Below are 576716 nucleotides of genomic sequence, written 5' to 3' on the forward strand. Positions count from 1 at the left end.
GGATTCTGCCCCCATGAACACGTGCACAGCCTGGGAGTGGCTGAACAAAAGTGACACACAACAAACCAAATGGCTCCCCCCCCAACACACAGGGAATGCAGCCTTACATGCCATGGGACACTGTGTGGCCAATGCTATAGTGTGGTAGGTGTGCACAGGTGTCCCTGACAAGTAATTGTGTGTTGAATCCATCAAATAGTCACACCAATGAGGTCCGACGCGGGTGACTATCATGCATGCGCGTCGGGTAGGCATGGTCCGAGACAGGCGTACGCCTTGGCCATTGAATCGTATGGAGACAGGTGCATGTGTATTTTAAAAAATATGCGTTGCACAGACATTTGACCAAGCCAGGCGCACCCATTTGCTCTGGACTGTCATGGAGACGGATGCGGATTCAAAACTTGTACGAGTTGTGCGCTGGAAAATCAGTTGAATGCCTACAACAAAGTTGCAATTCCTAGTGTTTCATGAAGGTGAAGATTTGAACGATGCGGAAGACGTGTACGAGTCTTACATTTCCATGGATTGGCCAGATTCATAGATTGCAACCGTGTTGGACCTATCACTGGGGACACATGGCACAAAGTCTGCCTCTGCAGCACAGATATAAGGCTGGCTAGGCCCCAGGGAGCTCACTTGCCTGCACTACATGCTACTGGACTATTAGAAATGGGATTTCTGGCTGGCTAAGGCGTGCGCCAAAGCCAGGCAGAAACCACCACTCTAGTCAGGGCAAGGAAGTTACACGCCAAAGATTACCCCTGCTCACCCCCTTGGTAGCTTCGCACGAGCAGTCAGGCTTATCCCGGAGGCAATGTGTAAAGCATTTGCGCACGCACCCAGCGACAACATCCCAGGCCATCCACAAAAGAAACTCCACACAAGGTTATATAAAAATAGCCTTTGTATTATCATAACACATTAGAATAGTACGCACATATTATACACAGTGCCAACTGGCACTGGGCAATATTTACACGGGATTATGTACACATGACAGGGCCACATGGACCACTGTCAGAACCATCACAAAGTGAACTTAGTAAAGGTAGAATTTAGCATAAACATAGAACACAACCAGTACTACTGATAATCACTGCACTTAGCATCCGCCTGTAACATCAACTACATTAGGCTCAGTCTTACATCAGGCGCCAAACGCAGTGTACGCCAACCTCATCAGCATAACCACATTATACAATTCTCTCACAAGTCTAAACACATTAGAACCTAAACTCCTAAGCATAACTCATCTTAGGGAATAACTCTCACTAGCATAAACCATTATATGCGAACCAACCTCATAATCATAACGCACATTTAGAGGTATCAACACCGGTGCGTAAATCATTCTACATACATTACATTTCCTAGCACCCAAGAATCACAGTAGGGCCTGGCACCCTATAACTCTAACAATCCCCCCTGGCCAACTGGCCATCTCAAACAGGGCTCAAATGCCCTAGGTCCCAAGAGTCATGGTTGCTGCCTAGGCAGCGAAAGTCAAGGGTGTGCCACTGCGCCAACCTAAATGTGGCAGCTGCCCACTACTTTCTGGGCAGCTGGGAAAGTGTGGGGCAAAGGAGCGCATCTGACTCCTGACTTCACAAGACCCCAAAAGAACGGAGCGCCTAAACGATGCAGCTGCCCACTACTTGCTGGGCAGCTGGGAATATTAAAATGAGGCACGGGCTCTCATTGGCCCTTCAAACAAGTGTGCCCACCGGTGGAGGCATCTGGCTCTGAAGATAAACATACCCCCAAGCACGGTGGGGTGCACTGGCACTTTTAAAAATGAAATATGCCCCCCAAATTCAATATGTCCCCAAACGTTGGAGCTCTTTAGATAATTAATGCCCCAATAGCGTTGGCCCTCAGGCCCCCGATGGAGCCACGCACAGACTCTGCAAATCGTCATGCCCAATATGGGGCAACACGGGCCCATGGGACCTCGGGACCCCCAGGGGCCCTTTAAAGCAAATCGCCCCTCGTTGGAGTGGCCCGCTCCCTGGCGGGACCACTCAGCACTACGGACCATACACTGCCACGGTCGGCAGTAACAAAGCACCAACGGAGCCCCCCAGCCCTTCTTAACTTACGGGGCTGCTCAAGGGGGACTCCGGCCTCCTCTTCACTTGCGGTGAGGGCCGGCACCGGCAGTGTGCCTCACGCCCCCTTCGCCTTCCATTCCTACCTTCCTTCTCCTGGGCAGCTTCTCCGGCAGCGGCGTGCGCGGGACTTCCTTCTCAAAACCCGAGTCCCGCCCGCCGTCAGGCATATCGTTGCCTGACTTCCGCCCGGTCTGCGACTCGGGCCGCAGCGGTGATTCTAACAGCGGCAAATGAGGGGTAGGCTCCCTCGAGAGTGAAACCAAAGGCAGAAGCGGGGTGGGCACCCGCGTTGGAAATAAAGTATACAGCGGGGTGGGCACCCGCGAGCATCAAAAGAATGCGGGGTGGGCACCCGCCACCCAAATAGCGATACAAGCGGGGTGCGCACCCGCAAAACTCATAAGGAGGGGGGAATCCCTACGAGGGGGGATTCCCTCAGCCAGGGCTGCAGCGCAGCGCTGCTTAGCCCCCAGGCTCTCCTCTTCCTAGGGAAAAGTTCAACACAAAGCGCTGCCAGGCGCTGGAAGGTTAAAGCAAACCTTGGCCAAAGCAAAAACACAGAGCAACAGGTCCCAGCAGTCCTGGGCATCAAAGATGGAGCAAAACAGCTCCCAGCAATGGTCCAGGAGAGATTCAGGCATCCAGGGGCAGGGCAGGGCCCAGGGAGGCAAGCTTTCCCCTGAGCCCCAGCAGCAGCACGCCCCTGGTAGATTCAAGTCCAGAACAAGAACATTTTCAGGGGGTCACAGCCCCCTCTTTTATACTACATTTTCCTTTGTCTCAACAACTGTAGGGCAAGGGGAGAACCAGATACAACTGGTTCAGGAGCACTTTGTTTTGCCCAGCTCCCCTCTCTATTCACAGGACAGGCCAGGGACATCAGACGCACCACAGGAGGTGGAGCCAGCATTGTGAAGGGAAGGCCCAGCCCCATTCAGGTCCCAGATGCAGATCTCTCCATTCACCACCGGGCAGACTCACCCTGGCTCCTGGAATTCCCCAGCCCTCCCAGCTCCTGTCAATCACAAGCCAGACAGGCAATTCACATCACACAGCACACAGACATGCCAACTTCTAGAAGTGGCACTTCTCCACCAGTCACAATAAATCTGCGTACACCATTGCGCAGCATTTATTCTCACGAGTTTGCACATACCAAAATCGCCCCTGCACTCCTCTCACATCAGGAACTACCATGGACACACATATCTCCCATGCATTCCTATGGGAGGGCAGGCCAGTCTCACTACATGTAACACAGAGCACACACACTTTACACTGGGACACAGTGCTAAAGTGCCTAGAGGCCTAAAACTACTAACACTACATAGGGAAAAAGGCCAGGATGATTTCAAAAAGTTTAGGGGTGAACCTGCCAAAAGGGCCAGGTCCAACATGGACCACATCCCTGCTACCACTGCTGCTGTCTCTGCATCCTCTGGCTCCTGCCATGGCACGTACTCTGGAGAGGGCCCCAGCCTTCACTGAAGAGGAGAACCATTCCCTGCTGGACGGGCTCCTTCCACAGTACAACAAGCTGTATGGGAAACCAGGGGAGCAGGTGAGTGTGCAGTCCACAGCCTTCCTAATTGTGCATGTTGTCTGACTAGCAGTACTAGCAGTGTGTACACCAGTGGCAAGCATTCTCACTGACTACTTTCATCCCCAAAGTGTGTAGGTACATGTAATGAACAGGTGTTCTACTGCTAAAGTGCATTAGTGCAAGCTTAAACTTCCCAGGCATTGTTAACATGTCAGACATGCAGGTTATTTGTCCTTTCCCATGGTTGCACTACCTGTGTAACTCATTTTCCTTTGTGATGATGACATGTATATCCAAATATGTGCAGCACAAATATTGGGCATGTGTGTTAATGGACTTTTAACTTTGTCATCCTCACAGGTTGATGCCCACCAGAAGCAGGAGATATGGCTGACCATCGCCCGGGCAGTTCGTTCAGTGGGGGTCTACAAGCACCGGATCCGCAACTGCCAGAAGAGGTGGCAGGACCTTCGGGGCTGGACCCGGAGGATCACAAGAGTCCAGCTGAAGCTGTCACCTCCACGCAGGAGGGGCGGACACCAGACCCTGACCCCCCACATGCTCCGGATCCTGGCGGTGATCTTCCCGGACCTGGATAGGCAGCTGAAGGCCAGACAGCAGCAAGGAGGGGGTGAGTCCATGCCTAATCTGTGTACTATGTCTAACATGCTAATTGCAGTCTTTTGGCCTGGTCACACTTCCACATTAAGTAGGTCTTGTAGTCCAATACTCAGGTCCCTCAATTGTGTGATGCACCCTCCTCATCTGTTCCACAGGTGTGGCCCCTACAGTCTGTTGCTTGTGTCACTAGGGCACTGTGTCCCTGCAGTCAGCTATGCTTCAGCTTCCAGACAGCATCTGTTCCCGTGACTCTGTTGTGTGTTTCATGGGTGGTTCAATTGTTTACCCAATGCCTGGGATCTGACATGTGATCTGTGTGTGCCCTTGATATGTGTTCCAATTGCTGGTCTGACTCGCCACATGTGGCTGGGGTATTTCAAACAAACCCATGCAGCAGGGGACTCCAATTTGTGGGCCTCAGGATTATGTATATAAAGTATGTCACACTTGCTTAGCCACCTGACTACTGTTCAGGGCCAAACACTGTTTCACATAGACCTGGGCAGTCATGCCTCCTCAAGGGCATTTAGAAACGCTCTGTAATCCCACTCCTATGTATCAACTTACAGGTTGTGGTTAGTGACATGTGCCTTCAGGTGTCTGCCTCTGTGTCATTATGGCGTGGCTTCCTGTTACGTACAACTGGGGTGTCCATGATTTTGAGGGTCAGCAGGACATCTGAGATGTGACTGTGAGAGACAAGACCTGTGTGACATATAGGTGTGTGATCATCTGACAGTGCACAATAGTGTATGTAACTGTGTACCTCAGGCAGCTGGGTTACATGCACAGCAGACTGTGATGTGCTAATGTACAGGGAGTTGTGTTTACAGAGACTCATATGTCTGATTTGCATGATGTGGGGTCTTCTAGGTTCTGGATATGTTGTTTGTGGGGGATGGGCAAGTGCACTTGTCATCTGCAGAGTTAGCTTTACCCCTGAGCTATGATTGTGACACAGTGCATACTGTTGTTGTCTGGATGCCCTGCCTCTGTGACAGGAGACAGTGTTGACTGACTTTCCAGTCATGCCAGTGCCATGGCATTTAACTTGCTAGGAGTGATCCTGCATTGTGTTAAAGTGTGCACCATGCACCCCTTTGTGGCATTGACTATCAGGACATGAGAACATCATAGTGTGTGTTGCTGGCATGCATCACAAGCATGTGAAATGAGTCTCTGTCCATCCCTTCATCCAGACACCTGTACTGAGTCAGTGGCAAGAGATGTGCTGTGTGTATAGTGACATACTCCTACATGTTCACTTGCTTGTCCAACTAATGTGTAGGTGGTGCATGTCGGGACATTGGAGTATTAGCATCCAACATGCAACAGATATATGGGTGCAAGTCAAGGCGGGATATGTGTGCCATGGTTGATGTTGAGAATGACAATTGGCTTATTCTAAACAGTGTTGGCACTTTGAGCAGTGTTCAGCTGATGATACCAGGGCGTGCCCTGTGATGTGATGTACTCACTGTGGTGTGTGCAGTCAGTGCAGGTGACTGATGTTGTTCTCTTTCTCCCTATTCCTATCCAGATACATCCACGGCCACAGGAGGGGACAACTCCATGGACCAGGAGGAGCCACAGAGCCTGACAGGGACAGAAGGAGAGGAGTCGGGGGACCCAGTGGCACGGAGGGCGAGTGGAGCCACACCGAGGAGTTGTCAGCACCATCCACCCCAGCTGAGGGCCACAGCAGCTCTGAGGATGACTCCCTTGTGGAGGCGGGTGTCAGCAGCCACCAAACCCCAGCTAGTGAGACTGTCCCTGTCACCGCCCCCACCACCACCATCACCACCCTCCTATCGGCTCCCATCACAGAGGTCCGTGGAGGCTCTTGTGTTTGGGAGCATGTCTCCTTTGTGCCAGGCACCACACCCCCTGCCTGTGTGTCCTCTGCTGCCCTGAGTCAGGAGTCTGTGGACTTACTTAGACAGATCCATGTAGGGCAGACATCGATGCTGGGTGTCCTCCATGCACACACCACTTTGTTGATGCAACTGGTGTCATTCATGGAGGGCATTTCATCTGGCATGTCTGCCCTACAGAGGACCAATCAGTCCGTGGCCTCCTCCCTGACGGCAGCAGTGTCCCTCCTCCAACAGTTCCACACCTCTCCTACCCTTGCACCACCCACGATTCCTAGCTGCCTACCTGTCCCAAGCACACACACACACCTGCACATTCTCACAAATCCACGGACAGCACACAAACACCCAAACCAAGGGCTAGACGTGCACACAAGCAAGCGCAGGGGACTGATACCACACTCACAGGGGATGGGTTGCAGACACACACACAGTCATCCACAACCACTCCGCAGTCCTCTGAAACCTCTCCCTCCCAGCCTCCTTCCCTTGCCTCACCTGCAACCCCATCTCCACAGAAGCTATTCCTCTGTGACCTTGGCCTCTTCCCCACCAACCCAGCAGATCCAGATTACAGGGGGAAGAGGAAGTCCCCACACACAGAGGGGAGTGCCCCTCACACCCAGACACCCGCCCCCAGGCACAGTCAGACTGAGGCCCCCACCCGCAAGTCCCCCCGGAGCCGGAAGAGCAAGACCCCACCGCCGCCAGGCAGCTCCAAGGCAAAGTCTCCGTCCTCCATCCCCCAGGCACCACTCCAGAGGTTCCCCCACCACACCCTGCCCCGGGTTACCCTACCCACAGATACACCATCCCCAAAATGCTGAGGCTCTCCCCCCTACCGCTTGCTCCTCCACACCCGATCAAACAGTTAGTGCCACTAATGTGGGGACTGTATCCCCCCCTCTGTCCTGCCGACCTCACCTGCACCCCATTCCGCTCACATGGATTTAGGCACTGCAGTGGAGTCCACGACCACCCCGTCTGACTTGGGCACTGCAGTGGGGACCCAATCCACTCCATCTGACCTGCCCACTGAAGTTGTGCCGGCACCCACCCCATCTGACTTGTGCCCCACAGTTGTGACTGCACCCACCACTTCAGTCAGCTCCACTGCAGTTGCAAGTGACTCTCCTGCATCCACCACCCCTTCACTGCCTCCTTCTGCTGTGCCCTGATCCTGTCCCTGCGGTGCCTGGCCTGCCCCCATGTATGCCCCTCCGAGGGGATGTCCCCTGTCCTTACCAGTACAGGCAAGTAACGTGTGACAGTTGTTACTCAAGTTCACTCCTTGTCATTTGATAATGGACTGGCCATTGGCCTTTTGTTTGAACAGACGTTTACATTTTCATATGCTGAATAAAGCTTTTTTCTTTATCCTTTTGAACTTGATTTAGCTGTACATTAGGTTAATGATGTTTAGCATGCCCTTGCACCTGTAATGCTTGGTTTCCAATGTTGAATACTGAGGTGTGGATGTGAGGTACTCCATGTGGTCCATGAGATATGTATCCTATTCTGGTCAGTATCCATGTCATCCTTTGCAGCTAACTGGGTGTGTTATGATCAACAATTTGTGGACATCTCTGTGAACATTTAATTTGCATGGTCACATCTGTGGCTTGCACCCATGCACATATGATGTGCTTCCCATTGTCCAATTTGTCTATTTCCCTGACTTTGGGCGCATCACCACTGGACCTACAGGTGTGGGCATCATTGGTATAGGAGCAACTGGGTCCTCTGTGCAACTTGCTCTACATATGTGTTGAGTATGTGCAGATGACTTAGGGGAGACTCATGTACCCAGGCTGTTGTGACCAGAGCCTTCATTGTGTGGTAACTGATGGCTGACTGACCAAGTGTTCTGCTGACATGAGTGAGACGTGCTGTGACTATGTTTGGCACAGCTGGGCTTCCACAGGAGTTGGGTCCCCTCAAGTAAGTGTGCTGTTCTGTGATATAGCCTGGGCCCATGGTGTGTGTTGTGTGAGCATGTATGTGTGTGTCCACATCCCTTTTCATACACAGGCAGTGTTCCCTTCATATGTTCCTGTTGTTTATGCTTGCTGAGTGGTACTGTGTTCATCCCACAACTTTGCCATGGGCAACCAGATGTGTGGGTGCATGACACACTACTGTTAATTGGTGTTTCATCATTTGGATTTTTCAGTCAGGGGTCCCCAAGGCACTTGTTAGCTCGCAATATCATGTAGTTGTCCCTTGGTGATACCTATCAGTGATTGAGACATGTGTATGTGTGTGTGACTGCTCCCACTTGTCCGGTTCAGGGCTACAATGTTTGCAGGTGTCAGCATGTGTGCCTTGTGGTTCTCCTTGGCTTCTGCATTGTCCTGGGACTGTGGGAGGTATCCTGAAGGTTATGTGAGCTTTGACATCATGGCCAGGTACCTCATACTGTGCAGTATGTCTATCATTCAGCAGGGTTGTAAACTGTCCTTGTGTGATGAGTCTGTGAACCTTAGTTCCTCCCAACATTCCTGTGTTTATCATGGGTGCATGTGCAATGTCACCTGTCCATGTGGGCTTCACAGATGCACATTGTTGCAGTTCAGGGTGTGTGGTGTTGAGTGTGAACCGATGTAAATGTTTGCATGGATGGGCCCCTAGCTTCCGTTTGTCCATGGATGACGGGCCATGCTGAGTGATTTGTGTTTGTGTAGATGTGATATACGTTTGTGGCACAGGACACATGTCTGGTTTTCACAGTTTGTAAGACACCTTACCTTTGTCATCACAGTGGAGGTGTCATACATGCTTGTGTCATCCCAATGTCTGGTCCCTGGGGGTAGTGCTGTTGTGTGTCAGTCTCTTGCTGTGTTAGTTTGTGTTCATTCCAGCTTGTGTCACATGTGTCTGTTGTGCTCTCTCTCATCTCACAATGCCTGATTGCCCACTAAGGGGGTCCGAATGATGGTTTACTTTTGTATGGCACTGTGTCCACATCTGTGTCACTGTCGTTCAGCCCCCCTCATGTGTTGTGTAGTATAAGGGTGGACGGACAACTCAGTTCCGCCCACGGAATGTGCGGAAATTTGCCCTTCTGCCTTCCGCGATAATAGGCGGAGAAAAAAGGCAAATCTTCGCACACTCGGGCATAACGGAAGTTGGCCGCCCGCCTCCCGCCCGCAGTATTAAATACATTAAAAAAGCAGGAATGCACATTCGCGGGCTCCCGCTCATGAGCAGTTCCCAGAAGAATATGCGCTGGAGAAGGATGGAAGCCCGGGGACGCCGCCGATAAGGTAAGGTTATTTAATACTGAGGGCGGGAGGTGGGCGGGAGGTGAGATGTGCGTAATGGAACTATGCGGAGAGTGCGGAGATTGGTTCCATCTCCGTGCCTCTCCGCGTAGGTCCCTTACGCACATTACACCCACCCTTAGTGTAGTTGCCTGGGGATACTGAGACACACACACACACACATGTTGTGTCAGATGTGCAGTGTGAGGTTGCCTGTTTGTGTTTGTGCATCTGCATCAGTGTACTAGTATTGCTGTTGTGGGCCATTGTCTGGATGCTGTTTCTGTGAATTTCCCTGCTGTCCCTGTGAGTCATATCACATCATTGTGCACATTCATCCTGGTTGTTAGGTGCCATTGCTGGCATGGAATGGGAGTTTGTGACCTGACACCTACAGTCTGCACAGGTTGTTTTGATTAGTGTGGCTATTTTCGAGATGTGTGTATGCTTTGTGATGGTCACTTCTGCTCTTGTGTCATTGTACACTGTATGCATTGTCAGCCCCCATGTGTGGTGCTTGTCTGCATATGGCTGAGAGTATGTTTTGTTTTCACAGCACTGTTAGCCTCACCACATCTCTGTGGGTATGGGACACAACCACTAGTTTGCCCCAAAAGTGTTTAATGTGTTGGGACCGGGAATCATACATGCTGTTTGGCATTTGCAGCTTTGAACATGATGACACTTAACTTTTGGTCACTGTGATGAGGGGGAGTTTAGACCCCATCACCACAATGCTGGACATTTGCTGCAGTTTGGAACCCCACACTTAACTTTTGTTCTACACAGTGAGGGGGTGTTATTTTTACATTGACACAGTACTATAGTGATGCTTGCCTTGTGTAGGCCACACTCATTTTTTGGTCACACATGTGCTGGTAGTTACATTGTATGCTCGAAGTCATAATCACTGTTGTGGGCATTTGTCACAGACTACACACTGTTGTCATTATGTTAGGGGGGATGTATTTTGCTGACATACCTAATGTTGGAGTATGATGGATGTGTGGCTCATCACCCATCCTATGGGTGGGGGTGGCAGGGGTGATGGGCAACATAAGCCCTATGAGTGGGGGTGGCAGGGGTGATGGGCAACATAAGCCCTATGAGTGGGGGTGGCAGGGGTGATGGGCAACGGGTCCCCTATGAGTGGGGGTGGCAGGGGTGATGGGCAACATAAGCATTATGAGTGGGGGTGGCAGGGGTGATGGGCAACAGGTCCCCTATGAGTGGGGGTGGCATTAGTGATGGTCAACAGGTCCACTATGGGTGGGCGTGGCAGGGGTGATGGGCAACAGGTCCCCTATGAGTGGGGGTGGCAGGGGTGATGGGTAGCATAAGCCCTATGAGTGGGGGTGGCAGGGGTGATGTGCAACATAAGCCCTATGAGTGGGGGTGGCAGGGGTGATGGGCAACATAAGCCCTATGAGTGGGGGTGGCATTAGTGATGGTCAACAGGTCCCCTATGGGTGGGGGTGGCAGGGGTGAAGGGCAACAGGTCCCCTATGAGTGGGAGTGGCAGGGCTGATGGGCAACAGGTCCCGTATGAGTGGGGGTGGCAGGGGTGATGGGCAACAGGTCCCCTATGAGTGTGGGTGGCATTAGTGATGGTCAACATGAGCCCTATGGGTGGGGGTGGTAGTGGTGCTGGCCATACAACCCCTATGGTGGCCTGTTGTTAGTGGCCAGGATATGGATCCCCTGTGTGTGTGTGCCATTTTGCAGGTACGTGTCGTTTGTTTGTGTGGTAGGTGTCCGACTTACCATCTGCATCGTCCGTGTCTGTTCCTGATCCGGTCATAGATGTAGAGTACTGGTATGACCTGCGCGATGGGATTCATCATGTGTTCATCTCGTACACGCTGCTTGTTGCTCCGTCTCGTACCCGTTGCAAGCTGGTCCGCCTCGTAGCCGTGGATTGAGTTGTGGCGCGAATCGTAGCTGATATGCTTCTTTTCCGGATGCTGTGACGTGCCGTACGTGGCGGCCTGTACGGCGCGTAGAAAGTACGCATCGTACTTGTCAGGGCGGAAACTGCTATGGATACTGCTTCCGGGCGACTCGGTTCGGCGTTAGGAGTTACGGCTCGGACGGAGAATGGAGCTTTAATCACAGCCTATGTGTCGGTCGGGTTTTTGGCAGTTATGCGCATCGTACTTCATCAACAGGATGGACCGGCTACGGGTACGTGTCGGTCGCAAGGTAAGGCTACGGACAGCTCTCGGAGAGCTGTCCGACCCGGATCGGAATCAACCTCTCTGTGTTCTTCTGCTCTGTGTTATATATTGCAAATATATATTTTTTCCGAACAGCAAGAATGCTGCTGCTTACATTGCAGGTAAATTACGTTTAAAAATCTTCTGTGATTGTTATGACACTGGTGCTCGGCGCTACTAATCTTACTTGTTTGCAACTTTGTGCTCGCTTGGCCTGATTATGTAAGAGTTTACTTTAGAGAACTTAAGTTAGGTAATGCTAAAGAGACTCTAGTCCTTCCTTTTTCCTCCTGCCACTAAGAAGAAATAGTGGTGGATTGATACGTTTAGGTACTTATTAGTATTATTTGGCAAATTCTTTAGTGGTCTGCGTGACGCATCCTCTGTCACGTCACGTGCTGGAGTGTGCTACTTACCCCAGTCCTTAGAATCTTTTGTAGTTTGTTTAGTGAGTGGTAATAGGCTTATCACTAGCAGTAAATCAGCAGCAACCAACCAACAATTTGGTGTATGCAAAAATGTATGCATGTGTCCTCCATCTATGCATTTTTGAGGGCTAAAATAAATGGAAATGCAGATTTAGTGAACCATTGGCCCGTCTGGAATAGGTGGGCTAGGTCAGGTGGTACTTAGGCTTAGTTAGTATTCTGGAATTAGAATGGAACACTGGATTGGTGTTCATAAATAATAAGTAGACGGTCCGTGAATCCCACAATACTACTAGTCGATCAGATTAGATAGGTCAATTTTATTGCTATTGTTGTTTCCTAAAATGTTATTTGAGCATTTTTTTAAATATTTTATTTGTTTCACACCAATCATTAATGTTTGTCTCTTTCTTTATTATATCTTACATGATCAGCACCCAGGGGCAAGAAGACGGGGTCAGAGTCAAAGTTGAACCCACACAATCCCCCGACCGACTAGCTATAGTGTCTCATTAGCTCCCCGAACCCGCCGAAGATACCCAATGATTAGACAACCCAGAACATAACACTCTCGACCTCTCAGTCACGGAAGCAATGCACACCCTTTTGCTCACTCACTTGTGTAAGTCCACACCAAATACCACAGAGTCGATGTAAGTTCAAAAGTTTTATTTTCAACTAACAAGCTCTGTACTTTGTTCTATACTGCAGTATAATAATACGAGCTAGCACTAACAGCAAAATGCATAAGATTAAAACAATAAACATTGTTACAACTACAAGTCCATAGAAGACAAATGATGTCTGAGCGAATTCTGGGGGACCCCTCACCTTAGAACCTAGAAGTACTGGTTACATCATAAGCTCTGCAAAGCTCTGGTTCGTAGAAGGAAATCTTCCGCCTGTTATGAGAAAAATGGTGCGCGTTAGACAGTATAATGCAAGCATTTCTCAGTCATGCCAAAAAGTGTAGCATGTTATGGCTAAGCAATACGGACTGACCAGAACTCCATAACAAAGTGGCTTGTTTTTCCACCTCTTATACGCAGCTCTCAGACAGTAGGAGTATGAGCTCATGTGTGCTCAAAGGCGTCTTACACAACAAGCTGCAAGGTAATGTGCGCAAAAGACACAAAGCTATAATGGTTGCATGGCTCAGGCTAACTTAGCAAAGAGTAGACTAGAATGACCCTAGGGACCATATAACACTACCAGTGTCTACGCTACTCTAGTACCCGATTTGTACTAGTGATGTATGTTGTACATGTATGTATTAACTTTTTTTTCAATCTTGCTAGTGAAAAAGAATAAATAACGGTCGGTGTATATGGCATCTAAAAAATGTGTATTGTTTTTTCTAGGCGTACTACCGACCACCAGTGCCGGGGCCAGCGGCGATGGCGACGCGGGCATTTCGGAGGGAGCAGGAGATGTGGCTCCTGCAGGAGCTACAGGGGGTGAGCCAGCAGCAGTGGCAGACGGTGGTAAGTTATATTCCTTACTTATTGACATTACACTCGCTGCAAGGGTTTACATTCACAGTACTGTTGAGACTTAGTAAGTATGAAGTTGCAGTGAACAACGGTTGAAGAAGACATCCTTTACTTAGCATTAGCAATAGCATTAGCACTAGCATTAGCGGTGGAAGTTGAGTAACCAATGGCCTCTTCTATCTGACTTCAACTTAGTTGTGAAAGTTTTATGGAGAAGACTAAAAGTCAGATCAGATTACCTTGATGGATGTGTTGAACAAAAAGGGAAAGAAGGGTGGAAGGTGAAGGACGGGCGAGATGTAATATGACTGGCAGAGAAGGATACATGGAAAGCATGCATAGGTGGCTGATAGGAGTCAGATGCATGGGTGGTTGAAGGATGGGTGGAAGGTGAAAGAAAAGATGCCTGCCTGGGTGGGTGAAACTGTATAGGTGGACAGCATGAATCGTCAGTGGTGTTTGGGTCAAACTCAAAGCCAAGGCAAGCAAGGAAGGATGCATGGGTGGTGGTTTAAAAAAAAAAAGAATAAATGTTTGTGGTTGGTGAAACAAACTAAGGTTTGTTGAGAGGTTAAGAAGAATGATAGATGTTTACTTTGAATGGATGGATACCTGGATGTATTCATCATAGATAGCATAGGTGGAGACTGTCACTGGATGAAGAGTCTTAGGGGGCTATTAGGATGGCGGGTGGATGGCCGCCGCCGGTCCAGCAGTGCAACCACCATCGAAACCCGGAAAACCGCCGGTCCGATTAGCATCGCGGTCGTGACCACCGTGGTGTGATTATCCGCACGCCACTTTTCTGCCGGTTGCAGTCCGCCTGTTTGCCTGGTGGGCGGAGCTGGACTGCAACAATTGTTGCGGATCAGGGCCAAGCACCATTGGCACAATTATGATGCCGACGGTAGCCAGCCTTTTCGCGGCAGTGGAACCGCCATGGAAAGGCATGCTGAGAATGTCTCTGGGGGCCCATTGAGGGCCCCCAATGTGTTGGGGGGTGTGTGTGGGTGCACTGGGTACCCCCTACATGTCCCTGTACCAAGTGGCAGGCACTGTGCAGTGCCTGCCACGCAGTGCAGTGACATGCATGACATGCTCCTTTTCACACGGCGGCGGTCCTGCTGGCAGCAGCAACCGCCGCAATGTTAATCGCCAGAATTCGACCACCGTGGTCAGATTTCGACTGCGGAGCATCCTAATTGGACCGGCGGTTATGCCGCAGTCCTTGCGGGTGGTCTTGTCCCGCTACCATGGCGGTCGGGGTGATTTTCCTACCGCCATCCTAATAGACCCCTCAGTTTGAAGAGAATGTAAAAGAAACCACGCCAGAGTAGCAAAGCCGACGAGAATATAAGTTGTATTTTCAGAATACTTCCTTGACTCACAGTAGTTTGCAAGCACAGCATATATATATTGTGTATGTATGTAGTGTAGTTATCATTATCAAGCGACTTCCTCCAACTCAGAGGACCACTCCCTACCTATGTTCATTTATTATCGACTGTGTCAGCCAGCCTGCCATGGGTGGCCTATCAGCTGGTTACACAATCAATAGTATGCCGGCGGATAAGGCCCCGGGTGCTGATGGTTTAACAGCAGCGTTCTATAAAGAGTATGCTGATATTCTGGCCCCTAAGCTTCTACTGGTACAGGTAGTCTCCCCCCGTCCATGCGTGAAGCCACGATAATAACATTATTGAAGGAAGGCAAAGACCCGACGTATCCGGACTCATATCGTCCGTTGTCCCTGATCAATCTAGACGCTAAAATTTACGCCAAGTTGATTGCAAATAGGCGCCAACTGATGCTCCCGATGATTGCTCTCCCGGACCAGTCTGGTTTCATACCGGGCAAGTCGACGGCACATTACCTTTGAATGATTTTTGGTGTCCTGCATTACCTGGCCCCCCATGTGCAGGCAGTGGTCGCCTTATTGGATGCCACGAAGGCATTTGATTCGTTAGAATGGACATTTCTATTTACTGTATTGGGGCGTATGGGACTGAGTCTTAACTTCATAAGACAAATCCAATTACTCTACACAAAACCGACAGCTAGAGTGCGAGTGAATGGCCAACTCTCTGAACCTTTTGGGATTACGAGAGGAATGCAACAAGGTTTTCGCCCTTATTATTTGCGATCGCCACTGAGCCACTGGCGGCCAGGTTGCGCCAACACCACGCACAAAGAAGCATCGGGTTCACCTCTAGGGGGTTATTAATATCTATGTACGCGGACGATATGGCAATCTACTTAGTGAATCCCAAAGACAATTTTGCCATAGTGATGAGGGAAATAATCCGCTATGGGGGTCTGACGGGAATCCAGATCAACTGGGCCAAGTCTACACTGTTATCATTGACAGATGACACAGAGAAATTCGAAACGGACTTCCCAATACAATGGGCTGTGGTTGCAACACGGTATTTGGGGATTTGGATTAGCAGAGACATGCAAGAATTGTGGTTAGATAACTATGGAAGAGTAGTAGATTGGTTAGAGAGTAAAATACGTAGATGGAAAACATTGCCACTGTCCCTGATTGGACGTATTGCACTCACAAAAATGGTTGTCCTACATATTGGACCTGGTGTGGGCTGGAGGGCAACCTAGGGTATCATGGAACTTACTGACATTACCCTATCGGCAAGGGGGTTTGCTCCAGATTTTGAATTATATTCCTATTCCACGCAGGCGCAATTCTTGCACTTCTGGCAGCACCGAACCCCTTATCAGCCTCACGTCGCCATAGAAATGGATAGGGTCGCTCCCCTTCCATTGAATACGGCAGTTTTTCAGCCCTATAAAAGACCACGGTCAGAGATCGATACTGCCGAGATAATCCGTTGGGCCTGGAAGGGGATTGCTAAGTGGGTGGGCCGGCAGGTCTTATTTGCACCTTCCATGCGAATAGTTGGAAACCCTCACGTTGCCCCATTGCTAGACAAGGCGACCTCGTTGCGAGCAAAAGCTCGTGATTTGGAGAAAGGCTGTGATTTATTTCCTGATGGCCAATTCTTAACGCTTTCACAGATGTGTAGATTGGAACCGCCTTCGGCTTCCGACACGCTATTATACTATCAAATCAGGGCGGCGTGCAAGGCCAGGTTCGCTGAGTTCCCCAAGATTCCTCCCACGCTGCCAGCTTTAGAAAACATCCTATCCAACTCGTTGCCTCTGAAACTCATAACACGCATATATAGCATCACTCAGCAAGAATCCCCAATTATGGTAGTCAAATCTAAAGCTGCCTGGGAACTGGATGCAGGAGGAATTACCATAGCCGACAAACAATGGCAATTCTGCTGCGCCCAACTTGAAAGCCTCTCACCAAATTATAGATTAAGGCTCATTCACTTTAACTACTTACATAGAGTGTATCAGACACCCCCCCAGCTTCACCGTATGGGATTGCATTCAGACGCGAGCTGTTGGAGGTGTGGTGCTCAGAACACCACCTTTATTCACTTGGCCTGGTATTGTCCACCGATAGCACAGTTTTGGACAGATGTTTTTCGACACCTGGGTAGTATCACCAATAATCTAGTCTCATGCCTCCCACTGATAGCTCTACTGGGCTACGTTCAAGATGTGCCGAAGGCGCAGCGCAAACTCACAGCAATGCTGTTGCTCCTGGCTAAGTGACAAGTGGCTATACACTGGAAGAAGCGCAACCCCCTGGCAATAGCCGCTTGGATAGGAGCAGCCACCTACAGTAAGGATCAGCTGTCCCATTATTGGGAGCTGATGCCCACAAAATCCAGACCAAAAGATATATGGGATCCCTTTGCAAACTGGTTGAGGTCTAAGGGTGCAGATATGAGGAATGACCATAGTGAGTGAGGTGGGAAAGTATATTAAGTGTCAGGCAGGGTATATTTTTTACATGGCATTGATTATGCAGACAGTCTGTCTCATTGTAGGACTCAACTGGTATGACATAGTTTCTTCGGTTATGCCACCATTTTGGGATTAAAGGATGTAATTTGGGGATGTAACGTGTAAATGTGTAACTTGGATTCAGCAAGGAGTGTACTTACCTTTGGCGGGGTGGGTTTGGTTTCTTGTTGGTTTGTTTTAGCTAATGCAAGACCATTGTTATGTAGGCAGCTGCCAGAGATATCAAAATATCTGTGTAATGTTGGAAAACTAATAAAAAGAATAAAAAAAAAAAAAATGTCCTGCTGCTCAAGATATTATTCTTCTCCAGATTACAAATTTTGCGTGTTCGGCATCGTGAGATTCACCAAACTGCTGCCGGCGCGCCCGAATGACGTGCTCGCGATCGCACACTCTCGGGGTGTCCGTTGGCACAGCGAATTACGTGTTCGCGATCACACACTCTCGTGGGATCGCACAGCCGTGTACCAAAACCTCATGGCGCACGCGAACCGATAGGAAACTCGTCGGCAAACGCAGGGATCCCGGTAAGTCAATCTTGCAAGCGCAAACATGCATTTTTAAAGCACGAGCAAGGAAATTATTGCGCTATGCCGCGGATTGCGGTATTTTAGGTAATTCCGCGTTCTCCGCGGAACGCAAAATTGCTGAAATCCGCAAATTCCACGAGCGGACCAGATTTTACCGCCCAGGGTTACACATTACACATAGCTGGCACAGTGAGTTTGGTCAAACCACAGTCACCTCAGTGCAACAACTCAGGGAGACAGCAAGGCAACCCATGTATAGGCACAGGGAGGAAAGGAAGGCCCTGAAGTCAAACTAAACAGCCACACATATGTATACAACTACTTGACAGGAGTATGTCAGCAGCACTACACACAGGGCCAATTGACACACTTCATGACTGTCAAACACAAGTAGGAATCTTCACACATACCCCATCACACCTGCAGCATACAACACCAGTGTCAGACACACAGAAGGGTGTCAATAATGTCCAGTCAATACACAGACAAACAATCACACTCCCTGGGGGTATCCACAAACATCACACACACACACAGGGATGCCAGAGCCAATGTCTGCACAAAAACAACTGCCAAACACATAACTCAACAAAAACACACACAGAACCACAACAAGACCAGACATGACTTGTGCAGCCAAACTGTGGAAAGGCAATGGGAGCACAGACAGAACAGGAGTGCACAACCTCATCAGTCAGGTACAATGCACAGACAATATACAACAACACAGACAAGAAGTGCACCATCACAAAACAAACATGGACACAAACTGGAAGCAATGGGCCTACAATGACACATAGACGTACCACACCACCCATCAAGTCAACATGATGTCACAGTGTACCACATGCCTGCGCATGCACAAGAATGACAAGAGACAGCTCAAACATGAAAGGAGAAAACACCAAGGACGCATCTAACACAAGCACAGGAAGTAGAATAGACCTAAGTTCATGTAACAGACACACAAGTAAGGCACAACACACTGGCAACACACATCTGAATGAAACACACCACACTAACAAAACAAACACACAGACATGCAAATAGAACACCACACACAGAGCATCTGTCAGCTGCAAAATTCAACACAGCCCAAACACTGCACACAGCCACATCAAACACACAACAGATGCACATGCCAACAAATCACAAAGCAAACACAGCACAACATCAGGGGATGCACACCAGGCAAGGAGAAGGCTACATACACTCACAGCACTGCATGCACGACAAGCAGTGTGTGCACACAAAACATACTAGTCCCACACAGATATGAGTGACACACCATGAACACCCACAACAACAATCAAACAGCACACTGACAACATCACACTCTGGAAGTCACGTAGTACCTCAGCAAACACACATACACCTAACCCAACACCCACAGATGCACAAGTCTAGGACACCAAAGTGGAAACAACCTGACCAGAGGGCTGTGCAGCACAAACAGTTGAACTGCATATGAGCAACCATGACTGCTGAACAGTACAATAAAATCACATATAACCAATTGGGAAAATGTCCTGAGTGGCACATTCCTCCTGTACAAGGATCTGCATCACAGAGCACAGTGTAATAAATGAAGTGATGGGGAGGCGCACACACAGGCAACACAAGGGAATAGCTGACATGAAAGTGAAGTGTTGTGTACCTCAGTAGTGGACATGGCAGGAGTGTAACATACACAAATAGAGGGAGTGCAGACTCACAATGGGTAGGCATCCGAAGCACAGATAGGGGATGGTATGATACCACACACCACATGCCATACTGGAGGCAATGAAGCCCCATGTGACAGCAATGCATGAGAAAATCATACCCACAATGTCAGTGTGGTTGAGCAAGTATGCACAGTGACCACAAACAGCATCAAGACACATGGATGATCAACAAAACACAACACTGACTTGCCAGTCACATACTCTGCATACTCACAATTGCCAAAAACAACAAGTAGGAGTCAGTCAGAACTGCAAGGACACACCAACACACCACACAGTGCATAACATACAACACACACATGTGCACACAATCACAAGCACAGGGCTGAACAATCACACAAACAGGCACTCCACTCCTGGGTGACACATGTGTGTAGTTGACATTGCAGGGGCACACACACATCAACACTCCCGACAAATTCACTCCCTTCACACTGCACATTTCTTGACCACCCAAGTGCACACATTGAAAGCAAGCCATGTGACTAGGATGACTGACCATCACAACATGACTATACACCTACACTGCTGGGCACACAAAGTAAGATCACACATACATGATGACCCTGGCCAGCCTGCCTGCAATCCTGTGGATAGAATCCCACTATGTGCTGGCAGTGCCCCCAAACCTGACATGCATACAATATAGCTAACAGGAACAAAGAATGATGACAATTTCATATAAGACCACCATCATTGCACCCACAAGTATCAGAGTCAGGAAGAACTGAAGTCCCTGTCCCCCCTGTAAAAACAAGAAAAAGTGAGACAAGCCATTGGCAATGTTGAAGTGGCATACAGAGCATGTGGCACAGTAAACCATATACACACAGCAAAAACCTTATTCAGGAAGGACACTGTCAAAACAGACAACAGGAGCAACAGATAGGCACCAATATTAGACAAGAGCAAGGCCAGTGACCAGGCCAAGGTGCAGAGTAAGTACATGAGAAGCTGCACAGGGAAGGGGAAACAGCAATGCCAGTGGCCAGTTCGAAGTGCAGAGTATGTCCATGAGAGGCTGCACAGGGAACAGTTTAACACAGCAAGGAGCAACAAAGCCAGTGGCCAATACAAAGTACAGAGTATGTCCATGAGAAGCTGCACAGGGAATAGTTTAACACAGCAAGGACTTGCAACAAGGCCAGTGGCCAATACAAAGTGCAGAGTATGTCCATGAGAAGCTGCACTGGGAATAGTTTAACACAGCAAGGACTTGCAACAAGGCCAGTGGCCAATACACAGTGCAGAGTATGTCCATGAGAAGCTGCACAGGGAATGTGTGTGACTGTAGCCTGCCATGGTCAGCAACACAGTCAGGGGGGTAACAATGGGCAGTATAGGCACTGCTGTGGGAGACAGGTGTGTGAGGGTGACTACCACTCAGAATTGGCTAGCAGTCGGACTGGGAGCTGGCTGTGTGTCGGGAACAGATGGAGCACTTGACCGGGGAGAGAGAGGCCCAGCTGAGGAAGAGGCATCAGTGGCTTGGGAAGCCGGAGGGTTGCTTGGACCAGGTGGTATAGTGGCACGTGGCGGTGGAGTCATGCTAAGACACAGTGTGGGAGGAGATTGTGGAGGGGTGCCTTTTCACTTCTTGGGGACTCTAAATGGCTTCCCTGTCTTGGGATTAATGGGAAGTGGAGTGGACACAACAGGCACACTCACCACCAAAGCTGCATCAGGTGCAGACGGTGGCCCTCCCTCTGGGGACGTGCTGGATCCAGTGGTAGGCTTGGCCTGCATTTGCCTTTGCCCTTCCATCCCCTGTTTACCCGGTGTACCCCCTACAGTGCTCTCCTTTCCCTGCTTCACTGGGCTTTGGATGGGAGTTGAGGTTGTGGCTGAATCTGCCTTGGAGCTCTTCTTATGTGCACTCTTAGCAGCCACAACCTTCTCAGTGGGCACGGAAACTGCCTGCTTGTCTTTGCGAGACACTTTTGGGACAGGAGAGTCCTTGGCTGGGGATGCCTCTGAGGCTTGTGACCCTGAGGTCTCCTTCTTGTCTTTGTGGCCCTTGGTGTTGCCTGATGGGTTGTTGTCTTTGCGCTCTGGGTGGCTTTAGTTTTCTGTGGGGATGGTGTCTGCACCCTGGACCGCTTGGGCTGCTGCTGCTGTGTGCTTCGTGTGCTGTATCTTGACCTTGATGTCTGAGGTGCGTGGTCACTATCGTCAAATGTGGCCAATGGCAGGGGGGTGGACAAAGGGACTGGAGCTGGACTCTGAGATTGTGGCAGTTGAAGGGCTGCCGTCACTGCAGAGGACAAAGACTGGACAGTCCGGTATAGCCCACCCACGTCTGAATGTATGCCCTCCATGAAAGCAACCTCCTGTGCCAACTTTTTGTCATGGTCTATGAAGGCATTGAGGAGAGCTGTCTGTCCCACACACAGCTGGCATAAAAGGTCCACAGACTCAGCACTGATGGCAGCAGGGGGGACAGGGACAGGGGCAGCGGTGCCTGGGGTGAGGGAAAATCTTCCCTTCTTACTGGTGTGAACACGGGCAGAAACAGTGGAAGTAGGTGGGAGGGTGGGCACTGTATGCTGTGTGGTGGAAGAGGAGACAGAGTCCCCGTTCCCTGTGCCTGCAAACATGGATGCATCACCGCCGACATCAGATGACGTTGAGCTTTGTGTCTCTGCCTGTGATTCCTAAATCAGGCTCCTGTCCCCCTCCGAGGCACTGGTCACATCTGTGTCATTGTGCTCCTGTGCAGCTGTTGTGCTTGATGCCTCACCATTGGTGTCTGTTCCCTGTCCCTCCGTGACCACGGGAGATGCTGCATGAGAGAGAGAGATGTAGGGTCAGTTCAGTGGCAGCAACAGAACAAACAAATGCAAGCAAAGCACCACTGAAGATGAAGAAATCGACACGTTGCACACCACCCTGTGCAATAACATTGTGCAACCTCAATTTTTAACTCGAACAGTCCATGTAAACAAGAAAACCACGCATAAGTGAGCCATGTGATGACCACACAACACATATATGCTGCCCGTGGCTCCGTTCAACCAGACACACAGATAGCTCAGAGCAGACCTGGGGCCCTGATGGAGGCAAGGATGAACCCTACAACATGTTGCCACTCTCAGATCTGGATGGAGCAGAAAGGGTCATAACAGATACAGACTCCAACATGACATTCCACAATGGCCATGAGCCCATGCCATCAACCATGTTGCACTTTGGGGCACAACTACTGTTGCACATTGGCGTAAGATGTCTAAGCCTCACAAATCTGAGGTCAGGCAATGCATGCATTGAGGAAAGCACACTCAGACTGGGCACACAGCTGTTCCCTTCCAAGTGATTTCCCACACTACCCCAATGCAGACAATACCTGAAGACCACGACTCACAATGCTATGTAAATGCCCAGTACTCATATTACATTAGGAAGTACAGGTAGGGCTAATGCATGATAGCTGCACCCAGCACAGAGGCCACTTACAAGCCACTGCATAACACTACCAGCATCACATAGCCCTGCGCTGGTCCATGCTGTGTACACATGCAGCCACTCACAGCCAAAGTCACCCTTCCCAGAATACTCACCCCTAGCCTGCTGCTGATGCTCCTTCAATCGTGCATCCAGCTCAAGCTGTGTCACGGCCAAGATGCGGGTCATTAGTGGTGTCATGCTGCACCGTGCCAACCTGCCAGTCCGAGGGAGCAGCCCCAGTGTCATCTCTGCCACGTTCTTGCTCAGCCGGCAGATGTCATCCCACCCCTTGTGGCAGTGGGTGCGCCGATGGTTTGAGACACCCAGAGCCCGCACCTTGCTTGCAATGGCCCTCCACATGGCCTTATGCTGATGTACTTTGAGCTACAGGCATGGGAGACAAGAGGGGGAATACATCAGTGGCACAGTGTTATGTTCCAAAACTTCTCAGGACAGTAGCATGATACTGACTCATCCAAAATCCACAGATATGTCTAACAGAGACAAGAATGTATCTCACATGGTACATCATCATGGGAGAACCACACGTAAATGCATGCAGGTGTGAGGGTGGACACAATACCTGCCCATCTCATACACATGCAGGCACAGAAAGCCATGTGTAGTCTGCCCACATCTACTGTCCATTTTCGAGGTAGAGCAAGACATACATTACATATCAACATATGTTTGGGGGTAGACTTACTGTGTCCAACATTGCACAGCCCTCAATGTCCTTGCCCTGTGAATGGCTCACTGTGTCATGGATATCACATTGAGGGACATGATCTCACAAACACACCCCCTTCTCACGAGGCCTGTCGTATGCAATCTACAGGGCTGAGATGGCTCATTGATGGAGAGCAATGAAAAAAGATCCAGTTAACACTGTACATTCAGTGATGTGTCCTTGTCATTTTGGGTGGTGACTGTGCAGGCCAGGTGGGCTCACACTGAGATGGACAACAGGGACCCACACAGCCATTCACATAAGCAATCACTGTCCTGAGTCCTGCATTTCCAACTAGCTGCGTCACTGTATGGCTGACAAGACAATACATGTCCCTCCAATCTTGATGTGCTGGCAAGGAAACGTGTGAAATAGGCTACACACCCCTTACCCATGGAGATAGCATGTTTGGCAGTGCATGACATGACCCCACACGCTCAGGCACATACTGCATCAGACCAACTACATGTGTGCCCCCTGCACTCTCACTCACACCGTTGAAGACTTACCATGACATTTGGGGCACCATATAGCCTTGGATACTGTGTGAGCACCTCGTCCACCATGACCTCCAGCTCCTCACTGGTGAAGGGACTGGCCCGAATCTTCTCAGTCCTCGCCATCACTGTGGCCATGTGACAGTGGCAGTGGGTGGCGAGGGGTCTCAGGCAGCAGTCCCTGGAGGCAGCAGCAGGTGAGGGGTCTCAGGCAGCAGTCCCTGGAGGCAGCAGCAGGTGAGGGGTATCAGGCAGCAGACTGTGGGAGCAGTGGAAACAGGAGGAACTCTCCCACACATATGTAGCCCCCTGGGGTCGTTTCAGTGGTTCTAAACTGCTGCAATTGGTGTTCCAGGTCTGCCTTTTTCAAATGCATTCAATGACCGGCTCCACGGTGGCAGAGCACGCCTACCGCGATTTTCAAAATTGCATTAGGCTACCGCGAGTGTGCTTCCCATTGGCTGCAAAGGCATGGTCCATGCCGGTGACACACCGCAGGGGCCAGGTGGTAGCTACCGCAGTGGTGCATCTTTCAAATGCATCCAATGACCGGCCCCGCGGTGGCAGAGCACGCCTACCGCGATTTTCAAAATGGCATTAGGCTCCCGTGATTGCGCTTCCCATTGGCTGTAAGAGCATGGTCCATGGTGGTGACACACCGCAGGGGCCAGGCGGTAGCTACCGCGGTGGTGCATCTTCCAAATACATCCAATGACCGGCCCGCGGTGGCGGAGCACGCCTACCGTGATTTTTAAAATTGCATTAGGCTACTACGATTGCACTTCCCATTGGCTGTAAGGGCATGGTCCATGGCAGTGACACGCCGCAGGGGCCAGGCGGTAGCCACCGCGATTTGGGTGCCATACATCGACATAAGTGACTGAGATCTGGGTGGCGGAGCATGCCAACCGCCATTTGCCAATGCATACATATCTATCACTACCGCGATTGTGTCTTAGGCATTAGCGGTGGCACACCATAGGGGCCAGGAGGTAGCTACCACGATTTGGGTGCCATACATTGACATGAGTGACCGGGATTTGGGTGGCGGAGCACTTTGACAGCACCTATGGACACATCATGCTGTGTCAATGGCCAATGGGCAGTCATCAACAGTGCACAGTGGCCACATGATAAATGGCACATCATTGTGCATACAATGCCAATGTGACATTTAACACACTGCTGACTACACATGCCATGTTTGTGTATGTGATTTGGTACATTGGCATGTACTCCCTCACATGTCACTTGTGATATTGATGGGCATGTACACAGAGCAGTGTTGTTATGTACTCTCCAATGTGGACACATGTCAATGTGTGAAAGTGCAGTGAAAATCACAGCGATGTATGGCTAAATGAAGAATGTGATGATTTCACCGTCTTCCTATCTTGGATCATGCACACACTTGTTGTTTACGCTCAGTCTGTGGTAATTGTGTTGTTGATGTGTGCCATGTTCAGCTTATGCCTTGAGGTGATGCTGGTACAGCAGCTAGGTATGAGACAGTAGTGTTGCATTTTAACACATATGCAGGTTGATATACTCGCAGGTGTGCCCATGCTAATTGTGGCCATATCCCTATGTGCATTCTCATAGACCGAGGTTGTTTTGGAGGTACTTGCTGTGTGAAAGTGGATAAGTGTACGATTAGTGTAGCTGAAGGTGTCCCTACATGTAAGCTGCTCTGTAATTCAATTGTGATGACAGTCATTGTTGGCGTTGTGTCTGTCAAAACGTAAGATGTTGTGCCCATCTCATGGTGTATTGCATTGACATGTGTCCACTTTCATCTCAACTAGGAGGAGACCAAATCTGCATCATCCCTTCACAGTGCTGGCGGACATGGAGAATGATGAGATCATCTGGAAATTCCATCTGGATGGAGCCTTTGTGCTATATTGGAGCCCCACCTGCAGCCTTGCCGAACATATCCAACAGCTTTCACCCCAACGTCTAAGGTGATGGCGGCCCTGCATTTTTTTGCCACTGGATCATTCCAGCACACGGTGGCAAGCACAGGTGGAATGTCGCAACCTATGTTCAGCATGGTGCTGAGTGATGTCCTGTCCGCTATGATCATCTACAAGTACAGATATGTCCATTTCCCCAGGGGACATGAATTGGCTGCTGTGAAGGGAGATTTTTATGCCCTTGGAAACATCCCCCATGTTGTTGGTGCCATTGACTGCACACATGTTGGGCTGGTTCCACCACAGGCCAGTGAGCCCATGTACAGGAATCGTAAACATTTCCACTCCATAAATGTGCAAGTGGTGTGCCAGGCGGCTATGATCATCTCGCACATGTGTGCCAAATTTCCCAGCTCAGCCCATGACTCATACATCATGTGTAACAGCATCGTACCACAGATGATGGCTAATCTGCTTCCTGAGCATGCATGGATTGTGGGTGAGTATGCATAGTCAAATAGCATGCTTTGTGTGTGACATGCTGTCCTCTGCCACAGTGACATTACAAGGTTTCTCTGTGTTCCTCACACCTAAGGTGACTCTGCATATCCCAACCGTCCTTGGTTGCTGAGCCCACTGCGGAATCCCAGGACACCAGCTGATGTCCGCAACAATGATGCCCATGGGAGGACACGTCGTGTGGTTTAGCGTACTTTTGGTCTCCTGAAGTCATGCTTTCGCTGCCTGGACAAGACCAGAGGTGCCCTGATGTACTCGCCCAAAAAGGTGTGTCAGATCATTGTCGCATGCTCCATGCTTCACAACCTGGCCTTGCGCAAGGAGATCCCACTGATCCTGGATCCTGGATGAGCAGCAGAGGCCCCCGCCTGCAAACCAACCCATGTCCAGTGACGAGGATAGTGGAGAGGAGGATGGTGTTGACCTGCGACAACAGCTCATCAACCGCTACTTCACTTGAAGGTGAGTGACAATGTACAACGGGGCCATTGTATGCTGATGTTGTTGTTGTTGTTGAAAAGGTCGATGTTAGCTTTGTGACTGCAGCCTGTTGTTGACTCTATGCCTGATGCCTTTGTTTAGGGAATAGGGTAGTTATGCACAGCTACAGGATGTCTATGTCGGTACTGTTGCTCATTGTGATGTGTGCAGATTGTAGTACCTCAATGACAAGTGTTGTGTGTTGGCTGTGATGCCACCGCCTGACTAGTGATTATTGTTCTGTTGTGTTTTCCTAGGTCCCTTCAGCCTTCTCTTGCCTACAGACAATCCGCGCTCCTGTGACATTGTAATCATGGTGCATATATATATATATACGTGACATGGTGGGTTTATTCAAATCGAGCCTTCGGGCCCGGGATCGCGCTAATGCCAGCGGTCCGCACTCTGAATATAGTTCGTCAGTCGAGAAGTCCGGGTAATTCCCCCCTGTTTTATCGTCAAGATATATCATGTAAAGTTCATCTACTTTTTGTTAGCTTCTGTGAGCGCCACATATGGTTAAGCTTCCCTTGTATATTATGTTTCATTTGATTATCTAATTACCGATATGCTATCTAGTTCTCGGGCATTATTCTACCTTTTCATGTCCCCCATTAAGGCTGATTGATTTTTTATATCGGAATTGTTAGAACCGGCGGTCTCTAGTTGGCAGAGGTATACACTTCTGACAAATAGGGACCAACCAACTCTAGTCAGGGAAAGGGGATTACACACTCAGATAACCCCTGCTACCCCCTTGGTAGCTTGGCAGAGCAGACAGGCTTATCTCAGAGGTAGTGTGTTAAGCATTTATGACCACATACAGTAATAAAGTGAATACACTACAGATGGACACGACACAGAAGTTATTATAAAAATAGTATTTTTATATAAGGCTTAGCACAAGACCAAATAACGACAAAAATATACCACAGTCTTAATAAATACTCTTTGGAAGGAAAAATAATAGTTCAAGTAAGGTTTCTTCTTGGCAAATAGTTCTTTAGCAAAGTATTCTTCTGAGCACAGTTCTTTGGCAACAATGTAACCCCCACAGGAGTCACACGACGTCGAGTCTACAAGATTCCCAAGGTTCGGCGTCGACCGCGAGGAGCGCTACGTCGAGCCTGGAGTTGCAACAGACCCCACAAGTACAGTACCTTGAGAAACGAAGAAAATGATGATCCACGGCGTCGAGATGTCGGCGTCGAGGTCGGCGTCGATCGTGCCTCGGAGTCGGGTCAATCCGCAGCGGTGTCGAGGGATGTCGGGCCGGAGCAGCGCTCACGGCGTCGAGAAGGGCGTCGAGTCGATGCGATCAGTAGCGGCGTCGGGACGGGGTCGCTTGGAGGTGGAGCCGATACTCACTCCTCACTGGCGTTGATACCGGCGTCGAGACGGGGTCACTTGGAGCCGGGGCCGATACCCACTGCTCACTGGCGTTGCTGCTGGCGTCGAGACTGCAGATTTTCCCTTGTGTACTGGAAACAACACTTTCCAGCAATTCAGCAATTCAGTAGATGGTGAAGTCCTTTGGCCCTGTGACTTCAACAGGAGACTGGCACTCTTCCAGTCCTTGGAGATTTCCTAGCAAGTGTTCAGAGAGTACACACCAAGTTCCTCTCTCCTTGTTCCTTGGCAAAAATAAAGAAGCAGCTTTCAGGTTCCTCCACAGCAAAACAGCACTCTGGCAGAAAGGGGAGGCAAGTCCTTAGATCAGCAGGCTTCTTGTCCTTGGTACAGGTTTCCTTGTCAGAAGTGATCTGAGTTCTTGGTTCAGGGGTCCTTCTCTTATACCCCTTTTTCCCTTTGTTCCCTTTGTCCAAGCCGGGCGATTCCCACCATCTCAGGTTTGTTGTGGGTGTTGCCAGGCAGAGGCACCTGGCCTATTCACTGAGCAGGGCAGAGTCCTCAGCCGCCCAGCAGGAGGCGGAGCCAGTATTGTCACTGGCAGGAGCAGGGCTATCAGTCGCCCAGCAGGAGGCGGAGCCAGTATTGTGTCAGGCAGGGCAGGCTACTCTTCCCTCACTCTATGTGTAAACGCCCCATTCACCCCACACTGACTCACTCAGACCTCTGGAGCCACCCAGCCCCTGACACACACACCAAACCAGCAGAGACCGGTAGATAGTTGGACAAGAAAATAGCCACTTTCTAAAAGTGCTATTTTCAAACATAGAATTTAAAAACCATCCATCCTAAAGGGTGTGTTATTAAATTCTGAGTTCAGGGATACTAAACTCGACTTGCTACCATGCTCCCTGAGTCAGATAGATTATAATGGAGTTAATAATCAGTCTGCCCAGTCTGGCCTATTGGAGGCAGGTAGCCCTTCAATAGTGAAAAACGAAAATGGCTGTAATTCACTATTAGGTCATGCCACACACATCAGGGCATGACCTACCTTTTACCAACAATGCACCCTGCCCTAGGGCCTACCATAGAGGTGTCTGAAATGTGGCAAAGTGAAGGTTTAGAGACTGGTAAGTAGGTTTCCTTACCAAGTCGACATGGCAGTCAGGGACTGCACGCAGGCGCCGCGGTGGCAGGCCTGAGACACATTTTACACGCTGCTTCTGTGGGTGGCACAACCAGTGCTGCAAGCCCACCAGCAGCAGTTAACTTACACGCCCTTGGCACACGCAGTGCACTAGACTAGGGTCTGACCAGTAAGTCAACCAAGCCAATCATGGTAACACCAATCAATGTAACAATTTAACATAGGGAGCACTTGCACTGTGGCACTGATCAGCAGTGGCACAGTGCCCAAAGAAATAAACCAGCAAAAACATCGTAAACAGAGGAGGCAAACAGAAAAAAATGGAGGAGAGACTCATGCCAATGATGCCAGGTCTAACACGTGTCCCCTCCAGCTGAAATGTGGGGAGAACTACCCTTCACCCAGGGAGTCCTCATCACTAAGGCGGAAAAATCTGGACAGACCATCAGCATTGGCGTGATCTGTACCAGGGCGGTGTTCCACCGTAAAGTCCATCCCCTGTAGGGAAATGGACCACCTCAACAGCTTTGGGTTCTCACCCCTCATCTGCATTAACCATCTGAGGGGCCTGTGGTCTGTCTGAACCCGGAAGTGAGTCCCAAACAGGTAGGGTCTTAGCTTCTTCAGCGCCCAGACCACAGCAAATGCCTCACGCTCTATCGCACTCCACCTTTGTTCCCTGGGAAGTAACCTCCGGCTGATGAAGGCTACAGGTAAGTCTCGGCCCTCCTCATTCATCTGTGCTAGAACAGCCCCCACACCATGCCCTGAAGCGTCTGTCTGGACAATGAATTCTTTTGAAAAGTCGGGTGCCTGGAGGACCGGTGCTGTACACATTGCAGTTTTCAGGGTGTCAAAGGCGTTCTGACAGGCGTCAGTCCAGATCACAAGTCTCGGCTGCTTCCTGGAAGTCAGCGAGGTCAAGGGGTGCACAATGTTGCCATACCCCTTGACAAACCTCCTGTAGTAACCCGTGAGACCCAAGAAGGCTCTCACCTGAGTCTGGGTTTTGGGCGGTTCCCAAGCCAGGATGGTATCTATCTTGGGTTGCAGGGGGGCCACCTTGCCGCTCCCTACTTGGTGCCCCAAGTACACCACTGAACCCTGCCCAATCTGGCACTTACTAGCCTTGATTGTGAGGCCTGCTCTGCGCAGGGCCAACAACACTTCCTGGAGGTGGCGCAAGTGTTCCTCCCAGCTGGCGCTGAACACTGCTATATCGTCCAGGTAGGCGGCGCTGAAATCTTCCAGCCCGGCCAATACCTGGTTAACCAACCTCTGGAATGTGGCAGGGGCATTCTTCATCCCAAAGGGCATCACACGGAACTGGTAGTGCCCATCTGGTGTGGAGAATGCAGACCTCTCTTTTGCCCCATCAGTCAAGGCGATCTGCCAGTACCCAGACGTTAGATCAAACGTACTAAGGTACCGGGCAGCCCCCAACCGATCGATGAGCTCATCAGCTCTGGGGATGGGGTGCGCATCAGTCTTGGTGACCGAAATGAGTCCTCGGTAATCCACACAGAACCGAAGTTCTGGTGAAGCACCAGGCGCCGCAGCCTTTGGGACCAAGACCACTGGGCTGGCCCAAGGACTGCTAGAGGACTCAACCACCCCTAAGGCAAACATCTTGGAGACCTCCTCCTTGATATATGCTCTGACCTTGTCAGTCACCCTGTAGGCCTTGTGCCTCACAGGAGTGCTGTCCCCAGTGTCCACATCATGGACACACCACTGAGTGACACCAGGGATTAAGGAGAACAGATCAGGGAATTGTACCAACAGATGGCGACAATCTTGCTGCTGCTCAGGGGTCAGTGTGTCAGAGAGGACAACACCATCCACTGACCCATCTTTTTCTTTTGCACACAGGAGGTCAGGAAGAGGCTCACTCTCCTCCTCCATCCCAGCATCTGTGGCAAGGAGCATGCCCACTTCGGACCTTTCTAAGTGGGGCTTTAACCGGTTGACATGCAGGACCCTTAAGGGGTTCCTGGGAGACTTCAAGTCCACCAAGTAGGTGACATCGCTCTTTTTCTCCACAACCTCAAATGGTCCGGTCCACCTGTCCTTGAGCGCACAAGGTTCCACAGGGGCCATGACCCAAACTTTCTGACCAGGTTGAAGCTCAACCAGAGTGGCATTCTGATCGCACCACCGCTTCATCTCTTCCTGGCTGGCCTCCAGATTTGCCTGAGCAAGATCTCTGAAGCGCCGAGTCTGGTTCCTAAAGGCCAGCATGTAACTATATACATCCTGGGAAGGTTTCCTGGGAGATTGCTCCCAGCCTTCTTTGACCAGACTCAAAGGTCCTCTTAACGGGTGACCATACAAAAGCTCAAAGGGGCTGAACCCTAGAGACTTCTGTGGCACCTCACGGTAAGCAAACAGCGGGCATGGCAAGAGGACGTCCCATTTACGCCTCATTGGTTCTTCAAGACCCATGATCATGCCTTTTAGGGTCCGGTTGAATCTCTCAACCAGCCCATTACCTTGAGGGTGGTAAGGAGTGGTAAACTTGTAGGTTACCCCACACTCCTTCCACAGAGACTTCATATAATTCGAAATGAAGTTGGTTCCCCGGTCTGACACCACCTCTCTGGGGAACCCCATGCGGGAGAAAACACCCATCAGTGCCCGTCCCACCACGGGGGCCGTCACTGTGCGGAGAGGGATGGCTTCCGGGTACCGGGTGGCATGGTCCACCAAGACCAGGATAAACCTGTTGCCCATGGCTGTCTTGGGGTCCAGTGGCCCCACAATGTCAATTCCCACTCGCTCAAAGGGGGTACTGACGACGGGAAAAGGTTGGAGGGGAGCCTTCTGCTTCCGCCCACTTTTCCCACTTGCCTGGCAAGTTTGACAGGTCCTACAATGGATATCTGAATCCCTTCTCTTCTGGGGCCAATAAAAATGGGTGACAAGCCTGTCATAGGTCTTGTCCTGCCCCAGATGTCCAGCTAACGGAACGTCATGAGCCAACCCCAGTAGGAAGGCTCTGAAGCGCTGGGGTACCACCAGCACACGGGCTGACCCAGGCTCAGCAGCCTTAGGCTCGCTATACAGGAGGTCGTTCTCCCAGTAGACCCAATGTGATCCTGACTGATCACCTGTCGTTTGGGCTGAGGCCTGCTGCCTCATACCCACAAGAGAAGTGCACACTTTCTGTTCAGCACAAAATTCCTCCCTGGAGGGACCACCATCCTGCTGCCAATGGGTCAGCTCGGGCAGGTCTCCCAGTTCGGCCACTTGTTCTCCTGTCGGTTTCAGGGCATCCCCCTCAGGGTCTGCTCCCTCCTGGACCGCGGGAACGATGGGGGACGGTTTCCCGCGCCCCCTGCCTCTTCTCTTCACGGTTGGGACCTGGGCCATACTTTCAGGCTCCAGGGCCCCATCAACACCCTTACTGACTGACATGGACCGGGTGGTCGCACACACCCACTCAGGCAGACCCAACATTTCCAGATGCGATTTTCTCTCCACCTTAGCCCAAGGGGAGTCCTCCAAATCATTGCCCAGGAGACAATCAATAGGCATGGCGGGCCTCACAGCAACCTGAAGAGTACCTGAGACCCCCCCCACTCAAAGGGAACTTGAGCTACCTCACACTGACTCTGTGAGTTGTCAGCAGCTACAACGGGGTAGAATGCATGAGGGACCACCTGCTCTCTGGACACCAAGTGACACTTGACAGCTGTCACACTCGCTCCGGTGTCTCTGAGAGCTTCCACCCTATGGCCATTAATGGTCACCCACTGCCTATATTTCTTAGTGTTACTAGGCAGAGGGGTTGGAGGGACCATTTCCACGTCTCCTAAAGAGACCAGGGACATTTCTGCGGGACCCCACTCACCGGGGGCACCCATCTCATCCCCTCCCAGGGCTACACTCACTACCTGACGAGGGGGTGCACGCGGCGGTGCATTCGAATCCTTCATGGGACACTGGGGATCATAATAACGGTGTCCCACCTGCTTACAGGCATAGCAGGTCATGGGGCCCCTGTGAACAGGTTTACCCGTCGGGGCCTCTGGCTTCTTTACAGGGGGAGGCTGGGAACCCTTCCCTTGGTTCCCTTGGGGACTACTTTGGGGCCCTTTCTGAAACTCCCTCTGTTTACCCCTGTCCCCCCCACTCTTCTGCTGGGGACCCTGCCCACCTTTGGCTGAGTCTCCCACTGGACCCTTGTGGACCCTGGTACTGACCCAGCGGTCCGCCTCCTCAGCAAGTTGTCTAGGGTTAGATATCTTGCTATCAACAAGGTGCTGGCGTAGCTCTGGAAAACAGTTATTAGACAAGTGCTCCCAAGCAAATAAATCATAAAGAGCATCATAACTATCAACCTTGCTACCCTTTATCCAACCATCCATGGTTCTGCAGAAAAAAGACACATATTCAACCCACGTAGTACCAGGCAACTTCTTACATTCTCTAAAGGTTTGTCTGTACTTTTCTGGAGTTAAGCCATATCTCAGCATTAAAGCATCTTTCATATGAGTATAAGACATCCTATCCTCAGCAGGAAGGCTCAACAAGGTATCTCTCCCCTCGTTTGTAAAGCGGCTCCACAACCCCGTTCCCCAATCCTTCTCAGGGACCCGGTGGGCCAACAATGCTAACTCATACACTTTAAACCATTGGCTAATATCTTCATTCTTACTGTAATCCTTGATCACATCTTTAGGAAAATAAAACCTACTTTCTGCAGGCACGGATGGAGTGCTGCCACCAGAGGGATTCAACTCTAAACTCTTAGTTTTAAGCTCCATCTCCCTCACCATCTTCTCACGTTCAAACGCTAATTTCTCTCTCTCAAAATCTAATCTTTTGCTCTCCATTTCAGCTTCTCTCTTGCTTCTTGCATTCTCTAATTCCAACTGCCCTCCTAATTTAAGTTTTGCCATTTCTAACTTGTACCCCCTCTCCTTCTCCCTGTCTTCTAATTCTTCGGGGGAAAGGCTCCTAGAGGACGCACTACTGCCTGGAGATGACACTGGCCCACCTGTGGGCTCTTCCTCTTCCTCTTCTTCTTCCTCTTCCGGTACCCCCACCGGATCAGAGGGATTTCTGGCCTCTAACCAGGCCTTCAGCGCTTTGAGGAAGCCCTCTTTCTTTGAGACACCTGTGGTAGGAACTTTAAACTGCTTGCAAAATCCTTTTAGATCTTTTAGCGTGTAGGAATCTATCTTCTCCTTATCAAATTCCCCCACAACAATCTCCACAGGTGTAGTAGCTCCGGCCTTCTCCATGGTCAAAACTGGCAGTGTTTAAAGAAATAAGCTCCAGGAAAGCGGAGAACAAAAATAGAATATCCTACCAAACAGACTGTGGCTGCGTTATGATCTGCTTTCACTATGTAGCGTACACTAATCACTGCACATGAGTCATAAATGCAAAGTTCAAATTCTCACCGCTGACCACCAATGTTAGAACCGGCGGTCTCTAGTTGGCAGAGGTATACACTTCTGACAAATAGGGACCAACCAACTCTAGTCAGGGAAAGGGGATTACACACTCAGATAACCCCTGCTACCCCCTTGGTAGCTTGGCAGAGCAGACAGGCTTATCTCAGAGGTAGTGTGTTAAGCATTTATGACCACATACAGTAATAAAGTGAATACACTACAGATGGACACGACACAGAAGTTATTATAAAAATAGTATTTTTATATAAGGCTTAGCACAAGACCAAATAACGACAAAAATATACCACAGTCTTAATAAATACTCTTTGGAAGGAAAAATAATAGTTCAAGTAAGGTTTCTTCTTGGCAAATAGTTCTTTAGCAAAGTATTCTTCTGAGCACAGTTCTTTGGCAACAATGTAACCCCCACAGGAGTCACACGACGTCGAGTCTACAAGATTCCCAAGGTTCGGCGTCGACCGCGAGGAGCGCTACGTCGAGCCTGGAGTTGCAACAGACCCCACAAGTACAGTACCTTGAGAAACGAAGAAAATGATGATCCACGGCGTCGAGATGTCGGCGTCGAGGTCGGCGTCGATCGTGCCTCGGAGTCGGGTCAATCCGCAGCGGTGTCGAGGGATGTCGGGCCGGAGCAGCGCTCACGGCGTCGAGAAGGGCGTCGAGTCGATGCGATCAGCAGCGGCGTCGGGACGGGGTCGCTTGGAGGTGGAGCCGATACTCACTCCTCACTGGCGTTGATACCGGCGTCGAGACGGGGTCACTTGGAGCCGGGGCCGATACCCACTGCTCACTGGCGTTGCTGCTGGCGTCGAGACTGCAGATTTTCCCTTGTGTACTGGAAACAACACTTTCCAGCAATTCAGCAATTCAGTAGATGGTGAAGTCCTTTGGCCCTGTGACTTCAACAGGAGACTGGCACTCTTCCAGTCCTTGGAGATTTCCTAGCAAGTGTTCAGAGAGTACACACCAAGTTCCTCTCTCCTTGTTCCTTGGCAAAAATAAAGAAGCAGCTTTCAGGTTCCTCCACAGCAAAACAGCACTCTGGCAGAAAGGGGAGGCAAGTCCTTAGATCAGCAGGCTTCTTGTCCTTGGTACAGGTTTCCTTGTCAGAAGTGATCTGAGTTCTTGGTTCAGGGGTCCTTCTCTTATACCCCTTTTTCCCTTTGTTCCCTTTGTCCAAGCCGGGCGATTCCCACCATCTCAGGTTTGTTGTGGGTGTTGCCAGGCAGAGGCACCTGGCCTATTCACTGAGCAGGGCAGAGTCCTCAGCCGCCCAGCAGGAGGCGGAGCCAGTGTTGTCACTGGCAGGAGCAGGGCTATCAGTCGCCCAGCAGGAGGCGGAGCCAGTATTGTGTCAGGCAGGGCAGGCTACTCTTCCCTCACTCTATGTGTAAACGCCCCACTCACCCCACACTGACTCACTCAGACCTCTGGAGCCACCCAGCCCCTGACACACACACCAAACCAGCAGAGACCGGTAGATAGTTGGACAAGAAAATAGCCACTTTCTAAAAGTGCTATTTTCAAACATAGAATATAAAAACCATCCATCCTAAAGGGTGTGTTATTAAATTCTGAGTTCAGGGATACTAAACTCGACTTGCTACCATGCTCCCTGAGTCAGATAGATTATAATGGAGTTAATAATCAGTCTGCCCAGTCTGTCCTATTGGAGGCAGGTAGCCCTTCAATAGTGAAAAACAAAAATGGCTGTAATTCACTATTAGGTCATGCCACACACATCAGGGCATGACCTACCTTTTACCAACAATGCACCCTGCCCTAGGGCCTACCATAGAGGTGTCTGAAATGTGGCAAAGTGAAGGTTTAGAGACTGGTAAGTAGGTTTCCTTACCAAGTCGACATGGCAGTCAGGGACTGCACGCAGGCGCCGCGGTGGCAGGCCTGAGACACATTTTACACGCTGCAATGTGGGTGGCACAACCAGTGCTGCAAGCCCACCAGCAGCAGTTAACTTACACGCCCTTGGCACACGCAGTGCACTAGACTAGGGTCTGACCAGTAAGTCAACCAAGCCAATCATGGTAACACCAATCAATGTAACAATTTAACATAGGGAGCACTTGCACTGTGGCACTGATCAGCAGTGGCACAGTGCCCAAAGAAATAAACCAGCAAAAACATCGTAAACAGAGGAGGCAAACAGAAAAAAATGGAGGAGAGACTCATGCCAATGATGCCAGGTCTAACAGGAATCTTGGACATACATCTATGATATGTAGCCTTTAGACGATAATTTATATCATTCTAATACCGCTTCCATGTTGCTGTTTTCTTTTGAATCTCGTGTTGAAATACGATCACACTACTCTTGTCTGATACTTTAACATACGACCACTGTACATGTCTCAAATCTCTTCTTTTCTTCAGTGCTTGACATCCTGTGTGTTTTGGAAACAACCTTCTTCCACACGATAATAATCGTTTAAAGCCTGGTTTGACTGCGCACACGTTATCAATACAGTGGACATTGGGGTTTATTCTTCGAACCGTATTTTTTCCATTTGTTGGAATCCTGTCTCAGGTATCTTTTTTCTTATTTTTTGCTACACCGTAAACCCCTATTGGGTTGCGCTGATATAACATGTGTGTTTTTTTACTATCTCCTTAGTTCATTCTCGTTTTCATTTATTTTTTTCTTCTGTCTAGTATTTTCCTAAGTTCTTATTGGCTCAAAGTGTCCCTTTTCTGGATCCAGTGGCATTCTCCTACTGATTGCTTTACTTCATCATTAATGTGAGCAACTATAGCCCATATTTTGCAGGCTAGGTTTTTCTTTCTGATTGTAATAAATTCATTTTTTCATGTGTTATTTTTACACAAACAGTAAAGTTTTTTCGATTCTTGTTTTGTGTTCCTCTCTTTACATACAGGTCGTTTATACATCCACAATTGGTCTTTATAGGCTATACATATATCGACGATTATCTACAAAGTAAGAGATTTTTTACATCACAGCTTATCTCTGGTCATGAACTGGGCTTTGTATCCGGTTTCCTTCTCCTTTTTTCTGTTTCATTCTTTCTTATCATTTATTTTTTCTGTTTAGCTGTTTGGTGTTTTCACCACTTACAGTTATATTCTATGTGATTAAGCACAAGTCTTTATTCTGCACATATTCTTTCTCCTTGTACTCACTCTTTTTCGTTCTTTCTCTTTCACATTGGATGATCATTTCATTCTTGGGTCTTTTATGACAGCACAAAATTATCATTGGATGAATATGTATTAGGGTACTCAGTGTTTTTAAAGAGTTGTTTATTTATGTTGATTATTTCTATATATAGGGAAAAGAATTTGTGGCTCTCCTGATGAAGACGCTTTCTAGCATCGAAACGCGCGTTGAGAAGATCTTGATTACAGCCACAGTTTTTGTCTTTGTTCATGTGTAATTATGTCTGTCATATTGTAGATTGATCTGTCATGTATGTATTTTTTGTGTAATGTATTGTATTCTTGTCTTATAATTTGAGATTATACATACATCATTTTTTCCAATGAAGATATATATATAATAAAAAATGTTTTTTGTAATCTATATACAATAAAAATCAAACATGTTTTTATAAATATTGTGCACACTGAGTTCCCTTTTGAATAGGTTACGGTTGTTATTATTACATATTTGTAACATCTAGACTGCCTAGGATGTTTAGATTCATAATTGTAATCATGGTTAACATTGCACAAACTGTGATAAACATGGAGCAGACACAACGACATTGGTGTGTTAGGAGTGTTTATTTACAAGGGATATATGTGACAGGGGTGTGAATATTTACAGAAATGTGAAGGATGAAGCAATGAGTTTTCAGTGATGGTAGATGAGACAATTGATTCCTCACCACACTGTTGTGGAGACCCCGTCCAAGAGACGGGTGCCAATAACATGGCAGTGTGGGGAAGGATAGTTGACAAAGTCAATGGCAGGATGAAGAGGTGTGCCATCATGGCTGGCCCCTTGGATGGCGTTTTGCAGGTGCTTTGCCATGGCTTGTTCCCAAGGATTTCCTCGGATGCCCCCTTGGTTTTTTGGCAGGGGGGGCCACAGCTGCAGGGCCAGTGGGGTCTGAGGATTCACCCCTCTCCGTGTCCGCAGGGGAGGATGGTGAACTGGCATCCTTCAGGACACCGGAGGGAGGTGGAGATGTAGTTTGTGCCGCAGGCCTGATCCTCAGTTCCGCAACCAGCTGGCCCAAGAGGTCCACAATCTGGCCCATGCGGTGGTCCATGGACTTCAGCACCTGTTGAAGCACATGTGCATCTTGGTGGGCCTGGTCCGTTTGTCCCTGGACCTGTTCATAGGCCCCAATGACTCTGCTGATGTTTGCCAGGGCTTCGGTCCCATGCTCCTGTTGTCTTCGTGTCTCCCTTGGCCTCGCCCCTGCCCTGCTGTCACGGCCCTGTTGGCTCACCACTGTCTGCACACGCCTACTCTCCCTGCCCTCCGCAGTTGTTGGGGTGGGGTGGACATCCTCTGTGGCAGGGCGGGTGTTGCAGCCAGCACTGTTGGTGGTGGCCGCATGGGTCGTACCGGCAGGGCTCAGTGTTGTTGTAGTTTTTTTTCCCCCTGGTTTTGCTCCCTGTTTTCTTCTTGGTCTATTTACTCTTGTTCCATACTTATGATATAGACTACTGTTAGAGCTGCAAGTATACATACAGGGTGGCATGTTAAACTAATGTTTACCCTTACTGTAATTTGTAATCATGAATGGACGTTAAGATTTGTTAGTCATGATCTATTTTGTAAATATATATATTTTATTTGTTTATTTCTAATTTAAATTAATATATATCTCTTGTATATTTGTTTTTATCATTTTTTTATCTTATGTTTTTTCTTGTTTCTGTCTTCTTTCTAGATATATGTATGTTTTCTCTCACAGGGCCTATAACGTAGCTTTCTAGCTACTTGTGGGCTGATGGCCTTTATTCTTTTAGAGACGAGATTAGCAATTTCCTAGCTAGCTCCCCAAATTGTTCTGGGGATTAGCATCGAACCTAATATCATCTATACTTTTATTTCTACAGCACTTCGACTACTGACTTTACTCATTCTTGTTTATATGAGATATCTTAAATGTTAACTCTAACCTTTTATTTGGTCGTACTTTTTTCTTCTTATTTATGTCAACAATTAATTAGATAGGTGATTTCCAATTGGACGCTCTGATGTAATGATACCTACCTGTTAATTTACATTCCTACATAATGGTTTGGTCGCTCGTTTCTATATTTACATCTCGTAATTAGTAAATATATATTTCACACTTTATGTTTTTATTACTAGAGTAGCTCGCTTAGACTGTTGATTATTTAACCTGCTACGTTTTTCCTACATAGAAATATATATATATTTTCCTCATACGTATCATATTATTAATATTATCACTTGCCATGTACACAGGTTTAATATGGCGCTCGGGTCTTTGCTATAATATGGTTTACATCATGAAGTCCGTCCTTGATATTAGCACTTGTATCATATAGTCCGTCATTGACTTTTACATTTTCGGCTATTTAACTCCGTTCCAAGAAGGCGCGTGTTGTACAAGCCGACTTTCATACTTATTTAATGTATGAATGTTGTCGAGACCAACTGCAGTCTGGTCTTCTTGCAATAGCAGATAGAAAATCTGCCTCTACCTTACACAGGTCCTTTATCTCTATGCGGGTACCCTGCACTGTCTCCCTTGGTCATGCTTGAAGACGGGTTTCCCGGAGGCTAGCCCGGAATTAAATAAGTTTGGTTTTTGTTTTTTCACTTTTCTAGCAGAGTGACAAGACAATGGTCCTGATGAATGCCATGAACTTTTGGTCACCTGGCAGAAACATGTTGACCTAGTAAGATAGGAAACATCCTTACTCCTATCGTCACACTAGTTTTAACTCCATCCATTGGGGATAGTTATTAAAGTTCTTTTTCCCTTTATGAGATGGTTTTAATACACTTTTGATATTATTTTTGCACTCTGCCCCTCATTCACCTTAAGCATTGGAGTGAAAAACACCTCACGCTCCTCTCCAGAGGGAGAGTTGTAGCCCACACAGTGCACCTTGTGGGCACTGTGTGCAAAAGGGAACCCAATGATGAAGCATGTCACCCAAGTGGTGAGTGAGGGTTGTGCACATTGTGATTCACATTATTAGCACATTTTCCATTAGGTTACCTGTTGTGAGTATTCTACTCTTATTATCTCATCTACCATGACTGTCAACTCACTCTCTGTTAATTTGGGCATTTTCTGTGGTGCTATGGTGTGTGATGGGCAAAGGGGTATGGGTGCAGGGAGTTGGTGGTGGTGATGTGTGTGGTGTGTGTGTTGTGATAGTGTGATGATTTGCCTCTCCTTTCATCTGTGGTGTTTGTCCCTTCACTTCTGGAGTATTGCAAAGAATGTGGTCAGGGAAGGGGCTGGTTTTATACTCAGCTATGTGGGTGTGTCCAAATGGGGTATTGCTGCCAGGTGTGTTGTGTGGGATGTCCTGTTATTTGAATTTTTGTAGTTGCCATGTGGTTGTGTCATTAGGGTGTGTTCTGTGTTTTTGGGTGCATGGCTAGTTTGATGTGTGTACTTTGTGGCCTTGTTTGAGTTTTTTCTGTCGACCGCCATATTTGTCAGGGAGCGTCCGCAGCGGTGGCTATGCTACAGCTTTTCCGCTGGCTCTCCCATTCATCACTGTTTGCAACCGCGGCGGTCGGAAACAGCGGAATGTACCCTGGTCACATCGGGGATGTCCTAATTTTCCGTGCGGTGTCTCTGCTGTCCTGGCGGCGGTTCGATTATTTTCCGCCGCGAATTTTGGGTGGATGATCCTGATTGTACCGCCGGTTTTGCCGCAGTACCGGTGGGCGGATGTTTGCCGCTACCATGGCGGTCGGGGTGGTTTTACGACCACCATGCTAATGGGCCCCTATGTTCTTTTTGGAGGGCTTGGAGTAGTTAGGTAGGGTCGGTATACCTCTTCGTCTTGTTGCTTGGAAGGCATTATGCCATCCTTCAACAGCATTGTTGGTTTTGGTTTGTTTGTTTAGTGTGCTCAAGTACACATTCCACCATCGAATGTGGAATTTGGGTAGTCTTCTCTGCCCTGATCTGTGAAGTCCTCCCATCCAGGTATCTTCATAGTAATCTAAAAGTGGGCTTAGTTTTTCTTCATTTCTTTTATAGTAGGGACTTTCTATTGGGATGTTACAGTGCTCTGCTACCTGTTACTGGGACTTAGGCCAGTGCAATCAGTTTGTTAACTTGGTATGCAAAAGTACTGTCGGTTGCATACTCAACACTTAGGGGCCTATTATCATGGCGAGCGGATCGCCACCGCCCGACCGGCGGTGGCGATCCACCCGCCAAAACCCCCACCACATTAGCATGGCGGGAGGTACCGCAGCAGACCAAAAGACCGTCCGCCGCTTTTCCGCTGGCAGGCAATCATCACGATTGCCTACCGGGTGGAAAAGGCCCATAATATGGCAACGCACGCCATCCATATTGGAAAGGCATGTGGAGTTTACTTTGGGGGCCCGTTGTGGGCCCCAGGGGGGGTTGGGGGCTGCACTTGGGGGGTAACCATGGTACCCCCCTACATTGGCATGCACAAGGTGGCAGGCACTGCATGGTGCCTGTCACGTTGTGCATGCCAATGCACACCATACATCTTTTACATTGCGGCGGGTGCTGCTTACAGCACTGCCCGCCGCAATGTAAAACATGCGGGATGCGACCGCCCGGGTGGTGGTCGCATCCTAATGGTCCTGGCGGGACCACCGCACCTCTGGCGGTCGGTCCCGTTTACCGTTACTGTGGCCCTTAGGGTTGACTTTTGCAGATGTCTCCGTAGACATTGATTAAAATGGTAATAGCAACCCTGGATTGCTGTATGTGGGTAGCATTTTAGTATAGTATTAATCATGGCATGCTCAAAATCAATAATTATTTTTTTAGGAAAATAATTATTGTTTTTCTCTTTTATTTGGTTTAAAATTTCAAGGTAGGTAGCTTGTTGTTTATTGGGGAGTAGGGTATAGATACATTGAATATTAGTGTTTTGGGAAAACCATGTATTGTGTTTAACTGATAAAATGTTTGGGACACATTTTGAAGGTCCCATCCATCATCCAAGTGTTACATTGTTGTAATTTAAGTAAATTATTTGCAAACATAATAATTCGCTTGTCTTTGCATTTATTATCAAATAGTATTAATGGTTCATTACTGTGTGTTAAACTTAGCTCAGGGGAATCTCTACCTCTTGAAAGGTTTTAGGGGCAGGTGTAGTAGTTGTAGTGGCTTTCTTTTGTCTAGCTATTGTCCTTTTTAAAGAATCAATAGAGGGTAATTGAATAGATGCATGTTGGGGTACTGTTAGTAACTGCTCTTTCAGTATTTCTGTGGTAGGTCTATCTGTACTAGTGCTAGCTTCTTTTATTGTTTCAAGAGCACCTCTTACTTCAATCTCTGTTACATTTGGGGGGTGGTTATGTTCTTTAACAGATAAAACAGTGGTTTCCTGTGTAATAGCTCTTCCATCGCATTTATTTGAATAATATTTGCTGCATTTCCAAAACACTTTTAAACCACTTTATTTTTCTCGTGTGTAATACAATAACATTTTTCCTTTTTGTGACGTAATAAATTGTGCTCCTTCAGTCATGGTGGTCTTTTTAGTTCTAAGGAAAATATTTATAAATATGAATTGAAATACAGTACACTTTTTAGGTAAATACATATACATTTTGTTGCATATACTTACAATGTTGCTGTTGATGTCAGTGAAGATGGTGTTGATTATTTTGCAAACTTCTATTTTTGTTTTCTTGAATATGTTTTGGTTGGTAAGAAGAGATATGATATTAATATTTTTGTTCTATTAAGGGGTCTATTCCATTCTGGGTCGGACAGCCCTCCGAGAGCTGTCCGTAGCGTTTTCTTCCGACCTACTCGTTCCGGGAGCCAGTCCATCCGGATGAGGAAGTACGATGCTCAAATGTGCCCAAATCCCGAACGACACCTACGCTCCACAACAAGCAACATTTTCTGTACGAGCCGGAACCAGAAACGCAGCAATGGAGTTAACTGGAAGCATTTATACAGAAGTTTCCAGCCGGGCAAGTATGATGCGTACTTCCTAAGCGCCGAACTGGTCGCCACTTACAGCACATCTCAGCATCTGGAACAGCAGTATCTCCGCGTCGAATCGTTCAACAACACGATCCACTGCTCTGAGACGAACAAACCATGTATCCGATTGCGCATGTCATCCCTGTACTGTACGTCTCTGACCGAAACAACAACAGGAATTGAGGAGTACCCCGCAGACGGTAAGTTCGACACCCATAGGGTGTGGATAGCTATAATTGCCAGCAGTCTCAACCTACAGGGTGGTGGATGTCTATCACTACCAGCAGTCCCATACTATAAGGGGGTGGATGCCTATCACTACCAGCATCAGTTAACCCATAGGGGGGTCTACGCCTAGCACTACCAGCAGTTTCAACCCATAGGGGGGTGGACGCCTATCACTACCAGCAGTCTCATACCATAGGGGGGTGGATGCCTATCACTACCAGCATCACTCAACCCATGGGGGGGCGATGCCTATCACTACCAGCATCACTCAACCCAATAGAGGGGTGTATGCCTATCACTACCAGCAGTCTCAAACTATAGGGGGTGTATGCCTATCACTACCAGCAGTCCCATACTATAGGGGGGTGGATGCCTATCACTACCAGCAGTCTCAAACTATAGGGGGGTGTATGCCTATCACTACAAGCATCATTCAACCCATAAGGGGGTGTATGCCTATCACTACCAGCATCACTCAACCCATAGGGAGGTAGATGCCTCTCACTACCAGCAGTCTTATACCATAGGGGGGTGGATGCCTATCACTACCAGCATCACTCAACCCATATGGGGGTCGATGCCTATCACTACCAGCAGTCTCATACCATAGGGGGGGTGGATGCCTATCACTACCAGCAATCCCATACCATAGGGAGGTGGATGCCTATCACTACCAGCATCACTCAACCCATAGGGGGGTGGATGCCTATCACTACCAGCAGTCTCATACCATAGGGAGGTGGATGCCTATCACTACCAGCATCACTTAATCCATAGGGTGGTCTATGCCTATCACTACTAGCAGTCTCAACCCAGAGGGGGGTGGATGCCTATCACTACCAGCAGTCTCATACCATAGGGGGTGGATACCTATCACTACCAGCATCACTGAACCCATAGGGGGTTGGATGCCTATCACTACCAACAGTCTCAAACTATAGGGGGGCTGTATGCCTATCACTATCAGCAGTCCCATACTATAGGGGGTGGATGCCTATCACTACCAGCAGTCCCATACCATGGGGGGTGGATGCCTATCACTACCAGCATCACTCAACCTATAGGGGGGTGTATGCCTATCACTACCAGAATCACTCAACCCATAGGGGGGTGGATGCCTATCACTACCAGCAGTCTCATACCATAGGGGGGTGGATGCCTATCACTACCAGCATCACTCAACCCATGGGGGGTGTATGTCTATCACTACCAGCAGTCTCATACTATAGGGCGGTGGATGCCTATCACTACCAGTAGTCCCTACGCATAGGGTGGGGGATGGCTAACACTACCAGTCGTCCCCACCCATAGGGGATGTATGTCCACCACTCCCAGTATTGTCCAGCCCATAGGGGGCTTGATGGCTAGCACTGCCAGCTGTCCCACTCATAGGGAGGTTACCAACACCACCAGCAGTCCCTACTTTTAGGGGGTGATGGCTAACACCACTAGCATTCCCACCCATAGGGGTTGTAGGCCAAACACCCCCCCTACCATCATGGAAAGATTGTGCATTGTGGGTGAACTGCTTGCAACAGTGACACTGAAAGGGAACACAAACTGGAACTCCCATCACAGTTATGACCAGAAGGTGAATGTGGGACCCAAACACCAAGCATGTTGAGTAAAAGTGTGTCAGTGTGGTTTAACCCCCACGCACTCGTGACCAAAATGTGAGTCTGTGGCCAAAAACACCTGCCTAACATGGACATTGTGGTAATGGTGTTTAATCCCCCCACTCCAGTGACAAAAAGCTCAATGTGTGGTCCAAAACTCCAGCATATCAGGATCCTTGTCACAATGGGCTTTAACCCCATTTCACTACAGTGAGCAATAGGTGATTGCGGGCCCAAATTCCCCCAAAACTGAAAACCACCATGTATGACTCCTGGTCGGAACACTACAAGCAATGTAGTGGCATAGTAGTGGTTGGGTTGCAAACCAACATCGATCGGTTGAGTGTAAGATTTGTGTTGACTAAACATCCTCTGCCATGTGCAGAGAAGCCTTGCACATGGGGGTTGACAATGGCTCCAATGGCCAATTAAACAATTTAAGTAGCGACCATCATAATGCATTCGCACATATGCACACCAACAGACACACATACTAAGGAATCTTATGTAGACTTCAGCTTTTTGGTGATCAAGACCCATAGCATGGCAGCAATGGGACACACAAACCATGATGAATGTGCAGACTGATGAGGTAGGTGTCCCAGGAACAGCATGAAAAAACATACAGCCAATTTCCTGCCAATGGCCACAAATGCTATACCAATGCATGTGTGCAGATGCACAACCACAACCAGTCAGCCTCACACTGCATATTTTATTTATTTATTTATTTTTTAGCATTTCTTAAAGCGCGAACAAATGCCCGCAGGCGTCTCGGTGCTGTACTATTGTGAACTCTCCTATGCTTGGCTTCTGGCTCTTAGAGATTAAACAACCATGTTTTCAGCTTCTTTCTGAATGACAGGAGATTTGGGCTGGATCTGATGGATTGAGGGAGTGTGTTCCATAGTTTTGGGGCGGCAACCAGGAAACGTCTGTCTCCCCAGTTGACTAGTCTAGTCCAGGGTACCACCAGATCGTTCAGCTTGGCTGAACGGAGTGGTCGAGGAGGAATATAAGGAATAAGGTGGTCTCTCAGGAATTGAGGGGCTTGTGGGTGTAGCGATTTATAAACAATACACAATGTTTTGAATTTGATTCTATTCCTGATAAGGAGCCAATGAAAGCTTCTCAAGGTATCAGTTATAGGTTTAAATTTGGGGATATCCGAGAGAAGTCTGGCCGCTGCGTTCTGTACTGTCTGCATTTTCTTGATGACCCTGATTTGGGCATTGGCAAACAGGCCATTGCAGTAATCTAATGCAGACAGGACTAGGGCACTAACTAATGTCTTGCCTACACTTTTGGGGAGAAATGGGAGGATCTTTTTTACCAGGCGTAATTTGGAAAACGCTGTGGAGGCCGTCTGGTTGGCATGAGCCATAAAGTTCAAGTTGTCGTCAAAAATGACGCCTAAGTTTCTCACCTTCGTGGTTGGTTTGGGCAAGGCTTCAAAGGATGACGGCCACCATACGGAGGACCAGTTAGGACTAAGATGACCAAAGGTTACCACCTCGGTTTTATCGGAGTTCAGTTTTAAACAGTTTGCTGACATCCACTGTCCGATGGCCAGCATGCCTGCTTTAAAACTCTCCGCTACTGTTTCCCCATCATCTCTGATGGCCAGAATCAACTGGGTGTCATCCGCATATGAGGTAAGGTTCATCCCATGCGCTTTGATTGTTTTAGCGAGGTCCAACACATAGATGTTAAATAGTGTCGGGCTAAGGGATGAACCTTGAGGTACCCCACATGGCAAGGACAACTCTGCTGACTCGAATTGTCCTAGGGTGACTGCCTGGGATCTATCCGTCAGGAAAGATGCCAGTAGTTTCTTAGCTAGGCCTTGCACGCCTATCATATCGAACACAACTTGTGTGTGTGTCTCTCCGTTTACCCAGGCTAGTACGATACACATGATGTGGGGCAGATTTCCAATGAGACATATGTGTACACAGTGCAATCCAGTAGTTTGACAGGAATTGGGTACCTCTGTGGGCAATCAGGCATTGTCAGATGAGTGGGTTCACAACAGATCCATGTGACATAAGCTGCCTGCAACAGTGTGGCTGCAGGGCAACAGACAAGTTACCATACTGCATGCTCCAGATTTTATTGTCAAACACAAGGCCACATGCCTGTCTGGCCAATCAGTCAGTACTGACTCCTGTCCCAGGGGCAGTGCATGCGTACTCCACAGTCAGCACCGTGCCACACTCATGTTTGCAATGTGATTGGAACTTCGGTAGTGGTCATGTGTACATGATCACCACATGCTACACCCATGTAAGAGAATCTGATAATGCCACGTAATAAAAATGACATATTTCTGTTTGTGAGTCAACAACTCTCTCTACCTGTACACATAAGGGCCTCACAGGAACATAGTAAGGCTGCTTACACATATCTGTTCAATCCACCATTATGCTCGGTCGAGTGTCTACACACATGTTTTGCCATGTGTGCAGATCCACTAGCCACATGTCGGATGTCTGTCCATGAGAAACATATAGCAGACTTCAGAAATACAAAAAAATATGCCAGTCTACCATGACACAGAGTCAGACACATGATAAATACGTTCACAATGGACAATGTGTTGGCTCACACCCAAGATTAGGAGGCCAGTGTGTCTCAGATGACCGGAGTAGGCATACCTATCCATGGGCCATGTGATAAAAGGGATTGCCAGGAGCACTATGCAGGTGACTATGCATTTGTTACACTCATACACATCGTTTGTCCGAGGCCTCAACATTGATCATGGCTGCTGCATTGGTGTGTAGTCAATACCTCACACTCCTATGATGACGCACAACAGCAATTTGTGCATATATGTGGACCACACACAGAGCACAGGTCATTTATCAGTAAATGTGCAGACACATGTCTCACAATAGCATTACATTCAGGGTCCAAGGCGTGTGCACACCTTGGTCCCTAAGTGTCCAACGCGTCTTTTGAAGACCCACCCGCGTATGTCACCATTCCACTCAATGGTCAAAGGATGCCAACTAAAAGAATTTTGGCAGGGACTCAGGTGCTCTACAACACACTGACAGCCTGTCACACAGTACATTGAAGCACATTTCATGCTTCATTACATGTGTGGGTACATGTCTACACATTTCATATTGGATGTTGCACATTGTGGCACACACTACCAGGGTGTGACATGTTACATGGTGACAAAAAGGCATTCTGTCTGATGCACCTCACTACTGTCAGTTAGAACTCTGCTGATCAACACATGTGTCCTGGGCACAGTGACAGGGGCACATAGTCACATGACATGTTACATACACCCTACATTGCACATGATATGTACTGTAGGTTAAAGGGTGTTCCTGAGATGGCACTGTGGGGGTATATCATGAGCATTTGCGTATAGTGCTATGCACATGGACCTATTTCGATTTGGGAGACTTGAATCTTCTCCAACATCCATCTGATTTGGGCATGTGAGTTGCTGTTGTGTCTGTGTGTCACAGACATCCATGTCTGCCCTGAAAACAAGCCTGTTAGCACATCATGGGTGTTTAATGGTTGTGTTGGTACATGTACATCAGACGTTACATAATGACTGTGTCCATGTGACAATACATGATCCCTGTGTGTGTGATTTACAAACACCTGCCATTTTGACAACACATCTATCCTCACTAGTCACTGAGGTGTGTGTTTGGTATGTGACATTTGTTCAGATGTACTGTGACAGAGCCCATAGATGGACGACAGCATAGCATAGCACTTGTTGTATCACCATATGGAGCTGAAATGTTATGTGAGGGGCACATGGCTGGCATATGTGTCCATGATGAATAGCACACACCTTACTCAGTTGTGTCTTGATATGATGTAACATGTGCCATTTTGCATGGTCATTACCACATATGTAGGGGAAATGACAATCTTTCATTGATTCCCTATATACTGCAGGAGGGCAAATGTCCACAGACCCTTGCCAGACCTTGCAACCATGCAGGAACGTGACTGCATCTGACGTTACCGCTTCACAGGACCACTGATTCAGGATTTGGCGGATCTGTTGGCCCCACATTTACAACCTGGACGGGCGTATCCTACTGGGCTGACCCCCAAGGTGAAGGTGATGGCAGATCTACATTTCTTTGCCACAGGAACCTTCCAATACACTGTAGCTGGTGCTGGTGGGATGTCACAGAACATGTTCAGCCGTGTGCTACGTGATGTTTTAAAGGCAATGCTGTGTCATCTGAACAGATACATCAAGTTTCCAAATCCACAGCAAATGCCTGCCATAAAGGGTGACTTCTAAGCACTGGGAAGGATGCCAAATGTCATAGGCTCAATTGATGTTACACATGTGGCTTTGGTAGCACCACACGCACATGAGCAGACATACAGAAACAGAAAGCATTACCACTCCATTAATGCCCTGGTGGTATGTCTTCTGGACATGACAATATCACATGTCTGCTCATTTTCCTGGTTCTGCCTACGACACCTGCATCATGAGGAATAGCAGGATCCCACAGATGATGTCACAGCTGCAGAACCAGCGTGACTGGCTTGTCGGTGTGTAATCTCTGGTTACCTTGTGATTTTTTTGTATTTTGTAATTTGACGCTCTTTCCTGAACCATGACCTGTTTGTTTGTTTGTATGTAGGTGACTCTGGATACCCCAGCATGCCGTGGTTGCTGACACCTCTTAGAAACCCAGTCACACCAGCGCAGCTACGTTACAATGAAACACATGGGCGGACCAGGCAAGTTATAGAGTGGACATTTGGGCTCCTAAAAAGCAGATTCCAATGCCTGGACCGGACAGGAGGGGCCTCCAATATGCACCTGAAAAGGTGAGCAAGATATTTATTGTTTGTTGCATGCTACATATCATGACAGTGAGGGAGGAGTTGTCTCTCATCGAAGATGATGACGTCCATCAACTGCCAGCAGGGGAGGCTCCAGGCCTGGGTCATTTTGCGAGTGATGATGAGGCTCATCAACAACTTTTTCTCATGATTGTGCGTATGCAGTGATGAGTTGTGTACGTTTTCCCCTTCGCTGATATGTGTTTTTGTGGTGCAATGTGGGTGCATACATGTGGCTGGATGCTAATTGCCATTATCAGGGCATTAATGTGTCCTTCGAGTTAGTATGTTCTCCCAAACTGTGTAGACATGATTCATAGGTTGTTTTCATAACTCTAGGGAATTGTGTATGTAATGTGTATTGTAGATGTATGCAGTTATTTTGTTATTTCAATACTGTTGTATGTCTGTCCTTCACAGAGTCCTCCACACATTCCGGTTACAGAGTGCAACCTTTCCTGGAACCCAGATGCATCGTCCCACACACCCCTGTACTGGCATGTCTGGCCCTCTGTGTTACTTTGTGCTCAATGTCATGTGAGGATACCTTGCATCTGTTAGTCAGTTCACTTGTTGTGTATGTGTAATAAGGGTGTGCGCAACTTTGTGATGTGCTTCCTCTGTATCCACACATCAGACAATCTTTGGCATACTATACCTGTGGCCTGATTTCCACAGACTCTGTATTTCGGTGTATTTTCAGATCACAATGTTGTAGGCGATGAGTATGATGGACATAGTGAATTGGTGTTGTGTTGACCTAGTAGTGTCTATCTCTCATATGTCTCACATCAACATGACTCACATGACTGTGTTCACATTGCTGGAGTAGTTGCCATGCACAGTCTTTCTTTAGCATTGTGTCATATCTATGTGACAAACCCAGTTTAATTTACAACAGAGGCAAGTATTGTGTGATAAAGAATTTATTTACATACATGTGTATGAATGGTATACGTAGTAGAAAGTGCTGTACAGTGCAATGTAAATCCAAAGTTCACAGAGGAGTTTGATGTATCATAACAATAAACTAAAGGACTATACCTACCATTAGTTCCAACACCATTACCAAATAATCAGTCAGCTGGCAGTCAGCTGGCAGTGAAGAAGGTTCAATCGTTTATTAGAAAAAATGCTTTATAGAGGAGCCTCTCCGAACCTCACCCATCAGGTGCGCCGAGGAGACTGTTGGCTCGTATTCAAACATGGGGTTATATACTTTTCAGTTCAACATATCCAATCACTGTAAAAGGAAAAATACCAGTTGGCCTTGGAGCTCCAGGGAAGGACCATATATGGCACACATCAAATCAGTATAAAGGCTTGACTATCTATTACAGATGAAGTCAGGAGGGGTGACTCCCTTTCGTCTTGGTGCCTGGGAGTGTAGACACAGCACCTCCAGGAATGCGCTTATCGCCCCCAAAGCCAGATGCGACCTTGAGTCTTAGAACAGTAAAAGTAAAACAGCCTACCTTCAGCTGCTACCAGTAATTCAAATGCACTGGGGCCTGACAATTGCACGTGATCAACACGTGATCATGGCCCGTTCTCAAGCTTATCATCAGAAGATGGCATCTGTATGGTTCTCGGTCTACTCTTTTAGCAATAGATATACAAGGAGGAAAAACGAGTTTCCTCCAGACAAAAGTGTATATGTCAAACAGGGAGTATACGCATAGATGCATCATGCTAACATAATATGGGTCCGATACTCCATATACACAGGAAATATACTTTTTATCCCTCAGAACGGCCCTTTTAGCATGATGTAGCTAACTAAAACAGTTCAATCTTCAAAGATTCCCTCGTCAATCTGCATTAGGTCTTTGAGTTCCTGCTGAACTAACTGAGCTTTAACCACTGCTGGAGATGGACCAGACACAGAGGCAGTGAGTTTTGTCGCGCAATAAGAGCAACAGGCAGGTCCACATTGTACACAAACACAACACGTGAATATCATACCAGCTATACATGCCAGCACCATCAAAATTTTCCATCCCCAAGTAGATAGCAAACCCCAGAACCAACCAGAAAGAGACCACGTACTACTTTCTACATGTATCTCAGAAGCTAAACGATGGAGCTTCTGTATAGCCAAATGAACGGAGGGGGCGGAGTCAGGAAAATAAACACAGCAAGAGCTGCCGATCACATGGCATGCTCCTCCTCGAAGCGAAACGAGTCTGGTCGCCTGTAGTTCTACTGTTATATTGGTCAGTATTCCTGCAGTAGTATTAATTACCCCTTCGACTACTCTAGACAAACGTCGTACTTCTTGGCTAGTGATCACAGGCCCCCAGAAGGGTAGCACTCCCTTCATAATGTCGGTGAAATACTGTAATGGAGTATCGGTCTGATCCACATCAGTGGTATCTATCACTCTTTTATTTCTCCTAATAAGTACGCTACGTTTATCTAGTCGGTGATCCTTATGATAATCAGAAGGGGAAATATAGACTGGAGGGTACAGGAAGGACAGGTGGCAACGTCCATTCCAACCTCGTGGAAGCCAAGTATAGGCGCTTTCTCCACAGACAAAATATACATTAGGAGGGGTTAACAAAGGAGGGCTGCTGAAAGTACGCAACCGATAGGTGTAATTACACCGGCTTTTCCCTACTGATATGTACCCCGCTCCTTGAACACAAAACGTAGAGGTGCTGTTTAATACAGGCACTGGGATAGCCCTATCTTCAGTAACATTACGGTCCTGAAAGTGTCGAAAATATTGAGTGAAATTGAATTCAACAAAGTCAAAAATTTCATTTTTCAACCAAGTGGTATTTTCGTGCATTATATACATATTCCTACAGGCATTCGGATCTAAAGTTCCCTCTCCATTATTCCCATCGGGGTTGAATCCTTGATGAACCTCAATATATGCTAAAATCATTTCATAATCTCTCTCTGAAAACCTTTGAGCGTCCACAGTGTAATGCATATACATCATACAAAGCAATTTGAACCAAGCCTCACAACTTCCCAGATAAGACAAAGGCAGGGATATAAATACATCGTGCTTGTGCATAACAGATGGTAAAACTCCACAAACCCAACAATTCGTATTATTGGTGGTACTGTGTACTTGATGAAGCATTTCAATGAAAGCATTTTTCACATAGGTCTGCCGATGCCTCTCCTTATGAGGGGCCAAAGTATGAAACACATGTTCCGGAGGTGGGGTAGTGGTCCCTAAAACAGTATGCATAGGGTGACGAAATTCTAAATATATGAATACTCCCATAATATTGCTATAGTAGCTGCAAATGCAACCTTAACACGATTGGTCCAACTAGAAAAAACAGGCATATATGTAGGGAAATGGCGTGGTACAAAAGGACGTTCCTCTTCGGGATCAAAAAGAGCAAAGGGATACATGCTAACTAAGAGTCCAACAATAAACTAGGGCAATGCAGTCCAACCTGCCAGAGGGTGCATCTTTCCTGTGTCCGTTTAGAGCCTCACAGGCAGGCTCCTATCGTTCATCACAAAAATACCAAAATAAACTTCTCACGTTGGAGTTAGCTTCTCACATAAACCTTGAAGAAAACACAACCTGGGCCCCTTTGAACATGAAATTCAGTCTTTCTTTCCGAACGGAGCAAACAAATGTTCAAGGCTCCCAATGCGTTCAGTCCAGTGTCTCGCTCAGTACACCAGAAGTGTATCTAACAGACATCCATAGCACAGGTCTGTACCCTATCACTCAAGTCTCTCCCTATCTCCTGCCATGTTTACCTGGTGTACCGTGTTGGTTTCTGGGCCGCAGGTTGTATTGAGTATGGCCAGGCACTTCCTGATCAGGGAACAAAACAGAAGACGACGAATCCGGTGAAACAGGGGTACTGTGAGCCTCTGGGTTAGCTGTAGGAACAACAGAATCCGGGGCGATCAATTGCACTGATGACAGCGCCCCTTTCGAGCCTGATGCACCTTCTCCTTGCCCTTCTCCAATTAGCTGGGCGTCAGAAAAAGGGATGAATCGAGGAACTCGCTCACCTTCCTGAGTCAGAACCCCGTCCTGGATTCGTTGATCATATGGAAGCGGGAGGGGTAGTTTTTTCAGATGTGACACATGAATCCAGTGTCGCTTGCCATTCACTTTCACCGCAGTCCACGTGGCCAACAAGACTTGGAATGGTTCAGACCAACGAGGATCCAAACTGGATTTTCGCTGATAGTTACGGACCATAACCCACTGTCCTGGTTCCAAGCGATGTCCCAGACCCTCCGGCAGGGGCTGCAAAACTGCTGAGACCTGTTGATGAATGGAACGAAGATCTTTAGTCAAAGCATACAAATAGTCTGTCAGCATAGGATACTCTATATCACGAAACGTTCTGGGTCTCGGGACGTCCCAAACATTAGCAGGGCGCCCAAAAATGACTTCATACGGAGACAAACAAGAATGAGTATTGACATTAATGCCAGCGGCAGAGCATCTGGCCACTTCAATCCAGTACTTTCTTGAACTTTAGCTAATTTAAGCTTTAATATCCCATTATACTTCTCGACCAACCCAGCGGACTGGGGGTGTCGAGCCGCATGAAATTTTTGTTTAATCTGTAATCCATTACATATATGTGTGATGAGTTCTGCACTACAATGTCTTCCGTTGTCACTCCAGATCACACAAGGCAATCCGTAGCAAGGGAAATACTCCTTTACCAACGCCTTTGCTGTAGTCAAGGCAGTGTTTTCTTTTGTCGGGTAGGCTTCCACCCATTTACTGAAAGCGCATACCACGACCAGGACATACTTCAAATTCTTAACGCGCTCCAGCTGGATATAATCCATTTGAGGTACCTCAAAAGGCAACAATGGTGGTGCAAATTTTCCACTCAGAACAGGCTCCCTGCCCCCTGGATTATGTCGTAAGCACACCATGCAATATTGTACCAAATGAGCAGCGGTCCTAGAAATATTGGGATTGTACCATACAGGATCTGATAATGCACAAATACCTTTCACCTCAATATGAGCTGAACCATGTGCCATTGTCACCACCGCATTCACTAATGCATTAGGCAATAGCCACCACTGCTTTTCTGTCAGATCAATCCAACAACCATCTGCATTTAATCTCCCAATTCGCTCTTTCCAGTGAGCCAGTTCAATAGTGGTAGCTTCTTTCTGTATTTCTCGAACACTCTCCATGGTATTATCAAACATCTCTGTTTTAGCCACCCACCTAGCAGAGCTAGTCACAAACATTGAGGTCAATTTGGATTTCGCAGTTTCCTTAGCTACTTGATCGGCAAAGGGATTACCCTCCCCCACTGCATCAACCACTGCCTTGTGTGCACTACATTTTACTACAGCCACTAGTTCTGGTAACGTCAATGCTCTCAGTAATCGCAAAATCAAGGGACCATGCTGTATTCGCTGACCATGAGAAGTAAGAAAACCTCTTTCTACCAACAGTTGGCCGAAACTATGAGCCACGCCAAAGGCGTACTGGCTGTCGGTGTAAATATTTACTCTCAGTCCTTCACTTAACTCACAGGCCCAAAACAATGCCACTAATTCAGCTGCCTGTGCTGACTGATAGAGTACTCGAGAAGCCTCAACTATAGTGTAAAGAGTAGTTATCGCATATGCAGCAGTTGTCGTGCCATCTGGTAACTTAAAACAAGAGCCATTGACATACAACTCCCCTTGGGGGTCAGATAGAGGAGTGTCAGTCAGGTTTACTCGTCCCTTCGTTTCTTCCTCAGTCCAAAATATACAATCACGAGCATCATTGTTCTTTTCATTCGAAGGGTGGGGTAGTAACATAGTAGGGTTCAGAGTGGCACATCGTTTAATCATAATGTGTGGGGCAAACAAGGTCAATTCGTATCCGGTAAGACGCGCACTCGTGAGGTGCTGGGTCTTTGTTTTGTTCAATAATGTATCCACAGCGTGCAGTACCATCACTGTGAGGTCAGTGTTCAAAACAAGCCCTTCCGACTGTCGAATAGCCACCGCAACCGCAGCAGTAGCTCTTAAACAGCTAGGAAGTGCTCTGGCGACATTATCCAACACCGCCGAGAAATAAGCACAAGGTGTCTGCTTACCACCAAATCCTTGTGTTAACACAGAAAGCGAGCATCCGTCCACCTCGTGTACTTAAAGCACAAAAGGTTTCCGGTAGTCAGGAGTACCAAGAACAGGTGCAGAACAAAGCGCAGATTTCAAAGAGTCAAAAGCATCTTGACAAGCATCAGTCCAGGGTAAAGGTTCATGCACATCTTTAGTGGTTAAGTACAGAAGAGGTTTAGTAAGAAGGGAAAAATTAGGGATCCATTGGCGACAGTAAGAAGTTGTGCCGAGAAATGCACGAACATCACGCTGAGTACGAGGTACAGACATATTAAAAATGGTAGTCACACGCTCAGGGGCTAGTCTCCGTCCCTCCTTCGACAGTAGATGACCGAGATAGGTCACCTCCTGTCGACAATATTGAAATTTAGAAAGGGATACTTTATTGCCATTAGCAGCCAAATGAGACAATAATTGTACCGTGGCCTTCTTACAACCTTCCTCGGTATCAGAGGCCACTAACAAATCATCTACGTATTGCAATAGTACATTACCAGGGGGCAAGACCAAATCATCCAACAAAGATTTCAAAGCTTGACTATAAATACTAGGACTCTCTGTGTACCCCTGGGGAGCGCGGCAGAACCGGAAGCTGCGACCAAATATTGAGAAGCCAAAAATATGGTGGCTATCAGGATGAATCGGAATGCTAAAGAAAGCATTCTTTAAATCAATCACTGAAAAGTATTTAGCAGTAGGAGGAATCATAGTGAGAACAGTAGTGATGTCGGAAACCACGGGGTATTGGGGCACCACTATTTTATTAATTTCACGCAAATCAATCACAAAACGATAGGATCAGCATAATCAAGATTGCTGCCGACAGGGGCTCTCTTTAAGATAGGCAAAATGGGGCTGTTGCACACATTAGCAGCTGTCTCTTCCACCACACCTCTTTTTACCAAATCTTGTATGATGGAAAGCAAAGCCTTCTCACCAGCCGGAGAAATTTTGTACTGAGAGATACGAGGAAGCCGAGCATTTTGCTTCAAAGTAATAGAAACGGACGGAATCTTTAATAATCCTACGTCTGTATCACCAGTGGCCCACAATGTTGCTGGAATAGCAGCAAACTCAGGAGGGAGGGGTTCATTTTTAGTGAAATACTGCAAAGTATGCTTCCCAAGGGAATTAATAGTCAAGTAAACACCATCAGGCGAGCAATGAATCTTAGCATGTAATTTCTTCAACAAATCCAAGCCCAGCAAATTTTTGCCACAATGGGAAGTCAAAAGAAATGGAGAGTCAATTGTAGGTTCGGAGATGGGTCTCACCACCGGAATTCCTGAGAATCCGACCGAAACATTATTGTGCCCGGACAGAGAGAGATAGAACTATTCATTGCACCCATATCAAACAAAAACTTTTCAGATGTCCCCATCAGATGCGCCTCTAGATAAGGTCCTTGCTGATCAACGGGTACTGACACCTGGCCCTCACTCTGTCCATGGCTATCCTATGTATAACCCCTTTTATGCCCATGACGAGCTGGACTCGTCATGGCACACAGCTCTCGTGTGCCCATGACGAGTCCAGCTCGTCATGAGGCATTCCCTTGGAAATCTCTCTGTTGCGGGCACCAGAGGGATTCCCTTTCACTAAAAATAGCCTTGGGAGCTGGGGAAGAGCTCCCGAGGCCCCCCCTGCTTTCAGTGTAATGACGATCGGCGCGCACGTCGCGCTGACGTCATTTCACTGAAAGTGAAACTGAAATTTCAGTTTCACTTTCTACGTGCTCGGGAGGGCTATCTCAGCCCCCTGAGCACGTAGAAAGATGGGAGAGGTATCGTTGGAAAGGGGAGAATCTCCCCTTTCCAATTGTACCCCTCCCCAGTGGATCACTGCTTAGGGATCACCACAGGAGAGCGATCACCAAGCAGGGATCCACCCACTAGACACCAGGGAGGGGGGAGCGGCCCCTTGGGCAAGGGCCTTGGCTCCCCTATATAAAATTGGCACCATTGAGCCCTGGGGGGCAAAAAGCCCACTAGACACCAGGGAATTAAAAAAAAAAAATAGGGGTGGGGGCTGCCCAAAACGGGCAGGCCCATGCCCCCACCCAACCCCCAATTACTACAGTCTTTCTTCCCCCCCGGGGGCAGATGGGGCATTGGCCCCTAATCTGCCCCTTCGGGGGGGCAGAAAGCCCACTAAATACCAGGGATTAGTTTTTAGGTTTTTTTTAGGGTGGGGGCTGCCCGAAACGGGCACGCCAATGCCCCCACCCACCTGCCACCATTACAGCCTTTCTGCCCCCCCTGGGGGGCAGTTGGGGCATTGGTCCCCAATCTGCCCCCCCCGGGGGGGGCAAAAAGCCCACTAGACACCAGGGAATTAAGATAACTATAGGGGCGGGGGCTGCCCAAAACGGGCAGGCCAATGCCCCCACCCACCTGCCACCATTACAGACTTTCTGCATGGGGCATTGGCCCCTAATCTGCCCCCCCGGGGGGCAAAAAGCCCACTAGACACCAGGTAATTTAAAAAAAAAAAATAGGGGTGGGGGCTGCCCAAAACGGGCAGGCCCACCCCCCACCTCAGCCCCCCAATTATTACAGTCTTTCTGCCCCCCGTGGGGCAGATGGGGCATTGGCCCCTAATCTGCCCCTTCGGTGGGGCGGAAAGCCCACTTGACGCCAGGGATTTTTTTCGCGCAATATTTTTTTAGGGTAATGGATTTTATTTAGGGTGGAGGCTGCCCGAAACGGGCACACCAATGCCCCCACCCCGCCACCATTACAACCTTTCGGGTAGTAGCCACCAATCTGCCCCCCCCAGAGGGGCAGAAAGCCCACTATACACCAGGGATTTTTTTTGCGCAATTGTTTTTAGGGTGAGGGCTGCCCGAAACGGGCATGCTAATGCCCCCACCCTCCCCCCACAAAAATGACAGTCTTTCTGCCCCCCAGGAGGCAGATGGGAGCTGTAGCCCCCAATCTGGCCCCCCTGGGGGGCGCAAGAAAACCCACTAGAAACCATGGATTTTTTAGTTTTATTAGTGTAGGCGTAGGGGCTCCCCAAAATGGGCATGACAATACCCCCACCCCACCCCCAGAGAAACTCCCATCGGGAGGGCAGTTGGCGGCAACGGCCCCTGATCTGCCCCCTGGGGGGGCAGAAAGACCACTAGGCGCCAGCGAGTACGCAGGCTTTTTTTATGCGTGGGGGTGGGGGCTGCCCAAAATGGTCATACCAATGCCCCCACCCCCACAAAAAATAGCCACAGTCTTTCTGCCCCTTTAGGGGCATATCGGGATGAAACCCCCTTCCCCGATTCCCCCACAGGGCGGCAGAAAGCCCACTGGGCTCCAACTTTTTTTAGCAATGTGCATACCTGTGGATTTTAGGCCCTAGCGCAGTTGGCACGTAGGCAAACCTAGCAAACCTGTACATTTTTTAAAACTAGACACCGAGGGGAATCCAGGATGGGGTGACTTGACTGGCTCTCACCAGGTTCTGTTACCCAGAATCTATTGCAAACCTAAAAATGTGTCCAAAATCACACATTTTCCTCACATTTCTGTGGTGGAAAGTTCTGGAATCTGCGTCGGTCCACAAAATTCCACCCACCCCGCGTTTCCCAAAGTCTTCCGAGAAAAATGGTACCTCACTTGAGTGGGTAGGCCTAGTGCCCGCGTCAGACAAGGGCCCAAAACAATTGAGGAGACATCAAAATTACCTATCACAAAACAACCTGGTTTTGCAAAGGGGGTCCCATGAGTTTTTGGCCCCGGGCTTGGCGGCTATCTAGGGAAACCTACCAAACCCACACATTTCTGAAAACTAGACACCCAGGGATTCCAGGGAGGTATGGCTTGCGTGGATCCCCCAACGTTTCTGTTATAACCTCCCATACCTTCCTTTCTCTACCTTCCCTCCCTTTCCTTTTCCTCTCTCTTCTTTCGTTCCCCTGGTATAGCTCCCCCTCCCCTCTCCTTTTCTCACCTTGGTTTCGCCCGCCCTAGAGGGCACCTTAGAACGTTGGCATTGTTTGTCTGTGGAGAGCAGGGACCTAACTTGCAATAAACTGCACTGACTCGCACTGCGCGAGTGGAGTAATTCTTTACAGTTTCCTTACCCAGAATGCCCTGCAAACCTCAAATTTAGCTGAAAAAATCACCTTTTTCACACATTTTTGTGTGGGAAAGTTGTGGCATCACCGGGCTGACCCAAATTTCCTACCACCCAGCATTCCCCCGGGTCTCCTGATAAAAACGGTGCCTCACTCGTGTGGGAGGCCCAAGTACCCGCGACAGGCAATGGCCCACAACGTAGTGAGGCGACATGAAAATTGCCTATCTCAAAACGACCTGGTTTGCAAGGGGGGTCACTTGAGTTTTTCGCCCGGTGCTCGGCAGCCACCTAGGGAAACCTACCAAACCCACACATTTCTGAAAACTAGACACGTGGGGGATTCCAGGGAGGTATGGCTTGCGTGGATCCCCCAACGTTTCCTTACCCAGAATGCCCTGCAAATCTCAAATTTAGCTGAAAAAGGCACCTTTTTCACACATTTGTGTGTGGGAAAGTTGTGGCATCACCGGGCTGACACAAATTTCCTACAACCCAGCGTTCCCCCGGGTCTCCCGATAAAAACGGTGCCTCACTCGTGTGGGAGGCCCAAGTACCCGCGACAGGCAAGGGCCCACAACGTAGTGAGGCGACATGAAAATTGCCTATCACAAAACAACCTGGTTTTGCAAGGGGGTCACCTGGGTTTTTGGCCCGGTGCTCGGCGGCCACCTAGGGAAACCTACCAAACCCAAACATTTCTGAAAACTAGACACCCGGGGGATTCCAGGGAGGTATGGCTTGTGTGGATCCCCCAACGTTTCCTTACCCAGAATGCCCTGCAAACCTCAAATTTAGCTGAAAAAACCCCTTTTTCACACATTTTTGTGTGGGAAAGTTGTGGCATCACCGGGCTGACACAAATTTCCTACCACCCAGCGTTCCCCCGGGTCTCCTGATACAAACGGTGCCTCACTCGTGTGGGAGGCCTAAGTACCAGCGACAGGCAAGGGCCCACAACGTAGTGAGGCGACATGAAAATTGCCTATCTCAAAACGACCTGGTTTTGCAAGGGGGGTCACTTGGGTTTTTGGCCCGGTGCTTGGCGGCCACCTAGGGAAACCTACCAAACCCACACAATTCTGAAAACTAGACACCTGGGGGATTCCAGGGAGGTATGGCTTGCGTGCATCCCCCAACGCTGCCATAGCCAGAATGCCCTGCAAACCTCTAATTTAGCTGAAAAAATCACCTTTTTCACACATTTTTGTGTGGGAAAGTTGTGGCATCACCGGGCTGACACAAATTTCCTACCACCCAGCGTTCCCCCGGGTCTCCCAATAAAAATGGTGCCTCACTCGTGTGGGAGGCCCAAGTACCCGCGACAGGCAAGGGCCCACAACGTAGTGAGGCGACATGAAAATTGCTTATCACAAAACGACCTGGTTTTGCAAGGGGGTCACCTGGGTTTTTGGCCCGGTGCTCGGCGGCCACCTAGGGAAACCTACCAAACCCACACCTTTCTGAAAACTAGACACCTGGGGGACTCCAGGGAGGTATGGCTTGCGTAGATCCCCCAACGTTTCCTTACCCAGAATCCCTGCAAACCTCAAATTTAGCTGATAAAATCACCTTTTTCACACATTTTTGTGTGGGAAAGTTGTGGCATCACCGGGCTGACACAAATTTCCTACCACCCAGCGTTCCCCCGGGTCTTCCGATAAAAACGGTGCCTCACTCGTGTGGGAGGCCCAAGTACCCGCGACAGGCAAGGGCCCACAACATAGTGAGGTGACATAAAAATTGCCCATCTCAAAAAGACCTGGTTTTGCAAGGGGACTCACTTGGGTTTTTGGCCCGGTGCTCGGCGGCCACCTAGGGAAACCTACCAAACCCACACATTTCTGAAAACTAGACACCCGGGGAATTCCAGGGAGGTATGGCTTGCGTGGATCCCCCAACGTTTCCTTACCCAGAATTCCCTGCAAACCTCAAATTTAGCTGAAAAAATCAGCTTTTTCACACATTTTTGTGTGGGAAAGTTGTGGCATCACCGGCCAGACACAAATTTCCTACCACCCAGCGTTCCCTCGGGTCACCCGATAAAAACGGTGCCTCACTTGTGTGGGAGGCCCAAGTACCCGCGTCAGGCAAGAGCCCACAAAGTAGTGAGGCGACATGAAAATTGCCTATCACAAAACGACCTGGTTTTGCAAGGGGGTCACTTGGGTTTCTGGCCCGGTGCTCGGTGGCCACCTAGGGAAACCTACCAAACCCATACATTTCTGAAAACTAGACACCCGGTGGATTCCAGGAAGGTATGGCTTGCGTGGATCCCCCAACGTTTCCTTACCCAGAATGTCCTGCAAACCTAAAATTTAGCTGAAAAAATCACATTTTTCACACATTTTTGTGTGGGAAAGTTGTGGCATCACCGTGCTGACACAAATTTCCTACCACCCAGCATTCCCCCGGGTCTCCCAATAAAAACAGTGCCTCACTCGTGTGGGAGGCCCAAGTACCCGCGACAGGCAAGGGTCCAAAACGACGCACGATTCATTTGTCTCTCAACTAGTATCCATTCACTGGGTTCCGAACCACATTTTCCTACATCACCCGATTGAGTACACGGACCTCGCCACACCCGTGATGCCGTGTCTGTTTGGTTATTAGTCATCCACAGTGCTATACCTTACACTGCCTTAAAATTGTATGTAACCAGTCCTGATGATGGCCTAGATTTCTACAGGCCGAAACGCCGTCGACTCCAACAGCGTTACTTTTGGCGCCCTCTTGCTATGGACATCCAATTCATTGTTCTTCATATTCTTTCACCATTGATTGTTTGGATGTCCTAATTTTTGCAAAATTTATTGTATAATTTTATTCTTTGTTGCGCCCAATATCACTGCTGTATATACCACTTCACGTGTCACTTGCGCCGTCACAACTTTCACGAGCACTTGTGCACAGTATTCCATCGGTTACATTTCCAGTAATGTAACGCAGTGCTTTCTGTCCATGTGTTTTGCACATATGATGTCTAATATGTCCAACATGCTTTAAGTAATTCGAATACAAAAATGTTCTACTTATTTTTGTCTCCCTGTGTCTCTCCCCACGTTGATTTACTCCTTAACAGACACTATTTGTGCTTACTATATTTGTTCCTTAAAATGAAACCCACATTGAGACATTGTCGTTTGATTTAAGATACCAAAACCAAGCAGTCCAAAGACCACCAAGAGACCGTCAGACAGGTATAACCACAGACCGACCTACAGACCATCCCGTAGCCTTCCTGGTTCACTCTTGGGACTATTCTGACTAAGCCTGCTTCATTGGCACTGCTTCAGATGTGTTCCCAAGGCTACCCAGGTACAGCCACAGGCTTTTCCAAGAGCAGTCCGGCCGGGTGTGCACCACACGTGCCACACCGGACGTCCGATCGGCGTCTCTATTATTCACAAAAAGGTCCGTGGAGCATCTACACGTGCAGCCACCACAATGCTGCCCCGCTACACCCCCGAAATTCTCTGTGGTACACTGACCACCAAATACTTACACAGTTAACTGCTTCAAAAGCACTGCTCGACAGTGCATGCCAAAAAACATCAAAAAATTCCACTCACCTGGTGCACACAGGTACAATAGCGTGTTCTCCACTGCCAACTCCTGAAGACCAACACGCTCAACTCCTGGGTTACGCCCGTAGGACTCCGGTGAAGGGTCACGAGCAGCTGGGGAAACTCTGATCGTGAGAGTGGAGTAAGCTCATACCAAAAATAGCTAAATTGCAAAGGATCCTTTTTCCGTCCACCTGCTCAACCAGAATTACCCCTTGTCCTTACAACCCATTTACAGGGAAGACGACCCAATCACGGGGTCCTGGCGGAGTCGCCAACTGATGTACCATCAAAATAAACTAAAGGACTATACCTATCAATAGTCCCAACATCATTACCAAATAATCAGTCAGCTGGCAGTGAAGAAGGTTCAATCGTTTATTAGACAAAATACTCTATAGAGGAGCCTCTCCGAACCTCACCCATCAGGTGCGCCGAGGAGACTGTTGGCTGGTATTCAAACATGGGGTTATATACTTTTCAGTTCAACACATACAATTAATGTAAAAGGAAAAATACCAGTTGGCCCTGGAGCTCCAGGGAAGGACCATATCTGGCACACATCAAATCAGTACAAAGGCTTGACTTTCTATTACAGATGAGGTCAGGAGGGGTGACTCCCTTTCGTCTTGGTGCCTGAGAGTGTAGACACGGAGCCTCCAGGAATGTGCTTATCGCCCCCAAAGCCAGATGCGACCTTGAGTCTTAGAACAGTAAAAGTAAAACAGCCTACCTTCAGCTGCTACCAGTAACTCAAATGAACTGGGGCCTGACAATTGCACGTGATAAACACGTGATCATGGCCTGTGCTCAAGCTTATGATCAGAAGATGGCGTCTGTATGGTTCTCGGCCTACTCTTTTAACAATAGATATACAAGGAGGAAAAACGGGTTTCCTCCAGACAAAAGTATATATGTCAAACAGGGAGTATACGCATAGATGCATCATGCTGACATAATATAGGTCCGATACTCCTTATACACAGGAAATATACTTTTTATCCCTCAAGTTGGCGGTGTTGGTAGATGATTTATCCTGAGTGAAGTCCATAGCCATTTGATTCATTGATCCAACTTAACCCCTCCATCACATGTGGGAGAGTTGGGTGACAGTCAACAAGGTGAACGGTTTGCACACAATGGGTGATATCAGGAGCTAGTGTTCACTTCCTGGGGGGGTGTGCATGGCCAGCTAGCTCTCACTTGTCCTTCTTTGGACGACCCCTCTTCTTCTTTTTAGGGGGATCCTCAGGTACAGGCTGCGGCAGTTCTATGGACTCTCCGCCAGAGTCCTCATCCCTCCCTGTGACAGTTGCAGATGTTGTGGCAACAGATGTAGTAGGCACACAGGGAGGTGTGGACATGTTGGTTGCAATCTGGCGGAGGCATGTCAGTATATCCCTATGCACCACCGTGACGTCATCCAATTCGTTCATTTTGGACTCCATGCGGGACATGTGTGTCTCCACCCGGGATATGCGGGAGTCCAATCTGGCATGATGTTCAGCCTGCTGTTGTTTGATGTCCCTGAGGATCCCCACTACTTGGCCAAAGTCTCCTGTGCTTTCCTGATAGTCTTGTATGATGCTTCCCAACTGTGGATCATCTTGCGGTGCAGCACCATGTTCAGACCGTGGCCTCAACCTGCCCCCACTCCCACCAGCCCTATCCACACAAACATGACCTGCTGTTGCAGGCACAGATGACACTGGGCCTCCTTCTGTGTTGGCCCGGGTGGTATTGCCCACCACCTCCAGGGTGCCCTGTGTTGCTGTGCCCTCAGTGTTATGTTGAGTTGGTGTGTCCGTGTTGGTAGGGGTCATCTGGGTGTTCGCAGATGTAGCAGGAGTGGTGGCAGGGGGTGCTGATGTTACATCTGCTGGTGCTACACGCTGATCCACACCGGAGGGACCAGGTCGTTCGTCATCATCCATAGAGGACCGAGAGGCATCCACACTGGAAAGTTCAGGGTCAGCCAGAGTCTGGAACTGGGATTCTTCTTCTTCTGTACGTTCAGTTTCCACATCTGCCCCTGTGGGTGGAAGAAACACACAATGTATGTTGTGGTTCAGCACACATCAACGTATCACACACATTAAAGTTGCTTCTGTGCTTCATGATGGGTGTATGTGCATTGCATTGTCCTCAATTGTCACAGACAGATGCCAATGTTAGTTTAGAACATTGCAATTAACACCTGATGGGTTTTTGTATGCACGTAGAGCTGTGTGCATGAACAGCTCATGCATTGTTTACTTGAGTTGCATGGAGATTGCGACACAAGTGCACTCCCATGCCTGACACAGGTGTGTTGTTTGTTGTTGTTGGGAGGGGTGTGTGTGTGACAGGGCCTGCTGGTAGATGTAGTCTGAGGTAACACTCCTCCTCCCCCCTGGAGCAGATAGGCCATTATGGCCCATGCTTCCATGACAGTGAGTCAAAGTTAATGTTCAAGTTGTCTGACAGTGGTATCCTGTTGTTTGTTGGAGCCTAAGTCCCAACAGGGTTCTTGTACTCCCGACAGCAGAGCCCAGTGTCAACCATCTTGGCAGTACTTTTCCACTCCCTGTGAGGTGAGCATGGTGCATGGGGGTATTCCTGGGCCATGTGGGATGTGGACTTTGGGCTGTGACTCCGACTCCCATTATGTTTTTGGCTACACCGACCTTCCCAGCACACCATACCTTCCTTCCTGGGATTCTGCTTCCCTGGGAGTGAGTGATACAGTGCTGGCAAGATGGCTAACAGTGGTGTCCTGTTGTTTGTTGGAGCCCAAGTCCCAGCATGGCTTTGTGCTCCCCACAGCAGAGCCCAGTGTCAGCCATCTTGGCAGTACTTTTTCACTCCCTGTGAGGTGAGCATGGTGCATGGGGGTATTCCTGGGCCATGTGGGATATGGACTTTGGGCTGTGACTACGACTCCCATCATCCTTTTGGCTACACCCACCTTCCCAGCAAACCATACCTTCCTTCCTGGGACTCTGCTTCCCTGGGAGTGAGTGATGTAGTGCTGGCAAGATGGCTGACAGTGGTGTCCTGTTGTTTTTTGGAGCCCAAGTCCCAGCAGGGCCTTGTGCTCCCCACAGCAGAGCCCAGTGTCAGCAATCTTGGCAGTACATTTTCACTCCCTGTGACGTGAGCATGGTGCATGGGGGTATTCCTGGGCCATGTGGGATGTGGACTTTGGGCTGTGACTATGACTCCCATCATCCTTTTGCCTACACCCACCTTCCCAGCAAACCATTCCTTCATTCCTGGGACTCTGCTTCCCTGGGAGTGAGTGTAAGCGTGCTAGGAAGATGGCTGACAGTGTTTGTTGTTGGTTGGAGCCAAATCCTTGATGTGTTTGTCACTACGTTTGTACATGTATTGGCATAGTTACATGTTCAAGGGACATTGCAGGTATTGTGCTGATCTAAGTGGCAGACACATCACAGGATATTTTGCTTGGGATTGATGTGGCTTGATGACAGTGAATAGTTTTACTAACCCCCTGACCTTAATGTCTGTGGGTGTGGATTGCTATTGCCTCACAATTTAGATTAGTTGTTTGTGTACTCACCAGGCTCTGGTATTCCAGATAATCCATGGATGCCCTTCGGTGGGAGGTTGGCCCACACCTTCTCCCCCAGGAAGTGAAATGTACAGGTTTGGCAGGAGGGCCATCACCAGTGCGCTGGCTCAGGGCATGGTCTTTGCCAATGAGCTTCTTGACCCTCCTGCGTATGTTGCACCACTTGCTCCTGATGTCGTCCATTGTGCGCAGGCAAGCTGCTTGTGCGTTCACCTTGTCCACAATCCTCTCCCACATCTTTGTTTTCTGGGACAGGGGGGTCTGTTGGACCAATGCACCAAATAACTATGGCTCTACTCTGAGGATTTCATGTACCATGTCTTCCAACTCACTATCGGTGAACTTTAGATTCTTCTTTGGGGCATGGTGATGGGTGGTGGTGGAGATGGATGTGGGTGTGGGTGTGAAAATGAGGTTGAGTGAGTAAAAGTAATGCTGGGTGTTTGTGAGTGTGCTTTTTGAGAGGTGCTAGTGTTGTGCAGGTTGTATAGTGGGTGGGTTGTGGGTGTATGTCTCAGTGCAGTGTAGTGGTGTTCTCTGCAGGCAGGTCTACTGATTTTGCAATGGATCATGGTATGGATTTTGGCCCTTTATATAGGTGGAGTTGTGGTTGTGTGTTATTTTTATTTTTTTGTTTTGTTTTTGTCAATGCATGTTTGTCCTTTTTCTGTCTAGTTTAGTTGATTTATTTGGAGCACGACGGAAACGTTCAGTTGACTGGAACAGACGCTTGTAGCGTCAATTGCTGGGTGATCCGAGTCGGTCACACTCACATTGTGCTATGTTGCAGTGTTCGCGTACGCGTCGGGCGCAATGGGCTCTTATTATTGCTATTCCCTATGTTCCGTATGTTTCGGTTTTGCGGCTTGGGCTCCAAGCGAGTCGGTTTAATTTCACACGCATTGCATTGTACTTCGTAGGTCGTACGGCGCGTTTTCGTGTCGGTCGGAACTAATCACGGTCCGTGTCTGTCGGAAGGGTTCCGGGTATGTTTACGAGCGAGACAATGTTTTACGGACGTTTCGGTCAGACTGAATGTACTCCGTGCGAGTCATTTGTATTTTGTACTAAACGCATCGTGCTCCGCAGGTCGTTTGGCGCGTGTACGCGTCGATCATCAGAATTCTGTCCTGGTCTGTGTTGGTCGGTACGGTTTCTGACCCAGATCGGGTTCGGCCCCTTATTTGTAGGTGAAGGGGACTTAGTGGATAAGTGGGTTTTTGGGTGGGGATTTTAGGGAATTGTTCAATATAAAAAAGTAAAATATACTTACTTTTTTAGTAACTTTATTGTTGATGCAGCAGAAGTAGTTTTTGGTCCTTTTTAGAAGGTATCTGTAGAGGAGATATAAGTTTAATAGAGATATATTAGTGAATTATATTTTGATATATATTTTGGTGAAAACTATAAGTAGTGTTCTAATCTAACTGGAGTTTTACTTACTTAGTGCTGTTGCAAAGCTTATTTCTGAAATGTAAATCTGCGTTCTGGAAGTAATCAGGCAGAGTCTCCTCTTCTTTTTTCTGTAGAGTTGTAGTTTATATTAAATGTAACATTTTATTGTTTATTTACTGTTTGTTTAATTGATAGGTTTATTTCATTGGTGTATTTTATTAGTGTGAGGTTTTCATTCGTTGTTGTTAATATCTTTCTTAGTTTCTGGCAGTTTGTTTCTATATATGGGAAATGCTAATTAAGAAGTTGTTCGTGCTAATTAATTTTTTTTTACATATTTATTTGCTTATGTATGTTTCACTTTGCTTATAATGTTAAATTTTGTATGTGTTATGTGTAATAATATTTTATTTAATATATATTAGTGTGATTTGTAATAATTTGATATCTTTATATAGTTATCTCTTATAGTAAGATTATATAAAGTGTATAATGTGCGTAGTTAGTGTTTAATTGTGAAAATACATTTTGGGGTCAAGATTTCTTCATATTTGATAAATTTGCTGTCTATATTTTTGTATTTGATATTTAGGACATTATGTATGTTTTTTAAAGAAATGTCGTTAATATATTTAACGATATTTGTGTTTTCGACTATGTTGTTTATGGTATTTTTTATTGCCGATAATATTGTTTTGATATTTGTGTAATTTTTTAAATAAGTATTGGCAGTCGATAATAGTGTTATCGATAATTTTGTGCCGATATTTTTGAATGGCAATATTATGGTCGTCGATATTATGTCAGTGATTCATTGGCCCCTTCAGGAAGAGATAAAAATGACTCTTTCACTCATCTTTTCCTTTGTTTGAATGTCACTTAGTTTGTGTTTGTGAAGGTGTTTTTTCAGTGTTTATAAGTTTACAGTTGTGATGGTTATTTTCCTTTCGGTATGGTTTGATCAGTTATTATAGGTTTAAACCTAAAACCAGATAGCCACTGTATATCCAAACACACCTTAGTACAAAATGAGTCCACAAGTAATTGCAAGATTTGCTCCTGTGATCGACCAAATGATTGAACAGGGAATTCTGAAAGAAATTCTAAGCAGTCCTTGTAATTCGCCTAATATAGTAATTAAACAGCCCAGTGGAAAATACAGAATATTACAGGATTTACGAAAGATCAATACAATTGTAGTACCCTGTTGTCGAGTAGTGCCAAATCCAGCAGTAATCCTTTATCAAATTCCCTGTGATGCTGAATGGTACACAGTGATTGATTTGTGCCAAGCATTTTTCTCGATTCCTTTACACCCGGAAAGCCAGTATTTGGCTGCATTCCGGTTTGGAGACGCGTATTGGCATGGTGCCGAGTTCCTCAAGGGTACACAGAGAGCCCCTCAATCTTTAATCAGATCTTGAAAAAATGTCTGGAGACTTTGGTCATGCCTGGAAATTCAGTTTAGGTTCAAAATATTGATGACCTCCTTGTGGCATCAAAGACACGAGAGGCATGTGTGACAGACATATTTTCCCTATTGAACCATTTGGCAGAAGGACACAAAGTGTCCCCAGCAAAATTGCAATTTTGTAAACAAGAAGTCCAATACCTAGGACAAAAAATAGAAAAAGTAGTTAGGAAAGTGACACCAGAAAGAATTAATGTAATCAAACAAATGAACCCGCCCAAAACTCAGAAAGAAGTACGAATGTTTTTGGGAATGGTTGGATACTGTTGGCAGTGGTTTCTCACTGATTGCGAAACCAATACAGAGGTTGACATGAAAAGATGTGAAATATCCAATTGTTGACGAAAGTATGGAAGCTTTTATTAAAATGAGAAGCAGTCTTTGTCTAGCACCCGCATTGGGAATGCCAGATAATGCAAAAGAGTTTGTGTTATGCTGCTGTGAGAGAGATGGATGTGCACTTTCAGTCCTAACTCAGAAACATGGTATGGCACGACGTCCAGTAGCATATTTTTCTGCTACTTTTGATTCAGTGGCTGCAGTGTTACCAGGCTGTTTGAAAGCAGTAGCAGCCACATGTGTGAATCTGGAACAAAGTGAAGCGATTTTGATGGGATATCTAGTCAAGGTGTATGTGCCACATTCTGTTGAGATTCTTTTAACTCGCACCAGGACGCAGTACCTAACTTCTAGTCGGCTGACTATGTACGAGAGAGTGATTCTGGTTACTGAAAATGTGACTGTGGTTAGGTGCACAACTGTAAATCCAGCAACTCTACTGCCGAATTCCCGTTGCGAGGACGTGAGAGAGGAAGCAGAGAATGATTGTTTGGATGCGACAGAACTGTGCACCAAACCCTGGCCCGACATAGAGAATGTGCCATTGGAAGATTCAGACTGTAAGATATTTGTGGATGGGTCATGTCTAAGAAATGAGAAGGGTGAATTATGCCTATGCTGTTTGCACCAAAGCAGGAGTTATTGAAGCGTACTGTCTAAAAGGGGTAAACTCCGCTCAAATTGCTGAATTGATAGCTCTGATTAGAGCATGTAAAGTTACCAAAAGCCTAAGGGTGACCATATTTACAGACAGCTAATACAGATTCGTGGTAGTCCATGATTTTGGCCAGCTATGGATGCAAAGGGGATTTCTGACTTCTTTCAGGTTCCCCTATCAGAAACAGTAAAACCTTAAAAGATTTATTGGATGCTTTGCAATTGCCAAAAAGAATTGCAGTGGTCAAATGTGCTGCACATAATAATCCACATTTGTAAAGCGCGAACAATCACCCGTAAGGGTCTCTAGGCGCTGGGGGCCATCGGGAAGATTAAGCAAGCTATTGCCCAGAGTCACATGGTGCTGGGCTAATATGCCGCCGGTGCTGGGGATCGAACTGTGATCCAGAGATTCCGGAGTCAGTCGCCCTGGCCGGAGTCAGTTGCCCTGGCCGCGGCGCCACACCTCTTCCCAATATAAATCAGGAGATGATTATGTGACGAAGGGCAACAGATACGCTGACCAAATAGCACGTTTCTCTGCACGAAATTTAATGGCTTTAAACAGATCAATTGAGAGGGGAAATACCGAATGCCATCTTATGTTTACAACCACATTTGAAACTTAGGATGAAGTTAGGCAGATGCAAGAAGTGGCAATTGATGAGGAAAATTAAATTTGTAGTAATTCAGGCTGACGAAAAAGAGCAGTGGACGAATTGTGGGTCTATTTTGACAAAAGACCAGTTTTGCCAGATTCTTTACTTTCTCACATGGCCAGAGTTTACTATGGAATTGCACACATTGGAAGAGATGCAATGATCGGACTCTTCAAGCAGTCATGGTTTAACCCAAAGTCCAAGGTCATTGGAGGAAGCCTTTACCAGAGGTGCATCACCTATCAGCAGCAAAATCCAGGTAGAAAGACATTTGTTAGTTGGGGACGAATTGGAAGAGCAGGAGGTCCATTTACCTAACTCCAATTGGATTTTATCGAACTTCCTCCATGTAATGGTCTGAAGCATGTGTTAGTTATCGCCTGCTTGTTCTCTCGCTGGGTGGAAACCTATCCCACGAGAAGAAGTGATAGCTTCACTGTAACTAAACTGCTTCTGAGAGAGCTGATTCGTAGGTTTGGAATTCCAGACACTTTAGAAACAGATAGAGGAACCCACTTTAACAATGTGATAATTTGGCTGATTTGTGCAGCATTTAAAATTGAGCAGAAGCTGCATTGTGCCTATCGACTTTAAGCACTTGGAGTGGTTGAGCAAATCAATGGCACTATAAAATCCAGGTTAGGGAAAGTGTGTGCATCCACATTACTGAAATGGCCTGACGCTTTACCCCTTGTACTGATGAGTCTTAGAAGTATTCCTGACAAAAGACGGGATTGAGTCCTCATAAAATCCTAATGGGAAGAGCAATTAGACAAGCATACATATCAGTGAACAAACTGATGAGTATATCTGATGATCTAGTGGTAGACTAATCCAGAGGATTGGCTGATCTGGTGCATTCTGTGTATCACCAGGTTGGAGAAGATGCCACTACAACACAGCAAAATCAAGCTCATGATCTGAGTCCTGGTGAATGGGTTCTCATCAAAAATCACGTAAGGAAATTGCGTTTAGAACCCAGGTGGAACGGTGAGTTCACTATTGATCCAGAAGAGAGGGAATTCACAGCTGAACCAGAGACAAGTGAAATTGTTGATGAACCAGAAGGAAGTAAATTCACAGTTGAAAGAGAAATTACTGTTGAATCAGCAGAAACAAAAGAGTCCGGAAATCAGGAAAAACAGATAGAAGAAAGGCCAAATAAAAGAACCTGTGAACCAGGTGCAGAAGGTGAAAAAGTAGTCAAAGGTAAGAAACCAAGAAAAGGTGATAATTGGCCAAGTAGAGTAAAAAGGTTGAAGTACACTCTTGTGAGGAGAAAATCAAAGAAAAGACCAGAGCAAAGTAATGAGGTCTCAAGTCAAACAGAACAAGAAGAGTCAGGAGAAGAATTAGTACGAAAGACAGGAAGAGTGAGAATTCCAAGCAAGAAATACACAGCACCTGAATGGACTTACATCATTTTGGAAGAAATTGAAAGCTCAGATCCAAGTGAAGAAAACGACAGTTCTGACACTGAGCAAGTTGATGAAAGCAAATTGAGACCACCTTAAGAGGACTGTGACAAATTGAGGTGAAACCTTGTCAACCGAAAAGAAGATGAATAAAAGATTTAGAAAACCCAAAGAAATAAATAAAAGAAGGGGGTAAAGACAAAAGCCTTGAAGTGTAGGATTGCACTACTATTTTTTTTAGAATTTTTGATTGTTAGAATTTATAGGTTTAGATAGATTTTTATTTTTCTATAATACAAAATGGCTAAAGCAGAAGTGAATGGGCATCCAAAATCTAGTCTAAAACGTAGATGTATTAAAGCTTGCTTATGTAGTGTTTTTCTATTAACATTTACGTGGATATTATTAACTGCCCTTGTACCTATTTTTATGGTAACTAGTAATGGAAACAATACTAATGACGTAACAAGTAAAGGAATGAGTGATGTCCCTAATGAAACTCCTAATACTAATATAGAACAAATGAATGGAAGCATTCTCCATCATCATAAATCAATTAGTGATTCCTCGCTAAACGTCTTTACCAAATTGTTATATGTGTACATTAACACAATAAATGCGAGTGATTGTTAGGTGTGCATGCAATTACCTTCGCCTGTCTCAGAGGGGGTGACCTATCACCATCTTCCTTTAACATATGGTGTGTCTTGCAGTATACTAACTAGCCTGTTTTATGTGACGGGGAAGCTCGAATACCACTATTCCAATATAGAATTAGTGTTTTCAGAAATACCTGTTATTAAGGAACTGAATAGATTTGTAAAAATGCACGCTATATGGGAGAGTTCTTCCATATTACTAAAACTTTAGATATAGAATATGCTTATAGAAATAACCCGACTTGTAGATTGTGGGTTGAAGAAAAGATTTTTATAGAAATAGTAGACGATAGAAGAGAGAGTTTCCAAAGAAAAGCTGCTGAACAGAAGTCACAGGTACCTCCATGGGCTTTTACAGAATTAAATTATGAGAAAGGGAGACATACACTGCAATGCCCCTGGATTGGTCTGGTCTCAAAAGGGAAATATCTGTTTGCTTAGAATGAAAACTGACTATAACAACTATTTCATTGGTTCTAGTGCATGTGAGCATACTTTCCATATTACCGGAGGTTGGGGATTAAAGGGTGGAACCGATCCTGTCTTTCTAGGAGTCTATAATGTGTGTGGTAAGAAAGCCTACTATAGGTTGCCTGTATATTGGTATGGGAGTTGTTATTTTGCTATTGTCTTTCCAAAGGTCTATCACATGGACCGTAACAACAACAGACTAAATGAAGTAAAACAAGGACTAACATGTAACAAGAGAGCAAGTTTCTCAGAAACAGTAGGTGATATATTTGGTGCACTGATACCCTCAGTTGGAGTTGTTTTGAATTCACACAAAAGTCGAAAATTGTCCACAGTGGTTGATCGTTTATCAGCAGATACTCCTGGTGGGTTCTTGATGATTGACACGGAAATGGTTGCAATCAGATCAATGGTTTTTCAAAATTGACTTGCCCTTGATATCTTATTGGCAAAAGAGGGTGGAGTCTGTGGCATGTTGAAAATTCAACACTGCTGTACATATATCCCTAATAAAAGTAAAGGAATTGAGGGATATATAAAGAATATTACAAAATTACATGAAGACTTGACTCAACTGGAGGTTGACGGTGTTGGGAAGAGACTTGGTAAGAGTTTCTCCTCTGTAGGTAAATGTTTTTCTAACTTTGGAAGTAGCTTATTAGGGAAAGAAACGAAAAATAATGCATGACTAGGCCGCATGTGCATTTCGTAGTTTGCATGTTGCATTTCGCTTTGAAATAATAAACAATGCCGCTTTTTGCTTAAAGCTTATGCTAGGTAACGTGAGCAAGGAAAAGTGCTAAGGTGGGTGGTAAACAGTGAAAAGTGCACTATCTTATAATTAATGAATGTTCATATTCCATTTGAGCTGGATGAAATGCCATCTTCCTCAAATTAGCCGAATAGAGGAGGGGTGAACATAGGAGTGAATCTGATCTGTCAAAGGCAACACAGAAGCAGAAGAGGCACAGGGGTTGAAGGTCAATGTGATGATTGTCTGCCAAGGGATGTGACCGACCGTGTACAAGAAGATTTTGTCCATGGATATTGCTTAAGTTATGTGAAATTGAAACATCTATTAAATCGTGTGACCAGAACAATTATTAAATCATGGGAATGGGTATAGAACAATGCATAAGCCCAAATATGAGTGAAGTCACAATGGTGTGACAGTGCCACCTCCCAATTCCACCAATCACCTGTCAAGTTACCTGAAATGTTCCAACTAATGTGGGATGGACATGTAGGTTTTAGGGTATAACTGGGGTGTCTTTGGGGGTGTGGGTAAGTTAGGCAGGCTACAGAGCGAGAGAGGGGAGATGCGTCACTGTCCGTCGGTTTGCAGAGAGGCCTAGCTGTTCCTGTCCTGTCCCGTTCCTGTCCCCGTAATCTTTGTTCCCTGATTCTATCTCAGGGAACCCCCACTATCACTTTGGCCGGAGGGGTGGTTTTCTACATGATTTCGTTAGGTTTGTATTAGCATTCTGACTTGTACTTTGCATAATTAGTTGCAAATGTATTTTGTCTCTGAAACTTCTGTCTCTACACCTATCCACTCCGTTATCATTACATTGACACATTTTATTTAGGTGAATCTATTGTCTCTACATCTATCTCCTCCGTCAAACGTATGATTGTTTCACATTTCACTTTTTTCTGAAACTGATGTCTCTTAATCTACCCTCTCCTTCATGTGTTACCGTGTATTAAATGACAACGTTTTACTCTGGTTGTATTTATATATGTTTTCTCTCCCTTTGGTGAATTTAATTGTTTGCATTTGTGACTGTATGCATCCACCAACTGCTCACCGAAGCATATACGTTTCTTACACTTCACGCAGTGTTGCTCGAGAAAGGCAAATTCTGGCCTAATGTCCATTGCAGGTGTTCCTGAGGACGCTCCAGATGTACTTGCCACAGCAGGTGAGGGGTTCAAAGCAGCTCGCCTCATTTCCTCCCGAGCAAGATTGAGAGGATGTGTGGTCCGGAGATGCTTGTACGTAGAAGCAGTGCCACAAGAGTATTTTCTTTCACTGCCTCTTGACAGGACTCGGTCACAAATTTTGCACGTCACTTTTCTCGCATTTACTTTCTTCTCTCCAGGTGGAAAAGTGAAGAATTTCCACACAACAGATTCCGGCCTCTGTGGACGTGGTGCCTCCTGCAAGAATTCTTCTTCAGAAGATACTTCCTCCTGCTGCTGTCCAGATGCCATTTTGTTTGATATTTTTTTTAAAACACCAAAAAAACAAGCAAAACGGATTCTTGTAGGTAAAGAGATGTCTCTCTAAAGATGCTTCAACAGGAATGATTAAAATGGGTGTCCTTCAATAGTTACAGTGGGAAATGTTATGAACCAATGAAATCTTTTTTTTTTTTTGAGGTCACATGGGATCCGCGTACTCTGCGCTCACGAAGCACGCACCAGAAGTGACTTCGCAAAAATATATTTAAAAATAATATAAGTTTATTATAAGTACAAATATATTATTTTTATGAATATCTTAGTCTCTTGCCCTAATATGTATATTAAACACACATAAATATCATTTTAGAACATAAATACATTTTGCGGGAGTCACGCACCCAGTACGCCCCAGCACGTATATGACGTCACGCGGGACCCGCCACCGCGCAAGCGTTGCGTACCGTAATGCATATGTGTCGCGAATGCGTTGGAGCAGGAGTCACGGACTGGTCGCATACCAATCGCGCACATCACGTAATATTAAATGTATATGATGTAATTGAAAAACACGCAGCCGTCACACACCGTATACGGATCCTTCACAACGTTTCTAAAATGGCGGCTAGAATCTGTGCACCCACCATGATAAGTACGCTTTGGGTGCGAGACTCCAAAAAAAATTTGGAAAAAAAACATTAAAAAAGAAAATAATATAAATATATTAAAATAAAAAAAAATAAAAAAACAATATTTCAGTTAAAAAATGTTTTTGTTGTTGCCATTTTCAGAAAAATATATAATCTTATTTAATGAATAAAATATTTATAAATAAACAGTTAAAGAACTGTAGAAAATCAGTACAAAAAAATAGGTATAACTTCTATTACACTTAAAAATTAGCATTTAAAAAACCTTTGAAATTCACTGAAAAAACCATATGTTTCAGAGATGTTATAGTTAGAAATTAGCATTTAAAAAACCTTCGAAATTCACAGAAAAAAACATAGGTTTCGGAGGTGTTATAGTTAGCTGGACATTTCACTCGTACAAAACCATAGAAATTCCTCCGTTATAGTTAGTTCTGCTAACTATAACTTGCGCGCCCGCAATGCACTGCTGATAATGTCACATATTACATCATTCATGACTTGGTCAGTGACATCACTGATGACATCACATCACTGATGATTACTAAGGTTTTTTAAATGCTAATTTGTAACTATAACGTCTCTGAAATCCTATGTTTTTTTCAGTGTATATGTATATATATATATATATATTACCTACTGGCGATTGCCATTAGGTAGTTATAGTTAGGACCTATTATCCATAGGAAATCCGCAACATTCTATTTGAAATAACTTTGGCGCCGGTTGACGAATCTTCGTGAAATTTTCAAAACTGGTGGGACGCTCTGGTCCGCTCCTATCCTGAAAGTCTCGGGGTAATTCGTCAAGCGGGGGCTGAGAAAAAAGGGGGGTCCCAAAACATGTTTTCCCCATGCAATTTTCCATAGGATCCTTTAATCGCAGCTACAGCACGAACTGCTGAACGGAATTACACCAAATTTGGCAAATAGGTAGCTCTTGGTTCACACTCGTGCTTTTTGGTTAAATGGTGTAAATGCATTCAGTAGTTGCTGAGAAAATCAAAAGTAAAAACACATATATATCTGGGCGGAGCTTAACCACACATCTCATTGTGAGATCTGATTGGCTGTCAGCACTTTATCCAAGAAGTGTTGGCAGCCATCTTGGGACCAATATACATGATAGCACCTCATTAAAAAGCATTGCAGTTAATGGAAGGTTTTAAGACTTTAGTTACACTATAAATAATTTGTTGATGGTACCATACTCATTTTAGGAATTGTGGTGTGTTCTAAGGTGATTTTACCATGTGAAAAAGCCTTCTGCTGGGATATCATGAATCATGTTTGAGAGAAAACTATTTTCTCATGCTTTTCCCACAGAGGTTTGGAAGGTGATCTATAAGCTAAACTGAGAGCATATTTTCTGTAAATTCACATTATCTTTCTCAGGCATGTGAGAATGAAGTCTGACATGCTCATTAAAACATGTACATCCAACAATGGCAGAGACTGTCAGTTGATTCCTTTGTGTTCTACTGCAGCTTCCCAGAGTGTTCTAAAGAACAACTAGAGCGCTAACAGTCCTACTTATGACAAACGTATTGCACACCTGAAGCCATCTTGATTGGAATAAAGTGGTAACTCTTAAAACATTTAATTTAAAAAGGAACACAATGAGGGGTTTAATTTTGCCATAGAAAGTATGATTAGTGCTGCAGAAAGAAAACTTAGGGTACATTATGAGTGACGTCTCATATCCTCTTCTATTTCATTAAAAAATTCTGACATGCAGACTGAAACATGTACTTTAAATACCAGCAGCAGACGTCCCTGGTGAGCAGTAGCTTTACTACAGTGATCTAATGAGCAACTAGAGTGCTAACATTCTGAATTTATGGAAAATGGGTGACACATCTGAATGCCTTCTTGATGGAATCAAAGTAAAAAACTGAAAGTATTTCCTACTGGGCGGACTGTAGTAAATGAGGAAATTATGAAACTTCATAACAAATAAGTCTCCCCAGATGGCCACCAAAGACATAAGAGCCCAAATGTAGCACAAATATCACCCAAATGTAGCCCAAGTATAGCCCAATGACAGAATGTCCCAGAGTGTTCTAAAGAACAACTAGAGCGCTTACAGTCTTACTTATGACAAAAGTATGGCACTCCTGAAGCCATCTTGATTGGAATAAAATGGTAACACTTAGAACATTTAATTTGCAAAGGAACAAAATGAGGGGGTTCATTTTGCCATATAAATTATGATTAGTGCTGCAGAAAGAAAAATTAGGGCACATTTTTAGTGACTTCTCAAATCCTCTTCTATTTCATTAAAAAATTCTGACATGCAAACTGAAACATGCACTTTTAATACCAGCAGCAGTCTTCCGTGGTGAGCAGTAGCTTTACTACAGTGATCTAATGAGCAACTAGAGTGCTAACATTCAGAATGTATGGCAAATGTGTGACATATCTGAATACCGGCTTGATGGAATCAAAGTAAAAAACTGAAAGCATTTTATACTGAGGAGACTGCAGTAAATGAGGAAATTAGGAAACTTCATAACAAATAAATCTACCTAGATTGCCACCAGAGACAAAAGTGTTCTAAAGAACAACTAGAGCGCTTACAGTCTTACTTATGACAAAAGTATGGCACACCTGAAGCCATCTTGATTGGAATAAAGTGGTAACACTTAAAACATTTAATTTGCAAAGGAACAAAATGAGGGGGTTCATTTTGCCATAGATATCATGATTAGTGCTGCAGAAAGAAAAATTAGGGCACATTTTGACTTCTCAAATCCTCTTCTATTTCATAAAAAAATTCTGACATGCAGACTGAAACATGCACTTTGAACACCAGCAGCAGACTTCCCTGGTGAGTAGTAGCTTTATTACAGTGATCTAATGAGCAACTAGAGTGCTAACATTTGGAATTTATGGCAAATACCGGCATTAATGGATGAGATTGGTATTATTAGTAATGATAGGAATGAACCTATTATTAGTAGTAAGGATAGTGAGTTTTACTCGCTTTCAGAGCATTCAGAAGATTTATTTAGAACAGTACCCTTAGAGGTAACTCAATCCAGCTTAATTCTGGCAGATAGAATCTGCAGTAGGTTTCTTTGGGGTTACAAGAAGCCTAGAAGGGCAGCTAAATGGATGCTCCAGCCTTGCTCACGTGGTGGCTGGGGGGTTCCCAGCTTATTACTCTATTTTTGGTCGTCAATGATCGAATATTTTGGGCTACCATTGTTCAGAGATGCCGCCGCCCCCTCTTTGGCCTGCAGGCCTTCAATCTTTGAAATTGGGCTGGGAGAAGATGCTAAGCGAGTTTTAGTCCGGGTTCTAGAACCAAGCCATTATAAAAGAACTAGGTTTAAGGTCATTTGATCTATGTTTTCGGTATGGCGCAAGGTTCGCCGCAAATTCTTAGTTCCTAACATCAACTTTTATACACCCTTCTCCGCAGCCTGGCTTTTACCAGCAGTTTTCCAGGATCAAGTTACCTTTAACTGGTCAGCTTTAGGAATAACAGTACTTGGCAACCTTGGACATGAAGGGAGGCTGGCCTCTTTTACATGTCTTAAGGAGAGGCATCTGCTTAATACATTTGATTTCTTTAAATATCTACAGCTACGTAGTTTTATAGAGAAAAGTAAATTGAAGCCTGAAGCATTATTTGGGAAGATAATACTGTTCGAACTTATCGTAAAACGTTCTAAATTTGGGGTAATCTATAGGCACTTACTTTCAAGGCTTCCAGATGACATTACTGCGTCTACAATAAAACTAGAAGCCAAATTTGATGTAACAGGGATTGACATAGTTACTTCCTTGGAACTAGCAGGTAGGGTCCTTATTTCTGGCAGTCTACGATCTCAGTGCTATATGGCTATGTTTGACCTATATTATACGCCGGTCAAGATATTCAAGTGGGCGGGCTTGCACAGCTGCCCAAGATGTGGGTTAATGGCGGCGGATGATGTCCACATGTTCTTCGGATGTCAAAAGCTGAAGTCTTTTTTGAAGGAAGTAGAGCAGTTCCTCAATGTCAACCTTCGGATTCCTGGTGTTCTTTCCCCCGTGTTAGTTATTTGTGTGTATCAAAGTAATAGTGAGCATATCAGGCCCCACTATTCCTCTGCTTTCTTGCTAATAGCCATGGCTGTGGTCCGCCTTTGTATCACCTCAGAGTGGATAAGCCCGGTGTCACCTACCTTTTTTGATTGGAGAGGGAGGATTCTAGCACTGTACAATCTGGAGTCTGCAGTCTGGGCTAGGTGGGGTAGAGCCAGGCGTAACGTTGGTAAAAAGATTTGGGCCCCACTTGAAGCATGGATAGGTCAATAGCTAATGTTCTACCTAATTTAAGCACTAGGCTTTTCAGCAATGTGGTATAATGGTATATAATGTTTTTTTTCCTATAGATGGAAGCATTTTTATTTATTTATCGTCATTAATTTATACTTTGCTGTAATTCATTTAGTAAGCTTTGTGATGGAATGCAAATGTATATAATTGATTTGACTGTGCTGAACTGAGGCCTTTTGTTGTTTTGATTATCTTTCTATGGTTTTGTCTCTTCTCCTATTTTTTTCTCTTCTCTTTTTTGTTGTAACCACAAGGAAAAAAAAACAAAAAAAGGAAAAAAAAAAAGAGCATTCGGAAGAGTCGGAAGAGTCTGATGTAGAAGGAAATTTCCAATTACACGTGGAGGGGCTTGGTGATACTACCCCTATGGAAGGCAACTACACTAAAAATCCCTCTTTGGGGGGTATATCTATAGAAGTACAAACTGTACGGAAGAAAACTAAGGATGGAACGACCGGATTAGCGATGATAGAAACCTCCGAATGGGAGCTCTCCAGTGGGGGGCTGCTGCTCGAAGGTCTGGACTTATCTGACCAAGCCAGTGGGGGCCCGGTAGAGGAGATACAAGGTAATGGATCACTGGAAGCGATTTATAGATTAATCTCAGCGCAGAGGTTGGAAACGCGGGCAGAAAATTTAAAAACACATACTGCATGTAGAAAGCTGCAAAATACAGTTAGATGTTTGGCAAAAACTTGCAACGACTTTACTGCCCGGATGGGGGAAGCAGAGACTCGCATTTCGTTGCTAGAAGATCAGATGGTGGCTCAAAAGGATGCTGTTGCAGACATAAAAGCCAATAAAGATGATATGCATGTCAAGCTGGTTGATTTAGAAAACCGCTTGCGTCATAATAATCTGCGCATTTTGGGGGTGCCAGAAGGATTTGAGGAGCAAGACGCCCGAAAATTTGTAGTCGAGCTGTTTGAGGAAGCACTCCCTGAGCTGAAAGAATGGAACTGGTCGCAGGAAATACAGCAGGCACATAGATTTCCATTCCGACAACGGCCTGCAAGGAGTGCGCAAGTATTGCAACTGCCAAGGGCTATTCTGATTTCCCTCAATAATTTTCAGGCTAGGCAGGCACTGTACGATTTGGCTAGACCAAATAAGAAGAGAGCTGGCAAAGGGACGCAGTTCTTTGTGAGACCTGACTACTGTCATTCTACAGTGGAGAAGAGATGGCAGTTGCGGCAGCTGATCACTCATAACCAAGCAAAAAAGTGCACACGCTTTTCTATTACAACCAGCTACTTTAAAGATTGTAAACAAGGGCAGACCCGTTTTTTTACTTCTGATGTTGTAGCCAAAGAATATCTTCTATCTTTGGGTTGAGGATAATTATATAGGTAATGTATTTTATATTGAATGACATGATTTTTTTTTATTAGTTTTTGCTATCTTTTATTTGTCTGCTTTTTGTTTTTTCTTTCTTAGTCGTATATACATATATATATAATGATGTGGGAGAGGCGAGTACTAGTGGGCTATTCACCAAGCCTCACAAGGGCAATTGGCCCTAAAGCCCTATTGTTGGGGGGAGAGTCACGGTCAGGGTGGGTGGGGGGTCCCTGTGGGATGGTGTCCGGGGGGTATAGAGGGTCACTTGGGGAGTAGAGGGTTGGGTGGGAAGGTGCTAAAGGGTAAAAACTCAGTTCATAGCATGTGTTGTAGGAATTATAGAGTTTATTTTCTGGTATATTGATGGCCATGTGGTATTTATATAGTAATGGCAGATAGGAGGCTGCACATATGTTCATTTAATGTTTGTGGGTTAAACAATGTCCTTAAGAGGAAGCGTGTTACTGCTGAGTTGCGGTTAATTAACCCTGATATTCTCTGTCTGCAGGAGACGCATGTCCCCTAGGATAACCGTAGGACATTATCTGAGCTGGGATTTAAATTGCTATCAACTTCCATGTAATCTACTTTGAATAGGGGGGTGGCGATTATGGTGCGTCATGGCATAATCAGTATGGGCAAAGAGAGGGTGGATAATTTTGGGAGGTGGGCTATTACTGAGTGTATTTTAGGGGGGATTAAGACTGCGCTATGCATAGTTTATGGCTCGAATTTGGAAGAGGCTTAGACTTTGGAATTTTTAAATGTTGAGTTGGCTCTTTGGGGGACCCCATTGATATTAGTTGGGGACTTTAATATACACGGGGAAGCACAGACATGGGAACCATATTTTGCTAATTACAAAGGGCGTAAGCCTAAAGTGTTTAGGGCTTTGCAACAGTTGTTACAGATCCATGGATTAGTTGATGGATGCACAGCAGGGAATCATGGAGATGGTTATCTTGGGTATAAATTTTATTCATCCCCACATAATAAGTTTGTTTGGTTGGATTATATTTATTTACCTGTTTTTTTGACTGTGGGCTCAATGATACAGGTGTGGCCCCGCATTTCATCAGATCATGGACCTGTGGTTATGGATATTGTTAGCTTTACCCTTTCAAGGGAGCAGCGATCTTTCACATTTAATAAAAAACTTTTAAGTGATGAGGAATATATTCATCATATTCAAACTTGGGCTACATTGTTTTTAGAGAGTAATAAAGGATCGGCTGCTCAACCAATGATTTGGGATTCCTTGAAAGCGGGGCTAAGGGGTGAAACATTTAGTTATGGTTGGGCTAAGCAGAAAAACAGAAAGAACAAATGCTGGGTTTATGTGAGGCATTAAAGAAGGCTGAATGTGAACTTATACAAGCGGTTAGAGCAAATGTGGATAGTAAAGAGATGCAAGCCAAGACGGCCTGTTGCAAGGCTAGAATTAATGAGATATGGAGCCAAGAAATTGCTGCTCAGTTTAAAATATATAAGACAGAAAGATATGAATATGGGGAGACAACTGGCAGATGTTTAGCTCAAAAACTGCGGGGCAGACAAACCTCCCAGCGAATAGACATTTTGGAAGATGGTAAAGGGGGCGTAGTTGAGACTATGGAAGGCATAATGGAGGTACTTCATTTGTATTATAAAGAACTATATACTCAAGATCCTGTGGTGCAGGGCATTATAGAGCGATATCTCCGCAACTTAGATTTAACTGAGATAGGGCTAGCTGAACGGGAGGAGCTAGAGGCTCCTATAACCATGCTAGAACTTCAGACAACATTAGCGGGATTAGCGCTAGGGGAAGCGGCAGGGGCAGACAAGCTCCCCTTGGAGGTCAATCGGATAATTTTTTCAATCATCAAGGATGATATGCTGGCCACGTTTTTAGAAGCTCAATGTGGGAACCCCCCACCATCTTGGGATGATGTCAATATAGTGATTTTTAAGAAGAAGGATAAGCCTCCTAGGCTCCCGGGGTCGTACAGACCGATATCATTAATAAATGCTGGTAGTAAGGTGTACTCAAAAATCCTTGCAACTCGGTTAGCACAAGTTATATCACCGTTGGTATCTCGGCACCAGCATGGCTTTTTGCCTGGTAGGTGCACGGTAAATCATATACATAGGGTAATCACGCTGATAGACTATGCTACTACATGTCAAAAGCGTATAGGTGTAATTGTTTTTAGATGCCGAAAAAGCATTCGTGGTCGTTTTTGTGGGCTACAATGCGAAAGATGAGGTTTGGTTCCCAATTTTTGTTAGCATTGCAGACTATGTATAAACGACTGCGGGCAAGAATTTGTACAATGGGGAAAGAGTCATCTTTTGTATATTTAACTAGGGGCACCCGGCAGGGTTGCCCCTGTTCGCCTTTACTTTTTGCTATTTACATTAACTCATTGTTGCAAATATTGGAGACCACCAATGGTATACAGTCGATGGTAGTGGGGCATATCAAATGCGTGTCCTTGCTTACGCTGATGATATAGTGGTAGTAACATCTGACCCAGAGCAAGCACTAAGGGAGATCGAGACTCAGACTCAGCAGTACGGGGAAGTTGCTGGATATAAGATAAATGTTTCTAAAACCCAGGTTGTTTGTACCGAGGGACTTTGTCCTGGTGATGTCCGTGTCACACCTGAAGCAAGATATTTGGGCATAAATATCAGGATGTCACTCCAAGAGATAGTTGAAGTGAACCGGGCAGATATACTTGCTGCTGCAAAAAGTAAATTGGAAAAGGTAGAGTGTCTCCATTTATCAATGGTAGGACGTTGCAATGTTTTAAAAATGTGTACACTCCCCGGGCAATGTACTATTTTAGGACGGTATTGCTAGAGCTGACACGAGTACAATTAATGCAGCTTCAGTCTATTGCAGATAGGTTTGTATGGGGGTGGAAGAAAAATCGGCATGCTTCAAAATATATGATGCTTCCACTGACACATGGTGGATGGGGGGTGCCGAATTTTGCTTTTTATTATCTAGTTTGCTGTTTGAAGAATATGCAGTATCTGGTGATTGGGGCTGAAGCAAGGCCATTCGAAGCTCCTAACATATATCAGATGCTGTTGGGGACTCAGGCAAGTGAGGCCCTGCTTAAGTTCTACGAACCAAGCTATTTCAAAAGAACTCGATTTAAAACCGTATCTGCTGCATATAAAGCTTGGAAGATGATATGCAAAATTGTATCTATAAATCGGATAGGTTACTATACACCTTTTAACTCCATGGAAATCTTTCCTTCGGTGTTTTGGGACACAAAGATGGCTACTTGGAAGGGCAAGGGGATAAAACATCTAGGGGATATTTACAGGGATGGGATAATTATTCCTTTTTCTGATTTAGTGAAACAACATAAAATATCTAAGTATGATTTCTTCAAATATTTGCAAATTTGCGACTTTATTAACAAACATTGCAGATACACGTCTATAACAACCAATGATTTATTAGAGGCATTCTCTAAAAAAGCCAAGATTGGGGCACTATATGGCATACTATTGGCGACTCAGCGGGATGATATTGAGATGCATGATGTGAAGTGGAGGGATAGATTTGGTAATACTGGCTCATATGTGCAATCATCAATTGATATGGCAAGTAAAGTTATATTGACGGCAAATCTACGCACCCAACACTATAAAACTTTGTTTAATTTATACTATACACCTGTTAAGATGATGAAGTGGGGTGGGATGTACGATGGGAAATGTTTTAGGTGCCAGGCGGAGAAAGCTGATATTGTACATATATTCTTTGATTGTATAGTTTTAAAACAGTTCTTAGCTGACATCTCAGAATTTCTATTGCAAACTACCGGGGTCGATGTTCATATCTCTAGAGAGATTATGTTATTAGGTGTGGGCGAGGATACTGTACCCACGCATATTTGCTATCCTTTTCGATATTTTATATTTATAGCTATGGCTATTGCCCGATTATGTGTCGCTTCTCTGTGGTTGCAATCAGAGGCGCCATCATATGAAATGTGGCGTGCTATGTTTTATAACGTGTTTAATCCTGAATTCAGCCTCTATCGTATAAGATCTTTGAGGAAGAAACAACTAGGGATTAAAATTTGGCAGCCAATGCTACAATATATGGAGATGTTGACTTAAAATGCAGCTGCTTTTCAATCATTATTGTTATTTCTCTTATCTTTGTTTTAATGTGATTTATGTTTGGTGCTACTACATGCAATTGTGTAATATTTCTATATCTATGATTTAATTGATTGATTAATACACGTTATTTGCTATGAACTGAATAATAAAGAAATACAAAAAAAAAAGAATTTATGGCAAATGTGTGACACATCTGAATGCCTTCTTGATGGAACCAAAGTAAAAAACTGAAAGTATTTCCTACTGAGGAGACTGCAGTAAATGAGGAAATTAGGAAACTTCATAACAAATAAGTCTCCCAAGATGGCCACCAGAGACAAAAGAGCCTAAATGTAGCACATATATCACCCAGATGTAGCCAAATATAGCCCAATGACAGAATGTCCCAGAGTGTTCTTAAGAACAACTAGAGCGCTTACTGTCTTACTTATGACAAAAGTATAGCACACCTGAAGCCATCTTGATTGGAATAAACTGGTAACACTTAAAACATTTTATTTAAAAAGGAACACAATGAGGGGGCTCATTTTGCCATAGAAATTATGATCAGTGCTGAAGAAAGAAAAATTAGGGCACATTTTGAGTGACTTCTCAAATCCTCTTCTATTTCATTAAAAAATTCTGACATGCAGACTGAAACATGCACTTTTAATACCAGCAGCAGACTTCCGTGGTGAGCAGTAGCTTTACTACAGTGATATAATGAGCAACTAGAGTGCTAACATTCAGAATTTATGGCAAATGTGTGACATATCTGAATACCGTCTTGATGGAATCAAAGTAAAAAACTGAAAGCATTTTCTACTGAGGAGACTGCAGTAAATGAGGAAATTAGGAAACTTCATAACAAATAAATCTCCCAAGATGGCCACCAGAGACAAAAGAGCCCAAATACAGCACAAATATCACCCAGATGTAGCCCACATGTAGCCCAATGACAGAAGTGAAGTGTGCAAAACACTTTTTATTTTTTGTGTTTTTGCAGTTTTATATAGTGCAGACTTGTGAGGTATTGGAGTGCTTTACATGAGCATTGGTTGCATCGCACAAGAACAAATTCATTTTGGTTGTAGACATGGGGAGATTAAGTGATTTGACCAGAATCACAGAATGTCGAGCTGAAGCTGAAGCAGAAACTCAAACCTGGTTCCCCAGTGGCAAAGTCTGCAGCTCTGGAAGTAACACCATATCCTCTTCCCTAAGTGCGACATTTAATCAAGAGGTCAACTGGATAAAAAAACATAAAGATAACAAATAATTTAAAAGTGCTTTGTCGCTATTTGAAAACTCAGAAAATATGTCCTAAATTTAGTTTTTTAGAGCACTAACCATAATTTTGATGCAAATAAGACCCTCTCATATGTGTCATTTCTAAAGGAAATGCTCTAGGTATTACAGTTTTGATTACATCAAGATGACGTCAGGCGTTCCACACTTTTGTAATAAATATAGAATGCTAGCAATCTAGTTGTTCATTAGGATACTGTTGAGAGGCAGAGGCCAGGGGCACGGACTCTGAAAATTGAAGGCAGGTGCAGAGGCAGCAATTTGACCACATTGGGCAGGCAGGAAGGGCAGTGGCAGCACAACAGACTATGGATGGCAGTGGAAAGGGGGGCAGGGGCAACAAACCAACAATACAGGACTGGCAAGAGAGGCTGTGGCAATATATTAGACCATTGTGGGCAGAAGGAAGAGGCAGTGGTAGTACAACCAAACATGCCAACAGACCCAATTCAGCCAGGAAACGTCCAATGTTTTTAAACTCAAATGGGCTTTATTTGATCTGTCTCCTGTCTACAATCTCCTCTTTTTCAATGTAACTCAAAGGGGAAAACCAATACCCCAGTTTTTTTAAAAATCTGCCTCTAACCAAGTTCAATATGTTCGCAAGTATTGTACATTGGATCATGGAAGGCAGGAGGAATTGGGGTAGGGATATGGACTCGGATAACAGAGGACAGGAGGGACATGGAGAGGTGCACCAAACTGACACTACAAGGCAGGCATCAGGGTTTGCAGCAGCACAATACACCACACAGGGCATGCGGGACGGGAGTGCAGCGCAACAATCCATAGAAAGCAATAGGGAGGGGACAGGACCATGCACATGGACAATAGAGAACAGAGGGGAAAGAGGCAATGGTAGCTAGCTGACCATAATGGACAGACAGGAGAGAAAGCTGCAGCATAACAGACCATAAATGGCAGGAGGGACGGATCAGGGGCATTACAATGGAACAGACAAGCCAGGAGGGAGGGAATAGGGGTCTGCACATGGAAAAAGAGGGCTGGGGCCAAGGGGGCATGGCAGGAGCAGCAAGATGACCATGGAGGTCAGGCAGGATAGGCACTAGAAGCAAGACACACCATGGAGAGCAACAGTGAGACTATGATGGCATACACACAGACCATGGAGGGAAGGTGGGAGAGGGTCAGGGGCAGCTAGCTGACAACACAGGGAAGGTGGGAGGGGCCGTGGCAGCACAGAAGACCATGCATGGCAAGTGAGAGGGTTAGTGGCAGCACAAGGGCTTCTATGGGCAAGAAGGCGGGTGCAGGGTATGCACAAAGGACCATGGAGGATAGAAGGGAGGGTCAGGACCTGGGCACAGACAAGAGAGTACAGGGGAAGGGGCCTCACAACAGACCACGCGGGGCAGGCAGGAGGAGCAGTTGCAGCACAACAGACCAGGGAGTGCACAAGGGTGTGGCAGTAAAATGGACCATGGAAGACAGGAGGAAGGGGATAAGGGCATGGAATGTGGACAGGCAGGGTGGAGGTGGCAGGGACAGGTTACAATCATCTGACAATGCTAGGCAGGTGGGAGGGGAGTGGCAGCTCAACAGAACATACAAAGTAGATAGGCGTGGCAGGTCCATGGAACATGGTGGGCAAAAAGGATGGAGCAGGGGCATGCACAAGACATCGGAGGGCAGGGGGAAGGAGAATAGGGGCAGCAAGCTAAGCACAGAGGCTAAGCAGGAGGTCAATGATGGGGCATAGAATTGGGCAATGGAGGGCAGCAGGAGTGGACTGGTACATCATGCTAAATGGAGGGCAGTGGCAGCACATCAGACCATGCATGGCAGGAGGGAGGAGGCTAGTCCATGGATTCAGACAACAGAGGATAGGGAGGAGGTGGATGGGGCAGCAAGCTAACTGTTCAGAGAAGGCGGGTATTAGGAACTTTGTTTTTAAAATGTGTGTCTGTGCGAACTACTTAAAATATGAACAAGTATGCAGCATAATCTCACTTTTATTTAGGAAGAAGAGGATGTTTGTGACTGTGACTCCAGGCTCACTTGGCAGAAACCCCCCCTGACCCTCCACCCCCATTGCAAAATGTAATAACCGTGAAAAGGGTAGGTGAACGCAGTGTTATATAGAATATAGTCCTGAGAGCATGATAGAAAATGAAAACTAGATATAGTGTATGGTATAAACTATGCATCAAAAAGTGTAATGTAAGATGAACCGGGGCGTGAAATATAATATGCAATACATTGTGCACAAATACAGATTCATTGGAGAGCGCGAGATAGCAAAACCAAAGGAAATGATGGACGGAGTGTTGAACATTGCAAGCACTCTCCTCCAGTCAACTGATCTGGGTTTAATCCATCACCGTTCTTTAGCCCACTCTGCCACCCCAGTTCAGACATGGCTATATGCAAATCAGTCTGACCCTGTGCCTCATGGGAACAGTCCAGCCCGAACTGCCAAGCCATGTCTTCCCTGGACCAGAAACAAGCTTCCTAGGACCGGTTTCTGGCATTTCAGCCGTCTTCAGCCAGGCTTGCTTGAATCCAGTGGCAAAGTGAGCAAGGGACTCACGTCTGAGCATACCCTGCCAACTTATGGCGAACAAAGCAAAACCAAAGGAAATGATGGACGGAGTGTTGAACATTGCAAGCACTCTCCCCCAGTCAACTGATCAGGGTTTAATCCATCACAGTTCTTTAGCCCACTCTGCCACCCCAGTTCAGACATGGCTATATGCAAATCAGTCTGACCCTGTGCCTCATGGGAACAGTCCAGCCCGAACTGCCAAGCCATGTCTTCCCTGGACCAGAAACAAGCTTCCTAGGACCGGTTTCTGGCATTTCAGCCGTCTTCAGCCAGGCTTGCTTGAATCCAGTGGCAAAGTGAGCAAGGGACTCACGTCTGAGCATACCCTGCCAACTTATGGCGAACAAAGCAAAACCAAAGGAAATGATGGACGGAGTGTTGAACATTGCAAGCACTCTCCCCCAGTCAACTGATCTGGGTTTAATCCATCACCGTTCTTTAACCCACTCTGCCACCCCAGTTCAGACATGGCTATATGCAAATCAGTCTGACCCTGTGCCTCATGGGAACAGTCCAGCCCGAACTGCCAAGCCATGTCTTCCCTGGACCGGAAACAAGCTTCCTAGGACCGGTTTCTGGCATTTCAGCCGTCTTCAGCCAGGCTTGCTTGAATCCAGTGGCAAAGTGAGCAAGGGACTCACGTCTGAGCATACCCTGCCAACTTATGGCGAACAAAGCAAAACCAAAGGAAAGAGCGCGAGATAGCACAGGCACTAGCGCGTGCTATGCGATATGCACCTTGGAGTGTAATATACACAGGGCAGTGTTGTGTAACCTAACTAGTCTCTAAAGTTGTAATATAAAATGTGTGCTGGGGAGTTAACATTGCATATGCACTGTGACAAAGATATGGATCCCAGATTGTAATATGTATGGCATAGCGCTGTGCGTTATAACATAGGCATCGAGGAAGGCACGTTAGATGGGGCAATATAACCCGTACGAAGGCAAGTGTGGCATGACATATTCAAGGGATGGTGTTACAGTGCACATGGTCTAGAGAGTGTCATAGCATACGCACTAGCTGGTGGAATACAACACAGAGGTGTGTGGCACTTGGCGGGCACTGGTGGGTGTAACACAGCATTGGGCTCAGCCAAGAGAGCGCTGTGACTCTCAAGTGAGGTTCGTTTCCTTTCCAGAGAGTAAAATAAAAAGTATTACACATCCGGCGGTGGATGTGTGTTTTATTAACTGTGAGGGGGGTTTCTTGCATAGTTTTGGTCGATTTTTTGTTGAATCCTCTTTGAATGGCTTGGTGTGCGTGTGTATTAAATGTGCCCATCAATAGCTACCCATGGTTGTATAAATAAACAACAAGGGTCTCTACTTGGAGAGTACCCACCGGCGGGGGCGCCAGGATTAGGCACGGTAGGGCATCAGACACGTCAGGGCTTCACTAACGTGGATTCATTGTATGCATAGTCGCCTTTTAATGAATATCACGCAAATCGTCATGATGATAGGTACTTACGGTTTGTCCAGCATGTCATAGGTGTTTCTATAAATATATTTAAAAAAATAATAATAAAAAACAAAGGCCGGCCCCAGGGGATGGGGTCCCCGGGGCCATAAGTGGCCTGAGGAGGGGGGCAACGCAGCCCCCCTATAGAATTTTTTTTTAAAAAGGCCAAGCAACGGGGTTGGGGTCCCCGGGGCCGATAAGGCCTCGGGAGGGGGGCCACGCGGCCCCATTCCAATTTTTTTTTCTAAAAAATAATAATTAGGGGCAGGCCCTGGGGGATGGGGTCCCCAGGGCCAATAAATTAGAAAAAGAAGGGGGGCACACATCCCCCCTTCTTAAAAAATAAAAATAAATAAAAGACCGGCATCGCGCCGGAGGCCACGCCCCCTCCTTGCAGCACTCTGCAAAGGCACCCCCTGGCGAGTTGTAAGTTGGGGATTTAATTCCCCTTCAATACTGAGGGTCCCTGAGGGCCAACTAGCCCAACAGGTATCTCCAGTATGCGCCAGGGAGCTGCGTTGCAGACAGGTGTTTTGAGGCCACGCCCCTTTTACACCTCTCTGTAACGCAGCACTGTGGCGCTTACTGGAGGTACCTAGTGGGCTAGTTTGACCCTAGGGACCCTTAGGATTCAAGGGGACCTAATCTCTCAACTTAGAACGGCCACAGGGCGCGTTTACACAGTGGTGAAGGGAGGGGACGGGGCCTGAGGTGACGTGTGCAAACATGCCCTGCGGCGTGTTTTAAATTGGGGAAATAATTCCCTTTCAATCCTGAGGGACCCTTGGGGCCAACTAGCCCACCGGATGCTTCCAGTAAGTGCCACTGTGCTGCGTTGCAGAGAGGTGGTGTAGGCTGTGCCCCTTTTTACACCTCTCTGCAATGGCGCTTACTGGACGTACCTAGTGGGCTATTTTTCCCCTAGGAACCGTCAGGATTCAGGGGTACTTAGGCCTGAGGTGACGTGTGCAAACACGCCCTATGGCGCATTTTAAGTTGGGGAAATAATTCCCCTTCAATCCAACTAGCCCACCAGGTGCTTCCAGTAAGCGCCACTGCGCTGCGTTGCAGAGAGGTGGTCTAGGCCGTGCCCCTTTTTACATCTCTCTGCAACGCAGCTCTGTGGCACTTACTGGAGGTACCTAGTGGGCTAGTTGGACCCTCAGGATTCAAGGGGACTTAATCTCCCAACTTAAAATGGCCACAGGGCGTGTTTACACAGTGGGGAAGGGAGGGGACGGGGCCTGAGGTGATGTGTGCAAACACGCCCTGTGGCACGTTTTAAGAGGTAGTTTTAATCCCCCTGCCCTATTATATACTAGGGGCTTACAGAGGAGGTCATGCTAATCACAGGGGGACGCCAACGCATAGTGTTCCCTGGTGTATGTAGGTGTTTTCATTGTATTCTAAGTGTCTTTTAACATAGCACTGGCTCTAGGACTGGTTAGTCAGACTCAGTTACCACCAGTATCCGTCTGAAAAAGTTGAGGGTACAGGATGATTTTGCAACAAGGCTTCTTTCTGCTCTTCTGTTTGTTCTTTCTGCACGTTATCCTTCTTCCTGCACTTTTCTTCATCTTTGAGGACTTCTGTTGCTTCTTTCTGTATTTCTTTTTTTTCTTTCTGTGCGTTTTTCCTTCTTTCTTCACATGTCCTGTCTCTGTAGGCATAGTTAGAAATTAGCATTTAAAAAACCTTTGAAATTCACTGAAATAACCATAGGTTTCAGGGGCGTTATAGTTAGCTGGACTTTTCACTCGTACAAAACCATTGAAATTCCCCCGTTATAGTTAGTTCAGTTAACTATAACACGCGCGCCCGCAATGCACTGCTGATGACGTCCCATATTACATCACTCATGACATGGTCAGTGACATCACTCATGACATCACTCATGACATCACTGATGACATCACTGATGACATCATCCTTGTGATAGAGTGGCAGACCTCCTCTCACCCTAATATAACCTTTGATACACACATTCAAAAATAGAAACTAACATTTTCAAAACAATGGACATGCCAATACCAGTTACAACAACCTATTCAGTAATTCTAAGATCCACATACACATCCACTCATTCACCAACAGTCCTATACAGTCACTCATACATGTACACACTCATCATATGTACTCATACATCTATACATCCTGTTACACAATGCCACTCATCCATAGAGTTACTCACACACATAGTCACTCATGCTAATAAAGAATCAAACATCAATTTACTTGCATATACAGTTATACACACACCACCACACTTACTTCTACAGAAATTTATACATACTTAGTCTTTTAAACAATCACTTACAGAAACACATACTTATTCATACAGGAACTCTTCCAATCTCTCACTCTCACATATACTCACTTATATACACCAATAGTCACATATGCTTGTTTAAAACATATGTAGTTACTCATAATGACACTATTGAGACAGTCATTCACTCACTAACACACCCATACAAACACTCATCCACCCATACAGTCCTGCACACATGCTGTCTTCAACACATACAAACAGTGAGCCACTCATTCATGCATCTATGCACTACGTAATACCCCCCACCGAACCATACAGACACTCATACTGATACTCAAAAAAACAACTAATGACCTATATAGACACTCATGTAGCTACTCACCAACCCATGCAGCCACTTATACACAAAGTGAGAGACTGATACCGATATTTACATATTTAAACATTACTCACTAAGCAATGTATTCACTAAGATACACTTAATCAGTCAGTTATACAATCAATTTTTCACAAAAAAATAATCCATTTAGACACTTATATACCCATTTATTCTTCCATCGACCTTGAGATATACATACATAAAACATATTTAATTTTCAGAAAAACACACATTCACTTGATGATGTCATCAGTGATGTCATTTGAGATGTCATTAGTGATGTCATGAGTGATGTCACTGACCATGTCATGAGTGATGTAATATGTGACGTCATCCGCAGTGCATTATAGTTAGCTGAACTAACTATAATGAAGGACTTTCAATGGTTTTGTACGAGTGAAACGTCTAGCTAACTATAACGCCCCTGAAACCTATGGTTTTTTTAGTGAATAAACCAGCAACCGCCAGTAGGTAGTTATAGTTAGGACCGTGTTTCCATAGGAAATCTCAAAATTCTATTTTGAATAACTTTGGCGCCGGTTGACGAATCCTCGCGAAATTTTCAAAACTAATGGGGCGCTCCTCCGCTCCGCTCCTACCCTGAAAGTTTCGGGGTGATTCGTCAAGCGGGGGCCGAGAAAAAAGGGGGGTCCCAAAACGCGTTTTCCCCATGCTTTTTTCCATAGGGACTTTAGTCGCAGCTACAGCCCGAACGGCTGAACAGAATTATGTGAAATTTGGCAGAGAGGTAGCCATAAGGTCCATGAAGTGCCTTTTGCAGGTTTGGTGTAAATCTGTTCAGTATTTCCTGAGAAATTAGCATTTAAATCAATATATATATCTGTACGCGCGTACCGTGCGCGCACTGAGCAAGTCCTGTGCGCGCTCCTTGCCGATCGCGAGCGCACTTCTGACTGGTTGTTAGATGTCAGTAAACATTCGAATCGGTGGAAATCAGGAAGCGGCGGCCGCCATTTTGTCTCTCGCATAAAGAGGGGGTGATAAACAAAGGGGGAGAACTTGAAAAGGGGGCAGAGTGGGGAGATATTGACCCACTAGGCATTGTAAGGGGGTCACAGTAGGACCTTGTAGGGAAAAAAAAAAGATTTATATTTTTTTTAAAAATATCGCCGAGTGCGCGCACCCAGCGCGCACCCGAAAAAAAACTTTTTAAAAAAAATAATAAAAAATCGCATTTAAGTGTTTAGATATAAGGTGGCTATAAAAAGAGCCCTTGTGTTTATTGTGTGTTTTTTGGTACCTACAAGTAAGTACCGATGCAGAGTCTAAAGTTCAAGAGGAAGACTCTGTTGCCTTCATCAGTGAAGTGTACACCATCTCCTCTATAAATGTCTTGCATGTTGTAACGCAAGTTGTTGTGGTATATAGAACCCATACCATAGTCTCTGAGGAAAGCAGAAATAGATTTGTTGACGTGCTTCCTTGCTTTGTCAATCTGCGGACAAAATTGGTTGGACCAGTTCCACTTTTGCCTTTGGCATATGTTAGAATATACGAAGGCAGTTTGTGGAAAAAGTGACATCAATTGCACAAAGGTGTCCTTAATAAGCATTTCCAGACCTACCCCAGTTAAAGTGCCTAGGTCATTTCCACCACAGTGCACAATAATAAGGTTAGGCTGTGGGAGATGTAGAAAGGTTTTCACCAAAGGCATTAATTAGTGCCACTTTAACCCTCTCTGACCAATCCATTTAATGTCTACATTTGGCAAAGCAAGGTCTCTCACCATACCTCTTTTTTCTGCAAATTTTTCACTCCAGAAGACATAGCTGTGACCTACAATCCACACTGTGAACATCTTCAAAGGAGATCTGGATGCACTCAGGAGGTGTCTTTCAGTGGAAAGGCAAAAAGAAATGAAAGACAGTTGAAAAATGGGGGCACATACTTTTTTTTATAAAAAGAACTCATTGGCTGTTTCAAACCATTCTACACTAAAAACTAGGCTGTATGTTTAAATTTTAAAAAGCATGTATTGTATTGGTTCAGAAAAATGTGTGAACAAAGAACATTAGTTTGGATTTGCTGTTAGGTTTGAAAAGTCAAGCACTCTTGCTCTTTGGAAATGAAACATTGTCTGCTGAACTTCTGACCTCTCTGCTCACACCTGTGTTCCATGACCTGTTGCTATGGTAGCAGGCAGAAGTCAAGTTGGGGGAAGGGTACATTTGGAAAGGGGTTGAAGTTTTCAACCAATAGAAATGTGTGATTTCATTTGAAAAAATGTGGGAAGCACTGAGATTTGAAATTAACATGTATATGTGTGAAAAAAAAGAGGGAAACTGTGCCATTAACTGGTTCTGCTGAGAGGAGAGAGGTGTTCAGCTCAGAGATTCTGGTCTGATAAACTGCTGTGTGACTGCCACATTTCTTTCACAACTAACTAATTTTAAAGGTGAGTTATGAGTTTGAGAGGGGGTGTTTGTGGTTAATTTAGATATAAAAAAAAGAATTGTGATTATTTGTTTAAAGTTGTGATTTACATTTTCTGTTTTGGGAGATATTTAACTGTTTTGAATATGTAAAATATTATGGAGTATGTTTTCACCATAAGTTAATGTGTACTGGTAACAATGAGGAATACTGTTTTGTGCCTACCATCAAACCATGAGTCTGTGTGCAGAGAAGAATTGTTGACAGAGATTTAATTTGTGTTGCTGTTGAAAAGTAAGACTTGCAGTTGAAAGAAAAGGACAGCTTCTTTTTAATTTTGATGGTTAGCATTTAGCAGAAATCACTTTGAAAGAAAAGAGAGGAAAATGGCAGCACATTTGAAAAAAGCATTAGTTCTGTTAGAATTGATAACCCAGGAAAGGGGCAGCCTGTGTTTTGTGCCTACCAACACAGTATGAGTCTGTGTGTATATAGGAATTGTTGTCTGAGATTTAATTTGTGAAGTTGTTGTTCAGTAAGAAATGCAGTCCCAGGAAAGGGGCAGCCTGTGTTATGTGCTTAAAATGATGGCATGAGTCTGTGTGCGCACAGGAATTGTGGGCAGAGATTTAATTTGTGAAGATGTTGTTCAGTAAGAAATGCAGTCCCAGGAAAGGGGCAGCCTGTGTTATGTGCCTAAAATGATGGCATGACTCTGTGTGCACACAGGAAATGTGGGCAGAGATTTAATATATGAAGTTGTTGTTCAGTCAGAAATGCAGTCCCAGGAAAGGGGCAGCCTGTGTTATGTGTGTAAAATGATGGCATGAGTCTGTGTGCGCACAGGAATTGTGGGCAGAGATTTAATTTGTGAAGATGTTGTTCAGTAAGAAATGCAGTCCCAGGAAAGGGGCAGCCTGTTGTGTTTACACAAAGTATCCCTTAGCACACATGCACTGTAACATACATCCCTGCAGTCTTCATGCAGTTCTGGAAGTCTCTTTGCTCATCTGTCTTGCACCAGACAATACACAGTCTTCAGAAACACACTCTTGGCACACACACAGCAGCTTCTCCAACACTCTCATGTGTAGTACTCAGCTCTGTGTGCTGTTTCAGATAGCAATGTGTAATGCAAACACATTCAACGTCACCAAGGCCTCATTTAAATTGATCTAGTCTAATCACTCACCCTGTAACACATGGTCATGGTCTTAAGGAGCTGTTAGGATATGTGCTGTTTTCTGCTTCTGTAAATGATAAGGGAAATGTGTCAGGCAGTAACAGTAATTTGGTACTATTCAGGGACACTGTTTTGTTCCAAAAAACATAGCATGAGCCTGTGTGCGCACAGGAATTGTGTGCAGAGATTTAGTTTGTGAAGTTGTTGTTCAGTAAGAAATGCAGTCCCAGGAACGGGGCAGCCTGTTGTGTTTACACAAATTATCCCTTAGCACACATGCACTGTTACGTACATCCCTGCAGTCTTCATGCAGTTGTGGAAATCTCCTTGCTCATGTCTCTTGCAGCTGACAATACATAGTCTGCAGAAACACACTCTTGGGACACACGCAGCAGCTTCTCCAACACTCCCATGCGTACTACTCAGGACTGTGTGTAATGCAAACACATTCAACGTCATCAAGGCCTCATTTTCTTTTCTCTACTCTAAACACTCACCCAGGTTGCAGATACTTATGGTATGAAGTAGCTGTTAGGAAATGTGCTCTTTTCTGCCTCTGTGATTTTCCAGGTAAAATGTGTAAGGCTGTAACAGCAATTATCACTTGATCTATCAGAGTAGTAAATGTGCTTTGTATTTGCAAATCAAACTCTGTTTTCTGCTTAGAAGCACACCATGAGGCTGTGTGCGCACAGGAATTGTGGCCACAGATATAATTTGTAATGCAGTTGTTCTGTTAAAAAATGCACTTGCAGGAAAGGGGCAGCTTGTTTTTTTTCAACTGTGGTGGTTAGCACTGTGCACAAATTAGTAAATCACAAATGAGAGACAAATGGAAAAACATTTGAAATAAATGAAAAGTAAAAAAAAATATTTTAATGTATTATAATTACAAAAAGGAATTTTTTTTAGTTCCTTGCAGGTATTGCTGAGCAACAGTGAAAAAAAAATGCCTTTAAGGACAAGCAAGAGGAAAGAAAAGCAACAACAAGTATATCTGGACAAAACTGGGAAAAAAAAAATAGCAGGAGAAGCTGGTGATGGTAAAAAGAAAAAGTCTACTGGTAAGCAGAGCAGAGATTTCTTAAAAAAGATTTTCAAAAAACAAAAAAATGACAAAAATAACTGTAAAACAAACAGAGTTTTATGTACAAAGCAACAACACAGTCAACAGCAAAAAAAAGCTAATGTACAATCAGAAGTATGTCAAACTGATTTAACACGAAAATTTGATTTTAAAAACATTCGTCGAAAAATGTTTCATAGAAGAGTGATGTTAAATTTGCTAAAGGATGTGAAAAAATATAAGAAAAAAACAAAATGTATTAAGAAAATAAAATGTATAGAAAATATTGTAAGTAAGGCTTTGGAAATAAAAAGAAAACTTTTTATTCTAATTTTGAATAGGATGCGTAGATTAGATAAATTAGTGAATGCAATGAAGTCACAAAGCAAAAGGAAAAGAGAAGTGAAAAAAAGTAACTTTTGTAAAGTGTTCTTGGGAGAATGGAAACACAGTTCAAGTACTGAACCATTTTTTAATGAAGAGAGTTATCTTCAAAGTAATAGTTTGTTGCATGCAGTTGACACCAAAGGTAGAGCATATGAAGTTAAGGATGGTTGTGTGATGCAAAAGGAGAAAATGGTCCCAAGAAATGAGGAAGAATTAATGACTGCTGAGGCTATGGGGAGACGTCCAAAAGCCCCAGTGTACACTTGGAACTGTAGTAGTATTTGTACTGTGCGTCAGGAATCTATTGATAAATTACGTGACTTTCTAAGAGAATATAGTAAAAAGAGTGTAAAATAGAAGATGAAGGTGCTTCAAACACTAGATCCATGCAGAGTGAGAGAAAATACTGGTTTGCAGGGACATTCTCTGGCTTGTCTATCTAGAAAAGTGTGTAAAAGTGTTTTTCATCATTTTAGGATGCTGGCTGTTCATCATACTGAAATGAGAAAGTTTGTGAGAACATTGTATTTTGCTAAAAGTCCAGCAGTAAAGTTGAATGAGTTGAATAATGCTCTGTTCCGTGGATCTGTATCAGATGTAGTGAAGGTTACTGATGAGATTCAGTTTTGTTACTTTGGTCCAGAACAAGAAAGTGCAGAAAAGGACACAGTAAATGAGGAAAATGAGGAACAGAATGTAGAACTCATTATTACTAAAAATTTTGAGGATGAAATGACAAAATTTACTATCACCTCTAATGAAAGACCAAATAATACTTGTATTTGTTGCCGCAGAAGTCATTATAAAATTCAAACAAGGAATGTTGATCTGTATAAAAAAAGTGAAAATGAAGATAATTATAAGTGGAAGGATTTTGCAACATATATATTTCTTGAAAATTGTTTTGAATTGGGTGAAGATCAGCGTATTTGTAAATACTGTTATAATAAGTTAGAAGAAAATAGAATGCCGACCAGAGCTGTACATAATAATTTAGAATTGGATGCTATTCCTGCCGAACTTTCTGAATTAAATACATATGAGTCTATACTCATTCAATGTGTTCATTCGTTCCAGACCATAGTACGTATGGAGCCCAAAACTAGTAAATTACCTCCTTCTGATTTACTGAGAGGTTTAAAAGGAAGAGTGGTGTATTTGCCCTTGGATTTGAAAAAAAATACGGAAACTATTGATGCAGATTCTTTGGAAACTGAACCATTAGTAATTCTGGTTAATGGTGTACCTACAAAGAATAAGAAGATTTGGCAGGAGCTGGTGGATGTACGAAAAGTACAAAGAGCAAATTTGTATTTGAAAAAAAATAATAAATGGTATGAATCAATTTATATAGAAGAAGAAGAAGAAGATTTACAAGAAGACACAGAAACACCAACTGGTCAAATTGAAAAAGTGGACAAGTCAAAGGAAGAAGAAATTTATGAACATTTTAGCATACATCCTCTTCATTCAAAAGAAGTTATGGGAGACACTATTGATCTGTTTCAGATGAAGAAAGCAAAAGGAACTCCCGTGAGTGTATGGGAGGAGAGCTTGGAAGCTCGATGTTTTCCCAAGCTGTTTCCTACAGGAAAAGGAGGACGATACGATGAACGTCCAGAACAGATTCCAGCTTCTGAGTATCGGACTACAAGACTATATGCAGAAGATCCAAGATTTCGTCAAAGTATTCCTTATTTGTTCCATCTTTTATTTGAAAGCGACTTGTCTGCATTATCCTATGCAGTAAATCACATTTTAAAAAGTGGAGTACATTTACAAAATGTGTCTGCTAAGGATTTTATGGAGAAAGTGCAGCACCGAGATGATCATTTGGAAACACAACTGATCAATCTGATGGCTTGTCAGCGTCGGACAAATGAATATTGGTACCGACGCCATGGTGAATTAAAATGCATGTTTCGGAATTTAGGAACTCCTACATGGTTTCTAACCCTAAGCTGTGCCGAGTACGCTTGGGATGATTTACTGGATTTTCTACGAGAGGCAAATTCAAACATTAAAAACATTGAATACAAGACAGCTGGAGAACTGTGCTCATTGGATCCAGTTAATGTTTGCAGATATTTCAATCATAGATTTGAGGCTATGATGTCCTTCATCTGCAATAAAAAAAATCCACCTCTTGGAGAAGTAGTGGATTTCTTTTGGAGAAAAGAGTACCAGGCAAGAGGTGCTCCTCATATTCATATGCTGTTGTGGATCAAGGATGCCCCAAAGTTTGGAACAGATACTGATGAAGCAGTGTTATCTTTCATTGATGAATATGCAACATGTGCTATACCTAAAAGCACAGAAGAGAAAAAGTTAAAAGAACAAGTTTTACGTTTCCAAAGTCATCGGTGTGGAAAATACTGTCGACGGAAGTACAAGACAAAAGATAAATTCTACACAAAGTGTCGATTTGGATTTCCTAGACCTGTTCTTTCAAAAGGAAGAGTCAACAGTTTTATGTCAGCTTTGCGACATACTATAACCAGAAAATCTCCCAAAAATACCTACAACCTAAAAAGAAATGAAGAGTCAAAATTTATAAATGACTACAACCCAGTCATTTTATCCATGTGGAATGCTAACATGGATATTCAGTATGTGGCAGATAATTCTATTGCTGCTGCTCGGTATGTGACATCTTACATCACTAAATCTGAGAAAACAGAATTGAAGGAAATGTGGGAAGAGATTTCTCACGAGAAGACTGTCAGTAAGAAGCTGTACAGTTTCAGTTTAAAGATGTTATCGCATCGAGAAATTGGATCCTACGAATGCTCAGATAGGTTATCATCTGCAAGTCTTTACTCGAAATCCAGAAGAATAATTTGGGTAAGCTTAGGCCTTGCAGGAGTGAGAAATCGGGTACTGAAATCTGTTGGAGAAATTGAATATTTGGCCGAGAATGACCCAGAAAGTACAGATATTTTGAAATCAAACATGTTGGACACATATTACCCAAAGAGAAGTCATCATCTTGAGAACATGTGTCTCTATGAAGTGCTGCAGAACTACATTTTTTCACGGAAAGCTACAGAAGACATCAACAATGGAAAATATAAAGTCATTGGTGAGGAAGGATGTTTGGTGAAGCAAACAAAAGGAAGTTTGATAAATCACAGGAAACTGAGTTGCGACACTCCTGACAAAAAGGAATTTTACTATTTGGCTCTTTTACAGCTGTTTAAACCATGGCGTTCAGAGGACGAACTACTGGGAGAATTTCAAAGCTATGAAGATTCTTTTAATGCTAGCAAAGACAGTATAGAATGCAGTACTTTCACAACTTATGTCCAAATGTTAAATGAAGAAAATGAACAGGAAGCAAAAATTGCAGCTGAAGTAGCTAGAGACAGTTCTCAAGACAGCCAAAGTTCAGGAACACTTAGTCAAGATCCCCTAGGACAACCAATCATAGAAAATGAAGCTGCAGTAGCCACGACTGAAGTAGAAACGGCTATGAATCAAGCACAGGAAGATTCAATCGACTTACTAAATCTGGAACAACAACTGAATGAAGAACAAAAAGAAATTTATGAAGAAGTCATCAAAAAAATTGATCATGGATTACTACATGAAAAGAAAGAGTGCTCATGCACATCATTTGAACCAATCAGGATGTATGTGAGTGGACAAGCTGGAACTGGTAAAAGTTTCCTAATAAAAGTCATCAGAAGCTACCTACAGCAAAAAACAGCTTCAAATTTGTCTTGTGTGGTAACTGCTCCAACTGGGTTAGCAGCCTATAACATAAAAGGAATTACCTTACATCGCTTGCTTATGTTACCAGTGGAGCATGAGAACAAAATAGAATACCACAAGCTAACTGGCGAAGCATGCCTCGAAGTTTCAAGAGTGTTGAAGAAGATGCAAGTTCTCATTATTGATGAGGTGAGCATGGTTTCAAATTTAATGCTTGCCTTTGTGCATTTAAGAATGCAACAAATTCTTAAGAGAGACTATGACGTGTTATTTGGAGGTAAACACGTCATAGTTTTTGGAGATCTTTTACAGCTCACTCCAGTTAAAGGACAACCAGTGTTTAATACTGTGACACATGAAGACACGAAGAAGTCATTAGGAAGCATTGGTAATGCGAATATTTGGTCATTCTTTGAGTACAAAGAACTCACTACCAATATGAGACAAGCAAACGACGAAGATTATGCAAATATTCTGAAAGATATTAGAATTGGACTACTCACAGAAGTTGGCAAAAAAGCATTACAGAGTCGGTTGCTACATAATTTATTTCCAAATGAAGAAATAGTTGCAGAGAAAATATACCAGAACATTGCAGAAAAAAATACTGTAATCTGCTTAATGCCAACACTACGTGAGTGCTCAATATTCAATGAGGAACTTTTGAAATTGGAAAAGGAAGAGATTAAGAAAATGGAAGCAGAGGACAAAATTCAGCATGAAAGAATTACTTTTACATTAACAGGCAAACTGAAAAATAAATTGGATTCACTAGAGAAGAAAATTTCCAAAACAGCTGGATTAGAAAAAAATCTATATGTTTGCATGAATTGTCGAGTGATTTTAAGGAGAAATTTGGATGTAGAAAAAGGTTTAGTGAATGGAGCTATGGGAAGAGTTGTGGGTTTCATTAATTATCAGAAAAAAGAAGGAATTGAATGTTTAAAAATAAAATTTGATCAGATAGAAGAAGTTAAAGACATTTGTTGTTGTTCAGTTCGTTTCATGCTTGTGAAAGACTTATATGTACATAGGAAGCAGTTTCCGTTTTCTCTAGCATATGCTGTAACTATTCACAAGTCTTAAGGATTGACTGTAGATAGTGCTTTTGTAAACATTGGTTCTACTGTGTTCAAAGAAGGTATGGCATATGTTGCTTTGTCACGAGTGAAAACATTATCTGGTTTATTTATGATAGACTTTGATGACTCAAAAGTTAGTGCTGATACAAACTGTGTAAAGGAGTATAATAGATTAAGAAGAACCTATGCTCCTCATTTAGGTCAGTATCCTGTGATTGAAAAACATGTTGTTTGTCGGAAAAGGAGATTTGAGAATATCTGTAATGTGGATGAACAGAACAAAAAAAAAAAGGACAGTGATGTGATAGCAAGGAAAAAGAAAAATGACAGTGTTGAAGAGGTTGTTGGTTGCCATTTTGAAAATAGCTCTGGTGTCAACTGCTATGCAAATGTAGTGCTGAATGTTGTATTTTATCTTGAAAAGTTGCTAGAACAGATAATAGTAAATCATGGAAAAAGATTGTGTTCTCTGCTGAGTCTCCTTTATGAGAAGCTGAGTAATGATAAAACTGAAATAGAAAGTGCTACTGATGTTAGAAATCTTTTAGATGTATGTTCTGGTTCTACACAGTTTAAAGAAAATGTCCAGCAAGATGCTCAGGAATTCTTAATATATATTTTGAGTGTACTAGAAGATGAAGGAGTAGAAGTAGAAAACTTATTTGGTGTCTCTTACAAATGGGAACATTGCTGTGAAAACTGTATGAACACATGTAGTAGTAATGTTGATTCAGAAAGGTTCATATTTTTACCATTACCAGAAAGTAAATCAGTGACTTTTAGTAAATTAGTTAAAGATGCCAATCACAACATGGAATGTTCTGGATGTAAATCAGACATGTTTTCCACATTATTTTTACAGAAATATGGTCAGTATGTAATTTTAATGATGCAACGATGTAGAGCTGATGGTTCAAAATTGGACACTTTAATAAAGAAGTTTACAGGACAGCAATTATCAATTTCTGGAAAAACTTTTGTTACAGTTGCAATAATTTTTCATGAAGGACCTACTGTAACTTCTGGGCATTACACAGTTTATCTTAAATGTGAAAAAGGCTGGACACTGTGTAATGATTCCCAATTGATTTTCAAGCAACGTTTGCCTTATGATTTACCCAATTCTTACTTAATTTTTCTGAAACCTAAATTTTGAAAACTAAAAACTGCATCTGAAGAAAGCATTTTTTGTAATTTTAAAGGATTATAATTGAAGATATCACTTATAAAGGATTTTGAAATTACTATTTGGCCTAAAGGAAAAGTAATAAAAACAATTGTGGACTCCTTTGACAGAAATTATTTTGGCATGTGTGCTTTTGCGACAAGGTTTAAAGACGGTTTGTCTAGAAAATTTGTATTCATCTAGAGAAGTACTTGTAATATATATGTAATATTTCTAACAAGGTATATTTTAGTGAGGAAAGTTTTAGGGCTTTTTTTAAACAATCTTTCAGATTGTTTTTTTTTTGCCCGCTGTTAAATGATGAATACAATTGTTTTCACTATTTTAAGTGAAAAATAAAAAATTCTGAAAACAGCAAAAAAAGGGCAAAAAATTGCTTTGTAAAATATGTAAAAACATGTAATGCTTTTTGTAATGTATGATTGAATATTAATACTTTTTTTCTTTTTTTGCAGAACTGGAAAGAAAAAATAAAAATAAAATTCTGTTCCCTTGCAAAATACTTTAAAAAAATGTTTTTTCGAAAAAATTTATTTTTTAAAAAAAATAAGTGAAAAATATTAGTATTATTCAATCCTCCCTTTTCATGCTTCCATTTCTTCACCTCTTTTTGTACATTAAATTTAAAAAAATAAAAAAAAAACCTTGGGTGCGCACAGGGTGCGCGCACCTCCAAAAAAAAATGTAAAAAAAATTCCCCTAAAAAAATTTTTGGGGTTTAGTTTATAAGTGGCTCTTAAAAGAGCCCTTGAGTTAATGGAGGGAAACAGGAAGAGAAAAACGAAAAAAAAGAAAAAACATCTATGGCCTACTGCACTCATGGGCATCAAATTTTCTCTGAATGAGATCAAGACTGGTCTCACACACAGAAATAAGTTTACCGCAATCAGTGCAGCGTGTGGACAACCTAGCAAAACAAGGTGGTCCAAAACGAGGTGTGGAAGAAGGCAAAGGCACCAATGCAGAAGAAGTGCTCGGCTGAGCTGCCGAAGATGTGCTCGGCTGAGCTGCTGCAGATGTCGTCGGTAGAGCAGGTGGAGGGTTTGCTCCAGAAGCTCGACGAAAAGTCACTGGATGCATTTTGTCAACATGCCTCAACATAGTGTGAATGCTAAAAGAATAATTCTTGTTAGGATTCCCACGTGACAAGACTTTTTGACAAAGTACACATGTAACTTTAGGTGCATTTACCTTTTTTTGTCCCTCTGGAAAAGTGAAAAACTGCCATATAAAGCTGTCTTTCTGCTTCCTGCTCCTCTGCCTCTCAAGAGTGTCCTGGTCACTGTCTGAAGATGGTTGCTGTTCAGCCATTGTCTCTCAACAACAGAATAGCTCCTTCTCCAAAGGAATCAGAACTAATAATGAGGGGAGTAGGTGTGGTTTGGGAAGAATCTGGAACAGAAAGTACTTCAAACCAATCAAAAGTGATGATTCTTGATCACATGACTTGCCATGAGGGGATTGGGTGTGGTGTTGAAACAATTAGAAACTGAAAGTAATGATAACCAATAAGAAGTGCTGTTTTATTATGCATAAACCCGAGGTGCGCGCACTGCGCAAGCTCCGAGCGCGCACCTCGTGATTACGTATGCGCGAACGCGTAGGAGCGTATGTGCATACGTCATATGCGCGTACGTAGCGCGCATACGTTGAACACGCGTATACGCGACCGTTATTGCGCGTAATTTTAGCGTATGCGGAAGTAAACCGCGTGGAGCGCGTAGGACGCACGCACGCATGCGTACGTACATACGCATACGTACTGGGTGCGCGCTCCCAGCGCCCACTATGACGTATATTTGCATACGTAAATAACGTACGACGGTATTCATAAAAAACTTACGAAATTGTACTAGGAGCGCGCTCAGAGCGCGCACTCCAAGAATTTATATAAAAAAAAAAAAAAGTGGAGAAAAATTAATTGCAAAAATTAAAAAAACTGTTCAACTTTATCCTAATTGAAATTTAAAAAAAAAAGCAAAAACAAATAAAAAGATACAGATAATATATAAAAGAATACATAGGAATTTTATTTTTAATAAAAACATTTTTTAATAATTAAATAATACAAAAATTAGCATTTAAAAAAACGTACAAATTCACTGAAAAAACCAAAGGTTTCACACACGTTATAGTTAGGAATTAGCATTTAAAAAACCTTGCAAATTCACTGAAAAAACCATAGGTTTCACACATGTTATAGTTAGCTGGACATTTCACTCGTGAAAAACCAATGAAATTCCCCCGTTATAGTTAGTTCAGCTAACTATAACTCGCGCCCCCGCAATGCACTGCTGATGATGTCACATATTACATCACTCATGACATGGTCAGTGACATCACTCATGACATCACTGATGACATCTCAAATGACATCACTGATGACATCATCCTTGTGACAGAGTGGCAGACCTCCTCTCACCCTAATATAACCTTTGATACACACATTCAAAAATAGAGACTAAAATTTTCCAAAAAATGGGCATACCAATACCAGTTACAACAACCTCTTGAGTAATTCTAAGAACCACATACACATCCACTCATTCACCAACAGTCCTGTACAGTCACTCATACATGTACTCACCCATCATATGTACTCATACACCTATACATCCTGTTACACAATGCCACTCATCCACAGAGTTACTGACACACATAGTCACTCATGAAAATAAAGAAAGAAACATACATTTACTTGCATATACATTTATACACAGACCACCACACTTACTTCTACGTGAACTTACACATACTTAGTCTTTTAAACAATCACTTATAGAAACACATATTTATTCATACAGGAACTCTTTCAATCTCTCACTCTCACATATACTCACTTATATACACCAATAGTCACATATACTAGTTTAAAACATATGTAGTTACTCATAGAGACACTATTGAGACAGTCATTCACTCACTAACACACCCATACACACACTCATCCACCCATACAGTCCTGCACACATGCTGTCTTCAACACATACAAACAGTGAGTCACTCATTCATGCACCTATGCACTACGTAATACCCCCCACGGAACCATACACACACTCACACTGATACTAAAAAAAACAACTAATAACCTATATAAACACCCATGTAGCTACTCACCAACCCATGTAGCCACTTATACACAAAGTGAGAGACTGATAAAGATATTTACATTTTTAAACATTAATCACTAAGCCATGTATTCACTAAGATACACTTAGTCAGTTACACAATCAATTTTTCAAAAACAAATCATCCATTTAGACACTTATATACCCATTTATTCTTCCATCGTTCTTGAGATATACATATATAAAACATATTTAATTTTCAGAAAAATACACATTCACTGGATGATGTCATCAGTGATGTCATTTGAGATGTCATCAGTGATGTCATGAGTGATGTCACTGACCATGTCATGAGTGATGTAATATGTGACGTCATCAGCAGTGCATTGCGGGGGCGCGAGTTATAGTTAGCTGAACTAACTATAACGGGGGAATTTCATTTGTTTTTCACGAGTGAAATGTCCAGCTAACTATAACATGTGTGAAACCTATGGTTTTTTCAGTGAATATATATATATATATATATATATATATATATATATATATATATATATATATATATATATACTTGGGAGAATATTGACTACCAGTCCCAGAATCCATGGCGTGACTTACCTGGAGTGTATCATGTCACGTGTCTTGCCAATAAATAAGGGGTTGTTACTGGTTGTTTTCGTTTGCCCTCTTTTGTTTTAACTGCCCAAGAAGAAGGGCGTGAGCCCGAAACGCGTTGGCAGAGATGGCAGTGATCAAAAAGCGTGTCAGGCATCCAGCGCTTGTCCTTATCCAGCGGAATTGCCCCGCGAGTGCATCTCAAGAAAAGGCAAACTTTGGATATTTTGTAATGTGGCCCTGCCTGTGGCCACGAGTATGCACCGTCACATTACCCTGGTGGGTCCCTTGCTGCTTATTGGGGCGGCGTTTGCAGGAGCAGGGTGATGCTGGGCGATTTTCAAGTGCGGATGTGCTGTACATTTGATGTGCCTTAAAGAACTTTAATTTTATTTGCAACTGAGGGCGGCGACCCACTTGGGTGAATATTGACTACCAGTCCCAGAATCCATAGTGTGACTCACCTGGAGTGTATCATGTCACGTGTCTTGCCAATAAATAAGGGGATGTTACTGGTTGTTTTCGTTTGCCCTCTTTTGTTTGAACTGCCCAAGATGAAGGGCGTGAGCCCGAAACGCGTCGGCAGAGATGGCAGTGATCAAAAAGTGTGTCAGGCATCCAGCGCTTGTCCTTATCCAGCGGAATTGCCCCGCGAGTGCATCTCAAGAAAAGGCAAACCTTGGATATATTATATATATATATATATATATATATATATATATATATATATATATATATATATATATATATATATATATATATATATATATATATATATATATATATATATATAGATATATTATCTACTGGCGGTCGCCAGTAGATAGTTATAGTTAGGACCTATTTTTCATAGGAAATCCGCAACATTCTATTCCCAATAAGTCTCGCGCCGGTTGACGAATCCTCCCGAAATTTTCCCAACTTTATTGCCAGCTCCGCTCCTACCCTGAGAGTTTCGTGGTGATTCGTCAAGCGGGGGCAGAGAAAAAAGGGGGCTCCCAAAACGCGTTTTCCCCATGCAATTTCACATAGGATCTGTTGTCGCAGCTACAGCCCGAACCGCTGAACGGAATGACACCAAATTTGGCAAAGAGGTAGTCCTCAGTTCAGACTCGTGCCTTTTGCATAAATGATGTGAATCCGTTCAGTAGTTCCTGAGAAAATTAGAGTTAAAAGTACATAAATATCTATGGCCGAAATGCACGCATGGTGCGCACATCCTATCGCGTTGGGTGCGCGGATCCACGGAATTTCTTTTTAAAAAGACAAGAAATCATTGGTTGTATGACTACTTTGTACACTGAAAGGTAGGGTGTATATTTCTGTTTGTTAAAGGTATGATTCTTATTGGTTAACAAAAACAGATTGTAAGGAACATTATATATGATTAGCTGATATGTTGAAAAGTGAAGCACACTTCTTCTCTTGTGTAGCAACATTGTGTGCTGAACTTCTGACCTGTGTGCTCAGTGCAGTGTTCCATGACCTGTTTCTATGGTAACAGGCAGAAGGCAGATTGGGGGAAGGTTTGAAATGTATTTCAGTTGGAATGGGTTGAAATGTTTAACCAATAGAAATGTGTGTTTGCTTTTGAGTTTACGTGTGAAGGATTGTGATTTGATGTTTACATGTATATGCGTGGAAAAGGAAAGGGAAACTTTTCCATTCTTTGTTTTTGCTGAGAGGTGCACAGTGCAGAGATTCTGTAAAAGAAAATATGGTGAGTGACTGATATACTTCTTAATCTACAAAAGAACTTGAAAGATGAGTTATTTAATTGTGAGGGGGTGTATGTAGACTATTTTGATTTTAACCAGACTGATGTATTTCTCCTGCTAAAGTGTAGGGAGTCCTTTTTTTCTCTACAATCTTATTGACAGTGTGTGCCATTCTGTGATAAACATTTGTGTTTTTCATGTGTTTGCAGACAGATAACTGTGCTGATTTTATATTTTGGTAGAATTAGAAACCAGTCATTGTTTATGAATTTGTGAAATGAGTTATGTTATGTTTCTATACTAAAATGTAGTACTTCTTCTAGATGAAGAAATGTGTTTTGGTATAATGCAAGGGATAGTGTTGTTTGTCTAGAATCACACAGTGAGTATGTGTGCATTTGGGAACCACTGTGAGAGAAGCATTTGGTAACATCGTGTATTTGCTGACAGATAACTGTTTTAACCTGTCATGTTGTGAAGTTTTAGTAGCATTAGAAGACAGTTATGGCTTATACTTTGATTAAATGAGTCATGCTTTGACAGAAAAGTGCAGTCCTGAAATATGTAGATTGTGTGCAGTTCCCTTACCACTTGCACTGTAATGAATGAGTTTTGGTAAACTCCTAGGGATAGTGGTGCTTGTCTAGAATCACACTGTGAGTTAGTGTGTTTTTGGGATCACTGTGAGAGAAGCATTTGGTAACATCATGTAGTTGCTGACAGATAACTGTTTTAAAACCTGTCATGTTGTGAAGTTTTAGTTGCATTAGAATCCAGTCTTTGCTTATGCGTTGATTAAATGAGTCATGCTCTGACACTGATGTGCTGTACTTAAATATGTAGATTGTGTGCAGTACCATTAACTCTTCTAGACTAGTGAATGAGTTTTGGTAAACTCCTAGGATAGTGTTGCTTGTCTAAAATCACACTGTGAGTCTGTGTGCATTTGGGTAAGGATTGTGAGAGAAGTATTTGGTAACATCGTGTATTTGCTGGCAGATAACTGTTTTAACACCGGTCATGTTGTCAAGTTTTAGTAGCATTAGAAGCCAGTCTTTGCTTATGCTTTGATTAAATGAGTCATGCTTTGACACTGATGTGCTGTACTTAAATATGTAGATTGTGTGCAGTACCATTAACTCTTCTAGACTAGTGAATGAGTTTTGGTAAACTCCTAGGATAGTGTTGCTTGTCTAAAATCACACTGTGAGTCTGTGTGCATTTGGGTAAGGATTGTGAAAGAAGCATTTGGTAACATCGTGTATTTGCTGACAGATAACTGTTTTAACACCGTCATGTTGTTAAGTTTTAGTAGCATTAGAAGCCAGTCTTTGCTTATGCTTTGATTAAATGAGTCAGGCTTTGACACAAAAGTGCAGTCCTGAAATATGAAGATTGTGTGCAGCTCCCTTACCACTTCCACAGTAGTGAATGATTTTTGGTAAACTCCTAGGTATAGTGGTTGTTGTCTAGAATCACACTGTGAGTCTGTGTGCATTTGGGAACCACTGTGAGAGAAGCATTTGGTAACATTGTGTATTTTTTAGCAGATAACTCTTTTAAAACCTGTCATGTTGTCAAGTTTTAGTAGCATTAGAAGCTAGTCTTTGCTTATGCATTGATAAAATGAGTCAGGGTTTGACACTAAGGTGCAGTACCATGTACTATTCTCTTCACTGTGGCAGAACTGAAAATTTTAAAGCTTTACCCAAGCACTGTCCTAGAAGTAGTCTGATGATTTAGTCAGTTTCTAAGTACCAAATAGACTGCTTCAAATGTCTATGCAGTAAGCATGTAGTGTTCTAACATACTATACACTTGTCTTTTACACCTTCACTTCCCTAGTCAGTATCCATACACTTCCAAGAAACACCCTGTCACTCCCTTTGCAGTCCTCTAGTGACCCATTCAACACCATGTACTAATCCATTCACTGTGCAAAAACCCAAACACTTACAAATTCACCAAGACACTCTCTTTCCAGTACTCTAATGATTCAGTCACTGCCTAAGTATTCATGCACTGAGCCAGGCCTTAGCACATGGACTTCTTCAAACCCCTATCCACTATGCATGCAGTCCTCTAACCACCTACACACTTGTCTTTCACACCTTCAATTCCCCAGTCAGTATCCATACACTTCCAGCAAACACCCTGTCACTCCCCTTGCACTCCTCTAGTGACCTTATTAAGCATCATGTACTAATCCATTCACTGCGCCAAAACCCAAACCCTAATAAATTCACCCAGGCACCCTCCTTGCAGTACTCTAATCATTCAGTCAGTACCAAAGTACTCATCCAGTGACCCAGGCCTCAGCATATGGACTGCTTCAAACCCCTATCCACTATGCATGCAGTCCTCTAACCACCTACACAATTGTCTTTCACACCTTCAATTCCCTATTCAGTGTCCATACACTTCCAGGAAACACCCTGTCACTCCCTTTGCAGTCCTCTAGTGACCCATTCAGCATCATGTACTAATCCATTCACTGTGCGAAAACTCAAACACTTATAAATTCACCAAGATACTATCTTTGCAGTACTCTAATCATTCAGTCAGTGCCTAAGTATTCATGCACTGAGCCAGGCCTTAGCACATGGACTGCTTCAAACCCCTATCCACTATGTATGCAGTCTTCTAACCACTTAGACACTTGTCTTTCACACTTTCAATTTCCTAGTCAGTATCCATACAGTCCAGCAAACATCTTGTCACTGCCTTTGCACTCCTCTAGTGACCCATTCAGTACCAAGTACTAATCCATTCCCTGTGCGAAAAGCCTAGCACTTATAAATTCACCTAGGCACTCTCCTTGCTGTACTCTAATCATTCAGTCAGTACCCAAGTAGTCATGCAGTGAGCCAGGCCTTAGCACATGGACTGCTTTAAATGCCTATGCAGTATGGATGCAGTCCTCTAATCACCTACACAGTTGTGTTTCACACCTTCAATTCCCTAGTTAGTATTCATACACTTCTAGCAAACACCCTGTCACTCACCCAGTGTGTCTCCTTATAGTACTGTAATCATTTAGACAGTGAGCATGTAGTGTTTTAGTGAGGTAGGCTTTAGGGCATGAACTGCTTCAAAGTAGTATGCACTATGCATGTAGTGTTTTAACCATCGTCACACTTGTGGTTCAGGGCTATAGTTTCTTAGTCAGTATTTATATAAAATGTGTTTGTACAGTAATGGAATAGTATAATTTTGAAAGTTATTAATATACATTTATTTGTGATTCTTTTTTACAGATACAGAACAGGAGTGTTTCTCATCTGTATGCACTCTTCTCGTGCAAGATTGTTTGGATGAAGGGTCCTTAGGTGTTTCATCATACTTGCTGGGCCGCATGAGTATTTTTTGTTAGGATCCCCTCGTGACAGAACTCTTTTGAAAATCTTGTGCATGAGAAAGGTGGCATTGGTCTTTGTTTGACCCTCGAGAAAAGTAGAACATTTCCACATCACTGAAGGAAAACGTTGTGGGCGTGGTGCATCCTCCAAAAATTCAATTTTTAGATTTGGTGAATATTTTAAAGTGACATCATTTACAGTTTTTGTAAGTTAAAGTAAAAAAATGTTGTTAGCTGTGTGCATTTCATATATCTGTGATTTGTATTTTGAGAACGGATTGTTGTTTTTTTTTTTTAACAATCTTTGAGATTGTGTTTTTTTTGCCCGCTGTTAAGTGATGAGTACGATTGAAATCACTATTTTTAGTGAAATTTAATATATTCTGAGAATAGCAAAAAAGGCAAAAAAATTACTTTGTGGAAATTATGCTTTGTTGTAAAAAATGTATTATTACATGTTACAATTTTTTTTCCTTTTCTTTCACAGATCCAAATTTTAAAATAAGCAATTTATATGAATTTATATTTGAATGAAAAACAGAAAAAAATGTATACCATTTTTTTTTCCTATTACTGTCAAGGTAAGTTTAACTAAGTCTCAATATGCAGAATGAAGAGGTCTGCAAGAAGCTACAAAGTTGAAACACGTTTCTAAAAACACTCTGTTTATGTAGTTTTGAAATCTGACCGTAATCAGATATCATGTGACCTGCAAAAAAAGAGATTTGAGGGGTTCATAATATTTCCCATGTTAGCTATTGAAGGACCGCAATCATTTCAATCATTCTTCTTTGAACATCTTTGCAGACAAAACTCTGTGCTTACCTTCTATCATTCGCAAGGAAATTTAAAAACGGAAATATGTCACTTTTTGTAACATAGTTATTGTGCAAGATACTCTTTCATATTTACAAAGAGAGGAAAAGGCACTCTGTGCACTTTTTATACTCCATGTAAATATAACCTCATCATGCACACCACTTTGTGTTGAAAGGGTGTTCTATAAGTGTTGTTGTGCATGATTGCCCTTAATACTCATAGAACAAGACACATGTCTAGATTTATCAGAAATCATAAATCTTGATATGTGTGTGAATGCTGCACCATTCTAAAATTGGTGTAGGAAAGCACAACAAGGAGAATTGTTTTAATTTCTCCACATTTTTATATCTTCAATGCATGCTGAAATGTTCAGCATACATTGAAGGATAAAAATGCATTTTCTCATTGTTTTTGTGCAGGAAGGTGTGTCTTCCTGTAGAAAAACAAACAGCACATGACACAGATATCCTTGCACTATGGTGCAGCAAGGGTGCCTGTGTCACCACATGGCTGCAGTTTAAGCAGCCGTGCAGAGAGAAGCATAGATTTGCAACATATTTATGTACATATGTTGCATCCCTGTGCTTCGGAAGTACTACAGCACACTGCAGTTAAAGAGATTACTGTGTGATGCTGCAGCACTTCCTCATACTTCTGCACTTATACATTCACCATACGTTACTAATGCATTCATTCAGTCAATTACGTACTACACATACATTCATCTAAAATAACACTAACAAAGAAATTTAGCTCTTTTTTTAAACCAGGAAAGTTAGTTCTTACAAGAACTTTTTTTTTTCTTCTTTCTTCTTTTATAATTTTTTGGGGGTTTTCTGAACAATTTTTAATTTTTTTCTGCAAAAAAACCCCCAAAAAAACAAAACAGGAGAAACCAAACAATGAACTTCAGGGAAAAAAGATCCTTAGCCAAACACAGCCTCGAGTGTGCTAGACTCATGGAAGAACTCGAGGCTAAGGTAGCTTTTGTCACGGAAACCTGGACTGATCGGGCCGCGGGGCCAGATATTGTGATAGCTACCCCTCCGGACTTTCTCTGTTATACACAGGATAGGCCACTAAGGAAAGGCGGAGGCCTGGCGGTGATTTATCATCACTCTATTAAGGCATCCTTTCAACCTATTCCTATGGATACCTGTGAAGCCCTATTTTTCAATCTGATGCTAACACATCATCAATCCTTTAAGGGTTGCTTAGTTTACAGGCTTCCTGGAACTAGAAATGCTTTCCTGGTATCCGTGGGTACGCTAATGGAAGAGGGGCTACTTTCGGATCCATTTACGGTTTTAGGTGATTTTAATTTTCACTTGGAACGCACGGAGGATGCTGACACCCGGGCCTTGGAGGAACTGATGCTGTCGTTAGATCTTAGGCAGTGGGCCCTACGCACAGGGGAGGACACACTTTAGATGGGATCTTTTCCAACCAATGTAATATATACTTTAAGAACCTTTTTCCCCTGGCTTGGTCAGATCATTCCGCTGTCCAATTTGAAATTCTAATAAACAACCCTGGCAAGACAACCACAGGATATAAAGACAGGATAAGAACAAGAGCGTGGAACAAGGTGGAGGGAGACTCCCTGATCAAACTGTTGTCTTCCTCTGCTGTCAGAATGGCAGGAGATTTGGATATAGCATGTCATAACTATACAAGTTGGTTGCAGCAAGCTTGCGACACCGTAGCCCCCACAAAAATTTTGCGGCCTAAGAGAGCACTTCCTTCTGCTCCCTGGTACTCTCAGGAGATTAGATCCCAAAAGCTTATTTGTAAGCAGCATGAACGTAGATGGATGAGTAATTATAATGAATCCGACAGAAAAGCTTACAAAGTTAGCCTCCAGACATATAAACAAGTCATTTTTATGGCCAAACAATCATACTTCGCATCTCAGATTTCAGACTCTAGTAACTCAGTCAAGGAGTTATTTAAGACAGTGGCCAAGCTGGTAGCACCTAAGCCATGTCCAGTTCAACCCAGCCAACAGCTGTGCGATGATTTGGCTGAATTTTTCTCATCTAAGGTGGAGACTATTTTTGCCGTCTTAAACAAGAGGAGTATCAGTAGCCCAGACATTAGCTGGGAGGGCTCGAGGCTAAGTCATGCCTCCTATCCGACCTTGGTCAAATTTTGGCCAGTGTCCTCCTTGGACACGCAAAAGATTTTGATGGAAGCTAATTCGGGATCACCTTTTGACCCTTGCCCCATCAAGATGGCCAAACTAGCCGCTGGACCGATTGCTGACCAGCTTTCCAGTCTATTTAATCTAATGTTTGAAACGGGGTTTTTTCCCAGTCAATGGAAATTAGCTTCTATTCTTCCATTACTAAAAAAACCTCATCTCCCGATTAATGACCCCAACAGTTTTCGCCCAATAGCCAGACTTCTGCTTCCAGCTAAACTTGTTGAAAAGTTCATGAACAGACAACTTAGTCTCTTCCTGGAAGACTCCCAAGTACTTGATTCCACTCAATATGGTTTCAGGCCAGGTCACAGCACAGAATCCGCCCTAATTAAAGCTACAGAAGAGATTAGTGAGGCAGTGGATCAGGGTGGCAAGGCAGCCCTGATATTGCTTGATTTGTCTGCGGCCTTTGATACGGTCCACCACTCAATACTCCTGAATCGTTTAAAAACGTGTGGGATTGATGGTAAAGCATGGGACCTTATCAAATCCTTTCTAGCCGATAGAAAACAAGTGGTGACCCTGGGGGACTTTCACTCGAAACCTTTTTTAACTTCTTGTGGGGTCCCTCAGGGTTCCTCACTCAGCCCCACCCTGTTTAATATTTACGTTAGCGCACTGGCACCCGTCATAGGGTCCTATGGGTTTGGTATCACCTCCTACGCAGATGATACGCAAATTGTGGTACCACTGACACCAGGGGGGGAGGTGGATGTGGAATTGCGGCTGCAGGAGTGCATGGTGGCCGTGAGCAGCTGGATGTCCGAAAATTGTCTGAAGTTAAACTCGGACAAAACGGAGGTCATTCTGTTCGGTAATTCCTCCAATTTCTGGACCCCTGCCTGTTGGCCCAACTCCATGGGCCCCCTCCCTATTCCAGTCAGAAAGGTGAAAAACCTCGGCATGATACTGGACGATAAACTCACCATGAAGCAACAAATAAAAGTATTAACATCTAAAACCTGGTATACCATCAGAATGATGAGAAAAGTGCTACCTTTGCTCCCTCAAGATAGTAGACATACTGTGGTAAGGGCCCTAGTAACAACGAGACTGGATTACTGTAACGGGCTGTATCTGAATGCGCAGCAAAGCATACTGAACAGGTTACAGATCTTGCAAAATGCGGCAGTCTGTTTACTCACAGGCTCTTCCAGATTCTCCTCAGTTGCTTTGGAAAGAAGAACTCTACATTGGCTCCCCATAAAAAGCTGTATATGCTTTAAGGCGCTGTCCATGGCTTTTAAGGCCTTGCACGGACTTGGCCCAGAATTTTTAAAGCAGCGTATACAATGGTATGTTCCGGGTAGAAGCCTTCGTTCAAAAAGCACAAAACAGGCGCAAGTCCCTCGTATCAGGAAGGCCCGATGGGGAGGTAGAAGTTTTGTTCACGGAGCCGTTAAGGCCTGGAATGCTCTACCACTATATCTTAGAACCGTGCCGGATCTGCTGTCCTTTAGAAAGGAACTTAAGACCTGGCCTTTTCTGTACGATTAACTTCCTTTCATTTGCCGCTCGTAACTCACAGGCTTGACCTTCAGGATTTTTAGACAGCGCCAGGACACCTCCGGGTATTTGTCGCGCTTTAAAAGTATCAATAACATAACATAACATCCGTCGGCACTCTTCTTGTGCAAAATTGTTCGGATGAAGGGTCCTCATGTGCTTCATCATACTTGCCGTCCCGCAAGAGTATTTCTTGGTAGGATCCCCTTGCGACAGGACTCTTTTGCAAATCTTGCACGTGACCAAGGTGGCATTGGTTTTATTCTGCCCCTCGGGAAAAGTAAAACATTTCCACACCACTGAAGAAAAACGTTTTTTGGGTGGTGCCTCTGGCAAAAATTCATCCTCAGAAGTATGAGGTGATGCAGGTGATACCTGCTGCCCTGAAGCCATTTTTGGTTGAAAAAAGTTAGAGCTAAGTGTAAACTTAGTCTAAAAAATCTTCTTCTCTCCAAAGAGATGGTGCTCTAAAGAAGGTCAAAGAAGAATGATTGAAATGGGTGGGGTCTTTCAATAGTTAGAAGAGGAAGTTTAATGACCCAATCAAATCTCTTTTTTTGCAGGTCACATGGGATCCGCACACCCTGCGCTTGCTCAGCAAGCGCCCAGCGCGCATCCGCGAAATTGAATTAAAAAAAATTATAGGATTAGATGTAAAAATATTTTAGTTTTAAGACTAGTTTAGAGTTTGTCTTCAATTAATATTCACATGAAATACATACATATGTTTTTTTAAATGTTAAATACTTCGCGGGATCCGCGCACCTACCGCGTCATAGATGCAGATGACGCATCGCGGAAGCGCGTAAACGTCGCGTTACGTACATCGAGCGTGTCGCGTATAGGCTGGGAGTCGCGTACCGGTCGCATTGCGATCGCGCACTAAACACATACCCAACGCATACCATGCGCGGATGCTATCGCGTAGGGATCAGGAGTGGTGCGCTTAGGGTGCGCGGAACCAAAAACATTGAAAAATATATATAAAATACAGTTTTGAACATATAGTTAAAAAAATATTTTGAAAAATATAAAAAAATATGTTTGAAAAACCCATTAAGTTCTTAATTTTTAAAAGAATTAATTGAAAAAATAAATTTAAAAAATGGTGATAAAAAAGTATTTTAAAAAAAAGATAATTAATGAAATTGACACACTGAATTTGAAAAATATAGAAATCCAATCAAAATCATTAAACATGATATCTTCAGACATAAGTTATAGATAAGAATTAGTATTTAAAAAACCTTTGAAATTCACTGAAAAAACCAAAGGTTTCATGCACGTTATAGTTAGGAATTGGCATTTAAAAAACCTTTGAAATTCACTGAAAAAAACATAGGTTTCAGGGGCGTTATAGTTAGGAATTAGCATTTAAAAAACCTTAGAAATTCACTAAAAAAACCATATGTTTCAGGGGCGTTATAGTTAGCTGGACATTACCATCGTACAAAACCCTAGAAATTCCCCTTTTATAGTTAGTCCAGCTAACTATAACTCGCACCCCTGCAATGCACTGCTGATGACGTCACATATTACATCACTCATGACATGGTCAGTGACATCACTGATGACATCACTGATGACGCCATCCATGTGATAAATTAGTGCATCTTCTCAAACCCTAATATAACCTTTGATACACCGACTCAAAATATCAGACGGCCATTTTGAAAACCATAGATACTCCAAAACCAATAACTACATACCCACTCATTGACTCTTAGGTCTACATACACCTCCACTCACTCACCTGTACAGTCACTCATACTTACAGTCACTCCGTACAAGACTATCATATGCATTTATACACCTATATAGACACTCACACACAGCCAATCATCCATTGAGGTACTGACACACCTAGTCAGTTGTGCAAATAATTAAACACAGTCCAATTTACTCACCTATACAGTTAAACACACTCAAGTTCACTTACTCATAAAAATACTAACAAATTCTGACACTCTTATACACTTACTAATACAAGCACACACTCATCCATACAGGCACTCCCTTAATCACACACTCTCACATATAGATAGTTATATACTCTTACACACATATACACTGCGTTTCACATATGTAGTTACTGACACATGTACAACTGAAATATACATTCAATCACTAACACACTCATACATACACTCACCCAACCATACAGTCCATCACAGTTGCACTCTTAAAACCATGCACCATAGAATCACCCACTCACACATTTATGCACAGAGTCACACACACCCTACCCACACAAACACTCAGGCACCCATACAGATACTCAGACAACCCATCAATAACCCTTATAGACACTCATATAGCTATTCACAAAACCATGCAGCCACTTATACACCAACACACAGACACATACAGACATTCACACAGTTTAGTCACTAGTCTGCAGTAAGATACAATTAATGACTCACTTATAGAGTCAGTTACGCACCTAGAAAATCACCCATTCACACACTTATACACCCACTCAATTTTCCATAGGCCTTTCACTATAAATATATAAAACATATTTAAACTTTTAAGAAAAACACACATTCACTGGATGATGTCATCAGTGATGTCATCAGTGATGTCATTTGAGATGTCATCAGTGATGTCATCAGTGATGTCACTGACCATGTCATGAGTGATGTAATATGTGACGTCATCAGCAGTGCATTGCGGGGGCGCGAGTTATAGTTAGCTGAACTAACTATAACAGGGGAATTTCTAGGGTTTTGTACAATGGAAATGTCCAGCTAACTATAACGCCCCTGAAACCTATGATTTTTTTAGTATTTCTAAGGTTTTTTAAATGCCAATTCCTAACTATAACGTCCCTGAAACCTTTGGTTTTTTCAGTGAATATATATATATATATATTTGGAAGCATTGGTACAATATGTCTGACAGAGACAGCTTAACTCTCTGTAGCATGACCTAAAAAAAGAAATAATACAAAGAACTATCAAAATTAAAAGAAGAAATTAGGTTGTTTGATGAAAGACAGAAAAACAAATTAGAATTGGTTTATATTTTTTCTCCTTTTCTCCTTTTTGAAGTCGGTGTGCTGGACTATATAAAGTGCCAATAATAATTTCTTTAAAAAAAAATAATTACATGTATCACTCAAACTTCAAAATATGTGTTTGTTGTATGGTGAGCACTATAGAGTGCCCTCCACAGAGCGATGAATCAGCAGCTGTTTTGCAGTAACTGGGTGCAATACACTCCTCAGAAAATGATGGAATTTTGTGTGTTATTTAAAGAGGAGAACATTTTTCAAGTGAGGCCGTTTTAAAAATCTCTGGATTTGGACACAGATGATGGTGTGGGAGCTAAATGATACCCCAAAATGTAGACACCCCAAAAACGTACCTGAATCATATCTGCCACATTTACTGAATTGGAGACTGTGTTAAAACTCAATTTCATGAGGCAATGTGTCCCAGCATTAAAGCACCTCCCAAAACATCAAATCAGCAGAGAAAAACAAGTAATTAAGTAATGAGTTGAACTAATTGAATGAACTCTACTCATTAACTGAGTTCTAGATCAATGAAAAGTTAAGCTTTATATTAGAAAAAATCAAATAAGAGTCAATGCTATGAAGGATCTCAGATGCAAATTTATTCCAGAGTGTGTAAAAGTCTGAAAATATTCTAAGTCGCAATGGGCAGCAAAATCAGAAAGAAAATGGGCAGAATCTCTAGTAGAACAGGAAAGTTTTCTGGCTCATTCCCCAAATCACGGGTTTTCTATACAGAGTTGTTGCATATTAAATCAATGTGTTTGAAACAACATATGAAACATTAACAATAGGACTTTCTTCAAGTGAATAGGTCCAGTGTAGAAAAGGAAGATGTGGCTACATGTAACAGTTTACATCCAGACCATGTAAAGTTCATCATAAGCAAACAATAGAATGTAAATAAAATAATTCAATCTCAGCTTGTCTGTGTGCTGCGGAGCCCGTGGGGAGATGATGTGCATGGGGGGCAGGGATGAGTGAGTGACAGAGATATGATACATCTTGTCCAAGCTGGTGTTTTGCACAAAATGTTGCATAAATAAAACACATTACTAAACACACTTCTACACACCATGAGAATTTAGTTTGAAATGCAATTACACTATATCAGTCAGTAGATGTAAAATCATGTGTAAAAATGTATCATAAAATACTTTATCAATGGTGCAGTCGGGGCGACTACCATATGGACAACTTGATGCAACCCTTAGCCTCTGTACGTCTTCATTATTTGCACAGGATTCCATCATCCACAAGTTACACTAAGCGCCAGAAAATGTAAAACAGTTTTGAAAAATAGGCAATGATAACATGTTATATAATAGTTCTGTTTTTCTTTTAAAAAACGTCACCAATATTAGAAAATACCATTGCTCAGTTTGCTTGCACTCAATTTACCACCATCGGAAGGATGAACAGCTGCATCTACCTTGCTGAAATTCATCAGTGATCTTCAGATGCAAGCGACATCATAAGCTATAATGTCAGGCGTAGAGTTTACAATTTATGGCTGTTCTCACGAAAATCCTGAAAACAATAGATGTAGGTGCAAGTAGCAGCACCAGAACTGCATTTGAAGGTTTTCTTGTATTGACCTTGAAAGGATGAGCGACAGATTTGACTTGCTAGAATACAAATTTGTGATCTTAAGATGCCATCAGATGTTAACAGCAAGTGTTTAACCTGTTCAGCTGAATAACTAACACGTACACACACTCAAACCCAGCGAATCCCCACCTAGGCACCCAGCCCCTGGTCCCCTACCTCCTTCCTTACAGCGCGAGGCACATCCATGACATGCTGCACCTCATTTACAATCTTTTGGCGTAGGGCAGCATGACAAACCTTCTTGCTGCACTGCCCTTTGTCCAAAAAAAAAGGGCAGGAATGCATCGTATCTTTCAGATATGGCACATTCCTGTCCTTTCCCCCTGTGCTGGTGCACAAATGACTGCCATGCACAAATGCAGGTACCCTTGGGCTATGGTGTAAGGGTGTCTGTGTTTTAGGGGTGATTGTTTTTGAGCAGGAAGGGACACCTTCCTGCACACAAAAAAAAATCAATGGTGGTGATTTCAGACTGCAGCACATATAGAAAGAGGAAAACTTAGGAGAAATAATGGTCCCTGGGGAGACTTAGACTTTTGACATATTCCCAGGTTAACGATATCTCGTATATCTGGGAATGTGTCAAATGTCATGGGTGTTACGTGTGAACACCCACCACAACGCCCATGGCGTGCCTCCCTATCGCAGGGTGAAGTAACGCAGCAACTTGCTCTGCATTGCCTCAGTCCATATCTACAAGGCCATGAAAAGTCATGTAAGGTGTCTTTACTTGGCCTTGTAGATTTGGCCCTGCAGTGATGTTTGGGCGGCGCAGGAGGCCCACTCTTTGCACACATTTCTTTTTTGTTCGTTTGTTTGAAACTGATGCAAATGATTCTTTAAAATGGAAGTTTTAAAAAATGTGCCCAAAGTGCACCATTGTAGAAACATTAACGATTATCTGAAAAGGGTAATTTCTAGTGGAAGTGCCCAGAATTTGCCATGAAATTGATGAAAGCATTATTTAAAATGGAACTAATATATAACAAGAAAGAGTCAATGTGTGAAAAATTACATAATATTGTGCACATATCAATAGTCTTTCTCTCATTTACATGACATCCCTGTAACTTGCCCTTATGCCCCCCCTTTTGCTTCTGGTACTTTTCCTATAGGCCAAGGGGTCTCACAAGGCTCGTCCCTGAGCCCTCTGCTCTTCAATCTTTATGTTCAACCTCTGGCGGGTGTAGCCAGGAGCAGAGGGCTGACCATGATCTCTTATGCCGACGATATTCAGTTGGTGGTGGCTCTCTCGAGTGAACCCGAGCAGGACGCCAGGAAAATTCAGGGCAACCTCTCGGCGGTTGCCGAGTGGATGACCGCCAACTGTCTCCAACTGAATACCAACAAGTCAGAAGTGTTGTTGGTGGGAGGGAACCATGATTGTTGGAGCGAGCTGTGGTGGCCCAAGAGTTTAGGTACGGCTCACGTCCCTAAGCCTGTAGTGAAGAACCTGGGGGTCTGGACGGACACCTCACTCAATATTCAGATTCAGATAAAAAAGGTGGCGGGAACATGCTTCAGTTTGTTGCGCGGGCTCAAACCCATCCTGGCCTTCTTCGATGCTACGACTAGGCAGATCATTATTCAGGCCTTGATATTGTGTAGGCTCGATTATGCTTGCTCGTTGTATCTGGGAGCTAATAAATCTGAAATACAGAGGCTACAGAGAGTCCAGAATGTGGCCGCAAGATCTCTTTTGGGCCTGCGCAGAACTTGCGCAGTGACCAGTGCCATCCGTCGCCTTCACTGGCTGCCTGTGACCAGGCGAATTGAGTTTAAGGCACTGTGTATAGCCTATAAAATTTGCCACTGCTGTTCATTGCCAAAGTGCAAGTCTCCCTGTAAATTGTTGTTAGGAATGAGTGATTCCATGATTGGCATATTTGATTTACTAGTCATTCCCATTGTATAGTGCACTGTGTGTGCCCAGGGGCTGTAAATCAAATGATTCTATTGGCCCTGCAGCACTGATTGTGAAACCCACATATAAACAGCCTGAAATGTAACTCAGACCTGCCACTGCGGTGTCTGTTCGCAGTTTGGTACTGCCATGTCGACTTGGCACGTGCACCCACTTGCCAGGCCCTAACCTTCCAATTTCTTACATGTAAATCACCCCTAAGGTTGGCCCAAGGTACCCCTGTGGGCACGGTGCAGTGTATGTGAAAGGTAGGTCATGCCCTGATGTGTGTAGCATGCCCTGATAGTGAAATACTGCCAATTTCGTTTTGCACTATTGTAAGGCCATCTGTCCCATAGCACAGAATGGGGAGTTTGATCATAACATCTTATGAGCATTACTGCTCATGGGAATAAGATGGAGAAATAAAGTTTGATATGCCTGAACTCAGCATGTTAAGATGCATCTTTTAGTGAGGGTGATTTGTACATTCTGGGTTTGAAAATACCACTTTTAGAAAGTAGATATTTTCTTGCCTAACCATCCAATGTGCCTCTGCTAGGTTGTGTATTGACTGTCTGGTTTTGGAGTGACAGGATCTGGGGATGTGCATTCTGTTCAGACAGCCACTTGGGGGGTTGAGGTGTGTCCGGCCTTTCCAGGGTGAATCAGGGCTGGGCTGAATAGACCTGGGCTGCATCCAAAGTAGGAGGAGGAGATTTCTTTCACACCTGAATGGGCCTGGTCTGCCAAGGACAATGCTGTCTCCACCTCCTGTGAGGAAGCTGCCCCAGAGAGGACAGAACTGGTCTTGGATGGGCAAAGAGCTTCTCTGCCACATAGAACAAAGGATTTTGTTTTATAAAAAAAAGAGGGGCCCAGAATTTTAGATCATTTCTGGAATTCAAAAGGAACCTTTGCCAAGGAGAAGAATTGGAGAAACTGAGGACATGTACTGCCCCTTTGCTGTGTGCTGTCTGGGGTTGGCCAGCCCATGGCTCAAGAAATCGCCGCACTCTGCACCGAGTCGAGATCACCGCACTGATACCGACGCAGGCCCTGCTGTGTGGCTGCAAGAACCAACGCATCTTTTTACCATGGCTGAAGAAAGTAATGCAAGTGCTGTTGAATCCACCGAATCGAGAGCCGATGCATTCCAGATACTCACAAAATCACACCCGGGCGCCGAGTCTACAAGGACACTGGGGCCGCAGTAAGAAACTGGCACATCACCTCCCTTTCAATAAGAAACCGATGTATCACCTCCCCTTCAGTAAGTAACCGACTCATCACCTCCCCTTCAGTAAGGAACCGACTCATCACCTCCCCTGGAGGAAGGAATCGACGCATCACCTTCCCTGCGCCTAAGCAACCAACATGAGGCATAGGGTCAAGACTGATTTGCATATGGCCAGATCTCAACTGGGGTGGCATGGGCAGAAAAAGAATGATGGATTTAACCCAGATCTATTGACTGGGGTGAATGTTTTGATTTGTTCTGCATTCCGTCCATCAATTGTGTGTCTTTAACTTTCTCGCCCTAAGTGCTCCAGGTATGCCCAGACGTGGGTCCTGGGCTCACTGTGCCACTGGAATCAATCTATCCTGGCTGAAGAGGGGTGAATCCCCGAAAACTGGTCCTAGGATGCTTGCTTCCGGTCCAGGGAGGACCTGGCTTGGCAGTTCGGGCTGGACTGTTCTCATGACGCCCAGGGTCAAGACTGATTTGCATATGGCTAGGTCTCATCTGGGGTGGCATGGTGAGCAAAAGAATGATGGATTTAACCCAGATCTATTGACTGGGGGTGAATGTTTTGATTTGTTCTGCATTCCGTCCATCAATTGTGTGTCTTTAACTTTCTCGCCCTAAGTGCGCCAGGTATGCCCAGACGTGGGTCCTGGGCTCACTGTGCCAATGGAATCAAGCTATCCTGGCTGAAGAGGAGTGAAACCCTGAAACTGGTCCTAGAATGCTTGTTTCCGGTCCAGGGAGGACCTAGCTTGGCAGTTCGGGCTGGATTGTTCCCATGAGGCACAGGGTCAAGACTGATTTACATATGGCCAGGTCTCAACTGGGGTGGCATGGTGAGTAAAAGAATGATGGATTTAACCCATATCTATTGACTGGGGTGAATGTTTTGATTTGTTCTGCATTCCTTCCATCAATTGTGTGTCTTTTTCTAAGCTACCAACATATCACCTTCCCTGCAGCTGTTCTTGCTTTTGATTTTGACGCATCCAATGTACTTTAGGTTGAAAGTGTAGCATCTGCAATTTGCTTTGAACAGAACTGTTTCTACCTTTTGTAAGGCATATTTTTATTACTGTATTGTGGATTGTTGTCATTTTGGTCTTGTTTGGTTTAGATAAAGATTACTTATTTTTCTAAACTGGTGTGGTGCCCATTTCTAGTGTTTTCACTGCATTACTCTATGTGTGCACAAATGCTTTACATACTGCCTCTGAGCAGAGCAGAGCAAACTTGAGGAACACAACTGTCAAAATATAGACAGGGCGAAACTAAGAGCAAATATAGTGCTTACAAGCGAGTGGGGGTATTGCAGGGTGGACTGGCCGTAGGTAGCACCGGGCATTTTCCCGGTGGGATGGAAGGGTGGGGGCTGGTTTTGGACCCGCGGGAGCCGTGTTTTGTTACTAGGGTTCGTTTTTGCAGTAGTGCTGCCATATCGGCCCCCTGTAACAAAAGCAGCAGCAGTTTTTCCCACCAGTTGCTCTCTCCCACCCACCCTGCTGGTCCGCGTTCTCAGTCTCGCCCTGGGGTATTGTGTGTGTATGGGGGAATAGGAGGTAAAGTAAGTACATGTAGGAGAATCTAAAAAGGGTGCCAAAGAGGAAAGGGTTGAGGTGCGAGATATGCAGATGGGAAATGTAAGAAAGCTAAGGGGAGCGAAAAAGGGCATACATGTCTAACAGAGACTGCAGAGGAAAGTGGTGTGGAGTGAAGAACAAGAGTGACTGAAATACTCAAATACTACTACTTCTAGGCTACAGAGAGGCATCAAATACTGGTCAGTGTTACCTTATGTGAAGTGTGGCATTCTCTATAAATTTTTTGAGCCACATCCTTAATTATATAGGTCATACCTCTTAGAAAGGATTTCTCGTTAAGCTTCGTAGGTCATGTCCCTTTAAGAGAACCCTCCCCCAACTTGTCTTTCATCCATCTTAAAGCCTTGCCTCAGCTTCTGTATTTTGGAAACAAAAGGGTCTGACAGAAGGGTCGAGATGAACGTGATCATGCACTACATTTTCAAACGGGACATATTTTTCTTTCACAGCATGATGTGCATTAATGCAGGGGGAAGAAATGTGAACAGTGTCATTGATGGAAAAGCAATTCTTGTGAACACTGCAAGCAGTAAATATGGTACAGCCACATTATAATTACCATAATTAATTTATAGTAAATGTTTTAATTTAACTCTCTAGAGCCTTAAAATAATAGGAAATGACACTGAGGGCAGAGAGGGAGAAGTGAAAAAAGGAAAGGGGTAGACATGGGCTTCCATCCAGCATTTGGAGTCAAATCAAAGCAGATCATTCTCCAACCTCGCCGCCAAGACATGGAACACCCTCCCCATTCGCCTGCGGCTGACCGAAGACCTTCTGCCCTTCAGAAGACTCCTCAAGACCTGGCTCTTCGAACAGTAGATGCTTCCCCCCCCTAGCGCCTTGAGACCCTCGCGGGTATGTAGTGCGCTTTACAAATGCCATGATTGATTGATTGAAATACCAAAAAAGAAACAGCAACAAAAACAAAACAAAAGGGGAAAATAGTCATATAGTCATAAGAAACAATGTGTTAGAACTGGGATTCTCTAGTTGGCTGAGGTAGGTACCTTAGGCCAAATAGACATCCTTGCTTCTGAGGCAAGGAAAGAAAGGACACCTTCTCAGATAGCCCCTCGGTAGCTTGGCACGAGCAGCCAGGCTTATCTTCAAGGCAAGTGTGTAAAGTATTAGCAACCACGCTCTCAGCAATCCAATGATGACACTACAAATGGACTCCACATACGTTTGTTTCATAAAAAACACAATAATATGTTTATATAAAAAGATATACGATGAGACCTCACGATAACAATCCAACATACGCGTATTTGTAATATTCCTCCTGGCCGCTTATTAGGCCAGCCAGCCGTTGTAGGTTCTGGCGGTATTAATGACCAATCATCCAATGCAGTCCTAATGCAATGCTATGCAGTTCGTAATGCACGAATCAGGCACTTTGCAATGTAAAAATATTCGTTATGCAACAGTCAAGCAGTTCGTAATGCCAAAATGATGCAATGCGTAATGCAACAATCAGGCAGTTCGTTATGCAAACTAATGCAACAATCAGGTAGTTCATAATGCTAAAATAATGCAATGCGTAATGCAACAATCAGGCAGTTCGTAATGCAAAAATAAATGCAATGCGTAAAGCAACAATCTGGCAGTTCGTTATGCAAAAATAATGCAATGCGTAGTGCACTCCAGCACCGATCACGGTGCTTTAGACGGTGTCTATGCTACTCGTACTGACTCGCGGTCAGCTTCCGCCAACATATGCCCCCAAAACCGGTATAGTGTAAACCAAAGTGCAGCTCCACACTCCGGCCCCGGTACTGCCACTCCTCGGCAAGTACGGGCCACGATATGAGCTTGAGCAGAGGCTCGCACTGCAAGAATGGGAAAGGCCGAGAGCATCTCTCTCCAAGCCCGCACCCCGCCCCAGGCGGCGACACACGTTACCTGGGGGGTGCGACCTCGCTTTCCTCTCCTCTTCTGGTGACTTGAGCCTTCGATGCAACTTTGTTGATTCTGGGCAGTGGAACTCGGGCCCTCCCCAGACGGGTTTGGTTCGAGGTCCCACTCTGGCAACGGAGGCTCGGGCCGGCGGCACAGCTCCTCTGAGGATGCAGGTCCGGGCCGATGGTGATAGCGAAGATCTCAGGCTGCAACAGGGCACACACACACAGCGTCATTGAGACTCACTTGAGCTTCGGGGGTGCATGACCACAGAGCACTCCTCACAAAGGTCTCAGGCTGCACGAAGCACACGCACACAGCGTCTCTGAGACTCACTTGAACTCCGGGTGCACACAATCACAGGACAATCCTCATGATGGGCTCAGGCTGCACGAAGCACACACACACAGCGTCGCTGAGACTCACTTGAACTCCGGGTGCATGATAACAGGACAATCCTCACGAAGGTCTCAGGCTGCACAAAGCACATGCACACAGCGTCACTGAGACTCGCTTGGACTCCAGGTGTCCACGATCACAAGGCAATTCTTACGAGGGTCTCAGGCTGCAAAAAGCACACACACACAGCGTTGCTGAGACTCTCCTGTAAACTTTTGTGTTCCTGAGTTTCCGCAACAGGGAGCCAGCTCACCTCGGGCCCTTGGGGATAAGTTACTTTCGGACACAGCACACAGCAAAGTCCTTTCAAGCAGGGGGACACAACACACCGCAAAGTCCCTTTAGCCTCTCCTTGGTTAAAGCAGCAAACTGCAGGCCAGCCCCAGAACACACAGCAAGGCTCAGTCCTTTCCTTCAGTCTCTTCAGCTGTTTCTTCCTTGGCAGAGGTTCCTCTTGACTACGAAGTGGTTTCAATCCTTTTCAGTCTTGATCAATCCATTTCCCCAAAGTTCAGGGGCATCAGCTCTCATAGTTATACCCCTAAATGTCTTTGAAGTCTTTGTGTTCAGGGGGGCACTGACCCCTGTTCAAACCAGTTCTGGGTGCCTCCCTGCCAGTGACACCTTCTTCCTTTGATTAGTGGGGATCTGGATTCTCAATCACTCAGCAGGAGATGGGACCATTGTTTTATGGCAGCAACCCAGGCCTCTTCACCTATAGGGGCTACTCCACCCCCCTACACTCCAGATACAGGTCAGCCTGTTGCTGTCTCACCTCCTCCCCTGGGTCAAGACATTCCCCAGATCCTATCACTTTCAAATCCAGACAGTCAATCCACAACCAGGCAGAGACACACAGAAATGTTAGAGCACAAAAACCCAGCCACTTCTTCTAAAAGAGTGGTTTCTAAACACACAATGCAAAAACCACCCTCATAAAAAGATGTGTTATCACATTGTGAGTTCAGGCACAATAAACTTCACCTCTCCATCTTAAGCCTTTGGGAAGATAGGCTGGAAACATATTACACAGCCTCCCCATTCTATCCTATGGGCAAGATGGCCGTTCAACAGTGAAAAACGAAATGGAGATTATTTCAATGTCAGGACATGGTACACACCTTAGTACATGCCCTACCTTTCACATGCACTGCACCCTGCCCAGGGGGTACCTTGGGCCTACCATAGGGGTGTCTGATGAGCATAAAATGGGATGGGTAAGGCCTGGCAAGAGGGTGCAATTGTGAGGACAACATGGCAGTTTAACAAACTGCGCACAAGCACTGCAGGGGCAGGCCTGAGTTCTCTCTTTAAGGCTACCTGTGTGGGTGGCACAATTATTGCTACAGGCCCACTAGTAGCATTTGCATTATCAGCTCTGGCACACATAGTGCACTTTACTAGGGTCTTTACTAGTAAGGCAAACATACCAATCATGGACAACCAATTACCATTACACAGGGAGCACTTGCACTTAGACACTGATCAGCAGTGGCAAAGTGCCTAAAGCATCTAAGTTGGCAACACCATGCCAGAAAAAAGGTCTAGGGGAAAAGCAAAAAGTTTAGAGAACGTTAGCAAAAAAGGGCCAAGTATAACACTATGCAAAGCAGAAATTCTCCATGGGAGGAACAACATATTAATATGGGGAGGGGAACTCAGGTAGACAAGTAAGCCATCTAGTTGTGAGCAAGCAGATGGCCCAGAACCCTTTCCATGTACTGTATTATAGAAAATAGGTCTTTGAGAACAAGTATCTAAAGCTGTCTATGGGCAAGATTTCGAAATTTGATGAATGGAATAATCTCACCCACTCTGAACCAGATGCATATGGTGGCACGTGGGAGTTAAAAAATGAAGGTCTGCAATGTGGGCAAACAGTAATTACCAGTATTACCTTTTGCATTGCATGGCTATTTGTCTTTCTGTCAATTCCTCAAGTTTTACATTTTTACAGTGTCTGTGAGATCCACGCACACCTGACAAAAGCTCCGATTATTAAAAATAAAATGCATATTTTAGTGAACTTATGGTTTTGTTTTATCTCTATTAATTATTCTTTTAGGAGCTGGTCGAGTTCAACAGGTTATCATTCATAGTTCAAGTTGCAACTGCATTTATTTCCGTGAGCTCAGAGCAATGGTACCCTGCAAGGCTGATTTTAGGTAATTCATCTGTACACAGAACACCGCGTTGTCTGGATCCTGACCGCCACTCTATTTGCCTCTCACTTTTCTTCATGGACTCAGTTAACAGCTTCCTATACATTGGTATTGTGTTTTTCCAACATATGAAAATGCATAAAAATGTCAGTCTCTGTTCTAGAGGTCATGGGATTGGAGAATCCGAGACGGGCTGTGTGCAGGTGTCCCAGAGTATCAAGTGATCTCTGAGTGGAAAAAAGGAGGCGATTGAACCCACAGTCACGCGAGCCGTGTGTGCTGGAGCAGCCAAGAGCCAACTTCTCTCACTCTGCCCGTTCTACTATGGCGCTAGCGGCAACCCAATCTGTCTTTAATCTATGCTCGCCGCAGGACAAATGGTTTAACTAAAAGTCTGCATGACTGAGTCACTGCACTGCTGGCTGCGCATGACCTGCCCGGCGAGGTACTGATAGTTTACTTTTCCCAAGTTACAAAAATAACGTAAAAGAAATGTTTTTGTTTCGCTGGAACAAGATGACAGAGGACTTGAACATGGTACTTGGAAGGGTGCACTTAGCGTAGCGTGACTACATCAGAGAGAAACACGCATTCTGAGGGCTGGGCGGGTCTACGGCTTGGCACAACGTTATAGAGCACAGCACGCGCACCACCGCTTCAGCAGTTTACACCGAAGCAGTGAAAGCTTCTACAAGTTCATGTTAGATTTGGAATCACACCTCTAATCGTTAAAGGTCATCCATCTATCTCACTGATTTTGGAGGCAGCTAAAGCTCTTGGGGGCATATTATCAAGCACGGCGTTAAAATTATCACCACTTCAGCGGCAGAAAACTTCCGCCAAAGCGGCGATAATGGGCTTGATAATATGCCCTTGAGAATTCCAATAGAAGCCCATGTTCCGGTGTCAACATGAGCTTCTATGGGAATTCTCTGCGGCATATTATCAAGCCCATTATGGCCGCTTTAGCTGCAGTTTTCTGCCGCTAAAGCGGCGATAATTTTAACGCCGTGCTTGGTAATATGCCCCTCAATTTTTTTCCAAGCAAAGAGGAGGAGTAATTTTAGAGCTAAAGAAACAGAATGAAGAGAAAGTAAGAAATCTTTGCCAAATATCCATAACTGTATTTTTACCTTATTTTTTTAAACTCTACTAAGGGCTAGATGCTCTTGTACCCACCTCAGCACTCATCTAATGCTTTGCCATTCTCTCATGTGTTCTTCACACTGGTAACATTAGTGAGGTTAGTTCCAGCACAGGGAATTTGCTTTCTTTCTTCAAAAAGCTCTTAGTTAATGTAACTGCGACACATGAGCTTCATACATTGTTGTGACGGGAATGTTCCCTGCATTGCAAATGGGCATGTACCCCTGTCCGTAGAGCCCGACTAAATGTGAAACTGCTATACTTTCATCTTTTGTTTGGCACTGGTGTCATGTTAATCTAGCATGTATTGAAGTCTTGTCTGTCCCTAGCAGAGAATCTGCTCTGTGGCTTGGTGGAAGGGGGCGGTGGGGAGGAGGGGGAGGGGTGGTGCACCAAGTGTGCCCTCATAGTAGGCATAGGAATACTGTCCAGGCACTAGGTAACAGTCACATAAAGTATTGGCAGCATACCAGCTTTTGTGAATCATTAGAGTGACCAGAACATTTTCTCAGTGTCAGGAGAGGGTGGTCTACTGACCCTTCTTGTGTAAAGTTCTGTTGTTATATGAACCCCAAATCTTTGTGCTGACTTTCCTTAAGCGTTTCAAGGACATGAATGTACACTGCGTGTGTGACTGCATGGTGAGACTCTGAGTACTGGATCCGGTGAGATCAATTTTGGATGTCCCTCAGTTTAGCATGGCACTTGGCAGACAGAGCATACAGCTAGCCCAGAGAGTGAAATGTATTGACTACATTCTTGTGGCTGGTGGGTGGAGATCTAGACACTGAAGACACAAAGGATGAACACAGGTTCCATTTAGAAATTCAACAAGGACCTTGTTACCAAGGGCTTCTGATCAGTTTTTCAAGAGCATTGCCCATTGGTAAGGATGGTGGGTGGAACTGAAGTTTCTGTTGGTCAAGGTGGAGACGTTTCTAGACAGAGTATGCCCTTTTGCTGTACCTGATTACTGCTTCAGGAAGGCTTTTGCTATCCAGATGCAGAGATCTCATACTTCACACCAACTTTTATACTCCTGCTTAAAGCCAGCATCAATGCGACCTGCTGTGAGAGCCATCACCTTCCTTGACCATTCCGGTTGACATACCTTCCATGGTCAGCTTGCTGCCCTATGCACTTCTCACCTGCCCACTGTTCTTGTGTGCTGCCCCTACTCCCTCTTGATGGCAAAATGACATGATTGCTTGCCCATCCCTCTTGCCTCACCCTTTCCCCCCAACAATAGGTGGTTGGAGCATTGATCTTTAGACCACCAGGATATGCTGGCTCTTTTCTTAGGTCCTTAGGGAGTGCCCTGGCCCCTAAATATTCACATTTTTCAGCCCTTGGTGATTTTAATCTCAACATGGAAACATTAACTGACCATGAAGTAGTCTCACTTCTAGAAACTATGTCCTCCTTCGGGCTCTCCCAAAGTGTTTATCTCATCACATCTAGCAGGTCGTATACTAGATTAAATTCTTCCCACTATTCAGCTACATATAGCTGAACATCTTTCATTCGTTTGTTCAGATCATTATCTGATCAATTCAGTTGGCAAAAGTTAACTAACATTTTACCCACATTAGCTAAAGCAGAGACTCATCTAGAGCATGTCATACAATATACAACCGCTGGATTTTGGTCATGCTCAGGAAGTGAATATTCCTACACTCTCTGGAGCAATAGAATTAGATGTTAATTGTTTGGATGACTGGGTCCGCAGTACATCTAATAAATTGGCACTGGTATCTGAACGTATTTGTTATAGAACTAAGCCATCTGCCCCTTGGTATAAGAGAACCTTCGAAAAGGAAAGAAGCATTGTAAACTGTTAGAAAGACAATTGCGGAAAAACTACAACATTGAGGACAAAAGGACTTATAAGACAGCATTAAAAATATTATTTAGTAATATGTCTAGCCAGAAAAGCCTAATTTGAGGTAAGAATAGAGCAGTCTGGCAATAAGTCCAAGGAAATCTTTAAAATAGTAAAAGCATTCATGAGCTCAGAGGCTGCCACTAAAGACCATCAGCCCTCGGTTGTTTGATGCAATCAACTGGCTTCATATCTTAAGAGTAAATCCTCAACCATTATGCTAGGCTCTTATTAAGTCATTTGGCTATGGACAGGCCACTGGAGGTTGCATGTAGTATGATGGCAACTTTGCCTATTTTCCTTGGAAGAATCCTTAGTAGCCAATTAACAGCCTCAAATCAGGTTACCCTTCTTAGACCGTGGCCACCCAGTTTATTTGCAAAAGGAGCACTTACCATTAATCCATTAGCAAACAAAGGGGCATATTAACAACAACTTGCAATAAATCTCGCAAAGCGCCCTCAGCGCTATTTCTTTTATCGCCGGCTATCGCTGGATTTCAACGCCGATCTAGCGCATTATTATCAACGCTTATCTCCGAGGTGATATGAAATTCAGCTATAGCGGCGAAAAGCACCAATATCGCTTGAAAACCAGAGATAAATTGTGGGAGATAATGAAATCATTGCTGATACGCCTCTGTGACCTTAACCCTGCAATCCACCTCCCAATATGTAGATGGCTTAGTCAACTTTGAAGCAGGTGTTAAAATCCTGCGATAAGGGGGCTTAGCGCGATTATTCTTGTCTTTAAGCGGGTCTGCAGCAGGCTTGTAAATACCGCAAAGCCTTGTTAACGACTACTTCCATATTGTTTTGCTCCGGGAACGCCTACTTTGCATGTCATTTGCGATGGCATGCAGGGTGATAAAAAAACGGGAGCAATCTCATGGAAACTAGCGCTAACAAGGCTTAGCGCGAGCTTGTTAATAGTGCGATGTAAATATCACCGCTTTTCAAGCCAGAAAAGTGGCGATATGGCCCTTGAGAATATGCCCGAAAGTGCTTAACGCCTCTTTGATCACAGGAGTGGTTACTGTACAATGGAAGCAAGCAAAAATGTTACCCCGCTCAAGAAACCATCAGCGGAATAAAGTGTTCACAAAAATTACAGGCCAATATCCTTACTTCCTGCTCTTTCAATGGTCCTATAGAAATGGGTAAATCAACAACTTTCACAATGTCTTGAAATTAATGACATACTGCACCCGAGCCAGTGTAGTTTCAGACCCAGTTTTAGCACCGAGACAGCACTGATGGAAGTCTTGGAACAAATTAAAGGCATTTTAGATAAAGGGGTGGAGGCTGTCTTGGTCATGTTAGACCTTTCAGCGGCATTCAGTACCGTCCCCCACTCAATATTGCTAGCCCGACTCCAATCAATTGGGGTCAGGGGTGTAGCCTTAAAGTGGCTTTCCTCCTTTTGGGAGGGAGAAGTCAGGACGTTTGGATAGCCCCGTTCTCTTCAGAAGTACATGAGGTGTCATTTGGAGTTCCTCAGGGTTCGACTCTCGTCCCCACCCTTTTCATTGTCTATCTTAAGCCCTTAGCCTTATTAGCTAAGGCGATAGGGGCTAAAGGGATTTCCTATGCTGATGACAACCAGCTGTTGTTTACAGCCGCGGCCCGTGGAGGGAGTTCCGTGGGGCGGTAAGTCGGGGCGGGGGAGGGGCAGGGTGGGGGGTTCTAAAAACCGGAAAATGAATAATTGCAGGTAAGTAAACAATTAAATCAATAAAACGAATTTCGTAGCATGCGCTGCATCACAAAATGCGATGCAGCGTGCGCTACGAAATTCATTTTATTGATTTAATTGTTTACTTACCTGCAATTATCCATATTCCGGTTTTTAGAACCCCCCCACCCCGCCCCTCCCCCGCCCTGCCTTACCGCCCCACGGAACTCCCTCCACGGGCCGCGGCTGGTTGTTTACCTGTTGAAAGGAAGAAGAGATTGCTGGGGAGGCTGTTAAAGACTATTTTCTCATCCGTGTTTCATTGGATAACAACAAATCAATTGAAATGCAATGCTAAAAAGACAGAGATACTATTCTTTGGCTCTATCTCATCAGTGTTAGCCTGCTAGCCAAATGACCCCCCAATCACTGGTGCCCAACAGCATACAGTTAAGAACTTACGCATCACATTTGATGGGGCCCTGTCTTTCAAACCACAGATTCAATGGGTGGTAGCATCCTGTTTTGGGATGCTACACATTCTGAAAAAGTTACTTCCTGTACTCTCCTTTCCTTTTAAAAAAACGGTCATTCGGGCCATGATAGTATCCAGATTGGACTATGGAAATGCCCTCTACTTTGGTCTTCCAGACTATCATCTCAATAAACTGCAGGTTGTCAAGAACTTGGCAGCTCGAATTCTCTTGAATCTCCCCCACGGTCTCATATTTCCTCTAACTTGAAGGCTGTTCATTGGCTTCCAATTAAATAAAGGATTCTTTTTATAACACTTATTCTTGCTCACAAAGCACTGCAAGCCACCGAGGCAAGCTATCTCAGGGAAAGGATTAAAGAGTATGCTCCTTTTAGAAATCTCCGATCTTCCATCAGTTTCTTGGGTTAGATTCCAAAGATTCACCGAGCGTGAATTGGAGGCAGGTATTTCTCCTATCTTGAGTCGGTTGCCTGGAACAAACTTCCTCTGGAGTTACGTACAACAAACGAGGCACAAATCTTTAAAAAAAAATTTGAAACTTGGATGTTTGAACAGGAATAGTGCTACTGGTGCTTAAGCAGATGGGTGTGAAGTCAGCACCAGGACACTCAGTTGAGTAGCAGTGCACTTTACAAATCATATCAATGTGGTCAGCTTGTTGCCTTTGCCCATTCAGGCCTGCCCTCTGAGGTCAGATTGCTGCTCCCACTGCTCCATCCAGCTTGCACTCCATTTTTCGTGTGCTGCCCCTGCCCCCCTTCTGCCTGCCCTCACTCGTCAGCTTGTTTCACCTGCTCATTATGGCCTGGCCTTTAGGTCAGCTTGCTACTTCTAGACCCATCTTGCCTGCCCACTATGGTCAGCTTGATAACCCTATCCCCATCTACTCTCCATTCTCTATGTGCTACCCATGCCCCACTGGCCAGACATTCGTGGTCAGCATGCTGCCCCTGCCCCCTACCACCTTCCCTCCATTCTCTGTGTGTTGCCCCAGAGCTTCTCCCACTAGCCTACTGTTGTCTGGCCTGCCCTTTTGGTCAGCTTGTTGCTCCTGCTCCCCTCCCACCTGACATCTGTTGTTCATATGCTCTCTCTGTCCCCTCTGTCCTGCCCTCCTTCTGCAGCTTGCTGACCCTGCTTATTCTGGCCTGCCATCTGTAGTCAGCTTGCTGCCGCTGCTTCACTCCCGCCTGGCCTCTGTTGTCCATGTGTTGTCCCTTCCCTGCTCCTACTTGCCCTCAATGGCTAGTATGCTGCCCTATCAATTCTGCCCTCTATGGTCAGCCTGCTGTCCCTACTCACCCTTCAGTAAAATTGATTTTTTGACTGGTAGCCAGTGCAAGTCTCTATGACGCAGTGACAGCGCGTCCCACTTGGAAATGTCCAGGATGAGTCACTAGCTGAGTTATGTACTGCTTTAAGTCTGCTAATTAGTTTCTCTAGAAAGCCCAGATTTAAGATGCTAATATAATCTAATTTAGAGGTGACAAGTGGATGAACCACAGTCTTGCTTGTTGAAAAAGAGAGAGTCAAGGAACCTCTTTAGGAAGTGGAGAAGGGCAAAGAAAGCGTCCACTGTAGGCAGGACTTGAGGGTGAAAACAGTGTTTGTCATCAATCCTGACTTTCAAATTCTTGGCTGCTGTCATAGGTGCTGGAGGAGGAGACGTTCATCAGGCCAGCATTATTGCACCAATAATCCGTTAAGTGGCAGAAGAGAAGAATCTCAATTTTCTCTGAGTTACATCGTAAGTTGATATCCCACATCAAATGCAGTATTTTGGCTATACCAGATTTAAATGCAGTTAAGGCAGCTGTAGATTTAGATGTAAACTCAAAGGTGAGCAATGGCTGAGTCTCGTCAGCATAAGAGGCTGTTTTGCAGCCATGTGATGCTATCATTGAAGCTAAGGGAGCCATGTAGATTTTAAATTAGGTAGAACTTAAGGAGGAGCCCTCTGGCTCCCCAGAAGCTAGATGGTTGCTAACAGAGGTGTTAGGAGCAAGCTAGATTACCTGTTCTCCTCCTTCAAAGAATGATTTCACCCAGCTTCAAGCAGTCCCACCAACACCCATCCCATTTAAACGCTTTAGGGGAATAGGATGGGAAGCAGTATTGTTCACAGATGAACGATCCAACAGGTTCAGGGTAGCAATCTTATTGTCATCCTTTGCAATCTTGATTGCCTCAGAGACTTCCACGGACTTTTCACTTCCATAGCATGTACTATGATGGAAATGAAATCCAGACTAGGTGGGTTGCAGTAGTCCATTGTCTTCCAGATATGCAGATAACTGGATATTGGCCAATCTCTCCAGCATTTTAAAGACGAACGGTAATAAAGAGATGGGACTAAAGGTGGACAGGACAGAGGGATTGGATGTGGGTTTCTTCATTAGAGAAACTACTTAGGTTTTCTTCCAAAGATTTGCGACCAAAGTAGTATCCTACAAATAGGTGCAGTTGCCTCTACAGAGTTAGTTAGAAAGGCAGGTGGACATGGATTACTTGGTGAGGTCGACTTACGAAGTTCTACTGCCTGTCCAGTGTGTTCCAATAGTGTGGGTGTGAACTTAATTAGGAAACATAATGGCTTTGAAATGGAAGGGACGTACACTACCTGTGCTTTAGGTACTTGACTAACCATCAGACACATAGAGCCAGCTTGAATGTTCAATATCTCCTCTTCAAAAAATGAGGTTAGCTTACTACAAAGCTCCATCGAGGCTGGGACATCCGGCTTAGGAACTTTAGGACAGAGAAAAGATTTTGCAATTTAGAATATTTCCTGTGTAACATTTTTAACAGGGTCAATTCTATCTGCATAGTGAGCATATTGTCCGTGTTTAATAACTTTGTGATAATTTTTAAACTCCACTTTGTAAGCAACCTTATCTTACGGCATGTATTGCCTCACCATTACTTTTCACTTATTTGCCGCCCCTTTTTAAATAAAGAGGCTCTACAGAGACCATTGGGGCTGAAGGTCCTCTTTGCTTGGAATTGACAGACTTTGTTTCAACAAGAACACCTGTGGCACTGTTTAGCCAATAATTGACTAACTCATGATTCATGTCACCAGAGAGCTCCAGTAGAGACTGTCAAGAAGCCTTGTGAACTCTACCCAGTTTTGTTCCAAGCATGAATTGTATTGTGACTCTTACCAATAGACTCTTCGGATAATTTTCCATCGTCCAATCAGAATGGAATCAAATCATGATTCGACCAGGTGATGGGAGCATCGGTGGAAAGAGTAAAGTTTTAAAATATCATGTCAAGAGCATGGCCTGCTTGATTCTTGGTGGCTGACACAAATAGTTGCACATTGAGCTCAGTACGAGTTTCTAACAGAACCAAACCTGTTTTGTTTGTTTTTTATCAATATGCAAATTAAAATCACCTAAAATAGTGAAATTTGAATAGTGCGAAGAGAAAGGAGAGATAGCCTCATTCAAAGAAGTTAAAAATTCTGCTTCATGGCCTACGGGCGGCATATGAGGACACTCGAAAAATATACACTAGGGGAAAGAGATAAGCAAAATCCAAGGTACTTGACCCCTCTTAACCCTTCGAGCTAAAAATTGGAGCATGATAAATTGCTTCATAAATTGATAGCACTTTAAGTTCACATTCACCACAACACTTGTAGTGGGATTTCAAGTAGCTTTATTTGAAAGAACATTACAGCAGACCACCAACCTGTGTGGGCAGCTCCAAGACATTGTTCAACTGACAACAGTGAAAACCCTTCCATTAGATGGTGCACAGAGCTTTGTGTTGTCACCAATGACCTAGGTAAAGTTCTATCAACCTAGGTAATCATTGACATAAGCAATATTCCAGCATTAGAATGAACAAGCAACCTGAAGCAACCTGAACTATAACCCAAGATGTACCCATTCTGTCTTGTCTATATATAACATAATCAGGAGGCACTGCTTGGGCAATTTTCTGTGTTAGCTAAATTAGTCAACCAGGTTTCAGTTAAAAATCTAACGTCCATCTTAGAGTCCAATAACATATTAGAGATATGCAACTCATGCTTAGGCTGTGTGTGGACATTAATTAAACAAACCTTGAGTATTGTGTCTGGACAAGACGAGTTTTGTAGGTCCTGGTTCATATTACCTGGTTACTTGTTTTTTTGACCCTCTGCTCCGGGGTTTCTAACGAGAGTTTGAGTGAATTTAATAGGTAGGGTGATTTTACATGTGTGGCTGCCAGGAGAACTGTCCATGACAATCCTCAACAAAATGTTTAACACAGCTATGGTTATCATAAATAAGCTTTTATAAGTCACCCGCAGAATAGCAGGTTCTGCCTGTAGACTCTAGGGAACTCATTTATTGAAAACTGGTTTAGGGCAGTACCACAAGTCCGCACCCTCCCTCTTAAAATTACTGGCCGCCACTACAAATGTTTTAGGGATACCTCTGCAATATAATTGTAGCACAGACAGAGTAGTGAACACAATTCAGTTAGAGTCTGAAATTAACGTGCCAAAATATATTTAACTTAAAATTGAAAATAACCAAATCCATCATGGTTCTTGTATATGTCCAGATATATATGTTTTAACCCTTTAAAGCCCACCATAGCCCCTCATTAAACACACATTTTTCGAAAACAGCTGAATGGTAGTCGCAAAAAGGATGCTTGCAATTCTGTCCGGCCTTTTTTTCTGTTGCTGCAACACAGGTCTCCTATTCAAATTAACTTAGGAAATCAATGTTTTAGGACTCCCCCAAGTCCCCGTTTTACTTTCCCATCTCTTGACAGACCGGCGCAAAACGTTCCAGGAAGGAGCTGAGGTGGATGAATATTCATTTTGGAAAGTTTTGTTGAAGATTCGTCAAATGGCACTAAAGTTATTAGTGAAAAGCTCTTTGTATGGGAACTCTGACAACTGTAACTAGGCAATATCTTTATCTATCTATATCGACATACAAATATATATTTGTATAAATGCTACCCAATAGTGGTCACCACTGGGTAGTTATAGTTACATCATTTTCCATATAGCTCTCTTTGGTTTGGTGATAACTTTGGCGGCGTTGGATGAATTGTAACAAAACCTTCCATAAAAGTTCCCCTACTTCAGCTTTTTCCTGGAAAGTTTCAAGCATATCTGTCAAGTGGGGGCTGAGAGGAAAGAGGGGTCCCAAAACACAAAATTCCCATGGATTTTCCATTCACTTTAATGGGCAGCGCTACCGCAAAAACTGCTGAATGAAATTGCACCACAGTTTGCAGAAATATAGATCTTGTGATTTGGTGTACATCTGTTCAGTAGTTTTGGAGATATTAACCTCCAAAAATATCTTTAGATCGGGTCAGTTGGGTTCGAGGGACTGTCAAGAGTGTCCCTCGAAGCCAATAAAAAAAAAATTAAAGCCTTCTGATTGGCCCAGGGTTTTTTACCCTTGGGCCATCTTGCTTCTGTGGAAGCAAGGCTTTGATTGGCTGCCAGCAACATGAAGAAAAATGTTGCTCGCAGCCATTACAGGACCCGGGGACTTGGTCCCCTGTCCTACAACTCAAAAAAAAAAATATATATATAAGGGGGCAGGGTAGGGATACCATGGCCCCTCCAGGATCTGTGCAGGAATCCCAAAGGGACCCCCTAAGGCCAAAATATATATTTATTTCTTTAAATCGTGATCCCACAGGAGTCCAGAGAGACTCATAATAGCGATTTCTATTCTTTTTTTTAAGTAAAAGAATGCCCATCGATGCCATAGATGAGTCCTGGGCAGGCACCATCCCCCAAAAAAATAAAGAAGGAAAGGGGGCTCCTGGCCCAGCCCCCAAAGCCTTAAGTGACCCCAAGGACCCCATCTCCTGCAGCTGAAAATGTATTATCAGGGGAGGGGCGTGTCGTGCCGCTCTGCCCGTAGCAGCGCTTCCGATCCCACCCGCAGCCTCTTGCGCAAATCCCACCTGCCGACTACAGTCAGCTGGCGAAGGTGGCGCTTGAGGACAACATAAGTGAGGGGTCGGCAAGGGAAACGCGCTTCGCGGTCCATCACGGACTCCCGCCAGACCTACCTTGCATTCCCAGCTTGTGCCATTCTTACCTGCTTTCTTGATTTCGCGTTGAAGAGTGAAGACGTCCTTGGCATTCTTCTCCCGGCAGCCCTCTGTGTGCTGTTGTATCCGTGTTGCCGCTTCTTCTTCCGGGGCATAGTCCAGCCTCAGAGCTCCCTTGTCGGCCGGCCTCATTTTTTTTCTTTAGCAGCATTTCCTAATGCTGCGAAATTCCCAGCACCTGCATTGTTAGGAACAGAGTAGGTATTTAAAGAATCTTAGTTCTTGGCTACAGGTAGGATACAAGTTACTTTAGTATCCGGTGGCAACCCTTATACTTGTCTGATTCTGTGCTCCTTCGCTTGGTGTGGAATGTATTCTCAGCCCTGAACTTGCCTTGCTTTATGATTGCTTCATATCTCTGGGTACAATATAAATAAGATATTGATTTTAACCACTTATCCCTGAACTTATTTGCTCACTCAGATCCTGCAACTTTTTGTGCCACATATTTTCCCTTCTTGGTTCTCCTAACTAGGAAAATACGTTTTTTGTTTTTTTCCTAGGTTTCAGGCGATTGTATTGTTTTTTTATGGGTCTGGTGAATTCCAATGGTGGTTTACGTTAAGGTTGGTATCTTTCACCCTACCATTGTTTAAAGCTTAAATTCTGCAGTCCTTATGAATAATAAGTGTATGTTTGCTTTTTAGATACACTGTATGAGCCTCAAGCTCTATTTGTTCGATACCTCCTAGATACAACTGGCAGAGCATTCAACAGGTAGAATACTAGAGTAACCAGACATCTATACAACAGCCTCCTAGTTCAAAAAAATCATACTTACACTTGTGTCTTTTCCCATTAGGAACCCTTGCAACACCACATCAGACGGACCAGCAAACTCTACCCTTTTCCGTTTCTTTTTTTTGTTTTACCCTCTTCCCCACCTCTCCTCTTTTGCTTTGACTTTGTTGGGCGAAGGAGGTGGGTGAGGGAAGTTGGGACATAGCATCTGTTCCTTCCATTTCGCATCTGCGGAAAACCCAGGTGAGCCCCCCAGGGAGGGGGTGAGCTGCCTCCCTTGCTGAGCTTGTCGCTGTCCCGGGGACCCTATTGCCCGGGACCAGGCATATTAGTTTAAGGGGAGGAGAGCACACAGTCTTTCCCCGATGCTAAATGGACCACAGGGACCCCATTCGAAATACATAATTATAGGAGAGGGGAGCAAGTAGACCCCTCCCAGAACCTTGCAAGGCTCCGGGGACATTATGCTCTGGGGCTGGCTTTTTACCTGTGTCTTGGAGAGCCCACCCCTGAGGCACAGTACTTTTCCCAGCCTGCAGGACTGTGGGCTGGAATAGAAGTGTGCTTCTACCCAGCGGGAGCTTTTAAAAAGTTCCTGCTGGGTGGGAGTGTTGCAGGGTGAAAATTCAAATCCTCCCTTCGTCACAGACCAAATATCACACTAACACATTCTCTCAATGCATTTATTGGTGGGGCCCATAACACCAACACTCGAACTTCATTCTTTCTTGATCTGTTCTTACGGGAGAGATGAGTGTTCCAAACGCTGACATGAAAGGAATACCTTATGACCTAAAGGAAATTTATTTACATAACCATACACTAAATATCCTTAGTCCAGCACATCTTAAACCTGAACCTCAAGATATTCCTTCCACTTGGCCAATGGATCAAATTAGTTGAGTTGGAGAAGTGATTTTAATTCTCTTTAATTTACATTCAAATCTTAATCTATTCCCTTTCAATAAATAACCCAACACATTTGCTTGTTAATCAATAATATTGTTTATCTAATCAATGCAAATTTTAATGAATCGTTATTCAAACCACAGAACACCATATTTACCTAGTCTGACTATTAGTCTTCATGCAGCACGCTACAGTTCCAAAGATTGGGTCGAGACCATAAGCGCGTACGCATCAATCAATGCCCATCAATTCAAAGAGTCTTCAGTTCATTAGGAAATTGGACGGCAAGTCCGTCTGTCAAAGATTCAGGGAAACAGCTGTTCTGTAGTGTCACCATCCTCTCCGTCAGCATAATATCAGGAAAAAGAAAAAGATTCGCGCAACTCACTATTCTACCATCATTTTATAATGAAATTAATGTTAAAATGTAACGAAAGTCAGTTTTGGGCACTTCTGATTGGTCGGTTGGGGTCGTCCAGTGAAGTTTCTCAGAGTTCGTAAGGTTAGCTCATCGCACTTGCTAGTTCCGGATTTCATAACTGTCCTTTGTTTAAAGTTCTGGCAGTCATCCATCGCGACCTTGTATGGGTACAGAGAGTGTAGGTCATCTTGAGGCCACTGGTACAGGAGCCTGGGACATGCGCACTTGGTCTGAAACCTCGTGGAATGGTAGCCGTCCTGTCGTGTGTGTCGGTCGGCCATTTTGTCTTAGGCCCAATCGGTCAACTTAAGTGAAACAAACACAAAACGTAATTAAAACATAGAAATAACGAATAAAATGTTAAACCCTCACTAATTCCCCTATGTGTATGTAATTATCTAGCATAATAGCGAGATTTAAAGCGTTTATATTCACCCAATGATGTCATCTGGTGCAACATACAATAACGTCACAAAAGCAACATATATCATGCAACATTTTATTTTCTAGTATTAGTATGCATATGTATATTAATTTACAAATTATTTTAGCCATGCAAAATGCAAATCCCACGTGTAATTCATACATTAGTAAGGTTGATTAAGTATCACTCAAACACATTAATATTATTACAATTAATAGATTATTCTAATTAGTATGAACATGCAGAAATGGGGGGGGGTATACAAAATTTTGTACTACCCGCTCCATCAATCCCCCCTTTGGTGATTATATCACCACACCATCAAAATTTTGTATTTCTTTTATGGAGTTTCTAAGTGATTTCTTGCTTTATTCATATGTCAGTCTCCCCAGTCTCTTCTCTCTTTGCTGTTTTATACACATTCTCCTTGAATTCTTCTAATTCTATTTCTTCAAATTCACTCTCTTGTTTCTTATCTTTTCTCCTTAAATTTACTCTTTTGAACTTTTTCTGACTTTTATTCTTTTTACGACAGATACACCCTAATCTTAAATATTAATACTATGAAAATCACACATGTTAATGGAAATAAGATTCTACCTAAAAAGGTACTACCTAAGTTTACTAAGAAATTTTTAATAGCAGATATATCTTTTCCCAAACACCTTCAACCTCCAGTGGTGCAATTTCGTCATGCAGTTCAGTTATATTTTTAATATAAATTTTCAAATCTTTACTTTTGTCTGGAATGTAAGTACAACAATGTTGAACTTTCAGCATTCCACAGACTCCACCCTCCTTTGCCAATAATATATCAAGGGCAAGTCGATTTTGCATTACCATGGCACGCATGGCAACCATTTCAGTGTTCACCAATAAAAATCCTCCAGCGGTGCTTGTTGACAAGCGATCCACTACTGTTGAAAGCCTTCTAATTTTGTTTGCATTCAGAGATATTCCCACTGCTGGTATCAATGGTCCAAAGATGTCACCCACAATTTCTGACCAAGATTCTTACTACGTGCTAAGTAACTACCTAAACTATGTACACCATCTTCTCCTCTATCCATATGAAAAATCTTCGGGAAAACCAGGCCTACATAACATGTGCCATACCAATGGTCTGGCAAACAATAATATGTCCTGTTCCCGCAAATGAAATATAACCCAGGAAAAACTGGATCTTTTCCACCTTTAAATCCCCATCCACCCATGATTCGGTATGTATCATGGCACTCACTATTACCTACAAAATAATTATCATATGCAGTTTGATTCCTTCTAATACACAATTTTCCTTTCTGAGGCCAATCTAAAGGCATAATTGGACTAGCTTCACCTTTCAAGTGTTTCTCCATTTCTACATCCCAGACTGTCTTCTCCACCTTTCCTTTAGATGCCTTTCTTTGCATATTCAGTCTCCTTTCTTCAACCATATCTAAAAATGTATTTTCCTCTTTCTTTAAACTGCAAGTCAAATTGTTTTTAAATATATATACTAATGTTAGTTCTTCAGTCTCTAAGAAAAATTCACCTAATACCTTTGCAGGTTGTACCTTGTTTAGCTTGTTAATTGATGGTACTTGTGAAAATATGTTATCTACATCTGAAAAATAATACTCTAATTTCCCCGTTTGGTAAAATAAACTAGCTATTACACAACATGTTATTCCATAAGTTACTGGAAGGTGGTGATAAGTCACTCCCTCCGATACAGAGGCAGGTAACTGCATACAAACGTAGCAGTCCCTTACGTCCATTGTCTTTACATATTCATACAACAATTTCGAAAACACATTATTAGAAAAATCGGTTATAGACCTGTCTTTATGTAAATAGTTTTTATCTATTCTAGTCGGAACTACCTTTTGAATCTTTTCTATATTAGTTTTGTTTTCACTATGTCTTTCTATTGTATCTATAGTAACCTTAAATGAGATCAGGAGAGCAAGTATGCTCCACAGAAGCATTAGTAATCCTGTACAACAACAACACATTTTACACCATCTTCTCAAAAATATACATCTACCTTTTCTACTATCTGTGTTTGCCATTTTTGTTAAAATGGACAGTGTCTTTTGACTTAGCCTCTTCTACTTCACAACTAGTTTGTCTAACCCAAGGCTCTAAGCACCTACTTGGTTCTACCAGTTTGTGTCTTTTTCCCTATTTTATTATCTTTCGATTAGCAGCTTTCTGGTCTCATTCAGTTTGGCATCTCATCATCTTTCACTTTTCCCTCGTGATCTGAATAAAGTCCTGAACATCTGCTTCTTCTCCAATATCGGATAAGATAACTCTCAGGATTTCTGATTCTTCGTCCTCCTCAACCACTTCTGGTACAATCACCTCTGGATTTCCTTGGCTATCTGCCTCTTCTTTTACTTCAGGCAGGGCCACATACGTCCATTCTGGTGACTTATACATCTGGTTAGGTTTTCTTGTTCTTTTGCTTTCTTTAATTATAATGGTTTCTTCGTCTTTTGATTTCTCCTGACTCGTCACTTCATTCACCTGTTCAGCCCTTGGTGAATTTACTTGTGTCGGTCGATATCTCAATCTTTTTATTTTATTCGGCCAAACGTCGTCTTTTGCTGCTCTTTTCAATTTACTTCCTTTATCATTCTTTTCAGTTCTCCAAGCTCTCTTTCTTAGAACTCGACCTTCAGGTACTTCATCTTCGCTTTCCCCTGACTCTGTTTCAACTTGCTTTTTACTTTCAACAGCTTCTTTTTCCACCACTTCTTTTGTTTTCCCTACTTCTGTCCCTCCTCGTATCTCCGGCATGCAATCTTCCTGCTGACTACTTGTCCCTACTTCTAACTGGATGTTGGAGTTCCCTACACCTCCTCGGGGGTCTTCTGCAGTAATCTTTCCCCCTCTCTCTGTATCTGGCACCTGTCCATCTAAAGGTATTATTTCAGGTGGCATTTCTCTCAATCTTTCATCTGGAACTTCTCTTACAGTAATTTCTTTTATTGTCTCTTCACTGTCTTTTTCTTTGTCTTTTCCTTGTCTTTTTCTAGAACATTGAGTTCCTTGTTCAGTCTCTGAGTCTGAGCTGGTATCAGAAATCTGTAACCTTCTTCTCAAGGAAATACTTCTGGGGACGAATGTTAGACTTGGTTCTGATTCCCCCCTTTCAGGGTTTTCTTTTGTCATCAGTTACAGTCATCAGCTTGTTGACTGGTATGAAAACATGTTGCATCGCCCTTCCCATGATAATTTCATGGGGGCTCAACCCTGTAGTTCTGTCTGGAATTGCTCTAATAGTCATGAGTACCAGAGGCAAGACATCAGGCCATTTCATACCTGTGGCTAAACACATTTTCCCTATCCTGTTTTTGATAGTACCATTCATCTGTTCCACCACACCAGAAGCCTCTCGGTGGTAGGCACAATGTAGTTTTTGCCGTACATTCAATGCTTCACAAATCAATTTTATGATCTCGTTATGGAAATGTCCTCTTCGGTCAGATTCAATTGTTACTGGGAATCCGAATCTAGGGATAAATTCCCTCAAAAGTATTTTTGCCACTGTCATTCCATCATTTCTTCTTGTTGGGAATGCTTCTACCCATCAGACAGACCATAACTAGAACATACCTCAACCTGTTACAGGGAGGCATCTCAATGAAATCCACTTGCATTCTGGTAAAAGGCCCTCCTTCTCGACCTATTGTTCCTAGGCTCACTACTGTCTTTCTTCCAGGATTGTATTGCTGACATATCAGGCATCTCTGACAAAGAATTTCTGCTACAAGTCTGAATTTTGCATTGTACCAGGTCTGCTTAAATGACCTGATCATAGTATCTCTCCCTATGTGTCCCTGACCATGATACATCCATGCCATGGCAGACATCATGCTATCAGGCATAACTGGTCTTCCATCCCGATAGACCCACACATGATCCTTCTCTCTTGGTGCACATCCTGCTTTTACCCACTGCTTCATTTCCTCATCTCCTGCTTCTACCTTCAATTGTCTCACTTCTTCCCAGGTACCCACAATGTTAGTAAACATCATAGAACAAGAAATCACTTCTTTCTCCTTGGCCCTGTTTATGGAATTCTGATTACGTGCGCAGTATTGAGCCATATCTTTGGCATACTTATTGCCAGTGGCGATGTAATCACCACTTTGACTGTGGGCAGCGCACTTCACAACAGCTAATTGCCTAGGCAGCTGTATCACCTCAAGCAATTTTCCAACCACTTCAGCATTCTCAATGGGAGTTCCACTTGATGTTAAAAACCCTCTCTGCAGCCATATTTGACCGACTCCGAAACCATACTGGCTGTCAGTTATCACAGTCACTCTCACACTTTTCCCAATCTTGCATGCTCTAGTCAAAGCAACAAGGTCAGCTACTTGGGCCGATTTTACTCCTTTCAGGTAGGATGCTTCATCACTGCTGCAACTGTGCATACCGCATATGCTGCACTCAACACTCCATCATCTGTTCTCAAACAAGACCCATCTACAAACATGACAAAATCACTTTCTGGTAAAGGTACATCTTTTATGTCAGGTCGTAGTTTTGTACAGAAATCGACTACATCCAGACAGTCATGATCTGCTTCATCTCTGACTTCTACATTCTCAGCATCTTGCAGCAATGTTGAAGGATTCACATTCAAATATCTCACAAGACTTACATTTGTTGCACCTAATATGACTTTCTCACACTTAGTCAGCCGACTATGTGTCATATACTGAGTGCGACTCCTTGTTAAAAGGAGTGCCACATCATGAGGTACAAACACTTTCACAGGATATCCCATTACAATTCCTTCACTCTGTTCCAAACTTCGGCAGGTAGCAGCCACTGTTTTCAAACACCCAGGTAGGGCTGCAGCTACTGGGTCCAGCATTGATGAGAAATATGCACTTGGTCTCCTCAGTTTTCCATGCTTCTGTGTTAGAACAGAGAGTGCACATCCATTCCTCTCACTGCAGTACAACTCAAACTCTTTTTCATAATCACGCATACCTAATGCAGGAGCTTCGCACAACCCATCTCTCAATTGTTTAAAAACTGCCAATTCTTCTTTGTTCAAATCAATGGGATCTCTCACATCACTTCTTGTCAATCGTACCAAAGGCTTTGCAATCAAAGAGAAATTGCTGATCCACTGTGAGGAACTTCGATTTCCGATCGTGATCGTATCGACCCGCCATTTTGTGCTCCGCCGCCATTTTGTGTTGCCCTCACTCAGGCAGCACGACGATCGAAGTCTTTTTCTGCTTTTTCTGCAGCTTCGTGTCAAAATAAGCCTTCTGCCTCTATTTGCAAAGCTGGTGTTAGGATTGGCCGAGTACACTAATCCCTGTCTGGTTTTTCTAATCCCCGTCTCAACTATCTGTTGGTTCACACTATTCTCCTCTGACTTTATCTTATCGTCTGGCCTTCGCTGTCCTCAGCTAAGCATTCTCTTGTTTCACAACTGTCCTCCTAAACACACAAACGTATCTCGCCACCTGCAAGTTAGTTGCAGATCAGTTAATGAATTAGCTTGTGGGGAAGATGACAAACACAGTTGGAGGAAAGGCTTCTACGAGTCATCTGATACTTTGTTTTCAAACCTTTTCTATTGGTTCTGTCCTGTTTTCCAACTTTCCTTATTGGCTCTTTCTTATATGTTCTGGGTGTGTATTTGGTTAATGTATATTTTACATATGTGCTATAAAAGATTGTGCGCCACGGAGTGAAGTGGCAGTCTCCTGAGAACCTACCTCATGTACTTCTGGGACAACTGTACTAGCTGCAGCTAATAATCTAATCTTTTACGCCAACAGAGTGTCCCCGTGTCTCTGTGTAGCTAAGCAGGAGAACCCAGGAGATTAATGCGTACCCTGCGCCACCAGATCCAAAAGGTTCTGGTTCTTCAACTGGCACCCAACGTGGGGCGGCTTCAGTGGTACCGGTTCTGCCCGAAGGTCGTGAGGAACCCCGCAAGAAAATTCTGGAGGAATCGCGAGCCACGTCAAGCGACCTCTGTATGTCGCAAGTGGTCCGAAGGTCTTTTGCAGTGCGGTTACTCCTTCCTGACGGCTACTAACGACTGCTGCCCTGACTGCCACCCTGCCTTGGCCCTTCCTTTGATGATGTATGGTAAGGCGAGACGATAGACGGGCCTCTGTTGGTGTAAGAAGACGTCCTTAGTTAAGAATTTCGTGGGTCGCGCCCACAATTTTTGTCCTTTGTTCCTTAGTTCCTTTGGTTCTTAGATTCGACTATTGCAATAGCCGAAGCTAAGGGTAAGTGCATTTGTGCTGCGTAAACTGAGTTTTACCCCCTTGAAGTTTGTGAACAGTCAGGTGAAATCACGAGATGCCTGGTCTGACTAAGTTTGGAAAACTTTGTTGCTTTAGTTGTAATAGGGATTCCCGGCTTGAGGACTCTTGTCCGATTCCTTCGGTTGGAACTCCCACATATGGGCTCTATTCTAAACATGGTGTTGGCCCCATTGCCTTTAACGAGGCATGGACCCGATACACGAAGAAAGATGGTGTTTTAAAATGGCCAAAAAATGGTAGTTTCGATTCTGATGTGCTAGATAATTTGGAAGCAGTTTTATTCGAAAGAAAAGCCTGGCCGGCAATGTTTGACTCTTTCCGCCCTTGGCGTAAGGAAGCCAAACAGAAAGAAATTAAGCAAGCAAAACGAGATAGGAAAGCACAGGGTATGACAATTATACAGGCTGCCCAACAATTCAAAGATGTTGAAATTAATAATACAATGGAAATTTCAGAAAGACAGCATCGTATGGCGATAGATAAATGTTATCCGGTGTTGCCTGTTTCCCCTTCTGATAACAAGAAAGATTTAGAAGAAGATCCCCTAATGTCCCATTTATTGAGGTTGCCTCCGCCCTATGCACAAGGTACTAATGCACCCCAGTTGTTACAGCCTGTTCAGCTGCCAGCAGTACTCCGCCTCTACCAGTTCTGCCTTTAACTTCAACTTCTTTGCCCTCATCTCCTGATATTCGATCTCCTTTGCCTTCTGCTCCTTCTGCAATTTCCAGTTCTCCTTCCACTAGTTCGCCTAATACCTTGTCCCCTATTCTTATGTCCAATTCTCCGTCTGTGCGTAAGCGTCTCACAGACACCGTCACTGGTATTCTATCTCCTTTCTTTGAAGCTTTAAATGTGTCTCCGGCTTTTGCTCGAAGACAATCTCGTAGTCAGTTCCCAGACTCTGAAGAACGAGAAAGGTTGGACTCTCTCGCATGTAAATGGATCAAGAGGAGTCCCCAGTATAGTGTGCCTGATATTTTGTCTACTTTCTCACAATGGAATGCGCCTACGCAAAGATATGTTTTTAATGTAATGTGCGATACTCTCATTAAAGAATGTGAATTCGAGTCCAATTCCACAAGATCTGTTAGATGTTCAGACTAATTTTGATAAAGGACTTGTTGTGGGTTTTAAGGTTAAGAAAGCTGTAAGGACACTTATTTCCTTTAGATCCTTGTTGTCCTCTCAGACTTTCTCTGATTACGATCCGTCGGTTAGACTAACACTGAAAGATTATCCTATGAGAGAGGTTCCTCCAGTTTGGAAGGGTACATGTTCCATGGAAACGATCTGAAGTTTTAGCTCTTAAGCTCTTTAGCTCTTAAGCAGACTCTACCGGATCCTCGTAAGAATCCTGCAGGTTATTATAAAGAATTGTCACAGACTGTTGAGGCCTGCATCATGAATTTAGCAGATATTGATATGTTGATGGGGAATGTAGTCCCACAAGCACTATGGGCTAGGATTCGTAAGGAGAATCATGCACAAGAATTAGGTGCTGATTGGGATGCTATAATTGCCGCAGATAGAAACCAAGTGGGTGGTGCGAAGCCTGATGCTCTGATTTCAGAACTCCCTGGTAGGATTATTACATTAATGAAAACGATGATGCCTGCCTTGAGAGTTAACTGGGATAAACTAGCCGCATGTAAACAGAAGAAAGATGAGAGTGTCTCTGATTTCTTTACTCGTTTCGAGGAGACATTTATTGATCACAGTGGTCAAGATATGGCTACAGAGGGTGGTCAGCGATTATTTGTGGGCACATTTGTATTTAATTTGCTTCCTGAGTTGTCACACAAATTGAAAGATTCTGAAAGTTCATGGGCTGTTTCTTCTTCTGCCCAGATATTAGCTACTGCACAATATTATGAAAATAGAGATAAAGAAGAAAGAGAAAAGCAAGAGAAAAAGACGAAAGAACTGAAAACAAAGGTTCTCTTGCAACGAGCTTATCTTCCTCGCTATGTTCAGCCTCAGTTTCAACAGCCTCCGCAGTTTCAGAGGTTATATCAAAAACCTGAACCATATATTCCGCGACCTTTGTTAGGACCTAATCAATGTGCCTATTGTAGAGAAGAAGGTCATTTTAAAAGTAGTTGTCCGGTTTTATTGCAGCGCAATGGAGCATTATCTGCTCCACGAGGTCGTGGTGGCCTCCAGTCAGCAAACAGAGGTCGAGGTCGAGGTATGTCGACTCAAGAACAACGTTCCCTTCCTCCTCCCAATTCCGTGAATTATTTTGATCAACAGAATGTTAGGTCTACACAGTATTATAATGAGGATTGTTATGTTGAAGGCGAAAATGAAAGTCTTCATACTAACTAGGACAGCCATGGACAAAGTAAGGGAGTTGTGTCGATTCCAGTAGATCAGAATGGACCCTATGTTAATGTCATTACAATGGGTGTTTCAGAGCCATTTCTCCTAGATACTGGTGCGATGAGAAGTTCTATCATTCATTCCAAACTCCCTGGGGCACCTTTGTCTGGCTTAACGAATGTTTCTGTAGGATTTTCTGGTGCCCCTGTTCGTAATCCGGTTTCCTGCCCTTTGCCTATTTCAATTGGCCCTTACGATTTGGAAGCTTCACTTCTTTTGACGAATGGTTGCGGTGAAAATCTGTTGGGTTTGGACTTATTGAAAAGAATGCATGCTACGATATATTGTTCTCCTTCTGGTGTACATCTTACTTTAGGACAGAAACTGATTATTCCAATGTATTTGTCCAAAGATCAGTTTCCACCGGAATTGTTTTCTCTTCCGTCGACACTTTGGGCCACGGGTCCGAACGATGTGGGTTGTCTTGAGATTCCACCTTATGTTGTCACTGTTAAGCCTAATGTTGAATTGCCACGTATTCCGCAGTATAGAATTTCTACTGAAGGTGAAAAAGCGCTTTTGGAAATCATTCATGATTTGATTCAGAAGGATGTGGTTGAGGAAACGAGAGGTAACATATGCAACAGTCCTATTCTTCCTGTTCTTAAACGCACTGATCCTTCTCAGCCTCCTGTATACAGTTTCGTAATTGATCTCCGGGAGGTAAACAAAATTGTTGTACCACAATTTCCCGTAGTCCCAGATATCACTGCTTTGTTGACAATGATACCTCCCACAGCGACTTGGTTTTCTGTTATCGATTTAAAGAATGCTTTCTTTAGTATTCCCATTGCTGAAGAGAGTAGAGATATTTTTGGCTTCTCTCTTGGAGGTCGAAGCTTCTGGTTTAAGCGCGCACCTCAGGGCTATTGTGAAAGTCCCTCTATTTACAGTCAAGCTTTAAAATGTAATCTTGATGCTTTTCATTTGCCGTCTGGTGCTGCTCTTATCCAATACATGGATGACTTGTTGATTGCTGCTGATTCTGAAGATATTTGCAAAGATGTGACTGTTGCATTGTTACGCCATCTGTTTAATTGGAATCATAAGGTTTCACCTTCAAAACTACAAAATGTTCGTCGAGAGGTCACCTACTTGGGTCATCTCCTATCAAAGGAGGGACGACGATTAACCCCAGAACGAATTCAGGCGATTGCGCAAATGTCTGTGCCATCCACACAAAGGGCCTTATGTAGGTAAATTACATTTACCGATTCTTAAATACCGAATTTTACCGAATCGGTATTTATGAATCGGTAAATGTAATGTAGGTAAAAAAATACCGATTCGGTAAGTGTCGGTATTTTCGAATCGGTATTTACCGATTCGGTAATGGTAACCTGTACCTGTATCTCATTGATTCCTATGGGCCAGGAGGCCCATAGGAATCAATGGGAAGCAAGTTACCATTACCGAATCGGTAAATACCGAATCGGTAATGGGGGGAGCTCAATCAAGGGTGGCAGGGTGTCACATTGACACCCTGTTGCACCCCTGATTCCGGCATGTGTGCACATGTGGCACACATACATGCCCTGAGGGCATGTGTGTCTGCCACATTGCACACATATAAGGGCCTAATAATGCATTAATAGAGACATTCGTCATTTACCACCAACTTTCAGTTGGTGGTAAATAACGAATCCCCACACCCACCACACACTCCCCCTACATCTCATTTCTGTATTCGGTATTTACCGAATCGGTAAAATTACCGAATCGGTCATTTTACCGATTCGGTAAATTACCGAACACAGAAATGATCCCCCTACATCTCAAAAGCCTAAATACCGGTCGGTAACGGTATATTTACTGAAAATCGGCCGTTACCGACCGGTATTGGGCTACCTACATATGGCCCAAAGAGAGGTACGTGCCTTTCTAGGTATTACTTCTTATTGTAGGCAGTGGATCCCTAACTTCCCTAACTTCTCTCTATTGGCCAAGCCTTTATTGGCACTCACTTTGAAAGATACGCCACAGCCCCTTCCATGGACTGACGAATGTCAGAAGAGTTTCATTAATTTGCGTACTGCACTATGTTCTGCTCCTGTATTGGGTACTCTCGATTACAGTAAGCCTTTCACGCTCTACGTTTATGAAAGAGAAGGGTGTGCGTTGTCAGTTTTAACGCAGCAATTTGGAGACAAACAGCGGCCATGTGCATATTTTTCGGCTACGTTAGACCCGGTAGCTAAAGCATTACCCAATTTCTATTCGACAGTCTGCTGGAAAAGTGTTAGATAACACACTTATTGTTATGGTGCCGCATGCAGTGGATACCTTATTAAACCGAACAAAAACACAACATCTTACGAGTGCTCGTTTGTCTGGATACGAGTTGACGCTTTTGGCTAGTCACGTGCACATCAAACGATGTAATACTTTAAATCCAGCTACTTTGTTGCCTCTTCCAGTAGACAAAGATGACCAAGAACAACATGATTGTTTCCTCCGTACCGAGGAAGAGACAAAAGGGAGAATTGATCTGAAAGATACACCACTAGAAAATCCGGATGGAATTCTATGGGTGGATGGTTCTTGTTTCAAGCTTCCTAATCGAAATACAGTTTCAGCTTATGCTGTTACTACTTTACATACAGTTGTGGAAACCGCACGTATCAGGCACAATTCAGCTCAAGCAGCAGATCTAATAGCTTTAACGAGAGCATGTGTGTTGTCAAAAGGAAAGAGAGTGAACGTGTACACTGACTGCCAATACGCCTTTGGTGTAGCGTTTAATTTTGGACGTCTTTGGAAAGAGAGGGGTTTCCTCACTTCACATGGCACTAAAATACAACATGGTCAATTAGTGACTGATCTTCTTGAGTCACTTTCTTTGCCTGCCCAGATAGCAATTGTGAAGTGTAGTGCGCACAAGAAGATTACTGACGATATTGGTCGAGGAAATGCATTTGCGGATGAAGTAGCGAAAAAGACAGCGAGAGATGCTACGAGTCGAATGTATGTAGCAGGTCCTGTGAATTGGGTTAGAGAGAGAGGAATGTATGAGGATATAGTGGAAAGTGTAAGATCGATTCAGAAAGAGGCTACAGAGAAAGAATTGAGCAAGTGGAAAGAAAGTACAGGAATGTTGGATGAGATGGGATGTTGGGTGGAATTGTCTGAGCACCAACGTTGGCTGTTACCAGACGCTTATGTGCTACCAGTAGTCACTATGGCGCATGGTCCAGCCCACTTAAGTGCGAAAGGTATATGCAAGCTTTTGGCTCCAGTGTGGCAAAATGAAGGAATCCCAAAATGCGCAGACAATGTAGTGAAACATTGTTTTGTTTGTTTAATGTACAATCCGGGAAAGGGAACCCCAACTCCAGCAGGTCACTTTGCTCCCACGACATATCCATTTGAGGTGTTGCAAATCGATTATATTCATATGGAGCGATGCAACAACCTCAAATACGTTCTGGTGGTAGTATGCGCCTTTTCAAGATGGATAGAAGCATACCCTCTAAAAGACAACACAGCCTTATCCACAGCTAAAGTTCTACTAAAAGAATTTTTCCCTAGGTTTGGTTTGCCGCGCATTGTCTGGAGTGACAATGGGAGCGAATTTGTGGGCCAAATCATGCAAAAAGTTTGTGCGGGTCTTGGTATCAAGCAAAAGTTCCAAGCGGCAAATCATCCACAGTCAGCGGGTTTAGTAGAATGCTACAACGGAACTTTAAAGTTAAAACTAGCGAAAGTTCAGGCTAGTACAGGACTTAATTGGCCCGATGCTTTACCATTGGCTCTTCTGTCCACCAGAACTGCAGTACACTCTCGTTTGGGACTTAGCCCTTACGAAGTGGTTTTTGGACGCCCGGCTAATGTATGGGGAGTCCCTCGCCCTAAGAAATACTCAGACTTGCCATATCCAATGTTGATTAACTACTTGCATGACCTTACGACTAAATTGCGTGTTCTCCATCCACAGGTTCAGAGTGCTTTGCCGGAGGTTTCCACAGACCCAGGTCATTCCATTCGGCCAGGTGATTGGGTCTGCACAAAGAACTTCCAAAGGACGAAAAATTTGGAACCTAGATGGAGAGAGCCCCGAATGGTTTTGCTCACCACAAGAACAGCAGTAAAAGTCGAAGGAAAGAAAAATTGGATTCACGGCGTGCACTGCAAGAAAGTGCTTTTGCCTCTTCCGTTCGATCAGTGGGTTCGTAGGGGTATTGGTGACTCTGAAAGTGAAAAAGTTCCACGATTCGTACCTTTCAGTGATGCACGCCTGAATTGAACATTGTCTGAGGAAGAGGACGACGACATTCTTCAGGAAGCAATACCATTACATCGTCGCTTGAATACGACCAATCCGCGAACATTGTTCCAAGACCAAACTACACCTGATAAAGAACACTAAAACCTAAGACCTAGACTAAAGAACACATAAGATTTTCTTCTCTCCTATGTAGTATTCTGTCCTGGTTGCAGGGTCACGGTAGGAGTCTTAGTTGCGACCTGAGTAGTGGCAATAGGCCTGCAGGACTTGCAGTGTCATAGGACGGCAGACAATCGTGACTAAGTGATTGAGGAAGATTGCCGTGAGCATCCACTTAGAAAGATGGAGACTACATTAGGCAAAAGAGAAAGTAAAGATAAAAAGAATCATTGTAAAGCAATATATAGTCGTTGTGGTATTGCTACATGTATTATTATATTATTGTGTATTCTTTTGGCGTGTATAAATTGGATTGTCATTGCTCTGCAACAAAAAGTTGTCTCTCCTTCTACCTCTTTGTCTTCTTCTACTGTCTCTCCACATCTATTTCATACACTTCCTCAACATGAAATCACTAAGAGAACTGAATATTATAATAACTCATTTGTCCAGTTGTTACATCAACATCAATTAGTGATCAATACAACTGACTGTTGGGTGTGTGGACTTATGCCACATACCGTAGAAAAAGGAATGCCATATTTAGTCCTTCCGTTCTCCTTTGAAGGTTCTGCTTGGGCTTATTTTGTTATCTTCTCCAATGCCTATCAAAGCAAATTCAGACGATCCGTTAGTTCACGTATTGATGGTCCGGATTTTAGTCATAGTTCGTTGATAAAGGGAATGGTAGCTATGGCTAAAATCATGGAAAATAGTAAGATCTCCGCTGACAAAAGAAAAGCGTACACTAACTGGAACGTCACCCATTATGTCACTAGCCTTGGTGATAAAGTAAAACAAGGAAAATCTCCACCGATTTGGACTATACCACATGAGGGCAATTTCTGTTTACAGATAAATGGTCAGTCTGCTGACACCGTACAGAGGAATAGCTGTTCCCATACAAACGTCTACTTCTCTCAGAATTCACCGCCTCTAGTACCATCTCAGGGTACATATTTCATCTGTTATAATAGGGCTTACACATGTTTGCCAACTGGTTTTTCCGGTACCTGCAATATAGCTTTTCTTCTTCCCCCTACATACACCGCTTCTGCAAATCATCATCGAAACAGATATGGCAGAGGGATTATTAATTCCAAGGACACAGCAGGACAAGAGGGAGGAGATTTCCTCAAAGGATTTCTTCCTTTTTGGGGTCCAATGGCCAACAGCAGAAATATAAGGCAACTGGTTCGTGTCGTAGAAACCACCATAGACATCACTGTAGGAGCCTTAAGTAATATCACGGCAGAACTACAGGCAGATCGTCTTATGACTTTACAAAATCGAGTTGCCTTAGATTTTGTTCTTGCAGACCGTGGTGGAGTATGCAAATTGATCGGGTCAAGTTGCTGTATTTTCATACCTAATGACGCTCCGACAGTATACCAAGCTACCTCTAAGTTACACATAATCTCTGAGTCGATTCATCAGGACGAAGGAGATTGGTCATTATTGGAGTGGTTTTGGGGACTACTGTCCAAATGGGGTTGGAAAATATTGACATTCCTTGGAGTAGTTTTAGCCATAGTATTCTCTTGTTGCCTTTGTATGCACTGTGGCCCTGCCATTTGCGACCTCTGTGCTACTATGTGCATCCCTAAACCCAAGTCACAGAGAACAGAAAATATCAGAATGATGCTACAGCAACAGCTCAATGACCTTATGGCCATCGACATTGACTCAGATTAATGTGAGTATAAGTATCTTGCCTGAGTTCCGGCAAAAGGAGGGTCTGAGGAACTTCGATTTCCGATCGTGATCGTATCGACCCGCCATTTTGTGCTCCGCCGCCATTTTGTGTTGCCCTCACTCAGGCAGCACGACGATCAAAGTCTTTTTCTGCTTTTTCTGCAGCTTCGTGTCAAAATAAGCCTTCTGCCTCGATTTGCAAAGCTGGTGTTAGGATTGGCCGAGTACACTAATCCCCGTCTCAACTATCTGTTGGTTCACACTATTCTCCTCTGACTTTATCTTATCGTCTGGCCTTCGCTGTCCTCTGGTAAGCATTCTCTTGTTTCACAACTGTCCTCCAACAGACACAAACGTATCTCACCACCTGAAAGTTAGTTGCAGATCAGTTAATGAATTAGCTCGTGGGGAAGATGACAAACACAGTTGGAGGAAAGGCTTCTACGAGTCATCTGATACTTTGTTTTCAAACCTTTTCTATTGGTTCTGTCCTGTTTTCCAACTTTGCTTATTGGCTCTTTCTTATATGTTCTGGGTGTGTATTTGGTTAATGTATATTTTACATATGTGCTATAAAAGATTGTGCGCCACGGAGTGAAGTGGCAGTCTCCTGAGAACCTACCTCGTGTACTTCTGGGACAACTGTACTAGCTGCAGCTAATACATCTAATCTTTTACGCCGACAGAGTGTCCCCGTGTCTCTGTGTAGCTAAGCAGGAAAACCCAGGAGATTAAGGCGTACCCTGCGCTGCCAGATCCAAAAGGTTCTGGTTCTTCAACTGACGACAGTATCCAACCATTCCAAGAAACATTCTCACCTCTCTTTGGGTCATGGGTGCTCTCATTCCTTTTATGATCCTGTTTCTGTCTATTGTTATCTTTCTCAGTCCTTTTTCAATATTGTGGCCTAAATATTGTACTTCTTTCTTGTAAAATTGTAATTTTGATGGTGACACTTTAAGTCCTCCATCTGCCAGATGATTCAGCAAGGCTATCGTGTCTATCTCACAAGCTTCACGGGTTTTCAACGCCACAAGAAGGTCGTCGATGTATTGAACTAACACTGAATTTTCAGGCATTTCTAGATTTTTCAAAGATTTCTTCAATATCTGATTAAATATTGAGGGGCTTTCTGTATACCCCTGTGGAATTCGGCACCAAGCCAAAATACGTTTGCCAAAACGAAACGCAAACATTTGCTGACTGTCATGATGCAACGGGATGGAAAAGAAAGCATGGCATAGATCAATCACTGTATACCATTCTGCATCATGGGGAATCTGACACAAAATCACAGATGGATTTGGTACAATAGGACAGCAAGACACAACAATTTTGTTTATCTTTCTCAGATCTTGTACTATCCTAAACTTTTCATTAGGCTTTTTCAGTCCCATAATCGGTGAATTACATGGACTACTCATTATTTCTCTCAGAATGCCTTGTTTTATCATTTGTTCAATGACAGGAGTAACTCCTTCAATTATTTCAGGTGTCAACTTATATTGAGGGACATTTGGATAGCTTACTCCTTCCTTCACTGTTATTTTTACTGGCTCTACATTTCTCATTAATCCCACATCTTCTCCTGTGAAATCCCAAACTTCTGCTTTTACAGACTGTTTCAATTCTTTAGGTAATTCATCAGGGTTAAATACAGCATAGGTTTCAGTAATCTCATTTTCCCTGTTTGCCATTGTCATTTTATACAACACATCTTCACAAGGGGTCTCAACGGCTATACCATCAGGGGTACAACATATAGTGCAATTCATCTTACACAGCATATCCCTACCTAATAAATTCACAGGACTGGTATCGCAAACGACAAAGCGATGCATTTCGGAAAATTTCCCTATGCTAACTTTCACTGGCTCTGCAAAATAAGTTTTAATCTGTCTGTTGGATACACCAACTACTTGGATCGTTTCATCCGAGAGAGGAAGGTTCTTAACATCAGCTGACCTGACAGTTGATCGAGTAGCACCAGCATCAACTAGGAAAGTAATACTTTCATTATTTATCTTCCCATCTACAAATGGGCCTGTCTGGTCTACTTCTAGAGTTGCGCCAATTACGCACTCTTCTTTCTCCCTTCGGCACCATCAATAACCCTCTTCTGAATCACTCTCATCGCGTTGTAGTCAATAATGCGAAACAGCTCTAGCGCGTGGCAGCTTATTTACCTGTTCTTCATTGTAGAATCCTGTTTCGTTACTAAATTTCTGTGAGTTTTTGCTCTGTGGGAAAGGCAGTTTTAGCACCTGATTCTGTTGGGTAACAACCTGCTGCTGTCGCTGCGGTTGACCACTCACCTCATTCTGGACCTGTGGATTCAATGATGCATTTTCATTGTTAGTACTTGGGGGAAATTCACACTCGGATTTCCAGTACCCTATTCTACCGCAATTATGACATGGGAATTTCTTTTTAGCTTCTTCTATATTAAAATTTTCCTTACCTTTCCCAGGAATTAACTTTTGTCTCGGGCCTGTATTATTCGCTTGTTCTGCTAATTGAGCTTCTTGCCTCTCTGCTACCTTTACTTGTGCCCACATAGCCTTCTCTTTTAATTTTCGCTGTTTTGCTCATCACTGAAATAGTTTGCATGTCTCAATACTTCATCTATTTTCTTATTTTGCCAATCTACAGTATGTTGTTTTATCATTTCAATAATCTCTGGGCGTAGACCATATACAAATCTGTATACCAAATGACTTAAATCCTTTTCACTCAAATTTTCATCACCTCTGAACTGTTTAAAGGCTAAAATCATCCTTTCGTAATATGCATGTACTGACTCTTTGCTTTCCTGATGTGTTCTGTCAATTTTCACCCAATCTGTCTCTTTAGGAGGTACTTTATTTTTCAGAAAGGCAATAACCTGTTCATATTTCTTCATTACCTCGGGATCAGGAGCTCCGGTTTTTGGATCTCTAGGGTATTCCTGAGTTGGCCAATTGATTATTAGCTTGCACTCTGTCCATAAATCTGCTGGTACTATTATGTCAAATAGGCTATTCAGATCAATCCATAATACTTTAGACAACTTCACAAATCTGTCCACTGGCCTATACCACTCGACAGGCTTTTTGCGTAGTCGAGGGAAAACATTTGTAAAAGACAAAATATCCTGTCTTGTCCATGGAACATGTACATATCCTCCTCCTGGAATTTCTCTCATGGGGCATTCTGTTACTACCTTTTCTTTTTCTCTTACAGGGAATGCTGCAAACGTTTTATCTGGGGCATCATCTCGTTTTCGGTACCACCTGCTTCTCCATTTATCCACATCTCCCCATTTTCTCAACAGGATCATTATTTCCTTAATCTGACTTATCCGTCCTGTGGTGTTCAAATTTTCAATATCTTTTTCAGTGAAATCTATTCGATATGGTTTTTGTAAAGCCTTTACCTTTTCAATATCTATACCCATTTCATTTGCTACTTCTTCTAGTCTTTCGTGCAGATTTTTCGCTCTCCATGTTACACTTTTGCACAAAAATAGTAATTCCTCATCCTGATCAGTTTTTAATTTCTCTGTGGGGATAGTTCCTACTATTAACTCTTTCAGTACCATTTGTAATTTGACCACATCTATTGATTGGGATTCTTTGTCCTTTCTCTGCAAGCTTCTCAACCATTCACTTAATTCTTCCGTAGATGGACCTACTGGTTTTTCTACATTACTTCGTTCTGAATCCTTTTGTGTCTCTAATATTGACTCCACTGTCATTGTATGTCTTTCTGCTAAATTTGGGCCTATAAAAGGGTTACTCGAAACATTTGGTTCAATCATACTCATTGTCTGTCTCCATGGATTTTCATTTTGGCTCTGCTTTGGCTTCTCAGCCTGTGTATTGCTATTATAAGGAACTGTTAAACAATGTTCGCTATCTTTCTGTTTATCAACAATAGGCATCCCATGGCCTATCATCACTGGAACAGTCACAGCTTCTAGAATTTTAGTCAATTCTCTTATCTTCTCAGTTAATTCTAAGGTTGTTTTCGCTAATTCTGCCGAATTTTCACCATTTACCTTACCATCTGACTTTCTCTCTACCTCTCTAATGAAATAATTTTTCTCTAAATCTTGGGACACTGGTTCTGACTTAATGATTCGTAAAGTTTCTCTCATTGGGGCACTTGGTGTCAACATTTCTGATTCTGGTTGACACGGAGGTGGATTTTTATAAAACATGTCATCAATAACATCATCCTCCGATTCATTCACTCCATACCCTCTTGATTCAACATTCAGTCTTTTTTCTGTGCATTTTCTACCTCCAATTTCTTCTGCAGTTCTTACGGGAAACAGACCTTCAGTCATACTTGCATTCAGTCACCTTCTCATTCTATCAACATGAGTGTCATGCCCATATCTACCAAACATATACTTATATCTTCTGCCACACCTCTGTCTCTCTCTGTCATGCATTTCATCTTGCCATTCGGTCAATGCTTCGAACTGTGTCGTTCTTGGTCTCGGTTCTAGATTCATCATTCTTTCTCTCAAATTTCTCAAAACTGCTAAACTGAACGAACCATGCTCTGGAAATGCCTAGACTCCATCGTTCTTGGTATATTTTATTCAATTGTCTAACCAGATACAAGTATGATATCTGTATTTCGCAACCATAAAGGATGCAGGGGTTTTCGGTGGAGGAAGTAATTGTCCTTCCCTAGTCACAATCGGTTTGTCCTTTTTAAACCACTTCTTAATTTTCCCAAAGCAGGACTTTTTCTCCTTTTCTGGTGGATCGTAATACATCTTTTCTGTCTTACCGTGTATCGCTAGTCTCTCCTTATGACTTTACTGTTGTTCTTGAACAATCATAGCGCGACTCACACTAACGCACCAATCCGGAGCGTCTACGACACTTCTGCAATCCTCCAATCTCAGCGCGGTACACACTAACGCACCAATCAGGAGCGTCTACGTCTCTAGCTGACTGGCCAATCCCAGCGCGGTCTTTCTGACATCAGCAACCACTGCCGCAGCTCTTGTTCCTGTTGACCCCACCTTTATAAAATACTCTCGGTTAGCTTTTTACGTTCTTTCAATTCACAATTCTCTTAGTAACAACATAAAAACGCCACCATTGTCTGCTTCGCTAACCAAGAATAGTCAATGACCTTTCTCACAAGAAGTCCGTCTTTCCCGAGAGCAGCGCTTACCTCTGCCCTACTACGGAATCGTTACTTCCGTTGATAAAGTAGCACATCCCTCTACCTTACCCTTCTAGCAAGCATTAGCTAACTGTTTCTCCAGAATTAAGACACCTAGTTGGAGACCCAATGCTCCTGAGAAATAAAACCAGAGTTTCACAGTTAACCTGAATGCTATTACATTCACGCACTTTCACACGGAAAAATGTAGTACATTCACACAGAATTCTGTCTTCCCCGAGAACAGCGAACTGTCTGTCCTGCTACAGAATTATAACATACGCCAATAAAGTAGCACTTCCCTCTACTTTATCCTTCTAGCAAGCTTAGGGAACACCTATTACCTTTCCAGTGATAAGCGTTATCAGAGCTCCTTCTGGACTCCGGGTACCTAAGACCAAAATTTCATAGGTGACCTTCGCTACCATACACTTCTCTCATACAGAAATATCTCTACTGGCAACACACGACAATGTTACCGAATCGAACCCAGACAATGCGTCGTGCAACTTCACTCGTTACACATTTCCCCTGTGTACCTACAGGGCAACAACAATTCCGTCTTTCCCGAGAGCAGCGCTTACCTCTGCTCTACTACGGAACTGTTACAAACTTCCGACTTCCTACATCCCAGAAGCCGTGCAGAAAACATAAAACTTGGACATGACTCAACATAGAGTGTTAATAGATAAACCAATACCAATCAATAATCAATATCAATAAGCAATGTACAAGCAATAATCACCTAAACCAAAACAATAATAACCATAACTCTGCTACCAGAAAAACTGTTGCAGCGTGGATATTCAAATCCTCCCTTCGTCACAGACCAAATATCACACTAACACATTCTCTCAATGCATTCATTGGTGGGGCCCATAACACCAACACTCGCACTTCATTCTTTCTTGATCTGTTCTTACGGGAGAGATGAGTGTTCCAAACGCTGACATGAAAGGAATACCTTATGACCTAAAGGAAATTTATTTACATAACCATACACTAAATATCCTTAGTCCAGCACATCTTAAACCTGACCTCAAGATATTCCTTCCACTTGGCCAATGGATCAAATTAGTTGAGTTGGAGAAGTGATTTTAATCCTCTTTAATTTACATTCAAATCTTAATCTATTCCCTTTCAATAAATAACCCAACACATTTGCTTGTTAATCAATAATATTGTTTATCTAATCAATGCAAATTTTAATGAATCGTATTCAAACCACAGAACACCATATTTACCTAGTCTGGCTATTAGTCATCCTCTAAGTCAATCAAGTCTTCATGCAGCACGCTACAGTCCCAAAGATTGGGTTGAGACCATAAGCGCGTACGCATCAATCAATGCCCATCAATTCAAAGAGTCTTCAGTTCATCAGGAAATTGAGCGGCAAGTCCGTCTGTCAAAGATTCAGGGAAACAGCTGTTCTGTAGTGTCACCATCCTCTCCGTCAGCATAACGTCAGGAAAAAGAAAAAGGTTCGCGCAACTCACTATTCTACCATCATTTTATAATGAAATTAATGTTAAAATGTAACGAAAATCAGTTTTCTGCACTTCTGATTGGTTGGTTGGGGTCGTCCGGTGAAGTTTCTCAGAGTTCGTAAGGTTAGCTCATCGCACTTGCTAGTTCAGGATTTCATAACTGTCCTTGGTTTAAAGTTCTGGCAGTCATCCATCGCGACCTTGTATGGGTACAGAGAGTGTAGGTCATCTTGAGGCCTCTGGTACAGGAGCCTGGGACATGCGCACTTGGTCTGAAACCTCGTGGAATGGTAGCCGTCTTGTCGTGTGTGTCGGTTGGCCATCTTGTCTTAGGCCCAATCGGTCCACTTAAGCGAAACAAACACAAAACGTAATTAACGCATAGAAATAACGAATAAAATGTTAAACCCTCACTAATTCCCCTATGTGTATGTAATTATCTAGCATAATAGCGACATTTAAAGCGTTTATATTCACCCAATGATGTCATCTGGTGCAAAATACAATAACGTCACAAAAGCAACATATATCATGCAATATTTTATTTTCTAGTATTAGTATGCGTATGTATATTAGTTTACAAATTATTTTAGCCATGTGAAATGCAAATCCCACGTGTAATTCATACATTAGTAAGGTTGATTAAGTATCACTCAAACACATTAATATTATTACAATTAATAGATTATTCTAATTAGTATGAACATGCAGAAATGGGGGGTATACAAAATTTTGTACTACCCGCTCCATCAGGAGCACACTACTGTTTCCCAGCCCGTGCTCTTGTAGGCAGAGAAACTGTGATTGTTCCTGCCCGTTGGGAGCAAGCAAAAATAGCTGCTCACTCCAAGCTGGTGCAATAGCAGCTCCTGTATGGGAGCCGGTTAGGGGCAAAAGGTCCGTGGGGATACCTCCAAGCCCCACAATATTAATTTTATGGGTGCCCCAGGTAGGCACTTGGGGCACCCACCTACATTAAAAAAAGGCCCCAGGGGTTGGGGTTCATAAAGTCTCTTAAGGAAGGTGAGCTACGTTTGGATGGGGATGGGGTTCCAAGGGCCCATGTGAGCTAGGGTAAGGGGGCTAAGCAACCCTCCCCAAATATAAATGTTTTTGGCCGTAGAGGATGGGGTCCTCGGGGCCTATGGGGGCTTAGAGAGGGCCGGCCTGACCCTCCTTTTGTCGAAAAAAGGCTCCGGATGAGGTCCTTAGGGCCACTCATGCCCTAACGTAAATATGACTGGGGCATGTCCAAGGTTTAGGAAGAGGGGCCTCATGCCCCCTCCTTTTTAAAAAAGAAATCGGCCTGGGGATGGGGTCCACAGGGCCTTCAGAAGGCTCATTGAAGGGGTTCGCACGGCCCCTCCCCACTATCAAAATAAATTAAGAAATGCACTGAATGCGAAATGAGTGGGGCAGCAGCTCATTTCACTTTCGGCTGTACCAGATGGGGAACACTACATAATGCCTTGCAAAGGCATTTTTTAATATATTGTTTATTTTAGTGGTGTCCCTAGAACGGGCAGGGGCACCAACAAGGAGTTTTGAAATGTTGTGAGGGAGGGGGCTACAGGAAGCACAGCAGCACCTTTCACAACATAAATAAAGACAGTAAGTCTCTTGAGTCACTGAATCAATGACCCCAGGACAGCATAACATTTATTTTCAAAGCACTCCAAGATGGAGCTGTATGCTCTTCAGCTGGGGTGTAGGGAGGATCCCTTGTGGTTGGTTCTCTGGCTGCGTTTTGTGGGATAAACACTTTTAAAAAGTCTCTAAGACGTTAAAAAAAAATTAAATGCTTTATTGAAAATAATTTGTGCCAATCACTATTATTAAAAATTGCAGTGTGTGAATTTATAAAATATACATTTGATTTAGTTTGTTGTGACTTTTTGACATGGCCAATAGGGCTCCTTAATATATGTTCATATGCTGACCCCGATAAAGGCAATAGGCCTACTTTTTTATTTTGCTGTTCTGCCCCTTTAACAAAGCCTGTAGGTATGACTTATTTAAAATGAAGCCCTTTATAATGTTGCATGACATAGCCCCATGTGCGGTGGGGTGTTGGGTGCCTGCTGGGTTTGCGCAAAGGGCCTGGCCACATATGCCCTGAGTGCAACCCTGTACCGCACATTGAGCTAGACATTTTACTTTAAGTTAAAAAAATAAAGAAACATACCTGTTAAAGTCATGTTGTAGCTCGGAATTGTAATAATACCTTTATTTACATTAAAGAAACTTAGAAGTTCACTGCAAAAGACCCCAAAAGATTATAGTTAGGTGAAAATGTCAGTTAAAACATACTGTTTTAAACAAACTATTGAAATTGCCCAGTTACATTGTGTTCTGCATATGCAATGTTTATTTGCACATACTGGGGAGAATTCATTGGTAGATGTTTGCATCAAGGCTGGACCTGCAAGGGTGAGCTTGACAGGTATGCTGATTAATGTAAACAGCAGCATTGTCATTGTGAAAGTGTTTTTTACTAGCACTGAAAAGAAAGAAAAATGCTGTGTCTGTATATTTTCCTGTATTGAGGTAATAGCTGACAGTGAATAACAAAATCAATAAGACATATTTTTGTCTCCTTTCAGTTTGGGATATTGAAAAATATGTTCCACATCAGGTTTGAGAATTCTCCGTGGGGGAAGATGCGCTCTGCAGAGCTCATTAATGGGCTGTAGAGTTTGAGCATGCCGGCTCCACGATCCATCCACGCCTGTGTTAGCCGCTGCTGTCTTTAGTAGTGTTACCGCTTGGGAGTGGGACTATCACGCTATTTCTGGCACCCTGGTGGCATCATTGTTCAAACGCCATTGAGACTTGTGGTAGCAGTCGCAGACAATGATGGTTTGTATTTGTTACCCAAACCACCATGACTGCTGTACTTTGTTGTTGCACGTTTTCTGCCCAGTTCAAGATGGTGAATTTCATCCAGATCAAGGCTCACTATCTAGACCCAGAAGTCTAACTCCTTGATGAGTTGCAATGTTCTCAGGGTTAGGTTTGGTCTTCTGTCCAACTTCTTCTTTTGTAGTATCTTGTTTGGACACTATTGTCATCTGCATACTTTGGAGGGGTTTTCCCTGCAGATGGCTTTTTGCTCCTGTCCTTTTTTCAAAGGGCACTTCCTATGCTTGGTGTTTCCTGTTCTTCTGCAGGAGGCCACCCTCGCTTCAAGTCCTGAACATTTTTTACCATTGAAGCAATCTGCACGGCCAGCACTTGATAGATTGTGATGCCAGCGTCACTTGCATCAGATGGATCCAACTCAAGCCTTACAAGCTACCATTCAACAGCGGGGATGGGGTTAGAGGCATTACGTAAGGAAAACACAGTTCTACGTCAAGAGCTTGCCACAAGAGTGCCCTATGAACTACCAAAAGTTCCTAATGGCGCAATGCAATTTGTTGGAGATCCAAACAAGTTAAGCAAATTCCTGTATTCTTAAACAGTCCATTTTGCCTTTTGTCCCACTCAATTTTCTCTGGATAACACTAAGGTGGGATATCTCATTAGCGGTCTCTCTGGATCTGTCCTGTGTTGAGCTACCCCATTGGGTACTTCTGCTGATTCAGGTTCAGTCAATTATTCAATGTTCTTGTTTTTTTTTTTGACACATGTAAGAGAGACTGGATACGGAAAGTTCAGCAGAAGAAGCCCTTTGTGCAAGTGTCTAGGGATATACCAACTCTTGTGACAAAATTCAAGAGTTTAGCAGCTGAACAGACATTGTTGGCATTTTTCCATGGGGGAATACAAGGATAAATCAAGGATGAAGTGATACACATGTCTTGCCTCTCATCCTTTAAAAAAGCAATTGAGGCAGTCTTAAATATTGAACTTGGTCTCAATGTGAGAAGGAATACAAGGGAGCACAATTTTTATAGCTTCTTATAGGATAAAGTCAGCCTCTTCCCATAGGATTGAGACTCCTGGTCCCAGTCTTTCATCTAAAGAACCAATGCAATTTGGAGAAACTCAAGGACCTTTGATGGAAGAGGAAAAGTAATGACGAAGAGTTTAGTGTCTTTGCACTGTGTTGAGGATGGCCATATGATTCAACAATGTCCAATTCACAATTAAAGCCCTAGGAAACAAATAAACCTATGATTTGGGAAGGAGAAAGAATTGGGCAAACTATTATTTCCTCATATTAAATCTGCAAGGCCTTCCAATAGCACCGAGAATTTCCAGCTGTTCCTGCTTTCAGTGACCAACTGCTATAGTGGCAATTCAACCTCAGTGTTGGGACTATTACACTCCGGATTCACAGGTATGTTTGTCAATATAAATTGAGTTTCAAAGCACCAGTTTCCAAGTCTAGTTTAAGACCAAGTGGATCTTATTCATACTTTAGTTTCTGGACTAGTAACACGCTGTACGGTTCCGTTGCAAGTATCAATGTTCAATCACAGTGAGAAATTGTCTATTGATTTAATTGAAACTCCTAACCATCCAGTGATATTAATTGTTCATTGGTTGATTTGTCACAAAACGTTCATTAATTGTCTCATAAGGATTCTGTCACTCAGTCCCAACTATTGTGTACAAAACTGCCTTAAAGGGAAACAAGGCACAGTTCAAGTAAAGGCCAGTCCCTCAGAACAATCTGAAAGAGTGGGGATAACCCTTTCGTCTGTTCTGCAGCAATAGCTGGATTATAAATATGTTTTTAAAAAAAAGTTTATTTACTCCACATTGATGATATGTTTGTGCTATTGATCTAACTCCTGATGCTGAGGTTCCTCATGGAGAAATCTATTCCTCTCAGAGCCAGAGAAAGTGTTTTAGGAATATCTTGATGAAAATCTAGAGAAGTGGTTAATTGTACCATCACAACCCCAGCCAGAGCTGCTCTTTTTTAGCTCAGAAAAAATCTAAATAACTGATACCTGGCATTGACTTTAGAGGATTGAAGTTACGATCAAGGATCTTTATGCTTTACCTCTTATTAAAGAAATATTTGAGTCAGTAAGAGATGCTGTAGTCTAAACCATAACTGACCTATCATTACTAAGGATTAAGGCTGGAGATGAATGGAAGGCAGCTTTTCAGACCACATTCAGCCGTTTTGAATTCCAAGTTATGATCTTTGGACTAAGCAATGTCCCTGCGTGTTCCAACGATTAAGGATTACAACATTTCTGGCCTTCTGAATTTTCATGTGATTATATATCATGTGATTGTATTATGGATGATGTTTTGTTTTTCTCCAAATCTATGGATGAATACTGCAAGCATGTTAAAGGAGTACTTCAGTGGTGGAGGGATAATTTTTTAACCTGTAAGCCTGAACAATGTGTTTTCAAAGAATCTGAGGTTGAATATTTAAGGTTTATCTAGTCTGCTTAAGATTTGTCAATGGATCCAAAAAAGATAGAGGCAATCTTAAATAGGCTATCGCCTTACTCTGCAAGAAACACAACTTTTTTAGGATTTGCCATTTTTTATCAGCAGTTCATCCAAAATTTCTCAGAGTAATACTTCAAAACTTTTAAAGGAGAATCTAAGAACTGGATTCATCTGAGAAGAGGTAGCTCAGTGTTCTTTCATAGCTTTACAGAAAGCCTTTACCTCTGCACCAGCACTCTGACAGCCAGACCTAACTAAGAAATTAATTGTAATGATTGATGCCTCAGAAAAAGTTATTGGGCTGTCCTTTTTCAACTTCAAGATGATGGCAATCTACAACATCCGTCTTCTATTCCTCTAAAACTTTGTCTCCATCAGGCCAATATTCAGTCATCAAACAAGAATTCTGGCTATAAAAGAGGCCTGTGTGGAGTGGAGACATGTCTTACAAGGATCAAGGGATCATTTTAAAATCAGGACCGATAATTTGAATCTACACGTTTTGCAGACTTTTTAGTGCAGGAGTAGTCCTCAAAACAAATGGGCTTATTTTTTCTCACAGTACAACTTTTTCATCACTTATATTACAGGATCTGACAAATTTTAGTGAATGTCCTGTATCGCCATAATTTGTGTTTGACAAGAGACACTCCTCAACAAATGGCACGGCCAGAATGCATCCTCTGTCAATTTTGTGCCTTTTGTAATACCATGAGTCAGAAGGAATTACATGTAATTTGCCAAATGTTTACAATCAAAAAACATGATCAAGTATAGTTTAAAAAAAAATGATTATTTATCCCTTCAGTGGGATTAGAAAAGATGGCACTAAATCTTTGCAATGATGCTCACTGTACTGCTCTTAGAATTGAAAAGAATACTCTGGACCTCATTTTGCGGTTATTTTGGTGGCCAACTGTGTCTAAGGATGTGTATGGTTATGTCTTATTCTGTATTATCTGTGCACAATCTAAAACCTAATGCTCAAGAACCTCTGGCTTGCTGCACCCATTACCAGTAACACCCAAGCCATAGTATACCATTTCAACTGATTTCATTGTAGAAGCAGCAGTGCCTTTATGGCTATGGTGGATACTTTTTCAAAAAAGGTTACATTTTTCTGCCTTAAAAAAATACCATGTGCTCAAGTCATGGCCTGATGTTTCATCAAAGATATTTTTCTCTTGTATGGGTTACAATCAAATATCAGTTCCAAAAGAGGCCTGCAGTACATTTCAAAGTTTTGGAAAACAGTCTGCTCAGCTTTATGCATTTCTTGGTCCTTATTATCAGGATTTCATCATCAGTCTAATGACTTAACTGAACACACCAATCAAACTTTAAAGCAATTTTAACAATTCTTCTGCAATCCTGCGAATATCAATTGGGCATCTTTATTGTCTTACAGTGCAACTGGAATCTCACCTATTTTTGTTCCCAAGATTTTCATCCCGGGATGAGTCTTGAGAATGTTTCAATTGATTCAGAAGTACCAGCAGATTTTTTACAACATTGTGGATGTGCAGAGAAGGGTTTAAGATGCTTTGGTGGGGACTACCTTTGTTGTTGGGAATGAGGTCTGACTGTCCTCCCTTTTTTTTTTACTTCTTAAGGGGAGACACCCTGAACTTGGGCAACGTTTTCTTGACCCACTTGAAATTGCTAAAATTATTCATTCAGCTTCTGTTCGCTTGCCTACTACCTTGCATGTGCATCCAGTTTTCCATGTTTCACAATTAAACCCTTTATTCCAGATTTTTTTCCAGACCCTTTCACCTGACATTTCATATTCTCGTATTTTTGTAATATGAGGGTTCAGATATTTGTGATTCCAATCAATCAATCAATCAAATAATCTTTATTCGGATAAAAATATCCATAAAAGCACAATTCATCACTACCAATGGCAAATACAATACACGTTTTAAAACATATAAATATACAATATCAGCCAATACAAATACAAAATTACAATAATAAAATTACAATAAAAAGGTTGGACGAACCTGCAAAATCTAGCAGCATTAATAACAAAGTATGAGGTTTAGACCAATGTGCAAAATCAGCAGTATATTACAAATAAAGTGCGATAACGTGCAATAAGTCAAACAATGATAGGCATCAAGGTACAGATATAATTTAACTAAAGCCCCATTTTCAATTCTACCAATACTAGCAGCATTATCAAAATATTTGATTACGGGCAATATTAATGACCATTATAAGAGCAAAGATAAAGATGAATTTCACTAGGCGGTGTTACAAAATTTGTGGCACAAAAGAGTTCATTCATAGAAGCACGTGAGCGTACCGCAGCTTGTAAGAACGTGCTTACTCAGAAGATCAAATTATCACTTCCTAGCCGTAAAATGTCAAAATATGCTAATTTAAAATTAAAAATAGCCCATGCCTTAAAATAGGGAGTTAAGTACTGTTTTGTATATCTAGCGTAAAATTTACAAAAAAGTAAAAAATGTAACAATGCTTGTTTACTTCCAATACCGCACGGGCAACACAACTGCTCAAGGTTGCTATTAAATCCTATCGGGAAGCAGAGTGAATATTTTATGCTACCATCCCTAAGGTGGAAAAGTAAGCTCCTTTTCCATCTCTCTATATTCTTCCTGAGATATTTCTGTGGCATATGATGTTGAGTGCTCGGTACCTCCAGAAGGGGCATATATCTAACAATCGATGATTTATGATGCTCGATGTTCTGTCTTTCTTTATGATACAGGTCATACAGCGCCCCCCTAAGTGATTTTGTACTTATGCCTTCCAGTGCTAGTGGACATAAAAAAATGTGCTCCAACTTCACACTGGCTAAACTATTTTTAACTGCAGCAAGCCAGGGTATACTACCACCCTTATCACATTTAAGGCAATCTATAATTATCTCTCTTGTTAAAATCGCAGCGGGGTTCTGCCATATTTTTAACCAGAATATAGCCGGACGAGACCTAATAAAATCCTCCACATAATATAGGTTCAATTCCTTGTGGCATATATAAGTTGGGGATGAAATTTGAGCCCCGAGAATTTTTCTACAAAATCTATTCTCTTCAATTTGGATCCCACTACAATTTACATACCCCCAGACTTCAGCACCATAGGTGGCCGTTGATACACATTGCGATTTATATATCTGGATTAAAGGTAACACCACCTCTGCTTGTTTTGGCTGCCGAGGCTAATTATAGAATTAACCGCTTTGGAAAGTTTTCTTCTGCTGTGGGCTACATGGACTTGGCAAGAGCCTGATTCTGAAAAAACGAAGCCCAGATAAGGAAAAGTGCTTGTGCGTGTTAGGGATTCGCTGCCCGATGTTATAGAATTAATGCAGTGTTTTTTCGGCCCACACATCATTATATAAGATTTTTTTAAATTAGTGCAAAGGTCCAGTTCGGCCATAAAAGACACGAACCCCGTAACTAAAGTGCGGAGTGCGTTGGGGGTGCGGCCCATAAGGACCGCATCGTCTACATATAAAAGCACGGGGAATAATTTGCTGTTAATTTTCGGTACATCATTGGTCAATTTAGACAGGGAATTATGTAATTCATCTATATAAAGAATAAATAGTAGATGGGCTAGAACACAGCCTTGTCTAACCCCTCTACCAATGACAATATCCCCAGTAACCTCTGCATCATTGCTTATCCTCACCCGTGCCTTTAAATCCCTGTGCAAATACGCCAAAAAATGAACCAAAGCCTCATCCAACCCATAATTTAAAAGAATCTCCTATAAACGTGATCTGCTGACAAAATCAAAGGCTGAGGTTAAATCCATAAAACCCAAATAAAGTGGAACTTTTTGAGCGATCGTATATTTTCCCAAAATAAGATTTAAGTTTAAACACTGTTTGACAGTTCCAACATTGCTTCTAAAGCCCAGCTGACAACAATTTAAAATTTGGTTATCTTTAGCCCATTTCCTGATCTTATTAAAGACAACCCTGCCCAAGATCTTCAAAGTATTGTCTATCAGGGAAATTGGGCGGTAACAGCTGGGATTGGATCTGTCACCTTTTTTAAAAATGGGCACAATGATACTGGTCGACCAAGTGCTCGGGATAGCCGTATTGGTCAAGTTATTAAAAACATTGCATAAAAGGGGAGCCCAAAAATCTGGTTCATGTTTTATAAGGTCGATTGGTAGCCCATCCGAACCTGGGGCTTTGTTCCCTATGCTTTGTTTTATGGCACCCTCAACTTCAATTACAGTTATAGCAACCTTTAAAACTGGGGGGCAGGTATGACTATTAGAGATCTTTGTGGAAGCTGTATAGATTCTGACAAAGTGCTCCTCCCATAATTCGCTAGATATGTTACAGCTTATGGGAGTAATATTTGAGCCCATAGACCTCATGGCTTTAACTTCTTTCCAGAATCCAGTTACATCCTTAAGTGAGGCAGCACTAGCAAGGTTATCCCAGCGTTCTCTCAATATCTCATCTGAGCGTAATTTAGTTGCTTTCTTATAGCAGGCTCTTAATGATCTGACTCGGGTTATATCCCTGGGTAGGGCCGCTAATGCTTCACGGAGTTTTCGGTTAGCCCGCGAGCATATGCCATCGAACCATCTGGGATTCTTACTTAAGTAGGTAACAGGTCTTGAAATTATATGTTTGATACCAGCACATAAACCACTAAAGGCCTCAATGATCTCTGCACCCAAGGTGCTGCTTGATAAGCACATCTCTACCAGTAGGGGATACGATTTTATCATGCGTGCAAAGAGTGCTTTATTATCTATGCCCTTCCAAATCACTCTAAGTTTGTCAGTTGATGCCTCCAAATGTTTAGCCCCTATTTCCCTTTGGTTAATAGTTTTAAGAAAAAATCTAATAGTTGTTAGAATTGGGTTATGGTCACCTTCACTAGTACATAAAACCTCAGCCTTTACTAAAAAATTTACCAATGAAGATGATATAAAAACATAATCTATAATAGATGAACAGCAACGTCCTCTATATTGCGATTCCAATAATTTCCATGGTAAGCTTCAATTCTTGATCCGTCTGAAGGGTTATCCCATTAGTGAACAGTCCTGGGACCCAGCTTCTGCCGTACATGCCCCAAGGTTGATTCAATTTTATTTCACTCCTTCCTAACAATCCTGTAGCCTCGGGGGTATGTAAACTGTGAGGATTCTCCATGGGTGCAGACGTGCTCTGTGAAGCTCCTTACTGGGCTTCTGAGTTCAAGCGTGCAGAAGCAGCAATCCATCCATGGCGGGTGTTGCTCACTTGAGTGTTTCCCTCCTGGGCAGAGGGGTCAGACGCTGTTGAGACTTGTGGGAATAGTTGTGCTGCCACGTTGGCTTGGACTTATGTTTACCATACTATCTGGGCTGCTGTGCTTCATTGTTGGTCATTTTCTGCCCAATTCAAAATGCCGGTTTTCACCTTTCTAGACCACAGATTCGCTTCAGGTCAATGATCATTATTTAAACCCAGCAGTCTTCCTCCGGATGTGTCATAACACTTTCAGGGTTAGATTATGTTATGTAAACTAGGTCTATGGCCTAGCTGTGCAATGTTTGGCTTTACCACACAAGGGCACCTAAACTCAGTTCAGTGTACCAACACTTGAGCAAAAGAAAAGTCATCTGGGGTTGCTGGAAATGCTGCCAAATTCCTCTCAGGTCCCAGTACCACTCACAGGCACAAAGGTGCGTCTCCAAAGCTTGTCAGCTCGTTGGCTCAAGGGAGCCTTTTAAACAGAAAGGGGGTTGGGATCACACTGCCTCACATCCCAGCACAGTTCGCCCCTTTGCATCCTGGTAAATGCAGTACAAAATTAGTGCTTCCTTGAAATGTAGCTGTAGTTTTTCTCCAAAGTTGGTGCAGACATTGCTGTATATCTCTAGACACGTGTTTCTGGGTTCAGCCCTCCATCAGTAGAGAGCAGTGGTTGTAGAAAGCAAAAGAAAAGTAATCTGGATTTGCTGGAAATGCTGCCAAATTCCTCTCAGGTCACAGTACCACTCACAGGCACACAGGTGTATCTCCAAAGCTCATCAGCAGGCTGGCTCAAGGGAGCCTTTTGAACAGACCGGGGGTTGGGAGCACACTGCTTCACATCTCAGCACAGTTCGCCCCTTTGCATCCTGGTAAATGCAGTACAAAATTAGTGATTACTTGAAATTTAGCTGTAGATTTTCTCCAAAGTTGGTGCAGAGATTGCTGTATATCTCTAGAAACGTATTTCAGGGTTCAGCTCTTTATCAGTAGAGAGTAGCAGTTGTAAAAAGCAAAAGAAAAGTCATCTGGGGTTCCTGGAAATGCTGCCAAATTCCACTCGGGTAAAAGTACCACTCAAAGGCAGACAGGTGCATCTCCAAAGCTCGTCAGCTTGCTGGCTCAAGGCAGCCTTTTGAACAGAAAGGGGGTTGGGAGCACATTTCCTCACATCCCAGCACAGTTCGCCCCTTTGCATCCTGCTAAATGCAGTATAAAAGTAGTGCTTACATGAAATTTAGCTGCAGTTTTTCACCAACTTTGGTGCAGATATTGCGGTATATCCCTAGACACGTGTTTCTTTGTTAAGCCCTTCATCAGTAGAGAGCAGCAGTTGTAGAAAGCAAAACAAAAGTCATCTGGAGTTGCTAGAAATGCTGCCAAATTCCTCTCAGGTCACAGTACCACTTACAGGCACACAGGTGCATCTCCAAAGCTTGTCAGCTTGCTGGCTCAAGGGAGCCTTTAGAACAGAAAGGGGGCTGGGAGCACACTGCCTCACATCCCAGCACAGTTCGCCCCTTTGCATCCTGGTAAATGCAGTACAAAATTAATGCTTACTTAAAATTTAGCTGTAGTGTTTCACCAAAGTTGGTGCAGACATTGCTGTATATCTCTAGACACGTGTTTCTGGGTTCAGCCCTTCATCCGTAGAGAGCAGCAGTTGTAGAAAGCAAAAGAAAAGTCATATGGGGTTGCTGGAAATGCTGCCAAATTTCTCTCAGGTCACAGTACACTCACAGGCACAGTGGTGTATCTGCAAAAGCTCATCTGCTTGCTGGCTCAACGGAGCCTTTTGAAAAGAAAGGGGGTTGGGAGCACACTGCCTCACTTCCCAGCAAAGTTTGCCCCTTCACATCCTGGTAAATGCAGTACAAAATTAGTGCTTACTTGAAATTTAGCTGTAGTTTTTCACCAAAGTTGGTACAGAGATTGCTGTATATCTCTATACACGTGTTTCTGGGTTCAGCCCTTCATCAGTAGAGCGGTACAAAAGGGGGTGGTGATGGACGGAGCATCAGAACCAATCAAACACTCACACCCAGTCAACAGATCTGGGTTTGATCCATCACCGTTCTTTAGCCCACTCTGCCACCCCAGAACGGTGATGGATCAAACCCAGATCTGTTGACTGGGTGTGAGTGTTTGATTGGTTCTGATGCTCCGTCCATCACCACCCCCTTTTGTACCGCTTTGTTCACCATAAGTTGGCAGGGTATGCTCAGACGTGAGTCCCTTGCTCACTTTGCCACTGGATTCAAGCAAGCCTGGCTGAAGACGGCTGAAATGCCAGAAACCGGTCCTAGGAAGCTTGTTTCCGGTCCAGGGAAGGCATGGCTTGGCAGTTCGGGCTGGACTGTTCCCATGAGGCACAGGGTCAGACTGATTTGCATATGGCCATGTCTGAACTGGGGTGGCAGAGTGGGCTAAAGACCGGTGATGGATCAAACCCAGATCTGTTGACTGGGTGTGAGTGTTTGATTGGTTCTGATGCTCCGTCCATCACCACCCCCTTTTGTACCGCTTTGTTCGCCATAAGTTGGCAGGGTATGCTCAGACATGAGTCCCTTGCTCACTTTGCCACTGGATTCAAGCAAGCCTGGCTGAAGACGGCTGAAATGCCAGAAACCGGTCCTAGGAAGCTTGTTTCCGGTCCAGGGAAGGCATGGCTTGGCAGTTCGGGCTGGACTGTTCCCATGAGGCACAGGGTCAGACTGATTTGCATATGGCCATGTCTGAACTGGGGTGGCAGAGTGGGCTAAAGAACGGTGATGGATCAAACCCAGATCTGTTGAATGGGTGTGAGTGTTTGATTGGTTCTGATGCTCCGTCCATCACCACCCCCTTTTGTACCGCTTTGTTCGCCATAAGTTGGCAGGGTATGCTCAGACGTGAGTCCCTTGCTCACTTTGCCACTGGATTCAAGCAAGCCTGGCTGAAGACGGCTGAAATGCCAGAAACTGGTCCTAGGAAGCTTGTTTCCGGTCCAGGGAAGGCATGGCTTGGCAGTTCGGGCTGGACTGTTCCCATGAGGCACAGGGTCAGACTGATTTGCATATGGCCATGTCTGAACTGGGGTGGCAGAGTGGGCTAAAGAACGGTGATGGATCAAACCCAGATCTGTTGACTGGGTGTGAGTGTTTGATTGGTTCTGATGCTCCGTCCATCACCACCCCCTTTTGTACCGCTTTGTTCGCCATAAGTTGGCAGGGTATGCTCAGACGTGAGTCCCTTGCTCACTTTGCCACTGGATTCAAGCAAGCCTGGCTGAAGACGGCTGAAATGCCAGAAACTGGTCCTAGGAAGCTTGTTTCCGGTCCAGGGAAGGCATGGCTTGGCAGTTCGGGCTGGACTGTTCCCATGAGGCACAGGGTCAGACTGATTTGCATATGGCCATGTCTGAACTGGGGTGGCAGAGTGGGCTAAAGAACGGTGATGGATCAAACCCAGATCTGTTGACTGGGTGTGAGTGTTTGATTGGTTCTGATGCTCCGTCCATCACCACCCCCTTTTGTACCGCTTCATCAGTAGAGAGCAGTAGTTGTAGAAAGCAAAAGAAAAGTCATCTGTGGTTGCTGGAAATGCTGCCAAATTCCTCTCAGTTTACAGTACCACTCACAGGCACACAGGTGCATCTCCAAAGCCCGTCTGCCTGCAGGCTCAAGGGAGCCTTTTGAACGGAAATGGGGTTGGGAGCACACTGCCTCACATCCCAGCAAAGTTCGCCCCTTTGCATCCTGGTAAATGCAATGAATATTTACTTTAGAATAGCTATTTTAAAGCCCACAAAATATTGTTTTGTAACATCACAGAAAATAAGAATGGAAAGCAGCTAAGGTTTTTCAAAAATAGTGAAACAACATGGGAAATTGTAACATCACAATTTGTAGCCCTTGCATACCTGGGAACAACACGGTCTGTTGTCTGTTTGGAATAGCTTGTCAGCTGTTTTGAGCAAATCATGGCACCAGTCAGTGAAGGACAAATGTTTCACAGAGTCTCAGAGTGTCTTGCTGAAAACTGCTTCAGTTAAGGTAGAATATGGAGCTGTGCCCATCTGGATCTGCATTTTTGACCTTGAGGATGGTTCTCTTTCTCTCTCTCAGTGGCCATTTCAGGGAATTTTATAGTGTTGTCCACTGACCTTATCTTACATAAGAGGTAGAGGTGTGACTCAGCAGTCAGTGTGGCTGACTCCAGATCGCAGAGCTCATGTTTCGATCCCCGGCGGCAGCTCAGCTCAGCATCATGTGACTCTGGCTCACTTAATCTCCCAGACGGTCCCCAGCTTCTTGAGACGCTTGTGGGTGACTAGTTTGCGCTGCACAAATACCGGATTTGTTAATAAGGAATTCTAAGCATAATTTGTATATCAGTATGTTAGTCCTAAAACACATTAGTATAAACAAATATGCTAAAAATACGTCAATTCACACTACATTGTTTATGTTATTGTTGTTATCTGACCTTAAAATATAGATGAAGCACACAGAAAACACCTGAGGAAGTTTAACAACCAGCAGGGGGCAACTCCCCTCCTATTAAATATGGCAACACAAACAGGCCACCCTTGGTCGAAATAGTGACAGCGGAGTGCAGGGGAGTACCTTTTATAGGACAAATTCCCTAACCCACCTGTAGGTGGCATGCTTCATCAGGAACCTCCTCGCACTGCGAACCTAGTCACAGTGCGGGCTACAGCCCCCTCACTTTGAGGTAGGAGCTCATGGATGTTTTGTGTTTGATTGTAGGGAGGTATACTAAAACCTTCAGATGAGTTGGGCGTGGAGGGAGTGTGTGACGAGAGTGACGGTGAAAATAAAACTGGCTACCTGGTATGTTAAAGGTTAATTTTAATGAAGCACCCAGGTGGCAGGATTAAAATATGTGTATGGGCCATGGCAGGAATATTTAACCGAGATTGGTCTCAAAGTGGTCAATTGGTCGACATGTTTCAGCCTCAAGGCCCTCCGTAGAGGTGATGTGGCTTTCTTCAAGACCAGGTGAAAGTGTGAGACAGTGTGGGTATGTGAATCTTACCACCATACCAAATCTGGACGGTGAGAAAAAAGAAAACAGCCAACTAATAGGTTGATGCATCAGTTGAAAAATTTTGCTGGTCAGCGTCGTCCCTATAAAGAGACAAATATTACAAACAGAGATTTGATACATGCTTCCACATACACTCCTTAATAATCATGCCACAAATATACGTTGTATTATGAGTCTTGAATGTGGCTACTGAAATAGTGAGGAGAATTATCCTTCAAGTGCTTACCCGTCTTGTCAGGGACGCTAATGGGAACTCACCCTCGGTGCACACACTCGATGTGGCTTCCAAAACCTATATAAAAAGGGAGCAAAGACAAAGGGGGTGGGAGTTGACTGTAATGTACAGTCATACAAACACATATTACACAGTTGACTTAAAATGTTAGAGGTAAAAAGCTGATGTCCGTTGTGTGTATAACTACAAAGTCAGATCTATGCAGTTAGGCATGGAAGGCAGCAGTGTCAAAAGACATTGATAACTGTCCAAACGGACCGTGCGTAGATACCTGGGTAGGAGATGGAAATATCCGACATTAAAATTAAATGAAGTGACCTCAAACTCAGGCTGTCCTGAATGGTAAATAAAAAGGGAATTTGAAATTAGCAGGGATAACACACAAGTCATGAGAGATGGAAGATGGCAAGAAACTTGGCATGTGTGGGGTTGTCCCCAGAGGAAAATAAAACACCCATGTTGTGGGGATGAAAAAACAATGGAACATCTCCGCCCGAAAATGGGAAAGAAGTGTCTAAAATGGTGGTTGTATAGAGCTGGATGATAAGGACAGAGAGCTACTAAGCAGTCCATCCAAAAAGGAAGAAGCTGTTTCTAAAATCCTGATAGGTATAAAGCATGTGCCCGGGTGTAGGGCCGGGAGCAGGGTCAAGCAGTCAGACCATCTCAACCGGGCTAAGGTCGAAGTTGTCAGTTGGACAGGGAATCTATGGAGGGTGCTACACCCTCACAAGTAGACCCGGGGAGTACACAGCCTACAGTTAAAACTCACAAGCTGTAACAGTACAAGAAAATAATGTTAACATCCTGATCTGTCTGGAGGTAATGAAATTTCGCAGTCCGCCATGGAAACCTAGTGGAAAGCGACTACGGGTAGAAAAGGAGTGGAGCTAACCCCTTACTGCTGGACGCAGGGAGTACACAGCCATGCAAGAAAACTCCCATGCTGATGCGATTGCGTGGAAATAGTGTCATCTGCTTAAAGGAAATTAATCAAGAGGTCTGATGAAAAAAAGGGGGGACCTCAAGGGGAGACACTCGACTGGTACAGAGGATGCCACCTACCTTACAATGGGATCCTCATCAACTGTTTGTGCAACCGGGCGGGGAGTGAAACACTAGTGAGGATGCAAAGTATATAGCATTTGGGAGAGTTGGAGCTCCGCCTACCCGGAAGTAGAGGTAGAGAGAGTCTAAGGGGCACTAAGCGGATATAGAAACAAACGAAGGGTTCCAAACACGTCCTACTGGGAAACAAAGCTTGGCAGCCATCTTGTCAAAGTGTAAAGGACCAGAGCAAAGGCCCACGAGAAAGACTGGGGGCCAAGGGAAGCACCTAAAAGGAAATGGTATCTACGGGCTGAAGAAATACTAGTAGAAGTACAGCCATGAGGAGAAATGAGAGCGCATACAATGCGGATGCGCATTGGTTGCTTGGCTCAACATAGATGGCAACAAACGTCAAATATGTGAAACAAGTCAAAAAAGGACAGCATGCCACCTACGGGCGGGTGAGGGAATTCATCCTATAATGTCACTCTTTCCCACAGGGCGGCCTGTTTTTGTTGCCATATTTAATACGAGGGGAGTTGCCCCCTGCTGGTCGTTAAACCTCCTCAGGCCTTTTCGGTGTGCATCATTTTACTACAGCTATGGCTGTAGGACCTCCCTCTTGTTTTGTTCTGACATTTTGGTGACGTGGGCCAACACACATTCATATGCAGTTGACTTTCAGTGTTCCCCTTTTTTAGGTGGTTTCTACATTCCTAACTATCACGGCAGACTTCACTGGCCTGGCCTTTGATGATTCAATGGTTCAGGACTTTCTTAATGATCCTAGTCTCCTAGACCCATTTCACAAACCATCACACAATCAGATGATTGGATTGAATTGTTGACTTTGAAACGTACACACACACAGACTGTGACACATGGAGCCATCATGAAGGGGTATCTCAGAGGTAATTGTGCTCCTAATGGCCTAATAGTAACTAATGCCCCAAGATTGTTCCTAGAGGACAAACCCTTCAGGAAAGACTGGTCCCTGATAGCATGGCGATGCACCAGGGACTGGCTCATTTTGATCATAAGTACCGCTGAGACGATTGTAGATGCTATTCTCATCAAGATCCAAGTCCTCGAGGGCCAGATTAAAGCAACTATATCACTGAGCCTTTACAAGAATAATCTTGAAGATACCAACAAAACCATCCAAGAACTCAAAGACAATCTATTGGCATCCAAGATAAGAACATTCCAGAAGGATTTGGCTCGCTTTTCTATCCTTATTCATCAGATGACTTTAAACCATTGGACTTTAACCAACAATGCCGGGGTTCTGCCTCTGGGTATTCCTCAGCGGGATCAGGATACTCAACAACAGACCAAGAGTCTGGGTCCAGCGATTCTGAATCCGGGAGACGTAACCCACACAGGCGAAGAGGAAGAGACAGGAGACATACCAATAACCCAAATTTTAACCAACAACACCAATGGTGGCCTCCAGGTCCATGGGCTTATCCGATGCCACAGTTCCATCAGCCTGCTGCTCAGTTTACTCCACCACCTCAACCTTTCTATCATCAACCTTTTTTAGAACATGGCCCTGGATGTCCAAGTGGCAGATGAAGATCACAGGCTCAAGTTCACTGGGAAGGACCTCAGTCACCTCGCACAACACAGAATATGAACAGGACTGCAGCCCAACCAGGGACTAGCAGAGAGACGACATGATGGCATTGGTGTGTAGGGTGCCCACCGTGACAGACGATGTAGAGCATGAACCAAATGATGACCCCGATAAGCAGGGGGATGATCTGATTGTGAATTTGAGTCAGCGCCTTTTAAACCCAATCGAGACACAGCTCCTCAACTAAGGACTTGACTATGTCCCCACATGTGAGGGGGACCCTCTCATGCTTGACCAAGAAATTGGCATCCAAGATAAGAACATTCCAGAAGGATTTGGCTCGCTTTTCTATCCTTATTCATCAGATGACTTTAAACCATTGGACTTTAACCAACAATGCCGGGGTTCTGCCTCTGGGTATTCCTCAGCGGGATCAGGATACTCGACAACAGACCAAGAGTCTGGGTCCAGCGATTCTGAATCCGGGAGACGTAACCCACACAGGCGAAGAGGAAGAGACAGGAGACATACCAATAACCCAAATTTTAACCAACAACACCAATGGTGGCCTCCAGGTCCATGGGCTTATCCTATGCCACAGTTCCATCAGCCTGCTGCTCAGTTTACTCCACCACCTCAACCTTTCTATCATCAACCTTTTTTAGAACATGGCCCTGGATGTCCAAGTGGCAGATGAGTCAGCGCCTTTTAAACCCAATCGAGACACAGCTCCTCAACTAAGGACTTGACTATGTCCCCACATATGAGGGGGACCCTCTCATGCTTGACCAAGAAATTGGTTAATTTTTCAGGAAAGTCAGGCTGAAATTCTTCTTCTCTGCTGACACTAACTCCACCACTGTGGAATTAATCGCCCAATTCCAATCTGAGCAATAAGTCAACCTTCATGCCACCGCCTCACATGACACCCGTAAGTCATAACATTTGAGAAGGCAGTCCAAAAAGACCTCAACGAGGGCCTGGCCGACCAACACTCTTTCTTCAGGAACCTCTTCAAATTGGAACAAGAAGCAATGGACAAACTGACCAAAGATTATTCTAACCATCAAGCCCACCGATAAGGGAGGCGGTATCGTTTTGATGGATATCTCCTCTTATCATGAGGAATTTTAAAACAACCGACAGTTTCCAGTGCATACAAGCCCCTCAAGATGGATCCTATGAAGAGACTCCTTAACATCATGGTCAATCTTGTAGATGAGGCTAAGGAAGAAGGCTGGATCACTGCCAAAGAGGCTGACTTCTTGGTAAACACGAATCCCATGATTCCGTATTTTTACACACTTCCTAAAATCCATACGCAACAAAGACTGCCCCCTGCATGACTCATCATCTCAGCGATCGGTTCCCCATTGGAGCAACTCTCCCAGTTTGTCGACTTCTTACTCAGACCACTTGTAAAGAAAATGCAGACATACTTACAGGACACCAAAGATGTCCTCTGTGCATTGGAAGGTCTAGAGTTTAATGAAGGTACTCACTTCCTCGTCTCGTTTGACATTTGACGTAGAATCACTGTCTACCTTTATACCACAGGATCAAACATTATGCATAGTGGAGACGTTACTCAATGACAGATTTGGACACCATTACTTCTGTGTCTTTCATTATGACCTGTGCCAGCCTGGCTTTGAAGGAAAAGCTTTTCCAGTTTGAGGATACATTGTTCCTTCAGATCTCAGGCACTTCGATGGGCAGTACATTTGCCCCCAGTCTAGTAAATTTGTACGTCCATTTAATAGAAGCTGATACCATCTTGACGTCGAATAACCCTTTCCAGTTTAACATCCGCCTATGGAAACAATATATCGACAAAATCATTGTGATATGGTGAGGCACTGTTGAAGATATCGAGGGCTTCCATAACTGGCAATAAATTCCTTAAGTTTACCTGTGAATTCAGTACACATAAACTCCCATTCCTGGACCTCCTGATTTATAACACGGAAGATAGTCTAAGTACAGAATTGTATACCAAACCTATGGCCAAGAACTCGCTCCTTTCATATTCAAGCTATCATCCTAAATTCCTACAGGATAACTTACCCTTTGGCCAATTCTTGAGGGTTTGGCTCTACAATAAATACAAAAAGTATGCATCCTCTCTGGCAGGACAACTTCTAGACCGACAATACCCTCATTCATTGATCCATAAATCTATGAAAAGAGTGCGTAACAATCACAGTGAAGCTTTCCTTGAGCCGCATTCTGCAAAAGAAACCACAGAGAGATTGATCTGTGCCAGCAATTTTAGCAGTAAGTCAAGTCTCTTGAAAAAAGTATAAATAAGAACTGGAACATTCTGAATAAAGGCAGCTGCAGTCTAACTTTAAACCTAGTGCCAACCTCAGGGACCAGTTTGTCCACACGAGACCACAGATGAAACAGTTGCCCCAACAGAATACACTTTGGAATTTCCCACCGTGTGTGCACAGACCTCACATACAACCTCCATAGACATAGGTACGGGTCACCCTTGGGAGTTGAGATAACATACCAACTGCAACTCTGTGGGTTTAATTTATCTCATCCCCTGCCCCTGTTGTCTTAAGGATGTGGGCATGATCACAAGAAAGGTCAAAACACGCATGCTTGAAGATAAGAGCACGATATGCTGTAGGAAACAGATTAACAGGCTTACCACACACTTCCTGGAAGCGAGACATGATGCCAATGATTTTCTGTGGGTTGTTTTAGACAAACCTAACATCACCCAGCCCAACGCTAACATGACCCAGTTTCTATTAAAAAAAGAACAACGTTGGGTCTTCAGGTTGCACACCGATACCAATGGTTTGAATGATGAAAAAACCTTGGTTTAGCCTTATACACATGTAATTGGTTCTATGTGCCCTGCTTTGCACCCGTTATCCCTGATTGATATATTTTTGTACACCTCACCACGGGTAACATTTCTCTTTTGTTTCATTTTACACTTACTCACAATTCTATGAGCACTACCTCACACACATCATACGGTGAGAATTCTAGAAATGATCTCCACAAAAGTTACCCTTTGGGGTACCTGTAGGGCATTGCAGTGCGGGCCTGATGATGAGCAACTGCCCCAAGCTTAAGCATGACATCCCTTGGGATGTGTGAGGGCAACAAGTAAGAGTCTCACTGACTCTTCTATCTACACCCTAGACCGACTCTTTTCCTTTAGAAACAGTGACCCCTCATTTTGGTTTATACTTTACCTGGGAGCACAGGCACTGTACTTTTTCTCAGCTCCCAGTCCCCCCTCTTCTTTTGTTAGAGGTATATTGAGAAATAAACTGGCATGTGTAATCTTGTCCTCCTTTGAGATATATACACTGTTGAAGTGAACTTGACAATGGAGTTAGACCTGTCCGCTCTCCATCTTACCACTGATAACAGCAGTGGCAGCTGCCACAACATGAAGGTGGAGTGGCGGGGGACAGATGGATGGGTGGGCTGTGGTGTGGGGGACGGGAAAGGAAAAATAATAACTGAAAAAATAATTACATTTTGCCACAGCCTCGGACGCCGTTGGCCACCTCAGAGCTCTCCCAGCAGTCTCTGGGAAGACGTACACTGCTCAGCCTATCCTGGCGCTTCGCTCAAGCTGGGTGAGCAGTGCCAGGATTGGTCTGAGTGGCCTGCTCTGCTGCTCAGACACTGCTGTGTAGCCTGCTGGTTTTCTCCAACCCGGCTGTGAACACACATGGGTTGGAGAAATAGAAGTGCTCATGTATGCTTGGCCGACCTAGGATGACTGAACAAACATACATGCACATTTCTAAGTGCCCACCACCTGCCTGTCATGGCCAGCCACACCCTGCCCTGCATGAAGGTCAGTGCCAGTCACAGAAAAATAAAATGATATTGTTTCATTATCATTTTATTTTTCTGTGACTAACTCTGACGAGTGGCTCGACGCTCCTCCGCCATTACGGAGGAGCCGCACCTGAGTTCCAGTGAAGAGCTCTATCTGTTACTATGCTGTGTGCCTATTATAAGAGACCCAGGTGACTGGCTAAGTATCTCTGAGGATGCATTCACTTTTGCTGAGCACTCCTGTAAACTTGATGACCTGTTTGTATTTACATGGTAGCATGTTGTATTCGTGAGGAGTATAAGAGACTTGTGTGCCCACATCTTAGCCATCTGGCAACTAAAACGACTGTGCCAGCTTCTCATGGGTAGAGAAGAACCACTAAACAAGGGAGGGGGAATTATCGTTGAAAGATACAGACATCCTTCAACCTTAGACTGAAGTGCAAGCATCATTTATATTTACAATTCTTCAATAATCACCACAGAGATCAGTCTGGTCTGTCTGTTTTCTAAGGTAGAATTCCTACTAACTGTGTAGCACTCTAGGTGTGCTCAATCCCTCCAATAAATGGTTCTCTTGTGTTGAAACAAGCTAGTCTGCACTTTTGATAAAAACTATGTTGTTTGATACTGTCTTTTGCTTATTCTATTCTTTAAATTGCTTATAAAATGGTTAGCGAATTTGTATCCTAAGGATACCCTTTTTTGTATTGTTATGTGTTTACTTTTTCTTAAAGGCATCACTTTTCATTTGTTGCCATCTTCCATTCATTGTATTTCTTTAACAGGTTGTTATTAGTATATCAATGCCACCTCTTTCTTCTTAACTTGTCTTTCCTCATTCTCCCTGACTCTCTTGCCAAACCTATTCCCATGCTTTGGAATTATAAACCCTCCTGTGCCTCTTCCACCAGCTTAATCTTTAGGGCACCATCCTGCGTTGCAAATACTTCAGTCACTCTCTCTTATCCGGCAGTAATCTAACTTAATTATATCTGCTATGAGCAACCCCTCCTCTTCACTTTATCTTACCACCCATCATGTGTTCATCTCTCCACCCACTGGGTTTTGCAACTCCACTTCATGAAAGTCCACTCTCACTCATGTGTTTATTAACGTCACTACAGCCAATCACAATGATTTCTATTCTTATACTTCCTGATTTATCAGTAGCATTCAATATGGTGGACTAATCATCAATGCTCTGTACTCTTGCTTCTCTATTCATACTGAGACAAAGATTACACCCTTCTCCTCTTATTTTCTAATTGCAACTTCTTTTTTGGTGCTCAGCACATTCCCCTCTTGTACCCTTACCAGTGGACATAGCACAAGACTGAGTTGCAGCCCATCTTGTTCTCTCTCTCTCTACACCACCTTGGCAATGTTATCTCTTCTTTCAGTGTCTGTTATTACCTAATTGCTGATGGCACTCAAATACCTGTCTCCTTCCTTTCCTTTTTAAACAAGCCTCTTATTTAGAACCGTCATCTATCTCACAGCTATCTGTCGCTGTATGTCTTGATCCTTCATGTTACACTCGTAAGATTAAAACAATGTTTTCCCAGGCTTCAACTATTCCCTTTCCTTAACACACTCTGGCATCCTGCTGAGATCTTGACTCCGTAAATAGCCAAGCTTCTTTTGTCACCTAAACCACCATTGTTGCCAGGTTCCAGTTACTGAACATCTACAAAGTTCACACCAGTTTCCTTTTGACTCAATCAAACCTCTACTCAACAAAGTTTCTATTTGGCCTGCAAAAGTAATATGTCTTCTCTCTTAAAAAAACTCTCAACTTTACAAAGCACACACTTATAAGATGCACTTTGTCCCATCCGACTGCCAACTAAACCAACTGTTAATCAAGTACAGACCTTGCCTTTAAGTCCATCCATGGGATCCCTGAACCTCTCTCACCATTTCCCAACACCACCTTTCAATATCATATAATCTCAAGCCCCAGACATCATTAGGTCCTCCTTTGAACCAACTCTCTCCCCAGGGATCTTCGGAATAGACCCTCAACTCTCACTTCGAGTCCGCACTCAAGTCCCACTTCTTAAGTCCAGAGGAACTGAGTGTTTCACCATCAAAAATGAATGCACCCTTTCCTCTCCCTGACCCTGAGTCTCTGAATGCCACAAAGTTTATTTTTGAATGTTTTTTAAGTGTGAACATATTTTACATAATGCGCTGTTATATTATTGTACCACTTCTCACCAATCATCACCACCATTTAACTATATTACCACTCGGTCACCTTTGTTCTATTACACTCTGATAAATCATGGACTATAATAAATGCAATAAGTATTTTTATCAGTATGAATGTATTTTTCCCTTTGGCCACAGGAAAACCTCAAATATATTTAAGCATGTGGGCTCTCCAATTTCTATGTCCAAGACTAAGGTAGGTGGTACAAAGGGCTCCATTAATTTAAGAGTCCACCTTTAGGAAAGCACTATATAACTGCAATAGCAAACAGAATGTTTCAAACCATGAGGCTCCTAGCTGGAAACCCAATTTTACTTTATTTCATGGGGAAATGGTGAAGCTTCAAGCTCAATGCAATCATTCTAAATTTCAGTGTGGCACCAGGAAACAGAGAGCTCTACAAGTAGCCATTCATGCATTCACACACATATGATATCTGTAGCTCATGAGCTGGGGTGTTTATGTTAAGTGGGTATGATGGATTCCGGAGCTCTGTAGTTAGTAATGATCCAGTTAAGAACTGATGTAAAATATTTGCTTTTGTTGCCCTATTTATTGATATTAGGCTACGATGCTTTCCCACTGCACAACAATATGGACGACCAACTAAGTAATGTGGAATTAAGGCTTGAGTCTAACTCAGTTTCCTTCTTGGTGGCTCAGACTTTACCCATAATTTTACTGAGAAGCTTAGTATGCACAAAACCTACCCAGGAACTGGGGACAGCATGCCACCTTTGTCACAAAAGATTTGACTGGTCTTTCTCCTGCGCTTGGACAAAGGGCCACACTGATTGAGCACTATGCACTTAATTATTGAATGGGGGTGCGCAACTCAAAATGTCCAATAGGCAGATATTAGTGTCTTTTTTGGATTTCCAATAATTCAAAGAGTTCAGTGTATTGCACTTGAACCCCTGTATCCTAGATCATGCATGATCCGAAAAAGACACAAAGTGGACATAGAGATTACACTTGCCACTTTGGTTCTCGTTACGGGGTTTGATTGTACTAGACGGAATCTTCTTAACTTGGATCTCTTAACATTAGAAATACTTTGTCTTTTTGGAGAAGTCCCGCTAACTCATTAGCGTATATTACAGAAATTGGGTGGCACTTTGGACACTGCCACTTCGTATATGTTTCTTGCCCTGATGAAGTTCCCGATATGGGAATGAAACGTGTTGGCTGGACTGTTTTATAATGGATGATCATATTAAATTTGGAATAAAGAAGCTACTTTTCTACTAATATCTGCTTATTGGACTTTTTGAACTTCGCACCCCCATTCAATAAAATATTCTTTGATCTGGAACACAGTGACGCCAATCAACGGCTGGTGTTGGGGTTGGTTGCACGGCGAACTTACTTATTGGAACTGGTGTGAGGTGCGGGATTGGAGGTCCACCGTTGTCACATTTGGACACTATGCACTTATGTTCACACTTGTGCCTAGAGGCACAAAGAGTGGAAATCCACTCCACTAGTATGTTTATTTTGTATTTGTTTTCCTGCCACAACATTAGCCCTGAGTTAAATCTAGATTTTTCTTTAAGGGTAGGATGCTAAAATCTCATGAGGGTTTAGGGTTTTATGCATATAACCCATTTGGGGTGCTGTAAATGTATGAACTCTACGAGAGATATACCATCACATTCAATGAATTTCCCGTATGTTATGCTATCTTATGTGTATTTCGAAAGCACACTCTCACCTGAGAGGGTATACTGGTGCTGTGCAGGTGTGTTTGCCTAGCCTTGCCTATGGGAGTTTGGTTAACTGAAAAGCCAGGTCTTCAGCTTCTTGCAGCATTAACAAAAAAAGTAGAAGCTCTGTAATGGAGTGGGACGTCATTCCACCCTTTAGAAGAGATGTCCTCCTTATCAAATTCTGTGTATACATGGGATATGTGCAATTAGGAGTCCTGGTGAGCAGAGGTGTTTGTGTGGTTGGTGGAAGGAGATGTGACTGTTCAAGTATGTGTGGGCTGAGTTCTGTAGTGCCTTGAATGTAGGTTAGGACTTTGAATATAGCCAGTGTATATTGGGAGCAAGTGTAGTTTCCTGAGGTGTGGTGTGATGTGAGATCTATGTGGAAGGTTGAGAATAAGTCTGGCTGCCGAGTTCTGTATGATATGTAGTATTTTAGTGAGTTGGGTGGTGATTCTTGTATACAGGGTGTTCTCAAAAGCCAATTTGCTGGTGACTAAGGCGTGAGTGACAGTTTTTCTACTATTGCCCGTGACTCATTTGAAGATCTTCCTCAGTATCTTCAGGGTGTGTAAGCAGGATCCAGGGATGGCGTTCACTTGTGCAGTCATGTCCAGTTTTCTCTCAATGATTATTTCAAGGTTCCTGGTGTCGGTTCTCGGTGTGAGTCCGGCTTTGCCCGGTCACGAGTTGAATTCCCATGGTGAGATGTTCTTGATGAAGATCACTACTTCTGTTTTGTCGGTGTTGAGCTTGAGATAGGTGGCTCTCATCCAGCAAGTCACTTCGGTCATGCAGGGGGTATACTTGTTTAATGTGTTGGGGTCTTGTCTGCGAGGGAGAGTTATCCATGCCATTTGTGTAGGAGAGGATGTTAATGTTGTGTGCATGGAGGACATTGGCCAGAGGGGACATGAATGCTTTGAAGAGGATGCCGTGAGGGATAAACCTTGAGAAACTCCACAGATCAGTTTGCGGGCTTCCAATGAGTAAGATGCCAGGCTGATGGCTTGCGTTCTATCCATTAAGAAGGAGCTGCAAAATAACAGGATTCCAACAACCTTGCATCTGCACCTGGGCTCTGCTTTCTGTAAGTCTACCCTGTCAAGTGGTGCCATCCCAGTCCTAGACCCTTGTAAGTGGGCCTAAGGTGCTTACCAGTGGAACCAACACATTTTATTTGCTGAGCAGCGCAACCTCTAGCCGAACAGATGCATCTCCTTGGCTGAGCAGCACATCCACTCGCAGAACTGATGTATTGCTGCTGCTGTGTGGATTGGGCCCAGTACAGAAGGTCCGCAACTTTGGATCCGATGCATCACCAAATGTGCAGCGCATCTCCGATCCAGGTCCTCACTTCTTTCATTTACACTAGCTCAATGCCGACAACAGCCTCTGCTTTGCAGCCTCGTATTTCCTGGGAACCAACGCATTGTCTCAGCTGTGTGCCGCATCAACTGTTTACGGAGTCCTCTTTGATGACATACAGGGCCTCTCGCTGCCTCTTTGAACTGATGCATGCATCATTTCGACTGTGCAACACTTCTTTACTCAGACACACACAATGCTCCGCAACCAGGATTTAAGGTACTTTGTTTAGTGAGCCTAACCTGGTCCCTGTAGCCTGCCCACGCTCCCTTGCGGTGAGTCTGAACTTGTGACTTTATCCCGGTCTGGCACGATATACCTTGTTGGGGCTTTGTGCTTTTTGGCACTATTTTACCTTTTAAATTCCATCCCTCCAGTTTCCCTAATTGGAGTTTTGTCATTTTTGTCTTGTTTAATTTATAAAAATGTACTCTACGGTACATTCAGACCTTTGCCTCGCTGAATAAAGCAAAATCATAACTTGACTGTTTTGGATATGTCACCCAAATTTTGATGGGCCTCTCCCAGTACTGGTGGATATCGGGATCATTTCACCAGCCTGGGGACCTTTTACAGTGCTATGTGGTCACATTAACGCACGTTAAATTTGATATCTTTTCCTGCACATTGATACTTGACACGCATTTGCTTGCGCGCCCGTATGGGATATTATTCTCGGAAATAACTTTGCTTACATTTCCATTTCATCGTAGGCATATTATCAGAGCCTTGAACATTCTGTACACAGGCTTAGTTCACTGTGCACAATGTTGATGTTTGTTACTGTCCACTCTGTGACAGCTTTGCAAGGATAGAATCAACAATAGCGGCCTGACTGGGGAGTCGTCATGGCCACATGGGTGCATTTTATTAGATGAACGTCATTATTACTTTGTTTAATCAGAGGATCACTTTGCTTACAATGTTGAGGCCACCACATGCCAGAAATCTAGCCCAGCTGAATGCTATTTACCTCCTGAGAAGGATTGTGCCCAGCTCCACATCAAGATGGGCTCCCAGATTAAACATACCCACAAGTAACTGAGGAATTAGATCACCCTAAAGGATTCTGGCAGATTCACCCACCCTAGGCACACCAGAATAGGGAGTGATAGGTAGGAAAGTAATTAGAACTGTACCTATATGCAAGTATATAATCTATGTAAAAGCATAATTATTGAACTGTCCATTTTCTTTACCATTCTGGTGTTGCAGATTACTCTGTTTTGTTTCCTTCTATTGATAATTGCAGCACATGTCTTTTACAGAAGAATCTTATTGCTTCTATGAATATTTGAAATGCCAATTTGTGTATTTCCTGTGTCTCCCTTTGGGCATGCATGAGTTACCAAATGAAAGGATTCTAGATTTGTTTCCACGATTTCCTTGGGGTGTCCGGTTTGTCAAATCTGAGGTTGCACATACCACCTGTTACCTTGCTAGTTTAGTGGTACGGATGGTGCACTGTGAGCTAGCCAGAACCAATACCAACATACCCTGATGGTGTGCGTGGACTCAGACCCATACAGTTTTTACATTTATGTTGTCCCAAAAATGCACAGTTTTACAGAGAAAGTATGACTATATGACATGGCACTGTCAATGTTCTAGCTTTGGTACTTATTCATTGGGCCTCCCAAGTAGTTTTTCTTTTGTGTGCCCAAAGTCTCTACTCACCAATTAACCAGAGACATCTGTGGTGTGAGGGAAACCATCCTCCTCAGCTATGTAGGGAACCCCTATTTCTGGCTGTAGGTTGTTCAACCTCAAATCTTTAAAAAAGGACCACCCCGTAGAGGTACCCTCTCTGAACTAAATGTGGGCTGAGAACTCCAGTCCTCTGGCGGAGCTTGAGGATTTTTTCTTACTTCACGTTCTGTCGAGAACACGCAGTTTATGCAAAACTCCGACTGCGCAGTGGAGTGGAGTTCAGCCCCGTGCCCCACAGTAAGCTCGCCGCCTCCCCCCCCCACCCAATAAATATTTTAAAAAAATAAATAAAGAAGATAAAAAAACACACTTACCTCTATTGCGGCGTCCCTGGGCTGCCCTGCAGAAACCCCTACGTTGGAGGTACGTCGTGGTAGGACTGCGCATGATGGATGGGTTTTGGTTTGCAGAAGAGACCACGGCGAGGAGTTGGCGGGCAGCCCTGAGACAATAGAGGTAAGTGTGTTTTTTTATCTTTTTAAAAAAATATTTATTTATTGGGGGTTGGAGGCATGGATCAGAGTTTTTGCCATCTCTGTGGAGCTCCGTCCAGTGCAACTACGCCAGCTCTGCCCAGGCTTACTCAGACCTCCACACATTTTCAATTCTTTAATGCAAATTGCAGACATGCACTAACACAAATGTTACTACAACATGCACTCCCAGAAACAGGAGGGGATGTTACCTTTGTGATAGAGGCCCACGAAGCATAACAAACAGAGGTATTCTATTCATGGGTCACATTCCCATTAGCAAAGGCTAACATGGGGAATTTTTCTATATACACTGAGGTACCAGTACCACACAAATATAGAGCTTTTGTGGATTTAGAAATCCCACTCAATTATCAGGAACACATGAACAGGTTCCTAGGCACCCTACCACATACATTTGCAATTGTCAGACCGGGTCCCCTCTGTGATGAGGGAGCAACATGGTTAGTCTTAGCTGGTTATACACCATATCCAGATATTGCAAACATTACAGACCTAGAGCTTGGAGTACTATACACAGATGTAGTTACACTCCATAGACATCTAGTGCAATTGGATATGCAAACCATTAGCGAAACCCCCCAGAGGGCTGCTCAGGTTGCACATCCACAATTGGCTATGCCTGAAATTAGTCTTGCAACATTAATGAAAAAATGAAAAACGTTCCCAGCAAACTGGATGAGATTCTGTTCTGGATTGCACAAGAAACAATAAGCCCGAAGCAGTGTTTCCCCATAACGGACCCTTGGAAAACATAAAATTCTCACAATATGCCTGCTAAGGGGGATGGCTCCCCCGGTTAAAGAATGCACCACTTGGGGCACAGTCTTTGCTGCAGTCTATACCAGAACACATGGTACACCATCATTAGCTGTTTTTCCTGAGGTGCTTAAACAGATCAAAAATGGATGCGGGCAGCTTCTCCTTTCGATTTGGAGATTAAATCATTGGGCAATTTTGCAGCAGTATCCTCAGTCATACTAAGTAATATAAAAGGGGAGGCAGTCCCAACAATACGAAAGCGACTCACAATGGTTGCTCCTGTGGACTAGGAGTGCAAACTATCTAAAAGTATTGAAGAAATCTATACATCCATAGGTAGAGATAATTTGGGAGCCAGAACTAATACATCACAAATTAAGGGAAATTCTGAAAAGGATAACTTGAAACCTTTTAAAAAATGGTGGGAATGATAAGAAAATAATGAACAGATTAAAATAAGGGGTGGATTTCCACAATAGGAGTCAACTAAAAAGCGATATAACTTGCATAAACATGGTACAATTAAACAGCCTGATAGGATGTGATGCATTTTGGCAAACTGAGTGCTGGGATGTGAGGCGGTTTGCACCCTCCCTCCTCCTGTTTGAAAAGGCTTCCTTGAGCTAATGAGCTGACGAGCTCTGGTTGATGCACCTGCACCCATAGAGTGGTACATAGACCAGAGAAGACTTTGGGCAGCATTTCCAGCACCCAAAAAGAATGTATTGCACTCTACAGAAGGAGGACAACTATTCTGAAACACATGTCTAGGGATATACAGCACTGGCTGCACCAACAAGGGTGAAAAACGAAAGCTTTACACCGAAGTAAGTGTTATCATGCACTGCACTTACACTGATGCATCAGGGCAAACTGAGTGATGGGATGTGAGGCAGTGTGCACCCACTGACCTCCTGTTTGATCGGCCCCCTTGAGCTAATGGTGCTGACAAGCTCTGGTTGATGCACCTGCTCCCAAAAGACTTTGGGCAGCGATTCCAGCACCCCCAAAAATAATGTATTGCTCTCTACAGAAGAAGGACAACTATCCTGAAACACATGTCTAGAGATACAGAGCACTGGCTGCACCAACAAGGGTGAATAACTAAAGCCTGACACTGAAGTGAGTGTTATCATGCACTGCATTTACTATGATGCATCGGGGCAAACTGAGTGCCTGGATGTGAGGCAGTGTTCACCCACCTTCCCCCTGTTTGAAAAGGCTCCCTTGAGCTAACGAGCTGATGAACTCTGGTTGATATACCTGCACCCAGCGAGTCGTACAGAGACCTGAGAAGACTTTGGACAGCATTTCCAGCACCCCCAAAAAGAATGTGTTACTCGTTAGTGAAGAAGGATAACTATCCTGAAACACGTGTCCAGAGATACACAGCACTGGCTGCACCAACACGTGTGAAAAATTAAAGCCGGACACCGAAGTAAGTGTTATCATGCACTGCATTTACTATGATGCATTAGGGGCAAATTGAGTGTTTGGAATGTGAGGCAGTGTGTGCCCACCCTCCTCCTGTTTGAAAAGGCTCCCTTAAGCTAATGAGCCAACAAGCTCTGATTGATGCACCTGCGCCCAGCGAGTGGTACAGAGACCTGAGAAGACTTTGGGCAGCATTTCCAGCACCCCCAAAAATAATCTGTTCCTCTCTAGTGAAGAAGGACAACTCTCCTGAAACACATGTATAGAGATACACAGCACCGTCTGCACCATCAAGGGGTGAAAAATGAAAGCTTTACACCGAAGTAAGTGTTATCATGCACTGCATTTGCTCTGATGCATCTGGGCAAACTGATTGATGGGATGTGTGGCAGTGTGCACCCACTGTCCTCGTGTTTGATTGGCTCCCTTGAGCTAACGGTGCTGACAAGCTCTGGTTGATGCATCTGCTCCCAAAAGACTTTGGGCAACATTTCCAGCACCCCCAAAAAGAATGTATTGCTCTCTACAGAAGAAGGACAACTATCCTGAAACATGTGTCTAGAGATACACAGCACTGGCTGCACCAACAAGGGTGAAAAACCTAAAGCCTGACACTGAAGTGAGTGTTATCATCCACTGCATTTACTATGATGCATCGGGGCAAACTGAGTGCTGAGATGTGAGGCAGTGTTCACCCACCTTCCTCCTGTTTGAAAAGGCTCCCGTGAGCTAATGAGCTGATTGAGTTTGAGTTTGAGTTTAAAACATTTGTAGAGCGCACGTACACCTGGTGGTTTCATGGCGCTTTGAGGTACTGGACCTCGGAGGATAAGGAGATCCGGGAGGAGGAGGAGAATATGATAGTTATAATGAGAAGGCTTTTGAAAAAAGGAAGGTTTTGAGCGCCTTTCGGAAATGCGAGTATTGAGTGGAAGATCTAAGGTGGATGGGAAGAGAGTTCCAGAAGGCAGGGGCGGGGCAAGTGTGGAGAATTTCATGCCCCCCCACTTTTTGCGCCTAAAGCGGGGAACTGTCAATAGATGTTGGGAGGATGAACGTAGTTCCCTGACGGGGGCGTAGGCTTTGATTTCAGAGGAGATGAAGGCAGGGGCTGCGCCGACCCGAGCCTGAAAGGTGATACATCCCATCTTGAACTGGGCTCGTTCTCGAATAGGGAGCCAGTGCAAGGACTTGAGAAGCGGTGTGACGTGGTGGAATTTGGCCATGTTGGAGACCAGGCGGGCGGCCTGGTTTTGGACCAGCTGTAGTCGTCACATACTGTAGGCGGGCATGCCACAATATAGAGCGTTGCCGTAGTCTATGCGGGAGATTACCATCGCCAGGACAATGCGTTTTAGGGCAGAAAAAGAAAAGAAACGGGAAACTTTACGGATGGTGCGAAGTGAAAGAAAGGAGGCGGACACCACAGAACTAACCTGGGAGTGCAGGGTGAGTTGGTCATTCAGCTTGATCCCCAGAGTTCTCACAGAGGAGGAAGAAGAAGGGGGGAACCTAGGGAGGGGGGCCAGAAGAGAGAGGTCCAGGGACTGGAGCAACCACCTGTCAGAACCAGCTCGGTTTTGTCTGGATTTAACTTCAGGTGGTTGTAATTCATCCAGTCCTGGATAAAGATCATAACAGACTGGAACTTCACCATAGACTCTGGGGATGGGGACAAGGTAAAAATAAGCTGCAGGTCATCCGCGTAGTTGTAGACGGAGACCTCCATTTGCTGGAGGGCAAAAATGAGAGGGGCAATGTACAAATTAAAAAAAAGGGGGGAGAGGGAGGAGCCATGGGGGACCCCGCATTGTACTTTCCGGAAGTTCGCCGAGAAGTCGCCCAGGCGTACTGCCTGGGTGCGGTCCCTCAGGAAGGAGGACAGCCAGACCAAGGCCGAGCCTCCAATCCCCGCCGCTCTGGCATCTGGTTGATGCAGCTGCACCCAGCGAGTCATACAGAGACCTGAGAAGACCTTGGGCAGCATCTCCAGCACTCCCAAAACAAATCTGTTGCTCTCTACTGAAGGAAGAAGGACAACTATCCTGAAACACGTGTCCAGAGATACACAGCACTGGCTGCACCAACAAGAGTGAAAAACTAAAGCCGGACACCGAAGCAAGTGTTATCTTGCACTGCATTTACTATGATGCATTAGGGGCAAATTGGGTGCTGGAATGTGAGGCTCTGTACGCCCATCCTCCTCCTGTTTGAAAAGGCTCCCTTAAGCTAATGAGCTGACAAGCTCTGGTTGATGCACCTGCGCCCAGCGAGTGGTACAGAGACCCGAGAAGACTTTGGGCAGCATTTCCAGCACCCCGAAAAAGAATGCAGTGGCCACCCTCATCCTACAGATATACGTCCTTCTCGTTCCTTTCAGGAATAATCCAAAAAATGCTCGGAGAGATGAGGATGATCCGAGCGCAGGTCAGAGAAGACTTCATAATAAAAAAGGAATAGAAACCTACACAGTCAAAGCTTAAAGCCAAGCATGCCACAGATATTGAGGACTCTTCTTCTGAATGGGGAGAGGGCTCTAACCATGCAGGAGAGGATGGCAAAAGACATAATAGTTCGCCAAAATCTTATGAAGTGTCTGGCAGCAGTGACAACAAGTCACTACGTCCAACAAACAAACAAACAAGTTAGAGAGAAAATCACACAACTTGAAAACAAGGGTGTAATAGAAAGTTGCACCTCACCAATTAATAATCTCTTGTTTCCAGCAATAAAACTGGAACATTAATATTGTTTAGTCTTAGATTACAGACACTTGAACAATGATACATGCACGTTTGCTGTACAAAATGTGCATAGCATGGCACTAATGAACAATATAGTGTGCACAAAATATAAAACTAGGTGCAAGATTTCAGATGTATTTTCCGTCAAAACATAGCATCTGGGAGCAGGTACTTCACTGCATTTAGAGCTCTAAGTTCTCAAAAGCAATTATGTTGATTACGCCAAGGGTATAGGAATAGCCCTTGGACCGTTTAACAGAACTGTTACAAGAAATTGATGATGTAGCATTGTCCTATGTCGATGACATATACTTAACGGATGCTGACTTAACGACACACCAGAGTAGATCACATACTTTAAGGATTTGCTGGCATGGAGTAACAATTCCATTCAAAAAAATCAAAGATTGCCTATCTCAGTGTCCTGTTCTTGGTATACGAGCTGTCAAGTGAAGGCAGAAGTCTTGCAACGCATTTCTTAGAGAAGTGTGTGCTTTTAAAACCACCAAACACTTTGAAAAATTTTCAATCAATATTGGGGTTTCTAAATTTTAGCAGAATATACATACCAGATTATGCACAACTGGTAAAACCATCTTATGACTTGATACGTCATAAGACTATTCAAGTACATCTTGGACATCTGAACACGCAAAACTTATATTTTCAGGGCAAGGTGGCATGTAAGCTTCAAAACATTTTTGCACATGTGTAAACACTACAAAATTGGCGATCCGTATAACTGCAGGCACATCAGGATGCACATATATAACATTCAATGAAGGAGACACTGTACCAATTGCAGATAAATCACATTTATACACTAATGCCGAAATTGCTTTTGCATAGACAGAAAAGATTTTGACAGCCGAATAGACAGTAGTGAAAAAAAGATCATTGACTCAGGGAAAACAAATAATTATTAAGACTTCCATTCCAGCCCTAGAGGCAGTTACAAAGGCCAGCATTCCCAGCGCGAAAGCTTTACATCCAATATGGATAGAATGGGCCAACACACTCACAGCAACAGATGTAGACTAGATATTTAACTGTACACTACAAACACAAGCATATCTTCAATATGAACACAATTATCCTCTGCCCAATTAATCAATGCTTCTAGATCAGTGTGATTTTATAACCTACACTAATGATTCTGCCCAGCCTGCAGTTGGGACAAAACACTAACACTCTTATGCTTGTGCAGAAGTAAAGAGTGAAATTAGGGGTGAAAAATTCAAACCTCATCATACATACACACAGTCACTTGGTGATTGCACTGCAAAGCAAGCTGAATTAAAAGCTCTAATTCTGGCACTTGAGAATACAGATCATGAGTTCCGCACAATTATAGTGTGCAGTTCATAATAGTGTGTGCAGTCTTACAATGAGTATTTACACTACTGGAGCCAGAATGACTTCAGAGACTCCAAAGGGTACACGATGATGCATAAGATGCTTTGGGGACAAGTGGCTAAGCTTAAAGCAAGTTTGCAACAGGATCATGTCATACACACACTGATCCACCAATGTGTAGGAGTACATGTTGCAGAGAAGTCAATGACTGATGAAGCTTCATAAATCAACAGTGCAAACTGCTGCAATTACTGCAATAACTTGTTCCAGTATGAAAATAGATGGAAACATCATGAAGGCTGTCAATTGTTACCTGCACTGGCACCCTCTTACTGAAAGGTTTTCCATTAAAATACTCCTACCAGTTAAGTGTGCAAAACATTCCATTTACTCATATTCCTGGAGTGGGGGGATAGATTGATACCTAATTCAGATTGCAGGTTAGGACTGATACTAGTGGCACATGAGAGTCTAGCATTTGCTCACACTGGGGTGGGGGCTACAATTTCACTATTGCAGCAACACTATTGGTTAGCCAGGTCTTTACAAACAGGATGAAGACTATGGGCCTGATTTAGATCCCGGCGGACGGGTTACTCCATCACAACAGTGATGGATATCCTGTATGCCAAAATATAAATCCCATAGGATTTGATAGGATTTATATTTCGGGGGACGGGATATCCATCACTCTTGTGATGGAGTAACCCATCCACTGAGATCTAAATCAGGCCCAGTGTCCTTAAATGTGACATTTGCCAGCAGGTATAAGTTTCAACCATAGCTTGCCCACCACAGACATCTTTTTTGATCTCAAACAAGCCTCTGGCTTGTGTTTATCTTGACCATTGCGGACCCTTACACCCGGAGGGGTATTACAAATACATCATGTAAGCAGTGGGTTTCTGCTCTCTCGATTCCTATGGGTATGGCCACAGCAATCAGCTGGCACTCGAAATGTTATAAAGGACTTGCAAGTCATTATCGGCATATATGCAGTAGCCCCATTCCATTTAGACTACGGTCCAGCGTTTGCCTCTAGGGCTCACAGAGACACAATGAAAATACTGGGAATGACTGTGCATTATTCCTCACCATACCATCTTGAGGGAAACGCAGTAGTGGCAGGAAAAAACGTGACTTAAAGCAGTCTTTAACAGCTAGATTATTTGGTACAGGTCACAGTTGGGTCCACCACCTGTATGAGGTACAGAGAGTCTTAAACAATCTGCCTAGAAGATCCTTGGGTGGTCGGATACCCGATAAAGTCCTGTTGGGGGTTAAAATGTTGGTTCCAGGCATTGACAACACCAGCACAGTGGCGGTGGAGATGCCTTTTGATATCAGTGTATGTTTTACAGGAACTGAACCACTTCAGAGACATTCAGAGCAACTGTTCCTGGTTGGATTCCAAAGATTGGGGATCTAGTCTGGGAGAGGATTGTGGACAAGGAGTTCAGGTCATTTTAGAAAGCGCCTATGCCTGTCCTAGCTGTTGAAGGTACCTGAACTGTACTTTTACCTCCTCTTGTCGGCAGCAAACACAAGAGATTTGTTTTGATTGATCTCAGCAAACCACATCATGCGACCAGTTCTATATAGTAGGCTGCAAGGGCTCCTGAGTAGTTACCTGCCTCCTCTCAGTGCCTTACAGGAAGTCCTGTTACAAGCTTTAACCAATGATGAAGTTACTTCTCCTCGGCAGGTAACAGCTAATACTGAAGTTGCATTAATTCTAGCTACGTTTGCAAACACCATACAAGCATCAGGTGTGACCACACAGATGTCAGCGCAACAAGCAAAGAATGAAAATTCTTTATAACATCACACCAGAGGAGTTATCTGCCAATTCTACACAGCTCCACAAGCCTCCAAAGTTTAAACAAACTGCCTTAGGCTACTTTGTTGACTTTGATGACTTTTCTTTGGATTCATCAGATCCACTTCCACAGAGAGGACCACATGATTTTTACATTTGGCTCAAAATGTACCTAGTTGTTGATGGAGGTAAGGTGGGCTGCCCAGTAATAGTCTTCGATGTCCAGGAGTGCTAGACCTCCATTGTATGGATTGCATTGTAGTGTCTTTAGAGCAATTCATGGGTGTCTCTTCAACCACAACAGTGCTCGAAGTTCGGAATCTATTTCCCCAAATATCATTCTCGGGAGAGGGTGATAAGTATTCTGTAATACATTACAAAATAGGGGCAAGGAAATCATCTTAAACATGGCTGCCCATCCCAGTATAGTGGGTGGTAGTTCTCTCCATATCCAGTTTAAAATTTTACAATACCTGCAGGTTAAATTGTGTGTGGCAGACTTCTGCGTGGGGTGTTAGGAAGAACCCTAGGTATTGGAATCCTTCCACGGCAGCATGAAGGTCTCTGGATAGTGACGGCCATTCTATTATTTGATTTGGGCTGTATAGTATTGATTTGTACCAGTTAATCTTATATCCCGATACCTGGCCATATTCCTCTAGTATTTGGAGTGTTTTGGGGATCATTGTGTCTGGGTTTGTAACAAACAAAAGAATATCATCTGCGTATAGTGATATTTTTCCTTCCATTTGCTTGTCAGGGTTGCCCTGAAGCCCCTTGCCCCTGGATGTTGTCTAATTACACATGCTAGGGGTTCAATTATGAGTTGAAATAGTAGTGGAGACAGGGGACATCACTGTCTGGTCCCATGGAATATTGGGAATGTATAAGAGATCCTGCTGTTGACTGCTGCTCTAGGTGCTGTATACAGTAACGACACCCACTTCCTACATTTCGGGCAGAAACTGAACTTAATATGAGTGGCATCTAAGAAGGGCCAGTGTACCATGTCAAAGGCTTTCTCTGCATCTAATGCCAGGAAAACATGCAGATCATTATGGCTTTTTACAGCCATCATCAAAATGTGTGATCTGTGAAGGTTCCATCTGGTTGCCCGGCCGGGCATAAACCCAGATTGGTCGCAATGAATATGGGTCATTATGACTCACAAAAGTCATGTGGCCAGGATTGTCGCAATTATTTTGACCTCTGAATTCAGCAGTGAGATGGGTTTCACCTGTCTCTGGGTTTGCCTGTCTTGTAAATAGTCATGATGGTAGCTGTCTGGAGGTCAGCTGGGAGAGTACCCTCCTCATATGTCTTGATATAGTCCCAGAGGTACTGAGGCACACAAAAGACACCAACACTACACAAATTGAAATGGGGCATGGATCTATACATGGCAGCGGGAAGGATGGCGAACAAAAGAAGAGGGTGCCCCAAGAAATTCACTAAAATCTGGAGTAGTTGGATAAACTACTATGGTCTGACGCAGTGTAACGATGACACTCAAATTATCACTATGGGGACACAAGACTAAAAGAGCCCAGACAAACTCAAGATATTAGGGGGAAAATGAGAAGGGAATACCAGGATAATCCTAACACACAAAGAGGCCATACATGAGGTTGCACGCCCGACATATGCCTGGAACACGGGTGGCCACGCGTGAGAAGAAAACAGTATGAACTTGCCTGATTAAGATGCGATCTGTTGCTACTGTTATGTGATAATATTGTGATCTTAAATAAATTGAAACAATAAAAATATATTTAAAAAAAGGCATACTTGATGCCACCATGGAAATACAGTTGAAATACAATTTTGTTGATTTTCCTTTCCCTTTGGATTGGTTGACTGTCTTTTTCTTGCTTCTGAATGGACAGTATCTCTCAGAACGCTCTGATGTTGAACTGGCAAAAGAGGTGTTGAAACCCCATTATTTATCACATGAAGTGCAAAGAGACCTGTCTCTTGTGAAACTTTCAGCAGTTCGAGTTCCTGATGGAATTGTTGGGATAAGATACTCTATATATTTGGACCGATAGAGACTTTCCAAGTCCCCTATGTTTCCCATATTTCCTTAAATGATGTCATTACTCCTGGTACTATCTCTGAAGATTGAGACATTCACACAGTGCATAACATGCTAGATGATGTAGAGCATTATACTGTATTTACTAGTGAAGAAATATGTGATGATACATCTAATTATAATGAAATGTTCTGTTTACAACGTTATGGTCACCATTATTTACATAAAGCAAGTACACCACCACAGGGTAGCTCATAAACATTTGTGCAGACGTTTGCATATTTTTCTGGTCACAATCCTGCAGACCCAGAGTACTATTATTATAAACTGACACCTTTCCTGGCAAATAATAATAGGCTAACCGGCACTAAATTGATCTAGTCTGCATCTTTAATTTCCCAGTTGTCAACACAAGGGTATGGCCTTTGGAGAGACAATATTGATTTAAAATCTATTTGGGTACCTAGGATTGGCAAGTTTAGGAAAACAAGGCTTTATTTAGAGCATGCCTTGTCACGGAACAAAAATAAAACTGTATAGCAGACGTCCTGTGTCGGCCTGGCCAAGATAAAGGATCTCAATACACCAAAAATTCCCAACTTTTGCATGCTTTGAGAATTGCCAGCAATTCACAAATTACATAGAGGGCACATTTGACAGTATGCTTAGAAGTGGGACAGACAATTCTTTACATTCCAGACAAGAGGGATGGTTAATGTGGCCATTAGAAACTAATGGATGTCAGGCACATTTTCTTCACAACACGAAAGTGTTGAGGATAAAAAGTCCAGACTAACGTTACATGTAAACACAACAATTAGAAGTGGTAATAACATACAGCGTTAGAAAGTTGTGCCTAGAGTGCCTAAAACATTTAATACTGGCTGAGGTGGAACAACACTTGTCCATTCTTTTTGATGATTAGGTTTTACAGGATTTCTTGTTAGGTCCTAGGAAGCCGCATCAATTTTTATGCAGTATACAATAAAGTGCGGAAAGTTTCACAGAAGGAAGCTGCTGAGAAAATATGTGAAATTGACAGAGCAAATTTAAAGAAGGCTCTAGTAAGTAAGTAAAAAAGTAAGGGTTTTATATAGCGCTCAAATGTTGAGGCCTCTTGGTGCTGGAGAAAACCCAGAAGAGAGGAAGAGTCCATAAGATAAGATCCGCTGGAAAATAGTACATTGGAATAGTGGTCCCAGTGAACAATTGCGTATACGTAAAGAGAGACAACATTTATAACAAAGGATGAATGAGACGTATAATGAACAGTGTTATTTAATCACACTGGACTTAAGATGATTCATAACATTTGTTAACACAGTGTAAAAACAGTGCCCCAGGAGGGGAGAGGGAAGGTGGGGTTTTTTGTTGATTGAGGTGATGATGAGGGATTGAATGAACGAAAGTGCGATTCACACAATATATTAATTACACAACAAGAGGGCTCTTATTTAAGCCATGTTATTTACACAATATCCACAATTATAGTAGCCATGATCAAATAACAGAAACACAGTGATTCATCGCTGTTGTTACAACTGGCTGATGTATCAGATGTCGACGTTTCGACCCCTAGAGAATAGTAGGGTATTTTGTCCCTTACGCCGGGGTCTTCCTCAGGACAATGGTGTTGGGAGGGGGAAGGGTTGATACCTGGGAAAAAGTGAGAAACCATTGTGACCTAGGTATTCCCGAAGGGGAAATAGAATGAATCAAGGGCCTAAGCCTGTTACTTTACCCTTGAAAAGACCCTTATTGGGCCTGGGCGTGAAGAGGTGAGTGCGTGGGCTCCAATGAGGTGAACGAGAGCAGAAACCTGCAGGAGAAATGAGCAGGTTCAGTATTGGATCAGGAACTGACCATTGCCGGTTTAAAAAGGGGTTGGGCCCAAAAAGAATACTCACACACAAGGGTATTAATCACTAATTGTCTGCAAGATGGCCGCGCATAAAAAATCAGCTGGGCCTTGAAATAATTCCTGATCAATAGTTAGTTATTCACAATGAGCATTGAAGCTCCATAGGTACTACTCTCTAAAAAAGGAAGAGTAGATTTAATGAATGGCTGGTTGACCTAAACCCCTACAAACATGGGCTTAGAAACAATGAAATCCACCTAGCCTAAGTCTGGACGGCCGTCCTAGTCCTGTCGTAGAATATAAAAAAGAAAAAAAAAGAAGAAGAAGACTGCGTGGCATGGTCTAACGTTTAAAAGTGAAAACGCACATACGTTCAGTTAACAATGACAGAGGGCTATCTAGTCTCGATCAGGGAGGCCAAGTCAGAGCCACTTGCCGTGGGTTAAAAGGCATGGGCTATAGAGTCACTGTGTGCCCACTCTGGATCGCTATTGGTTGAGTCTCAAAAATGAATGAAGGGAAAAGAACTGTCGCTGGTTGAATATCTCGGTCCAAAAGGGGAGGGCCGAGGGCCGTTTACAATTACGCTTGCATAAAAGTCATGTTTTTAATAAACCTCGGAATTTAGACCGAACCAAACCGACTGAGATCTAATATCCAAGGGCAGCCTGTTTCAGAGTTTGGAGCCAGAGAGGAGAGGCATCTACAACCCCATCTTGCCTTACTCAATTTTGGGATTTTGACCAAAGCCTGATTGGCAGACCTTAATGGACGCCCTGGACAGTATTATTGAAATAAATTGCGGTACGCCATGGGACCGCCTCCATACAAGGTTTTCTGCACCAGACATAAAGCCTTGAATTCAATACGCTGCTTAACGCGGAGCCAGTGGAGACTCCTAATGGCCCCAGAAATGTGATTGAATTTAGGAATATTGAGTAATGTCCGGGCAGCAGTGTTCTGAAGAGATTGCAGCTTCTTTAGCTGCCGTGTGTCAATCCCTAGATAAAGGGCATTGCAATAATCGATCCGGGATAACACAAGCGCTATCACCACTGTCTTCCTTAGTTCCATTGGGAGAAATGGAAAGATCTTCCATAGGATCTTTAGTGTAAAATAACTGGCTGAGGTAACCTGATTGATCTGAGCAGAGAAATAATGTGTTTCCCAAACCACACCCAGATTTCTCATTTTATCCACGGGTGACGGACAGTATCCTGCCCCCGTTGGCCACCAGGCTACATTCCAAATTGAAGGATCATTACCAAACTCCATGATTTCAGTCTTCTGTGTGTTTAGTTTCAAATAGTTGGTATGCAACCATTGTATGATGCAATCAAGACATCTATTAAACCTTACCGACGGCACCTTGTTCCCTGAAGATATAGAGACTATGATTTGAGTGTCATCGACATAAGACACAAGTGAGAAGCCAAAGTCGCTAACTAGTTTGGCCGATTGGGACACATAGATATTAAAAAGTGTGGGTGAGAGCACCGACCCTTGTGGGACTCCACAGGGGAGATGAAATATGTCCGACTTGAGGTTATCCTAACAAACCTTATGTTCTCAGTTTGTCAGAAGTGATGAAAGAAGAGCCAGCGCCTTATCCTGGATCCCACTTGCCTTCAGCCGTTGCGTAAGAATTAGATGATTCACCGTATCAAACGCGGCTGATAGGTCAAGTAGGATCAGGACCGCCCTCCCACCACTATCAATTTGCATGCGTAGTTGTTCCATGGCCATGACTAGTGCTGACTCTGTAGAGTGGTCTGCACGAAAACCATGTTGTGAGATGTCCAAAATGTTATTGGAGATTAAAATAGGTCTAATGCATGCTTTCTTCCATGCTGTGGGAAAATCTCCAGACCCCACAATAGTATTTAAAAGGGGGGTCAGTAGCGAGCTGGTTAGTCTCGCGTCCTCATGAATTATGTTCATTGGGCAAGGATCCTCTGGTGAGCCAGACTTAATGGTCAATACAAGATCATTTACCAAGTCCAGTGTCATAGGGGAGAAGCTAGATAGCTGGATTATGCGGCCCACGGTCTAATCCCTCCAGTTCGCTGTAAATTGTTTGCCCTTTTGACTAGAGGAACCCGGCCATTTGGTCACATGGATTTTGATCAGGATAAAACGAATCTCCTTGCTGAAGCCTTGATAGGGAGGATACGGTCTTAAAGAGTTCTCTCGTAGAGTTCTTTGCCTCCTCTATCTTGCCAGTATAGAAGTCTGTTTTGGCTCTAAAAATAGCTTCCTTGTACTCTGTAAGAGATTTGTTATAGCTAAGCTTGCCTTCTGTAGTATAATGCACCCTCCATTCACGTTCTGTACGCCTGCACTGTGATTTTATTTCTTTTAGCTCCGCATTATACCAAGGGGCAGTAGGTTTGTGCCTGTGTTGGGATACTGACCTTAAGGGAGCTAATGTGCTTACAATGGTATGATTACACTATCCAACAGAATATATTCTCTTGGTAACATTGTGTTGTCTGTTTTGGACATCATACAGAATGGCATGTCCCTTTTGCAACATGGGCAATCACAGCTTAGGTCTATCATGAAACTAAGTTATACTCTACGGACTCTACACACTGGTCGTGTTCCATGAAAGTGCATACAGGCCACTAGTTTGTTTTTACCATAAAATTTAACAAAAGAACAGACAACCATGGCCAGAAAAGACGCGACATACACTATGTTACACATAGAAATGTTAGAAAAATTGTCATATACTGTTGCAGAGACACCATTAGCAGACAGGATAATACATGGGTTTATTTCTCTGGCAATTTCAAATTTTCAGTTTTAGTGCTGCTTACAGCACCATCATATAGGCAGATATAAAGCACTGGGGGAGAGGTTTGTATGTGAGGCATGGGTCCTCCCTTTCACTTATTGTTGCAGGAAAGCTGCAACTGAGTTTTTTCTTAGTGGTACTGACTGTGAGAATACTTGAGGACATTCTCTAGTTTGCAGGGAGATTACACTCCATGGAGCTTGCAATGCATCTACAGCAAACTTGTAATGTTGTTAGAAAAATTCCCCAGCTGCTGTGATTCATCCAACATTCAGATTGCTTTCTAATGCAAGCTATTTGATGTTGAATTATCACGTTTGCTGCGGGATGATGATTGGAATACCATATCTGGAAACTGTTTCTGAGGCTGTGACCTGTTGTACACAAGTACTTTTTCCACCTACCCTTACAGTTTCACTTTCGATTAAAATTTAAAATGTGAACTTTGATGCTTTAAGCAGACTGAAAGCCTTATGGTTTCAGAAGGAAGTGGCCTTAACATCTGCACAAGAGGTGTTTGATCTTCAAGTTCCAAAGTCTTCTTCTGAGATACAGTTATTACTTCTCACCAATCTCCTACACCAATTTGATGAGCCAGTGCATCACATTTTTTACATTTCAAATACAGCTGGAGTAGCACACTTTTTTAGGACAATTAGCTGCAGGTTGTTTAGTGCCTTTCAGACGGTCTTCAGGATTATTCCATCTTTCAAACACTTTGAGCTTGAAAGCATTTTTGGAGGCTTACTGCTTGTCCAGTTCATGATTGTCAGGCACTGTTTTTATTTTATTTGCTCCTCAATGGATGTTCTGTCACACGGCCAAATGGGGATGGCACTACCTCATGTGCTACTGTGTTGTGGAAGAATGATGCAGTCTTTTGGTGCACCTTTGCTTCAAGAACTGAATGACAACTGGTTTTATTTTGGCCTGTTTGGCTACACTGCATGAAGCCCGTATTCCTCTGTCAGCTCTGCACTTTTGAGTGCGCCCTAGATATATGCTTGGGAATGCAAGCGGTCCAATCTATGGACATAGAACTTCTGGAGGGTCATCTATAAACATACTTGCAAAGATGACCTGCGCAATTGATGTTACTGCTAAATGCATATTATGAGCCTTGCTGGGATGCTTCAGCTCATGGGGGCATATTATCAAGCAGGGCGTTAACATTATCGCCGCTTTTTCGGCAGAAAACTGCAGCTAAAGCAGCGATAATGGGCTTGATAACATGCCGCAGAGAATTCCCATAGAAGCCCATGTTGACACCAGAACATGGGCTTCTATGGGAATTCTCAAATGTATATTATCAAGCCCATTATCGCCGCTTTAGCGGCAGTTTTCTGCCGCTAAAGCGGCGATATTGTTAACGCCGTTTCTTAATAATATGCACCATGGTGTCTTGGATCCTGGCTCGTCCTCTGTGGATGCACTATTGGCCGTCACACCTGTATTCATGTATGTAATCTTTTTTATGTCAAACAATTTCCCTGCTGTTCCTTAGACTGGATTGGAAAAAGTAAATCTATTCCCTCCTCCAGAGACCAACACTTTCCCAACTGTTGTTTTGACTGTCGTAGGAATAGTAAATCTAAACCCTCTGAAGTACAACTCTTTCCCTACTGTTGTGCTGACTGGAGCAGATATAGTAATCTAACCCCTCAGAAGTCCAACACTTTCCCTAGTTTTGACCTGATTGGAGTAGAAATAGCAAATCCAACCACTACAAAGTCCAACACTTTTGCTACTGTTGCTTGGACTGGAGTGGGAATAGTACATTTAACCCCTCAGAAGTCCAACTTCACAGCAGCAACTAAACCTAACTTTTAGCCCATTTGTTTCCTTGTACTCGTATGCTCATGTATTTCTTTAAGGAGGTGCCTGGCTTGTTCGTGTTATGGGAGCCATATTGGAATAAAACAGGTAAGGACTCAGGCTGTACATTTTTAGAATTAAACTTCTGGTCTGTTTCTTCTACTTTCAGTGGCAAAAGTGAAATGTTGGTCATGTCACTGGCAGTTTCCCAGCACATCATTTTGTGGACCAAAACAGTTAGCAAATGGCGCTGCACTTGAGTAAATTCTAGATCTCTTGTCAAACATAAACACAAAGTCGCCAACTTGATTCTCATGCGCTAGATATCATGTTCCTCACAGTAACTTAGATCAATCAGTTCTCTGGCCCAGATACCTTTTCGGTCACATATAGGACATATAGAGTGGATAGACCAGTCAGAAGAGTAGGCAGTTTAGCGGTTTAGCCATTATCTATCTTTGCCACTTGAAGGCTGTTTTTCAGCCAGTCCAAATTGCGCACTGCAAAGCGCTCTTGTTCTGTTTTGAGCGGACCGAAGCTCATTCTTTTAATGAGTTATTTTTGTATCACCCACCAGGCCCTAGACAAGTTTTCCTCCAAGATTTGAGTACCATCCTGGAATCTGCCACTACTGTATCAGATTTCACATTATTAGGAGACTTCAATATCCATCTGGAAGACCCCACTGATACAAATACAAAAAGATTTCTAAACATGACAATCTGTCTTAGACTTTTTGAGGTTGTAGCAGGTTTCACCCACTCTGCTGGGCATTGTCTCGATTATATTTTCACCAACGACTCTTCTATTCGGATATCAGTACTTGATCCGAGCACTTAGAAGTGAGGTTCTATTTAGCCAGAGCACAACCACCTCAACAAGGGAGAACCCTTTCCAAGATAATCTATACCCATCCTTGGCACAAGATACATCCCGATCGACTCAATCAAGAACTGTCATTATCTTCACTCTCGATAACAGATGACATTGACGTTTTGGTAGATAATAACGCATCTTGGCTGACTTCAGCCATTAACTCTTTGGCCCCAGTGAATGCCTCCCATAGCAAGAGACAACATCCCTCGGCCAACCAGGCACCCAAAAAAATAACATCTAATCTCACAGCTATCTTTCAGCACATGTTTGCCATTGGCTTCTTTTCTACACATTGAAAGGTAGTGTCAGTATTGCACCTTTTAAAGAAACCTTCTCTCAGTACCACAGGCACAAATAGTTATCGGCCAATTTCACACCTGCCCTTACCAGCTAAGGTTGTGGAAAACATAATGAATCTTCAGCTGGCCACATTTACACAAGTTAACAATCTTCTGGACCCCACACAATATGGGTACAGAACCGGGAACAGCACAGAGACGGCCTGAATTTAGGCAACAGAAGAGATCAGAGAGACCCATGACCAAGTAGATAAAGCAGCCCTCATTCTACTCACCCTGCCAGCAGCTTTTGATTCAGTTGACCCTGAGCGGCTGATAGGCAGATTACTTGACAACGGAAATATTTTCTGGTCAGGTGAAAAAAATATGTTTCCTTAAACAAGTTTACATTGGATCCCCTTTTTTTGCCTTGCGGAGTACCACAAGGCTCGTCATTGAGACCAAATCTGTTTAATGTTTCAAATGTGTCAAACTTGGCAGATCTGATTATACAGTTTGGATCTTGCTCACGTCATATGCTGATGACACACAAATTGTTGTCTCCCTAATGGAGAGGGATGCTGACAGAGATTCTAGATTTCATGACTGTATGCGCGTAGTCGATGTTTGGCTGACCAACAACTGCCTAAAGCTAAATGTAGGAAAAACTGAGGTCATCCTATTTGGGAATTCATCTTATTGGTCCCACACCTGATTCCACAAGAGTTAAGACCACCCCCAAACCAGGCCAGGAAAGCCTATAATCTTGTAGTGATCATTGACGATAGACTTACCTACAGTGATCAGGTGATCTCAGTTTCTTCTTCTTTTATTACACCATCAGAATGCTAAAAAAGATGTTCCCTCTCCCCCGACCACTCTGCAAAAAACAGTAGTCACCTCTATGGTGCTTTCAAAACCTGACCACTGTAATCGTTTATATTCCAATATGCAATAATAACATCTTAATAAATTACATATTCTGCAGAATGTAGCAGCAAGAATCCTTCTAGGCATTCTTGAATTCAAATTGGCCTCCAGGGCAATAAAGGAGTTATAATGGTTGCCAATAAGACAGACAATAGTATTTAAGGCCCTCTACGCTGACTTTAGAGCCTTGCATGACATCGGACCGGATTATCTAAAGAAGAAATGTAATTGGTACAGGCCATTGAGAACCTTGAGGTCCTACGCAGCCAATAAGGTAATAGTCCCCAAATTCAGACTTGCCTCATGAGGGTAAGAAGTTTTGTAACAAGTGCATCACGATCTTGAAATGCCCTCCCGCTCCATTTAAAAACCGTTAATAATGTGCTTGTCTTTAGGAAATCCTTAAAAACCTGGTTATCCAGTTCTCTATGAGCATTGATTTAAGCTTTGCGCTCCTCCGACTAATCGTTTTTCTGATTTTCTGTAGGTTTTCTGCTTGAGCCAGCGTCAAGACACCTTAGAGTAACCGTGCGCTCTATAAGTAAATTTAACATAACATAACAACTCTTTACCTAGTGTTGCACTGATTGGAGTAGGAAAAGTAAATCTAACTACCAATGCTTTCCTTATTGTTGATTAGACTGGAGTGAGAATAGTAAAGTTAACCCCTCCAAAGTCTGACATTTTCCCTACTGTTGCATAAACTAGAGTGAAAAGAGTATTTTTTATAAATCTCAGACTCCAATGTTTTTACTAATATTGTGTAGTACATTTTCTGTTGCTTGTTTTTATTTTTTGATTTATTTAAAATGTTTATAGTACATTTAGTAAATGTGTTTTTTTGGTGTTTAATATAATACATAATATTTATTGGCTAAATAAATACATATATATATAAATATATATAGAAATCATACATATATGTGTTTATATATATATTCACTGAAAAAACCATAGGTTTCACACGTTATCGTTAGCTGGACATTTTACTCATAAAAAACCAATGAAATTCCCCCGTTATAGTTAGTGCAGGCAACTATAACTCACGCGACCGCAATCCTCTGCCCGCAAACTCCACCTCCGGGCCGGAAGCCCCGCCTCTGGGCCGGAAGCTCCGCCTCCGGGCCGGAAATTCCAGCCCGAGTGCGGACGTAAAGTTAGTAGTCGTAAATCCATTCTGTGAATACCTAAAGTAGTAAGTGCAGTCTGTGAATACCAAAAGTAGTAAGTGCATTCTGTGAATACCACAAAGTAGTAAGTTTAGGATTTAGTCTTAAGTTAATTCTGTGAATCGGGCCCATCGTGTGGTAGGTACAGCCATGTTCATGATCGCCTCAATCCGATCTGGTGACACCTTTCTCTTGTCTTTCTCAATTCGATGACACAAATACTGTACTTCACTCAAACAGTACTGCAACTTGTTTGGGGACACCTTGTGTCCATTCTCTGCCAAATGATTCAGTAGGGCAATCGTGTCAATCCTGCAAGCGTCCTCAGTTTCTGATTCAATAAGGAGGTTGTCAATGTATTGCAGAAGAACAGAGTTCTGGGGCAACACAAAACTCTCAAGATTATTTTTCAGGATCTGATTAAAGATCGATGGACTGTCTGTATACCCTTGAGGGATACAACACCACGTTAACACACTGTCTTCCAGCCGGAAAGCAAACAAAAATTGGCTTTCATCATGGAGAGGTATCGAAAAGAATGCTTGACACATGGAATTTGGAACAGTATCACTGATGGATTCGGCACCACTGTACAACATGGAACAACAATCGTGTTGACCTTTTGCAGATCTTGCACGATTCTGAATTTCCCACTTGGTTTCTGTAATCCCATGAGTGAGTTGCATGGACTGCCCATTATCTCCTTCAGTATTCCCCGCTTAATCATGGAATCAATCACAGGTTTGATCCCTGCGATTGTCTCCGGTGACAGATTATACTGGGGCGTTCGCGGGAACTCAGCATTCTGCTTAATCTGGATCTTAGCTGGCTCGACACCTTTCATTAACCCAATCTCTTCTCCCGTGAAATCCCACACATCCAATAAGACAGAGTCTCTCAAGTCAAGTGGAAGCTCTTCCACTGTTAGCACAGGATACATCTCTATGCATAAATGCTGGTTGGCGACCTTAAAGGTGGCATCATCATCTTTCGTCTGAACTTTGACTCCCTTGGGTGTGCAGTAATTGGTGCAATTCAACTTGCACAAAAGATCTCGTCCTAGCAAGCCGACTGGACTCGAGTCACACACCACAAACTGGTGTCGATCTCGGAAGGTCCCTATTCTTACAGGGATTGGCTCAGTCAATGGGTTAGTCATTCTTTTAATTGCCACACCTACAACTTGGATGATTGTCCCGAGAGGGGTAGGTTAGGAACTACTGCAGATCTTACAGTAGAACGGGTAGCACCAGTGTCAACTAAAAAAGTGGTAGGATGATTGTTAACATCCGCTTCTACAAATGGTCCTCTCTGGTCTACCTCTAAGACTGCCCCAAGAGTGCAGTCTTCCTCCCCCTCAGGCACTGTCATTTCAATGGGTCTGAGCTGTACTCATCAAAATTCTCGCAAAGGGGCATCTGTTGGTACGTTCAATTTCCCTGTGGAATTCTCGGAGGTTGCGGGACTTGTACCTGGGGGACCATCCTCCCCCATTGCATGGATCTAGGTCTCGTTACTGTATTGACAGCTTCAGGTACCTGCACTATCTCTGCCTCTTGTTGCACCTGATTTACTGGATTTAACCTACACTCGCGCTTGCAATGCCTGATCTTGTGACAAAGGTCACATGCAGTGGTCTTCTTCAGTGTTGCCACATCCATCCCTGTCTTCGGGTCTATAGGTTTCCCTTTCCCTTGACCCTGCACATTCTGATTCCCTCCTTGATTGTTTACCTGTTTTCTCCCTAGCATCCCTCCATTTGCGTCTGGAGTTCCCTGTCAGCGGTCTGCATCTGAACTAGCATCAGCTTATCCTTAAGTTTCTTGTGTTTCAAATCCACCTCATCACTGCAGTATCTGGCATACCGCAGTATTTCGACCACTGACTTGTTCTGCCAGCAGATCAGATGTTGCTGAATCATTAAGCTAATTTCTGGTCTGAGACCCAAAATGAAATTGGAAACAAACTGTCCCTTCTCTTTGGGGTCTAACGTGTCTAGCCCACTATACTGCTTAAAGGCTTGGAGGAGCCTTTCGTAGTATTCATGGACGGATTCTTTCGGTTCCTGGACCGTTCGATCTATCTTAACCCAATCAATATCTTGTGGCAAGATTTTAGAATTCATCCATGTAATTACCTGCTCAAACCTTTTCATAACAGTTGATGAAGGACCATTTGTAACAGAATCCCTGTCTGGTTCAAAAGTTGGCCAATCAGCCGCAACTTTACAAGCTGCCCACAAATCACTCGGTACTACAATGTCAAACAATGTATTCAGATTGACCCAAAACACCTTCAAGATTTTAACAAAACGATCGACCTGCTTGTACCATTCGACGGGCTTCACCCTCAGCCGAAGGAAGTCATCCGTGAATGCCGCCAAATCACCTCTACTCCAAGGCACATGCACATACCCTCCGTTCTGTACTTCTTGTAAAAGGTAATTCTCCACCCGTATTATATCCCCTCCTGGCGGCGGCATCTCTCCTATGCTTTTTTAGTGCTTTTCTTTTTGGACCATCTTTCCTCCCACTTATCAAGCATGCTCCATGGGCGTATCCCTATAATCAATTCTCGAATGTGAGCTTTCAACCCTATCACTTTCTTCTCTTCCAATTCCTGATCACTGTACTGCAACCTGTGACTTCCCTGTAACATCTTCGTTTTGGACAGATCAACCTCATATCTTTTTGCCAGTTCAGTCAATTTCTCATGTGCTAACCTTGCCTTGTGAGTTACATCCTTCGCTACAAACAGTAATTCATCTGGCTCATAAAGTTCCACCCTTTCCAATGGCAGGTTCCCACTAACTATCTCATCTACTTCAGCTTTCAATCTCACCACGTCCAACATCTTTGCTCTTATAGCAACCTTCAAGGTCCCTCGAATAGATGCCCCACTCGACTCTTTGTTCTCACTGCTCTGATCTCCGCATCGGTTCTTTTCTACTATGTTCCTAAGGACTGGTCGACCTCCTGAGTCCTCACGATCCCAATCTCCTGCCATTCTGTCACACTGAATTCTTACTGGTGGCTCCCACATTCTTAGATCTGATCTTGACTCGGCCAGGGATTTTGGTCTCGCCGTTCTCACATCCAACTGTTCTCTAGAGGATCCGGCAGTAGCTGGTAATGGCGTACTCAATTCTATGGGTCTCGGAAGATGAGCTATTCTGCCTACTGTGCCATTCCCTCTAGAGCTAATCCCTTCTCCTACTGCTGACTGCACCAAACTCCCATTCCTCGCCTGATCAGGATCATATACCGACACTATGAGTCCAATGATAACTGGCACTGTAAGCCTGGGTTATATGTCTCTCTCACAATAACCTCTCTAACAAGCTGTCATCTGTGTCGCTATTGTCTTCTTCTGCAGTCTTCTTCTGAGTATCACCCACCTTTACCATCAACGGGAATATACTACCTGCCTCGATAGTCTCCACCCTCCATCTTTTCTCCAATGCATTCCATTGTGCATCTTGAAACGCCCTGATCGACTTTTTCACTCTTTCCTGACTTCGATCTTGTTTCCTGTCATGTGCTGCTCTAATCCATGCATGTAGCACCTCGAAATGTGTTGGTCTGGGTAGAGGTCGCAACGAAGACATGACTGATTTCAACTGATACAACGCTTCCAAACTGAAAGTACCATATCTCGGAAAAGCCAATTCTCCCTCTTTTTCAGTCATTTTATGCCAATTCTCAAGACAAATTATAGTATGCAATCCCACATTCGTTGCCATGTAAGGAGCAGGGTTATCTTCGGGTGGAGCCTCATTTCCTTCCCGAGTACCCACCCTTCTATCTCCTCTACACATATCTCATAACACTTTAAAACATTTCATGATGAAATCAACTTAAATCCACTTCTTTTTACACACGGTGTTTCATTCTACTTCCTGATGTCAATCCACCAATACCAGCGCAGCTTCACATCAACCGACCTATTGCAGAGCGACACCCTCTGACATCACTCTTCCTCCGCATGCAGCAGTTCCCCTCCTTTACGATTCGTCTCTCACACACTCACGCACCTCTTTCATACAATGAAATAACTGTTTGTCCACCAACGACCAAACAGTGACTTCTCTGACTGCCTGTCCACCAACGACCGGACAGTCTCATACAATTGTCGGCCTCAACTCCAGCAATCATCTGTCCGCGAAACGACCGGACAACTGCCTCAGACTATCTGCCCATGAACGGCTGGACAGTCATGTACTTAATCGATAGGATCCAAACGCTCAATGTTCCACATATAGCAACCCACTACCTGCGTTGGTTACTCACACACTCACACACACGTTTCCCTATCACCGATGGGTCAGTCAACGACGTCTCATGACTCCCAGAATCATGGGTCAGATAATTTCAACTCTGGGTGACTTCTACACCACAATCTCTTATCCCGGGATATCAAAATCAAATCTCATGGACCGCGCACCCTCACAGTCCGAAACCACAATTACTCGACTGTCACACCAACTCCGCAAGACATCACACAATCAACACAACACCGCAATCTAACAAGCATACATCCCTGTTCATACTCACTCTTCCACGAACTGCTGCTTCTGCCGCACCGTTTCTCTCCGCCGGCTTCTATCAACGCCGTCGTCCTCTGCTCACGATCCACTGGATCGGTGAACAACCTTTACAACGCAACTGTTACAGCGCACTACACTTACAACAACATTTTTACAACGCAACATCCACTACAACGCATTCCATTACATAGCATGACACTACAACGCATGTTTAAAAACTACCTTTACAACGCATTCCATTACATCGCATACTACCTTTACAACGCATACCATTACAACGCAATCCAACACTTACCCTACTGTTGCACCCCCTGGAGTTAGAATAGTAATTTTTACCCCTATACTATGCATTGTAATGGTATGCGTTGTAAAGGTAGTATGCGATGTAATGGAATGTGTTGTAAAGGTAGTTTTTAAACATGCGTTGTAGTGTCATGCTATGTAATGGAATGCGTTGTAGTGGATGTTGCGTTGTAAAAAATGCATTGTAAGTGCATGCGTTGTAAAAGTGTGTGTTGTAACGACATACATCCACTGGATCACCATCACTTGGGCTCTATGGGATCAATATCTACCTATCTCTACTTTTCCCCTTACTACAGAGATAACCATCCTACTCAGCTTCCAACTGATAATGCCGGATTCTTATCTTATCTTATCTTACCACTCCTAAGAATCCTCGGTCGACTGGACCTTTTTACCTGCTGTGAAGTGTAAAGGGGAGAAAACCAAGTCATTCAGATGAAACCAATGAGCCAATCAATTCCGACATCAAAGAATCACTAACTCTGAATTAAGTTTAGGGGATTTATTACAAAGCCAAAAATTACTGAACATACAAGCACCTCATGACGAAGTTAAAAAACGAACATGGGAACTAATACAAAGTTCAGCCTACTCAACAACTTAATTCGATGAAGCATAAAAAGGATAAGTAACTCTAAAAATATCAAACAAAAGATAGGTGCTCCAATATCTAAATCAGTCTTCATGGATACCTACAAAGAAATTGGTTAGTCTGTCCCTACTCTACCACTAAGTAAGCGTGGGCTTAGTGCTCTGCTCCGCCCGCGGAGTATGCGTAGTGCTGCCTACTTCATGGTCCGTGAAGTAGGCGTAGCAGGCAGGCTACACACACGCCATAGCGGAGCAGAGTTGCCTGCCACCCGCCTCCCTCCCGCCCTCTTTTAAAATCCCTTACAATGTTTACTAACATGTTAATATGTGGAGAGGTGTGGCTCACTGGTTAGAGGCGGCAGACCCGTAAGCAGAGGACGGCCCGGGACCAGGGTTCGATTCCCGACGCGGCAGGGTCGTGGACCAGGGTCAGCGGGCTCGATAATTCTCGCCTCGGTGCCTACTCCAGTCAGGGACCACACTCGGCAACTCTGGGCATTAGCTTGCCTCACCTTCACAACGGCCCCCCCAGACCGCCGGGGATGCTTGGTTGCACCTTAGAGATACCCATTAGGGACCATCTCTCAGGGTGAGCCAGGACGGGTTCCCCAGCGGTCGAAGCGCGGAGATACTCCTCCGGGAGTCGATTCTAGCGCTATATAAACCCACAATTAAATTAAATTAAATTAAAAGTAATTAAAATTACTTACCTGAGCTGCGGCGTCCCGGGGTTCCCTCTTCCTGCTCTATCACCGACTTCTTCCTCACAAATGCACATGCCTGGGTGCCCGCACATGCGCATTTCTTGCGAGAAAGCAGGAAGAGGGAGCCACGGGACGCCGAAGCTCAGGTAAGTAATTTTAATTACTTTTAACATGTTTTTAAACATTGTAAGGGATTTTAAAAGAGGGTGTGAGGGAGGCGGGCAGCGCATAGTGGGGCTGCGTGAAGTGTGCGGAGTGTACGTAGATTTGACCCCACTCCGTGATGCTCTGCGCAGCCCCACTACACCCACTACGCCCAGGGTTACCACTAAGGTGACATCCCTACTTAGCATCTCTCAAATTAAATCAAGAAAAGGTGTCAGCGCATGAAGACTTCCTAAGAAGTACACTCACGTTGAAAGGGTTAGAAGCCAAAACTACTGTTTCATCTCTAAGTCTCCTTCCTCAGTATCGATTTCTTCCTTCTACCCTCTGACGACTCTCTGCTCCATCTACCCTCATCTGACACACCTCCCTCGGGGCACCGTCCCTAATACAAAATGCACAACGTGGAGGATACGTCTCTGCAAGACCTCCTCTGGCTAGGCACCTCTCGTAGGGACATTTCCACTAAACTTGTACTCCGTCCATCAACGGTTGATACGTCCTTGAGTCCCAAGCTCCCTCAGCGCAGAAAGTAGCATCCTACAATTATCAGCATTCCTGGAGACTCTTTTAACAATTCCCCTCCATACCTAACTCCTAAAACAAAAGGATTAGTCTTAGCTAACAAGGGCGGAGTCCTTCCACCTGCAACAGAAGCATGTGAACAGAAAATTCTTCCCTGCACATGAAATTCGCTAACTACCTCCAAATGAGAGCCTTCCCAAGGAAAGTATACTTCGACCTGCACAATTCAGCTAACATAAGAAATGCTAGTAGGCCTTTCATAGCAAAACATAGGCATTTAGGCCTTTACACATTGAGCATTACACACTAATAAGCGTTGCATTTGTAAGCACTATATTTCATTACATTCAATATATAAGTAATCATTCCTACACGTGCATACTTTAATATGGTGAACGTTTAAATCGAATGCGTTACATTACACATGAGCAATTCATTAAGCATTTGCAATGAACAACAAAGTTATATAATCACATTTAAATGCCACTTTACTTTCTCGGGTTGCATGGATTCATTTTCTACCATGACAATCATATTTTTCATTATTACTTATACAGTTCTAATGATCAGTTTAGTACCACACTTGATTATATACGGGTGCGGGCTACCCATGATTATGATGCACCCCTACAATTTTCAAAACATCATGACGCTCTATCATGTGTGCAATGGAAGAGGTGGTATGGGTGCACTCTAATTTTGAGTTAGGTTTCAATGCAGTTCACTCAAGAGACTGTTCATAACTATTTCCATGTTGTGCACAAAGATAAAACAAGGCATCAGGCTTTTTCATATATGCACCCAGGAAGGGAAACAAAGTCCCTGACTTCCTCACTACCCTACCAGTGGTGCTCCAGTGTAGAAAAAGAATAAAGAGGCACCTCTTTAAAGAACGCTACATCACACTGCATCAATAATCCTCAAATGAGCTATCTTTCCTATGATTCGTTGAATTTTTATCCTGATTCTGTACAGTGTTCCGCTGCCGTTTGGCTAGGTTCACACTATAGTAATACCACATACCGATGATTACGCCAAATTGCACCCCTTATTTTCCTCTCCAAATTTGGTGCAGATGTTTTTTTATTTACCATCTAAAAGTGGTTGAGGGGAGCAAAGCAATTCAGGAATACACTTTCAATACAGACATGCCTTAAAGGGCCACAGACCCCGAACTTTAGTTTTGTCATTTTATTATAAGGCCAAAAGCAATTGGATGTAGACACAGCGAAGAATCAAAGTATATAGATACAAAAAGATCAATACAGAGCCGAGTCTACGAATATAGGTTATTCGGCTCAAAAGGCATAAAATGGTAAACTTCTAAATCAGAATGCAACAAAGAATAGATGCAGAGTCTATGTCCCTTTTCATTAGGAAGAAATAAAATATCTTTCTCTACACTGCTCTAAATGGAGGTCCTACCTAATTCCCTTCCATCATTTCCCAAAGGTGTCAGCACGTGTTGACTTCCTATGAAGTACTCACGTCAAATGGGTTGATAAGCTTAAGGCCTTGGAGCTGGCTCTAAGATGCTCCTTGTCTTCAGAAAGCTAGCAGAAGTCTGATTTCACTGTCCCTGCACATCATACAAAAACATGGGATTCAATTGGCAATACGTCATCATAAACTTTCCATTGCAACTTTGTCTGTGTGGTAAATTTCCAGGAGCCTTTTAATTAAATCTTCTTTGTTCGAATGGCCTTGGTTCCCAGATAGGCCAGACATGAAAGGCGTCATCCCGTCTCGCTTTCCAGCCATCTTCAAAGACATTCCGAGTATCTTCTTCAATCTGAAAATAACGAGTTTGCATTCCTGCACCTGCAGTAGGATGAGAACACTCTATTTTTCGAACACAACATGCATTTAATTATTTATTTCTTGAGGGACCAAGGAGATGCGAAACTAAAAACAATCTGCAATTTTGGGCCTAGACTCGGACAACTTAAACTAATCGCAGTTACACTATATGAATATCTTATACATTCAGGAATTTCAATACATATACAGCCCTACTTGAATGTATTCACTATGATCAATGTTTAAATGGTTCAACTAAATACATCTTAATGATCATAAAACACTGTAAATGATAAACTACATGTGAGCACGTCTTAACCATGAATATAGTGCACCCATACATCATAGATTGCTGAAAGCGCTCTATCAGTTCCCCCCTAACACCAAATTATATTCTCTGACAGCTTTCTCCTTGTAGAAAAGACCGACCTAAACAGAAGCTGTAGCTTGCTGTCCCTGTCTAAATCTGGTAATGACTGTCCTGCAGTTGTTCCATTTGCTGTTCCCGCGTTTTCAGGACATTTTCCTGATGTCTGGCCTTTTGCTATGTGTACGCCTTTATGGCTCCTAGTAGGACAATTTTACAAATGACAGCTATTATGATGGGTTTCAAGATGTATCCCATTATTCCTTGCCCCAAACTTCCAAACTAGCTCCCAATCTTTCCAAATCCCTTACCAATTTGGTCCCAGAGTCCTTCAGCAGCCAGATTATATAGCTCTTGATGTACATCTGAGATATTATTAATATATTTCCTTATATCCCGACTATTTTCAGGTATAGAAGTGCAGCACTGTTGGACTCTCAGTAATTTGCAGACTCCTCTGGCTTTTGCTAGTAACACATCTAAAGCAAGGCGATTTTGAAGAACCATAGCCCTTATCAAGACCATCTCTCCATCAACTAATAAGAGAATTTGGGCCGTATTCACAGAGAGTTTATCTACTAATGTTTCCAACTTTCTAATTTTCACATCATTCAAAATCACACCCATACTGGGTATCATAGCTCCAAACACATCACCAATAATTTCTCCGGCACTTGAACTAAGTTTTCCTCTATGGGGTCCTTTCCCTTCCAAGGGCCATAAATAATCCACATGGAAGAATTTGGGAAATACTTTAGCCAAATAACATGTACCATACCAATTCTGGGGCACCTTCACATAGGCATTCTTTCCACACACAAAATACACATTGGGCACTATGGTTAACTTAACCAATAGCGCTTTTCTAATGGATTCTACAATCAGGAAAATGTGTTCACAATCACTCTCACCCACGAAAATCTTGTCATAATATGTTGACGGGTGTCTAATGCACAGCTTCCCCTTCTGTGGAAGTCTAAAGCTATTTGTCCAGAACTCCCTTTTGCCTTGTAATGTAATTCTTCTTTGGTCCATGGAATAACGTTATGCTTAGGATCTGGTCTAAATAAGTTCTGCCTATGCTGATCTTGTATCTGATCTACAAACTGTCTGTTAACATACTGGTCAAATTATGTCTGTGGGCATAAGATGTGTCTAAAGTAATAGTAGGCACAAAATATGTCGACATTCGCTCTATATTTTTATAATAATCATATTTGTTCATGTACTTTAGAACTGGGACTTCGGAGAATACCACATCATAATTTGAGAAATAGTACTCAAAGTGTGCCTTACTATACAACATGCTCAACAACACACTACATGTAATGCCATAGGTCAAAGGCAAATGATGGTATTGAATACCTTCTTCTACTGATGCTGGTAGTTGCATACACACATAACAATCTTTCGCTTCCATGATGTCCGCATAGTCATACAATAAACGAGCACATGCATTCAACGTGAAATCACCTTTTGACAGATCTACATGTAATTTTCGACTAGTTTCCTTGATCATCTCTCTATCTTTTATGGATGTACCCTCTTCTAAATCTAAGACGGGTGTGGTAATTGTAGTCTGTTCCCCATTCTTTTCAGCCTCGTGAGACCAACCAAAGAGGTAACAATCACCACAGTTATGACAATAAGCACTACTACAATAAGGGTACCAATTATACATATATTGAAGTGCAAAGGAAAGTAATAAAGTCTCTTTTTGTTTTCTCTTTTCTTTGCTTTATTCTGCTATTGCTTTATTCTGCTATTCACAATGTCTCTTTTAATCTGCTTTTTCCATTCTATTATTGCAGTATTCAGTCCATTAATACTAAACCAATTGAAGAGATGTAGTCAGCGCTAACCCTCAATTCTCCTGCTGTTTGAAAGTCCCTAAATTTAAATCTTCTTCCTCTTGCATCTAGGTTATCTTCTTTCGAAGACCTAATGCGTTTTTTATTCCAAGTTCAAGCTTCATCTGTAATAATATTCGAGCCAAGTATTGTAAGGACGAGTTGCAGAATTTCTGCACGGATTTCTCCCAATTCGTGTGCAGTGAGCTGTCGACCAAATGAAGGGAAAACAACCTGGTTGAGGATCAAAAATCGCAAACTACTCAGTCTTGGTGGATTAGGGACTGTCAGCGTTAGAGTTCCAAAGGCTTCTACGCCGGGGACAAGTAACTGAATGTCAATCGAGAGGGTGTCCCCTCCGTAGCTCACTGTTCCAGTCCCCAATCTCCCAGAATTCTTCGGTCTCTGCATCTGCAACCAGATATGTCCACTCAGGAGATGCGTACTTTTGAGACGGTATCCTCTTTCTTCTGGATCATCTCAGACCATCTGGCCCTTCTTCTGTTTCACTTTGATCAGATTCAGACGTTTCAGGAATTGGAGCAAAGATTTTTCTCAGATGCAAGCCTTAAGTTCAGCCTTTCTTTTCATGCTGGCCACTTCTCTGCTCTAGTGATGCAGATTGGGGTGTATAAAATCTCCCTGCTTCCATGGATAGAGTAATTTCACAGTTACACGCACATACACTCATCATACACTAGGGCCCATTTCACTAACATACGCTCAAATACTCTACCAGCACTGAACCTGTGGAAAGAAAACTCCTAAACACCCCACATCTACACTGAGGTCGATAAGACCTAGTTATTGTAATTGTCCTGAGTCATAATCTAAACAATCTATACAACAATAATCAAATAGAGTACTCAATAATTGACAAGAAATAATCACCAACACCGTATTTAAAATTATGGTACTTTATCTAAAATTAGTCAAAGGAAATCAATCAGAATAAATCATTTTTTCATAATTACCTATTCTAGCTAAATGTCAGAATGGGTCATCAGGACAAGTCTCTCAATAGAAGTCTCCCGAGTCACCGTCCTCACAGCATCGATCCTCACCAACGCAGGTTTGGGAAGAAGTGGCAAAGTGGCCTCAAACCCTCTCTAGGCTAACAATATTTATAGGGAAACTTGCAATATTATAGAAACATAAAAATGTTCTAAACGTCCGCTGAACCGCTGAGCAAAGCGAGCAGGAAAGGATGTAGCATCGCTACATTTGGAAAATCTCCGCTCAGAAAAAAATCACAAAAATAAAAAGACAGAACAGGAACTAAAGAAAAATGTATCTTTTGACATCCACATTTCCTCGGAACTAACATGATGACTTCAGAGTCCATTCAGTTCATTCATTATGGCTCCTTTGTCCTCCAAGGCTATTCGAATGTTTCTTGGAGACTCGCCCAGCACTGCTGCTGTCCTCACGGAAAATTTTAACCAGGCGAAGACTGTGGTCAGATGACTTCGACCATATTTAGCAAGGCCCTCTCATCACAAGTCTCTCACTCGAGGCCAGGCTGCAAACGGCGGCCATTTTATTCTAGGCCAAAATAGACCATCTTAATTAAAAGAGACAAAAACAACGTTACCACAGCATAGTGATTAAACAGTGTTAACCCCACTAATACCCTTATGTGTATGTAATTATCTAGCCTTTGCAACACAGAAAAGCATTAATTCAAAAGCGTTTCGTGCTTTAAAATAAACAACACTCAGCAACGTTTATTTAATAAAACATGCACATTTATTAATAAGCAAACGAAAGCATTCCCACGTGTCGGTTTTCTTCTCATTAGTACATGTTGGTAAGTTTAAAACATTTACACAAAACAAATAATTAGTAATTAATAATTAATAATTTTAATTATGACAAATAGACAAACCAGAGCTTAAAAACCCAATAGATTTTCATCAGAAAACCCTGCTCCAGCAATCCCCCCTTTGGTGATATTATCACCAAATAAACAACCCAAAAAAAAAAATTTGTGAAATGTAGTCCCATTTTAGGAGAAATTGGAAATGTATTTTTCTCCTTACACAACACTACACACCAGACACTCTTTCATCATCCCTCTTTGTTTCTAAGTAGACACTCTCCCTTAATTCTTCTAATTCAATTTCTTGTGGTTCTCTTTTCAACCTTTTATTTCTCTTTTCATTGTTTCTTTTAATTAATTTCTTTTTCCCTCCCCTGTTTTTACAACACAAACACACCAATCTCAATATTAATAAAGCAACAATTATACAAGACAAAGGAAACAATATCTTACCTATAATAGTACTACCTATTTTTGCAATAAAATTCTTAACAGCAACTATTTTATTAGCTATTTTAGTCCAAATACTTTCAGCTTCAAGTGGTACTAATTCTTCATGCAAATCAGTAATATTTTTTATATAGACCTTCAGGTCTTTGCTTTCATCTGGAATGTAAGTGCAACAATGTTGAACTTTCAGCATTCCACAAACTCCACCCTCCTTAGCTAATAGAATATCAAGGGCAAGTCTATTTTGCATAGACATGGCACGTACGGCAATTAGTTCCGTATTCACCAAAAGAAACCCTCCAGCGGTATTTGTCGATAAGCGATCCACCACTGTTGACAGTTTCCGAATCCCATAAGCATTCAAAGAAATTCCCACTGCTGGAATTAAAGCTCCAAAAATGTCACCCACTATTTCAGACCAAGTTTCCCTCTTGAAGCGCATTAGTAAATTAATATGTTCTACATCTTCTATTCTATCTATATGAAAGATCTTTGAAAAGACCAGGCCCACATAACACGTGCCATACCAATGGTCAGGCAACTTGTAATAAGCCTTGTTCCCACAAACATAATATACTCCTGGAAAAATTGTATCTTCTCCACCTCTGAAACCCCATCCTGTTGCAATGAAGTATGTATCATGACATTCACTAGTCCCAACAAAATATGTATCATATTGGGATTTCCCTCTTGTAATGCACAGCTTACCCTTCTGTGGTGCATCTAGAGCTAAAGTTGGACTAACCCCATTTCTTAATTCTTTTCCCATCTCAATGTCCCAAATTGTCTCAATCACTTTATATTTCTCAACCTTTTCATGCATGCTCAATCTCCTTTCCTCCACCATGTTTAGGAAAGCTTTCTCCTCTTCTTCCAAACTGCAAGTTAAATTATTCTTAAAAATGTAATCTAATGTTAATTCTTCTTTCTCAATAAAAATCTCACCAAAAATGTTAGCTTCTTTAGCTGGATTCAGCTCTTTGTTCATTGGCAAGTGCCCAAAAATACTATCTCTGTTAGACATCTTATAATCTATTTTCCCTAACAAATAAAAAACACTACTTAATACACTACAAGAAATTCCATACGTAGCTGGTAAATGGTGATAAGTAACACCCTCTGAAACGGATGCAGGTAATTGCATACAAACGTAGCAATCCCTAACTTCCATTGTTTTCACATATTTGTATAACAACTTTGAAAAAACATTACTAGAAAAATCATTAATTGACCTATCTTTATGCATGTAAGTATTACTAATTCTAGTTGGAACTACTTTTTGCGAACTCTTCTCTGCATTTGTCACATTCTCTGTATGCATCTCAAATGTACCTATTGTAACTCTAAATGTAACTAATAAAGCTAAAACACCCCATAGTAACATTAATAATCCAGTACAGCAGCAGCACATTCTACACCATCTTCTTAAAAAGGCACATCTACTTTGGTTATTCTCTATATTCGCCATTTTACTACTTTGACCTTGTCTTTTGAGTTAGCCTCTACTACTCCACTACTGAAATTTCTCGAACTTTCTGGATTACTTCAAACAGCTGAATTTCAGACTTTCTCCTTTTCACTTTTCAGCAAGTGATTTCTTTTGTTCACTCAATTTGGATATTCATCACTTTTCACTCCTTCTTCTTCAGCAACATCAAATTGTATCAGATCATCAACAACATCCTGTGCATCCGACTCTTCTCCAATGTCAGTCAGGATAACTTTTAATATTCCAACAGATTTTTCCTTTTCCTCAACCACTTTTCTCAAGATCCCCTCCGGATTATCTCGATTCACTGTTTCTTCTTCTCCTTCTTCAGACAGTGCCACATAAGACCATTCCGGTGATCTGTACTTTTGGTTGGGTTTTCTAATTCTCTTTATCTCCTCAGGTTCTCTTGACTCCTTTTGTTCCTTTCTTTTTACTTCGTTTTGACTCGACACCTCATTCACTTGTTCAGCTTTCGATGTATTTCCTCTTATCAGTCAGTATCTCAGCCTCTTCACTCTGTTGTTAGGCCAAAAATCTCCTCTTACAACCTTTTTCGGTCTCGTTTCTGTATTATTTCTTTCTCCAATCCAAGTTCTCTTTCTCAGAACTCGACCTTCTGATTTTCCATTCTCACTTTCATCCGATTCTGTTTCAAATGCCTCTTGTTCTTCAGCAGTTTTCTTTCGCTCCACAGTCTTTTTCACCACTATTTGAGACTTCCCTACTTCTGTCCCTCCTCGGGTCTCCGACACGCAATCTTCTTGCTGTCTACTTGTCCCTTCACCTAGCTTGTCAAGAATGTTCCCTACACCTCCTCGGGGGTCTTCCGCAATCTGTCCCTCTCTATCTTCTTCTGACCCTACTTCTTCAGGTACAATCTCAAGTGGTTCTTCAATCTCCTCCTCTTCTGATTCAGGAGTAATTTCTGTGGAACTGCTTTTTTCTTTTCTTTTTCCTCCACTGCTTTTTGGAACTTCAGGCTCTCTTACAGAATCTGATCTCCTTTCTGAGATTCTCAATGGTTCTCTTGAAGTCTTTTCTGCTTATTTTCCTGAACTTCGATTTTTTCTCACTGGTTCTGGGTCTTCATCATCACTGGAATCTGACTCTTCAAAATACTCTCTACCAGTCCCATCTTTTGGGTTTGGAACTCTCAGAGTATGACTCGCATGTACCCAGTTTTTCACACCAGCACACTTCACTGCAGTTGTCGTAGTTAGAATGACTTGTCTTGGTCTTCCCCACCTTGGAACCAAGCAATTTCTTCTTCTGTGCACCTTAATCCTCACCCAGTCCCCTGGACTCAGATCATGAGCTTGCTTCTTCTCAAGTGTGGTAGCTTCTTCTCCAATCTGGTGAAACACAGAATGAACTGCGTCAGCCAGGCCTTTACAGTAATCCAAAATCATGTCATCAGTTATTGTCATCAACTTATTGACAGGTACATATGCATGTCGCATTGCACGTCCCATTATGATTTCGTGCGGACTTAAACCAGTAGTTCTATCTGGAGTAGATCTAATAGTCATTAGCACTAGAGGCAAGACATCGGGCCATTTCATACCAGTGGCTAAACACATCTTACCAATCCTGTTCTTGATTGTGCCGTTTATCTGCTCAACAACACCAGAAGCCTCTGGTCTGTATGCACAATGTAGCTTCTGCTGTATGCTTAATGCTTCACAAATCAAACTCATGAGTTCATTATAGAAGTGTCCACCTCTATCAGACTCAATCGTTACCGGAAATCCGTACCTAGGAATCAACTCTCTTAACAGTAACTTTGCCACTGTTACTCCATCATTTCTTCTAGTCGGATAGGCCTCAACCCATCTTGAAAACAAACAGACTACCACTAGTACATACCTTAGTCTGTTTACTTGGGGCATTTCAATGAAATCAATCTGCATTCTTGTAAAAGGACCTCCTTCTCTGCCTATTGTTCCCAGACTCACCAATGTCTTTTTCCCAGTGTTAAATTGCTGGCAAATCAAACATCTTTGACAGATACTTTCTGCAATTGTCCTGAACTTTGCATTGTACCAGGTTTGTTTAAAAGACCTGATCATCGCATCCCTATTTGTACTCTTACTGGTTCAGTAAGACGTGTCCTGATTTGTGTATTGGCTACACCAACTACTTGGATTGCTTCATCCGAGAGAGGAAGATTTCTAATATCTGTTGACCTGACAGTTGATCTTGTCGCACCTGTGTCTACCAAAAAAGTAACACTTTCTTCATTTATTTTCCCATCTACAAATGGTCCTGCCTGGTCTATTTCTAGAGTTGCACCAAGTATGCACTCTTCCTCCTCTCTTCGGCACCGTCAATAATCACCCTCAGACTCACTCCCTTCATTCTTTAACAAGTACTGTTGTACCTGGTTAGAACGCCTTGGTTTGTTTACCTGCTCATCATTGTAGAATCCCGAATCCGGATTATACTTTTGTGATCCTCTATTCTGCGGCAAGGGCGGTTTTGGCTCTTGACTCTGCTGTCTCACAACTTTCTGTTGTTGCTGCTGTTGATTATTCCCTTCGTTCTGCACCTGTTGATTTAAGGATTTTCCCTCATTATTCACTAATGGTGGATTGGTACACTCAGATCTCCAATGTCCAAGTTGGCCACAGTTGTGACACGGGAACTTTTTTTTAGCTTCCTCAAGATTCCCCTTTCCTTTCCCTGCATACCTAGGTCTATTCCCTGCATTATTTCCTGCATTATTCGCCTGTTCCACCAACTGTGCTTCCTGTCTTTCCGCAACTTTCACTTGTGCCCACATTGCTTTCTCTTTCAGCTTTCTCTGTTTTGCTTCAATTTCATCACTGAAGTATTTTGCATGTCTCAGAATCTCATCTATTTTCTTACTCTGCCAATCCACAGTATGCTCACGAATTCTTTCACTAATCTCAGGTCTCAGGCCATATACAAATCTGTATACAAAATGACTCAAATCCTTGTCACCCAGGTGTTCATCTCCACTGAATTGTTTAAACGCCAGTATCAGCCTCTCGTAAAAAGCATGAACTGATTCTTTTGCTTCCTGATGTGTTCGATCTATTTTAACCCAGTCTGTCTCTTTTGGAGGTACTTTATTTTTCAGGTATACGATCACCTGCTCATACTTTCTCATTACTTCTGGATCGGGTGCTCCTGTTCTCTGATCTCTTGGATATTCCTCAGTAGGCCAACTTACAACTATTTTACACTCAGCCCACAAGTCTGCTGGAACAATTATATCAAACAGACTATTCAGGTCAATCCACAGCACTTTTGACAATTTCACAAACCTGTCTACCTGCCTATACCACTCGACGGGCTTTTCTCTCAATCGAGGGAAATCATTCATAAATGATAAAATATCCTGTCTGGTCCATGGAACATGTACATATCCTCCTCCAGGTATTTCTCTCATAGGATAAGCAACAGTGGATGCTTTCTCTTTTTCTCTCACAGGAAATGCTGAATAAGTCCTATCTCCTGATTCTTCTCTCTTCTTGTACCACCTATCCTTCCACTTCTCAACATCACCCCATTTTTGCAATAAAGCGATCATCTCTTTAATCTGTCCTGTTCTACCAGTACCATTCAAATTTTCAATATCTTTATCTGTGAAATCCATCCTGTAAGACTTCTGCAAAACTTTCACTTTATCAATGTCAACTCCATATTCATTTGCTATTGCTCTTAATCTGTCATGTGTATTTTTAGTTCTCCAGGTGATGTTTTTACACATAAATAACAATTCACCATCATGATGATTTTTTAGAATTTCTGTAGGAACTGTCCCTGCAACAAGCTCTTCTAATTCTACACGTAACCTAGCCACATCAATTGCTTGTGAATCTTTATCCCTCTTTTGAAGAACTTTCATCCATTCATTCAAATCTTCAGCTGTTATTTCAGTAGTTTTTCTCACTGGAACCACTTTCTTCTGCGGTTCTAAAATCGGCATCCCTGAACAACTAGCTTCACTAGCATCCAGTCTTGAATTAGACTGTACCTCTAATCCTTCACTACATGTGTTATGTCTGGATTGCCTCAGATCACTACTTTCTGTTCTTCTTCCTGAATCTCCTGAAGGACCAGCTAAACTTGTTATCTTATTCCCAACATATGGAATCACCAAACCATTCTCACCCGTCCTCTGCTTATCAAAAACAGGCATAATCGGACCTATAGTTACGGGCACCGTAACAGCGTCTAGATTCTTTGTCAGCTCTTTGATCTTTTCAGTCAATTCCGATGTAGTTCTGGCTAATTCTCTCGTATTTTCGCCACTGCTTCTATTCTCTCTTTCCCTGAAAGGATTACCACTTCTTAACTCAGGTGTCACATTTTCTGTCTCAATGATACGCACTGTATCTCTTATCGGAGAAACAACTGGTGTACTCTCTTCTGGTTCTGGTCTATATGGAGGTGGTCTTTTGTAAATCATGTCATTCAAGACCTCATCCTCATATTCATTAACTCCATATCTCCTCACTTCTGCCTCAGGAACCCTTTCTGTTCCCTCTTCAACTGTTCTCATAGGATATAATCCCTCTGACATACTAGCATCTCGCCATCTCGTCATTCGATCATGATGAGTTTCACGACCATGTCTCCTCCCAAACATGTACCGATACTGTCCTCCAGACCTCTGCTTTTCTCGCTCATGTACTTCCTCTTCCCATTCCACTAAAGCCTCAAACTGTGTCGGCCTTGGTCTTGGGTCAAGACATAACATCTTTTCCCATAAATTTTTCAACACGGCCAGATTAAATGAACCATGTTCTGGAAATGCTAGAACACCATCTTCCTTGGTATACCTAACCCAATTCTCCAACCATATACAGGTATGATACCCATATCTCGCAGCCATGAAGGATGCAGGTGTTTTCGATGGAGGTAACAATTCACCCTCTCTTGTTTTAACATCTTTATCCTTGTCGAACCACTTTCTGATTTTTCCGAACAATGTTTTTTTCTTTTTCTCTTCTTGGTAATACATTTTAACGTTTACCAAAACTCTGTAATCCCTTCCGTAATACAACTTAATAATACGATGTTTTATCCAATAACAGCGCGACTCACACTAACGCACCAATCCTAGAGCGTCTACGTCACTAGAATAGCTCTACCAATCCTTGCGCGGCTCACACCAACGCACCAATCTCAGCGCGAGCACTGTTCTGATCTAATATCCAATCAGAGCGCGGTCTGTTTGACGTCAGCAGTCGCTGCAGTCGCTTCTGTCTCCTGTCTCTTGTCACTCGTCTACCCCTCCTTTACAAAATTTCTCAGTAGACTCCGTGTCAAATTTCTACAAAATCTATTAGTTACAACATATAAACATCTCCATTGTCTGCTTCGCTAACCACAGAATAGTAAAGAAAATCTATTTCACAAGAATCCCGTTGACACAGTAGCACATCCCTCTACTCTGCCCTTCTAACATACATTCATTAATTGTTTCCTCTAGGACTTGTCCAGAGAGTCTTACAATCAACTAAATATATGAGCATTCACGCACATTCATACAAGGAAATATATAGTACATACACACAGAATCCTGCTTTTCCCGAGAACAGCGAACAATCTGCTCCACTACAGAATTATATCACACGTTAACCAAGCAGCTTACCTCTGCCCAGTTTCTCAAACAAGCTCAGAGAATACCTATTACTTCTCCCGCGATAAGCTTTAACGGTGAACCTTACGGATCCCTGGGACTTAAGACCAGAGTTTCACAGATAACCTTCACTACCATACGCACTCCTTATATACCAGAAATATTTCTAATAGTAACATACGACAATGTCACTGATTCCGAACCCAGACAATGTGACGCGCAACTTCAATTGTCACACGTTTTCTTTTCCTGCATACATACAGGACCAACAATCCCGTCTTTCCCGAGAGCAGCATATACTTCCCTCTGCCCTACTACGGAACTGCTACTAGCTTCCAAGTTCCAGAAGCACTACATATAACTCAACATGACGACTCCAACATATAGTATTAGTACATATATCAACATCAATCAATAATCAATAATCAATAAGCTAATGTACAAGCAATCTAATCAGATCAAGACAATCATCAATAACCATCCTCACTCTGCTACCAGGAAATTGATGCAGATTGGGGTGTATAAAATCTCCCTGCTTCCATGGATAGAGTAATTTCACAGTTACACGCACATACACTCATCATACACTAGGGCCCATTTCACTAACATACGCTCAAATACTCTACAAGCACTGAACCTGTGGAAAGAAAACTCCTAAACACCCCACATCTACACTGAGGTCGATAAGACCTAGTTATTGTAATTGTCCTGAGTCATAATCTAAACAATCTATACAACAATAATCAAATAGAGTACTCAATAATTGACAAGAAATAATCACCAACACCGTATTTAAAATTATGGTACTTTATCTAAAATTAGTCAAAGGAAATCAATCAGAATAAATCATTTTTTCATAATTACCTATTCTAGCTAAATGTCAGAATGGGTCATCAGGACAAGTCTCTCAATAGAAGTCTCCCGAGTCACCGTCCTCACAGCATCGATCCTCACCAACGCAGGTTTGGGAAGAAGTGGCAAAGTGGCCTCAAACCCTCTCTAGGCTAACAATATTTATAAGGAAACTTGCAATATTATAGAAACATAAAAATGTTCTAAACGTCCGCTGAACCGCTGAGCAAAGCGAGCCGGAAAGGATGTAGCATCGCTACATTTGGAAAATCTCCGCTCAGAAAAAAATCACAAAAATAAAAAGACAGAACAGGAACTAAAGAAAAATGTATCTTTTGACATCCACATTTCCTCGGAACTAACATGATGACTTCAGAGTCCATTCAGTTCATTCATTATGGCTCCTTTGTCCTCCAAGGCTATTCGAATGTTTCTTGGAGACTCGCCCAGCACTGCTGCTGTCCTCACGGAAAATTTTAACCAGGCGAAGACTGTGGTCAGATGACTTCGACCATATTCAGCAAGGCCCTCTCATCACAAGTCTCTCACTCGAGGCCAGGCTGCAAACGGCGGCCATTTTATTCTAGGCCAAAATAGACCATCTTAATTAAAAGAGACAAAAACAACGTTACCACAGCATAGTGATTAAACAGTGTTAACCCCACTAATACCCTTATGTGTATGTAATTATCTAGCCTTTGCAACACAGAAAAGCATTAATTCAAAAGCGTTTTGTGGTTTAAAATAAACAACACTCAGCAACGTTTATTTAATAAAACATGCACATTTATTAATAAGCAAACGAAAGCATTCCCACGTGTCGGTTTTCTTCTCATTAGTTCATGTTGGTAAGTTTCAAACATTTACACAAAACAAATAATTAGTAATTAATAATTAATAATTTTAATTATGACAAATAGACAAACCAGAGCTTAAAAACCCAATAGATTTTCATCAGAAAACCCTGCTCCAGCACTACTATCTGCTCTCCTCTCTTCCTCTTGGTCTGACCCTTCTGCGCCAAGCCGTTCACTCGGGTCTGGTTCAAAGTGCACATCCGCAATCTCGTCGATTTCAGGTTCTGTACTTAACTCTGGGGCAGTTTGCTCTCTTCTTTCCTGCTTGGTTGACTGTTCAGCCTCTTCAGAACTATTTATAACTTGATCTGTTCCTTCAATTTGTGTTGCATTTTCAGTTGTTCTTCCTTGAGCAAGGGTAGTCATTTCTTCCACGGGCTCTGGAACTCGGCGAGAATGGGAAGGGTGGATCCAGTTCGGTAATCCCCCATACTTCACAGCTGTACTTGTGACGAATATCACCTTATATGGTCCTCTCCAATGAGCATCAAGGCAGCTGTTCCTCAAGTGCCTTAAAAACAGCACCCAGTCACCAGGGTTAAGATCATGCAGCAGGTCTCTCGAGGTGGCTGCAGTCGCAGCCTCAACCGGGTGAGATACAGAATTAACCACATAAGCCAGTTCCCTACAATAATCCAACACCATATAATCTGTGATGTTTATCAATGCCATAGCTGACACCATAGGCAATCACATAGCTCTTCCAGTTAATATCTCATGAGGGGAGCGCCCTGTCCTCCTGTCAGGAGTGCTACGCAGACTCATTAAGACTAGTGGCAACGCATCTGCCAATTTCAATGCAGTCGACGCACAAACCTTAGCCACTCATCTTGATTGTGCCATTTACCTGTTCCACAAGACCAGATGCTTCAGGCCTGTAGCTAAAATGCAACCTCTGATCAATATTCAAGGCGGCACACAACAATTTCATGAGTTCGCTATGGAAGTGTGTTCCTCTATCTGTCTCCACAGAGGTCGGAAATCCATACCTCGGTATCCGTTCCCTTAATAGCAGCTTTGCCACTGTGAAACTATCACATTGTCTAGTTGGATAGGCATCCACCCAACGCGAAAAGATACACACCACCACCAAAACATATCTCAGCCTGTTACATCTAGGCATTTCAATAAAGTCCAATTGTATTCTATTGAAAGGGCCTCCTGATCTCCCAATGTGACTCATTGCAACCACAGTTTTATTTCCGACATTCATTTGCTAACACATAACTCACCTGTGACACACTTCTTCAACATTCACACGAAATCGTGGGTTAAACCACGTTTGCCTGACCACTCGCACCATGGCATCTCTTCCCAGATGAACTGCTCCGTGAATTTGCCTTGCCAGCCTGCTCTAACCCATGAAGCAGCTTCTTCCTCTGAGACCTCATCCTGCAACTGCTTCACCTCATCCCAAGTATCAGCTATAGCTAACATCATGCTGAGCTCGGTCTGTTCGGTGCTCTCTCCGATATATTCTCCATTGAAAACACAAGCATGTATAGCACAAAAACGAGCTACTTCGTCTGCGTAATTGTTTCCCTTTGTAACAAAGTCCTCCCCCCTCCCACGAGCAGCACATTTCACCACAGCAATCTCTTTGGGTTTCTGCAAGGCGTCCAATTATTGGCGCACATATACTCCATTACGGATTGGGGACCCTGAGGACGTTAGAAATCCCCTCTGTGACCATAACTGGCCAAATCATGAACTATTCCAAACCCATATTGACTGTCCATATAGATCGTCACTTGGACTCCATTTGAGATGATACAGGCACGTATCAGAGCATTAATCTCGGCTACCTGAGAAGAGTATACTCTATTCAAACAGGCAGCTTCCACCACTCCCATGATGGTGCACACAGCAAACGCTGCTCTCAAATACCCTTCATTGTCTCTGAGATATGAACCATCAACAAAAAGGATCAAATCAGATTCGGGCAAAGGATCATCAACAATGTCAGGACTGGGTTTGGTAGATAGTTTACTAACATCGAGGCAGTCATGCTCTTCACAATCCTTATCATCTTCCTCTTGAGGAATGGGCAGCAATGTAGCAGGGATGTATGTCGTTACAACGCACACTTTTACAACGCATGCACTTACAACGCATTTTTTACAACGCAACATCCACTACAACGCATTCCATTACATAGCATGACACTACAACGCATGTTTAAAAACTACCTTTACAACGCATTCCATTACATCACATACTACCTTTACAACGCATACCATTACAACGCATAGTATAGGGGTAAAAATTACTATTCTAACTCCAGGGGGTGCAACAGTAGGGTAAGTGTTGGATTGCGTTGTAATGGTATGCGTTGTAAAGGTAGTATGCGATGTAATGGAATGCGTTGTAAAGGTAGTTTTTAAACATGCGTTGTAGTGTCATGCTATGTAATGGAATGCGTTGTAGTGGATGTTGCGTTGTAAAAATTTCGTTGTAAGTGTAGTGCGTTGTAACAGTTGCGTTGTAAAGGTTGTTCACCATGTAGCAGGGTTCAAGGTGGTACAACGTTTCAAAGTGACATTATCAGAAGCCAAAATAAGCCGCTCATACTTAGTCAGTCTGTTATTTGTGAGATACTGTGTCTTTGTTCTTGTCATCAACAGTTCTACTGAATGTGGCACATAAACAATAAGTGGATGACCAATCACTATGCTTTTACATCTCTCAATGCTGACACCTGTTGCAGCTACAGATTTGAGATATCCGGGCAACGCAGAAGCTACTGGATCTAATGTAGCTGAAAAGTAAGCCACTGATCTACGGGCACCCCCATGTGTCTGTACAAGGACCGCTAACGCACATCCCTCCTTCTCACAGCAGAAGAGCGAAAACGCTTTGTTATAGTCTGGCATTCCAAGAGCTGGGGCGCGACATATGCTTTCTCTCAGGTCACGGAAGGCTCTCAAGCATTCTTCATCCCATGGTACCGGATCACTAATGTCTTTTCGAGTCAGTCTCAACAGTGGCTTTGCTTGCCATGAAAAGTTTGGGATCCACTGTTGCCAATAGCCGACCATTCCCAAAAACATGTGGACTTCTTTTTGTGTTTTCGGAGTTCCCATTTGCAGGATCGTCTCTATACGATCCGGGGACACCCTTCGTTTTACTTTCTCAATCCGATGCCCTAGATACTGCACTTCAGGCAAACAATACTGAAGTTTGTTGGGGGACACTTTGTGTCCATTCTCTGCCAAATGGTTCAACAAAGCCACGGTGTCAATCCTACAAGCTTCTTCGGTCTCTGAAGTGACCAGGAGGTCGTCAATGTATTGGACTGGGACTGACTTCTGAGGCATCACCAGCCCTTCTAGATTCTTTTTCAAACACTGGCTAAAGGTGGAGGGGCTTTCTGTATACCCTTGAGGGATTCTACACCATGTTAAGACACGGTAGCCCATCCGAAATGCAAATGAATACTGTCTCTCTTCATGTAATGATATGGAGAAAAATGCCTGACATAAATCTATGACTGTAAACCATTCTGCTTCACATGGTATCTGGAATTGAATGACAGCTGGATTCGGAACCACAGGATGACATGAGATCACAATTTAGTTAACCCTGCGTAGGTCTTGCACTATTCTGTACTTGCCGCTGGATTTCTGCAGTCCCATGATAGGTAAGTTACAGGGACTTCCTCGTGTCTCCTTGAGAATGCTTTGTGCAATCATGGACTCAATAACAGGTCTTAATCCGGCCACAGTTTCGGGAGTCAATTTATATTGCGGCGTTCGTGGAAATTCGGCATTTGGTTTGATCCCCTCGGATCAGACCTATCTCTTCACCTGTGAAATCCCACACTTTTGGGGAAATCGAGTCTCTCAAGTCATGCGGTAATTCCTCTATGGTGAGGACCACAAACAGTTCTGCACACATGCTTATATTAGCCATTTTAAAATCGGCATCATCATCACAGGTCTGCAACTCCACACCTCTCGGAGTGCACAATATGGTACAATTTAGTTTACATAGAAGGTCTCGCCCTAATAGACAGACTCGACTTGTGTTGCACACTACGAATTGGTGTTTATCCCATAACGGTCCTATTCTCACAGGTAACTCATTCGTCAATGGATTTGTCATTTTCTGGTTACTGACTCCCACTACTTGAATCGATTGTCATGAAAGGGATAAAATTGGGACCACTTCTGTTCTTACTGCAGAACGCGCAGCTCCAGCGTCTAACAAGAAAGTAACAGGATGTCCTTTCACTTCTGCATCTACAAACGGTCCACTCTGATCTACTTCCAGAACTGCACCCAAAGTGCAACCTTCCTGCATCCCACTCTGGCACTCCTGAGAATCCTGATTCTGATCAAATCTGTTTTGTATTTCAAAGTAAGGCATCTGATGATTTGTCTGATTATGCATAGGTATTCTTGGAGGCTGAGGTCTTTGTACTTGCGGCTCATACCCTCCATAAATGGACCTAGGTCTAGTCATGGTATTCAAAGTCTCACACATTTGTCCCTCTCCCTCATTCTGTAATTGATTTGCTGGATTCAATCGACACTCGTGCTTCCAATGTCCGTTTTTTTAACAATAATGGCATGCTGTGACCTTCTTCTGTTGTGCCACCCACTCGCTTGTACTCATGTCCATGCCTCTTCCTCCTCCCTGACCAGGTTGGGTCACCATCTGTTGACCCATTCCTCTACCACCTACTCTGCCTCAACCCATTCCTCCTTGCATCTGATCGGGCCTTTCAGCATTCCTCAACTGCACCAACATCAACTTGTCTTTCAATTACTTTTGTGTCGATTCCACCTGATCACTACAGTATTTTGCAAAACGCAGAATTTCGTCCACCGTTTTATTTTGCCAGCATATTAAATGTGTCTGTCACATCAAGCTAATATCAGATCTGAATCCCAGCACAAACTTTGAGACAAACTGTCCCATATCTTTCTGCTCCATAGTGTCCAGACCACTACGCTGTTTAAAAGCCACTAACAATGCTCATAATAGTCATGAACCGATTCTTTCGGATCTTGAGTGGTGCGATCAATCTTAAGCCAATCAACAGTTTGGGGAGATACCTTCTATTGTAACCTGGTAATCCCCTGCTCATATTTTTTCATTACCTCAGGTAAAGGATCATTATTCACTGGGTCTCTAGCTGGTTGTGCAGCTGGCCACTCAATGGCAATTTTACATGCAGCCCACAGGTCACCTGGAACCACTATATCAAACAAGGTGTTCAAATCAATGCATAACGCCTTTGAAATCTTGACAAACCGATCTAATTGATTGTACCAGTCAGCGGGTTTCTCCCTCAGCCGAGGAAAATCATTAGTGAATGCTGTCAAATCACCCCTGCTCCATGGCACATGTATATACCCTCAATTCTGTACTTCTCTCAGAAGGAAATTTTCTGCGGCTCCCATCCCTCCACACGGAGGCGGAGTATTTCCTGTCCCATTCTTGGCACTTTTCTTTTTAGCCCATCTCACTTCCCATCTATCTAGTTCTTTCCAACATCGCATCCCTATCACTAGTTCCCTGATGTGTGTTTTTAGTCCGATCATTCTCTTCTCTTCCAATTCCTTATCTGTGTAATTCAATTAGCAGGTTCCTTGCATCATTTTAGTCTTTGTCAAATCCACCTCATACCTTTCGGGCCAATTGTGACAAGGCATCATGAGCTCTCTTCGCCTTTCTGGTGATGTCCTTAGCTAAGAATAGCAATTTGCTTGGTCGTAAGTATCAGTTCTTTCTAATGGCAGATTCTTCTTCAATTACCTCATCGATTTCTGCTTTTAATCTCACCACATCTAACAACGGTGCCTTCAATGCACCCTGTATCATCTTCTGGTCTCTTTCACTTCCCAATTCCTCAATGTCGCAACTTTGTGTTCTCCTTGGACCCCCACTTTCTTCCATTCTCACAATTGGGTGACTTTCTCTCTCCCAGCTTCGGCTTCTCCAATGATTCCCTGGACACTCAAAATGAGTTACATTCCACTGGCACCTGCACTATACCTGTCCCACTCATTGCAAGACTCCCTCCGGATATAGTCTCTTCCACTTCTCCTGTATGCTGTGGACTATTGTGTGCTCTCTCTCTAGGGTTATATATTGAAAGCACTGGTCCAATAGTAACTGGTACCGACAGAGAATCTGGTAACTGCATATTTCCTGTAGATTCAGTTGGTGCAGAATGTGGACACCCTATTCCTCCAGAACCCTCCTGGAATTCGTCTTCCCACTGAAATTCTCCCTCTTACTCCGATTGGCTACTCCTCTGAACCCACTTGTCTCACTCCAAGAGTTTCTTCTGTTTGTTGCATCCTCTCTGCCTCGGACCTAGAGTCATAAGGTGGAGGACGTTCTGCTAACAGTCTATCAAGAAAACTGTAATCGACGACCCCTGCCGACCACACCGCACCGAATCCAACACACCTCACCACCCACGACACCCTGACAACCTGGACCAACGTGAGCATCAATGACACAATCAAGACCATGGGAACTATCCACTCTGGTTCCCCATCAGACCCTCTCCCACACCACATCTTCAACAAAGTCAGCAAGTCCATCGCACCCCACCTGCACAAAATCATCAACCTCTCCTTCGAGACCGCCAACTTCCCTGAGAACTGGAAGCACGCAGAGATCAACGCCCTACTGAAGAAACCCAGGGCGGACCCAAGCAACCTCAAGAACTTCCGACCCATCTCCTTGCACCCGTTCCCAGCTAAGGTCATCGAGAAGATAGTAAACACCCAGCTCACGCGACACCTCGAAGACAACAACATCCTAGACCCGTCACAATCAGGATTCCGCTGCAACCACAGCACCGAGACCGCCCTCATCGCCGCCACAGATGACATCAGGATCCTGCTAGACAACGGCGAGATGGCGGCCCTCATCCTCCTGGACCTCTCCGCCGCCTTGGACACCGCCTGCCACCGCACACTACGCACGCGCCTCCACAATGCAGGGATCCGAAACAAGGCCCTGTACTGGACCACCTCCTTCCTCTCGGCAGAACTCAGAGAGTCCGCCTCCCCCCGTTCCGCTCCGAGGCCTTCAAGATCATCTGCGGCGTTCCCCAAGGATCCTCCCTCAGCCCAACGCTATTTAACGTCTACATGGCACCACTAGCACGCATCGCCCGACAGCACGACCTCAACATAATCTCCTACGCCGATGACACTCAGCTGATCCTCTCCCTCACCAAGGACCCCCTCACCACCAAATCCAACCTCCACCAGGGAATGAAGGCCGTCGCCGACTGGATGGAGGACAGCCGCCTCAAACTGAACACAGACAAAATGGAAATCCTCATCCTCGGGTCCAACCCCTCCGCTTGGTGGGCCACATCCCTGGGGTCCCCCCTGGCCCCCACTGACCACGCACACAACCTGGGAGTCATCCTTGACTCGAAACTCTCCATGACCAAACAAGTCAACGCAATCTCCTCCACCTGTTTCAACACCCTCCGCATGCTCCGCAAGATCTTCAGATGGATCCCGACAAATACAAGGAAAAGAGTCACCCAGGCCCTGGTCAGCAGCAGGCTCGGCTACGGAAATGCCCTCTATGCCGGAACCTAGTCCAAGCTCATCAGCAGACTACAGAGAATCCAGAATGCCTCTGCACGCCCAATCCTCGACGTCCCGCGCCGCGACCACATCACCCCCCACCTGAAGAACCTGCACTGGCTCCCCGTCGACAAAAGAATCTCCTTCAAGCTCCTGATTCACGCACACAAGGCACTCCACAAAACCGGCCCAGCCTATCTCAACAGCCAACTCTCCTTCTACCTACCCAACAGACAACTCCGCTCCGCTGACCACGCCCTAGCCATGGTCCCACGCATCCGGAGAACTACATCCGGAGGCAAAAACTTCTCCCATCGCGCCGCCAAGACCTGGAACACTCTCCCTCTCCACCTACGTCAAACCGAAGACCTGCTGCCCTTTAGAAGACAACTCAAGACATGGCTCTTCGACCAGTAACAGCTTCCCCCCCCCAGCGCCTTGAAACCCGCCCGGGTATGTAGTGCGCTTTACAAGTTATATGATTGATTGATTGATTGATCGGTATTACTGTCCTCTTCTGTCCTACTCTTCCCTTCCGACCCACTTTCTAACAGCCTGAATGGATACAATCATTCTCCTTCTATGGTGTCTACTCTCCATCTCTTCAACTGTGCGTCCCACCTAGCATCCTGATATGCCTTCATCGCTTTCTTCATTCTTCCCTGTGAAGTCTCTCTTCTCTTCGCTAATGCTGCTCTTATCCAAGCATCTAATGCTTTGAATTGTGTGGGTCTAGGTGGAGGTTTCAGGGCAGATATTACTCCCTCAGTTGGTACAGCACCTCAATACTAAATGATCCATAACGAGGGAAGGCCAATTCACCCTCTTTCTCTGTGAGTATATGCCAATTCTGAAGCCACACTATGGCATGGAGTCCTACAGTCGTTGCCATGTAATGTGCCGGTGTGTCCTCTGGCGGAGCTTCTTCTCCACCCCGAGTCATCACCCCTGTATCACCTCTACATAAATCTCGCAACACCTTAAAGCATCGCATTATGAGGATCGATCAATTCGCAACCCACAATCCAATATTCACAGTGAACAGTGGAAGGAGGGTGATTGGGGGAAGGGAGAAAAAGTAGCTCTTGGCCGAGCGCTTTAGATAAGGCAAACACCAGAAACTTAAAACAGGAGTCCAGACAAATGAACAAGAAAAACAAGCCTCTGTGTAGGCTCACCATCAGTGATTTACAGAAAAGAACTTAATCTACCCATGCCTATCCAAAAATGAATGTGTCTGTGTGTAACATATCTAGTGCTCTTGTAAAGCGCTCCAATACCTTAATGTTGAGTTTGCTCTATAATAAAATTACAACAAAAAAAGACGCCTGACCTGCACTAGCCAGATGGGAGGAGGGACTCACTGTACTATGTGACGGCCAGCTAAATTGTTGTCAGAGAGAAATTGCCAGACAGAGAACTAAAAAACAAAGGAGGGACTTTGACAGAAATGCACCAATAAGAAGCCAGCATTTCTGAATGCAACAATTAGTAACCAATGGCAATCGGTGGGTTTGCCAAACCCCACATAAGAGATATAACAGGATGATCTAAGCTCGGCCTAGAAAGGACCACAAGAGGAGGAGGAGTGACACAGAAATGTGGAAGAGGAACATCAAGCGATACGGCAGTCCAGACGCAGAACGCATGACACCAGAGGAATCGGCCGGCAAAGATGGAAAGCCCTGGGTCAGAAGCCATGACAGAGAGACAGGAGGCAACCGCGACCACCAAAGAGCATCCTAAGGAGAAGAGAGTGGCTCACACAGGTTAGTTCCAGGTACACGAGTGGAGGAGAGGGAGTTGATAAAATGAATCCTACATCACCCACAACAATATGGAGAAAAATGAATTCATAACAAGTTTTTTATCTTCATCTTTTCTGTTTGCGTATAACATTATGTTGAACAACTTAGAGTCAGACGAGCAAAAGAAGAGCTTAATTTTGGTTAAAATGAGAAACTATGAAAGTTTTGTAATGATCTCTGATTATTGAACAAGAAGACTGAGGGACCACACACTCAAAGAAGGGTTCCACTACTTCATGTGAAAGACTAATGTAACTTGGAACTGAGGAAGAAAAGGAAGTAAGTCAGTTCCCACCACTCAAGATAAAGAGAGAAGTTAGGAAGGAAAGGTTATTAGAGAACAGTAACGGAAGTCAAGAGAAGGAGATATCAGAACTCATTAGAAAAGTGGGTGAGAAAAGAGAGCTAAAGAGAAGTTCACGTTTATATAATATACATACCTGTGCTCGATGTTTCTCTTCCGAGGGACCCCAGACTGGAAACCTCTGCATCAGTGAGAGAGAAAAATAAGGAAGATTAATCATAGGAAGGGGGAGAACGAAACAAGAAGGAAACAGAAAACTAAGAAGATAGAGGGAGAGAGAAACAGGAAGGAATAGGAAACCTAAAAAGAAGAGGGATAACAAACATTCTACAGGGAACCTTCACAGCTACATCTAGGTGAATGCAGTGCCGGCTGGTGACATTTCAAAGTGGTGAGGCGTAAAGGTTGGGGATGAGTGTTATGTAATGAACGAGCAAGCCTGACTGACATAAAAGTGGTTTGGGGGATTTTCTCCCCCAAGAAGAGTGGGCAAATGGTGCATTTTAAAGCAAATTTAAAAAGCAAGACAATTTATAAACCTATTGTGAACATGTAGTCCATACATTTTCTTTGAGTTCTGAATATTTTATTGAATTTTTTTCATATACAACTAATAAAGACAATACATAAAGAAGGGAGAAAGGAAGGAGAGGGAGGGAGGGGACGAATATTACAACTAATGCATAAGATGCATACAGAGCTACTATATATCATAATAAGAATAATCTGGTTGAGTAAAAATTGAATTAAAATTATTAATACAGCATTAAAAGGATAAATATACATCAACAGGTAACCAAAAAGATTGATAAGAGAAAGAATTGTGAGTAATCCCATTCATGGATAATTGAGCACCTCTTCTAGAAAAAATAACCAACGACCACCAAGCATTAACAGATAATATGGAAACATCTTTCCAACAAAAAGTAATGGATTTTAAAGCAGCTGAGATAAAGAAATTAAAAAGTTTGCTTTCTAAATCATGTACATTTTGTGATAGAATAGCAGATTTACAAATTATTAATTGATAGGAAACATCCATTTGAAGTTTAAAAATCTTTTTTATGATATCCCAAACTTCAGACCAAAATTTAAAAACCAAAGGACAATCAAAAAGCATATGTTGTAATGTACCTGGATGTAATTTACAATGCCAACAATCTGGAGAGGGGAGAAGTTTATCTTGGAATAAACATGATGGAGTCCATAAACCATTGTAGAGGATATAAGAATTAGTTTGGTAGATTGAAACAGGCAGCCAACCAAATATACTACTAAGCCATATATCTTTCCACATGTTAGTAGATAAAGAAAGTGAAAGTTCATTGTTCCAAAAAGTGGAAATCATCTCTATATTGCTACCTAGAGTATCTGATAATTTTTTTTATATAAAATAGAAACCCCATGAGATGATTTTGAAACTGTTTGAATATAAATTGCTAAATCAGCTGGAACATTAGAAGGAATGGCATTGGGGAAGGAATCTAAAATTGAATTGCACAAATATTGATACTTAATAAAGTCAGACTTAAATAAACCAAATCTTGTTTGCAACATTTCAAAAGAAATAAAAGTATCATTGGAATAAACATCTTTGAGATAAAAAATACCAGCCTTGATCCATGAAAACCAGAAACTAATATTTCTGTTTAATTTAATAACATTACTATACCATAGTGATAACTCATCAGTATTTTCCATGGGAAAAAGAAAAATTAAGTCAAGATCATTAAATAATATTTTAGTGGATTTAATAATAACTGATTTTTGAAAAAATTGAGTATTGTTATGCATGGACACCAAAGTAGGTAACGGAAATGGATTTACTATTGATTTCTCAATGCAGAGCCATGCAGGAGAATTATTTAAAAAGGAGCGATTAAACCATAATGAACTTTCTTTTAAAATAAAAGCTTTGTGATAAAGAAAAAAGTCTGGGATACCGAATCCAGCATTAGGTTTAGGAACTTTTAATTTTTTATAATTAATACGAGGAGATTTGTTGTTCCATATAAACTTTGACAAAAATGTATCAACTTCTTTATAAAACTTTAATGGAAATTGAGTAGGGACCATGGCAAGGGTATAGAAGATTTTGGGAGCCATAGTCATTTTAATAGAATCCATCCTACCCCACCATGAAAGATGTAATGATGACCATTTAAGACGTTTTGTCTTTAATATAATTTATGATGAAATCACAATTTAAGTTTATTGTCGATTTTATGGAAGAGGAAAATAAAATTCCAAGATATTTTAACTTATTCTTTTGCCAAATAATTTCATGCATGGGAAGCATATCAGGAGTGCAATAAACACTTAAGGGAAAAAATTCAGTTTTGTTGGTATTTAAAGTGTATCCAGAAACTGTAGAATACTTTGTTATAATATCCATTAATGAGGGGAAAGAAGATATAGGGTCACTAACAAATAAAAGCACATCATCCGCATAAGCAAGGGTTTTAACAGTAACATCCTTAATAATGATTCCTTTAATATGATCACAATTTCTTGTTAAGTTAAGAAAAGGTTCAATGCCAATTAAAAATAAGAGAGGAGAAAGAGGACATCCTTGTCTTGTACCTCTAAAAAGCGAAAATTGAGATGAAACTTGGACATTAATAAATAAACGAGCAGTAGGGGCAAAATATAGAGCTGAAATCATGCGAATAAAAGTATCTCCAAAATTAAATGAGGATAACGTATGAAATAAAAATTGCCAATGGAGTTTATCAAATGCCTTTTCAGGCTAACATTCCAGAAGGCCCCGATAAAGTAGGACTTTGTTCAATAATATGTAACAAAGTTCTCGTATTATTAGCAGAATATCTATTCTTCATAAAACCAGATTGGTCAGGGTGTATAATAGAATCTAATATGGGGCCTAAACTAGTAGCAAGTATTTTAGCATATCATTTACAGTCTTGATTAATTAAGGATATAGGGCGATAATTAGACACAAGAGTGGGATCTTCTTCATCTGGTTTCGGAAGTACTATAATTAAAGCTTCTGTAAAAGAACCAGAGGTAAATCCTGTGGATCCAAAAAACGTAAAAAGTTGGTATAAAAAAGATAAAAGGTGTGACTGAAATTGTTTGTCGAATTCCGCTGGAATCCCATCAGGATCCGGAGATTTGTTCTTTTTAAGAGATTTTATAGCTGATAGGATTTCATCTTTGGTAATGGGTGCATCATGTCCAATTTTATCTGATTGTGAAATCTTGGGTAACTCACAGGTATTTAAAAAGGAATCGATTAAGGAAACCTCCTGAAAATCGGGTTTATTATATAATGCAGAATAGAAATTCAAAAAGTCATTAACAATTTCATTGTGAGAGAGAGCAATTTTACCATGTAGACCCTGAATTGAATTGATTTGAGTTTTATCATTTTTTACGCGCAAATAATTAGCTAATAGTCTTCCGGATCTATTGCCATTAAAGCTAAATCTGGCTTTGGCATTAGAGAATTGAATACCTGCTCTTTTACTAAGGATTTAATTAAATTCATAACGTAATTTTTGTAGTTTAAATTTATATTGAGGATTGTTGGATGTAATAAAAAGTCGTTCAAATTTCTCAATCTGTTTTTGTATGTTTTTAGCATTAGCCTAAAAAAGTTTTATTTTCGTGAGCCATAATAGATATTGTTACACCCCTAATGTGTATAATGTATATAATGATATATATATATAATGATTAGAACCAAATGGTGGTGTTGAAGAACTTTAAAAATCATTTGTCGCGGTTTTGTGTGCTGAGGGTTCCTATGTGAGGGAGTCCTATGAGCTTTATCAATTTCAAACTTTTCTGAAAATGTAATTTGTAAAAGACCAGGTAATAATTTCTCCAAATATAGTCTACAGTTTTCTCCCTCAACATTTTCAGGTAAATTAAATATGCGTAGATTATACTGATTATATTAGATTTTCCAAGTCCAATAATGTTGAGCACATAGGTGAAATTTTTGCCACAAGTGGAGTAAATGAGTCAATTTTGACCTTATTATCCTGTATTTTGATGGAATTATCCGATATTTTCATTGACAGGCTGGCCATGTCTTTACGCACATTTTTCACTTCTGATGCAATAGTGTCTGTATTGACACGAAGTGCCTGAATTTCCTCCAATATTAAAGATAGTGAGGGTTCAGAAGACTCCACTACTTTAGATTTAGCAGGAGGAGGAGAAACTTGCTGCCTCCTTTTATTAACAGAACTTTTATTTTCCATTTTCAAGTGAAAAAGAGTCAGAATTATAATTGCAGAAGCAAAATAACAAATGAAAAAGTGAACGCTCTGGAAATAACCAAGAAATGTCTGGTGCAACAGCTAAAATGGGCTGAGGGAGTGGCTAGGCCCAAGCCAGGCCCTTTCCTGAAAGCTCGCTCCGCCCCCTTGACATAAAGCCTGGCTGTACCTGAATGCTGTGCAGGGAGCAGGAACCAGGCGGTGAATTGACCCACTTCTGCTGTGCAGAAACCCCTGAAATTGCTCCACAATACTGGTAAGTCCTTTATAAATGTCGCAACCTCCTCCAGGGCAATTTTCTGACAGAAATTGGCGTTTTTGAACTAAAAACGGGCTGAAAACGCGCGAAGACTCTCACGCAGCGGCGCTTGCACGTCTTCCCAGTCCATACATTTTTAAACACATTAAAAACTGCCCCATATCTTACTTCAATAAGTATGTTCCACAGGCCAGAATTGAAGCTGCACATCAGCTAACCCTATGGTCACAAGGGCAGTATGCACAGAGGCAAGGCTGGGATCTCCAAAGTTTACTGCCGGAGCATATATGTTATGTCATCCTTGCCATCACTCAACCCATCAAATGCAGCCATCAGGTACTTGGCTGTGTTTGTCCTGACAAATGGATTGAATTGTAACTGCTTGCATTTTGAAAGTGGTGAAAAAAGCTGTAATAAAAGCAGCACTCATAAGTCACACCCTTCTGCAAAGGACACATTTTATCCAGGCTACAAGCCATCTGTCGCACCGCCACGGTCACTGACATTGGTTGATGCTGCTTGACGTGCTCAAGCAAAAGAACTGTTTTTTGCTGTGGCATCGCCTGTAATCCAATTAGGAGTGTCTTCCCACTCTACCGACTACCTGGGGGCATAAAGTAGATGAGGAAGTAACAATAACCATATCTTTGCACCTGCATGACAGATTAGGAGACACTGCCAGGATACATTAAAGATTTACACACTACAAGCACAATGCATGTCTCCACTGAGCATAACACCATTCAGGCAGAATACACTTCCCATCACTGAAGCCTGCCTCACACACTCACCTCACCACAGGAGCCCACTTCTTTGTGGTTTTCAGGTAAGCTTTCAAGTCCTGGCATATTTTAGCTCATTGATACTGAAAAGCGTTGTTACCTCATAGCTTTCCTACAAAGTGATATTATCGAAATCTGTTACAGATGTTCTTCTAATACTTCGTTTTTTTTCAAAGGGGGACCTCTAACTGAACACATTAGATGGTTTCCTGACTTTTTCGCCGAAATCTTTCAGCCCATACATCTTGGGTGGTTTTCCTAAAATCGGAGCATTGTTATTTTAGATCAAGCCTCGAGGAAGTTACAGAAAGTAACGAAAGACGTGTCTCATCTGCCACCACCAAGGAGGCTCTAAGAAGAGGACATCCACATGCCAACTGTACCTCTGTTGTTCATAATAACCATCAGGACTGTGTTAGCTTAAACTACACTACTGTCCTAGACATGATCTCTTATTTCTAGTGAAACACTGTGTATTTTGTCACTTAACATTAAAACAGATCTTTGTTGAATTTATGCTTCCAGACTAGTCTTTCCTTTGAGAAGTCACATTAAGTACACATTAAGTATTGGATCTATCTTTTAGGCTTACTGCCACAAAAAATAGAAAGTTAAACTTTGAGAGTACCGAGGTACAATTCTTTCTGTTTATAAGTACTACACAGGAGTTCGGCTGAACTTCTGTTAGGTGACATCCTGGGTAGTGGGGTGTTATATACGTTACCTTGAGGGGCACCAACACTGTCTATTTATTACTGTCAACTATTATCATATTTATTATTCTTAGGATTGATGTGCTACTGCTTTGACCACCACTACCTTGTGATTTTATTGTAAAGTTTAGGGACACATTGTTGGACTGATGTTCAATTTTTAAGTCCAAACATTGTCTACTATTGCATAGGCTGAGTTGGAATAGTAATTTGCACTTTTCCAAAGTCCAGCCCCCCCTAAAGCAAGTCATTGTAATGACTTGCGTGGTAAAGTAACACTTGTTGACGTTGCAGTAAGGGAAGTGACAGTGCTGTAAAGGCATATGGGGTAAATGCATGCAGGGTTCCGTAGGACAACCATCGGAATTGCTACAACTGTTTTATCATCTGGTTTGATTAGAGGCGTTAGTATATACAATAGCATTATAGGCTGCTGCCGAAGGCTATGCTGGCCATTAGAAGCCCTCTACTCATGATAAGTGCCTTAGTCGCAGTAACATCACACAAACAAAAGAGGAGCTTTGGCCTACAAGTGTTTCGCTCTGGGTCAGATAGTCTATGCACCTAGGGTATTTTTAAAGTCTCTAACTATAATTTTAGCGCCCAGCAAGCAGAAGGAGTCGTGAGTTGTTAAAGAACATAGGTTTTCAAAGACGCCCGTCAGCACTTGAGGCAAGAGGTAGTATGTTACCTTTGTGCAATGTAAATGCGGAGGATGGCTGCGGTCTGAAACAAATATTATGGTTTGTGTATGAGAAGATATCGAGCATTGTATATGCAAGATCAAGAAACCTGCCTAATAGACTCTCTTCTGTCCAGAAACAGACACCAATTGAGTTTGCAGACAGTTAATATGAAAAACATATGAATGTATCTGCATATTAAAAGATACATCTATTATATTTAAAGTCTGAGCTCCTACATTGTCCTTTTAACCTTCTCGTTCTTAAAAAAAGAAACATATCTCGCCATCAAACAATGCATATCTCCAGCTGGGCCCAAGCCCCACCTTCAGGAGTGAGAAACACTTCACACTCAGTTAATCACGCACTCCTCTGCTTTATTACTTATTTTGTCTTGAATTAATATTTTTGGGAAACATTACGTATTACTGTACTGTTTTTGTTACTAGAACCGTTTTATTTTTCCAGGACAGGGTTGGATATCTGTTCCATTCGCCTCCCAGAGGAACACATTGTTCGGAAGATTGAAAACTGCAGCGCTACTTTTATGATACTGTTTTGTACTATGATAATAACAGGTTGACTATAAAACCATTGTTCCATCTAAAATATCGAGCAGTCTCTGAGGAGTGGCCACCTGGTAGGTAGCAGAGACTAAGGATATATTTTAAAACTAATTTCGAAGTTAATGTTCAGCACTCGCAGCCAGTTTAGTTGGAAGAGGCACGACTTCGTAACCAAGGCAAGTATGTTGGGAATCTGAACTAAGGGGTAGATTTATTTAAAAAATAGTGCTGGTGGAGAGAGCAACGCAGAGCTATATGCACTAAATATGGCCTGCTGCTGCTCTCTTCAACCTGCTGCTGCTCAAACAGGCTGCCTAGCACCCTGCACGCCTTAGTGCAAAGGTGCATGCGAGACAGCGTGCATACATTTTATTCTAAAGTGTTACCCTTCCTTCCATGTTTAGGCAAACTTTAAAACATTTAACACATTGGATGTATGCTGCACAATGCAACATGAATACAATGTATGATATTTTAGAAGAAATAAATACATTTCTCCTAAGTTCCATCACTCATGCAACACACCTTGACACAAAGTAGTGCGAATCAGTGCAAAGCGCTATTTACACTCCTTTCATGGCAACTGTCCCGTGCAAAAAAGTTTTTCAGAGGAAATGAAATACTATGTCAAGACTTTGGGCAACTTTGTGTGACTTTGCTGTAGCACAATGACTTGATAAAACTACCCCTAACTTTTTTTCTGCTGGAAAATAAACACTTTTTCAAGACTTTGCCCCACTTCTTGTGACTTTACGACGGCACAAAGTGCTCTTAAATCTCCCCATGAAAGTTTCTCCTGTCTCTACTAATCCAGGCCCAGTAAGACTCTTAGCATAGTAAATCCCGTGGCTGTGACAGAACAATTCCGAGGAAGGGGTTTGATGTAGATATTATCCACCAGGAAAGTTGTGAAGTCATTGATAATGTTAATAGCACTGGCCTGCATGATGCACCTCAAGGGTTTCAGCGGATTACTGATGCTTGATACATGTATTTCGCAACTTTCAACTTAAAGCTCCATTATGAGTTTAATGCTAAACTTGCCTGGTAAATATGGGTTCCAAATTAATGATTATGGGCATTAATTCCAGATGTGAAGTCTGAAATTATACACTTTTTCCTTGGTGTAATGTTATTGGAAAATCCAGTCACGATAACCTCCTTGTTATTTCTGGGTACTCTATCTAGTCTGCATTTTTTGCACCTGGTAAATGAGGCCGTAAAAAAACTGCACATACAATCATTGGACCAGGAACGACTGTGTCACATGAAGGGCCGCTCACCTGAATTCCCAGGACTTCTGTGAAAGTGAAGATCATCCGCCATTATCCCTTGAGGTTAATCCTTTGTATCAGAAGAGATGACTGATACCGGCGACTAGCAATGGGGGGAGTAGGGTTGGGGAGGGAGAGAGAGAAAGAGAAAGAGAGAGAGATGTTTCTGGTATACCTGCAGCTCCAGTGAAAAGGATGGTGGGTTTATGCTTCTAAACTGGACCCTTTAAGTTCTAGTGGCAAGACACACTCCTTTAGTCAGGAGAAGTGCTCTCTGCAACAAGAACACAGTCATTTCAGACAACCATACATGGATGTTTTATTCAGCCTGAGGTGAGAGTCCTTAATAAAACATACCAAACAAGAAATTCATGTCCATGTGAAGGGCCCTTGAGTATTGAGCCCCGAATCCTGAGCATGTATCCTCTAGCCTCTGCTCAATTCTGAAATCTTTATCTATTCTTAACATTGTGTTACTTCACACAACTAGTCCTTTTCCTTAAGCCAATGCTTTGTCATTCAAACTCAAATTGCTAGTGTGTCTTTGAAGAAAAAGGGATACCAAAACTAAGAGCACTCACTTAGTGTAGTAACTTGGGGGCTGTGTAATGGGCTGCAAAAGCTGGAGTGTAAAATGCTGAAAAGATGGTTGTAGTCAAGTTTCATGATGGCACGGCAGCACTGGCTGATTGGCCAGGTTCCATGTTTCAAGATCATTGAAAGCTATCTTAAAAGGGCAGAGTTTTAAGAGAGATCGCTGGCCCCAAGTTTCCAGGCAAAGGTGTCTATAGTATTTGTTTTGATCTTCTATGTCATCTATGTTGGAATGTAGCGTAACCTTCTGGAATTGTGCACGAATGCAGAGATTATGGTGGGTGGCAAGACTCTAAGGTGGGCAGTTGGAGGGGGACACAGAGAGATAGAAACTGCTCCTATCGGTTGGTGTGATACGATCTAATATAATACCAGAACTTACTTATATTGGATTCTAGATCTTTCTATTTGAACTCAAAAAGTGGCGACATGTTGCCTAGGAGGAGACAGGCATGCTCACCACCAACTTTTCCTGAACCCATGGTTTCGTCATCGCAGCCGGAAAACAATCGGTGTTGATTGACAAAGCTGTGCAGCAATTTCCCAGGAGGCAGTTTCCTTGAATCGGAAGGAACCTTCGATTACGGTGTCTTAAGGGGCGTGACATACAGGTCTCAGGCATCTGCATAGGCGTGAGACTGGACATTACATTACCGTAGTGACATTACCGAGTTTCGCTTAGCTTTCTACCAAGCCTTGAGTGAACTCATCTGCTTTGTGACATCAGTCGGACAAGTGGCAACAAACAGGTGATTTGGGACGAATGCTACGCTGAATGGCGCTGTGTCGACTCATCATGGTATAATCACGGCATCTCTGTTGTAACGCGCCGCCATTTTCCTTTGGACATGCTAGGCCAGCGGCAGAGCGACATTTAAAAAATAAGTGCATCACATATTGAGCATTATGTATGTGTGGCATTTTGAATCGGGTGCAGAGAGTGAATATTTCTGTAGTATGGTAGCAGCGCTCAAGTGTGCACTTGTTCTATTTTGGATAGGGGGCGATGGTTAAAGAGTTCAATCACTCAGCATTTGTAGAGCACAGCACTGTCACCCTTGGGGGTATCTGGCTGCTGGGGTGTGAGGTTTTAGTTGAAAAGCCAGGGCAAAACAGAGGGCAGAAAACGAGTGAGCAGAAAAGGCAAAACAGTGGGCAGAAAAAAGATCAGAAAAGGCAAAACAGAGGGCAGAAAAGTGAGCAGAAAGGAAAACAGAGCAGAAAACAAAACATAGGGCAGAAAACGAGCAGAAAGGCAAAACATAGTGAAGATAAAGGAGCAGGAAAGACAAAACAGAGCATGAAATAAGCAGAGGAGGTACAAACAGAGGCAAGCAGGTAGACAGGCAACAGAGGCTAGTGGACTGCGAGCAAGCTGGACAGGAGAACTGTCGCAGGGGGAGCTGGCACGATGACCTGCTCAATATTTGAAGGGAATTCCAAGTGCTTGCTCAACGACGCAACTAGGATGTTAGAGGTCACGTGCATTGTGCATGCCAACAGAGACACTCCGGGGTAGATTTTTCACATATTTACAGCGGTGTTTGTGTGACACTAACACAATAACAGAAATATGGAAAATACTTAAGTTCTCTGGTCGGAGGTTTGACCCTGGATGCCAGGTACTCTGAACACTCTGAGTGCCATAGGTATTAAAATGTTAGTATTAGCACTTTGGGGTGTATGTCAAATGGTTCTTTTTCCGGCATTGCTCATTTAAAACTTTAGGTACTATTGAAACCCATTTTTGGACTTTCTTCACTTATTTTGATGTCATCTCCCAATTTACCTCCGACACCCACGTTTATCAGAAAAAGGGGAACTGTTAGTGCCCTGGAAGAGATGGAAGAATCTCTTCCACTCATATCTAATAGCTTTGAGGGGTGAAAAATTCTCAGCAGCAAGGAAACAGATGATACTTTTGCACAATTTGGGGGTGGAAGAGCAGAACATAAATGGCAGCTTCGAGGCAATTCTTGTAGGAAATGCTGAGGGTGAATTTGGGCTTGTATATGAAATGTCAGTACTTATGTTGTTGAAACATTTTGAAGATAGAATTAATATCATTTTGGAGTGTCTCAAATTTTTATGAATGCAAGGGAAAAATGAGAGTGTGCGGAACTATGTTGCGTATTTAAGGACCCTTGCTCACACTTGTGATTTTGATCTGTTGGCTGATTATTTGATTCGAGATCAGCTTGTACATTGTACTAACATTGTGAGAGTTCAAGAAAATGTATTCGATGAAAAATCCTGAACTCAGGGAAGCAATTGCTATAGTAACGGTTATGGAGAGCACCAGTTCATGTGTGAAGGAGATGTGTGATGTTCCATCACCCTCTGTACGCAATAGTCAAACAGCTGAGTCAATCAGTAGTAGGACAAGTAAAGTTGGTCTAATTTCCAAAACTAAAGCAGAAGGGAAACAATTGTTGAGCAATAGTGACAATAAGAACTCTAGACTGAAATCTTTCTGCTGTGGGAATCCTAGGCCCACTGCGACAGCCCCCAATGTTATGCAAATAACTCTATTAGTAGGAGATGTGGAAAAAGGGGTCACTCTGCCAGAGCCTGCAAAGATGAGAAGGGTCAGAACCAAGGAGTGGACTTAATTTCTGAGAAGCAAAATATTATATTGAATGTAAAAACTGATCCAAGTGATATAGATGGTGATCCCATTGTCATGCCTGAATGTTCTATCACCCTAGATGGCCTGTAAGTGATGGTGTTGGAGGATTTATGGTCGCCCTACACCATGGTAGGGGATATGAATGGGGAAAGACTGTTTGGGGATCAGTACATTCCCTTTTTTCACCAGACATCAAACCAGTGAGCTATGGTGGCAACAGAATTGGGATACACAATGATGAAGATAAAGTTCAATGACAAAGAAACAGCTGGAAAGGTATCTGTAGCTAAACGGGCTGATAACCTGTTGGGGTGGTGCCACCATAAGGACATGGGTATCACACTTAACCCTAATGGCTTGCAGGAAGTTATGACCTTGTCAGGCGAGAATGAGGATATATTTCAACAATTCACAAAGGTGTTTAGTGAAAAATTGGGTGTTCTCAGAAATGTTGAGCACAATATCATACTGCAGAACAATGAATCACCTTATGTGTATAGGGTCAGAAAATTTCCAAACCTCATGTTAGAACCTCTCAAAAAGAGCTCAGAAGATTAATAACTGAAGAGGTCATTGAGGAAATAGAATCATTTGAATGGTTCCCTCTAATGCTGTTAGCCCCTAAAGATGGTGGAAAACGCATCCAAATGTGTGTGGATCTTATGGATTTAAATAGACACCTTTGGGTTGATCGCTTACCGCTTCCTAACATTACCAGAGGGTTTGACAATGCTTGGTGGTGCCAGTCTATTTAGTGTGCGGAACTAGCATCAGCGTACCACTACATTAAATTTCATGATGACTCCAGGCAACTCACTTCTTTTGTTAACCCTCTTGACGCCTATTGATTAATCAGGATTCTGTTTGAGATGGTGTCAGCTGCCACGTTTTTTCAGAGAGTAATGAAAAGAGTGTTAGAGGGTGTTCCCAATATATTGTTCTTTCATGACAACATCCTGTTTTATGGTAATGTTGTGACTGAGCATGATGTTACGCTGAAGGTGGTGTTGGGGAAGTAGACAGAGGCAGGATTGGCACTAAAAAAAGAAAAGTGCAAGATTCGAGTAACTTCAGTGTAGTATTTAGGTCAAAACATAACAGCTGATGGAGTCAAACCTAAATTCAAGCTGACAGACTCTGTCCTGAAGTCACCTGCTCCGCAGGATAAAGATATCATGTAAGATCTTTCATGGGAATGGCGGAGTTGTACTCCAGGTTTGTGCAGAACTTTTCTAGTTTAGCTCAACCCATCAGATCACTACTTAGGGAAGGTAGCAGATATATTTGAATGGAAGATTATGAGTTGGCTTTCAAGGTCATTAAAGAGAGTATTAGTGTGATGGCCATTTTAGGGCACTTTCATGTAAGGAAGAAAACTTTATTGATTACTGATCCCGCCCTCAAAGATTTGGGGGCAGTGTTGTCACAAGTTAATGGCAGTAAAGAGAGTGAGGTTGTATTTGCTTTGTGCTCACTCAAAGGACTGAAGAACGGGACTCAGTAATGTAGAGAGAGGCTTTGGGGTGTGTTTGGACAATAAAACATTTCAAGTCTTTTCTTTGAGGTCTACCTTTTGTGGTTCATACTGATCACAGGTCCTTGACACAATTTTTTGCTACAAGGAAGGATGATGAAGTTACCCATAGGATTAATAGATGAGTGGAAGGTGTGTGTGATTTTAATTTCCATGTTGAGTATATATTTGGGTACAAGAACAGTGTTGCAGACTGACTAGCCATACGTCCCATTCATGGTCAGGTCAATTTTCAGGATTGTCAGGAGTTGTGTCATGTAAATTGGGTATGTGAAGATGCCATTCAGAAGGAAGAGTGGAAAGAAGCAGAAGAAGGAGAAACTGAGCCTCGTTGTCTCAAAGAATTCATTGAGAGGGTGGCCAGAATATAGATCCATTCCCAAAAATCTTTTGGGCTACGGGAATGTCAGAGAGGAATTGAATTGGACTGGGGATGTGATTTTCAGGGATGAAAGAGTTATTCCTCTCAAGGCTCTGAGAGAGAAGGTCGTAAATTTGGCACATGAGGGTCACCTAGGAAGAAACCTCAACAAAGCCAGGCTAAGGGAACTATATTGTTGAGTAGAGTTGAGGAAGTGGTAAAGGATTGTGACTCATGTGCCAGGAATGATAAAAGTAAGACAGTTGTTAGTTCACCATTGTCCTCAGGTGCTGTTCCAAATGAACCATGGATTGGACTTCGCTGGTCCTTTCCATCTTTTACCTGAGAATGAATGGTATGTTATACAGTTGGCAGACTACATGTCCAAATGAGTGGTCATGAAGTGTGTGAAAGTGGTGGATACCAGGGTGGTGATAGAGGTTTTGAAGGCAGAGTTCACAGTTACTTAGTGATTGATAATGGGGTCCAATTGACATCCCAAGGGGCTTTCCATTGTGTATCTCAAAATGGCATTATTATTCACCACAAGCCAATGGCTTAGCAAAATGGATGAACAGATGGTCAGGTCAAGTGTGTAAAAGGAAGTAATAAGATACCTTTAGTCAAAGTTTTGGATGAGTTGTGGTGGGCACATCAAAATGCTCCTAATTTAGGAACCTCCAAATCTCCCTTCTTCTGGATGAGGGGAATGGTGAGAAACACTAAGCTGAATCCTGCTTGGATGAATGGTGGAATTCATGATGCGGGATGAATGTATGATGAAGCATATATCAGTAGTTGCAATGCCCATGGTAAACTCTTGAGGACGACTTACCAAAACAAATATGGAGAATGGCATGATCAAAAAAAGTGTGCAAAAATTGTACCTTGGACTGTTGGTGAATTAGTCTTAGTTGAAAAAACCATGGTATGTGAGGAAAGGAGTTTCAAAATTCATGGGACCTTTTGTCATCAAAAGAGTAAGGAGAGATGTAGTGGAGTTTTAGAATGGTGAAGTTTTGAGAATGTCCAGACTGGTCAAATGAGGAAATATGAATAGCGATCCTTCACTGGCCAGTGAAACTTCTGACTATGCGCCACCGAAGTCCAATGATGGCAGAGCTTCACTGGGGTGTTGACGTGATGTCAGAGCTGCACATAAACTTGGGTGGTGGAAGGATTATGAAATTGTAAAATATTGAGTGGAGGTAACTAGTTTATCTTACTATGAAGACATACATCTTGTGTTTGCACTCCTGTGTGTTTGAGGGTGTAATATTTCAGACTAACCTTATTAAATGTAGCCATGGTTCAACTCTTTGTTTTGTATCAACTTATTGTTTTGCATTATCTCATTTATGGTACTTTTGTGATATAATTTTTTTTTATTTCATGCTTGTTCATATCCTATTGTTGTTATTGTCAGTGTAAGGAGGATGTATTGTGATCTATAATGTCATTCAAGTTGGACTGTAATACAACCTTCTCGAAGTGTACACAAAGGTAAAGAATGTGGTGGGTGGCGAGACTATAAGGTTGGCAGTTGGAGGTAGACACAGAGAGGTAGATGCTGCTCCTGCAGGTTGGTGTGATACAATCTAATAAAATACCATAACTTAGTTGGATTGGAGCCTTGATCTTTCTCTTTGAACTTAACATTATTCTTGTTGCAGGAGGTGAAGCTTGGAACCCAAGGACAGAGCTGACGGGAGATGCAGCTCACTCTCAAGACTGATCGACAAAGCCAAGCAGGGGACTGAGTTTGAAAGCGGTCATGCAAATGTTAATCTGGAGCCTTCTTGAAGATTACTAAGCATTTCCTATCAATCAGAAAGCTGTCTGTGGCAGGAGAATGGGACAGGCAATAGAAGGCCGAGTAAGTAAACACATTAGACACTGGAGTCTTCCTGATGATTACTGAGTATAGGGCAGGAAATGGAGCCCTCTAATTAGATGTCAGGGCAGTTGAACAACTAATAACAAGCAAGCTCAAGTTCAAATAACTTTATTTGATCCAATCGAATCATAAAAGTTTGCATACATAATACATACCTTAAGTAAAAACCTCCTATTGTTCTGCCATATATTTATACAAGATATTAAAAACCCCTAAAATCACTAAAAACTTAAATTCATTTTAAGATTCATAGCGTTTCCTGATTAAAAATGCAATTCCAATGAAGGTAAGCCCTCCTGATAAGAACAGGCATGGATTTCATTTAAAAAGGGCTTGATAAAACGTTCCCCTGGGTCTTTATAAAGTGTGCAAAACAGCATAAAGTGCATTGTGCTCTGATGGGCTAAATTATTACAGGGACAGGGGGTTAGTCTCTCACACCAACCTGCTTGTTTAGAAAAAGCCACAAGAAAGTGCAATGTGCAAAGACAGAATCTAGTCATAAGGAAGCGCAATTGAACATGCATAGTAAAAGACAAATAAAATTGCTGTTTACTTAGAAACACACGATCTGGTATTCCATAATCCTGGTTAGACATACATAATTCAGTGCGAAATGCGTTTTTTACAACCTGTTTCATGTTCGATTGGATACCATTGGGATTATCATAATCATTTTCCAAGCCTATTTTATTAAAAGTATCTTTAACCTAATGAAGCCAGGGGAGTGACATTGCATTATCAAGATTCATACTATCTCTGAGGATGCTCCTTGAGAATAATAAGTCCTCTGAAGTCCAGATTTTTCCCCATAAAATCAATGGGGCCATATTTATCCTATCTTTAACATAATCCAGACCCACTTCAGAGTGACAAAAAAGTGTTGAAGAACTGCTAGGAATCATCAATAATGTTTTTAAAAATGTGTTCTCTAAAACCTGAATCTGGGAGCTTTTATGGTAGCCTCATACTCCTGCCCCAAAGGTGGCTACTGACAGGCATTTAGATTTATATAAAGTTATCATTTCTGCTACCGATTTATGTCCGAGCTTGCAAACGAAGCGAAAAAGCCCCTCTATTATTCTGCTGGTATGTTGAATCCTAGCCACAATAAGATGTTCCCAATTTAATGTATTATTAAAAACATTCCCCAGGTAGGTAAAATTTGGCTCCTTATCAATAATTGTTTCCTTTACTATAAATGTTCTTGTTTTTGTTTGATTGGGACCGCATACCATAATAAATGATTAGCTAAAATTTACCTTTAGGTCCAATGCCATCATAAATTCAGTAAACGCATTCAAATATTTTTGGAGGCTATTGGCCGTTAAGGTCATCAAAACTGTATTGTCTGCAAAGGACAGGAATGAAACCCGTTTGCCTTCTATACTTGAGAAGTCCGATTGCTGTTCTAACAGGAATGATTCCAATCCATTTGTATAAATTAGGGAAAAAAAAGGGGCCAGAATACAGCCCTGGCGTACCCCCTCGGTTGAAGCAATGGGCCTTGTCTTCTCCCCTCCAGGACCAAAACGAATAGCTACGGTGGTAGAATCATGTAGCCTATGCAACAGGGCAATGAGGGGTTCTTCGAAACCCATATTTTCCATCAGTGTTCACAAATTCCCCTGGCTCACTGTGTCGAAAGCGTGCCCTCATGTACTTGCCCATAATCATGGACAAGTTGAGGCACTGTACATTAGTTCCCATCCCCCTTCTGAAGCCATATTGAGTATTCAATATGAGTCCAGAGGCATTGGCCCATGACTCCAAACGTGCAAGGATTCCCCCCCCCCCCAATAACCTTGCAAGTGGCGTCAATTAAAGAGATCGGCCTATACCTTGTTACCTTTTTTAAAGATTGTGACTACCAATGCATTTCTCCATGATAATGGAATGCGACCCACTATTACTGCTTCAAAAACATTTAGCATTAGGGGGTCCCATAGTTGAGGATTGCTTTTAAATAAGTCCAAGGGCACCCCATCTGGTCCTGGGGCCCTTTACTAGGGCGTCCTCAAGCTCACTTAAGGACAAGGATGAACTAAGTTGGTATGTCGTTTGCGAGTTAATGAGTTCCTTTTCTTAGACGGTTGAGCAAGACTATTCCCATGGTTAATCTTAGCTTTTTGACCCCGTGTGACCACATTTAGTCTTACTGAAATATTGGATTTTTTCAGCTATATCAGAGGCGTTAATGATTTCAAGGCCTGGGGAATGTAACACACTGATTTGTGATGAAATAACTTCCAAACCCGTTTGTGAAGCAGAGACTCTAAGAGCAGGTCGATTATGAGGGTTTTGTGGCTCCAGGGACAATCTGTGCTAGGTGAGTTCAATTCCGTGAATGAGTGCCGATTCAGCCCTCCAGGCGTCCAATGATCCCCAGTAGCCCTTGCCCATTTCCGGATTTTAACATGTTCTTTTTATCCCCCCCTTTCTTGATACAAAGTCAGTACCAACAGTAATAATGTTACAGTCCCTTCTAAAGTCCACACTAATTGGAACCAAGGCTATGTAGAAATAGTAATAACATGGCCCAGCCCAGCCTCCTTCTGCCTCTGAACTCTGATGGGCACAGACGGGCCTGCCCTTGGCCCGGGCTTCGCTGCGGGAGTGCAGGCGCACCTTTGCGCGTCAGGTGTGTGTGGCCCGCCCCTCTCCAGGAGGCGCGTCGCGCTAGGGGACCGAGTCCCACTCAGCGATGAAGGCGTTCTTTGGCGGGCTAGATGGAGAGACAGGGAAAGGGAATTTAGCCCACGGATGATGGCAGCACCCGAAGGTGAGTGCTGCAGTCTGCCTCAGCTCCACTCGAAAGCGTCCCTTGTTTATTGTTTGTTTGTTATTGTAGTTTGTTGTTCTGTAAAATATCAAGCTCCTGTCCAACTCCTGTCTAGCTACCAGAGCTCTTCCCTTCATCCGTTGAGAGTAGAGGCAGTTGACGATGTTACAGTGATGGCTCTATGCTGACACTAAGCAGACTCCTCTTTGGCTACTCGGCTACTCAAGGTGCCGGCCCCACCTGCCTAATATCCTGCTTCCGTGGGGCTCTTGTGGGCTCTTTTCTGGACCCCTCCTCCTCCGGCTCTCTGGTCCGCTCCCATCTGCCCCCCCCCCTGCTGGCACCACTTGCTACTGCTGCTAATTGTTATCTGGTGGGTGCCAATTAGGGTGCCAGTTGGGGAAGCCAAGATGTTTCTGGTGCACCTAGTGCAGATTCTGGGGGGTTTCTGGGTGCTATGGCAATAATCCCATGAGAGCTGCAGATGGGGGTTATGCTGCAACAAGGCCAACAAGGCATAAGAGGGCTAGGCAGCAGGATTGCAAGGCCTCTAACTGCCCAGGTTGTTGTTTTTTTCCCCCTCGATAAACTGCCTGTCTCTGGTGAGCTCCGGTAGCTTGGTAGTGCAGCGGTAGTGGTAGTGTAGCTGAATTTCCAACTGCTGACTGCTGGGAGGGGGATCACGGCAGGGGGAGAATGACGTGGGGTGATTGCGCAGAGGTCAGCGGGTCCGACCAGGGATTAATTAAGGAATTATGGCAAGTTGCCCCTCACCGCCTTGTTGCTCACCGCCGTTCCCGCTGCTGCTGATTCTGCACTTGGCCCTCGGACGTACCATCATGCTCTGGGTTCGGTCCCGAGTGTGGATATGGCTCTCCCATCTGCGGCCCCAGTAATAGCGTTCCGCAGCTCTCCCAACTCCTGCTACCTGCTCAGTATCCGACACAATCCGAATCCAACTCTGACCCGGAACCGGAATCTCTCCTATCACTCAACAGTTTGATAACCAAAAACAAGCAAACATATTAGTTGGTCAAAAGGAAACAGAGGCTTTTAACTAATCTGGGGTGGGAAATGAAGCTATTTAATTGGATGTAAGGGTAAGTGAACAAATAAACAACAAGCATGCATATCAGTCAACCTTTAGGTCAGCAGGTAACAAAGGCTGTTAACTAATCAGCTCCACATTTTTGTTCAGACAGAAATTTCAAGAATTGCAAGCATTTGCACTTAGTTACACAGATCTTGAAACAAGGCATTCAAACTAAAGTACATAGCAGCAGAGTGCATTGTATTGCCAATCTAGAAAACAGTGAAACGTGTACAGCAGAATACATGACACCTGCCTAACTAGAAAACAATGAAAACAATGGAGAACAAACAACAAGGCAGATTGGGGCATGAGAGTTCTTCTCTCCCAGAGACCAACTGACTGGGGTGGCATATCTCCACGACAAGTGTTCCCAGGACCTCCCTTCAGGGTGGAAACCTTTCCAAACGTTCAAATAATAGAATTTCTCCTTATCCCTTTTTGTGTTTAAAATTTGTGGTCCTCATATTCATTGTGTTTGGCAACTATATCGGGAGGGAAAATGGTTTGGTATGAGAACCTGATCTGTACGGTTTAAGAAGAGAAATATGAATGTCATTAATAATGGTTGGGCAAGGCAAGTTTAATAGTTACGGGATTGATGATTTGAGAAATTGGGTAAGAAACCACATAATTGGGGTGATAGGTAGAGAAGAGGGCCAAAACATAGACTAGTAGGAGAGCTAGGATGACCAGAGCAAAAAAGACCAGCACAAGAAGGACCAGAACCAGGGAGACCTAGTCCATGAGGACCAGGGTGACCAAGGCACAAAGAAGACCAGAAACAAATGGACCAGGAGAAACAGGACCAGGAGAAACAGAACTAGTTTGTAATGGGGCCAGTTTGAGACGGATTGGGAGAGCTAGGAAGAATAGTAAGGACCTGGAGGACAATGGACTGTGGGACCAACAGGCCAGGATCAAAGGCACCATAATGAACAAAGCAAGGAGGACTAGGGAAACCAAAAAGATTAAGACTAGGAGGACTGCAAACAGGTCCAGGAGGGCCAAGACTATAAGGACCTAGGGAACTAGAACATTTAGTATCAAATGAAGCAGATCAACCAGAACCTGGGGTGCTAGGACTAGGGTGCAGAGGATCAGAGGAATCAGGCTGAGCCAGAATGAACATAGGTGACTGAACAAGGGTGGTCAGGAGGACCAAAACCAAAATAATCAGGCTCAGCGGGATCCGAACAAGGAGAAACAGAAACAGAAGGGCTAAGGCCAAGAGGGTCATGAGTAAAAAGAACAGAACCAGGAGGGCCACAGTAACCCAAACCATGAGAGCAACCACCATGAGAGTCAGGCCTAAGAAGAGCAGGACACAAGAGATCAGATGGGCCATGAGGACCAGCAGAAACAGGACCTGAAATACTGGAAGTAGATGTAAAGGGTGAGGACCAAGAGGAGCAGGAAGAAATGAAGAGAACAGATAAGTCCAGTCCCAGTGGGATCAGAATTAGAATAGAAGTTTAAATCAGTAGGGAGCTAGGATCTAGAGCAGATTTTGGAAGGGTTGACTGGAAATGGGTATTATCTTGGAAACAGCTTAAATAAGTTGGAGTCTTGAGAGTGGGGAATGGATAGGGGGAATTATTGTCTGGGACCTTGCAGTCTGGGGATTCTAAGAGAAAAGCATAAAGCCTGAGCAGAGTCTGAAGGGGTTGGGTACTTCGAGCCAGATGGGAATCTGAGGAAGTGACCTGTAACCCCAAAGATTTACCAAAGAGAGTCTAGAATCAAAAGGAGTTGTGGAATTGACCTTGTAAACATGTATTTCCTCAAACATAGCTAATACTTGAAGGGGTTGTGTTTTGATGGAACCATGAGAGAGGTAATACCAGAAAGAGTTCTGCTAAGAAGTTTCAGAGACACAAAACAAATTTGTCAAAATGCCCAGAAAAAACACAAATACTATTATTTTAAGGTACCTTAAAGGACAGACTAAATGTGTTTTTAACTGGAGCAGAAGGGATTAAATGAGAACCGCTGTAGGGTATCAGCTATCAAGGAAACTCTTTATGATGATGCAGAAGTATAGATCGTAAATCTAGAAACAGGGACACTAGTTGGACCAAAACTTGAGAAAACATAAATAGGATAGAAACGAAAGCACAGTACACCCCTTTGTAGACATTATTACCTTAGAAAATAGAAAGGACTTAAGACCCGTGTATGTCAGAAACCGCCAAGTGACATACACTATGTTCAAAGTAAGACTGTGAAATGTGTTCACAAAAAACAAACACCAACACTAAATCTAGGGAAAGCTAAAGGATCATGCAAGACAAAACAGAGAATCTAATATGCAGAAGGCAGAAGAGTAGGATTACATTCAACTTTAATGGACATATTTACAAAGAGCTAGCACCGCTGCAGCATCATTATTTGATGCAGTGGTGGGCAATCAGTACTCTTTACTATTTCATATTTACAAACTGGCGCATTGGGCCCAATGCGTCAGTTTAAAAAGGTCTTTGTCACATTATACCTGCAGCAGGTATAATGTATGCAAGATAGGTGTTCCAACATTAAAAGCCACGTAGAACTGATGCAGTGAAACTTACAACTTTATACTGCATCACTCTATGGCTTTACTGTGTAAAAATTCCTACGCCTTCTCAAATCAGGTGCAATGATTGAGCCAGGGCTTTTAACATGGGACTAACCTCTGTGTTCCTATGCGTTGCAGGACCAACTCCACCAATGTGTTACTTTAGCGCCAAAAGATGCATCAGAATTTCTGATGCATCCGTGAATGCTTGCGCCATGAAGCACTGTATTGTAAATACAGCACATCCAATGCATCATTACAGCATTTGTGCCAGACGCAAGAAATCTGACGCTTCGATGCCGATGCGTCAGTTCTTGTAAATATGCCCCTATGATTTTAGCTAGAGTCATATGTAATAAATATAAGGAAAACCTAAATTAACACAAGTCTAAAAAGACTCACACACAAAGGAAATGTATGCATTGAATGGGAAGACTGGTACTATATGTCTAAAACAAGACAGTGTTTTGTACCAGAGGTTGAAACTAAGAGGCATATTTACAAACACTGCCACTTCAGCATTGATGCGTCAGATTTCTTGCGCCTGCTGCAGATGCCCTAATTACGCCATGGATGCGCTGTATTTACAATACAGTGCTCCATGGCGCAAGGATTCATGGCTGCCTCAGAGATTCTAATGTATCTTTTTGCCCTAAAGTGAAGCATTGCTGGATTTGGTCATAAGACTGACCAACTCCAGCAATGCGTCAGAACACAGAGGCGAGTCCCTGTTGAAAGCCCGGTGTCAATCCTTTCACCTGGTTTGAGAAGGCGTAGGGATGTTGACACAGTCAAGTCGTAGAGTGACGTAGTGAAAATGTGTACATTTCACTCAGATCTGATACAACAAATGCAGTGTAGAATAAAACTAAGAGAGGTGCAATATAAATATTAGGAACACAGAGACAGAAATCAAGGGTAATGCAAATTGTGTAGAACAACACAACTGGAAAGAATCAGAAACCAGGTCTTCCAGAGCCTCCAGACCCAGAAAGAGTCACGGCCATTATCTAGAATCAGGAGCTGGACATGATACAGAAATTTAGACCAGACCATTGAAGATAATTTTGAACCAGGAGTAATACAGACTGTAAACCCAGGAAACTTCTAACCGAGCAATAATACAAGAAAGAAAAAGAAGCCTAGACACCGAGCCAGAACATACTTGGTCAAGTAATAATGGGTCTCGAATTATCAAACATACACAAAAAAGCCAGGCCACAGGAAATAAATCATGTGGACAGGAAGTTGTTACAACTTTACAAGCAACTGACTGCCACATGCATACCATGCTTATAAGTGTTAACCTACAGATCTAGTAGCCTTTTTGGATCTATGACAGGTAGAGAAAGAAACTAAAAATCAATCCAGTGTTATTCAGCCTCTCTCATTTACCATCTAAAAGCAAATAACAGCTGAATTCAACCCTATGTCTTCTGTAAGGTTAAGGAAAATAATTTGAGAGCTTCAGGTGTTTCTAGAAGAAGTAGTGTTAATGAATGGCTTAAAATTAGTATTTAAAGTGCAAGCAAATCTGTTGCAGGCCACAGCAGATCAATTTAGCCCTCTCCAGGACAAGATCACTGGATGAATGTAAAAAAAGGCTCAGGGCCTCATTACGATGTCGGGTGGAAAGCCTCCGCCCGACAGTCGGAATGCCCTAGACCATGTCAGAACCCTTCCAACCTGCCCAACAGATTGCGATGTTCGCAGTCGGATTGTAAACCTCGCAGTCCTTCCGAATTGGTTCTGACTGGCTCTCGGAAAAATCGTGTCAGTCGGAACCGCATTGTGCAGCTCTACGGACAGCGTTTCCACCTGACTGATTAAGATGCCTGTTTCCAACAGCCTTTCCGAGTCTACCTGTCCGACACGAAAATGCTGTCGGAAAGTGATTTGGGGGGCCCCTAGAAGAGCCCCCTTCATCCTGTGGCCTCCGGTTGGGGGCTGAGGGAGTACCTAAGGGACCCCTCTGTAAAACCTTGCACTGTGTGGCTGACACCGTGGGGTGCCTGCCACAGGGTGCAGGGCTTTACACACTTCAACATTATGATAACTCGAAATTTCATACTTGATATCCTGTACCTACACTATTGCCAGGTGCAATTGTTTTTTAGGGGCCATGCACAAAGAAGGCTGTGATATAGAAATAAGAAACTTGAGTTACATTGGTAGATCAATGTATCAAGCATCACAATCATCTTGGTTTAAACAGACTAAAAGATACATATTCCAGGCACACATGAGGATGATGAGAAGCTATCAGCCAGCAAGGCAGTGCCTTCATAGGGTCCAAAAAGCATTGGCAAAGCCAATAATTCTGGTTTTGGCTGCCAGTCTTTTGACTCTCTCAATGGTTGGTTGTTTTTTTTTTCTGGAGAGGTGCTAGGCCTTCTCCAGGACAAACAAAATGGCTAAAATAAAAAATAATATTGCTTTAGTAGTCCATGGCACTGAAGAGAACTACTTTGTGTGCCTGTGCTCCTTGTGAAAGAGCAGGATACCATCACTCACAGTAAAGTTCGACACTGGCTGAAGTGGGCTGACTGACTGCCTCATGCTGTATGCTGTAGTGGTTAAAGAAACATGAGAAAGGTAGAACAATAGACCACTAGATGATGAGAACTTCCTGAAAGCATCTGTAAACAAGTATATACAAAAGTACATAATTTTAGCAAAGTCAGAAGGGCTTGGCTAAAGACATACTAAAAAGAACACCTGCATGAGCAGGAACAAGTATATCACTGCTACAACACCACTGACCCACCTCACACATATAGCATGTACCTCTGCATTAAGAAAGCCAAAATTAAAAACCACACCTGTGACAACCTTGATGCCTCTAAAATGATCTACAATGACAATAGTAACAGCTGTACCAAAACCCATTGTCATTGTATTGACAACACAATAGACCTCACCATAAATCTTTCAGACATAATTGAGAATGAGATGGAAATCAAACATGAGGACATCGATAACACACTCATGTTCTTCTCATAGAGACGTCTGCAGAATCTATGGCATAGACCCTGATAGAAAAGGTCAGCTAGGGAAAGAGCCTAGCAAACCAAAAAAAGTCTGCCCACTCTGCAGATGGTATTACCTGAGATCTGGAAGGGATTATTGAAAGACTTGAAACATTATAGTCTGGACATCATGCTTTCATTTCAAATTCCACAAGTAAGGCATTCAATACAGAGCTTGGTTGAAGCGCAGTGAAGGGAGGCACACTCTTCCTGTAGACATTGTATAGCACAAAGACGTGACATAAGAGCAGCACAGCATCAATGCACTGAGCAAATGTAGGCAGACAGAGCCAATTGACATGCAATTCAAGGGGTGGTGCCTGTGATGCCACATTTGTGAGAATACCTTATATAGGGGTTAGATGGGATAATATAGCATTGTAAATCAACTTGCAGGGGGTCTGGTAACACTAGCATAGCATCTGCAATTCAGACTCATATGTGTGTTTTTTAACATAGCGAAATGTCCATAGATGAGCACCTGTAATGCAGATAGGAGTACAAAACCCCTACATCACCTTCTCAAACATCAGAGCAAGTGTCACCTACTATACTATGCAAGAGGTCCGCACTTGCTGTGCAAGAGCAACATCCCCATGCCAGAAAAACATGTATTAAAAATCGTAAGTAGTAACCATTATTTGTAGACTAAGTTTGAACTTGAAAAATATACGTGTTCTCTATTGCTGAGTATGTGTGGAGCCTACACCTTAATCTCCACATTTGAATCTAGGGCAAGTTGCTGCCAAGATGGTGACTCACCAAAAGACAAGTCCTCTGCAAAAGGCAGAGCGCAGGGAACTCTCAGTTTTTAAAATTGTTTGTCATTTTCCTTCTTTTGTTGTTTAGACAATCTAACGATATGACAGCTTTAGCCACCTCTATTTTGAGATGAGCTTGAGAATTTTATTTATAATTTATTTCCTGCATAATTTCAACATTTTGAGTGCCACAATGTGTGCCTGGCTTTCTTATAATGTCTCTGGAGTTCTGCGTGTTTAATGTTGTTAAACACTAATAGGTTTTTTGGCTTTCATTTTCAACACAATGTTTAACATTTGTTCATCAGTTAGCTTTTGAATATCTTAAATTTCCTTTTCAAAGTCGATGAAACTGTCAATCTTCATTATCTCATACTTGTTAGAGTGGATAAGAAAATGAGTCTCATCTTCAATGAGTCCCTTATTGGATTGCTTGCAGATCCTGTCTTTCTCAGTTTTCTATGTCTGCCAGTGTCTGCCTGTTTCTAGTGGCTAACTGTGGTCACCTACATTGTATTTGGTCATTGTGTTTTTTCTGCTCACCAGGTATGAATGTTCTAATCACTTTTTAATACTATGTAACATTTCATCTTGTATTGTATTATTATTTGTTTTCCTCTATTGCACATTTGTTTAATCAAAGGAGTAGCCAGACATATTGAGTAAAACAGAATCATGAGTTTTAGAAGTGTCTGAACTTTCCAAGAGACAAAGGCTTAGATGGTTGAATATCAGTTGTAAATTCCAAACTTCCACAAAAACATATCCCAAATACACAATAAAGAGATAAAGAAGAACAGAAAGAAACAAATGCTCCTTAGTACATCAAGTGACCCAAAGTATAACAGATTGAAGGAGTTCATTTGGGTATAAAAATGGTAGCAGCATGGTAAAGCACAGGAGATAACTATTGATGCTGCTAAATTCTATATGCTGTTTATGAACTTTAAAGTTGGATGCAAAGTGAAATAAAACTTGAGAGATGATTTCTAGAAGATCTAATATTGACGTTTACAGATTAAGACCCATGACCACTCCAAGGGATGTCTCTGCTGTGAATGCCTGGAAAGAATTCCAGAAGACAGACACCAGAATAAATTGTCAATATTCTGTATACATAAACACCAAAAATCATCCTATTACAATAAAGAAATAAAACTGCTACAAACTTTGAATTAAATAACATCATAGGGAGCTAAAATAAAAATACTTCAAACTTTGAATTAAATAACATTGCAGAAAGCTATATTATGACACATGAATTTTTTAAAAGAAAAATCACAGCAAATCCAAGAAAATCCAATGATAAAACTAAAACAGAAAATAATCCCTGTTAAAAGAAACCATCTCCTCCAATGGAGCAATCTCACCACCACACTCTGTTTATTTAAATGACAATGGCACATTAAGCCAATCTGAACTATTCATCATACCCAACTGAACATCCCTATTTGTCATAATGCAAACTTGCTCCTCTTTGAGTTTCACAATAATGACATCACCCATTGTCCTGCAACAAAACTGCGGTTTTAGATACCTTAATAGACTTGGTAAATTTTGACTCTCCTTTGTCCACTTTAAGTGTTTTTTAATTAAAACCTAATCACTGACCTTAATATCAATGCCTTTGGCACTTCTAGTGTAATCAAAATATTCCTTAGAAGCTTTTCATTTCTCCTCCACTTTTCTGCGAAGCTTATTCAAGTATAAACATTCATTCAAATGACCAGTACATTCATCCAAATTAGGTGTCGATTCCGATCCTGGAAAAACCGGGTACGAATCGTCGGACGGAGCGTTTTCTCCATCCGACCCGTACCCGGGAAAAACACCTTACAAACCCGCAAATACGATTCGTACAGAAACACCATTTCCGTACGAATCGTAAAAAACACAGACCGGCAAAAAAATACATACAAATCGGATCCGGGACACCGCGGACGTGACGTCCGGACGGAGTCAGGCAGCGTTTCACGAACCAGCAAGTACGCTCCGTGCCCACGTCACTCCGCACGGATTATATTTTACGGCAGCCAAAAACTGCCGGGAAATCAGGACGACGCGCAGAAGGAGCACCTGTATGCGTCGGACAGCCATGGACCCCAACCTACGTGTCATCCTGGCCCTCATAGCAGTCCACCTGGTGTACAGGAACCGACGCAGACGCCGCAGAAGGTCAGAACAACACCCAGGGGCAAAGGGGGGGGCAGGGGCAGGAAACATAACCCCCATGCAAGTTAAAAATCATACATGCCCTGTACATACCTGACCCCCAGGGCATGGTCACTTCGGGGGGCGGGGGCGTCTCCACCAAGACCTGCGTCCGCCACAATGGAAGTCGACATGGACGCGAACCGGCAACACAACAATTGTGGTACGCACCGTACCCACGCCTTAAAAGCATGGGTACGGGTCGTACCATGCCCACCCCTACGTCACCCCAACAATGGCGGTACGGCCCGTACCCACGTCCCAAAGGCATGGGTACGGGTCGTACCACGCCCACCCCTACGTCACCCCAACAATGGCGGTACGGCCCGTACCCACATCCCAAAGGCATGGGTACGGGCCGTACCACCATTGTTGGGGTGACGTAGGGGTGGGCGTGGTACGACCCGTACCCACCCTCTTAAGGCGTGGGTACAGGCCGTACCCCTACGGCACCCCAACAATAGCGGTACGGCCCGTACCCATGCCTTTGGGACGTGGGTACGGGCTGTACCGCCATTGTTGGGGTGACGTAGGGGTGGGCGTGGTTCAACCCGTACCCACGCTCTTAAGGCGTGGGTACGGGCCGTACCCATACGGCACCCCAACAATGGCGGTACGGCCCGTACCCATGCCTTTGGGACTTGGGTACGGGCCGTACCGCCATTGTTGGGGTGACGTAGGGGTGGGCGTGGTACGACCCGTACCCACGCTCTTAAGGCATGGGTATGGGCCGTACCCCTATGGCATCCCAACAATGGCGGTACGGCCCGTACCCATGCCTTTGGGACGTGGGTACGGGCCATAACGCCATTGTTGGGGTGATGTAGGGGTGGGCGTGGTATGACCCATACCCACGCTCTTAAGGCGTGGGTACGGGCCGTACCCCTACGGCACCCCAACAATGGCGGTACGGCCCGTACCCACGTCCCAAAGGCATGGGTACGGGCCATACCGCCATTGTTGGGGTGACGTAGGGGTGGGCGTGGTACGACCCGTACACACGCTCTTAAGGCGTGTGTACGGGCCGTACCCCTACGGCACCCCACCAATGGCGGTACGGCCCATACCCATGCCTTTGGGATGTGGGCACGGGCTGTACTGCCATTGTTGGGGTGATGTAGGGGTGGGCGTGGTACGACCCGTACCCATGCCTTTGGGACGTGGGTACGTGCCGTACCGCCATTGTTGGGGTGACGTAGGGGTGGGCATGGTACGACCCGTACCCATGCATTTGGTACGTGGGTACGGGCCGTACCGCCCTTGTTGGGGTGATGTAGGGGTGGGCGTGGTACGACCCGTACCCACGCTCTTAAGGCGTGGGTACGGGCCGTACCCCTACGGCACCCCACCAATGGCGGTACGGCCCGTACCCACGTCCCAAAGGCATGGGTACGGGTCATACCACGCCCACCCCTACGTCACCCCAACAATGGCGGTACGGCCCATGCCTGTGGGTACGGCCCGTACCACCATTGTTGGGGTGCCGTAGGGGTACGGCCCGTACCCACGCCTTAAGAGCATGGGTACGTGTCGTACTACGCCCACCCCTAGGTCACCCCAAGCCACAGGAGGGGTGGGTGCAGAGTCCTCCCAGCAGTGCCCAGACACAGGAGGGGTGGGTGCCTATCACTCCCAGCAGTGCCCAGACACAGGAGGGGTGGGTGCAGAGTCCTCCCAGCAGTGCCCAGACACAGGAGGGGTGGGTGCAGAGTCCTCCCAGCAGTTCCCAGACATAGGAGGGGTGGGTGCCTATCACTCCCAGCAGTGCCCAGAACCAGGAGGGGTGGGTGCAGAGTCCTCCCAGCAGTGCCCAGACATAGGAGGGGTGGGTGCAGAGTCCTCCCAGCAGTGCCCAGACACAGGAGGGGTGGGTGCAGAGTCCTCCCAGCTGTGCCCAGACACAGGAGGGGTGGGTGCCTATCACTCCCAGCAGTGCTCAGACACAAGAGGGGTGGCTGCAGAGTCTTCCCAGCAGTGCCCCGACATAGGAGGGGTGGGTGCAGAGTCCTCCCAGCAGTGCCCAGACATAGGAGGGGTGGGTGCAGAGTCCTCCCAGCAGTGCCCAGACACAGGAGGGGTGGGTGCAGAGTCCCCCCAGCAGTTCCCAGACATAGGAGGGGTGGGTGCCTAACACTCCCAGTAGTGCCCAGAACCAGGAGGGGTGGGTGCAGAGTCCTCCCAGCAGTGCCCAGACATAGGAGGGGTGGGTGCAGAGTCCTCCCAGCAGTGCCCAGACACAGGAGGGGTGGGTGCAGAGTCCTCCCAGCAGTGCCCAGACACAGGAGGGGTGGGTGCCTATCACTCCCAGCAGTGCTCAGACACAAGAGGGGTGGCTGCAGAGTCCTCCCAGCAGTGCCCAGACACTGGAGGGGTGGGTGAAGAGTCCTCCCAGCAGTGCCCAGACATAGGAGGGGTGGGTGCCTATCACTCCCAGCAGTGCCCAGACACAGGAGGGGTGGGTGCCTATCACTCCCAGCAGTGCCCAGACACAGGAGGGGTGGGTGCAGTGTCCTCCCAGCAGTGCCCAGACATAGGAGGGGTGGGTGCCTATCACTCCCAGCAGTGCCCAGACACAGGAGGGGTGGGTGCCTATCACTCCCAGCAGTGCCCAGACATAGGAGGGGTGGGTGCCTTTCACTCCCAGCAGTGCCCAGACACAGGAGCGGTGGGTGCCTATAACTCCCAGCAGTGCCCAGACACAGGAGGGGTGGGTGCAGAGTCCTCCCAGCAGTGCCCAGACATAGGAGGGGTGGCTGCAGAGTCCTCCCAGCAGTGCCCAGACACAGGAGGGGTGGGTGCAGAGTCCTCCCAGCAGTGGACAGAGATATGGTGATGTGTACACCATCCTACAAGTAGCAAAACTCCATGGGTGCATGAAGGCATACACAAAGTGTGACTATATTGAGAGTGGCATGCCAACACATCACTGAGAACAGTGACCTACTTCCATGAGGGTGGATGTCCATCCCCCACTGCATGACAGACCACATGTGGGTGTGATGACAAATGACACATGCTTACCCACTCCTGGCGCTGGCAGCACAATACCCACACTGAGAGCATGCAACAAGACTGTATATTCATGTGCCACCCTACTAAACTAAGAGACCCAAAGGGAACACACACTGTCACGCACATTCCAGGACTGATAGGAAAGTACAGGTGCTGGGGCAGCCAAGAAGTTGGTGCCTCCCATGGAAGGAAAAGGGTGGATTACCCACAGATACAATGCCCACAATTGTCAGACAGGTGCCCAAAGACGCTGCAGAACACGTAACACATGTGTGCGAGGCTGGGAGTACACACATGCATAGTGCGTAAAAGGGAACATGTCCACATGAAGTCATGTCAATATACTCCATACACAAGTACAGTGACCACCAAGGATGCCACAAATGATGCAGGTGGAGACATTGCTGAGCATGCATGGCCAAAGTTGAAGGTATCCATCACACACCCAGGAAATGTAGACAGAGCTCAGCACAACAATTGGGAAACACCCTGCAGGGAAGATGTCAGGGTCCACAGAGGAAGGAACACACCTTGGGACAATGACACCATACAGTAAGAGCTTACATGACCAAAGATTATTTGCAGACACCTTGTGATGGCACACAGATACCAGGGTCCACCCCATGAGCAGCACACTACAACATTTCCCAGACACCTAACACATTATCACCACCCCAAATCATGGAGCAGCACCACCAACAGCAAGACCAGAAAAGCATTTGTGTGCAAATGAAAACCAAAATGTTTTATTCTGTATAAAAAATTATAGCTAATGAAATGTCCACTATATACAGGGCCCATAGGCCAGGCCATGTGCGAAGTCCTGGTGGGGGACACTTGGGGACGCGTCTCCCCTAGCTTGCCTGCACAGTTCACTCTTCCATATCATCAACAGAAGGGGGGGCATCATGTGGGGGGGAAGGACCAGGCACCACAGGGACAGGAGGGGCAAGGGTAGGTGTTGTGGGTACAGGGACGGACGACTCCACCACAGGGGGTGGGGCAGCGCCAAAGGTGGTGGTTAGCAGGGTGCTGCACACGGTTGCAAGCTCTTCCAGCATCTCCCCTGCACCCGAATGAACCACAGGCCCCAAGGAGGGGGGGTGCGGAGGGATGGGTTGCAGTGCTACTGGGGGAGGGTGTGGACAGGGGGGGGCTCAACTACCCTGGCCGGGCACTGCCTCCACCGCTTGCGGGGTGGTGCCACACTGGGGCCGAGGGACACACTGGCAGGGAATGACTCTTTGTCTGACTGTTGGGCAGGAGAGCTAAGGGGAGTGGTTTTGGAGGAAGTGGGTCGTGAGGACTGCGGACTCCCACTGTGGCTGTGTGGCTGCCGTTTGCCCCCCGACCCAGTGGGTGTGCCTACTTCCCCCTGTGTGTGCGTGACAGGAGGTGTGCACTTGCCGTTCCCTGGTGGTGTGCTGCCTGTGTCTGGTGGGGTGCGTGCATGGGGACGTCTGGGTGTGCTTGGTACAGGCATGGGAGTGGGAAGTGTGGATGGTGCAGGGGTAGGGGGGGACGGAGCACTGCAGGAGACCCACTGCTGCAGTCAGTGACGAGTCTATGGACCTCAGCAACCTCCGTTGGTCAGACATCGCTGCTGACATGCCCTCCATGTACGACACCATCTGTGTCAGCAGTCTGGTGTGGCCATGGAGGACATTAAGCTGCGATGTCTGACCAACCTGCAACTGCCGCAGAATGTCAACAGACTCGGCATTGACGGCAGCAGGGGAGACAGGGGCAGGGGGTGCGGTGCCTGGCAGGAAGGAGACATGTTGGCGCCTAGCACGAACGGAAGGGACCCGAGCAAGTGGGAGGCCGTTGATGGGAATGGAGGGGGCGGCGAGAGATGGAGTGCTGCTTTCAGCTCTGGGAGCAGCCTCCGCCCCCTCTGGGAGCTCAGCCTCGGACCCGTCAGCGTCATAGTCGGTGGTGGGACTGGACAGGTCCTCCGCCTCACTCCCCTCGGCCTCCGTGCCACTCGCTGCGCCAGACTCGCCAGCACTGGTGGCACCGGCGCTGGATCCCTCCTCAAGGTCCGTGCCAGTGTCTCCGTCGGTTTCCCCCGACGATGCTGTGGGCAAGGTGAAGAGACAGGAATAATCAGACACCTGTATACATATGACACATGATTCAAAACTACATAGGTCACAGTGCATAGCATGAAAAACAACATGAGTAACATCTACAATACTATGCACATATGTAGGCCCTGCACCACACAGTTGGTTGACCCACCATGCCACTGGGAAACAATGGAGAGCATGACACAACAGCAAATAACTTGATATCAAATTAGACAGAGGAGCCAGTCTATGGGGACAGTCGAGCACAGCATCTGGACCACACACCGTTGCCAAAAAAGGGATGAGCAGGAACCATGTCTCCTAACTTTTGGCACATGCTGCTTAGCAAATACATTAAACCATGCCCAACATGACTGGGTCACTGCATGTTGAGTGTATGTTCAGACAATCATCACACACAGGCCAGACCTGGCAAGGAGACATAAGGTTTGGACATGTAGGCCTTTCCTGCACACCCCCCCCCTACCTGAGACAATGTGATTGAGACAGAGGAAGTACTTACACCTCCTACTCGGGGATTACAAACATGCCCTTCAATAAATCCTGAGTGTACACAAAGTACCCCTCGTGCGCCTGTCCACACATATAATTGACAAACAACCATCATCAGATAGTTGTACCAAGACACACAGGCAATGGCCACTGTGAGTATGCACAAGCCAAATTGGGTCACCCTGTACAGTGGACACATGTAGCACACTTTACGTAAATACAAATTAGGCCAGGGTACAATGCCACAGAACCCAACCTATGCTGAAGACACAGAGAATGTCCACATTGTTGGATGACACACATGATACCTAGGAAAAGGTGCCCCAGGGGACTGTAGTGGCCACACTCCTCCATGGTCCTGTATGGATATGACTGCAACAGAAGAGACCGTCCCTGCACTATGCATATCTCACACTCATGCACATCATGTCTGAGGGCACAACATTGGTCATGCATGCTGTAAGGCAGTACACTTTTAAGACACACTCCTATGTCGGGACTCAGCAGCAGTGCCAACTAACATGGACCCCACAATGACTGAACTGGCCAGGGCACAGGCAAGCTCACAACACATGTAACACACCACCCCCACACATGATGTTGCAAGCATTGGGCACTTGGATTAACTGCCAGCCTAGATAACCTTGTGCAACAGTGACTACCCACTGACCCGGGAACACATGTCAAGGAGGTGAAGGGAGGAAGAACAGCACGGGTTGACTTTGTGGAACAGGATATGCACTGCACATATAAACCCTGGCAGTGTATCCATGCGACTGCGCACTTCCAAAAGCTGGTGACACACAACAAACACACATGTACCTACCCCCTTCCTGCTGCTGCTTCTCCAGTAAGCGCCTATCCAAGTCAGGGAAGACCACCGCCAGCACATGCTTCATGATGTGGGTCAGGCGCCGGCGCCCACGGTTCTTCTTCCCTTCTGGTGAGTCCCCCAGCAGGACCCGGGCGATCCTCCTGGTCCAGCACCGGATATCCTGCCAGCATTTCCTCACCTGGGCCAGGTGCCGCTTCCGACCCTCCACCGACCTCACGGCCCTGACGGCCGCCTTCCAGATCTCCCCCTTGGCATAGGTGCCTACCTGTGAGGATGACAAAGTGAGACAACATCAATACACTACATGTCACAGAGACACACATTTTAACAATTTGGCAGGTGTGAACAGGGCATAGTATGCAGCCAACTCATTGCACCTTTGTCATAGGGACATTATCCTCTGGGGAAGGCAAAATGCAGTACGTGACATTGAAAGTACATCGGCGGAATGAGGGGTGCGACACAATCAATGATCATGGCTCACACTGTGCATCACAAGCTACACCAGGATCATGTACAGCACCTCACAGCTGTCACATGCCCCCGGCCACTGACGAAACCTCAGTACACAGACACACACAGGCACAGGACAATCACCTGCCATTGGCAACAACTGCGGGTACAAACCTCACTCTGCACATGTGCCACTTGACTGGGGGGTGTCACAGGTGTTGGGCTAGCCCAGCACGTCAGACACACAGCACTGGTCCCTGCTCACATCAGATGGGTAGGTGTTGGACCCGGCCTCGTGGCGTGGTCCCGAACCCTCCTACCCGACCCGACGGGGGCAGCCCCCACCCTTCGGGGTCCCTCCGGATTGTACTTTGCTACCCGCATCAGCCTACGCGACACGGCTCGCCCCGGCCTCGACCCCAGCGAAGCCCCGACATCGAGGCACCAAGATCCGGCCAGGGGGCACCAAGTGGCCACTCCACCAATCCCGGAGGAGGGGAGTTTCGATGGGACCCCCAACCGTCCCCCAACGCCTGGTTTTGATCGCCCTCTGGCCCTCCTGGGTGCTGGCGCCTCTCCCGCTGGGTGTCTGGCCTCTCCCATCCCGGCCCCTCCGCCCCCCAGGCGCAAGGGTCCGGACATCAAAGGGGTCCAGACCTATATCTGGGGCAGCCTCAAGCCAGGACAGCAGTTGTATCCTGGAGTCGAGAGCCCTGCTGATCGGATCGCGGCTGACCCTACGGAGAGAGACTCATTACTTGGAACGTGGAACTCTGAGCCCTTCTGACTACGTCGCGGCTCCCTCCCTTTGGCTGAGAAGAAGACCCTCACGGAACATCGGAGCCCTGCTGACCTCGTCGCGGCTCGACCTTGCAGAAGTAAACCATCGGAGCCCTGCTGACCTCGTCGCGACTCGACCTCATCGCAGCAATCCCCCGAGCCCTGCGGACGACGTCCCGGCTCCCGGAACCCCCCCGGCTCGAGCATTGAGAGCTCGGCGCAGGGTGTTCCCGTACCAGGCTAAGACTGAGACTGTCCCGCTACCCCATCCCAACAAGACTTTGAGACTCTTTTGGATCCCTCGATCCACCTGTAAATATTGCCACAGAAATCTGTCTTGATTACCGATAAAGACTTATAAGAATTGATACCCTGACTGTGTCCCTTTGTGGTGGTGGGGTCGCTTGGCTGATACGATCATAGGATAAGGACCTCGCCCAGGAGGCTTCTCAGCGGCGCTCGGCTACTCGCCTACGGAACGGTGATCCTCGTGGTGTTCAGTCTGATACCATTGGGCTCCCGGAGGGCGCCCTTCTAACAGTAGGGTATATGCGTCCCTCATGCATCTGGGCTGTAACACTCCACATAGACACTCACCCACATGACAGGGGACTTACACACACACCAATGTCCAGGGGACGAACACATCATTTGGACACTCTCACCACAGGTACACTCAACTCACACACATCTGTGGGTACAGTCACCTGTCACACTGGGGGGAACACAGAATCACATCAGGGCTGTAGAAACAACATTCCCAAGTGGATTAGCCAGGCTGAATGTGGCATGCACCATGCAGTGATTGTCACAGTAAGCACTATGCAAGTGAGGAGTGCAGACATGCACTACAGCATGCTCTGCATGGGAGACATGAGGCATTCCCCCCCTGGGACCCACTCTAAACAACATTGCATGTCTGTCACACCTGGACACAATGCCAGAAGTGACAGTCACAAAAAAGGGGCACAGTCTAAGCTAGTGGAGTCAGCACTCACCTGCTCCCCTGGTCTCCCATACAGGCTGGGGTACTGTGGGAGGATGACATCCAGCAATGCCACTTTCTCCTCCAGGGTGAATGGCTGGGCCCTCTCCACAGACCTGGACATGGTGCCAGAGGAATCACGAGCAGCAGCAGTGGTGTGGAATGAAAGGTTGTGCAGGCAAGTGCTCTCTCATGGGACCTGGCTGCCTTATATTTGCCTTGCTGGCCTGTTCCATTTACAGGAGTACAGAGTGATTGGTCAATCTCATTTGATTCCTACGTTTCCTCCAATACCTTTAAACCTACCCCAGTGAGGGGCTTTGCATGGTTTAAAAATTGAGCATGATGTCAAGTCAACAACCACTTTGCAACATAGTATATTGTCTCCAACCGACTCTTGCTGGCCACCTGACGAAAAAATTTGAACTTGAAACTCGGTCTCCATGACAACCAGCATGCATTTAGGCCCTTATACTTGTCCCTCATGTGTCCCCTATGTCATTTCACTATACACCCACAGGTACAGTGCATTCCACGCCCCTAGGGCACCACTACTCCAGTGATACGGTCCGTACACGTGTGTGTAGGGTCCGTATCACTATGGTTGTGTTGCCGTAGGCGTACGCCATAGGGATACGGTCCGTACATGCGTGTGTAGGGTCCGTATCACTATGGTTGTGTTGCCGTAGGCGTACGCCACAGGGATACGGTCCGTACACGCGTGTGTAGGGTCCGTATCACTATGGTTGTGTTGCCGTAGGCATACGCCATAGGGATACGGTCCGTACACGCGTGTGTAGGGTCCGTATCCCTATGGCGTACGCCTACGGCAACACAACCATAGTGATACGGACCCTACACACGCGTGTACGGACCGTATTACTATGGCGTACGCCTACGGCAACACAACCATAGTGATACGGACCCTACACACGCGTGTACGGACCGTATCCCTATGGCGTACGCCTACGGCAACACAACCATAGTGATACGGACCCTACACACGCCCTCAGAGCGTGTGTACGGTACGTTTCACACCTTACACTGGTGACAGGCGGCACACACAAAGGAATTGAACTGTCATACTTGGCCAAGGCTGGACATCAAGTCATTGTCAGTGCAGTCCTACATGTCTCGGGCCTAGGTGTGTCAGGCTGTGATGTGGCACAAATCTCCTCATGTTTGAACCCAATAGATGTGTGATGAGCTGTGTACACATGTCATGTGTGATGGTGCACTATGTGACACACATCCCCTTCACACCTTTGACATGTGTGCATGTAGTACAGACTTGTTGAGCAATGCGTCACTGGCATGGCACAGTCGCCAACACCCGCAACTGTCCCCTGATGCCAGGTACACGGATGATTACACCTGACATGTGACTACCGGCGATGCACGATGTGAGTATGTCATGTGTGTGTCATGTGTTCCCATAAGCTTGCTGTTGGTGTTCCGTCAAATGCATCTGCAGTTGCTGCATCCAACATGTGCATGTGTGTGGATGGGCATGGCACACTATTATGCACACCAGGACACATGTGGAATCAGACGTAACGTGTGTATGTATGCATCGAACATGGACTTGCGAGACAAGGACATATCTGCGTAGTATCAATGTATGTGTGATCAGTCTTGACATGTACCCCTTCATGGCAAGGTGTGTGGTCTGTCCTTTTTTCAGGGACATGTGACCTGTGCCTCTAGTGTTCTGCAACCTGTCTGTATGATAAACATCCTTCTTCTGCACACATGTGGAGATCTGTCACTCCTGTAATGTGTCTGCCTGCTCACTTACACTGGCCCACAGCTAGTTTCATGCCATGTCATGTTGAGCTTGTGAATCCACATTTGTAGCTGGCTCTTGGTAGGAGTGTCACCTGCCTGGCACACGTGTCCAGGATATATTGCACAGACCTGACTCTGCATGTAGCATATGTGTATTGGCTGTTTAACATGTGCTCAGTACATTGACATTGTTGTTGTACTGTACTCACTCTTCGTTGTCCCATCCAAATTACTGCAGGGCTCCGCCTCTCCCCCGACCAATGCCAGATTTGGCTGCCCTGAGGGAACGTGACTGTATACGCCGCTACCGCTTCACCCAACGGTTGATTGTGAACTTGACAGCAAGGCTGGCACCACACCTCCAACCGCTACACAGGTATCCTACTGCACTGACACCCATGATGAAGGTGATGGCAGCCCTACATTTCTTTGCCACGGGTACGTTTCAAGATACCATAGCTCATGTTGGTGGCATGTCCCAGACCATGTTCAGCCGTGTCCTGCATGATTTTTTAGAGGCCATGTTGGTTCACCTGGATTAGTTTATTCATTTCCCAACTCCTGAGCAGTTGACAGGTGTCAAGGGTGACTTCTATGCCCTGGGAGGGATGCCCCATATCATTGGGTCTATTGATGGGACACATGTGGCTTTGGTACCACCACAGGCACAGGAGGTAGCCTTAGGCAACCGTAAACACTACCACTCCATCAATGCCCTTGTGGTGTGTCTTGCTAACATGGTGATTTCCCATGTCTGTGCTCGTTTTCCAGGATCAGCATATGATGCCTACATCATGAGGTGTAGCAGGGTGCCTGAAATGATGCTGCAGCTGCGCAACGAACAAGCATGTCTTGTTGGTGGGTATACTCTGTTACTCCTGTATTTAGCGTCATCTTTCTGTCTTACTGCTTCTCCTGACCCACTTCTGTCCATGATGTTTCCATGTAGGGGACTCTGGCTATCCCAACATGCCATGGCTGATCACGCCTCTCCGCAACCCAGGACTGCTGCCGATCACCGGTACAACAACGCCCATGGGCAGACCAGGTGAGTGATAGAGAGGACCTTTGGCCTCCTGAAGAGCCGATTCCGGTGCTTCCACAAGACCGGCGGCACACTCCCATATGCACCGGTGAAGGTCTGCAAAATCTTCCTCGTGTGCTGCATGCTGCACAACATGGCAGTGGAGAAAGCTGTGCCACTCATCCTGGATCCGGAGGAGCAGGAACATCCACCCGTGGAGGACGAGGGGCTTGGTGACGAGGCAAGTGATGTTGAGGAGCAAGAGGAAGAGGACATCCGGAGTCGGCTCATAGCCAACTTCTTTGCTTAGTGGTGAGTTGCAGTGTCTGAGTGTGCACGCATTGAGCCTTGTGTGGCATGTGTTGCAATGTGTGGGTCCATCTGCATGTATGGCAAGTGAGTCAGAGGTGTGTTTGGATGTGTCACTCGAGTGATGGTGTAATAAAAGAATGTCTTTCCTGAGACACTATTTTCACCTAGCATGTTGACAACCTTATACGTGTCGAGTACATGCCCATGCATGCGGATGTGCTTCTTTTGGCTCACTTCTTGTGTGTCTCTCATCCCCAGGTATTTGCGCATGCTGTCTGCTGGTGGCATTGTTGTGCTCCTGCTATTCCTCATGAATACAGCAACGTGTGCTGAATCAGCGTAACATGCACGGACATGTCGAAAATTCACCTTAGGGTAAGGGATGCAGCACGGCTTTTTGGGTGTGCTATTTGTTTGGAATGTGTGTGCACTGCTCCTGTTCATATTTGGTTACTTTGCATACATGTAGAATCACCATGGGGCACATGACATTGAAGAACCAGAACCTTTTGGGTCCAGCGGCGCAGGGTACGCCTTAATCTCCTGGGTTCTCCTGCTCAGCTACACAGAGACACGGGGACACTCCGTCGGCGTAAAAGATCAGATTTTATTAGCTGCATCTAGTACAGTTGTCCTAGAAGTACACACGGTATGTTCTCAGGAGACTGCCACTTCACTCCGTGGCGCACAATCTTATATAGGTCATATGTGAAATATACATTAACCAAGAACACACCTAAAACATATCAAAAGAGCCAATAAGAAAGGTTGAAAAACAGAACAGAACCAATAGGAAAGGTTTGAAAACAAAGTATCGGGTAACTCAAAGAAGCCTCTCCTCCAACTGTGTTTGTCACCCCTCCCCAAGAACTAATTCATTAACAGGTTTGTGACCGACTCGCAGGTGACAAGATACGTGTGTGTGTTTTGGAGGACAGTTGTGAAACGAGAGAATACTAGCAGAAGACAGCGAAGGCCAGACGATAAGATAAAGTCAGAAGAGAATAGTGTGAACCAACAGATAGTTGAGACAGGGATTAGAAAAACCAGACGGGGATTAGTTTACTCGGCCAGTGCTAACATCAGCTTTGTAAATAGAGGCAGAAGGCTTATTTCGACACGTAGCTGCAGAAAAAGCAGAAAAGACTATGTTCGCCGTGCTGCCTGAGTGAGGGCAACACAAAATGGCGGCGGAGCACAAAATGGCGGGTAGATTCGATCACGATCGAAAATCGAATTTCCTCAGACCCTCCTTTTGCCAGAACTCAGGCAAGATACATAGACTCACGTTAATCTGAGTCAATGTCGATGGCCATGAGGTCATCGAGCTGTTGCTGTAACATCATTCTAATATTCTCTGTTACTTGTGGTTTGGGTTTAGGGATGAACATAGTAGCACACAAGTCGCAGACGGCGGGACCACAGTGCATACAAAGGCAACAAGAGAATATGATGGTCAAAACTACTCCAAGGAATGTCAATGCCTTCCAACCCCATTTGGACAGTAGTCCCCAAAACCACTCCAATAATGACCAATCTCCTTCGTCCTGATGAATCGACTCAGAGATATATGTAACTTAGAGATAGCTTGGTATACTGTCGGAGCGTCATCGGGTATGAAAATACAGCAACTTGACCCGATCAATTTGCACACTCCACCACGATCCGCAAGAACAAAGTCTAAGGCAACTCGGTTTTGTAACATCATAAGACGATCTGCCTGTAGTTCTGCCGTGATATTACTTAAGGCTCCTACAGTGATGTCTATAGTGGTTTCTACGACACAAACCAGTTGCCTTATGTTTCTGCTGTTGGCCATCGGACCCCAAAAAGGAAGAATTCCTTTGATGAAATCTCCTCCCTCTTGTCCTGCTGTGTCTTTAGAGTCAATAATCCCTCTGCCATATCTGTTTCGATGATGATTTGCAGAAGCGGTGTATGTAGGGGCAAGAAGGAAAGCTATATAACAGGTACCAGAAAAACCAGTAGGCAACCACGTGTAAGCCCTATCGTGGCAGATAAAATACGTGCCTTGAGATGGTACTAGAGGAGGCGAGTTCTGAGAGGAGTAGACGTATGTGTGGGAACAGTTGTTTCTTTGTACGGTATCAGCAGACCGACCATTAATTTGCAGACAGATATTTCCCTGATGAGGAATAGTCCAAATCGGTGGAGATTTTCTTTGTCTAACCTTACCACTAAGGCTAGTGACATAATGGGTGACGTTCCAGTTAGTGTATGCTTTTCTTTCGTCAACGGAAATCTTACTGTTTTCCATGATTTTAGCCATAGCTACCAATCCCTTTATCAGTGAACTATGACTGAAATCCGGACCACCAATATATGAACTAACGGGTCGTCTGAATTTGCTTTGGTAGGCATTGGAGAAGATAACAAAATAAGCCCAAGCAGATCCCTCATAAGAAAACGGAAGAACTAATTACGGCATTCCTTTCTCTGTGGTATGTGGCATAAGTCCACACACCCAACAGTTAGTTGTATTGATTACTAATTGGTGTTGATGTAATAACTGGACAAATGACTTGTTGTAATACTCGGTTCTTCTAATGAGTTCATGTTGAGGAAGGGTATGAAATAGATGTGGAGAGACAGTAGAAGAAGTCAAAGAGGTAGAAGGAGAGACAACTTTTTGCTGCAGAGCATTAATAATCCAACTTATACATGCCAAAAGGATACATATAATATAATGACACACAAGGTTATACTAAAACGACTGTACATTAATTTACAGAATTCTTTCTTCATTTTATCCTTTTTCTCTCTTTTCCCTAATGTAGTTTCCATCTTTCTAATGGATGCTCTTGGCAATCTTCCTCAATCACTTAATTATGATTATCTGCCGCCCTATGACACTGCAAGTCCTGCAGGCCTATTGCCACTACTCAGGTCACAATCAAGACTCCTACCGTGACCCTGCAACCGGGATAGAATACTACATAGGAGAGTGAAAATCTTAAGTGTTCTTTAGTCTAGGTCTTAGATTATAGTGTTCTTTGTCAGGTACAGTTTGGTCTCGGAACAATGTTCTCGGATTTGTCGTATTCAAGCGACGATGTGGTGTTATCGCTTCCTGAAGAATGTCGTCGTCCTCTTTCTCAGACAATGTTCCATTCAGGCGTGCATCACTGAAAGGTACAAATCGTGGAACCTTCTCGCTCTCGGAGTCACTAATGCCCTTACGCATCCATTGATCAAAGGATAGGGGCAAAGGCACTTTCTTACAATGCACGCCGTGAATCCAATTTTTCTTTCCTTCGACCTTCACTGCTGTTCTCGTGGTGAGGAGAACCAACCGAGGCTCCCTCCATCTGGGTTCCAAATTTTTCGTCCTTTGGAAGTTTTTTATGCAGACCCAGTCACCTGGTTGGATGGAATGACCTGGGTCTGTGGAGGCCTCCGGCAAAGCACTCTGAACCTGTTGATGGAGAACACGCAATTTAGTTGTAAGTTCATGCAAGTAATCAATCAACATTGGATATGGCAAGTCTGAGTATTTCTTAGGGCGAGGGACTCCCCATATATTAGCTGGGTGTCCAAACACCACTTCGTAAGGGCTAAGTCCCAAACGAGAGTGTACAGCAGTTCTGGTGGATAGAAGAGCCAATGGTAAAGCATCAGGCCAATTAAGTCCTGTACTAGTTTTAGCTTCAAAGTTCCATTGTAGCATTCCACTAAACCCGCTGACTGTGGATGGTTTGCCGCATGAAACTTTTGCTTGATACCAAGTCCCGCACAAACTTTTTGCATGACTTGGCCCACAAATTCGCTCCCATTGTCACTCCAGACAATGCGTGGCAAACCAAACCTAGGGAAAAATTCTTTTAGTAGAACTTTGGCTGTGGATAAGGCTGTATTGTCTTTTAGAGGGTATGCTTCTATCCACCTAGAGAAGGCGCATACTACCACCAGAACATATTTGAGGTTATTGCATCGCTCCATATGAATATAATCGATCTGCAACACCTCAAATGGATATGTCGGAGGAGCAAAGTGACCCGCTGGAGTTGGGGTTCTCTTTCCTGGATTGTACAGCAAACAAATAATACAATGTTTCACTACATTGTCTGCACACTTTGGGATTCCTTCATTTTGCCACACTGGAGCCAGAAGCTTGCATATACCTTGTGCACTTAAGTGGGCTGGACCATGTGCCATAGTAACTACTGGGAGTACATAGGCATCTGGTAACAGCCAACGTTGGTGCTCAGATAATTCCACCCAACATCCCATCTCATCTAACATTCCTGTACTTTCTTTCCCCTTACTCAATTCTTTCTCTGTAGCCACTTTCTGAATCAACCTTACACTTTCTACTGTATCCTCATACATTCCTCTCTCTCTAACCCAGTTCGCAGGACCCGCAACATACATTCGACTTGTAGCATCTTTCGCTGTCTTTTTAGCTACTTCATCTGCAAACACATTTCCTCGACCAACATCATCTGTAATCTTCTTGTGTGTGCTACACTTCATAATTGCTATCTGAGCAGGAAAAGAAAGTGACTCAAGAAGATCAGTCACCAGCTGACCATGTTGTATTTTAGTGCCATGTGAAGTAAGAAATCCGCTCTCTTTCCAAAGACGCCCAAAATTAAACGCCACACCAAACGCATACTGACTGTCAGTATACACATTCACACTTTTTCCTTTTGACAACACACATGCTCTTGTTAAAGCTATCAGTTCTGCTGCTTGAGCTGAATTGTGTCTGATACGGGCTGTTTCCACAACTGTATGTAAAGTAGTAACAGCATAGGCTGAAACTGTATCTCCATTAGGAAGCTTAAAACAAGAACCATCCACCCATAGAATTCCATCCGAATTCTCTAGCGGCGTATCTTTCAAGTCAATTCTTCCTTTTGTCTCTTCCTCAGTACGGAGGAAACAATCGTGTTGTATTTCATCGTTTTTATCTACTGGAAGAGGCAACAGAGTAGCTGGATTTAAAGTGTTACATCGTTTGATGTGTACATGACCAGCCAAAAGTGTCAACTCATATCCAGACAAACGAGCACTCGTAAGATGCTGTGTTTTCGTTCGGTTTAGTAAGGTGTCCACTGCATGCGGTACCATAACAATAAGTGTGTTGTCTAACACCACTCCAGCAGACTGTCGAATAGAAATTGCTGCTGCTGCTGTCGCTTTAAGGCAACTAGGTAATGCTTTAGCTACCGGATCTAACGTAGCTGAAAAATATGCACATGGCCGCTGTTTGTCTCCAAACCACTGCGTCAAAACTGACAACGCACAACCTTCTTTTTCATGAACATATAGCGTGAATGGCTTACTGTAATCGGGAGTACCCAATACAGGAGCAAAACATAGCGCAGCACGCAAGTCAGTGAAACTCTTCTGACATTCGTCAGTCCATGGAAGGGGCTGAGGTGTATCTCTTAAAGTAAGTGCCAACAGAGGTTTGGCCAACAGAGAGAAGTTAGGGATCCACTGTCTACAATAAGAAGTAATGCCCAGGAAGGCACGGACCTCCCTTTGTGTGGATGGCACAGACATTTGCGCAATCGCCTGAATTCGTTCTGGGGTTAATTGTCGTCCCTCCTTTGATAGGAGATGACCCAAGTAGGTAACTTCTCGACGAACATATTGTAGTTTGGAAGGTGAAACCTTATGATTCAGGTTAAACAAATGGCGTAACAATGCAACAGGTCATGTTTTTGCAAATATCTTCTGAATCAGCAGCGATCAACAAGTCATCCATGTATTGGATAAGAGCAGCACCAGACGGCAAATGAAAAGTATCAAGGTGACATTTTAAAGCTTGACTGTAAATAGAGGGACTTTCACAATAGCATTGAGGTGCGCGCTTGAACCGGAAGCTTCAGCCTCCAAGAGAGAAGCCAAAAATATCCCTACTTTCTTCTGCAATGGGAATACTAAAGAAGGCATTCTTTAGATCGATAACAGAAAACCAAGTCGCTGTGGAAGGTATCATTGTCAACAGAGCAGTGATATCTGGGACAACAGGAAATTGTGGTACAACAATTTTGTTTACCTCCTGAAGATCAATTACGAAACGATATACAGGAGGCTGTGAAGGATCAGTGCGTTTAAGAACAGGAAGAATAGGACTGTTGCATATGTTTCCTCTCGTTTCTTCAACCATACCCTTCTGAATCAAATCATGAATGATTTCCAAAAGCGCTTTTTCACCTTCAGTGGAAATTCTATACTGTGGAATACGTGGCAATTCAACATTAGGCTTGAGAGTGACAACATAAGGTGAAATCTCAAGACAGCCCACATCGTTCGGACCCGTGGCCCAAAGTGTTGCCGGAAGAGAAAGCAATTCAGGTGGAAACTGATCTTTGGACAAATACATTGGAGAAATTAATTTCTGACCTAAAGTAAGATGTACACCAGAAGGAGAACAGTATATCGTAGCATGCATTCTTTTCAATAAGTCCAATCCCAACAGATTCTCACCGCAACCATTCGTCAAAAGAAGCGGAGCTTCCAAATCATAAGGGCCAATTGAAATGGGCAAAGGGCAAGAAACCGGGTTATGAACAGGGGCGCCAGAAAATCCTACAGATACATTCGTTAAGCCAGACAAAGGTGCCCCAGGGAGTTTAGAATGAATGATAGAACTTCTCATCGCACCAGTATCTAAAAGAAATGGCTCTGAAACACCCATTGTAGTGACTTTAACATAAGATCCATTCTGATCTACTGGAATCGACACAACTCCCTTGCTTTGTCTATGGCTGTCCTAGTTAGCATGAAGACTTTCATTCCCGTCTTCAATGTAATAATCCTCATTGTAATATTGTGTAGACCGAGCGTTTTGCTGATCAAAGTAATTCACGGAATTAGAAGGAGGAGGAGAACGCTGTTCTTGGGTGAACATACCCCGACCTCTACCTCTGTTTGCTGACTGGAGGCCAGCACGACCTCGTGAAGCAGATGGTGTCCCATTTCGCTGCAATAAAACCGGACAACTATTCTTGAAGTGACCTTCCTCTCTACAATAGGCACATTGATTAGGACCTAACAAAGGTCGCGGAATATATGGCTCAGGCTTTTGATACACCCTCTGAAACTGCGGAGGCTGTTGAAACTGGGGCTGAGAATAACGAGGCGGATAAGCTTGTTGCAAGAGAACTTTCGTTTTCAATTCTTTTTCTCTTGCTTATCTCTTTCTTCTTTATCTCTATTTTCATAATATTGAGCAGTAGCCAATATCTGGGCTGAAGAAGAAACAGCCCATGAACTTTCGGAGTCTTTCAATTTATGCGACAGCTCGGGAAGCAAATTAAATACGAACTTATCCACAAATAACCGCTGTCCACCCTCAGTAGTCATGTCCTGACCACTGTGGTCAATGAATGTCTCCTCGAAACGAGTAAAGAAATCAGAGACACTCTCATCTTTCTTCTGTTTACACGCCGCTAGTTTATCCCAATTAACTCTCAAGGCAGGCATCATCGTTTTCATTAAGGTAATAATCCTACCAGGGAGTTCTGAAATCAAAGCATCAGGCTTCGCACCACCCACTTGGTTTCTATCTGCGGCGATGATAGCATCCCAATCTCCACCTAATTCTTGGGCATGATTCTCTTTACGAATCCTAGCCCATAGTGCTTGTGGAACTACTTTCCCCATCAACATGTCAATGTCTGCTAAATTCATGATGCAGGCTTCAACAGTTTGTGACAATTCTTTATAATAACCTGCAGGATTTTTACGAGGATCCGGTAGAGACTGTTTAAGGGCTAAAGCTTCAGATCTTTTCCAGGGGACATATACCCATATTCGCTGGAAGTGAGCAGGAATAGCTTGATTACCACCTGCTGCCGCAACCTCTTCTCTCCATACTGGAGGAACCTCTCTCATTGGGTAATTTTTCAGTGTCAACCTAAATGAAGGATCAGAATCTAGAAAAGTCTGTGAGGAAAATAAGGTTCTAAAGGAAACAAGTGTCTTTACAGCGTCCTCAACCTTAAAACCCACAATGAGACCTTTATCAAAATTAGCCTAAATGTCTAACAGACCCTGAGGAACCGAACCCAAGTCCATATCCTCCCATCCTTTAATAAGAGTATCACACATAGCATTGAAAACATATCTTGCATAGGCGCATTCCACTGTGAGAAGGTAGGCATAATATCAGGTACACTATACCGAGGACCCTTTTCAATCCATTTACGAGCAAGGGAGTCCAACATTTCTCGTTCTTCGGAATCTGGGAACTGACTACGAGACTGTCTTCGAGAAAATGCCGGAGACACATTTAACGCCTCTAAGAAAGGTGATAAAAGACCAGAAACCGTTTCTGTAAGTCGTTTACGCATAGATGGAGAATTGGACATAAGAATAGGGGACAAAGTATTAGGCGAACTAACGGAAAAAGAATCGGTAATTACCGGAGGAGCAGAAGGCAAAGAAGACGAAGGCAAAGGAGTCGAAGGCAAAGCCGGCAGAGGCGGCAATACTTGAGGGGGCAAATGTGGAAGAGCCGGAGCAGGCGGAGGCGCAACTGGCGGCTGAACAGGCTGTAACAACTGGGGTGCATTAGCACCTTGTGCATAGGGCGGTGGCAATCTCAATAGGTGAGACATCAAGGAATCCTCTTCTAAATCCTTTCTTTGATCAGAGGGGGAAGCTGGCAACATCGGATAGCATTTATCTATCGCCATACGATGCTATCTCTCTGAAATTTCCATCGCATTATCGACTTCATCGTCTTTAAACTGTTGAGCAGCCTGTATAATGGTCATACCCTGTGCTTTCTTATCTCGTTTTTCTTGCTTAATTTTCTTCTGTTTGGCTTCCTTATGCCAAAGGCGGAAAGAGTCAAACATTGACGGCAGGGCTTTTCTTTTGAATAAAACTGCTTCCAAATTATCTAGTATGTCAGGCTCAAAACTACCATTTTCTGGCCATTTTAAAACACCATCATTCTTCGTGTATCGGATCCCTGCCTCATTAAAGGCGATGGGGCCAACACCATGTTTAGAGTAGAGCTCATAAGTGGGAGTTCCAACCGAAGGAATCGGACAAGAGTCCTCAAGCCGGGAATCCCTATTACAACCAAAGCAACACATTTTTCCAAACTTAGTCAGACCAGGCATCTCGTGATTTCACCGGACTGTTCACAAACATCAAGGGGGCAAACTCAGTTTACGCAGCACAAATGCACTTACCCCTCGGCTTTGGCTATTGCAATAGTCAAATCTAAGGACCTAAGGAACCAAGAAAACAAACAAAGGACCAAAAAATTGTGGGCGCGACCCACCAAATACTTAACTAAGGATGTCTTCTTACGCCAACAGAGGCTCCGTCTATCGTCTCGCCTTACCATACATCATCGAAAGAGGGCCAAGGCAGGGCGGCAGTCAGAACAGCAGTCGTCAGTAGCCGTCAGGAAGGAGTAACCACGCTGCAAAAGACCTTCGGACCACTTTCGACATACAGGGGTCGCTTAATGTGGCTCGCGATTCCTCCAAAATTTTCTTGCGGGGTTCCTCACGACCTTCAGGCAGAACCACTACCTCTGAAGCTGCCCTACGTTGGGCGCCAGTTGAAGAACCAGAACCTTTTGGGTCCGGCGGCGCAGGGTACGCCTTAATCTCCTGGGTTCTCCTGCTCAGCTACACAGAGACACGGGGACACTCCTTAGGCGTAAAAGATCAGATTTTATTAGCTGTATCTAGTACAGTTGTCCTAGAAGTACACACGGTATGTTCTCAGGAGACTGCCACTTCACTCCGTGGTGCACAATCTTATATAGGTCATATGTGAAATATACATTAACCAAGAACACAACTAAAACATATAAAAAGAGCCAATAAGAAAGGTTAAAAAACAGAACAGAACCAATAGGAAAGGTTTGAAAACAAAGTATCGGGTAACTCGAAGACGCCTCTCCTCCAACTGTGTTTGTCACCCCTCCCCAAGAATTAATTCATTAACAGGTTTGTGACCGACTCGCAGGTGACGAGATACGTGTGTGTTTTGGAGGACAGTTGTGAATCGAGAGAATACTAGCAGAAGACAGCGAAGGCCAGACGATAAGATAAAGTCAGAAGAGAATAGTGTGAACCAACAGATAGTTGAGACAGGGATTTAATAAACCAGACGGGGATTAGTGTACTCGGCCAGTGCTAACATCAGCTTTGTAAATAGAGGCAGAAGGCTTATTTCGACACGAAGCTGCAGAAAAAGCAGAAAAGACTATGTTCGCCGTGCTGCCTGAGTGAGGGCAACACAAAATGGCGGCAGAGCACAAAATGGCGGGTCGATTCGATCACGATCGAAAATCGAATTTCCTCAACATGGAGCTGGATTCACCTGAATTGATAGTCACACTTGGTGACAGTCATCTGTAATGTGATTGTGGATTGGGATGAAGGCATCAATGTGTGTAACACTGCCCTCGGAAACATACGGGATGCACCGGGTTGACATAGTGTGGGACATCCCCATTAGAGGCTCAATGGTGAATAGCAGCCTCTCCGTGAGCAGCACGGGGTGTTTGCCGCAAACCCATCACTTGTGTGCCAGTTCTATGGATTTCCTGCATCTGTGGTGCAAAGGGGGGTGTCAGTGTAGGTTCCACATGTTCATCCACATGACCGTGCATCTGTTAATATAGATGCATTTGCCTTCCGGCAAACATGACTAATAAAGGTGTCCCTCAGCCTCCAAGGTGCCTCGTCTCTGTCAATGCAGGTCTCTTGCCACTGTGAATGCGGCATGTCTGGCATAGTTGTCACAGATTGTGCATATGAGTCTATGTGTAGAGTAGCAAGATGCAAGCTGTTTGTCAGGGATTATGATATGTATTGTGCATGATGTACATGGCTGTGTGGGTATTTTCGCATCTCCGTCCCCACGACGGCCACTTTGCTGCATGTGTATCCATTGTCTGTGTGTGTGCCATGTTGAACCAGACACTCCTTCCTTCTCATACACCTTTTGCAGTAGTCCTTTCTGATATGCAACTTGTGGCATGGTTTTCAGGACATGGCGCCTGCTGCTGCAGGCCCTGCAGCAAGGGCACACAGAGTTTCTATATTTGCCCTCACATACACGCCTCTAAGACGCACCCCCCTTCCTCCCTCCACCCATTCATTTTGGTGTAATCTGCTTGTGTGTGACACAGTTGCGGTGGGAAAGGCTGGACCGTCTGCACATGCTACGTGCACATTGCACGTGCCTCATGTCCTTGCATGTGCCACATCATGCTACACCATGATGTTGAGGCCACCCACCAAGCAATGTCCATCCAATACATCTGTTGCATGCACTCAGGCATGCACTCATCGCCCACACAACACCTTTGCATAATGAGTGTTCAACTCCAACTGCCTACACAGCGCTGGCATGCCTTCCAGGCCCTGTCACACCAACCAGGTCATGTCCCTCCTACTCCCCACTGGCTCTGTACCCCAACAAGGCCATGGGAGTGGTACTCCAGGCCTCTGCACGTAGTATGGTGTCGTTGTGGGACACATGGCACAGGTATCATGTCTCAGCGTGTCAGTCTACAATGTGTCCAGGATCTCCCTCTACACCATGACATGCGCACTGCATCTCATCATCATCTGGTGTCCCATTGCCAGCCAGGTGCTCCTCACCCTCCCCAAAGACGCAGTCCTTGCCAGTTCTCATATTGAATAATTCATGGTATCCATTGGCAGATGGCTGAACATCGGCCACCTGATGCTGGACTTGTACACGACTGAGGTGTTCATCTGCGGATTGTCCCCTTACAGCTGGGTCAACTGCTTGTGTCCCACCCGCAAGGGCCCTGCACAGGCACACAGTGTCCACGCACACAAGCTGGTGTGCATCATGGATTGCTTGCTCACATGTGCTATGCTGATCACCAGCATCTGTACCTCAGGCTTCAGCACACTCTGCATTATGCACAAGATCCACAGTTCAATCCATCTCAAGGCAAGACAGACCATCCCCCAGGTCAACTACAACATCCGTATCTAATCCTACCCTGCACTCTACGGAGAAGTACGTTACAACTCCCATGATACTTGTCCACATCCAGGGTGCATCTGCACAGCTCTGCTTCAACATCCGGCAACCCAGCCACATCACCGTCCAACAGAGATAGCTGCAATGGATCACTGTCAGCTGCAGGATGACCTTCACAATCCACGCCCACACTCAGGATGCAGGCCACGACCACGACCCCAACACAACCTTGTGGCACTGTCATCCAAGACCCCATTGTGCCATCTCCATGCATCCAACCTTGGCCTGGCCACCATTCTCCACATCCACCTGACTCCAGCATGCAGGATATAGTTCTCCCACCTGGCTACACATACCTGGGACTCCCACCCCAGGACACTCCACATGATCCCTGACCTCTGCGCATGTCTGTTGCTCTTCGAAATAGGTCTGTCCGCACAGTTGTGCAGGCACCCCCTCAGCTGGTTGTGCCCATCACGGGTGAGTATGGTGCTCCATGTCTGTATTGGATGATACATTGTGACCCATGTGTGTCCTGTGCCAGACTCAGACCCCAGGGTATGCATGGTTGGAGTTACTTCAAAACTCAGGCATGGTTTGACTTTCCAACACACACATGTTATGGAATAATGCAAAATGACGGCATCATCTCGTGATTTTTATGATCTTTATTAGTGGTGGGGTACGTGTTTGGGGGGATGTAAAGAGGTGCTCGCCGGGTGTCTGTAATCCAAAGTTCACAGGGGGAGTTGGGATCCTTGCCATTGGAAGTCATCAGAGTCCATGCCACAGTCTTTGTCAACATTGGTCAGACAGTGACCAGCAAGTCCATGTGGCAGAGAATGTCATTGGATGAGGTGCTGCTGTTGCGCCAGCGGGCCAGGTGCCAGGCCAGGTGGCCTGGGAGATGGTGATGGTCCGCTGACTCTCACGGTCTTTTGCATGGACGACCCACCTTCCTCGGGGGACCCTCAGAAGCAGGCCGTGACGATGTCTGTGATGCTCCATCAGACGAATCCTCCTCCTCCTGATCCCTCCCTGTGGTTGGTGTTGATCTTCGCCTGGTGGCACAGGGAGGGTTGCCCATGTTTTCGGCAATCCGACGGAGTGAACGGCTCATGTCCGTTAGCACCGTCACGAGCTCAGCCTGTCTTGCCTCCATCCATCCTTGGTGTTGCTGTTGACTGGCATATTGCTCGGCCTGCATGTTCTTAATCTCATTGAGGGTCTCCACTACCTGGCTGATGCCCCTGGTGTCATGCCGGTATGTGTCCCGGATGTTGCAGACGTGTGACATAACGGGTTCCTCAGCTGTCTGGTCAGATTCGCGCCTCCGCCATCCTCCACTCCCACCACCCCTGCCCACTTGAGCCTGGCCTGCCGTTGTGGGCACATCGGGTCTCCGGGACCCCTGAGGGTTGGCATTTGCGGGGTCGCCTGCCTCCTCCTGGGTGCCCGGAGTACCTTGTATCTCCTGGTCAGACTGGCTGCGTTGCTGTGTGCGAGCAGGGCTCCTGTGTGTATCCTGGGATGTGGCAGGAAAGGGGGTGGTGGTTGGCACAGTTGTACCTGACGCAGGTGCTGCAGGTGCTTGGGCACCAGAGGGGCCAGGTTGGTCGGGGTCATCCACGGTGTGGTGAGAGTCGTCACTGCCGGTGGGATCATCATCACACCGAGCCTGGTCCTGTGATTCTCCCCCTCCAGTGTTGGGGGGAGATCGACGACGTTGCCCTGTGTGTGAGAGAGAGACAATGTTAATGGTGTTTCATGCGTCATCCATGTTTCATACATATTCAAGTTGGCACAGTTCCTCTGGGTAGTTGGATATTTCTAGCATTCCTCTCACAGTGCACTTGTGGATGGGTGTGTTGCGGGGGACAGATTGATATGTACTCCTGGTTATTTGGCCTGTCTAATGAATGTTGGGATGCTTATTTGGCTATGGATTGGTCTTGTTGTGTCACATATCCATTGTGGGAGTGCCAATTTGCGTTGGCTGCCCCGGGGGTGTGTGCTTGTGTAAGGGGGGGTGTGTGTGACCGGGCATGCTGTTGGGTGTGGTGTGATTTGTCATTGGGTCTACCAGGTGATGTGTCTATCCCCTCATGGTGCATGCTGGCATGACAGTGAATGTGAGTTCCTGTGGTAGGTAGGTGGCATGTGGAGTTGGTGTTTGAGTGGACAGTGGTCACAGGATTGCCTTGTGCTGTCTACAGCAGGGCCAAGTTTCATCTACCTTGTCTGTACTTGGCAAGTCCCTGTGCATTGTGCATGGTGCATGGGTATGTCCCTTGACCACAGCTTTCAACACTTTTCCTATGTGTGACACACTCTTTGTTGTTGCATCATTTTTGAACGCTGTGAGCAGTGTAGCGAGCGTGCGTAGCAAGCGCTGCAGAACCGGCTTACGTGTTGCACTGTACGTGGCCAAATGGTGCTTTTTCATATCTATTGGAAAATGCAGGTAGGTAACTTATGCATTTGTGAGTGGGTTCTAACAAACACAGTGAGTGGGTATACTGGGTGTAAGGTTAGGTTTGTGCCTGCAGCAAGGATCTACTCGTGCACAGTTTGACACATGGCCCAGTGATTTCCAAACGAAAAAGGGGTGTTTCACGCACTACTAGACCTTGTCAACATGCACACAGTCCACCTGCTGACGAGCAGACATGCCCACACCACCGAAGGGTGATTTTGTCTCCCTCTGTCTCCCTCTCTCCCTCCCTCTGTCACCCTCCTCCCTCTGTCTGTCTCCCTCTGTCGCCCTCTGTCTCCCTCCCTCTCTCTCCCTCTCCCTCCCTCTGTCTGTCTCCCTCTGTCTCCCTCCCTCTCTCTCCCTCTCCCTCCGTCTGTCTGTCACCCTCTGTCACCTCAGCCCAGCTTCCTGGGCACACACACTTTGCAGGTCTTTCAAAGGCCATTGGCTTGTTCATGTGGCTTTGTTTAGAATCTCCCGGCCCCCATTGGGCAGAGTGTCTCTGAGTCTGCGCTGCTGCGGCGGTGTGTGCTGACACTCTTTCAAAGTGATGCCTCTTCATTAGCTGCTGTTATGTGCAAATTGGGCCTTCATACCCGTGTCATCCTGCAACGCGGCTGCCATTTGCAGGTGACACAGTACAGTGTCGGGACACACTGTTTGTATAGCTCTGCCCTAGGCCATATGGGCTGAGGGCATTGGTGCTTCTGAGTTGCACAATGTGATTTTGGAGGCCCACCCTCCCGGCATCACGGACATCCTGTCTTGTGTTGGTGTTTTGTGTGGCCTGTGACTTGGCATGGCCTTGCTTGGTGCATGGGGCATGGAGCCGCTAGTGGCATGTGTGTGTGGTTGTGTCCGGTGATGGATTTGGGGTAGTTGCGTGCATTTTTGTGAGTTGGGTTGTTGATGCGGTTCCCCCCATGTGGGGTGAGTTGTTTGTGTACTCACCAGGCTCGGCGACTCCTTCTACTCTGTGTACTCCCACCGGCGGCAGCGTGCGCATCACCTTCTCCTCCCAGGGATGGTAGTTTACCGGTCTGCGGGGCGGGCCACCTCCAGTGATGTTCCCCTGGTTATATTCATCAGTCATTTTGCGGCGGACCGTCCTCCGCAGATCGTACCACCTGGCTTGGCATTCATGCCTGGTCCTTCTGATGGGCGCAACAGCATTCACCCTCTCGATGATCCTCTGCCACATGGCTGATTTTGCTGCTACTCTGGTCTGTCTGACCAATGTTCCAAAGAGCTGTGGCTCGACTCTGATGATTTCGTTGACAGGGATCTCCAGCTCCGCTGTTGTGAACTTTGGATTCCTGTCTGTGGGCATGGTGTGGGGTGTGGGTGTGGATGGTTGTGGGTGTGTGTGTGTGGTTGTGAAGGTGTGTGTGTGAATGTGATGAGGGGGTGTTTGTGAAGGTGGTTGTGTGAAGGTGTGCAAGTGTAAGGTATAGTCAAGGTTCAAGTATGGTGCTGTGGGTTGTCTGTGGGGTCTGGCAGCAGTGGGTCTGTTGCAAAGGCTCATGGTTTGTGTGTGTGGGCCCTTTTTATTGGTCCATTTGTGGGTGTGGCTGTGTTTGAACTTTGGGTGGGTGTGTTATAAGGAGTGGTTGTGTTTTGGGCCTCTATTTACCTGTTTGGCTGTTGCAGGTCAGTGTATTGGATGTATTTGGGATTGTTGGACGTGTTTTGTGGTGTTGTGCGATTCGAATTGACTCTCCTTGTGGTGTTTTGCAGTGTCCTGGTTCAGTACGTGTGTTTTTCGCGTCTGTGAGGTGCGTACCTCGGCCATGTTGTTGTACAGTGCTCACGCTTGCTATGGCTTGGTACGACTCGTACATGCACAAGGCTGGGTGAGGGTGCTGGTGTAGGGGCCTGGGATAGGTTGCGTACAGGCACGGGCAGGGTGTAGGGGCCTGGGGGGTACATGCTGTACATACGTGAATCGAGGGTACGGCGCGTACATACGGGGGGGGCTGGGGGTACGGCGCGTACATACGGGGTGCTGGGGGTACAGTGTGTACCCCCACCCCCGTATGGATGGGGCGTACCCCCACCTCCGTATGGACGGTGCGTACCCCCAGCCCCCGTATGTAAGCACCGTCCCCCAGCACATACCCCCAGCCCCGTATGTATGCGCAGTACCCCCAGCCCCCGTATGTATGCGCTATACACCCAGCCCCCCGTATGTACGTGCCGCACCCCCAGCCCCCCGTATGGACGGTGCATACCCCCACCCCCCTATGGACGGTGCGTACCCCCACCCCCCCTATGGACGGTGCGTACCCCCACCCCGTAGGTACGGAGCATACCCCCACCCCCGTAGGTATGCTGCGGCCCCCCAGTGCTACGTGCTGGGGGTCCGCACTGTAGATACGGGGGTGGTGATACGCTTCGTACCTACGGGGTGGGGTGGGGGTATGCCCTGTACCTACACGGGGTGGGGGTACGCTCCGTACCTACGGGGTGGGGGTACGCTCCGTACCTATGGGGGTGGTGGTACGCTCCGTACCTACGGGGGTAGGGTGGGGGTACGTTCCGTACCTACGGGGTGGGGTTACGCAAAAAAATCCGGATACGATTCGTACGGGGAATATTTTTCACAGATCGGAATCGGCACCTTAGATGGATTAAAAGCAGACAGAGGTTTTCTACCCCTCAAAAGCATTAAAGGTTTGAAAACCTGCAGTACTGTCAGGCATGGTATATCAGCTCTACATCTTGTCTTGCAAATACTTTGCAACATCCACATTTCTAGAAATTGCTGTTTGAATACCATCCTTCAAAAAACGATTAGCCCTTTCTACCAAACCTTTGAAACAAGACTATATAATGGAACTTTAACTTATAGCATGTTTGTTGAAAAACTGCAACGTCTCAGACTAAATAAAATAAGTTCTATTTTCTGTTACTATTGATTTAGGTGCATCTTCAATACAAATTTTATTTTACAGAAATTTTTTAACATTATCTGTATCTGCTGTTCTCACAAATGCATAATACAACCACTTCGAAAAAAAATTAACTGCCACAATCAGATACTGCAAGTCACTCTTCAACAAATAAAAGGACCAGCAAAGTCTAAACCTATTTTCTTCCAAGGTCCTTCATGCCCAGACATAGGTGTGATGGACAACTAACCTTCCAATGCTTATCAGAATACAAACATTCCTTTCACTTCTCAACAAATATTTTCATTTGTGAATCAATACCAGGCCACAAGTAATGCAGTTTTATTTTTTGCACTGTCACTAAAATGCCCAGATGTCCCTCTCCTGCTAAAGAGATAGTCTAATGGTGTAATTTAGCTGGCGGTACATAACAAACCAGTCTTAAATCTCTGTCGTTTACTAACAATAGTTCAAAAGACAATTGTGAATAAACTCTCAAATACGCAGACATCAGTCCCTAAGCCAACCTTTCAAAATAAAATCCTTAACTTTGTACAAAATCACATCATGCTCACAACACTCAATCCATTCTCTTTCATCAATAGGAGATTCATCAGTGGCATCAACACAGTCATCATCATCCTTATGACTCAGACTTGTTTTCCAAATCTTCTTCAATAGGTAATCTGGACAGGAAATCTGCCTACATGTTCTTACTTCCAGCCACATACTTAATATAAAAATAAAACCCTTGTAGAAGAGATGACAATCTGATAAGTGAAGATAATGCTATGTTGGAACAAGTGCTACTTAACATATAACTGAAACGCTTATGATTGGCAAAAAGAGGAAACCGTGTACCTCAAATATACATTTAAAATTTCTCAGCTGCCCATGAACAAGCCTGGGCTTCCCATTCGATTGCACTGTATTCAAATTCAGATTCCATCAACATTTTAGATGCACATTTTCCATCAACCCTTTGACTAAGAACACCATCCAGATTAACTTGCATCAACTGTAATAATACTCTTATAACCATGCATGAAAGGTTTTATGGCTGTAGCTTTAATGATGTCAGTCTATGAATCATCAAAGCTTCTTGAGCTTCTTTCGTCCAATTGAATTTTACATCTATCTTCAGAAGACATCTCCAAGGTTTCACCACAAGTGCATGCCCATGGATAAATCTAGAATAGTACTCACTTAGACCTAAAATGACATCTTTGAAAGCTTGTATAGCAATTTTGTTGCCGACCATAGCATCCACCAACCGTTGGACAACACTTGCAGTGGAAGCCAAGCCAATAGGCATCCGCAAATATTTATAGGCACCGAAAGGTGTAACAAAAGTTGTCTCTGTGACTCCGGAATTAGAGGATTTTACAGATCACAAATCTATGGTAGAAAAGTATCTCCGATCACCCAGATTCACCAACTTATCATTAATGCATGGAAGGGGATGGCAATCCACCACAATATCTCTATTAAAGGCTCTGAGATCTGCACATAACTGAATCTCACCTGTTTTTTTCCCCGGCAATTACAGCTGCAAAAACCCATTCAGAAGACTCTACTAGTGTTATCATTTCCCATTCACACATTTTGTCCTGCAAAGATTCCAACTCCTGCTCAATAGAGATAGGTATTTGTCTAACGTTTTGTGTCATATATTTAGCGTCCCCCTTCAGGACAATTTTATGTTCAAAACCTTTGACAAGACTAATTTGATCACTAAAAACCTTGGCATTCTTGTCTAATAACATACCAATGTCCGCGCTATATCTAAACTTAAAACTGGCATGTCACCGAAAACAGTTGGTTCATCAGCACCACGTTTAAGCAAAATGCCAAGTTTACCTTGATCCTCCTGCCACCTCAGGATGTATCTTCCTCTCTCTGCAACATATATCTTAGTATAAATCGCCCTACCTTTAGACACCAATACATCTTGAAAGTATCCCATCATTGTATTGTCATATTCCCCAAACGCTTTTTGTTTAACCAATATTTGCCGTAAGTTATATCTGAAAAAATAGTAATAGGCGAACCGGAATCTGCCATAACATTAGTGGTGACTTTTCCTATATCAATTTCCCAAAAAGGACCTCTATATATTTTCTTATACATGTGAGTCATGCTCAAATCAGCTGTCAACACATTGCTCAACCCATCACACAAATCCTTTTCCAAAGACTCAATTTGATTTACTTTCATATTTATTTTTGCACTCTGAAACACTACAACCTGAAAATGCCCTATCTTTTTACACAAATTACACTTTTTGCATTGTGTGGGACATGCTGGAATGTTTCTCATGTGATGTTTTGACCCACATCTATAGCAGTACCCATAACCTTTCTGCTACCACTTCCACACCACCACCCCTGACCCCCCTGCACATCACACACCATACACATCAACCCCACCACTCACACCCCTGCACCCATAACCCCTTTGCACATCACACACCATGGCAGCACATAAAATGCCAAAATTCACAGAGAGTGAGGTGAAGTTTATGGGACATGAGATAGTCAGAGTGGAACCACAACTGTTTGGTAGACTGGTCCAACAGACACCATTAGCTACAAGAGCGCAAATGTGGGCAAGGATAGTCAATAAGGTCAATGCAGTAGGGACCACCCCATGATCAAAAAATGAAATCATGAAGCGGTGGCACGACCTGAAGAGGGTTGTAAAACAGAAGAGGAGCAAGAACCGTGAGCTGGCTCAGAGGACTGGCGGTGGCCCTCCCATCCCACCAAAACCATTCAATGCATGGGAGGAGAAGGTGCTTGCAATACTGCATCCAGAGAGTTTCACAGGAGCAGCTGGGGGAGTGGAGGCTGATTAGTACAAACAAATGACTACCGCCACACTGATATGTACTGTGTTGCACAACTACAAAGCTACACCTCCTAGGCCCAAGTACATTCATATACACCACACACTCCCCAACACATGTCTCACAGATCCAACATTCACTCACTCACATCCACCCCAAACGTAGCTAGCAGCATCACCATGGGGGCATGTGGACAGGCAGCCAGCACAACAACCCCCACTAGGCCCCCTCGTCCTACAGCTCAGCAAGATGGAGCAGTCCACACCCAGAAGCAGTTGGGAGCCATTGTTCCACTACAAACAAACTAACAGGTAGGTAGCCATCTTCACAGGGAGGTGTGTGTGTGGGTGGGAAGACTGCACTACAACTCCCACCATGCCCCCTGTCCCACTCATGAGCAGGATGGAGCACTGCCCCCCACCCAGAAGCAGTTGGAAGCATTGTCTCACTACAAACAAACTAACAGGTAGGTAGCCATCTCCACAGGGAGGGGTGTATGTGGGTGGGAAGACTGCACTCCAACTCCCACCATGCCCCCTGTCCCACCCATGAGCAGGATGGAGCACTGCCCCCGCCCAGAAGCATTTTGAAGCCATTGTCTCACTACAAACAAACTAACAGGTAGGTAGCCATCTTCACAGGGAGGGGTGTATGTGGGTGGGAAGACTGCACTCCAACTCCCACCGGCCCCCTTGTCCCACAGCTCAGCAAGCTGGAGCACTCCACACCTAGAAGCAGTTGGAAGCCATTGTCTCACTACAAACAAACTAACAGGTAGGTAGCCATCTTCACAGGGAGGGGTGTATGTGGGTGGGAAGACTGCACTCCAACTCCCACCAGACCCCCAGGCACACACCTGAGCAGGATGGAGCACTCCACACCTAGAAGCAGTTGGAAGTCATTGTCTCACTACAAACAAACTAACAGGTAGGTAGCCATCTTCACAGGGAGGGGTGTATGTGGGTGGGAAGACTGCACTATAACTCCCACCATGCCCACTGTCCCACCCATGAGTAGGATGGAGCACTGCCCCGACCCAGAAGCAGTTGGAAGATATTGTCTCACTACAAACAAACAAACAGGTAGGTAGCCATCTTCACAGAGAGAGGTGTATGTGGGTGGTAAGACTGCAGTAATACTCCCACCAGGCCCCCAGGCACACACCTGAGCAGGATGGAGCACTCCACACCCAGAAGCAGTTAGAAGCCATTGTCTCACTACAAACAAACTAACAGGTAGGTAGCCATCTTGCCATGGAGGCTGTGTGGGGGTGGGAGGCCTGCACTACAACTCCCACCATGCACCCTTGTCACCCAGCTCATCAAGATGGAGCACTCTCTCCCACCCAGATGCATGTGGCAGCCATGCAATCACTACAAACAAACTAACAGGTAGGTAGCCAGTTACCGAGGTAGTACCGTTTGGGGGTGGGAGTCCTGCACTACTACTCCCACCATGCACCCTGTCCCACACCTGAGCACAATGGAGGCCCCCATAACAGCATGTTGCAGCCATTGCATTGTTGACCGGCGTCTAACAGGTAGGTAGCCATCTACACAGGGAGGTCGGGGGGCCTGCACTACAACTCCCACCAGGCAGCCCTGTCCTAACACAAGCAGGATGGAGCACACCCCCCACCCCAAAAGCATGTTGCAGCCATTGCATTGATGACCGTCATCTAACAGGTAGGTAGCCATCTTCACAGGGAGGTCAGGGGGCCTGCACTACAATTCCCACCAGGCAGCCCTGTCCCAACACAAGCAGGATGGAGCACTCCACACCCAGAAGCAGTCCCAAGTCATTGGCTCGCTACAAACATACAAACAGTCAGGCAGACATCTTCCCTGGGAGGTCTGTCTGGGGGTGGGATGCCTGAACAACAACTCACCCTAGGCCGACTCCCCCCCCAGACCATCACGATGGAGCATCCCCTCCCACACAGATGCATGTGTCAGCCATTGTATCACTAGGAACAAACTAACAGGCAGGTAGACATATCCTGCTTGCTTGTCACGCCCCTGAGCAGGATGCAAGCCTCCACCACACACACACACAGATGTGTCAAGTCAAAGCCAAATGTGAAAACATAACAGGTAAGTAGCCAGTATGTGCACACAGCCACTCTCCAAAAGCATGGTGCCACATGACAACACCAGCCCTCTCATTGCACACATACACATAGATCCTATTGCCACTCACAGTGTGCACACAGCCAAGCAAATTAAACTGTCACAGCAACCAAAGTGTGACACACCAATGCACATGTAGAAGAAAGTCTGGGCACAATCATGCACAGCACTGAATTCCATGTGTAAGTGCCATGGGGCCATAGCTGCAAGGACCAAATGAGAAACAAGTAAGCATGGTTGGTGGTACAAATCCAGATATGCACATGACAAGACCAAGGTATACAGGAGATGACAATGGCCAATTCATGGCCAGATGTAACGTCTGACAGATGTAAGCCAAAAATAGTCCTCAACGATATTTTTATTTGCGGCAGTCCCTAGATGGCAACATGTCCCTGTACTCACAAATTATGCACGTTGGCATGGTAGGTATTGACAATTCACACCATGGACAAGTAATGCATGTACCACAACATCATGTCAGGAGGCACAGTAGTGCACATAGAAAAAAATGTGATGATTAGTCAACTGTGTGGTGTACAAACAGTGAATGATATACAGCTAACACAAAGCTCATGGGGTGCACTACAATGACCATCTCCCATCTGACCCACAGGTGACCCAGAACTCACTGCAGGAGACAACACCAGCAACCTGCAGAGCCAGTCTCCCCCCCGGTACAATATCCTCTCGGATGTTGACTCCTGGGATTCTCTGGACGATGAGCTCGAAGCTGGCCCATCTGGTGTGCCAGGGCGCAACAGGTCCCAGGACCCCATTGTCCCCCCACCACATCTGCCGCAATACCAATGTCTCAGCAGACCCCTGCTGTTACGGCCTGTGCGGCCACCACCACCACCAGTGCTGCCTGCAACACTCCCCCTGTCCCAGAGGATGACCACCCCACCCCACCGACTGAGGAGGGCAGGGAGAGGATGCGGGTGCCTACAGTGGTGTGGCAACAGGTCCGTGGCAGCAGGGAAGGTGGGAGGGGCAGGGTCACCCACAGACACCAAGAAGCTGGGACCCAATCCCTGGACCACATTAAGAGTCCTTGGGGCATATGAATGTGCCCAGGGACGAACGGGCCGGTCGGAAGAAGTGTTCCGTGAGCTCATCCTGCTGATGAGGTACATCGACACCCGCATGGGACAAATTATGGACCTCTTGGGCCAGCAAGTGGCGGTACTGAGGGACAGCCCTGTGCCACAATCAACACCTCCACTCCCCTCTGGTGGTCTGCAGGATGACAGTTCACCATCCTCCCCAACGGCCACAGAGAGGGGTGAATCCTCAGACCCCACTGGCCCTACAGCAGGGCCCCCCTCTGCCAAGCGATGAAGGGGCCATCCAAAGAAAACCCTGGGAGTAACTCGAAGCAAAGCACCTGCCAAACGCCAGTCATGGAGCCAGCCATGATGGCAACCCTCTTCCCCACTGCATTGACTTTATGGACTGTCCTTCCGCACACTGCCTTGTGAATGGCATCTGTCTGTTGGACTGGGTCACCACATCAATGTTGTGACTACTCGATTATCTCATGTACCACAACTGTCAACTCACTGCTCCACTAATCACCTCAATGCAAATTTTCACCCCCTTACATGTCACCATTGTAAAGAATACATTCTTACACACATGTTGTTGTGTCTGCTCCATCTTTACTCCAGGATGTACAGTTTTCAACATGATTACAATGTACCAGGAGTATGGAATGTATGCAGGCAAGGAGAGGTTGAAGGCACCTAGGAAAACACAACAGAACAACACTCACTAGTCTGGGCGTGGCATCACAGACATCACACAACACCTACCATCAAGATAATCCAACATGCACACATCGCAATGGGCAACAAGTGCCAACATACACATCATGTCGATGTACAAAACTACCCTGTTCCAGGAACATTGTCAACCACCACTGAGTCAACAACCGGCTGCAGTCACAAAGTCCACATACACCTTCACAACAACAGCAGCATTATCAGGCAATGGATCCGTTGTACAGTGTCACTCACCTTCAAGTGAAGTAGCGGGTGATGAGCTGTTGACGCAGGTCAACACCTTCCTCCTCTCCACTGTCCTCATCACTGGACACGGGTTGGATTGCAGGCGGGGGCCTTTGCTGCTCATCAGCATCCAGGAGCAGGGGGATCTCCTTGCGAATGGCTAGGTTGTGGAGCATGCAGCATGCCACTACAATCTGACACACCTTCCCGGGCGAGTACGTCAGCGCACCTCCAGTCTTGTCCAGGCAGCGGAAACGTGACTTCAGCAGACCAAAGGTACTCTCCACCACACGACGTACCTTCCCATGGGCATCATTGTAGCGGACATCAGCTGGTGTCCTGGGATTCCGCAGTGGGCTCAGCAACCAAGGACGGTTGGGATATGCAGAGTCACCTATGTGTGTCACTGCCATGGACCATGACCTTACAGCCAATGGGATCCGCTATCAAAGTAGCATGATGCAATTTTGAAAATCGCAGAAGGCGTGATCTGCCACCGTGGAGCCGGTCATTGGATGCATTTGAAAAAGGCTGACCTGGAACACCAATTGCAGCAGCTTAGAACCACTGAAACTATACCAGGGGGCTATATATGTGAGGGAGAGAGACCCATATTTCCACTGCTCACAGAGCCTGCTGCCTGAAACCCGTCACCTGCTGCTGCCTCCAGGGACTGCTGCCTGAGACCCCTCACCTGATGCTGCCTCCAGGGACTGCTGCCTGAGACCCCCCACCTGCTGCTGCCTCCAGGGACTGCTGCCGGAGACCCCTCACCTGCTGCAGCCTCCAGGGACTGCTACCCAAGACCCCTCACCTGCTGCTGCCCGAGACCCCTCACCTGCTGCGGCCTCCAGGGACTGCTGCCTGAGACCCCTCACCTGCTGCTGCCTCTAGGGACTGCTGACCGAGACCCCTCACCTGCTGCTGCCTCCAGGGACTGCTGCCTGAGACCCCTCACCTGCTGCTGCCTTCAGGGGCTGCTGCCCGAGACCCCTCACCTGCTGCTGCCTCCAGGGACTGCTGCCCGAGACCCCTCACCTGCTGCTGCCTCCAGGGACTTCTGCCCGAGACCCCTCACCTGTTGCTGCCTCCAGGATCTGCTGCCCGAGACCCCTCACCACCCACAGCCGCTTCTGCTGTCTCATGTCCTCAGTGATGGCAAGGACTGAGAAGATCTGTGCCAGTCCCTTCACAAGCGAGGAGCTGGAGGTCCTGGTGGACGAGGTGCTCACACAGTACCCAAGGCTATATGGTGCCCCAAATGTCGTGGTAAGTCTTCAACAGTGGGGGTGAGAGTGCAGGGGGCGCACACATGTAGTCGGTCTGATGCAGTATGTGCCTGAGAGTGTGGGGTTGTGTCATGCACTGCCTAACATGCTGTTTCCTAGGGTGAAGTGGGGTGTACCCTACTCCACACGTTTCCCTGCCTGCACATCAAGATTGGAGGGACATGTGTTGTCTTGTCAGCCATACAGTGACGCTGCAAGTTGGTAATGCAGGAGTCATGACAGTGATTGCTTGTGTGAATGGCTTTGTGGGTCCCTATTGTCCATCTCAGTGTGAGCCCACCTGGCCTGCACAGTCACCGCCCAATCTGACAAGGACACATCACTGAATGTACAAGTGTTACATGTGAGTCCTGGACTGCCCTCGCTTGCGCTGTTTTAATGATTCTATGTCGCTGCTACTACACTGTACAACTGCAATTGCACTTGAGTGTTTTTTAATTATTCACGCCGCTCTTTTAACTTTTTTAAACTTCGTGTATCGAATTTTGGTTCCTTACCGGCATATTGCACAGTTGGTGGGGAAAGGGGGGGAAGTCTGCTGCGGGTGGTGGGTCTCTTCCGAGAGTACTTCCGCCCTGGTCTGCTGCGACGTGTGCCAATTGTTGCGGAGGGCGTTGCGCTGTACTACATTGGCTTCTTCTTTGCCATCCTCACTTCCGGGGCCAAGTGTGGCGCTGGTGGAGCGGTCTAGTGCTCCCAGCTCTCACACTATTAAAGTGCATGCTCAAGCGGGCGCGCAGCGGACAATGGGGAGCCCTGGACTGCCCTCGCTTGCGCTGTTTTATTGATCCTATGTCGCTGCTACTACACTTTACAACTGCAATTGCACTTGAGTGTTTTTTAATTATTCTCACTGCTCTTTTAACTTTTTTAAACTTTGTGTATTGAATTTTGGTTCCTTACCGGCATATTGCACAGTTGTTGGGGAAAGTGGGGGCAGTCTGCTGCGGGTTGTGGCTCTCTTCCGAGGGAACTTCTGCCCTGGTCCACCGCGGCGTGTGCTGATTCTTGCGGAGGGCATTGCACTGTACCACATTGGCTTCCTCTTTGCCATCCTCACTTCCGGGGCCGAGTGTGGCATTGGTGGAGCGGTCTAGTGCTCCCAGCACTCACGCTATTAAAGTGCATGCTCAAGCGGGCGCGCCGCTGGTGCGCCAAAGGCGCACCTAAGGCAAGCCCGTCTGTGCCTGTCTCTCTTACGAAGCTCAGGAAAATGTACACCGCTGAGGAATTGCTGGCCCTCAGATGTACGGTGGACACTGTCTGTCTACACTCTCTGCGGGCGTGTGGCGGGTGAAGGGACTGTGAGCACTGTGACTTTTGGCTGACACCTTGTGTGGAAGCAAGGGGTAAAAGGGAATTGCTAAGAACGACTTGCACCCCTTTACACTGTCTCTGTTTGAATTGATAATTGCTTAGTAAACACAGCACAGAAATGTGTGATCTTCTTAATGACCAAAAACCAGCTGTACTATTCCTAGGTGAAACCTGGCTTTACGAGACATCCGCTCCGGATATTCAGGACGCTATACCTGAAGTCTATGCGATTCTTAGGGTGGACAGGTCTGGCCAGAGGCGGGGGGGTTACTGTGATTTTCAGGAGAGATCTTCAGCTTAAACTGGATAAACTTCTGCTTTCTAGCTGCGAAGCAGCATTTTTTAGCCTGAATATCACTAGCTCTAGATATGTTTCTGGGCTCCTTAGTCCTATAGACCTCCTGGTCCGGGGAGAACCTTTATTGATGAGCTTCTGGAAATACTACCCCCATATGCCCTCCGCTACTCTAACTTTCTGCTATTGGGGGATTTTAATTTGTATTTAGAAAATAAAGGCTGTAAAGAATTGGCTGAGTTTTTATTAGGACTTCAGGCTCTGGGCCTTAACCAATTGGTCCATTCTTCCACACACAATAGAGGTCATACGTTAGATAACATTTTCACAAATTGCACAGAGACAGTTGTTGTACCGCCGGTCCCTGTAGCCTGGTCTGACCACTACCTACTGCCTTTTAGTATACTGACGCCAGGTCAGGCCCTCCACTCGCAGGTTAGTTGCTCCAAACCCACATTGGTCCGGAAATGGGACGCATTAACCCAGAATGCCTTTGAATAGGCACTGCTGGCAGTCCTCCTGAGGTAGGGGATAACATCCAGAGAGCTGATAATTTAATATCAAGTTGGATGAAGGAGGCTGTGGATTCCCTGATACCTCTGAAACAGTGTAAAAGTGGGCGTATATCTGCCTCCTCGAAGTGGTTCCCGGGAGATCTGGCGCAAATGAAATCCAGCTGTAAGCATCTTGAGCGCCAGTGGAGGAAGAGCTATCGGGATGAAAACAGATAGAAATATTTAGAGGCTCAGAAGCTCTTCCATCGTCAGATCAGGAGAGTGCGGAGGGGATATTATACAGGGCAAATTAAGCTAGCTAAAAATTCTACTAAGACCATGTTTCAGGTAGTGAACTATCCTCTCTGGAACGGGTGACAGCTGCGCTCCCTGCTTCTACAGATTATCGTAATAAGGTTGCTGACTATTTTATTGATAAGATTGATAAGATATATGCCACCTTTCCAGAAGGTAGTAGGAGGCATGTCCCCGTGCCTGGTATGGAGGCACCGTGGACCGAGGATAAGTTTGCCCACTGTCCTCTGGTGGAAAACTAGGTCCTTGGGCTGATGGAGGCGGTGAACTCTGGGTCACCTTTGGACCCGGCCCCTACAAAATTTCTGCAACTAGAGAAGAAAATGATTGCTCCTGTTCTCACCTCGCTACTGAACTTGTCCTTTAGCATGGGGCAGGTCCCCAGCAATTGGAAACATGCCGTGGTGGTCCCACTGTTAAATAAACCTTCATTGGACACCGCTCTTCCTGAAAATTTAAGACCCATATCCCTATTCCTTATGGAGCAAAAATTGCAGAGAAACATCTGAATGGCCAACTCTCGAGGTTTTTAGAAGAGAGGTGGGTTCTTCATGATACCCAGTCCGGCTTTAGGCCTATGCATAGAACAGAGTCCGCTCTCCTCCGTGCAGCCGAAGTGTTGAGGATTGCGGCCGATGAAGGTAGGACCACTGCCTTGATTCTGCTAGACCTAAGTGCCGCGCTCGACACGGTGTCCCATGGCCTCCTGCTTGAGAGGTTACGGGAGGTCGGGTCGGAGGTGTCAAGTGGATTTGGTTGAAGAACTTTCTGGAGAATAGATCCTTCCAGGTTCTCCAACACCCTTTTAGCTCCAGAGTCTCTCCTTTGAACCAGGGGGTGCCGCACCCTGTTTAACATTTATATGCGCCCCCTTGCAAATATTATTTTGAGACATGGAATTAAGCTGATGTCATACGCTGATGACACTCAGCTGGTTGTGACCCTGGAACAAAAGGAATCTAGAAGGGCTGCCGATTTCAAAACTTGCCTGGGGGAGCTTATGGACTGGATGAGTTGCCTTCAGTTAAATGCAGGGAAGACAGAGGTGATGGTGGTTGGAAAACAGTCCTCTCTCTGGTCGCAGCCTTGGTGGCCGAAGGAACTAGGACCTAGTCCAGTACCAAAAGCCAAGGTGAAAAATTTGGCAGTGTGGTTCGATGAAAATCTCTCCTTCTCTGAGCAAATTACTTCTGTGGCTGGTACATGTTTCGGTATTCTTAAAATGCTACGTAAGATTCTGGACCTCCTCCCCCTGGATGCTAAAAGAACTATTGTACAGGCTCTGGTCACGTTTCGCCTTGATTAGTGAAATGTTCTGTATCTAGGGGTGATTTCAAAAAACATGAACATCTTGCAGAAGGTCCAAAATGCTGCAGCCCGGCATATCCTGAATATCCAGAGGAGGGCCTCAGTGGGAGAAGCTTTAAAGGAACTGCATTGGGTCCCAATCCAGGCCAGAGTCACCTTTAAGGCCTTATGCTTCAGTCATAGGATCCTTAGGAGATAGGGGGCCGGGTTTCCTACTCCCCCTCCTGACGGTCTACCAGCCCACCTGCGATTTGAGATCATTCGGCAGTGCTAGATTGACTGTGCCCAGGGTGCGGAAGGCTTGGGCTGGCAGGAGATCCTTTGGTTTCCTGGCAACCAAGGCATGGAATGAGCTCCCTGTGGATCTGTGGACATCTGAGTCAGAGTCTCTGTTCCGCAAGAAACTGAAAACCTGGCTCTTCCGTCACCCTTCGGGGGGTCAAAAGTAATTGGGTGCCATCTCTGTGTGGAGGTCTGCATAGGAAGTTGGTTAGCATGGGAGGGTTGCTGGGTTTCATTTTGTCCTAACGCTGGACACTCCGTTTGGAGTAACCATAGCGCTTTACAAGCTTCCTAATAATATTAATGATGTGTGTTTTTTGCAGGACTCTCCATCAATGAGCCATCTCAGCCAGATTGCAAATGACTGGCGTGGTGAGAAGGGTCAATCAATCAATCAATCAAAGGCATTTATAACGCGCACTACTCACCCGGAGGGTCTCAAGGCGCTTGGGGGGGGGGGGTCCGCTACTGCTCGAACAGCCAGGTCTTGAGCTTCTTCCTGAAGGAGAGGTGGTCTTGGGTCAGGCGTAGGTCGGGAGGGAGTTCCAGGTCTTGGCGGCCAGGTAGGAGAAGGACCTTCCTCCTGTTGTCGCTCTTCGGATGCGGGGGACGGCGGCGAGGGCGTGACTGGTCGATCGGAGATGGCGTTTGGGAGCGTAGAAGTTGAGGCGCTGTTGAGGTAACTCGGGCCTTGGTTGTGTAGGGCTTTGTGTGCGTGGGTGAGGAGCCGGAAGGTAATTCTCTTGTTGACCGGGAGCCAGTGCAGGTCTCTCAGGTGTCTGGAGATGTGGCTGTGTCTGGGGATGTCGAGGATGAGTCTCGCTGAGGCGTTCTGGATCCGCTGGAGTCTCTTCTGGAGCTTGGCGGTGGTTCCGGCGTAGAGGGCGTTGCCGCAGTCCAGACGGCTGGTGACGAGGGCCTGGGTGACCGTCTTCCTGGTCTCGGTGGGGATCCACCGGAAGATCTTACGTAGCATGCGCAGGATGTTGAAACAAGACGAGGAGACGGCGTTGACTTGTCTGGTCATGGAGAGGGAGGAGTCCAGGATGAAGCCCAGGTTGCGTGCGTGGTCTGTCGGTTTGGGTGCGGTGCCCAGGGCGGGGGGCCACCAGGAGTCGTCCCAGGCGGAGGGCGAGGAGCCCTGGATGAGGACTCCCGTCTTGTCTGAGTTCAGTTTCAAGCGGCTGCTCGTCATCCATTCGGCTACGTCTTTCATCCCTTGGTGTAGGTTGGCTCTGGCGGTGGCGGGGACGTTGGTGAGGGAGAGGATCAGCTGTGTGTCGTCGGCGTAGGAGATGATGTTGAGGTTGTGTTGGCGTGCGATGGCCGCAAGGGGGCTCATGTAGACATTGAAGAGGGTGGGGCTGAGCGAGGAGCCTTGGGGAACGCCGCAGATGACTTCTGTTGCTGCAGATCTGAACGGGGGTAGGCAAACTCTCTGTGTCCTTCCAACGAGGAAGGAGATGATCCAATCCAGTGCCTTCTCCTGGATTCCGACGTTGTTGAGGCGCTGCACTAGGGTGCGGTGGCAGACAGTGTCGAATGCCGCGGAGAGGTCTAGGAGGATGAGGGCCGCTGTTTCTCCGTTGTCCAGCAGGGCTCGGATGTCATCGGTGGCAGCGATGAGGGCGGTTTCGGTGCTGTGGTAGGCCCGGAAGCCAGACTGTGAGGGGTCGAGGGATCCGTTCGTCTCGAGGAAGGCGGCCAGCTGCTTGTTGACTGTCTTCTCGATGACTTTGGCTGGAAACGGGAGGAGCGAGATGGGGCGGTAGTTCTTGAGTTCGGTGGGGTCCGCTGTTGGTTTCTTTAGTAGAGCGCTGAGATCGGTGTGCTTCCAGCTCTCCGGGAAGGTGGTGGTGTCGAAGGAGGTGTTGATGATGTCCCGCAGGTGGGGTGCGATGACAGCGTCGGCCTTGTTGAAGACGTGGTGAGGGCAGGGGTCGGTTGGGGATCCGGAGTGGATGGAGTTCATCGTGCGGATGGTGTCTTCGGTGTTGATCGGTGTCCAGGCGCTGAGGGTGGTGGTGGGAGGCGTTGGTGCAGTCGTGGGGGGCGTTGTTTGTGTGCTGAAGCTGTTGTGTATGTCAGCGATCTTGTTGTGGAAGTACGAGGCGAGGGAGTTGCAGAGGTCTTGCGATGGGGTGATGTCGTTGTTTCCGGCGTTGGGGTTGGAGAGCTCTTTCACGATGTTGAAGAGTTCCTTGCTGTTGTGTGCGTTGTTGTCCAGGCGGTCCTTGAATGCTGTTTTCTTGGTGGCGTGGATGAGTTGATGGTGCTTTCGGGTGGCGAGCTTGAGGGTAGTCATGTTGTCCGGTGTTGGGTCTCTTCTCCAGGCTTTCTCGAGGGCTCGGCAGTTCTTCTTGGAGCATTTGAGTTCGTCGGTGAACCAAGGGGCCTTCTTGCTGCCGGGTCTGCTGGGCGGGGTCCTCAGAGGGGCGAGTTCGTCCGCGCTGTTGCTGATCCACTTCGTGAGGTTGTCGGCGGCCTCGCTGGGGTTCGCTGAGCTGGCAGGAGGGTGCTGGCTCAGGGATGTGGCGAGTTGGTCGGCTGTGATCTTGTTCCAGCTTCTTCGTGCAACCTGTGGCTGGTGGTGGTGGATCGTGGTCCTTCTGAAGCTGAAGTGGATGCAGCTGTGGTCCGTCCAGTGGAGTCCGGTGGCGTGGCTGAAGACGATGTCCTTGCTGGATGAGAAGACGGCGTCGAGTGTGTGTCCGGCGAGGTGGGTGGGGGTGGTCACCAGCTGCTTGAGTCCGAGGTTGGTGAGGTTGTCAAGAAGGGTGGTGGTGTTGCTGTCGTTGTCGTTCTCCAGGTGGAAGTTGAGGTCCCCGAGGAGGATGTAGTCAGCAGAGGGGAGGGCGTGCGGGCTGATGAAGTCGGCGATGTCTTCGCTGAATGGTGTGCGGGGTCCCGGGGGTCGGTAGATCAGGGTGCCTCTGAGGGTGGTCTTGGGGTCGGTGTGGATTTGGAAGTGCAGGTGTTCGGCAGTTGTCAGGGTGTCGTCGGTGTTGGTCATGATGCGGATGGTGTTCCTGTGGATGATGGCGATGCCTCCTCCGGTCTGGTTGCCGCGGTCCCTCCGGGTGATCTTGTAGCCCTCTGGGATGGCGATGGCGATGTCGGGCGCTGAGGAGGCGTTCATCCATGTTTCCGTGAGGAAGGCGACGTCAGGAGCTGTGGTGTCGAGGAGGTTCCAGAGTTGGACGGTGTGTCTGTGGACGGAGCGGGTGTTGAGCAGGATGCACTTCAGGTGGTTGCTGCTGGTGTTCGGCTTGGTGAGTGTTGGTGCAGTGCAGGTCCGGATGCAGGTGAACTCGAAGGAGTGGCAGCTGAAGGGTCCGTGGGTGCGTCTCGGGGTGGCTCGGTAGCATCCTGGGATTCGGCCGGTGTTGAGTGCGTTGAGGGTGGCGGTGTCGTAAGTCCGGCGGGTGGGCTGGGGTCTGCGGGGGCCAGGGGTCCAGGCACGGACGGGCGCAGACGGGCTTATCTTTGGCGCACCTTCGGCGCTCAATCGGTGCTCCAGCTGCACGGTCGCTCAGGGGGCGTCATAAGAAGGGAGCCGGGAGGGACGGTCCGCTGGGAGGCGGGGAGCGCGGGGGCCAATCGGCAGGCGGGGGGCAGGGTCGCGGCAGGGAACGGCAGGAAAACCTATGCGGGCTTGGTGGGCGGCCCTGCGGCGGCTGGGGCGCCGGGGATCCGAGGTTGGGCAGGCAGCAGGTAAGGAGGCAGGCAGAGCAGGCGGGCAGCGTGGGGGCGACCAGGCCGTGGAGGGCACAGTGGGTTTGTGGGATCATGTCCCTCAATGTGACATACATGACACTGATCTATTCACAGGGCAAGGTCATTGAGGCCTGTGCAGGGTTGGATAGAGTGAGTCTCCCCCCTAACACATGTTGATATGTGATGTATGTCCTGCTCAACCTAGAAATGGACAGCAGATGTGGGCAGAGTACACATGGCTTTCTGTGCTGGCATCCTACTTGTATATGCGATGTGCAGGTACTATGTCCCCCCTCACACCTGCATGCATTTACATGTGCTTCTCACATGCAGATGTACCATGTGAGATGCATTCCTGTCTCTGCAAGACATATCTGTGGATTTGGGATGAGTCAGTTTCATGCTACTGTCCTGAGGGATCTTGTTACATGACACTGAGTCACTGATGTTTGCCCCCTCTTGTCTCCCATGCCTGCAGCTCAAAGTACACCAGCGTAAGGCCGTGTGGAGGGCCATTGCCAGCAAGGTGCAGGCTCTGGGTGTCTCAAACCGACGGCACACCCACTGCCACAAGAGGTGGGACGACATCTCATGGCTGGCAAAGAAAGTTGCGGAGATGACACTGGGCTGCTCCCTCGCACTGGCAGGTTGGCACGACGCAGCATGACACCACTAATGTGCCGCATCTTGGCCGTGACACACCCTGAGCTGGATGCATGACTGAGGGAGCATCAGCAGCAAATTAGGGGTGAGTATTCTGGGAAGGGTGACTTTGGCTGTGTGTGGCTGCATGTGTACACAGCCTGTGCCAGCACTGGGCTATGTGATGTTGGTAGTGTGCTGCAGTGGCTTGTAAGTGGCCTCTGTGCTGGGTGCAGCTGTCATGGATTTGTCCTACCTGTGCTTCCTAAGGGAATTCGAGTACTGGGTATTTCAATAGCATTCTGGGTGGTGGGCTTCAGGTCTGAGATATTTGTGTTACTGTTTGAACGGAGCCATATGCAAGATGTTGTGCTGTGTGGTCATCACATGGCTCACTGATGCCTGGTTTTCTTGTTTACACGCACTGTTTGAGTAACAAAAGTGTGTTTGCACAATGTTAATGCATAGGTTGGCGTGCAACATGTAGATTTAGTCATCTTCCTGGTTGCTTTGCCTGCATATGTTTGTTCTGTTGCTGCCACTGAACTGACCCTACATGTCTCTCTCTCATGCCGCATCTCCCGTGGTCACTGAGGAACAGGGGATGGACACCAGTGGTGGGGAAACAATCACAACAGCTGCACAGGAGCCCAGTGACACAGATGTGACCAGTGTCTCGGAGGGGGACAGGAGTCTGCTGGAGGAATCAAAGCCCGAGACGTAAAGTTCAACGTCATCTGATGCCAGCGGTGATGCAGCCATGTTTGCGGGCACAGGGAACAGGGACTCTGCATCATCTTCCACCACACAGCATACAGTGCCCACCCTCCCAGCCACTTCCTCTGGTGCTGCCCGTGTTCGCACCAGTAAGAGGGGCAGACTCTCTGTGAGAAGGTGGCCTGATATATGCTGTCCACTAGTTCTAGTGGGCACCTTGTATCAGTCCAAACAACCCCTTATGGTGAATGGTTAAAGACAACCTTTATTGAAAGCTATCCTAGTGGTAGCTATGGAGAGCAGCCTTCAGGCTAAGTCTTGAAGGAATGTAAAGCAGCTTGTTTTACCAGTCTATAATCTCTTGAATGATCAAATGAAAGGACAACCACACCAGGTATATATTAAAAATATATGTATTTAACACACCCCTCTAGTTTCTTTATGAGACTGGAGTTCGAAGTACTTAGTTTACAAGTTAGCAATCATCAGTAATAGCACAAATATAAGTTTGGGCCCAAGGGGCGTACCAAACCAAATACCAAAAAAGTGGTATAAGAACCACGACTGGGACAGACACAAGGCCTAGAGCCTGTAGAATCGCTGGGACCCCAAGGAACCACCCAAGGTAGTGACACAGGGGATCCACGGGGACTGTATGCAGTGTGTAAACACAACCGCGGGTTCGCGTTAGCTTCTATGGGCAATGTCGCGGTTGGAAATTTAAAGATTAGGGACACTTAGAACCATGTTCCCGTAATGGGCCATTTATACTTTGTCTCTAAATCCTTCGTGTAATCCACCCATAGTTCTAAAAACAACACGGCATCTAAACCATGCTTACAGTACATAAAATGTCCAGGTGTGTCTCTAGGCGGAATGTTAACTGGTTCCTCTAGTACACCTTTCCTGGTACATATCTTACGCAGTTTTGAAAATAACGGCATGTTGGAATGTAACCGAAAACAAAAATCACAATGAATAAAAACCCAAAAATCACAATGAAACAAACTTACACAAAAACCTGACACATTCAAACCTAACTGAACCTTACTAAGACAATAACATTCATACAGTTATATCGGTGCACCTGAAAACTTGGACTTTAATTCTTGAATGCATGCTCTTGAACATACTGGTCTCACAAGTGAGACACGTCTTTACCGTGTTCATTAAATGAACCCGTCATTATTGCAACCCCCATGAGAAACTCACCGGGAAGCAGAACTTGAACTTGAACTTAAAGGCCTCGGACACTTGACGCTGCACAGGGAATGGCGTATCTTAGGTGGATCTCTAGAAACCTCGGACACAGCTCTCTCGCAGGGTGGGCTCTGGGTCGGGACGATCCGCAATCCTCACCGCCTCGTATGGATGCCTGGTCGCAGTCCGTCTCCTTCGTTGGCCTGAGGGAGTTGGTGGTGTACACTCGAAGTCCGTCACGGCTGTGGAAGGGGGCAAAACTGGACCTTCATCTCCGGCGCATGGGGAAGGAGATTTGTCCCTGTTCGGGCGCCATTAATGTCGTAAATAAAATATTACGCGTTCGGAATTTCTATATATCAATATGATCATGCATGAAGCAAGAGGCTGAGTCCGTGGTATCAGGTTAAAAAAAGGGCTTTATTCAAATAACTCGAGTTATAGGGAGAATAGTTCCATCACCACAAGGGATCAGGACCAGGATTCTCAAAGTATATTCTCAAACTTTATTCACAGAGTACAGTATATATATGTTTGTAATAATATACGTAAGCAGGAGTGCTTCAGGCGGAGCAAGAGAGAATGAGATAAGAACATATGGGTCTGTAAGTAGGCGTGAAGGTGGGCGTCCACTTGATGATAATAGGTAAGTGTCATAGGTGGGTGGATGCCTGGAGGGGGTTGCGTGATCAGCTGGAACTTTACTGGAACTTTGCCTTACTTGTGCTCAACTCGAGCATGACGTGTAACTGACGTTCAAAAGGGTTGCTATGCAACCGGGGAGTCTGGAGTCTGAAAATGAGGCCTTCAGTGTCAGGGCGACCAGCACATCTTGTATTATCTGATATCTTAGGTCTGGAGCAGGGACTGATACGTGACATAGGTTGCCCATCACCAAGGGCCAATGTGGCATTTATTTCTTCGTTTACTGCTGAAGTCTTACATGGGGGCTATGGGCTTTTCACTGACGTGAGCTTTGTAATCGCACAAAAAAGAGACAGAAAGGCTAGGCTTTCTCCTTTGCAGATGGGTCATGTTCATCCCTCCTTCTCCAGGCAGGAATGTGGTTTCGGTAGGAGTAAGCAGATAACCGTGCTTAATACTGTCTCGGCACCTCGGTCGGGGCCCCTTTGGCTGAGGCCCAAGTGTGCAAGGCCAAGGAGACGCAGCTGCAGCTTTCAGAGCGTTCTGAGGTCTGAAACCTCTTTTCGGCTCTGGCTGAGCCAAAATAATGGAAATGCGGGAAAACATGATGTAAAACGTGTAGGCCTCAGAGCAGATTTGTCGTTTCTCTCATGGGAGACTGGATTATGGCAGGCCACGTTATAGCATAAGCATCATGATAGACAGGCCATGGAGGGGAAATACATAGGTGACATGTATGTGCACATGAGTGGTGGGGAACACACGGGGACACATAGGCCTTATAATATTTTAATTTCCTCAAGGACCAAACCCTTTTGGACTTAAGAAGTTCTAGGGCTAGCACCCACGGGAGCACTGGAGTACTCGAGTTACCTCACCCAGGGAAGCCGGGTGCATAGGTGTCTTTTGGTGTCGGGTCGCGTCGTCGATTTCAATGGAAGCCTGCAAAGAACTGCTGCTGCCGTGAAGAGGAGAAGTGTCCGAAGAGATTCAAGCCTGGATCTAGGATGGAAGGAACCTGAAAGCAGAGGGGACAGAGTCTGGGTCACTAGCCAGTGACCAAGGGCAGGATGGACCAATGCCTACAGATGTTGGGTGCTTCAGGTGAGTTGATGGGTGTCTTGACTCTTCAGCCACGAAGTCCAGGAGGTGTTTATGAAGTCCATGAGCCAGATTCAAGCTTTCCCATGAAGTCTGTTGAGTGCTGCGGTGTCGCTGACCAGAATGGTCCCAACAAGCCTTGGCAACGGCAAGTCACAGGAATTCAGAGAAAGGACTGCGGTGCAGACCAGCAAGGTCTGAGGGACTCACCCAGCAAGGGTAATTCAGGGCACATCTGGAGCAACCAGGAAAGTCCACGTAGAAGAGGAGTTGCCTTCATGGGGACCTACTAGCCAACGGGCTAGCGATCGCGAAGGAGCCTCAAGTGGTCGCACTTGAAACTGGCCCAAGGGTCACTCGTGGAGTGGAGGCCAGCAATCTTCGGTGCAGGAGGTGCTCAAGGCTGGGGCTACTAGGAGCCCAAAGCACAACTTCAAGGAGGACCAGGAAGATAGTGTTGCTGCAAAAGTTCATGGTGTCCGGGGATCACGGTTCCACGTCACCCACGATAGCCACGGGCCTCAGCTTTGCTGTGGACTCAGGGTAGCCTCGGGGAAGTCTGGAAATCCACCTCTGGTGATGCAAAGACTTCGGCGTCTGGCGGGAGTTTCAGCAATGCAGACTGGTCAGTTGCTTCTTTGGTGCCTGGCAAGCAGGGGAGTCACTCCTTGACCCCAAGGGAGATTTCTTCAGTCTTCTAGTCAGGATAGAACGTCGAAGGTCCAGGATATATGTTGCAGAGTTTCATCCAGGGTAATCTAAAGTCGCAAGGACTGGGTTCCCATACTAATACTAAGTTTGGGGGTTGGACATACTCTAGTGACCCACCTATGGTAGGGTTTGGAAAGAGGGGTGGTTACACCCATTTCCTTTCTCCAGTTTTGCACCAGAGAAGGGGCAGGTAGCCCCTGCAACCACTTTGAACTGGACTATGCACAGGTACACCAAGTGTGCCCCCAGTGCAGGACTTCAAAGCACCAGAGAGTGCTCCCGCCCAGCCCCAATACACATCTGCCTGTCTGGGGAGGTGGTTATACCTTCTTTCGACAGGAAACCTATTATCCAGGCCTCTCCCTGCCGGAGTTCCGGTCAGCTGCAGGAGGCCAGACCCGTTTCTGTGGCAGAGGCATCCATTTTGTGATGCCAGGGCTCAGGAAAGTCCTACTGGGTTAGACCAGTGTGAACATGTCTCTCCCTCTAGAAGGGTGGAATGCTACCCCCGCCGCCAGAACTGGTGGGGGGGGGGTAGTATTCCAAAGTGTTTGACACCAAACACGACATGTTTTGATGCAGCCATCCCAAAGTTAGCATTTACCGCGAGGTTATAATGCACTTAAGAGTATATGGTATGGCTGTATCTCAGAACAGCCATAAGGAAGTATTTCCGAAAGCTGCAGAGGGGCTCAGCTCATGCTTGGGCACCCTCTCACACAAAACCAAGCACTCTGCCTTCAGGATTGTCAAGGTCTGCCATAGGAGTGGTTTATATGTGTTTGTATATATATGTGGATATAGGTAGCTTATACCACTGTAAGGGGTGCAAGTAGCAGACCTGTGGTGCCATTTTGGAGTGCTTCCCAGGGGTGGCATAATACATGCTTCAGCCCCTGGTAGGCCTCTGAGGTACCTATGCCCTAGGTACATAGTATAGCATATACTAGAGGCTTATAAGGAACTCCAGAATCCAATTAGATATGTACCTATTGTACATGCAAACCATTTTATAGAGGAAGCAACTAGGCTGTGGGCCTGATTAGCATGGCCACAGCCAGACTAAGGTCGAAAAACAGTGAAACAGCAGAATAAAGTGGGGGTACCCATGTGAAGCAGATCCTACTCTTCTACAGTCTCCTTCATACCAGGCACCGCAGCCCCTGCCCCTGTCCCCCCTGCTACCTTCAGTGCTGAGTCTGTGGACCTTTTGCGCCTGCTGTGTGTAGGCCAGATAGCTCTCCTCAATGCATTCATAGACCACGACAAAAAATTGCTCAGGTTGTTGCCTTCATGGAGGGCATACATTCAGATGTGGGTGGGCTGCACCGGACTGTCCAGTCTTTGTCCTCCGCAGTGACGGCAGCCCTTCAACTGGCGCAATCTCGGAGTCCAGCTCCAGTACCTTTGTCCATCTCCATGCCAGTGGCCACGTCTGACCATAGTGACCATGCTCCACAGACCTCAAGGTCACGATACAGCACACGTAGCACACAGCAGCAGCAGCCCAAGCGGTCCAGGCCACAGAAACCATCCCCACAGAAAACCAAAGCCACCCCAGAGTGTAAAGACAAAAGCCCGCCATGCGACACCAGGTGCCAAAAAGCAAAAAAGCAGACCTCAATGTCACATGGCTCATAGCCATCCCCAGAATGCAGTTTGAGAGTGGTAGAATGCACACCAATTTTCTTCAACGTACTCAATATTTTTTTATATTTTTTCACGCTTGCATGCTGACTGGATCCGTGCCTCACCTCAAAGCACGTTTTACTTAGTTTGTACTTAGTACAGATTGTTTGTATTGGATCATGACCACACAATAACAGCATCACAAGAAAGACTGTGTTCAATTCTTGATAAGGAAATAACGAGCCATCTGTGGTTTGCTCTGAGGTTTATGGTCGTATAATATGTTGAACATAATTTATACATCTTATGGATACCTGCTTGGTCATGGGAAAGGACATGAGAGCACGAAATACGAGATAAACATTTATATGATTGTTGCACTTTTAAATATATTACGTTTACACTAAAATTGAAAAACAACATGGGGGTTAAGGATGGAAGCTGAAAACAAGATGGAGGGAGTGGGAGTTTACCGCAAGGGGTTGTGGAACATGTAGTTGGAGGGGAAGGGAGTTGAAAGGCATGTGGTTAGGAGATTGGTAGTAGTCAAGCTGGGGGAAGTATTTAAGGAGAAAAGAGGGGGAGGAGTTAGTCGTATGAACAGCCGTTCGACAACACGCATTAGATGAGAGAAGATGTCGGTACAGACAGAAGTAAGGAAAGTGGAAGATCAGGTATGAAGCTTTAAAAAAAAAACAGATTTGGGAAAGGGTTCACAACTAGGATAGAAGTGGTAGAAGCAGTGATGTCGGAAGGGCGCACACGAGAAAGTATTATTTTACTGCGCGAGCAAGCACAAAAGTTCCGGTAAAATGCGGATTGCGGAAATTTTGACATTTTCGCGCTCTCCGTGGAACGCGAAAATGTCAAATTATCGCAATTTCCGCGAGCGGAACAGAATTTTAGCCCAGGCCTATAAATGAGATAATCGAGTAGTCACCACATTGATGTGGTGACCCAGTCCAACAGACGGATGCCATTCACAAGGCAGTGTGGGGAAGGACAGTTCAAAATGTCAATGCAGTGGTGAAGAGGGTTGCCATTATGGCTGCCTCCGTGACTGGCGTCTGGCACCTGCTTGGCCTCCAGATTCTCCCAGGGTCTTCTTAGGACGGCCCCTTCATCGTTTGGCAGGGGGGGCCCTGCTGCAGGGTCAGTGGGGTCTGAGGACTCACTCCTCTCTGTGGGCGCAGGGGAAGATGGTGAACTGTCATCCTGCGGCCCACCAGAGGGAGGTGGAGGTGTTGGTTGTGGTGCAGGCCTGTCCCTCAGTACCGCCACTTGCTGGCCCAAGAGGTCCACGATTTGTCCCATGCGGGTGTCGATGGACCTCATCAGCAGGATGAGCTCGTGCAACAGGTCGTCCAACCGGCCCGTTCATCCATGGGCCTGTTCGTATGCGCCAAGGACTCTGGTGATGTGTTCCAGGGATTGGGTCCCAGTCTCCTGATGTCTGTGGGTGACCCTGCCCCTCCCACCTACCCTGCTGCCACGGACCTGTTGCCTCACCACTATATGCACTTCCACAAATGCCACACTCACTGTCGTACCATGCACCAGTATTACTGAGAACAATACAACTCCCCCAGATGGTCCCGGGGGCTTTCCTGTGGCGACTTCCAAAAGAGGCACTGCTGGACCCGGTTTTTAGGGAACAGATTTGTGCAGAGATACTGGAATACTTCAAGTTCAATGAGAACTCTGTGCAATCCCTGGGAACCCTGTGGGAGGCATTCAAAGTGATGGTGAGGGGAGCTTGCATTGCTAAACAGGGGGGACTGGTCAAAGACATCAGACGCACTCTGGGCAACATCGAGGGAGACATACAGAGCACTGAGAATACGTAATACCAGACACATGACCCTAGTCTTCTCACTACACTCAGGGAAAAAGATCATGAAGTTCAAGGAGGAGGCAAATAGTTAGCTTATATTCTTGGGTAAATACACACAGGCCCGCCGTCATGGTGGAGGGGACAGACAGGGTAAAACTCTAGCCACTTTACTGAAAATGCACCCAGCCACGGCTTACATAACGGAATTGATAGATGAAGAATCCCATGTAATACTAGACCAGGCCATGCTCCCTGACGTCATCACAAAGTTCAATGAAAACTGTACATATCCAGAGCTGTACCTGACCCCAACACATTAAATGAAATTTGGGACGCAATCGAAATAATTTGACTAGACAGGGCACAAGGAATATTTGGATGTCCCATTCACAGAGGATAATACAAGTAATCCATGGCCTGCCAGGGGCAAGCCTACAGGATCGGATGGCCTAACAACCTCCTTTTATGAGACATATGCATAGATCCTGGGACCGCGTCTCCTCAAGGTATATCAAGGTATATCAGGTAGCCTTTCAGCGGGGCACTCTCCCACCGTCCATGCGTGAGGCACTACTAATCAGACCTGACAAACCTGCTAATAGCTGTGATTCATATCGCCTGCTGTCTTTGATCAATGTGCTTACCGCCGCTCGTGCCCTCACTAGTTCGTCCAGCTCATTCGGGCTTTGTCCTGGGTAGATCCACCTCTCATAATCTGCGGACAATCTTTGCAGTATTACACTACCTACACCCGGAATCTGCAATTGCAGCCCTGTTTGATGCCACAAAGGTGTTTGACACGCTGGAGTGGCCATACCTCTTTGCTCTCCTACCCTGGATTGGACTCAGCACACAATCCATTCGGCAAATACAATTATTATATACAAGACCTATGGCTAGGATCAGATTCAATAACAGAGTGACCAGACCATTTGAAGTATCCTGTGGTATGCAGCAGGGATGTCCTTTGTCGCCCCTGCTGTTTGCCAGAGCTATGGAGCTATTGGCTGCTAGATTGCAGCAACATCATGCACCAGAGGTCTTGGATTCACAACTAGTGGGGTGGTAGCATCCCTACATGCTGACGATATTACTTTATGTATAAACAACCCCTCAGAAAACTTGAACCTTGTGATACAGGAGCTTTTGAAATTTGGCCAACTTTCTGGGATCCAGATAAACTGGTTCAAGTCTACACTACTGCTGCTTACTGATACTACACGGCCATTCACCCTAGACTTCCCGCTGCAGTGGGCGGGGGGCCTGGTCAGATACTTGGGCATATGGATAATCCGAGATATGATGGAACTGCCAATCTCTTTAACAGCAGCCTTGTTTATAAGATTGAAATCTAACATGACTACATTGATATGGGCTGGCAAAGAACCCAGAATTGCTAGGGACGTTCTGACACTGCCATTCAAACAAGGAGGTTTAGGGGCACCCGATTTTGTTCTATACGCATACTGTGCACAAGCCCAATACCTGCATTATTTGCTATACTCAACCCATACCAGCCTCATGTGACCATTGAGAGTAATATTGCTGCCCCACTGCCACTGTCCACAGCACTCTACCAGAAGTACAAACAAACCAACAAAGAAGTAGACACAGTGGAGACTTTGAGGTGGGCATGGAATGGATTAAGGAAAAGGGCAGGACAACCAGTACTTTATGCCCTCTCCATTCGATTGACAAGTAATCTGCGATTCCCCACGGTGCAGGACGGGGAGACGACAAGGCGCACAAATAACCTACAGGTCACTCATATTTGCAGAACTTTATCCAGCGGGTAAACTCGTGGCTCCCCCGCGGGGAATAGGGGGGGACCCACCGAACCTCTCAGATGTAATGTTATACTATCAACTGAAAGCCACTTGTAGGGATTTACATGACACATTTCCGACCTTGCCTCCCACTCTTGCACCTCTAGAACACTTACTGATGGAACCATCACCGCGCAAATTGATTACCCGCTTGTATAATTCTACACAGCGAGCACACCCAATAATTCATCCCTGTGCCCTGGAGATCTGGAATACTGACCTTGTGAATCTACTTACAAGGAAGCAATGGTCCTATTGCTGTGCCAGTTGGAACTATTATCCCCTAATTACAAATTAAGTTTAATACACTTTAAGTTCCTACACCAATTGTACAGAACCCCATTGCAGCTTCGGATAATGGGGTTGCAAGATGACAGCAACGGCTGGAAATGCAGGGCACCAGACACCACATTCATGCACTTGGCATGGAACTGTCCACTGATAGCAGAGTATTGGGGGAGGGTGTCCAATACACTACATGCCATCACAGGAGCTGTAAAAGAGGGCCCGATGGCGGATCGCAGACTGGCGGCAATGCTGCTTCTGTTGGCTAAGCGAGAAATTGAAATACACTGGGGCTGTCCTAGGGGTCCTTCCACCAACTCCTGGTTAAAGGCGGCTGCATTCTTTCAGGAACAGCTATCTCATTTTTGGGAACAGATGCCTCCTGTCTCCAGACCCAAGGATATATGGGACCCATTTTTGGACTGGCTCAGGCTGAAAGAGGTAATGCACTTATCCCTGACAGACTCCCACGGGGACACTATTTACCAATGAACCCCAGCCTGACTCACACCAATACACTTACTATTGTATGGGAGGAAAGCATAGATACCCTGAAGACAGGTGATGCAGATGCTGTAACATAAATATGTAATGGTCCGACTGTCAGAAGTTGCTGTGTGCACTGTATAACTATGTAAAGAGAAATGTCATGTACCAGGTACTCTGATGACGTTAGATAGCTGGAATTGTTGTGCTGGTGATGCACCTCTCGCAACCAACTGTTATGTTGTGCTAGTCATGCTTACTATTCATATGCTGTTCTCATTGTTCTTGACACTGTGCTAATTGACCATGCAACCATGGAAATGTATGTGTATACTATGAATGTCATGAAACTTGCAACTAATAAAATCAATAAAAAAAAAAATGTGTGCCGTGTTAAAAGACCTTGCACAGTGCAGGAACAGCTATGACGGCCATCAGCAACCCGGTATCAGCTCTCGCTAGAGGATACCTCTGAAATGGGTGAGTCCAGTAGCCACAAACTGGACAGTCCCCTGGAGGAGGTGGAAGATGATGTCTTTGTGGTGTCATTTGCTGGCCGTGAGGGACGCAAGAGGTGTTTGCATCTCAAGTGTGAGATTCACATCTGCGGGACCTTGACCCCAGTCAGGGCTCTCATTGACACAAGAGCATCAGTGAATGTAATGGACTCTAACCATTAGGGGCAGTTAACACCACATCCCCCACTACCTCCCAGCCAGACAAAGATTTACACATATGGAGGGATGGCGCCTCTGCCACTCCGAGGAATGATCGATGTTGACATTACAAGTGAAGGGCGCTCCACTAAAGTGAAATTCCACGTCATCCACAAAAAGAGCACACTGCTCGGTTGCCATACTGCTGAGGACCTTGAATTGGTATTCTTTGTGAAACAGGTACACGAATCAAATGCAGACGCTCTCCCTGCTGAATTCCCTACACTCTTTCAGGGGCTGGGAACATTGAAGAAAAACCAGTCAAGCTGCACATCGACAAATCCATCAGGCCGAGGGCATTGAGACATCAAAGAGGTTCCCTTCCATCTTCTGCCACAGATAGATTGTGAGCTAAAGGCACTAGAAGATCTGGGAGTCGAGAAGGTGTCTGGCCCCACACCCTGGGTGTCACCATTAGTTGTTGCACCAAAGCCTAAGCAGCCAGGTGCATGTGGCTCGTCTATCAGGCAATTTGAAGGGAATGTCACATAACACTGACGATGATCATAGCTGACATCAACGGGTTCAATTGTTCTCAAAGTTGGACTTAAACTATGAGTATCATCAGCTAGTGCTGGGCCCCTAAAGCTGTTATATCACTGCATTCTCCACGCATGTTGGCCTTTGATGATGCAAGCGGCTGAGTTTCAGTGTTTCATCAGTGGCAGAGGTGTTCCAGAATGCCATCAAAGAACCCCTCTTTGGATTACAAGGTGTTATCAATCTGAGCAATGACATTCTCCGACAGTGGATACCTAAAAGCAAAAGCTCTTTCTACCAGAACTCAGTCTAGTTTTTCAGATACATCTTCTCGCAAGAAGGACTCCAGGTTGATCCACAAAAGGCAGCTGAAATTCAGGCAGCAATAGTACCACAGAGCCCCACCAAAGTCTACAGTTTTTTGGGAATGGCGGCATATTGTGGGAGGTTCATTTCGGACCTCACAACAATATCAGAAACACTCATGAGCACTACCGTTCCCTGGGACTGGAGTCCAGTTACTGACAAAGCGTTCAGGTCCATCACTGAAGCCCTTCTTGACAAAGTCACCATGGCCTATTTCCACCCGCAGAGAAAGACGGAGCTGATTGTGGATGCCAGGACCGTTGGCTTGAGTGCAGTCTTGATGCAACAGGGGTCTGACCAAGAGTGGATCCCGGTAGCATATGCCAGCAGGGCACTATCTGAAATGGAATCCCTCTATGCACAAGTTGAGTGCAAAGCTCCAGCCATCAAGTAGGCATGCCAACACTTCCATTTGTACTTCTGCAACCCCGAGGTTAAGGTTGTCACCGACCACAAACTGCCTCTTCCCCTCTTTGCTGGTACAACCTGACTGGCTCCTTCCCAAATAGAATGATGGGCCATCCAACTGCAATTGTATGCATTCAAAGTGATCTATAGCCCGGGCGCAAACAATCCTGCTTATTACCTGTGGTGACAAACATCACCCCAAGATCTGATGAACCCGGCAGCTGAATAGGAAGCAACTGAAGCTTTTGTTAAGATGATCATGAACGAGGCCTTCCCCACAGGCTTTGACAATCCAAGAGAAATGTGGGAACCTGACAAGAGCTGAAGAGGTGCCAACAAACAGACAATGGCAATGTTTCCTGGAGGGAGTTCACAACCTGACACCGGACGAGAGAGCTTCATGACAGCACTTTTGGAGAGTGAGGAGTGAGCTCAGTGGATGTCAGGATGGCCTGCTGCTGGTCGAAGGTCAGCATTGATTTTGGGAGTTTCCCGGATTGGCGGGTCACAATAGTGATCATCAACTCGTATTCCAAGTTTTCCATGTTAGAGTTACTGCCGCCCACAGCGTTCTCCCAAATCAAGCCCATCCTCAAGAAGACGCTTGTGATTATATGCCTTCTAGAAGAGGTGAAGTCGGAAAACAACCCACGATTTCAGGGAAGTGACTTTCAAGAGTACTTGGAATCCCTGACCATCAGTCTGTGGTAAATAATTTAATTACCGGGACTTAATTTGATACAGAAACATAATAAAATAGCTCAGTAAATAAGAGGCAGAATCCGTGGTATTAGAGGTTCGGAATGGGCTTTATTCCAATGGTCGATTATAATCGGTTGCTCCAAGTTCCATCACCACGAAGGTTCAGGAAGTGAAGTACATACGTTATTGACAATCAATCACTTTTATACAATAGGCATTACAGTGAAGCAAATACAAGAGGCGTAACAATTGATAGTGTGGATAATATATTCATACGTAGCAAAAAATAGGCGTAACTGGGTGTGATTTAAAGAACGTCATCAGATGTGATGTCATAAGAGGGTGGTTACATGAAAGAATTTCGCAATGTTAGCAGAAATACTTGGCAGAAATGCGCGCGCAGCAGCATGACGTGTGATTGACGTGCAACTAGGGGGTGAAGGGGACTTGACATTTAGCTCTACATGTGGCGACAGAAGTCTGGAGGGTCAAGTCAACCTAATCCCAAATCATATCTAACATCCTATGTTTAAAGAACTAAGTTATCCAAAAGAGAGGTCTCTTCGAGTAGAATCTTATTCTATACTGACTATACTGACTGTTAGTGCGTGTACAAGCGTCTAAGTGTCTACACTAGATGCGAGGGCGGAAATCTTCCATAGTAATAGGGCTATGAATTACTTGCATAAAGACAGAGGAGCCGGGCCTTTGCTCGGTAGCTGGAAGAATGTTTACCTAAACTACTAGACAGGAATGCATCGGGCAGGGAACGGAGCAGATAATTTCGAAGGTGAAATACAGTTTTTGGCAGGCAGCAGGCTGATGTCAGGCTTCGTGAGCCGCGCAGGGAATGAGACAAAGTTCATGGTCACAGATGCAGGCTCAGACTGGAGCTTTCAGAGGCGGAAGGCAAGAAGAGTTTGATGACAGAATCAGGGCCTACTTGCCTGGACTGTAAAATGGCATAAGTGAACCATATAAAGCCGGTGGCCTTTCATACTTAGGAATGGAATATCCGGCCTATTCATGGCGGATCTGAAAGAGGACATGTTAACGGTGGACGCACATGTATTTGCGTCTTCATAACTGGAACTGGAGGGAACATACATGTACTTGTGATTCATACATGGAACCGTTGGGGTCCAAGATAGGGGACATAACTGATCAGAAAAATCCATATTTCCACAAGTCATAGGAAGATCACCCCCCATTGGCCCCAGGCCAATCGCGAGGTTGAAAGGTTTAAGCAGACACTCAATAGAGCCTTGAGGATTTTCATTGATCTCGGCAAAGATGCTGAATGTTGCTTGCATAAGTTCCTCCAAACTTATAGGCAAACCCCTCACAGCACCACCAACTGTGCTCAAACCAACCTACTATTCCAGTAGCCCACATGGGGCATCATCCCGGCTGATACAGAGTGGCGCCCTGCAGACATGCATCTTGAAACAGCCCAGCTACAAAGAAGAACCACTAATGAGAATGCTAGTCAGCATCGTGGGGTGCAAGAATCCAGTCTGAGAGTCGGGAAACAGGTCATCATGAGAAACAGATACCCTGGGTGCAAGTTTTGAACATCATTTGTTACTGAAATGTGGGAGGTGGTTAGGGTCAATGAGACAATGATAACGGTATGGTGAGATGAATGACAGGTGACAAGAAACATATCCTGGTTCAAAGAAGTGCCTGCAGATATAGCTAGTTCAGAGAGGGTGGCAGATAATGACCCCAATGAAGGCAGAGAATACTCTGTAGTTCCCCCATCACTACCAGGGAGCACATCCTCTCAAGCACCGATGAGAGCCCATACCAGTGCCCTCTCAATATCACTTTCACTGGATCAACAGTCAGCAGGAAGTACCCCGGCTAGGGTTTTCATGGACACTCCACAAGAGGGGCCAGGAACTATTAACATCTCTCAGAGCCAGAGGTATAGTCTTCGACCCAACCCGGCCGCCAGCCAGAGACTAAGAGATTTTGTTTATTCCGTTCCAGTATCCTGATTTTCAGTTATTATAAGGTCATTCTAAAATAAGGGAGGGATGTGGAAGGCCTCCTGGCATATAGTCTACATAGATATCCACCACCACACCCCAAAGATCGGGCTCAGTCCGAGGTTATAAATAAAGGTGCGTTAGGTCACTCTGGGCCTTTTGCTGATACCATTACCACTGTGTGTGTCTACGTTTGTCCAGGGCTTGGGGCAGTAGGCCTCACTACGCAGCCAGACCTAGGTTGGCCCACTGTAGAATCCAGTACCAGCTTCTCACACTGCACACCCATGCCTTCTATTCACACTGTCTGTATAAAGCCTATTTTTTTAGCCTAATGATTCCACATTTAATTAAAAACTCAGCTATAACATCAGCAGTAATACAGCTATAAATAAACGTTAAAGTTAACAAAGTGAACAGTGCTATTTAAGAGTTTTGCATCAAGAGATCTTAAAGTATAAGCGAAATATGGAAAGTACTAAAGCGAGGTGCCACTCCAGTGAAAAGCACCACTTCTGAGGGATAGCTCGGTGCTCTCTTATTGCTCGCTGGCTGAACTGCCTGGTCGTTTGGATCCTGATGCTCTGAGACAGTCGCCCAAAGATCACCCCATCCAAATCTTTGCTGGCTCTGCTAGTCCCTGTTCCACCAGTTCTGACTATTTTTTTGGGGGGGGCCTTCTGGATCTGGTCCTGTCTGGCTAGGAGTAGTACCATCCCCACATCTGGCACGTTTGCCCACAGCACCCTGTGCTCTGCGTCTCTCTGTGTGCTGTAGCTAACAAACTCGGATATATGCACCCCATATTTACACGGATTGGACAGTGCCAAAAAATAAAGGCCAGGTCCTAGGATTGCGATACGAGATGAAATTATTAATTTCTCCTTGTATTTTGCTCTCTCTATGTGTGCTGCCCTCTGCAGCACACATATAAACAGCAAATCACCTTTAAAGATTGTTTATGTGATTGTTTATGTGCAAGGAGGTGTGCCTTCTTGCACATAAACAATTGCCCCTGCAGCACAGACACCCTTTAAACATGGGGCAAGGGTGCCTGAGCTGGTGCTAGGTTTTTAGCTGGTGTTAGGTTTTTAGCACCAGCGCTAGGGGAAATGCAGGGGTGTGCCGTATTTTTATAAGTACGGCGTATCCCTGCATTTTAAAAATGTCGGAGTGCAGCGTTACCAATTTTTGAGAAACACAGCACTGCAACATTTTTCTATAAATATCCCACCTGCATATTCAACTTTATTCACACTCCACTCCGGAGTACATCTGAAAAGGGACTTTCTTTCCCTAATTCAGGAATTCCAAGACCCGCAACTAAAGTCACTAATGGCAGCCTCCTGGTAAATATTCTATTATCTGCAGCCTGTAAGTCTTTTCTCGCTAACTGGAAAAATACAGCAGCTACCTCGTTTCGACCCTGGCTGAACTGGGTTGCTTAATTAAGGGGAGCCAACAACGTCGCTCTTCAAAACTCTCCCTGGAGATCACAGAACAGTTCTGTTTGGAAAACACACGACAACTATTTTGCCACTACCAAACCCCCACAAGGCCCCTAACTGATTACAAGACGACCTCTTCTTCATTAATATGTAACCCCTTTCTTACCTATCACCTGATTGTCGCCCTCCTAAAGGTGTGCACTCTAAAAGTATGTATTTTGTGAGATGTGATTTGAAATGTTGAAGTTATGTATTTTAAAGGATATGTACTTGCAATATGTTTAAATCTTTAAATCGCATGTTTGCCATGCCCACTGCTAGACATTTCTTGAGACAGTTTCTCCTTAAACTTTATTTCACATTGGATTTGTTTCTATTTCTTCTATTATTTCTTCTCTCTCCCTTTTGTTTCCCTTACAGCTCATAACCCATTAACTAATCGTGTACAAGAGAATTGTTCATGGTACGTGCGCATCTCTTTATAAACAATTTTATTGATGAACAACAACCTTCCAGGCATTACAGAATCAGCAGTGGCAAAGCAAGAATCAGTTTCAATTGGCAATACATCAATTATACAGAGTGAGAGGATACTTAACACCTTACTTAGTGCTATATTGAGTCTTCTTTGGCGGTGGACAACATCTGAAAGGTTACAAAAAAAAACCCTGGAAATATGTGTGAAACCTCCACGTCGCAGGGCTCTAACGGCATACACCCGGTGGGACAGGTGTTCTATCCCATCCTGTAGAGCTGGTAGTGTCCGCCTCTCCCTCCTCAACTCCACCGTAGGAGAGATGCATATATCGCCCCTATACTTATTCCACTTCCCCCACTTACCATCCCATTTTTTGGGGCACCCACGCCCCTTGAACACCGTCTTTTCAGCCAACATAGCGTAGTCCATATCAGAGGCCCAGTCTCTCACCTGTGGCAGCACCCCTGAACCACATTTTTGGGCGATATTACGTTTGGCTATAATCCAACCAGGATTGTTCCATCTGGGTAAGGTCTGTTGCGTCCCATATGTTAAGGAGGCAATTCTTGGGGGAGGGATGAACGGGTTTACCACAAGCCCTGGACATTTGTCAGGTAAGGTCTATCCAATACTTTTGTATCTGGAGGCAGTCCCAGAGTATGTGTGTGAACGTGCCTGTCTGGTTGCAGTGTCTAAGGCAGAGAGCGTCCGTCCTCCTACCCAACCTAAACAATAATGAGGCATCAAAGTAAACCCCCTTCCGAGGGGAGGCGAGCGCATCTCTCCAATCATCATCCTCCATCACACCAAGGTCCCGCTCCCAGACCACTCTTAGTTTCAGCATCGGGTCAATCCGATTATTTACTAATTTTTTATAGGTTAGGGATAGTGCCTTACGGTCCATTGGGTCTAATAAGAGTCGATCCTCCAGGGGGAAGGAGTCTGGAAGGGGGCAGTCTCGGGGAGGGCCGAGTCAATCGCATGGCTGATTTGTAGATATCTAAAGGTCTCCGTAGGGGCGAGTTGGTATTTCGCTTGTAGATCTGCGAACGTGGCTTTCTTACCCTTAACCCAAAGGTCCCCAACCCTGGAAATTCCAATCATGTCCCACTTGTCGAATCCCGGGCATGCACTAAGGTTTCCTAAGAGATCCGGCTCCCATAGCCGAGTGGCCTTCGTGAGATGGTTGTGCCACCCCAACTTCCGTTGTACCGTGTGCCATGCTTCAACCGTATGGGCCATGGGGCCAGTCAAACGCAATTTACGGGGATTGGTGTAGAGAGCCCTATTGTAACCCCCCCCTTCCCATCTGCCAATGGTCCGTGTGGAAATTGGGGTCTTCGTGAGAGCCAAATGACCATCTATTGGTGGGTGCCAGCTGCGACGCCCAATAGTAAAGGCGCACATATGGCAGCCCTATACCCCCGTCATTCCAGCCCATGGTGAGTTTAGTCACAGCAATTCTAAGGGCCCGACCGTCCCAGAGCAACTCCCGTACCACCCCATCGATTTGGGAAAAGTAGGAGTCAGACATCCAGAATGGGGCATTCTCCAGGGCATATAAAAAGTGCGGAAGCGCAAGCATCTTAAACAGGGAGGCGCGTCCCAACAACGTCAGGGGCAGCGACCTCCAATGCATGACATCCGATTTCCAGGGGCTTCTTGAGGTTGCGTTCATAGAAAATATTCTCGTCAGGTGTGAGTAATAAGCCCAGGTATACAAAGCCCTGATCCACTACTGGGATGCTGTAACCCTTTGGGCTGGGCGGGGGCTCGCCCCAAAGGACATACATTTGTGATTTGGACCAGTTGATCCGGTAACCCGAATGTGCCCCAAAGATGTGGAAGATATGGAGAGCCCGACGTATAGACCGTGCTGGTGAGGCCAAATACAGTAATATATCGTCCGCATGGAAAGATATACGATCTTCATGATCATGGGTCTATTTTAAGCCCCTAATCTCAGGGTCACTCCTTACCCAGACTGCCAGAGTCTCCAGCACCATGGCAAAAAGGAGGGGCGACTGCGGACAACCTTGCCTCGTGCCCCTCTGAAGGGGGAAAGAGGTAGAACAGTGGTTATTAACTGAGACATGCGCTGTAGGTAGCCCATACAGCAGCCTGATCCACCCAATTAATTTAGGGCCCAGTCCCATACGGGCAAGCACAGCGAAAAGATATTCCCATTCTACCGTTTAAAACGCCATAGTGGCGTCAAGTGACAACAAGATCGCTTCTTCTTCAAGGCTATCAACCCGTCCCAACACCCCATTAAAACGACGGAGATTCCTGGCGGTATTCCTACCCGGCATGAAATCTGACTGATCTGGATGGATCAGGTCGGGAAGATTGGGGAGTGGGCGATTGGCCACCAGTTTAGCCAGGATTTTTGCTTCTACCGGCAACAGCGAAATGGGGCGGTACGATCTGCAGTCTTCCGCTGGCTTGCCAGGCTTATGGATCACCACAATCGCCGCATCACGGAATTTATGCGGTAGACGGCCGAGTTTGTAGCATTCATTGTATAGGTTCAACAGGTGGGGTGCCAACTTCACCGCCATGAGTTTGAGGAGCTCAATGGGCATGCCATTAAGGCCCATCGCTTTGCCCGACCTGACGTCTACTATAGCTTTTTGGACTTCTGCCGCTGAAAGGTCAGCTTCGAGTGACTTGCAATCTTGCCGCGACAGACATGTCACATTTATAGTGGCAAGGAGGACTGTGGCCTGTCGGGCCTGGGAGTTCTGTGGGACCCAGTAGACTTCTTCAAAATGCGCGGCAAACACGTCAGCAATTCCCTAGGGGTCCGCCTGTTCCTTGCGCTCCAACCACGCAAGAAGCTTACCCGTGCGCTCCCCTTGCTCATATATGCGATGTCGCATGGCCAGGGCTTGCAGAGTGGCGTCTTCTAGCAGGAGCTGTTTGCAGTCGTGCCTCTTAAGGCCGATACTATGTTGAGTCTCCGGATTTGGGTCAGAGGCCAGGGCCCTTTCTAATTGTAGAATATCGGCTTCCAGCTCAGTCACCCTCTTGTTGCATTCACGTTTATGCCCCACCATCCGCGACAATGCACTCCCTTTAATTACAGCACCATACGCCCCCCAAAGTGTGGCCGCCGACTCGACTGACCCCTTATTTTCTGTAAATAAAAAGTCGGTGTCGGTGTAATATGAGGAACCTTCAACGCCCGCAGCTGTATTCTGATAGTGGCAGGACGTACGAACTGTCGGGCACCAAAGACCGCCATCACCAGGGAGTGATCAGAAATACCTTGCACAAGTGTTGTGGGTTTCACAAAATCTTGTATGCCTTGTGCATGTGTGAATAAATAATCGATTGACTGCCATGTACTCCCGACTGGAGTGTGTAGTGCGTGTGTTGAGGGTTTAGCCATCTCCACACATCCACTATCCCCAAAGCATCAGCGAACCTCTGGAGCTCGAAGCCCCGTGGTGGATCTTGTTTAGGCGGGAGTCTATCTCTGAGACCATACATAACTAGGTTGAAGTCCCCCCCCAGTATCAAAGAGCCCATCGGCAATGCCAGGACCAATGTTCCAATCTACTGCAGGGTTGGACGCTGCAAACCCGGTGGTGCATATACTGAGATGACATTTACAACTTTGCCCTCCCAGAGTCCCGAGTCCACTGCATATCTGCCCAGTGGATCAGTCCAGGTGCGCTGTATGATGTAGGGACAGCCCTTACGAAGAAGTATCCCCACTCCCCGGGAGCCTGTCGAGAACCCAGAATGGACACACATGCGGTATCCCTTCTTGTTGAGTGCATTACATGTGTTGCCTATCAGGTGAGTCTCTTGCAGTAGTACTAAGTCGAGGGCCTGTCGATGAATATACTGTATGACTACACCTCATTTGATTTTATCTCCCAGGCCGTTAACATTCCAAGTGGACACTCTAAGTCCCTGTCCGAGAGCCATCAGGGCACAACCATCCCCCTCCAATTGACCTGAAAGGCGGGACGACCGCACTCCACGTGCCATCAGTCACCTCCCGGGCCAGCCCAAAGCGCTCCACAACTCTGTACCCATCTAGAAATAGAGTACCTCTGATCATCTTATTAGTGCCACGTAGGATAAGCTTAGTCAAAAAAACACAGTTGCCTGGTGAACACCCCCAAAAAAGAAACCCCAAACTGACCCCGACCCCTGAAAACACCTCCCCCTCCCTGCTTCCCTGCTCAGTGGGTCCATAACCACCCGCCCCCCCCAACATGCAGAGTGCCTGTCGCCCACCCATAAACAACTTCAAGGAACGTGCGCCACCCCCCTCCCCATCCATACACTCTAAAACTGAAAATAACAATTCCCCCCCGCCCGGTCCTCCCCACCAAACATTATACAGCATTGAGGCTTAAGACGGCCTCGGAGCAGTCTTTTAGTGCCCAAATCCTGGTGCTTCCACCCCTCATGCCCCTGAGTTCAAGCTACAGTACTTGCATATCTGGAAGCCTGTGGGCCGGCCAATCAATAAGAGTCACTGGTAGATCCATGGTGAGCCCCGATCTGTCCCCTGGGCCACGGTCCACAGCACCCCACGCCAATCCCAGTGCACCCATCGAGTCCCATCTGAAGCAGCGCCTCCACGATCCCTCCACCCAGGGGGTCAAATCAACACGAACATGCCTAGCAGAGTTCCAGAGCACCTCAAGGGGTCAGGACCCATTCCGTGCAACCTTACCATACCATGATTTAGCATCCGCCCGTCAGGCCCTGGGAATCAGCATCGGAGCTTGGAGGAGAACGTCTCTGTTGGCGCCAGTCTGCTGCATCAGAGGCTGCCGAGTGCCCCTTCCTTGATTTCTTTTCAGCCACACGCCAACCTTCCAGCCAGTCCCAAGCATCTTCTGGGCGAGTGAAGAACCATGTTTTCCCATTCGATTCCACCCTCAACTTAGCGGGAAACATCATGGCGTATTTCCTGATCATGCAGGGCCCGCTTCACGTCCAGGAAGCTACGGCGATGCTTCTGCACCCGCAAAGTGAAAGCCGGGAAGAACATGACTTTGCTATTGTCAAGAGTTAATGGAGGGGCTGCCCGCGCTGTCTGGAGTATAACATCGCGATCTCGAAAGTTGAACACTCGAGCCATGAGGGGACGGGGACGCCCCCGGCTTCAGACGGCCCCCCGGGACCCGATGAGCCCGCTCAATCGTGAAGCATTTGGAAAGTCCTCTGGGCTGAAGGTGTTTGAGGACCAGCTCTTCGACAAAGAGGTCCGCCGCCTGCCCCTCCGCTTGCTCTGGAACTCCAAGAATGCAGATGTTATTGCGTCGCATTCTTCCCTCATAGTCATCCAGCTGCAGGACCATCGCCTCATGTGAGGCACGCAGTTCGGAGACTTGGGTTTTAAGCAGGGCGTTGTCGCTGACCAAGTCTTTAGCAGTGCTCTCGACTGTGGCCACCCTTTCCACCACTTTTTTAATAACTTCCGGGATCAGTCCCACATCCGTGGCTACCTTATCTATTCTTACCTCGAGGGAGGTTCGTATCGATGTAATGGCGTCGAGGAGATCTCTATTTGAAGGGTCCGTCGTTACTCCCGGGGTCGCCGAATCCGCCCGGTCCTCAGTCTGTTGTTTCTGGCAGGCAAATTTATCCAGCTTAGACTGGGTCGCCGTCTGGCCGCTGCGTCCCGTGGCCATGGTTCTCCTCAGGGCCACCCCACCCAAAGTCAGGGCGCAATCGCTATTCCCCATCGCCTGCGGTGAAAATTCCACCCGGCCTGTCGGTTTTCGCGTGGCGCACACCCCTCCGAGCGGTGCAGCACCGGGCTCTTCTCTCCAGCCAAGCAACTATGGGGCCCCCCGACACCCAGCTCATTTTGATAGACTGTCAGCCCAGAAGATGGCCTCCGTTGCTAGGGTAGCCGCCCCCCTCGTGGAGCCCCTGTATCCAGCCAGAGAGCAACGTCAGTGGTGCCGAATTCGCAATGGAGGGGAGGCAGCAATGAAGCGTCGTATGTACAATTAAGGAAGGCCCCAGGCGTCAAAGTCGCGCCCCAAATATTGGGGTTCTCCGCGCAACCCGGGCTCCAATGTTAGATTCCAGGGGACTGCGCCTGCCAGGGATATTCCCTTCATCTACTGTACCCCCGACACATCAGCAAGTCCAGCATGGAGAAGGTGTCATTCTTCGGAAGCAGTGGACAAAGCCCGAGATACGTGACCCTCACCCTGGAGCAGCCGGCCGCAATCTTCGCCTCGTCAAAACGCCCCCCCGCACCCCAGGGGGTCGCTCTCACACCTGACCCTCTCTTCACGGACTTCCAGGCTCGTTATGTCTATCAGAGCTAGCACCCACAAATCATGAGGCCACATCCAAGGGCCCAGGCCCGACAATGCGCACTCCGGGCCTCAAGCGCTCCACCCAGGGCCATGAGGAGCACTGGCGTTTAGCCGTCAGGCCTCCGGGAACCCCACCATTTAAAACATGAAGGGCCAACTCACTCCGGCTCCCAGGGACCCGCACCAGTATCTGGAGATCTCACCGGCCTGGACACCGGAGCTGCACCGGATCACTCAACCAGGCTGTCTTCAGGGCTCCGACCGCCACTCCCGGGCTCTCGATCCTCCAGGGGCCATCCGGGGTCCCCAACCGCTGCACCCAGGCTCCCATCGCAAACGGTAACAGCCAAGCCCAACTGTGGCGCGCCGGGAAATCCCAGCCGAAATAGGCCGAAGCCGCGGCCTCGCGTGAATCGGGCCTGCCGAGCTGCCACCCTCCGTGGGGCTCCGCGAAAACGGCAGCAGCGATCCGCTCCAAACTCGGACCGAGTGTTAGTGGGCACCTGTTCAGCACTTCTAGGGCAGTGGGGCAGAAATAAAGCCAGCGGGAGGTACAATAAATCGGATGGTTCGGGAGTGGCGCCCGGTGCTAAGCTACCGAGCAGCCATCCCTTCGGTGGTTAGCCACGCCCCTCGGTACCTGCACATCTCGCCATGTGTTTGCATTATTGTTTCTCTTCTGTTCCCCTTGTACAAAATCTAAGAACAAATCTTTGAAATGAAAAAAACCCATAGTGTATATGTATAGTGTATATGTAACAAAGCATCATTTCACATATGACTATTAGACTTAAACAAGAAAGATATGTTACAAAAGCAAACTAGAAATAAATCAGATGACTGCATACCCTGTCTTTTCAAAGAAAACAACACATTAATTCTTTTCTTTCCTTTTTCAAAACTAAAATTGGACAATAACATGAGGCTCATCAGAAAGCATCACAAATAAATGTCTTGTAACAAATAAACATCATCTTATGTGTTAGTCCTCTTGATTCTACGGATCAGTTATCCATTTTGTTCACATATTCTTATTTAGGGCTTAGATTTGATCCAGTATGATGCGGATAGTATGTCGATGTTTTAGTCTTGTGTTGTCATGAGTACATAAGACCATCTTCAGGATGAAGCAATTAAAGTAACCTAGTGTAATCTAGCAAAACCAAATGAATCAATCCTAAACCAATCAGCTCAGTGTCCCAGTGCCGTGAAGAATAAACCTCACTGAGAAAAATCAAGGATATCTCACAGTTTAAGCATTCATAACCACACAGTTGAGAAGCAAATATTGTCTTTTGGATGGACACCTTGCTTTCAGGTTCCTTCCCTGACGATCAGCTGACTACATGAATAATTTTTTTGCAACCTCTTAGCTGTCAGTAGCCAGATGATACCCTACCTTCTTTATAAATGCTAGCATATGCCATGCCTCTTTCATTGAGCAAATGCTGAACATAGTAGCAACAAATAAGACAAATCAACAAATAAATAGTAAATATCACATAAACAACTGTTGAAGCTAAGGCAAAAAATTAGGGCATTGCAGAGAAAAGATGGTGTACCACAAACTCCAACATATTAACTGACCTGCTGCAGCCACAACAGGATGTATTCATAAAGAGCCTTGGCAAGGTCAATCGGTAAGCTTACCACCAGTGAATTTGATTCCATAATTGTCACCATTAACATTTTATTTGCATTTGAAAAACATCAGTCCCTATCTAATCGCAACTACTTCTCCGGTATGGCCACTCCCTTGATGATGATGGATTAAACCCAGATCAGTTGACTGGGGGTGAGTGCTTGCAATGTTCAACACTCCGTCCATCAACCCCTTTGGTTTTCCTTTGTTCGCCCTAAGTTGGCAGGGTAAGCCCAGACGTGGGCCCCTTGCTCACTTTTCCACTGGATTCAAGCTAGCCTGGCTGATGACGGCTGATTAGACAGAAACCAGTCCCAGGATGCTGGTTTCTGGTCCAGGGAAGACATGGCTTGGCAGTTCGGGCTGGACTGTTCCCATGAGGCACAGGGTCAGACTGATTTGCATATGGCCATGTCTGAACTGGGGTGTCGGAGTGAGCTAAAGAATGATGATGGATTAAACCCAGATCAGTTGACTGGGGGTGAGTGCTTGCAATGTTGGTTTTGCCTCACTCCCTTGAACCACATGCTCTTCTTCTGGATCCGGAATTTGCATTCGCCCGAGCAGCTTGCAACCTTTAAAATCTTCATTTCTAGGACGGGACACAAAATCGCATTTACAGACCTGTCCATTGACCGTAATGTATCTGACCCAGCATGGCCACTTTGAAACCGCATCAACATGACATGGGCTGCACGCATAGCTTGCATGCTCCACGCCCACCTAAGCCTCTGTTAGGTCTGCTCTTATGTCTGCTATGGTTTTCCTTTTGAGGGTATAATCCCAGTGCTTAATTTATAAAAGAATGAATGCCGGTGCCCAAAGCTCTACTCAGCAGCCTGCGCCTGCTGCAAATAAATGTTGGTGCACCAAACATCAAGGCTGCGGAGTCTTTTAAATCCACCTCATGCCTCTTTAATCCTCTCTACGAGACACTCCTTACCTCTTTATCTCATTCTTGCAGGTACCTGCTTTCTCCATTTGTGACTGTTTTTCATCTTTCTCTTATTCCGTCTTTCCGCATTGTCTGTTTTTTTATCGCTTACTCTTGGTAAATGTCTGGTGCAGAAAAATAAGTGCCGGTCCCCAAAAGTGTGTGTGTGTGTGTGTCCTACTGTCAAACACCAGTTCAAATTAAGCCCTGTGTGGACCTCTATTTATGTTCACTTCATTTTTTAACAGTAAAGTCTTCACATTTACAAACCATTAGGACATTTTTCTATAATTTTCAGGTACTTTGCTTTTTAACTCTTTTCTAGTAATCAATTCATTTAAGCTTTCTCACACCTCCACAATTCTCTAAACCTTCTCGTAACTGCATCCTAGTATTGTGCCATTTCCAAACCGTACTCTTCAACCTAAACCTTTTAACATGTCAGTTTTGCCACCTAGGTTTCCCGTTCTCATTTTGGGCCATGACTGGGCTCTTTAATTTATTTTTGCACATACACATATATTGAATATTATACCTTGGTCTTCCAGGCACCAGACAAAACTTTGCATTGTAAGAAAAATGTGACCCAAATCGAAATATTTGAATAAGTTGTTCGAAGTCCACTATGGTAAACAAATATAATCTACCTCTCCACTACTATCATGGCCCAGAGTTTCAATAAGGAAACTGGTTCATCCACATCTAATAACATAGACTATCTTTCCTTATTTTTTATTATACAGTGGGACCTCCGTATCCAGTATGACTGCATGATTAAAACAAAACTCTGCACTGCTGGAATGTGCCATTTGCCAGAAGGAATCGCCTTTATCCTCAGTAAGGATGAAGTACAATTACTTTTTCAATATATACCATACATACAATGTACTAACTATGTACATACATTACAGCCTTGAAAAAGCTATAGGCTTTCAAGCCACAAGGGGCGAAACGTGTTGTTTGTCACGGTCTGTATTTTCTGAGCACAGAAAGATGATTTACCAGAAGATAAGAAAATAAAACCTGATACACAAAACTACTACAGAGACATTTTTAAAAAAAAGTTTATACTTTGTTTTTATTTGTAATACAAAATATTGATTACGCTGTTAACATGGCATAAGCATTCTCCCAATTCTTGTTTATATAAATTTTAGGGCTGTCCATGGTCTATGAAATGCATACACAAACCAACCAAATATATAATTAAACGAATCTGCCAATAAAAAGAGCTTACAATTATATGGGGCCCGATACTTTCTTATCTAATGCTTTATTTGATATTAAATGCAAAGAAAGGCATGCACACATATTATATGCACGTGTTAGCACGTTAATGCTGGATCTATTGGCTATTACTATGTTTCCAGACATTTAAAACGTAATTTTAGTTAAGGGGTTTGACCTGTTAAGAACTGGTAAAGGAGGAGGTAAAAAAACCTGAAGAAAAACAAAAACAATAATTGGCTCAAACATGATTTCAATTCTTATTTAAATAGAAGAGAAACTCTCCACATGAGATGATTCTAGTCATGACTAGTGCTATTACATTGCAAATCAAATGATTGAAACACCTATTTTTTGACTTTTTTTATTTTGCTCATCGATTATTACATCATATTCTTTTTTAGTAGCGATTTTGATCTTGATTAGTGTCTCAAACCCATCATCGAGTAGTGTTTGAAAATAATTATTGACATTTAAAATGTATGTACTTTGGCACATCAGAATCAAGGAGATAGGGAACTCAATATTTAAAGTGATAATACCATCATAAGACTCTTTAGATCCCACTGAGCATAATGTAAACCAGAACTATATATATATTTTTTAAAACATGTGTATCTGTAAACTTATTCACCATGATGTGCGAGATATTTACTTCCTTGAGGCCCATCATGCCCATATTTTTAGGTCTGGCGGTAGCCAAAACATTTTAAATTTACTTATAAATAATGTGTATAACATGCATACATAAAGGGGCATTCAGCCACCTCTTTTCAACCATTAGTATGTTGTTGTTTCATTCACATTTTCTTTCTGCCTACTACAACATGCAGCATGGGGCAATGGGTCTACTTAAGCCTCTGGTTAATGTCACTTTGAGTGACTGCATTTTGATCTTTCAAAAGGCAGACATCTGCACGCAATATAGTTCCCTTTAGTGCCAGTGTTGCCTGATATGACATTAGCACACATTTGAAGTTCTTTAACAAACTTTACCCAGGAAGCCTCTTTAACCTCTTTCCTTCACTTATTCCATATTCTTTCTTTTCTTTTTTCTGACCTTCTTTTCTTTTTACTTTCCTTCTGTCTTTCCTTCTTGTTTGCCTTCTTTCTTTTCTTTTTGTTTAATCGTCTTTCATTTCCCTTCTTTCTTTTGTAGCTTTCATTTTTTCTTTCCTTCTTTCTTATTTGCCTTCTTCCTTTCCTTTCCTTCTTCCTTTCTTTCCTTTATTTTTTATCTCCGTTCCTTCTTTCTCTTTCTTTTTCAGTTTATTCCTTTTTTCTTTATTAATATCCTGTTTTATTTCCTTCTTTTTTCTTTTATTCTTCTTTCCCTTTTCTTTGATTTGTCCTTCTTTCTTCCTGTTGTGTCTTCCACTTGTTCTTTCCTTCTTTCTCTTTTTTTGCCTTCTTTCCTGTTTTTGCATTTTTATTTCTTGTCGTCTTTCCTTTTTACTTCCTTCTTTCTTTAATTCTTCCTTTCTTGACTTCTTTCCTTAATCATTTTTTATTCTTTCCTTCCTTCTCTTAATTGCTTTTTTACTTTTTTCTTTCCCTCTTTCTTTCTTTTTGCCAGCCTTATTCTTTCTTGCCTTCTTCTTTCCTTCTTTCTTTTGTTTATACATTAATTCTTTAGTTCTTTCTTTTGCCTTCTTCCTTCCTTTTTCCCTTCTTTCTTCCTTTTTTCCCTTCTTTCTTTCCTTCTTTTTTTGTTGCTCTATGCACTTCTTTCTTTACTTTTTTCATTCTTTTGTGCCTTTTCTTTCCTTCTTTCTTTTTTTGCCTTCCTTCTTCTTTTCTTTCTTTCTTTCCTTCTTTCTTTCTTCCTTTTTTCCCTTTTTCCCTCTTCCCTGATTTCTTCACGTTTGCCTTCCTTCCCTTTTTGCCTCCCAACCAACCTTCCTTCACTCCTTTTTTGCCCTTCTTCCTTCTTTTTTTTGTCTGTCTTCCTTCCTTTTTTATCGCCCTTACCTCCTTTTTTCTTTTCTTTTCTTATTTTCTTGTCTTCTTTCTTAAATGTGAGGCTAGCAGCCAATGCCAGTCCGATAAACCTTTTAGGTCTGTGTTAGATAAAACCTATTAATTGTACTAAAAGTATTTATAACGTAGTTTCTCTTAGGGATTTTTAGCTAAACTTCATCCATTAACCTGTGCCATTCACATTTCCCTTACATCTATTCCAGCATGCATCAAGGGGCAATGTTAGCCCACTTCAGCCATAGACTGAATTCACTATGGGTTACAACATGCTGCCCTTTCACCAGGCCCTTAGTACAAGGGGCACCTTCTACTAGGGACTTCTATGTGAGCTAAAGTAGTCCCAATTGCGGAAACAATAGGTATAGTTTAGGGAAGGAGCTCTGGCACAGGGGACCATGTTTGCAGGGACTCTGTGCACTTCTAGTCGAAATTACAACATTTCAGAGGCAAAAGGTGGGGGCTAACCATGTCCAAAAGAAGCCCTTTCCTACACTTAGTTACTGAGGTTCACAGGTACAGGCGAAAGGAATGATCTATTGTGCCTTTGTCAGAGAATGCCTTCCTAAATTTCATTTGGGGGCTGAAAGTCTCAGCTTTCCATGTGCCCTTTAATCAGTAAGGCTGGACCAAACTATACGCGAAACAACAAACACATTGCCAGTACTGATAACTTATTTACCATTTCATTCAAAAAACAATCACCCGAGTCACTCAAAGTGATTGAAAAAATTAATAAATATTGCACTGCACCTTTTTGTTTTCTTTTGTGGAGACACTACCAGGACGAAGGACTGCTGTGATGCTAAAAGGACTTCCACTCTGCAGGACCACTGCTCTGGTGGACTACTGCCTTGCTGGACTGCTGCCTTGCTGGACTGCTGTCCTGCTGCCCTCCTGCCAGCACCTGATCCCAAGATTCCCAGAGTGACTCCAAGGGCTAGTCTGCTGAGCTCCTGTTCAAAGCCACAAAGACATAATAGGCTCCCAACCAAATGAACCAGCACCCAGATCCAGCTGGAGCAAGCCCCTGGCCCTAAAGTGGGCCACTCAAGCCTTGGCCATTTGTGTGGCCTCAGTGGAGCTGAAAGGATGTTTTTGGGCTCTTTACAAACAGGACCATTGGTGCCAAAACATTGTTGCTTGCATTGCTCACGATAGTTAAGTTCTGTCAACACAACCCTTTGCACTGCAGCATCGACCGGTCATGGGGAGCAGCACAGTTAAGCTCTAGCCTGACCTTTCACAACAACAACAGGATCTTTGCACTATAGAGACGGCTGTCCATGACAGCAGGACTGCTCTTCGCACTCCATCGACAGCCTTCAACGATACTTCCCTGCCACCTGCAACCCCCTCCACCATGAACGTGACTCTTTGTGCTGGACTGAGAAGGTAACTTATCAGCTAGATGAACCTGGTCCCTCTAACCAACCTCCATTGTGGTCGGCCCGAAACTTTTCCAATAATACATCAGAGGGTCCCTGTAATATAACAATCACAGGGAAGATTCGCAGGGAAAAACACAATTCATAAAACCACAACAAACCCCTTCAAGCAAAGCTGTCCCACAAAAAAGAGAACAATATTCGATACCATTATTTGGTTTTTATTATCAAAAAATATATATATTTTTACTTTCCTCATAGAGTTAATTTTTATATATTTTTTTTTATATCAAAGACATAAATACAGTTGAACTCTTCATCCAGCTAGGAAAAGTCTCAAACATTGACGAAGCAATACATCTAATCAAGGTACATAAATCAACAATTCAAACATACACATCAAGGACAAATATATGTAATACATGAAAAAGGCACAAAACAATAAAAACACATAACAATAATATACATCAAAAACAAAATACAAAACACAATTGCACCGACGCGCGTTCGGAATCTCGTACACCGTCCTTCCTCAGGGCACTGATGGTATATTCAAAAGGCGGAAACTCCAAACCTAACTAATACATTAAATTAATCGGACCGATAATTTGTTTTCAAAAGATTCCTTGAAGCTTCGTCAATATTATCTGTGGGAATAGTTGTAACAAAATGTAATTTCTTTGAATAAATCACACTATATACATCAAAATGCTTCATGGGAGCTTTGACTGAGAGTTAGAAGATATCATTATTTATATACAATATATACATGGAAATAATCCTAGTCAAGAAGACCATCAGAAAGAGTTATAAAGGTATCATAGAACCATACCAAGTGATAGAGGTCGAAAGGAAAACAACACCAAGTGCACCCACAGATAAACTATAAAGAAATTTAAGATAATACATACTTGTTATGCCACAGTTACTTAGAGTAAGATGTAGTCACATAGGGTCAGTATAGATCGCTCTAACTTTCCTCCCAGAATTCAGTAAAGACACAACCCTTCTCAATAGAATGGTGCCAAATCTATGGAGACCCTGGATATAACTTGCCAGAGATAAGAAGTATCGAGCCGCTTCAATGATAGACAGTAGAAAACTAGAAATGAAAATGAAATAAGATAATGCCAATTTTTTCTCGATCTAGAAGAGCTATATATGAAAGTTCTATGAGGACCACATAAGAACCCAACAAGTTCAAGTGATATCCGTATATATCCTTATAAGCAGGTCTCATAAAGTTAAAATAGGATCCTGGAGCATTCCAATTTTATGGGAAGCTGCATACAAAAGCAAAAGAAAAAGAAAAATAGGAATCAAAGGCAATTAGTCTTGATTCCTACTTATAATAGTCCAATGCAGAACATATCCAAAGATACATAAAGCCTCTTAAGTGTTCCAGGAATATATAAGACTTACTTAATATTCATTAACTTGAATTAAAGTGGGTTTCTCCACTTGTGTCAATATCCTTCTGAGGCATGTAGTCCCAAGGTTGCTTTAACAGTAAATCCTAGAGCCCAATTCGATAAAATCTGCAAAGAAAGAGTAGAGAGAAGTCTATATATAAGCAACATTTTTTTTAACATTATCATCATAGGTGTAGTTAAAAACTAAAATAGCTTTCCTGCTAAAATAAATATGCAAGGAAAGCCAGAAGTCAAAATGATCAGTAGTCTAGAACCGGCCACGAATACCCCAGGTTCAAAAAAGAAATAACTTAGCGAGCTTAAGGGCGATAATGATCAGTAGTCTAAAAAGGACCACGAATACCCCAAGTTCAAAAAAGCAATAACTTAGCGAGCTTAAGGGGGAAACCTATATTTCTAAAGAAAAATAAAAGAAATAACAGCGGTAAGTAAAGCTACTAAAGGGATGCAAGTTGTTTTTAGCATAATCAGAGAGCCAAATGGGGGCAGCATCCTAGTAAAGGTAAGAGCAGCTTAAGGAAAAAGCATGACCCACTAGTTCAAACACTTAATCAGGGGAAGAGTTCCCTCACGCATTTCCGAATCGCCGAATCTCTACAGAACATGAAGTCTCCGAGGTCGTAGGTCCTTGAAACAAGCCCTCATTATATAGTGCTGGCGTTTCAATTAGGGAACGGAAACACACATCACCTGAATCATTTCGGACTTGTGTAGTCCGTTAGGATCCTTCTCACGTCACACGACGCACCCGCCATCTTGGATAGGGAATGAATTTCAGAAAACTGACAAAGGACACATCCCTCTACTAGATGACCTGGTTCAAAAGACAGAACAAAAGAAGACGTAGCGCTGCCATCTTGGTGTCACATAGTTAGGTATAGTATGGTCAAATAACTATACAACAATCTAGATCATAAATAAATATTATAAAATCGAGGTCCATAAATGCTTAATTAAGTCCATATTTATTCAGACCACTGCATCCCGAAAAAACTATGAAAAAAATATATATAGAGAAAACGGGACTGCCTCCAACATACAGCGTAGTAGCCAGCTCTTGCATAGTGATGAGAATATTATATTAGCAACACTCCACGAGAATTAAAATAATAGATTCTCGAAAAGAGTGAAGCCAGAGCTAAATGAAAGAAACACAAATCCAAAATTTAAAAATAATGGATGCCAAGCATCAAAAAGTATACGGTGGCAGCCATATTAGAATGGGTAAACACAGAAGGAATTATTTCCAAATCTAATCAGTGAAACTTCAAAGTAGATCTAAAGATGGGAGGTAACAACATAATGGTTAACAATTAACCATGACAGTTCAGAACACAAGAATTAGATTTAAATAATCGCATTTTCCCAGGGAAGGGATTCATTCAGACCTGTCTCAAAAGTCTGAAGAGTAAATATCCAAAAGACTTATCTTTTCCTTCTATGGGCATCAGTATTGCCATCTTTAGGTATATGTACACGTTCTAATATCAGCCATTTGAGATCTTTGATAGAATGTTGATTATCAAGCCAATGTTTCACCAGGGGAGCTCCTACACGTTTATTATTTATGGCAGATTTTTGTTCACTAAATCTGACCCGCATTTCTCTACTGGCTTCGCCCACATACCCTTTGCCACAAGGGCAAAGGATAAGATAGATCAAATTAGAAGTCTTACAGTTGGTCATTTCTTTAAAGAAGAAGGTCTTGTTACCCCATTGTAAGTTGAAGGTAGTTTTCACAAAGGCACAGGCATGGCATCCGCCACATCTATGTGTGCCAAAAATAGGGTTGGAACCAGTAATGGAACGCTGGACCATCTCATTCTTATCTGGCAGCATGGATTTCACCAATAAATTTCTCAAGTTCCTATTTCTGCGGAAGGCAAAAATAGGTTTAGGTATAGTATTCATCTGGTTGCCAGAATTCAGAATATGCCAAGAGGAGTTAATCGCTTGACGCAATTTGTTATTAAAATTAGAATGCCTAGTAACACAGACAAGATTCCCCTGATTATCTTTAGCCTTGGGTTGTAACAGGACATCTCGATTGTAATATTTCGCCCTTTTGTAGGACTCTTTAATTATTCTGTATGGATATCCTCTATTCCGCAATTTGCTTTTAAGATTCTCTGCATGGATCTCAAAAGATTGAATACAAGTACAGTTCCTGCGGAGACGCAGGAACTGACTGAAAGGGATACTATCTTTCTGGCTACATGGATGGAAACTGTGGTATTGTAACAGGGTCTTGCGTGCCGTGGGTTTAGTATACAATGAGACTTCAAAATGTTCATCTATAACCTGAATCCATACATCTAAGAATTCAATTTTTTCCTTGCTGATTTTAGGAATTAATTTAAGATGAGGGTCACAGAGATTGACCCACAGAATGAATTCAGAGAGTTGTTCCTCAGGTCCACTCCAAATAAAAAAGATGTCATCAATAAACCTGTAATAGTGGGTAATATTCTCAGAAAATGGAGCTACCTCATTATAGATAAACGTATTCTCAAAAGCACCCATATACAAATTAGCCACATTCGGAGCACACGCCGCTCCCATACTGATGCCCAGAATTTGCTTGTATATGGCTTTATCAAATTCAAAATAGTTCTCCTGAAGTACAGTCGCAAGACACTCCAAAACAAAGAGACTATCCATGTTATTAATGTTTTCAGCCAGTGCACTTTTAACAGCTTCCAAAGCCCCAGTTAGAGGTATGTTAGAATACAATGCCTCAATATCCATGGAAAAGAGAAGGTCAATGTTGGAATTCAACTCAAGGCCCTCGATTTTATTAATCAAATGACCCGCGCCTCTCACAAATGCTGGGAGGTTACTGACTAGAGGTGCCAGGAACACATCAACAAATTTAGATAGAGGTTCAGTGAGTGAACCAATGGTAGAGACTATAGGTTTAAATGGAGGGTTCTCCATATCTTTGTGTACCTTGGGAAGGCCGTATAGGACAGGAATCTGGAAATGATCTTTATTCAGATATTCAAATTCCTGTATACAGATGCTCCCAGTATCTAGAGCTCTTTGAGTAATATCCATAATATGATTCTTGATTCTCTGTTCGGGATAACTCATAACTTTGATGTAGTTCTCTGGGATATTAAGCATTCTACGTATTTCCGCCTTATATTTGTCACAATCCATTATGACGATCCCACCCCCCTTATCACTAGGTTTGATCGCTATTTCTTTGTTATTGGCAGTAACTTCATTGCTTTGTACTCTTCATAGTTCAAATTGTAAGGGGGTTTAGGTACAAATCTCATCATGTTATTGATTTTGGTGTTAACAACCTTTTAAAAAATCCCTACCTCAGGACCAACCTCATCCAAGCTTGGAGTGAATATGGACTTGGGTCTAAGTCCTGATTTATTGTCCTTCTCTCTTGTAACCCGATTTTCAAAGTATCTTTTAAGACAAATTTTTCAGAAAAAGGAATGAAGATCTTGATTCAATTCAAAACGATTGAGACCCGTACTAGGTATAAACGAAAGACCTCTCACCAGAAGATCTTTAGTATAAGTATCCAGCATAGTCTTAGATAGTTTAAAAATAGGGATGGGCTGAACCTGTATGGCAGAATCTACTCTCTCCAATATTGATTCCGTCTCGTTTGTAAGAACTGAGGGGGGTTGTCTGTTTGTTGATATCGTCCCCTCTCCTGGGTTCTGTATCTCCCTCTCATGTTTCCTCGTCGATTGCCTAAAAAACAGGTGTTTCTTCTTTGTCCCTCAAAAGCACCTCTCCTATTGCCATAGTTCTCAAAAGTATTGTGACCTCCCTCACCCTCAGATTCTGAAGTGTCAGAAAAAGTAAGAATTCTATTGCTAGACCAGTATTGATGGTCCGTCTGATTAGTAGAATCCCTAGAACCATTATAATAAATACGGATAAACTCTTTCTTCAGAGAAGTATCGTATATCCTTTCGTAGTTTCTCTGTCTTTTTCTTAATCAGGTAGTCACTAAAGGAGCTCAACTCAATATTAATATCCTCGAGCTTCCGCTTAGCATCTTCCACTGAGTTATTTTTTCTCATAGTCTCCTCAATCTCAGCAATCTCTTTCAGAAGCACATCTACCACCCGAAACGTTTTACTTTCTCCCATTCTTGCATAACCAGGTAACCACGAGTGGTGCTTTGGGCTCTTTGGAGTTATTTTCAATTCAACGTCTAAAATTGCATATCCCCGGTTCTACTGATTGGATTTTTGTTTTGGTTCTTAATCTATTTATTTCATTTTACTCTATTTTTCTAAATTGGTGTGGGATTTTTCTTGAGTTGATTTCACTTTATTGCTGTTTGAAGTGCTGCATAAGTATCATACACATTGCTTCTAAATTAAGCCTGACTGCTCTGTGCCAAGCAGCCAGAGTTTTGGGCACATGTTAATTTGGGGTTTGTTTGTGCCTCATCATGACAAGGATCGTGGCTGCTGCTTGGGTAGGGTTTTACCACCCCCCCCCCACACAACCAGTAACTCAATTTCTCATGTCCTAGAAGTACATAGGGGCATATCAACAACAACAGGCGATAATTATCGCTAAGCGCACTTAGCGCTAGGATAATTATCGCCGGCTAGCGGGGATTTTTATCACTGAGATAGCGTGCTATTAGCAAAGCTTATCTCACAAGCGATAAAAATCCTAGCGCTAACTGCCTAACGTGAGATTATCGCTGGAAACCCAGCGATAATCTCCCGAAATGTGGCGTTAGCTTGTTGATAGGGCCTCACAAACTTAGCCATGATATCCACCTTCCATAGGATATCATGGCTAAGTCAGTCCTGAAGCAGGCGTAAGGAAAGTAGCGATAACAGAGGTTATCGCTACTTTTCCTGACGCTATGCTTCATAGCGTGGGGCTTGATGATAGGAGAAATGTCGCTTAGCGACATTTCTCCTGTCATGTCAGGTCAGGAACGCCCACTTTGCAAAGCTTGGCGTTAGGAATTCCTACGCTAATGCAAGTTCTTACCTGCACTGATTGTGATAAAATGCCCCAGATTATCCAGAAGTTTGTCAACGGTAGGGCTGGATCTTGGGTACAACGAATGCCGGTTGATTTCCCGGTGGAACTGTAGCCACGATGCCTGCAGGTTGACTCGAACAGGTCTCTCCGCAGAGGTGTTGTTAAGCTCTTCCTTGTGCAGGTTGTGTCTCCTGTAATATCAGAAATTAAATTCATTTTAACATCGTCTCTTGAATTCTCACCTCAGCAAACAAAGCACTTAGTTCATCCACAATCCAAACACATTCATCCAGTCAATCCAAAGTTTTGAAATTGCCGTGGACCCTTCACAGGGTACACACAACACTGGAATAACATGCCACGCCCTGAAGTCACCTTTGGTTGTCTCTATTGGGTTCTGCCACTGGATAGCTCCTCAGCTGCATAAAACAGAGACATGATTGTTCACATTCAGCAATTATTTTGGCTTCAATGGCCAGCACTGAAGGATAATGAGACCAGGAGCAGGTTGGAGACTCACTACTGGAGGCACATGAGGCAGAAACTATATTTGTCATATAATGGAATGCCCGGTCTGTGCTACTCCTGTGATGTGGCACATTCCCGGATGGAAGCTATCTGCTGTAACTCAGCGCTCCACCAGAGCCATGTATAAAACACGAGGGGGCATATCAGCAACAACCGGCAATAATTATCGCTAAGCGCACTTAGCGCTAGGATAATTGTCGCCGGCTAACATGGATTTTTATCGCTGAGATAGTGTACTATGAGCAACGCTTATCTCAAAAGCGATAAAAATCCTAGCGCTAACTGCCTAACGTGAGATTATCGCTGGAAACCCAGCGATAAGTTCACAAAATGTGGCGTTAGTTTGTTGATAGGGCCTCACAAACTTAGTCATGATATCCACCCTCCATAGGATATCATGGCTAAGTCAGTCCTGAAGCAGGCGTAAGGAAAGTAGAGTAGCGATAACAGGGGTTATCGCTACTTTTCTTGCCGCTATGCTTCATAGCGTGGGGCTTGATGATAGGAGAAATGTCGCTTAGCGATATTTCTCCTGTCATGTTAGGTCAGGAACGCCCACTTTGCATCTCATTAGAGATGCAAAGCTGGGTGTTAAGATTTTGTACGCTAAAGCAAGGTTTCACGCTTTAGCCGAAAACGGCCGCAAAAGCGACGATAATTTTCTATCGCCTCGTTGCTGATATGCCCCTATGACTTCTCAGTGTTACTATGAGGGCCCATAAATGAAATCATATCAGAAAATGGGATCAAACCACAGAGAAGGGAATGCCTAGGAACTACTTAGAGCTTCTCTAATAATATAATAATACTATACAATGATGAGTGCCTGTTGGAGGCTATGTGGAAAACACCACTTCACATTTAGCATCATGCCCTTAAATACAGACATATTGGAAAGAGGAAATTTTATTAAATGTAGTTTCTCATTCTAAGGCCCAATGAGTGGGAGTGGGTTGGTTTCCGTGAGTTATAGAATGCTTTTTCAATACTATTGATGGCCAGGATGGTAACTGTAATGCAATAGAAATAATTCCTTAGCCCAACAAGGTCTATATAATATTATAGTGTTATGGATAAAGATGATTTCCTAACTTCTAGCACCCTGTGTTGTTGTATATGGAAAAAGATCACACAATATGACCAGCTTGCCTAGATTGTGATCTTTGCCTCTATGCAACTGAAGGCTCAGCCGTACCTATCCTTGCAGGGTAAAACTATTTCACTTCACTTCCCTTAGGAGCACAATTCAAACAAATATTAAAATGAGTACTGCCGAGGAGGAGGGGCTGACATACTTCTTCCTGCGCCACTGCATTTAAAGCGCTTGGTGATCTCCTGGGACATGGGTTGTATTGGTTTTTGGGATGCCACAAGCGGGGGACTCGTAGTCCTAGGACACACTGCCCGAGTAGGCGGAGGGGCAGACTTTCTTCCACCCACACTGCTGCACTTTAAGCACTTGGTGGTCTCCCAGGGCACAGTTTGTATTGAAATTGTGGGCTGCTGCAAGTAGGGGAATTGTAATCCCAGGACACACTGCCTGAGGAGGAGGGACTGACTTTCTTCCTCCCACGATGCAGCGCTTGAAGCACTTTGTGGTCTTCCACAGTGTGAGCTGTATTGGATTTTGATTGGCGCAAGCAGGGGACTTGTGGTCTCAGAACACGCTGCCCGAGGATTAGGGGCTGACTTTCTTCCTCATGCACCACTGTGCTCAAAGTGCTTGGTGGTCTCCTACCACACAGGTTGTATTAGATTTTGGGCTGCCACAAGCGGGGGACTTGTAGTCCCAGGGCACAGTGCCTAAGGGGAAACGGCTGACTTTCTTCCTCTCGCGTGGCTGCGCTACAACCCATGCCATGGTCTCCCATGGCATGGGTTGTATTGTATTTTGGGCTGCCGCAAGCAGGGGACTTGTAGTCCCGGACACACTGCCCGTGGAGGAGTGGATGACTTTCTTCCACCTATGTTGCAGTGCTTAAAGCGGCTGGTTGCATCATGTAGCACGAGTTGTATTGGATTTTGGGTTGCTGCAAGCAGGGGACTTGTAGTCCCTGGACACACTGCCCAAGGAGGATGGGCTGACTTCCTTCCTCCGAGTCACTGTTCTTAAAGCGCTTGGTGGTCTCCTGCGGCACAGGATGTGCCAGGGCAAAGCCTGGGCCAAGGGCATGCCTGTCTGCACCCATCAGAGACAGCAAGAGGCAGGGCAGAGCTGGACAGAGTGAATAGTTATTTGGGGGCATACATTATGGGCAAAAGGAAGGCTGCTGAATCCGTGCTTGGTGCTGGCAAGGAGCCAAAGCTGCCAAAGAGACATGCAGCGGAAAGCTGTACCTTAAAGTACATTGACAATGTGATCAAGGAGGTCAAAGATATATTAACTCGAGGGCTAAAACAGTCTGGCACTTAAGGCTCCAAACCCAAAATAACCAATTTTTTTAAGGGGAGGGTGCATAAGATTCATCATACCGCGTCAGCCACTCAATCTGCCACAGTCCTAGACCCCACCAACAAAACCAGTTCAGAATTTCCACAGCATTTAAACCTCCCTGGAGGTCAGCTACCCTTGGTTTAAAGCCATCCTGCAGAACCTTTTTATTCAGCTAGTCCTAACTGGTTCACACCATTTGCTAGTCTCCATCGGATAACCTCCCGCCTTCTAATTCTACCAAAGACCTTGATATTATAAGTCAGGAGGACCTTCTTCTGCTGGTTAACAACATGAGGGAAGAACTTGATGCCTTCAACTTTTCAGGGCACATACTGAGTCACAAAGTAATGGAACTTTAACAAATAAACAATAGTTCATCCCAAAGACCTTCGGACTCTCAATTTAGGCAGGACGAAAAACTATCTACCTGTCAGTAACAATTGGTGAATTTAGCTGAGGGGGCCCTCAGCACACAACCAAACACTGGTAGTTCAATCTCTAATGCCTTGCGATCTGGTTCGCACATATACATAAATAAAGTTGGTCACAGTTATATAAAAGAGAGGAGTGCTCAAATTTCAAAATCAAGGCCACAGATTTCCAAGGGAGCAGACACCCCATCTCCGTGCCACCTAAGACCTTCCATTTTTAGCCCATGCAATGTTAGACATATGTGCCACCTAGATTGGTCTAGATGCATCAAATGGGTGGGGAGTCGACGGACAATTATGAGGGGAAAAAAAGTTTAAAAAAGAAAACCGAATGTAAGGTACGTGGTTTTCTTCTTTTAATTTTATTTGCCCTCGTCATTTTCTGTTGACTCCCCCACCCTGCCTCACCCCACAGCTCTTACCTGCACCGGCCATCACTGTGGGTTCACCAATTATAGCATAGAGGCTGTCCACTCTCTAAAAGTTGGTTGTGCATCTGTAAGGCTACTGATTTTGATTCAAAACCCTGTACCTTGTATACATACTATGTTAAAAGTTGATTCCCTTGATTTAATGGGGCTTCATCTCAAGTTTTGCACGGGTCTGAGTGTGATACTCTTTAATGCTTATATAAGATCAGTGTCAGCTAGCATGGAATCAGAAGCTCTTAGAAAAGCTCATTGAATCCCAGCAGACGTTTGCCAAGATCATTGTGATTTCAATGCTATCTTTGAGTCTTCTACTTTCATTAACATCCTGATCGATTATAAACAGTGGAATATACCACTCACTGATACTCTGCTTAGGAACTTCCCTAATATACCACTCCAGTTAGCCTCAGTTGTAGTGGGTAGGGGCGTGTGAGCCTGTAATGGGTGAATCCACTCTGATTCAGAGAGGGCATTGACTTAAAAGGAGGGGCATCTCCAAGTATCATCGATTATGTCCTTGTTTACTTGCGCTTATGATCTTCACTTGAGGATATGACTACTGATAACCACAGCGTTCCCAACTCCTTGATTGCTACCTTTAAGGGGCTGCCTTTATAGGCCAGTCGTCTACAACTATTCATAGGTGCCCCTCCCATTGCTTTCCAACAATGTTTTCTAGTCCGAAACTGTTGGCCGAGATTTATCATTGGTTTGTTGAATACACCACCAATTTTGTTGGGTGCCTTGAAGAGGAGACTCCTATAATGGAGATCCACACTAAGCTATTCCCTAAGGTGCAGGAGCTACTTTATAAGAAGGTCAATCAATCAATCGGGTGTTTGTTAAGTGCGACTACTCACCCGTGAGGGTCTCAAGGCGCTGGGGGAGGGGGGTTTCGCGGGTTCCAGTCCATAAAGGAGGGGATCTGTCGAAGAGCCAGGTTTTGAGGTTTCTTGTGAAAATGGGGAGAGATGTCTGTCTGAGGTGGAGAGGGAGGGCGTTCCAGGCTCTGGCCGTGAGGAAGGAGAAGGAGCGGCCGTCTGATCTGGTCTTTCTGGTGCGGGGGACCACAGCGTAGGAGAGCTGGGCTGATCGTGGGGTCCTTTGGGGTGCGTGGAATTTGAGTCGGCTGTTCAGGTATGCTGGTCCAGTGTCGTGGAGGGCCTTGTGAGCGTGGGTGAGCATCTTGAAGGTGACTTCAGCTTCGATGGGGAGTCAGTGGAGTGTGCGCAGGTGCTGGGAGATGTGGCAGTGTCTTGGCAGGTTGAGGACCAGTCTTGCGGCAGCGTTTTGGATGTTCTGTAGCTTGCGGGTGCGGTTTTATTTTATTCCGGCATAGAGTGCATTGCTGTAGTCGAGCCTGTTGGTGACCAGGGCGTGAGAGACGGTCTTTCTGTGTTTAAGGGGGATCCATTTGAAGATCTTATGTAGGAGGCGGATGGCGTGGAAGCAGGAGGACGAGACAGAGTTGATCTGGTGGTCCATTTTGAGCTCTGAGTCCAGGATGATTCTCAGGTTGTGTGTGTGGTCCGTGGGGGTGGGCGGGCTTCCGAGGGCGGGGGGCCACCAGGTGTCGTTCCATGTATCGGGGTTTGGGCCCATGATGAGTACTTCCGTTTTGTTGGTGTTTAGTTGTAGGCAGCTGTTTTTCATCCATTTGGCGATGGCTTCCATGCCTTCTCGAAAGTTGTGTCTGGCGGTGTTGGGTTCGTTGTATAGGGAGAGGATGTGTTGGGTGTCAACTGCGTATGACACAATGGTGAGTCGGTAGGTTCTGACGATGGGGGCGAGTGGAGCCATGTAAACGTTGAAGAGCGTAGGGCTGAGGGAGGACCCCTGTGGGACTCCGCAGGTGGTAAGTGTAGGGTCTGAGAGGAAAGGGGGGAGTTTGACCCGCTGCGTTCTGCTGGAGAGGATGGAGTGGAACCAGTCGAGGGCCTTGTCTTGGATCCCTGCATCGTGGAGTCTGCGTATTAGTATGCAGTGAGAGACTGTGTCGAACGCCACTGAGAGGTCGAGGAAGATGATGCCTGCTGTTTCTCCTTTGTCCAGTAAGGGCGGATGTCCTCTGTTGTGGCGAGGAGGGCGGTTACCATACTGTAGTTTTTTCTGAAGCCGGATTGGGAGGAGTCGAGGATGTTGTGCTCTTCGATGAATGTGGCAAGTTGGTTGTTGATGGCTTTCTCGATGACTTTAGCTGGGAAAGGGAGCAGGGAGATGGGTCTGTAGTTTTTGAGGTCGGTGGGGTCCGCCGAGGGTTTCTTCAGGACGGGGTTGATCTCCAGTGTGTTTCCAGTCATCGGGGAACGAGGTGGTTGCCAGGGAGCGGTTGATGGTGTGGCAGAGTATGGGTGCGATGGTGTCGGCGGCTCTGTTGAAAATGTGGTGGGGCAGGGGTCCTTGGGGGCCCCGGAGTGGAATGACTTCATCGTCTTCAGCGTGTATTCGGTGGTGAGGGCTGTCCAGTTGTCGCTGGCTTCAGGGTGTCGGGGTGGTTGGTCAGGGTTCAGTGTGTTGGTTGTCTTCGTCGAAGTTGTCATAGATGCTCTTGATTTTGTGGTGGAAAAAGATGCTGAGTTTGTCACAGAGGTTTTGTGAGGGAGGGATGTCAGTGGACTCGCTGGTGGGTTGGGCGAACTCCTTGATGATGTTGAAGAGTTCTTTTCAGTTGTGTTCATGAGTGGAGATTCTGTCTTCAATCCCTTTTTTCCTCATTTTCTAATGAGTTGGTGGTGGGCGTTGGTGGCAGCTCTGAAGCTGTTGTGGGCTTCTGTGGATTTGGTGTTCTTCCAGGCCTTTTCGAGGCGGCGGCAAGTGCGTCTGGACTCTCGAAGTTCTGTGGTGAACCATCTAGCTTGCTTGGCGTGGGTGTTGTTGTTTTTCTGGAGGGGGGCTATGGTGTTGGCACTGTCGGAGATCCATCTGTGCAGAGTTTGGGCTGCGGTGTTGGGGTCGTCGTTTTCCGCGATGGTTGGGGTGGAGTTGCTGAGTGATGAGGTTAGGTGGTTGTCGGTGATTCTGGTCCAGTTTCTTCGTGGGAGCAGGTGCTTGTGTCTGTGAATAGTGGGTGTTCTGAAGGTGAAGTGGACGCATCTATGGCCAGTCCATGGGAGTTTGGTGGTGTGGCTGAAGGTGATGGAGTTTCCTGTTGTGAAGAGGGGGTTGAGGGTGTGTCCTGCTGAGTGCGTGTGTTCGGTCACGATCTGGCGGAGTCCAATGTTGTGGAGGTTGTTCAGGAGGGATGTGGTGCTGGGGTCCAGTTGGTTGTTGAAGTGGAAGTTGAGGTCTCCCAGTAGGGTGAAGTTGGTGGACATGATGGCATGTGGTTAGATGATGTCCGTGATGGAGTTGGCGAAACGTTTGCGGGGTCCAGGGGGGTCAGTAGATGAGGGTTCCTCGGAGGGTGGAGGTAGGGCTGGCCAGAATCTTGAAGTGAAGGTGTTCCATCAGGTCTGTGGGCTCGTCGGGGATGTGCTCAGGCCGAGGTTGGATTTGTGGATGATGGCGATTCCTCCTCCCGGGCGGGTGGGGCGGTCCTTCCTGGAGATCTTGCATCCTTGGGGAATGGCAATGGCGATGTCCGGTCCCGAGGTGGTGTTGGCCCAGGTTTCGGTAAAGAATGCTGCGTCCAGGGTGGTGCTGTCGAGGAGGTCCCAGATTTCGGTGGCGTGTTTGTGGAGGGATCCGACGTTGAGGAGGATGCATTGCAGGGTCTTCAGTTCGGTTGTGTTCTTGCGGGCGGGTTGCGCTGGGTCTGTGGTCTTGGCGGTGCTGCAGATGTGCCAGCAGTGGTGACAGCTGAAGGGTCCTTGGGTGTCGGCTGGTGATGCTAGCTTGCAGTTGTTGTTGCGGCCTGGGTTGAGAGCGTGGAGTGCCGCTGGGTCGTAGCGTTAGCGGTGCAGAGATCCAGGGTCCCTGGCGCTGGTTGCAGTTGGGTCGCGGCCGGGCGCAGACGGGCTTGCCTTAGGCATGCCGTCGGCGCAGCCGCTGCGCGGCCGTGCAGTGGCCGCCATTAAGTAGGGGTCAGGGAGGGCTGGACAGCTGGGAGGTGGGAGTGGGGAGGGGAGCTGGATTGGGCCGGTCACACTTGTCGTGCTGGGGGGGAGGGGCCACGGGGGCAGCAGCGGCAGGAAAAACAGGCTGAAAAAGGAAAAAGGCAAAAAGAGAGAAAAGTGCAAATAAGGCAGCAAAAGTGCAAGAAAGAGTGGAGGAACGACACAGAGGACACAGAAGGAGAGTGAAAGGGGGAGATTGAAATGAGGGTAAAAAACGAGTGAAAAACGGAGGAAAGACACAGAAGGTGAGTGAAGGAGGGAGCTTGAAATGAGGGGAAAACGACAGAAAACAGAGGAAAGATCCAGAAGGAGAGTGAATGGGGGAGATAGGAGTGAGGGGAAAAAACGAGTGAAAAGGGAGAGGAAAAGCGGATCGAGAGAATGGAGACAGAGGTCCAGGTAAAACCAGGGATAAGGTGCAGGTGAAACCTGCGGGTGGAGGAGTGTCTCGAACACCAACACACTTGAGAGTGCAGGGGCTCGGGGGAAGGTCTCACTTAAGGGTGGAGCTGCGAGGGAGGGAGAGCAATTTCACTGACAATGAGTCACTCATAATTTATTTCCGTTGTGCCAAAGCAAGATCATGGTTCAATCATGAATGTGGTGTAGCCAAATGACAACTGCAACTACCCACTAGATTGCTTTCCAGTCTACGAATTAAAAAGTCCATATACCAATACAAACAGACACTAGAGAAGGCGAAGAGAGCCTAGGAAGAAAACATCTGGCAACATTTAGTTTATGCTGCCAGTGCAAACAACAACAAAGTATTCTGCCAAATATGGTCCCATAGAAGCCTTGATAAACCCCTTGCAGGATCATACTTCTCCAGCCTGATAAGTAGGTTTCTCATTTCACCTATTTGTATACCGAAGCTGATGCTGCTGACCTATCCCCAGGCTCATGTAATATGACTTCACCCAATGATGATATTCCTGACTCGACTTGCCAGGTAATCTTCAATCTCTCTGACACTACTAGACCTATGGATCATTAGAAGCTGGCAAAGGCCCGATTAAATCCCTGGTGATCTGTTTAAACGCTAGTCCATAGTCTTGTCTAGCTTCATTAATCTTCTGTTCAACGCTATTGCAGTTGGCTTTAAAATCCCTGAATCTTGGAAGGGGGCAGAGATCATCCAAATCTATAAGAAAGGCGATCATGGCGACCCTTCCAACTATCGCCCCATCAGCCTTACTGACAATTCGCAGATCTTCGCCAGCCAATTCCTAGATAAACTACTTGATTGGTTGTGTGAGCATCACATAATCTCCCCCCTACAATCTGGATTTCATGCCAAAACTACCACTTTTGATCAGGTGTTATGGTTAGCCATTTTGAATTGAAATTGCATCCGACTAAAGAAACAAAACCTATACCTAGCATTTGTCGACCTCTGTGCAGCCTTCCACCTTGTCCCCCTGGACAAGTGCTGGAATGTTCTTGTTGGATTAGGAGCCCCCCCTGGTTTGGTTAACCTCATTGCAAATCTACATGAAGCTAACTATGCCCCAGTGAAGTGGGATGCCTGAGGCGATTTGACCAAACGAAATCGAGGCATTCACCAGGTGTCCGTATTAGCGCCTACACTTTTTTCATTGTATATCAATGACATGATTACATCTTTATTGGACCGCTTCAATGATTCTCCCTCTTTGGAAGGCATTGAGATACCTATTTTACCCTGTGCAGAGGACTCATTACTCATCTCTAAGACTCCGAATGGCCAACAACATGTAATTGATCATTTTGTTACATTTTGCGACCAAAAAAGACTTGAACTGAATGCGTCTAAAACAAAATTCATGGTATCTAGGAATCGACCACCAAAGAAATGTATTATGAGGATTGGACCCAATATGCTGGGGCAAGTCTACAGCTTTGAGTACTTGGGGATTAAACTGTCCAATAAATTTGAGTGGGAACACCAACTAAATAAGAGTGCTTTACTTATCCAGCATAGGTCTAAGGCTATTGAGCATATGCATTTTAAAACCAGCTCACACTCCATTTCCCCAGCCATGGAAGCTTACAGAGTGAGGGCTCAGAATGCTGAGCTTTATGGAGTAGAATAATGGGGCCTTAATGACTCACATAAACTGACACCAGTACAGAGAATAGCTTCATAAGAACTTCAGTCTGAGTTCCATAAAAGTACACCTATTTTGCCTTTGTTCTTTGAAACCAGGCTCAAAAGAATATCTGACAGAGAAAAACTGAAACTCCTGGTCTACTGGCTAAAGTTGTGGTTTACCCCTGAGCTAATCCATTACAAAAAATGCTTGAAGGAAATATTGAGTCTAACAATTCCCCACAAGATTCCTTGGTTAACGCATTTATCCACTTGGTTTGCTAAACTAGGCCTCAAAGGGCTTTGGGATAATTCATCAAGTATTAAAAAATCAGTAACAGACATTTTGAAGTCACGCTATTGGATTTTTGTGCACAACCATTATGTCTTAAATTTGGGAAAGGGCAGTCTAACGAACCAATACTTTGACTTCAAACTAGTTTCCCAGTTTGAAAAATTACTACATAACATTACTCCCGTGCTAGTTAAAAGTCGACAAGTAAGATTCTGATTTCGGAGCCTGCCTCCCAACGCTCTGCGGGCTGAATTATGGAATGGCGTGGCACATAGTATCTGTCCAGCCTGAGGTACCGGCCATGTAACTGAGGAACATGCATTGTTCTGTTGCCTAGTGTACCGTTGCATGCGTTCTAAATGGATCTGTCCGGTTTGTTTAACTCTAGGGGCTAGGAGTTGCTCCGTTGTCCTCAGAATGTTAAAATCTAAAACTTCCGACTCTACAGTTTTTGCTGTGAGTCGATTTATGAGGGGAGTCTGGCACAAGATGGGCAAGCTATTTCCTGAGGATCAAGAATAAGGCTTATCTATCATGCCTATGGCTTAGCTTTTGTTGTGTTTTTCCATTCTGTTTGGGTATTGCTCGACCAGAAGGTAATTCAGGCTGATTGTGGATTTTTAGCTGTTTGTATTGGATATGTTGCTTTTACACATCATTCATTGGCAGTATTATCCCTTCCTTATGCTCTTGCTATCATCTCCACGATACTAAAATCTAATTTCATACATTCAACCTTCACATTCCAATTCGGATATCAAAGAGTCTCATACCCAGCCGCTACTAGATGGAGCTAAACTCACTTATGCTGATTTGACTCAAAACAGAAATAATCTATTTTTCTGCAGCCTCGCCACCTGACTCCCTCACTTCTCCATCCCTAGCCACTAGTTCATGAATTCATTACCACTCCATTCCCAGCCAAAAACTGAAAGGAGCGCTGAAAACGACCATTTAATAAATAAGCAACAATTGTTACATTTAAATGATTTAGCATACTGAAAAGATGTGCATTCTTCTCTTTTTGTGCTGCCAAGACACTGATCTGATGTTCCTAGCACACTTTACTATAATTACTCTCTACTACTGTTGCTCCATACATTCTTTTATCCCAGTGGGTATATTTTTACGTTCTGCTACAGGGACTTCCTATAATTCATCCCAGAAACAATTCCACCTCACAGGACTATAACAAGGTCTATTGGTTTTCTGGAAAATCTGAGCTCTATTTAGACTACTGATCCTGGTTTTCAGGCCCTGATGGCTCCTCCCTGAACTATCTCTCTGAAGCCCTGGATTGTTATATTACTATTCACCACCTACACTCAGGCAACGAAAATCTCTTAGCAACACCAAAACCTTCATGTGCTGGATCTAGGTTTGGATTCGGTGAGGAAAGTAATCCTTTTTGCCCTATCATCCCCATTTTTTGATTCAAACTTGTGATTACTGACTAAGACTGTGCCCTGGGCTTTGCTTACCAGACTCAGGGCCAGTGCTCTGGATATAAGGTATATAGTAATTAGGTTTAATTAGAATTGTCATTGACAGCCTAGCTGTAAGTCCCTAGTATATAGTAGGGCATGTAGGGTTAGAATTACATCAGACCATGACCCATTAGTGATAGACATCCCGATAAGTAGTAATAATAACTATCCTTCTCTGAGGTTCTTCTTTTTCTTAAGAAACTTTTAAAAGATTTTAACTTTATAAATCATATGAATAGTTGGATCCGGTAATTTCTGGAAGTTAACCACAAATCGACTTCACTCTCTTATGTCTGGGACGCCCTTAAGGCAGGATTTAGGGGGGAGGTTCTGAGTTATGGGCTTCACAGACAGAAGCAATTGAGAGTTGAGATCCAAGACCCATATGGGAAACACAGGCTAGCAGAAGAAGAACTGATGCGAGAGATACTGAAGGGAGGGGATGTTGTTTCTTTACAATCAGGGGTTACCCGTAGCAAAGCCAAGATTAATTTTTACTGGAGCAAAGAAATTGCTATTAAGTATAATCTGTGTAAAAAAGAAAGATACGAGCTCGGGGAAGCAGCCGTGCGATGTTTGGCACAAAGACTTCGCTCCAAAGAAGTTGCACAGAGAATCAAAAACTTGAAGGTTATACAGGGTAAACTAGTGGAAACCCCGCAGGAGATACTGGAAGTATTTCAACAATATATACAGAGGACAGCCACGAGGATGAGGGGGTCGAGACGTTTCTTAGGGGTATAGATTGTGAAAAGGTGGGCCGGGCAGAAGCAGTTATTCTTGCAAATCCTATTACCATGGAAGAACTAGAAGAGGCAATAAACTACTTGAGCAACGGTTAAGCTGCGGGTCCAGACAAATTGCCTCTGGAGGTTTATAGAACCTTCTTCCAGGAATTAAAATCGGAGCTATGGACCACTCTGCAACAAGCGCATGGTGGAGTAGTTCCCCCATCGTGGAAAGAAGCAAATATTGTTGTTTTATAAAAAAGGATAAATTAGCACAGCTTCCATGGTCCTATCGACCTATTTCTTTGGTAAACTGCAACAGGAAGATCTACACTAAAATCCTAGCTTTCCAGCTGGATAAAGTCATCACCCCACTTGTATCAATGAGACATAATGGTTTTATACCTAACAGGGACACTGTCAACCATATTAATAGGGTGGCAGCCCTGCTGATACAGCTAGTGTGCAGAGCACCACCCTAGGCCTGTTTTTTTTAGATGCTGAGAAGGCGTTTGACCGCGTCTCATGGAATTTTTTAAGGGGGACACTATGTTCCATGGTGTTTGGCCCTGAGCTTATCAAAGCAATTCAAGCTGTCTACAAGATCCCCAAAGCTCGAATTTGTATTGATGGCTTAGAATCGGAACTGGTATACATAACAAGAGTTACGAGGCAGGGCTGCCCGTGCTCCCCACTCCTATTTGCATCATATATAAACCCGTTTTTAACTATGTTAGAAAGGACCCTGAGAATTAAATCTGTAGACTGTGGACAGGAGCAGCTCCGAGTACTAGCGTATGCAGACGAGATTGTGACTGTAACAGCTGATCTGGCAGTAACAATACCCGAGATAGAACGAATGGCACTCAAGTTTGGATCTGTGTCTGGGTATAAACTCAACACATCTAAGACACAAATTCTATGCACTAATAAGACCTGTATTAGAGACCCTGGGGTGACCAATGAAGGGATTTATCTGGGGGTCAGGATTAGGGCATGCTTAAATGAATTAGTAGACGTTAACTGGAATGCTATTCTCACAAGTGTGAAGAGCCAACTAGATGGAATGGAATGCCTCCAACTTTCAATGGTGGAGAGATGCAACGTACTAAAAATTGTGATTTTACCTAAAGTCTTATATTTTTTCCGATCTGCACTACTGGAACTATCTAGGGGACAGCAGCAGCAGCTGCAATCATGCTCTACTAGATTTTTACGGTCTCAAGGGCAACCACGGAGAGCAATGTGTTTTATATCACTACGCAGAGAGAAGGGCGGTTGGGCTGTACCAGATTTGACATTTTATTATTAGGCATGCAGCCTAACAAAACATCTGGATAATGCTTACTGTGGAGGAAGTAGTCAATCCTGCAGAGCGCCCATCTATATATATCAGATATTGCTTGGGGCGGAGGTGAGGAATTGCTTATTTAGAATATTGGAATTTAATTACTATAGAAGATATTGTTTCAAGGTGGTAAAAACTGCTTATAAGGTATGGAAGGTAGTACAGAGAAGGCTACAAATCGAAGGGGTTTGTCATTATACACCTATAAATACACCCACTTTGATACCTGCTGTCTTTTCCGATAGGGTGGCTCATAAGAGGAAAGATAAAGGGATTACATGTATAGGCAATCTCTATAAGGACGGATATATGCTCTCTTTCTTGACAATAGCCGATAAATACAAACTCCCGAAAACAGAATTTTTGAAATTCCTGCAGATGAGGGATTTTTTGAAGAAAAGACAAAAGATAATTGAGCCGTACGTGTTAGTTGAAGTCATCAGACGTAGACAGCGGATTGGTGTGATATACAATTGTTTACTAGACACACAGAAAGATGATTTAGAGGCTCAAAACATAAGATAAATGAATCAATTGAGATGTCAAGATATATATATATATATATATATATATATATATATATATATATATAAACTGTCTCACAAGTGCCCAAAAGCTTTTAGGATGCACTCGCCATCTGTGAAACTCCGTTCAATAAGGCTGCAGCACAGTCAACAAATACACAGATTCAATATTCACCTAACGCGTTTCAGACACTCCATGTGTCCTTGTTCACAGGCATAAGTAACACCAAATAAAGCTGGCAAGAGACTCTGAAATGATGTCACAAGTACCTTTTATTGGCCACAGGTGGGGCCTCATAGCGTATCCACATTGCACTCTGGGCTCCGTAGTCCTTTCTATTAATGCCAAAGTTCGTGATAAAACTTGATGTTTACTCATAGATATAAATTCATATAAAGCTATTAGTGGGCTCCTCATGCATTCTTGGCAGCGTTGCACAATCAATAATTGCCATAACAGATGGTCCGATCACAGGCTCTCAGCATCAAAAGCCTACCGGCCCGCTTTCAATTCCTGCGGTGGTGCAATCCCCACGGCTGGACTGCCGTGCAAATAAACTGTCTCACAAGTGCCCAAAAGCTTTTAGGATGCACTCGCCATCTGTGAAACTCCGTTCAATAAGGCTGCAGCACAGTCAACAAATACACAGGTTCAATATTCACCTAACGCGTTTCAGACACTCCATGTGTCCTTGTTCACAGGCATAAGTAACACCAAATAAAGCTGGCAAGAGACTCGGAAATGATGTCACAAGTACCTTTTGTTGGCCACAGGTGGGGCCTCATAGCGTATCCACATTGCACTCTGGGCTCCGTAGTCCTTTCTATTAATGCCAAAGTTCGTGAAAAAACTTGATGTTTACTCATAGATATAAATTCATATAAAGCCATTAGTGGGCTCCTCATGCATTCTTGGCAGCGTTGCACAATCAATAATTGCCATAACAGATGGTCCGATCACAGGCTCTCAGCATCAAAAGCCTACCGTCCCGCTTTCAATTCCTGCGGTGGTGCAATCCCCACGGCTGGACTGCCTTGCAAATAAACTGTCTCACAAGTGCCCAAAAGCTTTTAGGATACACTCGCCATCTGTGAAACTCCGTTCAATAAGGCTGCAGCACAGTCAACAAATACACAGGTTCAATATTCACCTAACGCGTTTCAGACACTCCATGTGTCCTTGTTCACAGGCATTAGTAACACCAAATAAAGCTGGCAAGAGACTCGGAAATGATGTCACAAGTACCTTTTATTGGCCACAGGTGGGGCCTCATAGCGTATCCACATTGCACTCTGGGCTCCGTAGTCCTTTCTATTAATGCCAAAGTTCGTGATAAAACTTGATGTTTACTCATAGATATAAATTCATATAAAGCCATTAGTGGGCTCCTCATGCATTCTTGGCAGCGTTGCACAATCAATAATTGCCATAACAGATGATCCGATCACAGGCTCTCAGCATCAAAAGCCTACCGGCCCGCTTTCAATTCCTGCGGTGGTGCAATCCCCACGGCTGGACTGCCGTGCAAATAAACTGTCTCACAAGTGCCCAAAAGCTTTTAGGATGCACTCGCCATCTGTGAAACTCCGTTCAATAAGGCTGCAGCACAGTCAACAAATACACAGGTTCAATATTCACCTAACGCGTTTCTGACACTCCATGTGTCCTTGTTCACAGGCATAAGTAACACCAAATAAAGCTGGCAAGAGACTCGGAAATGATGTCACAAGTACCTTTTATTGGCCACAGGTGGGGCCTCATAGCGTATCCACATTGCACTCTGGGCTCCGTAGTCCTTTCTATTAATGCCAAAGTTCGTGATAAAACTTGATGTTTACTCATAGATATAAATTCATATAAAGCTATTAGTGGGCTCCTCATGCATTCTTGGCAGCGTTGCACAATCAATAATTGCCATAACAGATGGTCGGATCACAGGCTCTCAGCATCAAAAGCCTACCGGCCCGCTTTCAATTCCTGCGGTGGTGCAATCCCCACGGCTGGACTGCCGTGCAAATAAACTGTCTCACAAGTGCCCAAAAGCTTTTAGGATGCACTCGCCATCTGTGAAACTCCGTTCAATAAGGCTGCAGCACAGTCAACAAATACACAGGTTCAATATTCACCTAACGCGTTTCAGACACTCCATGTGTCCTTGTTCACAGGCATAAGTAACACCAAATAAAGCTGGCAAGAGACTCGGAAATGATGTCACAAGTACCTTTTATTGGCCACAGGTGGGGCCTCACAGCGTATCCACATTGCACTCTGGGCTCTGTAGTCCTTTCTATTAATGCCAAAGTTCGTGATAAAACTTGATGTTTACTCATAGATATAAATTCATATAAAGCCATTAGTGGGCTCCTCATGCATTCTTGGCAGCGTTGCACAATCAATAATTGCCATAACAGATGGTCCGATCACAGGCTCTCAGCATCAAAAGCCTACCGGCCCGCTTTCAATTCCTGCGGTGGTGCAATCCCCACGGCTGGACTGCCGTGCAAATAAAATGTCTCACAAGTGCCCAAAAGCTTTTAGGATGCACTCGCCATCTGTGAAACTCCGTTCAATAGGGCTGCAGCACAGTCAACAAATACACAGGTTCAATATTCACCTAACGCGTTTCAGACACTTCATGTGTCCTTGTTCACAGGCATAAGTAACACCAAATAAAGCTGGCAAAAGACTCGGAAATTATGTCACAAGTACCTTTTATTGGCCACAGGTGGGGCCTCATAGCGTATCCACATTGCACTCTGGGCTCCGTAGTCCTTTCTATTAATGCCAAAGTTCGTGATAAAACTTGATGTTTACTCATAGATATAAATTCATATAAAGCCATTAGTGGGCTCATCATGCATTCTTGGCAGTGTTGCACAATCAATAATTGCCATAACAGATGGTCCGATCACAGGCTCTCAGCATCAAAAGCCTACCGGCCCGCTTTCAATTCATGCGGTGGTGCAATCCCGACGGCTGGACTGCCGTGCAAATAAAATGTCTCACAAGTGCCCAAAAGCTTTTAGGATGCACTCGCCATCTGTGAAACTCCGTTCAATAAGGCTGCAGCACAGTCAACAAATACACAGGTTCAATATTCACCTAACGCGTTTCAGACACTCCATGTGTCCTTGTTCACAGGCATAAGTAACACCAAATAAAGCTGGCAAAAGACTCGGAAATTATGTCACAAGTACCTTTTATTGGCCACAGGTGGGGCCTCATAGCGTATCCACATTGCACTCTGGGCTCCGTAGTCCTTTCTATTAATGCCAAAGTTCGTGATAAAACTTGATGTTTACTCATAGATATAAATTCATATAAAGCCATTAGTGGGCTCATCATGCATTCTTGGCAGTGTTGCACAATCAATAATTGCCATAACAGATGGTCCGATCACAGGCTCTCAGCATCAAAATCCTACCGGCCCGCTTTCAATTCCTGCGGTGGTGCAATCCCCACGGCTGGACTGCCGTGCAAATAAACTGTCTCACAAGTGCCCAATAGCTTTTAGGATGCACTCGCCATCTGTAAAACTCCGTTCAATAAGGCTGCAGCACAGTCAGCAAATACAGAGGTTCAATATTCACCTAACGCGTTTCAGACACTCCATGTGTCCTTGTTCACAGGCATAAGTAACACCAAATAAAGCTGGCAAGAGACTCGGAAATGATGTCACAAGTACCTTTTATTGGCCACAGGTGGGGCCTCATAGCGTATCCACATTGCACTCTGGGCTCCGTAGTCCTTTCTATTAATGCCAAAGTTCGTGATAAAACTTGATGTTTACTCATAGATATAAATTCATATAAAGCTATTAGTGGGCTCCTCATGCATTCTTGGCAGCATTGCACAATCAATAATTGCCATAACAGATGGTCCGATCACAGGCTCTCAGCATCAAAAGCCTACCGGCCCACTTTCAATTCCTGCGGTGGTGCAATCCCCACGGCTGGACTGCCGTGCAAATAAACTGTCTCACAAGTGCCCAAAAGCTTTTAGGATGCACTCGCCATCTGTGAAACTCCGTTCAATAAGGCTGCAGCACAGTCAACAAATACACAGGTTCAATATTCACCTAACGCGTTTCAGACACTCCATGTGTCCTTGTTCACAGGCATAAGTAACACCAAATAAAGCTGGCAAGAGACTCGGAAATGATGTCACAAGTACCTTTTATTGGCCACAGGTGGGGCCTCATAGCGTATCCACATTGCACTCTGGGCTCCGTAGTCCTTTCTATTAATGCCAAAGTTCGTGATAAAACTTGATGTTTACTCATAGATATAAATTCATATAAAGCCATTAATGGGCTCCTCATGCATTCTTGGCAGCGTTGCACAATCAATAATTGCCATAACAGATGGTCCGATCACAGGCTCTCAGCATCAAAAGCCTACCGGCCCGCTTTCAATTCCTGCGGTGGTGCAATCCCCACGGCTGGACTGCCGTGCAAATAAACTGTCTCACAAGTGCCCAAAAGCTTTTAGGATGCACTCGCCATCTGTGAAACTCCGTTCAATAAGGCTGCAGCACAGTCAACAAATACACAGGTTCAATATTCACCTAACGCGTTTCAGACACTCCATGTGTCCTTGTTCACAGGCATAAGTAACACCAAATAAAGCTGGAAAGAGACCCGGAAATGATGTCACAAGTACCTTTTATTGGCCACAGGTGGGGCCTCACAGCGTATCCACATTGCACTCTGGGCTCTGTAGTCCTTTCTATTAATGCCAAAGTTCGTGATAAAACTTGATGTTTACTCATAGATATAAATTCATATAAAGCCATTAGTGGGCTCATCATGCATTCTTGGCAGTGTTGCACAATCAATAATTGCCATAACAGATGGTCCGATCACAGGCTCTCAGCATCAAAAGCCTACCGGCCCGCTTTCAATTCCTGCGGTGGTGCAATCCCGACGGCTGGACTGCCGTGCAAATAAACTGTCTCACAAGTGCCCAAAAGCTTTTAGGATGCACTCGCCATCTGTGAAACTCCGTTCAATAAGGCTGCAGCACAGTCAACAAATACACAGGTTCAATATTCACCTAACGCGTTTCAGACACTCCATGTGTCCTTGTTCACAGGCATAAGTAACACCAAATAAAGCTGGCAAAAGACTCGGAAATTATGTCACAAGTACCTTTTATTGGCCACAGGTGGGGCCTCATAGCGTATCCACATTGCACTCTGGGCTCCGTAGTCCTTTCTATTAATGCCAAAGTTCGTGATAAAACTTGATGTTTACTCATAGATATAAATTCATATAAAGCCATTAGTGGGCTCATCATGCATTCTTGGCAGTGTTGCACAATCAATAATTGCCATAACAGATGGTCCGATCACAGGCTCTCAGCATCAAAATCCTACCGGCCCGCTTTCAATTCCTGCGGTGGTGCAATCCCCACGGCTGGACTGCCGTGCAAATAAACTGTCTCACAAGTGCCCAATAGCTTTTAGGATGCACTCGCCATCTGTAAAACTCCGTTCAATAAGGCTGCAGCACAGTCAGCAAATACAGAGGTTCAATATTCACCTAACGCGTTTCAGACACTCCATGTGTCCTTGTTCACAGGCATAAGTAACACCAAATAAAGCTGGCAAGAGACTCGGAAATGATGTCACAAGTACCTTTTATTGGCCACAGGTGGGGCCTCATAGCGTATCCACATTGCACTCTGGGCTCCGTAGTCCTTTCTATTAATGCCAAAGTTCGTGATAAAACTTGATGTTTACTCATAGATATAAATTCATATAAAGCTATTAGTGGGCTCCTCATGCATTCTTGGCAGCATTGCACAATCAATAATTGCCATAACAGATGGTCCGATCACAGGCTCTCAGCATCAAAAGCCTACCGGCCCGCTTTCAATTCCTGCGGTGGTGCAATCCCCACGGCTGGACTGCCGTGCAAATAAACTGTCTCACAAGTGCCCAAAAGCTTTTAGGATGCACTCGCCATCTGTGAAACTCCGTTCAATAAGGCTGCAGCACAGTCAACAAATACACAGGTTCAATATTCACCTAACGCGTTTCAGACACTCCATGTGTCCTTGTTCACAGGCATAAGTAACACCAAATAAAGCTGGCAAGAGACTCGGAAATGATGTCACAAGTACCTTTTATTGGCCACAGGTGGGGCCTCATAGCGTATCCACATTGCACTCTGGGCTCCGTAGTCCTTTCTATTAATGCCAAAGTTCGTGATAAAACTTGATGTTTACTCATAGATATAAATTCATATAAAGCCATTAATGGGCTCCTCATGCATTCTTGGCAGCGTTGCACAATCAATAATTGCCATAACAGATGGTCCGATCACAGGCTCTCAGCATCAAAAGCCTACCGGCCCGCTTTCAATTCCTGCGGTGGTGCAATCCCCACGGCTGGACTGCCGTGCAAATAAACTGTCTCACAAGTGCCCAAAAGCTTTTAGGATGCACTCGCCATCTGTGAAACTCCGTTCAATAAGGCTGCAGCACAGTCAACAAATACACAGGTTCAATATTCACCTAACGCGTTTCAGACACTCCATGTGTCCTTGTTCACAGGCATAAGTAACACCAAATAAAGCTGGAAAGAGACTCGGAAATGATGTCACAAGTACCTTTTATTGGCCACAGGTGGGGCCTCACAGCGTATCCACATTGCACTCTGGGCTCTGTAGTCCTTTCTATTAATGCCAAAGTTCGTGATAAAACTTGATGTTTACTCATAGATATAAATTCATATAAAGCCATTAGTGGGCTCATCATGCATTCTTGGCAGTGTTGCACAATCAATAATTGCCATAACAGATGGTCCGATCACAGGCTCTCAGCATCAAAAGCCTACCGGCCCGCTTTCAATTCCTGCGGTGGTGCAATCCCGACGGCTGGACTGCCGTGCAAATAAACTGTCTCACAAGTGCCCAAAAGCTGTTAGGATGCACTCGCCATCTGTGAAACTCCGTTCAATAAGGCTGCAGCACAGTCAACAAATACACAGGTTCAATATTCACCTAACGCGTTTCAGACACTCCATGTGTCCTTGTTCACAGGCATAAGTAACACCAAATAAAGCTGGCAAGAGACTCGGAAATGATGTCACAAGTACCTTTTATTGGCCACAGGTGGGGCCTCATAGCGTATCCACATTGCACTCTGGGCTCTGTAGTCCTTTCTATTAATGCCAAAGTTCGTGATAAAACTTGATGTTTACTCATAGATATAAATTCATATAAAGCCATTAGTGGGCTCCTCATGCATTCTTGGCAGCGTTGCACAATCAATAATTGCCATAACAGATGGTCCGATCACAGGCTCTCAGCATCAAAATCCTACCGGCCCGCTTTCAATTCCTGCGGTGGTGCAATCCCCACGGCTGGACTGCCGTGCAAATAAACTGTCTCACAAGTGCCCAAAAGCTTTTAGGATGCACTCGCCATCTGTGAAACTCCGTTCAATAAGGCTGCAGCACAGTCAGCAAATACTCAGGTTCAATATTCACCTAACGCGTTTCTGACACTCCATGTGTCCTTGTTCACAGGCATAAGTAACACCAAATAAAGCTGGCAAGAGACTCGGAAATGATGTCACAAGTACCTTTTATTGGCCACAGGTGGGGCCTCATAGCGTATCCACATTGCACTCTGGGCTCCGTAGTCCTTTCTATTAATGCCAAAGTTCGTGATAAAACTTGATGTTTACTCATAGATATAAATTCATATAAAGCTATTAGTGGGCTCCTCATGCATTCTTGGCAGCATTGCACAATCAATAATTGCCATAACAGATGGTCCGATCACAGGCTCTCAGCATCAAAAGCCTACCGGCCCGCTTTCAATTCCTGCGGTGGTGCAATCCCCACGGCTGGACTGCCGTGCAAATAAACTGTCTCACAAGTGCCCAAAAGCTTTTAGGATGCACTCGCCATCTGTGAAACTCCGTTCAATAAGGCTGCAGCACAGTCAACAAATACACAGGTTCAATATTCACCTAACGCGTTTCAGACACTCCATGTGTCCTTGTTCACAGGCATAAGTAACACCAAATAAAGCTGGCAAGAGACTCGGAAATGATGTCACAAGTACCTTTTATTGGCCACAGGTGGGGCCTCATAGCGTATCCACATTGCACTCTGGGCTCCGTAGTCCTTTCTATTAATGCCAAAGTTCGTGATAAAACTTGATGTTTACTCATAGATATAAATTCATATAAAGCCATTAATGGGCTCCTCATGCATTCTTGGCAGCGTTGCACAATCAATAATTGCCATAACAGATGGTCCGATCACAGGCTCTCAGCATCAAAAGCCTACCGGCCCGCTTTCAATTCCTGCGGTGGTGCAATCCCCACGGCTGGACTGCCGTGCAAATAAACTGTCTCACAAGTGCCCAAAAGCTTTTAGGATGCACTCGCCATCTGTGAAACTCCGTTCAATAAGGCTGCAGCACAGTCAACAAATACACAGGTTCAATATTCACCTAACGCGTTTCAGACACTCCATGTGTCCTTGTTCACAGGCATAAGTAACACCAAATAAAGCTGGCAAGAGACTCGGAAATGATGTCACAAGTACCTTTTATTGGCCACAGGTGGGGCCTCACAGCGTATCCACATTGCACTCTGGGCTCTGTAGTCCTTTCTATTAATGCCAAAGTTCGTGATAAAACTTGATGTTTACTCATAGATATAAATTCATATAAAGCCATTAGTGGGCTCATCATGCATTCTTGGCAGTGTTGCACAATCAATAATTGCCATAACAGATGGTCCGATCACAGGCTCTCAGCATCAAAAGCCTACCGGCCCGCTTTCAATTCCTGCGGTGGTGCAATCCCGACGGCTGGACTGCCGTGCAAATAAACTGTCTCACAAGTGCCCAAAAGCTGTTAGGATGCACTCGCCATCTGTGAAACTCCGTTCAATAAGGCTGCAGCACAGTCAACAAATACACAGGTTCAATATTCACCTAACGCGTTTCAGACACTCCATGTGTCCTTGTTCACAGGCATAAGTAACACCAAATAAAGCTGGCAAGAGACTCGGAAATGATGTCACAAGTACCTTTTATTGGCCACAGGTGGGGCCTCATAGCGTATCCACATTGCACTCTGGGCTCTGTAGTCCTTTCTATTAATGCCAAAGTTCGTGATAAAACTTGATGTTTACTCATAGATATAAATTCATATAAAGCCATTAGTGGGCTCCTCATGCATTCTTGGCAGCGTTGCACAATCAATAATTGCCATAACAGATGGTCCGATCACAGGCTCTCAGCATCAAAATCCTACCGGCCCGCTTTCAATTCCTGCGGTGGTGCAATCCCCACGGCTGGACTGCCGTGCAAATAAACTGTCTCACAAGTGCCCAAAAGCTTTTAGGATGCACTCGCCATCTGTGAAACTCCGTTCAATAAGGCTGCAGCACAGTCAGCAAATACTCAGGTTCAATATTCACCTAACGCGTTTCTGACACTCCATGTGTCCTTGTTCACAGGCATAAGTAACACCAAATAAAGCTGGCAAGAGACTCGGAAATGATGTCACAAGTACCTTTTATTGGCCACAGGTGGGGCCTCATAGCGTATCCACATTGCACTCTGGGCTCCGTAGTCCTTTCTATTAATGCCAAAGTTCGTGATAAAACTTGATGTTTACTCATAGATATAAATTCATATAAAGCTATTAGTGGGCTCCTCATGCATTCTTGGCAGCGTTGCACAATCAATAATTGCCATAACAGATGGTCGGATCACAGGCTCTCAGCATCAAAAGCCTACCGGCCCGCTTTCAATTCCTGCGGTGGTGCAATCCCCACGGCTGGACTGCCGTGCAAATAAACTGTCTCACAAGTGCCCAAAAGCTTTTAGGATGCACTCGCCATCTGTGAAACTCCGTTCAATAAGGCTGCAGCACAGTCAACAAATACACAGGTTCAATATTCACCTAACGCGTTTCAGACACTCCATGTGTCCTTGTTCACAGGCATAAGTAACACCAAATAAAGCTGGCAAGAGACTCGGAAATGATGTCACAAGTACCTTTTATTGGCCACAGGTGGGGCCTCACAGCGTATCCACATTGCACTCTGGGCTCTGTAGTCCTTTCTATTAATGCCAAAGTTCGTGATAAAACTTGATGTTTACTCATAGATATAAATTCATATAAAGCCATTAGTGGGCTCCTCATGCATTCTTGGCAGCGTTGCACAATCAATAATTGCCATAACAGATGGTCCGATCACAGGCTCTCAGCATCAAAAGCCTACCGGCCCGCTTTCAATTCCTGCGGTGGTGCAATCCCCACGGCTGGACTGCCGTGCAAATAAAATGTCTCACAAGTGCCCAAAAGCTTTTAGGATGCACTCGCCATCTGTGAAACTCCGTTCAATAGGGCTGCAGCACAGTCAACAAATACACAGGTTCAATATTCACCTAACGCGTTTCAGACACTCCATGTGTCCTTGTTCACAGGCATAAGTAACACCAAATAAAGCTGGCAAAAGACTCGGAAATTATGTCACAAGTACCTTTTATTGGCCACAGGTGGGGCCTCATAGCGTATCCACATTGCACTCTGGGCTCCGTAGTCCTTTCTATTAATGCCAAAGTTCGTGATAAAACTTGATGTTTACTCATAGATATAAATTCATATAAAGCCATTAGTGGGCTCATCATGCATTCTTGGCAGTGTTGCACAATCAATAATTGCCATAACAGATGGTCCGATCACAGGCTCTCAGCATCAAAAGCCTACCGGCCCGCTTTCAATTCATGCGGTGGTGCAATCCCGACGGCTGGACTGCCGTGCAAATAAAATGTCTCACAAGTGCCCAAAAGCTTTTAGGATGCACTCGCCATCTGTGAAACTCCGTTCAATAAGGCTGCAGCACAGTCAACAAATACACAGGTTCAATATTCACCTAACGCGTTTCAGACACTCCATGTGTCCTTGTTCACAGGCATAAGTAACACCAAATAAAGCTGGCAAGAGACTCGGAAATGATGTCACAAGTACCTTTTATTGGCCACAGGTGGGGCCTCATAGCGTATCCACATTGCACTCTGGGCTCCGTAGTCCTTTCTATTAATGCCAAAGTTCGTGATAAAACTTGATGTTTACTCATAGATATAAATTCATATAAAGCTATTAGTGGGCTCCTCATGCATTCTTGGCAGCATTGCACAATCAATAATTGCCATAACAGATGGTCCGATCACAGGCTCTCAGCATCAAAAGCCTACCGGCCCGCTTTCAATTCCTGCGGTGGTGCAATCCCCACGGCTGGACTGCCGTGCAAATAAACTGTCTCACAAGTGCCCAAAAGCTTTTAGGATGCACTCGCCATCTGTGAAACTCCGTTCAATAAGGCTGCAGCACAGTCAACAAATACACAGGTTCAATATTCACCTAACGCGTTTCAGACACTCCATGTGTCCTTGTTCACAGGCATAAGTAACACCAAATAAAGCTGGCAAGAGACTCGGAAATGATGTCACAAGTACCTTTTATTGGCCACAGGTGGGGCCTCACAGCGTATCCACATTGCACTCTGGGCTCTGTAGTCCTTTCTATTAATGCCAAAGTTCGTGATAAAACTTGATGTTTACTCATAGATATAAATTCATATAAAGCCATTAGTGGGCTCCTCATGCATTCTTGGTAGCGTTGCACAATCAATAATTGCCATAACAGATGGTCCGATCACAGGCTCTCAGCATCAAAAGCCTACCGGCCCGCTTTCAATTCCTGCGGTGGTGCAATCTCCACGGCTGGACTGCCGTGCAAATAAACTGTCTCACAAGTGCCCAAAAGCTTTTAGGATGCACTCGCCATCTGTGAAACTCCGTTCAATAAGGCTGCAGCACAGTCAACAAATACACAGGTTCAATATTCACCTAACGCGTTTCAGACACTCCATGTGTCCTTGTTCACAGGCATAAGTAACACCAAATAAAGCTGGCAAGAGACTCGGAAATGATGTCACAAGTACCTTTTATTGGCCACAGGTGGGGCCTCACAGCGTATCCACATTGCACTCTGGGCTCTGTAGTCCTTTCTATTAATGCCAAAGTTCGTGATAAAACTTGATGTTTACTCATAGATGTAAATTCATATAAAGCCATTAGTGGGCTCCTCATGCATTCTTGGCAGCGTTGCACAATCAATAATTGCCATAACAGATGGTCCGATCACAGGCTCTCAGCATCAAAAGCCTACCGCCCGCTTTCAATTCCTGCGGTGGTGCAATCCCCACGGCTGGACTGCCGTGCAAATAAAATGTCTCACAAGTGCCCAAAAGCTTTTAGGATGCACTCGCCATCTGTGAAACTCCGTTCAATAAGGCTGCAGCACAGTCAACAAATACACAGGTTCAATATTCACCTAACGCGTTTCAGACACTCCATGTGTCCTTGTTCACAGGCATAAGTAACACCAAATAAAGCTGGCAAGAGACTCGGAAATGATGTCACAAGTAACTTTTATTGGCCACAGGTGGGGCCTCATAGCGTATCCACATTGCACTCTGGGCTCCGTAGTCCTTTCTTTTAATGCCAAAGTTCGTGATAAAACTTGATGTTTACTCATAGATATAAATTCATATAAAGCCATTAGTGGGCTCCTCATGCATTCTTGGCAGCGTTGCACAATCAATAATTGCCATAACAGATGGTCCGATCACAGGCTCTCAGCATCAAAAGCCTACCGGCCCGCTTTCGATTCCTGCGGTGGTGCAATCCCCACGGCTGGACTGCCATGCAAATAAACTGTCTCACAAGTGCCCAAAAGCTTTTAGGATGCACTCGCCATCTGTGAAACTTCGTTCAATAAGGCTGCAGCACAGTCAACAAATACACAGGTTCAATATTCGCCTAACGCGTTTCAGACACTCCATGTGTCCTTGTTCACAGGCATAAGTAACACCAAATAAAGCTGGCAAGAGACTCGGAAATGATGTCACAAGTACCTTTTATTGGCCACAGGTGGGGCCTCATAGCGTATCCACATTGCACTCTGGGCTCCGTAGTCCTTTCTATTAATGCCAAAGTTCGTGATAAAACTTGATGTTTACTCATAGATATAAATTCATATAAAGCTATTAGTGGGCTCCTCATGCATTCTTGGCAGCGTTGCACAATCAATAATTGCCATAACAGATGGTCCGATCACAGGCTCTCAGCATCAAAAGCCTACCGGCCCGCTTTCAATTCCTGCGGTGGTGCAATCCCCACGGCTGGACTGCCGTGCAAATAAACTGTCTCACAAGTGCCCAAAAGCTTTTAGGATGCACTCGCCATCTGTGAAACTCCGTTCAATAAGGCTGCAGCACAGTCAACAAATACACAGGTTCAATATTCACCTAACGCGTTTCAGACACTCCATGTGTCCTTGTTCACAGGCATAAGTAACACCAAATAAAGCTGGCAAGAGACTCGGAAATGATGTCACAAGTACCTTTTATTGGCCACAGGTGGGGCCTCATAGCGTATCCACATTGCACTCTGGGCTCCGTAGTCCTTTCTATTAATGCCAAAGTTCGTGATAAAACTTGATGTTTACTCATAGATATAAATTCATATAAAGCCATTAGTGGGCTCCTCATGCATTCTTGGCAGCGTTGCACAATCAATAATTGCCATAACAGATGGTCCGATCACAGGCTCTCAGCATCAAAAGCCTACCGGCCCGCTTTCGATTCCTGCGGTGGTGCAATCCCCACGGCTGGACTGCCGTGCAAATAAACTGTCTCACAAGTGCCCAAAAGCTTTTAGGATGCACTCGCCATCTGTGAAACTTCGTTCAATAAGGCTGCAGCACAGTCAGCAAATACACAGGTTCAATATTCACCTAACGCGTTTCAGACACTCCATGTGTCCTTGTTCACAGGCATAAGTAACACCAAATAAAGCTGGCAAGAGACGGGCCGGTAGGCTTTTGATGCTGAGAGCCTGTGATCAGACCATCTGTTATGGCAATTATTGATTGTGCAACGCTGCCAAGAATGCATGAGGAGCCCACTAATGGCTTTATATGAATTTATATCTATGAGTAAACATCAAGTTTTATCACGAACTTTGGCATTAATAGAAAGGACTACGGAGCCCAGAGTGCAATGTGGATACGCTATGAGGCCCCACCTGTGGCCAATAAAAGGTACTTGTGACATCATTTCCGAGTCTTTTGCCAGCTTTATTTGGTGTTACTTATGCCTGTGAACAAGGACACATGGAGTGTCTGAAACGCGTTAGGTGAATATTGAACCTGTGTATTTGTTGACTGTGCTGCAGCCTTATTGAACGGAGTTTCACAGATGGCGAGTGCATCCTAAAAGCTTTTGGGCACTTGTGAGACAGTTTATATGCACGGCAGTCCAGCCGTGGGGATTGCACCACCGCAGGAATTGAAAGCGGGCCGGTAGGCTTTTGATGCTGAGAGCCTGTGATCGGACCATCTGTTATGGCAATTATTGATTGTGCAACGCTGCCAAGAATGCATGAGGAGCCCACTAATGGCTTTATATGAATTTATATCTATGAGTAAACATCAAGTTTTATCACGAACTTTGGCATTAATAGAAAGGACTACGGAGCCCAGAGTGCAATGTGGATACGCTATGAGGCCCCACCTGTGGCCAATAAAAGGTACTTGTGACATCATTTCCGAGTCTTTTGCCAGCTTTATTTGGTGTTACTTATGCCTGTGAACAAGGACACATGGAGTGTCTGAAACGCGTTAGGTGAATATTGAACCTGTGTATTTGTTGACTGTGCTGCAGCCTTATTGAACGGAGTTTCACAGATGGCGAGTGCATCCTAAAAGCTTTTGGGAACTTGTGAGACAGTTTATTTGCACGGCAGTCCAGCCGTGGGGATTGCACCACCGCAGGAATTGAAAGCGGGCCGGTAGGCTTTAGATGCTTAGAGCCTGTGATCGGACCATCTGTTATGGCAATTATTGATTGTGCAACGCTGCCAAGAATGCATGAGGAGCCCACTAATGGCTTTATATGAATTTATATCTATGAGTAAACATCAAGTTTTATCACGAACTTTGGCATTAATAGAAAGGACTACGGAGCCCAGAGTGCAATGTGGATACGCTATGAGGCCCCACCTGTGGCCAATAAAAGGTACTTGTGACATCATTTCCGAGTCTTTTGCCAGCTTTATTTGGTGTTACTTATGCCTGTGAACAAGGACACATGGAGTGTCTGAAACGCGTTAGGTGAATATTGAACCTGTGTATTTGTTGACTGTGCTGCAGCCTTATTGAACGGAGTTTCACAGATTGCGAGTGCATCCTAAAAGCTTTTGGGCACTTGTGAGACAGTTTATTTGCACGGCAGTCCAGCCGTGGGGATTGCACCACCGCAGGAATTGAAAGCGGGCCGGTAGGCTTTTGATGCTGAGAGCCTGTGATCGGACCATCTGTTATGGCAATTATTGATTGTGCAACGCTGCCAAGAATGCATGAGGAGCCCACTAATGGCTTTAAATGAATTTATATCTATGAGTAAACATCAAGTTTTATCACGAACTTTGGCATTAATAAAAAGGACTACCGAGCCCAGAGTGCAATGTGGATACGCTATGAGGCCCCACCTGTGGCCAATAAAAGGTACTTGTGACATCATTTCCGAGTCTTTTGCCAGCTTTATTTGGTGTTACTTATGCCTGTGAACAAGGACACATGGAGTGTGTTGGAAACCCACTCCCACACTAGAAGGGGTGGTGGTGGTCTTCCGAACACACTGTGGTAGCTTGGCTCGAGTGGTCAGGAATCAGGCTCCGTGCTAAGCATACAACATACCCAAACAATAACCATGCGTGCATCCGTTCCAAAAACGACTCTACACCGTAAAAATTATGAAAATATCTGTTTATCTTCTTTTTCTCTTAGTTGCTGATTGGAGAAAATAAATAACAATCACCATATACAAACTTTTTAGAAAGTGCAGGACAAATAAATACTGGCTTAATGATTCAATAAATAGGGGTGATCATAAATACTGAAGGCATAAATAAAAGTGCAATACAGACAGGCAATTAAATATTCTGAGGCAATAACTACTGTAACCAATAAATATTGTGCATCAATAAATACTATGGACCAATAAATACAGTGGAACAATAAATAGGTTAAATACAATAAATACAGTGCCCCTAATAAATACTTAAAAGCTGACAGTGACACTCATGGAATCAGATCACTTTTGAATTCCTAAGGGCTGATTTGGCCCAGGCACAGCTTGTGGGGATGTGGAAGGCTTGGGGGTGTCTACTCCCTGGCTTGGTCAAGGCTGAGGCCTAAACTGAGGTAGATAAAGGGGGAAAATACCAGAGACCTGGCTCTCTCTCCACACAACTTCTCTAGATTAGTCCCAGTTCACCCCTGGCACAGTCAGGTTGGTTCCAGCACCTCCCTAGCCCCTTAGAGCAGTCTCTCAGGTCTCCACAGGGCCTTAGGCGCCCTCTACTCCACTTACTGCCCTTTTTCTGATGCTCCGACGCCGCTGGAGTCGTATCGATGCCGTGAGGCGGTTCCGGTTCGATGTCGGCGGCCTCGGCACAATGTCAGTTCTTTGACGACGCCGGTAGGCGGCTCCGGTCTCGATGTCAGCGGCCTCGGTTCGATCTCGACCTCCGATTCGATGGCGTCGGGCAGTCTTACTCGATGTCGACTTCGGGCGGCTCCGGTCCGAGGGCGACCTCGGCTTCGATGACGTCGGCCGGCCTTGCCTCGATGTCGACTTCCGGCGGCTCCGGAGTGCGATCCTCACTCCCGACCTCCGGTGCTCCTCACAGGTTTCCGGCGACTCCGGAGTGCGACCTCCACTCCCGACCTCCGGCACGATTCTCACAGGTTCCGGCGACTCCGGAGTGCGATCCTCACTCCCGACCTCCGTTACCCTTCACCTCGGTCTCCGACGACTCCGGAGGGCGGACTTCACTCCTCCGATGACGCCGCTCACTCGACCTCGGGTGACTTCCTCCTCGACCTCTGGTATTCCTCACGACCTCTGACGGCGCCCTCTCTCGACCTCTGGCGGCTCCGGGTACGACGTCTGCTTTTCCAGTCAGCGCCGCTTCTCCACCTCGGGCTCCAGGTCTTAGGCTACTCGACGTCGGACTTCAGGGAAACCAGCTTCCAGGTCAGGATCTTGCTGTTCTCTTGTTTCTAAGGCCTGTTCCTGCTGTCCAGGTCCTCAAGATGGTTTTTCTGACTTCTTCCCACACAGGGCTCTAGGCTGGGCTCCGTCAGTAGGGACTAGTATCAAGGGTGGGTTTATGGACCCCACTCCAGGCACAAGTTTCCACCCCTGCTGCTTCACTCCTTCCTCCTTCACGTTTTTGCTGCTCACTCCTCACCAGTCTGGTGCCAACTGCCAGCTCCAACTGCCAACTCTCTGTCTTAGCTTCCCAACATTCTAAACCGCCTCCAACTGTCACAGGGTTCTGGAATGTTCTGGAAGGTGCTGGTAGGTTCCAGTGGATGCTGGTGATGTCACAGGTGGCCACCATTTTGTGCTCCAGGCCCTCAGACAGAAGTTTCAGGGGTAGGTAAAATGGCTCCCTGAATCTGCAGCAACACGAAAAAGTCTGGTGGTTCCCAAAAAGGAAAAATTCAAACAGGGTTTGAGGCAAAAGTGGGACAAAATAAATAATGATGAGGAGGGACCACCCAAAGGGCTGACAGGTCTAACAGAGTGTCTGAAACGCGTTAGGTGAATATTGAACCTGTGTATTTGTTGACTGTGCTGCAGCCTTATTGAACGGAGTTTCACAGATGGCGAGTGCATCCTAAAAGCTTTTGGGCACTTGTGAGACAGTTTATTTGCACGACAGTCCAGCCGTGGGGATTGCACCACCGCAGGAATTGAAAGCGGGCCGGTAGGCTTTTGATACTGAGAGCCTGTGATCGGACCATCTGTTATGGCAATAATTGATTGTGCAACGCTGCCAAGAATGCATGAGGAGCCCACTAATGGCTTTATATGAATTTATATCTATGAGTAAACATCAAGTTTTATCACGAACTTTGGCATTAATAGAAAGGACTACGGAGCCCAGAGTGCAATGTGGATACACTATGAGGCCCCACCTGTGGCCAATAAAAGGTACTTGTGACATCATTTCTGAGTCTTTGGCCAGCTTTATTTGGTGTTACTTATGCCTGTGAACAAGGACACATGGAGTGTCTGAAACGCGTTAGGTGAATATTGAACCTGTGTATTTGTTGACTGTGCTGCAGCCTTATTGAACGGAGTTTCACAGATGGCGAGTGCATCCTAAAAGCTTTTGGGTACTTGTGAGACAGTTTATTTGCACGGCAGTCCAGCCGTCGGGATTGCACCACCGCAGGAATTGAAAGCGGGCCGGTAGGCTTTTGATGCTGAGAGCCTGTGATCGGACCATCTGTTATGGCAATTATTGATTGTGCAACGCTGCCAAGAATGCATGAGGAGCCCACTAATGGCTTTATATGAATTTATATCTATGAGTAAACATCAAGTTTTATCACGAACTTTGGCATTAATAGAAAGGACTACGGAGCCCAGAGTGCAATGTGGATATGCTATGAGGCCCCACCTGTGGCCAATAAAAGGTACTTGTGACATCATTTCCGAGTCTTTTGCAGGCTTTATTTGGTGTTACTTATGCCTGTGAACAAGGACACATGGAGTGTCTGAGATGCGTTAGGTGAATATTGAACCTGTGTATTTGTTGACTGTGCTGCAGCCTTATTGAACGGAGTTTCACAGATGGCGAGTGCATCCTAAAAGCTTTTGGGCACTTGTGAGACAGTTTATTTGCACGTCAGTCCAGCCGTGGGGATTGCACCACCGCAGGAATTGAAAGCGGGCCGGTAGGCTTTTGATGCTGAGAGCCTGTGATCGGACCATCTGTTATGGAAATTATTGATTGTGCAACGCTGCCAAGAATGCATGAGGAGCCCACTAATGGCTTTATATGAATTTATATCTATGAGTAAACATCAAGTTTTATCACGAACTTTGGCATTAATAGAAAGGACTACGGAGCCCAGAGTGCAATGTGGATACACTATGAGGCCCCACCTGTGGCCAATAAAAGGTACTTGTGACATCATTTCCGAGTCTTTTGCCAGCTTTATTTGGTGTTACTTATGCCTGTGAACAAGGACACATGGAGTGTCTGAAACGCGTTAGGTGAATATTGAACCTGTGTATTTGTTGACTGTGCTGCAGCCTTATTGAACGGAGTTTCACAGGTGGCGAGTGCATCCTAAAAGCTTTTGGGTACTTGTGAGACAGTTTATTTGCACGGCAGTCCAGCCGTGGGGATTGCACCACCGCAGGAATTGAAAGCGGGCCGGTAGGCTTTTGATGCTGAGAGCCTGTGATCGGACCATCTGTTATGGCAATTATTGATTGTGCAACGCTGCCAAGAATGCATGAGGAGCCCACTAATGGCTTTATATGAATTTATATCTATGAGTAAACATCAAGTTTTATCACGAACTTTGGCATTAATAGAAAGGACTACGGAGCCCAGAGTGCAATGTGGATATGCTATGAGGCCCCACCTGTGGCCAATAAAAGGTACTTGTGACATCATTTCCGAGTCTTTTGCCAGCTTTATTTGGTGTTACTTATGCCTGTGAACAAGGACACATGGAGTGTCTGAAACGCGTTAGGTGAATATTGAAACTGTGTATTTGTTGACTGTGCTGCAGCCTTATTGAACGGAGTTTCACAGATGGCGAGTGCATCCTAAAAGCTTTTGGGCACTTGTGAGACAGTTTATTTGCACGGCAGTCCAGCCGTGGGGATTGCACCACCGCAGGAATTGAAAGCGGGCCGGTAGGCTTTTGATGCTGAGAGCCTGTGATCGGACCATCTGTTATGGAAATTATTGATTGTGCAACGCTGCCAAGAATGCATGAGGAGCCCACTAATGGCTTTATATGAATTTATATCTATGAGTAAACATCAAGTTTTATCACGAACTTTGGCATTAATAGAAAGGACTACGGAGCCCAGAGTGCAATGTGGATACGCTATGAGGCCCCACCTGTGGCCAATAAAAGGTACTTGTGACATCATTTCCGAGTCTTTTGCCAGCTTTATTTGGTGTTACTTATGCCTGTGAACAAGGACACATGGAGTGTCTGAAACGCGTTAGGCGAATATTGAACCTGTGTATTTGTTGACTGTGCTGCAGCCTTATTGAACGGAGTTTCACAGATGGCGAGTGCATCCTAAAAGCTTTTGGGCACTTGTGAGACAGTTTATTTGCACGGCAGTCCAGCCGTGGGGATTGCACCACCGCAGGAATTGAAAGCGGGCCGGTAGGCTTTTGATGCTGAGAGCCTGTGATCGGACCATCTGTTATGGCAATTATTGATTGTGCAACGCTGCCAAGAATGCATGAGGAGCCCACTAATGGCTTTATATGAATTTATATCTATGAGTAAACATCAAGTTTTATCACGAACTTTGGCATTAATAGAAAGGACTACGGAGCCCAGAGTGCAATGTGGATACGCTATGAGGCCCCACCTGTGGCCAATAAAAGGTACTTGTGACATCATTTCCGAGTCTTTTGCCAGCTTTATTTGGTGTTACTTATGCCTGTGAACAAGGACACATGGAGTGTCTGAAACGCGTTAGGTGAATATTGAACCTGTGTATTTGTTGACTGTGCTGCAGCCTTATTGAACGGAGTTTCACAGATGGCGAGTGCATCCTAAAAGCTTTTGGGCACTTGTGAGACAGTTTATTTGCACGGCAGTCCAGCCGTGGGGATTGCACCACCGCAGGAATTGAAAGCGGGCCGGTAGGCTTTTGATGCTGAGAGCCTGTGATCGGACCATCTGTTATGGCAATTATTGATTGTGTAACGCTGCCAAGAATGCATGAGGAGCCCACTAATGGCTTTATATGAATTTATATCTATGAGTAAACATCAAGTTTTATCACGAACTTTGGCATTAATAGAAAGGACTACAGAGCCCAGAGTGCAATGTGGATATGCTATGAGGCCCCACCTGTGGCCAATAAAAGGTACTTGTGACATCATTTCCGAGTCTTTTGCCAGCTTTATTTGGTGTTACCTATGCCTGTGAACAAGGACACATGGAGTGTCTGCAAAGCCTTAGGTGAATATTGAACCTGTGTATTTGTTGACTGTGCTGCAGCCTTATTGAACGGAGTTTCACAGATGGCGAGTGCGTCCTAAAAGCTTTTGGGCACTTGTGAGACAGTTTATTTGCACGGCAGTCCAGCCGTGGGGATTGCACCACCGCAGGAATTGAAAGCGGGCCGGTAGGCTTTTGATGCTGAGAGCCTGTGATCGGACCATCTGTTATGGCAATTATTGATTGTGCAACGCAGCCAAGAATGCATGAGGAGCCCACTAATGGCTTTATATGAATTTATATCTATGAGTAAACATCAAGTTTTATCACGAACTTTGGCATTAATAGAAAGGACTACGGAGCCCAGAGTGCAATGTGGATACGCTATGAGGCCCCACCTGTGGCCAATAAAAGGTACTTGTTACATCATTTCCGAGTCTTTTGCCAGCTTTATTTGGTGTTATTTATGCCTGTGAACAAGGACACATGGAGTGTCTGAAACGCGTTAGGTGAATATTGAACCTGTGTATTTGTTGACTGTGCTGCAGCCTTATTGAACGGAGTTTCACAGATGGCGAGTGCATCCTAAAAGCTTTTGGGCAGTTTTGAGACAGTTTATTTGCACGGCAGTCCAGCCGTGGGGATTGCACCACCGCAGGAATTGAAAGCGGGCCGGTAGGCTTTTGATGCTGAGAGCCTGTGATCGGACCATCTGTTATGGCAATTGTTGATTGTGCAACGCTGCCAAGAATGCATGAGGAGCCCACTAATGGCTTTATATGAATTTATATCTATGAGTAAACATCAAGTTTTATCACGAACTTTGGCATTAATAGAAAGGACTACGGGGCCCAGAGTGCAATGTGGATACGCTATGAGGCCCCACCTGTGGCCAATAAAAGGTACTTGTGACATCATTTCCGAGTCTTTTGCCAGCTTTATTTGGTGTTACTTATGCCTGTGAACAAGGACACATGGAGTGTCTGAAACGCGCTAGGTGAATATTGAACCTGTGTATTTGTTGACTGTGCTGCAGCCTTATTGAACGGAGTTTCACAGATGGCGAGTGCATCCTAACAGCTTTTGGGCACTTGTGAGACAGTTTATTTGCACGGCAGTCCAGCCGTCGGGATTGCACCACCGCAGGAATTGAAAGCGGGCCGGTAGGCTTTTGATGCTGAGAGCCTGTGATCGGACCATCTGTTATGGCAATTATTGATTGTGCAACACTGCCAAGAATGCATGATGAGCCCACTAATGGCTTTATATGAATTTATATCTATGAGTAAACATCAAGTTTTATCACAAACTTTGGCATTAATAGAAAGGACTACGGAGCCCAGAGTGCAATGTGGATACGCTATGAGGCCCCACCTGTGGCCAATAAAAGGTACTTGTGACATAATTTCCGAGTCTTTTGCCAGCTTTATTTGGTGTTACTTATGCCTGTGAACAAGGAAACATGGAGTGTCTGAAACGCGTTAGGTGAATATTGAACCTGTGTATTTGTTGACTGTGCTGCAGCCTTATTGAACGGAGTTTCACAGATGGCGAGTGCATCCTAAAAGCTTTTGGGCACTTGTGAGACAGTTTATTTGCACGTCAGTCCAGCCGTGGGGATTGCACCACCGCAGGAATTGAAAGCGGGCCGGTAGGCTTTTGATGCTGAGAGCCTGTGATCGGACCATCTGTTATGGAAATTATTGATTGTGCAACGCTGCCAAGAATGCATGAGGAGCCCACTAATGGCTTTATATGAATTTATATCTATGAGTAAACATCAAGTTTTATCACGAACTTTGGCATTAATAGAAAGGACTACGGAGCCCAGAGTGCAATGTGGATACGCTATGAGGCCCCACCTGTGGCCAATAAAAGGTACTTGTGACATCATTTCCGAGTCTTTTGCCAGCTTTATTTGGTGTTACTTATGCCTGTGAACAAGGACACATGGAGTGTCTGAAACGCGTTAGGTGAATATTGAACCTGTGTATTTGTTGACTGTGCTGCAGCCTTATTGAACGGAGTTTCACAGATGGCGAGTGCATCCTAAAAGCTTTTGGGCACTTGTGAGACAGTTTATTTGCACGGCAGTCCAGCCGTGGGGATTGCACCACCGCAGGAATTGAAAGCGGGCCGGTAGGCTTTTGATGCTGAGAGCCTGTGATCGGACCATCTGTTATGGCAATTATTGATTGTGCAACGCTGCCAAGAATGCATGAGGAGCCCACTAATGGCTTTATATGAATTTATATCTATGAGTAAACATCACGTTTTATCACGAACTTTGGCATTAATAGAAAGGACTACGGAGCCCAGAGTGCAATGTGGATACACTATGAGGCCCCACCTGTGGCCAATAAAAGGTACTTGTGACATCATTTCCCAGTATTTTGCCAGCTTTATTTGGTGTTACTTATGCCTGTGAACAAGGACACATGGAGTGTCTGAAACGCGTTAGGTGAATATTGAACCTGTGTATTTGTTGACTGTGCTGCAGCCTTATTGAACGGAGTTTCACAGATGGCGAGTGCATCCTAAAAGCTTTTGGGTACTTGTGAGACAGTTTATTTGCACGGCAGTCCAGCCGTGGGGATTGCACCACCGCAGGAATTGAAAGCGGGCCGGTAGGCTTTTGATGCTGAGAGCCTGTGATCGGACCATCTGTTATGGCAATTATTGATTGTGCAACGCTGCCAAGAATGCATGAGGAGCCCACTAATGGCTTTATATGAATTTATATCTATGAGTAAACATCAAGTTTTATCACGAACTTTGGCATTAATAGAAAGGACTACGGAGCCCAGAGTGCAATGTGGATATGCTATGAGGCCCCACCTGTGGCCAATAAAAGGTACTTGTGACATCATTTCCGAGTCTTTTGCCAGCTTTATTTGGTGTTACTTATGCCTGTGAACAAGGACACATGGAGTGTCTGAAACGCGTTAGGTGAATATTGAACCTGTGTATTTGTTGACTGTGCTGCAGCCTTATTGAACGGAGTTTCACAGATGGCGAGTGCATCCTAAAAGCTTTTGGGCACTTGTGAGACAGTTTATTTGCACGGCAGTCCAGCCGTGGGGATTGCACCACCGCAGGAATTGAAAGCGGGCCGGTAGGCTTTTGATGCTGAGAGCCTGTGATCGGACCATCTGTTATGGAAATTATTGATTGTGCAACGCTGCCAAGAATGCATGAGGAGCCCACTAATGGCTTTATATGAATTTATATCTATGAGTAAACATCAAGTTTTATCACGAACTTTGGCATTAATAGAAAGGACTACGGAGCCCACAGTGCAATGTGGATACGCTATGAGGCCCCACCTGTGGCCAATAAAAGGTACTTGTGACATCATTTCCGAGTCTTTTGCCAGCTTTATTTGGTGTTACTTATGCCTGTAAACAAGGACACATGGAGTGTCTGAAACACGTTAGGCGAATATTGAACCTGTGTATTTGTTGACTGTGCTGCAGCCTTATTGAACGGAGTTTCACAGATGGCGAGTGCATCCTAAAAGCTTTTGGGCACTTGTGAGACAGTTTATTTGCACGGCAGTCCAGCCGTGGGGATTGCACCACCGCAGGAATTGAAAGCGGGCCGGTAGGCTTTTGATGCTGAGAGCCTGTGATCGGACCATCTGTTATGGCAATTATTGATTGTGCAACGCTGCCAAGAATGCATGAGGAGCCCACTAATGGCTTTATATGAATTTATATCTATGAGTAAACATCAAGTTTTATCACGAACTTTGGCATTAATAGAAAGGACTACGGAGCCCAGAGTGCAATGTGGATACGCTATGAGGCCCCACCTGTGGCCAATAAAAGGTACTTGTGACATCATTTCCGAGTCTTTTGCCAGCTTTATTTGGTGTTACTCATGCCTGTGAACAAGGACACATGGAGTGTCTGAAACGCGTTAGGTGAATATTGAACCTGTGTATTTGTTGACTGTGCTGCAGCCTTATTGAACGGAGTTTCACAGATGGCGAGTGCATCCTAAAAGCTTTTGGGCACTTGTGAGACAGTTTATTTGCACGGCAGTCCAGCCGTGGGGATTGCACCACCGCAGGAATTGAAAGCGGGCCGGTAGGCTTTTGATGCTGAGAGCCTGTGATCGGACCATCTGTTATGGCAATTATTGATTGTGTAACGCTGCCAAGAATGCATGAGGAGCCCACTAATGGCTTTATATGAATTTATATCTATGAGTAAACATCAAGTTTTATCACGAACTTTGGCATTAATAGAAAGGACTACAGAGCCCAGAGTGCAATGTGGATACGCTATGAGGCCCCACCTGTGGCCAATAAAAGGTACTTGTGACATCATTTCCGAGTCTTTTGCCAGCTTTATTTGGTGTTACCTATGCCTGTGAACAAGGACACATGGAGTGTCTGCAAAGCCTTAGGTGAATATTGAACCTGTGTATTTGTTGACTGTGCTGCAGCCTTATTGAACGGAGTTTCACAGATGGCGAGTGCATCCTAAAAGCTTTTGGGCATTTGTGAGACAGTTTATTTGCACGGCAGTCCAGCCGTGGGGATTGCACCACCGCAGGAATTGAAAGCGGGCCGGTAGGCTTTTGATGCTGAGAGCCTGTGATCGGACCATCTGTTATGGCAATTATTGATTGTGCAACGCAGCCAAGAATGCATGAGGAGCCCACTAATGGCTTTATATGAATTTATATCTATGAGTAAACATCAAGTTTTATCACGAACTTTGGCATTAATAGAAAGGACTACGGAGCCCAGAGTGCAATGTGGATACGCTATGAGGCCCCACCTGTGGCCAATAAAAGGTACTTGTGACATCATTTCCGAGTCTTTTGCCAGCTTTATTTGGTGTTATTTATGCCTGTGAACAAGGACACATGGAGTGTCTGAAACGCGTTAGGTGAATATTGAACCTGTGTATTTGTTGACTGTGCTGCAGCCTTATTGAACGGAGTTTCACAGATGGCGAGTGCATCCTAAAAGCTTTTGGGCATTTGTGAGACAGTTTATTTGCACGGCAGTCCAGCCGTGGGGATTGCACCACCGCAGGAATTGAAAGCGGGCCGGTAGGCTTTTGATGCTGAGAGCCTGTGATCGGACCATCTGTTATGGCAATTATTGATTGTGCAACGCAGCCAAGAATGCATGAGGAGCCCACTAATGGCTTTATATGAATTTATATCTATGAGTAAACATCAAGTTTTATCACGAACTTTGGCATTAATAGAAAGGACTACGGGGCCCAGAGTGCAATGTGGATACGCTATGAGGCCCCACCTGTGGCCAATAAAAGGTACTTGTGACATCATTTCCGAGTCTTTTGCCAGCTTTATTTGGTGTTACTTATGCCTGTGAACAAGGACACATGGAGTGTCTGAAACGCGCTAGGTGAATATTGAACCTGTGTATTTGTTGACTGTGCTGCAGCCTTATTGAACGGAGTTTCACAGATGGCGAGTGCATCCTAACAGCTTTTGGGCACTTGTGAGACAGTTTATTTGCACGGCAGTCCAGCCGTGGGGATTGCACCACCGCAGGAATTGAAAGCGGGCCGGTAGGCTTTTGATGCTGAGAGCCTGTGACTGGACCATCTGTTATGGCAATTATTGATTGTGCAACGCTGCCAAGAATGCATGATGAGCCCACTAATGGCTTTATATGAATTTATATCTATGAGTAAACATCAAGTTTTATCACAAACTTTGGCATTAATAGAAAGGACTACGGAGCCCAGAGTGCAATGTGGATACGCTATGAGGCCCCACCTGTGGCCAATAAAAGGTACTTGTGACATAATTTCCGAGTCTTTTGCCAGCTTTATTTGGTGTTACTTATGCCTGTGAACAAGGACACATGGAGTGTCTGAAACGCGTTAGGTGAATATTGAACCTGTGTATTTGTTGACTGTGCTGCAGCCTTATTGAACGGAGTTTCACAGATGGCGAGTGCATCCTAAAAGCTTTTGGGCACTTGTGAGACAGTATATATATACGGATCCGCTGCAGTGCGAACTGTGGCACATGGAGCAGGAGGACAAACGGAGGAGATTACATGTTTGGATGCTGTGCTTTTACGAACTGTGCTTTAACATTTGACCAGCAGCCCACCCGGGTGTGAAGCAGGACTTCCAGTCCCAGAATGCTGAAGGAATTAAACTCACCTGAGTGTATTCCTGTCGAATAAATTAAAAGGAGGGGATATACTGGAATTTCTTATGCTGGCCAATGGTGATGAGCATACCTTTGAAAAAGGGCGGAGCCCGAAAGGCGTCAGGTGACGCAGCAACCTCTGATCTCCCCTGACTTCAAAAACCTCCTGCGAGTGCGCCTCAATCGAGGGTGACCTTTTCTTCCACATATATATATATATATATATAAATATATTATCTACTGGCGGTCGCCAGTAGATAGTTATAGTTAGGACCGTGTTTCCATAGGAAATCCGCAACATTCTATTTGGAATAACTTTGGCGCCGGTTGACGAATCCTCGCGAATTTTTCATAACTAATGGGGCGCTACGCTCCGCTCCTACCCTGAAAGTCTCGGGGGGATTCGTCAAGCGGGGGCTGAGAAAAAAGGGGGGTCCCAAAACACGTTTTCCCCATGCATTTTCCCATAGGACCTTTAGTCCGAGCTACAGCCCGAACGGCTGCACAGAATTACTTGAAATTGGGCAGAGAGGTAGTCCTCAGGTCAGGGATGTGCCTTTTGCAGGTCTGGTGTAAATCTGTTCAGTAGTTCCTGAGAAAATAGCATTTAAATCAATATATATATCTATAGGCGCGCTCCGAGCGCGTACGGTAAGCTTACCGTACGCGTACGGTGCCGTGCGCGAGCTCAATTCTGATTGGTGGTTACATGACTGTAAACATTCGAATCGGTCGAAATCAGAAAGTATCGGCCGCCATTTCCTGTCTCTCGCACTGAAAAACAAAGGTTGATAACATGAAAAGGGGGCAACGAAGAGAGTTGCAGACCCCCTAGCGTTCGTCAGGGGGTTCACGAAGGACCAAAAAGTATGAAAAATAAATGTAATAATTTTTTTAAAAAATCGCGGAAAAAAAAAAAAAAAAATAGAATTAACAATCACATTTAATATATAAATCTAAGGACCCCCAAGGGAGAAGAAAACAATTGATATTTTGTAAAAAATGGAGAGGCGTGCACGGTACGAAATGTGCAACGCCTCTGCAACGTGTGCAACGTGGGCACTTGGTGCGCGAAGCGCACCGAGTGCCCACAGCGAAGCGCACCGTGCGAGCAAAAATTAAAAATAAATACATAACTTAGCATTTTAAAAAACCGTACAAATTCACTGAAAAAACCATAGGTTTCACACACGTTATAGTTAGGAATTAGCATTTAAAAAACCTTGCAAATTCACTTAAAAAACCATAGGTTTCACACGGGTTATAGTTAGCTGTACATTTCACTCGTAAAAAACCAATGAAATTCCACGTTATAGTTAGATCAGTTAACTATAACTTGCGCGACCGCAATGCACAATGTGTCATTTCAGATGTCATCATTGATGTCATGAGTGATGTCACTGACCATGTCATAAGTGATCTAATATGTGACGTCATCAGCAGTGCATTGCGGGCGCGCGAGTTATAGTTACCTGATCTAACTATAACGTGGAATTTCATTGGTTTTTTACGAGTGAAATGTACAGCTAACTATAACTTGTCTGAAACCTATGGTTTTTTAAGTGAATATATATATATATATTCACTGAAAAAACCATAGGTTTCACACATGTTATAGTTAGCTGGACATTTTACTGATAAAAAACCAATGAAATTCCCCCGTTATAGTTACTGCAGGCAACTATAACTCACGCGACCGCAATCCTCTGCTGATGCTAATACTGTATTTAGACACTTATTTGCCCATGTCTTCTTCCATTAAATTTTAGCTTTACATATATTACAAATATTTTTTTTTTCATAAAGACACATATGTCATCAGCAGAAGATTGCGGTCGCGTGAGTTATAGTTGCCTGCAGTAACTATAACGGGGGAATTTCATTGTTTTTTTATCAGTAAAATGTCCAGCTAACTATAACATGTGTGAAACCTATGGTTTTTTCAGTGAATTTGCAAGGTTTTTTAAATGCTAAGTTACTTTACGCCATTCGTGGCGTGCGCGCCCAGTTAACGCAGTTCGTTCCGTGCGCCCATGGTGCGCTTCGCGCACCGTGCGCGCACAGTGCGCACGCGGTGCGCTTTGCGCACCGCGCGCCCACTTTACGCAGTTAGTGCCGTGCACGCACAGTGGTCACGCGGTGCACTGCGCGCACCGCGTGCCCACGTTAAGCGGGATGGGCCATGTACGCACGATGCGCTTCGCGCACCGTGCGCACATGGGGGACATATTTTGCGCATCTTTGTGAAATGTATTCTTTGTTAACTTCTTAGATGTTATATGCCATGCACAAATGGTGCCCTTCGGGCACCATTTGCCCAAGGGGTGGGGAGAATGTGGATAATTTTTTTTTTTTTTACAATTTTTTACCGTACGCGTACGGTAAGCGTAATCGGCGATTTTCCGAAAAAAAAAATTTTTTTTTTTTTTGGGCTTGGGGGTGGTTTGGGGACCCCTGTATCAATGCTGGGTGGTTAGAATCTCATGAAACTGCCTCTTTACACATTTTTGGGGTTCGTTTTTGCTGCCCAACTCAGGAAGCGAGAGAGAAAATGGCGGCCGCCGCTTCCTGGTTTCGACCGATTCGAATGTTTACTAAGATCTAAGAGCCAATCAGAATCGCGCTCGCGCACGCCACCGTACGCGTACGGTAAGCTTACGGTAAGCGCACCGTAAGCTGCCACAGATATATATATTGATTTAAAGGCTATTTTCTCAGAATCTACTGAACAGATTTACACCAAACCTACAAAAGGCACTTCCTTGACCTGGGGACTACCTCTCTGCCAAATTTCATTAAATTCTGTTCAGCCGTTCGGGCTGTAGCCCTGTGTAAAGGTCCTATGGAAAAATGCATGGGAAAAACGCGTTTTGGGACCCCCCTTTTATCTCAGCCCCCGCTTGACGAATCCCCCCGAGACTTTCAGGGTAGGAGCGGAGCGTAGCGCCCCACCTATTTTGAAAAATTCGCGAGGATTCGTCGACCGGCGCCAAAGTTATTCAAAATAGAATGTTGCGGATTTCCAATGGAAACGTGGTCCTAACTATAACTACCTACTGGCGACCGCCAGTAGGTAATATATATATATATATATAACAATCAATAGATATGGCAGGGAGAATTTTAATATCTGCTAACCTAAGAACACAGCACTTATATATTTAATTTAAATCATACCCCTGCGAAAATGTTAAAATGCGGGGGACTTAACAACGGGAAATGTTTTCTGTGTAGTGCAAATTCGACTGATATTGTACACATTTTTTATATGTGTAGGAAATTAGCTCAGTTTCGGGGTCATATAGAAAAGATTATCTCGGAAATTACTGGAGTCGAAATAAATATCACATTATTAACTATGTTGATGGGTATAGGGGATGATATGACTAAGGGACACCCAGCTTTTGAATTCCGATATTTGATTTTTATTGCAGTTGCTGTAGCTCGTATCTGTTTAGCCTTCATGTGGTTGCAAAAGGAAACCCCTACATTTGAAATCTGGAGAGCTAGATTTTGTCATCTTTAATCTGAAATATAGTTTATATGCTCTCAAGGGGACACGGAAACAGAAACTAGGGTTATTAATCTGGGGGCCTGTGATCAAGCATATGAAGGATTAATATGAATTTATTTATATATTGGGGTTTTTGTACTTTGCTTTTTATGTCTAATGAATTTGTATTAACCTCTCTGGAAAAACTATGGAGATTTTATGATGTATATCTCATCTATGACATTAATTTGTATGTACTTAAATATTGGATTGTAATAAAAAAAAAAAAGAGTAAGTGCCTAGGGACTACTTCCTATATATGTCATCTCTTTGCAACCAAGTCTCAAAGCCGAAAGACTAAAAGAAAGCCTTGCCACCTCCCCTATAGGCACATACCTAAAAAGACATGGCCATGGGAGTCAGGTGCTGCTGGAACCACCTCAGCACCCGACCGGCCCAACCCAGCCGAGCGCATGCGCATGCGTGGGGAGCGCAGCACGAGTAGATCAAGGAGGTGACCTACCGACCCTACGGTAAGGTCAGTGCGCGTGTCATTCACCAGCAAAGATACACAAAATATCGCATATGTGACAGAAAAAGACACTTACTTCAAAAGGAGAAGGTAACGCACTACGCGTTCCGAGAGTCCGTCATTCCGACAGGAAAAATAGCAGGCATGGCGGTGGGTGGAAGGGTTTTTTATAGTAATACTAAAAGAAAGAGTAGCGTTCTAGATGGCCTCACTGTTGTGAGGACTGAGACGAGAAGGACCTATGAGGGGGTAATGTCCTTCTGTACGTAGAGATTCTATGGCTATGCACAATAATCCTTATTAGAGTATTTTGTTGTGCACTGATAGGGCCCTCAAAATAAAATCAAAAAACACCTGGGTCAGTTTTATAACTACAATACTAAAAAGCGACCAACTTGAGTAGTTACATCTAGACAGATACGCTGCATCCCACTGATTTCAAATATATGGGTGTGTGCCTGTGTGCTTGGGAGCCAGAGCGGAAGCTGCCTGTTCGCTCTGAACTCTGATATGCCTCGTCACAGAGGGCTTCATATTCTAATGGGTCGTATTGCAACTTGGCGTTGCTTTTATTTGTTTTTAGGTCTCGCCTACGCAGCGTGCATGCGGTGCATAGGAAAGAGACCTTTAGAAATCGCTCCAGGCTTGCAGCCAAACCGTTCCATTGCCTTCAATGGCAAAGCGTGCACGTGAGGCGATTTACTTGTGGGAGCGAGCGCCGCCATATGGTAGCAATTATCGCTCCCGCAAGTAAATCGCGCAGGCCCCCCTCCTCCCCCCTGCGTCTAGCACGCGGGCGCACACACACAACTCCAGGGCTTGTTTTTTTTTTTTACTTTAAGCGCGAGGCGCGCGTGCGGCCAATACTTGTTTCACCTTTTCGAGGATAGTGAGCGGCAAGCACTGGGTTGGACGAAAACCTCTCACTTAAAGCGCCGCGAAGCTGGACTGCTACACAAGCGCCTTATTTGTCAATTCCTAACTTGCCCAAATAAAGTAAAATAGAACTCCTCCCCCAATCTCTGGGCTGTTAAGTTTTTATATCGCGCTTACGAGAAAGGATGATAGCAGGGCTTTAACTGGGACAAAAAGGCGGGGGGAGGTGGGGTCGCTAAAAGGGAATTGGCCAAACAAACAAGTGTCATGTGACGATGTGATCTTTCAGCTAGTGCACCCGTTAGTACAATAACTGGCAGAGCCTGTCCATGGGGAGGGGGGGTGGTCTGCACCCCATAATAACCATACGGAAGTGCAGAAGGTGAACGAGCCTCTACTTTTTATCTTGTCACTTTTGATGTGCTTTGAAGGACAGAGGTCAAATGTCGTCCTGTCTTCTGACACGGTGCTGCTTCATCTTTCAACCTTGGAACAGTGCTCGCTTTTCTCTTCGGCTGTAAAGTGAGGTGAGTTTGTAAAGTGAAGGGTGACAACATAGCTGGGTACCAAGAGTGTGAAAGTAAAGGCTATAGGATGTAGTGGTTTGTTCCAGCGCACAACATTTGACTACCTGCAAAATATATCTGCAGAAATGAAAAGCATATCTTTAGAGCTCTGATGAGGGATGTAAAAGATTGTGATCTGATCATGACACATTGTGGTGTGTAAATGATGAATATTCACTGAAACTAGTTTCCCACACCGTTTGTGCGATACCTAGTTTGTATGATTAAAACTGTACGCCTGTGTAAACTTGGTGCCCATTTAAACAAGCATATGCAATGCAATAGGTCTCGCATTTGCAAGAGTTTGAGCTATTGGCATTGTAAATGACTCTGCCTTTTATTTATGTGTTTTGAAAATCTGCAAGCGGTGCGTAAACACGCACTTTGTACAGATAGTCCTTGCTTACGAGAAGCAAGGCTGGCAGTAAAAGAGGCGCAGTTATTGCCAGCCTTGCTTCTCGTAAACAAAGGCTATAAGTACACAGTGCATGTTTACGTACCTCTTGTAAGTTTTCAAAACAGATAAATAAAAGGCATTGTCATTTATAATGCGAATAGCTCAAACTCTCACAAAAGCGAGACCTATTGCATTGCAAATGCTTGTTAAAATATGGTGTAGTTGTTTTCAAAGTTAACGAGCTCCTACGAATCGCCCAGATTCTCCCTGCAAATTCTCTTCAAAATGCTCCCCAAAGTCCCTTAGAACTGGTGCCTTTGCAGCATTAAAGCGTATGTATCAGCACACACAAATGAACAAGCACGTACAAATCTTACAAAGTTAGCTGATAAGTGAAACCCTAATATATCAGCACCCACCGTTGTGTGTGACTTTCGTTGGGCCCCAAAACGATTTTAGATTTTTTTTCCACACCTTCATAAGTTATTTTAAAAGAAAACTCAAACGGCCAGCAAATGTGTAGCTTCCTCTGCCTTAATCCCCAGCACTCCCTGCTCCATCTGTTCACGGCCAGAGTTCCCATGACGCCATCTGTTAACAGCAAATAAAACATTTACGACCTACGAGAAGAAATAAACCATGGCGCATAAAATGATTTGTCCATGAAACACGGCGTCGGAAAGAGGAAACAATCATTTTGGGAGCAGAGTGGCTGTATTTTGATTTCCAGCCCCTTGCCACCGCACTTAATGATCTGTTGTCCTCTTGTGGTCAGTTGAGGGCCACCTGTGAGAGGCACAGAGGCGGCAGAGAGTTATATAACATGTCTCCTTTCTGCCTCGTGCGAACACTGAGCGGCACGGAGGCTCACCGCTCAACTTGAGGCTCCATTTAATGTGTGAGGTGACCTGACTAAGTGCACACACAAGCAGTTAGACCTGTCCCCAGTGGGGAACGGGGTGTCTCATAGCGCTCTCACCCCAATTTGTAGGGGCAGCATCATTTTGAGCTACGCCATTGACATGGAAGTCAACTTAATATCCTCCATGCTGCTTCGTGATGAATGGCCTTATGGGAACGTGCAGCAAAGGAAATGTATCCCTGGGGTCTCTTGTTCAAGACCCGGCTCTTTTGGTGATGTAAAAAATGTCTCTTTGGTCTCACAGGGCAGGCACACTTCCCTTTGCCTTGTAAGAGTTTAAGCGTAATAATGTCAAACTTTCTGGGTGCGTCAACTGATAGCCTCTCTACAGAAGCCTTGACACGGCATTAGCTTGACATGACAGCAGTGGCGTCCCTAGGGTTGGTGTCACCTGGTGCGGGTAACTCATGGTGTCACCCCCTCACGACTTACCGCATGGACCTCCTCCGCTCCGAGTCCGCCAGTGGACACAGTTGGCAAATAACGGGACCATACAGAATCCTTAGTAACGTTTGTAAATGTAGGACCTATATTTACAAAATGTGCCTGTTAACAACAGTGTGATGATGACTCATTAATCAGGTTGTACAGTGGGCTACCTGCTTGTCAACAGTTTATTTGAATTTATAATATCATAGGTATGGTACTTTTTACTGGTGTGGTGTTCCCACTATCCAGCAACATGATATATCAGTGGTCGAAGTGGGGGAAAAAAAGTAGGGGAACTGTGGGTGGAGAATCAGAGGGCGGGAATAACCCAAGGATTGGATCAGTGGGCAGAGGCGTGGCCAGAATGCGCAAACGTCCCAATTTTTTGTATTTGTTTGGTTTCACTGCCCAGTTTTATCAACCAATTGATACACATGATTATTTAAGGTTATAATGAGTTATTGACAGTAAAATGTATACAAAGTGGGATATGCTTCTAATCACAGAATGTCCCCAAATACGATAAAATGTGGAAGCACAAGCCATTTGTCACCGAGCCATGGAGTTTCTGTCATCAGCACTTCTCCCTTTTCCAAAACAGCAGTTCAAACATGAATGGCTAAAAATCCTAGTTTGCAAATGTTTTCTAAATAATAATGGCTCTGCCATATTTGACTCATAATGCAAGATCTGCAGCATGGTCTGACCATTTAAACTAATAAATTGTTTGTAGCTCAAACGTATCAAAAGTTAATAAAAAATGTGACTTGTGTTGCTGCGGAGTAGATGACAGTTAATAGCTCACTGTTCTATGTTAGGATTTTAACTTATAATCTGCAAGTAACAAAAGGATCTCTCTGACAAAAGCAGTAGCCCGCTGGCCTATTTACATTATGTGCACTTTGTGATCTGCATGGTACATGTTCTTTGCAGCAGGTACATTAACCCTCTGAGCTACCTTTCCATGAGTCAAATCTTCCATTAGACAAAATTCCGATCTCTCTCTAGGAAGAACATTAATCATCAGAGTCGTCATGACATTTTTATTGTTACCGAAAATTACTGGAGACCAGGAAGGAGGCCGCAAGTGCTTTTAAAACCATAATATACTTGCAAAAATGATGCCTCCACCTAAAGTCAGCACCTGGTGCGGTCACACCGGTTGCACCGCCCTAGAGCTGTCCCTACTCAAGGGCCCTGTGATCTCAGTGACAGGGTCACTGTTGTTCTAGGGTGTACTGCTTCATAGGCCTGCCCGCAAGACTGGAGGTGAACTTCAGTATGAATAGTGGTGGACAAGCCTTGAAGGTTAACCTACACTTGTCATGCTAGGGTCCACCTGCTGGTGCTACGACACCGGGGCTTCTAATGTCTTGCGAAGCCTTCTAAGGTCTAGCATGAGAGTGGTCTGGCGGACTGGTTATTAAGGCTGAAACTGGTTCCCCAGTTCCAAATTCAGCAGCTCTGGCCATAATGCCACATCCTCTCCCCCACTGAACACCATACAGCCCCACTGAGAAAAACTCAGACTGCCTTCAACTACAACCCAATTGTTGCCGGCTATAAACACCTGGATGCGGCTCAATTTAAATTACGCACTGGGCAAGAGCAATATGTGGCCTACAAAAAAAAAGTGACAGCATCCTGAAAAAAGCAAACAATCATAGGGAATGCAAAATTTTGCAAACCATGTGAAATGTAAGCAGGAACAACATGGTTACCTTCACGCTTTTACACTCACTGTTCAGAAATCAGTGAGTGCTTTTGCCTGAAAAGTTAAGGACATGACAACAGGGCCCTGAATGGACCCATTTCAATGGCCATTGCTTATATCCTTACAAAACGTAAGCAGTGTGGTAAAAAAAAGACAACATCCCTAGATACAGAGCAGCAGTACAAATTTTTTTTTTCAATCCTCAAATTGCAGTACCTCCAGGATTGTTGCACTAGTTCCAAGCCCAGGGAAAACAAAGCCAAGACAACAAAAATAGCGCTTCACTGGCAAACTCTGTAAAAGTGGCGCTAATGTCTTTGGGTGTGAATAAAATGAATCTGGCCAGTTTGCTACCACTCTGTCTTACTTTATTTAGTTATTTATTTTTCATATTTTTAAACTTTTATTCCAGATGCTGCACTTTGGAATTAAATGTCAGAAAAATACGACATTGATTTCCGGCAAAAATGATTTTCTTTTTTGGATCCATTTCACAGGGAAGTAAATAAAAGAAAGGAGAGGAGACAGTGCGCGCTGCGCACAGACCCCTCCTCCTCCTGAATGGTTTGGTTGCTAGGCGCACACCGGCCCTGTTGGTGTCACCCCATGTGAGGGTGTCACCCGGTGCGGTCCGCACCACCCGCACCCCCATAGTGACGCAGCTGCATGACAGCAATACAACAAAGTAAAACAAGCATTGCAAAAGGTAATGGCTTTGGCAATGTGTTTTTGCCACGTTGTCCACCAGTGTGGCTGCTGTTCAGCATGGCTAAAAGTTAGTGGTGTGGAGTGGGGGGAGTAGAGTGTCGTAGACTGGATTTGTTGGAGTAGAGCATTGTAGGGTGGATTAGGAGGAGTAGAGTGTTACAGAGTTGATTAGAGGGGAGTAGAGTTCAGTCGTTCAGTGGCAGAGTGTCATAGAGTGCAGTGTCGTGGAGTGGAGTGGAGTGCTGTAGAGTAGAGTGCCGTAGAGTGGAGTACCTTGGAATCGAGTGGAGTGCCATGGAATAGAGTGGAGTGGGATGGAGTAAATTGAGGTAGTGGGATAGATTGGATTAGAATCGATTGGGGTAGAGTGGGTTGGGGTAGAGTGGGTTGGAATGTGTGGAGTGGGATGGATTGAGATGGGGTGGATTAGATTGGTTTGGAGTGGAGTGGATTAGATTGGATTGGGGTGGATTAGAGCATGGTGATTTGTAGTGGGATGAAATAGAGTGTACAGTGGGTTGGAGGGGGTGCATCGGACTTGTTTTGAGGGGGTGGATTGGAGTGGGGCTGATTGGATTGGAGTGGGGTGGATTGGAGTGTGATGGGCTGGGTGGATTGGATTGAGCGTGGTGGACTAAACTGGGGAGGGGTGGGTTGGTTTGGGGTAGATTGAGGAGGATTAGATTGGAGTGGGGTGGATTGAAATAGGGTGGGGTGGATTAGAATGTGGTGCACTGGAGTAGAGTGGGTGGACTGGAGTGGAATGGAGTCAGGTGGAATTGATTGGGGAGGAATGGGGTGGGGTGAATTGTTTTTGCATAGGGTGGATTGAATTGAGGTGAATTGTATTGGGGTGAGGTGAACTGGATTGGGGTGGGGTAAATTGGATTTAGGGGGATCGAGGGCTTTGGGAACTGGAAGAAAACATGATGTGAGTGGGATAGGAACCCAAAGTGAGAAGTTGGAGTAAAGCTTATTTGAGTAATTCTTCAGCTCAAGAATGTTTATTTATAGCCATTTTACATTCATTAAGGATGCTGTAAACATCCACATAAACTACACAAGCAACTCCAAAGGCAGATATTTGTTGCATCCTGGGTGTGCATCAGTTAATGGGAAAGTCAGCAATGCTTAAGTGATTAGCATGTCTTGTATATAGACCTATTGATATGTGACATTCAAAGTTGCTTACAAGCAAATAGCTACAATATTTTGTACTTCGAAATCCTGCCCTTTAACCCAGAGGCTCGACTTGGCCCGTTCGTCCTATCAGAGGAACTGGCATGTTCTAAAATCTTCCCATTTTGATATTGTGCTACCCACACCCACCCCAGATGCTGCATCACCTTTCTCTCCCATTTGCATGTGACCTTGCAATGCTATCTCGTAAGACCCTGACTGCCCCCTCGCCAACCATGAATCCTCTCCCTCCTTCCCCTCTTTACCGGAAAATGCCTAATGATCCTACCCTGGTTTCATGTTGCACTGCACACTTGGACCATGTGCTACCCCAGCTACCATCCTCCCTTCGATCCTGCACTATTCCCTCCTCTTTTGCCCTGGCATTGCTTGTGTACCATCGCCTCAGAGTGCCAATCATTTTGGATTTTGTGTAGTGAAAAGTTATTCACCATACTTCACTAACATACAGCACTTGTTCAGCATGGGCTGCACCAGCTCAAAATTTTCAACAATGTGGGAATTGAACACTTGCTGCTGCTGCGCATGTCACCTCTTCAGTTAATTAGTTAAGCTTGCAAATATCTTTACAAAACAAAAATAATTAGCATTTCCAATGCTTGCGGGCATTCTGTTGCAATCAAATAAAATACATCAGGATCACATGTTTTCTGTATTTCAACTTCTTTTTTTTTCAAATTGTCTTTCTTCTACCCTTTTCTCTCAGTTCTGGTATCCCAAATTCCGACCCGTTTTTCAACTAAGCTTTTTCCCTTCATTGCATCTATCAAAGAAGATGAAATCTCAATTTAGCCTCAGGATCTCCAGGACCCAAATGGGCATGAAATTAGTCAAATAAAAGCTGTCTGTCCTGACAGGCTGAGCCAAGAACCTGATATGGATCATCCTATATCCTATATATTGGAGAAGTGTGGCTCAATGGTTAGAGCGGCAGACTCTGATGCAGAGTTCTGGCCCGGGACCAGAGTTCAATCCCCCACCTCGGCAGGTCTTGGATTCAATTTCCTCTGACCTGATCATTCTCGTCTCGGTGCCTAATCTAATCATGGGTCCGACACTGCAAGTCTGGGCAATAGCTTGCTTAATCTCCACAATGGCCCCAGCAGCGCTGGGATGCCTGTCTTCACCATGGGGGTGCCCAGGAGTGGACATTTCACAGGGAAAGGCCAGGAAGAGTTCCACAGTGGTATGAGTAAAAGTGCCAGGATACCCCTGTTGGGGGTGGCAGTGTGCTATACAAGTACTTACACATTTACATTTTATATGAGTTTTCTAAACATAGTAATCTAACCTCGAGGTACCCATCCTCAGCCAAACAAGTACTTACCACTATTAGCCAACAGCATGCGTCCATACCTTTTTTCCCAGAAAGGGGAGACACAAAGCAGTCAGCCTAATAGGATTACCAGTAGCCCTCAAAGTCCAAGCCCATCATTCCCTTCCGTGCACTTCACAAGGAGCCCTCTCAACAGGCTATGTGGCACCCCTGCTCTCAACCTCTTTGTGCCATCACACTGCTAGACTCATGTCTGGACTGGTTGTGATGGTTCTGCAGATTGGGAGCTGTTGAGCTACAACATATTCACCACACATTTTCATAATTTGCAGCTCCTTTTTAAAATTCTAGTACGGGGCTCCCAACAAAGACCACCCCAACTGCACACTATGGCATTCTAAAGAGCCCTTCTCTTTCCTAACCAGTGGACCAAGGTCAAATAGGGGTTATTTCCAATTTATGATGTTTCGTTCACCTCGGAGCCCTGTGATCATTATCAGCCGCGGTCGGTAGTAGGAGTAACTGCAGGGCGGTGATGTGGGGAGGGGGAGGGGCAGGGTGGGGGGTAGTAAACTATGGATTACGGAGGTTTACAGGTATGTTAACATATAAATTAATAAAACGAATTTCGTTGTGTGCACTGCATCGCATTTGGGGATGCAGTGCATGCAACGAAATTTGTTTTATTAATTTATATGTTAATTTACCTGTAAACCTCCGTAATCCATAGTTTACTACCCCCCACCCTGCCCCTCCCCCTCCCCACGTCACCGCCCTGCAGTTACTCCTACTACCGACCACGGCTGATCATTATGGGGTAGAGAAAAGGCAAGGGGACAGGTTCTTGGACCAACTGCCACAGTTTCCCAGTAGAAGTCTCTGGGTGTAATTGAGCAACAAATTTGGGGCAGATTTACGTTTCTTGGCGCATCCTGCAAATCAGCAGGGATGCGCCAGGAAACTTGCGACACGCATCTCAATCTTTGCGCCACCACGGATGCGCCACATTTACAATGCAGCGCATCATGTCGCAAGAAAATGCAGATGCGTGTTGCATCTGCTGCCGTACGGTTGGTGCAGTGCTGGAGTTGTGTCGCGGGTGCGATGCAACTCCAGCACTGTGCCAACCCTGCCTATGTCTGACATGGTGCGTCAAGCCTTACGTCTGCTTCAAGCAGGCGCATGGTTTTGATTCAGGGGGTTCGGAAAAGTGACTGAGTGAAATCTTGCAGATTTCACTCAGTCACTTTTCCAAGGCGTTCCTGCGCCGGAACGCCCCCCCTGCGCCAAAACGCCCACATGAAACCTGACGCAGGTTTCATGTGGCGCAGGGCTTTACAACGTGATGCATCTCCCTAGATGCGTCACGTTGTAAATATCCCGCAGCATGGCGCTGGCTTTACGCCACCGCTGCATCACAGAAGTGACGCAACGGCGGCGCAAAAGTGGCGTACGGGGCTTGTAAATCTGCCCCTTTGCTTTCAATATGTGAAGAGAAGCTCTGCAGGAAGCGTATCTACTTTCTGTTCACCATGGACATGCTCAATCCTATATGGCATTTTTCTTCGAAAATGTACTATTATCACTCAGATATTCAGACTTTGCATGAAAAAATTCGAATTAATTTTACTTCGTGACCTCCAGCGTCAACATAGTCACAGGAATATTGTAGGATTTTTTAAAAATTTAATTTTTCAAAATATGAAAAATTCTAGCTGTGAGGAGAATTTTTTATCTCCATACTTGTTGCTGCAAGAAACTCAGAGTGATGTTCACGAGCTACAACCTAACTTATTTTGGCTGCGTTCAAAAATTGTGAAATATAGCAGCAAAAAGAGTATGTTGGGAACGAATTCCAGTTTGAAGACTTTCCTTTCCCTATAACACTAAACGAATTGTGAATAGTCAAAGCACTAATTACTGCACCACTTATGCATCATCAGTTTAGGTGTAAGTTTAGAAATACATAAGAAGTGTGGGAAAGGTACTGTTAATATTTGCGCATACAAGTTAAACCTTGTGGGTGTTCATACGGTAAGCATTGCCCGCTCCCACAGAAACCCCCACCTTCCCACTTAGAGGTCTCACAAACGTCAGAAAATACCCGCAGCTTGCAGATTTTATCTAACTGCAAGCTAAGTATGTGAATGTGAAACTCCGTAAACCAGGACTTGTAAATCATGATTTGGGCGTTAGGTGCAGTATTACAAATTTTACCAACCCGATATTACAGTTAACATGCAGGAAAATCCATTGCTTCAAACTCTACAAACACCCACACAACTAAGGTGTAGGTCCTAATCTATACGTATATTCACTGGCGGCCCTCGCAGGGAAGCCCCTGCAGCACGTGCAGCAGGTGAACAAAGCAGGGCCCATCACAGTGTTGATGCAGTCGCTCCACCCAAATCACAGCAACACCCCCCCCCCCCCCCCCCCGGGGAAGAGGGATGCAAGCACTTTTTTCCCCCTTTATCTGTGTCTTTTCAGACTTGTCCAGCTCCTGCTCCCACTGTTCTCAGTAAGTAACATCTTTTTTGTCCTGCCGTTTTATAAAGGAGTGTTAATATTTGCTCAAAGTCCTATTGGCAAGTGCTATTTGCTAAAAGCCCAAATTGGCAGAAGGTGTTATAAATGACATTGAGACACTTTTCAGTTATGTTTGAAATGTTTATAAAGTTGTCTGATCCATTTAAAAAAAATATTGTTCCATGCATAAAATCAGAAGTAAACTCTGCTCACTTATTTTGTGAAGGTTCATTATTTCGCTCACATCGTGGATTAAAACAAGCTTTAACAATGCAAATCCTTTATGTCTTTTGTGTAGTGGAAAGCTTTATGCCAAGTTTTAACACCCAATAATGTTACAACATGGATAGCAGCAGCGCCACCTTCCCTCACACAAAGAATAGGTAAAGCACAGGTGGTAGCAGAAGGAGGAACATCACACAATTCTCTCACTCATACAGAACAGGTACAACACAGGTAGCTATGTCCTCAACTCCCACTCCTTGAAGAGGACCTGTGATGGGCTAGTGGCGACGCTGTCAACACTTATGATATGTTTCACAGGATGGGTTACTGTAATAATAAACAGAAAGGGTATGCAGTTCCTAGGTGGGTCACCCTAAGGGTGAGTACAGAGAGGTTCGGTACCAAACCTGTTTTAAATCGCACCTTCACTACAATACATCTACACTGGTGGGATGATGGGCTTGGAATTGTGTATAAAGATTCCCTTACCTGTCACTCACAGGCTTTGACCACTCCCTTGGAACCTTATCAGGCTCTCTACTTCTCAATCAACTTTCACCCCTCTGAGAGTTTCTCAGGTATTTTACGCTATAGACAACCGGGTCCTAAGACTTCTTTTAGTCAGGAATTTGGTAAATTGGTAGAACCCTATTTGGAGAGATCCAACATTACGATTTTGGGGGATTTCAATTTTCATTTAGAAAATACCTCCTGTAGGGATACTCAATCTCTTTTGGAAACACTGTGCTGCTGTGGGCTTACACAACAGGTCGGAAGCTCTACTCACACTGCAGGGCACACCCATGATGGGGTGTTTTCTAATGATTCTAGGCTTAGGGTGGGGCAGCCCATCCCCCTCGCCTGGTCGGATCATTTTGCTGTTCCTTTTGATCTGTATTGTCAGTCCTCAGCTTGCTCTGCTGCCAGTGATGAGAAGCTGGATGCACGAAGAAATTTTCACCTTATAGATAGGGAGGCACTTCGGCCCTTCCTGGATAAGCTGGAGCTGGCCGCCATGTCTGATGCCAACTCCGCTGCCACAGAGCTGTCTCTTACGCTAACTGCAGCCATGGATGTCCTGGCTCTGGTTAAAAAGCACTATTTGGCAAAAATTAGGCCATCTGCCCCTTGGTTTACAGAAAGACTCAGAATACTTAGACAGGGCTGTCGCAAACAGGAGAGGCGGTGGCGTGCTTGTTTAGAACCCTCGGAGAGGATACAACATAAGCGTTGCCTAAGAGAGTATAAGGTGGCCATTATGGAGGAAAAGAGATCATATTTCTCCAAGGTTACCGCTTCCCTGAAACCCTCTAGGGATCTTTTTAAGGTTATCAACTCTCTTACCTCGCTGCGGGAAGTGGATCCCTCAGAGCCCTCGCAGCAACGTTGTGATAGATTCTAGGACTTCTTTCAAGCTAAAATCTCCAATATATATTCCGTGCTGGAGGCAGCAAACTCCAGTACTAGGTTAGAGGCGGAGTTGCCGATCCTTCCTGGTGATGCCTTCCCTGTGGAGGAGTCCCCGAACTTGGTTACCTTCCCCTTTTTGTCCTTGGAGGAGATGAACCGGCTCCTGGACAGTGTCAATTTTGGCTCGCCTCTGGATCCTTGCCCACTCAAGGTGTTAAAAAACTGTCGGGAGATTGTGGTTCCTCTCTTTATGAGGGTCATGAATGTTGTGGAAGACAGCGTGGTTAAACCCCTTCTGAAAAAGCCCTCTTTAGATGTTACGGAATTAAAAAACTTCCGGACAATTTCTCTGCTTCCCGTTCCTGCTAAGATCCTGGAGTCTCACCTAAACTCTCACCTCAGCACATATTTAAGGGATCATCATTTACTTGATGATTCTCAACACGGCTTTAGGAGACAACATAGCATGGAGACAGCTCTGACAGTAGTCTTTTATAACATTCGAACGCAGGTTGATGCTGGCCGTACTACCCTCCTGGTGCTTCTGGATCTTACTGCAGCCTTCGACACCCTATCTCCTCATAGGCTGGTGGCCCGCCTCCGAGAGATGGGTGTCGGGGGCACAGCGCTGAGCCTCCTTGATTGCTTTTTGGGGGAACATGAACAGAGGGTGAAATTGGGGCAATAGTTTTCTGCCCCTGTTGGACTTGGCCCTTCTGACAGGTTCACCCCGAAACTTTTTGCGTTCTCCTAGCCTTTTTCTGTAACCTGGTGTTGGTAATTTTAGGCCTCTGAGCACTTTAGCACTGGGGTCCAGTGTAAAGTCCGTGCGCTCTGTGTATGTTTTAGTGAGACTGACCTGCCCTCCCATAGGAATGCATGGGGGATCTGAGTGACCGTGTTAAGTCCTGATGTGAGAGGAATGCAGGGTCGAGTTTGGTATGTGCGAACTCGTGAGATTGAATGCTGCACGATGATGTGTGCGGCATGACGGTGTCTCGTGTAGAAGTGCCACTTCTAGAAGCTCGCATGTCTGTGTAATAAATGTGCAGTGACTGTCTGGCTTGTGATTGGCTGGTGTGTCTGGCTCCAGGAGTCAGGATGGGTCTGCCCCCATGGTGAGTGGAGAGATCTGCATGTTGATGGCAGGGAGGAGTACACCTGGGACCTGAATAGGGCTGGGCTTTCCCTACACAATGCTGGCTCCACCCCCTGTGGTGCGTCTGATGTCCCTGGCCTGTCCTGTGAATAGGGAGAGGGGCTGAGCAAAACAAAGTGCTCAGGAATAAGTTGCATCTGGTTCGCCCCATCCCTGCACCTTTGGAGACAAAGGATTTGGTGTATAAAAGAGGGGCTGTGACCCCATTAAAATGTTCTTGTTCTTGGACTCGAATCTGCCAGGGGCGTGTTGCTGCTGGCACCCAGGGGAATGCTTGCCTCCCTGGGCCCTGCCCAGCCCCTGGATGCCTGATGGACTTCAAGGACTTTACTTCTAGCGCCTGGTGAGGGTTTTATTGCTTCTTCTTGCTTGGATCCTGACAGGAGGGGGGCTTGCTGCTGGTGGTGCCCAGGAGGGACCGCCATGGGGGCTGCCTCCCTGCTGGTGGGCCCTGTGTGCTGGCCCCTGGGCCCTAAATTGCCCCCTGGATGCTGCCAAGACGTTATCCAGCCTTGTTGCGCCCTGAGTGCGCGGTGCTTTTCTCCAGGAGAGGGAGAGCCTGGGGGATGAGCAGCACGGCGCTGCAGCCCTGGCTTTGGGAATCCCCTTCTTAGGGATTCCTCCCCTTTTAATGAGCCTTGTGGGTGCCCACCCCACATTTTCATCGCCTCTAGCGGGAGCCCACGTCGCTTATTTAATTATTTAGGTGCGCGGGTGCCCACCCCGCAACTTTGCCGGCACTAGATTGAGCGGGTGCCCACCCCACTTGCGATTGTTGCTGATTATGTACTGAGGGAGCCTACCCCTCATTGCCCCTGAGATCGCCGCCGCCGTCCGCGGCCCGCCTGGTTGTTGGCGGGGCCAAGGGACTTAAACGGAAAGAGCCGGCGCAACGCTGATGTGGGGCTCCCATGCTGAGGGGAGAGCCCCCGCAGTGGCTGCCGGATGGAGGGAAGCCCCGGGTCCCAGGAGGGGGCCCGGGTGAAGCAAAGAAGGTGGCTGAGGCCGCCAACAGCAGCGCGGGGCTCCCAGGAGTCCAGGGAGCCCCGCAAGAGAAGTGCTGCCGCCACAAGAGAGGAGGAACCCCCCCTGCCCAGCCCGGTGAGTTGTGGCTGGGCAAAGGGACCTGGACGCCTCCCACTCCCGCTCTAGGAGGGAGCATATCTTGCTTAGGTGCCAGTGAAGGCACCGTGTTCCGTTTTCCTGGGCGGCCCCGTCTGGCAGCGGGTCGCCCCAACGATGGGGCAAGCCATTTCCAAGTCCCATAGGGGCCAGAGGGCACTGAGGTGCCATGCCCATATTCCTTGTTTCCCGCTGTCCCGATGGTTAGAGGGCAGCTACCACGTTTTGGGGGACATGTTCATTTTTAGAGCCTGTGCGTGGCTCCACCAGGTGTATATTTATCTACAGTGCCAGTGCGCTCCACGTTCTTGGGGGCGTTATTTGTTGGCAGAGCCCCGTGTGGCTCCAACGTGGGGCACATTGGTTTCAAGGGCCACTGAGGGCCCATGCCTCATTCTTACATTTCCAGCTGCCCAGCAAGTAGTGGGCAGCTGCACCGTTTAGGTCTTTCTTTTAAGGGACATGTTTGAATTCAGAGTGGGATGCACTCCGTCGCCCCCTGACCTTTACAGCTGCGCAGCACTTAGTGCCAGCTGCAACGTTTAGGTCTGCCCTTTGACTTGCGCTGCATAGGCAGCGCGACCTGACTTTTGGGACACAGGGCATTTGAGCCCCTCTTTGGGATGGCCAGTTGGCCAGGAGGATCGTTAGGTTTGTAGGGCGCCGGGCCCTAAATGTGATTTATGATTAGGATGTTAGTGTCTAATGCATTTAGACTTCTAATGTGATTTTGGTGCTAGGAAATGTAATTCATGCAGTATGTTTTACGCACGCTGTGTTATACCTCTAAATGTGGTCTTTTATGATTATGAGGTTGTTTTGCATATCATGGTTTATGCTAGTGCGATTATGTTCCACTGTGTGTTATACCCCTAATGTAGTTATACTTAGGAGGTTAGGGTCTAATGCGTTTAGACTTCTGAGATAATTGCATAATGTGTTTATGCTGGTGAGGTTGGCGCAGAATGTAATTTGCGCCTGATGTGATGTTGTGAATAATGTAGTTTATGTTACAGGCTGATGCTAAGTACAGTGATTACTAGTGTTTAATGGTTGTATGTTTATGATCTGTTTTACTTTTACTAAGTTAACTTTGTGATGGTACTGACAGTGGTCCAGTTGGCCCTGTCAGGTGTAAATAATCCCTTGTAAATATTGCCCAGTGCCAGTTGGCATAGGGTATATTCTGTGATTACTATTCTAATGTGTTATGAGAATACAAAGGCTATTTTTGATATAACCTTGTGTGGAGTTCCTTTCGTAGTGTGCCTGGGATGTTGTTGCTGTGTGCGTGCGTAAATGCTTTACACATGGCCTCCGGGATAAGCCTGACTGCTCGTGCCAAGCTACCAAGAGGGTGAGCAGGGGTTATCCTTGGCGTGTAACTCCCTTGCCCCGACTAGAGTGGTGGTTTCTGCCTGGCTTTGGCGCAAGCCTTAGCCAACCAGAAATGCCATTTCTAACAGCCCCTAAGGTCCTGCAGTGCGGTGTCCCCCAGGGCGGGTCCCTAAGCCCTACACTTATTAACATATATGTGGCCCCTCTTGCAGAGGTGGTTAGATCCTTTGGGCTAGAGGTACTGTCCTACGCGGACGACACCCAAATAATGGTGTCGATAACTCATACCCTCAAAGACTCAGCCCTTAATTTCCGGAGCTGCATGGAGGCAGTTTCCCGTTGGATGGTGGAAAACTTTCTGAAATTGAACGGGGAGAAGACTGAGGTCTTGATGTTTGGTATGGATCAGGGAATCTGGATCAATGATTGGTGGCCGACCTCGTTGGGGGTCTGTCCCTGTCCAGTTTCCCATGGGAAAAACCTAGGGGTGATCATGGACAATGTGCTCTCCCTGAAGCTCCAGGTAAACAGGACGGACTCTTCCTGCTTTGGTATTATCAGAATCCTTAGAAAGATTTCTCATTACCTCTCTCTTGAATCACGCAAGCAGGCTGTAGTGGCCTTGGTAACTTCGAGACTGGACTATTGTAATGCTCTATACTCGGGCATTAATAAGGGCCTCATCCTTCGGTTGCAGATGGTGCAGAATGCTGCAGCTAGATTTGTCTTGAATCTTTCTAGATTTCATTCAGCCGCAGCCTCAATTAAATCCCTGCACTGGCTCCCGCTGAACGATAGGATTATTTTAAGATCCTTTGTTTGACCCATGAAGCCTTTTATGATGCCGGTCCTGAGGGTATAAAGTCAATGGTCTGTCATTATGCCCCTTCTAGGTCTCTTCGTTCCGCGGACAAGAACGTTCTTGTTGTGCCTAGGTTTAGGAGGGCCAAATGGGGAGGTAGAGCTTTCCCCTCCGTGGCGCCCAGAGTGTGGAACTCTCTTCCTTTGAACATCTCTGGAGAGCCTTCAAGACTTTTGTTCGGTAGGGCCTTGAAGACCTTTCTTTTTGTCAATTCTTCAGTCTGAGCTTGCTCTTTCTCTCTTGTCCTCTGATGGTTTGCATCAAGCGCCTTGACGCCCTTGGGCATAGTTCGCGCTTTTATAAATTTAATTTCATTCATTCATTCATTCATTCACTAGCCTTGACCCCCCCACCCACACCTCACCAAACAGCAAGGAACAAAAGATCTCCACCAAAGAGCCCCATCATTGGGTGCCCATCGGGTATTGCAGCACCGACCCGACGAGGAGCAGTCCCGATGATGAAGCATGACACCTAGCTGGCTGGGTGTGTGAGGGACCTAGTTCCGAAAGGAGGAATTTCCCCTCCTCCTTCATCATCTTCTATTGAAGGACATAATGTCCTAAAGGGAATTGAACACTTCCTACCTCTCTGTACTCACCCTTAGGGTGACCCACCTAGGAACTGCATACCCTTTCGGTTGCTGGTTCACTTGGGTTAGTATGCTGGACCTGACAAAAAGCCCTTTCTAAATCCCTCTTGTTGATGAAAATTACTGTAATCATAGTCTGCACTAAGTAACTGTTCATGCCCATGCAGCAAAGGCACGCTCTTAGGGGACTGTGTGTGGGCAGCGGGTGTGCAGAGGCCTTGAGACCATGAACCACGTGCGTTAGTAGTAAGGCGGTGATGGCTGGATCCTATAATTTTCTGCTGTCTCACGTGTTGCATCCTGTCTGGAAAAGCAACGGTAAGGAGGCTCTTAGTTCAGATTTCAGTTCTCACCCAGTTGTAAGTGTTAGTGAATGCCACTTTAATGTATAGCTGAGGTACAAGCTTTTTTTTCATTTTCTTTGGGGTTGTTTCACTTTAGCACATTAAATTATATGACTGAATTGAGTGGCTTTTATTAGAACTAGCAATCAACATTTCTTAAGCCCTGATGATTCTATTAATGACTCAAAGGCAAGACAGTTATCTTATTTCACCTTTATATAACTTTATTGCTATTGATAGAATAACATTACAGTCTATTAAACCACTTACTGGAACCCCTCTGAGGCGGAAAGCCGGAGGTTTTGCAAATTATTTCGCATTTCTTCTTTTTTAAAACTGTCACCTTTGTGTTGTGTTTTTAAAAATAAGTGATATTAGCTCACCTGTGTGAAAGCGCTGCTGTTACGCGCTAAGACAAACCCTCCAGAGTCAGGAAAACGCCCTCACCGCCAGCGCGGCAAAGGTGTAGCCACGCCCACTGCGAGGCCACGCCCACCGACCTAGTACTTAAACGCTCGAAAGCGCAACGATCACCACTTACTGGAACCCCTCTGAGGCGGAAAGCCGGAGGTTTTGCAAATTATTTTGCATTTCTTCTTTTTTAAAACTGTCACCTTTGTGTTGTGTTTTTAAAAATAAGTGATATTAGCTCACCTGTGTGAAAGCGCTGCTGTTACGCGCTAAGACAAACCCTCCAGTATCAGGAAAACGCCCTCACCGCCAGCGCGGCAAAGGTGTAGCCACGCCCACTGCGAGGCCACGCCCACCGAACTAGTACTTAAACGCTCGAAAGCGCAACGATCACCACTTACTGGAACCCCTCTGAGGCGGAAAGCCGGAGGTTTTGCAAATTATTTCGCATTTCTTCTTTTTTAAAACTGTCACCTTTGTGTTGTGTTTTTAAAAATAAGTGATATTAGCTCACCTGTGTGAAAGCGCTGCTGTTACGCGCTAAGACAAACCCTCCAGAATCAGGAAAACGCCCTCACCGCCAGCGCGGCAAAGGTGTAGCCACGCCCACTGCGAGGCCACGCCCACCGACCTAGTACTTAAACGCTCGAAAGCGCAACGATCACCACTTACTGGAACCCCTCTGAGGCGGAAAGCCGGAGGTTTTGCAAATTATTTCGCATTTCTTCTTTTTTAAAACTGTCACCTTTGTGTTGTGTTTTTAAAAATAAGTGATATTAGCTCACCTGTGTGAAAGCGCTGCTGTTACGCGCTAAGACAAACCCTCCAGAATCAGGAAAACGCCCTCACCGCCAGCGCGGCAAAGGTGTAGCCACGCCCACTGCGAGGCCACGCCCTCAACAACTTCTACAAATGTGCCGACCCCCCCAGCGCAGCGGACGAGCGCAGCGGGAGCGCCGTTTGCGCGCCGAAGGCGCGCCTAAGGCAAGCCCGTCTGCGCCCGTCCGCGGCAGACCGGGGCCTGGGGCCATAACCCCTGGTCATTTTTACACATATTCCACCCTCTCATTGCTGTCACTTAGGCCCACTGACAGCGCCGGACCCGCCCCACCCGCTTTTGTTCTAAAGCGTGCCGCCACTCACGGCATTTTGAAGCCCGAATTCTCTCTCGGCAAGGCCCCTAAGCCCAGGTCCTATGCACCTCATCCTACTCCCAATGAATCTGAGGCCATTTTCAAATGCCTATACCTAAACACTAGATCCATGGTTAAACACCATCTGGATATCTTTCTCCTGCTCCAGGAGGAACAACCTGATTTTTTGTTTCTCTCTGAGACTTGGCTTACTGAGGGCTCCCTACCCGACATCTTAGCGGCAGTTCCCTCAAACTACTATATTTTACACGTCGACAGACCAGCCGGCAAAAGAGGCGGGGGAGTTGCTGCGATTATTCACAGCACCCATAAAGTCTCCTCTCTACCATCCTTTGACATATCAGGAACAGACAACTTGATCTTTAAAATGGATACTAATACTGGATCATTACTTCTCATCCTTATATATTGCCCCCCCCAAAATACGCCCTCTTTTTCGGCCTCCCTGGCTGAACAACTTGCTCCTCTGATAATCTCCCATAATAAAATTGTGCTGCTAGGAGATTTCAACCTTTGGCTGGACTCCGCCGAGTCTGACTCTCAGGCAGCCACGCTGAAAGAAACCCTCCTCGACATGAACCTCTCTCAACATATTCACCTTCCTACTCATGTCAAAGGGCACAGCCTAGATCAAATCTGGTCCCAAAACATTTCCTTGGCTATTCAGTCTATCATGCCCTGTGTTTGGTCGGATCATTATCTGATCAATTTTACTATGACTACCGGGAGAAGTAGAAACCCCCTGCCCAAGCCAGGAGGAAAAACTAGAAGGTGGAAAAATGTTGATGTCCCCGCTTTTATTGGTTCATTAACTTCTTCCCTTCCCCCGTTTGACCGGGACATCGAAAAGATGGAAGAAGCTTTCTCAGGGTGGCTACTTCAGGCAGCGGACGCTCACGCCCCCTGTACCTACTTTCCACGCTCTCGCCCCAATGACGCCCACAGGTGGTTTACACCTCTTCTGAAAACCCTCAAACTTGAGGTCCGTCAATTGGAGCGCAAGTGGCGTACAGCCTATTTAGAACAAGACAGGGCTAACTATTGCAAGGCTCGCAAAAACTACCAAAAGCTTATCCTAAAACACAAAACCGACTATTTCTCGGAAAAAATTCTTAAGGCTCATAATCAATCCAAGGAACTGTTTAACATTGTGGAAGATCTTAGCACCAGTGACAGAACCTCCCTCCCGACAGTTCCCACTCAGGAACTTTGTAATTCATTAAACTCCTTTTTCTTTGACAAAATCTGCACCATTAAACAAAACATTCCTACCACTCAGTCTCCCCTTTTATTTGCAGACACCTTTTACAACCTTGCTACTCTGGACTCCTACCCCCCCATTGAAAACGTTAACCTATCTAAACTTCTTTCTAAAATTAAATCCGGCTCCCCTGATGACATCTGCCCCCCTTACATCCTGAAAGAAGTGGGTACCAGCATCCCTGGGGGCCTACTTCCCATGCTGAATGGCTCACTTGCTCAGGGTAAAGTTCCTAACAACTTTAAGAAAGCCCTCCTTATTCCCCTCATAAAAAAGGCAGGAGCCAATCCATTAGACCCACTCAATTACAGGCCTATATCTTTGCTGCCATACTGCGCTAAACTTTTGGAATCTCATGTATGCGACAGCATCTCCACATTCCTCGAAAATTCGGAATATCTAGCACCTAATCAGGCCGGTTTCCGCCCTTGCCATTCTACTGAGGCGGTCATCCTCTCGGTGCAGAATACCCTTAGGCGGAATGCGGATGAAGGGATCCATCAAGCTCTGGTACTTTTAGATCTTTCGGCTGCCTTCGACACGGTCGACTATACCATCCTGGTCGACCGTGTCGAACAGGCAGGCCTCAGGGGCCCTGCGCTGAGCTGGACCCGTTCATTTATCACTGACCGAACTCAATCGGTCAGATTGGGCTCCTTCACAGCTCCCACCATACCCACCATCTGTGGAGTACCTCAAGGCTCCTCGTTGTCTCCCCTGCTTTTTAATTTGTATCTACGCCCTCTTTTGTACTCCCTCAGGCACGCTAAGGTCACCATTTTCAACTACGCCGATGATTTGCAGCTCATCTTTCCTCTGAACACCAAGGACTCTGTGGCAGAATTCCAAAACACCATGTCCCACATTTTGAGTTGGATGAGCTGCAATCACCTGAAACTTAACCCAGGCAAGACCGAACTGGTCTTGCCTGGACAGAGCACCCTCAGCTGGAACCCCAGTTTCTGGCCCTCCTGCATGGGTGCCCCCCCATCTAAATCATCCTCGGTTAAGAGCCTTGGCATTTTCATTAGTGAGGATCTCTCCCTGAAAAAACAAGTCGGAGCTGTTGTTTCCTCCAGTTTTTTTCAGCTGAAGAAAATAAAAAAAATCGCCCGCTTCTTCTCCCAAGCTGCCCTCACTCAGATCGTCATCTCCCTGGTTTTGTCCAGATTGGACTTTTCCAACAGTCTTTACCTCGGGCTCCAAACTGGAGAGCTAAAACGCCTCCAGCTGGTTCAAAACCAGGCGACCAGACTTCTCTTGAACATCCCTAGAAGGCAATCAGTCAGATCTGGCTTGAAACAGCTGCATTGGCTCCCGGTTGAGCAACGCGTGGCCTTCAAAGCTGGGTGTATCCTCTTCAAGTCTTTACACGACATTGGCCCCATTTTCATCAGAGACCTATTTAAAAAATACAGCCCCTCCCGCAACCTCCGGTCTGCTCATAAAGCCCTTCTGACTATCCCCTCGTATAAGAAGAAGCGTCTCGGAGGCAGCTGCTTTGACCATCTTGCAGCTGCCTTCTGGAACTCTCTCCCTCTTCATCTGAAACTTAGTGACAACATCCTCAGCTTCAGACACTCTCTGAAGACCTGGCTCTTCTCCCAGGCGCATCACTAAGCTGCCTTTTCTCCACCAACCGATGGCCACGCCTGTTCCTTCCTACAGCGCCATGAAGCCTCCGGGCGTACGAGCGCTTAACAAATATCATATAACATTAACATTAACATTATATGAGTGATTGCTCTTTCCGGACTGAATTATGTCCATGTGCTCTCAAATATGATGATCACAGGAAAAATACATAAAGACCTACAGTGTAAGGAAATTGTAGTTGGCCGGTGCTCCTAGCCGAAAAACAGAAGTGATGTATCGGGTGCACCAACCAATAAGGAGCCAGGAAATAAAAGTGACGCACAAGTGAACCAATCGCAAACGGCCGGCGGGATTACACTCAGTAGGAGTGAATATAGCAGGTTTTGCAGACAGCGCATGCACACTGATGCTCAACCTAAAAAGGGTTTGGATACGCACACACCAGCACGCACCAGGCTCAAAGCAACTCCCCAGCCTTAGTGCAGCACTTGTTCAGTATGTTGAGGGCTACCACTGCATTTAATCAAACTGACGTGAATCTCTATCCTAGAAGTAAAAAAAATGAAAAGGAAAAAAACAAATCATTGCAATGTCGCATCTTTTTTTTAAAGATTGGAGATTTTCTTTATAAAAAATATTGCAAACTATGGCATGAAATGAATACTGACCGCACACAGCTTGAACGAAGCTTGTTGTGAGACAGATTTCATTGAATGAAGATGCGTTTCATGGAGAAGAGCCTGCCTCTTCTTCGAACGTTGTTACAGATAAATGAATGGAACATGCAGTTCTACGTCCAAGACTGGCGTGACGAAACGTGCAGTAAACCATGGCGGGACCTCCCAGCGAAGCGTCACCGGGGAGCAAGACGTTGTCTTTCCAGGCTGCCGGCTAGAGGCGTGCGGGTCACCCTCAAGTGTGCGGCACCCATGCCTTGTACATGGAACAAGGGCAAACCTTTGTCGTCATCTGCGGTTCCTACTGCCAGGTCGCCAGCGATGCTGGGAAACAAGCCACGGCCTCTCGAGGAAAGAGAATCTCTATAACAAGCCAATTAAACCTTAACAGCCAGCCGTCATCTTTTATGGTGAATTAAAGGCCTCGATGACTTTAAAGGGCTTGTTTGCTCATGTGTTTGAATTATAAAAGGGGCGCGCGGCAGAGTCAAGGAACTCAATAAATGAAAGCACCATCCTCACTATTATGAATCTGGAATATCCCTCGAAAAAGAGACGTAAAACAATCTCGCATTTAATAAAATGTTGCTGCAGTCCGAATATCATTGTAAAAATGGCTATACAGCTGTTCAGGAAAAAAAAACCAAAGACATGTCCCTTCTGGTTAAGCGTTCTTCATCGCACACTAAAGCTATTCATAAAGAGAGGATTCACTTGGATTATCTTTTACTCTTGCACTCATTTGTTCTTTATATTGCCCGGTGCATCAACAGAAATGTATTGATCCCCATCTTGGTGAAAAATATTACCCTGGGTCCAAGTCGCGTCTGTTGTTGATACCATTCATTACTCTTTTTTGTCAACTGTCTGCATTTAGATTTGACGGTGTTGCAGCATGAGAACGAAACGTAGTATGCTAGGGGAGATAAGAGCAGTAATGTAGATAGCAGTAAAATATGCTTCTTTTCAAGGTTTAGCTTATTGAATGACGCTTACTGCTTTCATTCACACTACACTTTTTGGGAGGTGAAAGAAGATGGGTGGGATTTCTTGGAGTTAGACTTTGCTATTTTTACTAGAATCAACGGTGTGCAATGAGTGTGAAGTCTTGCTGTTGCACCATGGTAATGTGTCATCGGCAAACTGTAAAAATAGTATTCTCCCATGCTGCATATAACTTCATGCTTTCCCAGTGGGCATCATCCCCTGGCCTGCATAGCTCATCACCATGACCTACTCTGGTGAACATTACTGTCATCTACTCTGGTGCACATCACCTTATTTTTCTCTAACTTCATGTTGATATTGGACCTCCAAAAACCTCAGTCTTCATCCTGCCCTACCAGTAACGCCTCTGCTTCCAAAAACAAGCTTATAGAAAACTGCACATAGTCCAACGCTATGAAAGTTTAAAGTTCCTTGAAAAAACAAATCTGTTTTTGCTTCCACTTCTGCCCCTTCAGATGAGCTTCTTCCGCCATGTCTAAAAGGCATACCAAGCACCCACTTATGGTTAGAAACTTATCTGGGCACTGTCCTAATGAATGCTCAAGACCCTTTCATGGATTCCTTCCTAACTTGAGTAGGAAAATTATCTGCTCTGCGTGAAGGTTTGGTTTTGCACACACCTTTTTTGTCTCACGTGTCTACAACATTCATGACACCCCTTTTCTCTTTCTTCAGAGGCTTACAGATTCATTCCATTATACTCCCGCACATTGTTCTTAGGCCACCACGCAGCAGTCCGTCAGTCAAAATGAACTTTATTTGGTCAAAAGCCATAAAATCACAGAAATGATAAAAACATAATTTAAAAATTCGAATAAATATTATACAAATTCGAAAACACATCTTATCTAAACATCATAAACAATAATCATTTTTCATATCGCAATTTTAAGATAAGATTACAATTTGTAGACCATACTAAGTGAACTAATTCATAACAAAGGAGCTCAGTTGATTGAGTTTAATTACAAAAAAGAATACGTTCTATAAAATTATTTCCATAATTCAAAATGCACACAATTATATCCATTATGCTTCATATCTCCTCCTGATATGGAAAGCTGAGTTTTTTAAAAAAACTAAGCACTCAAAGCAGATTTCAGATGATCCTAGGGACTGAAGAAAAATGAACACCTCCCTATGCTGTCTCACATTAGTCTTATGCAACAGAGGCACTAAAATAGCAGTCGTAGTAGGGCTTTTCTCATTTGGACCAAACATATCTTGTCTCAGTGGATCCTTAATTGCCCCCTTTTTATCTTGCACATCATGTCTCCAAATAATTTACCTCTTGCTACTTTCTGTGTGGAAGACATATATTCAACTACTTCTAAACTTTCTCATTTTCTATCATCTGAGTAACTAAATTTCTTCATATCACCAGGTATTACCTGAATGCAGCCGCGGCCCGTGGAGGGTGTTCCATGGGGCGGTAAGGTGGGGCGGGGGAGGGGCAGGGTGGGGGGGGTTCTAAAAACCGGAATATGGATAATTGCAGGTAAGTAAACAATTAAATAAATAAAACGAATTTCGTAGCGCGTGCTGCATCGCAAAATGCGAATATTCAGACTCAGCAGCTCAAATGTGGAGAGGATGTTCAGTAGCTATCATGGATGCTTTTGAATTGATCTTTTTGGAAAAAAACTGCCAATGTTATTTTTATAAACCTCTAATTTATCTTTTTGAACAGCATCCGTACTTCAACAAAGAAAACAAACAACACGTCAAAAGCAGGTCATGAAGTAAATAAATCCCTCATAAACACTATTTCACTTCCACTGCAAACACACAAGACAAGTTGCAAAATGGAACCACAAAAGCATCCTTTCAGTCCAACCACATAATCAGGAGTGGCTGGTAGCCTCAGAAAGTGGTGAGGCAGGAGAAGTGCCCCACCACTCACCAAAAACCTAAGTTCAACAACCCCTCCCTCTAAAGGCAAAATCAAACAACCACTCCGTCCAAAAGCCCAAATAAAAACATCCGCTCCACCCAAGACCCTTAAATAAACCATAAACACTAACTTAATCATTACACATTCCTAATAAATCAAATTAAAAACAATTGTACTTACCCATGAACTCCTCATCCTCTTCAGTGTTCCTCTGCAGTCTGATGCATAGAGGATGATCCTCTAATCAATCCAGACAATGCTCTCATGTTTCTAACCAGCATGAGAGCAGCACTAAGATTGGACGGAGCTGGCTGCTTAGATGCTCCTTCAGGCCCTAGAGGCCTGTGCTTGGTCTCCACCCAGGGATGGAGAGCTTCAAAGTGCGTATGTCACTTTGTTTGACGCAAGACAGCCAGCCAAACTGACAGGCACACTTTGGAGCGTCAACTCAGCCACTACTCATTGGCAGCAGAGGACACGCCCCCATTTCTCCTCGCTTGGGGGCAGGCTGGAGGCTGCGGCGCTGCATAGTGAAAAATAAAATGGCAATTAAATAATTTCATTGCCATTTTTTTTTCATGTTTAGCACAGCTCTCGGTGTGTGGGGGGCAAAGTTTCCCATCCCTCATGAAGAAACTGCTGCTGCATGTAAAATAGAAATAACAACCAGAACCGAATGTATCGCGTAATACAGAATATGATTACCAAACCAAGAACGTTTTTTTTTTTTCTCCAAAACCTTTATTTTGCAAATCAGTGACACAGCTATTCAGCCGACAACCCGGAGGTACGGCAGCTTTAGAAACACAACACATACGAGCGTCCACATTTCACTGACAGGGTAGTCAAAGGTTCTGTTTTAAATAAACACAAATCCAAACCAAAACACAAGCAAGGCGATAATTACTATAAGCACCAAAAGGGTTCCCATCAGGGGGAGCGAGCCCCATTTCGTCCAACAGACACAGGTTTATAGTAAGGGAAAGGAGGGGAATTCAGGGACTCAAGAGGACAAACACATATCAGCAAGGAGGTCAAAGCCGGAAAAAAGGGCTAAGGGGAGAGCTGCTCCTCGGGCGGGTCCGGGTCTGGGGGCAGGCATATGCCCCCTCTGTACTGGTTCCATCGCCCCCATACAGAGTGCCATTTCCGAGGGTGCCCTCACCCCAAGAACGTTTTTGATAACATTCAGAAACATACACAACGAAACACACATTAAATAAGCACACCTTAAATAATGGACAAACTTAAAAATGTGTACACACAAATAAAACCAACAAGTATGCACATGCATAAGCTAAATATCTAAAAGGAAATCAGACAATCCTCTGTAACCAGCCACGGCATGCCACCCATAATAAGGTTGAAATGACAAATGGCTGACAGCCCATTAGAAGCTAGACAATGAAGAAAGGCACCTACAAATAATGTGCAACTGTACAATACTGTTCCATAATATGCTGAAACAGTCCTTTTGAAACTTAAGGGCCTAACTCGCAGACAAAATAAAACAGCTCCAGAGCCAAAAGCACTCATTGCCAAATTACACACTTCAGAACAAAATAACAAAAATAGAAATATGTAATATAAGCTTGTAATTTGAAGAATGTAAACATGTTAGTTTTAACAATAAAATTGTAGAACAGTCTCCAACTTCATTATTATATGGACCTCTGAACCCGTGGCGGCTGTCTGATCACCGCCGTACTGAGGGACCGCCCGCTATATTTTGACTGCGGTGGTCGGACCAACACGAGACCACAGGCACCGCCGGGATCAATTATCCCATGCAGCAGAGGATGTGCGGGTTGAGGCAGCAATACGCAGGCAGTGCCGCTGCGAACGCTGCCAAGCATATTACGAGTTGCCTCAGCACCACCCTTTTCCGGGCAGTGAGCCCGCCGTGAAAGGAGTGGCAGTGAGGCACCTAAGGGGGCCCTCTAGGGCCCCCTGCTGCCTCTGGGCCCAGGGGGGTGCATGCAGGGGGGCACATGTAGTGGCCCCTGAATTTGCACCCCAGTTCCTGCATGGTGTTGGACACCGTGCAGGAAGGAGAGGCCAGCGATCTCAGTGCCAGTCTGTATGTCCGGCTTTGTAAGACTGCTGCAGGACCACCAGCCAGACCAGGAATAAACTCCTAATCTGGTGGGCAGTCGCACCACAGGTTTGGTGGTCCAACAGCGGATGGCAAATTGCCCTATCCACTGTGGGTCCGCCAAACTCGTAATCAGGCCCTAAGTGTTTCACAGAATACTGCCACTCATTCAACAGTGCTTTGCAGGCCCACAGGTCCCAAGGTAATCACATTGCTCTCTTTACAGAATGAGGAGATCCATTCAGCAACATAATTACCTCCGAAGCAGGGAAGTCTGGTGAGACAGGCCAATGACATGGTGTTTCACAGTTGCTCACGTTTCCTTGTGTGCACTCACCGGCCTAAATATGCACTCTGGCTGCTGCCTGTGACGAGGATCATTCACTCATAAAGAGCTAAGAGGTCCTACACTCTTTAATCCTTACACATTATCAGTCCCACGAGACATGAGTACCATAAGCAGCTTGCATCCCCAAGGCAACTGAGAGGAGTGCCAGCCAGTCCATGCTGAAGGTAAAGTCATGCGACTAGTATTCAAAACTGTACATTTTGAAAATGACTAACCGAGGAATTAGACAATTTAGCATATGCTCTGAGCCAATAAATCCCTGTGATGCTCCAGCTCACCAGCGATAAATGGTCTCGTAAGCATGACTTTATACAACAATTTACTGCACACTGAAATATTGTGTACTAGACAGCGAGGTGTAAGGAAGAGCTATGGTATGTGAATGTGCTTAGTCTCTTCCTCTGGCTGTTTCTACTAGGAGCATCTGTTTTCCTTACCAGCATAAGGTTGCAATTCTGCAGCATGCTCCTCGCAGATGTTTTCATTGCATACACCGCCTGGTGTCATCTCCTGGGCACACTGAAACTTGTCTTCTTGTCCTTCACTGGACACTCCATAGTAATAATGATTCCCTTCAATCTTCTATCATTAACCGGATACACAGTTTTTGTTGGCTCTCAGGAACATTACAATATGCAGCATTATCTACACTTCAATGTGTGGACTGTACGCTCAGTCTTGTATCCGGTGACAGTCACTTAATTATTTTATTTCTCCAATTCTTTTCACAGGATTGTGTCGCCTCGTGGACACAATGAATTTGTGTTCCCTCCTCGACACCTTAAATTCAGCACGCTTGCAATTCTGCATTTCCTTTTTTCCACCACTGCACCATTCACATTTGTACCCCCGTGTGGAGAGGCAGACATTATTCTCCTGAGCAGCAGGTGATTTATGTTCTCTTTTGCACGCAGTGACATCATTCTCCTCTGTGGCATTCCAATTGCTGTCTCCTTCTGGACACACTGACATTTGTCACCTCTAGAGAACACTGTTTTATATCCCCTTCTGGACTAGCTGACTCATGTCCACCCCTAGACATGTAATCACACTGATAACCCTGCTGGCATAATTTATACTCACTGACAATTTATCAATGTTGGAAATAGTAACATATCACCACTTGCCTTGATATAACATTTTGCTGCCTTTGCTATCACAGTCCACTTTTTTTCAGCACTAGCCATACAGGATCACCTTTCAGTACAAAAAACTATGCTTAGACTAACGTTAAAACTTTTCCCACCTTTTAAGTGTGCTGTACAGAGCAGCACACATGCAAAGTCGTAAAAGAAAGAAGAAGCAAAAGCATTTCTCTGTGGTAGCGCCTGTTTGAAATGGGTGCTATTTTTTTAAGCAAACCTCCGTCTACTTTTATTAGTAAATAGGGTTTTGGGCCAGAAACGTCGAATGGTTGCATGGGAACGCCCATGCACCACACATGGAACACCCCCTTGGCGTTAAGTGATGCAAAGTAGCACTATGCGCTGATTTGCTCTACTTTCAAGGGATTTTCCAGCGCACAACAGGTTTTGCACTGGAATGTAAATTGGTAAAAAAAGATTTTGTTGCGATTTGCATCACACATCGCTAAATCTTAGTAAATATACTCCTTCGAATTTCTCTGTTCTGGATATCACCTTTTGTAGCATCTGAAGCGCAATGTAATGCCATGCCTGCAACAGCTTAAAAAATGATTAGTCACATAAAATAATATGTTATGATTAGAACGCTCTTCCCCCTATATAACACTGCTGCATTCAAACATTCTTACTCTTTAGAACACTACTCCTCAGTGGTGCAGCAAGGGAGGGTGGAAGGGGCGGTCCGCCCCGGGGAGCACACGTGCCTCCGCCCCCTCTCTTATTTGCAGCTGTCGCGGGGCGGCCACCACAGAAATCGCCAACATCCTCCCCCTGCTCCCCCGCTCTCTTGTGAAGTTTGATAAAGTTTGATAAATTACAATTTTGGAGTACAGCAGCTAAAAATCAATGAGTTGGTTGCTTATATATTGAACATGAGAATGCTGTGTGCTCGTTTAAAATTTTTGGAAGCACAGAAATGATAAAGATGTTGATGAGAGAAATTGGTGACTGGTAATTAAAATGAGTAAGGACATAGTTTCCATGTGTATCAGATTCAGTATTTAGTGAGATCTAAGTAGGTGTTTATCTGCAAATGTGAGCACTTTAGAGTTCTTTACATATTAGATGAAAGATTTTTAAGTTACCAGTTTTAGACTGGTGGTTAGCTCTTTGAAGTTCTAATGGCATATTGAAAAGTCTTAATCTCAGAGCTTAACTCAGATTCTGATGCTCCTTAGGTCCATCAATAAACCTACTCTAGCCTTGCAAGATTTAGGTGACATCTTAAATTGGGAAGGTGACATTAAGAACATTGGGTATTATGCGTTGATATGGCAGTGTATAGATTAATGATGATTGCCAGGGCTTGGCTGGACACAAGACCCCCGGACATGCATCAGTGGCTGGCAAGCTTATTGTCTGCCTATAACTTGGAAAAAGCAATTTATGCATGCAAAGGTAAAAAGAAGAGGCAACTTGGGCTGAAAATCTGGGAGCCTATAAGGATATGGAAGGAGGGAATGGTCTCAGTTTAAGGATTTTTTCTTTTTTATAGTTTAACTCTCTCCTTGTTATACTTGTATATATACTCATTTTACTCTTCTGTTACGTTCCTTCTGGTTATGAAGTAATGACCAAAAAAATACCAATGTTGTATGATCAATGTGTTATAAAGTAATGTCAATATTAATTGAGCTAATATTGTATATAGGATTATTTCAATGCAATATACTGGATAATGCTGTGATAATGATGCATTAATGATGGAACATAAGTAAAATTTCTAAAATCAATAAAAAAAATAAAAAAAGGAATCTATAGTTGGCGAATGTTAATGTATATTCTGTAAAATAACTTTTTTGTTCCCTATCGGTTACAAGGTACCCCCCCCACACATGTCCAGCGCTTGAATTATTCATCCCTCCTGTGTGCAGACTCAAGAGTGGAGACGTGTGAGTGTTGGTGTTATGGACCCCACCAATGACTGCGTGAGTGAATGAGCTAGTGAGACGTCGGGTCTGCAATGTGTATATAGATATATTTTTCCACACCCCTCTTTTTTCCTTTTTCCCCTCTGGGTCTCGCTCTGGATCATTAGTTTAGAAAAATATCTGTTGAGACGGACAAGTCCCTCACATGGGGATGGATGTGTAACCATTTCTGCTCCAGCTGCAACGATATCTGGATCCCTGGTGATAAATCATGAAAGTCAGGGGTAAACACGGATCATGCGTATACACTATGACATAGGCCTGTGTCTTGGATTGGGGTCTTCTTGGACCGGGAGGGGCGCCCAAATCTCTACCCTCATAGTGGTGAAAGGTTACTGCCCTTACCACGAGTTAAGTAGAACGAGTGCAGTGGTGGCAGCATATTCTGTAGTGATCAGTGGCACTGAACAGCCCTTTTTTACCTATTTGACTGGAGTTGGGCTTACATTCTCACACATGTAAAGTTCTGTTTATGTGTGCTTACCTCACCCTTGGCCTACATAGAGTTAGAATTCAGTGTTGTGCAACATTTGTGAGGTAGCATGTGTGTGCTGTACGTTTGTGTGTCTGTGATTGGACAATACATGGACAATCTGGGTTCCAATTTGGAAGAGCAAGGGCTGGCTGGAGGAGCTTGAAGAGATAGAAGATTACACCTAGACAGATTTGTGGATTGGTGAATTCCTGAGAGTTGGGTAGGACACACAATGAGGAAGGATGAGCTAGGGTCTTCGGTACACTTCAAACAGTGCTCTTTGATTCTGGGAGAGTTTACTGGGAAGGGGCATGAGCACATATCAGGAAAGAGACAGGGCTGATAGAATCATAAAGAGTAGGGCTGGGACACTGGGTTAAACTCATGATGCACATATCACTATGGCTGACATCCAGGTGTGAACCTCTAATCACTCCGATGGCCATTGTTGTAAGACTATCAGATATGGAGTTGCTCCTGCTGTGACAGACTGCTTTTAGGAGGAAGAGCAGAACAAATGAGTAGGCACTTCAAAAGGAAGCAGACCCCAAAACACACTTCAAAGATTCCTACCCTAGATACCATTTGCTGTCTGGAAATGGACAATGAAAAGGGTAGCTTGAGACTGTAGGAGAGTAGGATCTGCTTCACATGGGTACCCCCACTTTCTGCTGGTGTTTCACTGTTTTTCGATCTTAGTCTGGCTGTGTCCCTGCTAATCAGGACCACAGCCTAGCTGCTTCCTCTCTAAAATGATTTGCATGTACATTAGGTACATATCTAATTGGATTCAGGAGTGTTTTATAAGCCCCTAGTATATGGTATACTATGTACCAAGGGCATAGGTACCTCAGAGGCCTACCAGGGGCTGAAGCATGTAATATGCCACCCCTGGGAAGCACTCCAAAATGGCACCACAGGTCTGCTACTGCAGCCTGGGTAAGGGTGTGCTTGCACCCCTTACAGTGGTATAGGCTACCTATATCCACATCTATATACAGACACATATAAACCTACAAGTCACTCCTATGGCAGGCCTTGACAATCCTGAAGGCAGAGTGCTTGGTTTTGTGTGAGAGGGTGCCCAAGCATGAGCTGAGCCCCCGTGCAGCTTTCGGAAATACTTCCATATGGCTGTTCTGTGATACAGCCATACCATATGCTCTTAAGTGCATTATAACCTCGCAGTAAATGCTAACTCTGGAATGGCTGCATCAAAACTTGTCGTGTTTGGTGTCAAACGCTTTGGAATACTACCCCCCCACCCCCCCAGTACTGGCGGCGGGGGTAGCATTCCACCCTTCTAGAGGGAGAGACATGTTCACACTGGTCTAACCCGGTAGGACTTTCCTGTACCCTGGCATCACAAAATGGATGCCACTGCCACAGACACGGTTCTGGCCTCCTGCTGCTGACCGAAACTCCGGCGGGGGAAGCCTGGACAATAGGTTTCTTGTCGAAGGGAGGTGTAACCACCTCCCCAGACAGGCAGATGTGTATTGGGGCTGGGCGGAAGCACTCTCTGGTGCTTTGAAGTCCTGCACTGGGGGCACATTTGGTGTCCCTGTGCATAGTCCAGTTCAAACCGGTTGCAGGGGCTACCTGCCCCTGCTCTGGTGCAAAACTGGACAAAGGAAATGGGTGTAACCACCCCTCTTTCCAAACCCACCCATAGGTGGGGCCTTAGAGTTAGTCCATCCCCTAAACTTAGTATAAGTATAGGAATCCAGTCCGTATGGCTTTAGATTACCCTGGACGAAACTCTGCAACATATATCCTGGACCTTCGACTTTCTATCACGACTAGAAGACGGAAGAAATCTCCCTTGGGGTCAAGGAGTGACTCCCCTGCTTGGCAGGCACCAAAGAAGCAACTGACCGGTCTGCATTGCTGAAGCTCCCGCCGGATGCCAAAGACTTTGCATCACCAGAGGTAGATTTCCAGACTTCTCCAAGGCTACCCTGAGTCCACAGCAAAGCTGAGGCCCGTGGCTATCGTGGGTGACGTGGAACCATGACCCCTGGACACTATGAACTTTTGCAGCAACACTGTCTTCCTGTACCTCTTTGAAGTTGTGCTTTGGGCTCCCAGTAGCCCCAGCCTTGAGCACCTCTTGCACCGAAGATTGTTGGCCTCCACTCCATGAGTGACCCGTGGACCAGCTTCAAGTGTGACCGCTCGAGGCTCCTTTGCGATCACTAGCCCGTTGGCTAGCAGGTCCCCATGAAGGCAACTCTTTTCTACTTGGGCTTTCCTGGTTTCTCCAGATGTGCCCTGACTTACCCTTGCTGGGTGAGTCCCTCAGACCTTGCTGGTCTGCACCGCAGTCCTTTCTCTGAATTCCTGTGACTTGCCATTGCCAAGGCTTGTTGGGTCCATTCTGGTCGCTGACACCGCAGCACTCGACAAACTTTGTGGGACAGATCGAATCCGGCTCATGGACTTCATCGACACCTCCTGGACCTCGTGGCTGAAGAGTCAAGACACCCATCAACTCACCTGAAGCACCCGACATCTGTGGGCATTGGTCCATCCTGCTCTTGGTCACTGACTAGTGACCCAGACTCTGTCCCCTCTGGTTTCAGGTTCCTTCCATCCTAGATCCAGGTTTGGATCTCATTGGACACTTCTCCTCTTCACGACAGCAGCAGTTCTTTGCAGGCTTCCATTGAAATCGACGACGCGACCCGACACCAAAAGACACCTATGCACCCGGCTTCCCTGGGTGAGGTAACTCGAGTACTCTGGTGCTCCCTTGGGTGCTAGCCCTAGAACTTCTTAAGTCCAAAAGGGTTTGGTCCTGACTCGATTCTAAGTGTCTCTAATCTTTAAATTTCCAACCGCGACATTGCCCATAGAAGCTAACGGGAACCCGTGGTTGTGGTTACACACTGCATACAGTCCCCGTGGGTCCCCTGTGTCACTACCTTGGGTGGTTCCTTGGGGTCCCAGCGATTCTACAGGCTCTAGGCCTTGTGTCTATTCCAGTCGTGGTTCTTATACCACTTTTTTGGTATATGGTTTGGTACGCCCCTAGGGCCCAAACGTGTATTTGTGCTATTACTGATACTTGCTAACTTGTAAACAAAGTACTTCGAACTCCAGTCTCATAAAGAGGCTAGAGGGGTGTGTTTTAACCTAAATACATATATTTTGAATATATACCTGATGTGGTTGTCCTTTCATTTGATCATTCAAGAGATTATAGACTGGTAAAATAAGCTGCTTTACATTCCTTCAAGACTTAGCCTGAAGGCTGCTCTCCATAGCTACCACTAGGATAGTTTCAATAAAGGTTGTCTTTAACCATTCACCATAAGGGGTTGTTTGGACTGATACAAGGTGCCCACTAGAACTAGTGGACAGCATATATCTGGCCACCTTCTCACAGAGACACCCAAAATTATCAGCTGTCAAGCCTCCAGTCAAGCTATCACTGCAAGATAAGGTCTGCCAGTCTCCCAGCTGGGTGAAGAGACATCACCCAGGGAAATCCGGGACCACCTGCCATTGGAGCATGGAGCACCAGTGTCTGCCTGATTGTCAAGACCAATATGCCCTGCAAAGAAAAGGAAAGTGCTTGTAGGGAGCAAGATCCAGCGAGGGATCCTGGCAAGTGGATCCCAGAAGCAGCTTCTGCACTGACCAGACCATCACTCATGTATGGATTCAAGTCTGGAACCACGTATTCCAGAGGGGTCTGCCGTTAAGATAGCTGTGACTTCACTGATCGACACATCCTCTGTGTGCAGTTTAAAGTTGGCAGCTCTGTATGCCAGAGGGGGTCAGTATAAAGAGCATTCCTGCCGTGCTAATATGGTCCTAGTCTGTGTGCAGAGTAAAGTCAGTGATCTCATATGCCAGAGAGGAATGCCATGAAGAGTGCAGTATTGCTGAGCCAATCAGGCAGTAGCCAGTTTTGAAGAGTAAAGTTGCTGACCCCATAAGCCAGAGGGGGCCACCTTGAAAAGAGCATTACTGCAGTGTCGATCAGGCCGTAGCCCATGTTCAGCGAAAAGTTGATGACCCTGTATGGCAGAAAGGAGGTTGTAAAGAGTGTATTAGTGCTGAGGTGACTAGGCCAGGGACCTTGTGTGGAGTAAATTACAGCAGTGACGCTATATGCCAGATGGGCTGCCATGAAGAGTTTATTACTGTTGTGTCAATTGCCTGTAGCCCATGTGCAAGGCAAAGTTGGGGACCCTGAAAGCTAGAGGGGAGTTGTCATCAATCCATCACTCACTCACTATTTGTATAGCGCAGCACTTGCACCCCTAAGGGTATCTGGGCAATGGGAGTGCTGTGTCTCTGTTGGCCATTGGGTCTCAGTTACCTTGCCCCAGCTCCGGTGTGTGGTGCTGTGGTGTGTGGGGATAGTGTGCTGGGCGTCGAAGATGGTATAGTGGACGAAGTTGTGGTCCGTCCAAGTGAGTTTTGTGGCGTGGGTGAATCTGAATCTTTCACTGGAGTTGAAAATGTCTGGCTTTGTGCATGGGTTCAGTGACCAGTTGAGTGAGGCACATGTTGCTGAGGTTCTCCAGGAAGGAGGTGGAGTTGGTGTTGTTGGGGTCATTGAGGTGGAAATTGAGATTGTCGAGTAGGATGTAGTGGAGGGAGTTGATGACAAGGGGGGCAATGAGGCTGGAGATGCTGTCACAGAAGGCTGGTTGGGGTCCCAGGAGTCTGTAGGCAAGGGTGCCTCGCATTGTGGTCTTAGTGTCGGTCCTTAGTCAGAAGTTGATGTGTTCCATGAAAGGTGTTGGGTTGTCATTCTTGGCAGTGCATCGGATGGTTTCCTTGAAGATGATGGCGATGCCCACGCTGTGTTTGTTGGTGCAGTCTCGATGTATCATCTTTTAGCCATCAGGTGTGGCAGTGGCAATGCTGGGTTTAGAGGAGGGGTTTAGCCACATTTTGGTGATGAAGTCGATGTCTGGGGAGAAGGTGGTCAAGGTATCCCAGATTTCTGTGGCATTATTGCAGAGGGGGCAGGCGTTGAGCATTCTGAGTTGTTTGGAGTCTCCTGCGTGAAGTCAGCGCTGGTGTCAGTGTGGGCAGGTGGTCCAGAGTCGCTGGAGGAGTGGCAGTGGCTGCAGGTGAAGGGTCCTTTGGTCGACCGTGGCGAGGATGCTACGCATCTGTTGTTGTGGTGTCCAGGGCCAGGAGGTCCTTGGTGGTGTAGCAGCAGATGTTGGGAGGAACAGGGGTCCTGACGCTGGGCGAGGGCCAAGTATGGACGGGTGCATACAGGCTTGCCCTTTGGCACGGTGCAGCCATGCTGCAACCTCCATTATAAGTCATGGGAGGTAGGAGGAGCCAAGGTGAAGGCGTGAGGGTGATAGCAGCAGCAGCAGGAAAGTGGCGTCAACAAAGCTCAAATGTAATGCGGACGGTAGCTAGGCAACAAGAGGCAGGCTGGTCGGCAGAGATGTGGCTGAGGAGCTGTGCCTGGCTGAAGAAGTCAGGTACTGCTCACAAGACTGCGTTTATGTCTCCATTATAAGTCCTGATCGGTGGGTGGTGGGAGGGATCGGGGATGAGAGGCAGCGGTGAAGAAATGGCATCAGCAAGACATGAAACTAAAGCAGGTGGTACCTAGGCAACAAGAGGTTGGTCGGCAGAGTTGCAGCTGGCGAGCTGACTGGCCCAAGAAGTCAGAGATTGCTCACTGAGACCACACTGTGTCCTCCTATTATAAGTCCTGGGAGGCAGGAGGGGCCTGGGGAGACGTTACGCAAGGAGCAGCAGCAGCAAACAAGTGGCATCAGCAAGATGCAAATGTAATCTGGGTGGTAGCTAGGCAACAAGAGGGAGGCCGGCAAAGATTCAGCTGGGGAGCTTTGACTTGCCCAAGAGGTCAGACATTGCTCATCGAGACCATGCTGAAGCCTCCATTATAGGTCCTGAAAGTTGGGAAGGGCCGGGGGTAGGCAGGAGAGAGGAACAGCACCCGCGGGAAAGTGGTATCAACAAGAGGCAAATGTAATGTGGGCGGTAGCTAGGCAACAAGAGGCAGGCCAGCAGAGATGCAGCTATGGAGCTGTGATTGGCCCAAGAGGACAGGCACTGCTCCCAGAGACCACTCTGTGACCTCCATTATAAGTCCTGAGAGGTGGGAGGGGTCGGGGAGGTGGGTGACAGGAGCAGCAGTAGCAGAAAAGTGGCATCCGCAAGATGTGAATGCAATACAGGAGGTAGCAAGGTAACAAGAAGTATGCAGGCAGAGATACGGCATGAGAGCTGTAACTGGCCCAAGAGGTCAGGCACTGGTCACCGAGACTGTGCTTTGGCCTCCGTTATATGTCGTGGGAGGTGTTGACAAGTCATGGGGAAGGGGGGATCGACAGCGACTGGAATGTGGCATCAGCAAGATGCTGATTTCATGCGGGCAGTAGCTTGGAAACAAGAGGCAGGTTGGCAGAGATGAAGCTGGGAACTCTGGCTGGCCCAAGAGGTCAGGCACTTCTCATTGAACAGCAAGGATCGTGATCTGGTTTCGCTGGTGCAGAGAGTTAAGGTGACTGTGACCTGCAAGTGCCCGCGTCCCCAACTGAAACATGAGAACCCATAAGATCATCCCTTACCTGCCAGGGGGATCAAAGTAACTTACAGCAACACCAGAGGGAGCGAAATGGACCACCAGCTGCAGCCAATGCAAACCCAAAACTGCTACTCACTGCTGGCAGCTGCTGCAAACCTCTGGAACATCTGGGTGTGGAACTCTCCTTGGTACTCCGGTAGAGGAACCCTGGCAGGAGCAGGTAAGACTGATCGCAGGGATTGGTCCCAGGGGAATGTGTTCTGCCTCATAGCGCTATAGGTATTGGAACACTTGACTTTGGACGAGCCTGATTGGGACTCGTAGGACTCGACCTGCTAAAGGGGCCTAACCTTTATGTTGCCCATTGTGAATAAGGAATAACCACTACCAACAGACAGGGAAATGGGACTCAAGGACCTGCCTACCTAACACAAAAGTACTGACCTAGGGAGATCTGTGTGTATTAATTGGGTATGCTGTATTTCACTTTGTGTTTGTATATAAATACTCCTTTTTTAATAAAAGCAAGTATTTAATAGGACAATCATTTATTGCTGCTATTGAACATATTTTGAGTTGCGAGCCTGTGTTCACCCCCTGAATCTACCTCTGTCAGAGAAGCCTTTGACTGCTTACTGTCAGTCTTAAGAGAACTACACTGTTACAGTTGCGCAAGGGTGGAAACAGATTTCAATGGTATCGTACCAGATATAACTCATGTGAATAAGGCTTGAGTCAGGGGTGTGTGCTTGCCCACCTTATATAGTGTTTATGAGTTCCACTCAAAAAAGATTGCAAAGGAGATTTAAAACTTTTCATAACTATTGTGTGAAAAACCTTTTTATTACATATGGATCAAACAAAAGTAATGGTATTTGGCTCCAAATGTAGTCTTTATTCGTAGTTCACAGGGGAGGCTAAAGTTGAGCAAGTGGACTCCTATAAATTATTGGGGATAAACTTAAAATGGAGAATGTAGCATGAACATTCTGAAGTTTGTGCCCTAGCCACCTCTGCAGGTTTTCAGAAATTTGATAGAGATCGTGGTGGCTGATCTTTAGCCCTGCACGTTTATCCTGATTATACAAGCTTTTAAAGCTAAAACCTTGCACCGGGTGTTACATGGAGTCAAATTATATGTCCAGTTGAAAGAACGTTCTGAGGTCAAACAGAGAGCATTTGCCTGAAATATTTGTTATCGCTTTCCTGCTCTGGCACAGTCTACCTAGAAATGAAGTTGACAGCTTGGTGCACCATGGCAGCATTGCCAATCTTGAGGTTTTGGAATCAGTTTTCACTCTCTACTTAATATCCACCAATTGTTTTAAACAATATTTAAATAATATTAAATAGTTAATTACAGTGGGTGCAGGCTCCTATAAAATAATATAATGTTCAATGAGAAGTCTTTCTCATACGGATTCAGAAAATCTATCAACCACATTAAACAATTCGAACTAAAAGCTCTTGTCAGTCACTTTGCAACTCAAAGTGATGTCAAATATTTACATTAGAAATGGTCAGTCTCATTGGTAAGACTCACCTGGGGTGATGATAGACTATTCTCAGAACTCCCTAGCTACAAAATGAGGCAAGAAATCTAAAACTTTGTAAACTCTGGACTAATGCTCTTGTATGCAATTTCCGTGCCTGTCCACAAATTAGAAATGAATAGAGTGCATTTGTAGCGTGCTATTGTGGGGACATGTTCAAGTACTCATATTTTATTCCAGATTGTAAGCTTTGTCTAAATTTAAGACAATGTTTTTTAAAACCTATTTTTATGAAATATGATTCTATGACTTGTGAGCCTGTCAAGAACCTTTTGTCTGATACACGATTTTAAGGCAAATTTGTGTGTGGTTTGAGTTGTTTTCTAAAGCATTTTTAAAAACAAGTAAATTTTAATATAGTTTCATTTTTAATACCCTCAATTTTGTGTGGAGCAATTATCTGTGAAGATTTATACCTATTTATTATAAAAGTTGTTTTATGGTATTTTTAGGCAATAATTTCAAATGGTATTTTTACTATGCGGTAAGACCGTTGTAAACTTACTTCTAAATCTGAGTCCTTGTGGAAGATCCGAGAATATTAGGTATTGCGTGGTTGTAGTATGCTCTGAGTGAGTAAGATTCTGACGTGCTTCCGTATTAATTTCATGTTGGGCTGAAAGTTTTGCATGTCTGAGAGGGCTGTACTGTCTTCAATCAGAGGGTTTAAGAACAAGGGGTCAGCTGGAGAAAACTATACCTCCTATTGTGGTGTGGTTTTAACACCTACCCCCATACACTACGAATAGATAACTTTCTTCTGTACATCATCCTTACATGACATAAAATGATTCACTTTACAGAGAATGCTGCCTTACAATTTAACCCTATTGACTACATCGTAGACAATACCTGTCTTGTTTTGTGACATGAGTGCTTATGTACTATGAACTTTAGTTTCTGTCCAAGAACATGGATGTTAGACCAGTCAGCCTTAGGGTGGGCTTCCTCCCAACTTTTTGCCTTCCTCCCCCATTTTTTTCTGAAACCATTTTTGCTGGCATTAGGACTCTGCACACTTCACCAATTCTAACCAATGCTAAAGGGCATGTGCTTTCTCCTTAAAACAAGGTATTATTGACTTATTGACCATAGGCATATTTAATTTACTTATAAGTCTCTAATAAAGTGGTACTACATGTACCCAGGGCATGTAAATGACATGCTACAAGATACTAGAGGGCGCTTCACGTCAGATACAAGAGACAAGGGAAACACTCACATACCAGCATCACAGAGTAAAATAGAAAAGGAGGGACATTTTGAATTTGTAAGAGGGGCAGGCTCATAGGGCCCATTGAAAATCATTGGCTGTAACCAGATTAAGGCTACATAGGATCACTTGTGTCTAGTTTCCTTGCGCAGTCCTTAGCTGAGATTTAAACCAGATGGACACCAGTGCACCCTTACTGAGGCTATTGTCCCTTACGGTAATTAAGCGAACCGCAGCGCCAGAGCTGGGACACCCAAGTGCTCCATGCCAATCAGTTAAGAGAAAACGTACTCTATTAGCACTGCGAACAGCCGCGTAGTGAAAGGAGATTGCTTGCAAGAATGCGGGTGACAGTATTGGCTGTTCGAACTTCTGTTAGTTGATTACTGGCTATAGGGCTCCAGAAAGTACACAGCGGTCAACGATTGACTAGTACAGCTTCTATCGGTTATTTATTGGCTATAGGGCCACGAAGACTGCATCGTCCCTCACATTGGCTAGTGGACCGTCCGTCAGTTTTCCATTGGCTGTGGGACCCCAGAGAGAGCTGCTGCACGTCCAGCCTTTCTTCAGTTGGTGGGCTTCATCGACGCGAGGGCTGAGATCCTGATCGTTTACTGAGTGACTGACTGTTGTGTGAGAAAACCTACGTCCCGGGCCCAGTGTACCTACCGGTGCGAAACAGCCAGCACCTGTATATGAGACCATCTGGGAGACACCTTCCTCTCATGCAAGTGTGAACAGTGCAGGTAACTAGGCTCGTCACCACAACAGGCTTAGTCTGACTGGGCTCTAGCTTAGCCGCGCAGAAGCAGTCTGTGGCGCGGATCTATAATGATAGCATCCTGAAACATTGTATGAACATGACATTTTTTGTATCTGCTGCTAACTGCACTGATGCTCTCTTAGGTCCAGTCTGCTAAATATAAACCGACGACTAAATGATATGTCTTGCCCAAAGACAACCGTAGTTCATTGTTGCAAGTCCACTTATTTATAACTGTTATTATTTGTATTTTTCATATCAGACAGTCAGTGTATTACAGAACGTAGTTAATGAGCATAGATCCCTGTGAACAATAACTACCTTCAGGAAAAAAACAATTCAGTATGCTGGGTTTGGTGGCGGCAAAGCACCACAAATCATAACATTTCATATCAGAGGGCTGTGACCACGTCTTTTAAACCATTTCAAACAATGTTTACATTTCAAGCGTACAGGATCGAGTGTGGACTGTCTAATGCCACTTTAGAACAGTACCCAAGGTCGGGTATTGTGTCCATTGCAATCATCAGTTCAGTTTTTAGTGTGTGGATATGTTGATATCGTCAGCTTCTCGTACATAGAATTCTTAAAATCACCCCCATACTTTCTCAAAGTTCTGAGGCACCCCCTATCTCCATAGACCACTTTTCTGTTACACAAACATATAGCCATCACTGTGCTGCCACTCCTCAGCCTTGCGGTGTGTTGCTCCACTACTAAACTCAGCGAACAGAATAATTTTATCTGAAGATCAGTGTTGCCAGGGACACTCTGGAGCAACAATGGGGGGAGATAATATCACTCAACTCTCTTAATATCACATACCAATAACTTTGGATCTATGGATGCTCCATATTGTATGAAGAAAGGTGCCTTCTGCGTTGCTGCATCTCAGACAAGTAGGTGTTGGGTTATTACTGAAAATTGTTTATTGCAGTTATACTGTCAACTTATCAGAAGTGGCAATAGTGCAACGGTGTGATAGCTGTGCCAGATGTTTACTAATCATCTGTCCATGACGCATGCACTGCCCACAGTGCTTGAATGCGCCTGGCACGCCACACATCTAGGTATACAAATCCTGTACATATAGCAATCCAACAACGTATATTATACAGTCCTGTCCCCCTGAACATTGGAAAACAAGCATTGGCATAGCAATAGGTCTTGCATTTTCGAAACTTTAACATATTAGTATTGTAAATGTCTTTTATTATTGCAGGTTTTTTAAACAAACAAATAAAAGACATTGCCATTTACAATGCAAATAGCTCGAAATCTCACAAGTACAAAACCTATTGCATTGCAAAAGCTTGTGTACCATTTCTCTTCTCTTAGCGAAAGGACCAGTACCATTTACAATACTGATAACTCACACTAGTACAAATGCAATGCGATAGATTCCGCAGTTACAAAAAAATTAGCTATTGCCATTTTGCATTAGAGTATTTTCTTTGTTTTTTAGAAAGGGACAAAAAAAAAAAGAAAACCTGGGGCCCGATTCACAGAACTAATTTAAGACAAAATCCTAAACTTACTACCATTTCGAAATTCACAGAAGTTAGGGGTCCTCACTTTAGGACTCCTAAATGCCTTCTGTGAATACCAAAAGTCTTAAAGTTAGGATTTTTCTCAGTTTAGGAGTCCGAAAGTTAGGAGTCCTAACTTTAGGACTCCTAAATGCCTTCTGTGAATACCAAAAGTCTTAAAGTTAGGATTTTTCTCAGTTTAGGAGTCCGAAAGTTAGGAGTCCTAACTTCTGTGAATACCGAAATGAGTAAGTGCCTTCTGTGAATACCAAAATGAGTAAGTGCCTTCTGTGAATACCAAAATAGTAGTAAGTTTAGGATTGTGTCTTAAATTAGTTCTGTGAATCGGGCCCAATGTCATTTACAATGCCATTAGCTCAAAATAATGTAATTGCGAGACCTATTGCATTGTAAATGCTTGTTAATACATACCAGTCACCCCTAGGGTAAGCCCTGGACAGCCGAGAGGGCAGGGTGCATTGTATTTAAAAGGTTTGACATGCATCTCTAAGTTTTATATGTACTGGTAGTGAAAGACTCTTAAATTAGTTTTTCACTACTGCAAGGCCTATCTCTCCCATAGGATAACATTGGAGTTGCTTGATTTGATTTGATTTTAATATGTATAGAGCGCAACTGTCACTTTGTAGGGAGCAACCTGGCGCTAAACGTAAAGAAGCTAAGGGTGTCAGGTAGGCATGATAGGTGTTTCAGTTATATCAGTGAGGAACAGAAGGCCTCAGAGGCCACAAATATCCAGGTCTTCAAAGCTTTCCTAAATTGGGTTTCTAATTCCATCGCCCTTAGTTGTGCAGGCATGAGATTCCATGCAATTCCAGGTGATTACATATTATAAGTGTAATTTCCAAATGGTAAGAGATAAGTGGATCATATTTGGTATCTCTGGAATCCTAATTTAAATTTCTAACATATGGTGGAGTCAAACTTTATATTGCAATTTTGAAAATCCCCCTTTTAGAAAGTTGGTCTTTTCTTGCCTTAGCCATTTGGTGCCTGCAGCCCGTCTTTGGTCACATGACTGGATGTAGTTGGCAGTTGGGCTTTGTGCATTCCTCTTAGACAGCCATACACAAGGGGAGCTTAGATGGGACTGGATGGGCTATCATTGGCAGGATGGGTGGTAGGAGCTATGCCCAGACTCACTTAGACCTAAATAGACTGTGTCCTGTCTCCACACAAAAGGCTTAACAATCTTGCATTGTCAATTCAGCCAGCTTGGAGCCAGGACAAAGGAGGCAGGGAATTCCTTGCACTTCAAAGTCACTATCTAAAAGCTTCTCCTACCTTCCAGAACCAGGCATTACCACTTCAGTACAATTCTGGACCTGTCGATACTGTACCAGGAAAAAGGACTGCTGTCCTGTTGAAGGACTACGACTCTGCTGGACTCCTGCTTTTCTGTATTGACCTGCTGCCCTCTTGCCTAGGTGAGAAGGACTGGACCTCCATCTCTTGAACCCCGAACCCAAAGTAACACCAGGGGCTAGTTGACTGGCCACCTGATCTGAAGCATCAGGGACATAACAGGCTTCCATCGATCTACACCTGGACACTTCCATCTGTGAGGCTGCCCTGTCAAGTGGTACCACCCCAGCCCAGGGCCCTTGGAAGTGGGACCACGGTGCTCTATCAGACTGTGGATCCAGCGGAACTGCCACATCTCTGCTGCACAGTGCAAACCTGTGCAAAGACTTGCATCACCACCACAACTTACTCAGAGGAGTGCCTAACGCTCTTCTTACCGAGTTTGATGTCTTCCTCCATCCTCCTTCGTGCTCCTCATGCTCCTCTGCTTTTGTGCGGAGGACAGGGGATGAGGGAAATGTTGAAATGCCAGCTGCAGTGATCCTTCGTCTCCGTGCTGCACACACTTGCCATTGCAGGAGCCCCTTCATCTCCTTTCCTGATTGAAGCTGTCTGCATCAGGGTGTCGGGTTAACACCCGTGTCCTCATTCTTCTGGCACTGAAGATTTTACATCACGCTATAGGGGTCTCAGAATGCTTTCTCTCCACATCGGGTGTCAGAGCAGCCATCAGCAGCACGGCGAGCAAGCGGGGTGGCAGCATCACCAGAAACGGTCTCCTACGCGCGCAGGGCATGGTGGCAACTATGCACACGTCCATTCCCGACCAATACTTTCCAGTGCTATACAGATTACATATTTACCAGAAAAACTGTCTGTCTATTCAAATTTGGCCCCATTTCAATGGAAGAAGCACTGTAAGTAAATGTGCTACCTCAATGTTGCTCCAAAATGCACCACCAGCAACACACCACACCCTTACCACCCTCCCTGCTGAGTGGGCATGACTCATTTATTACACTTGTTTTTTTTGTACGACACTTGGATTTTTTACAGTACCTATGACTTCAGAAATATAACATTAATGGCAGCACCCCCACTCTGAGAGTTCCAGCACCACTGGCTTTACATAAGCAACATTTAAATTACATAAAGTTAGATTCATTTTTATAGGCACAGGGAGAATAATTGATTTGCCCAGAATCACAGGATGGTGCCCAGTTCCAAAGTCTGCAGGGAACACCACACCCTGTCCCTTAAATTTCAGAGGAAGCATAAAAATAGAGGTACTTTGGAGACATGGACAGATGAGGAAGCATTGTTGGTTTCCTGCCACCATCATTTTCGAGAGTCACTTTCTGTATGCAGGTTTTACATACATGATAGGGCTCGGCACTCAACCACGTATCCATCAGGCCTGTGTTATTTTTATCATGTACTAGCCATTCTCGGCTCTAGAGAGGGTCGGGTGGACCAGGCCCTCCCAAAGCTGCCCTATGACTCACCCAAGGTCATTCCCAACGGGACAGGTGCCCATTGTTCTTGTTTGTAATGCTTCATGTGTGGCCTGCAGCCATCTTTCTCTGCCCAATTACTTAACTTTCAGGTTAGCAACCAATCAATGGGTTTTGCTGAAGGTGGAAAACCAGTAGAGATGGAAGCTGCTGATTTTATGCTAAAATGAACAGCAGTGGTATTATGCTCCCACTGTAGACAGTATAGACTATAGACAGCAAACACTTCTCACAAAGTAATTAAAAGACAAATCAGTGACATGGTAGAAACAATGTGGAATCAAGGTTACCTTTCCAAGAAAAGTAAGTAAGAATGTACAAACATTCGGAACATATGTAAGTTAGTGGCGGTTTGGTTTATTTTCTTCCTGCTATGAGGCAATTACTAACATACAGAATAGTAATACAATTGATAAAAATAACTAGTTTTTTATATATAGCCTTAAACACCACACTTCTAGCATTTCTAAATGCTGTAAAAATAACAATTATTACTATACCCAATTTGTGTCTCTCCATTTACCCTCTTTGAAAGGATGAAAGGCTGTCTGTCTATACAAAAAATGAACAAAATGAATTATGTATTCTGACATCAAGTAAAAGTCGGAATATTTTAGCGATCATTCTGCTAAAATAACATGATCTCTGTGTGTGTGCAGGTAGGTATATGCTCATGGGTGTAATTGCCAGAATTGTACCTTCTACTGTAATATGTATGTCACTTGCAGGGCACTGGCTCAAATCACAGACATGGTACTTTAGAATTTCATCCTTCTGTGATAGATAACATACGTGTAACTCAGTAAACAATAGGAACATTGGTCATTTATAGCAGTACAAAATAGTAACTTCCCCTAAACCAAGCATCACATAAACACAAGTCAAATATTTGGGTAATGAAAAACAAGAAAGACAGAAAGGTGTTCATGGAAGTTAAAGTTGCAATTGTGCAGGCTTCAACACACTGAAACAATTTTTAAAAGTACTGAAAAACACTAGAAAATGTGCTTGGTAAATGGAAAAAGCATAATAGCATCATACAAATATCTTAACTATTCCTGAACAATATAAGGACTTTGTATAGCAATGTTATACAAACAACTTTGGGATATATTTTTAGTCTGCACCCATCATACACTCAACTCCTGATGAATCACACAAGTGAACAGTGATTATGGGGTCTATAAGGCACACATTGAGGAGTTTTCGTTCGAGTTCTGGTTAGTCATGGGCCTACACTTGCAATATTTATGGTCAAACCACTTGGTACATGTGTAGGTGTAGCATGTTAATGTGATGTTGTGTTGATACCGTTTGAATGTACATTTGTTTTTCTGAATGTATACTCATCGTTCTAAATATACATTCTTTGGGTGATTGTACAATTGTAGGTTCAGATTTACATTGTTCGTTCAAATGCACATTGGTTAGAATGAATCTACACTTGTTTATTCAAATGTTCATTCACTATAGCAATTGTATGTTCAGTTTTAGTGTTTACTTTCGGTCAGTTAATGAAGTATACGTTTAACAGCTTTTTAGAGCAATGATATGTTTAGTTCAGAAACTTTATTTCGGCTGTTATGACCATAAATGTATATGTGCACTATAATACATTTCATTTGAAGATAAAATAATTAAAAGGAAGTTCATTCAACTCACAAAGATGCATGTACATCACATGAATATAACATAAAAGCAGTCTGCGTTACGACCAGCCCAAACCCATAACCCTCTTTAAAGTGCATGTGCAATATATATACAATACAGAAAACGTAACAAGGAGTGGTAAGCATAGTGCAATCCACAAAAGCATGACCCCAAGCCCACTGGCCCTCCATTATGATAGCTTTTATAAAGTGCTTGTGCCTAACATATAACCTGATTACATAGGCATACACCCAAGCCCATAAACCACCATTCAGCTTTTTGGTGATTTTGTACAGTATTCATAAAACCAAATATACATCAGCAATATAATAAAAACAGCTCATAAAAAAGTCATAAATGTTTAAATACAAGTTAAAAAAGATCCAGAATCCATTTGAAAATATTGTAAGATAATCGCCCAGACCCTATGGGGGTCAACTTCAAGAGGGCTCTACGTATGCACCACATAGAAAATAAAAAGCGCGATATCGAGAATACAACGGGGAGAAGAGTATCATATTTAATTATCCTAAAGGCCTCTATGCAGTACCTAGTTCCCAGGTTCCTACTTAGCTGAATCAACCATTGTTGTCTTGCCTTCTTGTAGCCTGCAAAACACACAAGATGCTTGACGGAATGTTGCACATTGGCAAAACATTCATCCCCAGTCACAGATCTGGGTTTAATCAATCATTATTTTGCTCACCACGCCACCCCAGTTCAGACATGGCCATATGCAAATCAGTCTTAACCCAGTGCCTCATGGGAACAGTCCAGCCTGAACTGCCTAGCCATGTCTTCCCTGGACCGGAATCAAGCATCCTAGGACCGGTTTCGGGGTTTCACCCCTCTTAAGCCAGGATAGCTTGACTCCAGTGGCGTAGTGAGCACGGGACCCACGTATGGGCATACCCTTCCCACATAGGGCGAACAGTAAAACACACAAGATGATGGACGGAATGTTGCACATTGGCAAAACATTCACCCCCAGTCACAGATCTGGGTTTAATCCATCGTTATTTTGCTCACCACGCCACCCCAGTTCAGACATGGCCATATGCAAATCAGTCTTGACCCTATGCCTCATGGGAACAGTCCATCCCGAACTGCCTAGCCATGTCTTCCCTGGACCGGAATCAAGCATCCTAGGACCGGTTTCGGGGTTTCACCCCTCTGCAGCCAGGATAGCTTGACTCCAGTTTGGGCTGGACTGTTCCCATAGGGCACAGGGTCAAGACTGATTTACATATGGATGGGTATAAACTGGAATGGCATGGTGAGCAAAAAAACGATGGATTTAGGCCCAGATCTCTGTACTGGGGTGAATGTATGACATTGTTCTGCATTCTGTCCATCAATAGTTCTTTTTGCATTTGTCACCCCGAGTGGGACGGGTATGGTCAGATGTGAGTCCCGTGCTCTCCATGCCACTGGAATCAAGCTATCCTGGCTGAAGAGGGGTGAAACTCCAAAACCGGTCCTAGGATGCTTGTTTCCAGTCCAGGGAGAACCTGGCCTGGCAGTTCGGGCTGGACTGTTCCCATAGGGCACAGGGTCAAGACTGATTTGCATATGGCTGGGTCCAAACTGGAATGGCATGGTGAGCAAAAAAACTATGGATTTAGGCCCAGAACTCTGTACTGGGGTGAATGTATGACATTGTTCTGCATTCTGTCCACCAATAGTTCTTTTTGCATTTGTCACCCGAGTGGGACGGGTATGCTCAGACGTGAGTCCCGTGCTCTCCATGCCACTGGAATCAAGCTCTCCTGGCTGAAGAGCGGTGAAACCCCAAAACCGGTCCTAGGATTCTTGTTTCCAGTCCAGGGAGGACCTGACCTGGCAGTTTGGGCTGGACTGTTCCCATAGGGCACAGGGTCAAGACTGATTTGCACATGGCTGGGTCAAAACTGGAATGGCATGGTGAGCAAAAAAACGATGGATTTAGGCCCAGATCTCTGTACTGGGGGGAATGTATGACATTGCTCTGCATTCTGTCCATCAGTGTTCTTTTTGCATTTCTTGTAGCCTGGGCAGAAAAACAGTACATGGTATTCCGTCTCTGCTGCCTTATCGCGGGCCGCAAAGCCCACAATTTTTGAGTCCACCCGTTTGTTTGTAAAAGCAAGCAGCTGGAGTACCCCATGCCTGAATTGGAGGTATAACGTCCTAGCAAGAGCCGGTTTGATATCATCTAGTTCGGGTTCTAATCTGTATTGATCTTTGATTTCTAAAAGCACTGTTGTAATCTTGCATATTGTGGATCTCCCCTGGAGGCGGGTACATTTGTTCTCCCGCAAACTCCCTATCAGATCCTTCCTTAATACTGTAGGGCAAGTTACTTCTGGGTTGTGCCACAGACTGCCCCTTCCCATGGTCAAAAATGTGTCCCGGATGAAGGCCAACTACAGTAGTTTTCCAGCACCTTGCATACTCAACACCTATCTCAGATCTTCCCTATACTCAACCAGTTGTGATATGACCGACAAACACTGCGAGCCCGATTCACAGAACTAACTTAAGACAAAATCCTAAACTTACTACCATTTTGGTATTCACAGAAGGCACTTACTCATTTTGGTATTCACAGAAGGCACTTACTCATTTCGGTATTCACAGAAGTTAGGACTCCTAACTTTAGGACTCCTAAATGCCTTCTGTGAATACCAAAAGTCTTAAAGTTTGGATTTTTCTTACTTTAGGAGTCCTAAAGTTATGAGTCCTAACTTTACTACACCTAAACTGAGAAAAATCCTAATTTTAAGACTTTCGGTATTCACAGAAGGCATTTAGGAGTCCTAAAGTTAGGAGTCCTAACTTTACTACTCCTAAACTGAGAAAAATCCTAACTTTAAGACTTTTGGTATTCACAGAAGGCATTTAGGAGTCCTACATTTAGGAGTCCAAACTTCTGTGAATACCGAAATGAGTAAGTGCCTTCTGTGAATACCAAAATGAGTAAGTGCCTTCTGTGAATACCAAAATGGTAGTAAGTTTAATATTTTGTCTTAAGTTAGTTCTGTAAATCTGGCCCTGCCAGAATAGGAGGGGTCTGAGGGCGGCTTCGTCTGTGATTGATCTGACCCCAAGGTCTAGGCGAAGAGGTGTAAGGGGGGAGCTGGGAGGGAGGCCTAATACTTGTCTGGCAAAGGTATTCTCAATTTTTGCTATGTTGCCAAATGGACGGTGGCCCCAGATTTTGGCCTCATACAGGGCAGCACCTCTATCTTGTGCTTTGCATATTTCAACCACGGGGTCAAGTTTTTGGGTGAAATTTCGAAATATCTTTGTCAGGCCCCCCCGTTGTCTGGGCCAGCTTCAAACTGGCTTTCCTAATTTGGGCTCCCCAGTGCATTTTTTCTGTGAGCTTGATGCCAAGGTACTCAAATACAGAGACCCTCTCCAGGTGTCTGTTTTCCAAACACGGATTTGGCCGGGTACTATTACCTGAGTTAAACACCATAAATTTTGTTTTCTGTAGGCTGATCTCAAATCCTCCTTTCCTTGCAAAAGGCGTCAAACTTATCTAGGACCCTCTGTATACCCATGGGTGTTTTTGAAAGTAAGAGAGTGTCGTCAGCAAACATCATGACCGGTACTTTGTGGCTCACCAGCTTGGGAGCATCTATGTCCTTCCCTGCAGTTAAAGCCTTGACTTATCCATTTATGAAAAGACAAAAAAGATTCAGGGCAAGGACACAGCCCTGACGAACACCTCTGTCTATGGGTATGGGCTATGAATGCTATTTCATTTTTACGGATAGGCAAGGTAGGACCTGCGTTTTGTTCCACCCCGACATTTATCCAGTGCGCTGCAGGCCAGGGGCGCTGCTTTTAGGCCAGGTGTGGCTGCTTTGACACAGGATATAGTTTCCTGCAATTGGATGTGCAGTGAGATACTACACATGCAAAGTTTACAATCTGCATACAACCAGTTTTATAATGCCAATTTGGGATTCTTGTGACACGATAACCAACCATGAGGCATAATAGTTTGTAATTGTGAGTAAAATTCAAGAACATGGTATCCAGTATGTATTTGTATGTGAAATTGCTCAAAATAGGAAAATGTACATTTAAAACACTACTACAGACAACTACACCCTTCTGCTGTAATGCAATTTAGCCATATCACTGATTAAACCCTGTAACTGACAGGGCAAGTGTATTTGTCACAATTTATTGAAAATGAATAGCTCATAGGCTTGGCATAAATCCTGTGAAATAGTTGTTTTGAACCAATTGCTGTAGGCGCATTATATTTATGATTACAAGTTGTAAAAATATGGATAGTCAACATTTATGGTTAGGTTTGGTGCCATGGCACCCAACTCTTAACAGGTCATACACTTTGGTAATGGTAGATCATGTCTTTACCTAGCGGGCACAGACACAGATAATGACCGGTGCCCAGACCTTGTATTCAGTAACCTACCTTCAGAAGCCATTGGCAACAGGCTGCCGCAATGTCCCATGGGAACTGGACATGATCTGCACCCAGGCTTTGTGGCAAATATCCTTTCTTGTAGTCAGCAGCAGTCCGTGGAGGGAGTTCTGTGGGGTGGAAAGGCGGGGCGGGGGAGGGGCAGGGTGGGGGGTACTAAACACCGGAACATGGATAATTTAAGGTAAGTAAACAATTAAATAAATAAAACGAATTTCGTAGCGCGCCCTGCATCACAAAATGCGGTGCAGCGCGCGCTACGAAATTTGTTTTATTTATTTACTTGTTTACTTACCTCCAATTATCCATATTCCAGTGTTTAGTACCCCCCCACCCTGCCCCTCCCTTGCCCCGCCTTTCTGCCCCACGGAACACCCTCCATGGATCGCTGCTGCTTGTAGTACAAATTAAGTGTGGGACACAGGACGTGGCTAGTGTTCCTACATATAAAATTCCTGTAAGAATTGGATTGTTGGTTGACTGGGGTGTGAGCACTGGTCTAGCAGCAACCAAATACTGGAACACAAGACAATCCTAAATTGACCTGTGCTCAACCATGTGGTAGCTTGGCACAGAGCAGTCAAGCTTAATTGAGAGACAATGTATAAATCTTTCGGACAACATTTCAAACAGTAATAAAGTGAAAACAAAAATCCAATCAGTAGCACCAGAGACATGCAAGTTTAAGGATGTCAATGAAAATAGCGGCAAAAAATACAAAGGGCCAGCTGTGGACATCTGGTCGTGCCAGACCAGGACAAAGTCACCAGTTCAGCACAACCGCGATAGAGCATGGTCCAGCAACAGGGACCCAGTTAGGCCATTGAACAAAGTACCTTAAGTCCTGGTTGGTGGAGCATTGCAAGTTCTCTCTCCGGGGATGCATTGTGCAGCCGAAGCTATGCATCAGTTTCACAGAGTGGTGAATATGCAAGATCCTGCATGGTCGCAGAGGATCCAATTGATGAGGGCTTGCGATGTGATGTCCGGTGTGGAGAAAACATTGCCCAGTGGAGGCATTGCCTCAGTTCCTGGATTCTACAAATGTAGGTCCAGTCCTTCTCACCTAGACAGGAAGGCAGCAGGCAGCATATCCGCAGAGCAGGCCAGCAGTCCTTCAGAGCAGCAATTCAGTGGAGTGGCAGTCATTTCAGCAGCACCAGGTCCTTCTTCCTGGAATCCACAGGTCTAGAAGTGTACTGCAGAGTTGGTGTCTGAGGTCCAATATTTACATTCAGTTCTGCCTTTGAAGTGGAAGTAGCTTCTTGAGGCATTTATTTGAAATGTATGTGTGCCCTGCCTTCCTTGCCCAGGGTCCAGATGAACTGCAGAGGGGATTGCAGCACTTTGTGTGGAGGCAGGACATAGCTTATTCGAGTGTAAGTTGGGGTGTGCCCAGCGCCTCCCTCTCATCCTGCCAGTGATGGCCCATCCAGACACATCTAAGCTCCCTATTGTGTGTGGCTGTGCAGTAGGAATACAGAAAGCCCAACTGTCAACAACACCCAGTATGTGACCCAAAGACAGGCTTCAGGCATCAAGTGGCTAAGGTAGGAAAATGACAACTTTCTAAAAGTGCCATTTTCCAAAATTGTAATTTAAAATCCGACTACACAATAAGTTAGGATTTTTCATTACGAATCGAAATTACAGTCTATTAAATATAATAAGCTAACTCCAATGTTATTCTTTGGGAGAGGTGGGCCCTGCTGTAGTGAAAAACAAATGTAAGAGTATTTTCTTACCTGGACATGTAAAATTTAAATGTGCATGTCCTACTTTTTTAATACTGGCAGGATGGTTCTCTCCCAGCTACACCCAGGTCCTATTGTTCAATGTCTGCACCCGGTATGCATTCCTGATGCAGGAGAAATTAACAGGCCCAGGCAGCTGTAAACTCATAGAAGGTCGCAGAAAGATTGGGGCAGGAAAATAGCAACTTTCTATAAGTGGCAATTTCAAAACTGTGATCTAAAATCTGACTTTGCCATTAATGAGTATTACCTTACAAATCATTTGTCTTCAAACACGAAGTTTCCACCTGCTCCCAAAGAAATGTTAGCACTTATTACATGTAATAAGGTAACCCATTGTTATCCTATAGGAGAGGTAGGCCTCGCAGTAGTGAACAATTTATTTAGGAGTTTTTCACCACCGCGACATATAAAACTTAAAGTAGATGTCCTGCTTTTTAAATACATTGCACCATGCCCTCTGGGCTGTCCAGGGCCCACCGCAGGAGTGACATATGGATAGAGAAGGAAGTTTTGGGCCTGGCAAAAGGTTAATTTTGCCAGGTAGAAATGGCAGTTTAGAAATGCAAAGTCAGTGCTGCTGCCCAGCAGTAGCATTTAATTTACAGGCCCTGGGCATAGGCAGTGCCACTTTACTAGGCACCCACAATTGGATTAAACATGCCCATTGAAGATAAACCAATTCTACCATGTTTTAAGGAGGCAACATAAAATGTTTCGTACTGACTGGTTAGCAGTGGTAAAGTGTGCAGAATTCTAAAGTCAGTAAAAACGGAGGTCCGAAAGCAAAAGGCTTAGAAGAAAACCACGCCAAGGATGCCAGGTCTAACAATTCCTAACATATGCAATCTTTCTAGACATTTTGAAAATGAGACATATGTGTCAGTACTTAAAACAGCTGAAGCTACGACACCCCCTCTTTTCTTTTTGCCCGCTCACCCTTGTATTCTCATGCTCACCAAAGCATCTCAATGGCCCTCCCAAAATTCAGGAGCAGAGTCTGATACTAGCACTTAGCCCTGTGGGAGCTACCAGTTACTCGCCCTCTGTGCGGCTCTCCATGGCTTGCTTCTATGTCCTGGTTACAAGACTTCTAATGTTTGTGAAGTGGTGCCTTAAATTTCCATTTCTAGTGTTATTGTTCTCCACCTTTGCATGAAAGAAACGAAGATGCATTTGACTATTTCCTGAAACCAAAAGCAAATATGCAGCTGGGAAGATAACCTTTCCTCAGCACCAGATGCCTTTCGTGTCATCTAAGGAACATAACAATTACTGAAAAACAGAACACACGTTTACCAGAAAGCCTGTTCTCGTATTTTGTCATACAAGCCTTTATAGCATTTGAAATACTGCACCGCTTCCCAATGGAAAATATAATGGCTTGCATTTTTTTTACTTTCCCAAAACGTTGGAATGTTGATTATGAAAGCGTGCTCGGTAAAAACGTGAAAGTATTTGACAACCTCCGTCAAAGATGTACTTTCCTTTTCCAAAGGAAACAGTGGATTTCACAACGTAAGGTCGCGCAACCACACGCATAACAAGAAAGAAAGACACGTGACTTTCCACCAAGTTACTCATCAGATCTGCACACAGAGGGTAGATATTATAAACACGTGCTGCTCGAATCTTCATACTTAAAATTAGTAGTTTCCTTTCACTCATCGATCGTCTTTGGTTGTTGAGTGGAATCTGTGTGTAAAATTACATTCACGAGCTATTTGACACTCTTTCAAAATTGTGTAATTGCAACAGATGTTTTGAGTCGCGTGCGTTTTGGAAGAAAGGATTATGCTATTTAAAGAAAAGTTTCAATTTTTTTTTCACTGGCAGCACTGATTCGAAATCGTCACCTCACAACAACAAGCACACTTTACTGTCTGCACTGCACAAAATGTTTATACCATTGTTGTGTCTTGTGTTGTTATTCTTTGTTATGAAATGTGGTTCTATAAGGCGACCATAGTTCTCCTACCTTCCAAGTTCCAACTGTACTTAGGCCCTGACTGGGAACCCAAAACAGCCCTGGCAATTTCACCCCCCCCCCCCCACACCGAGTGTAGCGAGAGCAGTGAGAGAGTGAGAGAGCCTTGCCACAGCTAGTGGAATTTGGGGGAGGGGGTTCTTCCCCCAAGAAAGTTTTAGAGAAAGAAAGGCCAAAACAGTGCATTTTACAATACATTTTTCATTAAATATTTAATTGTATTAACTTTCAAAGCATAATAAATGATGGCCTTAAAGAGCACCAGGATACCCAGTAATACCTACCCATAGGCATTCTTATAGAGAACACCAAAAATAGACACACGAGAGTAGAGAATCAGAGAACACAGTAAAAGTCAGACTAGCCCCTGTACAGTGTGTGCCCAAGCCAGAAAGCATGGAAATGCTCCACATAAACACCCGGGCCACTGAGGCCAGAAACCGTGAAGATGTCGCACATTAGCACCCCGGCCAGAAAGCATGGAAATGTTACACATAAACAACCAGGACAGAAACAGCAGAAATATCACACATGAGCACCCAGGCTAGAAAGCATGAAAATGTTCCACATAAACACTGAGCACACATAAGCACTGAGGCCAGAAACCGTGGAATTGTTGAACATACAAACTCAAGCCTGTAAGTGTGGAAATATCATGCATAAGCTCCCAGGCCAGAAAGCATGGAAATGCCACACAAAAGCACCCAGGGCAGAAACAGCGGAAATATCACACATAAGCTCCCAGGCCAGAAAGCATGGACAAGTCACACATAAGCACCCAGGCCAGAAACTGTGGAAATGTCACACAGAAGCACCCAGGTCAAAAAGCGTGGAAATGTCACACATAGCACTCATGTCAGTAAGCGTGCACATGTCACACATAGGCACCGAGGGCAGAAAGCGTGGAAATATCACACATAAGCACCCTTAGCCAGTAAGACTGGAAATGTCAACAAAAGCACCCAGGCCAGCCCAGAAAGCATAAAAATGCCACATATATGCACCCAGGCCAGAATGCATGGAAATGTCACACAAAAGCACCCAAGCCACAAAGCATGGAAATGTCACATATAAGCACACAGTCCAGAAAACATGAAAATGCCACACATATGCACCCATGCCATAAAGCTTGGAAATATCACACATAAGCAAGCCAAAAAGCATAGACATGTCACACAGAAGCACTCAGGAGAGAAACAGTGGAAAGGTGACACATAAGCACCCAAGCCAGAAAGCCTGGAAATGTCACACATAAGCACCGATGCCAGAAACTGTGGAAATGTCACACATAAGCATCCAAGCCAGAAAGCATAGACATGTCACACATAAGCATCCAAGTCAGAAACCGTGGAAATGTCACACAGAAGCACCCAAGCCAGTAATCCTGGAAATGTCACACATAAGCACACAGGCCAAAAAGCATGAGAATTTCACACATAACCACCCAAGCCAGAAAGCGTGGAAATGTCACACATAAGCACACAGGCCAAAAACTTCAGAAATGTCACACATATGCATCAATGCCAGAAAGCGTGGAAATGTCACACACAAGCACCCAGTCCAGAAAGTGTGAAAATATCGGATATAAGCACTCAGGCCAGAAACTGTGGAAATGTCACACATAAGCACCCAAGCCAGAAAGCATAGACATGCCATTGTGCCTCTGTGGAAGGATGGATGCAAGGATATTGCCTGCGTCATTTGATGAGTGCATAGGTAGTGCCTGAGTCAACGGATGAGTGCATAGGTACTGCCTTATTGAATGGCTGAGTGCAAGAATAGTGCCTGAGTGATTGCATGAGTACATGGGTAGTGCCTGGAACATTGCATGAGTGCAGGGGTAGTGCCCGAGTGATGGTATGAGTTTATGAGTCGTGTTTGAGTGGAAGGATGGGTGCAAAAGAAATGCCTGGGTGATTTCAGGAATGCATGGATAGTACGTGAGTAAATGGATGAGTGCATAGGTAGCATCTGAGTCAATGGTTGTGTGCATAGGTACTGCCTAAGTGAATGGCTGAGTGCAACAGTAATGCCTGAGTGATTGCATGTTGCATATGTAGTGTGTCAGTGAGTGAATGATTGCATGGGTAGTGCTTGAGGGAATGGATGAGTGCAACAGTTGTGCCTGAGCAATTGCATGAGTGCATGGATAGTGCCTGGGTGATTGTATGAGTGCAGAGGTAGTGCCTGGGTTATTGGATGACTGCATGGTAAGTACCTGAGTGAAAGTATCAGTGCAAGGCTAATGTCTCGGTCATTGAAAGAGTGCATGGATAGTGTTTGAGGGAGTCAATGAGTGCATGGGTAGTACCTGCGGAATGGTTGAGTGCAAGAGTAGTGATTGCATAAATTCAGTGGTAATGCCTAGGTGATTGGATGAGTGTATGGGTAGTGACTGAGTGGAAGGATGGATGCAAGGCTAATGCTTGGGTCATTGTAGAGTGCATGGGTACTGCTTGAGGGAGTAAATGAGTGCATAGGTAGTACCTGAGTGAATGGTTGCATAAGTGGATGGGCAGTGTCAGGGTGATTGCATGAGTCCAGTGGTAGTGCCTGGGTGATTGGACGAGTGTATGGGTAGTGCCTGAGTGGAACGATGAATGCAAGGTAATGCCTGGGTCATTGCATTAGTACATAGGTACTGCCTGAGTGAATGACTGAGTGCAATAGTAGTGCCTGGGTGATTGCATAAGAACATGGGTAGTGCTTGGATGATTGAATGAGTGCAGGCCTAGTCCCTAGGTTATTGGATGATTGTATGAGAAGTACCTGAGTGCAAGACTAATGTCTGGGTCATTGAAAGAGTGCTTGAGTAGTGCTTAAGGGAGTGAATAAATGCATAGGTATTACCTGAGTGAATAGTTTAATGCACAAGTAGTGCCTTAGTGATTGCATGAGTGGATGAGTAGTGCCTGGGTGATTGCATTAGTGCAGTTGTAGTGCCTGGTTGATTGTATAGGTGCATGGGTAATGCCCCAGTGGAAGGATGGATGCAAGGCTAATGCCTGTGTCATTGAATGAGTGTATAGGTAGTACCTGAGTGAATGGATGAGTGCATGGGTACTGCCAAAGTGAATGACTGAGTACAACAGTAGTGCCTGACTGATTGCGTATTGTATAATTAGTGTCTCAGTGAGTGAATGAGTGCATGGGTAGTGTTTGAGGGAATGGATGACTGCAACAGTTGTGTCTGAGTGATTGCATCAGTACATGGGTTGTGCCTGTTTGATTGAATGAGTGCATGCGTACATGCATAGTTCCTGAGTGCATGGATGAGTGCATGGGTAGTGCCTGGGTGATTGCATGAGTACAAGGGTACTGCCTGGGTGATTGGGGGAGTACATGGATAGCACCAGAGGGCTTGAATGAGTACATCTGTAGTGTTGGAGGGAATAGATGAGTACATGGGTACTGCCTGTGTGAATGGATACGTGTATGAGTAGTGTCTGGGTCATTGTGTTGGTCATTGCATAAGTGCAGGGGAAGTGTCTGAGTTATTGTATGAGTGCATGAGTTTTGGCTCTGTGAAAGGAAAAATGGAAAGATAATGCTTGGGTTATCCTATTAGTGCAAAAGTTGTGCTACAGAGATTAGATTACAGCATGGGTAGTGTTTGTGTGAAACGATGTCTACCTGATTGATGATATCTAAAAGTTTTTAAATAGTGTAAAGGATGAACATTATTTTTATTAGAATTAAATAACATTTAAATGAACTTTAAACATTGTTTCACATTATCATGCATATTATGTTATGTGTTCTTACCTTTTTTAGTCATTTAGATACATAACTCTGTGGAACTATTTTAGAGTAGTATTGTTGTATACTGAATTCAAACTCTTTTCAAACTTCACCATTACCTACTGTAAAAAAGAAGAAAAACTGTTATGTAATGTAACACAACATAATTTTAGAATTACATAACATTTCCAGTTTCCCTTTTTTGCTGTTCTCAGATTCTCAGAGAACATCACTATACCCAGTGATTTGAAAATAGTATCATCATTGAACAGAGGGGAAAAAAACAATCAACAAAAAATTACCGCAAAGCATTATTTCAAATATATGTAGATATATGTTTACCTATCTAGGGGCATATCAACAACGAGGCGATAGAAAATTATCGCCGCTTTTGCGATAATTTTATTGCCTAATTAGCAAGGTCATGCTAACGCGTGAAACCTTGCTTTAGCATACAAAATCTTAATGCCCAGCTTTGCATCTCTAATGAGATGCAAAGTGGGCGTTCCTGACCTGACATAACAGGAGAAATGTCGCTAAGCGACATTTCTCCTATCATCAAGCCCAACGCTATGAAGTATAGTGGCAGGAAAAGCAGCGATAACCCCTGTTATCGCTACTTTCCTTACGCCTGCTTCAGGACTGACTTAGCCATGATATGCTATGGAAGGAGGATATCATGGCTAAGTTTGTGAGTCCCTATCAACAAGCTAACGCCACATTTCGTGAGAATATCGCTGGGTTTCCAGCGGTAATCTCACGTTAGGCAGTTAGCCTAAGGATTTTTATCGCTTTTGAGATAAGCGTTGCTAATAGCACGCTATCTCAGCGATAAAAATCCACGCTAGCCGACGATAATTATCCTAGCGCTAAGTGCGCTTAGCGATAATTATCGCCGGTTGTTGTTGATATGCCCCCTAGTTTCTTAATTATGTCCCACTTGTACATTAAGTCTTTTATTACTCTCAAGTACATTTCCCAAAATGTACACTCTCATTTACATCTGGTACAATATAGACACAATTTTCTAAATGCTATATCAATTAGCACAAATAATAATCCAAACACTAATTACAAATAGTAATTGTTTCAATCCTGTCCACTTTCTGTTCACATCTTCCCAATAGGCTGAATAATGTATTGAAAACTTTTGCTTCGAAAAAATCCAATATAAATTTGTTAATTCGTGTGCACATCTTCTCAATAGGCCGAATAATGTATTCAAAACTTTGGCTTCAAAAATATCAGATATGAATATGACAATTCGAAAGGCAACCTAGATTTGAATTGCAAGTGGGCATCATTGCAATGTGTCCATCCTTTATTACACTTTAAATACACAGCATAGTGTCAACATGTTGGAGTAGGTCCATCATGGAAAATAATATCCACTGATATAAATGATCCTCCTGAAATAGATATTTGACTTGCAACCCCAAAAAATATTTTGGTTCCCAATTTTCTTCCATTTGCTCTACAACGTTGAAATATTAAAATGAGATATTTTCCAGATCTTTCTATATGTAATGTAGACAACATCTCTGATTTACATTGTGAACATTTAATATCCTGATTGGCTGTTTTTACTAATTTGTTAAAAGGTACTGATTTGCAACGTGGTATCATCAAGTATATGAATTGTTCTGTGTCTATTTCAGTGCTGGAAGTAAATGAACACTCTTCACATTTATGATCCCATCTGTAATTTACTCCAAATATGTTTTCAATCTATATTTCTTCATGTTCTAATATTCCAAGCATAAGCTATAGACATTTTTGTGCATCTGGTTGTACATTAAGACAAAATGTCAAAGAACCGGTACATATATCCAAAATATGTCAAACACCAGAAGCAGTATGGATTTTACTTCTGTCAGTTACCAACTGTTGAAATACATAACGTAATCAAGAACAAAATCTTTTTTCATGACATCCCATGATTTCACATGAAGCTCTTCTAGATAAAACACAACATTTAAAATCACATTAGCATAGCAGTTGATACCTGAACTACTTTCAAACTGGTATCCTACAATATCATCAATAGTTTTCATTATCATTTTATTTACACCAAATATTTTCTAGTATCTTCATGGACAAGTATTTTAAAACCTGGTTGCTCTTTGACAGGAGTAAGTTGTAGTAGATCACCAAATACAATTACATTTTTTCCTCCAAACAGAACATCGTAATCTGTTTTTAAAATCTGTTGCATTCTCAAGTGTACAAATACCAGCATAAAGTTTGAGACCATGCTCACCTCATCAATGATTAGAAGTTTCAATTTCTTCAGTACTCTTGAGACTTCATAAGAAGCATCTCCAGATAGCTTGTGATAGTCCAGTTTATTTTCATGTTCAACTGGTAGCATAAGTAATGTTAGTAAAGTAATTCCTTAAAAGTTATGTGCTGCTAATCCAGTAGGAGCTGTTACAACACAAGATAAATGTGATTCTGTAGTTTTGTATAGATAACTAGTCAAAAGCTTAATTAAGAAACTTATTCCTGTTCCAGCTTGACCACCGATGTACATTAGAATAGGTTTAAATGATGAGCATTGGCATTCTTTTTTTCATGTTGCAAATAAGGGTGGGCGCAGTGCACTGCTCCGCCCGCGGCGTGTGCGTAGTACTGCCCACTTCGCGCTTCGCAAAGTAGGCGTAGCAGGGGCAGACTACGCACACGCCGTGACGGAGCAGAGTTGCCGGCCACCCACCTCCCTCCCGCCCTCATTTTACAATTACTTAGAACATTACATAAAAAGAAAATTACTTACCTGAGCTGCCGCGTCCCGCCGCGTCCCGGGGCTCCATCTTGCTACTTCCTGGCTAGCTTCTTCCTCATGAATGCGCATGCGCGGGCGCCCGCGCATTCGCATTCGTGAGGAAGAAGCTAGCCAGGAAGGAGCCCCGGGACGCGGCAGCTTAGGTAAGTAATTTTCTTTATATGTAATGTTCTAAGTAATTGTAAAATGAGGGCGGGAGGGAGGCAGGCGGCGCGTAGTGGGGCTACGTGAAGTGTGCGGGTGGGCGTAGATTTGCCCCCACTCCACAATGCTTCACGTAGCCTCACTACACCCACTACGCTCAGCCTTAGTTGCAAACCATGTTGTATCGGTTCTGTCACATGTAGATATATTTCTTTTTGTTCAATGTTTAGTTGTTCTTGTAACTTTTCCAACTGAAAAATATCCTGTTGTGCTTGTTGCATTGCAGTTTACACTTCATTCATGACTATCGCTGCTTCATTTTCAATAATTGGTTGTCCTACTGGATCTTGACTTAGTAGACCCGAACTTTGACTATTTTGAGAACTGACTCTAGCTATTTCAGCTGCAATAGCAGTTACTTGTTCAATCTCATCATTTAACATTTGTAGATAAGTTGGGAAGATTGTGCATTACATGCATTAAAAGAATCTTCCTAGCAGTCGAAATCTCCATGTAATTCCGTTTCACTACGCCGAGGCTTGAACAGTTGCAGAAGTGCTAAATAGAAAAATTCCCTCTTATCTGGACTTTAGCAACTGAGTTTTCAGTGGTTAATAAGATTTCCTTTGACATGTTTTACCAAACATCCGTCACATCCAAATACTGCATGTTTTTCTTCATTTATATTTTCTGTAATGTTTTTTTTAAAGCTATAATGTTGAACTATTTCATAGAGACATACGTTTTCCAGATATGGACTCCTTTTGGGAGTGTATGTATCCAACATATTAGTTTTAAAAATATCTGTACTTTCTGGTTCATTTAGTGCTAAGTATTCAATTTCTTGTAATGTTTTCAATACTCTATTTCATGTGCAGGCAAGACCTAAACTTACCCAAATAATTGACTTAGAATATAAATTGGCAGAGCTCAACCGATCCAAACATTCATAGGATCCAATCTCTTTGTGGGAAAGCATTTTCAAGCTAAAGCTGTACAATATCTTGCAGAGACTTGTTTCCTGTGAAATTTCTTCCCATATTTCTTTCATCTCTGTCTTTTCAGATTTAGTTATATATGATGTAACATAGCGAGCAACAGCAATTGAATTATCTGCAACATATTGAATATCCATGTTTGCATTCCACATTGTCAAAATCACTGGATTGTAGTCATTAATATACTTTGAATCTTCAGTTCTTTTTAAGTTGTATGTATTCTTCAGAGATTTTAGAGTTATTGTATGCCTTACTGCTGACATAAAACTATTTACTCTTCCTTTTGAAAATATTGGACGTGGCAGTCCAAAGCGACACTTTATATAATGTTTTCCCTTAGAGTTGTATTTTTGTCAGCAGTATTTGCCACATTGATGACTTTGAAACCGTAAAACTTGTTGTCTCAAGGTGTTTCCTCCTCCTTCTCTTGGAATGGCACAGGTGACATTCTGTTCAATGAAAGACAAAACACTTTCATCAGTATCAGTTCCAAATTTTGGAGCATTCTTGATCAATAATAGCATGTGTATATGAGGAGCACCTTTGGCTTGGTACTCCTTTCGCCAAAAGAAATCAAATTACTTCTCCAAGAGGAGGAATATTTTTATTGCAGATAAATGTCAGCATACTTTAAAACCTATGGTTAAAATATCTGCAGACATTTACAGGATCCAAGGAACATAGTTCTCCAGGTGTCTTCAACTCAATATTTTTTACATTTGAATTTGCTTCTTGTAGAAATTCAAGTAAATCGTCCCACGCATATTCAGCACAGCTAAGTGTTACACACCATGTAGGGGTACCTAAGTTTCTTAACATACAATTAAGTTCCCCATGACGACGATACCAATACTCATTGGTACCACGTTGACACGTCATCAAACTTATTAACTGACATCCTAACTGTTCATCTCTTTGTTCAACTTTGTCCATGAATTCCTTTGCAGAAACATGTGAAAGATGAACTCCTGTTTTTAATCTATGGTTCACAGGATATGAAAGTGCAGACAAATCACTTTCATACAGAAGAAAAAATATACATGGAATACAGTGTCAAAATCTTGGGTCTTCTGAGTACAATCTTGTCGAGCGGTATCCTGAAGCTGGAATCTGTACTGTTCGTTTATCATATCATTCACCTTCTCCAGTGGGGAACAGCTGTGGAAAACAACATGCTTTTTTCCCATACTCTCATGGGAGTTTCCTTCACTTTCTTCATTTGAAATAATTCAACATTGTTTCCTATCACTTCCTTTGAATGTAGAGGATGAATACTGTAATCTTCATAAATCTCTTCACTCCTAGACTTGTCCACTTTTTCTATTTGGCCACTTGAAATTTTAGTTTAATCTTCTAAACATATTTCCTGTTCACCAGCGCCTACATTCTTATAATAAATATTATTCTGCACCAGATACAATGTAGCCTTTTGAAGTTTTTTAACAACTACAAACTCTTTTACATATTTTTTGACTCTTTGTTGGTACACCATTAGCTAGAATAACTAGAGGCTCACTTTCCTCCCTGTCTATACCTACAGACCTCTTTGTAAATCTGCAGCTTACCTGTTTTAGGCTCCATAAAAACTATTGCCTGATAAGGGTGCACAGATTGAATAAGAATAGACTCATATGCATTTAGTGATGGAGAAATACCTACCAACTCTAAGTTGTTCTGTTCAGCTAAAGCTGGCATTTTGTTCTTTTCTAATTTGTTGTAACAATATTTACAAATACGTTGATCAGTAGCCAACTCAAAACGACCTTCCACCAACAAATAAGCACCAAATTGCTCCCATTTATCATTGTTTTCCTTTTACACTTTTTAAATATAGATCAACATTCCTAGTTTGATTTCTATAGTGAGTACGTCGACAACAAATACCAACATAGTTAGGTTTTTCAGATGAAACTCTCTTAAAGTTTATAATTCCTTCTGCAAACTTGTCAGTACTAATATCTTCCACCTTCTCTTCAGCACCTACACTTATCAAGCAGTCGCTTTCTCTACACTGCTCTTGTGACCCAACGAAACGAAACTGTATATCATCACAAACTGTTTTTACATCAGAGGCTGAACCATGCAAAAGAGCTGTGTTCATTTCACTTAAACATAATGCAGGACGTTTACATAGTAGAGTCTCCTTGTTAACTTCCGCATTTCTGAGTGGTGTACTGCTAAAATTCTTAAATGATGGAAAGTACTTTGACACACTTCTCTTGAAAGACAAGCCAGAGAATGACCCTGCAAGTTAGGATATTTTCTTACTTTACATGGATCTAGTCCTTGTAACATCTTAATCTTCTGTTTTTTGGCATATTCTCTTCCTAATGTCTTTATATTCTTGCATCCTTCTCTCAACATAGATTGTTTTCCCATAACATGATTTTCTATTAACATGTACTGCTTTAGTTTCCTTCCGATTGGTTGTAGAACTTTCCTTTCTCTTTTCCACATTTTGAAAATTCTTTACATCATTTAAAAGTCTTTTAATAAACTCTTTAGTTCTCTTACCAGAAGTCCTTTTCTTCAATGTAACATTTTGAACGTCATCTAATTTCTGCTTTTCTCTTTCCTTTATACAGTAATGTTTTTTCTTGTCTTTTCCTTTGATTTTTTTTCTCATCCTCAATCTTTCTTATTAATATTGGTAAATATCTGAGAAAAAAGAAAAGTTTAAATAAACTCTAAAAATAACGTCATATTTTAAAAATAATTATATACAAATATTCTCATCTATAAGTAAACAAATACTTTCAGTTGTATTGCAATGTCTCCAGAACACATACATATGTAGAATATTATACTTTACATATTATCAAACCTATAATAAGAACCACATTTTTAAACAATAACATCTTAGAGCACATGCTATCTACATGTGAGTAAAAACAGTGTATGTCTTCATTTCTACTCATAGACTATGGCACCTGGGTATTGAACAAGCTATGTCAGACACTCCACAATTCTTTCATTCAGAAGACATCACAACCTCTGCAACAGAATGCCAGAGCATAACTAAAGGATGTCTCTACTACTACCCAAACCAACCAGGTTCAGGTTATACTACATCAGACAATAGATGTAGAAGTAGACACGTCATTCACAACACCATAAAGTCTCTTAAACTTCACAGACTGGTGTTCCCATTTCAAAATAACACCTAGAGTGTTGAGCTTACCCAAATATAAAGCAGCAACCTTTAACATGTCTCTGTTTTAAGTCTCACCATATTCCTGAAAGCATACATGCATGTGTCTCTACCTTTTGCTAGTGGCATAATATATAAAAGAAACATACAAATAGATGTATACCTGTGTTTTATACATCTAGCATCTTCAGATACATAACATGTATGACAATATATGTGCAAGTAGAGACATACCTCAGTCACAAGACCATGCAGATCTTAAAACTGGACAGACTACACTTCACATTTCAAGCAGACACTGAACATTATGCAGTATGTTTCAAGTGTACCTTTCCACAGACTCATATAAAGTAGCCTAATCACTAATCTCTCTGCCAACATGTCTTAAACCTCACTTTGTGCTGCAGGGTCACCATTCTACGACTACTTAGGGTGTTTTGCGTGGCCAAATATAAAGCAGCAACCCTTTGCATATCTCTGTTGTACGTCTTAGCGTAGAGATACCTCAGCCACAAGACCATGAAGACCTTAAAATGTGACAGACTCCAATTCACATTTCAAACAGACACCTAGATTTATGCGGCGTACTTCAAGTGTACCTTTCCACAGACTCATACAATGTAGCCTAATCACTAATCCCTCTGCCATCATATCTTAAACCTCACTTTCCTGCTGCTGCTTCACCATTCTACTACTACTCAGGGTGTTGAAACTAGCCAAATAGAGAGCAGCAACCCTTCACATGCCTCTGTTGTAAGTCTCACCATATTCCTGAAAGCATACATGCATGTGGCTCTACCTTTTGCTAGTGGCATAATATATAAAAGAAACATACACATAGATGTATTCCTGATTTACACGTTTAGCATCTTCAGATGGATAACACATATCAGAATACATATATAAGTAGAGACATACTTCAGTCACAAGACCATGCTGACCTTAACACTTCAGAGAATGCACATCCCATTTGAAGCAGACACTGAAAGGTATGTGGTGTATTTCAAGTGTACCTTTCTACAGACTCATACAAATAAGTCTAATCACAATCTCTCTGTCAACATCTCTTAAACCTCACTTTTGTGCTGCAGCTTCACTATTTTACTACTATTCAGAGTGTTGAGCCTAGCCAAATATAACACATTAACCCTTCACATATCTCTGCTGTAAGTCTCACCATATTCCTGAAAGAATGCATGCATGTGACTGTACTTTTTGCCAGTGGCATCATATATAAAAGAAACATACAATTAGAAAGATAGCTGTGTTTTACTTGTCTAACATCTTCAAATGGATAACACGTATCAGAATACATGTGTAAATAGAGACATACTTCAGTCACAACACCATGCAGACCTTGAAACTTGACAGACAGCACTACACATGTCAAACAGACACCTACATTTATGCGGTGTACTTCAAGTGTACATTTCCCTAGACTCATACAAAGTAGCATAATCACTAATCCCTTTGCCAACATGTCTTAAACCTCACTTTTGTGCTGCAGCTTCACCATTCTACAACTACTTAGAGTGTTGGGCCTAGCCAGATATAAAGCAAAAAACCCTTGCATGTCTCTGCTATAAGTCTCACCCTATTCGTGTAACCATGCATGCATGTGTCTGTACTTTTTGCTAGTAGCATCTTATATAAAAGAAACATACACATAGATGCATATCTGTGTTTTGTACATCTAGCATCTTCAGATGCATAAAAAATATCACAATACATGTGCAAGTAGCGACATACCTCAGTCACAAGACCATGAACACCTTAAAACTTGACAGACTGAACTTCACATTTCAAACAGACTCCTAGATTTATGCAGCATACTTCAAGCGACCCTTTTCCACAGACTCATACAAAGTAGCCTAATCACTAATTCCTCAGCCAACATATCTTAAACCTCACATTTCTGCTGCTGCTTCACTATTCAACTACTATTCATGGTAATGAGCCTAGCCAAATACAAAGCAGCAATGCTTCACATGTTTCTGTTGTAAGTCTCTCCATATTTCTGAAAACAACGTGCATTTGTCTGTACATTTTCCTAATGACACCATATACAAAAGAAGCATACAAATAGATGCATACCTGTGTTTTACACATATAGCATCTTCAGATGGATAACACATATCAGAATACATGAGTAAGCAGAAACATACTTCAGTCTCAAGACCATGCAGAACTTAAAACTTCAGAGACTGCACTTCCCATTTCAATCAGACACTGAAAATTATGTGGTGTATTTCAAGTGTACCTTTCTACAGACTCGTACAAATCAACCTAATCACTAATCCCTCTGCCAACATCTCTTACACCTCACTTTTGTGCTGCAGCTTCACCCTTCTACTACTTCTCAGGGTGTTGGGCCTAGCCAAATGTAACACAGTAACCCTTCACATATCTCTGTTGTACGTCTCACCATATTTCTGAAAGAATGCATGCATATGTCTGTACCTTGTTCCAGTGGCATCATATATAAAAGAAACATACAAATAGATGTATAGTTGTGTTTTACATGTCTAGCATCTTCAAATGGATAACACGTATCAGAATACATGTGTAAGTAGAGACATACCTCAGTCACAACACCATGCAGACCTTAATACTTGACAGACTGCACTTCACATTTCAAGAGACACTGAAAATTATGTAGTTCATTTCAAGTGTACCTTTCCACAGACTCATATAAAGTAGCCTAATCACTAATCCCTCTGCCAACATCTCTTACACCTCACTTTTGTGCTGCAGGGTCACCATTCTACGACTACTTAGGGTGTTGGGTGTAGCCAAATGTAAAGCAGCAACTCTTCATATGTCTCTGCTGTAAGTCTCACCATATTCCTGAAAGCATGCATTCATGTGTCTGCACCTTTTGCTAGCAGCATCATATAAAAGAAACATACACGTAGATGTATACCTGTGGTTGATACGTCTAGCATCTTCAGACGCATAACACGTATCAGAATACATGTGCAAGTAGAGACATACCTCAGTCACAAAACCATGCAGATCTTAAAACTTGACAGTCTGCACTTCACATTTCAAGCAGACACTGAAAATTATGTAGTATATTTCAAGTGTACATTTCCACAGACTCATATAAAGTAGCCTAATCACTAATCCCTCTGCCAACATGTCTTAAACCTCACTTTTGTGCTGCAGGGTCACCATTCTATGACTACTTAGGGTGTTGGGTCTGGCCAAATATAAAGCAGCAACCCTTCGCATGTCTCTGCTGTAAGTCTCACCATATTCCTGAAATCATGCTTCCATATATCTGGACCTTTTGCTAGTAGCATCATATATAAAAGAAACATACAAATAGATGTATACCTGTGTTTTATACATCTAGCATCTTCAGATGCATAACACGTATGACAATACATGTGCAAGTAGAAACATGCCTCAGTCCCAAGACCTTGAAGACCTTAAAACTAGACAAGCTGCACTTCACATTTCAAACAGACACCTAGATTTATGCGGCGAACTTCAAGTATACCTTTCCACAGAATCATACAAAGTAGCATAATCACTAATTCCTCAGACAACATATCTTAAACCTCACTTTTCTGCTGCTGCTGCTTCACCCTTCTACTACTACTCAGGTGTTGAGCCTAGACAAATACAAAGCAGCAACCCTTCACATGTCTCTGTTGTAAGTCTCCCCATATGTCTGAAAGAATGCATGCATGTGTGTGTACCTTTTGCTAGTGAGTCATTGGTGAAAATGTCATCGAGACAATGCCCAGCAGAGTGGGTGAAACCTGCTACATCATCTATTATGCATGAATTACTATTCCTTAGGGGTTCATTCATGACGTCTTCCTCTGCCTGACTTTACTTCATTGCTAACATTCCTAAGTACCTTCCAGGTATAAATATACCTTCCCTTACCATGGCAAACCACGGCTCGGCTGCACAGCTCGATACAGCTCTCCACATAAAGTTCAGAAGAATTCGGGTCCACGCCTGACGCACTGACCAGAAGCTCTCATCCCTGCTCGCAAAGAATCCAGCTTCCAGTGTTCTGACTCCCTTCACGGGGTGTTAGAGTTTGAGACCCAGAAAGAGATTCCCCCCTCTCTCATTCTAAGGTGTGAAGCTGACTAGAACCTAGAGGGACTCTTGGAATATATGCAGAACTATAGCTTTCCATACTATAGAATACGGCACCTACTTCATACCTTGTACTACACTTAGGTTAGGTACACTGGGGTAGAACTATTTATTTAAGTATCAAAAGAATATCCACTTTTTTGCCTATGTTATTTATGTGAATATATGTCACAGCTAGAAGACAATGCTGTTGCAGTATTATTTCTTCTTACTGCTTACGCTGTACGTATTATATCTCACATACTGTCTTGCGATTGTAACAGCTCATATCTCATACACGAGAAACAAGACTGTTCAATAAATCCTTTTATTGAAACGCCCGTCTATCTATTTCTGTGTAACTCTGAAGAAACTAAAGCATGCACGATTGTCTGAGTGAAACTGTTATCTGTTGTTTCCATGATTCTGAGACATGTTCCGATTCTAAGGGAAACAAAGTTGTCATGTTTATGCGGTGGCCAGAAACTACTCCCTTCTTGTTTATTTACGGAGTTTCTAGTGGCCTCTGAGTTAGCTGGCACACAAAGTAATTAAGTTTAATGAACTTGATAGAGACATACTGACCTCAGTCCTATGCCACAACTATAGTGAATATTATTCCAATGCGCAGAGCCTATAAGGGAAATAGGAACTACACTACACTACTACATAATACATAATACACCACACAAATGTGTATCTCACCTTTCAAATAGTATTGTAGAATATGAAATATCAGAAACTCATAAAAGATTTTCTTTTGCACACAATCAATGTAATGCACCACTCTCAACAAGGTAAAACCATTCCCTCTCTTTCTCCACACAAATAAATGTAAGTAACAAATCACAGTCCTTCCTACAATATTTCAAATTGTGAAATACATTTGGTTAGACATATGAACCCTTTCTAACTGTCTTCTTAAACTGCCCAAACAGGTTCTGTAATTTACTGGGTTGCGACTCCACCAGTAGCCCAGTGTAATGTTGCGATGGAGTTGAGAATCCATACGAGAGTTAAAAAACCTATTACTAATAATACTAGCAATGTATTTTAAGAACACACCACTTCTAAACATAGTACTGATTTGGGAAATCTTACTTAATATATCACTTATATATAAATGGCAATTTTATATTTTAAAACCACAGTTACGTGTCAACCCTTCCCCCATTCTGCTTTATCCCAGTTTCCATAGTAACAGTTTCTGCAACATTCAACTGTACTGGCTGGTCACAAGTTCAACATATTTTCAAGTTCACTACAGTAGCTTACAAATGCAAATAGCAGGTGTGTTTGACTTTTGCAAAATATTACCTTATCCTACGTACTGTACCCTTCAAACATTTCTTAATAACCAATAAGAAAAAAACATTCTTCTTTAGGAAAGTAACATGCATTGAATTTTTGAGTGTACAATGTTCATGAACAGCCAATCAGTTATCTGCTTTTTCAAAAACAGCATCTTATCCACCATTTTAGATACCTCTCATTCTACCAACTGACTACCTCAGCTACAGACATCTTTTCATAACTTCCAGACATCCCTTCAAGATGCTTACAGTATGGATTGTTGGGCACAGCTATGGTTTCTGATGCAAAAGGCATGCTGAACACAGAGGTATTGACAAAGACCTAGCTTTGCAAAATGTGGCTATTAAATGGATTGCACAGAGAGGATTAAAGTGGCACCAATTGATGCCTTTGGTTAAAACCTTTTTGCATCTCCAACCCCCTGACCTCATGATTGTGCACTGTGGTGGCATTGACCTAGACACATTGACTGGAGTAGGAATGGAAATGCTCATAAAGGATACCTTTGCACAATCGATGTTGCTTTCCCTCAAACTGTCTTTGTATACTCATACTCTAATATATGCCATTGACAGAAATGGAAGTGGTCAGACCAATTCTGTCCACAGATTGAGAAAGCTAGAAAGAATGTCAATAAAGCTGTTTCTGCTTACCTCAGAGACCATAGGATGGGCTCCATCTATAACAACACTCTACTTTTTGATATGGATGGCATCGACAGAAGTGATGGAGTACACTTCAAAGATCAAGGGAACAGAATCTCTCTCAATAACCTTAAGCTGTGCATCTGCACTTACATGTAGCTACAACTCATAATGGGGGGCTCTTTTTAGAGCCACCCTACAAGCCAATAGTGAATGTTATTTTATTTTAAACATACAGACTCTTTTAAATTTTTTTGTGGATTCGCGAATCCGTCGCAAATCTGCAAAAGCACAAATTAAATGTACTACAACACAATACACTTTTCAGGTTTAACTTTAAATTTTTAATTTTATACATTTTTACTAACTCTAACAAATGTAATCTTATTATTAACTTCAATCTCACTAACTCTATAAAGCAAGTTCACAAATGCAACACTACCTTCTAAATTATATACTATTAAATTATTTATTTGAGGTGGATCCACGAATTCGAGACAACGTTACACGGGGCACGCTGAGACCTGCGATGAGGTCACAACTCCAAAATCAAACAGAAAAAAAAACCCACTTCCATTACTCTGTATCTTCCCCGGGGACCCCATCCCCAGGGGCATACTCTCATGTTGGGGACCGCGGGCGGAGCCCTAAAGCCCCCACGGTCCCTGCTGGCTCCTCACCACCTGCGGGGGCCAGCATTGCTTTTGGACAAAGGGAGCTGCTGACATGCAGCTCCCTTTGCCCAGAAGCAATTCTGCTTCGCATCATGGAAGCAAGAGCAGATAGCCTTCTCTCGGTTCAATGAAGCAAAGCAGAAGTTTGCAATGGCAGTGCGGGAACAGTGCTCTGGGTGTGGCGGTGTCCAGGGCCATCGAAGGCTCCTGGAGGTGGGCTGCGTGGCCCCCTCCCTTAATGTTAAAAGCCCCGGGGAGGTGGTGTTCCACCTTTACTATTCAATGCCCAGGGAGGTGGTGGTCTCCAGGGCAGCATGGGGAGATCGAGCCACCTCACACTTAGTATTTAGAAGTATTTAGAAGTGGCCCCGGGGAGGTGGCAGTCCCCGGGGCTTAGGGGGGACCAGCGAGGCCCCCACCCGCTAATAAATTGAAGCCCCGGGGAGGTGGCGGTCCCTGGGGCAGCATGAGGAGGAAGGAGTCCCCCTATGCATTTTTTTGTATAAACCTCAGGGAGGTGGCGGTCCTTGGGGTTGCCGGGGCCCCTGCGGGCCCCTGCTACATATTTAAGCATTGCCCCGGGACCTGGCCCACCTGGGGGCTTAAAACAAATGAAGCGCGTGAGCCCGCATTTTGTTTTTTTACATTTTAAGCCAGATTCGCGGGCCCTACGCAAATCCTACCAACATTTTTTTTAAATGCTTTTTTGGGGCCCTGGGGGTCCCTGTGCGACCCCCTGACCAGCAATAGGGATCAGAGAGTTTCTACCCTGACCTCTTTTCTTGTTTTATGACCTTTCGTCTTGTGACTCAGTTCAACCGAGTCACAAGATGGCTGCCAACACTTTTTAGTTTAGAGTATAGGCACCCAATCAGAATCAAGCTAGTGCTTGTGAGGGTTCGCGGATCCACCGCGGTCACCAGATATATAAATATTTTAAATATGAATATTTCAGGAACTACTGAACGGATTTACACCATTTTATAAAAGCATGGCTTCTGAACCAAGAGCTACCTTTCTGCCAAATTCTTTGTAATTCCGTTCAGCAGTTCGGGCTGCAGCTTTTTCTAAAGTTACCTAAGGAAATTAAGATGGAGAAAATGTGTTTTGGGACCCTCCTTTTTTCTCAGCCCCGCTTGATGAATTATGCTGAAACTTTCAAGACAGGGGCAGACCGGAGCACCCCATTCGTTTTGAAAGTTTTGCGAAGATTTGTCAACCGGTGCCAAAGATATTGGCAAAAGAAAAAACGCTTTTTGAATAGAAACAAGGTCCTGATAACAACCTACTGGCGACCGTCAGTAGTTCTTTTTACATATATATATATATATATATATATATATATATATATATATATATATATATATATATATATATATATATATATATATATATATATATATATATATATATGTATATATATATATATATATATATATTCAGCTCCATTGTTTCACCAAAACCGCTGAACTCCAAGGGCGGGTGCTACCGTTGTGCGAGGGTGAGCTCGCATCTAATATCACAGCTCCAAAGGTACGAAGCACTCGCAGGGTTTCACGCAAACATTCATTCAAAGCAGTTCTCCAAATGCATTTCGGCGTGATGCCTTCTTCAGTGTTTGAACTGCTGAAATATGGTACCTGGTGTCCCATTGGCTTATATTCTGTGTCCCAAGTTCTAATTGGTTGGTTCTCAGCCAATGGAAGGGCAGCATAGCTTTGATGGATATTCCATGGCTACAGCGTGTTGCCGCACCAGCGCTGGCACCACAATCAATTAAGTCGCTCATCAAGCCTATATGGCAGATTAGTTCATTAACTCCCGATGGATGGATTAATGCCAGCGCAATGCGTGTCTCACGCCATTGGTCGTCACGTTCGAGCAGTCCCTGTTGGCCCTTCAGCATGGGCGGTAAGTTGTTCATGCACCAGGTACACCCCTCGCCAGCCGCTGGATGTCATCCGAGACGTAGCTACAGGCGTCGATCAGATGGATCGGCGTCCTTGGGCTTGAATAGCCCACGACCTCACTTGGTTAGCAGGGTAGTCAGGGCAGTGGTGGTTCAAGCGGTTAAATCATTTCAGCTCCATTGTTTCACCAAAACCGCTGGTTTTGGTGAAACAACAGGGACTGCTCGAACGTGACGACCAATGGCGTGAGACATGCACTGCTGATGATGTCACATATTACATCACTCATGACATGGTCAGTGACATCACTCATGACATCACTGATGACATCTCAAATGACATCACTGATGACATCATCCAGTGAATGTGTGTTTTTCTGAAAATTACATATGTTTTATATATGTATATCTCAAGGTCGATGGAAGAATAAATGGGTATATATGTGTCTAAATGGATGATTTGTTTATGAAAAATTGATTGTATAACTGACTGATTAAGTGTATCTTAGTGAATACATGGCTTAGTGAGTAATGTTTAAATATGTAAATATCTGTATCAGTCTCTCACTTTGTGTATAAGTGGCTGCATGGGTTGGTGAGTAGCTACATGAGTGTCTATATAGGTTATTAGTTGTTTTTTTGAGTATCAGTATGAGTGTCTGAGTGTCTGTATGGTTCGGTGGGGGGTATTACGTAGTGCATAGGTGCATGAATGAGTGACTCACTGTTTGTATGTGTTGAAGACAGCATGTGTGCAGGACTGTATGGGTGGATGAGTGTGTGCATGGGTGTGTTAGTGAGTGATAGACTGTCTCAATAGTGTCTTTATGAGTAACTACATATGTTTTAAACTAGTATATGTGACTATTGGTGTATATAAGTGAGTATATGTGAGAGTGAGAGATTGAAAGAGTTCCTGTATGAATAAGTATGTGTTTCTATAAGTGATTGTTTAAAAGACTAAGTATGTGTAAGTTTCTGTAGAAGTAAGTGTGGTGGTGTGTGTAGAACTGTATATGCAAGTAAATGGATGTTTGATTCTTTATTAGCATGAGTGACTATGTGTGTGAGTAACTCTATGGATGAGTGGCGTTGTGTAACAGGATGTATAGGTGTGTGAGTACATATGATGAGTGAGTACATGTATGAGTGACTGTGTAGGACTGTTGGTGAATGAGTGGATGTGTATGTGGATCTTAGAATTACTGAATAGGTTGTTGTAACTGGTATTGGTATGTCCATTGTTTTGAACATTGTAGTTTCTATTTTTGAATGTGTGTATCAAAGGTTATATTAGGGGAAGAGGAGGTCTGCCACTCTATCACAAGGATGATGTCATCAGTGATGTCATTAGTGATGTCATTTGAGATGTCATCAGTGATGTCATGAGTGATGTCACTGGCCAAGTCATGAGTGATGTAATATGTGACGTCATCAGCAGTGCATTGCGGGCGGGCGAGTTATAGTTAGCTGAACTAACTATAACGGGGGAATTTCAATGGTTTTGTACGAGTGAAAAGTCCAGCTAACTATAACGCCCCTGAAACCTATGGTTTTTTCAGTGAATTTCTAAGGTTTTTTAAATGCTAATTTCTAACTATGCCTACAGAGACAGGACATCTGAAGAAAGAAGAAAAAACGCACAGAAAGAAAAAAAAGAAATGCAGATAGAAGCAACAGAAGTCCTCAAAGACGAAGAAAAGTGCAGGAAGAAGGATAACGTGCAGAGAGAACAAACAGAAGAGCAGAAAGAAGCCTTGTTGCAAAATCATCCTGTACACTCAACTTTTTCAGACGGATACTGGTGGTAACTGAGTCTGACTACCCAGTCCTAGAGCCAGTGCTATGTTAAAAGACACTCAGAATACAGTTAAAACACCTACATACACTAGGGAACACTATGCGTTGGGGTCCCCCTGTGATCAGCATGACCTCCTCTGTAAGCCCCTAGTATATAATAGGGCAGGGGATTAAAACTACCTCTTAAAACGCGCCACAGGGCGTGTTTGCACACGTTAACTCAGGCCCCGTCCCCTCCCTTCACCACTGTGTAAACACACCCTGTGGCCATTTTTAGTTGGGAGATTAAGTTCATTTGAATCCTGAGGGTCCCTAGGGTCCAACTAGCCCACTAGGTACCTCCAGTATGCGCCACAGAGCTGCGTTGCAGAGGGGTGTAAAAAGTGGCACAGCCTGGACCACCTCTCTGCAACACAGCTCAGTGGCGCTTACTGAAAGCACCTGGTGGGCTAGTTAGCCCCCAGGGGCCCTCAGGATTGAAGGTGAATTATTTCCCCAACTTAAAACGCGCCACAGGGCTTGTTTGCACACGTTAACTCAGGCCCTGTCCCCTCCCTTCACCACTGTGTAAACACGCCCTATGGCCGTTTTTAGTTGGGAGATTAAGTTAATTTGAATCCTGAGGGTCCCTAGGGTCCAACTAGCCCACTAGGTACCTCCAGTATGCGCCACAGAGCTGCGTTGCAGAGAGGTGTAAAACGTGACGCGGCCTGGACCACCTCTCTGCAACGCAGCTCAGTGGCGCTTACTGGAAGCACCTGGTGGGCTAGTTAGCCCCCAGGGGCCCTCAGGATTGAAGGGGAATTATTTCCCCAACTTAAAACGCGCCATAGGGTGTGTTTGCACATGTCACCTCAGGCCCCCTCCCCTTCCTTCCCCACTGTGTAAACATGCCCTGTGGCCGTTTTTTAAGTTGGGAGATAAAGTCCCCTTGAATCCTGAGGATCCCTAGGGGCAAAATAGCCCACTAGGTACATCCAGTAAGCGCCATTGCAGAGAGGTGTAAAAAGGGGCACGGCCTGCACCACCTCTCTGCAATGCAGAGCAGTGGCACTTACTGGAAGCACCTGGTGGGCTAGTTGGCCCCCTGGGTCCCACAGGATTGAAAGGGAATTATTTCCCCAACTTAAAATGCGCCACAGGGCGTGTTTGCACACGTCACCTCAGGCCCCGTCCCCTCCCTTCACCACTGTGTAAACGTGCTCTGTGGACGTTCTAAGTTGAGAGATTAAGTCCCCTTGAATCCTAAGGGTTCCTAGGGTCAAACTAGCCCTCTAGGTACCTCCAGTAATCGCCACAGAGCTGCGTTGCATAGAGGTGTAAAAAGGGGCGTGGCCTCAGAAAACCTGTCTGCAACGCAGCTCCCTGGCGCACACTGGAGATACCTGTTGGGCTAGTTGGCCCTCAGGGACCCTCAGTATTGAAGGGGAATTAATTCCCCAACTTACAACTGGCCAGGGGGCGCATTTGCAGAGTGCTGCAAGGAGGGGGCGTGGCCTCCAGTGCGATGCCGGTCTTTTATTTATTTTATTTTTTTAAGAAGGAGGGTTGTGTGGCCCCCATTCTTTTTCTAATTTACTGGCCCTGGAGACCCCATCCCCCAGGTCCTGCACCCTAATTTTTTTTGTTGAAAAAAATAAATTTGGCCCTCCCAAGGCCTTAATCGGCCCCGGGGACCCCAACCCCCAGGTCATGGCCTTTTTTTTATTTAAATTCTTTAGGAGGGGGCTGCGTTGCTCCCCTCCTCAGGCCACTTATGGCTCCGGGGACCCCATCCGCCGGGGCCGGCCTTGGTTTTTTATTATTTTTTAAAATATATATATTTATAGAAACACCTAGGACATGCTGGACAAACCGTATGTACTTATCACCATGACGATTTGCGTGATATTCATTAAAAGGCGACTATGCATAGAATGAATCCACATGGAATGTATTTACACCGCTAGTGAAGCTCTGATGTGTCTGACGCCCTACCGTGCCTAATCCCGGCGCCCCCGCCGGTGGGTACTCTCCAAGTAGACACCCTTGTCGTTTATTTATACAAACATGGGTAGCTATTGACGGGCACATTTAATATACACGCACACCAAGCCATTCAAAGGGGATTCGACAAAAATTCGACCAAACTATGCAAGAAACCCACCTCATGGTTAATAAAAAACACATCCACCGCCGAATGTGTAATACTTTTTATTTTACTCTCTGGAAAGGAGACGAACCTCACTTGAGAGTCACAGCGTGCTCCTGGCTGAGCCCAATGCTGTGTTACACCCACCAGTGCCCGCCGATTGCCTCACACCTCTGTGTTGTATTCGACCAGCTAGTGCGTATGCTTTGACACTCTCTAGCCCATGTGCACTGTAACACCACCCCGTGAATGTGTCATGCCACACTTGCCTTCGCACGGGTTAGATTGCCCCATCTAATGTGCCTTCCTCGATGTGTATGTTATAACGCACAGCGCTATGCCATACATATTACAATCTAGGATCCATATCTTTGTCACAGTGCATATGCAACGTTACACTCCCCAGCACATATTTTATATTACAAATTTAGAGACTAGTTATGTTACACAACACTGCCCTGTGCATATTACACTCCAAGGCGCATATCACATAGCATGCGCTAGTGCCTGTGCTATCTCGCGCTCTTCAATTAATCTGTCATTGCGCACAATGTATTGCATATTATATTTCACGCCCCAGTTCATCTTATATCACACTTTTTTGGTGCATAGTTTATACCATATACTACATCTAGTTTTCATTTTCAATCGTGCTCTCAGGACTATGTTCTATATAACACTGCGTTCACCTACCCTTTTCACGGGCATTACATTTTGCGATGGGGGTGGAGGGTCAGGGGGTGTTTCTGCCAAGTGAGCCCGGAGTCACAGTCACAAACGTCCTCTTCTTCCTGAATAAAAGTGAGATTATGCTGCATACTTGTTCATATTTTAAGTACTTCGCACAGACACACATTTTAAAAACAATAAAGTTCCTAATACCCACCTTCTCTGAACAGTTAGCTTGCTGCCCCATCCACCTCCTCCCTATCCTCTGTTGTCTGAATCCATGGACTAGCCTCCTCCCTCCTGCCACTGCCCTCCATTTAGCATGATGTACCAGTCCACTCCTCCTGCCCTCCATTGCCCAATTCTATGGCCCATCATTCACCTCCTGCTTAGCCTCTGTGCTTAGCTTGCTGCCCCTATTCTCCTTCCCCCTGCCCTCCGATGTCTTTGTGCATGCCCCTGCTCCATCCTTTTTGCCCACTATGTTCCATGGACCTGCCACTCCTATCTACTCTGAGTGTTCTGTTGAGCTGCCACTCCCCTCCCACCTGCCTAGCATTGTCAGATGACTGTAACCTGTCCCTGCTACCTCCACCCTGCCTGTCCACATGCCATGCCCCTATCCCCTTCCTCCTGTCCTCCATGGTCCATTTTACTGCCACACCCTTCTGCCCTCCCTGATCTGTTGTGCTGCAACTGCTCCTCCTGCCTGCCCCGCGCGGTCTGTTGTGAGGCCCCTTCCCCTGAACTTTCTTGTCTGTGCCCAGGTCCTGACCCTCCCTTCTATCCTCCATGGTCCTTTGTGCATGCCCCTGCACCCTCCTTCTTGCCCATCATAGCCATTGTGCAGCCATTAACCCTCCCGCTTGCCATGCATGGTCTTCTGTGCTGCCATGGCCCCTCCCACCTTCCCTGTGTGGACAGCTAGCTGCCCCTGACCCTCTCCCACCTTCCCTCCATGGTCTGTGTGTATGCCACCATAGTCTCATTGTTGCTCTCCATGGTGTGTCTTGTTTCTAGTGCCCATCCTGCCTGACCTCCATGGTCATCTCGCTGCTCCTGCCCTGCCACCTTGCCCCCAGCCCTCTGTTTCCATGTGCAGACCCCCTATTCCCTCCCTCCTGGCTTGTCTGTTCCATTGTAATGCCCCTGATCCGTCCCTCCTGCCCTTTATGGTCTGTTATGCTGCAGCTTTCTCTCCTGTCTGTCCATTATGGTCAGCTAGCTACCATTGCCTTTTTCCCATCTGTTCTCTGTTGTCCATGTGCATGGTCCTGTCCCCTCCCTATTGCTTTCTATGGATTGTTGTGCTGCACTCCCGTCCCGCATGCGCTGTGTGGTATATTGTGCTGCTGCAAACCCTGATGCCTGCCCTGTAGGGTCAGTTTGGTGCACCTCTCCATGTCCCTCCTGTCCTCTGTTATCCGAGTCCATGTCCCTACCCCAATTCCTCCTGCCTACCATGATTCAATGTACTATACTTGCGAACATTTTGAACTTGGTAAGAGGGAGATTTTGAAAAAAAACTGGGGTATTGATTTTCCCCTTTGAGTTACATTGAAAAAGAGGAGATTGTAGACAGGAGACAGATCAAATAAAGCCCATTTGAGCTTAAAAACATTGGACGTTTCCTGGCTGAAACAGATCTGTTGGCATGTATGGTTGTACTACCACTGCCTCTTCCTTCTGCCCACAATGGTCTATTATATTGCCACAGCCTCTCTTGCCAGCCCTGTATTGTTGGTTTGTTGCCCCTGCCCCCCTTTCCACTGCCCTACATAGTTTGTTGTGCTGCCACTGCCCTTCCTGCCTGCCCAGTGTGGTCAAATTGTTGCCTTTGCACTCTCCTACCTACCTTCAATTTTCAGAGTCCGTGCCCCTGGCCTCTGCCTCTCAACTGTATCCCAATGAACAACTAGATTGCTAACATTCTATATTTATTACAAAAGTGTGGAACGCCTGACGTCATCTTGGTGTAATCAAAACTGTAATACCTAGAGTATTTCCTTTAGAAATTACATAAATGAGAGGGTCTTATTTGCATCAAAATTATGGTTAGTGCTCTAAAAAACTAAAATAAGAACATATTTTCTGAGTTTTCAAATAGCGACAAAGAACTTTTCAATTATTTGTAATCTTTATGTTTTTTTATCCAGTTGACCACTTGATTAAATGTTGCACCTTGGCGAGAGGATGTGATGTTACTTCCAGAGCTGCAGACTTTGCAACTGGGGAACCAGGTTGGAGTTTCTGCTTCAGCTCAACATTCTGTGATTGTGGTCAAATAACTTAATCTCCCCATGTCTACAACCAAAATGAATTTGATCTTGTGTGATGTAACCAATGCTCATGTAAAGCATTCCAATACCTGACAAGTCTGCACTATATAAAACTGCAAATACACAAAAAATAAGTGTTTTGCACACTTCTGTCATTGGGCTACATGTGGGCTACATCTGGGTGATATTTGTGCTGCATTTAGGCTCTTTTGTGTCTAGTGGCCATCTTGGGAGATTTATTTGTTATGAAGTTTCCTAATTTCCTCATTTACTGCAATCTCCTCAGTAGAAAATGCTTTCAGTTTTTTACTTTGATTCCATCAAGAAGGTATTCAGATATGTCACACATTTGCCATAAATTCTGAATGTTGCTCATTAGATCATTGTAGTAAAGCTACTGCTCACCACGGAAGTCTGCTGCTGGTATTAAAAGTGCATGTTTCAGACTGCATATCAGAATTTTTTAATGAAATAGAAGAGGATTTGCGAAGTCACTCAAAATGTGCCCTAATTTTTGTTTCTTCAGCATTAATCATAATTTCTATGGCAAAATGAACCCCCTCATTGTGTTCCTTTTTAAATTAAATGTTTTAAGTGTTACCAGTTTATTCCAATCAAGATAGCTTCAGGTGTGCCATACTTTTGTCATAAGTAAGACAGTAAGCGCTCTAGTTGTTCTTAAGAACACTCTGGGACATTCTGTCATTAGGCTATACTTGGGCTACATCTGGGTGATATTTGGGCTACATTTGGGCTCTTTTGTCTCTGGTGGCCATCTTGGGAGATTTATTTGTTATGAAGTTTCCTAATTTCCTCATTTACTGCAGTCTCCTCAGTGGGAATACTTTCAGTTTTTTATTTTGGTTCCATCAAGAAGGCATTCAGATGTGTCACACATTTGCCATAAATTCTGAATGTTAGCACTCTAGTTGCTCATTAGATCACTGTAGTAAAACTACTGCTCACCAGGGAAGTCTGCTGCTGGTATTCAAAGTGCATGTTTCAGTCTGCATGTCAGAATTTTTTTTATGACATAGAAGAGGATTTGAGAAGTCAAAATGTGCCCTAATTTTTCTTTCTGCAGCACTAATCATAATTTCTATGGCAAAATGAATCCCCTCATTGTTTTCCTTTGTAAATTAAATGTTTTAAGTGTTACCACTTTATTCCATTCAAGATGGCTTCAGGTGTGCCATACTTTTGTCATAAGTAAGACTGTTAGGGCTCTAGTTGTTCGTTGAAACACTCTGGGACATTGTGTCATTGGGCTATACTTGGGCTACATCTAGGTGATATTTGGGCTACATTTGGGCTCTTTTGTCTCTGGTGGCCATTTTGGGAGACTTGTTTGTTATGATGTTTCCTAATTTCCTGATTTACTACAGTCTCCTCAGTAGGAAATACTTTCAGTTTTTTACTTTGATTCTATCAAGAAGGCATTCAGATGTGTCACAAATTTGCCATAAATTCAGAATGTTAGCACTCTAGTTGCTTATTGGATCACTGTAGTAAAGCTACTGCTCACCAGGGAAGTCTGCTGCTGGTATTGAAAGTGCATGTTTCAGTCTGCATGTCAGAATTTTTTAATGAAATAGAGGATTTGAGAAGTCACTCAAAATGTGCCCTAATTTTTCTTTCTGCAGCACTAATCATACTTTCTATGGCAAAATGAACCCCCTCATTTTGTTCCTTTTTAAATTAAATGTTTTAAGAATTACCACTTTATTCCAACCTAGATGGCTTCAGGTGTGCCATGCGTTTGTCATAAGTAGGACTGTTAGCGCTCTAGTTGTTCTTTAGAACACTCTGGGAAGCTGCAGTAGAATACAAAGGAATCAACTGACAGTCTCTGCCCTTGTTGGATGTACATGTTTTACTGAGAATGTCAGACTTCATTCTCACATGACTGAGAAAGATAATGTGAATTTACAGAAAATATGCTCTAAGTTAGCTTATTCCAAACCTCTGTGGGAAAAGCATGAGAAAATAGTTTTCTCTCAAACATGATTCATGATATCACAGCAGAAGGCTTTTTCACATGGTAAAATCACCTTAGAACACACCACAATTCCTAAAATGAGTAAGCCTGGGCAAAGCACTACGCTACGCTCGCGTAGTTTGCGAAGTTCGCGCTACTTCGCACTACGCGAACTGCACGTAGCACAGTGCGAACACGCGTAGTGTAGTGTTGCGTAGTGCTGCGGTCATTTTTTGCTTGCTCGCGGTCCTCAACGTCAAGTTGGCGACCGCGAGCAAGCAAAATGACATCCCGGCGAGACTTTTTCCTTGTTCGCGATCAGCAACATCAAGTTGGCGATCGCGAGCATGGAAAATAAACCTCCCGGCGAGATTCCCAACGCGAGGAGGTCAGGTTTCTCATTACGAGTGGTCGCGTATGCTCGCGACCGCTTGCGATGAGAAACTACCTGTTCGCGTTGAGAAAGCTGCCGCTTGAGTAAAAATCTACTCAAGCAGCAGAAAACTACAGCTCGCACTGTGCAAGATGCCATTTTCAATGATTGCACAGTGCCGGTTGCTTGTCCGCACTGTGCAATCATTGAAAACGACATCTGGCACAGTGCGAACAAGGTACTACGCAGTTCGCGAAGTGCTACGCGTAGCTCGCGTAGTGCGAACTGCACTTTGCGTAGCTTCGCAAAGTGCTATTTCGCTAACTACGCCCAGGGTTAAAAATGAGTATGGTACCATCAACAAATGATTTATAATGTAACTAAAGTCTTAAAACCTTCTATTTACTGCAATGCTTTTTAATGAGGTGCTATCATGTATATTGGTCCCAAGATGGCTGCAAACACTTCTTGGATGAAGTGCTGACAGCCAATCAGATCTCACGATGAGATGTGTGGTTAGGCTCCGCCCAGATATATATGTGATTTTACTTTTGATTTTCTCAGGAACTACTGAACGGATTTACACCATTTAAGCAAAAGGCACATGCCTGACCTGAGGACTACCTCTTTGCCAAATTTCAAGTAATTCTGTTCAGCCGTTCGGGCTGTACCTTCAACTAAAGGTCCTATGGGAAAATGCATAGGGAAAACGCGTTTTGGCAGCCCCCTTTTTTCTCAGCCCCCGCTTGACGAATCACCCGAGACTTTCAGGGTAGGAGCTGAGCGGAGCGCCCCCTTAGTTTTGAAAATTTCACAAAGATAAGTCAACCGGCGCCAAAGTTATTCAAAAGAGAATTTTCAGATTTCCTATGGGAACTCGGTCCTAACTATAACTATCTACTGGCGACCGCCAGTAGATAATATATATATATATATATATATATATATATATATATATATATATATATATATATATATATATATATATATATATATATATATATATATATATATATCCAAGGAACTCGGCCCTCAATATCCAATGTACTCCGAAAGACGAAACCGGACCCAATCTTCTGTGCAAAGTTGTTTATTGATTCATAGGAATCCCGTACACCGCCATGACGCATTTCGGCCTCAAGAAGGCCTTGATCACATGACGCTTTAGTGAAAAGCAATTGGTTTATATAAAGTGAAACTAATCCAGTGACTAATCACGTGATCGGCAGGTCAATAGACATGGAAGAGTTCTTATGTCTGGTAGCCTTGCACATTATACAAAACCTCATAACTTTACTCTCCATCTGTATGGACAGTAAACAAAACAAACACACATTGATTTGGACAGGTCATATTCAAATGGAAAATATTATGCAATTAACAGGAGAAAATAAATAAAACATCCCCTGGTAAAAAGTGGCGTATGTATTTCGATACAAACATGTACTTGATGTGCAAATTCTGCAAATGTGCAAATTCCGCATAGAAGTAACAACATCATAACATACATCCTTTTGAAATGATTTGACATAATGCCACAGTGGGCAGATTGCGTAATTGTGTCAATTGGAATCTCATATAGCAGTTTACCAGATCCAATTCATCAAAGACTTGCAACCCCTGTGGGTAAATTGTGCAAATATGCAAATATACAGCAAGAATAGCAGCATTGTATTGTACAGTACGATGATAACCTAATATAAACTACAAATGAAGTTTATACAGTCTAAGAGCAAATATAGCACCATTTCATAATACCATATAAAGTGTACAAAGAATTACTACCTTAATGGTCAATTTGTGTAAATGTGCAAACTCAGACCTGGGGTACCAATTTGCCCCGAATCAATTGGTACTCGCTCCCAACCCCTGTGGGTAAATCGTGCAAATGTACAAACATAGAGCAACCATAGCAGCTATATAAAATACAGTACGATGATATGTTTGGTAAACAATGATTGGAATCTTATATTTTCCCTTTGCAAGTGTTGCTCAGAAAAACCAGATCGTAAACCTTATATGAAACATCACACAAAAATACAAATCATTTATCCCATACTTAGTCGAAATATACAAACTAATCGCCTCTGATAGAGTAGTAAATCCCTGTTACCCCAAATTACCCCTGTGTTTGTTGCAATGAAAAAGTAAGAGTTGGTTAGAGGAACTAATATTTAAAAGATGAATTGGATCTGGTCCAATGTCACAAATCTATACTGCAAAAAACTTTCCTTATGCTAGACCCACCTACATCACGCTTTGACATATCTAAACATACTATTGTATTGAAAAAAAGGGGGGGGGGTTTATTCAACGGAAGCGAGCGAAAAAACTGAAAGAGACCGATGTTATCAGTCTAAAAGATATTGTCCAAGACAAATTCTAAAAACCAATTAAATTGGATTACTGGAAAATGTTATTGTGAAAGCATGTACCCTGTATCTAATATTTGGCTTAGTCCGATACCACGATCATCAAGCCATTTGCCACCATGGCACATAGATACAGTATTGCGGTATACAGTCAGTTGACAATTGCCGTATCGGGGACTAGTGCGTAAGGTACCAAGATCACAGCCAGGTATGCAAATCTTCACTTGTATTAAGACCCACAGGAGTTTTAGAATCGAATTTGATGATATATTTGGTCTCTAGTCTTCTTAGTAAGGATTCACGATCACCACCCCGGCGGAGCGGAAATACTGCATCCACCACAAAGTAACTTAGGTGGTCCAGACAACTATTGTGCTTCTCTTTAAAGTGTCTGGCCACTGGGTAGTTATCATCCTGGTTACTTATGGCTCTCATGTGCTGGAGTACACGCTTGTGCACCTGCAACTTGGTATTCCCCACATTTTGCAGGCCACACGTGCACTCCAGCACATAGACAGCAAAGTCAGTCTTACAGGTTAACTTCTTGGAGATCGTAAACGGGACAACATTGAAGGAAGTTTTGTAAGTGGTTTTATTTCTGCCGTATTTACAAGCCTTACACGAGGCACATTTGATGAACCCCTTAGTAGATTGAAGCCAGGAAGCATTTGATCTTACCTCTGGACTACTGCTGACCAACATATCACTCATTGAGCGAGCTCTATGAAACGTTAGTACCGGGGCTTTCGGGAGAGTCCCCCCGATGACCGTGTCGCCTTGAATTACACCCCAGTGTTTCTTGAAGATCATGCGTAGTTTGTTATGCTGTCGGCTAAAGGTTGTAATTAGTCTCGGAGGTTCACTGATGGTATTTTGTTTAGTCACTTGAGTCTTGGAACTAGTTTTAATGCACAGTGCATTTCCATGGGAGGTGCTATTGGCTCTTTGAATGGCTCTATCTAATAGGTGGGTCTGATATCCCCTATCCAGAAATCTACACCTACTTTGTTGCTGGGCCTTAATGCAATCCTCATCTGTGTTACAAATGCGTCTGATCCGCAACATCTCCCCATAAGGGATGCTGCGTATCAGGTGCCCCGGATGGTGACTAGAGGCATGTAACACTGTGTTCCCTGCTGTTGACTTCCGGTGCAGTCTGGTACGAATCTGGCCATTGAGTATATACACCTCAACATCTAGAAAAGCAACAGAAGTACTACTGATGTGTGATGTAAATTCCAGATTGAGATCATTTACATTCAGCTCTTTAATAAAAGAACTGGCTGCTGTTTCCGACCCCCTCCAAATAAGGAAGAGATCATCAATGTAACGATACCACACCACAATATGTTTATGCATGATATCATTAAATTTAGTTTTGAGGACCTGCTCCTCCCACAGTCCCATGTGCAAACATGCGTAACTAGGGGAGAAGCAGGCCCCCATCGCTACTCCTCTCAACTGTTGAAAGATCTGGTTCTGAAATAAAAAGTAGTTATTGTTCAAACAGGTCATCACCATGTCTAGCAGCATTCTGTTGTGTTGTAACATGTACATTGGTTTAGTTCGTAGAAAATGTTCTATTGCTCTATTACCATCCATATGATGTATACTAGTGTACAGACTAGTAACATCAAGGGTAATCAATAAGAAATCCTCCTTCCAATCAACAGTCTCAATCTTTCTTAGGAAGTCTCCAGTGTCTTGTAGGTATGATGGTAACCACTTAACATGTTCCTGCAAGAAGAAATCAATGTAGGGGGAAGTGTTCTCCAACATGCTATTTTTAGCTGAAATTATTGGCCTACCAGGAGGCACGTCTGGGTTTTTGTGTATTTTTGGGATTAGGTAAAAGGCTGGAATTACAGGATGGTTGGTCTTGAGAAATTTAAACTAATCATTGCTTAATAGACCGGCACTCTTCCATGAGAGTAGTTTGCTGTTAAAGCTATTCCATGCAGATTTTACCATTTCCCAATTGGCACATCTATAGCACTGGCGGTCATTAAGATGTTGCAAAGCTTCGTTCAGATACATTTTTTTGGGCCATAGAACAATATTACCTCCCTTGTCCGATTGGCGGATAATTAGATTGTCGTTATCCTGTAGCTTTTTCATGAGGCTGCCATAACAATTGTTCTGTTTGTGTTTACTCCACTGTGCCCGTGTAGTGGAAGTATGCAATTTCTTCAACTCAGTTACAATCAATTCATTATATGTGTCGATGTTGTTGTGCAGCATTATAGGGTTGAAGGTCGATTTCGGCTTAAATCCTGTTAAACCCGGCATATTGAATCTTGGCTCCCCACTGCTAGTTGATATGGTGCTATCGAGTGTCCCTTCCCTATGCAGAGATTGTAAGTCGCTTAGTAGGTCTAAGTCCTTAACCGTAGATAGAGTGGGGCTAAAGTTGTCATATAGCCTGACTTCTTGATTCATTTGCGGTTTATTTTCGTTGAGTGAGTAAACTTTTCTCAGTTTCTACTTGCGAGTGTACTAATATAGATCAATGCGTGTTTGAGCATAATTAAAATCATTGGGCGGGCAATAAGACAGTCCAAGAGACAAAATTTGTTGTTCTTTGATCGTAAGCTGCATGTCAGTCAAGTTGATAATCGAGAGAGAATTGGTAATGGGGCTTATTGTTTGCGATTCCATTTCTTTTGGTATTTCTTGTGTTGTGGCTTGGCGCTGACATCTGTTTTTGTTGCATTGTCTGCGCTGCCTTCGTTTGCGGTTGTTCCGTTTAGTTGTTTCCGATTTTGTGCGCGAGGTCTTACTGTTTGTCTGTGATCCTGGCGCAAGCAATCCACCTCCTGCGCCAGGGTAAACTTTGTAAACCCCAAACCTGAGTTGCCACGATCACCTTCAGCATCACTTTCAGGTGCAGAACTCAAGTCAGATATGGACGTAGATGCCTGGACTGTATCCTCCATATTGGACCGTTGCACCGGCATATGGGTTCCTGCTTTGGCTTTTTTAAAAGAATCGAATTTTCTTGCAAACGTAAAGATTTGCCCATTCTGGTAATCTAATTTGTCTCTCTGAAATTTGAAAACTGCGTTTCTTAATTATTTCTTCTTCCTTAGTTAAGCGCACATGCATTTCCTTCTCTGAAAGAAACTCACCCATACTGCTGCTCATACACCCAGTCACTCCCTTTGCAGAGTGGTAAAGAAAGGGCCGTGGCCTCTGACCACTTTTCAGCAATCCAGCTGTGTGGGGCATACTGGAGGTAACAGGAGGTCTTTGTGGCCCTAAGGACCCTCAGCAGCCAAGGGGACTTTATCCACCAACCAGGCGCTTCCCCGGAGGCGCATTTTCAAGTAGTGGATAAAGGGGGCGGGCCTCCTGCAAGTTGTGGCTTTTTTTTAGATGGAGGGGCTTCATGGCCTCACTTCCCTGGACTATTTTGGGCCCTCATCCCCCAGGGCCTCATCCTTTTTAATGTTTTTACATTTAGAAAACAGGAGGGGGGACCCCATCTATAGGGGCCCAGCCTTTATTTTTATTTTTTTTAATCAATAGGGGTCATGTGGCCCCACTGCCGAGGCTACTATTGGGCCCCCCTCCAACAAATCTTAAGCCCCGGGGAGGTGGTAGTCCCCGGGACTGCTTGAGGGGGCTGGAGCCCTCCCATCCACTATCGCTAAATATACGTCCCTGGGGCTGCATGGGGGGGCTGGAGCCCTCCCACACACTATAATAGAATATAGCCCCGGGGAGGTGGCAGTCCCCGGGGCTGCAGGGGGGCCGCGAGGCAGTCCTTGGGGCTGTGGAGGGGCCTCATGGGGCCCCATCATTAGATTTTACTGCGCCTGGGTCATGCCCCCCCGGGGACTCAATTAAACAAAGCGCGGCAGACAATGCTTTGTTTTTTTTTAAAAAGTGGGTCCGCGACTCCTGATGAAAATTAAAAAGAAAAAATACTTTATGGGTCCGTGGGGGACCTAGGGTTTTAGAATGTTTCTACCCTGACCCCTTCTCTTTTTTTAAATCTGTTTTTCTTGCAATTCAGTTCGACCAAGTCACAAATTGGCTGGCAACACTTCCTGGTTTTAAGTGTTGGCAGACAATTAGATCTCAGGCATGAGATTAGGAGGGTTCGCGGATCCACAGTTGTTTATCCCCTGTAACAAAAAGAGTGCTTTATGGACCAAGCACTACCTTTCTGCCAAATTTGGTTTAATTCCTTTCAGCAGTTCGGGCTGTAGCCGTGTCTAAAGTTTCCTTGGAAATTAACATGGAGAAAAAGCGCTTTGGGACCCCCATTTTTTCTCGACCCCCAGCTTGACGGATCACCCCGAAATTTTCAAGACAGCAGCTGAAGTGTGCATCAAATTAGTTTTGCGAAGATTTGTCAGATGGCTCCAAAAATATTTGCAAATCAAAAACTACCTTTTAAATGAGGCCCTAACCATAACTACCTACTGGTGACTGTCAGTAGGATATATATCTATATATATATATATTCACTTTAAAAACCATAGGTTTCACACACGTTATAGTTAGGAATTAGCATTTAAAAAACCTTGCAAATTCACTTAAAAAACCATAGGTTTCACACATGTTATAGTTAGCTGGACATTTCACTCATGTCACATATTACATCACTCATGACATGGTCAGTGACATCACTCATGACATCACTGATGGCATCTCAAATGACATCACTGATGACATCATTGATGACATCATCCAGTGACTATGTGTCTTTCTGGAAAAATTATTATTTTTTATATATGTTATCTAAAGGTTAATGGAAGAATAAATTGGTAAATAAGTGTCTAAATGGATGGGTTTTTAAAAAAAATTCATTGTATAACTGACTTATTAACAGTATCTTAGTGAATACAAGTATGAGTGAGTAATGTTTAAATATTTAAATATCTGTATCAGTGTCTCACTTTGTGTATAAGTGGCTGCATGGGTTGGTGAGTAGCTACATGAGTGTGTATTTGGGTTATTAGTTCATTTTTAGAGTATCAGTATGAGTGTCTGTATGGTTCAGTGGGGGATCTTACTTAGTGTATTGATGCATGAATGAGTGACTCACTGTTTGTATGTGTTTTGAAGACAGTATGTGAGCAGGGCAGTATGGGTGGATGAGTGTGTATATGGGTGAGTAAGAGAGTAAATGACTGTGTCAATAGTGTCTTTATGAGTAAGTCCATATGTTTTCAAGTAGTATATGTGAGTATTGATGTATATAAGTGAGGATATATGAGAGTGAGAGATTAGAAGAGTTCCTGTATAAATAAGTATGTGTTTCTATAAGTGATTGTTTAAAAGAGTAAGTATGTGTACGTTTCTGTAGAAGTAAGTGTAGTGGTGTGTGTATAGCTGTATATGCAAGTAAATGGATGTTTATTTGCATGTGTGAGTATGTGTGTGAGTAACTCTATGTATGAGTGTAGGTGTGTAACAGGATGTATAGGTGTATGAGTAGATATGATGACTGAGTACATGTACAAGTGGCTATATAGAAGTGTTGATGAATAAGTGGATGCGTATGTAGATTTTGGAATTACTGAATAGGTTGTTCTAACTGGTATTGGTATCTCTATAGTTTTCAAAACTTTAGTTTGTATTTTTCAATGTGTGTATCAAAGTTTATATTAGGATAAGAGGAGGTCTGCCACTCTTACACAAGGATGATGTCATCACTGATGTCATCAGTGATGTCATTTGAGATGTCATCAGTGATGTCATGAGTGATGTCACTGACCATGTCATGAGTGATGTAATATGTGACGTCATCAGCAGTGGATTGCGGGCTCGCGAGTTATAGTTAGCTGAACTAACTATAACGGGGGAATTTCAATGGTTTTTTACAAGTGAAATGTCCAGCTAACTATAACATGTGTGAAACCTATGGTTTTTTAAGTGAATTTGCAAGGTTTTTTAAATGCTAATTCCTAACTATAACGTGTGTGAAACCTATGGTTTTTTAAAGTGAATTTGCAAGGTTTTTTAAATGATAATTTCTAACTTTAACATGTGTTAAACCTATGGTTTTTTTAATGAATTTGTAAGGTTTTTTAAATGCTAATTTATGTATGTATTATTATATTTTTTATATATTTATTTAACAATAAACTACCTATGTATATAGTTATAGATTGAGTGTATGCTGTAATATGGAATGGCTCAGCTCTTTTTTTTTATTTGGATAAAGTTGAACAGCATAGTTAATATCTTCTATAAACTTCTAAACAAAAAAACAAAAAAAAAGGCCTAGGACGTTAGGAAGTGGCTTCCGTTACTTGTTTTCACGTTCTTAACTATTCTCTTTGGCTATCTTCTGCCGCGGGGGTGCTTACTCCGTGCGCGCATGCGTGCGTGCTCCGTGCGTGCTTTGTGCGCGCATGCGTGCGGGCACCATGCCTGCTCCGTGCACGCACTGTGCGTGCTCCGTGCGCGCACGGCAAGTCATGTGATTATGAAACAACACTTCTAATTGGTTTATAGTAGTTTCTGTTCCAGAATCTTCAAACACCACACCCACTCCCCTCACTATTTCTTCTTATTTCCTGGGAGAAGGTTGCTGAAGAGCTACTCGAGTGAAATCTTACTTGAAAATGGCAGAACAGCAGTCAACTTCAGGGAGTGAGGAGACCTTTGTGGAACCACCAAGGAAGAGCAAGCAAAAACACTCTTACATCTGGAATTATTTCACATTTCCAGAGGGCCATAAGAAGGTGAATGCGCCGAAGGTGACATGCACTATTTGCGGAAGTGTCCTGTCTAGAGGAGATCCGAGCAAAAAATACTCCTTTAGTATTTATTCCATGCTGAGGCACTTCAGAACAGTGCATCCTATCCGCTATGCTCGAGAAACAACTAGAGCCCTATAGGACAACCCTCCAGCTGCTCAGCCGAGCACATCATCTGCGGCCGCAGATTCACCGTGCACCAGGCAACTGGACATCCGCCCCCTTTTCAAGAAGGTGCACATACATTGCAATGTGTGCAATGCTGTTCTTTGCTACGGAGAGAGCAGCATTAATTTGATTGAGAACAAAATCCAGCAGCACACATGCTCCACCCCAAAAAAAACTTCATTTATTGTTTTTGTTCCTGTTGAACAGTTTTTCATTCCCAGTTTTTTTTTTGGTGCTCTAAAAAAATAAAAAATAAATACAAAATTGTTAAAAAACAAAAAAAAACATACAAAACAAAAAAGACAAAAAACCCAGTTCTTTTCAGAACTCACTTGTCAGTTATTGCGGGGTCAGGGAGGAGACCAGACGAGTTTGAATATGCGTAAGGGTTTGTTTATTTCAGGTTACAACAAGAGTTGGGGTTTCTTGGGTCACCCGTCGACGTTCTTCCGGGTTACTGTGGTTTCTGGAGAAGGTCTTCCTGGCTTGTAATCAGTCTCGGGTCCCTTGAGTCATTCTCCAGCTCAGGCACGGCACATACAGGAGAAATGGAGAAACCAGTATGAGGCAGGGTGCTCTCGAACTTGCGCAACCGAGGGAGGGGAGTGCAGGGAGATGACACACAGCAGGACCCACAATGTGAGGGAGGGGTAGATCCCAACACCCGAGAGTGAGCGGTTCAGAAGGGAAATCCCGGAATCAGCAGCCCAGTCTATGTAAGGTTTTTCCCCTGAGCGTCTGTTCTCCCCTGGGGAGCCCGTAACCCTTCCCCGCGTCTTAGCCCATAGAAACGGCAACACACCTGTTGGAGCCACGACCCTCCGAGGCCGTGGCGGGGCGATGCGTCCTCCTCGAAACTTTTAGGAACGTCTCTCTCGGCTCTGCTAACTGTGCTTCGCTCGTCTCCCACATCCGAATCCTCAGCTTCCTGGTTCCCGGCGTTCCCCCAATAGACATCCTCTTCCGGCTTAAATGGCTTCAACTCCTGGCCGGCGTCTCCGAAGGGGGTGGGGCTTTCACCTTCCTCGTTCTCCTTAAAGGGCCAGTTCAGAGAAAGACTACTCGCTGTCTGCGACGCTCTTCTCCCGTACTCATCCGGGGGCTGAGAAAAGGGGAGAGAAGTGGGGCACGGAGGTGAGTCCTGTTCATAACGTCTGTATGAGGGCGGGGACACCCAACATCACTTCACTTCTCCAAGAAGAGCTATATTCCTAATATACTGTGTTGTAATTTTATTGAATGAATGTGTAGTGTATACATGAATGATTGAAATGATTGAAATGGCTGAGTGAAGAAGAGGAAATGACAGACAGAATGAGTGAGAAAAGGAAAGTATGATCAGTCATGAAAGAGAAGTGAAAGACTGACTGCAACAAAAGGACTAAGGGTAGAGGATACAGGTAAGAAGAGTGAATGAGTAAGAGAATGGCAGTGAGTAATGGAGAGTGAAGGAGGGAGAGTGAGAAAAGGGGAGTAAGGGACGGAGATAGGAAAAGGGAGTAACAGATGAAGAGGATGAAGTACAGCAGGGTAAAGGGATTGAAAGTAAGAGAAGTGGAGTGATGGTGAGATAAGGGGTATGAGGATTAGAAAAGGGGGTAAGGGAAAGTGAGAGATGAGGAGTGAGGGGATGGAGGGATTTAGGAAACTGGAGTGAGAGAAAGGGAGTCAGGATTTCAATGAGCAAAGGAGAGTGAGGGAGAGTGAAGGAAAGAATGCGAAAAGATGAAGGGGTGTGAGATACAGACAGGAGGAAGTGAAGTAGGAGAATAGGAGTGACTATGAGTAAAGGATAGTGACAGTTAGGGAAGGTGAGGGAAGGAGAATGACGGAGAAGGTTAAAAAATTAACAGAAGCAAAGAGGAAATTATGAATTCGATATAGTTAGAACAGTTCATGGAGGCCCTTCCCATCACAACCCAACGCTGGCTCAGACAGCATTCTAACTTGACCCCCGAGCAGGCCGCAGACATGGCCGCATCATTCACCAGAGCTCAACCCCGCACTTATGTACCAGACCTGGAAAGACACACTTGTGCACCCCCCCCCTCCCCGAAGGCCGCTTCGACTGATTAAGGAACCTGAGAGGGCTCGGTAGCCGAAGTCAGAGATGCCGACTTTCAAGGGGCCCCAATGTTTTGAATGTGGGGACTGGGGCCACATCGCCCGCACTTGTCCAAAACGAAGAGCGGAGGAACCAATGGACGTGAACTACGTACCCAGAGATCTGTTGTTCACCGAAGAATTGGGAGCCTGCTTCTATGTAAGTCTATCCCTTAACGGATCCCCAGTATCTGCCTTCCTTGATTCAGGGTGTTGACAATCCGTTATCCGGGAGGAGTTGGTAAAAGACAACCAATACCTTAGGAGAGGCCGGGTACACATTTGTTGTGACGTTGAGGCTTATCCCACAGCTAAAGTCCCTATATATGGTCCGGCGGAGCAAATCACCATGGCCGTTGTTGGGGTACTTCCTCTCTGTCCCGAACAGCTCATACTCGGTACTGATAATCCCAGGTTTCTATCCCTGTTTTTAGACAAGGTAACAAAGGAGACACAAAAAAGGGACCAGGGATACAAAACGAAACAATCACTACTCACTCAAGAGCCGTGGGAAACAGATCAGGACTTCAGATGGGCACAAAACAATGACCCCAATCTCACCGCTGCTTGGCAACAAGCCCGGGACTCAGATGGCAACCTGCAAACCGTGTTTCCCTCTTTCCGAGTAAACAACGGGCTGTTATATCGCCATGGTGACGATAAAACAGAACCCCAGTTAGTGGTGCCAAAACACTTTCAGGACCAGATTCTCTTCTTTGCCCACTCTCATCTCCTGGTTTAATGTATGCAGGGTGGGCGTTCCAGCGGAAAAAGCCTCCGAAAAGTGACTTAGTGAAATCTACAAGATTTCACTCAGTCACTTTTCCGACGCTGCTGCGTCAAAACCTTGCGCCTGCTTTAAGCAGGCATAAGGCATGACGCAGCATGTCAGGTATGGGCAGCCCCTAAACATTGCTGGAGTTGCGTCATGCTTGCGACACGAATCCAGCAATGCACCGCCTTTACGCCATCAGATGCGTCACGGATCTGTTTATACTTGCGCCACAATGCGCTGCATTGTAAATGCGGCGCATCTGTGGTGGCGCAAGGATAAACTTGCGTGACGCATCTTTCCTGGCGCATCCCTGCTGATTTGCAGGGTTGCGCCAGGAAACATAAATCTGCCCCAGAGATGTTAAGGAAATTAAGGGTAAGACACACAAAGGGAGAGAGACAGAAACAGAGACAGAGAGCAAGGAAATGAGAAGGAGTAAGGCAGTTTGAATGACTGAGACATATGGAGAAAGGGAGAGAAACATGGTTGAAAAAATAGTGATGGAGCAGTAAACCTAGGGGAGTAGTAGAGAAGGAGTGAGGGAGTTACGAAAGAGCAGAAAAGGAAGAAGAGAGAGGGAAGGGGAATGAGAAAAGCAGAGTGAGGAGAAGTGAAGAAAAGGGAGCATGAAAGTCAAGGGGTGAGAAATACAGATATTTTAAACTTACCTGAACAACAAAATAACTTAATTAGAAATAAACGTTTTTTTTTAATTACAAGAAAAATGGATTCAATTTCCTAAATTTTCTTTCTTGATCTGAAAAAAAGAAAAAAAGTAGTAATATTTAACAATACATTTTACAATACAGTACACATATTTTCATATTTAACAAAATAATTGTTTGCCCTTTTTTTGCTGTTTTCAGAATATATTGAATTTCACTGAAAATAGTGATATCAATTGCATTCATCACTTAACAGCGGGCAAAAAAATAAACAATCTGAAAGATTGTTTAAAAAAGCCCTGAATCTATCCTCAGTAAAACATACCTTGATAGAAATGTAACATATATATTAAAAATATCTTCTAAGAACAATAACTATTTGCAATAAATAACGTCTGTAAATCTTGTTGCTTAAGCACATTCACCAAAATAATATCTGTCAAAGAAGTCCACAATAGAAACATTTACCTTTCCATGAGGCCAAATGGTAATTTTTAAACCCTTTTTTGGTGAAATATCCAATGATAATCCTTTAAAATCGAAATAATGGTTTCTTCAGATGCTGCAATTTGTATCTAAAATGTTGGTTTTAGAAAACTTAAGTAGGAATTTGGTAATTCTGCAGGCAAACGTTGCTTGAAAATCAATTGAGAATCATTACACAGTGTCCAGCCTTTTTCACATTTTAGATAAACTGTGTAATGACCAGAAGTTATAGAAGGTCCATCATGGAAAATTATTGCAACTGCAACAAAAGTCTTTCCTGATATTGATAATTGATTTCCTACAAACTTCTTTATAAAAGTGTCCAATTTTGTTCCATCAGCTCTACAATGTTGCATCATTAAAATTATATACTGTCCATATTTCTTTAAAAATAACGTTGATAACATTTCTGATTTACATTGAGAACATTCCATGTTGTGATTTGCATCTTTAACTAATTTACTAAAAGTCACTGATTTACTCTCTGGTAATGTTAAATGTATGAACCTTCCAGAATCAACATTAGTGCTGCATGTGTTCATACAGTTTTCACAACAATGTTCCCATTTATAAGAGAGACCAAACATATTTTCTATTTCTACCCCTTCATCTTCCAGTACCATAAGCATATACATTAAGAATTCCTGTGCATCTTGCTGGACATTTTCAGTAAACTGTGTACATCCAGAACATACATCTAAAAGATTTCTAACATCAGAAGCACTTTCTATTTTAGTTTTATCATTACTCAACTTCTCATAAAGGAAACTCAGCAGAGAACAAAATCTTTTTTCATGATTTAGTATTATCTGCTCTTGCAAACTTTCAAGATAAAATACAACATTCAGCACTACATTAGCGTAGCAGTTGATACCAGAGCTATTTTCAAAATGACATCCTACAACCTCTTCAACATTGTCCTTTTTCTTTTTGCTTGCAATCACATCACTCTCCTTTTGTTTTCTCTTCTGTACATCCTCATTACAGATATTCTCAATTCTCCTTTTCCGACAAACAACACGTTTTTCAAACACAGGATACTGACCTAAATGAGGAGCATAGCTTCTTCTTAATCTATTATACTCCTTTACACAATTTGCATCAGCACTAACTTTTGAGTCATCAAAGTCTATCATGAATAAACCAGATAATTCTTTCACTTGTGACAAAGCAACATATGCCATACCTTCTTTAAACACACTAGATCCAATGTTTACAAAAGCACTATCTACAGTTAATCCTTGAGATTTGTGAATAGTTACAGCATATGCTAGAGAAAACGGAAACTGCTTCCTACGTACATATAAGTCTTTCACAAGCAAAAAACGAACTGAACAACGACTAATGTCTTTAACTTCAATCTGATCAAATTTTATTTTTAAAAATTCAATTCCATCTTTTTTCTGGTAGTTAACAAAACCCACAACTTTACCCATAGCTCCATTCACTAAACCTTTTTTTACATTCAAATGACGTCTTAAAATTACCCGACAGTTCATACATACATAAAGATTCTTTTCTAAAGCAGCTGTTTTCGATATGTTTTTCTCTAGAAAATCCAATTTAGTTTTCAATTTGCCTGTCAATGTAATAGTTATTCCTTCATGCTGTATTTTATCCACGGCTTCCATTTTCATAATCTCTTCATTTTCCAATTTCAAAAGTTCTTCATTGAATATAGAGCATTCATGTAGTGTTGGCATTAAGCAGATTACAGTATTTTTTTCTGCAATTTTCTTGTATATTTTCTCTGGAACTATTTGTTCTGTTGGAAACAAATTACATAGCAATCGACTCTGTAAAGCTTTTCTGCCATTTTCTGTGAGTAGTCCAATTCTGATATCTTTGAGAATACTTGCATAATCATCATCATTTGCTTGCCGCATATTGGTAATGGGTTCTTTGTACTCAAAGTATGACCAAATATTCACATTACCTATACTTCCTAATGGCTTTTTCGTGTCTTCATGTGCAAGAGTATTAAATACTGGTTGTCCTTTAACTGGAGTGAGCTGCAGTAGATCCCCAAAAACTATAACATGTTTTCCTCCAAATAACACGTCATAGTCTGTCTTTAGAATTTGCTGCATTCTTAAATGCACAAAGGCAAGCATTACATTTGATACCATGCTTACCTCATCAATAATGAGAACTTTCATTTTCTTCAACACTCTTGAAACTTCAAAACATGCTTCTCCTGTTAGCTTGTGGTATTCTATTTTGTTCTCAGGCTCTACTGGTAACATTAGCAAACGATGTAAGGTAATTCCTTTCATGTTATATGCTGCTAACCCAGTTGGAGCAGTAAGAACACAAGACAAAGTTGAATCAGTTTTTTTCTGTAGGTAGCTTCTAATTACTTTAATTAAGAAACTTTTTCCAGTTCCAGCTTGTCCACTCACATACATTCTGATTGGTTCAAATGATGTGCATGAGCACTCTTTATTTTCATGTAGTAATCCATGATCAATTTGTTTTGGGACTTCTTCATAAATATGTTGTTGTTCATCATTCAGTTGTTGTTCCAAATTTGGTAAGTCTATTAAATCTTCCTGAGCTTAATTCATAGCTGTTTCCACTTCAGTCATTTCTATTGCAGCTTCATTTTCTACGATTGGTTGTCCTAGGGGATCTTGAGAGTACCAGAACTTTGACTGTCTTGAGAACTGTCTCTAGCCACTTCAGCTGCAATTGTAGCTTCTTGTTCAATTTCTTCATTTAACATTTGTACATAATTTGTGAAAGTACTGCATTTTATGCTATCTTTACATGCATTAAAGGAATGTTCATAGCTCTGAAAATCTCCAAGTAATTTATCCTCTGAAAGCCATGGTTTAAACAGCTGTAAAAGTGCTAAGTAGTAAAATTCCTTTTTGTCAGTAGTGTCGCAACTCAGCTTCCTGTGATTAATCAAACTTCCTTTTGTTTGTTTCACCAAACATCCTTCCTCACCAATGACTTTATATTTTCCATTGTTGATGTCTTCTGTGGCATTCCGTGTAAAAATGTAGTTCTGCAGCACTTCATAGGGAAACATGTTCTCAAGATGATTCCTTCTGTTTGGGTAATATGTGTCCAACATATTTGTTTTCAAAATGTCTGTACTTTCTGGTTTGTTCTCTGCTAAATATTCAATTTCTCGAATAGATTTCAGTACCCGATTTTGCATTCCTGCAAGGCCTAAACTTACCCAAATTATTCTTCTGGATTTGGAGTACAGATTTGCAGATGATAACCTATCTGAGCATTCGTATGACCCAATTTCTCGATGCGATAACATCTTTAAACTGAAACTGTATAGCTTTTTACTGACGTCTTCTCGTGAGAAATCTCTTCCCACATTTCTTTCAATTCCGTTTTCTCAGATTTAGTGATGTAAGATGTGACATACCGAGCAACAGCAATAGAATTGTCAGCTACATACTGAATATCCATGTTAGCATTCCACATGGATAAAATGACTGGATTGTAGTCATTTATATATTTTGGCACTTCTTTTCTTCTTAGGTTATAGGTATTTTTCGGAGATTTTCTTGTAATGGTATGTCGCACATCTGACATAAAACTGTTTACTCTTCCTTTTGAAAGAACAGGTCGTGGAAATCCAAACCGACATTTTGTGTAGAATTTATCTTTACTCTTGTACTTTCATTGACAGTATTTTCCACACCGATGACTTTGGAAATGTAAAACTTGCTCTTTTAAGTTTTTTTCTTCTGTTCTTTTAGGTATAGCACATGTTGCATATTCTTCAATGAAAGATAAAACTGCATCATCAGAATCTGTTCCAAATTTGGGGGCATCCTTGATCCACAACAGCATATGAATAGGAGAAGCACCACTTGCTTGGTACTCTTTTCTCCAAAAGAAATCCACAACTTCTCCAAGAGGTGGATTTTTTTTATTGCAGATGAAGGACATCATAGCCTCAAATCTATGATTGAAATATCTGCAAACATTGACCGGATCCAATGAGCACAATTCTCCTGCTGTCTTGTATTGGATGTTTTCAATATTTGAATTTGCCTCTCGAAGAAAATCCAGTAAATCATCCCAAGCGTACTCAGCACAGCTTAGGGTAAGGAACCATGTAGGAGTTCCTAAATTCCGTAACATGCATTTCAATTCTCCATGGCGTCGGTACCAATATTCATTAGTTCCACGCTGACAAGCCATCAGATTAATCAATTGAGATTCCAAATGATCATCTCGCTGTTGCACTTTGTTCATAAAATCCTTTGCAGACACATTATGTAGATGTACTCCAGTTTTTAAAATGTGATTTACTGCATAAGATAGTGCAGACAAGTCACTTTCAAATAAAAGATGGAACAAATAAGGAATACTTTGAGGAAATCTTGGATCTTCTGCATATAATCTTGTAGTCCGATACTCAGAAGCAGGAATCTGTACTGGACGTTCATCATATCGTCCACCTTTTCCTGTAGGAAACAGCTGGGGAAAACAACGAGCTTCCAAGCTCTCCTCCCATACACTCACGGGAGTCCCTTTAGCTTTTTTCATCTGCAACAGATCAATAGTGTTTCCCATAACTTCTTTAGAATGAAGAGGATGTATGCTGAATTGTTCATAAATTTCTTCTTCTTTTGACTTATCTACATTTTCAATTTGCCCAGTTGGTATTCCTGTGTCTGCTAGTAAAACTTCTTCATCTTCATCCATATAAATTGATTCATAGTACTTATTATTTCTTTTCAAATAGAAATTTGCTCTTTGTACTTTTCGTACATCTACTAGCTCCTGCCAAATGTTCTTATTCTTTGTAGGTACACCATTAACCAGAATAACTAATGGTTCAGTTTCCAAACTATCTGCATCAATTGTTTCAATATTTTTTTTCAAATCTAATGGCAAATAGACAACTCTTCCTCTTAAACCTCTTTGTAAATCTGAAGGAGGTAATTTACCTGTTTTGGGCTCCATACGAACTATAGTCTGAAACGGATGGACACATTGAATGAGTATAGACTCATACGTATTTAAATCACTAAGTTCTGCAGGAATATCAACCAATTCTAAATTATTATGTACAGCTCTAGCTGGCATTTTATTTTCTTCTAACTTGTTATAACAATATTTACAAATACGCTGATCTTCACCCAAATCAAAACAATTTTCCAGAAACAAATATGTACCAAAATCCTTCCACTCATAATTATTTTCTTTTTCACTTTTTTTATAGAGATCAACATTCCTTGTTTGGCTTTTATAATGGCTTCTCCGGCAACAAATACAAGTAATATTTGGTCTTTCATTAGAGATGATAATAAATTTTGTCATTTGATCTTCACAATTTTTACTAACAGTGGGTTCTACATTCTCTTCTACATTTTCTTCAATAACTGTGTCATTTCCTGCACTTTCTTATTCTGGACCAAAGTAACAAAACTGAATATAATTAGTAACCTTCTCTACACCTGATACAGATCCACGCAACAGAGCACTATTCAACTCATTTAACTTTAGTGCTGGACTTTTAGAAAAATACAATCTTCTCACAAACTTTCTCATTTCAGTATGATGTACTGCCAGCATCCTAAAATGGTGAAAAACACTTTGACACACTTTCCTAGAAAGACAAGCCAGAGAATGTCTTTGCAAACCAGTATTCTTTCTCACTCTGCATGGATCTAGTCTTTGAAGCACCTTAATCTTCTGTTTAACACTTTTTTTTACTATATTCTCTTAGAAAGTCACGTAATTTCTCAATAGATTCTTGTCGTACAGTACAAATACTACTACAATTCCAAGTGTACACTGGGGCTTTAGGACGTTTCCCCATAACCTCATCAGCTAACACTCTTCCTCATTTCTTGGGACCATTTTCTCCTTTTCCATTACTCAACCACCTTTAACTTCATAAGTTCGACCACTGATGTCAACTGCATACAGCAAACTATTAATTTGAAGATAACTCTCTTCATTAAAAAATGGTTCAGTACTTGAACTATGCTTCCATTCTCCTAAGAACACATTACAAAAGTTATTTTTTTCACTACTCTTTTCCTTTTGCTTTTTGACTTCATTACATTGACTATTTTATCTAATGTACGGATCCTGTTCAAAATTAAAATGAATAGTTTTCTTATTAAATCCAAAGCCTTTGCAACAATTGATTCAATATGTTTCTTTTTCTTATAAAATATTGCTTTCTTCCTATTTTTTTTCACACCCTTCAGCAAATTGAACACCACTCTTCTCTGAAACATTTTTTTATGAATGTTTCGAAATTCTGTTTTTCTTTTTAAGTCATTCTTTCTTGCTTCTGATTTTCCAATAGCATTTAGTATTTCCTTTCTATTGTCTTGTTGTTTACTTCTTGAAACACTATTTGCAGAGGATATACTTTCTACATTTTTTCTATGTTTGAGGATATTTAAAAAAAAATCCTCAGTCTGCTTACCAGAAGACTTTTCTTTTTTCCAACATGAGGATCTTCAACTAATTTCTGTTCTCCGGTTGTCTTCAAATATAGATGTTTTTGCTGTTCTTTTCTCTTTCTTGATTTTATAGGCATGTTTAATTTATTTCAGTGTTGTTCAGCAATACCTAAAGAAAACAAAAAAAAATACCTTTATGTAATTTAAATATATTACTATATTTTTGGTGAGCTTTTCAAATCCTATCATATGAGCTGCTTCTTTCCTACGAGTGCAAGTCTTACAGAACCAGAGCAACACGAATTAAATCTCTGACAACAATTCCTGTGTGCACACAGACTCATTGTGTGATTCTAGGCAGAAAACGATATTTGATTGGCAATTTCAAAGCACATTTACTACTGTTGTAGAGCAAGTGATAATTACTGTAACAGCCTGACACATTTTCCTTATAGTTTAGAGAGGCAGAAAAGAGCACATGTCCTAACAGCTACTTGAGACCATGAGCATGTGGAACCTGGGTAAGTGATTAGACTACAGCAAAGGAAATGAGCCTTGGTGATGTTGAATGTGTTAGCGTTACACACTGCTATCTGAAATACCACACAGTGCTGAATAGTAAGCATGGGAGTGCAGGAGAAGCAGCTGGCTGTGTGCTAAGAGTGTGTTTCTGGAGACTGTGTATTGTCAGGTGCAAGAGATATCTGCATGGACGCTTGCACAACTGCATGAAGACTGCATAGATGTATGTAAGATCACCTGTGCTAAGGGTTAATTGCAGTTTTGAACATGTAGGAACTACCTCACCCATTGCAGGAGTGGAAGGAAAATCTACCCTGTTGTTTTGAAATGTGTTAGCATTTGCCTCGCATCTGTGAGATAGTGATTTCTGCTGAATGCTAACCATCACAGTTCAAGAAAACAAGCTGCCCCTTTCCTACGAGTGCAAGTCTAACAGAACCAGAGCAACACAAATTAAATCTCTGACAACAATTCCTGTGTGCACACAGACTCATGGTGTGATTCTAGGCAGAAAACGATATTTCATTGGCAATTTCAAAGCACATTTACTACTGTGGTAGAGCAAGTGATAATTATTGTAACAGCCTGACACATGTTCCTTATAGTTTAGAGAGGCAGAAAAGAGCACATGTCCTAACAGCTACTTGAGACCATGAGCATTTGGAACCTGGGTGAGTGATTAGACTAGAGCAAAGGAAATGAGCCTTGGTGATGTTGAATGTGTTAGCGTTACACACTGCTATCTGAATTACCACACAGTGCTGAATAGTAAGCATGGGAGTGCAGGAGAAGCAGCTGGCTGTGTGCTAAGAGTGTGTTTCTGGTGACTGTGTATTGTCAGGTGCAAGAGAGATCTGCATGGACGCTTGCACAACTGCATGAAGACTGCAGAGATGTATGTAAGATCACCTGTGCGAAGGGTTGAATGGAGTTTTGAACATGTAGGAACTACCTCACCCATTGCAGGAGTGGAAGGAAAATCTACCCTGTTGTTTTCAAATGTGTTAGCATTTGCCTCGCATCTGTGAGATAGTGATTTCTGCTGAATGCTAACCATCACAGTTCAAGAAAACAAGCAGCCCCTTTCCTACGAGTGTGAGTCTTACAGAACCAGAGCAACACAAATTAAATTTCTGACAACAATTCCTGTGTGCACACATACTCATGGTGTGATTCTAGGTAGAAAACGATATTTGATTGGCAATTTCAAAGCACATTTACTACTGTGGTACAGCAAGTGATAATTACTGTAACAGCCTGACACATTTTCCTTATAGTTTAGAGAGGCAGAAAAGAGCACATGTCGTAACAGCTACTTGAGACCATGAGCATGTGGAACCTGGGTGAGTGATTAGACTAGAGCAAAGGAAATGAGCCTTGGTGATGTTGAATGTGTTAGCGTTACACACTTCTATCTGAAATACCACACAGTGCAGAATAGTAAGCATGGGAGTGCAGGAGAAGCAGATGGCTGTGTGCTAAGAGTGTGTTTCTGGAGACTGTGTATTGTCAGGTGCAAGAGAGATCTGCATGGATGCTTGCACAACTGCATGAAGACTGCATAGATGTATGTAAGATCACCTGTGCTAACGGTTAATTAGAGTTTTGAACATGTAGGAACTACCTCACCCATTGCAGGAGTGGAAGGAAAATCTACCCTGTTGTTTTGAAATCTGTTAGCATTTGCCTCGCATCTGTGAGATAGTGATTTCTGCTGAATGCTAACCATCACAGTTCAAGAAAACAAGCTGCCCCTTTCCTACTAGTGCAAGTCTTACAGAACCAGAGCAACACGAATTAAATCTCTGACAACAATTCCTGTGTGCACACAGACTCATGGTGTGATTCTAGGCAGAAAACGATATTTGATTGGCAATTTCAAAGCACATTTACTACTGTGGTAGAGCAAGTGATAATTACTGTAACAGCCTGACACATTTTCCTTATAGTTTAGAGAGGCAGAAAAGAGCACATGTCCTAACAGCTACTTGAGACCATGAGCATGTGGAACCTGGGTGAGTGATTAGACTAGAGCAAAGGAAATGAGCCTTGGTGATAATGAATGTGTTAACGTTACACACTGCTATCTGAAATACCACACAGTGCTGAATAGTAAGCATGGGAGTGCAGAAGAAGCAGCTGGCTGTGTGCTAAGAGTGTGTTTCTGGAGACTGTGTATTGTCAGGTGCAAGAGAGATCTGCATGGATGCTTGCACAACTGCATGAAGACTGCATAGATGTATGTAAGATCACCTGTGCTAACGGTTAATTAGAGTTTTGAACATGTAGGAACTACCTCACCCATTGCAGGAGTGGAAGGAAAATCTACCCTGTTGTTTTGAAATCTGTTAGCATTTGCCTCGCATCTGTGAGATAGTGATTTCTGCTGAATGCTAACCATCACAGTTCAAGAAAACAAGCTGCCCCTTTCCTACTAGTGCAAGTCTTACAGAACCAGAGCAACACGAATTAAATCTCTGACAACAATTCCTGTGTGCACACAGACTCATGGTGTGATTCTAGGCAGAAAACGATATTTGATTGGCAATTTCAAAGCACATTTACTACTGTGGTAGTGTGGTAAATAAAATTCCTTTACCGGGACTGAATTTGATACGGAATCATAATAAAATAGCTCAGTAAAATGAGAGGCAGAATCCGTGATATTAGAGTTTCGGAATGGGCTTTATTCCAATGATCGATTATAATCGGATGCTCCAAGTTCCATCACCACGGGGGTTCAGGAAGTGAAGTACATACTTTATTGACAAGAAGTAACTTTTATAATACATACATTACAATGAAGCGAATGCAGTAGGCGTAACAATTGATAAGGAAAATTACGATTTGTCTGCGTAACCAAAAATGGGTGTAATAAGGAATAAAGAAGGAACATGATTGGTTATGATGTCATACATAGGTGGATCTATAAGATAATACTTGGCATAGATGCGCGCGCAGCGGCATGACGTGTAATTGACGTGTAACTAGGGGGTGAAGGGGACTTGACATTTAGCTCTACATGTGGAGACGAAAAGTCTGGGGGGTCAAGTCAACCTAATCCCAAATCATATCTAACATCCTATGTTTAAAGAACTATGTTATCCAAGAAAGAAGGACTCTCGGACAGAATCTATTCTATACTTACTGTGCGTGCGTGTACAAGCGTCTAAGTGTCTACACTGAATGCGAGGGGGTAGGAATATTCCATGGTAACAGGGCTATGAATTACTTGCATGAGGACAGAGAAGCCGGGCCTTTTGCTCGGTAACTGGAAGAATGTTTACTTAAACTACTAGGCAGGAATGCATCGGCTGAGGGGGAAGCAGATAATTCGAAGGTGAAATACAGTTCTTGGCAGAGAATAGGCTGATGTCAGGCTTCGTGAGCCGCACAGAGAATGAGACAAAGTTCATGGTCACAGATGCAGGCTCAGACTGGAGCTTTCAGAGGCAGAAGGCAAGAGGAGTTTGATGGCAGAATCAGGGCCTACTTGCCTGGACTGTAAAATGGCATAAGTGAGCCATACAAAGCCGGTGGCCTTTCATATTTAGGAATGGAATATCCGGCCTGTTCATGGCGGATCTGACAGAAGACATGTTGACGGTGGACGCACATGTGTTTGCGTCTTCATAACTGGAACTGGAGGAAACATACATGTACTTGTGATATGCACATAGAACCGTTGGGGTCCAAGATAGGGGACATAACTGACCAGGAAAATCCACATTTCCACATTCCCTCCTTGTCCCCTACTTGCCCTTCAAGAGATATCAATCTTCATCAATCCATTGATCTGTTCATATAGCATCATTTGTTCGTCTTTCTTCTTCCGGGATCTTGAATGAAATCTTGGTGGTGGAATACACGATGTGGCACACAGACCACAAATCGCTGGTCCACATTGTAGACATAGACAGCAACTGAATAGTATGAGAAGGCCAATACCTAGGAAGGATAAAACTCTCCATCCCCAGGCTGATATCACATTCCAAAACCAACTGGACCAAGTCCAAGTGCCTGGGTTCTGGTGGATCTGGCTTACAATCTTATGAAGGCGAGTGATGGCTTTATATACAGATGGCGAATTTTCTGGTATGAATACGCAGCAGCTTGATCCAATGACCCTACAAGCTCCGCCCCTATCAGCCAGGATGACGTCAAGGACAAGACGATTTTGAAGCACAACAATCCGCATAGCAGACTGCTCTTCTGTTAAATTGCCTAAGGCGGAAATAGTCTCATTCACTACTGCTTCAAGGGTTCTAGTTAATCTATGTATCAGCTTACTATTAGTAACGGTACCTATATAGGGAAAGATGCCTTTATTAAAATCTACATACTTGTCCCATGCTGTCTCAGTGTAATCAACAATGGGGAGATCTCTCCGCTCTCTGTTGTGTACTAAATGAATATTTCTGTAATAATCAGGAGGAGCTAGGAAAACAGGTGGCAAAAGGAATGCAATGTAGCAGGTACCATCCCAATCTAGAGGTAAACGCATATATGCAGTCTGACCACATATAAAGTAGGAATGGCGAGAAGCTCTAAATGAAGATTTGCCTTGATCACTGAATTCTACTGTAGTAGTGTATTTACTATGGCCCATATGTATGGAACCAACCTTTCTTACACACAATTCACCCTTCGCTGGGAATACTGACATGGTGGGTAAGACTAGTTCAACTTCGGATACGACATTTAGAATCATGAGATTAGGTGTAAAATTACCTAATCCATATACTTCATTTTCTAGATCAGTTCCTGTTCCTTTGGGGCGACCCTCCTTGTCAGGGTAGCAGACCTTGAGTAAAACTAGGTTCAGGTTTCCCCATACCCAATGATCTTGGTAAACTGCTGTGTCTGAGTCTATGGAATTGATTAAACTAAACCATGCTCCACAGGAGCCATTATGTGTAAATGGATGTGGAAAGAAAGGCAGGACTCCTTCATAATTCTGATAGGGAGGGAGTCGGCCACACACCCAACAATTGGTGGCATTACTAGTCTGATGGGAATGATGTAACATACTAATGAAAGTGTTATTGCGCAGCGCAAGTCTATAAGACAATTCATGCGGAGGTAAGTCACTAAAAGAATGTTCAGCAGCAACATTATAAACATGTCTAGAAATAGGGTAATATATGTGCAACAACATACTTGTAATAATTATTAAAAGACTCAATAAAAACAAAATTAATAATGTCACTATGCAGTGGCTACGCAGTGATTTACAATACGCCTGTCGTTTCAACATTTTCCGAGTATTTTCTCTACTCAGGTCCAAGGGATACATGTCAGAGACAATTCAACCGCTTCACCTTGAAGAGGACTTAAACAATCAAATTGCTCGACTTGTTGGGCCTAAGCTTTAGTTTGTAATTTTCAGAGTTATTCGATTCAACAAAAGGAAGTTTTGAATCAGTCTGTGAGGGAGTGCAGGGCACAATGTCTATATCCGAGGATAGTCCATGAAATTTCTTGATATGACTTGAATGAATCCAGCCCTTGCGGCCCTCGATCTTCACGGCTGTCCTTGTGGTCAGCAGGACCAACTTGGGTGCCTTCCACCTTGGCTCCAGCTGAGTCTTTCGGTCGAAATTCCTCACAAAGACAAGATCACCCGGAACAACGTCATGGGGTTTCACCTCAGTGTTGTCGGGAAAGGCTGCAGCTACCTGTGAACGACAAGATTGTAGTGCAGACATCAAGGAAGCCAAGTAATCTGTCAGCATATTACAGTCAATATCAGTTATTTTACGAGGTATAGGCGTCCCCCACATATTTGGTGGTCTACCGAAGATCACCTCATACGGGGATAGCCCTGTTCGTGAGTGTGCTACCATTCTCATGTAAAAAAGTGCAACGGGTAGCGCTACTACCCAGTCGACACCTTTCTCTCTGCATATTTTGGACATTCTGATTTTCAGTATCTGGTTATGTCTTTCTACGAGACCTGCTGCCTCGGGGTGTCGGACACAGTGGAATTTCCACTGATATCCTAACAGAAGTGAAACGTGTTTCATTAATTCGGATGAGAACGGCTGGCCGTTATCTGAGTGAACAGCACGTGGTAAACTGTATCGTGGGAAGAATTCTCGAACCAACTGTTTGGCAGTAGTCGGGGCAGTGTAATCTGAAACCGGGTATGCCTCTGTCCAACGGGACAGAGCGCAGACAACTACGAGAACATATTTGAATCCTCGACATCGTTCCATCTGGATATAGTCCATCTGGAGTACTTCAAAAGGATGATGAGGAGGATGAAATCCACCCTGTTCTACGGGAACGCTTTTTCCTGGGTTAAACTGACAACAGATCATACAGGTACGGACCTTTTGTTTGGCTGCTGCTCGTAAATGTTTATTGAACCAAATGTGTTGAATGCTGTCTAGCATAGCTTTTTCTCCTAGATGTGCTGGACTATGTATAGTGTTAATTATAACTTGGACCATTGAATCAGGAAGGAACCATACAGATTTTTCCTTCATCATCCATCCTTGGTCCGTTTGGATCCCTCCTAATTCAGTCCATTTCTTTATTTCGTCTGGTGTAGCATGTGTCTGTATGTCAATTACGTCAAGAGTAGGATCTTTAACTGCCATACAATGTGTTGGTGTCGGGACTATTGTCTTTGTCATGTCGGGGGTTTGAGTTTGAGCAGTCTGTTTAGCTGTTCTGTCGGCTAGATCATTGCCTTGGGAAACGATATCAGTAACCTTCGTATGAGCCTTACATTTCATAATTGATATTGCAGTGGGTAGATGTATTGCATCTAATAAGGCATGAATAAGGGGTCCGTGCTGAATGTGGGCACCGTGGGAAGTTAAATAACCTCTCTCTCGCCACAGCACGCCGAAGTCATGTACAACTCCGAATGCATAACGTGAGTCAGTGTATATGTTGACTTTTTTATTCGTGGCTTGAATACAGGCTTGTGTCAGAGCGATGAGCTCTGCGGCTTGAGCTGACAAGGTATTTATACGATTAGTTTCAATGACTTCAGTATCTGTTGTGACTGCGTAGGCGGCTACTAACTCTCCTGTACTTGTTCTCATGCATGAACCATCTACATACAAGGTCAGGTCTGGATCTGACAATGGGACATCGGTTAAGTCTTGTCTGGGTTTCGTCGTTATCGTAATAACTTCAATACAGTCATGAGCTAGTGGGTCTGTTCCGATTACTGGCAAAAGTGTGGCAGGATTCAATGTGTTACAGCGTCTGATTTCTATATGTGGCTGAAACAATGTAAGTTCGTATCCTGTAAGTCGTGCTATAGTCAAGTGTTGTGTTTGCGTTCTATTTACAAGAACCTCTACTGCGTGTGGTACTTGAACTGTCAATGGATGTCCTAACACTATGGCATCGCTTTGTCTGATTGCTAAAGCTGTCGCTGCTACTGATTTTAGGCATGCAGGCAAAGCCTGAGCTACTGGATCTAATGTACTAGAAAAATAAGCACATGGTTTGTGTGCTCCTGCTTGTTCCTGTGTGAGTACTGACAAGGCAGTACCTTCGCGTTCTGTAACAAAGAGTATAAACTGTTTTCTGTAACATGGCGTTGCTAAAACGGGTGCTTGACATAAAGCTTTCTTTAGGCTTTCAAAAGCTTGTGTGTGTTCCTGAGTCCAAGGGAGAACAGTCGGTGTGGCTGCCTCCTGTGTGGTTAACTGAATGAGTGGTTTTGCTAGAAATGCGTATTGAGGGATCCACTGCCTGCAATATGAAGTGAGGCCTATGAAAGCTCGTACTTCCTTTTGTGTCTTGGGTATTGGCATGTTAGCTATTAACTGAATGCGGTCGGGTGTAAGCTGCCTTCCCTCCTTGGACAGCGAGTGTCCAAGATAAACAACTAGCTGGACACAGAATTGCAGCTTAGAAGGGGACACTTTGTGCCCCTTTTCGGCTAGAAATTGTAAAACTGTCAGTGATGCTTTTTCACATTCCGGTTCGCTTCTCGCGGTGATCAGCAGATCATCGACGTATTGAAGCAAGGCAGTGTTAACTGGCATGTGGATACTGTCTAGTTCTCGTTTCAGTGCTTGGCTATAGATGCTGGGGCTTTCTGTAAATCCTTGAGGTGCGCGTGAGAATTTAAAGCTACGCCCATTTAAACTAAATCCGAACAAATATTGGCTTTCCGGATCTATTGGGACGCTGAAAAAGGCATTCTTGAGATCAATTACAGTAAAGAATGTTGCTTCGGAATCAATAGCTGTCAGTAATGACGAGATATCTGGGACCACAGGGAATTGTGGCACAATGCATTTGTTTAACTCGCGCAGATCAATAACCAATCGATATACTGGCGGGGCCGTAGGATCTGTTCGTTTAAGAATCGGAATTATCGGTGAATTACATACATTGGAGTCTGTTTCTACAACTACTCCTTGGGCAATGAGCTCGTCAATGATTTGTAGTAAAGCCACAACAGCATCTGGTGGTAACTTGTATTGTCGCATTCGTGGTAGCACCACTCCTGCCTTTAGTGTGACTCGATATGGTGTAATATTCATGCAACCAACATCAGTAGGGCCTTGTGCCCATAGATGTGTAGGTAAAGTCTGCAGTCGGGGATCCATGTCTCTAGACACATAGTGACCTTTAAAATCACGTAAAAACAATCTTACTCCTTCCGGAGAACAACATATTATAGCTCCTAGGGCTTTCAACGTTTTTATTCCTAACAAGTTTTCTGGACATGATTTAGTAAGCAATAAATCTGTAGTTCGGGTCAGAGGTCCTATCGTAAGTGGAAGAGGCTGTGATACTTCATTAACAATAGGCTTTCCTGAAAAACCAAGGGAAATATTCTGAGAGCCTGAGAGGGGTGCCCCTGGAACTTCACTACGTTTTATAGTTGTTCGACTTGCCCCTGTATCGAGTAAAAATTTTCTATCTTGACCTAATAATTCACTATGTACATAAGGTCCTTCTTGATCTACAGGAATCTCGATAAGGGGTAAGTCAACTTCCCTCTCTAGGCTAGTTCATGCGTAACGCTGATACTCAGGATATTCATACTGTGCGGTCTGATACATTTGTCGTGTTGTTGTCTGTGTGGCAGCAGCAGGCAACGGTGGTGCAGCTGGCACAAACTGTATTGGCTGTTGTGCGGCTGGCATGGCCTGGGCATGCTGCATAGCTCCTTGTTCATTCTGATCTTGTCTGAGTGTCCGTGATCTTTCTTGTGTTTTACCTATGGCGATATTATGTTTTAAAACTGGACAATCGTGTACGTAATGACCTGGCTTTTTACAATAATTGCATGTCCCTTTTACAGGTCCTGCTGAATCGGAATGTGTCATACCCTTTTTATGTCCTTCAGCTGGGACTGTCTGGGAAACTAGCATTTTCATTTTCGTGTCTTTCATGCGTCTGTGTTCATGTTCTTGTTCCTCTCTAATTCTATTGTGATGGTACTGTAACATTTGTAACATTTGTGATGGAGTGTTACCTTGCCAGGTACTCTCGAATTTTAATACTCTATTCTTTACGGGGGGCAGGGCATTTTCCACTAATTTTGTCACAAACAGATGTGGGTACGATTCGCTACTTGCTTTTATGCCACTATTTATACCAAAACATTTTTCAAATCGGGCATAGTAATCACTAGTGTCTTCATCTTGCTTCTGTTTACAGGCTGAAATTGTACCCCAATCTTCCTTTTTCGTAGTTAATAAACGTGGCAGTACCTGTACTAGTAGACCTGGTAGTGCTTTAGTTTTGTCCCCAAGCCCCGAACCTGGACCTCGGGCCCTTTCTTCTGCTTCTAATGCTGACCATTCTATCTTTTGGTCTCCTACCTCCCACTCTTTTTCCTTGAGTTTTTCATAAATGCCAGCAGGCATCAACACCTTTAATATTGTCATAATGTCGGGATAGGTATACTCTCCCATGAGTAACATGTCTTTAATTTCTCGGTGAAAACCCGCTGGATCTTTGTCATGACTGGGTACCACTTTCTTCATTTGTAACAGTTCTATTTTTGATATGGGCGTATATACAAATACGCGCCTAAACTCGTTGTCCTCGCCTTTTATTGGATGCACTTCTCGCAAGGGATTCTGTCTATCCATGTGATACGTGGTTCTTTCCTTGACGGGCAATGAAACATGCTCTGAGCATACAAAAAGAATATACTGCTTTCTTGATACTAGAATTTCTTTAATTAATTTAGTACCTGGACCTCTCCATTTATTCATAAGCAATTCAGTCAATATGTCAGGTAAGGGACCAGGGTCCGAATGCTGACTCTGATATAGTATAATGAGTTGTTGAATCATATAAATCCCAGCTAACCTCTGCTCATCTGGGGTGAGATTCAAAAATGTGCGTACTACTGTAGCATCACTATATTTTCCGGGACTGTCCACCCAATGGACAGCTGCCCTGGCTAAATCTTGTTCATCCATAGAATCGAGAAAATGATAACCCCTTCGTTCTCGGAGTAGTTTGTCGGCGGTTTGGAACGAATGCTCGTTAGACCTTATATTAATTATAGGTATTTGGAAATTCCTGTTATTATCTGGACATATCGGACGTATTGAGTCAGTATGACATCTAGTCTGATCCCTATTACAAGATCTTCCTCTACCTACATAGGCTATGGTGTCCGACTGTCCTGCGGGCAGTCCTGACCCTTCTTCCTCGCTTTGTTCGAACTCGTCTGCCTCTAATCTCTCTTCGTGTAGGCGCTCTATTTCTTTACGGATCTTTCGGCACATGGCTATTATACAATTTTGCTTATCGTGTCTCCCTTCTGATATATTCTGGCTCCACCTTGTAAGAATTTGCATTGCTTCCGGGTCTACCCCCGGTCGGTCTTGATTTCTGATCACACAGTTTATGAGGAAACGTAACAGTTCCCCCTGTATCTCTACTTTCTGGTATTCCATAGCTCTGTTAATACATTCTGGATCTCGCCCTGTTTGGACAAAATGATATATTTTATCTAGATGCGCAGTCATTCCTGGTAGCTTCGCTAAATACCCTGCGGCTCGTCTGATACGTAATGATGCCAGGATCATTTCGTCCTCTTTACCGAGCACCGGGTCATATCTACAATCTATAAGAAGTTCCTTAAGCGTACGGTCACTTACGAATTTGGGTGTACGTGAATGCGCTGACTCTTGAAAAATAAGTTTATTTATTCTAGGTGGCGTAGAAAAAATATTGGTAGCACCTCCCGTGGCCCCATCTGGGGCGTCGGGTGTGAAAGGATTCGTCGAACGTGACACAGCAACTATAGGTGTGGACACAGCTATAGAAGTAGCTGTAGGAACGGATGCAGAAACAGATGTGCTTGCCGGAACTTGTGACTCGATTTGTTGCTGTAGGGATACGGGTGCTGGATCTTGGCGTTGGACCTCCCTGGTATGCGGTCTATGTGGGGCGGAATTAGCATACTCGGGAGCTGCGTCATCTAAATATGAGGAAAGAAAAACATCTTCTGCGGTTCTAGGATGCCCCTTAGGATGTACCTTAATTGGGAATAATGGGGGTGGCAAGTCTTTTGGTATCTCTGGGGTAGCCTTAGGTAATCCTTCGGCTAGAAGGGGATACATACCATTCATAAGGGCATTTCTCTGTCTGTCTACTTGTTCTGATTTCACTCGGATACCTTCCTCAATTAATAGATTGTCTCGAACTTTATTTGAACTTTCTTTACTCTTCTCTTCCTGTCTACGTGCTTTTTCCGTACGTCTATGAGATTCTTTACGCCATAACTCAACGGCGTCCTTCTGTGACTGTCTGACTTTCCTTTTCCATAACTCTTCCTCGACTTTCATGATGCACTCTGCATCCCAGGTTCCCGCTGCGGGCCACCTCTGACTTTCTGGTAATCCCTTGGTGTAGTCTACCCATAAATCAAGAAATAATATAGCGTCTAAGCCATGTTTGTGATACATGAAGTGCCCTGGAGTATCCCTAGGAGGAATAGGGACGGCTTCTTCAAGTACCCCTTTTCTAGTAGTGATCTGTCTTAATTTCGAGAAGAGCGGCATATTGACAACTGATCCGATACTTAATCTTGAACACACTTAATACGAAAGCACACTAATGAACAACCATTCATACCACAATATGCAGGACGTTTAACACATTAAACATTAAACATTTAACTGAAACAACAATGATGATCGTCTGCATAACTAATCACCAAGCTTAATTCTTGACACTAACTAGATACTTCGGAATACTTGATATACTGCTAAACAGTACAGATACACTGCTAAAACAGTGCAGACCGGATTTGTGTACCCAAACCCGTCTTGACCGGCACAACCTATGTGCACGTCAGAAATGCCTCCCCAGTAATGGTACTCACCGGGTAGCTTCGGAAACGGAAGGCCTCGGTAACTTGAACTTGAACCGGACTGGACTCGACTCGTCGGAAACTGGGCTTGACTTCGAACTGGTGGGTCTCTGTATACCTCGGATCTTGCTCTCTCAGCTAGGCTCTGGTCGGGATACTTCGCACTTCTCACCGCCTCGTCTGGGTGTTGATCGCAGTCTCAGTCGCCCCCGCTTGACCGGAGGGAGATACAGGAAATCCTGCTGGTACGCGTAATTGTCCGTCCAGCTGTGGCAGGAGACCGGGCCTGCAACTCACCGCCGGCGCGTGAGATGAGAAAGTGTCCCTATTCGGGCGCCATCATGTGGTAAATAAAATTCCTTTACCGGGACTGAATTTGATACGGAATCATAATAAAATAGCTCAGTAAAATGAGAGGCAGAATCCGTGATATTAGAGTTTCGGAATGGGCTTTATTCCAATGATCGATTATAATCGGATGCTCCAAGTTCCATCACCACGGGGGTTCAGGAAGTGAAGTACATACTTTATTGACAAGAAGTAACTTTTATAATACATACATTACAATGAAGCGAATGCAGTAGGCGTAACAATTGATAAGGAAAATGATGATTTGTCTGCGTAACCAAAAATGGGTGTAATAAGGAATAAAGAAGGAACATGATTGGTTATGATGTCATACATAGGTGGATCTATAAGATAATACTTGGCATAGATGCGCGCGCAGCGGCATGACGTGTAATTGACGTGTAACTAGGGGGTGAAGGGGACTTGACATTTAGCTCTACATGTGGAGACGAAAAGTCTGGGGGGTCAAGTCAACCTAATCCCAAATCATATCTAACATCCTATGTTTAAAGAACTATGTTATCCAAGAAAGAAGGACTCTCGGACAGAATCTATTCTATACTTACTGTGCGTGCGTGTACAAGCGTCTAAGTGTCTACACTGAATGCGAGGGGGTAGGAATATTCCATGGTAACAGGGCTATGAATTACTTGCATGAGGACAGAGAAGCCGGGCCTTTTGCTCGGTAACTGGAAGAATGTTTACTTAAACTACTAGGCAGGAATGCATCGGCTGAGGGGGAAGCAGATAATTCGAAGGTGAAATACAGTTCTTGGCAGAGAATAGGCTGATGTCAGGCTTCGTGAGCCGCACAGAGAATGAGACAAAGTTCATGGTCACAGATGCAGGCTCAGACTGGAGCTTTCAGAGGCAGAAGGCAAGAGGAGTTTGATGGCAGAATCAGGGCCTACTTGCCTGGACTGTAAAATGGCATAAGTGAGCCATACAAAGCCGGTGGCCTTTCATATTTAGGAATGGAATATCCGGCCTGTTCATGGCGGATCTGACAGAGGACATGTTGACGGTGGACGCACATGTGTTTGCGTCTTCATAACTGGAACTGGAGGAAACATACATGTACTTGTGATATGCACATAGAACCGTTGGGGTCTAAGATAGGGGACATAACTGACCAGGAAAATCCACATTTCCACAGTAGAGCAAGTGATAATTACTGTAACAGCCTGACACATTTTCCTTATAGTTTAGAGAGGCAGAAAAGAGCACATGTCCTAACAGCTACTTGAGACCATGAGCATGTGGAACCTGGGTGAGTGATTAGACTAGAGCAAAGGAAATGAGCCTTGGTGATAATGAATGTGTTAACGTTACACTCTGCTATCTGAAATACCACACAGTGCTGAATAGTAAGCATGGGAGTGCAGAAGAAGCAGCTGGCTGTGTGCTAAGAGTGTGTTTCTGGAGACTGTGTATTGTCAGGTGCAAGAGAGATCTGCATGGACGCTTGCACAACTGCATGAAGACTGCATAGATGTATGTAAGATCACCTGTGCTAAGGGTTAATTGGAGTTTTGAACATGTAGGAACTACCTCACCCATTGCAGCAGTGGAAGGAAAATCTACCCTGTTGTTTTCAAATGTGTTAGCATTTGCCTCGCATCTGTGAGATAGTGATTTCTGCTGAATGCTAAACATCACAATTCAAGGAAACAAGCTGCCCCTTTCCTACGAGTCCAAGTCTTACAGAACCAGAGCAACACGAATTAAATCTCTGACAATAATTCCTGTGTGCACACAGACTCATGGTGTGATTCTAGGCAGAAAACGATATTTGAAAAGCAATTTCAAAGCACATTTACTACTGTGGTAGAGCAAGTGATAATTACTGTAACAGCCTGACACATTTTCCTTATGGTTTAGAGAGGCAGAAAAGATCACATGTCCTAACAGCTACTTGAGACCATGAGCATGTGGAATCTGGGTGAGTGATTAGACTACATCAAAGGAAATGAGCCTTGGTGATGTTGAATGTGTTAGCGTTACACACTGCTATCTGAAATACCACACAGTGCTGACTAGGAAGCATGGGAGTGCAGGAGAAGCAGCTGGCTGTGTGCTTAGAGTGTGTTTCTGGAGACTGTGTATGGTCAGGTGCAAGAGAGATCTGCATGGATGCTTGCACAACTGCATGAAGACTGCATAGATGTATGTAAGATCTCCTGTGCTAAGGGTTAAATGCAGTTTGGAACACGCAGGAGTGGAAGGAAAATCTACCCTGTTGTTTTCAAATGTTTTAGCATTTGCCTCGCATCTGTGAGATAGTGATTTCTGCTGAATGCTAACCATCACAGTTCAAGAAAACAAGCTGCCCCTTTCCTACGAGTGCAAATCATACAGAACAAGAGCAACACAAATTAAATCTCTGACAACAATTCCTGTGTGCACACAGACTCATGGTGTGATTCTAGGCACAAAACAGTATTCCTGGGTGATACCAGTACACCTTAACTTATGGTGAAGACATACTCCACATTATCTTACAAGTTCAAGGCAGTTAAATATCTTCCAAAACATAAAAGAAGAAACACATTTCTATTATTTATATCAAAATACACCACATACATCCCTGTCACATTCATAACTCACCTTTAAAAGTAGTTAGTTGAGAAAGAAATGTGCCACTCACACAGCAGATTATCAGAGCCAGAATCTCTGAGCTGTACTCCTCTCACCAAAACCACTAAATGGCAAAATTCCCCTCTCTTTTTCACACATATACATGTTAACTTCAAATCACATTGCTTCCCACATTTTTTAAAAGGAAACACACATTTCTATTGGTTGCAAATTTCAACCCTTTCCAAATGATTCCTACCCCCAACATGACTTCTGCCTGCTACCATAGCAACAGATCATGGAACACTGGTGTGAGCAGAGAGGTCAGAAGTTCAGCACACAATGTTTCTAATCCAAAGAGCAAGAGTGCTTGACTTTTCAAACCTAACAGCATATCCAAAGTAATCTTCTGAGGGAACACATTTTTCTGAACCAATACAAAACATGCTTTTAAAAATTTAAACATATAGCCTAGTTTTTAGTGTTGAATGGTCTGAAACAGCCAATGAGCTCTTTTTATTTAAAAAAAAGTATGTAAGCTTCCATTTTACAACTATCTTTCTTTTCATATTGCCATTCTACTGAAAGACACCTTCTGAGTGCATCCAAATCTCCTTGAAAGATGTTCACAGTGTGGATTGTAGGTCATAGCTATGTCTACTGGAGTGAAAAGTATGCAGAAAAAAAAGGTATTGTGAAAGACCTTGCTTTGCCAAATGTAGACATTAAATGGATTGGTCAGAGAGGGTTAAAGTGGCACCAATTAATGCCTTTGGTGAAATCCTTTCTACATCTCCCACAGCCTGACCTTATAATTGTGCACTGTGGTGGAAATGACCTAGGCACTTTAACTGGGGTAGGTCTGAAAATGTTTGTTAAGGACACCTTTGTGCAATTGATATCACTTTTTCCACAAACTACCTTTGTATATTGTAATATATGCCAAAGGCAAAAGTGGAACTGGTCCAACCAATATTGTCCACAGTTTGAGAAAGCAAAAAAACACGTCAATAAGTCTGTTTCTGCTTTCCTGAGAGACTATGGTATGGGTTCTATATACCACAACAACTTGCGTTACAACATGCAAGGCATTTATAGAGGAGACGGTGTTCATTTCACAGATAAGGGAACAGAGTCTTCCTCTTGAACTTTAGACTCTGCATCGGTACTTACTTGTAGGTACAAAAAAACACTCAATGAACACAACGGCTCTTTTTAGAGCCAACCAACATCTAAACACTTAAACTTGATTTTTGATTCTATTTTTTTAATGAATATTTTGCCGCCGTGCGCGCACCGTGCGCGCACCCCGCGATTTTTGGAAAAAAAATAAAATGTTTTTTTCACCCTTCGGGATCCTTCAGGGACCCCCTGACAAAGGCTAGGGGGTCAGGAACTCTCTACTCTGCCCCCTTTTCACGTTCTCCACCTTTCTTTTAAATGGAAACACACATTTCTATTGGTTGCAAATTTCAACCCTTTTCCAAATGATTCCTACCCGCAACATGACTTCTGCCTGCTACCATAGCAACAGATCATGGAACACTGGTGTGAGCAGAGAGGTCAGAAGTTCAGCACACAATGTTTCTAATCCAAAGAGCAAGAGTGCTTGACTTTTCAAACCTAACAGCAAATCAAAAGTAATGTTCTGTGGGAACACATTTTTCTGAACCAATACAAAACATGCTTTTAAAAATGTAAACATACAGCCTAGTTTTTAGTGTTGAATGGTCCGAAACAGCCAATGAGTTCTTTTTATTAAAAAAAAAGTATGTAAGCCTCCCTTTTACAACTATATTTCTTTTCATATTGCCATTCTACTGAAAGACACCTTCTGAGTGCATCCAGGTCTCCTCCTCACTCCCTGAAGTAGACTGCTGTTCTGCCATTTTCAAGTAAAATTGATAGCTGTTCAGCTCCTTGTCCCAGGAATTAGAAGAAATAGTGAGGGGAGTGGGTGTGGTGTTTGAAGATTCTGGAACAGAAACTACTATGAACCAATGCTTCTGAGGGGCATTTATAAAGGAGATGGTGTACATTGCACAGATGAAGGGAAAAGAGTCTTCCTCTAGAACTTTAGACCCTGCATCAGTACTTACTTGTAGGTACAAAAAACACTCAATGAACACAATGGCTCTTTTTAGAGCCAACCAACATCTAAACACTTAAACTTGATTTTTAATTCTATATTTCTTTATTAATTTTTTGCCGCCGTGCGCGCACAGTGCACGCACCCCGCGATTTTTTGAAAAAAAATAAAATGTTTTTATTCACCCTTCAGGATCCTTCAGGGACCCCCTGACAAAGGCTAGGGGGTCAGGAACTCTCTACCCTGCCCCCTTTTCACGTTCTCCACCTTTCTTTTTCACTGCCACACACAAAATGGCGTCAGACACTTCCTGATTTCGACCAATTCGAATGTTGACTGACATCTAACCACCAATCAGAATTACGCTCGCGCACGGCACCGTGCGCGCATATAGATATTTATGTACTTTTAACTGCAATTTTCTCAGGAACTACTGAACAGATTGACACCATATATCCAAAAGGCACATGCCTGACATGTGGACTACCTCTTTGCCGAATTTCAAGTAATTCTGTTCAGCCGTTCGGGCTGTACCTTCGACTAAAGGTCCTATGGGAAAATGCATGGGGAAAACGCGTTTTGGGACCCCCCTTTTTTCTCAGCCCCCGCTTGACGGTTGCCAGTATGTAGTTATAGTTAGGACCTATTTTCCATAGGAAATCGGCAACATTCTATTCCCAATAAGTCTGGCGCCGGTTGATAAATCCTTGCTAAATTTTCTAAACTTTTGGCCAGCTCCGCTCCTACCCTGAAAAATTCGTGGTGATTCGTCAAGCGGGGGCCGAGAAAAAAGGTGGGTCCCAAAACGCATTTTCCCCATGCAATTTCCTATAGGACCTGTTGTCGCAGCTACAGCCCGAACCGCTGAACGGAATGACACCAAATTTGGCAAAGAGGTAGTCCTCAGTTCAGACTCGTTCCTTTTGCATAAATGGTGTGAATCCGTTCAGTAGTTCCTGAGAAAATTAGAGTTAAAAGTACATAAATATCTCTGACCGCGGAGGATCCGCGGACCCTACCCGGACTGTGAGCACACCCTCCCCGGACCGAGCGCGCACCCTCCCGATCGCACGCTGAATGCTAATTGGCTATTGAGTGTCTCTCTACATTTGAAACCAGGAACTGTTTGCGGCCATTTTCTGCCTCAGTAGAAGTGAGGCTGAAGAAGCAAGGGGAATAAGTGTGTGAAACATATAAAGGGGGCAGAGTGGAAATACTCTGACCCTCCTGAGGTGCTTAGGGGGTCCCAGAAGGACCCCCCGGGGCCCCCTTCTTTTAAAAAAATAAATTGCGAAATGTGCAGACGGTGCGCGCATCCTATTGCGTTGGGTGCGCGGATCCACGGATTTTTTTTAAAAAAAGACAAGAAATCATTGGTTGTAGGACTACTTTGTACACTGAAAGGTAGGGTGTATATTTCTGTTTTTTAAAGGTATGATTCTTATTGGTTAACAAAAACAGATTGTAAGGAGCATTATATATGATTAGCTGATATGTTGAAAAGTGAAGCACACTTCCTCTCTTGTGTAGGAACATTGTGTGCTGAACTTCTGACCTGTGTGCTCAGTGCAGTGTTCCATGACCTGTTTCTATGGTAACAGGCAGAAGGCAATTGGGGGAAGGGTTGAAATGTCTTTCAGTTGGAAAGGGTTGAAATGTTTAACCAATAGAAATGTGTGTTTGCTTTTGAGTGTATGTGTGAAGGATTGTGATTTGATGTTTACATGTATATGTGTGGAAAATGAAAGGGAAACTTTTCCATTCTTTGTTTTTTCTGAGAGGTGCACAGTGCAGAGATTCTGTAAAAGAAACTATGGTGAGTGACTGATATACTTCTTAATCTACAAAAGAACTTGAAAGATGAGTTATTTAATTGTGAGGGGATGTACGTAGACTATTTTGATTTTAATCAGACTAATGAATTTCTCCTGCTAAAGTGTAGGGAGTACTTTTTTCGCTACACTCTTATTGACAGTGTGTGTGCATGTAGAAACCATTTTGTGATAAGCATTTGTGTTTTTCATGTGTTGTTTTTATATTTTGGTAGAATTAGAAACCAGTCATTGTTTATGAATTTGTGAAATGAGTTATGTTATGTTTCTGTACTAAAATGTAGTACTACTACTAGATGAAGAAATGTGTTTTGGTATAGTGCAAGGGATAGTGCTGTTTGTCTAGAATCACACAGTGAGTATGTGTGCATTTGGGAACCACTGTGAGAGAAGCATTTGGTAACATCGTGTATTTGCTGACAGATAACTGTTTTAACCTGTCATGTTGTGAAGTTTTAGTAGCATTAGAAGACAGTTATGGCTTATGCTTTGATTAAATGTGTCAGGCTTTGACAGAAAAGTGCAGTCCTGAAATATGTAGATTGTGTGCAGTTCCCTTACCACTTGCACTGTAGTGAATGAGTTTTGGTAAACTCTTAGGGATAGTGGTGCTTGTCTAGAATCACACTGTGAGTTAGTGTGTATTTGGGATCACAGTGAGAAAAGCATTTGGTGACATCATGTATTTGCTGACAGATAACTTTTTTAAAACCTGTCATGTTGTGAAGTTTTAGTACCATTAGAATCCAGTCTTTGCTTATGCGTTGATTAAATGAGTCATGCTTTGACACTGACGTGCTGTACTTAAATATGTAGATTGTGTGCAGTACCATTAACTCTTCTAGACTAGTGAATGAGTTTTGGTAAACTCCTAGGATAGGTTTGCTTGTCTAAAATCACACTGTGAGTCTGTGTGCATTTGGGTAAGGATTTTGAGAGAAGCATTTGGTAACATCGTGTATTTGCTGACAGATAACTGTTTTAAAACCGGTCATGTTGTCAAGTTTTAGTAGCATTAGAAGCCAGTCTTTGCTTATGCTTTGATTAAATGAGTCAGGCTTTGATACAAAAGTGCAGTCCTGAAATATGAAGATTGTGTGCAGTTCCCTTACCACTTCCACAGTAGTGAATGATTTTTGGTAAACTCCTAGGTATAGTGGTTGTTGTCTAGAATCACACTGTGAGTCTGTGTGCATTTGGGAACCACTGTGAGAGAAGCATTTGGTAACATTGTGTATTTTTTAGCAGATAACTCTTTTAAAATCTGTCATGTTGTCATGTTTTAGTAGCTTTAGAAGCTAGTCTGTGCTTATGCATTGATAAAATGAGTCAGGGTTTGACACTAAGGTGCAGTACCATGTACTATTCTCTTCACTGTGGCAGAACTGAAAATTTTAAAGTTTTACCTAAGCACTGTCCTAGAAGTAGTCTGATTATTTAGTCAGTTTCTAAGTACCAAATAGACTGCTTCAAATGTCTATGCAGTATGCATGTAGTGTTCTAACATACTATACACTTGTCTTTTACACCTTCAATTCCCTAGTCAGTATCCATACACTTCCAGGAAACACCCTGTCACTCCCTTTGCAGTCCTCTAGTGACCCATTCAACACCATGTACTAATCCATTCACTGTGCCAAAACCCAAACACTTATAAATTCACCAAGACACTCTCTTTACAGTACTCTAATGATTCAGTCACTGCCTAAGTATTCATGCACTGAGCCAGGCCTTAGCACATGGACTTCTTCAAACCCCTATACACTATGCATGCAGTCCTCTAACCGCCTACTCACTTGTCTTTCAGACCTTCAATTCCCCAGTCAGTATCCATACACTTCCAGCAAACACCCTGCCACTCCCCTTGCACTCCTCTAGTGACCTTATTAAGCATCATGTACTAATTAGGCCTGGGCGGTAAATTCCGTTCCGCTCGCGGAATTTGCGGAATTTTGGTAATTTCGCGTTCCGCGGAGAACGCGAAATTGCTCAAAATTCTGCTTTCCGCGACTTCGCGAAATTTTTTCTTGTTCGCGTTCTCAAAATGCGTGTTCGCAAGATATTTCTCCCCGAGCATGCAAACAGCAACTGTGAACAGGAAAAAAGCATCGCGAACAAGCAATTCGAATTTCTGCATGTTCGCGGAGATTTTTTACCATTTCGCGGAGATTTGCGTAACGCGATTACGCAAATTCCGCCCACCCCTAGTACTAATCCATTCACTGCGCCAAAGCCTAATAAATTCACCCAGGCACTCTCCTTGCAGTACTCTAATCATTCAGTCAGTACCCAAGTACTCATCCAGTGACCCAGGCCTTAGTATATGGACTGCTTCAAACCCCTATCAACTATGCATGCAGTCCTCTAACCACCTACACAATTGTCTTTCACACCTTCAATTCCCTAGTCAGTATCCATACACTTCCAGGAAACACCCTGTCACTCCCTTTGCAGTCTTCTAGTGACCCATTCAGCATCATGTACTAATCCATTCACCATGCGAAAACTCAAACACTTATAAATTCACCAAGATACTATCTTTGCAGTACTCTAATCATTCAGTCAGTGCCTAAGTATTCATGCACTGAGCCAGGCCTTAGCACATGGACTGCTTCAAACCCCTATCCACTATGCATGCAGTCTTCTAACCACCTAGACACATTTTCAATTTCCTAGTCAGTATCCATACAGTCCAGCAAACATCTTGTCACTGCCTTTGCACTCCTCTAGTGACCCATTCAGTACCAAGTACTAATCCATTCCCTGTGTGAAAAGCCTAGCACTTATAAATTCACCTAGGCACTCTCCTTGCTGTACTCTAATCATTCAGTCAGTACCCAAGTAGTCATGCAGTGAGCCAGGCCTTAGCACATGGACTGCTTTAAATGCCTATGCAGTATGGATGCAGTCCTCTAATCACCTACACAGTTGTGTTTCACACCTTCAATTCCCTAGTTAGTATTCATACTCTTCTAGCAAACACCCTGTCGCTCACCCAGTGTGTCTCCTTATAGTACTGTAATCATTTAGTCAGTTAGCATGTAGAGTTTTAGTGAGGTAGGCTTTAGGGCATGAACTGCTTCAAAGTAGTATGCACTATGCATGTAGTGTTTTAACCATCGTCACACTTGTGGTTCAGGGCCATAGTTTCTTAGTCAGTATTTATATAAAATGTGTTTGTACAGTAATGGAATAGTATAATTTTGAAAGTTATTAATATACATTTATTTGTGATTCTTTTTTACAGATACAGAACAGGAGTGTTTCTCATCTGTTTGCACTCTTCTCGTGCAAGATTGTTTGGATGAAGGGTCCTTAGGTGTTTCATCATACTTGCTGTGCCGCATGAGTATTTTTTGTTAGGATCCCCTCGCAACAGAACTCTTTTGAAAATCTTGTGCATGAGAAAGGTGGTATTGGTCTTTGTTTGCCCCTCGAGAAAAGTAGAACATTTCCACATCACTGAAGGAAAACGTTGTGGGCGTGGTGCATCCGCCAAAAATTCAACTTTAGATTTGGTGAATATTTTATAGTGACATCATTTACAGTTTTTGTAAGTTAATGTTAAAAAAATGTGTTAGCTGTGTGCATTTTATATTTCTGTGATTTGTATTTTGAGTATGGCATGTTGGTTTTTTTTAACAATCTTTGAGATTGTTTTTTTTTTTGCCCACTGTTAAGTGATGAGTACGATTGAAATCACTATTTTTACTGAAATTTAATATATTCTGAGAACAGCGAAAAAGGCAAAAAAATTACTTTGTGGAAATTATGCTGTGTTGTAAAAAATGTTTTATTACATGTTATAATTTTTTTTTTCCTTTTCTTTCACAGATCCAATTTTTAAAATAAGCAATTTATATTAATTTATAATTGAAGGAAAAACAGAAAAAAATGTATACCATTTTTAGGTCTCGCATAAAGCAGCGCATGCGCTGCCTCTGCGAGGCATCAAGTAATAAGTATTACTACTGAAACTCCACCCATTGCATCTCACTTTGTTTTGTCACTTGCCATTGGTTACATCTGGCATTGCTCTTTTTATGTAGCTCATTCATTGGCTGGTGGTCCGAAACGTCACTTCTGTTTTGCTTCCCTTGTGCAGGAAGCAGCACTGACCAACTACAGTTTAGTTCCGCTGATCCGCATTATCTACTCAATTTGGGACTACTTCCTTGTTTATTTTCCACCGCCGTTCACCACTAGCTGCTGAGTTTGGAAGTGTTGGCATTTTCTTTTCCTGTTCCGCCCCCCTCCCGTTGGTCGTGTTATCCATCCTCCCGCCCTCTTTCCCGTTGTCAGTGTCACCGTTCCCTTTGTTCCCACCCACCTCCTGCTGTCCGTTTCCCCATTCACTTTGTTCTGCCCCCCTCCCGTTGAGTGTGTTCTCCATCCTCCCGCCCCTTTCCCATTGTCAGTGCCCCCGTTCCCTTTGTTCCCGCCCCTTCTCGCTGTCTGTTTCCCCGTTTCCTTTGTTCCCGCCCCCCTCCCGCTGTCCGTTTCTCCGTTCACTTTGTTCCGCCCCCCCCTCCCGTTGAGTGTGTTCTCCATCCTCCCGCCCCTTTCCCATTGTCAGTGCCCCCGTTCCCTTTGTTCCCGCCCCCTCCCGCTGTCTGTTTCTCCGTTCCCTTTGTTCCCGCCCCCCTCCCGCTGTCCGTTTCCCCGTTCACTTTGTTCCGCCCCCCCTCCTGTTGAGTGTGTTCTCCATCCTCCCGCCCCTTTCCCATTGTCAGTGCCCCCGTTCCCTTTGTTCCCGCCCCCTCCCGCTGTCTGTTTCCCCGTTCCCTTTGTTCCCGCCCCCCTCCCGCTGTCCGTTGTTTGGCAGCTTGTTTTTATTTGTCTCTCCCCACCCCCTCCGAGTTTATTTATTGAGAGTTTATTTATTATTAAGTGATACAGCCCACGCCGAAGCTCGAACCTTGCTCTACAGCTCCAAAGTCGGCAGCATTATATGTTAAGCCACCTTCTCGCTGCGGTTCTCTGCACCGTTTATTTCAGTTGGTTTCAGATGCTACATTTGCCCGCCTCAACCAATTATATCTGTCTCGCCCCTCCACGTGAGTTGTGTTGTTTTTATTTGTCCCTCCCCACCCCCCTCCGAGATCGCTGTTTATTTATTCATGATTAAGTTATCCAGTCCACGCTGAGGCTCGAACCCTGTTCTCCAGCTCCAAAGTTGGCAGCTTTTGGGAATTTCGGTTTCCTGTGTAGATTGCTTAAGAGCATTAAAACGAAAGCATCCCGCCATGCGATCATAAACATGTCTGTAGCCAAAACAAGGAAAGCGTTGTCATTGTACACAGATTATACAAGGCGTAAAACATGCATGTAACACATTCGGCTGTGCTCGAAAGCAGCAGTACCTCTACTCCTGAAAACATTAGCCTTTATAGAAAGCAAACACTGAAAACAATCAGCCGTGCTTATCAGCAGCAGATCCTCACATTCATGGCAATGTTTACATGGTGCAATCATCGGCTGCCAGCACCCCACGTTCAATAATGGGCACGGCCGAGTGCGGACGAATCCAACCCATAGAATAATGTCCTCTATTAGTATTAATGGAAAATGTTTGAAAACAATGAAATGCACAGACGTGCTCTCGTATAATCAGGAACCGTGAAGAAAACCATGCGTCTCATAGTAGCGTATATTCTCCACAAAGCGCTTCGACCCCTCGTTGGTGGTAGTAAGCGCTATATAATTGCAATACAATACAAGACATGGCCACCCTGTTAATGCCGTGAGGTGCAGGGCTACTTCACCTCGCCCCTACCAGTGCGCAGCTCACCACATCAGTTGAGGTGCGCGAGAGACTTATGGGAACCGCCGGGCAAAATGAACTTCCACGCAGGGCTACAGTCTCGCGGAACTTCTGGTTAGCCCCCAGTACTGGCTGAAGATATCGCACTTGCAGGTATGAGGAAGAGGGGTTGCTGCTTTCCACCTACCCAGTGGGAGTGCAAGCTATGTCTAGGCTCTTCCTTAAGGGTTTCCCAAAGTGTATGATAATAGCAAGGTTCTCATTGCATGCTGCGACGCCTTCTTTGCAGACCTAAGAAGGGGCCAGCCTCCTATCAGCAGAGGTGAACTCGGTCCAGGTGCTGGTCCAGAAAATCCTTCACATGCTTTGTTTGCAGGACCCTGGGGCCGAAACCGGCACTCCGGGACTTCCACTGTCTTTTCTCTTATCCTGCAGTAGTGAAGAGCCGTAACTTTTTGCAACCCCTCACTCCTCTTCAATGTAAAACTTTATTCCTCCACATTTGTTTTTATTGAACACATGGCACCGAAAAGACGATGAACCAGAAAGAAAGACTTATCTTTTCTAATATATTTAATATCAGATATTTAAGAACCCGGTAAATAGGTTTATTTGGAAATCTCGTATAAATGCACTACTCATATGGTAATTGGTTGGTTAATGCACCTGCGTGTAGGCACTGGTGACATCGTTAACCATGCCAAATTTTAAATGAGAATTAGGCCTTTCCTATACCAATGGTCTTGATGCCATCAAAGGGTTTGTTCAATCAAAAGGGAAAGTCCTATTTGTGGAGTGACCTGGATCCAGTGGGATCCCTAACCCTAACTTTCAGATTAATTGTGTTGCCCCCTTTTGCCACCTATGCGTCACATAGGTCTCCCATAAGTTCCTCACTGCACCCTCCAGAAGCCTTCCGTACATTCCTTCACAGGCCTGGTGTCAATTCTTAACTGCGCCTTCCTAACAATTGCTATTTCGTAATTTGTGGACCCTCCATGGGCCTGTCTTACAGAAACCTGGTATGACTTTGAATCTTAGACTGTGTCTTCCAAAGCACTCCTGCATGCCCTCTCTTTGCTCTTTTGAGGCCGCTTACTTTTCCTCCATGTAAAAGAGCAGTAGATGTTACAGGGCCCAGGCTAATGTGCTGCATAGCTAAATACATATAAGGTCCCAAAGGCGAGACCGATTGCATTGCAAATGCTGGTTTATTCCTATTACTGTGAAGGTAAGTTTAACTAAGTCTCAATATGCAGAATGAAGAGGCCTGCAAGAAGCTACAAAGTTGAAACACGTTTCTAAAAACACTGGGCCCGATTCACAGAATTAACTTAAGACTAAATCCTAAACTTACTACTTTGTGGTATTCACAGAATGCACTTACTACTTTTGGTATTCACAGACTGCACTTACTACTTTAGGTATTCACAGAATGGATTTACGGCTACTAACTTTACGTCCGCACTCGGGCCGGAATTTCCGGCCCGGAGGCGGGGCTTCCGGCCCGGAGGCGGAGTTTCCGGCCAGGAGGCGGAGCTTCCTGCCCAGAGGTGGGGATTCCGGCCAGTGGCGGAGATTTAGCCATGACCAAAATCTGCACCTCCGGGCCGGAAGCTCCGCCTCCGGGCCGGAAGCCCCGCCTCCGGGCCGGAAGCTCCGCCTCCGGGCCGGAAATTCCGGCCCGAGTGCGGACGTAAAGTTAGTAGTCGTAAATCCATTCTGTGAATACCAAAAGTAGTAAGTGCAGTCTGTGAATACCAAAAGTGGTAAGTGTAGGATTTAGTCTTAAGTTAATTCTGTGAATCGGGCCCGGAGAGAGGTCAGAATGTTCTTGGGGATGGTAGGCTATTGTCGCCAATGGATTCCTAATTTCTCCCTGAAGGTGAAGCCTCTACAGAGATTGATTCACAAGGATGTAAGTGATCCGGTACCACGGGACCATGATTGTCTGGTTTCATTCTTGGAGTTGTGAGAGGGCATGTCTTGTGCTCCGGCTCTGGGAATGCCTGACAACAACAAGCCTTTTTCGTTATTCTGTTGTGAGAGAGAACGTTGCGCATTATCAGTTTTGACTTAGAATCATGGAAATATCCGTAGACCAGTTGCCTATTTTTCAGCTACTTTAGATCCAGGAGCTTCAGCGTTGTCCGGATGTCTCAAATACGTTGCCAAAACAGGTATCAGCATTGAGAGATGTGAAAGCAATGTCACGGGTCACCCTTTGATTGTGCGCGTTCCACATTCTGTTGAACTGTTGATGATGAGGACTAAAACACAGCACCTGACAAACAATAGACTCACACGCTATGTTCTACTTGCCGCAGAGAATGTGACTCTTAGAAGGTGCTCTACACTTATGCCTTTGCCAAATGAAGATGATGAAGATTGTAAGGACCATGACTGTCTCGATGTGACTGAACTTTGTACCAAGCCGAGACCTGACATTGTTGATGAACCTCTGCCTGACCCTGATGAAATTTTCTTTGTTGATGGTTCATGCTTAAGAGACAATGTTGGTCAGTTGAAAGCAGTGTTTGCTGTATGTACCATTACAGGAGTGGTTGAAGCTGCTTGTTTGGAGGGAGTACACTCCGCACAAGTGGCCAAAATTACTGCTAGTATGGGTTTGGTGTGGTTCAGGACTTTGGACAGCTAATGTCTCAGCGGGTTTACATGACATCATCTGGTTCACCTACCAGGAATGGGGAATACGTGAGACGATTGTTGGAAGCTTTGCAATGTCCCAAGGAAATTGCTGTTGTAAAATGTGCATTCCATGGGAGGGGAACTGACTTTGTTTCTCTCTGCAATAAGTATGCCGACGAATTTGCACGTTTTTGCGCTGAACAAGGTTGAGTTTTTACTGGAGATTACACAGGAGAGAGCCAAGAGGGAACCAAGCTCAACATGATGCTATCCATGGCAGATACTTATAGTGAACTCAAGCGCCTGCAGGAAGGGGTTTCAGAGCAAGAAAAGGAAGTATGGGTTAAATCAGGCTGTGAGAAAAGACACATTAATATTTGAGTTTCAAGTGATGGTCGAGCAGTGTTACCAGATGACTTATTGAGCACGAAGGCGAGGCAGATTCATGGTGCTGTGCATCTTGGAAGGGATGCGATGGTGCGAGTGTTCAGACAGACGTGGTATGATCCACGGTTTCGGACAGTTGCTGAAGCAGTGTGTCAGAGATGTGTTACTTGTCAACAGATGAATGCTGGGAAGAAGACTGTGGTCCACTGAGTCACATTAAGAGGTTGGAAGGACCTTTCAATAGGATGCAATTTGACTTTATTGAGATGGCTAAGTGCAATGGATTGAGGTACATTCTAGTGGTGGTGTGTGTTTTTTCACGGTGGGTGGAAGCTCACCCAACAAGAAGGTGTGACACCCTCATGGTGGCAAAGCTGCTACTGAGGGAGTTGATACCTAGGATTGATTTTCCAACCTCGCTGGAGTCGGATAGGAGGACGCACTTCTACAGCGAGATCAAGAAGTTGCTTTGTGCCGCCCTAAATGTTGATCAGAGACTCCATTGTAACTATCGACCAGAGGCTTCCGGGATAGTGGAGCAGATAAATGGAACTTTAAAGGCACCAATGGCAAAAGTGTGTTTGTCTCCATCTCTGAAATGGCCTGATGCATTGCCTTTGGTGTTGATGAGTATTTGCAGTGTCCCAAATAGAAGAACTGGTCTTTACCCGCATGAGATCTTGATGGGGAGGGCAATGCGATTGCCAGCAGTGCCATCCACAGCTTTGATAAACATCACTGATGACTTAATCCTTGACTACTGCAAAGGACTAGCTGACGTGGTCCGTTCTGTGTCTCAGCAGGTTCAGGCTGCCACTGTTTCAGCTTCAAGTGACCTATGCCACGATTTGTGCATGGGAGATTGGGTACTTATCCGCAAGCATGTGAGAAAGAGCTGCCTGGATGCTCAGTGGCGAGGCCCTTATCAAGTAATACTGGTAACGAACACAGCAGTGAAGTGCAGAGAAGTGCCAAACTGGGTTCATGCTTCCCACACTCACAGAGTTTCAGCACCCTTGGAAGAAACAGCTCCTCTCATGAATGAAAATCCAGCTGTGGCAGCAGGGCCACGAGAGAGGACAAGTCAAGAAGCTGTGAGGGTTGCTGGAGGAGCTGGTTGCTCACCAGTACTGGAGAAATGGCAGCTCCCCTCCCCTCTTCAAGTTTTCCTGCACAATGCGCCTCACTCCATCTCTGCTGGAATCGATGGGCCGATCATACCTGCAGCGCCCACGTATCCTTCAGGGGCCCAGTACAGCAATCGTCCCAATCTCCTGGGTCTGTCCCACAGGCCCCAGGTCTCAACTCCTCGGCTCGCAATGCGGGTTTCCCTCCACCTCAAACAGGGGGCAGCCCGCCAAGAACCTACAGGACTATGCTCCCTCAGAGCTCCGGGGTAACCACTCCGGTCAACCCTGCAGGGTCCCAATTTCCGCTGAAGCTGCTACATAGGGAGCGGTCTAGTTACATGGGTCCGTGCCACAGTCTCCCGTCGGCCGGGGTGAGCTCAGGCAGGAGTGCAAAGGAGGATTTGGTGTTACCTGCTGGCAGCCCATGACGGCCATCTTGGGAATTGCTGCACACAGTCAATTTCTTTAGGCACATCAACCGCACACTCGGGCCGTCAATCAGCAAGTTGCACCACCAGGTGCACCCAGGTGTTAGGTGGGGTGCAGAATACACCTCAGGTACCCCCTCGGCCACAATATTGAGTCAGGATGACACTGGATGGGATTCACCAGGCAGGAGAAGCGTTTGCGTTCTACACCATTGGCGTCTGGCCCACAAAGTGCTTGTAGATGGAAAAGAAGAGAGCATTTGCATTCTCCATGTTTAAATATTGACTCGGGTATAAAGGAGTACACACAGGCTTCAATGTCCAGTTGTGGTACTTGGGGTTGATCAGAACCGGGACTCTTAGTCCTCCAACCCGCACTGTAATTCCTCACGTTAGGGATGCGCTGCTCTCACTTCTATTTATTTCGAGAATACTCTTGAGAGCTGACTGCACTAGCATGTGAGAGATCAGAAACTTTTCCTTTCAGGCTCTTATCAGAATACAGTAAGAGGCAAGTTGCAGGTCTTTTGTGCAGAGCCTATCTGCTGTTTGTATGAATGGGAAGATTTGAGGAAGAGACCACATTCTGATGGATACTTTGAGACGCTCTGGATATCGATCACAGAACATATCTTTCTCACAGTTTAAGTCATCCGATAATTCCAAGTCCAAATCGAAGAGGAAACATAAGATGATCTGGGAGTGAACCCCATCTCACTGTCCTCTATCTAAGGAGAAGTTTGAATTGCACCAAGGTCGCAACTAATCTCGCTTAAGATCCCTGAATGAGAAGCTGATTCTGCACTTGATCCCATGTTTCCTGGACCATCAGTAATGCTGCAGCAAGTCAAGGCCGTTAAGGACACCTTGCTGCACATTTTTGACACTCTTCCGTATTGCTCCGGTGTGCTTCACCCCCAAGGATTGGCGTCAAGTTGGGTTAATCCTGACGGATCCCTACTGGGTGCCACCGGAGACCCTATAAGTTGTAATGGGTTCCACTCAGACACTAGTGCCAACTCCCATTCAGCTCTGCAACCTTCTCTGGCCCCTCTTTCATTGAAGCCAATTTCAACAACACCAGAGGGGGATCTGGTGTGAACACTAATGTCCAACGCTGACCAAGGTGGCCCTCTGAGTCTACTCCAGCACACCCTGTTCGTGTAGAGCCGGATTCTGACAATATACACCCACTGCTGCGGAGCTGTCCTCAGAGGCTCCATCATCTTTTTACTATCGATTCTGTTCACAGTTTATCACCCGGAGAAGACCATGATGATGGTTTATCCCCACATTGTGATTATGACAGTTTATGTGTGGACTTACAAGAGGCCAGTGGGCTTAATATTTCCCAAGATACAGGGTTTATTACCCCCCTTGGGTCTCTAACAGAAGAGAGTGCTTCCTTTACATTTGTAATTAGATGAGCTGCTGAGATTTTGGACCTGTTGAAGTTAAGACAAATGCAGGTCAGGTTCTTGACAATGGTTGAAGGGGCCCCTCACTAACATTTTTGTAAAACCAAGTGGGTGGAAGTTGAAAAGAGTAATTATCATCCAGCTTTCTTTAATAAAACAGTGCTTTTGCCTGACTGATGCGACGATTGCTAACACAGAACATCATGTCAGGCAGTTTTCCTCAGTTTTGTCAGTTGTGGCTTTTCTTAGGACCAAAAAGGGTTCCTTCAACAGCCCCCCCCCCCAGAGAACTTCTGTAATGTTGTCCTTAAGCAAACTTTGCTCACCCACACTTACTCAAAAGCATTCATACAAACCAATCTGGGAGGACATCTCAATAATCTGTAGGTAAAAAGAAAGGGAGAAAAGATTTCTCTTAGTGATGTAATCCTTCTTTTTCCTATCTTCTCACATAATTAATTTTTATCTTTTTTTTGCAGTTGTGCTAATTAGCACTGTCACAGTTTTGTGCATCCATTCTGGTGTCAGCAAATCAAGCACACTTGTAGTGTTCTCCCAAGATAGACCCCTCATTATCTTTCAATCTTTCACACTTTTCATAAACCTCTAAGGTGCTTGTGAAAAATAGGTGTCATTTTATCATGATTAATATTAACATTTGTGATCATTAGAGTCGGGCAGACCTATCATTATCATTGTGGTCGGTGTGTTTTGCTTATGGGGATTTGCCGGAGCTTATCAGTGGTACAAGGTGAACCAAGTTGAAAGATCCCCTAGGGAGCAACAGATAAGGATGGCTAGATTGCAGGACAGTCACTACCAGAATATTAAAAATCTAGAGAAGTTCCGACAAGGAAGAATGGCTACGAGCTCTGTTTAGGTCGGTTCTTTCTCCAGGGAATTGTGATTTTTGTGATGACACTAGTCATCAAAGGGGGGAACTGATAGAGCGTCATGATGTTTTGAAAATTGTAGGGGTGCATCATAATCGTGGGTAGCCCGTACCCGTATATAATCAAGTGTGGTACTAAAGTGATCGTTAGAACTGTATAAGTAATAATGAAAAATGTGATTGTCATGGTAGAAAATGAATCCATGCCACCCGAGATAGTAAAGTGGCATTTAAATGTGATTATAAAACTTTGTTGTTCATTGCAAATGCTTAATGAATTGCTCATGTGTAATGTGAAGCATTAGATTTAAACGTGCACCATATTAAAGTCCCCACATGTAGGAATGATTACTTATATATTGAATGTAATGAAACATAGTGCTTACAGATGCAACGTTTATTAGTGTGTAATGCTCAATGTATAAAGAGCTAAATGAATGCCCATGTTTTGCTAGGAAAGGCCTACTCGCATTTCTTATGTTGGCTGAATTGTGCAGACCGAAGTATACTTTCCTTGGGAAGGCTCTCATTTGGAGGTAGTCAGCGAATTTCATGTGCAGGGAAGGATTTTCTGTTCACATGCTTCTGGTGCAGGTGCAAGGACACCGTCCTCGTTAGCTAAGACTAACCCTTTTGTTTTAGGAGTTAGGTATGGTGGGGAATTGTTACAAGAGTCTCCAGGAATGCTGATAATTGTAGGATGCTACTTTCTGCGCTGCGGGAGCCTGGGACTCAAGGACGTATCAACCGTTGATGGACAGAGTACAAGTTTAGTGGAAATTTACCTACAAGAGGTGCCTAGCCAGAGGAGGTGTTGCAGAGGCGTATCCTCCACGTTGTGCATTTTGTATTAGGGACGGTGCCCCGAGGGAGGTATGTCAGATGAGGGTAGATGGAGCAGAGAGTCGTCAGAGGGTAGAAGGAAGAAATCGATACTGAGGAAGGAGACTTAGAGATGAAACAGTAGTTTGGGCTTCTGACCCTTTCAACGTGAGTGTACTTCTTAGGAAGTCTTCATGCGCTGACACCTTTTCTTGATTTCGTTTGGGAGATGCTAAGTAGAGATGTCACCTTAGTGGTAGAGTAGGGACAGACTATCTTTTGTTTGATATTTTTAGAGTTCCTTATCCTTTTTATGCTTCATCGAATTAAGTTGTTGCGTAGACTGAACTTTGTATTAGTGCCCATGTACTTTCTTAACCTTGTCATGAGGTGCTTGTATGTTCAGTTATTTTTGGCTTTGTAATAAGTCCCCTTAACTTAATTCAGAGTTAGTGATTCTTTGGAATCGGAATTGATTGGTTCATTGGTTTCATCTGAATGAATTGGTTTTCTCTCCTTTACACTTCACAGCAGGTAAAAAGGTCCAGTCCGCCGAGGATTCTTAGGAGGGGCAAGATAAGATAAGAATCCGGCGTTATCACAAAAAACACCGGGGGCAGACTTAGTAATATGTAACGTAGTGCAACGCAGAACGACAACTTGCTGCACCTTCCCAGGGCAGAGTAGCGCAGGGCTGCAACCTGCACTGTGTGCGTTACTCCAGATTTACTTTGCCACAGAGAGCCATGCAAGGTGGCTGTGCATGAAGCAGTAAATCTCACTTTATGGCTTCCGTTGTGACGCAAGAGCAACGCAAGCCCATAGTAAATCTGAGCCCAAGGGCTTTATTCTTTACAGGTGGTGGGCATCAGCAGTCATTTTTAGGGGCTAGTTCAAGAGGCGAAGACAGAAAGCAAAAGAGAAGGTAGAATATGAACATAGGAAAACAAGTGACAAAGGGAGAAAGGGAAAAATAATCTGCAGGATGTAAAGAAACAGGAAGTGTAGGGTTGTTCACAAGAGAGGCATGAGGCTGTTTCCATGCAGCCTATGTATTCAGCAGCCAGGCTTTGGGCAGTGCTGGCAGAGAGCTTCCCCGAAAAAGATGTGGGCTCCTGCACTTATGTTTTTCGTACAATATACTTTAAGCACTGAAAACACCTAGATGATTTTGTGATATCTAGAGGGCCTGCTCAGGCCAGTCTCTCTTAACAGCACATTGGCTCACGAAGGCGCGAGTGTTTTTCAATAGTATACGGTCTATGGGCCATATCAACAAGGGCTTTATCTCTGCTTTTTTGACTTTAAAAGCCAAAAAAGGAGAGATAAAACTAGCGCCCTTTCAACAACAGGGTGCTAACATGCAAATTTGCATGTTAGCACCCTTTTACTCTACGCTTCCCCTTGCATCTCTAATGAGATGCAAAGGGGGCGTTCCAGAGTAAAATAATAGGAGAAATGTCACTAAGCGACATTTCTCCTATTATCAAGAATGTCGCTAACCCTGTTAGAGACATAAAAAGCAGCGCTAACCGCGGTTAACGCTGCTTTTTTACGTCTGGTATTTTTCTGACTTAGCCATGATATCCTATGGAAGGAGGATATCATGGCTAAGGTTGCCTGTCCCTATCAACAAGCTAACGTGAGATTATCGCTGGGTTTCCAGCGATAATCTCACGTTAGCCTGTTAGCGTGAGGATTTTTATCGCTATTGAGATAAGCGTTGCTAATAGCACGCTATCTCAGCGATAAATATTCACGCTAGCCGGCGATAATTATCCTAGCGCTAAGTGCGCTTAGAGATAATTATCGCCGGTTGTTGTTGATATGCCCCCTGGTCTGTTCAGGTCTGGCTCTGCCGTTCTAGCATGGCGCACAGGAATGCAAGCCTGTTGGTCGCAGTCGTTGTTCCCCTGGTCCGGTAGGCATGATGCAACAGAGCCTGGCACAGAACACGTGCACCTCCTCAGACTGTGCCCTAGAAAACGTGCTCGTCCGTCCAATCAATGAGGAACTTGTAAAGTGTGCCGCATTTACATTTTACTAAAAACTTTGGTCTGGTCGCCAGCTGCGAGAGGGCGGTGTTGTCAGGATACTTGCTTCCAACAACTGACACCATAAAGCATTGTCCAAGGCAAGAACTCTCATCCACTAGCGTGAAGCCAGCCCTATATTGTGCACGGGCGGATCCTGCCCTCCCTGGCCATAACTGTAGCCATAGTGATCGTACCATGCTGTGGAAAAACAATAGCTACAGACAGATCGCACGACACATCTCCGCCTCCGCATCTGGAGCAGGGAGGGGCTCCCTCTCACCCCAAGGGCTGAGTGACAGCTCAAAACCTGGCTCTCTCCAGCCAAAATGGAAAACTTCAACTAGGATTTCAAAGGCAAGGAAATGTAATTTATTTTCTTCATCAAACTTGGCATTATCATTTCAGAAGGAACCTTTTCACTCTACATTTTCCATGATATCATTTCCAGGTTTGTCTCAAACCAACTTGACGGCTCTAATAACATGAAATCCAGCTTTCGAAAATTGTCTTCGCATGCTGCTCGTTTCCCTTTAGCAAGTGAGGGCGCTCCGCGGGTTCGCAGAACCGGTATTTCAAGAAGCTTTTCCAGTACACAAAATGCGGCAACTATGCCGTAGTTTACAAGCATCTTTGTAAGGTAGAAGAAAATGATTTGATGTCATTTAAATTAGAAGAGGGCAGAGTGTCAATTAATTAATTTGTCAGAACCTGTTGAAAACCTGCTTTGAGTGGGTTTAGGTCTTTGAGACATGGTTATCACAATAACTAGTTTTCAATATCTATTTAGCATGTGAGAGTCAGATATTTAACAGAACATCAGAAAAGCAACAGTTGCGGTATTTGTTAACTGTACCGGTTGTTTGGTTATCACTGGCGAAGACAGACATCTACAATACTTTATTGTCAACATCTAATTAAGCATACATGCCTTAACTATTCATAATAACACCCGTCGCAGGGAAGGGCATTACTCACTTCCATCGTTCACTTTGCAATAGCTTCTGGAGAGGGGAGGCTGGACAAGTAAGTATCTGGTGGTTTGCATTTACAGGGGAGAGCTTTTAACTGGCAGAAGGATGGCGGCACAGGGTGGTTTGGGGTGACAATATGGTTGTGGTTCATAGATCACACATTCCGGTTGGTGTGTAGCGAGATGCAGCAGAGAATGCTACAGTTTTCTAACAGCTGTTGCAATCACCTTCTTTTGCAGTATTCAATGAATCGACACAGCAGGGCTAAATAAAAGAGTTGGCCCTGTCAAAATCCGACCAGGTGTCCAAATAACGTCATCAGACTCACAGGAGCCCCATCTATAAAAGAATGCCGTTTACCGCAGTTGGCCTCCAGGACTGTATATTTGTCTTACTGGTCTGGATTATAGTTACAAGGTTGGCAGAATACACTCTCAACCAGCCTGCATTACACAGCATCCAAACTTCTTTTCACAGTTCCTACATTTGATTATGGCCGCTGGGGGAGGCAGGCCCTTCAGAGTCCAGGGCAGACTGTTATGAATTACCCATCTGTGGAGGAGTGTGGCTCAATGGTTAGAGCGGCAGACCCTGAAGCAGATTTCTGGCCAGGGACCAGGGTTCGATTCCCGCCCCAGCGGGGCTTGGGCTCAATTTCCTCAGACCTGTCTATTCTTGCCTCGGTGCCTAGTCTAATCACAGGCCCCACACTGCAACTCTGGGCAATAGCTTGCTTAGCCTCCACACCGGCCCCAACAGCGCTAAGGATGCCTGGGGGTTCCCAGGAGTGGACACTTCACAGGGAAAGCCAGGAGGGGTTCCACAGCGGTCTGAGTATCAGTGCCAGGAAACCGCAAAGGCGACACCGCAAGGTGGCTGTCTGGTGACAGTGCGCTCTATAAGTACCTTGACAATTACATTTACATCTGTGGAATCTAATAAAGGTAGGGAATTCAGTCGGTGCTGTATCCAAGTTGTAGTTTTATTTCCATTCCAATTTCATAGGATAAGCAGTAAGATAATCCAAAGGTTACAAGGTACAAAGTATGAAGCCCCACCGGGAGCAGCAGCCCTGCTGCTCAGCCTACAGGATACAACTGACAGATACTCTTAAACATACACAGAAAGGACAGAGTAGAGTGTAAAGCAAGATACCACACCATCATCAGAGTCTGAGTGAACAAACCTATCTGAAATTCTATAACATCATGAAAACCTGGCTGTTCGCAGGATAACTCGCCTTGGCTGGCTCTACTGCTTTGTTACTGAGAGTTGTCAAATACATAAGAAGGTGCTTTTGCTTGGACGACCTGTTGTTCACCATTGCAAACCATTAAGAGATTAAGACACAATAAAGGCATGGCCAGGAATAATTTCTGAGATCTCAGTTTGACGTGTCAAGTTGTTCTGAGTAGTTAATTTAACCATTTTTAAATGGCACCTGCCAGACAGCATGAGCTGGCTGTTTGTGAAAGCCCTATTGCGAACTGATCGTGGGCAGAGTCTGCCCATTGATTACCATTGTTAAGCTTTATTGTCCGTCTCATGTGCTTACTTCCTACTTGATGGCTTGCTTTACTCTTCTTGTACTTGTACCCTCTATGGAGCATAGGCTCTTTACAATCCTTTTGATCGGCTGGCTTCTATCCGTATTATGCTTACTTTTAGGGTGCTACTTTTTTGTGGTTATGCACTCCATGAGAGTGCATGTGTTTTCCATCTCTCCCCCTCATGTGCTTCTCACCAACAAATACCAGCCTCCTCACCCCCATGTTGTTCTCTCCATCATGTGCTTCTCCCCGACCCTCTCTGTTGCTGTCCCCCTTGTGTGCTGCTTTTCGCCTGCTCCCCCACCTGATACCACCACCTGCTCCTCGGTTGCCCCCTAGATGTCCTTTATTTTTATTTTGTAGTAAAAATGTAAATGTTTTATTTATCAAGTCAAGTGGTGCCCATCATCTTTAAATAATTAAAAAAAATTGTACCCTCTTCATTCTGTAGGCGAATGCATAAGTTGTGATGAATGTGCACACTGACAGCATGACCTGACTGGCAACAGCAGTTATGTCATGAGGTCTTTTTTCCTTCTTTTTTTGTGCAGCGTCAGCAAATTGTATTATCAAAGCCAAAAGGTCCGAAGTCGAGACCTATTGGCTTTGCCAATGGTTATTAAGTCTGGTTTGACGGTAAAAATGTCAGCAAGACATATTGTTACCAATGCTTTAAAATACACATAATGTGGGCTTTGATTCCACCCAAAGGACTAATTACTCTTTCACCTCTTAGTATTGGATATTAGGCATATAATTCTACCTCCCAGAATGTACTTCCATTGGAAAGTATGTGGGACTATTTTACATCTGAAAAGTACATTTACCTATCACTGTGTATGTCACGTTCAATTATTTATTTCATGTATGCATGCTATTCAGAAAGCAATTCTTTTTGACTACTTTTACCCCACCATTTGTCCTTGTAGTTTTTTATATTGTTTTTTTGTGGGGCCTCCATTGGAGTTCTGAATCCTAAACTAAAATTGATTGATTGATTTGAGTGCTAAGGCAACGTGTGGGGTTTTAATGTTATGGACCACATTTGTGCATGTAAAATATGTATTTATTGATGACTGTCTGTATTTACATGCTGCTAGAAGTGGGGTTTCTGGTTGTCAGAGGATGCCCCCTGTATAAGCCAGAACCACCACTCTAGTCAGAGTAAGTTAGATACAAAGTAAAAGATAACATGTGCTCACCCTTTGGTAGCTTGGCACAGCACAGTCAGGCTTATCTAAAAGTGCAATGTGTAAAGTATTTGTGAAACACACATACACACAGTAACACAATTAAAACACCCCAAAAATGCCCCACAAAGGGTTAGAACAGATTTTATTTGTATTAGTAAAACAAGACCAAAACAACGAAAATCCAATAAGTAGAAGCAGAGTTATGAATTTTTAAAGATGAAATCAAATCATAGTGCTTAGAATCATAAAGCACCAACTGGGGACATCTGTCCGTACTAGACCGAGGTAAATCCAAAGTTCAGGAAAACCGCGATGGAGGGAAGGCATGCTACAAGTCTCAAGCAGGTCCTGCTGAAAAAGTACCTTGAATGGAGGCAGAGTTGACCTAAAAAACTCAATACGAGAAGCAGAGGAGGTGAAGCGTTGTCATCGATCCCGTGGATGCAGACGATGTGTTGGTTCCGATGTGCGCAGTCGATGAAGGCTTCGTCGACGAACCCCTTTACAATGCAGGCAATGTGCCGTCTTTGAGCTGCGCAGTCCTTTGTCATCAAGCCAATCAGTCCGTCAAAGCAATGTTCTTTGACAGCCAGCCGTGTCAGTGTAGAAGGGAGATGTGCCGGTTCTGATCAGCACAAAGTTGTTGATGCATCAATTTTAATGGATCAGCACAGCAGAAACCACCTTTCAAGGGCCCAGTACTGGATTGGCACCACTTGGCATGGCATGACTCACTGATGGCAGAGTCCAGGTGCTGTTGCAGGGTTGGAGGAAGCCTTGAGGACCTAGAGACTTCAGAACAGGGGGCAAGTCAGAAAGCCCTTGGAGTCACTCTGAGTTCAAGTGATATGAGCCCAGTCCTTTTCCTCACTAGGGCAGAGATCAGCAGGCAGAAGGGCAGCACAGCAAAGCATAAAATAAGTTATTCTAGTGCAGCAATCAAACAGAATGGCAATCCTTGTACAACATCAGTCTTTTCTCCTGGCAGAGTTTTTCACAGGTCCAGTAGTGTACTTTCTTGTTAGGGTCAGAGCCCCAGTACTTATACCCAGTTGTTCCTTTGAAATAAGGGCTACTTGAAGTGCACTCAGGGCCTTTCTTTCCAGCCCTGGCTCCAGACTAGTAGGAGGTAAACAACCCTTTTTTTTTTTTAAAATCTTTAAATCTGTTTTTTATTGATTTTACACAACCATTCAAATAAACAACAAAACATGATACAATATCATAATCATACGTGGCATAATGACATACAGTCTCAGACAGCATAGTAGAATACACAGTTACAGTGTCGAAGCATCATGTGAGTAATTTAACCTTTGCAATGGAATCGACTGTTGCAAACCAGTGCGAATGCTTCCAGCTTTTGGTCCCTCATCCAGTGTCCAATTACAGCCTACCCTGAGTACTCAAATCTATCAATGCACAATACATTGCCAATAACCCAACTAAAATATAAAGAAAAAACTGTACCCCACCCTGCCCTCCCCTCCCCGGAGGTAAACAACCCTTTGTGTAGGAAACAGGACACTGCCTATTCAGATGTAAGTGTCAGCTCCACCCTCTCTTCCTGTCCAGGAAGAGCTATCAGGATGCAGATAAATTCAAACTAGTCCTCTGTCACACCTACCCTTCCTGTGTTTGTGCTGTCGAAAGGGAATTGCACAAAGTGCAGCTCTCACCCACCCCAGAAGTGTGTTGGAGACAGGCTGCAGGTACACAGACCAGTAAGGGCAGAGAAATGACCCCTTTCTAAAAGTATTTAACACAAAAGGGCAAACCTATATTCTCTTGAGGGCTTGGGTAACTATAGTAGAGTAGGTGAAGAAACAAAGTTATGGACACATTTATAAATCATTCAGTATGTCATAGCTTGACATCGCAACTTTATTGAAAGTTATTGAAAAGTGAACTAGAGGATTGAATCTCAAAAGCAGGGGTTTATATTCATGACATTTATATTTAAAGAAGCAAAACTTCAAATATACAATAACAGGGGTCCAGAATGTAGATCTCATAATACGTTGATAGTGATAATTGAAGTACATTTCCGAGTTTGTATGCGTATCTCAATGTATTCCACAACCACTTCCTAAATATACAGCCAGAGCCTGTTAAGAACGAGATACTAGGTTCTGAGTAGAAGTTTACCAATGATTACAAAAGGAAGTTGGGTTATGCTTCCACGTTTCAGTCTCGGTCGTTACACATCAGTGAGATCATCTTCAGGACTGTGTTTACATGAAGATAAAGGACCCCTTCTAAGGGATATTTAAAAAGGAAACATAACTAACATGATTCAATGTTAAAAACATGCACCTGCTTTGGAGCGAGCTACACTTGCTCGAGGAAATTTGAGGATGGAAAACCATCACCCTAGTTTAATAGTGACATTTATTACTGTGCTGTGAAAGGTATAAGGTCTGTCGAAGAGATTGTTAGACAAAGGGTGAATACTAGTAGAGACCTTCATTATTTGACATCTGTTAATTTCTTAAAACTCCTCTTGAATAAAGATCTGTTCGCTATGAGGCCAACTGGAGAAGGGTTAGCTAGAACTAGTAATGGGTACTACAGTGGAGTTACGTGATGCGAAGGCCTGGGAAAAATTTGGAAAGAAAGATAAATTCTCAGATCAAAGGTATGAGTTGTTTCTTTACAGGAACAAAAAGATGCAATACTTACATGAAAAATCGTGATTCCGCTAATGGTTTTTAATGGTTAAGTTGCTCACAATAATTTTTGCTGGTTAATTCAGTGTATGAGACAGTCCTATGGAGAGGGTAGATATATTACTGTGTCAAACAGATACTGAAGTTACAAGGAATAACATGAAATCTGGTAACATCACTGATTTCAATGGAGAAGCATATTCTCAATTAATTAAAAGAGTGGACTGATTCAATTAAATGGATATTGCAACTATATTATGGCATAAATGGATTGCATTGACTTACTTTGGCTACATGGAATTAAAATTAAATGAGTGAATAGTTCATGACTTTCATAGATGGTCCAGGAGCTTATTTCTAACATGGATTTTCCAAGTTGTCATGAAACAGAGCGGTAACGTAATGCGAGAGCCTGCTGTTCAGGGGACTTTAAAAACCGACCTTATATCATCTAGTTGAAATGTGACTACTTTATGGTATTCATGGATCACATTAACCTTCTTTGGCAATTCAATGTGGGAATATGTCATAATTGTCATTGAGGTGGCAATAAACTATCACTAACATGCAGTTACTGCATTGTCAAGAAACATTTACTTTCTATCCCATATAACCAAAGCAACGCAGTAACTCCATGTTAGTAATAGACTACTGGGACCTCTATGAAACTCATGACCTATTAACACATTTGATTTCTATCCCAGATAGCCAAAGCTAGTCAGCAGTGGTAAACTACTCAAAGTCTGAAGGCTAATAGAGAGGAGGTAAGCAGGCCAAACGTTTGAGGGAAGTCCACCCTAAGTATGACAGGTCCAGCAGATGTGCTGGCACATTAAAGACAGATCTACTGGCTTTGCCAATATCTGCCTCCAATTACATTCAAATACTCTCTGGTATAAGATTTTCAATACAAATACAAAACTACAAGGCACTGAATGCCATGAAAAAAACAAGACTGGAGATTTCATCATCATCTTTTTTGTTTAAGGTGGAAATCGTACGCCATACAATGCATAACATGCAGCAAGGATAAAAGTAGACACAAAACAACATATACAAGTAATACTATGTTATCGGACACAAGAAATAATAGGATAAAATACTAACAGACCTCACTCGTCCCGTCAGTAAGTAACAATTCCTGATCTAAGCTTAACAATAAAGTGCTAATGCTAATTAATTGTGAATAAATTACCGGGTTAAAATATCCTGCCTGTAAAACATCAATTTAAAAACAGTATTGTCTACAAACACACATGACTCATGAGTTAATATTTTAACAGAGAAAAATACAGCTTCATTGGAGTTGTTGGACTTCGGAGCGGTCAAATTTACTATTCCCCGTCTAGTCTGTGCAACAGTAGGGAAAGCATTGGATTTCGGAAGGGTAAGATTTAGTATTCCAATTCCAGTCTATGCAACAGTAGAGAAAGCGCTGAATTTCAGGGGGGAGGGGGTTAAACTTGCTATTCCTACTCCAGTCTGTGCAACTGTAGGGAAAGAGTTGTACTTCGGAGGGGTTAAATTTACTATTCCCACTCCAGTCTGTGCAACAGTAGGGAAAGTACTTCACTTCAAATACATTACATATTTGAATAACGCTCTTAATTTAGAACACATATACAACTCTTAATATGAACATGACTAATTAATCTTATTGAAAACGATATTAAAAACAATAATCTTAATGATATCTGAAAAAACTGATAATCTTGACAACAATAATCCTGCATAATGATATTTTTGTATCACAATATTTATTTTCCATTATTTCTGTATCTTGATATTTACAACTTGATATTTTGTCCAAATAATCCATCAGGAGCCTTACGTTGCTTCTGGCTAAGAATGGCTACACAAACATCGTGGTAGGTCATGGGATGAATAGCCTTCATCTTGACTTCACTAAACTTTCTAGCCTTGGAATTATCTCTGGGTCATGGACACCACTAATTTCCAAAGATTCTTCACATTTAAGTTGATAATGAGGTGGACCTGTTGGTAACCTGTCTTTTTGATATCATTATTCTTTCAGAGAATAGATTTCCTATTTGTTGTCACTAACACTTTTCGAGTTGGCTCAGCACAATATACCTTTTGCTTTTCTGATGCTCCAGAAGGAAATCTAAGGTGAGCTATTAGTGGGTCATGGTCACTTTCGACCCTTTGATCAACCACTAAGTCTTCGACCGTCCAACATAAATCCAAGTTTACCAGCATTTGGCCGATCAGGCAATTGCTATTCTCAGAGTGATAATTGTGTTTGGAGGAGATCAGAGGGCTAGCATCGATCAGTGGGTGCAGATGGTTGCTTAGTACAAAGGGAAAAAATGTAGCGCTTCTCTTTGCTTTACTTAAGGATGGAAAAGCCGGGTGCACTAGGATGCAATTCATAGCATCTTGAAGGGCATGTAGATTCACCAATGAGCCATCCGGTTTGGTTCTAAAATCCCTGCACACCAGGATGCTAGATTTTGCTGTAAGGTGTCACAACTAAAGGCCATATTACCAAGCCCTGTGGGCTGCTGGAACATCATATTTTGTGATGTTCCAGGGGTGCCCAGGGCTTAGCCATATCTACAAGGCCACGTAAAGCCACCCTGCATGGCTTTTCATGGCAAGGTAGATATGTAATAAGGCATGGCAGCGCAAGTTGCTGCATTGTCTTACTCTTCCTGAAAGAAGTGTTCAATGGGTATTGCTGTGTGTGTTCCCACTCATCACCCTTGGAACTTGACGCTGCCCCAGATTTACAACATCAGGTAAAAATGGGGCCAAACCACAAACTTGTGCCTCCCTACAGCAGGCGTAGTGAGGAGAAATGTTTATATAGTTCTTTCCTCTTTCCACATGTGCTGCATTCTGCAGCACACATAGCTAGAGGAAAATGCATCTTAAAATTGTTTTTGTTCAGGAAAGTACCCCTTCCTGCACAAACACAACTGTCCTCTACAACACAGACACCCTTGTATCATGGGGCATGCGTTGACGCATGGCTGAAAAATGTGCGCCGGCTGAAAGGACAGCAATATACCATATCTTGTAAATACGGTGTATTCTTGTCCTTTCGAATTGGCATAGGGCAGCGCAGAAACCTTATTTGCGACACCACCCTACTCGAATTCCTTGTAAATATGCCCCTGAGTGTGGCAATACAATTATCTCCAAAAGCTGACCATGAAAATTTATTGGGTACTTAGGTAAAAAAAATTACATTTGTTATGTCTAGTTTCCACAATTTATGGGAGAGTTGCAGGAGCTGGACTGTATTACTGATTTAGGCATATTCCTGATTTGGCACACCGAGGCTGAGGGTAATCATCCTCTGGGCCTACCTTTGCTGTCCTTTGTAGCTACAATGTTCTTTGCCAAAAAAATGTCCAAATCAATCACTTCGAGGCCCAAGTCTCCTGAAAGCAGCTGATAGCGTGGGGTTTCACATGTGCAGTCTAATCCTTGTCCTCAAGTTTTGATTTTAGGCCTGTTATTTTCCAACTTAACACTTTACTGTTGGTATCAGACGACTGGATGATTGGATGGAGGCTGACTCCTATGTCTAATAACCTTGAGGAATCATTGAATCTGGAATGGCTAGAGGTGATGGTCTGGACCAAGCATTAGAGATAGTCTCGTGGTGTGGAGAATCCCTGTAGGCTGTCTCTTTGTTGTAGGTCCATTATTCGTATTGCAGATGAATGTAGGCTTTAATTTATATCAATTTGTCTTTTATTTCTACAGTTAGAGCTCAAAAGACCACGGGCTGCCATAAGGAGGGATGAATGAAGATGTGTGTCCCCATGCTGGTTTGTATATGGGGAAACATGTGATTCAAAGATTGATGGATATGGTTCAGGTAGGTCTTCTCAGATGAATAAACTGCTAAAGAAGTGCCTTTTGACAAAATCAAGTCTGTTGTGAGCTTGTTTGTCCACTATATTATGATTATTTCTTTTTTCTCACTGGTAATTGGCAGAAGGAAGCCGACCCTCAGTAACTTGTGGGAGGTCACTCTTTCAAGCCCACATATGTAACTTAAGGCTAGTAACAAATTGCATCTGTTTGAGATATCGTTTTGGCCCTTAGAACGATATGTTGCTGTAAATAAGAGAATAGTAGAATAAACAGTAGTCCTAGCTAACTTATGTTAAAGTCTAGGCCCATTTACACAATTCTTTCCAGAGGGGACAAGTCTTTCTAGTAGAGTGAGCGGTGAAAGGAAACAATTCACTGGTTATCGTTCCCAAAACAGTGCAACCAAAGTTGCTACACATTAATCCACTTGACTCTTTTATCTGAGTTTAGTTGGTTTAATTATAAGTTTAGAAACAAATCAATGTAGATCAATATCAGCAAAATCGTATAAAGGTACAAAAAGATCAGAGTAAGCCCAAATCTCCTTAAGGGATGTAACCCACATAGTACAAAGCAAATGACAAGCTCTAAGACGATGACACAGGGAATCACTTTCCCTCTGTTAACCCTTTGGATTGCTTTCCCCCACTCACAACAGACATAGTGGAGTCCCTAAAGAAAGTTAAATCTGGCTCACCTCAGGATGCCCTACCCGCTAAGGTATCCTCATTAGTTCACAAACAGTTGGCTCAACTAATCTGCCCCATCCTTAATTCCTTTCTGACCAAGGGCATATTACCTTCCGAATGGAAGGCCGCCCAAATAATTCTGATCAAGAAGAAACCCAATGCTCCTCCGGAAGATTTGTCTAATTATCTCCTTGCTACCTTACTTGAGCAAACTCTTGGAGAAACATGTGAATAAGCACCTCTCAGACTTTATGGAAGCAACAGGAGGCTTTGACTTCTTGCAGTCCAGCTTCCGTCCCAGATTTTGCACAAAGACAGCACTAATCTCAGTCACAGATAACCTCAGGCATTTCCTAGATAATGGACATGCAGTACCATCGGTGCTGCTGGATCTGTAAGCAGTGTTTGACACGATATCCCATCCCATTCTATTATCTAGTTTAAGAAATGCTGGTATTCAAAATCTAGCCTTCCAATGGCTGTTAAACTTTTTTAAAAATCGCACGCAAACTGTCAATTTGGGCACTTTCCAATATACTACATCAGAGTTGACCAAAGGTGCGCTTCAGGGATCATGCTTGAGTCCCACATTGTTTAACCTTTATGTGGCTTCTCTTGCAGATCAGCTTAGGAATCTGGGTTTCATCCCTATTTCTTACGGGGATGACACCCAGCTCCTAATGGCATTTGACAGAAATCCCATCAATACTCAATCTTCATTCACTGAAGACATGACTGCCATTTCGGACTGGATGAGAAACAACTTTCTCCAGCTGAATGCAAGCAAAACTGAAATTATGCTCTTTGGCGAGGCGCCCCTACTCTGCTCTCCAGAATGGTGGCCCAATAACTTAGGGCCCACTCCTATTCCGAAAGCAGTGGTGAAAACCTTAGGAGTACACTTAGATCAGAAACTCTCTATGAAAGAGCAAGTCACAACCACCGTGAGCTCTTGTTTACATATTCTAAGTTTTCTAAGGAAGGTTTTCCCTTTTCTCCCTTTGACAGTTAGGAAAACCCTTCTACAGGCATTAGTAGTCAGTCATCTCGACTATTGTAATGCCCTCTTAATTCCAGCAAATGAAGCCTCTCTTAACAGACTCCAGGTGGTTCAAAACACCGCCGCCCGACTGGTCTCTAACTCTCTAGCTAGGACCGCTTCCCTGCCTCTACTCCAGGGACTACATTGGCTACCTGTTCACAAGCGGATCTGCTTCAAAATATGTTGTATAGTACATAAGGCGCTTCATGGCAATGCCCCCAGCTATCTCGCCGACAGAATATTGCGGTTCCAGCCTTCAAGAACACTCCTATCTATATTTAAATCTCTTTTTGTGGTGCCCCGGATAAAGAAATTACGTTTAGGGTGGAAAGCCTTTTACCACTTGCCCCCCTCATATTGGAATCAACTTCCTCTACACCTTTGCGAATGTACCAATAATCTACAATTTTGTCGGTCTCTTAAAACCGAACTCTTCCAAATATCCCTGATGACTCGGTAACGTACCTCCAGAATCCTTTGCTGACCTGTTAGCACTTCCACAGCGTGGAGATACCCCTTTGGGGGTGATTCGGGTACTTTACAAGACCAATAAATAAAAAATAAATAAATAAATCAAGAAAAAGAAATGAAGGTTAAATTGCATCAGATGATTATCTTTAATGGGCATGAGTAAAGTAACTTTCCCTACAGTCAATAAAGGCAACCCTAATCTAAAGCATTTGAGTAAGGACATAATCAATTAAGGTAAGAAGAAAGATGTCAGAGTCTTAATTAGAAAACACTCTGACAATGGGTCAAGTGGCTTAAAGCCACGCAAGCAGAAGCATAGGTCTACTCTCCAGTGGCGGTGTGTCCATTGGGGGCGTTGGGGCGTAGCCCCCCCGCCCGTAGCTCTCTCGGCGTTTCTAAACTTAAGTAAACTGAATCAGTTTACTTAAGTTCAAAGACGCCGAGGGAGAACCAACTGACAATCATGTTAGTCAGCATGACGTCGGACCGCCTACCCCCTTCAGAGTCTGAAGGGGGTGGGCGGTCCGGCGTCATGTTGACTGACATGATTGTCAGGCCAGGGGCAACAGGCAGCAGCACAAGTGCGCATGAGTGGGGAAGGTGAGCGAATTTTCACCCGTGCCTAGTCATGCGCACCTGTGTTTGCACTGGCTTGCGCATGCCCATTAGGAGCCCCTTGGTCTCCTAATGGGCAGGCGGCGGGCGTAGCGTAAGCTGTGCCCTCAGCCAATCCTGGCACTGCTGGCAGCGCCAGGATTGGCTGAGAGGGGTTGGCAGGCCCCTCCAGTTCTGTTCGTGAAGGCGCCCAGCCAGGAGAGCAGAGGTCTGAGAGGTGGCGTGGACCGGCTGCGAGGTAAGTGTTTTGTTTAATAATATTTAATTCCCCCCCGTACGCGACCCCCCCGCGAGCCGCGACTGTGTAAGGGAAATATGCATTAAGCAGGTACCCGTGTGATTGTGTCTCCTCCTGTACAAGGTTCACTCAGACCACCCACGTTTATTCGACTTATAATCCGCAACATTTTCACACATTGCACGATTTCAGCCTATCCATAGCCGGCTTGACTTTTCACACGCACGCCACACATTGTGCTCACCAGGCCTCCAACGCATTCTAGATCTGCTGATCTGTGGCGCGCGCGCCCGCTGGGCAGAGCAGAGCTCACACTCACAGCCCCAAAACCTTTCACCATTCTTTTCTGACAAACCCACAGCAGCCAGAGATCCGTTTCTTATCTAACTTGTGTATTTCGTTCTTCCGGGTGGTACAAGCAGTAACTATCGCCTGTCTGAAATCTCTTTCTGCCTTTGAGGTAAACACCAGATGGGAATGTTTAGCAAGGGTTCCTCGTCTGTTTTCCGTGTTTCCAAGCTGCGCAATGCCTCGATGACATGCGGCTTGCTATCTGTCCAAAGCATGATGCAGAGCTTTCCATGCAGATCCGTTTCCTGAAAAGCAGCGTATTTTCCTACTTGTGGCTTTTCACTAAAAACACCTGCCGTGCGGCCTTGGTGCTCTTCACTTCTGCGGTAGACGGAGCTAGCATTCGTTCTCATAGACATTTTACGAGCTTTGAGATAGATGTACTTAGACCTTTGATTTTTTGGGGGGTGCAGAGGAGTGTAGGACGTAAATGCACAAGTGTGGTTAGGCGAACTGTAGATGGCTTACACTAAGCCGCTTTCTTGCCCGTGCTAGCTGCCCTCGGTGCATGTGTCTGTCAGTGTTTGGTGCAGCCAGTTTGCATCTGCTGGAGTGGAGGGTGCTTCTATGATGTATACCTTGGATGAGCTGTGAAAAAAGAATACCATATTTTTCCGATGAGCTCACCAGTTATAGCTGATTTCATCTGTATAGTGATTTAATTTATAGGTTCGCCACATTGCAAGCATTTGTAACTCTGATATTTTATGCATAGCTGTTTGCAACTTTACCGTAACGGGGACATATCATATTTCAACAGTCAAATCATACCTAGTGCATTTTGTCTGACGTGCTAGTTTTCACTGGTAAAGTGTGCAATCTCATGCGATTCTCAGTTTTTTTTGCTTGTTTATAACAGGTAGTGTCTTGCAAAATAGGTGGGACTGAGAGAAGGATTTTTATTTAACAACAGTTTAGTATCGACTTGTTCTCTGGCACTCAGGCCTCAAGTTCCTTGAGGCGCTTGAAGGCAGGCGTAAAATGGACTTGTGTTTGCGACGCAATGGGGGGTTAGCAGCAGGAATACAAGTGTAAGTGCAGGAGGTCTGAGCATAGTAGTTAGTTGTACCCGGGATTTGATGCACATGCTGATAAGGACGGAGCACAAGGAGACGCCGTTGGTCTGTTTCTCAGTCTTCAGCTCTTGGTGTGGTCATATAGGACACATTTAAAGCATTAGAGTTAAAGGTCTAAGACTTTATCCACTGACTAGAGATTGCGAAGGAAAATCCACAATGCACAGTGTTATAATCTCTGTAGAAAGACAACTGGAGCCAGTATGTATTATCAGTCTTCTTTATTCATCTTCCAGTTCAAGTTACAACTGTCTCTACTCCAGCCAGCCTAGTGTGGTACCAGCCCCACCAGGAGCAGCCTCCCTAGCTGCTCAGCCCATCTTCAACTGCCAACACTCATCCACTCAGACACCCAGGCATTCCATGCATCACAGGCACACCAACATTCTATGACCATCTCACACTCTGGCTGAGCAGCTAGTGGCAGCAGGGCTGGACTACATGTTATACAATTAAGTAGGGTATAACATTATCCCTTTTTCTCCAAAGAAAACAAAACAAGAAAGTGATATAACATCAAGCAAGAACTATCAACAAGAAAAATGAATAATGGAACAAATCTCACGGATGCAGACATAAGATAAAACATCGCAGGAGAAAGAACCATTAAAGCAAGAAAAGACGGACAAGATACATACATTTGAACAGTAATATCTCCCATCCCTCCCTAAAAAGATATAAAGAATTTTGAAGCAAGCTTAGCATTACCAGACATACATTTGAAGCATTTTCTTTTTATCAAACACTGTGACGTAATGCACTACAACGCAAAGGGTAAAAGACCCCACAAAACCAATGCCCAAAAGCATAACCTAGAGTAGCGCTAAGATAGCATACTCTGCAACTCCAATCCCCAAGAGAAAGGGAAACAAACATGAATATGGGTCGTCACCCAAAAACACCCGTGAAGGGATGTACATTAGTACTGTGCGCAACTATTTATGGACTAAGCCATAACCCAACCCAGTGTAAGGGTTAACCTAGGTACTGTAAAAGAATGGGGAACTGAACCCATGTCCCAATCTCCTTGTGGAGATTATGTACCCCCTTGTAGGAGTAACCAAGCGAAACTGATAGGAGCTCCTGACCCCCATGTGGAGGCTACATACTCCATGACGGAGTAACAAAACAAAAGAGAAAAAAACTGTCACCCAAACCCACACTGAGGGTACGGGACCAACTGTGATGACCACCACCAGAACTAACAAACGATCCATCCTAAAGAAGATGTAAACCACTGGCCTCACGATAACACAAAACTGTATTTTAATATAAACGTCTAAAATTCCCGTATCTGTTAGTCAGTAATGAACTGTGCCCCCTCCGGTGAACAATGTCTCACCCGAGTAATAGTAGGTTAAACACCTGTGATCTAAATCACACACTGAATCTCTACAGCAAATAACTAAACAATGGGCACAAGAGAAATAAATACACAGAACAACGAACACACATAGACTGTGTAACAGATGTGCATATGGTCCACAGGCTCCGGAAAAAAGAATGAAATAGAAAACAGACCAGATACCAACTACATTTTACCTCCGACATACTTGAAACGGAGGTTCACCAAAAAGATTGCAAACACGAATATTCGTCATCATGCTGTGGTAACACAAACTCAACGTTGACCACGGATTCAAAGAGAAATAACTTTGTTGAGAAACAGACAGACAGCAACGTGGATGGCAGAAGATAAACACATCAACTCAATACAATGTGCCACAACCTACCCTAAGATGGCGGCACGTTTTTCTACGTCGAGCCGTATGGCTCCCGGCGCGTAGATGCTCCAAATGCGTACTGTCCAAAGCTTGAGTGTCACAGAGGATCCCACGAAGAAAGGCGCGTCATGCTGGATTCCACAAGGAGACCTGAGGTAAATCAGCGCGCGCTGTTAGAGACTCGCGTCCAGTTTTTTTAATTTAAAAACTGCAGTCAACTTAACCGTAAAGTGCTCCCAGGCAATGCCCTCTGTATCTTGCCGCAGAACGAGTTGACAAAGCCAACAAACATAACTATAGAAATATGCGGTACGCCAACTCGACACTCACGATGCCAGATGCAGAAAAGCGTTGTGTGTCCCCCGCTGAACAGTGTGCACGTTCCAATGTACTCCCCCAACAGAGCGGCAGCTCCAAAACACCTGCCCATACTGCACATGCAAACTCCTGTGCAAGTCCGGATCCGTGTTGATCTCCGCATCTAAGCAGACAGAAACCAAAGTCAACACGACCTGGAGAGCCCCAAGCGTAGACATCCAAAGATTGGCAAAAACGGGACAAGACCATAGTTCCTTTTAGCAGACTGTCGCAACGTAGCACTTAGTATAAAATCCATGTCAGGAATCACACAACGTCCATCCTTGCTACCGCTGCACGCAGATCATTGTTACACTTCCCTTGCTTGTGAGACTTTGATTGAGCAAATTACAAGACCTTTATACCCAGAACTTGTGATACCACACCGTAACTGTGTGGTACATGCAGGTACAAACATTGCTTTAGATCCCAAAAATGCTGCAAAAGTACCAATACACCAAAGATTCTCCATCTGTGTACTAACGCTGTATTTTCTGACCTCATCTTGAAGAGGAATCTCAAAAATGTACCTTTAACTTAAATACACTGTAGACTCAGAAGAGCGCTGTGGCTGGAACACCAACAACTGGTCGTAGAGAAGCTACCCATCCAACTCACCGAACGCATTTGTAGATAACAACGTGGCTGGACACCAGATGTGGCTGTAGTGCAACTACTCCACCAACTCACTGTAATCCTTTAAGTGACAAACGTTGTGGCTGTGACACCAGATGCGGCTGTAGCTTAGCTACTCCTCCAACTCACTATAATCCTTTATGTGGCAAACGTTGTGGCTGGAACACCAGATGCGGCTGTAGCTTAGCTACTCCTCCAACTCACTGTAATCCTTTAGATGGTAGTAGTATCCCCAGGCTGTAGTGTCTTTAGTGATGACACTTCTCTGTGGGCTGTCCATTGGAGAGGACACTGGTGGGGCTGGCGTTGGCTTGCCTGGGAATGCTTTCTTTGTAGATGTGTTAACTTGTAGCAGTCTCCTGGTTTCTCTTTTTTTTTCCTTTGTAGTTCCTTTGTTTCAGTGGTTCACCAAGAGTCTCTAGGGTTCAAGTCCACTCGTCGCCAAAATGAATGTTATAATCTCTGTAGAAAGACAACTGGAGCCAGTATGTATTATCAGTCTTCTTTATTTATCTTCCAGTTCAGGTTACAACTGTCTCTACTCCAGCCAGCCTAGTGTGGTACCAGCCCCACCAGGAGCAGCCTCCCTAACTGCTCAGCCCATCTTCAACTGCCAACACTCATCCACTCAGACACCCAGGCATTCCATGCATCACAGGCACACCAACATTCTATGACCATCTCATGCTCTGGCTGAGCAGCTAGTGGCAGCAGGGCTGCACTACATGTTATACAATTAAGTAGGGTATAACACACAGCGTCACAGATGGTGGAAGATTCTGGTGGAACTGGTGCGGCCATGCCTGTCGCCTGCAAGCTAGCTCAGCAGACTCTGTGTCCATGACCCGGACAGAGGAGGCCCCCACTACGGCAGTCTGCAGGGGAGCAGGGTCCGGTAGTCTGGTTCCTGCCTGAATGCTGTCATGTCTCACCTACAAGCCCATACTTGAGTACACACAGTCAGTAGGTTGTTTAGGCTCGCTCGCAACGCCTGCTCGCCACAGTGCAGTACGAAAATAATTTTACGCCGCACCACTTTCAAATGTCACTAGCCGCCACTGCTACTCTCTAAGGAATCCTAAAATGCACTCTCTCCCTCACGAAACACAGCTCATAATATCATCTGCCATCGACTTGACACTCTCATGTGACTTCTTCTTGGGAAATTTCCATAGCTCTGCCATGACTGGATACTTTCAGGATCTTTCCCCGCTATATAGCACATTATCTCTTCTCGTCCCTGGTCATTCCTCTCCCATTATAACTTTTCTCCTCGCTTGTTACTGCAATTTCCTTGGTTGACTACTTCTTCTCATGCCTTGCTATCTACTAAGACAAAACTACTTTATTCAAACTAATGAAGCTTCTCCACATATGCACTGGCAACAAAATGACACAAACTTTGCACAGTGAAAACTGAACATAGACAAACGTGAGATTACAACGTGAGCTTGCACTGACAGATGAAATTACACATGAAATTCGGCTAACATATGCATTAGGCCACAATTTAATTCACGAATTTGGCTAGTGCCCTGGATTACAAATATGTGCCCATCTCTACAAAATGAAATAAATGCAATTTCTCATAGGCACGAGTATGATGAAATGAACTATGGAAATGTCATTATAATTTTACTTACACATGATTAATTCAGATTATACATGTGAATAGTCAAACATTAATTGCACACATCTTAGTTAAGTATCTCACTGTCTGCATTAATTTCTCCTGTCATATTAATATGAAAATGGTCACGTAACTTTATAAATCACAGTCTAAACACATACATTTAAAAATAAAGTGCCTTCAGTAAAATACTCTACTCCTTTTAGTACATTAGTTACGACACAGTATGCTTGAGGGTTGACTACACCATGAATATGATGCCCTCTGACATTATCTTCGGATAGGATCAAGAATACATTTCTTCACTTATTAGGCCTTGCATATTAATTGGTGTGGCACTAGATGTGACCCCTTGTCTGCCAGACAGAACACCTCTATAAGACTGTTTTACAGTTCTAGATCGGGCTTCATATACAGGGGCGATTTCTGTTAATGTAAAATGAATTTTGTGAGTTTGATTAAACTGTTCAGATCTAATCATGGGGTCATAGTCGCTTCTCAGATTGCGTTCAGCTTCTGGAATTAGCACCACTTTAGTCTGGGTGAGTGGACTCTCTTGAACTAACAGGGGGAGAATAGAATCATCAATATCACCACCTGATCCCTTAAATAATTAATACATGAAGCTTAAGTAACAGTTCTTTCAAGACCCATATAAAGAGTGCAATGTCCGGAGATGGTACGGGACGCTGCAATCTCAGGAGCATGACTGGGTTTGGCATTACTATTAACTATCTTCGGATCCTCATGTCTTATTTGGTTCAAATGGGCAGATACAATATTGTCATGTGCAAGAAGGATAGTTGGTAATGCAGGCTTTGACAGAGACATTGAAACTGCTGGTGCAGGGCCAACATCTTGAATGGCGATCTCAGGTCCATTGGAGTTCTTTGAAAGTGCCTGTGCTCCAGACAGGTAGTAGGACCCTTAGGACTCTGGGTTTACAATACTGCATTTGACAGTTAGTCGCTGGGTTTCCTCTTCACCCTTATTCACATTTACAATCTCACTAGGCTGGATGATTTATTCCTCTTTTGTTGAACAATTCTCCATCACTTTGGTTACTAGATATTCTTGGTTGTTTCTCTTTTTGGGGTTCCCTAAAGATTTTAAACAATCTTTGTGTGAGAAATTGGGTTGTTGGATGATGGGAGTGTGAGCCTTTTCAAGCAGCAACCACAATCCTTGTCAGGGTGAGGCAGAAGCCAACCCTAAATTAACCTGTGCTCAACCTTCTGGTAGCTTTGGCACAGAGCAGTCCGGCTTAACTTAGAGACAATGTGTAAAGTATTTGGGCAACACTTCAAACAGTAATAAAGTGAAAAACACCACACAAAAAGTATCCAGCACCAAGTTAGGAACATAAAGTAAAAATTAATTAAAAAAATAAGACCAAAATGATGAAAATTCAATTAGAAGAACTGTAGTTCTGAATTTTTAAAGTCTTTAGTACAAATAGTGCCAAAAAGCACAAAGCACCAACTTGGGATATCTGGTCGCGCTGAACTGGGTCAAAGTCACGCTTTCAGACTGACCGCAATGGAGCGCATGTCGGATACAGTCACCAGGATAGGCCTACTGAAGTTTACCTTCTTAAATCTGTGTTAAGTTCCCCGTTCATGGTACAGGGGGCCACGAAGAGCAGGAGGCTGCCAGTCTTAGTGCAAGGGTCCTGAATAAGTCGCACATGGGCATCGGTGGAACTTTGCATTGGAATTCACGCGAGCGGTTGATGGAGTAGCGAACAACCAAATATCTTAAATATACAGCTCTCTGAGCCACACCAAGGATCCAGGACCACTTGGGGTCAGAAACTCATTTCAACTGCTGGGTCCAGGGGCTGGTGCAGTGTATTGGGTAGCCTTTTTATGTCGCTGAGGCTTAGATCAGGAGGTTAGCAGACTAGTCCTTGGAGTCACATTGGAGTCCTGGGTGCACAAGTGAAGTTGCAGGTCCAGTTCTCTTCTCACCCAGGCAAGAGGGCAGTAGGCAGCAGGTCAGTACAGCAGGTCAGCGGTTCCTTCAGAGCAGCAGTCCAGAAGAGTGGCAGTCCTTCCAGCAGCCCAGCATTCCTTCTTCCTGGCAGAGTATCCACAGGTCCAGAAGTGTACTGAAGATGTCTGAAGACGGATCAGAGGTCCAATATGTATATCTAGGTCTGCCTTTGAAGCAGGGCGGAAGCTTCTAGAGGCTTTCCTTTGAAGTGTACATGTGACCTGTTTCCCTTCTCCTGGGTCCAGGCTAGGTACAGGGTGAATGCAGCCCTTTGTGTGGAGGCAGGACACAGCCTATTCAAGTGTAAGTAGGGCTCTGACCTGCTCCTCTCTCCCATCCTGCCAGTGCTGGCCCATCCAGGCACACCTAAACTCTTTATTGTTTGGGGCTGTCTAGGAGGAATACACCAAGTCCAACTGTCAACTACACCCAGGCATGTGACCCAGAAGGAGGCTACAGGGATTAAATGACTGAAGCAGGAAAAGGCTAACTTCCTAAAAGTGACATTTTCAAAATTGTAATTTAAAATTGGACTTCATAGGAGTGTGGCTGTTTAGGGATAAAAGCACAATGTCCAAGAAGTACTGGAGTCCCAGCAAGGCAGAAGGGTCCCAAGAAGCAGTCCTCCTGGCATCCAGGGGCAGGGCAGGGCCCAGGGAGGCAAGCATTCCCCTGAGCCCCAGCAGCAGCACGCCCCTGGTAGATTCAAGTCCACAAACAAGAACATCTTCATGGGGTCACAGCCCCTTCTTTTATACAGCATTTCCTTTGTTCTAGAACTGTAGGGCAAGGGGAGAACCAGATTCAACTGGTTCAGGAGCACTTTGTTTTGCTCAGATCCCCTCTCTATTCACAGGACAGGCCAGGGACATCAGACGCACCACAGGAGGTGGAGCCAGCATTGTGGAGGGAAGGCCCAGCCCTATTCAGGTCCCAGGTGCAACTCCTCCCTTCCATGTACATGCAGATCTCTCCATTCACCACCGGGCAGACTCGCCCTGGCTCCCGGAATTCCTCAGCCCCTGTCAATCACAAGCCAGACATGCAATTCACATCAGGCAGGCAGACACACAGCACACAGAAATGCCAACTTCTAGAAGTGGCACTTCTCCACCAGTCACCATAAATCTGCGCACACCATTGTGCAGCATTTATTCTCACGAGTTCGCACATACTAAACTCGACCCTGCACTCCACTCACATCAGGAATTACCATGGGCACACATATTCTCCATGCATTCCTATGGGAGGGCAGGCCAATCTCACCACATGCACTCAGAGAGCGCACGCACTTTACACTGGGCCACAGTGCTAAAGTGCCCAGAGGCCTAAAACCACTGCCACCATGTCAGAGCTTAAGGCAAAAAGTTCAGGGGTGAACCTGCCAAGAATGGCCAAGTCCAACAGTGGCCAACTATCATGGCGTCACAGACGTGATCCGAATGAGCTCCACAACATTTACTTTCTAAATCAAGGTAACCAACGTCATTCTGCGGCTCTTCGCTCCCCACCTGTTACAGACACCGAGGAGAATGAGGGGTGATGAATTGGGTGTGGATTAACTCCCCTGTTGGCACCATAGAATGATTGTAGTGACACTGACTCCCAGAAATCTGCTGCACACTGCATGGCCTGAGCGGGACGTGGAAGCCTGCTGCTCTTCTCTACAGCTACAATAGTGACACATACATCGGAGGCACTTGGGTGACGGGATTCAACTAAATAAGTGTGGTGGACCCCCCCCCCGACAGTCCACCACTCTCACCGCACAACCCTTTCACTGACCTGGAGACAGCGGCGTTGGAGGCCCAGTGCATGCTTACTGTAAGGCCTAGATGCAGCAAAGGGCCTCCCACGCTGAACAGTATTGTCAATCTGATTCCTGCTGAGACTCAAATGGCAAGAAGAAGTCGGCACCCAACAATAACTGAAGTAAGTGCTGTGCTCCCTCTAGCAGTCTCTTTGACCTAAACTTCACATATCACCAAGGAGGCTCTAACAGCGATGTGCAACAGCCAGCATATCATCCTGGGGGGGCGCACTGTTACCCACTCTCACCTATAGTGACCTAGCCCTCGACAGCAATGGGTGGAAACTGAAAGGCCCTGGGGAACACCATTCAGCGCCTTGTAATGACCTTGTGAGGCGACAAATAGGCCCAAAATGCTCACATAAAATGGTGGGCACACAATGGGGCTATTGGGGAATGGAGCCCTTACAACTAAAACTCCATAAAGGCTCAGGCCAGGAGTCCGGTCGAAAGAAACCAACAGTTGGAGAGGTAAGTTTTGATGCTCGGAAGTGTAAGGACACCTTAGGTCCATTTCACCAAGGCCCAGGGCCAGCGGCTGCATGGGTGTCTTTTGATGTCGTAATCAGCTGATGGGAGCAGGTCGCGGTTGAGGGGATCTCTGTGCAGACGCTGCAGGCGACGTTGAGGGGCCCGGTAGGGGTCAACCCATAATGTGCTCTGGAACGCTGGAAAACCTCACTGGTATCGATGAGCCTATTGGGCTTGGGCTGGAGGTGTCAGATGCAGAGGTGGAACCAGGAGCAGGGTTTCACAGTCCTTCACGTCATAGAGGCCTTGCTTGTAATTTGTTGCTGGTGAACAGATCCGCTGTTCTCTGGAGATCTTGATCTTTGTAAAAGGCAGGCAGTCCTCCCAAGGTTTTGGAGGTTGCTGGGCTGCAGGACGAGTCATCTTTTGGAGCAGGATCATCGAGGGCTGCAGAAAGGCCGGTAGGGCCGGGGCCAAGTCAGTAGTTCTCTGCAGTCTTCCCTGCTGGTGCGACTCTGTGGTGTCTGGCTCCTCCTAGGTCATCAGGATGCCACATAAATACTAGATTTAGGAGTGTGATAAATGAGTGACAGGTGGCATCCAATGGGATCCTTACCAGGAGTGTCTACACCCTCTATTATGCACTCCTCCTGTTGGAAGGGGACATAGACCTAGTCCTGATTGGATAAGTCCAGCCATCTTCAAGATGGTGGGCACTGAAAAGTGTACTTCACCTCGCCTCCAGCACCTCAGGGGTGGAGTTAGGAAAGGGGGGTACACCTCCTATTCTAGCTGAGTTTTCTCGCCTGTTCTCCTGCCAAAAGGGGGTGAGGACAAGAAGGGGGGCCTGATCCTTTCTAACAGAAGAGGCTGGTGTCATGCTACAAAAGGCCTTTGAAGCTCCCCACCACAGAAAGCTCTTACTAACCAGGAGGAGAAGTAAACAACTCCACCCAGGAAAAACATTGATTTAGACCTCAGAGCACGCAGGTACTCACCCAATGAGGTCAAAACACTGTCTGAGGATAACAGGCTGGCTTAAGCCATTTAGTGACCACACTAAGAGTTGGTATGCTTCAGGAGACCCCTCTAAGGGGTCCTCTATATGCAATGTTTAATAAATCTGACACTGGAATCAGTGCAGGTTTATTATGACGAGATGTTTGATACCAAACATCCCATACTTCAGTGACGCCATCATGGAGCAGGGGGAACTTGTAATGATGAGTCCCCAACCCATGTACTTACTATGGCTTCCCTGGTCACTTACAATATCCAGGAATCGACATGGATATTGCAGGTGCAAGTCTGCTAATACAGATATGCCCTCACATGACATAAAGTGCACCCTGCCTTAGGGCTAAGGCCTGCATGAGGGTTGCTTACCTATATTTCATGCAGTGTCTGTGGGCATGGAACAGAAGGATGTGTGCCATGTCAACTGTTCAGGTTTGGTCTACACCCAGACACACAGGCTGTATTGGAAGTGTGCACTTGCTTGGGGAGTGGTCCCATAGGGTGGCACAATTTGTGCTGCAGCCTTAGGGACCCTCTCTATCCACAAGGCCTTTAGTCCCAGGGTTACCTTATACTAGGGACTTATATTTGAGCTAAAGTGGTGCCAATTGTGGAGACAATAGGTATAGTTTAGGGAAGGAGCTCTGAAACAGATGACCTGGTTGGCAGGGACCCTGTGCACTTCCAGTCAAAATTACATAATTTTCCAGGCAAAAAGCAGGGGCTAACCAGGTCCAACAGAGTCACTTTTCTACATGGTTTCTTTTCTCAGTAGACTTTTTATGTTAAAAATAGAAAATACACAGTAGTACACTATATTTGTAAAACCTAGTGCACTACAGTGTATTTTCAATTTTTTTATGCAATGGTACTCCTGAGGCACAACTGCAGTACTTTTATTTGAAAATATATAAACTTATAAATATTGTTCCCTACCTAGTGCCAATTTAATAAAGTGGCAATAGGTAGGGGAAGAATATCAAACCTAATACTTTTTAGCTCGAGCATTCGAGACCTCTTGTACATGCTTTAGTATACACTTATATATAATTATGTGTGCATGTACTTTGTGGGCTCTGGAGATCAGCCCTAGGACTTTTCTGCTGCCGCTTAGGGACTTTTTTTCAGTTCAACTGCCTCTATTTACCTGTCTTGATAGAAAACGACCAGCAGAGGTCAGTAAAATACCAAATTGCTTCCTGCTGAGGGACTTTCTTTTTTTAATTTTTTTGGCAACTGCCTCCATTTAACTTTTTTGATAGAAACCGACCTGCAGAGTTCAGTAAAATACCCAGTGGCGGCTGGTGACATTTGAAAGTGGCAGGGTATAAAATCAGTGTGGGAGTGCACCGCAGCGAGCGAGCCAGAACAGCCTAAGGAGGTTTTTTTTGGGGGTGGGGGGTGGTTCTCCCCACGAAAATTGTTCTTAAAAAGAGTGAGCAAACTGGGACATCTTAAGGATTTTGGGGACCCTGGGCCAAACATATTTAGGGGGCCCCCAGCCCCTGTTAGGAACAGCTTTGAGTATATGGTCGGAATGTAATTATTCTAGCATCTTCCCTTGAACTGCTCTGCTCTCTCAAGCAAATCTATTGAAGAAAAACTCCAATCTCCGCCGGTAGGAAGCTGCTGCCTTTTTCATGTATTGACTTACAACGCCATGGAAATGCATGCCTTTCCAGTAGGTGCTTAAATCCCCGATAAACGCATTTTATCCTTAAATTAATTGAAGCTTAAAGATGGGCATCAGGGTCACATGAGTGCTGGCAGTGTTTTAAACCCACCAAGAGATGGGTTAGTCCAACAAGGCAAGCTAGACAATAATTTAAAATAAAATTCTTAAATGCAAGTGTATTCATTTTCATTATAAGAAACTGCCTCATTTTGCATGATCACCTCATGGATGTCACTGACATGCTCAGGAATAAAATGCCACTTTCTATCCTCCATTGAATGTCCTGGGTTTGTGAAGTGGCCCCTCGCTTCTAGGGTGCCTAGCTTTAGCAAGGTTGAAATGCTGAGCTCTCCCAGTCTCACAGTGTCCACACAGAATACATACGTAGGATGCTCCCGCCATGCTGATTTAAGGAGACATGCACCCAGGCTAACAGATCTACCCTGCTGTAAGCCAGTGTTTTCACAAAGTTACAGTACACACAATTTATTTTAACGAACGCAATACAACCACCTTGGCCCGCTCAAGGGTGGAAAGCTCAAGCTCATGCTGTGATAGGCCCTTTATAACAATGCAAATACAACTTGTATTTGAAGTCTGGCGAGTACAACAACGGTTGAATCTACCTTGCCACTCAGCCAGGCAGTACAACATATTCTGCTTTACACACACACAAATACAGTAAAGTCTGGGTAATTTGACACATAGCGCCACATTATGAAATTCCAAAGTGACTGGCGGCTGCCAGTCCCAAGGGAGCATCCAGTGGCCCAGATGATCACTGCCACTCCCTCCATGTCATCGCCTGCATGACTACTTCCCCTTTGTTCAAAAACAAAAAAAGAAAGGATACAGGGAATGCAAACGCAGGCATGGGTGTATGTTGTCCCTCTTAGGTCGCCATGCCTTCATTCACAGCCATTTGCAAGGGATAGGAGTGAAGCAGGAGTTTTTGTGACCTTGTGTGAAAGGACATTTTGCAACACGACTAGTCTGTACATAAGTTGCATTGCAAAATAAACAACAGGTTTCAAACCAGTCAGTGTGCCAAAAACGTAGATAACTTTGCAACCTGACCTTAGTACATGAGACCCTTAGTTATTTCAATAGTACCTTTGCAGCCTGTCAGTGGACAGATTTTACAAAGACACCTTTGGAATGTTACCGATCTCAGAAAGTTTAAAGGCTAAATCAGCCCTACCTGGATCCAGCCTAGCAACCTCAAAGTAACACAGTGATATCAGCAGCCAGCTTTTATTTAATAAGAGTGCATTCTGCTCATTCGGTTGAAACGCACCATGTCAAGTTTTTAGCAATTGAACAAATAAACTACGGTTACAGATTTACAAAAATGTACATGTTCACAATACATATTTGAAGGATATTATGAATAATATGCTTTTTTTTATTTGGCACGTAATCTGTAGTTTACAACGACCGAGCAACTTGGCTGCTTCGGCGGGAATCACAAAATGTGTATGCATCATCTGTGACACGGACGATAAGGCCACTAGGTGGAGTAATACATATGCATGTATATTTGACACTGACGGTATATTCAGTGTAATGCTATATATATTCAGTGCTGGAAATCCTGCAGGGACTGAGCTCGTGCGTGAACAATGCGGCCCCCGGGGGAAGTGAGGTCGGCAGACCAGTCTTCCCCCGGGGTGTTTGCGCGATAGTGAGGACAGGGTGTTAGGAAGGTTAAGGGGTGGGTTTAGGGGTGGGGTTAAGGTAGGGTTTATAGGGAGGCTTCCTGTCCCCAGCGCCATTAGGGACGGGTTAAGAAACTTTTTGATGAGTCTAGGATAGCTAGTTTAGACAGACCAGTGTAGGATACTTCGTAGGCCCGATCTGCCTATTGAGGCGGGAGTGTCACGCAGCCGGTTGACCTGGTGTGCGTTTTCTCCTTTTTGCCTGCAGTACCCCGATTCGATTTAGTGCAGTCCATCGGATTGAGTGAGGCTCCCGACGGTGGTGCACTCTACGCGTGCACGTGATGGCGGAACCGGATGCGGCGGCGGTTCGCGCAGCATTGTTGGTCCTGGGCCGGGAGAACGGATCTCCTGCGGCCTGGGGTTCTGGACCAGGCGTGGGTCGGGATGACCCGCATGCCTAGCTCCGCATCGGCGGGTGTAGCCACGGCGGTGGTGGCTTGCCAGGAAGAGCCACCACCGCCCAACAGAGGTACGTCAGGGCGGGGTCGAGGCATGGGACAGACTGAGCCGGGTAAGCACGGGGGACGGCGTAAGAGCCTCCCCGTGCAACTGCAGGGTGACGCAGCCACCTCAGCCATGATGGCAGGGCAGAGGGGAGGGGCGGGGTTTTGTTGACAGAGCAGTAACCGACCGGGGAAGAGGCATACAGGAGTGCTCCAAGCATGTCCCAGACACCGGCAGCTGGCGGGTACGGATCGGGGGGTTTAGCATGGGAGCTGGGTGAAGCTAGTGAGGAGAAGGCGGGGAGGATAGTGAGTGTGAGGGAGGGGTGTAACACAGGCCCCCACAGCCCCCGCGGTGCGGGGGGCCCCAAGCTCCAGGGGGCCCCCTCAGCACAGCACTCTGGCTGCAGGGCTCCTGATTGAGCCCGGAGGGGGCCCCCACAGGTGCCTTGCAGGGAGGCCCCCTAAACGTTTGTTACACCAGTGGTGTGAGGAGCCTGCGACCGAGGATTTTGCCCTTGTGTTGTCAGGCAGTGAGTCTGCAGGGGGTGAGGAGGGGGGTTGGGGGGGATCATCCCATCGATCTTTCTTGCAGACCAGGAGAAGGATTGCTTTACAAGGGGCCAAAGGGAAAGGGCCCCTGAAGGTCACCACACAGCACTGTCCTTTAGAATCTCCTGGGGGCAGTGACTCCGGCCCTTCCCGGGCCCGGGGGCTGAATACAGGTGTTCAGAGCCAAGGGCCCTTGGCAGACAGGTGGGCAGGCATGTCACTGGAAGAGAAGATCTGCGACCAGCGTCGCATCATCCAAGAGACCGAGATGAAGTGGCAGGTATTGTGCGTGGCCAGGGAGACAGGTTGTGGGGGTGCACATGGGGGGGATAAGCCCCCGGCACACGTTTTTGAGGAGAAAGTAGGGCCTGGGCCCGACCGAGGGTCCTCTGGGCCCGAGGCAGTTGGGTCTGGGCGGAAGATGTGAGGCCCCCGTTTGGGGGGCAGGGACTGCCATGACGGGCCAGAGACCTGGTGGCGCTGGGGTCCCCTCAGGCTTCGAGAGTCTGTAGGGGCATTAGCCAGCGGTGGAGGCTGGCAGAGGCCTGGGTGGGCCGGCGGGGAGCAAGACGGCTCCAGACACCAGGCAGAAGCAGTAGGGGGGTCCGCGGTGGCCTGCCCTCCACCAAGGGAGTGGGCATCAGCGGCGCCGGATTGTGAGGTTGTGCCTGGTGTGAAAGGGAAAGGTCTGAAGAGAGCGGTGCGTGAAGTGCTGGGGGCGCCTGTTGAGGTTGAGATTGAGGAGCAACTGGTTTATGATGATGTAAGCGATGAGATGGAGGAGGGTGAAGTGCAGGAGTGTGTGGATTGGGGGAGTGCTAAGACGGCATCAGGAAAGTTTGGTGTGTTACAGGCGCCACAGGCTAGCACCAGCGGGAGCAGAAAGGTGAGTCAGAAGACGGCGGACGCCAGAGGGAAGGACCGGGAGATGCCCACGAATTTATCAGGTGAGGGTGCATGGTGGGTTGCTTGGGATGATGGCCGAAAAGGGGGGTGGAAGAAGGCCTGCCGGTCGGTGGGTGTGGGTAAGGGGTCTGTGAGGGATCCGGGAGTGCCTGCCAAATTGGCGGTGGAACCAGTGGGGGGGTAAACAACTGGTGGGAACAAGCGTCCAGACTGACAAGACTGATGAACAGGAAGGGAAGGATGACAAGGGGGATGATAAGCATCACAAAAGTTACCGTATATGGGTTTGGTGATGCCGCTGGGGTCGCATTTATCTGAAAAGACTAGGTCAATAATATGGAAACACGAGTATGTAGACGTATTCAAGCTATTGCACAGAGAGATACACGCCAAGGAGGGTTCTAAGGAAGAAGAATGGGAATTGACTAGGCGGCTGAGGGTGTCGGTAAATATGGAGAATTGGACTTCGGCTTTTCTGATCTATGCGAGTATATATTGCGAGAAGCATTTAGACAGGGCTA

Source organism: Triturus cristatus, chromosome 7 (assembly GCF_964204655.1).
Source record: "Triturus cristatus chromosome 7, aTriCri1.1, whole genome shotgun sequence".
Classification (NCBI taxonomy): domain Eukaryota; kingdom Metazoa; phylum Chordata; class Amphibia; order Caudata; family Salamandridae; genus Triturus; species Triturus cristatus.